This window comes from Canis lupus, chromosome 15 (assembly GCF_048164855.1).
Source record: "Canis lupus baileyi chromosome 15, mCanLup2.hap1, whole genome shotgun sequence".
NCBI lineage: Eukaryota > Metazoa > Chordata > Mammalia > Carnivora > Canidae > Canis > Canis lupus.
The window spans coordinates 45,953,249-46,430,179 of record NC_132852.1 but is presented as its reverse complement, the minus strand read 5'-3'; the positions used below and the strand labels follow the sequence as shown (position 1 = coordinate 46,430,179).

General features: G+C 48.2%; 5 protein-coding genes, 7 long non-coding RNA genes and 3 pseudogenes across 31 annotated transcripts; 8 read left to right on the top strand and 7 right to left on the bottom strand.

Moving 5' to 3' along the window:
• Positions 1-16,869: 16,869 nt before the first annotated feature.
• Positions 16,870-27,091, bottom strand: LOC140605028 (uncharacterized). 2 transcript variants are annotated; one of them, XR_012007818.1, is made up of 3 exons: positions 26,939-27,091; positions 21,680-21,779; positions 16,870-17,242 (listed from the first exon to the last, which is right to left on the bottom strand). It is a non-coding gene; the product is annotated as an uncharacterized lncRNA (long non-coding RNA). The 2 variants fall into 2 exon arrangements; XR_012007819.1 differs by having other exon boundaries at positions 16,870-17,238.
• A 2,127-nt stretch (positions 27,092-29,218) lies between these two features.
• LOC140604426 (uncharacterized) lies at positions 29,219-31,404 on the top strand. Its single transcript, XR_012007319.1, has 3 exons — positions 29,219-29,547; positions 30,765-30,912; positions 31,021-31,404. It is a non-coding gene; the product is annotated as an uncharacterized lncRNA (long non-coding RNA).
• A 2,370-nt stretch (positions 31,405-33,774) lies between these two features.
• Positions 33,775-63,010, top strand: NUB1 (negative regulator of ubiquitin like proteins 1). Of its 2 annotated transcripts, XM_072776931.1 has the most exons (16): positions 33,880-33,927; positions 36,751-36,868; positions 38,782-38,949; positions 41,260-41,318; positions 41,876-41,981; positions 42,291-42,361; positions 45,528-45,710; positions 45,893-45,984; positions 48,341-48,447; positions 53,572-53,758; positions 54,470-54,577; positions 55,550-55,702; positions 58,980-59,126; positions 60,901-60,996; positions 61,670-61,847; positions 62,020-63,010. In XM_072776931.1, the coding sequence occupies exons 5-16, from the start codon at positions 41,887-41,889 to the stop codon at positions 62,211-62,213; spliced, it is 1,611 nt and encodes a 536-aa protein (XP_072633032.1). In that variant the 5' UTR covers positions 33,880-33,927; positions 36,751-36,868; positions 38,782-38,949; positions 41,260-41,318; positions 41,876-41,886; the 3' UTR covers positions 62,214-63,010. The 2 variants fall into 2 exon arrangements, with proteins under 2 accessions (XP_072633031.1, XP_072633032.1); XM_072776930.1 differs by lacking the exon at positions 41,876-41,981 and having other exon boundaries at positions 33,775-33,927.
• On the top strand, positions 55,467-55,626 carry LOC140605551 (U4 spliceosomal RNA; annotated as a pseudogene).
• A 3,072-nt stretch (positions 63,011-66,082) lies between the features above and the next one.
• Positions 66,083-86,296, bottom strand: WDR86 (WD repeat domain 86). Of its 2 annotated transcripts, XM_072776934.1 has the most exons (7): positions 85,389-85,513; positions 85,017-85,280; positions 76,327-76,468; positions 73,421-73,835; positions 69,123-69,258; positions 66,367-66,470; positions 66,085-66,271 (listed from the first exon to the last, which is right to left on the bottom strand). In XM_072776934.1, exons 2-7 carry the CDS (start codon positions 85,177-85,179, stop codon positions 66,101-66,103), a joined length of 1,131 nt encoding a protein of 376 aa, XP_072633035.1. In that variant the 5' UTR covers positions 85,180-85,280; positions 85,389-85,513; the 3' UTR covers positions 66,085-66,100. The 2 variants fall into 2 exon arrangements, with proteins under 2 accessions (XP_072633033.1, XP_072633035.1); XM_072776932.1 differs by lacking the exons at positions 85,017-85,280; positions 85,389-85,513 and adding an exon at positions 86,194-86,296 and having other exon boundaries at positions 66,083-66,271.
• An 11,798-nt stretch (positions 86,297-98,094) lies between these two features.
• Positions 98,095-108,995, bottom strand: CRYGN (crystallin gamma N). Of its 5 annotated transcripts, none has more exons than XM_072776928.1 (4): positions 108,390-108,995; positions 102,635-102,882; positions 100,969-101,124; positions 98,095-98,323 (listed from the first exon to the last, which is right to left on the bottom strand). In XM_072776928.1, exons 2-4 carry the CDS (start codon positions 102,796-102,798, stop codon positions 98,188-98,190), a joined length of 456 nt encoding a protein of 151 aa, XP_072633029.1. In that variant the 5' UTR covers positions 102,799-102,882; positions 108,390-108,995; the 3' UTR covers positions 98,095-98,187. The 5 variants fall into 5 exon arrangements, with proteins under 5 accessions (XP_072633029.1, XP_072633026.1, XP_072633027.1 ...); XM_072776925.1 differs by lacking the exon at positions 108,390-108,995 and adding an exon at positions 104,310-104,487; XM_072776926.1 differs by lacking the exon at positions 108,390-108,995 and adding an exon at positions 104,310-104,486 and having other exon boundaries at positions 100,969-101,114; positions 102,634-102,882.
• Positions 108,996-121,330: 12,335 nt separating this feature from the next.
• RHEB (Ras homolog, mTORC1 binding) lies at positions 121,331-165,019 on the bottom strand. Of its 2 annotated transcripts, none has more exons than XM_072776924.1 (8): positions 164,833-165,019; positions 141,865-141,936; positions 136,132-136,199; positions 129,229-129,311; positions 128,471-128,527; positions 128,310-128,357; positions 127,478-127,559; positions 121,331-121,868 (listed from the first exon to the last, which is right to left on the bottom strand). In XM_072776924.1, the coding sequence occupies exons 1-8, from the start codon at positions 164,882-164,884 to the stop codon at positions 121,857-121,859; spliced, it is 474 nt and encodes a 157-aa protein (XP_072633025.1). In that variant the 5' UTR covers positions 164,885-165,019; the 3' UTR covers positions 121,331-121,856. The 2 variants fall into 2 exon arrangements, with proteins under 2 accessions (XP_072633025.1, XP_072633024.1); XM_072776923.1 differs by having other exon boundaries at positions 121,331-121,849; positions 164,833-165,017.
• A 28,014-nt stretch (positions 165,020-193,033) lies between these two features.
• LOC140604511 (microtubule-associated protein RP/EB family member 1-like) lies at positions 193,034-199,444 on the bottom strand (annotated as a pseudogene).
• A 270-nt stretch (positions 199,445-199,714) lies between these two features.
• LOC140605020 (uncharacterized) lies at positions 199,715-206,211 on the top strand. The gene is made up of 3 exons (XR_012007816.1): positions 199,715-199,921; positions 204,409-204,563; positions 205,607-206,211. It is a non-coding gene; the product is annotated as an uncharacterized lncRNA (long non-coding RNA).
• PRKAG2 (protein kinase AMP-activated non-catalytic subunit gamma 2) lies at positions 202,928-467,997 on the bottom strand. 11 transcript variants are annotated; one of them, XM_072776910.1, is made up of 16 exons: positions 467,321-467,994; positions 391,332-391,403; positions 385,153-385,432; positions 299,090-299,307; positions 261,069-261,138; positions 242,983-243,089; positions 230,526-230,607; positions 229,397-229,455; positions 220,538-220,583; positions 218,981-219,035; positions 217,932-218,058; positions 214,809-214,974; positions 214,430-214,467; positions 212,780-212,926; positions 209,085-209,178; positions 202,928-204,053 (listed from the first exon to the last, which is right to left on the bottom strand). In XM_072776910.1, exons 1-16 carry the CDS (start codon positions 467,432-467,434, stop codon positions 204,022-204,024), a joined length of 1,707 nt encoding a protein of 568 aa, XP_072633011.1. In that variant the 5' UTR covers positions 467,435-467,994; the 3' UTR covers positions 202,928-204,021. The 11 variants fall into 11 exon arrangements, with proteins under 11 accessions (XP_072633011.1, XP_072633012.1, XP_072633014.1 ...); XM_072776911.1 differs by having other exon boundaries at positions 242,983-243,086; XM_072776913.1 differs by lacking the exon at positions 467,321-467,994 and adding an exon at positions 420,635-420,752.
• LOC140605022 (uncharacterized) lies at positions 261,658-270,148 on the top strand. Its single transcript, XR_012007817.1, has 2 exons — positions 261,658-261,785; positions 267,143-270,148. It is a non-coding gene; the product is annotated as an uncharacterized lncRNA (long non-coding RNA).
• Positions 352,196-357,260, top strand: LOC140605019 (uncharacterized). The gene is made up of 3 exons (XR_012007815.1): positions 352,196-352,325; positions 355,569-355,887; positions 356,393-357,260. It is a non-coding gene; the product is annotated as an uncharacterized lncRNA (long non-coding RNA).
• LOC140605367 (transmembrane protein 126A pseudogene) lies at positions 406,774-410,908 on the bottom strand (annotated as a pseudogene).
• On the top strand, positions 446,903-449,035 carry LOC140604425 (uncharacterized). Its single transcript, XR_012007318.1, has 2 exons — positions 446,903-447,281; positions 448,766-449,035. It is a non-coding gene; the product is annotated as an uncharacterized lncRNA (long non-coding RNA).
• Positions 467,145-474,393, top strand: LOC140605018 (uncharacterized). 2 transcript variants are annotated; one of them, XR_012007813.1, is made up of 5 exons: positions 467,145-467,833; positions 468,891-469,017; positions 469,178-470,909; positions 472,262-472,342; positions 474,026-474,393. It is a non-coding gene; the product is annotated as an uncharacterized lncRNA (long non-coding RNA). The 2 variants fall into 2 exon arrangements; XR_012007814.1 differs by lacking the exon at positions 469,178-470,909 and having other exon boundaries at positions 467,165-467,833.
• The last annotated feature ends 2,538 nt before the right edge of the window (positions 474,394-476,931 follow it).

The window sequence follows — 476,931 nt, the reverse complement described above, 5'->3', positions numbered from 1 at the left end:
TGTAGGCTATTTTGAGGACTTTGTGCCTTATTCTGAATGAGATGGGAAGGAGGAGGATTTGAGAAAGGACAGACATGATAGACCAGTATGTCTGCCATGCTGAGCAAACACTGTAAGGGGTAAGCCCAAAGCAAGGAGGCCAGCTAGGAGGCTACTGCAGGTGATAGGCCATGGCAGGTTCGAACACAAAGTAGCAGTAAAGATGGTGAGGAATGGTTGCATTCTGGGTATATCCTGAAAGCAGAGCCAAGGGCATTTGTTTTCAGAATGATCATGGCGGGAAAGAAAGAAAGAAAGAAAGGAGTCATGAAGGGTTCAAGGATTGGGCCTGAGCCTGGCTGGAAAGATGGAGCTGCCATTTACTCACACTGGAAAGGCTGGGAGGAGCATGTTTGAAGAAAAGATCAGGAGCTCCATTTTGGACGTGATAAATTAGACATTCAAGAAGAGATGTCAAGGTGGCATTTGGATGTAGGATTCTGGAGTGTAGGCTGGAAATATACATTTAGGAGTCAACATTTAGATAGCATTAATGCTGTGAGACTGGATGAGTGCCCTGAGAGAAGGAGGAGGTCCAAATCCTGAGCCTTGGAGCATTTCAGTGTTAAGGTCTCAAATATAAAGTAAAGCCAGGAAAGGATGCTGAGATGTATCCATCACAAGTTAGGAGGAAGACAGGAAGAATGTGGTATCCTGGAAGCCAAGTCAAGAAAGCATTCTAGGGAAAAAGGAATGAGTTGTGTCAGATGTTGCCGAAGGCCACTAAAGCTGAAGGCTGGGGATTGGCCATTGACAACAGCAGTGAAGAAGCCATCAGTGAATTAGACAACAGCTTTGGCGGGTCCGTGGGACAAAGCCTGGAGAGCAAATGGGAGAAAAGAAATTACAGGCACAAGTACAGACAACCCTTTAGAGAATGTTTGCTACGAAGGGGAGTAGAGAAGTGGGGCAGTAGTTGGAGGAAAAAATGAGGTTGAAAAGTTTTCCTTAAACTGGGGCAGTTGGCAGCATGTTTGTAGCTGGTGAGAAAGAGCCAGTAGAGGGGGAAAAAAATCAACAAAGCTGGGAGAGAGAGAATGACTTCTGGAACAATCTCCTAGAGTAGGTAAAGGGGGAAAGCATGGGCTACTCATCTGCAGTAGCAGCTTTCAATGTTGGATGTACATTAAAAATCATCTGGGAAGCATTTCAAGACCCCACACCTAGGCCACACCCAGTTTGGGTGGAGTCTCTACAATGAGCTGACAGAACAGGAGGGAAGAACATGCAAACACAGAACAGAGGCAGGTAGGCGGGACAGGCAGTAGTGGGAGCTTATGGGAGCTCCCTGCTGACTGCTGCTATTTCCTCAGTGAAATGGGGTGCATGCTCATCAACTAATCTTGAGGCTGGGGGAGGAGATCTTGGGGGTAAGGCAAGGAAAAGATACAGATGGTGACTCAGGCATGGGAAGATTCCTGTTACTGGTAATAATGAGGTCTAGGGTAAGACCATGAAAATGAGCGACTGGGGTGGGGTGGAGGACAGAGTCATTAGAGGAGGGGAGCTCAAGAAACTGAGGCCAGGGGACTAGAAGTATCCTGTATGTAGATATTCAAGTTATCAGGAATTAAGGCTGGAGTGGTGGTGGGGAGAGTGGCAGCAAGCTAGCAGGATTCTCTCTTGACCTCAGTCAATGTAGGTGGGGAACTGGAGTGGGAACATGCCTACCATGACCCTCACCTTGCATGTTATGCTTCAGCAAAACTGAACTACCTGAAGGTCTCAGATATTGTGCTGAAGTCCTATTTCCTGTAACCTAGGTCTTTTTCTTTCTTAGTTTAATTCTTTGTTTGGATGGTACATCCTCATTATTTTATTATGTATGTATATACTTATTTATTTTAATATTGTATTCGTTTATTTATTTATTTGAAAGAGAGAGACAGAACATGAGTGGGGCAGAGGGGCAGAGGGAGAGGGAGAAGCAGAAGCAGGCTCCCCACTGAGCAGGGAGCCCAACACAGGGCTCTATCCCAGGACCCCGGGATCATAACCTGAGCTGAAGGCTGATGTTAACCAACTGAGCCACCCAGGTGCCCCTATTTTTTATTTTTTTAAAGATTTTATTTATTTGTTTTGTCTGTTCATTTGAGAGGGGAGGGAGGAACAGAGGGAGAGGGACAAGCAGACTCCCCGCTGAGCACAGAGCCCAACATGGGACCTGATCCCACGACCCTGAGATCATGACCCAAGCCATTGTATGCCCAACCGACTGAACCACCCAGACACCCCTATGTATATATGTATTTCTTTATTTGGCTAGGACTATTGCAGTGGCCTCCCACTTGGTCACTGACAAATCCCATGTCCTCTCCACATTTCCTCCAGAATAGATTTTGAATCCTCAAATCTGACCTGGTCACTTGCTTGCTTAAAACTTTGCAGTGAGTCACTGCCTCTAACTATGTAGATCGCTTTCTGTGCCAGGTACTGTTCTAAATGTTTCGCAGTCATCCAAGACATGTGTCCTGTCATTATCCTTATTCTATAGGTGATGAAACAGAGGCACAATAAGGCTAGTTTGCTCAGTGCCACATGAAGCTGACATTACCCCAGTGTGCAGTGCTTCTCATAATTGACCACCCTCCCTGCACAACTTCATTTCTTAGCATTTCCTCTCACTGTGAACTTTATGCCTCAGTGAAAGTGAATTACTGAAAGGTCCCAGGATCAGTGAGGCCACCAGTAGGAAGTATATAGCACAGAAAGTAGGTTTAACTGAAGAAAGTTAATGAAGGGCCTCTTTATGAGACATGGGCAGGGCTAAGGGAAATTAATGATAAGACACCCAGACACTGGCACCAGAGGGAGACCAAGTGGACGAAGAGGGGATGGTGCTATCAGAACCATGTGGAAGAGGGTCAACCCCGCAGGAGCAGTGAGGGCAAGCAACCAGTCAGAATAGAGATAAATCCCCTCACCTACCTTTCCTCCAAACATACCATCTCCTGCACGTGCCTCCATTGGTCACATCAAACTGGAAGCCGGAAGATGAGAGAGCCCGAATGATGAGGTTTGTAGTGGTCAGCCTTCTGGGCACAAAGCAGGCAAGACAGGGATGGAAAATGAATCAGAGAGAGCTTCTGTCCTTTAATTAGAGGAAGAAATCCTGCAGCCCCCATGCAGAGGAGACATCAAGTTCTGTCAGCCACGGATCACAGTGGGTAATGCCAGTTCAGTCGTGGTGCCATCAGGAACCCAAGGAATAACGTCAGCGGCCAATACTGCTCTTCGCAGAAAACGAAAAGGAATGGAAAAGTTTCACCTGTTGCTGAGGTGAGACCTGTGTAGTACTCTCGGCATCCTCTTTCCCTGCCTGCTCCAAAGTCCTTACCTCTTGGCGGCTCATCTGCTATTTGCATCCTATTGATCAGGGTGGCACGAATCTTCACTCCCACAAGAGCCAAGTTTTTAGCTGTTCTAGCTTTCCTAAGTCACCACTGTTTCCCATTGGCTGCTGTTTTTGGACAGGGAGACTCTGTGGCCCTCCAGCAAACCCTCTGGCTCAGATGCAGTCCTCCTTGCCCCTGTTTTGTTATATCTGACCAGCACAGAGAACACAGTTCAATGCCTGCTGGGTCAGCAGCATGAGAAGCCCCCAAAGTGGCCAGTCATAAACTCCAAGTTTCCAGTTTAATGGGTTCAAGATTGTGTTCTCAAGGGAATGTTCCTTCATGTGCACCAGGACCTTCAAACCTACGGAGCCCAACGTTATGGGGGAAGCAAATGTTCTCTAAGAGGGTCATTTGGTGAAATAGTGAGAGAGGCAACTTCTACCTCCACTCGAGTCCTTGTGCACATCCACAAACCTAAGTGATCATGTCACACCTTCTCTTCCTCAAATCTCGAACATTTCTTCCCCAGGCTCCACTTGAGACCAATTTGAGTCTCTAGGGAGACCCTCTCTGTCAAAGAACAGAACCTTCGTACTCTGGCTTTGGGGGAAACAGCACCATATAGATGTGGCATTTCCGGGAAGTGCCCTAACTGAGCCCTCAGGGGGCCATTCCCCAGTCCATTCAAACAGTTGCCACTGAGTAACTCAGTAACCATGCACAGGCCCGTGAATTCCATGGGCATGAACTCAGTGCCACATGCCTTTTGCTATATAATGAGTTCCTTGGTTGGAGATGATGTTGTGTGGGTTACCATGACAATGAATAGGGTTTTCTGAAAACCTTCAAGCGCTGGTGCTGGCAGAAGCATTGCAAGTGGAGAAAGCAAGTCTGTATCTGGAACAGGACTCCATTCCTAAGAGAGCAGACTGCTGGCTCTCTCCATGAGGGAGCAATGCAAGTTATGGGTCTGTTCCCCACACTCCCCGCCAGTGGAAGATGCAATATTGGGGATTCCATGTTGGCTTTTGCTAGTAGTTTGCAGTACGGGAACTCAATGGAGATGATATCTCTATTAGCCCTAATGAAGAGTACTTACTGAGGAGGCAGTGGGGTGGTGGGGGAAGTAGGTTGACCGACATTTACAGGACAGACTGATCATTTCATCAGCTTGATTATCAAACTGGGTGCTTGGGTGCTCTACAGTCGGTGCCCCAGATGGGAACGTCTGTGATACCTTGGTATCTTTACTTGATGTTCATCCTGGGGCTTTCATCCATGTACCTCTCTCCCAGACTTCCTGGTCACAAGCCTTCCGGTCTCGACCATTCAAGGTTCCTGATCAGCCAGTGAATCTATTACCCATAACTCATTAGTCAGTGTAGACCTCCAAAGCACACAACCAGATTGGCCAAAATGTATCTACTGGGAGGGTTTCTGTGCACCACTGTCTTTCAGGATCATTCCTGAGTCAGACTCATTGCAGTGGTTATGCACCTCCTATGGTAAACATAAAAGATACATAAATATATGTTCACATAAGAATACATATATGAGGGGCACCTGGATGGCTCAGTTGGTTGAACGTCTGCCTTCAGCTTGGGATCCTGGGATCGAGCCCTACATCAGGTTCCCTGTTCAGCAGGAAGCCTGCTTCTCCCTCTCCCTCTCCCTCTGCCACTCTCCCTGCTTGTGCTCTCTTACTCTCGCTCTCTCTCTCTCAAATAAATATAATCTTAAAAAAGATACGTTTATGTAATTATTGGTTCTGTTTTTCTGGAGGACCCGGACCCTTACTCATACACTCCTCAAAGTTTCCTTGTGTCCCTGGGTAATACATCCCTCTCTATTCCTTCCCCCATCCCCAGGTAACCACTATCGTTATAGATCACTTTAGATCAGTTTTCATTTTCTAGAATTTTATATACATCAAATCATGTGTTATGTACTCCCTTTTGGTCTGGCTTCTTTCACTCAGCATAGTTATTTTGAGAATCACTGGTGTAGTATGTATCAATAGCTTGTTCCTTTGTATCACTGAGTAGGATTCCAGGACATACAGCTGTTGATGAACATTTGAGTTGTTTCCACTTTGGGGCTAATTTTTAAAACACTGCTGGGATGCCTGGGTGGCTCAATGGTTGAGCATCTGCCTTTGCCTCAGGTCATGATCTCAGGGTCCTGGGATTGAGTCCTGTGTTGGGCTCCCCAAAGGGAGCCTACTTCTCCTTCGGCCTATGTCTCTGCCTCTTTCTGTCTCTCATGAATAAATAAATAAAATTTAAAAAAACACAGCTATGAACATTTTTGTATGTTAGTCTTTTTGTGGACATATGTTTTTATTTCTCTTGGGTAAATACCTAAATGAGGAATGGCTGGGTCCCACTTTCACCATGGTGTATTCCACAGCAGTTATGTGGCCAGCGGTGTGTCATTTCTAGTGGCTCCACATCTCTGCCAACTCTTGATACTGACAGTATTTTTGTTGTGGCCATTTCAGTGGGTGAGTAGCATTACCTCATTTCAATTGGCATTCATTTTTCTTAGTGATGATGAACACCTTTGCATGTCCTTACTTGCCATCTGTAGATCCTCTTTGGTCAGGTGTTGGTTTAGATCTTTTGCTCATTTTTTTTTGGAACACGTGCCTGGTAATTTTTATTGAATTCTGGTCATTGTATTTGAAAAAGAGGCTGTGTGTGGATTTTGCGTGTCAGTTTTCTGCTGGCAGCCAGGTAGAACAGGCAAAGCACCCTGATCCAGTCAGGGATGAGCTTCTGGCTTTGAACAGGCTGGTCTGTGTCTGGTCTGCTGCAGGATCTGCTCTGACTCCGCAGAGGCCTCCCCGTCCTCCTCACTAAGCCCGGGTCATTCTCCACGCTCTCTGCCTGTTCTGTCTCCCCCCAGTTCTGTCTCCCCCATATGCTGATTGCCGAAATGACTGCTGTTAAGCCTCCAGACACATCCTTTCAGTTTAATTTCTCACCATCATGTTCTGGAAGCCCAAGGAGACTTGTCAGTATGGCCACGAGCCGGGCCCCCTCTCAGCTCCAAGGACATCACAACCTTTCCACCTGAGCCTGGACTCTGTAAAATTTTAGGAGACTTCTGTTGAATCCGTGGAAGCCCTCACTTCTAACCTCAGAAGGCACCTGTGGAGGGGGCTGGAGCCCACTGGAGTCTCATTGGCCCACACAGGCAGGGTGAGGTGTGAAATGCAAGTCCTGCCTCTATTGGGACGTTCCTTGCTCTTCAACAGGAAGAATCCCACCAGCAAGGCACCAGGGGAAGCTGAGAAGGGATGAGGTGGAGTGTGCTAGTGGGGGGATCGTGATGAGGGACTTTCTCACCTTCCCTGCCCTTCCGGTCTAAAGCAGTTCCCTCAATACGTGGATGTGGATCCTGGCCTGTCTGGGCTCAGGATTCAAGTTCCACCTGCCGCCAGGCATCAGCAGGCATTGCTGGAGTGCGGGGGTGGGGGTGGGGGGACGGCGCGACCCCTAGTGGTCCCCGCGGGAAGAGGACCCGGGCTCAGCGGCCTGAGCTGTAGGACCAGGATAAGTTTGAGGAAAAGAACTGAACGTGAAACATCTTTAAACGGCCTTCGAATGCACCTTATGCTTTTGTCTTTTCTTTAAAAACCTTTACCTTTCTTGTAACAACAAAAAAAATAAGCATATACACAAATAGACTGGCTGGTCTAATGAACCCCCCACCCCCACCCCCTCCCCGGCCTGCAGCCATCACTCAGCTTCAACTGCTGGTGTTGTTTCATGGATGCTCCTCCCCACTCCCCCTTCCTTGTATTTTCTTGAAAGTAAACTCTATGCACTAGACAGGGCTCGAACTCACCAGCCAAGATCCAGAGTGGAGATCCAGAGTCACACACTCTACGGACTGAGCCAGATACATGGCCCACTCCTTGTATTCACTTAAAGATCCCTGACTTCATATTATTTCATTTGTAAATATTTCAGTGTGTATCTCTAAAAGATAAAGGTTTGTTTTTATAAAATTGTTAAAATTAAATATGTAAAGGTTTTATGAAAAACATTAAACATCTATTTTATAAAATTTTAAAAGTTTTTAAAATTAAAATTGTAAAAATGCAAAATATGTTTAATATTTTAAAGTAATATAAAAATATAAAACATGAAGTATAGACTTGTATAAAATATTTTAATAAAATTTTAAAACATTTTAATATAAATATATTTAAATATGCCTAATACATAATATACAGAAATACATATTTATTATCCAAATATAAATAACATAAATGTTAAAAATATAAGTCTTTAAAAATATTTATTTACTTATTTATTTATTCATTTATTTATTTATTCATGAGAGACAGCGAGGCAGAGACACGGGCAGAGGGAGAAGCAGGCTCCTCGGGCAGCCCGAGTGGCCCAACGGTTTAGCGCCACCTTCAGCCCAGGGCGTGATCCTGGAGACCTGGGATGGAGACCCACATCAGGCTCCCTGCACGGAGCCTGCTTCTCCCTCTGCCAGTTTCTCTCTCTCTCCAATAAAAAAAAGAAGAAGAAGAAGAAGAAGAAGAAGAAGAAGAAGAAGAAGAAGAAGAAGCAGCAGCAGCAGCAGCAGCAGCAAGCTCCTTGAGGGGAGCCCAGTGTGGTCCTCCATCCCAGGACTCCAGGATCACGCCCTGAGCCAAAGGCAGACACTCAACTGCGAGCCACCCAAGCATCCCAAAATATAAGTTTTTAAAATATAAAACCTTAATGCCATCATCACACCTAAAAATTTAACAGTGCTTTCCTCATTTTATCAAATACCTGGTGTTTAAATATCTAATTGTCTTACAAATTTCATTTTAAAAATATCTTGTTTGGGCACCTGCGTGGCTCAGTGGGTTAAGCATCTGTCTTTGACTCAGGTCATGATACCGGGGTGCTGGGATGAAGTCTCGGGTGGGGCTCCCTGCTCAGCAGAAAGTGAGCTTCTCCCTCTGCCCTGCCCTGCCCCCCACACTTGTGTGTACTCTCTCTCTCAAATAAATAAATAAAATCTAAAAAAAGATCTTGCTTGTTTGAATCAGGATTCAAATAAAGGTCACGTGTTGAAATTGGTTGATATGTCTGTTAAGTCTCTTCTACCCCATAGGTTTCTTGACCCTGTGTGTGTGCGCACGTGCTCATGAAGGAACTGGGTCATTGCCCTGTCAGGTGTCTCCCAGCCTGGATCTTGCTGGTTGCACTACTGTGAGGCAGTGCTGTGTTCTATCAGCAGGCACTCACTGTCTGGTATCACTTTTGCTGATATTAACAGCAATTGATGATCAGCAATAGATTCATTAATTCGGTATTTGATCCTACACTGCTTCCCCTTTCTGGTTCTGGTTTTGGAGATACAAGAGGAGGATGGGACAGGGTTCTCAGTGTCCTCATGCATCTCTCTCCCAAAACTCCACCGTGGTTTCCCCAGACCTGTCCCCATGGGTCAGTTAGGATGTTTCCTGACCCTGGACTCCTTTCTTTTTTTTAAGATTTTATTTATTTGAGAGGAAGAGTGAGCAAGACCATGAGTGGGGGGTGGGAACAGAGGGAGAGGGAGAAGCAGACTTCCCGCTGAGTAGGGAGCCCAATGCAGGGCTCTATCCCAGGACCCCGGGATCATGACCTGAGTCAAAGGCATACCCTTAACTGACTGAGCCACCCTGGTACCCCCTGACCCTGGCACTCCTGATCGGTAATGATAAACACCTGTAATGTGAAGGAATAAGTGAATGTATGTAATAACAGCCTCCATCGCTCTGCAAATCATTCTCATAGTTATCCTGGGCTCCCAGCAGGATCACTGACTCGGGCTGGGACAGGCCAGGCAAGGAAATGTCTTATGGCAGGGAAGTTTTCTCAGCATCCATCAATTCGTGTTACTGGTTCACCAACCAGTACACATTCAGATCCGTAGTCCAGAGCTGAGGATGGAGCACAGTGTTCTGATTGTGGCCCCTGTATAGAAACTTCCAGACCACAAGGGAATAAGGATGTGTTAAGAGCATGGGTTTTTCAGTCTGGCTGACCGGGATTTAGATATCAACTTTACCACCTAATTAGCTGTGTGACATTGAGCCAGTTACTTATCTCCCCATAGTGGGCTGATGATGGCTCTCAAGATACCGGGTCCTAATGAGTGTAAACTCTAAATGTTACCTCATTTGAAAAAGGGTCTTTGCTGATGTGATTAAATTCAAATCTTGACAATGGAGGGACTAGTCTGGATTTTCTGGGTGGTCCTAAACAAAAGCACAAATGTCCTATGTGAGAGAGGCAGAGGGAGACCTGACATGCACACAGGGGACAGGGTGCTACGGAGGCGGAATTGAGAAGGATTTGAAGATGCCGGTCTTAAAGATTGGAGTGATGTGGCCACCAGCCAAGGAGTGCCGGCAGCCACCACAAGCTGGAAGAGGCACGGACCAGTTTCTCCACTAGAGCCTCCGGAGGAAGTGGCCCTGCCACCTTGATGTCAGACTCTGAAGAGAAAACATTTCTGTTGTTCTAAGCTACTAAGTTTGTGGTGATGCATTACAACAGCCACAAGAAAAGGAATCCACCTCCCAATGCCTTGGTTTCCTCATCTACACTTCGTAGTGGGCCCCCTTGGGTGGGGGAAGAGACAGTCCTGCGAGTGGGCTAGGAGGCCACCCCGCTAAGGGAAGCCGGGCCCTCTGCTCAGTGTCAGGTGGCTGTGCTGCAAAGAGCCTCCTCAAGCCTCCAGGGTGCTGTTTCCCACCACCTGAGATGGAGGAAGGGAGCAGTTGTGAGACGGAGGGAAGAAAGGAGCAGAGGGCAGGGAAAGGAGTGTATGCGGGGCAGAGGGTCAAGGAACCAGCAGGGACCACCCTTTCCCCTGAGATGGGGCCTGGGGGGTTAGGAGAGACCCCATGGGTTCCCCTGGCTGGCCTGAACAGGTCAGGTGGGCCCACCTTGGAGCCACTCGCCGGACCATCTGACTTGGGAAAGCCCTGCTCCTCCTGAAGGCCGGAATATCCCACACAGCTGGCTCACAACTCACATGGCCCTTGTGATGAGTGTGTCTTCTTGTGATGGTGTCTTCTCGAACTCAGCTGGGTGAGGGCAGGCATCAGCTCAGTTTTGCTCACTGAAGCATCCCCAGCACCTAACACACAGTAGGTGGTCAACACACATTTGTCCACAGGGATGGATGAGTGAGCCAAAAGATGCCCAGAATGAGTGGCCAGTCTGGGGTATCAGATAGGGTCCCAGAAGGGTACCTGGGAGAGGCCAGGCATTGAGTTCAGCATTTAGGATTGTCCCTTGAAGCTTCAGAGCTACTCCTGGTGCTGCTGTCTCCATCCTGCAACCAGATAGGTGAAGCAGCCTGCTGAAGGTCAGCCTGCTCAAGGTCAGCCGGCTTGTCGGGCAAAGCTGGGCATCAACCTGCATCTACAACGCCCGGCCCTGCCTTTGAGCTCCATGCAAAGTTCTGGGCGACATCAGGGACAAACACAACACTTGACAACTGCCTCTGTGTGTTCACTGTCACCCCACCTGTTTCCTTGGAGTGATTGGCCATAAAATGGGGAGATGTAAAAGGACACAGGGAAGGCGCAGAGTGGCTGAGGGTCCAGGGGAGGATCGGCTCCAGGCGGGTGTCTGGGGTGGGGCTGGTCAGTTCTTCAGCCACCCAGGACCAGCTCAGTAGAGAAACCTGCTTAATCTTTAAGCTTTAAGAATAACACTGGATTTACAGGATAAGACAGAACAGCCCCAGAAGGAACCACCTCCCCTCACTGTCCAGCTGAGATGAAAATGTCCTGAACGGCAGAAGAGAGTGGACCCTGGGTGGGGAGGTGTGGGCAGGGCCAGGGCTCCCCAGCCGGCTCCTCGCACCGCCCAGCGCCCCGGCTCTGCGGCTCTGCACGGGCCAGTGTGGGCACGGTGGGGGCTTCCTCTCCCGCCAGGAAACCACCCGGCACGTATCCGCTGTCGATCCTGAAGATTCCTGCCCTCTCCCCATTTCTTGCATTCCTGATCCAGGGCTCCCGTGTGGTCAACGTTTGTGGTCATGACACTGCGACTGTGATTTGTATGCGGCCTTATTTTACGGAGTTACCAACCGAGCTATTTACAGGTGAGATGACAGGTTGAGATCTGCAAACAGGGAGGTGGGACACGTGTGGAGGGGTCAGGGAAACGGAATTAGCTTTTTGTAACACTGCTCGGCCTGCTTCTGTGTGTATTTGCAATTTTCCATCGCAGACCATCTCCCCGGAGGTGCCGAGGTGGGGGCGCACCTGGAGACCCGCCGCTCCCGCGGGGCTCCACCCGGGCGTCCGGGGGGCGGCGCGGAGGCTGCGTGCTGGCGCGGGCTCTGGCGCCACCTGGCCGCCGTCGTGGGACCGACAGCCTCGGGTGCTCCCCGAACCCGGGGCTCCCGCCCCGCAAACCTGGCGCTCCGGACCCCGAGGCCGAGCCCACGACGCGGGACGCTCGGGCCCACCCGCTGCCGCCCGGACCCCCGGGCGGCCCTTCGACACCCCGGCCCAGCCTTGCCCTCCCGGACCCACCTCTCCTCTGCCTCGCACTGCCCGGCGGAGCCCGGGGGCTGCAGCAGCAATCCTGGGGTGAGGATGGCGCGGCTGACCGGGGATGTGGGGCTCCGTGCTCCACGCTTGCCAGGGGGCCGCTGGGGGTGGCGAGGAGGCCCGGCGCCCGCACTCCGCACGAGCAGTCAACTGGGCAGGGCCTCACTTGCTCTCATTTTACCAGAACGACGCAGTTTAAAGGCACAGGGTGACAAGAGCATTTCCCACCTCCCCACTTGCTGTTCCCCACAGCGCGAGCTCTCCGCTTTTAGCGCATTCCGTTATTATGCACCCCACGTCGCTAGAGAACAGACCTAGAGTTTTAGCTTTTCCACTTCGGACGTTTCCAACTGAGGGCAGATGATAACAATGTGCCTTTCCTTTTTTTTTTTATTTATGAGAGAGAGAGAGAGAGAGAGAGAGAGAGAGAGAGAGAGAGAGAGAAGCAGGCCCCATGCACCCGGAGCCCGACGTGGGACTCGATCCCCAGTCTCCAGGATCGCGCCCTGGGCCAAAGGCAGGGGCCAAACCGCTGCGCCACCCAGGGATCCCTTTCCTTCACTTCTCATCCCTCATCTCTACACTTCCGATCTCCTTCAGCCTTCACGCCTTACGCTTTCTGTCCCCACCTCCTCCCAGCTGTGGCTTATTTGGGGTTAGGTCAATTTTCTGAGTTTATGTCAACAGATTAGTTACCTACTATTACTCACAGATGAGCCGTGATTATTTTTTCCTTCTGCCGTCGCTTTTCACTTACTCTGGAGTTCATGACCATCTTGCATTTTCTTTTGCTTAGTTCTTTATATATTTGTTACTATCTTATTACCAATTTCTTCCCAGTTAACAAGTTGCATTGATTCAAATATGTTAGATACTCTATTAATTTGGGTGTCTGCAGAACTCTTTCCCAGGGCCTTCTGGGTTGCTCCCATGTAAAGGGGCTGGCTGATACCCGCTGGTGCCCGGGGAGGCATCCTGGAGATGTCCTCCACCTGCCTCTGGGGTGCCAGCCCGTTTCCTGGATCCCTTTTCATCTTGTTTCTTGCTTTGTTCTACCACGTTGAGGAAGTATATCCTCCAGCATCTTCCTGAGAAAGGATGCTTGAGAGGTGACTGCTTGACACCTTGCATATCTAAGCATGTCTGTTTTGCTCTAATGCTTAGTGGCTTAGCTGGAGTCGCTTTCCCTTGGAGTTTTGAAGGTATTGCTATCATTTAGTAGTTATTGATGAGAAGTCTGAGGCCATTCTGATCCACAGTCCATCCTATTAAATGTATTTCCCCCCCTTTTTGGAAGCTTTTAGAGTCTTCCCTTTACCCTTAGTATCCTGAAAACTCATGATGATGTGCTTTTGAGTGGGTCTCATTTTACATTGTAGAAGGATTTGGAGTATCCTTTCGATATGTATTTCATGACTTCCAGTTCTGGGAATTTAGGAGAGAAGATAAAATCAGAAAATAAATCCAAGATGGCCAAATTGAAGTTTTGGAAGCAAAGAACAAAGAATATAATTGGAAGGAAGTTAATTTGTAAAAATACACAAAAATTTCCCAGAATTGAGTATCATAAGTCTACAGATTGAAAAGCCCTAGGGAGTACTCAACCCAATAAATGACAAGAGACCCAGTGCAAGGCACGGCCTGGTGACATCTCCTGGTCTGTATGTTTGAAGCTGCATTTAAATGTTGCAGAGAAATTATTTGGACCTCAAAATACAATCCAGGCAATGAGTGCCATGACTGAAATGAAGAAGGGTTGATGCTGATTTGCTGTATACAGTTGAATCCAGGAAGGCTTCATGGAGGAGGTGAAACTTGAGTTGGTTTGTAGGGGATGGGTGGGCAAGAGGAGGACTAGATGTTCCATAGGAGGGAAGCAGTGAGCTTGTAGTGAACCCCCGGAGTGGGGGGTGCGTGTGTGTGAGTGGGAGCATACCCTGGCTCAGGAGGCTGGGCTGGCTGCTGTATCAAGATAAGGTGAGGTGGGACCCAGTGGAGGCCAGTCCTGATCTGAGTGTGGTGGAGCCCTGCTCCTTATCTGAAACTTCACCCAGAGAAAACAATGCCCTTGCTGTGTTCAGCCTGAGCCCAATCACACCAAAGAGGCCCCAGGCAGCTAAGGGCTGATAAGCAGGTAAAGGTACTTCTGGGGACCGAAGGGCAGTGGGTCCTGCCTCTTATGAATCACCTTGTAAGGGTTCCCCCATGACCCTCCTGCCCTCCTCACGGAGTTGAAATCTTGACACTGGGAGGGATCTGAGAGCCCCCTTGCCACTGAGCAGAGGCCAGACAGGGGTCAGGATCTGCCCAAGGTCATGCTGCTCTTCAAAGATAGAACTGGGTTTAGAACCCAGATTTCTGGAAACCCTGCCCAGGGCTCTTTCCCGCCTGCCTGTGCTCACATCAGGCGAGGCCGCCTTTCATCTGAAGGTTGCCTACATTCAGCTGCTGAGCCCTGGGGACATCATGGGGTGTCCAGCTGTGGGTGGTGGAGGAGGGGCCAGCACAGAGGGCTTGCTGTTTGATTTAGGATCTGCATGTAAACTCACACTGAGAAAGTAAGTGCCAAGGGCAATTATGTCCATTCCGCATGCGTTTCAATATCCTACTGCTCTGCATGTTCATTACCCATATTCCCCAGGTCAGGGTCCTCAGGACTCCTCCTTGCCAGAGAGCCCCAGAGCAGCATTTGGCAGGCAGCCAGATCCCAGAAGGAACTGGAGCCAAATAAAATATGAATTTGGTTGAGAAATGACTCAGGCACTCAGTTTTGCATAAAGGTTACTGGTGAGCAAGACGCGGCAGTGCTTACCCTCTGAGGCGGTGGTCAGCTCCTTGAAGGAGGGGCCACATCCCTTTTGAGGCTGGCATGGTGCCTTTCACACAGAACTTGCCTGATACACTTGTGTAGAGTTGCCACCTGTTATGGGTTGAATTGTGTACCCCCAAAGACCCTGAAGTCCTCATCCCCAGGCCCTGTGGATGTGACCTTATTTGAAAAAAGGGGTTTTGTGGATGATTAAGTTAGGATGAGGTCAATAGAGTGGGCCCCCAATCCAATGACAGATGACCTCACAGGAAGGGGAAAGACAGGGAGAAGACCACGTGAAGATAGGCTTTCTGCTTAGTATGAGCTCAGGAACCACTGAACGCTGGGAGACAACCCTGAGACACACCCTTCCCTGGCAGCTTTAGGGGAAGCAAGCCCTGCTGGCACCTGGAGCTCAGACTTCTGGCCTCCAGAAATGGGAGACAATGTATCTCTGTTGTTTAGGCTGCAAGTTCATGGCTCACATTATGGTGGCCCCGGGAAACTGGAGCAATGCCCAAAGCATCAGCTGGTTCTGCCTCCTGCCCGCCAGGCTGGTGTGTCTGTCTGCCCGCCTGCCACGGCCCTGTCCCAGCCCAGCCCAGCCATCAGAGGGTAGCGTCAGCAAGACTGGGGTCTTGGGCCCCATGCACATGAGACTGAAACCCTCGGCCAGCCTCACACACCTGTGGACCCCCAGTACCAGAGCATCAGGAGAGGGACAGAGGGACTGGCTCAGCTGAGGCCCGAGACAAGCCGCTGGCTGGTGGAGCAGCAGCTGGTGGGAGAGGGCCTCTGGCCCAGGGCCTGGAGGGCTTGGGTGTCCATCCAGCTCTGTCATGTAGCAGTGCCGGCAAGAGCTGCCACCACCGAGGCTCCCACCTGTGAAATGCATGCCTCATGCTTCCCAGCCACGGGTCCCAAGGGCGTGCCCACGTGCAAGGGTAGTTTTCTTTATCATGAGAATTGGGGAGCTCCTGGCATTTTGGGGTGTGGAGTGCTAGGCACCTTGTAATCATGGTGCTTGCTCCCTGTCCTTCCTGGCTTGCCATTTGCTCTCTGACTTCTTTCTCTCTCTTTCTTTCTTTCTTTCTTTCTTTCTTTCTTTCTTTCTTTCTTTCTTTCTTTCTTTCTTCTCTTTTCTTTTTTTTGAGAAAGGACGAGTCATTCTTGTGCCCCCAAAGTTCCTGCTAATTTAGTGTCATTTGCATCTGCAGCCTTTTAGGTTATTTAACTTGTAAATTTCCCTCAATAATTCCAGCTCTATTACTTTCAGAGTCCTGATTGCAGCACTTAAATTTTTTAGTATTCCATGCACCTCCTTCCAAGATGTGTGGGTGCAGCCGCCATCAGAGCAGCCAGAAAGCCCTCCAACTCCCATCTGGAGGCTGCGACTTGACAGATCCACGGTGAGTGCTGTGCCCAGGCTCTGAGAGAAGGGAGGGGGGCAAAAATGGGTTCTCACCGGGCTCTGCACACCACGGGCCTTTTCCAAGGATTGTCCACAAATGTGCAACCCCTCGTGCACTGGTAAAGCCCTGCCAGGGGAGGCACCTGCTGTCCCTCCTCTTGGTCCTCCATGGGGGATTTCACATGGGTCCCATCTCAACTCCACGCGCTGCAGGGTGGATTTCCACCCCCTAGGGTCCCCATCCCACCCCTGGGTTCATCCTCCATCCTTTCTGGTCTTGCTCTGTGATTCAGGGGCTGGCCCTGAAGGCTGGACTCCCAGCAGGAGCTCAGAGGGAGACTCATCTGGGTGCCTGAGGACCATTGTTCTTTCAGAGAGGCCCCCCCTCCACCTCCAGCTCACTGGGCTCCACTAACAAGATCTTCCTCTTCGGGTGCCTGGCTGGCTCTGTCCCTAGAGCATGAGAGTCTCAATTTCAAGGTTGCAAGTTCAAGTCCCATGTTGGGCATGGAGCCTAGATAGATAGATAGATAGATAGATAGATAGATAGATAGATAGATTTTCCTCCTTCAGGCTGGGGAGGGTCCCAGTTCTGTTGTGGCTACTCTTGGGGCAGTGTGTTGCCTGTACCCTGCCCACACCTCTGCAAGTTCCCTTCCACTCTGGTTGTTGCCAAATAAACCCCATCAAGCCTTAGTGATGGAAAATGATCACTTTAGTACATTCCTGGGTTCTGGGGGGTTAGGAACTCAGACAAGGCAAAGAGAGGCGAGTAGTCTCCACTTCTCAGCCAGGAAGACTGGAAGGCTGGGGGACTTGGCAGCCAGGGCTGGAATCATCTGGAGGCTTCCTCGCTCACATAAGGTCTAACAGCTGAGACTGGCCGTCAGCCAGAACTCCTACACATGGCCTCTTCATCTGGTCGCTCCACACAAGCTGGCTTGGGCTAGCGTCCCAGGAGAGCACAGCAGAAGTCCATGGCATTTGTATGATCTTGCCTTGGAAATCACATAGTGTTACCTCCACCAGCTCCTGTTGTCGCAGGCAGGCCGAACCGCTCCTGCAGCTGCCTGGGGAAAGTGCATGTGGCTGTACTTGGGGCTGAATGTCAGGTCAGCCACTGGCTTCCCACTGGGGCCTGGGAGGGTGTGGCTAACGGGAGGAAGATTTTCTCTGTTCATGCCCTGCGGCTGCCAGGGACACTGCAATGGTAAGCTTCTGGCATTTTCTGCTTCTCAAGTAAGATAGATTTTTGCCTGATAAAAGGATTTCCCTAGATCTATGAATAGAAACATTAAGATAGATGAAGAATTTTAGATGCTGGGGGATTACTGAGCCATGGGAGGTTTGGTCCTGCAACCCAGAGAGAACAGTAAGTTTTGACTTGTCTGTAGCAAATGATGTTGGGATGTGCTCTCTCTACGCTCCTTCAGCAGAGTACACCATTAAATGCAGTGTACATTTCTTCCCTTTTTTGATGGGAATGCTATATTTGATGAAAATGGAATATGGCCTTTTAACTTTAATTTCAAAAATGGTTCTGGAACATTTTAATAAAACGAGTGAGTAATTATAGACCCTAGATTTTGTATGTATACAAAGGTTACCTTCTTTTTTTTTTTTTTTTCAAAGGTTACCTTCTTTTGCCATCTTTAAAGGCAACTTAAAATTAGTAGAACCTGAAATAAAAGCTATAAAAATGACACAGAATCAATATAAATGATTCCGACATTGAGAAGCAAATTGTAACAAAAAATTTTCAGATCTCATAAAAAGCACTAATTAACTCAGGGGAACGAATAAAGTTTGCATAGAAGCTATAAAAGGTTTGGGGATTGTTTGATAATCCAGTTAATGAATCATATGAACACACTGGAAAGGATGTAACTTCTTTGCTAATTTGACAAGAAATGCTGACATTGACAAAGAAAGATAAAACTCCCACAGCACCGCGTCAAGGAGGCTGTCCGTGACACCCTGATTAATACATGTCATTAATTCAGAGGGGTTTAAGATTAGTCCCGGAGCAAAAAATAACTTGAAATGCACTGCAACCTTCAAATTCATATGTGAAACTTGATAGAGATATCCTCAAATGTGGGTATCTTTAACATTTATAATAATGATTACCAGCAATGCATTGTGAAATTGTTTTGCTCAGGGTCCAATCAGGAGACAGAAACCACCTAGCAATTTGAACAAGGAAAGTTTAACATAAAGAATTAATTTTAACAGGGGATTGGAAGGGTGCCTGGGTGGCTCAAGCAGTTAAGCAGCTGCCTTCCACTTAGGTCATGATCCCGGGGTCCCAGGATAGAGCCCGACCTCAGACTTCCCGCTTAGCAACGGGGTCTGCTTCTCCCTCTGCTTCTCCCCCCTCTCCTGCACTCTCTCTCTCTCTCTCCCAAATAAATAAATAAAATCTTTTAAAAAGGACTCCTGGGATCCCTGGGTGGCGCAGCGGTTTGGCGCCTGCCTTTGGCCCGGGGCGCGATCCTGGAGACCCAGGATCGAATCCCACATCTGGCTCCCAGTGCATGGAGCCTGCTTCTCTCTCTGCCTGTGTCTCTGCCCCTCTCTCTCTCTGTCTGTGTGACTATCATAAATAAATAAATAAATAAATAAATAAATAAATAAATAAATAAATAAATAAAAGGACTCCTGGGTGGTTCAGTTGATTAAGCAGTTAAGTATCTGCCTTCGCCTCAGGTCATGATCCCAGTGGCTTGGGATCAAGTCTGCATGGGGATCCCTGCTCAGTGAGGGAGCCTGCCCCTCCTCCTTCTTGTGTGCTCTCTCTTGCAAAAATAAATAAATATGAATGTTAAAAAATGTTTTAAAAAGTCCCAGGGGTTTGGGGTACTAAGGAATTGGCTAAAAAGAAGTAAAAAGGATTAACACAGGCTCAGGAGACCCAGCCAGCAGCCATCACCCTGGGTGAGACAGAGCACCCATGAGGAGGTCCCTCTGCAGGGCTGAGATCCAGAACTTACTGGAGAGTGTGTGGCTCACCGCACTGCAGAGGAGTCACTGAGGTGCCAGGTCAGCCGCACTTGCTGGAAATCTGCCCCTTGGGGTGCCAGGGGCCATCCCTAGGGAGGTGCTCTGCCTGGAACCCGCCCCAAAGCCACAGGACAAAACCAGAGGGTGCTGTTCATGCACCCCAGGCCCCTGAAGCTGCTGCCAGGGGGTGTCACGGGAAGCTCCCGGTTGCTGGGAAGAGTGGAGCTGGGTGCTGCAGGTGCCACACACACTGCAGGAGCGGCCTGGCTTGCGGGACCAGGTGTGGAAGGATGCTTTCGTGCTACCCGAACCTGCCAAGAGCCACACACCCCTGGGGCACCAGGGAGGCTCAACAGCTGGGCGTGTGCCTTTGGCGCAGGGCGTGATCCTGGAGTCCCAGAATCGAGTCCCACATGGGGCTCCCTGCATGGAGCCTGCTCCTCCCTCTGCCTGTGTCTCTGGCTTTCTCTCTGCGTCTCTCATGAATAAATGAATAAATAAAATCTTAAAAAAAAAAAAAAAAAGAGCCACATGCCCCGACCGGGAAGAGAGCCCGGCTCCTCAGCGGCCCTCCAGCGCCCTCTCCTGACCAACTAGAAAGCAGCAGCGAGAGGATGTTAGTAGCGATGTGCAGGCACCTGATACCTGGAACAGAATGAAGGAGACTTTTCTAGATTGATAAATCACTAAATTTGAATCCACCGTGCTAAAGGAAAGACTGGCTTCTCAATTTCTCTGATCAGATTTTGTCAATTGAAGAGTTAGCCAAACCACTTATGGCCCAAAACTATAAGAATAAAAATATTTTTTTAATATTTAAACAAATCCCCCAAACTGGACCTGCCCCTGTGAGATCTTCCCTTCAAACTTTTTTTTTAAGATTTTATTTATTTATTCATGACACACACACACACACACACACACACACACACACACAGAGGCAGAGACAGAGGGAGAAGCAGGCTCCATGCAGGAAGCCCAAAGTGGGACTCCATCCCGGGTCTCCAGGATCACGCCGTGGGCTGAAGGTGGCGCTAAACCACTGGGCCACTGGGGCTGCCCCCTTCAAACTTTTTAAAAAGATTATCTATTTATTTGAGAGACAGTACGAGCAGGGGGAGGGGCAGAGAGAGAAGCAGACTTCCCACTAAGCAGGGAACCTGATGCAGGGCTCAATCCCAGGACTCTGGGATCATGACCTGAGCCGAAAGCAGATGTTTCACCGACTGAGCCACCCAGGCGCCCCTCCCTTCAAACTTCTTATAAATGTTGCTTATCAAGACCCATATCAGGTCTTAGGCTTCCATGTGAAATTTCTTTGACTACTTTTGGCTAAGCAGATACTTGGCTAAGCCTTCATAAACTGGCTGTGGCCCTAAAGGGAGAATAGCCTACACGCAGCACTTCTGAAACCAGATGTGTGGGTTTTCCACACCAAGCAATTCTCCAATCCTCTGTGATGCCAGCTGGGGGTTCTACAATTCAATCCAACTCTGACACTACCTACCTGGCCAGAGCATCACCTCCCACAGGTGAAGGGCAAGAGGGCACCCACCACACTGCAGATTCCAATCTCAAGTCAACATTGTCACCTGTGCTTCTGGCTTTCAATCAGAGGTTCCTACTACCCCTTCCTCAGGTTGGATAGTTTGGTAGAAAGAGAGAACTCAGGAAAAGTTTACTTATTAGGCTACTACTTATTAGGCTTATTATTAGTTTATGAAAAAGAGGTACAAGCTCAATTGAAGGGATGACTGGGGGCCAGTGTGGGGGGCACAGAGGGAGAAGCAGGCTCCATGCACTGGGAGCCCAATGTGGGATTCGATCTCAGGTCTCCAGGATCGCGCCCTGGGCCAAAGGCAGGCGCCAAACCTCTGTGCCACCCAGGGATCCCTGTCTTTTTTTTTTTTTTAATGGAGGCCTCATGTCATAGGCTCAGTGGATGAAATTATTGATTTCTCAATATTTTCAATAATCAAAATATTGATTTCTCAATATGAATGATTAGCTCGATTTCCAACCTTCTCTCCTCCCTCTTGGAAAGTAGGCATGGGGTGCTGAAAAACCGACCCTCTAATTGGGAGGTTGGTTCCCCTGGCAACCAGCCTCCATCCTGCGGTTTATCCTGGAGCCTCCAGCCTCAGCCATTTCCTTCACACTCTTTTTTTTTTTTTTTAAGATTTTATTTATTTATTCATGAGAGACACACAGAGAGAGACAGAGACAGAGGCAGAGGGAGAAGCAATCCCGGGACCGCGGGATCACGCCCTGAGCCAAAGGCAGACACTCAACCACTGAGTCACCCAGGCGCCCCTCCTTCATACTTAAGAAGATACTTGTCACTTCAGAGATTCCAAGGTTTTGGAAGTCGCATACCAGGAAGTGGGACAGAGACCAAATATATATTGCTTATTGTGTCAAAGGCAATTTTTTATCTGAGTGTTCATTGGGCATTTAGCCCACGCCACTGTCTATTTTTATTTAACTAAAATTTCTAGCCTTACACAAATGTGTCTTCTTTTCCTGGAATGTGCAGAGAATCCTCCATCTCCTTCACAGCAACAGCCACTTCCCACTTTGGACTCTCGTTCGGATGGTGAACTTCTAGAGGGAGGAGATCATGTTATTTATATATTCGAACTTGCACACATAGCAGCATTCAATAAGCATTCATTGCATCAATTAAGAGAGATCCCCTGTTTCCTCAAGTAGATTATAAGCTCCTTGAGGGCAGAGCTAAGGTGAAAGTTGAGGGAAGTCAGAGAGGTCATCCAATCTCAACCCTGGGTGGGTACAGGGGGGAAATGAGGCCTGTAAAGGGGCATATCCTCAGGACCCTGAGGGGCAAGGTCACATGGGTGTCACCTTCAAGCTCATAGCTCTTTCTACCCTTCCTGTGTGCATGTGGGTATTGCGGTAGGAGGGCAGAGATGGAGTGAGGAGTGGAGCTGCCTGACCCACCCCCTGGGCCCTGGTGGCTGAGACAGGCGTCTGTCCTTCTCTCCATTCTTGGCACAGGTAAATGGGAGCAGAACACCAAGAACATCTGTTCTTTAAAAATAAGAGTGGGGGCACCTGGCTGGCTTAGTCGATGGAGCATGTGACTCTTCATCTCAGGTTTGGGAGTTCAAGCCTCATGGTGGGTACAGAGATTACTTAAAAATTAAAAAAAAAATGAAAATGAAAAATAAAAATGAGAGTGTTTGGGGACAGGGAATCAAAGTCTTCCAAAATTCCTGATAATCAGAGCAGCAGGCTGGGGCCTAAGTCCTAACGATAGTCTAAAAGGGGGAATTGATGCGTCAAGAAGTATAAACTTAAAAAAATTTCATATTCTTCATTTTCCCTCAAATTGTTGTACCCATTTACAGACTCGTCAACAAAGTATGAAGATGTGTATTTCTCAGATCCCACCACCCTTGTCAACCTTGGATATTCTCAAACCTATGCCAGCATAATAGCAAGCAAATGATTTTTTGTGGTGGTTAATTTGCATTTCTTTAATGATGGGAGGGGTTGAATATATTTTTAAATGTTTGTGGGTCATTTTATTTTGAGCGGTAATACCCTATGGTTGTTATTGCTGATGTTTAATAACAAAAATTCAATGGAGTAAAACTTAAAGATCTAGTTCGCTGTATTAACCAATTTATGAACCAGGCAGTGTCCTGTCTAGCAAGTAGGTGACAGTGCCAAAGGGCTACAGAAGAGGATAGGTCTTAAAAGGTAGAGAGGGTGTAGAAAAAAGGAAATTATCAGCAAAGAACCCATTGTTTTAGGCAAAGACAAGGGTAATGGAGGGGGTGTTATCCCAGTGCTGACCAGGAAATTCCCATGTTGACTGGTTAAAGGTTTCTGGGGGGTTGAAACTACAGTCAGGTTAGTTATTAAGTCTTGGTTTTACAGACCTGGGGCCTTAATGTGAGTGACACCATTTTGGGCTCATGGTTTTCTTTTTAACACTGGATTCCTTTTTTATTTAAGAACTTTTTTTTTCCCTAAGATTTATTTATTTTAGAGAGTGGGGGGAGGGGCAGGGGGAGGGGTAGAGGGGGAGGGAGAAGGGTCTTAAAGGCACAGAGCCCAGTGCAGGGCTGGATCCCACCACCCTGAGATCACAACCTGAGCGGAAATCAAGAGTCAGCCGCCTGGCAGACTGAGCCACCCAGGTGCCCCTCTTTAAACGTTTTAAAAGAGAGAGGTAGGGGCACCTGAGTGGCTCAGTCAGTTAAGCATCTTCCTTTGCCTTTGGTCACAGTCTCGGAGTGCTAGAATGGAGCCCTGCATCGGGCTTCCTACCCAGTGGAGATCCTACTCCTTCCTCTCTCTCTGCCCCTCCTACCCACTCATGTGTGCTCTCTCTCAAATAAATAAATAAATAAATAAGACGTAGAGGGCAGATTCTACTAGTGGATGGCAGCCTACCAGTAGATCATGGAGTATCATGCTTGCACATAGTATGTACTCAATAAACACATGTCGGATTAATGAATGATCATCAAGGGTCCTGCTTGGTAAGGTGTACAGGGGACCATTCTGTCCTGCTCTTTCTCTCCTGACTGATTCTGGGCTGGGGGAGTGAAACCTCTCTCTGCTTTTGTGGGGAGGGGACCCAAGGTGGAGATAAGACACAATGGCACAATATGAACAGGTGTCCTAGTCCTATCTGGCTCAAGTTTTGTAGAGATGGTTCCAGAGAATACACCAGGAAGGGTGTGGCTTATAGAACCTGGCACTCAGATCTTCTTGAGCTTCAAGCCAATACAAATTCTGAATCTCACCAGGAGAGGGAGCCCTAAACTCAGGATGATTCTGAAGTTTGGTTAAGTGCTGTCTTCGAAAATTAACCCTCACAAATTTCCTTTTCCACATAAAATTCTTCCTTACAAGTTTAAATGGCTGTAAGAGATGTAATTCCTCATCTAGTGTAATTATACATATTTTTAAAAACAAAACTATTATGTGACTCTTAGCTATATATTCAGTGATATCTAAATACCATAGCAATTTGATACCCACCATTTAAAAATACATAAAGTTCTCTTTTAATTATTCCTTTTTATCGATAAACTTACCTTTCCATTCTCTTCCCTCATGTAATTTTATCTTAGTAGAATATACGTAATTCTTGGAAGTCTTTAATGGATTGTCCCTATCATACTTCTCAGCAACAAGAATATAAATGAAAATTTAAGGAAATTTTATATCTTAAGATCATGAGTCTCGAAATACTGAAGAGTTTCTTCTGGTTAGAGTTATTGCCATTTTAATAAATGTAAAGCTCATTAAATCAACAGAAATATGTTCAAATTTTGATAAGTATTGTTAAACATAGAAAGTTAATTTTCTTTGGAAATATCTCTTAATGAGGTGAATGAGGGTGTTTTTATTTTTATTTTCTAGTCTGCTGAAGTAAGACATATTGCTGACCAAATACACCCCTGTGTCTACTGCTTCAAGTTGATTTTGGGCTCTGCCATTAAGAACACCTTTTTAAATTTTATTCATTCATGAAAGAGAGAGGCAGGCCCCATACCCGGAGCCCAATGTGGGACTCGATCTCGGGTCTCCAGGATCACAGCCAAACCGTTGAGCCACCTCAGGATCCCCATTAAGAACACCTTTGAGGGCAGCCCCGGTGGTGCAGTGGTTTAGCGCCGCCTGCAGCCCAGGGCGTGATCCTGGAGACCCGGGATCGAATCCCATGTCGGGCTCCCGGTGCATGGAGCCTGCTTCTCCCTCTGCCTGTGTCTCTGCCTCTCTCTCTCTCTCTGCATCACTATGAATAAATAATAAAAAATCTTTTAAAAAAAAAAAAAGAACACCTTTGAGAGAGTGGTCAATGTTGAGATGCCTTAAAGCCTGGATGAGAGAGCCTCTGAGGGATGTCTCCTGAGGGCATGACTTTGGTTACATTGTCTACACGTGAAAGCACACTGCAACAAAATTTCCAGGTAGGTAAAACTGACCTATTCCTTCATTCTGTATCTAGGTAATCATCAGTCACTGTAAATTACTTTCCATTATAAGCATTTATTTGCATCCATTTCTTTCTCTCCATTAACTACCCCCTTTTTTGAGAGAGAGAGAGAGAGAGAGAGAGAGAATGAGCAAGTGGGGTGTGGCTGTAAGAATTTTCAAACAGACTACCCGCTGAGTGGGGGGCCCCACGCAGGGCTGGACCTCATGACTCTGAGATCATGACCTGAGCCAAAAAATCAAGAATTGGCCACTTAACCACCTGAGCCACCCAGGCGCCCCTCCATTAGCTACCTTTAGCCAGGCCTGTATCTCTTTCTACCTGAACCATGGCAGTGACGTCCAGACCCCTCCTAGTCCTTCCTGCATGTGGTTATCAGATTAGTCTTATGCCTCTTCTGCGCTGCCATTCTTTTGCAAACAAAACAAAATCAACTTTCTGATCTCCTAGAATATGAAGTCTAGACGTTTGTGGCTGTCGTTCAGTGTTCCCTGGGATGTCCATCTCTGTCCTCTTGAACACCACTGGGCCTATTATCTCCCAGGATCCTCTCTCAGTTTGGTGGGCCTCTCCCACCTTGCTCTCCTCCCAGGTTGCAGTCTCTTTGAACCAATGGGAAGTCCCTTTTTGTCAGGTCCTCTCCAGGAGAGGTGGTCTCTTCTGGTCTGCCACTCTCTTCATATGATGGGAAGGGCACATGTGGTTGCTAGCAGAGGTAATATATATTTCTGCAGTCATATAATGTACCAGAAGTAGATTCATCTTGAAATTTATGGGTCAGGGGATAGAAATTTCCAAAAAAAATGTTCCTAGGGAATTATTATATATAAATAATGTTTCCTAAGCATCTACTGTGCTAGGCACGGGTGGAAGAAATAGAAATTTAAGATATAGCCTATCTTCCCTCAAAGAGGTGATAGTTTCATGGGGGGACAGAAATTCCACACATTAAAATAGCAAATAAGATTGTATAGAATCAAGGGGAGCGTGGGTGGCTCAGCTGGTGGGGTATCTAACTCTTGGTTTTGGCTCAGGTCATGATTTCAGGGTCATAGGCTCCAACCCTACATGGGGCTCTGTGCTCAGTGGGGAGTCTGAGCTTCTCTCTCTCTCTCTCTCTCTCTCCAAAATAACTAAATGAAATCTTAAAAAAAAAAAAAAAAGTCTTATAGAGGGCATCCCTGGTTGGCTCAGCAGTTTAGCGCCTGCCTTTGGCTCAGGGCTTGATCCTGGGGTCCTGGGATCGAGTCCCACGTCAGGCTCCCTGAATGGAGCCTGCTTCTCCCTCTGCCTGTGTCTCTGCCTCTCTGTGTCTCTCATTAATAAATAAATACTTTTTAAAAAAATTGTGCAAATTCATCCATATGTGTTCTGCAAACAATAAAAACAAACAAGGTCCGATGGAGCAATAAAAACAACAGTAAGCATTAGTTGTTAAGAATGCAAGCTCTCAAAAAAAAAAAAAAATGCAAGCTCTCCTTTTCCTTCATCTTCATCTCTCCTCCTCCCCCCTTCCTTCGTTTCCCTTGAAAAAGGCAAATTGAAAAAAAAAAATTGTCACATCACATCTGTTGAAAGGTAAAGAGGTAAAGTTATCAGTAGTGAAGGGAGTCAAGGATTTGTACCTTCGACAGATTCATCTACGGGAATATCACGACAAAACAGAACTAGCCACCACCTCAAAACACACTTTCGAGGAAACTTCACACCTGAGATGACCTTCACCATTACAAATAATGAAGCATTAGAAACAACCTTGTGACTAGTCCTCCCCAATCAGTACCTATTTCTCCTCCTCTCCTCAGAGTGGAATCCTTGCCCCAGGCCGCAGGGGTACACCCGGGTATACCGGTCCTTCCTTGCCTTTGTATGATCATGTGACCACATGCTGGCCAATGGAGACGTTAGGTGTGCAGCACGTGACTTCTGACTGGGCGCCCCGCCCCCTTCCCCTTTACCATTGGCTGGGCTTGGAATCCACGTGGTTGTACTAAGGAGCCACCACAGGCAGGCGGTCCGCACAGGAGGGCAGCACCCTGCAGATGGCAGGGTGATGAGATGGGGAGACTGTTTCCCTTCACCACCGAACCCCCCAGGGCTGTTAGATAAGCAATATTTCAGTTTCCCTTTATTATTTGGAGTCTACTCCAGCAGGCAAGCCTGTATTCTAACACAAATGCAAACGACCAACAATAGGAGATGATGGGCTGGTCTATTGTATTTCTACTCGGTGAGATATTAGGTAGTTCTTGAAGTTATATTTATGAAGGTGTGAAATAAAAATTCTTCAGATATATTAATTTTTTAAAATATGATTAAAAATTGCATATATGGGACATATATATATGTAAGTTTTAAAAGCTCTTATTAAGAAAAATATACTGGAAAATTTTACATGGAAATGTTAATAATGGTTATAGCTCAGGTAATGAAACATCAGGAGATTTAGATTTATTCTCTCATTTTATTATTTAATATATTTTTAAAAAATATTGTATTTATTTATTCATGAGAGACACAGAGAGGCAGACACAGGCAGAGGGAGAAGCAGGCTCCATGCAGGGAGCCTGATGCAGGACTTGATCCCAGGACCCCAGGATCACCTGAGCCAAGGGCAGATGCTCAACCACTGAGCCACTCAGGTGCCCCTATTTAATATTTTTTTTAATAAAAAAATAAGGGGTGCTTGGGTGGCTCAGTCAGTTAAGAGTCTGCCTTCAGCTCAGGTTATGATCCCAGGGTGTTGGGATCCAGCCCTGGATTGGGCTCCCTGCCCAGCAGGGACGGTGCTTCTCCCTCTGCCCCTCTCCGTCTTCCCCTCCCCGACACTCCTGTGCAGGCACTCACTCACTCTCTCTCTAATTAATAAATAAAATGTTAAAAAAAAAATAAGAATTTTGTTAAACATATTCCTAAAGTATTCAGCAAGTCTTCTCTGGGGATTGGTTGACTCTGTGCAGGTAATATAGGCATCAGCCAATGGAGTAGGGAGCCCTCTCCTTGCCTGTCTCCTCCCAACAGGCTCCATTGCAAGACTATCCCTGATCACAGCAATCTCATACTTTATTAAGCTCTGTGGCTGCTATTTAATCCCTCCTTTGGGTTAACACCAAGTATCTGGCACATTAGGATGAATCACTTAGGCTGGAGCAGCGTGATAATTTTTTTTTAAGATTTTATTTATTTATTCACGAGAGACACACAGAGAGGGGCAGAGACACAGACGGAGGGAGAAGCAGGCTCCATGCAGGGAGCCTAATGTGGGACTCGATCCCAGGACCCCAGTATCACGCCCTGAGCCAAAGGCAGATGTTCAACCACTGAGCCACCCAGGTACCCTCAGAGTGACAATTTAGTACTTGTGAGGAAGTGGGCACTGGAGATGTAGAGGTTGGAAGGTGAAGAAAGGGAAAGGAGGGAACAAGAAGTAGATATTATCAAACTGAAGCTTTGCCTAAATGTCTTTTGGTGGAGCCACCTACTGCTGATGATCTATTCAACGTCTGCTTCCCTCTTCTTCCTTCCTGGTAGATTAGGAATTTTTTAAGGGGGTAAGCAGTGATTCTCCAAAATGACACACAAGTAGTAGTGGCTATTTTTTTTCTAGTCTATTGACTCTTTTTTTTAAAAAAAGATTTTATTTATTTATTTATTTATTTGAGAGAGAGAGAGAGAGAGAGAGAGAGCACGAGCAGGGGGTAGAGGGAGAAGCAGACTTCTCACTGAGCAGGGCTTGATCCCAGGACCCTGAGATCATGACTGAGCGAAGGCAGATGCTTAACTGACTGAGTCACTCAGGCGCCCGTAGTCTATTGACTTTCTTTGTTTTTTTAAGATTTTATTTATTTATTCATGAGAGACACAGAGAGAGAGAGAGAGGGAGAGAGGCAGAGACACAGGCAGAGGGAGAAGCAGGCTCCCTGCCAGGAGCCCAATGCAGGACTTGATCCTATGACCTCGGAATCACATGAGCCAAAAGTAGATGCTCAACCACTGAGCCACCCAGGTGCCCCATCTATTGACTTTCTAATAACATTTTTTTCTAGTCAAGTCAGAAGTTTAAGGGGTGGGGCTTTGGGATCAGCTCTTGTTTTCCTAATGGAAATGGATAGATTTAGTTGACACATGCTTTGCATTCTTTGCCCTTCCCCTCTTTTCATCTGGACCATGGACACAAGGTCTAGAGGCTCAGCAGCCAACTTTTTCCAGGGCATAAAAAGTGGTAACATTTCAGAATAAAAGTAAAACCAAGACTCACATTCAGTGAGTTTTATATTTATTCATATAAAAATGAACATGTGTCAAAGATTTTATTGCACCCATAAGGGAACAAAGCAAATGTTACAACCTGCTCAAAAGTGGAGCCAAGGAGCACCTGGGTGGCTCAATCAGGTAAGCAACCAACTCTTGATTTTGGCTCAGGTCATGATCTCAGGGTCATGGGATTAAGCCTTCCCCCTCCCCCTGTTGGCTCTGTGCTCAGTGGGGAGTCTGCTTCAGGATTCTCGCTCTCCCTCTGTCCTTTCTCCTCAAATAAATGAATCTTTCTTAAAAAAAAGAATCACCTGTTGAATTTGAATTCCCCAAAGTTTTAGGCAATTGGTTGTGTGTGTGTGTGTGTGTGTGTGTGTTTGTAAAAGAGAGATGGGGGAGATTTCTGATTTTCCCTTTCTTTTTTTTTTAAAGATTTATTTATTTTAGGGATCCCTGGGTGGCTCAGCGGTTTGGCACCTGCCTTTGGCCCAGGGCACGATCCTGGAGTCCCGGGATTGAGTCCCATATGGAGCTCCCGGCATGGAGCCTGCTTCTCCCTCCTCCTGTGTCTCTGCCTCTCTCTCTGCCTCTCTCTCTCTCTCTCTCTCTATCTATATATAAAATAAGTAAATAAATATTCAAAAAAAAAAGATTTATTTATTTTAGTGAGAGAGCACACAAGCAGAGGGAGGGGCAGAGGGAAAGAGAGACTCTCAAGCCGACTCCCCACCGAGTATGGAGCCTGATGTGGGGCTTGATCTCCCCACTCTGAGATCATGACCTGAGCAGAAGATTTTACCTTTTTTAAAAAAAAAATTATTTATTTATTCATGAGACACACAGAGGGAGAGAGAGAGGCAGAGGCACAAGCAGAGGGAGAAGCAGGCTCCATGCAGGGAGCCCAACGCAGGACTCGATCCCCAGTCTCCAGGATCGCTCCCCGGGCCGAAGGCAGGCACCAAACCACTGAACCACCCAGGCTGCCCAAGATTTTACCTTTTTAACTGTCATGCAAGCTATGTGATTTTTAATCATTTTCCAGAATCAAGTAAAGAAAAAAAAAAGTAGTTTAGTATTCCATGGAAGTTTCTCAAACCACAAGCCTACAGCAATGACTACTACTTTCTTGCCACTATGTTCATTTTAGTTTCCATTCACCCTTGGACTTAAAATCACAAAACTAATACTGTATATCAAATTATTTTTAACACTGAAAATGGGTTAAATGACAAAACATAGATTATTCTGAATTTAGTTCAATAGTACTAATACCATGGTTTGATTTCCTTTATCATCTCTGCCGTCACTTCTTTTCTTTCTTTCTTTTTTTTTTTTGTCATTTCTTTTCTTTTGAGAGTTGGAACATCATCCACCCACCTCTTGGGAGACAGATGAACAGAGGTACCTGGGTTAAACACCTGGGAGCAGAACATGCTGGGGATTCGAAACCAGGACACAGAACTTGAGGACTGCATGCTTTCAGAGGGATTCTACTTGGGTCAGGTGAGCAGCCAAGCCCTTCCTGGTGGTATCTGAAATCCAGCCTTCCAACCCACATTTCCTGGAAATCAGAGTAACTCTTACATCGGATTTTTTCAAAATTTTTTTCAGCTTCCATCATCCTCCAGTGGGGTTGAAATTATGTATTCCCAACCAGGGTGGGAACAAATCTCCCTCACCACCTGCTTGGTTTCTCTGTCCTTCCATGTTCTTCTCATCCAGCTAGGATCCTAAATAAAATGGCCATGCCTCCAAATAAGGTTATCACTGATTGAAAATCTACCAGACTGAAAATGTGAGTCATCATTGAAATTCCCTGAAAATTCCAGTTTATAACCACTTCCCCCAAATTCGCATTTATAAATAGAAAAATCAAGAAGGAGCTGTTTTTCTTTTTAAATCAACTTCCTCATCTCTAAAAAATAAGTTTACTGCACAACTTCACCAACACATGTATATTGTTCTGATCAAAGCAATTCTAAATAAAGCCAAACAACATGCTGAAACTTCCTGTTACTTTTCTAGCAAGAGTTGATAACATTCAGCATTAAATTTCACTGTCATCTAAAGGATGTTTAAGGATTTTTCTGGTTCAACTCCAGCAGAAATTACTTGATTCCTTGTTACTATGAAATCCATGGCGACAAAAACAAAAAGACAAATAAGGAAGAATTCTTCATCTTATGAAATTACAGTTGAAGCCACTAAATGTCAGCATTAGGAAGAACAGAAAGGAGGCAGGTTACTACAATACAGCAAGAATGGTAAAAGTTGATTTATTAGTTCAAGATAATATGTATTTTGATTCTGACAGTTACTGCCATATTGCCCTTGTCGGAGTTGTGCCAATTTCACCTTCCTGGAGTAACTAAAGAGGGTGTCTATTTCCACACAGCCCTGCCTTCACCAGCTGTCACATTTTTTCCATCTGATGAAAGGCATAAGGTGGTATCTTGTTGTAGTTTGGTTTTTTGTTTTGTTTTGTTTTTAGAGAGGGAGAGAGAGAGGCAGAGGGATTGGGTGAAAGATTCTTAAGCAGGCTCCATGCCCAGCACAGAACCTGATAGAGGGCTCAATCTCACAACCCTGAGATCAACACCAGAGCCAAAATCGAGTTGGATGCTTCACTGACTGAGCCACCCAGGCACCCCATGTGTAGTTTTAATTTATATTAATCTCATTTTGAGTAGGGGTTAAGTAATATGTCATATGTTTATGAACTATTTGTATTTCCTCCTTGGGGAACTGTATTCACAGAGATCTTTGCCCAGTTTTCTATTTTGTTCCTTTTCCTATTGAATTGTAAGAGCTCTTTATACACCAAGGAGATTTGTCTTTGATGTGACGTACCAATATTTCCCCCCATTCTGCATTTGTCTTTTGACCAAGCAGCTGATTTGGCTCAATGTAAAGAACTTTAATTTCAAAGATTTTCTAAGTATTTGTGTGCCCCAAGAAGGTCTCTTGAGATAGAAGACTTTACTTGGACAGACACAGAAATCTGCCAGCTTAGCATGCACTGATGGACCCACAGGCAATGCTTCCAAGTCAAGAGATGAGAAAAAGGGGACTGAAATTGCTCTGCACAGTGTGTGCAGTGGCCTCTCTGTAATGGGCAGAGATATACACTGGCATATACAGAACCTTTGGGAACATGTTTCTCCTCCTTAAAATGGATTTAATGGCACATTCCAACTAAGGCTTCCCACCAGGGAATGGAAGGGCACCAGGAGGAGGGGTCCTGCCTCACGTCTCCTGACAGGGGATGTCTGAGGATGTGCAGAGCCCCTTTCAGATTGTCCGCACCAGGGCCCCCTGGTGTTTGTTATTCTAGATCCAAAACATCCATTTTTGAAAATATACTGCTGGGGCTAATGGCATCCCGAGGGTTGTCCTGGTGTAGTGAGAGGGATAGACAGATCCCAGCACAAGAGGTTAGCCACCATGCCCTGGTGCACAGTCTTATTATCCGTGTTGACAGAGAGCTAAGTAGCTTGCCCAGGTACCCCCCTGGCATTTGTTGGAGCTGGCTGCCTGCGAGCATGACCTAAGTAAGCTCTCAAGCCCCATCCCATCACAATGCTAAAGCAGGCCCTACAACAGTTTTGGGAGTCAGAAAGGATGGGCCAGCAGCCTCAAACGAGCAAACTTTCAGAGATCTCAGGTAGACTTCTTCCATTTTGAGGTCCATCTACCAAAGGGTCATCTATCCATTTCTCAAAGCTCTGCCAGAACCTGTGCTCAGCCACCTGGGTTCTGCTGACGTTCCCAGAGCATCTCACAAGTGGCCTTTAATTTTTATGCACTCTTGTCTTATTTTCTCACCTAGACACACTCGGACAAAGCCCAGACAGCTTTATCCGTTTTTACCACGGTGGGGGACAGGGAGCTTTGGGAGTAGGCGGACGGATATCCATAGACCTTGGGGTCGGTCGTGTGATGGAGACCCAGTTATCAGGGCCAGTGTCGCGGGACAGGAGCCAGGAAGTCCGGGTGAAGCGACCTAATTTCACCGTGAGTGGAGGGAGGCCCAATGGAGAGCGGGAGGAAAACCCGAGCTTCTGGAGGGAACAACTCTCCCTCCGGGGTAAAGGGTTCTTCCTGCAAGGTCCGCTGGCCTGCAAAGCTTTTGGAGAAATGAAGCCAGGTACAATTTCCTCCCAAGTCGAGCATACTGGGCCGGGCCTGCGGTCCCGCCGGGACACCGGACACTGCCCCGGGCTCCTCGGCGGGGGCTAGAGGCCTCCCCCAGGCCCCGCCCCTCCCCTCCCCCTGCACCACCCCTCCCACCCCGCCTTGGCCCCGCCCACCCCACCAGCCGCCCCGCCCCCGCATTAGCCCCGCCCCGCCCCGCCCGCCCTCTGACCCCGCCCACAACCCCCCTGTCTGGCCGCGCGAGGGTGGCGCGGCGGCCGCAGCGGCGGGGGCGGGGCCAGCCTCACCCGGAATGAAAACAAACGGCAGCGGCTGCCGCATCCGGGCACTCGGCGGGTAGCGGCGGGCGCGGCGGTGGCGCAGGTGAGGAGGCGGCGGCTCGGCGGCCGGTCCCCGACCCGGGTCTCAGCCTCAGCGGCGCCGTGTGACGCCCCGGTTCCCGGCAGGACCCCGAGGCGTCCCCGGCCCAGGGTGGGCGCGGCCACAGCGGGGGGCGGCGGGCGGCGGGCGGAGGCGCGGAGGCCGGCGGGGGCTCGGGGACGCGCCGGCGGTTCGCGCGGCCCTAGGTCTGCGCTGGGCTGGGCCCGGGGGTGGGGGGTTTGGATGGAATTGTCCTGGGGGAGACGCAGGAAGATACGTAGACGCTAAAGTAAATCTCGTTAGATGAAAAGCTTGGATCCTAACACCGCTCCTCCCCACATGTCATTTGAGATTTATTTGCAGTCGGAGCTAGATTTTTTCCTGCTAATTGACAAACTGGTTGATTCTGCAGTGCTCTGCTTCTGCATTTGGCATCTCCCCTTACTCTTAGTTTTTGATTGAAGAATCTTTTATTACTCCTCCTAGGTGGAAATGGAATGCATTTTGAATATACGTACGTACATGTGTATTTGAAAAGCTCTGGGTACCATAGATCGATTCTTTGCAGAAGTGGAAGTGAAAATGTTAAAGGAGTGGTTTCTAATGTTTCACTTTCAGTTTGGAGCAGTGATACTAATGAACTTCTGGGCATCCTTCCCCTTCCCCCTCGTTTTATTGAGAAAGAATTGACAGACATCCCTGCTTTTGTGGCTGTAATGTGAGACGTTGTATGGCACGCATGCTGAAACTTTCTGCCTCTAAAATTCAAAACTGGGGATCCCTGGGTGGCGCAGCGGTTTGGCGCCTGCCTTTAGCCCAGGGCGCGATCCTGGAGACCCGGGATCGAATCCCACGTCAGGCTCCCGGTGCATGGAGCCTGCTTCTCCCTCTGCCTGTGTCTCTGCCTCTCTCTGCCTCTCTCTCTCTCTCTCTGATTATCATAAATGAATAAAAAAAAAAAAAAAAAAAAAAAAAAAAAAAAATAAAATTCAAAACTGGTTTATTAAATTTTTTTTGTTTTGACTTGGTTTCAAGTATGTATCCTCTTTTATTCTGTGGCCTGTAACTGAAGTTTTTGTTAATTACAAAACATCAGGTTAATCCTTTTTAAACGTTAAGTCTCATGCACATAGACCTCCATCTGTTGATTCCCTCCGTGGGCAGAGTGTGAGACACACGTTGCGTTGGTGACTCCCTTTGGGCCTTTAATCAGGCGGTACAAAGAGCTGGCCTCCCTCCATAAGCTGCCCATGAAATGATCACCCCTCCCTGCTGGTATTTTATCCAGAATTCATGAGGACTTTTGAGTAGGGAACTACGTATAGTGGTTGGGTGATTGGTTTGTGCCTGAAAAGCTAAGTACTTCTGTTTTTCTGTGTGAGCAGCTGTTCTGTGAGTGCTTGAAGATCTAGGGTTCTCACGTGGGTCACCTAGATGCACAAGCACCTCTTCATTGGTGTGTTTGTTCCTTACTCCCTTTCCTCCTCCCGTACTAATTACCCTCTTTCTCCCCTCAGACTGATATAAAATAGGTGTGAACTTTCTTTTAAAATATTTATTTATGGAATACACTGAAGTTAACAAACTTGATTTAAAAATTAGGTGACTTGAGTTTTGGTGGTGTGGAATACTACATGCCCTATATAGAAAAAGAAAAAGTTAGTTATCAAGGTTATATTAGCCTTGTATATATTTTTTTACTCAATAGAACTTGTCTTCATCATTCAGAAACTAGTAACTCACTTTTCTTACTGCTTCTCTGATTTGGCTGTTTGACCTCTCTAGCAGCCTTACCCACCCCTTCAAATTGCTATGCTGGTGAGAGATGAGTAGACAACTCCATTGCTGCCAGAAGCTTCTTTGGGAGAGACTAGTTACCTACACAGGAGAGACCAGCAACAAAGGATTGCGGGACAAAATGCAAAGTCCAGTGTTGTAGGCAGACATCCCCATGCTAGCTATGGCTGTGAACTTTTGTGACTTGGGCCAAGTCCTTTTACAAACCTGGGGCCTGGGTGTTTTCAGCTGTAAAATGATCATCTAACCAGTGTTAGATTTGAATAGTGTACATAGATCTGCTGTTGTGTGCTTATTGGAAAGTATACAAATTTTTTTCTGGCAAAACTTTTTAACTAAAAAAATTCAGTTATAGAGAATGTTGGTATTTCAGAGTTCACATTAGCTTTTATGTTTATCATACTAATGTGCTTGGTCTTTGTGTTAAACTCACCAAAATACAAATAGAAGATAATTTATATATTTATGTTGAGTTGTTTATGAAAGCAGCTTCAAGGATTCATCTTTCTTTCATTTGATCTTTTTTCTTACATCAGAGAGTAATAGTTTAGGAAATAGAAAAGTATAATAAACCTTGCTACATATTAGCAACTTTGAAATGTATATTTTATGTAACATATAATATGTAATTGTATATAGTATCTTTTAACATACCTATAGACAATGTATATTTTAGAGAAGTTTATAGCTAGTTAAAACCTAATATAGGGATGCCTGGGTGGCTCAGCAGTTGAGGGTTTGCCTTTGGCTTCGGGCGTGATCCCAGATTTCCGAGGGATTGAATCCTGCATTGGGCTCCTTTCGTGGAGCCTGCTTCTCCTCCCTCTGCCTCTCTTTCTGTGTCTTTCATGAATGAATAAATAAAATCTTAAAAAAAAAAAAAACTAATCTAAAAGTAATTTAAACAAGAGAGGAAGGAGTGGAGGGGAGCTCTTCTTACCACATTGAACACATCAACGTGTTTGGTAAATTATGAAATGCCTTGAAATGTAGTGTGGGATATTGTTCATGTACTGTTTTGTTTTCAAGAATGGCGCAAAAGAAATATCTTCAAGCAAAACTGACCCAGTTCTTAAGGGAAGACAGAATTCAACTTTGGAAACCTCCATATACAGATGAAAATAAAGAAGTCGGTTTGGCATTGAAGGTATTTTCCTTTAAGACATAAATAAATAGCAGTGTTATAAGTCTCCTTGGTAAATAAGATTCTGAAGTCCCAGAAATTTCCAGGTTTAACCATGTAAACTGTTTGCAAAACCAAAAGTATTAGTGATAAGCAGGTACCCGCCTTTTACTGGGAATTGACAAGCTTATTTTTGTTTAATAAGATTGTATTCATAGGAGAATGTTCTCTAATTTCCTGGGCACATACTATTTTTAATACCCTCACAGTGTTAGATAAAATTAGTAATTTGGAACTAATTTCGACCTGCTGGTGCAGCAGTATTGATGCCACTAGGGCGTGTATTACGTGTTCATGGGGAGCAGCTGGGTTGCTGCTCAGTTTTCCTTGCTAACAGGGTTTGCTATAAAACAATTGCTCCCTTCCCTCAGCTTTTTTTTTTTATACAGTGGCTATCTGTTCATTTGTTCAGAATACATTTTTCTAATAATTACTTCTCAATTTTTAATGGCAACATCAGAAATGGCATTATTTTACGTGAGGTTTCTAGAACTTGAAGTTTGCCTGCTTTCTCAAACAGGAGAACATTGATCATTTTTGACAGAAATATTTTATATTGGATGTTGGAATCTCTGCTTGCTCAGTACAAATATCCTGAGATAACTGATGTAGATTTTTCAGGGACTACGGGTTGTCACAGGGGCATCATATTGTCCACTTAGGAGGGAAGAGTTTTTCTTCCTATCTTTCCCCATTCCTGATAGGCCTCACTTTTTAGTTTTTACAACCCATCTTGTGACCTTTTTTCTGAATTTGCTTGTTATTATCCCTTGGCTCAGGAGTTAGATATGGCATAATAGGAAAGCTATTTGGTCTTTGTCCTTGATGCCTGATACAGAGCTCCTAAAACCCTTGGGATATCCCCAGTGGTAAGGGTAATAGGAGCATCTTTTGTTCCAGTGAGGCAACTCTTGGTAATACCTTCAGGATTGTGGCTGGTGACCAAAAAGACCAAACTTCAATCAGAAGATTAGACTTTTGGGGTGCCTGGGTGGCTCAGTCAGTTAAGCATCTGCCTTTGGCTCAGGTCATGATCTCAGGGTCCAAGATCAAGCCCCAGATGGAGCTCTCTGTTCAATGGAGTCTGCTTCTCCCTCTGCCCCTCCCCCAGCTCATGCTTGCATTCTCTCTCTCTCTCTCTCAAATAAATAGAATCTTAAAAAAAAAAAAAAAAAAGATTAGATTTTCAGCACACTTTCCAACCTCAGGGAAGGGAGAGGGATAGAGATTGAGTTAATCACCAGAGGCCAATGATGTAATCCATCATGCCTACAATAATGGAACTCCCATAAAAGCCCTTAAATGATGGGTTTCCAGGAGCTTCCAGATTGGCAAATATACCCGTGTGCTGAGAGGGTGGCATAACCCCTACTCCTCAGGGATAGAAGCTCCTGCACTCAGGGCCCTTCCAGAGTCCACCTCTGTACCTCTTCACCTATATATTCATTTGTATCCTTCATAACAAACTGCGATTGTAAGTATAGTATTCTTTTGAATTCTGCTGAGTCATTCTAGCAAATTATTTTACAACCAGTCCCAATGATTCAGAATTTTCTGTTAAATTATTTAGAAATGTGTAATGTATTACAGGACATAAGTCATGGCCATCCTTTCTTTTACCCCTACAATAATCTCAGTTACTTTCACTTCTTCTATTGGGTCTGTTCTCCTACCTCTTATTTGTTTTTATTTTTCCCTGGATCCTTTCTAGCCTCTGTATCTCTCAAGATGCCAAGCCTATCTGGATTTCCCTCTGATAGGCTGACCACCACTCAGCAGTTTTTTGCCTTAGAGTCCTTGATGCGCTGGTCTGTGCTGTGCCCCCGTTTTTTCTGAGTTTGTACCACATTGATCTCTTCTCTGATTTTGCTTCACAGGACCTTGCTAAGAAGTACTCTGACAGGCTAGAATGTTGTGAAAATGAAGTAGAAAAGATAATAGAAGAAATACGTTGCAAAGCAATCAAACGTGGCACAGGAAATGAAAATTATAAAACAACAGGAATTGCTACAATTGAGGTATTTTTACCTCCACGGCTAAGAAAAGTGAGTAATTTTCCCAAACAAGTACATGTAGCGATGCTTTGTTAACTTAGTGATAAGTTACAATTTTTTTTAAGCTGCAATCCAAAGTTAAACTTCTTTTAAGTTACTTCATGTGCTGAGCATTTATCAACTTCAAAGTTAATTTTATGGATTCTTAAACTGGAACATTTACAAGGTAGGGTTGTCCCTCCTAGGCCTCCCAGACATCACAAAGCCATGCATCACATGCTTACTTTTTCTAGAGTTTGAGCATTTAGAACTAATGGAGAATTAAAGGAGTACTTCAGGTTTTCCCAAACTGCATGCAGTAGGACACATCAGTAAAGACGTTTCCCTTTTCTCTGTGCTGGTGGAGGCTAGAGGACCATCAGCTCGGTGCTCAAGTGGCACCACCTCATGTCAGAGCCACATCCTCAGCATAGTTCAAGTCCAGAAGTGGTACCGGGGCAGGATACTCAAAAGTTGCTGGCCTCTGAGGACTGCTCAGTGTTAATTGTTTTCAGAAGACATGAAACTATATATGTGTGTCAGAGCTACCACAGAACCCAGCAGCTTACTCCAAGACACATGAAAACTGTGTCTGTGCAGAAACTTGCATGTGAATGTTTATAGCAGCTCTGCTCACAAAAGAGCTCTGTCTGTCTAGCCCAAAGGTGGAAACAGCCCAAATATTTGTCCATCAGTGGGTGAACAGATATAGGAGTGTAAGAGAGCCATGTAGTGGAATATTATTTAGCCATGAAGGGGAATGAAGTGCTGACACATCTTCAACATGGCTGAACCTCAGAAACATTATGAAAGAAGGCAGACACAGGGACGCCTGGGTGGCTCTGTGGTTGAGCATCTACCTTCAGCTCAGGTTATGATCCCAGTCTGGGGATCAAGTTCCACATTGGGCTCCCTACAGGAGCCTACTTCTCCCTCTGCCTATGTCTCTGACTCTGTGTCTCTCATGAATAAATAAAATCTTAAAAAAAAAAAAAAAAAGAAGAAGAAGAAGCCAGACATAAAGGCCACATATTGTATAATTCCTTTTATATGAAATATCTAGAATGAGTAAATCCATAGAGACAGGGACTAGATTAGTGATTGCCTGGGGTCTGGAGGATACAGGCAGAGAATGGGGGTGCAAAATACAGTGTTTTTTGAAGGAGATGATGAAAATGTTCTGAAGTTTGATCATGGTAATAGTTGTATGACTATGTAAGTGTACTGGAAACTACTGACTTTAAACCGATGAGCTTTAGGAAATGTAAATTTTATCTCATTAAAGCTTTAAAAAATTTGTAGGAAAAAGAGCTTTATGAGAAAAAGAAAATTATATATATATATGTTTATCTCAGGATGCCCATTCTTGAATTCAAAGGGCAGTATACCCATACAGGCCTCCTCTTTGTTAGTATCCAGCACCTGGGAAACCAGACCACCACTCAGAAAGCTGATTGGCAAGTATGAATCTGCGCAGATTTGCATGGTCTCATGGGCTTCCCTAGTGATTCCAGTTTTTCCTCATAAGCTCAGCCAGTAGAGAATGAAGAGGTGCCCAGATCATGTCCTGCCACTCCCTGCTCAGTGGGCACAGTGAAAGGGAAAATGTCGTGTTCCCTGGGGTTGACTGTAGTGCTGGGTGGGCTGGGTCCTTGTGCCATAGAGGCCAGTTCCCTTGAACAAAGACGCATCACAAACCCCTCTGAACATCCTACCTCCCACCAGACGCTGAAGCCCTGCCTGTGGTGCACACTTCCACTCCCTTGAGGCTTCTAGGTCACAGGGTCAGCACATGTCACATTATGTTCAGTTGCGTTTCTGCCAGGCATGCATCATTTTAGTCCTTGACATTGGTCTCAACCTTCCTGATTTGATAGACAGTAGCACCAAAAAGTGTCACACTGAAGTATATATTTTTTAAATTTTTTATTTATATTCAGTTTAGTTTGCATATAGTGTTTTAGTAGTTTCAGGGGTAGAATTTAGTGACTCATCAGTTGCATGTAACACCCATGCTCATCCCATTACGTGCCCTCCTTCATGCTTGTCACCCATTACCCCATCCGCCCCCCTACCCCACATCCTCTCCAGCAACCCTGTTTGTTTCCTATGGTTAAGAGTCTCTTGTGGTTTGTCTCCCTCTCTGTTTCTACCTTATTTTATTTTTCCCTCCCTTCCCCTATGTTCATCTGTTTTGTTTATTAATTTCCACATATGAATCAGATGATATGGTATTTGTCTTTCTCTGATGACTTATTTCGCTTAGCATAATGGTCTCTAGTTCCATCCATAGTTTCTCTTATTTGCCTTTTTTTTCAACAGGATAGGAAAAACCTGTTGGAGACCCGATTGCACATCACTGGCAGAGAACTGAGGTCGAAGTAAGTATCTGTCTGCACCATGCCTCAGATGCTCTCAGCCCTCCTGCATTGGCTCATATGATCCTTTGTGACAGTCCTGTAAGAGGGGAGAATTGAGGCTTTGAGGCTGCACAGTATGGTCAGGCTCACACTGGCTGTTAAGGGCAGAGCAAGAACTCAGGACTGGCACCTCTTGCTTCATTTCCTGGTAGAACTTGAGATCAGTGGGAGCTCTGTGCCTAACACCTAACGGGTACTTGATAACATGTTCAAATCAATGAATGAATCATATAAATAGGCTGATATTCACCAGATCATTGGCTTTGAATTTTATTTCTTAGTGCATTAATAAGTTGCTATGACATTCAACAAAGTGTTTTAGCCAATTTCAGGCTGTTGGCCCATCTGTAAAAAGGAAAAATACCTGTCACATACTAGTGACATTCTAGCTTTTGAGACCTGGTTGGTTATGTCATTTGCTTTTATATTTTTAAATGGTAAGTGTTTTGAGTCCCTCCAGGGCTAGCCAGTCCTTATTTCTGAAGCTGATTTTTTTCATTTTCTTTGGTCTACATCAGGGCTGTTAGGGATGGATTCAGGAAGCATCATTCATTCAACACACATGAGGAGAAGATTGTTTGGAACAACCCTCTATTATGGGCTCCTCCAAGGAGACCGCAGAAGGTATAGAGAATGGATTTTCTCCTGACATGCATCGAGGGCCCTCCTCTTCAGAAGATATTCCCCATGAGTGGTCCCCACTTTATGAGGAAACAAATAGTAAAGCAGATAGTTTTAAAAAGGACATTGTCTCTTATACAGTTTCAAATAACCATCTAAGTAAGCTGGCTTTATCAGGAAGTGATATTTGTGAGATAGTAAATCAAAGTACTGGGCATTTCTCAGTGAAATGTATAAAATAATTGTCATGATTAAACTCCACTTGATAATAACAAATTGATCACCTGCAGCCTATACTGGTTTATTTTACAGAATAGCTGAAACCTTTGGATTTCAAGAAAATTATATCAAAATTGTCATAAACAAGAAACAACTTCAACTAGGTATGTCATACCGAAGTGCAGATTTAATATCGAGTTAATGGAATGACTCTGCATCTTTTTTCTCACTGTTTTTCTAATCACAAATTTCTAGGGGCTTTACTGCATGGATAATCTAAAACAGATTATTGTAGAATTTATTAAAATAAAAACCTAAAACAGAAAACTCTTCTAATCAGTATTTACTGTGTGTTCTGTGCTATGGGAAGAAAAGACACTCCTTACAGGTCTGAGGAAATGTTACAGAATGGAAGTGTAGGTGTGCTCAGAGTGAAGTGGGGGTTCCTGTACGTTCTCCCCAAGGCAGAAGCGCTAAAGCTGAGTGAGGGCAGTGGATCATATTCCAATTGAGAGAGACTCATATTGGAGCCCCTGATGTGAATTTGAGCAATTGAAAAGGTCCAGTATGGCCAAGTGTAGAAAGTGAGGGGAGGCTAGTGCGTTTTAAGGCTGGAGGGCCAGGCAGAGGCCACAGTGAAAAGGTTATTGTAGTGATTCTTAACCAGGGACAATTTTGCCACGCAGGGGACATTTGGCAATGTCTGGAGACATTTTTGGTTGTCATGACTTGGTTGTGGGTGGGGATGGAGGCTTGTGATCCTGTCACTTAGTCAAGACCAGGGATGCTGCTGAACATCACACAGGCACAGAACAGCCCCAGGACAAAGACTCACTTGGCCCACAATGTCAGTAGTGCTGCTGGGCTCTGTGAACTCGTACCATATTAGTGTTTCTCCTTAGAGAAGCTGGAAGCCATGGGTGCTGGGGGATGACATGATATATTTGGGTTTTAAAGATCCCTTTGGGTGCAGTAGGAGAACGGACTTGAAGGATGCATGAACAGATTCGGGAGACCGTTTAGCTGTCATAGCAGCTCAGGCAGTCACTGTGATTGGTTTCCAGTAGGTTCTTAGGGCTTAGAGAGGTTCACAGCCTAGCTTGGTGGAACGCAGCCTGCACACGGCCCTATCCTGCCTTCTCCATGAGCCATTTCCCATCGTCTGTTTCACATGTCATAGATAGCTTTTCACTGTCCTCTCTCTCTGTGACAGTTGTTTGTGCTATTCTTCACTGGGCAGAAATCCTGGATTTTGTTGTTATCAGATCTATTTATTTCCACCTTATCATTTGTATTTTAATAAGTTCTTTCCCCAAGCCCAGGGCCACACAGATAGGCTTCTACAGCTTCTTGTATTAGCCTCATCTGCATGAGCTCTATAATCTTTCCAGAGTCCCCCTTTATATATTTAAAGGCTAAGGATCCAGCTTTGTTCTTCTAATATCCCCCACTAAACCTGCCCTTTCCACACTGATACTTGGTGCTCCCATTATTAGAGCTCTGTTTCTGCACTTCCCATTCTTTCCATTTACCAGTTGGTTGATTCCTGCATCGGAACCATAGAGAGTTTTTCTATTGGGATATAATGGACGTATAACATTATATAGTTTCAGGTGTACAAGATAATGATTCAGTGTTTGTGTATGTTGTGGAATGAGCACAATAATGTCAACTCACATAGTTAAAATTTATTCTTGTGATGAGAACTCTTAAGATCTACACTCTTAGCAACATTGAAATATATGATACAGTAATTAACTCTAGTCACCATGCTGTATGTTAAATATTTTATTTATTCATGAGAAACCGAGAGGCAGAGACATAGGCAGAAGGAGAAGCAGGGAAATCCAATACGGGACTCAATCCCAGGACCACAGGATCATGATGTGAGCCAAAGGCAGATGCTCAACCACTAAGCTACCCAGGTGTCCCTAGAGTTTTTTTTTTTTTTTTTTTTATTACTGTGGTTTGTTGTAGTTTTAAAATCTAGTAAGATGAGTCCCTTTTTTGGCTCTTCTTTATCAGTGTGACTTGGCTATTGGTGTATCTTTAATTTTCTACATAAATGTTAGAATGTCAGGTTTCTAAAAAAAAAAAAATCTAATGGAGTTTTCCAGAAAAGCATTCAAATTTATATATATAGTTCATAAAATTTCATTATTTAAAAAAAATTTATATGTATCTGTGTCTATTCTGCATCTTGGTGGCTGTTTGTTCCTTTAACTTAATTTTTGTTAGGTTTATGTATTTGATTATTTTTCATAGAACTAGCTTTTGAGTTTGTTAATATGCTTTCATTCTGTTTCATTGATATCTGACGCTTTTAAAAAAAAATGTTTTATTTATTTATTCATGAGAGAGAGAGAGGCAGAGACACAGGCAGAGGGAGTGGCAGGCTCCATGCAGGGAGCCTGACGTGGGAACTCTGATTCCGGGTCTCCAGGATCACACCCTGGGCTGAAGGTGGCGCTAAACCGCTGAGCTACCCGGGCTGCCCTGACACTTTTTTTTTTTTTTTCCTGACACTATTTTTATTAACATTTTATGTGTAAGGAAACTGGGTCCTAGGAGGTAAGCACTTTACTCAGGGCCACAGAGTTGAAAAGGGATAGAACCCAAGAGTTTTGCTTTTAACTGCCCCGCTGTGTTATGCCCCGCTGCACTGTGGCTTCTCATCTGTTGCTATGAACTGGGTTTATTATTTCTCCAGTGAGAGGGTAGGAAAATTCACTGGGTGATATTAGATTTTTAAAAGATTATTTATTTATTTATTTATTTGTTTATTTATTATTTATTTATTTATTGAGAGGCAGAGACCCAGGAGGAGGGAGAAGCAGGCTCCATGCCAGGAGCCTGATGTGGGACTCAATCTCGGGACTCCAGGATCACGCCCCGGGCCAAAGGCAGGCCCTAAACCGCTGAGCCACCCAGGGATCCCCATATTTTATTTATTTGAGAGTGAGAAGGCATGAGGGAATACAAGCAGGGGAACAGAGTACAGTCAGGGGTAGGGGCAGAGGGAAAAGCAGACTCCCTACCGAGCAGTGACCCCAACGCAGGGCTCTATCCCAGGTCCCTGAGATCATGGCCTGAGCCAAAGGCAGACACTTCACCAAGTAAGCCACCCAGGTGCTCCCACTGGCTGATTTTACCCCCTGCTTAACAGTAACAGAATCACACAGCCAGATGTCAGTGTGTTCTTACCAAGTATGTGGCCAGGGGGCTCATGAGTACTAACGCAGGTGTAGGAGTTCCATTTAACAGAGAGAATGACTGTGATCCGGTTCATTTAATGGCTCTCTTTGTGGCAAGGATTTTTGATTTTTACAGGGAAAACCCTTGAAGAACAAGGAGTAACACACAATGTCAAAGCTATGGTGCTCGAACTAAAACAATCTGAAGAGGATGTGAGGAAAAACTTCCAGGTTGAAGAAGAAGAGCAAAATGAAGCTGAACTAAAAGAGAGAAGAATTCAGAGGACCAAGAGAGGCCTGGAGATACTGGCGGAGAGAGGTACACGGAGCTCTGGGCTGTTTCCCTCGGGTTTAAAGGTGGTGGCACAGCACCTGGGGCGGAGGTTGGGGCACAGGGGGCACAGTTCTCATGGACTTTCCTCCCCACCGGCTGATGTTCCTGATGTCCCATTACTGCCTTTTAGTGTTGAATTCATGGAGTTCCTTTTGGTTCTGTTGCAGCTGAGATGGTGGTGGATCCAGAAACCACACCGTATTTAGACATAGCTAACCAGACGGGCAGATCTATCAGAATTCCTCCTTCGGAAAGAAAAGTACGTACTAGAGGAACATATGGCTTGTGCTTTGATTTGCTGTCAGAACAGAAGTGGTTTTCAGTGGTTTTCCTGGACGGTTAGAAAGGATTAGAAACAGTTTTCCATTAGAGCTTATAAACAGAGGATGTAAGCATGCGAGGAGCACCTGCGTACAGCAGACTCGCCCTGTGATTTTCAGTGCAGTAGAACAAAATGGCTTGATGGCCTGATGGCCATGTGCTGCCTTTCACTTAATTGTCTCTTTGTGGTAGTGGTGGTTTTGGTGGGGGTCGTTTTTGTTTTTGTTTTTGTTTTTGTTTTACCAGATGGCCATGTCCTCTTAAGGGCTGGATCAGACTAGGGAGCTGGAGAGGAGAAGAGAGGGGGCATGTATTTTGAGAAAAGCCCGACAGGTGCTTCTTCCCATCACTCCCTGCCTTCCCATTTCCCTGTTTGCTCATTTGGAATAGGCAGGAGGTGGTGTGATTTTTTTTTTAAATTTATTTATTTATCTATGATAGACACAGAGAGAGAGGTGGTGTGATCTTTGAACACACTCCAGGAGGTCTTTACAGCAGGATTCTATAGCTGGGACCCTGAGATGAGTGTCTGACCTAGAGTCCAGTAGCTTCTAATAATAAGAGCTGTGATGACTGTGGGTCAGGTCAGCTTTAATTTTTCTGTCTTTAAAGGACAAGGTTGAGTAGGCTTTACTATATCACTTATTTAAAATGAGGGATTAAAGTTGAATTTTTATAAGAAAACTTGGTAGCTCTCAGTGGATTGATGCTTGATTACTAATGTTAGTAATCATTTGCCCACAGCTCTCTTATGTTAAATGATGGTAGCTAGGGCCACCTGGCTCGCTCAGCCGGTGGAGCATGCAACTCTTGATCTCAGGGTTGTAAGTTTGAGCCCCATGTTGGGTGTTGAGGTTACTTTTTTAAAATCTTTGAAAAAAATGATATACAGATTGTTCTAGAAAACCTACAAACTGAATTATATAAAAACTCAAATCTAAAAAAAAACCTCAAATCTAAATATTAATGAACTTAAATTTTTGGACTTTTTTTTTTTTTTAAAGTAAGCTTTGTGCCCAAAATGGGGCTTGAACTCACAGCCTTGAGACGAAGAGTAGCATTCTCGGGACACCTGGGTGGTTCAGTGGTTGACCGTCTGCCTTTGGCTCAGGGCGTGATCCCAGAGTCCTGGAATCGAGTCCCACATTGGGCTTCTTGTAGGGAGCCTGCTTCTCCCTCTGCCTGTGTCTCTCATGCATAAATAAATAAAATCTTAAAAAAGAAAAAAAGAAAAAAATAATAGTATTCTCTAGTGACTGAGCCAGCCAGGCGCCTATGGATTACCTTTTAAAAATTGTTTTAGGAATACTGGAGTTGGCAAATACTTCAGAAAAAAACTTGATTTAAACTAGAAAGTGAAGGGCGCTTGGGTGGCCCAGTTAAGTGTCCGCCTTCAGCTCATGTTATGATCCAGGGTCCCGGGATCGAGCCCAACATTGGGCTCCCTGCTCAGTGGGGAGCCTGCTTCTCCCTCTCCCTCTGCCACTCCCTCTGCTTTTGCTCTCTCTGTCAAATAAAATCTTAAAAAAAAAAAAAAAAAAAAAAAGGCTAGAAAGTAAAATAATTTTTTTTTTTTTTAGGAAAGACAGAGAAAGCATGAACACAAGGGTCAGAGAGAGAGAATTCCAAGCAGGCTCCAGCATGGAGCTGGCTGTGGGACTTGATCTCACCATCCTGAGATCATGACCTGGGCTGAAACCAAGAGTCAGACGAATAACCGATTGAGCCACCCAGGTGCCCATGAATGCTTTTTATCAAAAGGATAACAGGCATTACTGGCTACTTTTTATTTGTTCAGTCTTACTGAATACTAGTAATAGAGCTAAATCAGCAGATACTAAAATAAACTGATGGAAACAAATGGACACATGCTGGTTATGACCCTATCGGCCACATTACACTGAGTGCTTGATTTCATCATTAAAATGAAATGAAGCTTTGATTGTATTTCTCTTAATTTTAGTTTTTATATTTAGTTGTGATCTTGTTTTTTTTTTCATTTTATTTGATTTCTTTAGATTTTTTTTTTTTTAAGATTTTATTTATTTATTCATGAGAGACACAGAGAGAGGCAGAAACACAGAACACAGGCAGAGGGAGAAGCAGGCTCCATGCAGGGAGCCCGACCTGGGACTCGATCCCAGGTCTCCAGGATCATGCCCTGGGCTGAAGGTGGCGCTAAACCACTGGGCCACCGGGGCTGCCCATGTTTTCTTTAGATTTAAATATACTTTTAATATAATTTGTTTATTATAGTTTAAAGTGATGTTTTTTTAAATCTGTATTTTTTCTAGGCCCTTATGTTAGCTATGGGATATCATGAGAAAGGCAGAGCTTTCCTGAAAAGAAAAGAATATGGAATAGCCTTGCCATGTCTGTTGGATGCTGACAAATATTTCTGGTAGGCACTTTTGTACTTGGTGTTACCAGTTTTAAGGAAATTAGCCCAGATGACACACAGCACTATCTCTGCCCTAGATACTTCAGACTTCAGGTTTTCACCCAAGACAGTGGTTAATGTGAAAAGAATAGTTACAGTGTAGACCAGTTTGTAAATTATTTCATTCCTTCAGATTTCTAATGTCTCTTCCCTGTAAAGAATTTTATAAACATATGCACTTATTTTATTTTTGTCACCCTCATGTAGGAGCTATGTCTGTTTCCTGTGATGTGTTGTCAGCCTGCACCATCCATTGTGCAGTCCCTGGCAGCTTTTCCCCCTTTTTTGGTGTGGTTGTTGATGATCATTCCCCAAATCCATTGTTTCCTTAGGGACTGCTAAATAGTGATACCTTATTATTCCTTCTGCGTTTATTGCTGGGATTCTTGTGAAAAGGAATATTATTCTTCGTCAGTTATTTGGTTATGGTGAGGTACAGTTTGTACAGAAAGAATAAAATGCTTGGTTCTTTCCTATTTTCTTGTTTTCAGAATAAAGGAAGTACTTCCCTAGAATTTTCCAAAAAGGATATCACCAGTGAGGTTTTCTTTCTTCTTCCTTCTTGTTTTGTTTTGTTTTTAAGTATCAATATGAACTCATGGATTTTAACACCTTAAATGTGTTTCAAACCTCAGTGCTTAAATTGATCATCTTTGGCCAATAAGTGGGTCCTGTCCTGCATCCTTTCAACCTGATCCTGGAGGTCTCTAGTATCCAGAGGTGTTCCAGACTCATCCTGATGTTTTCTGCCCCCGATCAGGCATTGGTGGCTTCCCAAAGGCTCCTGATTCCTCTTGATGGGAAACTAATCCTGGCAGAGAAACATTTGAAAAATAGACTTAATATCTAAAAATGGTCCAAAGTTAACAACTTTAGGGTTTTCTTTTTCATTTTGACGAATTCCCAGGATATACTGCACACTTCACAAGGATAAATACAAATGTTTATGGTTTGCCAGCCATATTAGCAGCAGGCACCCTTGAGTTTTAAGTGAGAAAAATCTAGATTTAAACTAACTTAAGCAAAAAGGGGGATTTATTTCTTAAATATTTGGGAGGACGGGGCAGATCTGAAAATAACTAGAACAAAGACCCAGTGCCTTTCAGGTTTTCTAACTCTGCTACTTTGTCTCAGCTTCTGTGCTCCTTTCTTTCTCCTTGGCTGTTCCTGGTGCTGGCTGCAGTTTAGGTCCTTCAGACTCAGATACATTGTTCATTTCCTTCCATAGGTTTTTTTATTACAGAAAATTTCAAATATGTATAAAAGTAAAGGTTAGTACAGTGAATTCCTGTGTTTCTAATCCAGCCTCAGCAGTCACCAAGACATAGTTGATTTTAATTTGTCCCTATGAACCTTTCTCAATCTTTTTATCCCAGACAAATCCTTGAAATAATTTTCAGGTCTCCAGGAACCCCCGAATAAAAATAACTATCTTCAGTTCACAGTACGTAGTAGACATAATAACCTAATGATCATTGTCAGTGCCTCAGTAGAGAATTTTTTTTTCCTGAAGCTCTCTTTATTCAGGCTGACTTATCAGCATAGTTTTAGTGTAAGTGCTTCCTCTTAGTAAAGGAGATCAACTCTAGTGCAGGTCAGGGATGTGGGTGGAAGACACTTCAGTTGTTCTGTCCCCTTCCTACCTCCAGGTAGGCTGGAAGTTCCATCAGAACTTTCTGTGATACGTCTTGGGGTATGGTAGACAGTATGATCCAGAGTAGTTTCTTTCCCTGCTTAAAACTCACAGTGGGATTTCTGCTTCCAGCCAAGATGGAGTAACAAGGACTGGATGTCCCCTATTACCTGAAGCAACTGGAAATTTGGGCAGAGTGTATGAAAACTGCAGTTTTTGGTAGGGAAACAATCTGGGGGAGCCCTGTAATCCTTTCAGCTCACTACCTAGAGAGTCTGTAGGCTGCAGCGCAGGGACGAGAAACCCAGGTGGAGCCTCCTGGTCTCCCTGGAGTTGAAGAAATGGAGCTAGGAATCCAGGGAGGCCAAAGTGTGAGAGGAGAGAGCTGCCTGCAGGAATGTGTCACAAAGCTTCAAAAGGTGTCCTTGGAGTATTCCCTTGAGTAATGATCAGCACGTGCCTATTAGGAAACCACCCAGGGCAAGGGAACCCCCACCCCCACCCCCACCCCTGCCCGCCCAGAGGAGCAGAGAACAATCTTCAGAGTTCAGAAGGCCAAGAATAATTTGTGCTCCCACCAGCCACAGTGGGAAACTATGAGACATCACAGAATTCAGAAGGGTGTTGCCTCAGCAGTAGGGCAAACTCACTTCCAAGGGCTGCTGTGGTCCCACCTAGCAAAGCTTCAAAGCAAGCCTTAAAAGGATCATACTGTTTTCAAATAACTGCATCTCAGACAAAGCTCAGTAATATTTATAGAGATACAGAAATATCCAGTCATCAATTAAAAACGGACAGTTGTGCAAAGAGGCAGGGAATTACAGCTGTAATAAAGAGAATAGTCAATGGAAACAGACTCAGAAGTGACATAGAAGATAGAATTCATTGGCTAGGACATTGAAACAGTTACTGTAGCCACATTCCATATATTCGGGAAGGTTGAGGAAGGATAGAGCATGTTAAATAGACATGGAACATCCACCAGAGAGCCACACTGGAATTGCAGAGATGAAAAATACAGTGTCTGAGGTGAAGAGCATGGGGTGGGATACAGTGCAGATTGGATACCACAGAAGGAAAGATGGGTACATGTGAAGATGGGGCAATAGAAATGATCCAACAGGAATCCTTTGAAAAGACTGAAAATTTTTTAAAAATTGGACACAATACCCACAATTTAGTTGTAAAGCAGTTTCAGATGACCTGATACATCAATAATTGTAGTCCCTGCAAAAGGAGGCAGCCAGCCCCCCACCCCCCACAAAAGAATCTTAAGAAGTAATGGCCAAAATTTTTCGCAGTTTCTTGAAAACTATAAACCCCCAGATAACTGTAATGAGTCTCAAGTATAAGAAGTAAGAAAAACACCACAGTGAGGCCACTATAATCTGGTTCCTTCAAGCCAGTGATTGAAAAGACTTCTTAGTCGACCTTTCTGGGGGAAAAAAAAATTGGGGATATGTATGTAAGCTTAGCTTACCTTTTGGAATTGACATCTTTATTTTAATAAAAATTTAAAACTCATAAGGCAAAGAGAATAAATTTCTGTTAAATAACTGTTTTTAGCCCAAGTGGGACTGAATTTTTCTAAAGGTAGGTTCAGTAGGCTTTGTTTAAATAAACATTGCTCATTTATTATAATTCATGTTTTTAACCTGAAAACTCACCATTGAGTATGAAAGCTACTAGAACCATAAGCCAAAGCAGTATTAATAAAAATATAAGATACAATTTTATACAAGGTCTTAAAAGTTTTCTTTCTGAGTGACATGATCAGGTTCAAATACGGGCCTTAATAGTTGCAGAATCATTAACTGTGTCGATTTTGTGGTATCTTTTATAGGTCTCTAAATGAATAGCAAGTATTATTTCTGAAACTAAAAGAATCACCTGTACTTTGTTAGTCTGAGACCTGGGGTTGTTTTTATGTTTTACAGTACTCCCTTCTGGAACGAACTTGCACACATGATTTTATTTTTATCTGAAATGAGGTGTTTTCTGTCCTTGCTCTTGCTTCTCATTAAACAACAATGAGCCTACACCCATGTAAGGCAGTGAAAACTGGGACAAAATGTCCCATTTTCTTACGAACGGCAGGATCATCATCTGTCACAGAAACAGAAATCTAGAATGTAGGGTCACCTCGAATGAAAGATCAGAGCACAGCCCACAGAGGTTTTCCTCTTCCCTTTCAAAGGCACGTTCTCAGGCCGAGCAGGCAGTTCAGGCAGGGGCCTGTGTGTGTGTGCATGTGTATGAAGTACAGGGTGTACCTCACAGAACTTTCATGAAGAGTAGAAACCGTGGGTGAAAAGTAGAACAGATAACTGTAGGAAGCTGCTCCAGCAGATTTCTCTTGCACCCAGTATACCATCTTGTGCAGACCCCAGAGCGCTGACGCTCCGCTCAGGAGGCTCCCACATCACACTATAAAGGACACCATCTCATTCCTTTGGTTTTTCTGTTTCTTCAAAGCAGATATTGATAGGCAAGGTGGGAAGCTTGAGGGCATGTAGATTTTGCAGTTTTATACAAGAGCAGTCTTATTTTTAATAGAATACCCACGAAAACAAACAGGCGAGACCTTTCAAGTTTCTTCCAGAGGTTTCCCATTTTGGTGACAAGAAAGTTCAGACATGAGGTCTAGATGTATGTTATGAATTTCTAAAAGTCACATTTTAAAATCAGAATAAATAAGCTCAATGTCCATCTTTATCAACATTTCCCTCTTCTCTGGACCTGAGTACAGCTACAGAGTAGCATTTCGCCTGCACCTGAGACCCCAGATCAGCTAAGCATTTCAAGCCTGGCATTTTCTGGATTGTTTTTCCTCCCAGCTTGACTGTGATTGGACATGAATGCCTTGTTTTCATCAGTTGAGGCATTCATAGTTAAGTAGTGATTTTTTTTGGAGGTGGGGGGGCTCTTTAAAGCATTATTCACAACTTTGGCTGTACATTAGACTCACCCAGGGAGATTTTTGATATACAACCTCCAAGGCCTACTTCCAGAGATTTCTGTTAGGATTTGATGTAGATGGAGCTTCAGCATCAGTAAGAAACAAAAGAAAAAAATCCTCAGGTTTGCAGTCAGCGTTGGAAACCTTTGCTTTAAACCACGGTCTCCTCATGTTTGCTGAAGGGTTCTGACACCGTGACCTCAATTTCCACTTCTTGCTGAACCTCTTTCCCAGGTAGCAAGAGTATGTGTGTGTTTATGCCTGGGGCAGTGGGGTGGTGGTTGTATCACACTTCGTGGTGAGCCCTAACTGCTTTTTTCCCCGTCAGGAGGATTCAGATTATAAATATAGCTCCCTTTGTAAGCAGTGGGGTCTGTGCTGTATAGCAGCCAGTCTTTGGAAATATAGCAGAACCTGGAAAAGACTTCCAGTAATTCACAAAAAGGTTTTTAATGTGACTTTTCTGTGATGTCATTTCCTTCCGCTCCCCTAGTGAGTGTTGCAGGGAACTGCTGGATACAGTAGATAACTATGCAGTGCTCCAGCTGGATATAGTGTGGTGTTACTTCTGCTTGGAACAACTGGAATGCCTTGATGATGCAGAAAAAAAATTAAACTTGGCTCAGAAATGCTTTAAAAATTGCTACGGAGAAAACCACCAGAGGCTGGTCAACATAAAAGTATGTTACTGTAATTTGTTTTATGTATTATTGAGCCCATTTCTATGATCTGAGTTTATTCCTGCTACAAAATTTAGACTGCTGCCAAAAGGTGATTTGGCAGTAGTATCCACAGGGTTCTTTTGAAGCTCTCCTTTAATGGGAATTTGAAATGTGTTACAAGTTGGGCTATTACTTTGGCCTGTGCAGTGTTTAGCTGGAGGGACAGTCTTCCAGTCCTAGAACCCCGTCGATGATCACCTCGACCAAGAGAGCTGGTGACCGTGTTCAGTAGCGTCTCATGGAAGATTTGAATGCAGAAAAAATAGACATTTTGAATGGTAACAGTTGACACGAGTGAGTCACAGCTCAAGAGCTGTGATTTGAATAACGATTTTTGTAAGGTGATTTCCACAAGTCATCAGAATTCTGCTTGGAAATTTCAGGGGAGTATAAAATATCCCTGGTTTGGGTTTTTGTGTACTTCCTTACTGACCAGAAGAACTACAGTCTTGGGTGTCTGGACACAGGTGTTCTGACCAATTCTTCCTTGTGGGACATAAGGTGTCATTGTCCTCTGAGATCTTTACTTTTGCCCTCAGCAATAACTAAAGATAGAAACATTTTAGTCACACTGTTTTGCCCCTGTAGAGATGAAGGGAATTATAAGTGTGAATATTCTAGATCTGAAATTAGAAATAATTTTATACTTTTTTCCCCCAATAACTTTAGGGGAACTGTGGGAAAGAGAAGGTATTGTTTTTAAGACTTTACTTGCTTCAAGGTATCCGAAACTATCACAGTGGAAATGGTGAAGAGGCTCGTGAGTATCTCAACAAGGTAAGAAAATGAATACTCCAGGGAGTATTTTCACCTACTTTTTTTTTCATCCCAAGATGTCAAGTATTTCATAAACTCAGTAGTGTGGTGAGGAACTTGCCTCTGTCCTCTGTGCCCTCTGCGTCACACAGGCCATAGCCGTACTCGTATTTGCTAGGGTGCATGTGAGCTGCTGTGATAAGGAAACCTCAGAAAGACAGTGACTTTAATTGGCTGTAGTCTCCATGTCTCATCTAGCAGCATGGAGATGAGCAGGCGGGTCAGTGGAGCAGCTTGGCCAGCCTCTGTGTGGCAGCCATGGTGGCTCCTGTCAGTCCTCTTCCAGCCAGCAGAGGGGGAGAGAGGGAGAGAGAGATGGAGGGAGGGAGGGAGGGAGGGAAGGAGGGAGGGAGGGAGTGCTTGTGTGTGTGTGTGTGTGTGTGTGTGTGTGTGTGTGTGAGAGAGAGAGAGAGAGAGAGAGTTTGTGTGTGTGTGAGAGAGAGTCCAGGGCTGCCTCTGGAAGGACCAGAAGTTGGGGCTGTCACTCCTACTACAGGCCACTGGCCTGGACTTAACCACCTAGCTACACCTGGTTGCAGGAGAGGGTGAGAAATGCCATGTGCACAGCTCAAATTCAGGGTATTTGGTGACAGAAACGGAGGAGATAGCGGATACCAGCCCTGCCCATAATACTCGGCCTGTTTCCTTCTGTTCAGTATGATACATCACATGTCTATTCTGTTCAAGCTGGTTGATAATAAGCAGGGTTGAGAGTTTTTATCTAAAATCTGACACACCCTAATTCACACTGGGTACAAGCTTCCTTTTTTCAGGCCTTAGCTTTGTGTTAAGTTTTAATGTTGCGAAGATTACATGCATGACTCTTGTATCTTTTTCTTGTCTGTAGGCAAGCTTTGCGCAGTGGCAGTATCGTAGCCAATGAGGTTTATCCGAGGAGCGATTATTGCTAATTGAAAACTTTCTTGTCTGTAGGCACGTCAACTCTTTAAAGAGCTCTACATTGATCCGTCAAAAGTTCACAATTTGTTGCAGTTGGGATTTACTGCCCAGGAGGCCCGGCTTGGCCTGAGGGCATGTGACGGGAACGTGGACCACGCGGCTGCCCATATTACCAACCGCAGAGAGGTACCTTAACTTGGTCTCGGTGACACTGGGTCTCAGCCTTTGCATAGGTGTGAAACTTGAGGCAATAGTAAGCCTATTTCCAAAATGCTATAGCTCCTGGGTATGAAAGAAAAGCAAACGATTGTTCCATAGTAGTTATAATCACAAGAAGCTCTTTATGCTTCAGACTGGGAAGAAACAGGAGAAACTTGCCTATTTTAATTGCATTAATTTCAGGCAGTGCAGTTGCCTTAGTTTTATTTCCTGCTGTGGTGGCAGTAGCTCCGAAGTCCATTATCCAAGTAGCCTGTCTGTGCATGTCTCCTCTCTCTGTTTTTTAACCGTGGTAGATTTCTGGAAAGCATTTTAAAAGGGGCTTTGTTTTCCCATGGGCCACTGTTAGGGCCACTGGGGCAGATAATTCCCAGTTTTATGAATGGGTTGTGGGTCAGATCAGTGGTAAAACCTGAACGAAGACCAGGTTTCTCACGCACTCTCCATGTCCTACCTGAGAATAGTGTTCTCGTGAGTTTTTATAAGTAGTAAAAATAAATGTTCTTAAAGAACAGTGGAGTCCCATCCCTTGTGTGTGTGTGTGTGTTAAGAGTTGAATCACAAAAAAAAAAAAAAAAAAAAAGTTGAATCACAGCCCTTGGAGAAAACGAAGGACAAAACAGCAGCGTATGTGGGTGGTGGGTGCTGTTCACTCTTCACCCAGTGGGTGTGGGTCCAGGCTGCTTTGGCTTAAATACTGGGGAGGTAGTTATGGACCTGCTTCGCTGTGAAGCACCCTGAAGCAGGACAAGTCTCTGGTTAGTTGGTTCAGTGGGGTCACCCTGAGGTGGAGAACCTGGCTTCTGTCTCTGTTGGCTGTTGTCACCTGGGTCTTCCTGTCGCGCCGGAGGCCGGGGCTGCCAATCAGAGACCTCAGAGCAGCACTGCGCTGCTCACTGGCGAGGGTGAGGGTTACAGAAGACCCTAGAACCCTCCACAGCCCTTCCCCAGGGTCCACTCTGCAGCTCCAGGAGGGTGGACAAAAGGGCGGCCTGGCATGGCTACCAAGTTCTGCTGCCCTCGCAGCCCCCAAGGCTTTTGGTGTGGGCGTTTCCATCTCCATCTCCGCCAGCCGAGGGGGCACAGATTCCTAGAAGTGTTGTTGTACAGTGTGGCTCTCAGCAGAGGCTAGTTTCCCGTGAGGCAGGAGCAGCCGGAAGCCTACCAGCCTGCTTCCCCATGACAAGCTCACCAGCCCCGTCCTACAGCCCGTTCACCCCGGCACCCCCAGCACCCGAGCCTCCCCCGCTCCACCCTCCCAGCGGCCTGACTACTGCCTCCACCACACGGCTCAGTGCGGTACCCCCAGCCTCTGCCCCGTCCGTTTTATTGTTCCAGTTTCTAGTGTAAAGGGAAACATCAGGAAAACTACTTTTCTCCTGTGTGTCCACATGATTAACAGGAAGGCGAACTAGACCCTTGTACTTGAAGGAGCCGCACTTTAAGGATCCGACCTCCTGGCAGATCGGGGTGAGATGAAGCCGGATCCTGCATCTGCTGGCCGGCAGCACCCTTCTCTGTGTTTGAATGTTGTGCAGGTGTCTTGGAATATAAATGGAAGAGCTAAAATTGGAGGCAGGGGGTGGGGCAGGTAGGGGCAGCTGATGCAGCAGGGAGGTGAGAATACAGGTCAAAACGCCGGTGCTACAGAATCCCTTCGCTGGCCCATGTGGTTGAGGAGCAGGGGGGACAGGGCAGCATGGGGACATGGAGGACGGGTGTTGGGACCCTGGGTGCCAGAGGAGGCACTGGCACCTGGCCAGTGGGGCTCTGAGGCTCTAGATGGCCAAGCCTGCTGCCTGGGTGGAGGTCAGAGGCATCAGCAGGAGGACGTGGGTGTTGGGGTGAAGGGAGTGGCCCTGCCACGTCCCCATCAGCAGGGGCAGGCTGCTCATCAGTAGGTTGTCCAGTTTGAAACAGGAAATTAGAGTCAAAGGATGCCTTCGTCCCTGGGTATGTTTTGGCCAGTCACTGGTCTGTAGTCCTGCGGGCTCTGTGGGAATTCTTGGCAGCACTGTGATGACTCCTTTCTTCCCAAGAGATGAGGCTCTGTCCCTCTTGTGTGCAAGATCGGTGGCACTTGTTGCTTGGGCTGAGCCACGGAGGAGGGATAGACGAAGAAGAAAAAGCCGTTCTCTTCACTGTTTTCCTGGTGTTGGCCGAGGGCTCACCATCTCCAGAATTGTGCAAAAGCCCTCAGCCCAGCTCTGCAGTCAGCCGTGACCTTAACCAGCAGGCCACTTAACTTTCTTTAGAGTTTTTCTGTCTTCTCATTGGCAAAATTATGAGGTTGGATTAAATTAGTGGTTTTCAAGTTGTTTTAGTTTTGTTTTTTTGGTCAGCAGAATCTGTAGTTTTTTTTTTTATTTTTTTTATTTTAGAGAGTGCAAGGGGAGGGGCAGAGGGAGAGAAGCAGGCTCCCCACTGAGGGCAGAGCCCAACATGGGCTCCGTCCATATCCCCACCCTGAGATCATGACCTGAGCCGAAATCAAGAGCTGGACACTTAATTGAGCCACCCAGGTGCCCCTAGAATGACATTTGTTTCCAAAACAAATTCTGAACTCTCCTGATTGGGGCTGAGATGGGAGAGAAGAGGCTAGAACTTTTTGTAGCCCTTCTCAGGCTTTGGCAGCAACAGAAGGCACTTCTGAGACTCAGAGTCAAGAGTCATGGGATTAGATGGCCTTTATCTCCTGGCATTGAGTGTTCTGGAGGTTTTAAATGGGTTGATAGGCCCTAGGAGCACCTGGAGTGGGGTGGATACATCTGCATCTTTGGTATCATCCGGCACACTGCCCCCACCCCCCATTCAGACTCCACATTTTAACAAGATCCCAGGACTTAACCAGGGGCCAGAAAGCCCCCCTTCCCACCCCCCAGCCATGGATAAAGCTCCTCTACCCCCTTCCTGGAAGAGGAGCCATCCATGTCTCAGCCTGAGCAGCAATGAGCTCCCTGGGACTGGGCAGGTGGTAACTGAGGCACTCTCCTCTGCCCCAGACAGAGCTCTCCAGCTCTCACTGCCCGCCCCCCCCCCCCGCCCCCCGGAGCAGTGCCATGCCCTCTTCGTGCCCTCTGCGCTAGCCTGCAGCCCTCGTGCTGTAGATGTGGGACATGCTGAGAGGTTCATCCCCCTTGTTTTCCACTCTGCGTGGCAACCCCAGGAATCCTACAGAGCATAGATTGAGAAGGTTTCCTGCAGAACCTCAATCCCCAACTCTGACTTTACTGTTTTCCTAAAGGAATTGGCCCAAATAAGGAAAGAGGAAAAAGAGAAGAAAAGACGCCGGCTGGAGAACATAAACTCCTTGAAAGGAATGGGCTACTCTACTCATGCAGCCAAGCAGGCCCTGCATCAGGCCAGTGGGAACCTGGACGAAGCCCTGAAGGTAGCGCCTCCCCTGCAGCCCACCCTGAGCGCCCCTGCTTGTGGGTCATGGGCTCCCCTCCATGTCCTTCCGTGGTGCGTGGGGTCCCCCTGCCAGGGCCTTCTCCCAGTCCTGGTTTGGATCCAAAGGTCAGTTCTCTCGTTCTCGGTCCCAATAGCAGAGCCCACAGGGCAGAGCTTTGTGGAAGGTTTCTAATGGCAACACCAGGAGTTTAGCAGAGATGTGGAGGAAGAAAAGAGTTACTAAAGCCTTAGGATAGTTTTCTTTTAGCTAAAAAAAAAAATTTTAATATTGTTTTATTGATTCAGTCAGTACACGTTGGCCTCAGGGAGCCCACAGAGTGTTGGGGAGACAGAACACAGTGGAGGGAAGGCCACTGTGTGGGAGCACAGCATGCGGGGAGCAGGGGTTCCGCTGAGTTGTGGAGGGTCACACAGGCTGGCCAGGCAGAGGGGGGTGCCTCTTTGGGCAGGCACAGGACCCACATGAGAGTGGAGGCCCAAGGGAGAGGGAGCTGCGGGCCAGGTGGGCAGGTGTCCCCTCACTTGCCCTGCTGAGGAGTTCACACTGGGCCCTGCAGGCAGCTAGGAGCATTCCCTGCCTTTGCTGTTTAATTCTCAAGACCTCCTGTCCATTCCTCAGAAGTTTCCATGAGTAAATGTATGTGTGCGTGTGTGTATACATTTATAAATGAACTTGAGTATCTAGTTTGACTTATGTTGGAAAAATATAAAGGCAGGACATTCTAAATACATGGAAGGACCGATGGCCCCCCCCAGGAGATTTTTTTTTTTAATTTTTTAAATTAATTATTTATGATAGAGAGAGAGAGAGAGAGAGAGAGAGAGAGAGGCAGAGACGCAGGCAGAGGGAGAAGCAGGCTCCATGCCCCGGGAGCCCGATGTGGGACTCGATCCTGGACTCGACCCAGGTCTCCAGGATGGCACCCTGGGTCAAAGGCAGGCGCCACACCGCTGTGCCACCCAGGGATTCCCCCCCCCCCCAGGAGATTTAACTACACAAGTAGCAAGTGAGATGTGCCACCAGTATGGAAGTAATTAAGGGACACTCCTCAAAAGGGTTTTTAAAGGTTAAGAGTAAGTATTGTGTGATATGGAAATCAAGGGTCAAAAGAACTCTGTCCTCTCCTTGACATTTTAAATTGAAATGTAGCCCATGACACTCCAAAGAGAAATGACCCCGGGGCCGCCCTGCACCTCCAAGAAGCCTATGTGCTTATGGCCCTGCCTGACCTGTGGCCCCAGAGGCTGAGCTCTGGTACCTTCCACTTCCCAGGGATCTTTTTTTTTTTCTTTTTTTTTTAAAGATTTAATTTATTTATTCATGAGAGACAGAGAGAGAGAGCGTGGAGAGACACAGGCAGAGGGAGAAGCAGGCTGCATGCAGGGAGCCCAATACAGGACGTGATCCTGTGTCTCCAGAATCACGCCCTGGGCTGAAGGTGGCGCTAAACCGCTAAGGCCCCACTCCCCACCCCCAGGGGATCTTTTGTGTGGCTAATCTTGCTCCTCCAGACCTCAAGTCCCATGGTACCTTTGGTAGGAAGCTGTCTAAACACCAGCATCCCCAGCCATACCTGGGCTGGGGGGATGGTCCCTTTCCCCTGCTTCCTTCACACCCTTTGCCCGGCCCCCCCACAGCATCCTACACTGTTAGTCGGGTGTCCCGTGACCAGTGTGCCTTGCAGCGAGGGGGTGCTTCATCTAAATGCACAGGTGTGAGTGCTGAGTAAAGGGTATTCCTGTGTTTCCAGATTCTTCTCAGCAATCCTCAGATGTGGTGGTTAAATGATTCAGATCCTGAAACGAACAACCAGCAAGAAAGTCCTTCCCAGGAAAACATTGACCAAGTAAGTAAGAATGGATTTGCGCCCCTCGCCCCCATGGCCTTGCACGGGGTGTGCTAATGTGATGAGGTGGGCAGGACAGGGCTCTAGGCAGGACTCGGGCCCACCCTAGGAGGCCAGCCGAGCATGCGGCAGTTGTGGTGGGTAGAAGTGAAGCAGGAGGTATTTCCTTCCAGAGTTGGAAATTGGAAGGCAACTGGAGGTTCTTTAGACTTTTTCTCTCTTGTATGCATAGAGAACTTTCCACATCAGCTACCTCTGCTTTCAAGCACGTCTCTGCCTGTGACCCATAAGGACATCACCGTGGCGACTCTGTCCACATTTCCCTCCCCCGTTAGCACACTGAGGGCCTTGTGACTGATTTCCTACAGGTCCTAGTGACCGTTGTAGCACGTCCCTGTGGGCCCACAAGCTTGTTGCCATTCTGAGAGGCCTGGGGGTTGGAACATTTGGCTCAGTCTTCCTCAATCCTTTCTGGGTGGCCCCATGTACCCGCTGGTGCTAAAGAGCAGTGTGACACAAGGCTTGGTGCTGTGTGCACACCAGGGGCCTTGGACACATATTCCCTGTGAGGCTGTCCCTGCCAGGGCAGGGGGCGGACGGGAGTGCTGGGCATGGGTCAGCTCTGTGTCGCCGAGGCCTGTGGGTAGCCACCACTTCCCCGTGCTCTCCCTAGCTGGTGTACATGGGCTTCGACGCTGTGGTGGCTGATGCTGCCTTGAGAGTGTTCAGGGGAAACGTGCAGCTGGCAGCTCAGACCCTCGCCCACAACGGAGGAACTCTTCCTCCTGACCTGCAGCTCTTGGTGGAAGACTCTTCATCAACGCCATCCACGTCCCCTTCCGACTCCGCAGGTAGGTCTGAGGCCTCTGAGTACCAAGGTGGGAGTGGGCCAGGGCAGGTGTGCCCTTCTGGACACAGCGCTGCTCTGTGCTTAGGCTGTGTGGCCAGGGAGGGCCTTGTGGATGTTCATGTGGGTCCGTTCCGTCTCCCCACCTCCGCTATAACCACGTTCCTCCGTTGTAGGTACCTCTAGTGCCTCAACAGATGAAGATATGGAAACCGAAGCTGTCAATGAAATACTGGAAGATATTCCAGAACATGAAGAAGATTATCTTGACTCAACACTGGAAGATGAAGAAATTATTATTGCAGAGTACTTATCTTATGTAGAAAATATAAAGTCAGCAACAAAGAAAAACAATAATGAGCAGAAATAAGTACTGAGTTTCTGCTTATAAATTCTATCATGAAAAGTCGAATGCAGGTCTTCTTTTTTTCCTTCTTTTGATCTGATTTTGCTGCACGGGTGCTTCCTACTTGGGTGCAGGAGGGATGAGTAGAGATCTGGGGCTGCTGTGAGGGCAGAGGGGGCTGGGGCAGAGGTGGGTGGGGTGCTGGTCCCTAACACTGACCTCAGGAAAGGAGCTGCCTCTGGCTTGATCTTCTTCCTGGCTGCCTTCAGAGGCTGCAGCCCTAACACGGTCTTCCCTGCTTGGCTTTTTACCCAGAAATGGGAAGGACATTCCTTCTGGGGAATAGGGTGGCCCCTGGGGAAGGTCTCCAGGAATTGCTGGTGGGGATGGGAAGCATCCAGATTCATCTGCTCTTCATTTTGCCTGGCTGTCCTGCTCTTCTGAGCTCATTGCTGACCTCTTCCTGCCTCCCATGATGCAGCTCTGCCTTCCTGCTTCAGCCTCACTGGCCCATCCCTGAATTTTAAATCTTCAGCCATTCCAAGCGCTTTGGGAGACTAAAGATGAGGCATTGACTATAGTAGCCATACCAAATCGTGGCAGACTTGAAAGTCCGTCTTCTATGCTCTTAGTTTAGTAAAATGTGCACTTGAAATTCAAGGTTGAAGTTGAGAATTTATAGATGTTCAAAATTCTTTATGAAAATAAAATCTTTTATTAAATGGGAAGGTTTTAAATGCTAACCAAAAGCAACTAATTTTTCATTAGCATTTTCGGATGCTGTGCTATCACATTAAACTCACTGCTGGCTGAGATACTTATCAGAGATTGAGATCTATGTTCTCTGGATTTGTGGGGGGTTTTGGGTATACATGGGTCCCAGAAGACTATTTCTAAAGGTGCATAGTCTCTTAATGGCCCAAATAACCACCCTCCCTGTGCCATGCATTCCTTCGTAGATGTGTATTAAATGAAAACCTGGTCCAGCCCCAGGACACCACTGGCAGCCGCAGTGTGCTGAATCAAGTGCCAGGTGTGTTCCTGACACTCTTCCCTTCCAGAAGTCGCTGGAAGCTTCTGCGACTCAGGGCAGATGTGTCACACTGCTGCCGTCAAGGGGTGGCTGAAATGCTTTGACTTTTTCACTCATCATTTTCATAAAGCTTGAATAACAGTCCAGTTTGAATTAGTGGGAATCTTTTCTGTCATCTTTTAAAATGGATGGTACAGATGGAAATAAAAGGTGGAAAATATATTCAAAAACTGTCAGCCTAACTTTGCAATAAGTTGCTCAAACTCCTAAACTGTTCTAAGTGTTGAAAATATCTGGTCTAGAGTTTCATTTAGATTCAAGATGTTTGCTTGCATGGAGTTCTGTGAAATCACATCGACGTCTGTAGCTGATGGGGAGGAAGGAGGCTGCCAGGAGGGGACAGGGGTTTGTGCTGTTGGTGTTGAAGTGGCCGACCACCAAGGTGATTGGGAGTGGGGGGTCTCTTGGTCTTGCCTGGACTGTGTCCTACTTGGGTTTGGGGCATAAATTGCAGCTTGTGGCTAACTAGTTACTGTCCTGGCCTTGGGCTGGGCCTGGCTTCTAGCTTCCCAAAAGCTTTCTTAATGATCATAGAAAGGCTAGGAAAGCAGGGACACACTAGCAGCGCTCTGACATTGCTTCATCTGCTCTCAAAGAGATGCAGAGAGGCCAGTTCTCACCTTAGGGACCATGCGCCTCGTGAGGAGGGCTGCCCATCCCAAGTTGGGAGACAAGTTCTGGTCCTGGCTTTGCCTCCAACTGGTGTGTACAAACTAGACAGGCAGTGACCAAGTACCACTCCCAGCTCTGGAGGACAAGAGAGGCAGCAGAGGACGTTTGTAATGAAAATGTCTCCAAGTCAACAGGAGTGTGCTGAGGCCAGAAGAGTCAGGGGAGGTGGACCTTGGAAGGGGCTCTCCTTGGAGAGTCAGAGAAAGAACATTCTAGACCTGAGACCAATGAAGAGGCAATAGTTGGCATAGGACAGGCCGAGTGTGCCATATTCATGAGGTCACAGCCGCTCTAGGCCCACCAGACCGTGGGTTGGGGCAGAGAATGAGGTGGGAAGGATGCCAAGTCCAACTATAGAGCTCTCGGAAAGGCAGGCAGGGGGTCTGGATCCAAGATGCCGAACACCCAGGCCATCAGACAACTCCAGGAGTGGGATGCAGGTGTCTGCACTCTTCACCTGTGATGCTGGTCCTTGTGAAATTCCATCTGCTCTTGGCTTTGGTGACACTTCATGCCCTGTCCATGTTAACTGCCCATATGGCAGTAAATACTTCTGTCCTTCCTCCCCTATCCAGCTGCATTTGTCAAAAGCAAAGAATACCTGGTCATCTGGTCTTTACATCCTCAACAGCTAACACGGGCTTGTGCAGCATAGAAATGAAAATTACCCAAATATATTCTCCATAAATGTAACAGTTCCATTTCCTACTCTCTCCAGGAGAGGCAGGCAGGAGAACAAACTTGCAGCAGCTCCTGTTTTATGATCCGCACCCGGGGTTGCTTCCCTGGATGGATGGTTGCCCGTGTGTTTTATTCTGTTGTGGTTGGATAAGATGGGGGATCTGGGGTGACAAACGAGCAAAAGCTGCAGGGCAGGAACGTGACATCGGCTGTGAACAGCAATAGCGTCTGGTACTCCAGCTGCCTGCCTGTCAGCAACGTGGAAATCCTAGCAGGCTGCTCAGGGTGGGCCCTCTGCCTGCTCTCCCTGAAATGCACCTCAGCTCCCAGGACGCCCCTTCGGCAGGCGGCATGACCCCGGAGGGCCACCAGGTAGTGAGTGCCCTCCCCCCCCCCCCCCCCAGCCAGCAGCACTCGGCCTGTGCGTTTTGAGTCCCACCCAAAGAATGCAAAGCGATGCTGCTGCATGTGGTTGTCACCGGCAAGCCTGTTTTCCTGGGGAGACGGACACCCGGGTTCCCGGGGCTTGGGGGCGTGGCCTGGAGGACAGTCACAGAGGTACCCGACCCTTCCTACTGCCCCAGGTGTCAATCCCGTACCTATCAGTGGGCCTGAGGGAGAGGGAGCCACCAGTCAGGGCTGGACCTGGCTGCCCCGGGGAGCACAGGCCCTACAGCGCGTCTTGCTGGTGAAACAGCTCTTGGATTAGCGCAGTGGACAGCCTGCTCCTCCGCCTCGGGGATCCCGCGAGACGCTGAGCTCAGCCGCAGGCGCGGCCAGCAGCTTCTCGGGCACCGCCAGCAGCCAGGGCTGCCAGAGCGCCCCCTTCAGGTGATGAGGGCAGCTGGGGGCGGCTCTCCTCGGGGCCTGGCCCCTGGGGCTCCTGCGGGATGTCCCGCGCCTCCACCCCGCCCCCGGGCCGGCTCCTGCACACCCGGACCCCAGGGCAGCGCCCTCCTCCACTCATGCAGACCCGGGGGCTCCCAGCAGCCACCCGGACAGGCCGCAGGGCCGGTTCCTTGCTCCCGGGCCTCTCCCCACGCGAGTGCCGCGGTGGGGGTGACAGGGCCGCAGCCCCCTGCACCCCGGGGAGGGGCAGGCCCCCCGGGGGTGAGGCCCGGGTCGTGGGAACCCCTCCTCCCTCGGGAGGAAGCTGAGCGTGGGCAGAACAAAAGACATAGTCCAGAGCGCTTTGAAGGACGTGTATTTCAGTTCTTCCCCGGTGTCCTCAGGACAATTTGCCAAACTAGTGACAATCGCGGCTCGAGGGTTTTTGAGGAAATCCACCCCCCGCCCCGGTTCCCCTCAGGGCAGGCTTGGCTCCTGGGGACCCCAGGCTCGGGGGTGAGGGGCCGCTGACCCCGGGTCGGGAGGGTCCCGCGGCGCCAGGTGCAGACCCGAGTGCGGGGGAGCTCGCTCGGCGGGGGGGGGCCGAGGGCGAGCGCGGGCGGCGGCGTCCCGGGGCTCAGGCCGGCTGCAGGGGCGCGGCGGCGCAGCCCACCTTGTTGCTGAAGAGGCGGGAGCGGCTCCGCGCGGGGGCGGCGGGGCGCGGCGGCGGGGCGCACGGGAGGCCGCGCACGTCCCAGAGGCGCAGCGCGCCGTCGTGCGAGGCCGTGTAGAGCACCTGCTCGTGCACCTGCGGGGCGGGGCCGGGCGGCGCGTGGGCGGCGCTGCGGGGGCGCCGGGGCCGCCCTCCCGGGGCACCGAGCTCGGGGTGCTGGGGGCGCCTACCTGGATGCAGTTGATGACGAAGGCGTGGCCGCGGAACACCCTCTGCAGCGCTCCAGACTGGGCGTCGAAGGCGCGCGCGCGGGCGTCCCCGCTGCCCGTGAACACTGCGGACACAGGGCGCCGCTGGGCCTCCAGCCCGAGAGCCCCCGCCTTCCCCAGGAAGCCGGGGGTGGGGGGGTGGGGGGATGGGGGGCCCCCAGGCCCGGAGGCGACCTGGAGGCGGGGAGGTCCTAAGGCCCAGCTAGGGACTAGCTGGAGCCTCTTGCAAGGAAGGAGGCGGCACCTGCATTCTCTTACCGCGAGCCCGGAACTGAGGGGGGTCCACACCCTCCCCGTGCTCTGCAAACAGCTCTGCAGGACTGCCTGGCTTCCCTGCTCTAAATCCCCTGCCTTGGGGGGAAGGTCACGCACCCCCCATCATCTGAGCAGCCCACTGGGGCAAGGACCACCCAGAAAGTCGTTCCTCTCCCTCCTCAGTAATGAACTTGGCCCTCCAAACAGAGCCTAGACACTGTGTTGGCTAGCTCACAGGGGAGGGCCCTGGAATTCGGCTGTCCTCGCGCCTTTTCCTACTTGAGAACTCAGTCCAAGAGTTCTGACTCCAGGGAGCACCCGAATCACCTGGAGGGCTGGTGAAGGCAGATTGCTGGGCCCACCTGAGCTTGTCTCAGGAGGCCTGGGGTGGGGCCTGTGAACCTGCATGCCTAACCAGTTCCAGGTGATGAGGATGCTGCTGGTCAGGAACCACAATGAGAACACTGACCAGAACTCCCTTGTTTCCATATTGTCTTAGCCCGGGTTCTCCCAGAAGCTGACCCTGACACTGGGATTTGGATGCAAACACTTCCTTTGGCAGGGCATTCCATTAAGTGGGGAGAGAAACAGAAAGAAGGATGCCCATTCAGGTGTATTAGTGAGCAGGTGGCTGCAGGCGGCCCCTGGGAGAGGGTGCAGACCAGGTCTCAGAGCTGTGCCCCTGGGGTGCATGTCATTGGTTGAGGGCCTCTCTTGTGGGTGTCAGCTCCTAGCCATCCTCTGACCTGCTCCTCACAGGAAAACACTCTAGGGCAGAGGACCTTAGGTTCAGCAGAAAGAAGTGCCCCACGTGTGGTACCCACAGCATCTGCTATGCCCACTCAGCAGCCCAAGCAAGCCATGGGGGATTCTTAGGCTTGGGGATCTATCCCTTCCTTACCCCCACTAACTGTTTCACCTGCCTATTTCAGCCTTGCTGCTAAGAGGGGAAGTTTCATTCCTGGGTCTCTTCTGTTCCTTTCCTGCTTCCCCTGCCCCCCACCCAGCGTGGCTGCTGGGTGTCCTGTGGGTGGGAAGAGGGTCGGGAATTAAGTCTGAGCCACCTACAGCCTGTTGGCAAAGACCCTGAACCAATTTCCTTTAATACCAGGTAAGGTCCATCCCAGCTGCTGCCAAGGGGAGGCGCTCTGGGTGGCTTTAATCTTTTTAATTTAGAGGCCCTGACTTGGGAGCAGAGCTGTGATCACACTTACAGGCTTGGACACAGGAAGAAGGAAAAAATAATTTTCCCGTGTCAGACACCTAAATCTCAAGGGTATCTCGGGCTCTATTTTCAGAGATCCACATTCTATCTTCATCTAACACCTGTGCTGTGAAGTCAACTTCAAGTTTCTGCTGTGACTCCCCCTACCCATCTGCTCCCTCAGTGTGTGTGTGTGTGTGTGTGTGTGTGTGTGTGAAAACGGGGAAGAGGGGGGGTCTGATGACAGAACATAATGCTGGGGATTGTTCTGGGAAAGAGATTTCAGGAACCTGGGAGCCTTGCTCCCATGTAGGTGTGAAGGTAGCGGGGGTGCTTTCTGGATCACTGGGTGTGTCTGGGGTGTGAACATGTGCCAAGTCTGCAGGACAGAGCCAGCAAAGCTCAGATGTGTCAGTTTGACACCTGTGGGACCGACAGCTCATTGCCTACCCAATAAGCCATTCCGTCCTTCTTTCTTCCCAAGTAACCCCATTAATTCTGGCAGCAATAGCTCCAGATAAGAGATTTTATTATTCGGTCCCTCTTGCAGAGAGTGGTCAAAGAGATATATGCCAGGTCTGTGGGTAGGGCTTCCAAGAAAGATCTTTAAAGGGACCCACTCAGCTAAGAGATGCATCCTTTTGCCCTTCTGTCATCTTATATCTGCCTAAAACTTGACATGATGGCTGGAGCTCCAGCAGCTATCTTAAACTATGAGGCCCCCTAACAGATATAAGATATGTGCTAAGAGTGATAAAGCAAAATGATCAAAGGAAACTGGGTGCGTGATAACTTTGTGGAGCTATCCATTCCCACCTACACTGCCAGCCTCTGAAATTCTACGTGAGAAAAATAAACCACTATTTCATTTAAAGCACAGTTAATCTGGGCTTTCTCTTATTTATAGTCAAACCTAATGCCAGGTGAAGCCAAACCTACCTGGCCCTCAAGTCTGGCTGGAGTAAGTGGTGTCATAGTCTCATTTCGAGAATTAGAGACCTTCACCTTAGGGTTTCTGAACATTCAGGCTGCTGCTTGTTCTTGGGTGAAGCTGGAGAGGAATCCCCCCACCCTTATTTGGGCCTTCCTTCCAGGTGCCCGGGGGAGGCAAGGCTGCTGACCACCCAGAATGGCCGCTGAGGCTCAGGAGGGAGCAGCTGAGTAAGTAGAGCAGAGAGGCCCTGAGTGCGGGGGATTTGGGGGTGTGGTCAAGGCATGGAGGGCACAAGTTGGGGCAACGGGGACAGGAGTCACTTACAAGTGCCTGCGTGGTATTTGAGGGCGCTCACGCTGTGTCTGTGGGCCGCAAACGTGCGCACGCGCTCGCCCGTGTCTGCCAGCCAGCACTTGACCGTCCTGTCGGCGCTGCCCGAGTACACGTGCCGGTTGACGAGCTGGGGGAGGAGGAAGGAGGGTGGGAGCCAGACCCCTCCGAACTGGGGCAGCAGCAGGGGACGCGGAGCCCCCTTGGGGAGGGGCATGTGTGGGTCTCACTGGAAAGTGTGGATGAGCAGGAAATGACCCTGCCTGTGGGGACCCACCCACTGCCACTCCAGCACCCAGGGATCTTGTCACTTTGCCCTTGGCTGAGTCACTGACTCTGCTCCTCCACTGCTTCCCTGGTAGAGGAGCATTCTGCCAGTGCCTTCTCGTGGGGGGTACAGAGAAGGCCTGTAGGGCGCTCAACACGCTAAGGGCAAGGACCACAGAATGTTCGCCGGGGCCGTTACTGTTGTCAGGTGTCTCTTTAGCAGTCCCTACTGAAGAAAAGTCTGTGCCTGGAAAGGTTAACGTGAATCCACCTGTAGCTATGGCCAAGCCGCACCTGGTGTTCTCTCCTATTGACCCAGCTGACGAAAGGGCTCCCAGGGCAAGGCTTTCACTCTGAACGTTTTCCCACAGAAGAGAAGATAAGGAAAAAGAAAGGTCTAGAAGTAACCTGAGTGGCTGCAGTGTGTCTGAGGTAGATCTTTGCTAGGATCAGAGCTGGACACCCAGTGGCTGTCGTTGGGTCCTGAAGCTCCTGCTCCCAGGGCTGCCCTGGTGGGGAGGGAGGAGCCCTGGAGACAGGCTCCCCCACTTCCCACCTGCCCCAGCTGACCAGAGTGGCATTCACACACCCCCGCTCGGTGTCTGTCGCAGGAGGTAAAGAAGGGGCCTGAGAGAGAATGGATGGGGTTTGCGAGGCCCCTCACACGAGCAACCCTTGCCAAGATAGACAGTGTCCCAGCCCAAGGGAAGTGCAGAGACCATTAAAATAATTCTGCAGATTCCTCTAGACAAAACCACATGCAGCCAAGAGTGCCCCCACCCAGCAGCTCTGGTTAGCAGTGATGCAGAGGAGAACCAAAAGTTGGGTGAGGAGGGCGGCTGTAAGCCCCAGAGAGAGCCGTCCATGCCAGACCTTGGAGGCTCAGGAAAGAGGAGGCCCTTCTCCTGGGGCAGCGGGCAGCAGGCCTGGAGCAAGTACAGGCTGGCCACCGGCATCCCTCATGTGTCCGATGCCCTCTTAGCTTGAGCACACACCTGCCCAGCTACAGCCACACTCTGGGCTCCTTGCCACTCCAGTCCCCACAGCTGATCCAGTTTCCCCAGATAATTTCCCAGTTTAAATCCCAGAGGACAGGACTCTGACTGGTCCAGATTGTATTTCCACCCCAGCCACAGCACAGGTCAGACTTGGCTTTGGGCCATTCACTATGGCAGAGGTGATGGGATCTCGAGGAACACGTCCGGCCTCCTGGAGGCAGAGGTTGCGGGTGGTTCCCCACAGACAGAAGAGGCGTAGAGACATGGCCAGCGGTCTCCCAGGCCCGGCCCTGAGGTCCTGAAGGCTTACAGCTGGCTCCAGCCAACACAGCCTGACTTCTGGCCCCTCTTATTGGTGGCCCCTGCCCTAGAACAGAGCAGGTGTGGACGTGTACCTGCATGCCCAAGGGGCTCCGGCAGGGTCCAGGCCATCACTCGGTCTTCTTGCTATCTGCATCACACTCCCAGAGCTTGGTTCCTGGGCCATCAACGAGGGTAGGGGCAGGAAAGCCAGAGGATCTCCCCAAGCCCACTTGGCCCTGCCAGCCTGAGGCCAGAGCCAGTATGTTGCCCTGGCCCTGCTTCTCACTGTCCCCCAAAGCCCTGGGGACATGCCATCCTCCTCGGGCTTCTCACAAGTCCTCTCTGCCCAAAGAAGCACCCCCATGCTAATCCCACCACTCCTTTGTGGGCAAGCCACCCCGGGATCTCTCCTCCTGCTGCCCCTAGCACGTGTCTGCCCCAGGCCCCAGTGTGTTCTGACCATCCCCATTGACTGTCACTCCAGACACAGCCCCAGGCCTCCAGGAGCCACAAGACTTACGGACCTCAAATAAAGGGAGCTGGCGTGTGTAGCCTGCGGGATGGAAGCCCCTGTGGGACCCTGGGCTACGCAGCCTCTGCAACCCTGCACCCCTCAGCACACGCAACAGAAGCGCTGAGCTTCCATGGCTGCTGTGGCAGAGGGATGATGCCTCCTGCTCCCCATGCAGCGTGTCCCAACAATGTGGTGCCTGTCACACTGTGTTTAAAAGTGACCAAGCAAAAAAAAAAAGTGACCAAGCCGCACAGCTTCAAAGTACAAATCATGAGCCCAGAGGCCAAGGAAATGCTCCAAGCGTGTTGTCCTTGGCTGCCTAAGACCTCACTGTTCGCTTTGGCTGCTTTCCTGAGAGGACATCCACGGGGAACAGCTGGGCAGCTTGGGGAGGCCAGAGGAGGCCCGAGGCACAAGAGGAAGCAGACAGACCCTGACAGGGGCATGTCACAAAGGACAGGCCCTGCAGTTCTGAGGGATGGGGCTCGAGGGCCATCTCCCTGTATGTGACCCCTCCAAGTAGATGGCAGGATGAGGCAGACAGGCCTGGGGCTCTGCTGTGGAGGCCCCTGGGGCGCAGGCCTCTCCCCGCTCCACTCACAGCAGCAGATGCACTTGGGCAGGGAAGGAGAGAAGCTGCAGGGTCAGGCTGCAGAGCACAGCTGGGCCCTGGACATCCCACCTCTGGAGTAAAACAGCCAGAAGAGAGGTTCCCCCACTCCAGCAAAGTACGGGCCCCGTCACACCTTTATAAGCTGCCGGCTACATGTTCAGTCCTGGGTTCCTATCTGTGTCTGCCCCTTACCAGCTGTGAGACCTTGGACAAGTTGCTTACCCTCTCTGATCCTATCTTCTCATGTGTAAAATGAGAAAATATAAGCAGGGGCAGCACATCCGCTAGATGCCCAACAACAAGAGCACAAGCTCACAGGCTCCGAGAGCAAGCCATGCCCCCGGCTCTGGGCCATGTCCACTGCTAGCTCATCAAGCCCTCACAACCACCAGGGATGGGCACGATGTCACGCTCATGATCCCTGATCCAAAATCTTGGGGCCAGACGTATTCCAGGAGTTTTTGGATTTTAGCAACATGCTCATGTTTCTACAGCAAAGGAATGCGTATTCCCAGGAAGTGGGGTAAAGTGAACTCCAACTAGCCTCCTATCTGTCCAGGCCAGGCTTTGCTGCCAAGCAAGTTTTGGTGCCAAATCTAAAAAATACACTTTATGTTTTGGAGCTTTTGGATTTAGGAATTATGGACCAGGGTTTCTAAATAAATATAATCCTCAAAAAAAAATATAATCCTTACCTAACACGTTTAGAAACCAAGATTCCTATGTTGACAACAGCTTTAACCCTTGTATCTGTGAATGGGACTGTACATGGAGACAGGGTCTTTAAGGAGGTAGTTAAGTTACAGTGAGGTCATTAGGGTGGAACCTAATCCAATATGACTATGGTCCTTATAAGAAGAAGACATTTGAGGGGCACCTGGGTGGTTCAGTGGTTGAGCGTCTGCCTTCAGCTCAGGGCATGATCCCAAGGTCCTGGGATCGAGTCCTGCATTGGGATGATTCCCACAGGGAGCCTGTTTCTCTCTCTGCCTATGTCTCTGCCTCTCTCTGTGTGTCTCTCATGGATAAATAAAATGTTTAAAAAAAAAAAAGGAGAAGAAAACATTTGAGAGGCGCCTGGATAGCAGAGTCGGTGAAACGTCTCCCTTCTGCTCAGATCAGGATCCTGGGGTCCTGGGATTGAGTCCCATACCAGGCTCCCTGCTGAGCAGAGTCTTCTCCCTCTGCCCAACACTCGTGCTCTCTCTTGCTGTCTCTTTCTCTCTCTCAAATAAATAAAATCTTAGAAGAAAGAAGAAAGGAAGAAGAAGGAGGGAGTAGGGAGGAGGGAGGAAGAAGGAAGGAAGGAGAAGAAAAGAAGGAGAAGGAGAAGAAGAAAAGAGAAAGAGGAAGAGGAAGAAGAGGAAGAGGACATTTGGATGCAGAGGGAAGACCATGTGAGGACCCTGGGAGAAGACGTCCAGCTACAAGCCACCACCTTGGTCTTAGACTTCCAGCCTCCAGCATGGTGAGACAATCCATCTCCATCGTGTAGGCCATCCCGTCTGTGGTACTTGTTACACAGCTCTAGCTAACTAGCACACCGGGTGGCCCAGTGGCCTTGCCGGCAGACAGGCAGGGGCTGGGCGGAGCTCACCTCCAGACAGATGACGGAGCCCTGGTGCTCCCTGAACACCCGCAGCTGCTCCCCACTCAGGATGTCCCAGGCACGGATGGTGGCGTCGGTGCTGCCAGTGAAGGCCGTGTGACTGGGCGTGTCCAGCACGAGGCAGAGCACGGCACCCGTGTGGCCCCGCAGCGTCTGGTGGCAGCAGCCACTGGCCACCTGCCATACCTTGGCCGTGCCATCCGTGCTGCCCGTCACCAGAAGCCCCCCAACCTCCTCGGCACAGGGAGCCCCAGGCAGGTCCCAGGGAGCAGAGTAGGCAAGGGTCAGCACGCAGTTGCGGTGGCCCCTGAACTCCTGGGACACCTGGCCCTTGTCCACACTCCAGGCTCGAGCTGTGCGGTCATAGGAGCTGCTGAAGAGCTGGTTGTTGGCGACCAGGATCCTGGTGGGAGGAGGGATAGGCAGGGGTCAGACCACGCAGGGATGCCCAGCAGGCCATCTCAGGGTCCCTCTGCCCAGGGGCCTGTGTGTTCAGTGAGCCCAGAGAACTTCATGTGGGAGGAGCAGACTTCGGTTCACACCCTGCCCCCCAGGACCCCAGAAGGCCTCGGGAGCAGCAAACATTTATGATTCTCAGATTCAGTTTAAGGAATGCTAAGAACCTCTCCTCAGAAATACACGTTTGTCTTCAGCCTAGAACTTTGCATAAGGTCAAAGGCTCGGCTCACACACCCTTGTTAAGAAGCCCTGAGCACCCCCAGAGCTCCCTGCCGAAAGGAGCCCGCAAAGGGGAGCGGCAGAGGGAGGCAGCTGGATCAGGCGTGTGTCACAAGTGTGGGGACTGAGCAGTCAGCACCCCGCACCTCAGCGTCGGAGGCATCGTGTGTTCCCTCTGCCTTGGAGCCTGGCACAGATGGGGGGAGACGCGGCCTCCCGCCCACACTGCCCACGCCGCCCCCCTGGCCGGTGCTCACTTCCCACAGGTAATTAAGGAGGCCCACCCCCCGGCACATGCAGTTCCTGACTCACTTCTTCCTCAACACCCAGGATGGATGGTTTTCATGATGTGTGTATGTCTAAGAGAAAGTGACACTATGACACCACGTGGCACCGCAGGTGATGTACTGGGGGCCTGAATCCCGCCCGCTCTGGCCTGGCATGAGAAGGCATGGTCGGTGCCTCCCATCCAGAACTTACCCACTTGGCTGGACTCTGAAAACACAGGAGGAAGTGAATCCCCCCTTACCTCGGGGATGTGGCACATTCGTGGGCACAGTTACTTAGTGATGCAGTAAAGTTACTAAGTAATACAGAGCATCTCCCCGGAACTATCTGTTTAGGGCAGCAGCCCTTCAAGAGTGGTGGGTGTGAATGTGTGTGTGTATGTTCGTGTCTGAGTGCACATGGACCTGTGCTTATGTGTGTGAACGTGTGTGTTTATGGTGTGGGTGTGCCCAGGAGAGTATAACCCCAGCAGAGCACCATTCCCAGCATTAACGTCCAGCTTTGAGGGGCGCCTGGGTGGCTCAGTGGGTTAAGCATCTGCCTTCGGCTCAGGCCATGATGTTAGGGTCCTGGGATCAAGCCCCACATCGGGCTCCCTGCTCAGCAGGAGCCTGCTTCCCCGTCTCCCTCTGCCTGCCACTCCCCCTGCTTGTGCTTTTTCTCTACCAAATAAATAAAAAATAAATTTAAAAAAAAAAGGGTCCAGCTTTGCTTTTGAGGAGCAGCTGATGGATACAAGGTACAAGCTGAGGGCAGGCCGGTCACCTGAGATGTGGCCTCTCCCACCTGCCCCAGCCTTGTAACAGGAGACTCCCATGCACCTACACTCTTCGACCTCAAGGAAGGATGTCGGGATACGACCGGCAGGACATGTGTCCTCCCTGACCCCCTCGTCCTGCTCTGGCTCAGGAAGCAGGGGCCTCGCTCAGCAGCTGGGAGGTGACCTTGCCCACTCATGGCCATCCTGAGCCAGCACAACAATTCATCTCAGGGACACCTCTCTGCCGAGAGACGTGACCCAGCTCCGGCCCTGCCGGTACGCGGCTCTTCCGGCAGGCAGCTGGACTGCCAGCCAGTCAGTGGTGGGTCTGGCACCTCCACTGCCACCCACCGAGCACTGAACCACCCCGCCAGCCGCTTCCCACTCGACCCAGGCCTGCGCAGAGCTCATGCTGGCAGTGTCCCTCGTGGCTGCGAACAGTTTCCCTTCCCCACCCACCCGGCCCCGACCCCTCCAAACGCCCGCCTGCACCTGGCCTTCTTCTGACTGCCTCGGCGCACCCTCAGGCACCCCCCAAACCCCGTCAGTGAGGCCTGGACGGCCCGCGGGCAGGTGCCCAGACCCCTGCTTATCCCGGACACTCCCTCGGGAGTTTAAGACGGCCACGACAAGTTACATAAATAGTGTCAAATTGATCTGATCAGCAGAGGAATGTTCATGGCTCAGCTTAGACCCAAATTCAATAAAGAAAGGAAAAATTCAAACCTCCTCGAGAAGGAGGAGGTGGGGATTTCAACAACAACACGGGAAGGAGAGATTTAAAAATACTCTTGATTCCATCTTCAGCACAATTCCCATTTTGCTCCAAAACAAGCCCCTGGTCTACCATCAGGTACCAATTAAACCACTTCCTCTGGAATGCAGGAGCTGTGGCCTCCAGCACCTCTCCCTGTGCCCAGCAGTGGGCAGTGCACACCCGGGGACCCCGGGGGGCCGTCCAGGCACAAGCCTCCCTTCCCCCACTGAGGCCTCCCAAACCCCCACATGCAGCCCTGGGCAGTCAGCCCCCTGTCGTGCCTGGAGACGCTGGCATCCTGGGCCTTCCAGGGCTACATGCTATGCTCCCCCAGGGAAGCTAAGTTCCCCCAGGGCAGGGGCCACATGGCCTACATCTCTGTCCCCTGCCCCCTACCCCAGCCACCCTGACCTGTTCACAATGGATGTGTGTCCTCGGAACACCTGTAGGCACTGCCCGGTCCGCACATCCCACTTCCTGATGGTGCAGTCAGCGCTGCACGTGAAGGCAGCTTCGTCCTCCAGCTGGCAGAAGGTCACGTAGCTCTCATGCCCTGTGGACAAGGGGAGGCGTGAGTGTGCCAGGGCACAGCAGGGAAGAAAGCCGGGGCGGGAAGTGTTTGAGACGAGTCCAGGCCCACTAGCCCTTTGAGGGGACAATTTCAATCTGGGAGTCTCAGGAGCTATGGGAGGAAATGCTGGATGGTGGCTATTCTTACATTTGGGGAGGGACACTCGTCTTAAAGGAATCAGGTCCTAGTTCTTGGAAACTAGAAATGTTACTTCACTAGGGAAAAAAGATATATTTGCAGATGTAATTAAGGATTTTGAGATGGGGAGAGTGTCCTGGGTGATGGCCAGGAATGGCAGCACAAGAGTCTCTGAAGGAAGGGGCAGAGGGAGATGTGAGGATATAGAGAAAAGATGCTGTGGAGACAGGGCAATGACCTGAGATGAATGATGTGCCCACCACCAAGGAGCGCTAGCCACTGCCAGAACCTGAGGAGGCAGCTGGTTCTCCCCCACAGGTTTCAGAGGGAGTACAGGCCCGCCAACACTTTGATTTGGGCCCACTGACACTGACTTTGGATTTCTGGCCTCCAGAACTGTGCCAGAATAAACTTCTGCTTTAAGGCATCCAGTGAGATTGCTGGTCACAGTGGCCACAGGAAACTAATATAGAAACAGGGATGATTAAGACACTTTCCCGGGACACCTGGGTGCCTGAGTGGTTGAGCATCTGCTTTGGGCTCAGGGCGTGACCCTGTGGTCCTGGGATTGAGTCCCGCATCGGACTCCCTGTGGGGAGTCTGCTTCTCCCTCTGCCTGTGTCTCTGCCTCTCTCTCTGTGTCTCTCATGCATAAATAAATAAAATCTTAAAACAACAACAACAACAACAACTTTCCCTGCCTTCAGAGAGCATGAGCCTGGAAGGAGAGAGTCAGCCAACATGACACATCGGGGGTCAGCAGAGGAGAAGCCCTGATGCTATAGAGCAGGAAGGGTGGGGAGGAGAGAAGAGCATTCTGGGAAAGAAAATAGCACCCACCGAAACAGGAGGGGGCCCTTGGGGCAGAATTTGGGTGCTTGGGAGAAATGGTGGGTAAGGCACAGAGCTGAGGGTGGATGTCCAGGACAGGGGGAGGCCACACACTCCATCAGCCCAGAGTCTCAGACATGTGCACCTGCTCATCCACCACCTTGTTGGTGCAAAGGTCAATGTTTTGACTATCGGCTTGGCTGTGGGATCAAGGGTTATGAAGCAGCCCCAGAAGCACTCAGGTCCCCAGTCATAGTAGGGCCTGTCCTTCATGTAAAGATGGCTCCACCTCAGGGGCACCTGCCTGGCTCAGTCAGTGCAGCATGTGACTCTTGATCTTGGGGTCGTGAGTTGGAGCCCCACCTTGGGTATACAGTTTACTTAAAAAACAACAACAAAATCCTTTAACATCCCTCGTGATAAAATCTAAATCTATTTAGAATCTAAAATCAGAATTTATGGGCAGCCCCGGTGGTTTAGTGCCGCCTGCAGCCCAGGGCGTGATCCTGGAGACCCTGGATCGAGTCCCATGTCAGGCTCTCTGTATGATGCCTGCTTCTCCCTCTGCCTGTGTCTCTGCCTCCCTCTTTCTCTCTGTCTCTGTGAATAAATAAAATCTTAAAAAAAATAAAATCAGAATTTATGGGTTAAACATATACCCCTATATGCAAAGATTATCTATGCTTATATCTATTTCTATACCTATATATACTCATATATATATATATATTTTAATTTATTTATCCATGAGAGACGCAGAGGGAGAAGCAGAGACATAGGCAGAGGGAGAAGCAGGCTCCATGCAGGGAGCCCGATGTGGGATTCGATCCCAGGACCCCGAGGTCATGACCTGAGCCAAAGGCAGATAGATGCTCATCCACTGAGCCACCCAGATGCCCCTATACTCATATATTTTTAAAAAATGTTTACACCTTGGATATCAACTTTTTTTTTTTCTCTCTCTCTCTCCAAAGATTTTATTTATCTATTTGAGAGAGAAAGCATGAGCAAGGAGAGGGGCAGAGGGAGGACCAGACTCCCTCCTGAGCAGGGCACAATGCAGGGCTCAATCCCGGGACTCTGGGATCACGATCTGAGCCGAAAGCAGATGCTTCACTGACTGAGCCACCCAGGCAACCCCGGGTAACAACTCTTGATAGCAAACTGAAGCTGAGTATATTTGAAGAGAATCCAGGGGTCGGAAAATCAATTGAATCAAAGGAATGTTACACCTAAGATCCATTTCATGGATGAGGAAATTGATAAATTTAAATATTTACATGTGTGGGAAATAATTATGTTAAAGACTGCGACTGATTTTCTAAATTCCGTCTAGATGTCTGGTATCAGACAGACAAGGATTTAAAATCTTCTGGGCAGTTTCAAGCTGATGTACTCTGTTCGGTCCCAGCGATTTAGCTCAGTTACTCTTGGAAGAACCCAACTCCCTGGGTTCTAAGAAACAGATTTAAAAAAAAAAAAAAAAGAAGAAGAAGTAAGGAAGGAAGGCATGTTTTCAGTCTTCTTGGATAGCATGTACCAGGCCTCTAAGAAAACAACGTTTGTGTGAAGGAAGTAAACAGTTGAAGACGAAGCAGATTACGTTTCCTTAAAATGCACGTCAGTCTAAAAGTCGAGGGCAAAATGTGTCTGGCAAAACACAGCCCAGCTTTTTGCCAACCTCAAAATGTTTATAAAATATTTGAAGATTGTCAACAAACTTTCCCTGAAACCAGAGCTGCTGCAGGGAGGGCTCAGCGCCGTCTAAGGAGCCACCTGGCTTCCCGGGCTGGCTGGAAGGCAGCCCGGCGCCCCGAGGGCCGCTGGGTGTGGGCGAGCCGGCCCTGCACACGCACCCCGCAGTCCTCCTCGGACCCCGTGCGGTCCGACGCCAACCACGCCAGGAGAGGCTTCCGCAGGGCCATCAGCCCCATTCTGGCCGGTTTCGACAGCATCTGACAGCAGGAAGGCAGAGTGCCAAGTGTTTATAGGCCAAGACAAGCACTGGAAAACGGTGGCGAGTAAGCCATGGCACCCCTACTCAGTGAAGCCACGGCCACTAAACCAGGATGTGGAAGATCATGAGTTGGGTGACCAATTATATGACCCATGGAAGCAGGAAAAAAAAAAAAAGAGATATACAGTAAAAATATAAATACCTATGGGGGGCCCTGGAGGGCGCAGCTGGTTAAGGGGCTGGCTTGGTATCTGCTCAGGTCGTGATCTTGGGATCACTGGGCTCTGATTAGCGCACAGTCTGCTTGAGATTCTCTCTCCTGTCCCTCTGCCCCTCCCCCCTCTCAAACAAATAAATCAATCTTTAAAAAATATATAAATACCTATAAACAAAGACTTTAAGAAAAGAGTCAATAATGAAAAGAATTTTTTCAACGTTAAAAATAAAAAGCTCGGGATCCCTGGGTGGCTCAATGGCTTAGTGCCTGCCTTTGACCCAGCGTGTGATCCTGGAGTCCTGGGGTCAAGTCCCTCATCAGGCTCCCTGCATGGAGCCTACTTCTCCCTCTGCCTGTGTCTCTGCCTCTCTCTCTCTCTCTGTGTCTCTCATGAATAAATAAATAAAGTCTTTTAAAAAATTATTAAAAAAAAAAAGCTCATCTCTGGAGCTGGGCCAGGCTGACCCTCTGCCCTCCTGGGGGCCTGGCCGTGGGCCGCTGAGGCTCCCTGCAGCAGTCAAGGCCCTCCCAGGGACAAGCCCCTTCCTCGGCATGCCAGGCTCCTACTCCACATCTGAAAACCCACACAGAAGGAGTCCCAGCTCAGAGCCCTGCCAGCAGAGGCTGCAGAGCGTGTCCCCGACTGCAACCCACAGACCATTTGACAAGGTCCACTGCCCCCAGCCTACAGGGTCACCCGGGGAGGGATGAGGAAGGCAGGAGGGAGAAGGGGGGGGGCATTGCGTCTCCAGCCACTGGCGTGAGCTGCTGCAATTGTGTAGAATAAGCAAAAAAGCCAAACTAAAAATAAACATTTTTGAAGGGATAAAGAATGCAGATAAGATACAGTTATTATGTTCAAAAGGACAGGCTGAGGCTCAGGGTTCTCTGCCAAGGTAGTCGGCTCTCCCTGCCTCCCCAGCCACACACTCTCGGACTCGCTGGGGGTTCCGAGTCGAAGGGCCCCGTGCACACGCAGGAGGGGCTGCCCGGGGTCTGCAGTGGCAGAGGTGGGCCGGTGTGGGCACCCAGCTAAGCTGGAACATTCATGCCTCCTACTTGGCCTGGAAAGAGCGGCCTCCCTTGCCTCTGCTGGCCCTGGCAGGTCTTCTGTCTGCCCCTCGGGGTCTCTCTCCTCTTCTGCAGCCTGCTCCCTGCAGCTCCTGGATCCCCCCTCACTGCCTGCAGGGTTCAGACAGCTGGGAGCCCAGCAGGAGACTTTAGGTCAGGATCTGCTGGCCCAGTTCCCCGGAGGAAGGCCTCTCCACACCCTCTCAGGGGCTGCAGGCCCCCACCCTGGCTTCTTCAGCTCCAGGAGTGTGGACAGCCCTGCAGGGACCAGCCCCATAGTACAGCGCTTCCCCTGTACTATGCCCACATTTTGCAAGCGTCTCTTTACTAAACTCTCCTTGAGCTGTTATTTGGGGGTGTCGTTCTGTTTCCTGCTAGGGCCTGCCTGATGGAGCCGCCCCTCCGTGTGTCCTGTCGGCAAGCCAGAGCAGTGACAGCCACGAGTCCAGAGTGCAGAAGGTGTGGTCAAAATAGACGGTGTCTGACGAAGCCACCGAAGTCTCGGCCTCGGGCCACCTGCCTCGAGCCCCCGGCCTGGGCAGGCTCATGCTCTGTCATGGTGCCACCGCAGGGCCTGGCCTTCCAGCCCAGCTCCTCTCGGCCCACACCCTCAACCCGCCTGCTCTCCTGCCTCCATCTGTGACTCCTCACTCCACACCCACAGGGAGTTCACCACCCTCGGACGGTGCTGTCCGAAGAGCCAGAAGGATGAATTACCCTCCAGGGCTTCCTTCACATCTATGCTTAAGACAAACTGCTTTTCGATGGAATTTCTCCTGGGTTGGGACAAAGTTAACAATGAAGTGTTTATGTCTGAGAGCCTTCCCTGTGCCCCCACATGCTCCTTCAGGAACATGCAGGAGATGATTCAGCAAGCCCACCTCTGGGTATCTATCTACACGAAGGATCTGCAAGCAGGGCCTGGAAGAGATGTTTGCACACCCCAGCTCAGAGTCGCATTTCTCACCACAGTCAAGTGGAAGCAACCCCAGTGTCCAGTGGCAGATGAGTGGGCATAAAAAATGCACACAACCAAACAGTGCTCAGCCTTCCAAAGGAAAGAAATCCTGACACAAGCTACAACCTGGGATGAACGTGGAGGACATCGTGCTAAGTGAAATGAGCCAGTGACAAAAAGACAAACACTGCATGATTCCACTTGTACCAGGTCCCTGGCGCAGTCAGGTTCACAGAGACAGGAAGCAGGATGGTAGGCGCCAGGGGCTGGTGGAGGGAGAAATGGGGTTCAGTTTGTTTTACAGGATGGAAAATTCTAGAGATGGATAGTGGTAATGGTGGTACATCATAAATGTTTAATATCTTGAAACTGTACACTTAGTATATGTGCTGCCGAAGCGAGCACGAAACTGTACACTTAAAAAACAATGGTTAAGAGGGCAAATTTGATGCTACATGTTTTCTATTAAGAGTTAAAAATTGTCCCCAGTCCCTTCCAGCCCCACCTAGCCCAAGAGGTGAACCCTGACTACCTGGGCTCACAGAGTTCCTGCTCATCTGAAGTTCAAGTGCACATGGTCCCTCAGTTTAGCCATCACTCTCTCCATCCAACCTGCAAATTCTCTGGGGCAGTATCTTTGCATCTAACACAGGCACCCAGGACAGTCAAGCCAGTAGCCAAGAGGGGCAAGGGCTCTGGAGCAGGAGGGAGGGGGCAGCTCCCCCCAGTGCCGCTCTGCCTGTGTGAATGGCTCTACCTGTGTAAACTTGGGAGGACTGGCTAGCCCTTTGGAGCCTCCAAAGGGGATAACCACGGCTGTGAGAAGCAAAAGGGGGAAGAGCTTTGGAGCCGGCCCGGTGCAGTGCCAAGGAGATGCTCTTACTCAGTCCAGGCTGGTGGATTGTGGGCCTGGAGGACTATGGTGGCCACTAATATGTGCCAGGAGCTATTTATTGACTGGCTTGCTCCTGCTCCCTCACAACCTCATCAGGCTAGATGACTATTTTATTGTCCCCCAATTCACAGATAGAGAAACTAAGGCATGAGAAGTTAAATAATGATGAGATTGGAGCCCAAGCAGCCCAGCTCCAGAGCCCAGGCTCTTGATGGCCCCTCCTGCTACCCAGAGGCAAAGTTACGGGTCATCCGGAAGGGCAGGCATCATCAGGCTTCCAGTAAATATGAGTGTGCAGTTTGTTCACACAGAATTAAAAACAAACAGCACCCCCGTCATGCTAGAAGATGCTGTTGGAAGACGAGGATGCTTGTGGAATAGCCACAGTGGGTTGGAACCTTTGGGCTGGGCCCCTTACTACACGGGGACAGACCAGGACAGGGACTGCCATTTTGGGGCATGCTGCCTATCTCATTGACCCAGTGAAGTGCCCCCAAATGAATAGGCACCCAACAGATAAAAGGAAAAGAGGGGAAGGGGATAATTATATTCAATTCAATTCTTCCTTTTACAGAATAATTAGCAGTTAAGCCTACTTTCTCCTTTGGAGCTCACCAACTGCATCTGAAAGCCAATTCCAAGTACTGAAAAAGCAGAGCTGCTGCAGGAGGGAAGCTCGGGGCTATTAGAAGCCTACGGTCCAGAGACACCTGAGTGGCTCAGCAGTTGAGCACCTGCCCCTGGCTCAGGGCGTGATCCGCAGTCTCAGGATTAACTCCCACATCAAGCTCCTTGCATGGAGCCTGCTTCTCCCTCTGCCTGTGTCTCTGCCTCTCTGTGTGTGTGTGTCTCTCATGAATAAATTTTAAAAATTTTTATTTTTTTAAAAGATTTTATTTATTTATTCATGAGAGGGGGAGGGGGAGAGAGAGAGAGAGGCAGAGACACAGGCAGAGGGAGAAGCAAGCTCCAGGCAGGGAGCCTGATGTGGGACTCGATCCTGGGTCTCCAGGATCATGCCCTGGGCCGAAGGCAGCGCCAAACCACTGAACCACCCAGGCTGCCCTACAGCTGAATTTTAAATTCTGGATGGATCTTAGATCTTCCGGTCTCAGTTCAGGGCCTGCCAATCTGTGTGACTTTGGGGGTGGCAGGAGGAACGTGTGTTAGTTTGTAACCGACTCTGCTTTATCCACCCTCACCCCCAAATAACAGGCAAGCCAAAATTCATCTCTTCTGGGCTTTGAAATATCTACCATAGCTGCTTTTAAAACCAATAGGGCCGGGATTCCTGGGTGGTGCAGTGGTTTAGCGCCTGCCTTTGGCCCAGGGCGCGATCCTGGAGACCTGGGATCGAATCCCATGTCGGGCTCCCGGTGCATGGAGCCTGCTTCTCCCTCTGCCTGTGTCTCTGCCTCTCTTTCATGAATAAATACATTAAAAATCTTTTAAAAATTAATAAAATAAAGCCAATAGTATCAGCCCACAGTGAAGCTGATTTGTACAACAGTGAAGCTAATTTGTACTCTCTGTGCCTACAGGAACTTGGAAGGCCCTGGGGAGGCCACCCAGGACTTGCTGATTATGGTGGAAAAAGAACAGGCAATGATAAATAACCACAGCGAAGAGAGTGTTGGGATTCAAGGGGCTGTATCTGCTGTTCAGGCGACAACAGGGGCAGAGCTGGAGAGGGGCCTCACAGTCCTGCAGCGTAGACATGTGATAGGGATGCAGGGTAAGAAGTACATCTGCCTCCAGCAACTAGGTACGTAAATATAGACCGATATGTGTGCATTTGTGCAACCTTTATAAAACAATATGTGCGCCTGTATGTGTGCCTCCTGCCATTGCATCATGTTTCCAACTGCGTTAAATTGGTTTAACAACCCCCTTTTGAGAAACTTTGATCCATCCTTCTCCAGCACCCCTTCCAGTAGAAGAAAGGAGGCTGCAGAGACAGCAGAGTGGTCAGATGGGGAAGGGGGCGTTCAGATTTCAACTTTCCCCTCCCCACCGTCTGTGTGATCCCAGGCCACTTCCTGCCTCAGTTTCCCTGTCTGCACGAGTGGGAGAACAGCAGTGTGAAGACTGCCCAAGGCAGTCTTAAGTGCTCAGTCCCGCGGGCACTTAACAAGCCCTGGCGGTCACCACAGTGGCTCCTAGAGGAAATGTGCGGCCACAGGCCAGCGGGGAGTGAGAGACGGGGGAGGGCGCAGAGGTGCGATCCCGGTGGTCTGCTAAGGCCTTGGGGATGGAGAGGATTTTCCGCCCTAGGCTGACGGCTGAGGATAGACCCCGCGGCGGGTGCGCCCCGGCCCGGCGGCCCCGGTCCCAGGGGGCTCGGCGGGTCGTCGGCGGGGCCGGGGCGAGCACCCCCCGACGGGGGCCCCGGCACAGCGGGGGCTGGGCCCTGGGCTCTGGGCTCCGGGCTCTGGGCGGCGGGGACGGAGCGGGAGGGTGTACCTTGCAGGAGGGCGCAGCACTGGCCGTCCGCGGTGCTCCAGAGCCGGGCCGTGCCGTCCTCGCTGCCCGTCAGCAGGCGCTGCCCGTCCGGGCTCAGGCTGAGCCAGTTGATGCCGCCGCGGTGGTCGGCGCAGACCCGCAGGGCCGACCCTCCGCCCCCCATGCGGCCGGCCGGGCGGGAGACCACGAGATGCGCCCCGCTAGGGAGGGGCGCCCCGGCATCCGCGCCGCGGCTCCCGGCGGCTGCGTCCCGCGGCCATGGCCCTGGGGGGGGGCACGGGGCGCGGCGGCGGTGAGGCGGGGGCCCCGCTCCCTCCCGCAGCCGGAGTCCCGGCCCCAGCGCGCCCGCCGCCGCCCTTCCCCGCGCCCCACCTGAGCGGGCCCCCCTCGGAGTCCGGACGGCCGGGCGGGGGCGTCTCCGCGCGCTGGAAGGCTCGGGCCTCCGCGGGGTCCGGCGGCGGGAGCGGGGGACCCGGGAAGGCGAGCGCCCCGCGCGCCCTCCCCGGCCGGCGCCGTGCGCTCGGGGCGGCGAGGGTGGAACAATACAGTCCGGCCAGGCTCCTCCTCAGAGACCACCCCCCAACCTGTCCCCTCCCACTTCTCCGGCCGGCGCCCCAGCCCCCACCCAGCTGCCCCCTTCCCCCCGCCCCGCACCCCGGCCCGCCCGACCCACCTCCGCCGCGGCCCCAGCGCCCGCCCCGGGGACGCCGGGGACCGGGCCACGTGCGACTCCCCCGGCTGCCCCGTGCGGGGACCGCAGGCCGGGACGAGGAGGAGGAGGACGTGGAGGTGGCCGCGGGGGCCCGTGGGGTGAGACGCGCACGCCCGGGAGCTCCCTCGGGCCAGCGGCTGCGCGCCACGACCGGGCGAGCCGGGCCCCCCAGGCTCCCCAGCCCCAAGGACCCGCCGGACAGGCGCCCTTGGAGAGCGCCCCGCGTCCGCTCTCGCGGGGAACCACACGCACACCCCGAATTCTAAAGAAGCTCCGCGAGGGCGGGTGGCGGGCGGGCCAGGGGAGAGCGGCGCGGTGGGACTTCCCGGAAAGGTCAGGTTCACCCCAGGGAGCGGCCGCGGGGTCCCGCCTTCTCGTGCTGGGGGCGTGGGGCCCGCACCCACTGACCCCACAGCTTTCGGCAGCCACTCCCACCCCATCCCACCCCATCCCACCCCATCCCACCCCAGCGCCTGTGACGGCCCACTGAGGTCTCCGCAGGAATCCCACACCGCGGGGTGCGAGCCCTCCCGGAATGCCTGCTGGTTCCCATTAGAGCGGTTCCGGTGCCCGCTTCGCGGGGGGCGGGGAGGGGTGACACCCCCCAACTCGGATCCTCCAGGTCCTAGAGGTAGCAGGGTTTCCCGAGGGGCGGGAGTGAGGGAGGGAAGGAGCTTTGGAAAGCTAAGCTCTCGTGGCGACCAGACCTTCTCCCAACGGCCCACCACTACGTCCAGGCCCACGACGTCCAGACTCCGAAAGAAAGCCCCCTAATGGGGTCCCCAAGGTCACTGGACAATTTATTCTCCAAGCATCTTAACCAGAGAAACCCACCCTTTCCCCAACCTTGTGAGTCGGCTTGCACTTCAGCTCCAGGGGCCGGCACCAGGGAAGGGGTTCCGGGTTGGGGGGGGCCGTGTTACAGTGGGATTTGGAGCTGTACAGGTGGGCGGGAAGGAGGCCGGAAGCCGGCCTGATCTGGCAGGAGAGAGTGAGGCAGCAATCGGTGAAGTATTCTAGAGTCTTCAGGAATTGGGTGCTCAAAGGGAGGAAGGGAGGACTCTGGGAGTCTCCACTATGCTGAGACTCTGGAGTGGGTGGCTGGTGACATGTGTTCAGAGATGCTCCTCCAGGCTGACCCTGAGTTCATTTTAGGACTTGTGAACTTCAAGGCACCATGGCAACATCCAGGTATAAAGACAGTTGGCCATACAGGTGCTCTGAAGAAAACCCAAAGGAGACAGAAGACTCTCTGGCCGTTGCTCGAGGGGTACCCAGTTGCTCCTTCTCTCAGGGTCCTGGTCTGATCCCTTTCACTCTCGCTGCCCCCAGTACAGGGTCCCTCCATACCTAATACGGGGATGCCATACAACTTGTGAAGTAGGATTGCTGAGCTACCATTTGCCATTGAGAAAAAGAAAAGGAAAGGCAAGGAAGCATGTTTTTCCCCCTTCGTTCCAGATTTCAGCCTTTCCAAGGCAGACGGAGGACTGTTTGGGACAGAGAAACCTCCCCAAGCCTCCTGACCTTTCACTGCACAGGCAACAACCATGTCTGGTTTACGGTTTCAGGCCAACTCTGCTAAGCCTCTCGCAAATAACTCCCTGAAACTAACCCAGCCACTCACGCTTCTCACCCGCATCTTGCCTGCGCCCTACGGTGAGGAGGTAAAACCAGGTCTCTGTATTCGCCGCCACCAGCGTCAGAAGGGAAAGCAACGATTTACAAGGCTGGCAGAAATCTTTCCTGCATATTTTATCCTCCCCAAGCACGAAACAAAAAATCCTACTCTATCAGAATTTTTCTATTATTCCACTATAATCAAGTGACAGTGATAAGGCAGGCACGATTACACATTGTGTAATAACTTCTAAATTCCATAACAACTTCTCAAGATAAATATTATCTTTTTGATTTTGCTGAGGAGGACAATGAGGCCTAGAGAGGGTAAAGAGACCAAGTCTTGCAGTGAGTGGGAGGTTCAGGGACTGCTAGGCACCCCGTCTGCATGGTGTGGCTACCAAATGCAAGCAAATCAGTGGCTTGAAAGGAGCAGGCCCATCCCTCTGTGCTGGAGACACAGAAGGCCTGTAATTCCTTTCCCTCCAATCCCACTGCATTTTCCTGGAGAGAAATCTCCAGGCAAGAGTAGCCTTTCCCTGAACATCTTGATGAGGATCTGTGGGTGCCCCGTTAAGTACATTTCTCTGTGGACGGAGACAAGCAAGCCCACAGCCAGTCTCTTGGTGCCTGATACACTTCTGCTCCCTGCAGAGATCTCAGACGTGCTGCTTGTGGGCATCTCTCCTCTTGCTGGTGGCTTTCTCATCTGCCCCAGCAAGGCATCCTGGTTAGAGTGTGTGTGCATGCGTGCCTGTTCGTGTGTATGCGTGTGTGTGTGTGTGTGTGTGTGTGTGTGTGTGACTAGGAGGGACAACGAGGGAGTCTGGTTTAGCAGCATCTGCTTTCACTCATTCCAGAAGATTTCTAGCTGCCCACAAAATGATGCATTTGCTTGTTCTCTGTGTGGATTCTGAAGCCAAGTTTAATTCGTACTGGAGCTGTTAATCCTACTATGGGTATTTTACATGAATTTCGTGTGTTTCCGAATGGAAGCCAGGACCAGCTGAGCCACGAACTCTACACCTGCCTTTGTTTTGCTGGGAGCAGATGGGGGAGCAAACTGGTGTCAGCCAGGATTCTTTGATTGTGGTGAGAAAAACTGAGGTTAGTGAATCTGGGCAAGAGAAAGGGATTTATCAGAAGAATATCAAGTGAAGGAAGAGATGAACATCCAAATTGAAGGAAAGAACTAGGGAAATGCTGGGATCTTTGGTTTAATTTCGTTGGGACCAGCAGGACCCTGTGACCTCCGCCCCATCAGCATTGGCTATACTAGTGGGGTTCCTCAAGTTACTGCAGTCTCCCCTGTGGCTGCCCAGCGCTCACACACAAACACCCTCCTTCCATGGTCACGGTCCCCAAATGCCCTGTTTTACAGGGACTGCCCTGTGTGGACCTGACGTATGCTGTCCCATTCCCAACAGGTGACAATTCACAGAGCGTGGCTTACAACACGCAGAATTGATGTGATAGGGTAGCTGGTCTCTGAGTCCAAGAGCTCTGAGTATGTTCACGTCTCAGCTACGTACTGTTTTAATATCCTACAACCTACAGACTAAATAAATGAAATCAGACACCAAAACCCTATATTACCTACAAAGAGAGGAACATTTTAAAGATATATGTGACACAGCAAACAAGAAATGCAGGGCAGAGGCTGCCATTTTCATTTCTAGAACTGACATGTGTCATCTGTCCCTATGACATGTTGCTGGTCCCCTAGCTTCTGGGGTCCATGTCTGCCAAGTGAGATTATAGAGACCCAAACCTTTATTCCTGAGAGGCCTAAGTCCTTGGTGGCCCTGCCTGTATAGAGTTATCTTTGTGTTCTGTTAATCTTTATTGCTGAGTATGATGATGATGATCAGAATGATAACAGTAATATTTATTGAGCACTTAGAATATGCTAGAATGTGTTACAAGTGCTTTACATGTCTTATTTCATTATCCTGAGAATAACTTTTTTTTTCTTTTTTTAGTAATCTCTGTGCCCAATGTGGGGCTTGAACTCACAACTCTGAAGTCAAATAAATAAATAAAATCTTTAAAAAAAAAGTTTAAGGGGGCACCTGGGTGGTTCAGTCGGTTGAGGTCATGAGGTCACCTTCAGCTCAGGTCAGGATCCCAGGGTCCTGGGTTGGAGCCCCATGTTGGGTCCCCTGCTCACTGGGAAGCCTGCTTCTCCCTCTGCTGCTCCCCCTGCTTGTGCTCTTTCTCTCTCAAGTAAATAAATAAAAACTCTTTAAAAAAATAAAATTAGGGCACCTGGGTGGCTCAGTGGTTGAGCATCTATCTGCCTTTGGCTCAGGTCATGATCCTGGGATCCTGGGATCGAGTCCCTCATGGGGCTCCCTGCTCAGTGGGGAGCCTGCTTCTCCTTCTGCCTGTGTCTCTGCCTCTCTCTGTGTGTCTCTCATGGATAAATAAATAAAATCTTTTTTAAAAAATTAAAATTTAAAAAAAGTTTAAGTATTTATTTACCTTTCCCCTGCATCTTTACCTCAGGAAATGACCCAAGGTCCAACTTTTAAAAACTAGAAAGAGGGATCCCTGGGTGGCACAGTAGTTTGGCGCCTGCCTTTGGCCCAGGGCACGATCCTGGAGACCCGGGATCAAATCCCACGTCGGGCTCCCGGAGCATGGAGCCTGCTTCTCCCTCTGCCTGTGTCTCTGCCTCTCTCCCTCTCTGTGTGTGACTATCATAAGTAAAAAAATAAATAAATAAATAAATAAAATAAATATGGGATCCCTGGGTGGTGCAGTGGTTTGGCGCCTGCCTTTGGCCCAGGGCGCGATCCTGGAGACCCGGGATCAAATCCCACGTCGGGCTCCCAGTGCATGGAGCCTGCTTCTCCCTCTGCCTATGTCTCTGCCTCTCTCTCTCTCTCTCTCTCTCTCTCTGTGACTATCATAAATAAATAAATAAATAAATAAATAAATAAATAAATAAAATAAAATAAAATAAAATAAAATAAAAAAAAATAAAAACTAGGAAGAAGGGGCACCTGGGTAGCTCAGTCTGTTAAGCATCTACCTTTGGGTCAAGTCATGATCGAGGGTTCTGGGATCAAGCCCCACATTGGGCTCCTGGCTCATTGGGGAGTCTGCTTCACCCTCTCTCTCTGCTGCTCCCTCTGCTTGTGCTCTCTTACTCTCTGTCAAATAAATAAATAATATCTTTTTAAAAAGTCACAAGCTCTACTGATCGAGCCACCCAGGCGCCCCACAAGTACTTAATAGTTCACCAGATAGCGAAGCGCAGAACTAGGTCCATATTAGGAACTGTTTGCTTGTTTGTTTGTCATCAGTTAGGAATGCTTTCAGATCTAAGTAATAGAAAACTTAAGACATGGACGCCTGGGTGGCTCAGTTGGTCAAGGATCTGACTCTTGGTTTCGGCTCAAGTCATCATCTTAGGATTGTGGGATAGAGCCCTGTGTCAGGGTCCCTGCTCAGCTCAGAGTCTGCTGGAGATTCTCGGTCTCTCTCTCTCCCTTTGCTCCTCCCCACTACACATGCTCTCTCTAAATAAATAAATACTTAAAAAAATAAATCTTAAAAAAAACACTAAGACTGGCAAAATAAATAGGGATTAATTTCTCTGACATAACAAGAACGGTGGCTATTGACCTTGGGTTAGCAGCTTAATGAGGTTGGAGCCAGATTCTCTATGCTTTGCTTTCATGGTTACAAGAAGGCTGCCTGAGCTCCTGGCATTGCGTCTCCATTCCAGGCAGGAAGCCAAGGGAAAGAGACTTTATCAAGACAGCAACAGCTTCTTAGAAGTCTTTTTAACAATCTTTGGCTTTCATCTCATTGTCCAGAACTTTTTCTCAAGGCTGTGTCCCAAAGCTGTGTCCATGGAAGACAGGTAGGGAAAAGAATAGCTGGCTTTCCCAGATGTGTTGGTGAAAACAGGCAAGGGGAGCGGACTGTGATGGGATTAGCCAGTCTACAATGTCACATCTGCTTAGGTCTTTGTTGATGAGTGTTTTTCAAAGCAGAGAAATAGGACCCATTGGGGGTTATGACAATAATTTGGTGGCTCTCTGACCAGCATTGCAGTTGGATATCAATATTTAATATTTTCTTTGATATCCAACTGCATACTGCTCTGGGACTCAGCCGTTTCAGTTGTATATCATGACCCACATACAGGTTTAGTCAGAAATGGGAAAGCCGGGCAGCCTGGGTGGCTCAGCGGTTTAGTGCCACCTTCAGCCCAGGGCGTGATCCTGGAGACCCAGGATCGAGTCCCATGTTGGGCTCCCCGCATGGAGCCTGCTTCTCCCTTTGCCTGTGTCTCTGCCTCTCTCTCTCTCTCTCTCTCTGTCTCTCATGAATAAATAAATAAAAATCTTAAAAAAAAAAAAAAAAGAAATGGGAAAGCTACTGCTGTGGAGCCACCGGCGGGGGTCAGGTACAGGTTCTGGGGTCAGGCGATTGGGGGCACGTTGCGTCTTTTGTAACAGTGTGCAACTTCAGCAAGTTATAATAATCGTTTAAACCTATTTTTTCAACTATAAAAGAGAGAACATACCCAGCTCATTACATGTAAATGTGGTTTAGCACAGTGGTTTGGGCACAATAGTTGCTCAATAAATATCAGTTGCATTGCTGTTATTAGTATATCGTGATAACTAAGGACGGCCAGGTCCTGCTTCAACAGCTCAGCTAGATGCAGTGAGAATCAGCTAAATGTCTCTGTGCAAATGAGTGATGCGAAAATATTCGCCCCACAGGAAGTTTACTTTGGCACAGTGCCATCAGCCGAGCCCTGTGGGGTATTATTAGCAGAAGTCCTCAGGAACTTGTTATTGTCTTTGCAAGAGGGATATGTCGAGGATGCTGCTCATGGCTTGCAGCCTGGGGCCTGGGGACCCATGAAGAAATCTCTTTGGCCTGAATCCCAGGAGTGGCCGGGCTCCTCCCGGGAAACTGGTTTCTTTTTATCTTTTGGAGTCTGCATCATGGCACTGATGCTGTTTCCCTGCTTGCTTCGGGCCCAGGCAGGAGGCCTGCTCTAGCAGAGAAGTGGGACTTTGTGCCCCATGGAAGATCACGGACACTAACCTTGTCCTGGCCTCACCTTTGTTTCTTCTACCTTTTTCAAAATTCCAGAGATGTCTTCACATTTTTTTCTGTCTTATTTTTTGAGTAATATAGACACCCTTGGCTTTGGTGTGAAGCCCCCACAATGTGTAAGGGCCCCCTTTGTGTGTGTGTGGGGGGGGGCTGCTGATGTCTCTGGAGGCTCCCCTCACTGTGACCAATCCCAGAAAGGATTTCTGGCCAGCAGCCCCGTTTCCTGGGGGGAGCCTGTTCCTGCTGCCCTCTCTCCCCACGTGGTTCAGGAATCCCGGGGCCCAAGGTAGAGGTGGTCACCCTGCCCTGCTCTCCATGCCTGGCACCCAAGGCAGCCGCCCAAAGTCTCTAGGGGGAAGGGACCCAGGAGACAACTTTCTCAGCCCCAAGTGGTGGGTTCCCTGCCCTGGATGTTGGGGGCCCAGCAAGATGCGTGGAGAGAGGGTGTGGTTTGGTCTTCCTGCCCACTGCCCTAACTTTGATCCCAAGTGAGAGCAGTCCGACACAAAGGCCAAACCCACTCAGGTTGAACAGGGGGACCCTCCTTCAGGGTCAGTGGCTCCTGGTCGGACCTCCACCCAGAGCGTGCAGTCCTGGGGGATACTGGGCACACGGGGGCTAGGAGCAGAGTGCTCACCTCCGACTGCTCGGCCTGCACCCCGACCCACCCTGAGCAAGAGGCTGGACTCAGTTTACCCCCGGTCCCTTCTCATGCGGAGCCCAAGCCAAGAAGCAGCGTCAGCTGGACTTTTCCCAGATGTTTGCAATCACTGATTCCAAAGAGGGCCTTAGCCGCAGGCAGTAGGGAAGCCAAGAGCCTGTTTACAAAAATGCTCATTTTACATGTCAGGGGGCACAGCCTGGGGTGCAGGTCACCCTCTCCTGTGTTGTCAGGCTGGCCCCAGAACCCTGTATAGCTGAGCAGGCCCTGGGGCTCGGGAAGTTGGGGTTCATCCCAGTGTCACCCTGGCGCCCTGAGCCACCCTCGGGAAGGAGCATTCGGTCCCTTGTGCACTTGCCATTCCCTCAGCGTTTGCTGGGGAACCTAAAAGGAGAGATGACAAGGGGACAGATTCTTTGGGTCAGGGGCAGTGCGGGCAGATGGCACCCACAGGGTCCCCTCAGATCTGGGGAGCGCCTTTCATATCCAATGACCTCCTGACAGCCCTTAGCACCCCAGCAAACAAGGAGCTAGACTTGTGTTTTTATCGTGGGAAAACAAACAGACCCTAAAGTTTCCCGTTGGAATCGCTTCTCAGCGGAGGGTTCCGAGGCCCGGAGGACATTTCCACGGCTGTGCAGCCAGCACCCCCACCATCATCCCCAGAACGTCTCTGTTTTTCCCAAACCCAAACTCTGGAGCTAAGTTTTGAAAAGCCTCTCATCCTGCAGGTTTTAATTGGAAACCCAGCTGATAAGGCACCTGGGTGGCTCAGTGGCTGAGCGTCTGCCTTTGGCTCAGGGTGTGATCCCAGGGTCCTGGGATCAAGACCTGCATCGGGCTCCCTGCAGGGAGCCTGCTTCTCCCTCTGCCTGTGTCTCTGCCTCTCTCTGTGTCTCGCACGAATAAATACATAAAATCTTTAAAAAAATAGAGAAACCTCAGATGGTTTCTTGAGGGGAACAAAGATACTTATGTAGGGGCCCAAGGGGAGTCCTGCCGGTGGAGCAAAGGCAGAGAGACACAGGAGGCCTTCCGCAGAGAACAGGGCAAGCCTGCAGGGTCGCAGGCCTCCAGCTGGGTCACCTGCGGTGGGGGGCTGTCGGCGGGATGTCCCTCCAGACACCCCGGGGCCAGCGTCCCCAGCCCCTCCGCAGGCAGGCCGGAACATCTGCGTCTTCAAAGGGAAAGGTTTTTCCTGTGGTCTGACTGGGCCTGTGGGGCAGCAGATCCCTGGGGGGCAGGGGCGGAGGCTGCGGCCTGGAGGGATGGCTCTGAGAGAGTCCCGGCTTCCCAGACCCAAACCGCAGGAGTGGGGACACAAGTATGTGAAGCATGTGTGACTCTCAGAAGGCACCGGCCCTGGGCCTACCAACCCCCTGGACCAACTTCAGACAAATTACAAGCCTGCCCACAAGCACGTCGGTGGGAATCTTGTTTTTCTTCGTTCACACAGAAAGCAGATTTGCTGACAGATTAGGGAGCAGGGGGCTGGGGTGAGGGGAGGTCACCCAGGGGCGCAGGCCTTTTGGTGAAGCATTAAATCACCAGTTAATGAGGTGCCACTTTGCTTTTCCTCAGCACTGGGGGAAGGGGAAAAGTTCAGGAGGAACCTAAAGTATGCTTGGAAGGGCTGTAAGGCCTGCCCCCTGCCCTGGGCCCCACCCCCACCGCAGGCTGCCGGACCCCAGGGAGGGCTTCCTCAATAACCAACCCCCAGGAGGGGGTGCTGCTGCTAACCCCATCGGCCAGCAGGGGAAATCGAGGCACAGGCCAGGGACCTGTCTGAGGTCACATCTTAGGGAGTCAAGGCGGAATCCCGTCAGGACCAGGCCCAGAGCTGGCTCTTAAGGCTCCCATTTACTTTTCCCTGCAACCCAACATACTGGGGGACATTGAGCGCCTCACCTACACCCAAGGACCCACATTTGTGAGGCACCTTCTCATGGGCCACTTGCTTGGCTTCTGCCACCGTATATAGTTGAAACAACAGACAGGTTTGCACCCATTTCACAGAGCAGGACACTGAGGCCTGAAGCTGTCTGATCTGTGACATGGGCTAAAATGTATACCGCCCCCCCCCCCAATTCATATATTGTCCCCCTTGGAACCTCAGAAGGTGACTGTATTTGGAGACAGGATCTTAGAAGGTGCAATTAAGTCAAAATGAGGTCGTTCACCTAGACCCTAGTCCAAAGTGACTAGTGTCCCTGTAAGTGGAGATTAGGATGCAGACCCACACAGACCTCTTGATCTTGGATTTTTAGCCTCCAGAACGGTGAAGAGGTCAATTTCTGTTGTCCAAGGCCCCAGTGGTGGTGTTTGATACGGCAGCCCAAACTGCCTAGGACGCTTGCCCCCAGTTCACACTGGGGGTACAGAAGGCCGGTCCTGCTTCTCTCCACAGGCTCCAGGGTAAGGACCCCCCACTCCCCTTCCTCTCTGGTCACAGGGGTTGCAGGGATGATGCTCTGAGCGTGTGATGGCTCCTGGGTGGGGTGACACTTACTTTATTGTAAAATCTACCTCAATTGCAAATGTGAGCGAGTATAGTGGGCTGGTTGGGAGCCAAGGTCAGCCAGGGTTTGAATCCTGACCATGTGTGAACTTGGGCAAGTTGCCTGAACTGTCTCCTCGTTTGCAGGGGTGATGATCGGAGTATCACAATCTTGAGGTTACTGTACATAGTCGGTAAGGTTACTGAGGGCATCAGCACAGGGCATTTGGTCAGTGCTCCATAAATGCTCAATGGCTGTCATCACCGTCAGGAGGTACAGGGCTGTGGGACCCTGGAAGCCTAGGGCCAGCTGGAACTGTTGGCCCTCCTGTCCCAGACCTGGATGGAGGATCAGGGGGCCAGCAGAGCAGGGACAGGGTCCTAGCCATGGGCAGGGCCAAACCAGCAGAGGTCAGGCTGGCTGAGTCCACACCAGAAAGTTCCACCTCCCCAAACAAACTGGCCGAGAAGTGAAAAACAAGAGCCTGATTTCATACAAATGCTCTTCCCAACTCAGACATGGGGTTGGTGTATATGAATGTTGATTCGTTCTGGGCTTAGAGATGTGAACTGGTTTGCTGTTGGTCTGTGGTGGTTTCTTCAAAGTCATGACTGAGCCTTCACGTGGAGGAAGGGTCCGGATGGAAAGGGTCTGCCCCTGGCAGCCCTCAATCCCACAGGGGTTTCCAGGGCCTCCTCTCTGGGCTGCAGGAGGTGGACTGGGGTGTTTGGGGTGCGAGGCACACATACAGATGGCAGGATGGCAGCCCCCTCTCTGTCCTGGGCAGGTGGATGGTCGCCCAGGGGTGTAACTCCTAGGCTAAGAGGGGTCCCCCAGCAGACTCGCGGGGCCCCAATGCCTTTGCTACCCAGATTGTGGGAAGCATTCCCCAGGGTGAACTGTGGGAGAATGTGGTGAGAACGTAATGACTCACCCTTCCTACTTCTGTCTCAGTGGGGGATGTGGGGTGCAGGGGTGGGACCTAGAAGTGGGGCAACTGTGCCCTCACAGTTCACCAGGACAGCCTCCCACACTCTTCCTCACTCAGAACCCTCAGCAGTTTTGGTTTTCTTTCAGGGACCCTGCTTCCCGCCCTAAACCCTGGCTTCCATGCCTACCACCACCCAGCCTGTCCACAGCTCAATTCCAGGGTTCTAGTCCTTTCCATAGAAAAGGAATGGCCAGCCTGAAGGGGTCCTTCCCAGTTGGGACCCCTGTCACCTACTTGGAAAAGAACAAGCAAGGTATATGGTGAGGAGGGGATGGGAGCCTGTGTGGCCAGTCAAGAGGCAAACTGTGGGGTGCCAAGGAACCTCAGGATCACAGAGTGTGGGGGTCTGGAACGCGGGACCATGAGCTTGAGCCAATGGTTAGAACTCTTGGGAGCAAGACATGCGGCCGCAGCCCCTGACCCCTCTTCCAGCCAGGGGCCTTGGCCTGAGTGCTGTGGGGAAGACATCTTTGGGGTCCCTGTCTCCACGGATGTGTCCAAGTGTCCAGTGCCCTTGTGTGCTTGGGAGCCCAGCCCCCAGGAGAGGACCTGTGTAGCAGGAACATCTCCACCTCCACCTGAACAGCCAGGGTCAGTCCAGGCTGCTCTGTGGTTCAGGACTCTGGTGGTGTTGGTGGTGGTGGCGGGGGAGCTTCAGGCAGGGGGATGCAGTTAGCTGGGCCACTTCTGGTGTCCAGCAGCTCCAGGAGGGGGAGCAGAGGCCAGGGAAGGGCTCCTCTCCATCGAGCCCACCCCCAACAGGGTGGACCCAGCATCCTGGAGGGGTCCCAGGCCACAGAGGAGTTCCACAGATTCTCCCAGGGGGACGAAAGGAGCCAGACCCCTGGGTCTGCCCGGCCCCGTGAGCAGGCTGGGGGCCCAAGTGATGCTCCACACTCCCTTCACCCTGAAGCTCCTTCCAAGTCTCCTCCTCCATTCCCTCTCAGGCCACGTGTTTGTGCATCTTCCAAGCCCCCAGGCCAGGATATAAGGGGCAATGTGTCCCTAAGGTCCAGCCCATCCTTCCAGAGGGGCCTTCGCTGTAAACCCCAAGGCCACGATCAGCCGGGGAGGCAGATTCATGAACCCTGGGTCAGGCTCTTGGCTGCGGAGCAGACCACATGGCCTGGCAGCCCCGAGCTGCTGAGTCAGGGAGAGGCACAGCCAGGAGGGAGCTAGGCCCCAGCGGCAGACCCCCTGGGGCTTGCCCCCACCCCCATCACTTCTCTTCCATCCTCTCTGACTGATCCAGGGCTCGGGGCCAGGGAGAGGAAGTGCCTGGACCCTTGCCTGGCTCCTCCAGAAGCTTGCTCCCATTCAGGGCATGAGCTTTTCATGTGTCAAAGGAAAGGGTTCCATTCTGTGACCCTGAGATCCCTTCCAGCTCTCGTGTTCCCCACTGGCTGCCTCACAGCACCCTCTGTCACCCTCCTGGCCAGGGCCTGGGGAGCCCCACTGGTGTCCCCCGTCAGGGAGGCGCAGGGAAATCACTCAGGCCAGCTCAGCTCTCCACTTTCATGATGTTTTATTCCCTAGGTATGAGCCCTAGGAGGGGCTGGAGTGACTGGCCCTCTTCCCCTGCATGCCCTGGTCCTGACCAGCTAGAAGAAGTTGACCACCCTGCGGAGTGACTGGATGCGGGCGCTGTGGGCCTCCCAGTCCGAGAAGCTGCGGAAGTCACCCCGCTCCACCAGGTACATGCGGCCGCGGTAGTTGGGCTCCTCGTACAGCACCCACCTGAGGTCAGAGGGAGGCCAGGTGACCATGGACTCCTTCCCTCCCTCCGTCCCTGGCAGGGAGAGAAGGCCTCCCACCTGGCCTGCCACACTTCCTAGCCCAGGTGGGATCTGGAGCCTGAGCTGAGGGGCAGAAGTTGCAGGGGGCACCCTGGATGAGCCCCCTTGTCATACCTGCCTGTTCTCACACTGGCCTCTCCCCTCACTCTGATGCTCCCCTTCGTCTCACCAGGGATAGAAAACAGCTTTTCCACCGTAGGAAGCAAAGGGGGACTACACACCCAGATCTGGTTGCTGGGATCCCTTCAGGCCCAGGCTGTGGGGTGCTCTGAGTCTGACTTTGCAGTGGCCGTAACCATTCTGGCTCTCCCGCCCCAAAGCACTCTGCTGTTGTTGGAACTTTCTTCCCCTGAGACACAGAATTTATGAGCCCATCCAGCCCGAGGTCACAGGGCGCACTGAGCTGCCTGCTTAGGGCAGCTTCCCCAGCTCTCCTTCACCTGTGTCGGTGGGCCTCCATCCCCATCCTGATGCCACATCTGGTGCCGGGTACAGTCTGCACAAGTGTCAGGGGTCAGGAATGAGGAGGGAGGCCCAGCATGTGAGCTGCAGGGGAGCTCAGGGCCGACCTGGTTTATTGGGCCTTCCCCCAGCCCCAGCCTCCCCGCGCCCCGGCCCCACTGTGCCCAAACTGCTGCCCTCCCCTGCCTCGCCTGTCCCCAACACCCATGGGAGGCTCAGGCCTGAGGCCACGGGGAGCATATGCAGGAGTCCTCAAAAGGAAGAAGAGAGGACTGGCTGGGCCTCCTCAGTAAACCTCCCTCCAAGTCTTCCCTCCCTCTGTGACCCTGTGACTTTGGGGACCTGCCACAAAGAGGAAGAATTGTGCCCTTGGCAGGAAGTAGGGAGAGTGATATGGCACAAAAGCCTCCAGGGCGATCCCATCAGACCCCAGGAAAGGCCTCGAAGGAGGTCACATCCAGACCAGGTGCTCCAGGCCATTGCCATCTGGGCAGCTTCTCCTTGACAAGGGCTTTTTTATTTATTTTTTCTTTTTAACGTTAAAGTCACAGGAGACAAAGGGTGAGCACTCTGGAGGGAGAGTGGGGCCCTGGGTCCAAGTATGGGGTTGGCCACACGCAGTCTCTGAATCTCCTTCTCTTCCTGGGGAAATCAAGAACTACAGGAGATCCCCTGCCCTGTGGTCCAAACTCTTGGCTCCTACCTTCCCATCTTTCTTCTCAAGATGCCCCGGGAGCCCCCCAGGGTGGGTAGATGGGGTGGCAGCTCAGGTCTCAGGACACCTTCCATGCAAAGGTGTGACTGCTGCCTCTTGAGACACAATTTGGCCTGCAGCTTTCCAGGCAAACTATTGTTCTGGAATTCAACCCTCCAAATCGGTCCCCGCATGCCATCAACTTAGGGCAGAGGGGGGTCCGGAGAGGCAGAGAAAGGCAGCAGGACACAATGAGTCCTGGATGGAACCTGAGTGACAGAGATAGCAGGGAGGGAACAGAGTTCCCCTGGGGTTCTGGGTCAGAGGCCCCGGGATGCAGCAGCCATCAGGCTGCCCTGGGGACAGGTAGAAGGTTCAGGTCTTCCCTGGCTCAGTCACTATCTTCATTCAGCCTCTCCCAGGACCACTCTCTCTTGAACCTCTTGGGGTGTTTCCTCATCCCAAACCTCAGACACAAAGGCAGCAACTGGACCCCTTAGCTGCCATGACACGAGCCATGTTCCTGGAAACTGAGTGGGGCTCTTCTGCCGATGGGATGGGGCTGAGGTCTTGGGAGGCTCTGCTCTTGACAACGGACACCGATGTGAAGCCAACACCTGGCTGCAGTCCCAGCTGTGCCACTCACAAGCGGGGCAAGGTAACTGAACCTCAGCGTGCTCCTCTGTAAGAGGGGGTAACACTACCCACTGGCTAGATGAATGGGACACCATGAAGACATGGCCAACCGGAGCATGCCCAGGGGTCATCAAGCTTCTAACAGCCGCTGGGCATGATGGGAGTAGAGGCAGCCCCTGGCTGATGTCAGGAACCGAGTATGCAGGGGCCAACAGAAGCCAGGTTAGCACGGAGTTCTAATGACTCTCTTGCAGCAGGGCAGACAAGCCGCTGTGTGCCTGGGCAAAACCCCCCTGGCCACAATCTGTCCACCTGAAGTGAGCTACCATGATGTCCATCTCCTGGAAGGACTGCGTGCTGGGGGTTTGCCCACTTGGCAGGAGAGGTCCAATCAGGGATCCACCTTGCTGAGTAAGTAGGGGATGTGCAGGGGGGCAGGGCTACCCTTCTCAGAGCAGGCTTCTCCTGGCTCAAGCAGACCACAGAGATCAGACCCATGAGATCAGGTGAATCGCAGAGAACCAGTCGTTTGCAAAGTGCCCTCCTACCTCTGTGCCTACTGTGGAGGGCATCTCCCTCCGGGGAGCCTCCAGGGCCCCACAGCTCCTCACTCACGCCTTCTCGAGCCATGAAGAAGCCACCCCCTTGCTTGGCTGGGGTATAGGAGGCAGCTGAGGCAGAGGATGGGCCTCCAAGGCAGGGGACAGGCTGTACCCCTGCTGGGGTCTGACCCACCCTGTAGCCTCCCCATACCTGGCTGGGCTGTGGTCAGCGGCCTTGCGGCCTCTACTTACGCTCCATCCCCGTACACCTTGATGGCATTGACGCAGTTCTTGGACCAGCCCTGACTTGGCAGGCAGGGGCAGTCATCCTGAAACTCCAGGCACTGGCCAGTAAAGTTGCAGCCCTCGAAGATTTCCAGGCGGTAGTTCTCTCCATGCTGCATGCCCCGTGGGAGTGGAGAAAGGAAGGAAGGAAGGCAAAGAGCACGGGTGGCCCAGGTGGCCAGAAGCTCAGAGTTGCCCAGGGCTCTGGGAACCAAGGAGTTCCAGTGCTGGGGGGGCCAGTGAGTGCCCACCACCCCAACACAAGCGTCAACACAGCACTCTGCTTGTTCTGGCACATGTGATCTGGTTGGATGAAAGGGGTCTCTCACTTTAAAAAGCTTCAGAGCCCCTGGACCAGTCCCTCATCCCCACCCTGGGGCCACAGGCCGTGGGCAAGCCTTTAAATGATAATATTTTACAAACTGTAATAGGACCTTTTATTAAAACATGAAGCCAAAAATCTAAAACAAATAACAGGGATCTCATTTGCTGAAATCCCTGCTGGCTCACTGGGATGACAACGTGTAGCTCCCTATAAGATTCCCTGCATTTCCAAAAGACAGAGGAGGGCCAGCTCCCAACTGGCTCTGGTGCCGACAGGGGCTGGGTCTGCATCCCAGCTGGCCCTAAGGATAGCTTTTATAAGAACAGCATTCGATAAATACCTAGGATATTTTTCATTTAAATAGTATTACGCAATATCCAGAGCCAGCCATGTCAATTCCTTTTTCCAAATGTCTATGGCCCGGTGGAAATACTAAGAAAGCATTCTTACAATTTGAGATGCCAAAGCCCAGCTGGTTTTGTAACTCATGTAGAAAAGAGAAAGGGCCCATATACACGAGGCTCCTTCCCTGGGGCTCCTCAGATGTTCACAAGTACCGCCTGGCCCCCACATCCAGGGAAATGTTCTTCTACGGACATGGGGCTGAGTCTCTGATGAGACACTGGTTCAGGAGTCAGCCATTTCCCACATGACCACCTGGACCTCCCAGCAACTCAGCACTTGTAATGGGAAAATTCTAAGGAATGGGAATGCTCGGGCCTCAACCTGCATATGGGTAGTGACGCCCCTCATATGCTCTCCGTGCACACATCCGGCCACACTGTGAGATGACAACCACTTGTGTGGTTCCAAGAGACCTGCCCCCAAACTCTGAGGATGGGCTGGTGACCTAGGCTTCCTCCTTCAGTCATTCTACGGTCAGAGCATCAAGGTCTCTTGAAAAGCACAACAAGATGACCTGCCCGGGTGGATACACCAGGCCCATATCAGCTAAATTCTCCCCTGTCTGGTTGCAAATCCAAACTTCAAATATTTCCAACAGCCTTTTAAGTGGAAAATTCAGCAAGATGTTGGGATCGGAAATGGAAGGCGATTCCCTGATACCTGCCTATCAGTATGTAGGTATGAAAACTTCCAGGAGCTCTGCGGCTCAGCCCCATGCCATCCCACACACGAGGCTGTGGTGGGTGGGTCTGCATGGGGGCATCTCTCCATCTCAAACATCACACAGGCTTGTCAGATCTTCAAGTTGGGAGGGCCATGTTCCCAGATGATCTGTCCCACGACTGAGCAGCACGGACCCTTGGTCCCTCTGGCAGGAAGCCCCCAGCCCGAGCCCCACTCACCATTCCTATGGGCCGGCAGGAGGCCATGTGGTCGTTGTGGCCATTCCAGCGGAGGAAGTCAGGGTAGTCTCCATGCTCCAGGATAAACTGCTGGCCCCGGAAGTCAGGGTGATCAAAACAGACCCAGGCGCCGCTCTCCACGCGGATGGAGTTCACCCGATTCATGAAGCCTCTGTCCTGGAAGTTGTCACAGTCCCCATAGACCTCCAGCTTCCGCCCGGTGAAGTGCTTGCCCTCATAGAGGATGATCTAGAAAGGCCAGGTCAGAGGGCTTGAGGTCAGGGGTTTCTCTCTCTTCAGTCTGGGGAGCAGACCCCCGGCATCCAACACCTGGATTGAGCCCCAATTCCCAGGCCTGCTGTGCAAAGTAGGTGCACAACACTGTTAACGGGGGGAAAGAACACTTGGATGTTGGGTCGAGGTCAGACCAGGGCCTGGGCCTCCCCTCCCCAGGGGCTCACAGTTGAGCAAATTTCCGAAGATATCTGGGAATAAGAATTCCCCCCTTTGTCCCTGGGCCCATTTGAAAACCAGCTGTTTTCAAATTCCCATTGCATTTTTTTTAGACTCACTTTGTGTTGTTAAAACATAACATCCAAGGAAATGTTTTCGGAGACAGCATGTCACTCACAACCCCACCATTGTAACCAAACACTGAACTTTCAAAAAGTCAGGTTCCTGGGACTGGGCCCTGCAGCAGGAGAGACTGGATGTGTAAGGGAGCACAGTCAGGGCCTGGTGCGGGGATTAATGGCTAAAAAGGGTTTTTTTTTTTTTTCAACGTAACACATCCCTTTGTTTCCTGGGCCACTCCTTTGGGTGACAGCATGTGTCAGAGCTGGAGTGTTACCAACTCAGCGGTCAGTTCAGACACAGCATCCTATGGCAAAGTAGCACAGACAGCTTCTCCTTGTCCCTAAACTAAACAACATGAACTCTATGGGCCCTGACGTTCATTTTCTGCCACAGAGCCTGAAATTCCAGCCACACAATAACTCTTTGGGTTTCAAGAACCGTGCTCCCAGATGGGCCCTGGCAAAGTACAAATTGTGTGGCCTGGGGGCTGGTAAGTGATGTCATCTCCTGCCCTGTCCCGGATGATTACCCTTCCTGCCCCCTAGGCAGAAGCTTTGAGAGCCAGGGGGTCACTCCCCAGCTCTCCCTGTCCCTCTGGGGCGCCCCCGGCCACGGTGGGGGCGCGGGGAGCACGATTGGCTCTTGGGGTTGTTTGTTACTGAAGCATAACCAAGCCCGTGCGGACTGAGCAATGTTCTCACCCGCTAAACTTGACCCTAGGCCCTGGAGACCTAAGGCTGCATCAGACCCGCGAGGGGAGGGGGCAGAGACTGTGGATCCGATTTGCCGCCTTTGTGGACAAGGCAGGTCTGGGCGACGGCAGGGAGCACTGGTCACCCCCCGGGCTCCAAGATCCCTCAAACCTCCGCAGAGCCCGGGCTGGAGGCTGGGGGGAGATGGGAGACGGACGCCCAGCCCCCTCCCACAGCAGAGAGGCCGCCGGCCTGGGGGGCAGTTATGCCAGTTTGGCCCAGGCTTGTCAGACGCGAAGGGCGCCTCGATCACAGTTCGGCCGGGCGGCGGGGTGCGCGGAGCGGCGGGGGGGGGGGGGGGGGCGGCGTCTGCTCCGGTCCCGCGGGGCCGGGAGGGGCCCCACTCACCTTCCCCGAGCGCTGCGCCATGGTGCGCCCTGCCCGCCGCGGCCCGCCCCTATATAGCGGCCGGCAGCCCTGCTGGCTCAGCGCCGCCCCGGACAAAAGATTTGCTGGCCGGGGCGTTAGTGCTGTCGACTGCGCTAAGCCCGCGAGGGGCCGTCCCGCCCCGTCCGAGGACCGAACCCCCCCACCCCCGCCCGCCGGCGCCGCCGCGAGCCCCGCGGTGCGCCCCGCCCCTGCCCGGGGTCGGTCGGCTGCCTGCGGGGTCACGGCGGCCCCGCGAGCCCCAGCCAGGCCGCCCCCCGCCCGCCGTCCCTGCTGAGTCAGGGGCACACACACACGCACACGTGCACACACGTGCGCACACACCCGTCCGTTGCGTCTCTAGCGCCCCGCTTCTGCAAAGTGCTGCCCCCCTCCTCCTCGGGCACCAAGCATTCCCTGACCTCCCGTCCCCTCCCTTTCTCATCCGGTTCCCCGCGCTCAAGTTTTACTGAGGTTTTTCTTTGGTCCAAGGATGGAACCCAGCTGGGGGGGGGGGGGGGAGGCAGTGTGCCCCCCAGCCCACCTTCCACTCCAGGCACCCAATCACAGGTGCCAGGTTGTCCTCACCTTCCTCTTCTCTCCTAGGTTCTTGCTCCCCGGATGCTGCCCCCACCCCCAGTCAGTGCTCATCCTTTTTTTTTTTTTTTTTTTTTAAGATTTTATTTATTTATTCATGAGAAATAGAGAGAGGCAGAGACACAGGCAGAGGGAGAAGCAGGCTCCATGCAGGGAGCCTGATGCGGGACTTGATCCCAGGACTCCAGGACCATGCCCTGGGTTGAAGGCAGGCACTAAACCGCTGAGCCATCCAGGGATCCCCTCAGTGCTCATCCTTGATCCCCTTCTGTATTACCTGCTCTGTCTCAAGGCCCACGCTAGTGGTCCACAGTGCTCTGCACCCAGACCACCCTGGACGACAAGGTGGGTTTACAAAAGCAGGCAGCCCCCTTCCAGGGTGAGACTTTCTCAGGGCATAGAAGGTCTTGGCACTTGACAAAGGCTCAAAGATGGTGAAGTGAACAGAGTCAACACAGTTCACGAGATGCAGCCCCCAGATTACTGGGGGGGTGGGACATGAGATGTGTGTACATAAAACAATGACTCTGGTTAGCTGGGGCTAGGGGCCAGCTCTGAGATCAAAGCAGAGAGAGCTCTTCTGCATAGGGGTGACCCTGGGGTGCTTCACGGAGGGCAGAAGCAGCAGGTCCTCCCAATTTACAGATGAGACACTTCAGACTCAGAAGAGGAGGTCATGCAATTCTTGGGGCACAGGGGTGACCTTGCCCCTGTTCTGAGAGGCTCTCCAAGGATAGGCCTCTCAGCCGGCTGTTGCCCCTGTGGGCATCCACACTGGCCATACCACCTATTCTAGCGTTTGCTTCCCAACACGAGCTCTGTTGGGGAAATATAACTAAAAACATAATCTCCCACCCCAGAAAGCCTGCCCATTAAGGTAGAAATGGAAGAAAACCATTGGATTATTGAATAAGCATTAAACCTGAATGTGATGTGCATCACAGGCCATCTGCTAAAGAGATTGCAAAGACAGGGAATTCTCAGCCTTTTATATATAGTCAGGCAGATGCAACTCACTACATGTGTTCTCGAGAGAAATTGCTGATTTTCTTGTATCTTTGTGCTTCGAGATTGGTTTTGCAATTCAAAGTGAGGTGACAGCTGGAGCTAAGCCCTCTCCTCCCAGGAGACCATGGGGTGGCATCTTCTTTGATGATTACTTTGCAAAGAGGTGACTCCCAGCTCCTGGGGGAAAGACTCCTGAGTTTTCAGACTGGCAAGCAGCTATTTAGCTATTAAAAGATGTGCATACATATGACAAGAACGAAGAAAGAAATTCTAGAAGAAAAAGGAGGGATGGGAAGTCTCTTCCCCTACAACTGGGAAAATGAAGTCTCTTTTTTTTTCTAGAGCAATTTTAAGTTGATAGCAAGATTGAGCTCAAAGTACAGAAAGTTCCCACATACCCCCTGCCTGCCACTGCCCGCTGCAGCCTCCCTACCATCAGCATCCCCCACCAGGGTGGTTTATTTGTTACAACTGTGAATAAACACTGACACATCATTATCACCTTAAGTCCATAGTTTAATTGGTATTTGCCCTTACAGCACCAGGGCCAGAGACAATGCACCCAGACAACATACCCAGGTGATGCGGGTAGCTTCAAAGCACAGGCACCAATTTCAGGTGTTTTCTGCAGAGCATATGTGAAAAATGACAAGCCAAGAGCCTCATGAAAAGAACTGGTAAAAACAAACAGGTGGATCAGACTTCTCCACCCTTAACCTGCATTCCCCTACGCCAGTGCCAGGTCTCAGCTCTCACCCGGGATTTTCATTATAAGAAGGTCAGGTCTGCCATGGTTCATATGACATATTTGTGCCTGAGAAGAATCTCTGCCCCAAATAGCTCTCTCCACATGCAAACTGGCAAAATCTCAGCACTGGAGAGTCTGGTCTTTGAGTGAGTCATCTTCAATAGTGCACTGTTAAAAGGCACCTTGAAATAGGTGAGATCTTAAGCCACATATAACTGTTAGCTGGTGACAAAAGGCTAGGAGAAGGGCTCAGAATAGAATGACAGTGGAAGGAGCAGGACTGAGGATGCCGTCTTGATTTTAAGAAAATCTCAACAATGTGCAACTTAAAAGCTGCGAGTAGCTGCTCAATGTGGGAAAGCTACAGAGCATGTGCTGATCCAATGTCCACTTGCCTGCTTCCATCCTCCTGCCTTGGATTTTTGTCGATTCTCTTCCCTTTTTGGGTAAGTTAGAGCATGGAAAAGTCTAGAGAGTAACAGAAGGAATAATAATAACACACCGATTATCCAGCTTTGTCAAATCTTAACATTTTGCCCCCCCTTTTTTGTCAGGTCGGCTTTTTTTCTTTAAAGAAAGAAGTGGGATCCCTGGGTGGCGCAGCAGTTTGGCGCCTGCCTTTGGCCCAGGGCGCGATCCTGAAGACCCAGGATCGAATCCCACGTCGGGCTCCTGGTGCATGGAGCCTGCTTCTCCCTCTGCCTGTGTCTCTGCCTCTCTCTCTCTCTCTCTCTGTGTGTGTGACTATCATAAATAAATAAAAATTTATAAAAAAAAAAAGAAAGAAAGAAGTTATCAGGGGTCCCTGGGTGGCTTAGTCACCTAAGCATCAGAGTTTTGGTTTTGGTTCAGGTCATGATCTCAGGGTCATGGGGTAGAACCGGGCTCCAAGCTCAGCGAGGAGTCTGCTAAAGTTTTTCTCTCCCTCTCCCTCTACCCCTCCCCCACTCTCTCTCTGAAATTTAAAAAAAAATTTTTTAAGGAAAGAAGTCATCAAAAGCCTTCCTTCTTCAGAAGTATCCACTATCCTGATTTTTATTATTTATTTGACCGTTTTCATACCTTTACTATTTGTATACCTGGAAATAATATACATTTTACAGTGTGCTAACATTGTATAGGGATCTCTCCTTCTGCAATTTGTTATCTTTTTTTTTGTGACCCCAGTTTCTGAAATAATTAATGAATAACTCTTGGTAAATTCCTCAGAAAAGTAAGTAAAGGGCACCTGGGTGGCTCAGTTGGTGAAGCATTGACCTTAGGCTCAGGTCATGTTCCTGGGATCCTGGGATTGAGCCCTCTGTCGGTTGGTCGGTCAGGTTGGGTTGGGTCAGGCTCCCTGCTCATCAGGGAGTCAACTTTTCCCTCTGCCCTTCCCCTATGCTCATCATGCTCTCTCTCTCAAATAAATAAAATCTTAAGAAAAAACTAAAATCTTCCATCTATTTATCTGGTACATTGCATACTAGGAAAATTCAGTGTATATTAAAAAGCAAAGAATATAATGTGTTAGAGTGAAATTGCCTATTCCTTAGTGCTCTCTGCAAGATATCAAGTATCCCTGGGCCCTGCTCATTAAAGGCCTGTCCTCTTCTATCATTCTGACAAATGGAAACACCCTCAAATGTCCAAATGGCCCCAGGGACCAATCCCACCACATCTGCGGGCCATACCTCTGCATGAAATAGCTGGGTGAAGCATGAGCTTACCTCAACTCCAGTGGACACAGTCAAGGCCGCATGAATATATAAGTGAATGACGCCAAGCACACCAATGGTGGAGTGTTAGCCATCAGGATGTTTGCCTGGGGCTGGGTTAGCAGGTGCCCAGAAAGTGCACTGGGCAGCCTGGGGACAGCCTCAGCCCTCTGGACACTGTGGTCTCTGGTGGACAGGGAGGGAGGGAGGGAGCTCCTTTGGCGGGAATCTGTACAGGGCCCTGCAGGTCCCACCCAGTCTGTGGACCAGCAGGGCTCTGAACCTCCTGGGGGAAGGGGTGGAAGCTTCCCCTGGTTTGCCCAGTGCCAAGCCCCACCGTCTGGGGGTCCCAGGTCTGCTTCTAGGAGACAGGACACATCTGCCTCCCAGGAGAGGGGCCTAGTATGCGATTGGGGTGGGGAAGGAAAGGGTGGGAGTGCCAAAGCTGGGCGTTTGGGTTCTAGGAGACATCTCCTGGGCCCAACTTCCCCCACCCCCCAGGACTGCACGATGGGTGAGAGGCGCGGACGCCTGACCCCTAGTGGTGGTTACAATAACGACACCGCCAAACGCCGGGGCGGGGCTAGGAATCTGGACGTTCAACAGCAGGGACAGTCATCGCCCAGCGTTTCCGCAGCCCGGGACCGCTAGCACAGGTCTGATGCCACCGAATTCCCCAGGCGATCGGGTGTTATGATCACCCCCGCTGTGTAGATAGGCCACGTGAGGCTCGGGTAAGTAAGTGGCCTGAGGCCACAGAGCCAGACCGCGGTGGTGCTCCGCTTCGGATGCCAAGCCGGGGGCCTCGTCCCCAAAGAGATTACAGTTCGCACCGTCTCCTGGCAGTTGGCCGTTTTACAGTCTGTCCAGCCTGTCTGTTCCTGCCCGCCTTTCAGTCCTGGCTCCTTCAGCATCTCCTCATCCAATGACTCAAAGGCTGCAAATATGCCCACTTCCAGAAATCCATCCAAGCGATAGGAAATCAGGAATTAAGAAAACACATTTAAGTGACATGAATGGAAGGCTGATCGCTCCAACATATACTAAAGGACATTCCAGAAAAGCGCCATCGAGATCAACAGAGAAGGCGCCTGGGTGGCTCAGTGGGTGAAGCTGCTGCCTTCCACCCAGGTCATGATCTCAGGGTCCTGGGATCAAGTCCCACATCTGGCATCCTGCTCAGCGGGAGTCGGCTTCTCCCTCTCCATTTGCCCCTCCCCGTGCTCGTTCTCTCACTCTCAAATAAAATCTTTAAATTAGTTTCAGCTCAGGTCAAGATAGGAGTCATGTGATCTGCTCTGGGCTCAGCTCATCGTGGAGTGGGCTTGCCATTCTCTCTCTCTCTGCCCCTCCCCCCACTCTCTCTCAAACAAACAAATAAGGGACACCTCGGTGGCTCAGCGGTTGAGCAGTTGCCTTCAGCTCAGGTCTTGATCCCCGGGTCCTGGAATCGAGTCCCACACTGGGTTCCCTGCAGGGAGCCTGCTTCTCCCTCTGCCTATGTCTCTGTCTCTCTCTCTGTCTCTCATGAGTAAATAAAATCTTTAAAAACAAATCTGTAGGAAGAAAAAAGAGCAGCAGAGAAGCCCTATTTGAGGAGGTGGTGGCTCTGAACTCACAAGCGTTGAAGGCGATCCTGAACTCTGAGAGAGCACTCTGAATACTGAATCCTGAACAAGATAAATAAAAATAACTAGCACATCTAGACGCATTGTGGGGGAGCTCCAGGACATCACAGCTAAAGGGCAGATCTTTAAAGTCACCTGAGAGAAGAGCTGCGTTATCCTCTCCTGTCCCCCAGAGCAGGACTCTCAGGTGTCCTGAGGTTGCTCAAGCCCCAGCCTGCAGTGACACAGGAAGGTTTGTTCCCGGAGCCATGCTGCCCTTGGATTGGCTCCTGGCCCTGAGCCTCGGTCCCCTAATCTGGGAATCCTGCCCCAACAGAACACAGCAAGTGAGAGTGAGCAGTGGGGGGCCATGGCAGCAATTGTTTCTTTTCTCTTTCTTTTGATAATAAATTTTCATTGTTTATTTTTTAAAAGATTTTATTTATTTATTAGACACACACACACACAGAGACAGGGAGAAGCAGGCTCCATGCAGGGAGCCCGATGGGGGACTTGATCCCGGGTCTCCAGGATCAGGCCCTGGGCTGAAGGTGGCACTAAACCGCTGAGCCACCCGGGCTGCCCAATTTTCATTGTTTATTAATGACCACTCATGACAAACATACATCCTGCTACAATTGTGTAGTTACTCCATGTTACAGATGAGCAAGTTCAGTCCTGGACCAAACCAAGGCAAATATATTTTTAGGGCCCCTGTCTGTATGTAATCTGAGTCACTTGAAATGAGTAGCATGGCACCAATCTTGGGCAACCCAGACACTGATCAGTGGTGGTGGTCTGAAATAGCAGGAGACATGGCACAAACCACAAACACAGCTATGGGCTGGGGAGGGTACTAGGTGGGGGGCAGGGGCCTGCGTCCTGGCTTCGGGCCTGTGCTCCTTTCACATGGTCTTAGTCTTGATGGCGGTTGAGAACTGGGGAGGGCCAGCCCGGTCAGCTGGGGGCTGAGGCAGAACAGGAGGGAGGAGGGCAGGTTACGTGGGCACAGCCGGCTAATACCCGCGGGGTCCTGATTTCCATAGCAGCATCACTAGTAGGATGAGAAGTTTGTGGAGTTCACATCGGGAAAGGGGTTTGCCTTTGGATCAAAACTCTGCAGCAGGAGTTCCACCCTAGTGTGGGTAAAAGATGACCACTGGCCCTAGCTCTTCCTATTCAAATCCAGGGGGGTCTAGCAGAGGGCAGAGGGTAAATTTGGGCAGGATATCTCTCTCTTTTTAAAAATTTTATTATTTATTCATGACAGAGAGAGAGAGAGAGGCAGAGACACAGGCAGAGGGAGAAGCAGACTCCATGCAGGGAGCCTCATGTGGGACTCGATCCCAGGACCCCGGGATCACGACCTGAACCAAATGCAGATGCTCAACCACTGAGCCACCCAGGTGCCCCTGGGCTGGACACCTCTCTGAAACCCCACATGAGCCCACCAGCCGGGTGAGTGGGGTGACCAGGGGCACACTCAGCCATCTCTGTCCCCTCCCTCCTTCCTTGAGATGGTTGACATGGAGAATCCAGGGCAGAGCGGCACCCAAGGGTGTTCCCGCCCTTTCCGAGGCAGCCCTGCTTTCAGATCTCCCTCCACCCCGAAGCCAGAAAAACCCAGAAGGCACCGCGAGTGGCCGTGGGGCACTATCCTGCACTGTGGCGGGCGGCCCAGGCACAGGGCGGACCTTGGACCCCATCCCCTGGCGGGTGCGTGGAGGGTCAGGAGATGGGGAAGAATCAGCGCCGAGACTTATGCCTCTCTCAGACTCTAGGGGGCAACAGCGAGAGCCCTGCCGGCGACTCCCGGCTCCCTCCCGCCGCAGCTCTCAACCACCCCCAAGGGCAGCAGCCACCAGGTGGGGGCGGGGCACCTGACGCACGGACATAGCACTTAAAATCCATCTATAACTTGTTCAGTCTTATTGGTGAGTGGCTGCACTCGCTACCTCTTAAAGGAAAATTGTGGGGTAAAACCGCCTTCACATAAAAAAAATTTTTTGGCTAAAAATTGGGAAATTTACTTTACTTTTCTTAGATTTTATATATTTCTTTGAGATAGAGAGAGAGTGGGATCCCTGGGTAGCTCAGCGGTTTAGCACCTGCTTTCGGCCCAGGGCATAATCCTGGAGTCCCAGGATGGGGTCCCACATTGGGTTCCCTGCATGGAGCCTGCTTCTCCCTCTGCCTGTGTCTCTGCCTCTCTCTCTCTCTCAATCTCTCTCTCTCTCCTCTCTCTCTCTCTCTGTGTGTGTGTGTCTCATGAAAAAATAAATAAAATCTTTAAAAAAAAGAGAGAAAGGAGAAAAAAGAGAGTGAGAGCACAGGCCAGGGGGCAGAGGGAGAAGGAGAAGCAGGCTCCCCACTGAGCAGGAGCTCAATCCCAGGACCCAGGGATCATGACCTGAGCCAAGGGAGATGCTTAACCCACTGAGATGCTTAACCCACTGAATTTCTGGGGAAATTTACATTCTTTAATCCAACTCGAGAAACATGAGTAATTGGGAACAACCAATTCAGTTCAAATGCTTCTTCATTTTGCAGATGGGAAAACAAAGGTGGATCCAGAAATGTGGATGATTCCCCCTGGAAGCAGAGCAAGGGTGAGAATGTGGGTTCTCGGGCATCAGGGAACAATCCTGATTTACTCCAGAGGCTCCCTCCTGAGGGGTGGTATAACCCAGCCAGCGTGGCCTCCAGCCCAAGGTCATCAGCAGCACCTTGCACTTGTCAGAAATGCAAATTCTAGAGCTCTACCCCAGACTGACAGAATCCGAATCCCCACTAAGACACACACCCCCCCCCCCCCCCGCCCCCCAGACCCTTATGGCCTGGTTGCACGGCCATTCACACGTTCATGCGTTCATGTGCATGTGAATCACCTGGGCAGCACAGTCTACTCTTAGAAAATGGGTCTCAGGGGTTTGCTAGATGATTCCTGTCAGGTGCGATCCACTGATGTTTGTGTCCCCCTACAAGCACATGTTGAAAGCTGACCTACAAGGTGACGGTACTGGGAGGTGCCTGGCTCATGAGGGTGGAGCTGTGATGAATGGGACCAGAGTGCCCTTAGGAGAGAGCTCCCTGGCTCTTCCACCAGGTCACAGCAAGAAGACGGCCATCTACGAAGTGGGAAGCGCCTCTCACCAGACACCAAATCTGCATGCTCCTTGGTCTGCAACGTCCAGCCTTCGGATGGTGAGAAATAATATGTTGCTCCAATCCTGCTGGTCATCGTGGCCCACACGGACTAGGCGGCAGGTTCCAACTCCGACCTTCAGTTTCCTCTTTTGCAAACTCTTTTTTTAATTTTTTAATTTATCTACGATAGTCTCACACACACACACACACACACACACACACACACACACACACACACAGAGGCAGAGAGAGGCAGAGGGAGAAGCAGGCTTCATGCACCGGGAGCCCGACGTGGGATTCGATCCCGGGTCTCCAGGATCGCTCCCTGGGCCAAAGGCAGGCACCAAACCGCTGCGCCACCCAGGGATCCCCTCTTTTGCAAACTCTTTGCAAACAACAGACAGTTAGCCTCTCACAGTCCCAGAGGCCAGAAGGCCAAAATCCAGATGTGGACAGCCTCGGTTCCTCCTTGGAGGCTCCGGTGTGCCTCGGCTTGTGGCCGCTCCTGTCCCTTCTCTGCCTCTACCACCATGTGGCCTTTCTGCGTGGCCTGGTTCTCTGCATCCAAATTTCCTCTTATAGGGACACCAACCACTGGATTAGGAGCCACCTTACTCCAGTACGACCTCCCTTAACTTGATGACGTCAAGTTGGGACGTTATTTTAAAGAAAAGAATGGGGACGACTGTATTTCCGTTCCCAGGTACCCAGGATTGAGACTTGCATATGGCTTTTTGGAGGACACAGTTCCACCTAGAGCAGCCCGAGTCCCCGGGAGACTGGGCGTTTGGTCACCTACCCCTACACTCTGAGATCCTGCCAGCAGGGGTCTCCTGTCTGTGCAACCCCTCCTACTCCTAGGTATCATGGCCTAAGTCAGTGGTTCTCAAAATGTGGTCCTTGAACCACCAGCAGCCACCCCGGATACTCGTTAGAAGTGGGGGTGTCCCGGGCTCCAGTTGGGTCCTCACAATCAGAAACTCTGGGGTGAGGCCCCCCGGTGTTTTAGTCAGCCCCTCACGTGCCTCTGAGGCAGGCCTGAGTTTGAGAACCACAGGCCGGAGGGGGAGCCGCCTCCCCAAGTCTTCGCAGGGGAGCCGGTGGCGGACTTCAGACTGCTCTGAACATTTTGCAACTTCACGTCATGCTCCGGTTACAGGCACAGAAAAGGTTGTGCCTCAGAAGGATTTCTGTTATGGGATCATAAAAATCCACACGTCAGAGCTGCGGAATGTAACCTTTCCAGCTGTTCCAGCTGTCAGCGCCAGGCCGGCCCTCATCGGTGGCGGCCTTTTAGGGTAAAGTTCAGACATGACAACTTCACAGCCATGCCACATACGAAAGCCAGAGATTGCGGGGTTGGTTTACTTGGATTCTCTGCTAATCTGGGCTGATGGGGGCTGGGAGAGGGAATAAAATGATCAAGCCAAACACTAGGAGGCCAGTAAATCGCGCAGGACGCTCTCCCTGGGGGAGCAGGCAGCCGGGCCGGTCGTTTTGTTTTCGTGCTGTATCTGGTGGCACAACTCTGCCCGGGCCATTCTCGGGCAGCAGGAAGAACTGGGTGAAAGGTCCTGATTGCTGAGGCCCTGATGTTTCCAGAATCCTCTGCTATTTCCTGAGAAACCTCATGCCTTAGAGATGTATGCCAAGGCCTCTTCCTGGGCCGTAAGAGTGTGGAAGCTGGAGGGGCCTTTGGAGCCTGTCTAGGGCATGTGATCTGCTCCTTGGAGGCTCCACGGAGGTGTCCACTCAGAATCTCAGGGAGCAAGGTGTCTCCGCGGACTGGGGCACTGTCCCCGGCACCACGACAGGGTCTGACAGAGACTGAGCTCTGTGGGTCCAGACAGTAACCTTCAGTGGCACACCTCCATTTCCTTTATGCACATGGATGTGGATGGATGTGTTCTTTTTCTTTAAAAAAAAAAAGATAAAAAAAAAGATTTTATTTATTTATTCATGAGAGACACACACAGAGAGAGAGAGGAAGAAGCACAGGCAGAGGGAGAAGCAGGCTCCATACAGGGAGCCCGACGCGGAACTCGATCCCGGGTCTCTAGGATCACACCCTGGGCCGAAGGTGGCGCTAAACCGCTGAGCCACTCAGGCTGCCCCCCAAAAAAGATTTTTTAAATTTATTTATTTGACAGAGAGAGAGAGAGAGCTTGAGCACAAGCAGGAGGAGCTGCAGGCAGGGGGAGAGGGAGAAGCAGGCTCCCGCTGAGCAGGGGGCCTGACATGGGGCTCGATCCCAGGACCCCAGGATCATGACCTGAGCCGAAGGTAGATGCTTCACTGACTGAGCCACCGATGGATTTATTCTTGGCACCTGGGATCAGCTGGAATGGAATCGTTTTTTTGAACTTGGTTCGGCTTACCTGTCAAGCTAACTGGTGATTCTCCATCTTGCCTTCCTAGGTGTGCGACCCTGCAGGAATTCCCGGTGCTGCTGGTGACACGTGGTGGAAACTTCCAGAGCTTTGGACACGGCGGGATGCTGGCAGCAGGTAAAGGCCCGGAGCTGGCACGGAGGGCAGCTCACGATCCTCAGGATGGTGACTCTGCATCTGTCAGGGCTTTGGGGACAGCCAGGGTTTTCATAGTTGTGGCATGACAACTGTCCCTGGCAAAGGGAAACATTATGGATAAAGGAATCAAGACCAGAGTGTAAGGGAGTTGCCCAAAGACACACAGTAGCTGCTAAGTTGGGACCAGAATGCTCGGTTCTGAGTCTTAGTGTGCTGCTCCATTTACCTGGGGTTCCCGGTGGGTATTGGGGTGCAAACTGATGGGCTAATTGTTGGGGCCATCTCAGGGCCTCAGGGCCTCCCTCTGGATACAGGGATGCTAAGTCCACTCTCCACTTGTCAGCTGTTACCTAGAGCAGACCTCCCACCCCCACCCCCCCACCCCCCAGCAAATCAAAGGGACAGAAAAGATAATAAGGTCAGTAACATGGAAGTTCTGCTTAATGTAAACTTTTCTGCTAAATGTAACACTGCCTGTGGGGGGCGGGGAGCAGATAGGGAATGGTTCTGGAATCTCCTGAGGAATGCTTTGGAAGGCCTCCTGGTTTCCCGCTGGTACAGCCTTCAGGCAGCCCCTATTACTATGCACAACAGTGTCGGTCCACTGGAGTCACCAGGGCAGCCGGAGGCCCGGGGCAGGCACGCAGGCCTGGGGCGCTGCCCGCAGTACCCGTGGGGCTCGGGCTGGGGAGCACCGCACACTTCCCAGCAGCCCGGGGTGCTTTCCCGGAGTCCAGGCCTCTCCGAGAATTGTTAAAGCTTGCTTCCATCTACACCATAACCTAAGAGGCAGCGGCACATTCTGGGTCATCTCAATGACTTCCCGATGGCCAGGTTCTGCTGCCTTCTGAGTCCGAGGCTGTTTGCACTGACCGTGGCTGAGGCACCATCCTTCTTTGTGATGAGCCCATGACGGGTGGGCTCGGGAAGCGAGTAAAGGCTGTCCCGTGCCCTGTGTGGACGGTGGGCATCTCAACCACACCGCAGCAGACGGCTGTCTGGAAGGGGGCCCCACAGAAGGGCTCATCTACTCATCCGTTCCACTGGCGAGGATCCTTGTGGGGCCGTCACTGGGAACCCTGCTCCAAGGACCTCTCAGAACCCAGTGAGAGCACTGGTAAAAACTGTCCCCCCAAAAATAGACTTCTCCAGAACTCTGGAAATGAACTAAAGGCTTGTAACAACCCGGTAGTGTTCATTTAAGAAAAGCGACTGATTCTCGGCACAAGTGAGCCTTGTGACATTGTCACTTGCCCCCTTGCCAGGCCTCCCCCCCCCCCCCCCCCCGCAAACTCCATGGTGCCTTGAAAACCAGCGGCTGCAATTGAGAGAAACCAGCACTGGAGCAGCCCCCGCAGGGTCAAGATGGGGTTGGAGCTCTTTCAAAGCCCTACTTTCAGAAAACTAATCTGTCATATCCAGCAGTTTTCTGGAAGACCCCACCTGCAAGGCTTGTCTTTGACCTGACGGCTTTTTCTCAGGTGTCTGTCAAAAACAATCGGCAGCCATTTATTTGACATTGGAGTGAACAGCAGGCTAACAAAAAAGCCTTAAAAAAAAAGAAAGAAGAAAAAGAAAGAAAGAAAGAAAGAAAGAAAGAAGAAAGAAAGAAAGAAAGAAAGAAAGAAAGAAAGAAAGAAAGAAAGAAAGAAAGAAAGAAAAGAGAAAATGTTGGAAAGGGAGGTGTCCAAGAGGGCTCTGAAAAGGCAGCAGCATGCTCCTGGGAGCCCAGAGGAGCACACACACTGGCCTGTGCCTGCTCATGAAAACCCTCAACCTGAAAAGGGCGGAAGGAGAAAGACTCTCCACCTAGAACTCTACACTCAGCAAGGCCTTCCTGGAAAGATGATCCACAGAACCCCCAGAGGATTCATGGCTGGCAGGCCTGCTCACAAGAAACACTGCAGGGAGTCTCAGGCTGGAACAAAGGTCACTGGATAACCACAGAGCATAAGGAAATGTTGCTACACGGGTGAGTACACAAGACAGGACAGATAAATATATTTTTTGGTAGTTTTTTCTATTTTATTATTATCATTTTTTAAGATTTTATTTATTCATGAGAGACACAGAGGGAGGCAGAGACACAGGCAGAGGGAGAAGCAGGCTCTACGCAGGGAGCCCGACGTGGGACTCGATCCCAGGATCCAGGGATCACGCCCTGAGCCGAAGGCAGACGCTCAGCCACTGAGCCAGCCAGGCGCCCCTCTCCTATTTGATTTAAAATATGCCTTCATAAAGGAATAACAAATCCGTTCATTTTATACAACAGAGAGATAGAACGAGCAGGGGAAGGGCAGAGGGAGAAGACGTAGACTCCCCACTAAGCAGGGAGCCCAATGCAGGGCTGGATCCCAGGACTCTGAGATCATGACCTGTGCTGAAGGCAGATGCTTCACTGACTGAGCCACCCAGGAACCCCAGGACCCAAGTTTCTATACACTATGGGAATTGGCATTAATCTAAACTAGATTGTTAGGAATTAAGATGTTAATTCTAATTCCTGAGGCAATCAGTAAGAAAATAATATATATATATATAACAGAAACGACAAAGTTACCTGGTGCCCTGGGAAATCTCTTTCAGCAGGCCCTATGCTTGGGCAGGGCTGGGGCTTCAAGGCGCTGGGACAGATCTAGGGGCAGATCCACCACTGCCTCCGTGCAGGCAGATTTAGTCTGCGAACATGTAGTGTGCACAAAGACCCGCAGTGATGGATCATGACATGTGCTGTACTGTGTGATAAAGACTCACGTGCAGGCCTGGGGGGTGGGAAGTCTGGGGAAGGGCATTCTGGGCCGAGGAAGACAAACACAGAGGTCTTGAGGGAGAATTTTCTGTCCGGGAATCACCAAGGGCAGAGTGACCAGAGCACAGCCTTGTTGAGTTAAGCACCAGCTCGACAGTGCTAGGCTTCAAGTGTTGGAAGTTTGGATTTTGGCACGATTATTAAAGCCCACAGAGGTCAGGGAGGGAGCTGTGAGCTCTGAAGCCTTCAGGAACGTGGTAGTAAAAGCTGTGACTGGAGAAACCAAGGAAGTGGGTGCAGGCAGCATAAGGGCCCACTGAGGTGGGGCAGAGAAGGAAACAGCAAAGGAGATTCATGCCCATGGTGCGCTGGAGAGGACCCAGGAGTTCACAGAAGCAGGGAGAGGGCTTGCGGAGAAGTCGCAATGCTGTGTGCAATGCTGCTGAAAAGTCAATAAAGAAACCAGAAGCACTCACCAGGTGTGGTGACAGGAAGATGATGAATAGTTTGGGCAAGAGCGCTGTGCCGTCAGTGGGAGACATGGGGGTTTAGAGAGGGTAAGTGGCTGGACGATCTACTTTGAGCAAAATTCCATCACTTTAATTTGAATTTGTAACATCATTTTGTCATTTGTATTTATTGTGAACTGCAGAATACTCTCAAAAAAATTTTATTTAGAGAGAGAGAGCATGTTCAAGAGCAAGTGGACGGGGGCAAAGCTGGAGGGAGAGAATCTCAAGCCAACTCCCTGCTGAGTGTGGATTCCAACTCAGGGCTTGATCTCCTGATCCTGAGATCATGACCTGAGCCAAAACCAAGAGTTGGACACTTAACTCACTGAGCCACCCAAGAGCCCCTACAAAATAGTTTTGAATACGTACCTAGTTTTATATGTGCACGTACTGTACTTCAATGAATCTAAGACCACAGTATGTACCACTAAGAAAAACATCCTTTTACAACATGATGCTTTTTCAGGGATCATTAACACTCACTCTTGATTTCAGAAATGTTAAAACATTAAAAAAAAAAAAAAAAAAAAGGGCCTTTGGGCGCCTGGGTGGCTCAGCCAGTTGAGGGTCTACCTTCAGCTCAGGTCATGATCCCAGGTTTCTGGGATTGGGCCCATCAGGCTCCCTGCTCAGCGGGGGGTCTGCTTCACCCTCTCTCTCTGCCACTCCCCAACACTTGTGTGTCTCTGTCAAATAAATAAATAAACAAAATCTTTAAAAAAAAAAAAGGCCCAGAAGTGAGTGATTGTACATAGTATTAAAGTAACAAAAAATGTAGTCAAATCTAGAAGTTGCCAGAATTTCTTCACAAGCTCAGGTATCACATTAGCAGGGGTGTGGCCACTGATATTAACCAGATGCTAACACCTTTGAGATGGTTTCCTCATCTATAGATAGTACAGCACCTCCTTCACAGGGGATGAGAACCAAACGAGAACATCAACACACAGTAGGTACTACCACCACCTCCTACCCTCACCTCAAGGGAAGGAGCTCCGGATCACTGGTCTCGAGCTGCCATACCACACTGTGAACTCCCAGCATGCCCCGTCCGTCCAGTAAGTCAATCAACTGTCCGTGGACGGGATCAATGTGCTGGGGAGTAGGCCCTGGCCTGGCCCTGCCTCAACTCCAAGGCTCAAGGTTGGACGCAAGCTCTACAAGGGTGCAGATTTCCCTGCTGTGTTCACGACACAGAACAGTCCCACTGTCACTTAAAGAAATACATAAAATCTTTAAAAGGTGGGGGCACCTGGGTGGTTCAGTGGGTTAAGTGTCTGCCTTCAAGCTCAGGTCATGATCTCAGGATCCTGGGATCGTCGGGCTCCCTGCTCTGCTCTGTGCTCTCTTTCTCAAATAAGTAAAATCTTAAAAAAAAAAAACAATCCAGTCTCACTATATGTTAACTGACACTTAAATAAAAACTTGGGGAAAAAAGAAAAACAGGAAACAACTGAGTGCCGAGGTGCACCACGGAAGGGAGCCAGACAGGGCCCAGTCCTCAAAGGCTCGCTTGGTGAGTGCTGAACTCGCTTCCCACACAAACATGCTGCTCAGAGTTCCCACTTACACAGAAAGTCCTTTTCAGATGACAAAGGCTGACTGGATGAAGTGGATCCAGAGTTAACACAGTCCCGCACACTGAGTGTCCGCATAGAACACAAGGCCTAAGAATAAACCTTGTTAATAAGTAACAATACTGTGTCGCCAAAACACTTTTGAGTACTTGAAAGAATGTATTTGATTAATAAAGTCGATGATAACGTTTGCTTCTCTGTTGGAACTGGCTCTGCATCGTAGCTGGGAGGACACCTTTCAACCTCAAGTGGGGCTTAAGAGAGGACATGGAGGCCACTGTGCAAATAAACCCCCCTTCCTCCTTCTGGCTGGTCCTGGGGGGGCAGGAGGGTGCGGTCAGAGTCTGAGGGAAGATCTTGGAGCCCCCCCACCCCCCAGCTTACTGGCAACATTCCTCACCCCCGAAGTGAGTCGGTGTTGTGGGATCTGAATCAGATCCTGTCTGCGGTAGACGTGAAGCGAGACACAGGAGAAAATAGGAAGTGACTCTTAACCTCTCCTTGTCCCCATGTAGCCTATGGGTCAGCAGGAGGGTAAGGCGACAGCTCTGCTCAGTGCCGTCAAGCACGGCACGAAGCCCTCCGCCCAGGGTGGAGGGGAGAACAGTCACCACTGGGACTATAACGCTCCTCCCAGGTCCTCCCAGGCCCCCCAGCTGGGGCCCATCGAGAAGCACCCTGGTCCGGTGTTCTTCCCAACCTTCCACGGCCCTGCCGTCCAGGGGCCCCCCAGGTGCCCGAATCCGCCTCCAGAATGAGCCCTCCCCCAGGCAAAGGGATTCCCTCAGGAGGACAAGGTTCTCTTCTTTGAAAGGCATGCTAAGCACAAGGGGTTAAGGTTTGCAGCTATTTTATTTACAAGTATACATTTAACACAATGAAATAAACACTGATATATCGAAGCCTAGTTAATAGTAGTGTAACAATTATGTATGTATCATTTTGATGATTACATGATTTTAAACAACTACACTGAAAAATTAATGCCGATAAAATTCTTGGTCATAATATTATTAAGAAATACAATATATAAATTGAAAATATGATTGCTTAAAATTTGAAAATGGAAGTGAACTCATTTGGACAGAGTCAGAGTTTAACATAATCTGAAGGGGGGTGGGGCAGGAAAAAGCTCTGACCCAAATGAAATCTTTCAGGTTAACAGAAGGAAAAAGAAGCTGAGTTTATCTTAAAGGATAACGGGCAGTCTGCTTCTTCAGGCTGGACCGACTCCCGTGTCCTCAGGTTCTGCAGGAGGATTACATCACCGAGCAGGAAGACTTTCCTTGTGAAGCGGCCCCATCGATTTTTTCTGCCTCCAAAATTATCCTTCTAAAAACATCAACAGCCGTCTGAAAATCAAAGAGAAAACTAGACACATGGGTTGTACAGCGGAACCCCGGGGGATACTTTTCCTGCTGGCAGGGCTGGGGAAGGCCCGCTGCCCACCGTCCCCCTACAGGTGGAGGTGCAGGGGTGAGGCTCCAGAATGGCAGGAGCCCTGGACTCCCTCCTGGCCCCACCTCACACCCCAACCCGACTCGAGAACTAATAACCTCACATCACACATTTCCGACCTGTTTTCACCACCGGGCACAGTGGCAGCCCAGGGAGTCCTCCCCTGCCCCGCCACGGTGCCCCTGGAGTTTCAGAGCCCAGTCCAAGCACCCCTCACTCCCATGGTGACACAACTTTCCCTGAAGCCCCTTCCCGAGGCGGGGGCTGTGGGGGGCGGTCTGCTTCCCCCCTGCACACCCTGGAACCATGGGATCTGTAGCAGGTCAGGGCTCTTTCTGCTCCTCACTAGCCCCTCCACACCTCTGCCTCCCACTCCCTTAAAACTCTCCTGCAGTCGTGCAATGAGAGAAGCCACCTTTAAGCCACACATGAGGCCCAAGTCGTGTCCCCTCTTCCTCCTGGATCAGTGTCACAGTCTCCAGCATCACACTTAGCCCCGACCTCCTCTTCAATGACCGGTCTTTCTCAACCACAGGCCCTCAGCCTGTGGGCAAGCCCACGAGCCCCTCACGGAGTCAGGTAGTATTTGGGGCAGGGAATCCTCTCTTAGGCTGAACACCCTGATTGAGAGTCAAAAAAATGTCCCTGCTCCCAAAAGCTTTGAGGGGCAGCACCTGGATCTTGTCAGTTCCCACAGCCACTTCTCCATCACCCAATGTCAAGGATCCACCATAATCCATCTTCCTCCTCTCCCTTCTCATTCCCCCCACCCACCACTTTGATACCCCAAACTCCACAATTCTCAGCTCCACAGCGAACAGCTTCCTTGGTCTGAGGACACTTCTCCTCACTGTCCTCCCTGACAGGCCTGACCCCAAGGCCCACGACCGCTGTCACTATACTTTAGCTCCCTTCTCTATTGGCCATCTGCCTGCTTGGCACCTGCAGCCACAGAGCCAGTGTGGCTCAGCTCACTTGACCTCTGAGCCCTTGGCTCCAGAGGGGACCCTCGGCACCACCCACCTGCACTTCCCTGGTCTAGTCACTCCCCAGATGGAGGTTTCATGCCTTGCCTTTCTCCCAGAATTTCTAAAGCCTCTGCCCCATTCTCACATTCAGCTGGTAACTGTTTTCCAGTTCGCTGGGGAAACACACAGCATTCATAAAAGGACTCTACATACACCATCCTCCACGCTAACCCCCTTCAGTCTGGGCTCACTGGCTCTGGCTCCTTCTCTAATGCCATGGACAAGGCACCCCTAATTTAACTACATCCAGCCCCAGGTCCCACCCCTCTTGTCTAATCAAAGCCACTGGCTTCAGCAAGTTTTCCCCCTTTCCCATGATTATACAAGTAAGTTGTTTAGTTCACTGTACAAAAATGCACAGAAAAATGTTTGGAAAAACACATACCAAACTCTTGCCAAGAAAATACAGTGTGCCTGGAATCTGGCTTTCTAGATAAATCTCAGAATTCTCCTTAATTAATCCATGTGATATGACTCTGTCCGAGTATATTCTCTTTCATCACACTGTGAAAATACAGCTGCAGGCCTCCACAAGAAAGAAGCCACCAGAACTGCAAATACATCCCATAGTTCAATAATTGAGTGTAGGATTCTCACGGACTTGATCATTTTTTACTACTGAGCACTCTGTTAACAAAATCCCTTGAACTCTGCTTAGGTAAGTAATACAAATGATAAGTTATACTTGAAAAATCATCAATAAAAATTTGAGTTCACACAGACTGGTGAACACATGACTCAGATCACATGACTACTGGTGTGAGGTGTGTATGTGTGTCTTTACTACAAAAATTCTTTCCCTACTCTACGAACGGTAGCAAGCATTCTGGCACCTCTAAGGTAAGGGATTTGAATTACTTAGTTTCTCCCCTTTGGGTTGGGGGAGACTCACCAGGCTTAGGGTTTCCTGATTCCCTTCAGTACATTCCAAGGCCATGTGGGCAGGAGTAGAAGACATGCGGCAGAGTGAGGACGATCTAGACACACCTCTGAGATAACTGAGCAGGCTGTCAGTGTCCCAAGGACTGCGTGTCGCTGCTCTATTTATCTGATTTGGGTACAAGGATCTTCTCGTTGTAAAGGATTCACTTCCTGTCTAAAGAAGTACCTACTGATCTGAGAGCCAAACAGATGAGTAGATCACCTCATCTATGAGATTCTCTGGCTTGAGATGTGGGAGGTGGCCATACAGGACCCTTGCCTTCTTTGACATGTTTGGCTAATATCAGATCAATATGCTAAATATATCAAAACCAAAAAGAATCACAGTAGCTGGAATCCTTGAACTCTGAGCCCTCAGCATGATTCATGTTTTATTTGGGTTTTCAGAAAAAACCATGCCACCTTCTAGAGGAAGCACCAAGATGAAAGACTAAACCTACCCAGAACCACATCACAAACCAGAAGCTACAGTGGAGTACGGCATAAGCCAGGCAGTGGAGGCCTGTATCTTGAAACGACACGGTAGTGTAATCACACACCTTTGGCAAACCATCATAGGTCATTGCCAAAAAGATACATTAACCTGAGAAGGTGGCCTTCCTAGGCAATGCCTCCTAATCCCACCGGAGGAGGGCCTACAAGCTGTCAGTGCATTTGGGGCTGCTGACAGGAAGATGCGGAGCTGCCAAACACAGAACAGTGGCGCGCGCTCTGTGCAAGGGTCACACGAACAGTGACACAACTCTGCTGCCGCTGACTATTTAAGGACTGCATCCGATAAAATTACTGCATCAGGACCCCCAGAGTTTCACCAGTGAGATAGTGAAGTCAGCAAAATAATCAAGATGGCTGGGGCCATTTAACTATACTCCTCCACCTCGAAAAATATTTTTAGGGATCCCTGGGTGGCTCAGCAGTTTAGAGCCTGCCTTTGGCCCAGGGTGTGATCCTGGAGTCCTGGGATCGAGTCCCACATCAGGCTCCCTGCACGGAGCCTGCTTCTCCCTCTGCCTGTAAAGACAGCCTCTCTTTCTCTGTTTCTCTCATGAATAAATAAATAAAATCTTAAAAAAAAAAAAAGAAAAAAAAAAGGAAAAAAAATATTTTTAAAAATGAAGTGTAACTGCCATGTAACATTGTATTAGCTTCAGTGTACAATGTAACAATTGGTATTTGTGTATACTGAGAAATGAGCACCAAGGTAAGTCCAGTTCATATCCACTGCCACAAGGTTACAATTCTTTTTTTCTCCTGGTGAGAACTTCCATGATCTACTCTCTCAACAACTTTCAAATACAAACAAAACCTACACGGTATTGTGTATTACATCCCAGGACTTGCTGATCTTCTAAGTGGAAGTTGTATCTTCTGACCACCTTCAGATCTTTATTATGCAAAATTCCAAGCACATACAAAAATGGAAGGAACTGTACAATAATCATGTAGTGCCACTATCTACAGTCAACAAATGTGAACCTCTCTGCTGTATCTGCTTGCCTTCTCCCGGTCCATTCACCCATCTACCCCCATTTGAAAGTAAGTCACAGATATTATGAAACTTGACCCCTAAATACTTTGGTCTGCATTTCCTAAGAATACAGATATTTTCCTCATGATTCCAATATTATCACTTCCTCAAAGGAAATTAACATTTTACTAATATATGCAGAACATAATAAAATCTCTCCAATAGACCAAAAATGTCTTTTATACTAGGGTTTTCAGAACCAGATTCCAATCAAAGTTAACACACAGACTGTAATCCAGTCTGTACCCTTCCCCAGAATGCTTTATTATGCTTCAGTCATGCACGAGGCCTTCCCTTCCCACCCACTGGAAAACATGGTGTAGAGAACAGCGCACCAAATAGAGGTTAGATATAAACTTCAGTCCTAGTTCTTATGCCACATAAACCGAGTGATCTTATATAAAACTCCTTTACTTCTCTCTTTGGATCTCAAACGCACTTTCAAAATGAGACAGTGCAACTGAATGATCTTAAGGACAGATTAGACACCCAATAAATGTTTGATTTAATTCCATTAGGAAATGAAGATATTTCTTACTCTCTCAACTCTTGGTATCTGAATTCTTACTACCTGAACTCAGAAGCTGAGCAGAGTCACACGAATCTCTTGTGACCTGGCGCACGGGAACCAATCACACAGATTTAATATTCCTCATTATTATTATTATGTTTAAAAGATTTTATTTTATTTTATTTACTCATGAGAGATACAGAGTGAGAGAGAGAGAGAGAGGCAGAGGGAGAAGCAGGCTCCATGCAGGGAGCCCAAAGTGGGACTCAATCCCGGGTCTCCAGGATCAGGCCCTGGGCTGTAGGTGGTGCTAAACCGCTGTGCCACCGGGGCTGCCCAATATTCCTCATTATTATCTGAACCCAGGGACAAAGGGATGTGACTGCCAAGGGGTACCTTGGTTGACTGAGAACCTGGCAGACAGGCATGCCCATAGCATCTGCCATGCAGGACATTATGGAGAACAGAGGTAAATGACATATCTTGGATTTTGGGATGAATTGAGGGGGATGAGAGGATGAGAGAAAAGGACCTTGAGAGCCAGGGGAAAAGTGGCTGAGGTGGGGAGAGTGGGCCTCAATCCTTACCCAGAAGGTACCAGTCACCCTGACTGAACAGTTTCCTCACACACTTGAATACCAGCTACTCTGATTTGAGGATCAAACAAGAGAATATGTGGAAAATACTTTAAAGACTGTAAAGCACTGCACGGATATAAGTGGTGAGTCAGAGAGAGGATAGCTGAGGCTGGAGGTGGCCTGAGGGGAGGGCACACTCGGCCAGTGCCCCCAGTGGGGAAGGCGGCGGGATGAGCACCAGTGTCGCCCGACCTCCATGTTGCTAAGGGCTTTGAGCCTGTTCTCTAGACAACAGGCAACCCACCGACAGTCCTAGCAGAGGGTAATGCCATCTGATGCGCAGCTTTAACGAGTTTAGTGGCAGTGCAGAAACAGGAGAGAGAAGACAGAGGCAGGAGGGGAGGCTGGCCATGTGAGGCCTCCACAGATAAAGCCAACAGCCTTCCCGGGCGGTGCTCTTGCAGGAACATCTGCAGGGCTGACGTGGGCACAGATGCCTGCAACATGGTTCTTAATAGTTTCAATGGTACAAACAATATATATATGGCATCCGTTTCATCCTACAGAGAAAAGGGGCTTTGGTGCCGGCACAGAACTATTGCCAAAGTGATGGAAGATCATTCTCCTTTCTTTTCTATGCCTGGACTTATTTCTGTGCCAGCCTTTAATACAAACAAAAATAATAATATACGTTCACAAAGCAGCATTTCCTTTACTCCCAACTTCTGTTTATCCTACAAATATTCCAGATCCCATTGTAAGCAGGATCTTGATGGCAACTCAAAGGCCAACTCTGAGATGGTGGAAGGAAGGACATAGGTGAGGTGGGACAGAAGGACACAGATGAGGTGGAGCAGGTGGGGCACGGCTGCCTAAGGGTACACAGGCCCAGAGCTGACGGAGGCAGCACAAGAGGAGTTCTACACAATACGTACCTGATTTTCTTTAGCAGAAGATTCCAAAAAAGCGGCGTTCCAAGACTCTGCTAACGCTTTCCCTTCTTCATAACTGATCACCCTAGAGGAAAAAGAAAATTCTAATTAAAGGACTGTACTCTCTTTTTAGGAAAACATCTGTAAATATTAGTGAACCAGGCTCCACTTTTATCATTTTTTTTCCTTGCAAAGCAGAGAAATGCTCTCTGCTCAATATTATCATCCAGCGTGGACCACAGAGGGGCACTTTAACAAGGGCTGGGTTGGGGAACGGGACAGATGTGTCCTTATGGCGTTACCCATGCTGCGGCAGGCCCTCAGCTCGGAGAACACAACTGTGCTTCCAGCACACTGTGACACAGACTGTTTCATAGTGTGGGGTGGGGGTTGTCAGCACCTGAGGACCAGACAGTTGTGAAGGGGCCCTCGGCCCAATGTTGCTGTGCATCCTCCTCTCCAGCCAGGACTCCACAGCAGCAAGGGCTTTGCTCCCGCTCAAGTATCTAATCCTCACCACGGGACTCAGAAACTGTTTGTTGAATATATGAGTGCCTCTGTGATCTCTTTAGGCCACTTTACACAAAGTGTCAGAAGATAATTTCCTACCACATTTGCTCCCTCTTTTCTAGAGGAAACACTTGTCAGGGTGGGTGAGGTTTTATATTGCAGTTTTGCTTCTGCTTGGGTACAACAATCACCACCACATTTCTGAACATAGACATGTTACATCTAAGAATAGTCTCACCATGAGAATAATTACAAAAGATACTGCAGTGCCTAGACCATTTCAGACTTGATTTTATAAATCAGTAATTATTCAGAAGTTACATACCTTTCCATATGTAGGTCTTTCTTATTCCCAACCAACATAATAGGTATTCTAGTAATGTAAGACAAAAAAGCCAAAGGTAACTAGTCAGTGCCAGATCTCATTGTTCAGAAGACACAAGTATAATGAGCATATCTAACAAAAGAGAAACTATTACTACTTACTGCACTTTCCCCACCATGTCCAACAATTTGCCATGAATAACTTTAATCACTTCAAAACTGTAAAAGAGAAGCATGAAATCAGACATCCATCTTAGTGTTGGTGTTTTTAAATGTTTGTTACATAATGTTTCTCGTGGGAAAACTACATAATGTCACTGGCTTACCATTTTAATATAAAATAAACTGAAAAAAAAACTGAACACAAAGAATTCCTTAATTTTTTCCTACAAATCATTTTTCACATGTGTATGTATCTGACACTGAGTAAACCTTACCAAGACTATTCAAAATGAAATAGGTGCAATATTAAATGGGAAAGTCTAACACTTGGCTGACAAACCATATAAACACAAATTTTAATCTCTGAATAGACATTTGTAGAATGTTCTTTACCTAGAGGGCCCTAGCAGTCAGCCCGTGTTCCATATTAATATGATGAAAAACACACAAAAAGCAAATCAATTTATGTAATTCCCATTTCCATTAGCAGAAAAGCTCAGATCATGTCAAATCACTATTTATCTAGGCAGTTGGAGGTAAGAAATAGAGTTTTTACTCAATCAGTGTAAGAGAGCATCTACTGGGATATCTTTTTTCCCTTAACAACCTGTTTGCTCCATAAGACAACATAATGAAAAACATTTAGCTTGGTAAGTCAGATTGTTACTATAACCAATTCCATCACAGTCCTTTAAAAAGAATGAGTGTCTTTCATGTGGAGCAAATAAACTCAAGCAAGCAGGAGGAGGGAGTCCTACCTTTTGATTGATGTAACAGAATACACAAGAATATAACCATTAATATCTATGGAGTATGTCTGAGGAAAGATGGAGTATTCATCCTGTGGGAGAAAAAATAATTCTATGTGAGTAAAATTCTTCATGTAGCATAACAAGCAATCTGTACCCCAAAGTTCTTCACACATGACCTGGTCAAAGAGATCAAAGTAAACAAAAAGTGGATTACATTTTCTTCCAGAAACACAGCCTATACACTTAAGACTTAAGTGTATAGGCTGGTTTGGAGCTGATAATTGTTTTCAGCCAACATGTGAAAATGACTGGCTATTCTAAGACCTTTGGGGAGAAGGCTGATAATTTCTGCAATTCCTGGTGAAAGAGGATGGAAGGAATGACAAGACAACAGGTCCTGTGATCTTATAGGAGGAGAAGAGCTATAGCAGTTCTTTTAAGGTTCTAAGTCTAGAACCTTAGATCTCATGGAAAATTCACCAGTGCTTCTGTTTTTTTCCATAAATCTGTATTCTCCTATCTGAAATTGTTATATCCTTACCAAACCCATTCTCTGCAAGTGAGTCACAATGGCCCAAGGGCCAGTCTATTGGTCACTAGTGGGTTACCCCCAGCACTTGAGAGCGCAAGAAGAGAGGACAGAATCAAAAAGGTAAAGTCAGTGTACCCAGACTTCTGGGGATCAAATCAGTTATTTATTGAGCAATGTTAGGTATTAAAAACAAAGGTACACATTACATAACACATCAGTACCCAGTTTCATAAAGCAGCTTTAGGAAACTCAAAACTCGGCTTCAGATACAGAATTATTGAAGTATACAAAAGGAATACTATCAGTGCGGTTCCTTATAACATGCCACAGCCTGGTATGAAACATTTTATTCTCCCTTGAAATATAATTGTTGGACTCCTGGGTGGCTCAGTGGTTTAGGGTCTGCCTTCAGCTCAGGGCGTGATCCTGGGGGCGGGGGGGGGGATCTCCTTGGGGAGCTTGTTTCTCCCTCTGCCTATGTCTCTGCTTCTCTCTGTGTCTCATAAATAAATAAAATCTTAAAAAAATAAAAATAAAAAAGAAATATAATTGTCAACATACCATGTAGCCCAAGCACTATTCTAAACAATCAGGTCACATCATCATTATATTAAGTAACTGTCTCTATTAACTTTGCAATTCCACAGTATGGTTACAACTAATGCTTATGAGTGCCCTGAATTACTGCCCCAAATTATTACTATCTACCATAGCAAAGTGTCTTTAAAAAATAAAAATCAAAGAGAAATTAAGTATTACTATCAGCTCTTTGATATCAATAATAATCATTCATCAGAAGGTAGCATTTCTACATCTTAGAGCTCACTACTACACATGAAAAATAAAACCTTTGTTTTCATTATCAGTTTCCTTATTAGTTTCATTAAGTTGAGTTCTTTTGAGAACACATTTTTGTTAATGGAATGAGAGGTCTTTCTACCCAGATTAAGAACAAAATTCCAAATGATTTTAGTCACACCAGCTGAGCTACAGTAGATCTCGAGTTCAAATCACCTTTTCCATGAAGAGAAAACATGGAAGTAAAGAAATGAGTCATCATATTTCAAAGGCATGATGCAAACCACTGCTAGTTAGAAAGTATCATGCGGGGAAAGCTTCCCCAGCTCTAAGAGCAACCAAAAAGGAAAAAATTCCTAGGAATAAACTCAAGAAAAGTGTACGATCCATCTGAGGAAAATCTTAAAATACTCCCAAGAGATCAAATGGAGTGAATAGAACAGTGAGTCATGGTCCTCAGCAAGACCGTGCAGCTCATCAAAGTCTCCCCTGATCCATCCTAAATTAACATATAAATGTAAAGAATCCTGATAAAAAGTATATTTTCTGAGAAAGAGCAATTGTAGACGCAGCTGGGTGAAACCATAAAGCTACTTATTTAAATTAAAAGAAGTATCTAGGGGATCCCTGGGTGGCGCAGCGGTTTGGCGCCTGCCTTTGGCCCAGGGCGCGATCCTGGAGACCCGGGATCGAGTCCCACATCAGGCTCCCGGTGCATGGAGCCTGCTTCTCCCTCTGCCTATGTCTCTGCCTCTCTCTCCTCTCTGTGACTATCATAAATAAAAATTAAAAAAAAAAAAATTTTAAAAGAAGTATCTACTAGTTCATGAGTGAAGTGGACTGAAAAACCTACCAAGACCCACAGAGCCGGGAATTAGGTAAATGCTAGTATTGGCGTTTCAGCTCAGTAAGGGTAAAAGTAACCCTCCAACAAAGCTGGCCAGGGAGCAAAAGCAGAAGCATATAGGGGGTGAATGAATGGCTAAGCTGGATCTCTAGTTCCCACTTGAGCAAAAATGTATTCCAGAAGAATTAAAAATTTAAAGATTAAAAACGGAAACCATATGCAGAGCAGATGGGAGTATTTTTTAAGAATAGTATCAGGTGAAAAGAGATTAATCAATTCAATGATGTGAAAATGAGAATGTTCTTCATGCTAAAAACCTTTCAAACAAAACCACAGACTGAATACAAACCCAAACCTTGCAGCTCACATCACATAAAATGCAGATTTTCTTCACATCAATAAGGGGGTTTCTCAAACCAAGAAGCTAAGACCATCCATCCGAGAAAGAAAGGGCAAAGCACATAGACAGGATAATTCTCAGGAAAGGAAATACAAATGTCCTCCAACAGGAAAATACACTCAAACTCCTTCATGCGGAGAAAAATACTTATCACAATTCTTCCGGGATACTCTTTTCACCTAGTAGATTGGCAAGTAAGAAGAGATTTAATAAAATGTGATGCTGATGAGCTTGCAGAGCATCGGGCACTTGCTCCCTCCCAATGAGAATGTAAACCATGGGCCTAAGATGCAGCAATCCTGCCGCCAGAATGTGTTCTTGCGCACGCGCACACTCACGGTCTATATTGACACGAGACCCTGGTCACAATGCTGCTGGCAGCAGCAAGACTGCAAACCACCTGCATGCTATATCCCAACAACAATATATTATGCAGCCGTGGGGAGGAGACAGCAGCCATATGCATGGCTATGGAATCACCTCCAAGATGGAGATCTGGAGATAGGTTTCTTCTTGTTGTAAAAAAGAAAAAAAACAAAAAAACAAAAAAAAACACCCTACACCTATATGTTCATGTTGAGAACATCTGGGAAGCACATGCTAGAAACCAGTGATGGGGCTGCTCTCAGAGGGGTGAAGTAATGCAGCCAGAGTGGCATAGACCAAAGTTTTTATCTTTTTGTGCTGTTTTATGTCTGTCCCATGTACATATATTACTGTTTTGAAACAACAGAACTTGAGTAATACTTTTTTTTTATTTTAAGGATTTGACGTTATAAAGATGACTGCCACTGAATCACCTTGTCACTGAGTCCACTTAAATTACGCCCAAACAAAATCTCCCATGCAAACTAAAAATCATCAATTTGTATTTCACCATGTTCATCATCATCCCTTGATGGGCAATGAAACCAACTATGATATAAACTATAAGTAAATAGTACCTGCCATTACACTGTTGCTAGTTTTACTCCTAAAATGTGGACACCAGTGAACAAATGTGCTCCGGATGGCAGTGCCAAATCTGTCCTTCCTTCATCATCTCCCCCTACTGCTGATGGGACCCAGCCCACTGGGTCTTTCTTTCTTCCTTTTATTTTTTTTTAAAAGACTTTATTTATTTATTCATGAAAGACACACAGAGAGAGGCAGAGACACAGGCAGAGGGAGAAGCAGACTCCATGCAGGGAGCCCGACATGGGACTCGATCCCGGGTCTCCAGGATCATGCCCTGGGCCGAAGACGGTGCTAAACCACTGAGCCACCAGGGCTGCCCGGAACCCAATTTTCAAAACAGCTCTTGGAGCAGCTGTAAATGTGCCATCTCACCCAGGTGCTACCAAGCGAGGTGTATGTGAGACTACAGAACCACGGCAAAAGGAAACGTGCATGTCCTCAAATCACGAATATGAACATAACCATGGTTTCCCAACTGAATGCAGCCTCAAAAAACTACTAGCTGCAATGGGAACAAATTATTCAAGGGAGCTGAATTCAGAGATATTCTGTGCAAAAAAAACTCTAAATATTCTTTTTTTTTTTTTTAAAGATTTTATTTATTTATTCATGATAGTCACAGAGAGAGAGAGGCAGAGACACAGGCAGAGGGAGAAGCGGGCTCCATGCAGGGAGCCCGATGTGGGATTTGATCCCAGGTCTCCAGGATCGCGCCCTGGGCCAAAGGCAGGCGCCAAACCGCTGCGCCACCCAGGGATCCCTCTAAATATTCTTATTTGGCAGTAACAGAATCCAAAGGAGCAAGATGAGCAGAGCTAGTGATGGACCTTGCTCTTGCCTGCCCTCACATCATACAATCACTCCTCAAGTTCTCTGATCTTTCTGGAGTCATTCTTTGTACATTTGGGCTTTGGAGCAAAACAGAACCCTAAAGCAATGTATCTTCTATTTTTTTTTAAGACTTTATTTATTTATTCATGACAGACAGAGAGAGAGGCAGAGACATAGGCAGAGGGAGAAGCAGACTCCCCTCCCCATCCAGCCTAATGTGGACCTCAATCCCAGGACCCTGTGATCATGCCCTGGGCCAAAGGCAGACGCTCAACCACTGAACCATCCAGGTGCCCCTGTATCTTCTATTTTGATAAGGAGTACACATAAAGAAATTTCCTCTCAGACAAATGTTTCAAGAACAGTTCTACTCCAAGTATAAGAGACACTGGCACTACTCTCATTCAGGGTCTTGTCAAAAGCAACTGAGCCGCCATGCTAGGCACTGCTCTGGTCTTAGGAGTATTAAAGATCTGCAAATAAGGACCAAATCTTCTTTTTTTTTCAAATCCTCTTGAAGCTCACACATCTCCTCAAAATCATGGAATAACCCTGTGAAGGCAGGCACTACTTCACCACCAGTTCACAGATGAAGAATCTGAGGCACAGAAAGGTTCAGAACTTTCTCAAGGTCACCAGGTTTAAAACAACAACAACAAAAAAACCCCACACCAGGATTCAAGCCCTGGCAGCTTGACTGCAGAGCCCACGTTCCAAATGACTATGAAATACTGGTTCTCCTTCTGGCCTACTACAAAATGTATTTCTACAGTCATATTATATGAAAGTGGTTTGCCAGTTTATATCCTCATCCCCACTTTTCAGAAGCTTAATGAAAATTCAAAAGGAAGATATAAAAAGCAAACCAAAATCTTGGTAATGTCAGAGACCCACTATGGACCATGTGGCCATATTTCTTCACCCAGGACATTATCACTTAACACCTTCTGTCCCAGCGTAATTATTACTAGAGCTCCCTTCACTCTTAAAAGTATCTTATTTTAGGCAATAAATTACAGTCACCTTAACCAAAAAAGATACAAACTCTGAGAATCCAATACAGTGTCTTACCCCAGACACTCTTCTATAGTAACTTCTAAGCTGTGTTCTCTACATCCTTACTCCCCTATGGAGACTTCTATTGCTCCCCTTGTTCCTTTAAGCTCCAAAAGGAACAGCTCCTTCTGTCACCAGATGACAGGCATCCTGCAGAGTAAAAGCCTAGGATGGCTCTACTCTAAGACAGCCACCATGAGGTCTGATGATGAAAGCCTATTATACCCACCACCAGGGGGGCATGTGTAGGGTGAATGAGGGAGTTATGTGGTGTATCTGTGATATACACATCTTTTTTTTTCTTTGAAGCTTCCAGAATTAAAACTCCAAGGTTTCTTCAGTGTTCAGATCACTCAATACAGCTATTTTCTTGCTTCACTAAGGGGCTACACTTTGCTTCTACATTCACTTCAAGACATAAAGCAGAGGGAGGGGCAGCCCGGTGGCTCAGTGGTTTAGTGCCGCCTTCAGCCCAGGGCGTGATCCTGGGAACCTGGGATGGAGTCCCACGTCAGGCTCCCTGCATGGAGCCTGCTTCTCCCTCTGCCTATCTCTCTTTCTCTCTCTGTGTCTCTCATGAATAGATAAATACAATCTTAAAAAAAAAAAAAAAAAAAAAAAACAGAGGGAGTTCATCCCAAACCCATAAGACAGGCCACACTATTCTAGTTCTATTTCAATCCCCTTAGGTTCCAGAAGAAAAGCCTCCATTTTACATGGCAGACCAGATTACACTATACTCACCCTCCTGCTAGCCTGATCCTTTGTCAATTGTAAGATTCAAGGCAGGACTTCCCAGCCTCTTTACACTCCCCACATTCCAGCAACTGTTTAACAGATTCAGCCCAACAGGATGGTTCTTAGTAAAAGCTGGACTGGGTGCCATGGGAATGGGGAAGTTCAGCCATCAGGGTTAAGGTGTTTCTTTGTACTCAAGTTTTCTGAAAGACCACTGCTTCCAGTCAATTCCCCTGGTCACCCATTCCTCAAATACCCACTACACTAACACTAACCTGTGTGTGTGTGTGTGTGTGTGTGTGTGTGTGTTATTTAATCTTTGGCAATTACCTACTGTCTATAAATCAAATCAACACTCCTTAATCTAGTAATCAAGTGGCCCATCTGTAAACCAGCTCATTTCTTTCCTATACCTTTGTCATGCCTTTCCCCTGGAAAAGACTTTCTTTTGTCTTGATGTAGAATAGATATTAGAAAGGGAGAAATAGCACTAATATAATTCTGATGTAGAATACAAGTTTAGAAAACAGAAGGATGCTATCCTACGATAAATATGAGTATATTTCACACAATTCTGAAGTAGAAGAAGTTAATGATTTGGCAAAATCGCCATAAATGTCTTAGTAGACAGCCTGTTACTATACAGTCACACAAAAACCACAAGGGTTTTCCTTGGCATGGCTGTTGTGCTGGAGTATTGATGGCAGAGCCAGGCCTGCCAGGAGATTGCGAGACATGACAGAGACTTACTTGCCCAGCTGTGTCGACAAGTTGAAGATGATATTCTTGTCCATTGACTGTGATCAATTTTGTGAAAGCTACAGGGAAAAAGGGAATTAAATATTAGTTTAAAAAGTGGACTTTAGATCATTTAAAGCTTGAAGACTGAAGACCACTTAGCATAGTTCCTAATAATTTCATACAACGATCCCATTAAACAAAATGGAACAGATCACCCTGAGTTTACAGATTCTTCCTCACTTCCATTATTTAACTAAGAAATATTGGCTGACTGATAAAAATCAAGGTTCAGTACGCCTTGACCCTTTTTCAAAGGAACTGAAATTAGGCAAAAACTCATCTCCTATAAAAGTCATTGGAGTGTTGTATCTGTGGTGACGCCTTCCTCTAAATATATGACATCAAGTTTCAACTCTAGAATGAACCCAAAGCACAAGCCTTCTCATTAATTTATAGGAAATCTGGTGTCAAGAGCACAAAGAGCTAATATTAACTAAAAAGTGTTAAGAACTTTCAGTACATAAAAAAATTTAACAATTTTATTGATGGATAAAACAGCAACGGAACAGGTGTTCTGTGTGAAACCATCATTCCCACTTAGCTTAAAGATCCAAGCAATTATGTGACAATTTCTTTTCCCTACTTGGGCGGGGGGAGGGAACCAGACTCAAATAACTTCGGGAAAAGTCAATTCAGAATTCTAAGGAGACAGACTTCAAACAAATGTACACAAAAAGAGGAAAGAACTATTAATAGTAACAGAATATTAAAGTGTAACCATCTGGAACCCTGACAGCAAAACGGAACCGATGTCTTTTGCATTTCTTGTCCCAGCCGCTTGTCTCAGACATGTGAGTCCTCCAATCTCCTGGCTGGCCACTCGATTGGTCTAAAACAAAGAGAGGGAGAATCTCTCTCTCACACGTTTGGCAGAGGACCTACTGGTGCCCACGGTCTCCCATGGCCAGAAGGAAAAGCAGAAACAGATACAGGAATATTATGAGAGAAAACTTCAAGTGACGAGGGGGATGGAGAGGAGATCTTAATCTGAGTGCTGAGTTCCATTGGGAGAGCAAGAGAAGCTCGTGCTAGCATGTACCCTCCTACTGCAAGCAGGGGTGAGGAAGGGTGGGCACAACTACAGACCAGACCACCGAAGGGCTGCCACACTTTTTCTCATTCTTGTGCCCTTGACGGTGACAACCACTTTAAAGGATAATTAAATCAGATGAAAATTGAATCCAAGTATTTCAAGATAGTGGGTACCCAATGTAATCTGTTTGAATTCTAAGAAAAAGTTCTATTGTATTTTTTTTACACACTGCAACCTCTCTCAACTTGGGATGCACCTAGCATTGATTGTGCTTTTGATCACTGTCAGCCAGGGGGCAGTCATGGTATTCCTGTGTGAAATCCTGACACTGACACCTTCTCAGGTAAGATCAAAATGTGCCTTTTAGACTTCGTGAGAATTATGTAAGAAACAGGTAACCTTCAATTAGAACGAAGTAATTGTGGTTATGAAATATAAAGAAATACTATGAAAACATCACTGAAAGACAACATCATTCATTCATGCAAGAGCTACTTCTTAAGTACCTATCATCACCAGGAGCACTGTTGTGGGTGCTCTTCAAACACTGCAGCTGACCTCAGTAAGCTTGCAGCCCCGGGGAAGGAAGGCAGATACAGACACCATCAGGCATCTTTTCTGGGAGAAGAGCATCCAGGTGGAGGTCAAACAGTGAGTGGCAAATCCCAGGGCAGAAAAGCAAGGCAGTTAGTGCAGCAGAGGCTGAGAGAGTGGTGGGAAGTAATCAGGTTGGAGAGGAGGCAGACCTTGTAGGAGATAGTAAGGACTTCAGACTTTTATTCTAAATGTGATGGGTTTTGAGTAGGGGAAAAAACCTGATCTGATTTATATTTGAAAGAGATCTCTGTGGCTATGCTGTGAATAATAGAAATGGACAAGAGCGGACAAAGACACTGGTGGGAGCCCATAATGTACTGCCTATATAGGCTCGGGATCTGAACAAGACCTTAGAGGTCTGCATCAGCGGGGCAGAGAGGAGGGGGGAGCCACAGTGGAATTCTGGGTGTAGTTCAGAGGTAGAGCCAAGATGATCTCTGACTGGACCAACTGGAAGCAGGGTGTGAGAAAATGGAGAGGCAGGATGACTCCAAGGTCTTTGGCCTGAGCAAGGAAGGAGATGCATGAATTGCCATTTACCAATTCAGGAAAGTCTGGAGGAGGAGCACTGGGGATGGGGGAAGATGGGAATGAAGAAGACCACACCCAAGAGGACAAGCAAGGGCAACTAAATAAAACAGCCCAGAGCCTGGGTGGAGGGTGGTGCAGCGGGTGTGTGCTTGCGTGCGTGTGTGTACTGTGATACCAGCAGGTTCCTGGAGAGAGGGGGAAGATCACTGGTAAGCAAGCACGGGGAAAGCCTAAACCTGACTTTGGAGCCCAGGGGCACCCTACATTGCCAGGTCCAGAAGATGAAGGTTCAGCCAAGGAGACCGGAGAAATACTGGCCATGAGCTCAGAGTAAAAAGGGAGGATGTGTAATTGTACATAAGATAGAAGAAAGAGAAAATCATTAATCAATGTTTTAGTATATTCTTGCACATAAAAAGGATGTAAATCCTCCTACGCACAGCATAAAATGAAATCGAGGCCCTTCCATCTGTCACAGAAAACTGCCTCCTCTTGTTATTACTATAGAAAAAAAGTGTAATAAGAGATCTGTCAGTTCTATAAACTAGGAACCAATTCTTCTGCATGTTCTGTGTCGAACCTCCCGTAGCAGCGGAGAGCTGGCTTTCTCCTCGTCTCACTTTTCCCTGAACCCTCTCTCCCGCCCCCTCCCTTTTTTAATCACTAGAGAAATTAATCCAATTTCCCACTGAAAATCCTGAAATTGCTCTAAGCAGACTAATAGCTACTTACTGGTAAAGCTTACTAAAATAAGCAAGGTAATAGATTTCTAAAATTTGGAATTCATAAAATACGATGTGTGTTCCTCAAGCGTATTGAGGACTCCTAATTCATATCCTACTGAGAAGCCCACCCACCATGCAATGCTTGATAATGCTGCAAAACTCCTAATTAGAATTTTCCAATTTTCTGAGGTTTATTAGAGCAACGACAGTACCACCTTGAGAAGGCACAAGTTGTAAATTGCTATTCCTTAATTTATAAACTACTGCTACTAGTTAAATTTCACCATAGCCAATTTTGTTTGTATTGAGTTGTTAGATTAACAATACGGTAAGGAAAAAAACCAAAACCACAAACAAAAAAACAATACAAGAGATAACAAAGCACATTTGTGTAGGCAGTATTTTTGGTATAAAAATTTCCCCAAACTAGAAAATATATGGTTTTATTGATGTTATTCTCCTGTATCCCATTTTAAAAGAAGATGACACAGTCCCAGAATCTTTGCCTTTGTGGTGATGCTTCACAGAGATGTGTCCCTACTGAACGTTTACTATGAACCACCTGTACTATGTTATAAAGTTGAGTTAAAAGTTAAAAATTATAATTACCAGATTATTTCCAGATTTACAGAGTGTAGTGCTTTTTAAAATCTTAAGACCATCCATTCATTTGTTAGCAACAGGCGAATGATAACCATTCCATTTCCTGTTATCGCTGAACAGTGTTTTTGACCAAACAGTGGACGATGGAGTGGAGAAAGGGTTTCTGCCTGGCTTAGCTGGTCAGAAGCATGGTAAACAGAAAATGATGTCTGCATACAGCTCATGAACTTTTAAGCAATTCATATACTCTGATACTCACTTGCGCTCCTGCCTAAAGACTTTAATAAATATTTTTAATCCACTTTTGAGAGGAAAAAAATAAGTATTATTGAACACTAAGTATTAGAAAGGAAATAGAAAAAAAATTAAAGATGATGTTGACAGCCTTCAAACTAGGGGTACCTCATTCAATTTCTGAGATAATATCAAGGTAAGAAAGCTGGATGTTCACTGGATCTGTTACTTACACATAAAGAAAATCTATTTACATACAACACCAAGGCTTTCCTTCCACCTCAATTTTAAGTGGCACAAGGACACACAATTATAGGAGCATAGCTTACCAAGAAAACGAAATTCTACTATTCTATGAGTAAAATGCCCAAATGAGTCGTATCTCAACGACACACAATTCTAAATAGTTCCATACAGCAAATATTAAAGGCCATGACCACAATTTTGTGTTTTATTCCAATGGATAACCAAACTTGTTCACCAAGTTCACTAAAAGCATACATACTATTCTTTCAGTGACAGCTAAACAGATCAATACAAGATGTGTATGTAGTCAGGACTCCTCCTTCCCGGATACCAGCAGAGGTTACTTTTAAAGCCAGGTCTTCCCAGAGTTGGGTAAGCAACGAACAGGCTTTTTGCATGCCACCAGCACACTGGGACATGAAGGAGAGTTGCATGTTTTAAGTCAGAGGTGGACAAACTCTTCCTGTAAAGGGACAAACAGTCCCTGTTGCAAGGATTCAAGTCCGCTACTGGAGAACAAAAGCAGCCACAGAAACGACATGAATGAATGAATGCACATGTCTGGGTTCTAATAAAACTTACTGGACACTGACATGTGAACTTCAAGAAACTTTCACATGTCACAAATATTTTTCTTTTGACTTTATTAAAAAAAACCATAAACACCATTCTTTGCTTGTGCGCTGTACAAAAAAGTGGGTCTTTCTGGCCTATGGTCCATAGTTTGTCAACTCCATGTTGTAAACCTCTTTTGAAGTCTCTCTTGCAAGCTCTGGGCAAGTGAGGTCTACAAATCTTGTTGAACTTTATGAACCTGTTAAGTCAGCTTCAGGTTTAATATGCCCATCAGGTTTTGAAGAATCCCATGTTTAAATGTGTATGTTCCTGGTGACAAATCCTGGGTTAAGTCCCAGGTGTCAAGAATCTGAGAAGACTGGTTCTAGGATCTACTTAGGGTTTTAAGATCGTTTGAAACAAGATCAGCTTCCAACAAACCAGCTTCCCTGGGCAAAGGCTTCAGGTGTTCTTCTGTGATCCTAGAATCAAGACTCTCATGGTCCTAAAATCCTTCAGGAAGATTCTGAAACCATAGATTGAAACTGGACAAGGTAAAGGTTGTGGCTGGTTCTGTTCTTTGGTGCTTTTTTCTGCACATGACCTGAAATGCCAACAGACTTGAGACATCTTTGTTTTCATATTGCAACTGCTCTCTCCATCCCAGAACACTTCTCCACAGCATTCTTTCAAGTCTTCAGGACTGGAAAGGTTGGGGGTGGAGTGGGGGAAGGACTAGCAATTCCGTAAGAGTAAGGTACAAAGGATCTGGAGTGTTTTCGTCCTTTCTTTTCAGCTTGGAATCCTTAAAAAGGGCTACTGTTGAGAAAAGGGGGAAAAAATAAGACTGTGCTCTCTACTCTTGTTTTCCTGAAGCAGAGTCTGGAATAGGAGGTTCACTGTAGGACTGGATTTCTAACTGGATCCCACATCTGGAAACTGAGTAACAATTTCCAGATGGCAGGATCTGGACACTGAATAAAAATCCAATTAGTGTGAAGTGGATCAAACTTTTGGAAGATTTTTGGACCCCAGTTGGAGATCTACAGGTTTACCCCAATAACCCCTGCAATCAAAGCCTCCAGGAACACACAATGGCTGTTTGTGTGAAGAATGCAGGCTTCTCACAGTTTATAAACCCTTGAAAACAATACTTACTGTTTTCTATGGTTGGGTCGTAGGAGTCAACAAATTGGCCTTCAACAAACTGAATCGTCAATGAGGATTTCCCTATAAAAGAGAGCAAAGGCTCAGTATGTATTGGCATATTAAGGTAACAAAAAATTTAATTCCACTATTTTACAAAAAGAAACCCCACTCTAACAAGATGGAGAGATAGAAAATAATAGGATCAGAACTTTTTAAAAAGATATTAATTAATTAATTAATTAATTAATTTATTTATTTATTTACTTATTTATTTGAGATAGAGAGTGAGTGAGAAAGAGGGCACGAGCAGGGGGAGGAGAAGACTCCCTGCTGAGCAGGGAGCTCAATCCCAGGACCCCTGGGATCACGATCTGTGCTGAAGGTAGACGCCCAAATGACTGAGGCACCCAGGTGCCCCAGAACACATTCCTTTAACTTTTGGACAATTTCAAAAGGAAATAAATTTCATGAATTTGCTTTATATGAGAGGAATTTAGGCAATTAAGCTATTATAAATTAAACACTTTTGTGACATTAACAAATATTACTGACCAATAAGCATATCACATATTCTGTCAAAGGCAAACTCTGTAATAAGGTTTAAGCTAAGCTAATATCCTCTGGTGTCCCTGAAATGTGGATATTAATTTTAATATGGATATTAGTAAGACAAAGTTTATTTCTTTGGACTCTTTTCATATGTGGCTGTTAGAAACATTACCAGGTATGGCTTTTAAAGAAGGAATTCCGAGAATATGTATCAGAAGTCTTTATTTAAAAAACTCAAAAGTAGAAATCCTGTCTCAACCATTCAGTGTCAAAGGCCTAGTGATGTCTGGCACACAGAAGACAATCAGGAAACGTTCTGGATTTCACATTCTGAGCCTGTGTGCTAAGAAATCAAGAGCTAGAGCCCTAAGTTCTCACATGTCTATCTGTTACCTAAAATTTCTACCAAAGGACTTTAGAATGTGGCACTCTGTACAGACAGTCCCAGAACAGCCCAGGGAATGATGAAAGTGGTCCTTCACAAACTTCACCCTAAATGCTTTCTTCTTTTGTACATTCTCAGAGCACATTTTTCTTTAAGCAGACTCCCCACTGAGTGTGGAGCCTGATGTGGGGCCCTGAGATCATGACCTGAGCTGAAACTATGAGTTGGATGCTGACTGTACCACCAAGTTGGATGCACCTCAAGATTTTATTCTTTAAGTGATCTCTGCACCCAACGTGGGGCTTGAATCTACTACCATGATGAGATGAAGATTCACATACTTTTCTGACTGAGCCAGCCAGGTGCCCCCTCACAGCACTATTCATTTTAACCACATGCTCCACAGGCTTGCTGCGTCTCACTGAACTTCCATCTCTAAAGATCTTCAGGGAGACAGGTTTGTACCAGGAACCTTCTGCTCCTGGGGTTTATAGGCTGTGCTTGCCTTCCTCCAACCCATGCAGAGGGTAGCTGAAAGGTGGTCACGTTTTCACAACAAAAGCAGACCCCATACTCTTAGAATTTAATGAATTAATAAAGTGGTTTAAGAGTGGGAGCTGTGGAGACACACCTAGAAAACCCCAAGTTGGCAGGCCTATTTTAATCCTCATGAGCAGTTAAACATATAGTTCACTGTTTTTGGAATTATTAAAACCTGAAATCATTCTCTACAAAGCAGCCTACAAGAGCTTTTGATAATTAAATGTTACCTCCCTGCTTCAAGTCCTCACTGCAATCAGAATAAACTCCCAACTCCTCACCAAGGTCCACAACACCAGGTCCTCCCTCTGCCTATTGCCCTAACCTCTCTGCTGCCACCGCTTTCCTCCCCAAGACCTCCCAGGCTTCACTCACATCCCTTCTGTCCCTTTGTGCTAGCCATGTCTACAGACCTCTGCACACATGACTCATTTCTGTCCTTATTTTGGCGGGGGATCAAATGTCCCTTCTTCAGAGAAGCCTCCACTAAGACCACCCTACCTAGGGTGGCACTCACTCCCTAATGGTCACTCTCACAGTCATCCTGTTTTGGTTCTTTTTAGTGCTCGACATTATTGACATTATCTTCAACCCATTAGCCTAGTGAGACCAGTAATGGTGGCTGAGGCACTGCAGACACTCTTGTTTCTGAACAAATGGATGAAATGAAAACTTACATGCCCTACAGGCACTCTCATTGCAGATATTACACAAGATCTCGATTTTATATACGTGGAAAGGAAACACAGTTCAATAGGAACAAAGAAATAGTTTGCCATATTTATTTTGGTAGCCAACCTCACGCCTGCCTGTGCTATACAGGATGCAGGGGTAATCCAGAAGCCCACACATTTCAAAGGGATTCTGTTCCTAAGAAACCACGTTACCTAAGCTAGCTCAGAAGGGCAGTTAGCTTAAAATACAGCAAAACTATTTTATGTAATGAAATAGCAAAGAAAAAACTTCTATTAAATTATTAGCAAAACTGAAACATTTAAAGGAGTAAGAAAATTCTCATTTACGCTGACTGCTATCGCTTGAAGCAAAAGAAGTTGAATTAGAAAGAAAAAAGAGAGAAGAAACTTCTTTTGGGCTTCAGAAGAGAACTTCTAGGCCCTCTGGTGGGCTTTTGATATACTTCTGTAGGCCATTGGGGTCTTCTGCCTTATAAGTGCAAAGAAGGAAGGAAGAAGGCAGAAGGTAATTTTTTCTAAAGATTAATGGGCAATAGTTGCAAGGGATTAAAAGGATTTTTACACCTTTTCCAAAGTAGAACTGGACTAAAAATAGTGAAAGAAAGGGGTTAAGTGTGGTATACATAAGTCCCTCAACCTCCCCCCAAAAGAGGAGGGCAGGGCACACAGGACAGGACAGCTGCCCGCAGCGGTGCCAGGTGGGTCTAAGGGAGTGAAAGGATGGGGACAAGACGTCAGGAATCATCACAGGAAACGTAGGAAAGTTATATTCGATAAGAGCATGACATTATGTACAACAGTGGAGTTTCAGATAAACAAGTGGACTATGTTTTTAAAAAATAGTAATTACTGGTACAGATCGAAGAGTTCGTTGTTTGCATCATGGAGGGCAGAAATTATTTGACAGGTTAAATTAACATTTGACTTTTTGAAAACACAATCATTCTGGCAAAGCGGACAGTGTATCCAACCCAAACCACAATGCAGCTTGACAGCAAACTCTCATCTTCACGAGTAACTGGGACACCTGAATTTAAAACCCTAGTCTTTAGGGAGCAAACTGGCTTTCTCAATCTAGCTTGGTCCCAGGAGAAGGAGACTATCCATTAGCAAAGGCAGGACTGCAGAGAAGCTGAGTCTCCCCTGGGTCCCTCCTCCCTGGTTCTCTCCCCCAAGGGGAGATCATTAATTATTTAAATTAAGAAAGGACAGGAAGACTACATTCACTGACATGACACAGCGGGAGGTTTTTTTTTTCCTGTTTCCATTAAAAACTAGAATTATTAAACAACTAGTGTTGAAATTTTCATATTCATCCTAGCAAACAAATCCCACTGCTCATGATGTTTTCAGCACTGGTTCCAGCAATTTCTGGCTTTCAGGGACATCATCGTGGTCCTCTGAAGCAGCAGCTTGGCTCTTAGCTAGAGCTTTTGTGCAGCTACAAGAGGCACTGGTGAAGTACAAATGATGTTCTTTACTTGATCATTTTCCTCTCGTTATAACGTCCCACATTTAGTTTGCCCTTTGCATGATCGAATTCAGATTCGGAAACACTAGTTATTTCCTGAAGGTGCTTCAGCAACAACCGTGCTCTTTCTCAATAGGCTCATAAATTTGTACAACTCGAGGAGGACCTCAAATTCCAGATCAACTCTCTGGAGAAAGGTTGAATGAAAACAATACAGGAGTGACTTGAAATGAACTGAAAGGCAGACGGCATACCCAGATGTGTGTTATCAACACAAAGAGAGGCATGGATCACTCCTTTTATGGCAGTAACATGGTACTAAGAAGGTGAAAACTACATCCCAATGTCCCACAGTTAACTTCCAAATACTCTTCAGCTAGGCTGAAAACCATCCTAACTTTAAAAATCCTACAGATCATTTTTAATTTTTAATAAGTTTTTAATAAGTTTAATAAGTAATAAGTTTTTAATAAGTTTCTTCTAAACTTTTACCAGGTATAAACACAGCATTATGTATTTCTTGCCAAGGGTAACATGGCCCAGTAAGCTCCTTCACCCAGTATTTTCACTACAGAAGATATACCTGCAAGGTTGTTGATTAATCTCTCATACTTGTGATTACTGCAAAACAGGCAATTTTAGAGCTTTCAGATTAATTTTGAAGTAGTTTTCATGATTATTCTAAGAAAGCCCTGGACTTTTATATATTACCTCCACCCACCCCCATTCCCCCCCCCCCCCCCCCGACCCCAACCAGCATTCTTGGAACAGCTGACACAGTACTTGTTCATTGGGACCATAATGGGAAGGAGTAGTTTTCAATCTATCAACTCGTTTGTCAAGTCATTTGGCACAAGGGTCCATTGGGAACAATGTAATGTATCTGGGACACAATCCGTTCTGACGTCTGCCTTCCTTTTCACCTCAAATCCTCAACATCACCTTATGGGACCCTCATGTCCACATATATAAGCTAACAGTCTAGCTTCAAAGCTTCACTGGTATTGCCACTGATGATCATCTCCCTGCCACCTTATGCGCATACCTGAAAACACTGGCTGGTGACCCCTCCCAGATGACTCTGCCTCCAACACCTGCAACCTCCCACGTACCAATCATAAGCAGGACGGTATGCTCTCCCAGTGCCCCCTCCTTTTTAAAAAGATTTATTTGAGAGAGAGATAGAGCACAAGGGGTGGGGAGGAGCAGGAAGAGAGGGAGGAGCAGGAGGAGAGGGAGAAGCAATCTCCCCTCTGAGCAGGGAGCCCAACATGGGGCTCAATCCCAGGACCCTGGGATCATGACCTGAGCTGAAGGCACTCAACCGACTGAGCTACCCAGATGCACCTCTCCCAGGGCTCTTACTTTCTGACTTCTATCCAGGACATCTCTGGAAGCAGTACCTTCACACCAGGGGCTGTAACCCACTAGGTCGTGAAATTACTGAGCTATGACCAGCACTGTTTTGAAAGAAAGAACACAGTAGTGGATTGCAAATAATAAAGTTAGGAAACTTTTCTTTCAGTTACACAAACATTTATGACTGGGTCACAATGCAAAAAGGGTTTCTCAGTCACAAAGGTCAGAAAAATACTACTCTAAATGACCAAATCCTGAATCTCCAATCTCCACCATGTTTCACTTCCTTGCCTATCACTTTAAGTGCCAAGATAAATCATTGCCCTCTACTCTCTTGTCTACCTTCAATTTCCTTTCTCTGGGATCCTTGAAAAACCCTCTGATCTTAATCAAATCATTTGCCTTTGGAGTGCCTGTTGAGCTCAGCTGCAGAAAAATTCTGCAACCACGTTGGTGAACAACTATTTTCCATCTACTGTCTTTTGGCCTCCCCCTGCCCCCCACCATCCTGTCCTATGGCCTCAGGAATCCTCTCTGGAGCCCTCTTTCCTCCTGCAGTAGTGAAAATATGTTCCCAGCAGCAACCCAGGGTAACCTACTACAAATGCACATTCTTGAGCCCCAAGCAATCCTACTGGGAATATTAACCAGCTCCACCCCATTTTGCCACACACTAATGCTTAAGAAGAACAGTCCTCAGGAAACAAATTCAAATTTAACTCATCACCCTAAGTCACCCTTCTCTTCCAGCCTCTAGGATATCCCCAAATCTTCTAGCTCCTTCCAACAGCTCAGATCCTAAATATTTAAAGAATATTTAAGATGAGCCAGAGCTAGGGGACATAGCTATGTGTATGAGGTGGTGCCTAACCTCAGAGGTCACCTGCCGTGACCACATCTTCTTCCTACACATGCTATTCTGGCCCCTTGTGTCCTGGATCCCATTCCCTCCCAGTCTCCTCCAAATCCTCCTCCTGAAATAGCTGTGAACACATTCTTAGTTTCTCTACTCCTTTACTCCATTCCTTATGGTTGGGTTAATGGTGCCTCTGAAATATTTCAATACGTACAGGCCAAGGAGAGAGGCCTGGAACAGACCCTCCTGAGTTCACCTTCAGAGGAAGCAGGACCCTGTGCACACCTGGATTTCAGAATTCTGACCCCACAGCTGTGAGATGGTAAAGGTCTGTCTTTCTAACCCCCCACCTGCCATTTGTGGTCCTTTGTTACAGCCGCCCCAGGAAATTCCTTTCGTTTTTAAACAACTTTATTAAGACAGAATTCATATACTATATAATTTAACCACTTAAAGAGCTCAATGAAGTCTTTAGTATATTGACAGAGCTGTGCCATCACCATTGCAACCAATTTTAGAACATTTTTATCACTCCAAAAAGAAACCCCAACCCTTTTGTCCATCACTTCCACTTCCCTGTGTGCTCCCTAGTCCCACTGAGCTACCTTCTGTGTCTGTTATTCAAAATAACTCAAAAGGAACCCAACAAAAGAGCCAAGAGATTTAGAACAGACACTTTACAAAAGATCTGTGAATTACCAACAGGTTAAGGAAAGGATGCTCAATATCATTAGTCACTGGGACAACTCAAATAACACCATGACCTACCCACATTAGCCATGGCTGAAGTTAAAAAGTTCGAGGATACCGAGCACTGAAGTGTAAAATGGTACGAACGTTATCAGAAACAGTTTGGTAGTTTCCAACAAAATTACATACTTAACATCTATGTGGCCTGTGCAGTGCCATGCCTAGGTATCTACTCAAGAAAAATGATCTCATGTCCACAGAGACATAACAAATGCTTCTCACAGTTTTATTCTTAGCAGTTAAGTACTGGAACAATGATAGGTGATAGGAGAACCAGATCATGCCACATCCATACGATGGAATACTACTCAGCAATAAAAAAAAAAAAAAAAAAACCCAAAACAAACTATTTACACATGTGACAACCGGACGACTCTCAAAAACATTATGCTTTTTGAAAGAAGCCAGGCAAAAAAGAGTATTTACTGTATGATTCTATTTATATGAAATTTTAGAACAAGAAAGCTAACCCAGGGCAGCCTGGGTGGCTCAGCGGTTTAGTGCTGCCTTCAGCCCAGGGTGTGATCCTGGAGACCTGGGATCTAGTCCCACATCAGGCTCCCTGCATGAACCCTGCTTCTTCCTCTGCTTGTGTCTCTGCCTCTGTCTGTCTCTCTGTGTCTATCATGAATAAATAAATAAAATCTTAAAAAAAAAAAAGAAAGAAAGAAAGCTAATCTATGGCGATGGGAAGCAGCCCGATGCTTGCCTGGGAGTGGGGATGGGGTATGAGGGAATATTTTGGGCTGGCAGAAATGTTTTATATTTTGGACTAATGGTTGCACAGTGAATAAATCTAACCAAAACTCATATAACTTTCTACTAAAATGCCTCATACACTACTATATGTAAATTATACAGCAATAAAAGTTGATTTTTTAAAAAAGTATAAAAGAGAGGAAGACATACTACTTTTCACTAAGTGGAACAGGATGGTGATTAGCTATGTTACTGCAGGCAGTTTTCCTGAGTCTGTTTTCCTTGACTGTAAACTAGAGATAATTACAGTACCTACCTTATAGATGACTGTGAGGTTTAAATGAAAGTATGTGTGGAAGACTGGTATGTAGTAAGTCCTCATTAAATGTCCCTATTAGTAGTAGTATTATCAACTGCTCTTAAGACTAAAATAATCAGCTTGGGATAAAAGTGCATTCAATAATTACATCTAATAAATTAATCTCTAATCTAAGAAAATGACATCTACTAATCACTATTCCAGCTAATGCCTCAAAACAACAGGACAGGGGCCCCTAGCTAGCTCAGTTGATGGAGCATGTGACTCTTGAGCCCAACGTTGGGTGTGGAGATTACTTAAAAAAAAAAATAAAAAAAAAAAATAACATGATAAAGAAATCAGTAAGTATAAAAATACACCCCTTTAAAGCAGTAAATTACCAACTGCTTGGGTATCCACTGTTGCACAATAGACCACCCCAAAACTTAGTGGCTAATACCAATAGCCATGTAATCTGTTCTCGAATTCCACAAGCAAGGCTGGGTTCAGCTGGGCCCTCTGCTTGCCTGGTAACCGGTCACTGCCTGGTAGCTGGGGGCTAGCCTCCACTGGGACCATGGGGTCTTCCACCTTCCACATGTCCTCCTCTCCTGGCACGCCCTTGTGTGTTACATGTAGCTCCAGAGAACACAAAAGCAGAAGCCACTGACTTCTTAAGGAGTAAAGCCTGGTACCAGCATGTCATCATCTCTGCAGCATTCTGCCAATTTGAGAGTGTCCCAGGGACAGGGCATGGGTACCAAGAAGGGGTTTCTCTGGTTATCACCAATAGAAGGGACAGCAATGAAGCCACCTGGTTTGCAAACAGCAAGTCTGCAGAATCACCTGGGGCTGTAAATGGACCGCAACCTGAACATATAATCCTCGTTATTACAAGTGCTAGAATAACAATGAACCGTGTGAAGGTTCAACAGTGTGCTTCTTACGTGATACGCAATGCCAGTTATATGCTTACTAACTACTGCACCCACTTCAGGGTCACCACGGTAGCCTTTTAAAAAAATACACTTACCTCACCATTCTAACCTTATTTTATTATTCTTAAAGATTTCATTTATTTATTTGAGAGAGAGAGACTACATGCAAGAGTGCAGGAGTAGGAGGGAGGGGCAGACGGGGGGGGGGGCGGGGGAGAGAAAAGGATAAGCAGATTCCCCACTGAGTGGGAAGCCCAACGAGGGGATCAATCCCAGGACCCAGGGATCACGACCTGAGCCAAAGGCGTCAGATGCCTGACCCATTAAGCCACCCAGGCATCCCCACCATTTTAATTTTAAAGGGGGTAAGGAGTTCTTGTGTGTTCTGTTCGCCATGATTCTAAGATGCATACCCCATTCCCTCAACATCTCCATCAGAGCTAGATGAAGGCATGTGATGCAGACAATCCACAATTTAATTGTTCACTAGAACCTACAAGCCAGACACTCTTAAGAGTCTGTAAAACATTTCCATATGAATTACTTCATTTGTTCCTGTGAGTTAACCAGGGCTGATATCATCTCATTCTTTCTCACACCCCCTTCCCAATTTTTAAAAATAGATGCTAGGTGAGAAAAAAATGAAGGTACAATTATTATTACAACAAAGACAAGATAGAATGACCAAGCAAGATTGGTTCATAAAATTATTACTCATTCAAATACTTCCTGGGTGCCTACTATTGCCAAGCATGATGCTACCAGATGTATGCCACTGAGAATATAAGAGGTAAGTTTATATTAAAACATAAAGATCTGAGCTACAGAAATGAAGAATTTTATTAACTGTCAGGGTTATTAAACTAAAAGAAAAACAAAATTCTGCCAAAAAAGCCTATGGAACTATCTCCCTTCAGAGTTTTAAAACAGGAGATCCGTTTCCATGGGATGATCAGAGACACAGATGAGCTGGAAGGCAGGGGGCAGACCTGATAACTGCAGGAAATTCAATGTTTGGCAACAATGAAGAATGAATTTTGCTATATATGTGGTCAAAACTGGGGAGAAGGCAGGGGTTCAGGGTGGAAAAGAGAGAAAACAACAGATAAATTCTCAAATTATAACACAACCTTTAACGTATTAAAGAACATGAAGTTCAAGACTCATCAAAACTTAGTAATAACAAAAAATTAAGGAAATGAAATGAGACCTACCATGAATAATTATTAAAAATTATTTCTTCAAAAGGTCAAGAATCTACAACAATCCATTTATGATCACTAATTTCTTCCTTGCTCTTCCTGTGCTCTTCCTCCCAGCAGCTGGACATGTACAGTGAACGCCCGAAACATGGTTGGCCCTGACATATGTCCTACACAGTGTAAAACTTACACAAGATTTTGAAAGCTTGGCATAAAAGAAATAATAATATCAAAAATATTCAATATATATTGAAATAATATTTTGGACATATGGGGCTAAATTAAACATTTACTTCAATTATTTCAACTTTCTTTTTATTTGCTTAATGTGGTTAGTGGAAAAATTTTAAATTCCCTATGTAGCTTACATTCTATTCCTGTTGGATAATGCTGCTCTACACTATGGTTTAAGGGTATAGGAACATCCTACTTGTATAAACTTAGCTGCCTACCAAAAAGACTTCCACAGAAGTCTGAGAAATGGAAGGTATGTCCATCTTGGGTACAGTCCAGTTTTTTAGGATAATAGTCATCCAGAAACATGGTCAGATTTTTATTTTATAGAAACACATTCACACATTTTGGTAGCAGTTATATAGAATGAAAAAGTCTAGGGGCACCTGAGTGCCTCAGTCAGTTAAGAGCCCACCTCTTGATCTCAGCTCAGGTCTTGTTCTCAAGTATATGAGTTCAAGCCCCTCATTGGGCTCCACAGTGGGCGTGGAGCCTACTTAAAAAGGGGGGGGGGGCAGCCCACATGGCTCAGTGGTTTAGCGCCACCTTCAGCCCAGGGCCTGATCCTGGAGACCTGGGATCGAGTCCCACATCAGGCTTCCTGCATGGAGCCTGCTTCTCCCTCTGCCTGTGCCTCTGCCTTTCTCTGTCTCTGTCTCTCTCATGAATAAATAAATAAAATCTTAAAAAAAAAAAAAAAGTCTTGAGATGAAGCCCAGCTCCCTATCCCCCCAAAGCAAGGAACACCCTTGTAGATGTACACGAATCCTTACCACCCCTGCCTGGTGGAGAGAGCACGAATGTGTGGGGTCAGGTTCATCTTATAACCTCCTGTTTCCAAGGCAGTAGGGAAACAGCCCCACAGCATGAAGGTGTGTTGGGTGACCTGAGGACCCAGGAGCAGCATACCTTCAGAGTCCCAAATGCAGGCACAGCCACCTATCTCTAGGACCATGGGAACCATGCGGGTTCTGAGGTTCCCTAACAGGGCCTCAGCAGCCAGAAAGCAAGGTGAGTATTGCAAATCTGGCAGGTACATAAATGAATCTGGCCCATCCTCTGGTCCTGGTCTCCCTTTCTCCCTTTAGCCAATGGCACCATTACCCAATGAAGGGCCTCGTGCAAACCGCCCAAAAGTTATTCTTAACCTCTCCCACACCACAGTCTTGGCAATTCCCCCCTCATCACTTCCCAACTGTGTCATGTCATCCTGCCTGGACCTGACCACTCCCTGGCACATGTGGCTGGGCTCGGCACTTCCACTCCCTGACTGCCCCATCCACCTCAGAGAGCCATGGGAGGGATCTCCTGGAGGGGACAGAACAGGAGGATCAGCAAACTACAAACCAGGGGCCCGATGCAGCCAGTCTGTTTTTGTACAGCCTATGAACTACACATGGTTTTTCCATTTTCAACTGGTTGAAAAAAAATCAGTAATACTGAAGTAATACTTCACAATGTGAAAAATTAGATGAAATTCAAATGTGTCTGTAAATAAGGTTTTACTAGCACACGGCTACATTCATTTATGTACTGTCTCCAGCTGCTTGTGTGCTACAAAAGGCAGGAGAACAGCTGACTCTTGAACGTGGGTTTGAACTGTGCAAGTCCACTTACATGCAGATTTTTTTTTTCTGATAAATACACCACACTATTATAAATGTATTTGTGCTTCCTTATGATTTTCTCAGTAACATTTGCTTTTCACTGGCTCATTTTACTGTAACAAGAGTATACGGTATGTATATTTACAGAAAACGTTTGTCAATCCTGGTGTAGAAGATCACCTTACCTATTGCTTAAAACTCATCAGTGACCTTCTTCTGTTTCTAGGGAAAAGTCTGAAACTTTGACCAAGGCCTATGAGGCTGTTCTTGATAGACAGCACACAGATAAATCCCATGTGACCTCTTTGCTTACTCCCATCTTACTCTTCTCTGCCTCGGTCACCATTCCCAGATACAGCCACTGCACCAAGCTCCCACCTATCTTTTGGGGAGCTTTGCCCATGTCACTCCTTTTGACTAAAACTCTGCCCTTCTTCCTCTGCCCCACTCAACCCCCACCCTCTGCCTGGTTAACTCCAGCTTTTTATTTTTTTTTTAGATTTTATTTATTCATTTGACAGAGAGAGAGAGATAGAGATAGAGATAGACAGATATCACAAATAGGAGGAGAGGGAGGGGGAGAAGCAGACTCCCAGCTGAGCAGAGAACATGCTGTGGGGCTGGATCCCAGGATCATGACCTGAGCTGAAGGCAGACACCTAACAGACTGAGCCACCCAGGCAGCCCTGGCTAACTGCAGCTTAATTTTTTTTAATTAATTAATTAATTTTTTAACATTTTATTTATTTATTCATGAGAGACACAAAGGCAGAGAGAGAGGCAGAGGGAGAAGTAGGCTCCTCAAAGAGAACCATTGAGGCACCTAGGTGTCCCTAACTCCAGCTTTAATGACAGTTCTTTAGGGAAGAACTTTACTCTCTTTACTCTCTATGCCCACCCACAGTTACAGAAGCTCTCCCCTCCATTACTTCTCTCAAAGCATTTATCCCAACTGTTTTAAATAATAATCCATATAGTGGCCCAATTAAGAGTACTGGCTCCGGAAAATTCAGATCCTGGTTCAGCTACTTACTAAATGTTTGATCTTGGGCAAATCACTTAAATTTTGTGGCTCAGTTTCCTCACCTATTAAACAGGCATCATCACCATCACCACCATCATCATCACTACATCACAGAGTTTAAGGTTAAGGGCACCCCATAGCACTAATGCTTTAAAAACCACCACCATTATTATTAGTAGCAGTACTGTCTCCTGCGGCTCCATCACTAGATGAAGCTCCCTGAGGGCAAGGATCAGGAATGCCTCTGCCTCTGTGACCATGTACACGGTATCTGGCATATAGTAAGAACTGACTGGAACAATATGACACTTAATCCACACAGTGTCCTCTTCAACCAGGCATTTTAAGCAACTCAATCTTTAGGGGGACTGAAGTCCTCTGGAGAGCTAACGGAAGCCAACTCTTTCCCCAGAAAACATGCCCATGATTTCAGGGAAAGCTCATGAACTCCAAGAACCACTACTCTAAGTTGGCAATGCTCCTTAACATGTGACACCCAGCACTGCAGAGACTGCTCTACTTGTGGCTCAGAATGAGCGTTGGTTAACATTTTAGCCCAGAAAATCAACCCAGGTCCTCAATCTGTAACACTCAGGAAACCATTTCTGAAATAGAAGCATAAGACTTCACATTTCTTTCTTTTTTTAAAAAAGATATATTTGGGGAGGGGGGAGGAATGTGTGTGCAAGCATGCACGTGGGGAAAGAGAATCCTGAGGTGGACTCTATGCTGAGCAAAGCCAGATGTGGGTCTCGATCCCAGGACCCTGAGATCATGACCTGAGCTGAAACCAAGAATTGGGCGCTCAGACTGAGCCATTCAGGTATCCCAAGACTTGACATTTCTGATCATCCTTCCCTCCAGTAGACATCTCAGTAATGTTCTGGTCCATGCATTCCAGCCCCTGGCACACTCAAGGCCATACTAGCCTGGGGCGAGATTCACCCTATGATATACAGTTCTTGCCAGGCAGGCAGACCAGAGATTCCAGTGTTTTCCCACTTACCCTCCTGCCACAGAGCCTCACACCTTACCTTATGTGTCCAGTTTGCCAAGGTCATCTTGAGTCCTCCTCCCATTGATGTTAACCACTGTGGTTGAATTTTGCCACTTATGTTTTTGACCCAGCCACCTACACAAGTTATGAACAAGAATAAAAAGAACCTATACTTTAAAATACCTTTGAAAACAAGCAGGTATGCCTGGGTGGCTCAGTTGGTTAAGCATCTGCCTTTGGCTCAGGTCATGATCTTAGGGTCCTGGGATTGAGCCCCTGCATTGGGCTCCCTGCTTAGTAGGGAGCCTGCTTCTCCCTCTCCTCCTGCTCCTGCTCTATTTCTAATAAATAACATCTTTAAAAAAAAAAAAAAAGATTTGAAAACGAGCAAACTATTGGCTTGATGCATTAAAATCTAATACAAGCCTTAGAAAAGCATTTTCGTTTCATAAAATTACATTAACTGTGAGAGCCAGTATTTTCATCTCCATGTGCACAAATTATTTACCGGGACACCGTAGAGCTAACATTCAACTTTTGATCTTGCAAGAAACAGGATCACATATCTTGTTAAACTACCACTTTCTGTTTCAAAAGTCCCTAAGGAGTCTTTCTGCAGCCAAGTAAGTCCAACAGAAAAGGAAATAGAGGAGGGGGAACCAGGAAGTAAGGGGGACTCCAACCAACCAAGGACATAAGGGAGTTAACTTTATTAGGGTCCTCAAACGGCCCTGCTTTCACCTGCCCACAGAGTGCCAGATTTCTGCTTCTAGTTCTTCTGTTCTAAATCTCAATTCAGACTTCAAATTCCAAAATAATAGTGAAAGGGAATATAAGGGAAGGGAGAAGAAATGTGTGGGAAATATCAGAAAGGGAGACAGAACGTAAAGACTGCTAACTCTGGGAAACGAAATAGGGGTGGTAGAAGGGGAGAAGGGCGGGGGGTGGGAGTGAATGGGTGACGGGCACTGGGGGTTATTCTGTATGTTAGTAAATTGAACACCAATAAAAAATAAATTAAAAAAAAAAGACTTCAAATTCCAATGTCCTATATGGAACTCTATTTTACCAGATGCCCAATATACATTTATGAATATTAAAATACTAAAATAGTATTCCATGACCTCTGTGTTTGAGATGTTAAATTGCATTTCCAATTCAAGCCAGCAGTTCATGATAGAGGTCCCCACCAGTTTGCACTGTGACTATGAGGTTAAGAGACAGACTGTGAAGACTCTATTACTTAAGGCTTACTTCGGTACTTTATGATAAAGTTCTATAACTAAGAATAAAGGTTCTCTCAAGGGTGACCGCTAAAGATTTCAGATTGGTTTAACTTGCACAATATCATGTCCAAATTCAGTTCTAACTAATCAAATCCACTCAGGGCAGTTTTAAAGCTGTTCATGTCTTATTCTAGATCTTTTTTTTTTAAGATTTTATTTATTTATTCATGATAGTCACACAGAGAGAGAGAGAGAGAGAGAGAGGCAGAGACACAGGCAGAGGGAGAAGCAGGCTCCATGCAGGGAGCCTGATGCAGGATTCGATCCCAGGTCTCCAGGATCGCGCCCTGGGCCAAAGGCAAGCGCCAAACTGCTGTGCCACCCAGGGATCCCTTATTCTAGATCTTCAAGAAAAGTGGTATGGATTTCTGACTTCATGATCACAAGCAGAGATGCTGTTTCTCATTTTGTGATCAACACGGCTGTCGGGACTTAAGTACCCCAATGCTCCCGATCCTGATGCTTGTGTTGGAAAACCGTGTTATTAGCAAATAGGTCCTGATACACTGCCATCCTTGGCAATTCTTACTAATCTCTGGGAGCCTTGCCATTACCAGGTCAAAAGACAACATGCGCCCCACACTGTGCCACAATCAGAGGCCAAAGCAACTGGCTTTACCCTTAGTGCTTACTACTCTGGAAGGCATGTCTTGAAGCTCCTGCAAGGTGCTGCTTCATCTGGCCCCTGACCACCTCCAACTTCATTTCCAACCCCCACCAAGTTCTCTGCTAGTCACCCTGCCTCCTCACCATACCTCTCCTACCAGGGGACAGAGCCTCTTCTGGAAGGCTCCTCTAAGACTGTTTGAACCACGTCCCTTGAGCAGCATCCAGGATGCAGCCACTCTTGATTCAATTCTGCACAAGGGCAAGTAGAGTCTCTCCAGGTTCCACATACCATTGTTCAAGGATTCTCAGGGTGTAGACAGAGAAACTCTGGGGGAGGTCCCTTGAGACCTTTTCAGAGGGCTCATGAGGTCAAAACTATTTCCATCACAATACCAAGATATTATCTGCCTTTTCCAAGCCCTGTCCCTATTTGCACTAATGGTGCAAAAGCAATGTAGCACTCCTGGCCTGGTACCCTAAGCACACATCAAGACAGTGGTTACAAACTGTAGTGGAAAGCACTGTAGTCTTCAGGACCACACACCCACAGTAAAAAAAAAAATCTATTTTCACTGAACAGTGTCCTTGAGGAAGCAGTTAACAATGATTAATTTTATCTTGACTCTTAAGTATGTCTTCTTAATATTGTGTGACAAAATGGGATGTGTACACAAACTGCTGCAGCATGCTGAAGTGTGATGGTTGTCTTGAAGAAAAGCACATAAGCAACTGTTTGTGAAGTGATCTGAAAATAGTCCTCTCTATCAGAGAACATCATTTTTACCTACAAGAATGATGGACAAACTATCATTATTTTAAACAGAGAGTACTTGGCAGGCATCTTCTTGAAGTGAAAGAAATGAGACTGTCACTTCAAGTAAAAATAGTAGCACTGTGCCAACGATCAAATTCAAACTCTCAGGAGGAAATTAGAATTTTGGGGAATTTGCATCACATATATATTTTTTTAATTTTTATTTATTTATGATAGTCACAGAGAGAGAGAGAGAGAGAGAGAGAGAGAGAGGCAGAGACACAGGCAGAGGGAGAAGCAGGCTCCATGCACCGGGAGCCCGTAGTGGGACTCGATAGTCATTCAGCGCCAAACTGCTGCGCCACCCAGGGATCCCGCATCACTCATATTTACTTTTTTTTTTCTAAGGACACTAATGGTGATGTAAAAAAAAAATACGATTGAGAAGTTTTTATGTTGGAAAGCCTGGGTGGTTCAGTTCGGTAAGCATCAGACTCTTGGTTTTGGCTCAGGCCATCTTGGGGTTGTGGGATAGAGCTCTGGATCTACAGGGAGACTGCTTGAGATTCTCTTTCCTGGTACCTCTCTCCTGGCTTGCTCGTGTGCACTCTCTCTCAAATAAATCTTAAAAAAAAAAAAAAAAAAAAAAGTTTTGGGACACCTAGGTGGTTCTGTGGTTGACCATCTGCCTTCGGCTCAGGTCGGTGATCCTGAGGTCCTGGGATCCAGTCCCATGTTGGGCTCCCTATGAGGAGCCTGCTTCTCCCCCTCTGCCTATCTCTGCCTCTCTCTGTGTGTCTCTCATGAGTAAATAAAATCTTAAAAAAAAAAAAGCCTGTATGTCAAAATGTATCAAAATGTGGAAGGATCTGAATAGCAAATCATTCTTTTAGAAATAACCAAGACACAACATTACAAAAATCAGTCATAGGTAGAAGATCTACTCAAAGTGCAAAATAAAGCAATGGAATTCAATGTAGCAGAGTAGAAAAAATTCTTCCATATGATTTCAGGTTGCATACTACAACTAACCACCTATGGAGTTGAAACTACCACCAACACCTATGGAGTTCCGGTGATTATCAAAGAATATAAGAAATTATCTGAGGGACACCTGGTGGCTCAATGGTTGAATGTCTGCCTTTGGCTCAGGGCATGATCCCAGAGTCCAGGGATTGAGTCCCACATCAGGCTTCCTGCATGGAGCCTGCTTCTCTCTCTGCTTCACTCTCTCTTTGTCTCTCATGAATAAATAAAATCTTTTAAAAAAATTATCTGAAAAAGCTATTAAAAGATTCCTGGGCTGCCTGGGTAGCTCAGACGGTTAAGCGTCTAACTTCCCGTGGGTAGTGATCTCAGGATCCTGGGATCAAGCCCCATGTCAGGCTCTGTGCTCAGCAGGAAGTCTGCTTTTCCCTCTCCCTCTGCTTCTCCTCCTGCTCATGCACCCTTTCTCTAATAAATTAATATAATCTTAAAAAAATACTCCTTCCTTTTCCAACTAGTTATCTGTGCAAGGCTGGATTTCCTTCATATACTGCATTAAAATAACATATTGCAATGCAATGAATTTAGAAGCAGTATGAGAATTCAGCTGGTTTTAAAATCAGATATGTAAAGGTAATTGCAAAACTATAAAGCATCCTATCAAAATCCTAGCATTTTCCCCCTCAGAAATTAACAAGCTAGACCTAAAATTCATATGGAAATGCAAGGGACTCATAATAGCCAAAACCACCTTGAAAGACTGAAGTATGAAGACTGACACTTCCTTATTTTGAAGCTTACTACAAAATTACAGCAATCAAGACTCTAGTGTGATATTGGTGTAAGGACAGGCATATAGGTGAAAGGAATAGAATCCAGAAATAAACTCATATTTATGGCCATTTGGTTTTTCACAAGGATGTCAAGATAATTCAGTAAGAATAGTCTTTAATAAAATGTGCTAAGACAACTTGACATCCACATGCAAAAGACTAAAGTTGTACCCCTATCCCCTACCATATACAAGAATGAACTCTGATATCAAATGTGTAAAAGTTAAAATTATAAAACACTTAGAAGAAAACATAGTAGTAAATCTACATGGCCTCGGATCAAGCAATGGTTTTTTACACATGACACCAAAAGCACAAGTCACCGAAGAAAAAATAAACTGGACTTTATCAAAATTGAAATATTTTGCTTCAAAGGACATCATCAAGTACATGAAAAGACAACCCCACAGGATGGAAGAAATTAGGTGCAAATCTCATGTGATACCACTTCACACCTATAAGCACCGCTAAAATCAAAAAGACAATTATAAGTGTTGATGAAAATGTAAAGAAACTGAAACCAATGTTCAATTGTTGGTGGGAATGTAAAATGGCACAGCAGCTGTGGAACAGTTTTAGCAGTTCCTCAAAATGTTGCATATAAGGGCGCCTGGGTGGCTCAGTTGGTTAAGTGTTTTGTCTGACTTCTGCTCAGGTCAAGATCTCAGGGCCCCACCACTCAGCAGGGAGTCGGCTTGTCCCTTTCGCTCTTCCTCTGCCCCTCCCCCTGCTTGTGCTCAGTCTCTCAAATGAATAAAATCTTAAAAAAAATAAATGGTACACAGAGTCACCATATGATGCAGTAATTCCACTCCTAAGAATATACCCAAGAGAAATGAAAAGTTATTTCTACGCAAAAATTTGTATAGGAATTGTCATAATAGCATTACTCATAATAGCCAAAACGCAGAAACAACCACATGTCCATCAATTGACAAATGTATAAATAAAATGTGGTATATTCAAATAACGGTATGTTATTTGGCCATGAAAGGGAATTACTAGTATATGCTACGACATGGATGAACCTTGAAAATATTCACATTAAATGAAAGATGCCCATCACAAAAGACCACGTACATATGATTTCATTTCTATGAAATGTCCAGAATAGGCAATTCATAGTAATAGAAAGCAGGTTAGTAGATGCCAGGAGAAGGGGTGAGTGGGAGAGTATGTCAATAGGTAGACGGTTTATCTAGGGGTGACGAAGGTTATGATGAATAGACATAACCCACCTGGACATCAAAATAACATCCGTCACTGAAGTATCATAATCACAAATGGTTTTTTTTTTTTTTTTTTTAAAGATTTTATTTATTTATGAGAGATAGAGACACAAGCAGGCTCCATGCAGGGAGCCCGACGTGGGACTCAATCCCTGGTCTCCAGGATCGTGCCCTGGGCTGCAGGCGGCACTAAACCACTGTGCCACCGGGGCTGCCCTCAAAATCACAAATGTAAGCTCTGACTATCCTCTTGTATAAAACAAATGGCCACCACCACCCAAAAAAAAGTTAATTTCAAGCTTCAACAGAAGGTGGCCACTACAGGACTTCCCTACCCAAAGGTACACTGAGTGCCTGAACACACAACTTCACATGCTAATAGATTTTCATAAATGGCAAAGAATGTTTTACCTTTAACATTTTCAATGATGTGTCAGGAAAGGATAGAGTAATTTAAAAAAACACTAAATCAGAATATAATTGGATTGTATTTTATTGGGAACAAATCTAATGACATTTTCCCCTATGAAGTATCCAACTAAAAGGTGCATCTTCTTTACTACCTAAAACATTTTGACAAGGTAATAATTTGAGTTACTTTTGAACTTTTACCAAACCACACAGTTGTTTCATTTTCTCTTTTATAATTTTACATTCCTCTCCCTTTTGTTAACTTCAGAGACTTTTATAGGACAAAAAAATCTTTTGATTATGGTCTGAGGGTAAACCAGATTATCAAAACTCTCTGCAGAAGATTCTGGCAAAGGATGTACCAGATTTTATTTAAAGATCGCTACCTGACACTACATTTTTTTTAACTTGATTAAGTGAGTTACCTCCTATCATGGGACTACTTGTTTGTATTAGAAACAATGGACGTAGGGGAGTGTGATCATTTGCCACTATGAAAACAATTAATACAAAGCATTTCCAGAAAGCCAGACTGCGTTATAGGTGACGTGTCCTTAAAAGCTTAACACTGTAAATAACCGGAAAAGTACTTCAGGAAAAAGGGTTGTACAAATTACCTGAGAATTTTATACTCCTCGGTGGTAGTTTTATCAATGTTTTAAAAATACACAACATTTGAAAGCCAAGTAAAACCATCATAGCACTTAGTAGCTTTATCTGAAGGAAAACTATTAAAGTTTGTGACATGACAAAGGCACAATGACAAGTATCTTACTAGCCAAACCACCATAAGATATTTAATCAAGAGAACATTCTAAGAAAGGTGTGGTTTCTAGCAGAGCCTTTTCCTACCGCTTAAAAAAAAAAAAAATATATATATATATATATATATATTTCTTTTTAAAGTAATCTCTACACCCAACATGGGGCTAGAACTCACAATCCTGAGATCAAGAGTTGCACACTCTTCACCTTTAGTCAATATGACAGAATAGCCCAGCATCACAAAACAACACAACCTAGAAACACACATACTCAAACTTTTCTAGGATAAGCACCACATGCAAGCAAACGTGTCCATAAATTCTTATAAGTCTGAATACTGGATAATGCTCTAAAGAGTGGCTAGGACATAGCATCTGGGAAATACTTCCTTTTTTGATGCTGGCAAAACAAAAGACCCACAAACCACAAAGTATCTTGGTTCCTTACAAAGGACAAAGGTAAACAACTTTAAAATCAAAGGCAAAGGTTGGGAGTAATTTAACCTCTCCAAAATACCTTTCACTTTAATCATCACGACACCTGAAGCAGGCTACATACAGTACTATGACATACCGAAGCCACAAAAAACAGGGACCAGAACTTAATGTGTATCCCACTGGAGGCCAGGTGAGCACAGTATTTCAAAAAGCAGTTTAAAATAAATGTTTGTAAAGAGAAGGCTAAGGGGTGGCCTGTCCCACCTGGGTCTTCAGGAGGATGAGGATTAGATGGAAGACAGAACAGATCTCAATGGGACATAAGGAAAACCCCAATAAAACACTAGACTTGCTTATTATGGAAGACTAGAATCACCATCTGGAGAATTTCAAGGAGTATCTTTAGGACATTCTCTCAAGTTGAAAACAGGTAGCCCAGGTAGAGGTCATCTTAAACTTAATCATTGGGAGAACGCTATCCTCAACTAGTGTGGACACCATGTATCTATGTATGTGATCGGAACTCACTCAAGAGTCAGTATATGTCCTGGATCCACTCTTCAAAATGCCAAGGAAATAAAGAGAAAAGAGAAGCAAGAGCTGGGTGATTCAGGCCGCCAGTCAAGGTTCGATTCCACAGGGGCACTGGGAGAGTGGACTGCTGGTGATTTCTTAAAGCCTGGATGTGATGCATGGTTACTCCAGGGCTGCAACTGCCCAGGCCCTCACCCATTCTTCCCCCATATATATACCGAGGATTTGGGACTGCCTCACACGAGTTGTCCCTCTGACTGGGCACCCCCTACCTCTACACGGGCATCTCCCCACCTTTGATTCCCCCCCATTCTTAGGATCCCTCCACACCCCGCAGCACTTTGACGGGAGAGATGATAAAGGGATGAGTAAGCATGCCGTAGCTGATCTTGGTCAAAGAGCACAGACCCTGGCACCGGCGGTGGAAAATGGGGGTGAGGAAGCAGAGCAGAAAGCGGAGTGGGCAGTTCATCCAGTGGGCAGTTCATCCAGCAGGCAGTGACAAGCTTTCCTACGGCAGTTACTGCTGCCTCCTCCTGCAACCGCCGTGGACTCCAAACCTTCGCCTTCCCCCCCCTCCCCCGGCCCCCCACGACCAAGCGCCCCTTTTTCTTAGACAGTTACTTAAAAACAACACGAACACATCAACGTAATTTCTCCGGGCTTCCGGTTGTCAAAGACAATAAAGCCTCGCCCTGAAGCACGGCTAAGTTCAACGATTCTGTGTCCTCACTCGTCTTCTGCACCCGGGCCAGCCCCGGCCCCACCGCCGACCACCCCGTCCGGCAAGAAGGCGACCGCCAGGAACAGCTGCAGATACACGTCGGCCTTCAAGGGGGGGAACACCCCGGCAAACTTCTGAACCACTTCAGCAGCCCGCTTACAAGTGCCTGACCTTATTTTTTCCTGAAGAAAAATAGGACACCGAGAGAAAGCAATCTCGTTTTCTCGGCCTTCCTACTTGGGTCGCTGGCCGCATCGAGGGGCTCCTGGGGGTTTCCTCGCTAGCAAACTTGCCCTCCGCAGCCAAACGTCCCCTGGGTCCCCGGCTTTCTTTAAAACGCTCCACTTCGCCACGGACAGGAAAGCACCAAGGTGCCGTTTCCTTTGTTAAAATTCCCCGGACTTTATTCAACTGGGGGAGGAAAGGCCGCCGGCAAGATCGCGCCAGCCCTCCGCGAGGAGGTGGAGGGGGGACAGGTGCGATGGCTCCCGGCCGCCGCTGTGGCCGGGAGCGGAGCCCTCCGCCGCCCCGCACCGGCCCGCGCCTCTCCGCCCGCCCGCGGCCTCCCCGGCACGTCCTCCCGAGCCCGGGCCGCCCCCCGTCGCCGCCGCCGCCGCCGCCGCCCCGCGGGCCCAGCCTCGCCGCCTCCGCTCAAAATGGAGGTGGCGGCGGCGGGCGGCTGGTTACGAAACGCGCGGCCGCCACATGGCCACGCCGACCCCAAACTTGGCCGGGCCGCCGCGTCCCGGCGCCCAGGCGAGGCTGGGTCGTGGCGGCGGAGGCCGCGCGGCGCCCGCCACTCACCCACAGACCGGTAGCCCAGGATCGCGATCTTCCGGGACTTGGACTGCGGCATCTTGGCGGCCTCCTCAGCCCCAGGCCAACCACATCAACCGCGGCGGCGGCGGCGGCGGCGGCGGCTCCTGTGCTGCGATCGGCGGCGGCCGCGCCGGGGCAGAGCGGCATCCAGGGGCGGGGCGGGCGGGCGCGGGCAGGCGCGGCTGCCTGGGCTCCTCGCTCGCGCGCCCGACCGCCCGGAACCGCCGCGCGGCCCCGCCCCCAAACACGGCCACGTGACCGCCGCCGCCGGCCCCGCCGCCGCTCGCGTCAGCGCCGCCCCCCCCGCCCCCCCGGCGTGGCGGCCGCCCCCGCCCCCGGAACGCACGAGGGTGCGTCGGACGACGTTTTACTTTAAGGGGAAATAGAGGGGACGCCAAGATGCCCCCGGAAAAGTCACGACTGAAACTCGCTGCGTCATGACCCTCCCACCCTCTTCCGCCGCCGTTTAATTACGCCAGTTCTCCCCGGGCGCTGATTGGGCAGCTCCCGCCCGCCCGCGCGATGACGCGACGGAAACTCCGTCTCCGATTGGGGGCGGCTGGGAGGCGGAGCCGAGGGCGGGGCTGCTCACCCGGAGCTAAAAATAAATTCCGGCTGCGACCTCGCGGTTGAGCGCGAGCAAAGTTTGAAGTATTCCAACGTCTCAGGGGTTGGGGGCGGGCGGGAGGGAGGGGCGGGGAGACGCTAACTCCCCAGTGATTGGTTAGGGCAGGGCGGGGGCGGGGCAGGTTGTGGGGAGCGCAGTGATTGGCGGGAGGTTGAGCGGTTGGCGGACTCGCGCCTACAGAGCCCTTAAAAGGCGCGAGGCACGTAGCTATTGCGGGCTGGGCGGTGAGCTGGCTGCTCCGTTTTTGGTGGCATTTTAAAAGTTATTATTTATATTTTAATCCCTTCACTCTGTTTAGAGTTAGAAAATCTGGGATTGAGGTTGTAGGTGGTTGCTAGGCATCATCCCTGAATGAAGGACCCTGGGAAGGATGGAATAATGCGTTCAATTCCAAATGTCATACATTTCGCTAAAAATGCGCCTCCCCAGTACTGGGGTCATCCCTGCCACAGGTGAACCTGGCACAGCCCACAGAGAATAAATAGCACGAGTCAACACCTCTTTACCTGTCAACACCTGCGCAGCTGATTCAGTAGCAAACACCAGCCGTCACAAGCTGAGAACGCTCCAGCAGCATCCTAGCGGGCGTCGGTGCGTGTAGGGGGTACACTCAAGTCTGCTGGGCTCGCCCTTCTGTTTGGGCTCCCCTCTCCCGGAAGGGGACGCTGCTGTGTTTCCCACAGTAAGTACCCCAGAATCCCCTTTCCCCCCCGTGGCGCTGGTGAAGAGCACGAATGCTGGAGGAGAGGAAGGGATGCTTGCGCTGGAGGCCTCGGTCACGGAAAATGAAGGCCGGAGCCAGGTCTGAGAAATGAGGATGCGCTTGGGACCTCTGCAGCCAGGCAGACAAACTTCCATCATACTTCATCTTCTTGCCCCTGGTGGTTGCTAAAGAAGCAGAGACTTCCGCTGCTCCCGTGAAAGGCCTCTCCTGTCCTCCGGCTGTTTGACAGTGTTGGGGCAACCACCTGCTGGTTACAGCCCTTTGCCTTTCCCGGGGAGCTCAGAGGAGTGGCAGGATTGGATTCCCGGGGATGAAGATTTCGAGGTGTGACTGTCCCCTAAATATGCCTTGTTGAGGTGGAACACTGGCCCAGGGCAGAATCCTTCCAGCATCCTGCTGAGGCGCTCCTAAGAGGCAGAGTGTGTGTTCACATCCTAGGGGCTCTACAGATTGAAGCCGAGACAACCAGCTGGAATGGAGAAATATCTGTGGAATTCTGTGTTTTATCTTAATGGTTTTTGCACTCTACTCTGTATTTAGTTGAAATATTGAAAAACTTCAGGTCTTAAAATGAGAGTCTCTCGGAAAACATATCGTTTTTATCCTGTGAACTTGGGTGCTGCTTACCACAGTATTTTGAACTGAAGCTCCTAGACTCCCTGGATGGTTGTGAAATCAGATTCGTGGGTGTTACCTTCTATCTTCTTAAATAGAAGAACAGAATAGAAAATGGATTGCGGGATCCCTGGGTGGCGCAGCGGTTTGGCGCCTGCCTTTGGCCCAGGGCGCGATCCTGGAGACCCGGAATCGAATCCCACGTCGGGCTCCCGGTGCATGGAGCCTGCTTCTCCCTCTGCCTATGTCTCTGCCTCTCTCTCTCTCTGTGACTATCATAAAATAAATAAAAAATTAAAAAAAAAAAAAGAAAATGGATTGCTCCTATTGGTATTATATTGTATTGTTCTGTTGTGAGTGTACATATATTTGTAGATGTGTTACGTATGTATGTTTTGCATACCAAGTTCCATTGCAAAATGTATTTCTTATTGTTTTTTTTTTTTTTTTTTTTTTTTTTTTTTAAATTTTTTTATTTATTTATGATAGGCACACAGTGAGAGAGACAGGCAGAGCACAGGCAGAGGAAGAAGCAGGCTCCATGCACCGGGAGCCTGACGTGGGATTCGATCCCGGGTCTCCAGGATCGCGCCCTGGGCCAAAGGCAGGCGCTAAACCGCTGCGCCACCCAGGGATCCCTATGTATTTCTTATTGTGCGTTGCCTCACAGAGTTTGTTGTCCTAGCCTGGGAATAGTAGGAGTCCACACTGAGAAGCTCTGTTGTAAAGGACAGAGTCCTTAAAGAAATGTTCCCATTGTCTTAAAGCCATTAAAGTCAGATCCAGGAATTTTGAAGATTCCATTATTCCAGAATGGGGAGAATTTGTTTGGCTTAAGAAATGACTTAGGCGGGATGCCTGGGTGGCTCAGTGGTTGAGCGTCTGCCTTTGGCCCAGGGCGTGATCCTGGAGTCCCAGGATCGAGTCCCACATCAGGCTCCCTGCATGCAGCCTGCTTCTCCCTCTGCCTGTGTCTCTGCCTCTCTCTGTCTCTCATGAAAAATAAAATATTTTAAAAAAGAAAGAAATAAATGACTTAGACTCCCTAAAATTATTTGAGACTGACAGTGTGAATTCACACAGAAGTCACTGACCACAGCCAGATCTTACTGGAACATGATGGGGAGAAATGTGTTTGCTTCTGAATTCAAAGTGATTCTACTGATTGAGATCACTTGTTAACTGTTGAAGGCGCTGGAACTTCTGCCACCAGTCAGTATCTCCTTTGCAAGGTTCTGCTTATTCAGGAATGCTCTGTCTTGTGGTCTCTGCATGCTGCCTTCCCTCTGTGTGTCCTTCCACTATATCCCATTTCCCTGGGATCTCAGAATTCTGTCTCTTCCACTTAAATTCCGGAGAGAGGACAGGATGTGTTCAGCTAATTATCACCATCCCTTGAGTGAGGAGGTCATGCTAAACCTGGCCTAAACCTCAGGGGTTGCTGGGTAGGGCAATTAATGGCAGTTGTTTGAGTGTGAACTGTTCATTATTGTGGGAAATTTATTAATGTTCTGTGAGCGTTTCCAAGTTCAATGACATCTTATTTCTAGCCTCCACATTAAAAAAAATTCTCTGAGGTAATATACGAAACTTATTTTTATCTACCATTAGGTTAGACAAAGAGCAAAACCGCTGTGCTTGTTTTTGCTAAAAGGACGTTTGTGAAATTATTTTACCTTGTTACACATGAAAGAGTGACTCTAAGTGCAAGTGAACGTGAAGGCATTTTGTTGTTGTTGTTTTGCTTTTAAATATTTGACCAAGGAAGACTAGAAAAGAACTAATCTTAATTATGGCATAAGCCAAATCAGACTGATCTGTTATGTCTCATATAGGGTATTGTTCAAATCAAACAGGGCAGATTTGGAGAAACTTGCCAAGGTCATTGCATTGTGTGGTCCTGTGGATGTGAGCGTGGTTTTCTCAGAATCTTGAGAGGCCGGTCCTCAGTATCCTAGCAGGAGGCCGTCCTAGGGAAAGCAAGTCCCCTGCCTGCACTGGGATGAAAAAGATCCTCTTCTCTCTGCTGCCCGGGGATCGGTGATCTGTTGGTCTGGCTCAGACCCTGAGGTGAGGAGTTGCATGGAGTGCCCCCTGAGGAGGAAGTGGAGTAAGCCTCTTAGGTCCTTGGAGGTAGGCCACATGTAAGGGAGGATGTTGGCTCAGTAAGGAACTCTAAGGACAGGTTTGGGACTACGCAGTAGTTGTAAATTGTTCTCGACTGTTAAAGATTGAACATGTCCTTCAAAAAGGTGTGCTCAAATCCTAGCACTCTCAGAATGTGATCTTATTTGGAAATAGGGCTGTTGGAGGTGTAATTAGTTTAAGATGAGGTCCTCTTGGAGTGGAGTAGATGCTACTCCAATATGACTGGTGTCCTCCCAAGAAGAGACCGTCACACAGACACAGGGCACATGGCTACATGAGGAAAGAGACTGGTGTGATGCTGCCACAAGCCAAGGAATACCCTAGGCTCCCAGAATCTGGAAGAGCCAAGGAAGGATCCTCCCTGGAGACTTCAGAGAGTCCAGCCCTGCTGACACCTTGGTTTTGGACGTCTGGCCTTCAGAACTGTGAGAGAATAAATTTCTGTTATTTTAAGCTGCCCAGTTTGTGGCACTTGGTCACGGTGGCCTTAGAAAACATATTTTTAAAAATCTACCCCCCCCCCAAAAAAAGAAAAGGAAAATAAATCCATCAATTATCCTCAAATCATCAATAAAGTTTCATTAAAAGTTTGGATCTAGTTTCTGCTGGGCCATGAATGAAATTGGCCTATCTCCCTAACCTCTGAAGCCAGTGCACCTAGTAGGAGCTTTTGCCAGCCAAGGGCTGCCACGCTCAGCAGAGCACATTTCCTGAGGATCTCTGGTACAGGCCAGACAAATGGCTGGAGCAGAGCACCTATTCCTAGGAGCCTGTGTGACAGCACCTGGTGGATGCTTGAGGCAAGCCAGGAGGCTAATTCTGTGCAATAAAACAGGTGATGGCTTGTGCCAGTAAAGCTTGGATTACATAAGCTCTACAACTGTATTTTAGATGTGGAATTTACTCACGGTGTTCACAAGCCACCCAAAGTTATAATTATTGTGTGAGGAACGTGTTCACTGTTGGTTCTTCCTCCCATAGGAAGACATCCCAGTGTGGGATTTTATCTAGCATGTTGAGATCCAAGGAGTTTCTTTCATTGGTGTGGAGGAAAAAACCCAGAATTTCTATTTTTTTAAAACATTTCTATTTTAAGAATGATAATTGAGCTTTGCTGATATGTAATACATGGATTGACCAGGCCACCCTCATGGCCTGTATGACAGACGGTGGCATGTTGTGACAGGTATGTGAGGTAACCTGGTGGGACATCCACAACAGGGAGTGGTTGGCAGTGTTTCCCTTGCTGGGGTGTCCCAAATATTGTAAAGTATTGCTTTTTAGGCATCTGGTTTCGAGGAATTATGGAATATATTACCTAAATTCTGCTAGACTAAATCTCACAGAATGGTCACAGATCTGAAGAGATTTCCTTCAAAGAAACCATGAATTAGCGATGAGAATAAAAATGTAACATAAGTGTATACTCTGAAAAATGGCAGAGCTGACACCCTCATGTGAGCTCTCTGCCAGCTACACTAAAGGTGAAACTGGTAACCGAATCGTATCTTTCAAGAAAATGACCAAAAACTTTTTTTTTATTATTATTTATTTATGATAGTCACACACACAGAGAGAGAGAGAGAGAGAGAGAGAGGCAGAGACACAGGCAGAGGGAGAAGCAGGCTCCATGCACCGGGAGCCCGACGTGGGATTCGATCCCGGGTCTCCAGGATCGTGCCCTGGGCCAAAGGCAGGCGCCAAACCCCTGCGCCACCCAGGGATCCCCCAAAACTTTTTTTTTAATAAAAAAATCAAAATTGGGATCCCTGGGTGGCGCAGCGGTTTGGCGCCTGCCTTTGGCCCAGGGCGCGATCCTGGAGACCCAGGATCGAATCCCACATCGGGCTCCCGGTGCATGGAGCCTGCTTCTCCCTCTGCCTGTGTCTCTGCCTCTCTCTCTCTCTCTGTAACTATCATAAATAAATAAAAATTTAAAAAAAAAAATCAAAATTGATTCCAAATAAGATCACATTCTGAGAGGAGCATATAAAATATAGATTCACATCCACATTATTAATGATGACTAAGTATAATTACACCTTGTTAGCTAATGATATAATGAGTATCCCTTAACAAACAGCAAGGTATTTAAAAACTAAGCATCCAAAACACTGTGAAGACTTTATATAAAGTTTTTCTGCAATTTTTTTTCTTAGTTTCAAGCATACATATAAAACTAGAGAGGGATCCCTGGGTGGCGCAGCGGTTTGGCGCCTGCCTTTGGCCCAGGGCGCGATCCTGGAGATCCGGGATCGAATCCCACGTCGGGCTCCCGGTGCGTGGAGCCTGCTTCTCCCTCTGCCTGTGTCTCTGCCTCTCTCTCTCACTGTGTGCCTATCATAAATAAATAAAAATTAAAAAAAAAACTAGAGAGATTGGTATAATGCACTCTAGCCTATTACCTATTCAGTATTTACTGAATCATGGACAATCCTGTTTCATCTATATGCTTCTTGCTTCTCCCACCCACCCGTGGATCATTTTGAAGGAAATCCTCAACATCATACTATTCATTCATAAATATGTCACTATTTTCCCTGAAAGATAATTCTCTTTAGAAAATAAAACATGCCATTTTTACACCTAAAACAAAATCAGTTAAGGACTTGTTAATATCACCAGATATCCAGACTATTTGGTGTTATTTATTTATTTATTTATTTATTTATTTATGATAGTCACAGAGAGAGAGAGAGGCAGAGACACAGGCAGAGGGAGAAGCAGGCTCCATGCACCGGGAGCCTGATGTGGGACTCGATCCCGGGTCTCCAGGATCGCGCCCTGGGCCAAAGGCAGGCGCCAAACCGCTGCGCCACCCAGGGATCCCTATTTGGTGTCTTTTAATGATTCATAATTTTAATAATTCAAATTCAAATCCAAAAAAAGTCCATATAATGCAATTTGTTGCAAAAAACAAAAACAAAAACAAAAAAACCCAACTTTATTTGGGGCACCTAGGTGGCTCAGTGGGTTAAGTGTCTGGCTTTGGCTCAAATCAAGATCCCAGGATCCTGGGATGGAGTCTTGTATCAGGCTCCCTGCTCAGCAGAGAGCCTGCTTCTCCCTCTCCCTCTGCCTGCAGCTCCCCCTGCTTGTATGCTCTCTCTCCTTCTCTGTCAAACAAAATCTTTAAAAAAAATTATTTTTTCAGAACAGTTATAGATGTGCAGGAAAATTGCAATGATAGTATAGAGAGTTCTCCTATGCCGTGTGCTGAGTACCTTCATTATTAACCTCTTACATCAGGGTGGTATATTAGTTAAAATTAATCAATATTGCTACTTTATTAGTAACTAAAGTCCATACTTTATTCAGATTTCTTTAGTTTTCCCCTAATGTCCTTTTTCTGTTGCAGGATCCCACCTAACATTTACTCATCATGTCTCCTTAGGCTCCTTTTGGATGTAATAGTTCCTCAGACTTTTCTTGTTTTTGATGACCTGTACTGTTTTGAGGAGTGCTGGTCAAGTGTTTTGTAGATTATATCTACTGGGATTTGTCTGATATTTTTGTTAGGTTTAGACTGGGAATTTGGGTTTGGGAGGAAGACCACAGAGGTCAAGTGCCATTTTCATCACATGACATCAAGTGTGCATACTATCAACATGGCTTATCTCTGTTGATGTTGACCTTGATCACCTGGCCAAGGTATTGTTTGTCAGATTTTTATACTTTTTTTTCTTCCCTTTGCACTACTTGCTTTAAAAGGAAATTACTGTGTGCAGCGCTCACAAACGAGGGAGTTATGCTTTGTCCCAGTTTCGTTCTACCTGAAGAATTTCCTTTATTATTTCCTGGAGTTTCCAGGCAACACACTCAGCATCTATTTATCTGAAACTTGTTTTATTTCTTTAACTTTTTATTTGAAATAATGATAGATTAACTGGTAGTTTTAAAGATAGTACAGGACAATCCAGTGTACCAAGATTCCAAAGGTAACATCTTACATAAATATACTACAATATTGAAAACAAGAAATGGATACAATCCACAGAACTCATTCGGATTTTACCAGTTTTACAAGTACTTGTGTGTGTGTGTAGTTCTATTCAATTTTATTATATGTGTAGATTTGTGTAAACAGAACCACAGTCAAAATACAGAGCTGAAAACAAAAACAAAAACAAAACAAAAAACAAAATACAGAGTTGTCCCATCACCATAGAGATCTTCCTTATACTGTCCTTTTATTTCTTTTCATTTTGAAGCACTTTTTTTTTTTTTTTTTTTTTGCTGAATTTAGAATTTTAGGTCAACAGTATGTGTATATGTGTGTGTGTTTTAGTACTTTAAAGTTCCATTTTCTTCTAGTTTCCATTTTTTTCTAATGAGAAACCAGTGATTATCCTGTTATTTCCTTTATGTAACACCTGCTTTTAAGACTGTTAAATTTTAAAGAATTTTCTCTTTATTTTTGGTGTTCAGAGTTTATGATATGTTTGTGTGTCACTTTCTTTGCTTTTGTGCTGTGGAAAGTTTACTGAACCTCTTAGAATTGTGAGTTACTATTTTTGATCTGATTAGGAAAACTTCCCAGTCAATATTTCTTCAAGTATTTTTTCTGTTCCATACTCTGTTCTTTTATTCTGAGACTCCAGTTTCACATATATTAGACACTTTGATATCTTTCTGCCAGTCGTTGAGCCTCTGTTTTTCTGTACTTTTCCCCTTCCGAATTTAGTGATTTTTTTTTAATTGGGTAACATTTTTCATTTCTAGGATTTCCCTTTGGTTCTCTTTTATAGTTTCCCTTTTCTCCTGAAATTCTTCTCTCTCTACCCAACAATACCCTTGTTTTCTCTAGATTGTTTAATGTACTTACTGTTATCTTAAAATCTTAGCTAATTGTAGCATCTGGAGCATTCATAGGTCTGCTTTTATTGAGTGACTTTTCTCTTGATTAGAGGTCATTCTGTTTTCACATCTAGTAACTTTTGTAATGGACATTACAGATGATGTATTATAAAAATTCTGGATTCCGAAAAGTGTTGAGTCTTAATATTTGCATATGGCAAAATGTATGGAGCAAAGTTTTTTTTTTTTTTTTTTTTTTTTGCACATGAATAGCCAATTATTTAGCACCATTTGTTGAAAAGACTTCCCTTTCTCCATTGAATTGCCTTTGTTTGTATCTTTGTCAAAATTCAGTTGCCCATATGTGTGAGGCTAGTTCTGGACACTCTTTTGTTCCATTGATATATTTTCCTGTCTTCACATCAACACTACACTGTCTTGATTACTGTAGCTTTATAATACATCTTGAAATCTGGTCATTTTATCCCTCTAGCCTTGTTCTCCTTTTCAAAGTTGTGTTTTTTTTTTCTAAAGATTTTTATTTCTTTATTTGACACAGAGAGAGAGCACAAGCAGGGGGAGCAGCAGGCAGAGGGAGAGGGAGAAGCAGAAACCCTGCTGAACAGGGAGCCTGACATGGGGTTCGATCCCAGCACCCTGGGATCATGACCTGAGTGGAACGCAGATACTTAACCAACTGAGCCACCCAATCTCCCTCAAAGTTATTGTGTTAATCTGGTCCTTTGCATTTTCATATGAATGTTAGAATCTACTTGTCACTTTCCACAAAAATCCTGCTGAGATTTTGATTGGCACTGTTTTGAATCTATAAATCATCTTGGGGAAGAATTACATTTTAGCAATATTGAGTCTTCTAACCCATGAGCAAGTGTGAAATAATAGAAAAAAAATGCATGCCCCTGGTTCCTGACACAGAACTTCTATAACCCTTGTAACTTACTAAGTGATAAGAACATTAGTAGCATCTCTTGTTCTAATATTTGTCTTGGACTCCATCCATGGCGCAGGCCTCCTAAAACCCTTCTAAATTTCTTTTTTTTTTTAATTAAAAAATTTTTTAAAAAAGATTTTATTTATTCACACAGAGAGAGGCAGAGACATAGGCGGAGGGAGAAGCAGGCTCCTCAGGGGGAGCCCAACGTGGGATTCGATTCTGGGACTCTGGGATCATGCCCTGAGCCAAAGGCAGATGCTCCCCTGCTGAGCCATCCAGGCGTCCCACCCTTGTAAATTTCTAAATGTTAAGAGCACCTTTTGTTCTAATGAGGTGACTCTGAGTGGGCTCCTGGACGCAGAATGGTTGCTAGAAAGACCAATCCAAAAAAAAAAAAAAAAGAAAGAAAGACCAATCCATGATTAGAAGTTTGGTATTTTCAGCCCTCCCCACCCACCCCTCTTCTCCAGAAGGGGAAAGGCACTGGAAATGGAGTTAATAATTGATCATGCCAACGTGGGGAAGCCTTCATAAAATCCTGGTAGTACTGGGTCAGAGAGCTTCTGGATTGGTGAATGTGTGGAGGTGCTAGGAGAGTGGTACCGCTCCCTCATACCTTGCCCTGTGCACCTTTTCTATTGGGTTAGGGTTATATCCTTTAAGTATCCTTTAATAAACTGGTAAATCTAAGTGTTTGCCTGAGTTCTGTGAGCTGCTCAAGCAAATTAATTGAACGCAAAGAGATGGTTGTGGGAATATCTGATTTATAGCTGGTGAGTCAGAAGCACAGGTCACAACATGGATTTGCAATTGGTATCTAAAGTGAGGGTAGGGGCAGTCCTGTGGGACTGAGGCCTTAGCCTGAGGCTCTCTCCAGGTAGATAGTGTCAGAATTGAGTTGACTTCTTAAGACACTCCATTAAGAATTGCTTGTTGGTTTGGAGGGAGAAATTTCATGCATTTTGGTGACCAGAAGTGTCAGAAGTGAAGTGTTCTGTGTGAACAGGAAAGGAGACTCACGCGGGAGAAACACAGTGGAGAAAAACTGAGTTTTCCCCTACTCAGAAAGGGAAAATCTAAGTTTTTCCATTATAGCAAGGGACATCACTCTGCTTATTCAGGTCTTTGTTAATTTCTCAGCAATATTTAGTACTTTTTCAATGTACAGGCTATAAATATGTTTTATAAAATTTACTCTGAGGGGCAGCACGGGTGGCTCAGCAGTTTAGCGCCGCCTTTGGCTCAGGGCGTGATCCCAGAGTCCCGGGATCGAGTCCCACATTGGGCTCCCTGCATGGCGCCTGCTTCTCCCTCTGCCTGTGTTAGGCAGAGGGAGAAGCCTCTGCCTCTCTCTGTCTCTGCCTCTCTCTCTCTCTCTCTCTCTCTCCCCCTCCCTCCCTCTCTCATGAAAAAAATAAATAATAATAAAATCTTAAAAAAAAAGAAAAAAAATTTACTCTGAGTATTTCATGTTTTGATACTATTATAAATGAGGTTAAAGCATTTTCAATTTTTGATTGCTTGTTGCTAGTATACAATGATTTTTGATTATTGATCTCTTATCCTAAAACTTTGCTAAACTTACTAGTTTCAGTAGATTTTTCATAGAGTCCATAGGCTTTTCTTCATAGGTAATCATGTAGTTTTTATTTGTAACATTTCACTTTGGGTGTTTTCAATATAATTTTCTTGCCTCGTTACACTATGATGTTGAAGAGAAGTGGTGAGAGCAGACGTCCTTGTCTTCTCCTTTTTTTTTTTTTTTAAGATTTTATTTATTCATGATAGTCACAGAGAGAGAGAGAGAGAGGCAGAGACACAGGCAGAGGGAGAAGCAGGCTCCATGCACCGGGAGCCTGATGTGGGACTCGATCCCGGGTCTCCAGGATCGCGCCCTGGGCCAAAGGCAGGCGCCAAACCGCTGCGCCACCCAGGGATCCCCTGTCTTCTCCTTGATTTAGGGTGTAAGCAGCCCAAATTTCACCATTAAGATGGTATTTATTTGACAAGGTACAATTGGATCAGACGCTCAGATTTCAACAAGAGATATTTGTGTCTTAAATCATTACAAAAAGAAACATTGACTGGTACATCATTTCTGGAGAAATGGTTATCACCAAGGGAAGGACTTCCAATTTCGAATGAGTACCCTGGGTTTGAATTCTGCTCTGCCTCCTGAAGTCTACACAGCCTTAGATAAGCTATCCTACCTTCGTGTGCCTCCTGGACCTGCTGTGATCTAACTCTGGGGGAAGGCTCGGCTTGTCATCTTGTCCCTTCTCCTCACCTTCTCTCTCTTCTGGGGTTGGATTAAATAAATGCTTCATTCTGTCCTCCATGTGACATACAGCATACGATAGGACACTGAATACGAAGTTTCCTCTTAGTCTTATTTTCAAATTATGCTGTGATATTGACTTTTCCCTGAATTCTTTCATAATAGTAGTTCATTTCTTGTTTCTTGTTCTTACTATATGGTTTTGGTTAAAGATCTCATTTCCAAGGAGAGGCCAGCTTTCCTTTTATTTTTCTTTTTTAAAAGATTTTATTTATTTGTTCATGAGACACACACACACACACACACACACACACACACACACACACAGAGGCAGAGACACAGACAGAGGGAGAAGCAAGCCCCATGTGGGACTCCATCCTGGGTCTCCAGGATCAGGCCCTGGGGTGAAGGTGGCGCTACCGCTGAGCCACCTGGGCTGCCCTTTCCTTTGATTTTGATGGAGGAGAGATTAACCAGATAAATCTTTTGAAATTAAAGCAACTCAACCAAAACACAAACATGAAAGGAGTATCAAATGCTTTCCTAAACTAAAAGGGTTCCCTGTCTCAGAACCAATAAAGTTGGGAGGGCTCTTACTGCTCGACCTTGAAGGAAGTAGCCCAGCAGAAAAGAAAATCAACTGCTTTAGTTAAGAGGAGAGAGGAACAGCCAGCTGGAGAGGAACCAATGAAAACCCTCGTAGGCAGTTCTTTGCTGGGGGAAGAAAGAGGTTTGATCGCAGTGTGCAGCACACGGATCTTTCCTGAACTGGGCAAAGTCAGGCTTGGTTCATAGGTCTCCTTTGTTAGTCGGATGTCAGCATGACCAAGGTCAGGGTCAAACAGGAAACGCAAAATGGCTTAGATGTTTAATAAAAAAAATGGTGATGTGCCCGGATAAACTGCAAGAAAGAAGCCAGCTTGGACTTACTGTGCATAAGAAAATTTGGCTGTTAATTCCTTTCCACAAGGATTAAAATTTTTAAGATTAATGCAAGCATGAAATTAGTCAACTGTTAATGGTTCAAGAAAATTTGTCATTCAGTATGTCATATACTAAATGGTAAAAATATTTAAACTGCATAGTTTGGGGAATAAACTGTGTGTCCTCATTGAACAGTGGGTTACCTTCTGGAAGTTAGCTTACCAATACATAAATTCTAAACTGAAATATCCTGTTCTGATTTGGAGTATAACTTTATCTCCATGTTTTGTGAGATGTAGAAGCTTATCATAACTTGCCAGCTACTATTAAATGTCGCTACACTAGTACCTTTGTCTGTATGGATAGTTTTATTTTCAACTCAACTGAGCAGATCAGGGCAGGTGTTCCCTGGTTCATTATACAACTATTCTCTGGGGAGATCTTGGATGGCTATTCATGCTCATAGGACTCTTCTGGGGGTTTCTTCCTACATGGGTTGGCATGTTGTTCTGTGCAACGGGACTTTGTAATTCTGGCCCACCTGACCCAAGGGGAGCCAATTTATAAGTTGATCTATGGCCTGCTCAAAATTTTGCCCTAAAGGGTCATCTGTATTGCATGGTGATTGGCTCAGGCAGTCTGATCCCCTTGGAGTTTGAATGTAAACCATGAAAAGTTGGTCGTTAAAAGCAGTAGAAGTGGAAAGACACACAGGGAGACAGGAACCATGAGTAGCGAAGACACAAAGCAGAGAAGGGCGTGATAAGATAGAAACAGTGGGTGCTGCTGCTGTCTGTGGGGTGACAGCTGAATCGGAGTAGGAGAGTTAGCACTGTGCCATAGGCTCCAAGATGCCAGCTGTGCAGGGCTGAGGTTTCTATCTGCCTCACCTTTCAACATAATGTCACCAGGGCACCAACCTATAGCTTCTTCACAGGACCCAGGATGCCAAACAAGGGCGTAGCTTATGTAACTGACCTGTTGTCAGTACAGGTGCATCTCAGGGATGTTGTGGGTTGGGTTCCAGACCACTGCAGTAAAGCTAACACTGCAATAAAGCGGGTCAAAGGAGTGTTTTGGTTTCCCAGTGCATGTACAATGCCCCAGTCTATGAGGTTTGCATCAGCATTATGTTCAAAATGACAATGTACACGCCTTCATTAAAAGATGCTTTATTGCTAAAACATGCTGACTGCCATCTGAGCTTTGAGTAGTCTTTTTTTTTTGCTGGTGGAAGGTCTTGGTGCTTTTGGGTGCTAACCTATCAGGGTGGTGGGCGCTGGAGGCCAGAGGAAGGGAGAGATGGGGGAATGGCCAGTCAGTGGAACAGTGAGAACACACACAATGTTTGTTAAGTTCGCCATCATATGGGGGTGTGATGTGTGGCACCCCCATACGATTACAGTAGTAATCAAAGTGATCAAAGATCACTGATCACCATAGCAAATGTAATAATAATGAAATATTTGAAGTTTTGTGAGAATTATCGAAAGGTGACACAGAGACACAGAGTAGGCAAAGGCTGTTGAAAAATGGTGCCTATAGAATTGCTTGATGCAGGGTTGCCACAAACCTTTAATTTGTGAAAAAATGCAATATGGGGAAGCACCACCAAAGGAAATAGTTTTATTGCCTATAATGGTTCTTGGCATCATTGAATGAGCTTGGTACAGTGTTGGCCATGAGTGTCAGTATTTAGCCCGAATTACATCCATGGGGAGAGATGCGAGGACCAGTGAGTACTACAGGCAAGAAAAATATTAGGGGGTGGGATAACTAAAATCTGTAAAACTGGAGGGTATATCTTAGAATTTATGATAGTTAATATTCAAATTTTGGATTGTGTAAGCAGATGTCCATTAAACAAGAATTGTTGACTATGACAATAGTCAACATTTCATAATTTTAGTTTTGCAGGTTTTTTTATTCATGAGCCTCTTTCTCCACTTAAGTAATTTCACTGCAGGTAGGGTAAAGAGCAGAGGCAGTCAAGCTTACTCACCATTAGAATGTACACTGATACAGCCACTGCAGAAAATAATATGGAATTTCCTCAAAAACTTAAATATAGAAATGTCATATGGTCAAATCATTCGATTATTGGGTATTTACCCGAGGAAAAGTAAAACACTAACTCAGAAAGATAAATGTATCCCTCTGTTTATTGCAACATTACATACAATAGCAAAGGATGAGATCATGCCATTTGAAATGACATGGATGGACTTAAAGGGTGTAATACAAAGTGAACTGAGTCAGACTGGGAAAGACACATGCTGTATGACTCCACTCATAAATTGAGCCTAAAAACAAAAAACAAACTAAAACAGAATCAGAATGATATTTGCAGAGAACAAATTAATGGGGGGTGGAGAAAGGGGGATAGGAGGTTCGGCAAAATGGATTCAGGGGAGAGGGAGACACAGCCTCCAGTTATGGGACGAATAAATCATCAAAATAAAAGGCACAGCATAAGGAATATGCTGTGATATTGTAATAGTGATGTAACCAGACAGATGGTAACCACACTCCCGGTGAACATAGCATGATGATGTCAAATCACTAAGTAGTACAACAGAAGTGAAGGTAACGTTGTGTGTCAACTATCCTCAAAAAAAAAAAAAAATTACAAAACAGATTTTGTGGAACACCTAGGTGGCTCAGCGGTTTAGTGCCTGCCTCCGGCCCAGGGTGTGGCGTGGTCCTAGGGTCCCGGGATTGAATCCCACGTCGGGCTCCCTGCATGGAGCCTGCTTCTCCCTCTGCCTGTGTCTCTGCCTCTCTCTCTCTGTGTGTCTCTCATAAATGGATAGAATCTAAAACTAAAAACAAACAAACAAAAAAACAGATTTTGTGGTTTACAAAAACAGATTTATATCTTGCATTTCTGGAGGCTGGAAGTCTGAGATTAGGGTACCAGCATGGTTGCATGAGGACCCTCTTCTGGGTTGCAGATTTCTTATTGTTTATTAACGTGGTAGAAGAAATAGTAATAAAACTCTTGGGGGTGCCTGGGTGGCTCAGTTGGTTAAGCATCTGGGCATAATGTCAGCTCAGGTCATGATCTCAGGGTTGTGAGGTCAAGCCTCATGTTGGGTTCTGCGTTGGACATGGAGCCTGCTTAGTATTCTCTCTCTTCTTCTGCCCCACCACACATGTGCATGCACTCTCTCTAAAAATTAAAAAAAAAAAAGAAAATAAATGAAACTCTTGAAAATCCATTATCCAGAGGTGATTACTATCAGCGCTTAGGCATAATGCGTTTCTAGAATTTCTTCTAATCACATGTCCATATACTTATAGGCTAAAAAAATGAAATACTGTCCATACCATTTATGTATCTTTGGCAAATATGCACCCATCTCCAGCATAACTCTATGTAGTATTCCATGGCATGACTGAATGTATCATGATCTATGATAATAACTTATGGAGCTTTTACTTGGTTCCAACCGCTTTATATGCATTAATCTCAACTAATCCTTATACCAGCTCTATGAGGATAGGCATGATTTAGTATCTTCAGTTAACAAACAGAAAACAGGTTTAGGACTGTCAGCCTGATAGATTGCATCAAGTGCAGGCTGAGATGCCAGGAGTCTGACGTTAGCACCTGTATTGCTAACCACTGTGATTTTGTGCTTTCTATCTTTGGGCACTTTGGTGGCTTCCAGAAAGGCACATGCCAATCACTATTTTGGTATAAATATAATTTATTAAATCTGATGAACATTTAACTGTCAGAGAGCAAGTTTCTAAACTAAAAGCAATAAAATTTTATGCCTTTCCCACTCATTATTAAGAAACTCAAATTACAACTTATGCTATTTCCATTCTTTTTTTTTTTTAAGATTTTATTTATTTATTCATGAGAGACCCACAGAGAGAGAGAAAGAGAGGCAGAGATACAGACCGAGGGAGAAGCAGGCTCCATGTAGGGAGCCCGACGTGGGACTTGATCCCGAGTCTCCAGGATCACGCCCCGGGCTGAAGGCGACGCCAAACTGCTGAACCACCTGGGCTGCCCTGCTAATTCTATTCTTGGTGCAATTGCTGTGTTCATGCTCTTCACTCTCCTCCTGTAGTCAAACCTTCCCAGATTTGGGACACCACGTGGTTCTAAGGCTGCTCTGCTTCATAGAGCCTCTGGCTAAGTTGTACTACTGCTGGCAGTGTCTCCTTCTCTCCAGGCTTTAGCCTTAAGGTGAAGTGCTACCTAAGAGATGGGGACACAGTGCCTTTCCTCTCCAAACCCTGTTCTAGGACCTCTATGCCACCCAACCCCCCACACTTCCCCCATGGCCAGAAGTCATTAAGTTGAGGACCATCAGTATGGGTTCTGTATAAGACCCACTCTGCTCCTCTTTCCCTAGTAGGAAAGCTGTCACTCCCACTTACAGAAGAGCTCAGCACCTCCTCTTGCAAAGGTTATTTCTAGCAACTGCTAGCTAGATGTAACTTGAACCCAATACAATACTTCTTCTGGAAGCAGAGTGAGTTCATAAACTGGTAAAGCAGACCTCCCACATTGTTAGATTGTGATGCTAAATGAGATCGGCAGATAGTTTCCAATTTAATTCAGATTATCTCTGAGAAATGGCCAATTTAATCCAGATTTCCTCAGATGATGCTCTACTGGCACTCTCATTTAGGCTTCTAAATGTGTTATGTCAGCTAATAGAAATCTAGGAAATGTACTTAGAAAGGGACAAATTGATTCTAGTCCCAGGGGGGATCAGTACACACTTAAAAAATGCAGGTGTTCAAACAAGAGCACAGGTTACCCTGGGAGGGTACAAAAGCATTCCAAGAGACACACAAGAACAGATCATTTAAAGAGGGTCAAATTCCAGATTTTCTTTCTTTTTTTTTAATAAATTTTTATTTATTTATGATAGTCACAGAGAGAGAGAGAGAGAGAGAGAGAGGCAGAGACACAGGCAGAGGGAGAAGCAGGCTCCATGCACCAGGAGCCCGACGTGGGATTCGATCCCGGGTCTCCAGGATCGTGCCCTGGGCCAAAGGCAGGCGCCAAACCGCTGTGCCACCCAGGGGTCCCAAATTCCAGATTTTCAACTTAAATGTATACTGTTTCCTAGATGGGTCTGCCTGGGAATATGCCTGAGTTCATTGTAGATCTTTTCCCACTTTACAAAGTAGGGTAGATCCTTCACCAGTTCTAAATCTGACCAGGTGGACAAAATATCGGAGCACCAGGTAAAGGGAGAAACTCCTTTAGTGATTAATGGAAACATCATGGACCCTTAGAACTTAGTATATTCTTTTTTTAATACGTGTTCATGTTAAGATTGAAGCTTGGTGTTGAAGTGAGTATTTTGGCTTGAGTTGAGATGTTCAAAAATAATATGGGATGGGGTGATAAGAACAATTTTTCATTTATTTCTCTCTTCCAATCCCCAGACTGTTGTTAATATATATCCATTCTGAGGGAGAGGTTTATGAGAGCAAAGCAACAAGAGCGCCCATAAGAAATAATATCCCCAAAACCAGCTTTGAAAAAAAAATTTCAGAACATAATTCTTTTCGATTTCTCTCAATATTCATTTCTCAGCTGTTTCATTAACTAGAAAGACAAGAACTTGAAATAGAGCAGTATGAGAGTTAAGCTGATTCTATGAAATATAGCTGAAAACATTTTCTAAACCACTCCAAAGTTCAACATATATTGGATAAAAATGAAGGATAAAGCTTTTATATTTCTTTCACAGTTGGTATGCATTGTTCAAAAATGTTAAATCAAATCATTATGAGATATGTATATGTACTTTAATTAATCATTTTAATTTCATCTTTTAAAATGTTTAAAATTTGGGACCCCTGGGTGGCTCAGCGGTTTGGTGCCTGCCTTTGGCCCAGGGCGTGATCCTGGAGTCCCGGGATCGAGTCCCATGTCGGGCTCCTGGCATGGAGCCTGCTTCTCCCTCCTCCTGTGTCTCTGCCTCTCTATGTCTATCACAAATAAATAAATTAAAAATTAAAAAAATAAATGTTTAAAATTTCCTACTTCCAAAGAGCAAAGAATAGAATTACAAGCTAGCTGCTGGACCAATTAGTGCTAGTGTTATGTAGTCATACTTTTCTCTTTCACCAAATACATGAGACAATTTAAAGTTTTTTTATTATTTTATTTTATTTTTAAAAAGATTTTATTTATTTATTCATGATAGACACAGAGAGAGAGGCAGAGACACAGGCCTAGGGAGAAGCAGGCTCCCTGCAATGAGCCCTATGTGGGGGAATTGATCCTGCATCCTGGAATCAACGCCCTGAGCCAAAGGCAGATGCTCAAGTGCTGAGCCACCCAAGTGTCCCTAACAAAGCTTTTTTAAATGTATTGATTCTTTTAATTAAAAAAGTTAATTCCAGTATAGTTAATATACACTGTTAAATTAGTTTCAGATGTACAATATAGTGATTCAACAATTCTATGTATTAGTGCTCATCAAGATAAGTTTTTTTTTTCTTAAGAGAGCACACACACGTAGGGGGTGGCAGAGGCAGAGGGGAAGGGAGAGAGAGAATCTTAAAGCATGGAGTCCAGCATGGAGTCTGACACGGAGTTCAATCTCACAGCTCTGAGATCATGACCTGAGTCAAAATCAAGAATCTGAAGCTCAGCCAACTAAGCCACTCAGGTACCCCAGAATAAGTGTCCTCCCAATCCCCTTCACCTATTTCACTTATCCTCCCTCCTCTCTCCCTTCTGGTAAACATCCGCTTATTCTCTATAGTTAAGTTTTTTTGGTTAGTCTCTCTCTCTCTCTCTTTTTTTTTTCATTTTGTCTCTTTTTGTTCATTTGTTTTGTTTCTTACATTCCACATGTGAGTGAAATCATATGGCATTTATATTTTTTTGACTTATTTCAGTTAGTGTTATACTCTCTAGCTCCACTCACATTGTTGTAAGTGGCAATATTTCACTCTTTTTTATAGCTGAATATTCCATTGTAGATACCACATCTTTCTTATCTTTTCATCCATCAGTGGACACTTGGGCTGTTTCCATAATTTTGCTATTGTAAGTAATGCTGCAATAAACATAGGGGTATGTATATCCTTTTGATTTAGTGTTTTTGTATTCTTTGGGTAAATACCCAGTAGTGAGATTACTGGATCATATGATAGTTATATTTTTAACTTTTTGAGAAAACTCCATACTGTTTTCCACAGTGGCTGCACCAGTTTGTGTTCCCACCAACAGTGCATGAGTGTTCCTCTTTCTTCACATCCTTGCTGACACTTATTTCTTGTATTTTGTATTTTAGTCATTCTGACAGGTGTGAGGTGATAGCTCATTGAAGTTTTGATTTGCATTTCCCTGATGATTGATGTTAAGCATCTATTCATGTGTCTCTTGGTCATCTGTATGTCTTCTTTGGAGAAATGTCTGATCATGTCTTCTGCCCATTTTTAATGGTATTATTATTATTATTATTATTATTATTATTATTGGTGTTAAGTTGTATAAGTTCTTTAAATATTTCAGATACGGGCAGCCCCTGTGGCCCAGCAGTTTAGTGCCACCTTCAGCCTGGGGAGTGATCCTGGAGACCGGGGATAGAGTCCCACATTGGGCTGCCTGCATGGAGCCTGCTTCTCCCTCCTCCTGTGTCTCTGCCTCTCTCTCTCTCACTGTGTCTCTCATTAATAAATAAATAAAATCTTAAAAAAATAGTAAATATTTCAGATACTAACCCTTTATTAGATACATCATTTGCATATATCTTCTCCGATTCAGTTGGTTGTCTTTTAGTTTTGTTGCTTGTTTTCTATGCTGTGAAGAAGCTTTTTTTTTTTTTTAAGATTTTATTTATTTATTCATGAGAGAATGAGAGAGAGAGAGAGAGAGAGAGAGAGAGAGGCAGACAGAGAAGCAGGCTCCATGCAGGGAGCCTGATGTGGGACTCGATCCCGGGACTCCAGGATCATGCCCTGGGCCAAAGGCAGGTGCTAAACTGCTGAGCCACCCAGGGATCCCAGTGCAGAAACTTTTTATTTTGATATAGTTCCAATAGTTTGTTTTTGTTTCTCTTGCTTTAGAGACACATCTAGAAAGATGTTGCTATGGCCAATATCAGAGAAAGTACTGCCTGTGCCACCTTCTAGGATTTTTATGGTTTCAGATCTCACATTTAGGTCCTTAGTCCATTTTGAGTTTATTTTTGTGTATAGTGTATGAAAGTGGTCTCATTTCATTCTCTTGCATATAAATGTCCAATACTCCCAAGACTGTTTGTTGAAGAGACATTTTCCTGTTGCAAATTCTTTCCCCTTCTATCGAAGATTAATTAAAAATATAATTGTGAGTTTATTTCTGGGTTTTCTATTCTATTGATCTATGTCTTTTTTTGTGCCAGAACCATACTGCTTTCATCACTACAGCTTTGTAATATAACTTGAAATCTAGAATTTTGATACCTACAGCTTTGGTTTTCCTTTTTAAGATTGCTTTGGCTATTTGGAATCTTTTGTGGCTCCAGAGAAATTTTAGGGTTGTTCTAGTTCTGTGAAAACAACGCTGTTGGTATTTTGATAAGGATTGCATTAAATTGGTAGATTGCTTTGAGTAGAATGAACTTTTTTTTTTAAGATTTTATTTATTCATGAGAGACACAGAGAGAGAGAGGCAGAGACACAGGCAGAGGGAGAAGCAGGCTCCATGCAGGGAGCCCGACGTGGGACTCGATCCTGGAACTCCAAGATCGTGCCCTGGGCCAAAGGCAGATGCTCAACTGCTGAGCCATCCAGGTATCCCTAGAATGGACTTTTTTTTTTAGAATGGACATTTTAACAATATTTGTTCTTCCAATTCATGAGCATGGAATGTCTATTTGTTTGTGTTGTCTTTAGTTTCTTTCATCAGTGTTTTATAGTTTTCAGAGTACAGGCCTTTCACCTCCTTGGTTAAGTTTATTCCTAGGTATTTTATTTTTTGGGGGGTGCAATTATAAGTGGGATTATTTTCTTCATTTCTCTTTCTTCATTTTTTGCTTCATTATTAACATATAGAAATTCAACAGATTTCTGTATGCTGTGTTCTTACTGAAGCATTAATCAATTCTAGTAGTTTTTTTTTGTGGAGTCTTTAAAGTTTTCTATAGAATATCATGCCATCTGCAAATCATGAAATTTTTACTTCTTCCTTACCAATTTGGGTGTCTTTTATTCTTTTTTTCTTGACTGATAGCTGTGGACAATAAGACTTTAGGTCTATATTGAATAAAAGTGGTGAGAGTGAACATCGTTGTCTTGTTCCTGACCTTAGAGGAAAAACTCTCAGCTTTTCACCATTGAGTATGATGTGGGCTGTGTGTTTTTCAGATGTGGCCTTTGCTATATGGAGGTATATTCCCTCTAAACCTACTTTGTTTTTATCATGAATGGATGTTATACTTTGTCAAGCTCTTTTCCTGTATCTCTTGAAACTATTGTATGGTTTTTATCTTTTCTCTTATTGATATAATGTATCACTTTGATTAATTTGCAAATATTGAACCACCCTTGCATCCTGGGAATAAATACCACTTGATTGTACTGAATGATTTTTTAAAATGTATTGTTGGATTCAATTTGGTATTATTTTGTTGAAGATTTTTGCATGTATGTTCACCAGAGATATTGGCCTATAGTTCTCTTTTTTTATAGTCTTTCTCTGATTTTGGTATCAGGGTAATGCTGGCCTACAGAAGGAATTTGGAAGTTTTCTTCATCTTTATTTTTGGAATAGTTTGAGAAGAATAGGTATTAGCTCTTTTTTAAATGTTTGGTAGTATTCACCTGTGAAGCTGCTTGGTTCCGGATACTTGTTTTTGGGGAATTTTTTGATTACTAATTCAAGTTCATTGCTGGTAATTGGTCTGTTCAAATTTTCTGTGTCTTCTTGATTCAGTTTTTGGAGGTCACATGTTTCTAGGAATTTATCCATTTGTTCTAGGTTGTCCAATTTGTTAGCATATAATTTTTCATAATATTCTCTTACAATCTTTTGTGTTTCTGAGGTGTTGGTTGTTATTTCTCCTCTTTCATTTCTGATTTTGAGTTCTTTCTCTTTCTCTCTTTTTTAAGAGTCTGGCTAAAGGTTTATCAGTATTGTTTTGGTTTTTTTTTTAGTATTGTTGATTTTTTTCAGAAATCAGTTCCTGGGCCGCCCGGGTGGCTCAGTGGTTTAGCGCCACCTTCAGCCCAGGGCATGATCCTGGAGACTCGGAATCGAGTCCCACGTCAGGCTCCCTGCATGAACCACTGCTCCCTCTGTGTCTCTGCCTCTCCCGTTCTCTCTGTCTCTCATGAATAAATAAATAAAATCTTTAAAAAAAAAAGAACAAAGAAATCAGTTCCTGGTTTCTTAATCATTCTGTTGTTTTTTTTTTTTTTTAGTTTCTATTTTATTTCTGATCTAATTTTTGTTTCCTTCCTTCTATTGGTTTTGGGTTTTATTTGTACTTTTTCTAGCTCCTTTGGGTATAAGCTTAGGTTGTTTATTTGAAATTTTTCTTCTTGAGGTAGGCCTGTTGCTGTAAACTTTCCTCTTAAAACAGCTTTTGCTGTATCCCAAAGATTTTGGATTTTTATGTTTTATGTCTATTTTTTTAAAGATTTTCATTCATTCATTTGACAGAGAGAGACAGAGAGAATGAACTAGCATAAGCAGGGGGAGCTGCAACAGCAGGAGAGGGAGAAGCAGAAGCCTGACATGGGGCTCTATCCCAGGACCGTGGGATCATGACTTGAGCTGAAGTCAGACACTTAACTGACTAAGCCACACAGACACCCCTATTTTCATGTCTTCATGTATTTTTTAATTTCCTATTTGATTTCTTGGTTGACCCATTCATTGTTTGGTAACATATTAATTAACCTTCATGTATTTGTGCTCTTTCCAGTTTTTTTCTTGTGGTTAATTTCTAGTTTCATAGCACTGTGGTCAGAGAGGATGCATGATATGACTTCAGTCTTTGAATTTGTTGGGATTTGTTCTGTGGCCTAATATTGGTCTGTTCCAGAGAATGTTGCATGTGCACTTGGAAAGAATGTCTGTTCTGCTGTTTTAGGATGGAATGTTCTGAATATGTCTGTTAAATCCATCTGGTCCAATGTGTCACTCAAAGCAACTGTTTCCTTGTTGATTTTCCATTTTGATGATTTGTCCATTGATGTAAGTGAGGAGTTAAAGTGTCATACTATTATTGTATTACTATTGATTACTTTCTTATGTTTGTTAGTAACTGCTTTATATATTTGGTGCTCCCATGTTGAGTGCATAAATATTTACAGTTGTTCTTTTTGTTGATTATCCTCCTTATGATTCTATAGTGTCCTTGTCTCTTCTTATGGTCTTTGTTTTAAAATTTATTTTGATCAATATAAGTATTGCTACCCTGGCTTTCTTTTCACATCTCTTTGTATGATAAATGCTTTTCTGTCCCCTCACTTTTTTTTTTAAGATTTCATTTATATATTCATGAGAGACACACACAGAGAGATAGAGAGAGAGAGAGAGAGAGGCAGAGACACAGGCAGAGGGAGAAGCAGGCTCCATGCAGGGAGCCCGACATGGGACTCAATCCTGGGACTCCAGGATCACACCCTGGGCCAGAGGCAGGCACTAAACCGCTGAGCCACCCAGGGATCCCCTTGTTTGTTTGTTTGTTTGTTTGTTTGTTTTATCCATTTTGTCACCTTATGCCTTTTGTTATTTATTTATTTATTTATTTATTTATTTATTTATTTATTTATTTATGATAGTCACAGAGAGAGAGAGGCAGAGACACAGGCAGAGGGAGAAGCAGGCTCCATGCACCGGGAGCCTGATGTGGGATTCGATCCCGGGTCTCCAGGATCGCGCCCTGGGCCAAAGGCAGGCGCCAAACCGCTGCGCCACCCAGGGATCCCTCCTTATGCCTTTTGGTTGGAGTTTTAGTTCATGTTCATTCAAAGTAATTACTGATAGATAATTATTTATTGCCAGTTTGTTACTTATGGTGGTGGTGGTGGTGGTTGTTTTTGGTCTAATAGTTGTTTTAATAGTTTTTCCCTTCCTTTCTTTCCTTGCATTTCCCCCTTATGATTGGTTGGCATACTTGAATGATATACTTGGATTTCTTTCTTTTTATTTTTTTGCATGCTTTTGATTTTGTTTGTATATGACATCTGCATATAGTAGCCTATATTAAGTTGATAGTTGCTTAAGCATGAACCCCATATATTAGGTATATGGTGGCATAGTTTATATCCTTTTATTTAGTGAGTCCCTTGACTGATTTTTATAGATATACATAATTTTACTGCTTTTGTGCTTCCTATTTTCTTTACTCATACTTATGGTCTTTCTTTTCCACTCAGAGAGTCCCCTTTAACATTTCTTATAGTGCTCGTTCAGTAGCCTTAATTTCTTTAACTTTTGTTTGTTGGGGAAATTCCTTATCTCTCCTATTCCTTCTTTATCCTTCTTACATCCTTGCTGGAATAGAGTATTCTTGGCTGCAGATTTTTTCTTTCATTACGTTGAATATAGCATGCCGCTTTCTTCTGGCCTGAAAACTTTCTGCTGAGAAATCAGCTGACAGCCTTATGGGATTTTCCTTGCATGTAACTGCTTTCTTTTCTCTTGATGATTTAAAAAAAAAAAAAGACTTTAAAAATTTATTTATTCATGAGAGAGAGAGAGAGAGAGCGAGGGGCAGAGACACAGACAGAAGGAGAAGCAGGCTCCATGTAGGAAGCCTGGTGCGGGACTTGATCCTGGGACTCCAGGATCATGCTCTGGGCTGAAGGCAGGTGCTAAACCGCTGAGCCACCCAGGGATTCCCCTGCCTTGATTTGCTTTTAAACATTTCTCTTTATCACTACTTTTTGCCACTTTAATTTCTATGTGTCTTGGTGTGGACCACCTTGGGTTGATTTTGCTGGGGGATCTCTTTGACCCTTGGATCTAGAATACTGCTTCCTTCCTTAGACTTGAGAAATTTTCAGCTATTATTTCCTCAAGTAATTTTGTTGTTCCCTTTCCTCTCTCTTTTCCTTCTGGGATTTCCATAATGTGAATGCTATTATGCTTGATGGTGTTGCTGAGTTCCCTAAGTCTATTCTCATTTTGCTTAACTTTTTTTTCTCTCACCTGATCAGCTTGATTACATTCCATTACTCTGTCCTCCAGGTCACTGATTTGTTCTTCTGCTTCCTCTCATCTACTATTTATTCCCATCTAGTTCATTTTAAATTTATTTCTTGTGTTCTTCATTTCTCATTTGTTCTTTTTGTTGAGCGTCACACTGAGGTGGAACATATTCTTTCTTTGGGACATATTCCTCTGTCTCTTCATTTTATCTAACTCTGTGTCTGTTTCTATGTGTTAGGAAAGTCAGCTATGTCTCTTGTTTTTATTTTTTTTCAAGATTTTACTTATTTATTCAGGAGAGAGACACACACACACAGAGAGAGGCAAAGACACAGGCAGAGGGAGAAGCAGGCTCCACACAGGGAGCCTGACATAGGACTCGATCCCAAGTCTCCAGGATCACATCTTGGGCCAAAGGCAGTGCTAAACTGCTGAGCCACCCAGGCTGCTCTGTCTCTTGCTTTTGAAAGTAATGGCCTTCTGGACAAGTCCTGTTGTGCCCTACAGTGCAGTGTTGCACATTCACCAGGACCTGGTGCTTTAGGAGTGTCTCCTATGTGTGTTGCATGCACCCTGCTGTGTGTCTGAGCTGTGTTTAGTCATTTGCAGTGGCTCACCTTGCCTGTTATGGGCAGTGTTTGGTTCCTGTGGTGTTATTGGGCTGCTCTGGGGCCACCTGAGGTTTGAGTTAAGTCAGACCAGGTGTTTGCAAGATGCAATACCACCAAAATGCCCCATGCTTTCCCTGTGTTGGTCCCTGAGAAGTTTTCCTTTGTGGGTATGGCCCCCACAGTTTGACTGGTGTGTGTGGTTATCTTTCCCTCTCCCCGGGACAGGAGTCCCTTTGGAGTAGTGCTGGTCTCTGTTGGAGCTGCTTACACACTGCCAGGCTTGTGCTACTGCTTTGGAGGGACCTTGGCCAAGAGCATATTGGAGGGAGTGGATCTGCAATATGTGTGGGGGTGAGATGCACAGTGTTTTCAAGGTTTGTGTGTAGGTCTTCTGCAAGAGGGTACCTGTCACTAGTGGAACTGAGGCCAGCCTGGTTGAAGGGGGTGACTCAGCAAAGCAAGCTGGGATGGGAAAGGTGTGGTGTTAGCAAGATTTGCCAGTCACTGGTCTTCTGGGGGAGGGACCCATAGTGCCAGGGCTCATAGGGTCTGGCCTCCTAAGGCCAGGACTGAGGTAGTTCTGCCATAGCATGGCCTGGGGCAGGTCTGCCATAGCATGGCCTGGGGAGGTAGACCAGGACTGTGCTATTAGCAAGTAAGGTAGCAAGAGTTGGTGCTGTGCTTGTTCCTGCAGGTAGCTATGTGTTTATGTTAGGGGCATAGGGGATGGAAATGGTGCCCAGCCAGCTCCTCTGTTCCTGGAGGAGTTCCCCCAGTGATCTCTGAGAGGAGGGAAACTCTCCCTCTGGTATGCCCCAGGTGTTTTTCAAACTGCCTCTCTGCTGTATCTCCTGGGTTGTTTGTTGTGCTCTGTCTTTAAGGGAGGGGACTCCATTTCCTTTTGCCCTCCTGGCTCAGAGCAGAGCCTGCTGATTTTTAAAATTCCAGGTTTTAAGTCCTTCTGGTTGTAAGAACTCATGAAATTATACAGAAAAATTGAAAGTAAAATTGGGAAAAGGATAAACCAAATACCAGCCAATAGAAACCCTGTGAAGCTTCATTGACATAAAACAAAATAGTTTTAATTTTTTAATTTGTTTTCCTATCATGGTTATATTTTATATTTTGAAACATGGAAGCATATTTCATTTATTTATTGTTTTAAAGGTTTTTCTTTTTTTTAAGATTTTATTTATTTATTCGTGAGAGACACAGAGAGAGAGAGAGAATGAGGTAGAGACACAGGCAGAGGGAGAAGCAGGCTCCATGCAGGGAGCCTGAAGTGGGACTCGATTGGGGGTCTCCAGGATCCTGCCCTGGGCTGAAGGTGGCGCTAAACCGCTGAGCCACCTGGGCTGCCCAGAAGCATATTTTAAATACCCTTAAGGCATTCGTTTATTAAAACATTCTCTGCCAAGATTTCACATTAGCTTAAAATTCAAATCAGTCTTTACATTTCTCTACTGAGGACTCCACCTCAGTGTATGACATAAAAGCACCTTCTCCAGCAGTGTTACCAGCGTCCACATGGTGAGCCCCATGGTCAGCCTCTCTGTTCCCCAGGTGACCCAGCTAGATGTTAATACTACTCTGCTCCAGGGAAAAAGCTTCTAACTCAAACTCATTGGAAAAGGGGTGGAACTCCTGCAAAGTGCACTTTTAGAAGAGGTACTGTTTGCTCATGAAAAGAAACCCGTGAGTCCTCTAAGAATAATAAAAGGGGGTATTTTACAGTTAAGCACATGATTTGGAGTGAAGAATTCAGATGTTGCTCTGCTGGTCCAGGCTGTTAATACTTTTCTTGTTCCTCCTGGGGCCCCCTTCATCAGGTATCACAAAGCCTTTATCTGTGGCATAGAGAATGTCCATGATCCTCTGCAATACAGGATTGTTTTCCCCTTCATTCTCCTGGCAAATCAATTCAATGTTTCTTAGCTTTCCAAAGTAGACCTCTCTCTCTTTCTCCAAGTCTTCAACGGCAAAGTTTCAATACATTGACCTGCTTCATCAATTCAGCTGCTTTGTCATCCTCGTTGCCCACACCAGGATTCTTTTGCACCATACCCAGGCTAGTCTTAGGGGTTGCAGTGGGCCTCTGTGGAGCTGCACTGCAGGAGCCAAGAGGTTTCTTTGGTTTGTTCAGAGCTGGAGCAACAAGGGAGGGAGCCACTGCGGTTTCTTTTTATTTTTATTTTATTTTTTAAATATTTTATTTATTTATTCATGAGAGGCAGAGAGAGAGAGAGAGAGAGAGAGAGAGAGAGAGGCAGAGACACAGGCAGAGGGAGAAGCAGGCTCCATGCTGGGAGCCCGACACGGGACTTGATCCCAGGTCTCCAGGATCAGGCCCTGGGCTGAAGGTGGCACTAAACTGCTGAGCCACCCGGGCTGCCCACTGCAGTTTCTTGACTTTGTCTGGCAGCTACAGTGTCATAGTCTTTTCCATTATAGCTTGCATCAAAAAAACTTCTTGAACCATTGAACAAATTCAAAATTGTCCTGAAACTTTCCCTTTACTAATTTGTCCACAGGAATTATTTTGTCAACACCCATTCTCTTAAATCCTGGTTGTAGTATTGTGAAGTTCTGGATGTGTTCATGCTCTAGTTTAGCCTGGAATTTTCACTTTCTTCAAGGCAATGGAGCCAGGGAAAAGCAAATTCATAAACGACAATAGGCAGCCCCTGAGCACAACTGTTCGATTTTTGTCAGATTTAGCTGCAGAGACTCATTGATGCAGGCCAGCATGTCATGTTGACTTAGGTTATCACTGGTGATGGACTTCGGCTCTCAGCAGGACCGTGTCCACTGCCTGTGCCCGGCTTCGGTCCCATCTTCATCTCGTTCAAATCGCCCGACCCAAAATAGTTTTATTTTTTAAATTTTTAATTTTTTTCCGGAGGATCCCTGGGTAGCTCAGTGGTTTAGCGTCTGCGTTTAGCCCAGGGCATGATCCTCTCTGTGTGTCTGTCATGAATAAATATATAAAATCTTAAAAAAAATTTTTTTTTAAATTTTTTTCCAAAATAGGTTTTTAAGTGGATTCTCTGTGGACAGAGAATCTCTAAATGATGATGAAAGGTTTTGTGCACCGGGAACATATTACAGTTCTAAACTTTTACATGACCAGTAACATTTGTTTATGCAAAAATATGTTGGGCAAAACTTGACAGAATTGCAAAGAGAAATTGACATCATATAAGATACCTTAATACCTTTTAGTAGTGGATTGGTGAAATCATTTTTATTTTTATTTTATTTATTTATTTTTATTTACTTTTTAAAAGATTTTATTTATTTATTCATGAAAGAAACACAGAGAGAGAAAGAGAGAGACACAGGCAGAGGGAGAAGCAGGCTCCATGCAGGGAGCCCGACATGGGACTCTCTGGGATCACACCCTGGGCCGAAGGCAGGCACTAAACCGCTGAGTCACCCGGCTGCCCTTATTTTTATTTTTAAATATTTTATTTATTTATTCATGAGAGACATAGAGAGAGAGGCAGAGGGAGAAGCAGGCTTCCTGCAGGGAGCCCAATGGGGGACTTGATCCCCGGACCCCAGGATCACTACCTGAGCCAAAGGCAGATGCTCAACCACTGAGCCACCCAGGTGACCCAGGTGAAATCATCTTTAACAATTAGTAAGGATGGATGGTCTCAACAAATGAAAAGGGATACACATTCTTTCAGATGGGGATAAGCCATTTATGGATATTGAGCATGTAGAGGGTCATAAAGCAAGCATCAACACATTTCCAAGAACTCCTATTGACCACATTCTCTGACCACAATGCAATCAAGTTAGAAATCAATAACAGAACATAGAGAACCCTATGCATTTGGAAGGTAGGAGATATACTTCTGCATAATTCATGGGTCAACAAGAAATCATCAATTTAGAAACTGTTTAAGCTGACAGCAAAAATGCTACAAATGGAAGTATATGGGATGCCATAAAAGGGAAAAAGTTAACCTTAAATGCTTACATTAGAACAACAACAACAAAAAGGCTGAACATTGCTGAGCTTAATGACCCATTTAAGAAGTTAGGAGAAGAAAGTAATAAACTGAAGGAAAGCAGAAAGAAGGAAAAATAAAGAGCTGAAGTGAAAGGTACAGAAAACAAATATTAACAAAGTAAAATGCTGGTTTTTGAAAGAATGAAATCGACAAGCATGTGGCCGGGCAGCAGGTCTAGAAGTCATTAGTGCTGATGGACGCAGGAGGACAGCAAGGCTCGTGAGTGATACCTTTAAGAAAATGGGAACAGGGGATCCCTGGGTGGCTCAGCGGTTTGGCGCTTGCCTTTGGCTCAGGGCGCGATCCTGGAGTCCCGGGATGGAGTCCCACGTCGGGCTCCTGGCGTGGAGCCTGCTTCTCCCTCCTCCTGTGTCTCTGCCTCTCTCTCTCTCTCTATGTCTATCATAAATAAACAAATCTTAAAAAAAAAAAAAGAAAATGGGAACAGATGGGTTACCTCATGATTTTGAACTCAGGGTGAGGAGACTAGCGTTTCTTGCAAAGAATTTGAAGATAAATTAATGGTAGATGATGGAAGACTAAACACATGAAGAAGTGACAGCTGGGGGCCCGCCAGGGCCCTATAGGGAGGGGTGGCAAGGCCCTGGGGGGTTGTCAGGGGAGGGATCAGTCAGGACCATGCCGGATGGAGAGGTGCCCAGGGTGGGGGCTGGCCGGGGGGAGGGGCGCTTTCCTGGAGGACAAGGGTGGGGGTTGGTAGTGTCTGGCATGGACAGTGGAGTCAGGATGAGGAGGCCGGGCAGCCGGAGGAATGGATGGTGAGGGGCTCCTGCGGGGGGTTGGTGCCTCACAGAGACCTGAGCGAGAGGTTAGGGGGAGCAGGGCTGCCCCCCAGGTCAGTATTCCTTGACTCAGTGACTGTCCCCTGAAAACCGAGTCTACAGGAGGGTTCAAAGATGCGGAGGATGGAGGACACTTCGATGGGGAGGCCGCCCTGTCACTTCCCTGCGCTGCAGGCTGTGCTCCCCACTGGCTCACACTATCAGCTTCACCAACCGAGGTGGGGACCACTCTTCCTCCAGGCAATTTGCAAATAATAGAAGAAAGTACACGCTGTTCTCTTTTAAAAACTGTTTACCCTTCTTAAAAAAGCTTATTTCAAAAAATAGCATTTGGGTCAACTAATTTATAGTATGATAAATAGAACCATCAGGTGCACAAGTATAATGAACAAATCTTAATTATTCATCACTAAGTGTGTTAAGATGTTTGCAGTCTATTATATGGTTACTTTTGAAGACAACTTTCCTTTCAATGTGCTAATAATAGTAGCGCGCCCTATTTCTAGCAAATGGTTTCAGGGTACCAGAAGATGAACCTCTGTCGCCATTTGAGAAACCTCATGTCTGCTTTTTATTTTCTGTTGTATCTTTCCTTTTGTATATTTCATTTTTCATTTATTTATTTATTTATTTATTTGAGAGAGCACACACAAGCCGGGGGAGGGGCAGAGAGAGAAGCAGACTGTCTGCTGAGCGGGGAGTCTGATGTGGAACTCGATTCCAGGACCTTGAGATCATGACCTGAGCCGAAAGTCATGATGCTTAACCAACTGAGCCACCCAGGCGCCCTTCCTTTCGTGAACTTTGATTTTGTGTCTACGTTAAGATAAAGTTATTTTTAAAAAGAAAGCAAATGGCTTACTTCTGTAAAAAATGTTTTGTAAAGTTTTTAAAACCTCTTTTTATTATGGAACATTTCAAGCACCTCCTCGGTACCTAGCTTTGTCACACCAACCAGTCTGCTCTTGTAGTCACAGGGCCTTCTCCTGGTGTGTCCTCTCCTTAAAGGGACACAGTTGTTGGAGAAGGGCCCTCCCTACTCCAGTGTGACCTCACTGAGCTTGATCACATCTGCAGCGACCCTGTTTCCAGTTAAGGCCACGTTCTCAGGCACTGGGGGTGAAGACTTCAGCAAATCTTTTTTGGGAACACAACTCAACCCACAGTAGCTGTTTAGAACTGGGGTTAAGAGCACGGGCTTTGGAAGGAGGCCTGTTATCAAGTCCCAAAGTCCTCAAATTCCAAGTGGTACCAGCTTGGCCAGGTTACCACTTTTTTTTTTTCCCTAAAATATTTTATCTATTCATGAGAGAAACACAGAGATAGGCAGAGACATAGGCAGAGGGAGAAGCAGACTCCCCGGAGGGATGATCCCAGGAACCTGGGATCACAACCTGAGCCAAAGGCAGATGCTCAACCACTGAGCCACCCAGGCGTTCCCCAGGTTTCCACTTCTGTGCCGACACCGACTACCTCAGATGCTGTGTGAGGATCCGAGACCACGTGTGCCGGCCCCGGAGAGTGCCTGGCAGGAAAAGCACTCAATAGTTTATAGCTTCTCCTCCCCCCTTCTTTTCCTGTGCATTGTTGTTATTTGTAGCGCTAGTAATTATTAATAGAATGTGGGCAAGATAGGCCTCATCCAGAAAGTGAGATCTCAGTGAGATTTGAAGGTGGTGAGGGAGGTGGCTGAGCTGAAATCTGGGGTGGGGGCCGGGGGGCCGTTCCGGGAAGAGGAAATAGCTGGAACTTAAGATTCTGTGATGTTGCTCTACTTTTTTCTGCTTGCACACTAGAGTGTAAGCTCCTGAGGGGAGAGGTCTGTCATGTTGACAGACGTGGCCCAGACCCCGTGGATAGTGCCCAGCAGGCCCATGGTAGGTTCTTGGTGCACAGCAAAGTAGTTGTTAAATAAATTAATATTGAATTCTAATTGATCCACATGAGACAAGTCTTCTCTTTGATGGGGTCCTGAGAAGTAACAGGGATTTTGCCATTCCAGGCTGGTTTCCTGGCAATCTCCCGACCAGGGATCACCCACCTGCCCCCTCCTTCCTCTTGCCACTTCTTTTTTTTTTTTTTTTTTTAATAAATATTTATTTATTTATTTATGATAGCCATAGAGAGAGAGAGAGGCAGAGACACAGGAGGAGGGAAAAGCAGGCTCCACGCCGGGAGCCCGATGCGGTACTCGATCCTGGGACTCCAGGACCACGCCCTAGGCCAAAGGCAGGCACTAAACCGCTGAGCCACCCAGGGATTCCCCCTCCTGCCACTTCTGATTGGGAGTTATCCCAAAGGCTGTTCCTCAAATGGCACTTTTTTTTTTTTTTTTGGAAGTTTCTGGAAATTGTTTCAGCTGTTATAAAGGAGACAAGACACAAAACAGACAGTACATGGGAATTCTCAAAATATCATGGAATGGCTGCTTCTGGATTTTAAGAAGTTCAGGGATGAGCTCATCTGATCCTCTGCGCCTTGGAGGGGCTGTCTTGGTGCATGTCTCTCTGCTCTTATCCACTCCCAGCTCCCTGGAGCCGGTGTTGCTTTTTCTCCATTCTCCTCCCCAGGGGAGGGAGCTTGTCCCTCGTGCTGTTCATGCTCTGCCTGGCAGCCCCTGGCACCTCAACCACCTGGGGCAGCCCCGCCGCACCCCCCCCCGCCCCCCCCCCCCCCCGCCCCGAGACCTTGCGACCATGGGTGTGCACGGCCCCTCGTTAGAACAGGAGCAGGGCGCTCGCCCTCCGGAGCCTGCCTTCAGCATTGTCTTGTCTTCTGGAATCCCTGTGTCAGAACTCAAATATGAAGGCTTAAGGTGGAGACGGCCGCCCCCGAATTTCTGGAGGACACTCCATGTTCTGTGGCGTCTCTTCACCTTTAGCAGGTCCCCTGGCCACTTAGGGGAACAGGTTCGGGTGATTGGACACGTCACCAGCCTCACGATCTTCGATCATCGTTGATGTCCTGGCCTTGTCCAACCACTCATCATCAAACATTGGACAGACGTTCACGACGCACCCCTCAGGCCCAGAGATGAGCCCGAGTAAGAGTGTGCGGATGAGTAGGAGCCAGTTGAGGGACACAGTGAGGACAACGCCGGCCACTAACACTTGGGGCCCTCCGGCGCTCAGGGAGAAGCCTTACAGGTAACAGGACGCGCGCACGCACGCATTTGTCCATCTCTTTAACAGTGCCCAGGGAAGGGCCAGGCCAGGAAGGGGATTTTCCAGCAGTTTCCTGGTGTGCACGGCGGTGCTGAGAATCGCATCTGACCCTGGGCGCCACCGTCCGCTGTCCAGGAAGGAGCAGGGTGGAACGGGCCGTCGGGAGGCCGTCGTCCGTGGGCCGTGGAGAGTCCTGGGAGTCCTGGGGGCCTCCGTGGTGCCGCGGCGTGTGACTCGGGCCTGGAGAGAGCAGCTGAACATCTGCAGGTGGGAAGGGAGGTGGGGACCAGTCAGGCCGGTGGGCACGCGGGCAAGGCCTGGCCGGGGGCGTGCGGGTGGAGAAGGCGGCGGGGGCCTGGTCCCCACTGAGGGGCCCCTGCTGGTTTCGGAGCAGGGAGATGAGAGGAAGAGAGGTTCCGGTTCCTGAGGGCGGCCCTCTCCCCATCCCCCCCGGCCAGGCCTTGCGGAGGCCTTGCGGCCGGAAGGGAGGTGACACCACAGCCCGGGTGGCCTCGTTGGCCAGGGAGCATATTCAGGGGGCTGCCACACTGGAGAGGGCCTCGGGTGCGCCTGTGCCACGGGCAGGGGGAGCTCTCCATCCTCAGATCCATGCCGACCTGGAGGTCGTCAGGCCGCCTGGTGGCAGTTGGAGGTCCCACTGAGTCTTTAGAGCTGAGCCTGTGGCCACAAGCAGCCCAAGGCTTGGCTTTGGGCCATTTCTTCAGTCTCCTGAGCCTCAAATACACAGTTTGGAGGAGGTATGAAGGAAGGGAGGAACCTGGGCCTTCGGGCACAGGCGTGTGCGCTGGGCTAGGAGGGAGAGCTTCTGTGCCTGGACGAGGTCAGAGCACTTGTCCCTGGGGTGGGAGGAAGGGTGGCTGGCATACGGGAGGTGGCTCTCGGCCTGTGGCAAATGGGCACCAGTGACCTGTGGCGGGGTTTCCTGCGTGCTGGGACTGTCGTGGTGGGGACTCTCCCATTGGCCTGGAGCACTGGGAGGGGCCAGGAGCTCCTGTGATGCGTGGGACCAATCCTGCATCTCTAGCTACTGGAAGCAGGTGCCCCTTTAGGCTCTGGTCTCAAAAGAGAGCAGGTGATTGTGATGTGGGATTTCGGGAGAGGGAAGCCCATTCTTGGTCAGAGCAGTGTTTCTGTGAGCCTTCCGGTTCGCATCTTCGAGTCCCTTGGAGGTGGAGGTCCGCAGCGTTGCCAGCACGCAAGTGTCTAGAAGGAAGTAGGTACCTGGCTTTTCTCCGACCTCCCTGTAGGAAGGATCTTCAGGATCTTTGAGAGCCAAGTGATAATCGTACCATGTCCTCGCTCTGGTCGGCATCTAAGGTACATTCTGTGCAGTGTGTTAAGTCCAAGAAGTAAGATCGGGCTATATCCACAATGTGAGGGGATTTTAGGGGTTTCCTATGAATGTGTCTTAAGTATGCTCCTTACATAGACTTACAACTATGCCAGTTTTATCAGGAATTTTATGTGAAAAACATGTGGAACCTGTTCTAGATTTCCTTATGAAAATGACAGTGAAACTTACTTTTCAAGTATTTCCCCATGGGTTGCAATTTTCTCCCGAGAGTGCTATTATGCAAAGCAAAATTCTCTTTTTGGTCAAAGAGCTTTGGAAATAAATTCTGTGGAACCTACCTGTGGATTATTTTGTCTCCCTTCCCAGAAAGGCTGCCTGCTGAATGTTTTTTCCCCAAACACAGATGGATCCAGTAAGGAAGTAGCAAATGTAACCAAAATACCCAGAAGATTCTAATTGTTTAGGGCAAAGTGTCTAACCTCACTACTTACATATTGAGCTGGATACTGTATGTCATGGGGCGGGGGAGGGCATCCTCTGTAGCCTCCACCCACCAGAGGCCAGTGCACACCCATCTCCTCACCTCTAGTGGTGACAACCAAAAAGGTCTCCACTTTGCCAGATGTCCCCTAGGGTCCCAAATCTCTCCTGGTGAACCAGTGATTTAAGAGGAGTGTGTCTGCACATGCAGGCGTCGGAAACACTGCTCTGACTTGCAGTATGGGCTTCCCTCTCTGGAAGGATTTCTGTAGGAGAATCAAAAAAGGTTATCGGGTCAACAAGCCTGTTAAATTTTCTTAGAGATTTGGGACGTAAAACAACGGATGCCCTCCATGTGTGGAACGATCTGCTCTTGCTTTTGTCACTCGTTGGTTCAGGAGCCTTGGGGCGCGGTGAGCTCCCCCACAGTGTGAAGGCCCCAGTGGGGCGGGCAGAGCTGGTGCCACAGGGAGCCCCTTGGGCCAGGGTCGCCTGCTTGTGAGCCCTGGGAGAGAAGGGAGCTGCATGCTCAGCCAGTGAGGTGCTTTCTCCCAAGCTGAAGCTTTTCCTGTAGAATCCTTTCTGCATCTGGCTGAAGTGCCAGTTTTCACCGAGAGGACACTCACTAGAACCCAGTTTTTTATCGCTGGCTGGAAAAGCCTCCCAGAGAGCAGCCCTTTGTCTGAGAAGTGGCCATTCCACTCAAGCTGATGCACCGAAGGCTTGCAGGTGTGTGGGGAGGAGAAAGGGTTAACACATTGCTTTGTAAATGGCCCCAAGTTGTTTTCTGAACACATACATACAGAATACACCTGCTCATGGTGTAGTCCCCACGCGTGTGTGCTACACAGACCCGGGCTGGATGGCAAACAGATGTTTTGAGTTGCAACACTGTGTTTGGTAGCTTTGTGCCTTTTTTCCTTTTCTCTCAACTATTACCTAAGTCACAACCATAGTTGTTTCTCTGGGAAAACAGACTCATATGCTCTCTATTTGTCCTAGTAGGAAATAAAAGAAGTTGATGGCTGGGCACAAGAAAATGTGCACATCAATTTTTAATTAAATACGTTCTATTTAATAATGGAGAGTGATAAAGTTTATGAATCAAGTCATTAAGGGTTCTTTTCTGATGATGGAAACAGGAAAATGAGAATTCATATTCTTCATTTGGGGAGAAACATCTAAGTGGGAAACAGCATATAGGTTTTTAATTAATGTGTGTTGAAATACATGGTGTTTTATTTTATTTTTTTTAAAATTTTTATTTATTTATGATAGTCACACAGAGAGAGAAAGAGAGAGAGAGAGAGGCAGAGACACAGGCAGAGGGAGAAGCAGGCTCCATACACCGGGAGCCCGACGTGGGATTCGATCCCGGGTCTCCAGGATCGCGCCTTGGGCCAAAGGCAGGCGCCAAACCGCTGCGCCACCCAGGGATCCCCGAAATACATGGTGTTTTAAAGAACTTTAACAAAATGGTCGATAGTAAGATTTATTTTAATTTTTCAATCTGCCAAAAAAAAAAACCCCAAACAAAAAAAAAAATCAAACTATACTCATATATATACAGTGTCGACATTTTCAGAGCACTTACATTAGGAAACGTTGTGTTTCTTTTCAATCATATGACAATACTGTATATGCCACAATAAAATTTACAAAAACAATCGCATCAGCAATCATACAAACATTATGATTTTACATTTCAATACACAAGAAAAAAATAGACATCTTCCCGGCACTTTTGTTTCCTCACACCCGCTGCCTGGTTTCAGTCTCACAGAACAGCTCTCCACACGTGCTTTTCAGAAACTTCACCCTTTAAAACCTAACAGTGGCTATTTGAGAAGTCCTGTCCTTTCCAGATCCAAACTTAAATGAGAAATTTGCCATTTAAAAATAACAACCAATGGTTTATTGATGGGTGTGGTGAAGCTTACCCACCACAATGTGTAAAAAACTGCATGAAAGTAGAAATAAATAAAGCTGTTGTAAAGCAGTTTTGTTTATATTATAGTTCAGAACACTTAAACATAAAACTGTCGTTAAAGTTTTATAAAGTAATTATTTATATCCAAATCACAACTGTTCGACAAATCTAATGGAAACAAACTGATTTGGTAAAGGTCCAAAGACGCTCACGCCCCAGCACCGTGTGGCTCCAGCTGCCACGGGCCGCAATGGTGACATATCGCGTGTTCTGACATAAGGCACTAGGTCTGAATAGGCCATGCACTCGCCTTATGTCATATTACCTGTTACAGACCAGTGAATTCTTTGAAATGAAAAGTAATAAGAATTTCAGGACACAGTGCACTTTAATAACATACAGCATTTGAAATCGTTCAGACAAACGTCTGAAAACAGTCTTTAACGCAAGCCTGAATCTTCAAACACATAAACTCTGTTTCTTATGCTCAGTTTCAATATCACTGGAAAAAATACCCATCACTAAACCCTGATATACATTCTTAGCCATTTTACTGTCTCTGTCACGGTCCGTGTTCATGAGGCAAAGCGTGACCCCGAATCTGTTCAAGTTCTCCTCCAAGGGCTGCTCCACTCACAGTGGTCATTCTGTTTCTGCCTCCTTCTGTTTGGCACCTGTTGGTAGATGGAGAAATGAAAGTGTCAAAGCAACGTAAAAATATGTTGCAGCTGGGCCTGTCCTACACCCAGCAGGAGTGGTGCTCCGCCTCCTCCTTGGTGGTCTTCCCTGGGTTCTGCAGTGCCTTAGGAGAGAGAATGTTCTAGATGTTGGAGGTGGGGATGGGAAACGAGCAGGTGGCTCCAAGCTCCTCACCCCCACCTGCAGTCACAGCAGCTCAACTTCTGAAGCATTTGTTCTGTGCCTGTCACATTCTGGGAATTCTCACAGTGTTTCAAGCTGTTTCATTATTATACCTGTTTTTCATTATTATACCTGTTATCAGTGACTTTTTTTTTTTTGAATCTTGAGAGAGAGAAAGAGGCAAGGGGAAGAGAGGAGAGGGGCAGAGGGAAGCTTTCAAGTAGAATCCTTGCTGAGCATGGAACCTGACGCCGGACCTGATCCCACCATCCATGAGATCAAGACCTGAGCTTGACCAACTGAACCACCCAGGCTGCCTCTCAGTGAGTGATCTTTGATGTTACTATTGTGGTTGTTTGTTGTCACCACGTACCACACACATATAAGAGAGCAGCTTAATAAATGTGTGTGTTCTGAGTGCTCCACTGACTAGCTGCTATCCATCTCTCTCCCTTTCCCTGGGCCTCCCTCAGTTAACAACCCTATAGTGGCCCCTAAATGTTCAAGTGAAAAGAACAGTCAGTTGCACATCTTTTAGTTTATATCAAAAGCTAGAAGTGATTAAGTTTGGTGTGAGCCATGTGGAAAGCCAGGCCTCTTTTACCAAACAGTGAGCCAAGTTGTATGAAAGGAAACATTTTTTTTTTTTTTTTTGGAAAGGAAACATTCTTGAAGGAAATTAGAAGTGCTACTGCAGGGGCATCTGCTGGCTCAGTAGGAAGAGCGACCTTTGGTCCTGGGGTCATTAGTTTGAACCCCACACTGGGTGTAGAAGATTACTTAAATCAACTTTAAAAAAAAGTGCTACTCCAGTGAACTCATGAATAATAGGAAAGAGCAACAGCCTTACTGCTGGTGTGGAGAAAGTGGCAGTGGTTCCGACAGGAGATCACAGCAGGAGATCACACACGTCTCCTTAGGCCAAAGCCTAATCCAGAGCAAGGCCCTGACTCCCTTCAGTTCTAGGACGGCTGAGAGGGGAGGAAGCTGCAGAAGGAAAGTCTGAGGCTGGGAGGCTGGTTAGGGAGGTGTAAGGAAAGCAGCCACCTCCACGACACGGAAGTGCAATGTGAAGCAGCAGGTTTTCCAGAAGACCTAGCTAAGATAACCAATGAGGGTGCTGCACTGAACACATTTTCAGTGTAGATGAAACAGGTTCTACTGGAAGAAGCTGCCAGCTAGGACTTTCACAGCTGGAGAGGAGAGGTCAGTGCCGGCTCCGAGGCTTCCAAGGCCAGGCTGACCCTCCCGTGAGGGGCTAGTGCAGCTGGTGACGAGGCTGAAGCTGGTGCTCGGTGACCATTCTGAAAATCTCAGGGTCCTTAAGGATGATGCTAAGTCTACTGTGCCTGTGTTCTCGAAATAGAGCAACGAAGAAACAGCGAGAGAACCGGACGAGGAGTGGAGCCGAGGGACTGAATGGCTGTGAGCTCAGCACCAAACGTGAACGGACGAGCAGGTGCTTCTCAGGGACGAGCCAAGAAAGTGGTTTCCCGAGTTGGCCTCTTCCTGGTGGACACACCGTGAAGACGGTTGAAACGACAACCAAGGATTGGGAGCAGGACAGCAGCTTAGCTGGTGCAGCCCCCGGGCCCGAGGACGCACTGTTCTGAAGGCGGCTCTCCGGGGGGTGCAGTACCACCGAGCAGCACCGCCGGCTGCAGGGAAACCGTCCGTGCCGGGAGAGCCATCGATGCGGCAAACTGCACGGTTGGCTTGTTTTAAGGAATAAAACGAGACACAGCCGCCCGGCCTCCAGCGCCCACCACCCTGATGGGTCAGCCCCCGGCGGCGCCAAGACCCTCCACCAGCAGAAAGATCAGGACTCGCTGAAAGCTCAGATGGCGGTCAGCGGGTTTCAGCAATAAAGTGTCTTTCGATGAAGGCGTGTAGGTTCTAGTTTTAAAATTCCTTGGGCCCACTTTATTGCAATATTCGCTTTCATGCAAATGGAACCAAACCCACAGTATCTCTGAGGTGCACCTGTACATACTCATAAAAATGTTTTAAAAAGCATTAAACATATTTATGGATATTTGCACATTCACAACTACTCATATCTGGCTGGCGTATTTCCAAACGGGTTGGTAGGAATGCTACCACTTTTCTCACAGCAGCTTCTATTTTATCTTCAGGCACAAGAAAATTTTTGAAAGAGATTAGTGGTCTATAAAAATAAGGAGCTAAAAAAGCAGTAGCTCCTGCCATCAGACTATGTACTCATTAGTGACGTGTGTGCATATACTTAGGTTCGTTTGGACAGCCTAAGTTCTTCCAGCAGCTACTTCTAAAGAAACTCTTATTACAGCAACTCAGTATCCTTAACGGAAGACCGTGGCCATCAGCTGTGGAAAAGAATAACCTCTGGTGGTATCTTTTATTCGTGTAAAGATGGACACTTTCTAAAAGTGCTTCTTACCAATTAGTCTGTAAACACCCACCCAGCAGTGCAGCTCCCCAAGGGTGCGGTGCCTTGTCGTGCACAAACGGATCCATGCCTGGTTTTGGTTTCAACTCAGAGCACCTCAGGAGGGATGCAGGGCCTGTGGCAGCCTGCTTTCTCCATAGCTGCATGGGCAGGGGCTACACGAGGTGAGTAGCTTGCCCACACTCAGGTAGCTCTGAGGGCATGAGGGAGTCAGGTGAACCGGGCTGGACTCCTCGCCTGATGCTTACCCAGCACCGTCTCTCATGTGTGTGAACGTCTGAAGGAGCTGATCTGAGTTCCGGGAGAGTTCTGCTCCAAATGTTCACTCATAACGCAGTTATTAGGAACACAGAGCATATTCCCAAATAGTGTTCTACACACTATGTTGTAGAGAATTCTAATTCAACTATCTTTAGAACATTATTTCTATGGTAACGCACATTTCAAATTCCGGCTGTGGAACAGGGTTCCTCCCCACAGAGGAGTATTAGGGACTTGGAATTTTTAAAATATCAAATGTGGATGGAAATGTAAATGCATCCAGCCCAACATTCTCATTTTTTTTTAAATTAAAAAAACTTTTAAAAATTTAATTATCTGAGAGAGGAAGGGAGGTCATGAGCAGAGGAAAAGGGCAGAGGGAGAAGCAGACTCCTGCAAAGCAGGGAGCCCAATGCAGGACTCGATCCCACAACCCTGCAATCATGACTTGAGCCAAAGGCAGATGCCCATGGACTAAGCCAGCCACCACAGTGCCCTAATGAAAAAACTTAAAAAAAATTATTTTAAAGTAATCTCTATACCAGTGTGGGGCTTGAACTCACAAAGTTGAGATCAAGAGTCAGATGCTCCACTGATTGAGCCAGCCAAGGGTCCCAGCCAACATTCTCATTCTTATGGTCTGGGGCAGTAGGCATAAAGAGGATAAAGACCTTGACTTGTTTACTCTCGAGTTTGCAAAAAAGGAATCTTGGCCCCAAGACAAAGGAGGGCCGACATTCACCCTGATGCTGCTGGGCCAACATGTGCCTCGGCCGTGGCCTGCTGCCCAGGAAAGGGGTGTTTTCCTGAAGGTGCCAGGTTATGTGTGCCTGCAAGGAGTCTGCTCTTGAGGAGGCCTTTCCCCCTGTGCAGGAAGGAGCTGTGTAAGTTGTGAGCGTCATCACACTCCCTGGACTGGTCTTGCTCCTCTGCTCGCTATCATGTGTGTGAGGTCGAACAGAGCAATGGAGGTTCACGGTCAATGCTGTGGGGCACCCACAGAACAACTGTAAGGCTATCTGCTGCTTCTGTGAGGTGTTTGGGTTATTTCCAGTTTTAGGTTATTACAGATAAGGCTGTCAACAGCCTCACATTCATTTAGTCATTTTATCCCTATTTCATGATTATGAAGATTATTTTGAGTTTCGGTTTCCCTACCACCTGAGATTGAAAAGGACTGTACACGGCCCCATCTCCAGAGTTTCCAATTCCATGGACAACCTCCAGGTGCTGCTGGGCTACTGGACTTACGTCCTTGGTGCTCTCATGTGGCAGCTGTGATGTTTCTTGCTGGTGGCAGGGATTCAAGATGAGCATAGACTGAAACCTAGTCTTGGCCAGTTTGATTTCCAAACTCAAGAAGAATTCTCTGGTACATGCACACTTTAGTGTTTGATGTATACTCCGGACTCTTAGAAGTGACTTGGTCTGCGGTCTTGGCACATCTTGGCCCAGGTCAGTGTGGCCCAAGGCTGGACTGCTTGTACTTAATGGGGGTGGAAAGGGGAGCAGCAGGGAGGAGAAAGAGAGGGCTGGTGGTTTTAGGACCTTTCAGCCCACCTGTCACTGTTAAACACGGCACACAGGAGATGCCAGCCCCTCGTTCCTGGAGCCCCCTCCTCCCCTGTCCACTGTGGCCTGAGTGCGTGCTCCAGGGTTGGTTTGGCAGATGATGAGAGTAGCCACCAATGCTGTTTTGTAGTTAATGTAATTTCCAATACAGTATTAATGGAAAAAAGTTTGGGTTTAGGTCTTTTGTTGTATATACTCAAAACACTAGTTTTTTTTTTTTTTTTTTTTAAAGGGTAGATGATGGTTTCAATAGTTAGCATCTGATGAATTTCCCTCCTAGGTTTTCCAGGTAGTAATCCTAAAAATCAAAACTAGAGATGTCTTAGCTTTTTCATGGAAAAGGTGACTCTGGCACAGAATCCGGAGGCTCCCAAGGGTACATTCTATAAACTTGTCTCTCTCACCCAACTAGAGCAGTGGAGCTACGAAGGACAACCATACGGCAAATGAACACAGTTTACAGAGGAATGCACATGAAGCCAAGATCTTATGTGGGCAGTGGGGAGCAGCTGCTAGTGGTCGCCTGCCCGTCCCCCTGCCCATCGGGCACCCTAAGGGGAGGGCCGGCAGTCGGCACACCTACCTGCAGGCGTGAGTATCAGGGCTTGCAGAATGTCTGACAGGGAGATAATACCCACAATGCTGTCTGCTTCATTCACTACCACCAGCCGATGGACCTGCAAACAAGAGAACAGGTCATATGTCAAAGTTTACAGAAGGTTCTAAGATGGATATTAGCAAAAATGTCTTTCACATACCATATCAGGGGATTACCATCCTGCAAATAAGAGACATTACCAGTGTACAGAACCGTGAAAAGTCTTAGGCTCTAAAGTCAAGATGCAATGCTGATTTTAACTACTTGTAGGAAAAATTAGCCAGCTGTGTCCTCCTGTTTTCAACTTTCAGAATATGAATATATGAATGATACAACTCAAAACACGAAGTACTAAGTAGCCATGATATTCTTAAACATAAGCTTTAAAATTTTTAAAGTATTTCAGTTTCTAATAACTATCAGATATGGATTTACATGGGAAAGATATCCAGAAGAGGTCATGGCTCTTCCTTTTTTTATAGTCTTTTCTCCATGAGGTTCTTATTTTAAAATGTTCCTATAGGTCAGACGATAAAGGAACTATAACAAAGTGAAACAGACTGTATTCACATCTCATTTTTTTTAAAAAAAGTGTTTTCGTGTGATTCTTTTTCCTTTTTTTATACATCTTTTTTTAAAAGATTTTATTTATTTACTCATGAGAAACACAGAGAGAAGGAGGGGGAGGGGGAGAGGGAGGGGGAGAGGGAGGGGGAGGAAGGAGGAGGGAGGGAGGGATGGATGGATGGGGAGAGAGGCAGGCAGAGAGAAGAGCAGGCTCCATACAGGGAGCGAGGTGGGACTCGATCCCTGGTCTCCAGGATCACGCCCTGGGCTGAAGGTGGTGCTAAACTGCTAAGCCACCAGGGTTGCCCCACATCTTACTTTCTACTGAGGTCTTTTATAAACGAATGGCCAACATTGTGAGGTATTTCTCTAATAAAAGCATCCTTAGCACACAGAAGGAGGGAGCAGGCGTGGAGCTTCTTTTCTGAGCTTTAGCAAGTAGGCAGCCCCGCCCCGCCCCCCAACACACACCATGGGGGGCACAGGAAGGAGATGGAAACGGAAGGAAATTCTGTTTTTAGATTTATCTCTGATACTGTGTTGGGGATGCTGTTTCATGTCCTAGCTTGCTTTGAGTTAAAAAAAAAATTACTTTGTTATCTTGCTCATGACAACATCATTTATAAAAGATTCCCTAGGGGCGCCTGGCTGGCTCAGAAGAGCATGCGATTCTTCATCTTGGTCCTGAGTTTGGGCCCCATGTTGAAAGTAGAGATTACTTAAATAAACTAAGTTTCTGGGGATCCCTGGGTGGCTCAGCGGTTTAGCGCCTGCCTTTGGCCTAGGGCGCGATCCTGGAGTCCCAGGATCGAGTCCCACGTCAGGCTCCCAGCATGGAGCCTGCTTCTCCCTCCTCCTGTGTCTCTGCCTCTCTCTCTCTCTCTCTCTCTCTCTGTCTATGATAAATAAATAAATAAATCTTTAAAAAAAAAAACTTTAAGTTTCTCTCAAAAATTTAGGGTCTTCAATATTCCTGTGATACAACACAATTATTTAACTATTATTTTAATTTATATTATATAGTTTATAAATCATAAATTAAAATAACGGCTTATATCTAGGTCAGAGAATGCTTTATAGTCTATATGTGACACACTTTGTTGCTGTTAACATTCAATAATGCTAATTAAATAACTCTTTTGAAGGTCAAGGGGCGGCCAACTCACCTGGAGAATTAATTCTACCAGGCAGAAATGATGACCAGAAATATTTTCTTGGCATTTGTTGCTGAGTCTAAACTAGCAAATATTCTTGGGTATCAAAAAGCTGGTGTGATATGTCATATAAATAAACCAAATCATCATTGATACTGAAAACCCTTTCCCCAACAACTGTATTTAAGCTAAAACTGGCCTTGGTCCACCAGCAAGGAGTCATCAGGTGGAAGAATTTATTTTAATGGGGAAAGAAGTCAAGAGGCATAATGAGAAAAGTGTTGAATTACAGCTTTATTTTTCTCAATGACCCATTTCCTTAGAAGTTTCTGTTGCTTGCCAGATGAACTGAAAGGACAAGCCAATTACTTCTTTTACCTGAGAATAATACATGCTCAAACAAGACAGCTGAGACCTGAGGAGCACTGCATTCTCCATGTTTTCCCCCTGAGCCAGAACTCTGCCACCTAGAAACGGCTACTGTTATTACTGTGCTGTGGGTTCTTATAGACTCTTTTACTTATATAGATGCATGTAAATGAATAGAATTTTTTTTTAATTTTTATTTATTTATGATAGTCACACACAGAGAGAGAGAGGCAGAGACACAGGCAGAGGGAGAAGCAGGCTCCATGCACCAGGAGCCCGATGTGGGATTTGATCCCGGGTCTCCAGGATCGCGCCCTGGGCCAAAGGCAGGCGCTAAACCGCTGCGCCACCCAGGGATCCCAATAGAATTATATTATATGTAGTAATTGGCTTTTTCTCTTAATACATTGATGTTTTTTCTGTATCAACCAAAAACTCTTCTACATTGTTATGTAGGGATTCCATTATACGGATGTCTATTGTCCTTATGAATAATTAGGATCATTACCTATGATCTTCCAAAGGCACATAATTCTAAGGACCTTACTAAAAAGTTAAGATGTATTCCTAAGTCAATTAAAACTCTTTGGAAAACTAGAATGCTGGATATTAAATTCAAGTAGAAAAAGGAAAGAGTTCATATGGAGGTGCTAGTGAAATAGGTTTCAAAAGCCACGACAGTGGTAAGGGGGGGTAGGGGGCTCCCCTCAGGTGAGTACAGGGTAAGGTGGAAGTCTTCAACACTCAATGACAACAACATGGCTGTGTTTCTGTTTGATGGCTCCCACAATGGAGACTGTGTTCTGATGCCACCCCCTACATATGTCATGTTAAGATCGCCCGTTGTGAGCCTAAGAAATTATTAGGGACTTTTCTTCTTGGACTGCATTCTCATGTTTATAAATAAAAAGTACCAGAGCAGACGTGCCATTATGAATAGATCCTGCCTACTAGGGGATTGTTCCAGAAAGAACATGATTGCATCCTCCAAGTCCTAGAGCGTGATAAACAGGAAAACATTCCTATCCCTGTCTAATAGGAAAGGAAAGAAATGATTTGGGGGGATGGTTATCCTGAGTTAGTTGTGTTACCCAAAGTACATCCCCAAATCCTACATGCAGTAAGGTACGAGGGCACCTTAGTGCTGAGGGTCAGGAGGTGGTTATTAGACCACCTACTATTATTTAAATCAGGAGACAGGGAAAATTAACTTAAAAAGATCATAAGACATTTTATCATTCACTTTGTTAAAACTATATAATCACACATTTTTAATTTTAAATTCATAAATACCCTAATGAAACTCAAAGCTCTTGGGACATTTGTTTTCCTACTTATGTATTTTTAAATCATGAAAGTCTCTTACTTATTAGTTCAATTCAATGACCATTTCCAGGCCTACAGTTCAAGTGACATGCTAGTTCTGGAGAGGGAAGGCACAATATCCGACTGACTCACCACTGCTTCACCTGCTTTCCTGCGATTCCCAGTCCCAGTCCCACAGCATCACTGCCAGTGAGTACCTGGTGTGGAGGCTGGGGCAGGGATGCGGGGGAGGGAGGAAGGGAGGAGTGTGGCCAGCTGCCTCACCTCAGCCCGCACTATTCTGTCCACGATGGTCTCCAGGATTTCCAGCTTACTGCACTTCACAACACCCTCGAAATACTGTGAACGGTGCTGGAGGGCCTGGGTCACTGTGATATCTAGGTTATTGTAGGTTTTTTCAGCAGCAAGGTTCTGTAATAAAGTAACAATGAATTATGTCCTTTTATTTCCATTTACATTAATAACCAAAATCAGTTAAGTTTAAAGGGACCTGATCTTTAAAAACATTAATGTTCATCTTATGTCAGTTTAGATACAGGTTAGAACATGCCGCTGGTGTTATTTCATCATTAATAACTACAGCTTATGACAGATGAGGTATACCTTTGTTGTGGAGCAACCTTGATACATAGTGTCTATGTATCAAGGTTGATACACTACCCCACCCAAGGCTCTATAGCCTGAGCGAATCAAGTCTTTGGAGAGGTGGACTAACATTTGCAAAGGATAAGAAGCGCCCTACGGTGCCGGCAACGAGGGGCTTTCCCTGTGAGCCCAGGGAGCAGGGTTTCCTCAGGATCAGACATCATGGAGGAAGGGCAGGCCAGACGGGCCCCAGATGCACATGGCTTTAACCTCAGAGGGTCCTACTCAACCAGATTCCACTTAGTCTATTTTTTGATGTCTGTTATTGTTAAGCAGAATAAATGAAACAAAAGGGTTTGAGACAGCTGGCTGAAAAGAAATATTTACCGCTGGGATCCAACATTAGGTCAAAAAATGATGAGCACAGTTGGGCCTATCAGAGTTTCAGTTCCCTTTCTTAGAAATACCATAAAACTCTAAGGAAGTGCATTTATTTTTTTTAAAAGATTTTACTTGACAGAACACAAACAGGGGAAACTGCCAGGCAGAGAGAGAAGCAGACTCCTTGCTGAGCAGGGAGCTTGATACAGGCCTCGATCCAGGACCCTGGGATCATGACCTGAGCCGAAGGCAAACGTTCCACCGACTGAGTCACCTAGGTGCCCCTAAGGAAGTGCATTTAAAATGAATGAGGAAAAGCAAGCATCCAGTGGAAAGATGTAGCACTACCTCTAGTAGATTTACATCAGGGATTAAAATGTAGGACTTTTGGGGCACCTGGGTGACTCAGGTGGTTAAGGATCTACCTTCAGCTCAGGTTATGATCCCAGGGTCCTGGGATTGAGCTCCCTGCGCAGTGGGGAGTCTGCTTCTCCCTCTCCCTCTGCCACTCTCTGCTCATTCATGTGCTCTAATAAATCAAATCTTTAAAAAAAAAAAAATATATATATAAAAAAAACAGGACTTTAAGTTTCAATACTTTTGCTTTCTTCTTTAGAATAGTGCTTCCCAATCAGCAAACAATGGGATCTATCTAGCAAGGGATTCCCGAAATCATGTGTGCACCAAGCACTTGCCTGTTGGCAGAATTAACATTTCATACACAGAAATAGGGCAATTTAAGATACTTACACATGCTGCAGTGATGGATAAACTACACATGAACTGAAAAGATGACTATATAATGCTAATATATTATTTACTGCTAAGCCTAGTGAACGCTAAGTACAATGAGTATGGGCAGTCTATGGAATCTGATCCGCACATCCAGAAAAGCTATGTTTTAAATACATTCTAGATGACAGGTGTGACAAAATTAAAAATACTTACAATTACATCAAATTTGGAATAAATATCTACAACTTTTCCTAAAAATGAAAACATATGTTAGAAAAATATCTTGGAAACAAAAAATAACATTTAAAATCCATCTCAACCAGACACTAGCAATTAACAACCTTGCTAAATAACAAATTTGTCTAAATAAACATGAAATCACATCCTAATGGAAAATGTGAAGATAAGCCAGTTTAGAGTTCTCATTAACCTGAATGTTCCTTGGTGCTGACTTGATCCGCCATATCCAAATTATCATCCCCAACCCCTGCCCACCACCCGCCCGATCTGATCAGTTGACCACTTAACAATAGGTCTGCCCCCAGAAGACAAAGCATGGTCTCTGTTGCCCTCGTGTGACCAAACCCCCTACCTGACTCATCCACCACAGGCAAGGCCGACACTCGTCTTTCTACAAAGACGTTCAAGGCTTTAATGATGGGAGTGTCTGGGTGGATAAAGGCGATGTTGTGGTAGGTCCCAATTCCAAGGGCATCCAGGTTCTGCTTCATGAAGGCAGGCTTTGGCATATCAGACATCTAAACAGGAAGATAAATACAAGTGCTCTAGAGCCCAGACAGACCTTTATAATGTTCACACGTCCACACTTGGACGAAAAACTATGTATAACACATTATAAGTTAGTGTTCTCTACCAATCTACCCAGATGGCTGAATTAACATGGAAATGTTACATATAAAAATCGTAGTTCTTGTTCAAATCGGCTGATAGGTCTAAACTTATATTTAACTACTTAGTAAAATAGTGTAGAGCACGCACATTGTGATGTTCCCTTCTCTTTCACTCACTGAAAATGTGGAAAGAAGAGGGAAGAAGAGGTCTCTTTGGAAATTAAGACCCATAGCCACCAAGAATCCTTTACTCTTATGTCCTGCCGTCAGCACTAAATACATTTGTGAAGAACCCCTACAGTTCCAAACCCAGAGCGTTTGGTGGGAGCAGTCTGTGCTGCGGCTAAGTTAGTCCTCACCCCGTCCCACCCTACTCCTGCATTCTCCTCTGGAGGACTTCAGCTTGTGATTACTAGGAGCAAGGAACAAGCCAGCTGAACAGAATTGAAAGAACCTTTGAAAGTTCACTTTTCTTTTCATGGGCTGTTTTAGAGGAGGAGGGAGAAGTCAGAAGAGAGAAGTCTAGGGTCACGTTTGACTAAAACAAAATAAGGTCTACGGTTTCAAAAATCCACCTTGTATAAAGGGTATGGTTGGTTCCGTCCTCCTGGTGTACCTTATAATTATCAGGAAAAGATGAACAATTAGAAGAAACAAAATGTTCAAGTCAAAGAGTTCATCAATATTCAAATCATGAGAATCCTAGAAATTTAGAGAAAAAAAGAAAGACCTATTAGGTCATCTAGCCCATCGTGATGCAGGATAACCCCTGTTCCATTCCACGCTTAGGCTAACTGTCAAATGTCTCCAAGGCTAAGGCCACTTTTTCTCAGAAAATGATCTCAATTCAGAAAAAAAAAAAAAAATCAGGGTCTGAAATTTATATAAAATTCTGTATTTTCATCTGAAAACCTCTAATGGAATATTCTAAGAGCAGGATTTAATTACCATATTGGCCCAAATATAAGGCAGTATTGCAGAGGCATCCTCCTCTACTCTCCCCAAGGCCTGCCTCCTGCGGGGACTTCTGGTCTGCGGCATTGTGGCCATGAATACGGGCTGGACTGGACCTCGTGGCATCTGGGAGACCTGGGGTGGGTTTAACCCCTGGGGCCTGAGCTACATCACAGCCCGCTGGCAAGGGCCTCCCTGCTGGCAAGGCTGCAGTGGGGAGGGAGGCCGCCGCTCAGAAACTGCTCTGCCACTTGCCAGTGGTGACCCAAAAAGTCACTTCACCACCTATTAAATGGGATTAATAAAAATACCTACCTGGGGAGGCAGAGGTGTGGATTAGCTGTGTCTGGTGAAGCGCTCAGGAGAGTAGCTGACACGTCATCAATGCTTGTATATAGCTCTCATGATTAACGTTATCTTAACGTGATTCCTCTGAGGAGTAGAGGGGCTGACAGCCTGACACATGTAGGCCTTGCCCTGGGTCCCACTCAGCCTTGATGCTGAGGCGGCTCCGCAAGCAGAGGTGATGTCTGAGCCACAATCTTCATACGCCCCTAATTGTCCCACCATCTCTATACTACGTGTTTTGGTAAATTTCCTACCTTCTTTCTTGGCATTTATTTAACCATGAAGAGAGTTAGTTTTACATGTAAACTACTAAAATGTAGAAGTGGCTTGATGGACGAGGGATTTCTCCTTATTACTGAACCCTCTGTGCTTCTGCCTGGCAAAATTGAGGCAGGGCTCCAGGAGAAGGAGCACTGACTCCTTTGTATCACACTAGAAATGCTCTTTTACTTCCTTAATGGAAGGATATGGGGAAGCTAATGTGATGTAGATTTTTAATATCTATTAAGTTCTTTGACTTCACGGGGCGCCTGGGTGGCTCAGTAGATTAAGCATCTGACCCTGTGATTTCCACTCAGGTCATGATCTCAGGGTTGTGAGATCAAGCCCCCTGGTGGCCCTCTGCACTCAGCGTGGAGTCTGCTTAAAAGTCTCTCTCTGTCCTCTTTTCTCTCTAAAATAAATAAAATCTCCCATCCAAGTACTAACCAGGCCCAACCCTGCTTAGCTTCCAAGATCAGATGAGATTGGGCGTATTCAGGGTGGTATGGCCGTAGACAAAATAAATAAAATCTTAAAAAAAAAAAAAATGACTTCATGTCATCTCTTCTGAACCATGAATGATGCCTCCTACTGGTCCTAGCTAACCAACTACTTCTAGCCTCAAATTCACTGCATATAATCTAAATGAAAAAAAATTAAAGCCCTCTTGTAAATACTCTGGTCCTTCTGAGCCTCTTAAATATTGACCAAAGCGGTCAATATTATGATTAAGAAGACATCTCATTCCAAATGCAGTTGAGAAAAACCTATAGATAATAAAGCCTGAATTTGGACCAACATGGTACTCTCTTGCCAAAATTGTATTTGCTTTGTGTTTTTCTGTCACTGCAATTTACAGTAAGATAATCCCAGGGACAGTATTTTTCAAATGTTTCCAAAACCATGAAACCAATAAAGCATCATAAGGCAATTTGCTATAAATATTGGCTCAATTTATCTCACATAGCAGTTTCTTAATTAGAATGACTTGTATATTGCTTTACTGCCCTCATATTTTAGGCGATAAAATATTCTAACTTAAATAGAGAATTCCAAATGTTTTTATTATTTTGATACTTGCCCCGAAAAGCAATTGCTTTTTAATTGGAATCAACTTGGAGGATGTACAATTTAAATAGTAGTAAGTTGAGAAACTGCAGCTGAGAAATGGAGACCTCCTAACAATCCCAATTCCAAAATTAACAACGTCTCCTACTGAGGGTGACAGGAGCCAATTTACTTGAAGTAAATTAGTTAAAGTAGATGCAGCTACGTCTTTAGAAACACTAAAATCTACTTACAAAAAGCTGGAGGAACTTGAGGATTCTTTTGTGGGTAAGTATATAAAGTGCATTCCCACTGATAGGGTCAATAACTGGCAATCTGTGGATTTTATTTTTGATCAACGAGTATACAGCATCGAAGAGGCTGTGGGAAAAGCCATCAAAGTTGTTAGGAGGCTTTAAAGAAAGATGTAAAATTCTGGACCACCCCTGCTTTAGAAGCATTTTCAGTGTTTTCACATCAGAGCAACAAAAGGTTGACTGGACTTAAAGCAGTGTTCTGGAAAAGTTTTAAATTGGGTATCTCAGTAAATGTTTTGATTTTCCAGTCTGAGTTAATTCCAGATATGAGCACAAGCTACAGATCTCTAAGAGTGTGGTTTCCAACAGTACTGAACACTGCTGTCTAAGACACGGCAGGGCTGAACCCCTAGGGCCACTAAGGGAGGCCCAGGTGACAGGGAGCTTGGCCTAGGCCCCAAAGGAGCGGATGGGCTGCTCTGGCCTCTCCTGGGGCTGCCAACCAGCAGGCTGGTGGGTTTATCTGTTTTGTTTTGTTTTTTTAGGACTTGGAAATAAACTAATAAAATTCAGTATTCTACTTTTGCTTGCTAGTGCTTAGAGTTTGGAGAATATTTTCATACACTGTGGAAATGTATCAGAGCCTGGAAGGCCTGGGTCACCTGTCACATGCTGGGGCACACGTTCTCCCGACTACCTCTGGACCAACGTCTAGCTGAGGCAGACAGTCAACCCCTGGGGGAGCTGCTGTAATGTGCGTTCCTGGGCATGACCCTCCAGAGGCCATGTGGCAGGGGAAACCCAGCAATGGGCAGTATTATTAACAAGTTCCCCTGATGGTCTGTGTGGCAGTATGACCACTTTCCCAGCCTGTTATCGATCCCTGGGACAAACAATGGCTGATTGCTATTGTCTCTAAATTTACTGAATTTAATATTTGGAATTACGGAGGCTGTCCCCTATGTAGATTTAAAAAAAAATCTATTGATCACAGAAACAAGAATCTGAAAGAATGTTTTCAAAGGAGAAAAACTTTACAAGTTTACCTTGCGTCTGGAGATATATTCACTAAAGGCTTAAATGTTTCTTGTAAATAAAGCTCTGTTTTTATAGAAAGAAAATATGCAATTAGTAACACATTTGCTGTCTGTAATTATTACACACATAAGGAATATTAAAATATTCTTCATTTTACAGAAAACTGTTAGAAGAATTAAAAACCAAAATCAAATCTAATTTACTGAATGCTACTGTATAAATCATACTTAGGATTATTTTAAACAACTTGTTAACTGTTTTCAGGATGCTGCCATCATGTAAAAGTTAAGTATTTCAAAACAGTATTACAATAGATGTAAAAATGACAAAGACAAGCAATTGGGTGTAAAAAGCAGTGCCAGGGGATCCCTGGGTGGCTCAGCAGTTTAGCGCCTGCCTTCGGACCAGGGCATGATCCTGGAGACCCGGGATCCAGTCCCACATCGGGCTCCCTGCATGGAGCCTGCTTCTCCCTCTGCCTGTGTCTCTGCCTCTCTGTGTCTCTCATGAATAAATAAATAAAATCTTAAAAAAAAAAAAAAAAAAAAGCAGTGCCAGCAGAGGTCACTAGAAGGCTACCAAAGGACTATCACCCTCCAGAGACTAAGCACTCACGAAAGCCTTTAAAACTAATTTTCATAGGTTAGAACACTCCTAAAACTTTTGTTCTAAGTTTTATTTTACCAAACTAATGCTCAAATCTGTATCCTGAGGACCTCAGTAGTCTTTACAAATTATCTTGCTAAAGATCCACTGTAATTAATTTGCCTTGTTGAGGTTTCTATACAGAAAGCACTCGAGAATATCTTGATATTAGCATTATTACTACCGAATACCATATAATATCAAACTATAAATATACTTCAATCTTGGTCTAACATTACTGATACAGTAGAGTTTGATAAGAAGTATCTCTCTTGGTATTAAGTTGTATATTCATAACAGGCCATGCTAAGATATGGATCTCGTATTGTTGGACTTTGGTTTGACTTGATAAAGCCTTTATAAATCATATCTGTCACTCAATGGAACTTACAGGTTAAAGGGAATTAAAAGAGCCCCTTGCCCCTTAAGAGAGTTCTAATGGATGTTCAGATTTTGCAGGTGGCTAGTCATAAAGGTTGCTTATCATTGTAGGCGGATTTTCAATTTTTAATGAACATTTTTCTGTCTACAAGTCCTTCCGTTTCTATCCAGGCTTTTCTCTGAGCCGTCTACATAAGCCCTCCTCAAGGTCCGTATAGAGACGTGTGTGCAGGCCGGAAGTCCTCATTCAGAAGTGAGCGGTGGCTTGGCGGGGGCCCAAGGCAGGTTGACCCTATCCTTACATCCCAGTCTCATATATGGACTTGCTGCAGGTTCTCCAGAAATGTCCATTAAACAGAATGGATCGTTATTTACAATACTATGGTACACTATTGAGATTAAAATAGAAACGAATGTGTTAACTATATAGCTTATTAAGCAGAGAGAGAAGGATCTGTGATGTTAAAACATATTTTACATGCTAAGCAGAACATTTTTTCCCTGATATTAAAAGATTTTTAACACCTGATTGTGCTTACCCCTCCATGTTTCAATCTTATGTTCTTCTAATTCATAAATCTGTACCTGCAAATAAGAAAAATTCTTATTTACAAATGTTAACATATATAACAAAATAATTACTTCATAACTACTGCAGAGTTCCATAATTCAGCTGGTGGAAACAAAGATAATTCAGAAATACTGGAAATATAAAATGCTTTACATTTCGTTGAAGATAAATTATTTCTAAATTTAAAACATAATTAAGGGTGCCTGGCTGCCTCAGTCAATGGAGTGTACGACTCTTGATCTTAGGGTTGCAAGTTCGAGCTTCATGCTGAGTGTAGAGATTACGTAAAAAATAAAAAATCAGCGCACCTGGGTGGCTCAGTCAGTTAAAGCGTCTGCCTTCAGCTCAGGTCATGATCTCAGGGTCCTGGGATTGAGCCCTGCATCGGGCTTCCTGCTCAGAGGGGAACCTCCTCTCTATCCTGCTCCCTCTGCTTGTGCACTCTTTTTCTCTGTCACATAAATAAGACCTTAAAATTTTTTAAAAAATCTTTAAATTAAAAAAAAACCTAATACAAAAACTTCTGATACGCTATTTTTTATTTTATTTTATTTTTAAAAAGATGTTATTTATTCATGAGAGACAGAGAGAGAGAGAGAGAGAGAGGGAGAGAGGCAGGCAAAGACACAGGCAGAGGGAGAAGCAGGCTCCATGCAAGGACCCCGACGTGGGACTCGATCCCAGGTCTCCAGGATTAGGCCCTGGACTAAAGGCGGCACTAAACCGCTGAGCCACCCGGGCTGCCCGAGTTTATTTATTTTTTTTAATGATTGTATTGATTTATTCATGAGAGACACACAGAGAGAGGCACAGACACAGGCAGAGGGAGAAGCAGGCTCCATGCGGGTAGCCTGATGCGGGACTTGATCTCAGGACCCTGGGATCACGCTCTGAGCTGAAGGAAGATGCTCAACCACTGAGTCACCCAGGTACCCCTACACTTGAGTTTAGTTTTTATTTATTTATTTATTTATTTATTTATTTATTTATTTATTTATTTATTTCACACTTAAGTTTTAAAACACATATGGAGACATAGATTCATTCCTTCTTTTTTAAGGATACAGAAAATTTTCAGCATCTCTAGTTTAAAAAGGACAAATGGTTAAATCATGCTAAAATTAAGTTGTTAGATCAATTTATGCCTGACTGTATCAACCCATTTCCCCAAGACAGAAAGGGCATAAAATACCTAGAGGGTTAATTGGCACAGTATAAGAAAAAGTCACTTTGGGGCTGTTCAGCTTTGTTTCAAATCAACACTAGCCTTATTACTTCTTAGTTGCTATTTTTGGCCAAATTATTTAAGCTCTCCCTCTGTTTCCCTTCCTAAACAACTGGCTAAATAGGCCCTCTGAAGCCAGCTTCTGTGAGCATCTCACAAGAGAGCAGGAAACAGAGTACTCATCAGAAGAGCGGTCCCCACCACACTGTGGTTCTCCACCTCGCCCCTCTGGAGCTTTCCTCTCCCAGCTCAGCCTTTCAAAAAATTACGCCCATATCAGCATTGTGTTGGGCCTAACAGGGATGCCTGTGATCAGAAAGCCTGGCCTCCTCTTAAAGCTTAAAATCCAGATGGCAGTAACATTAAGACAGTCCTATATAAAAAGGCCAGTGACAACTAAAGAAGAGTATGTACAGCTGACCCTTGAACAACATGTGGTTCAGGGTGCTGACCCTCGGGCAGTCAAAAATCCCCATGTAATGGGTAACTCCCCAAGAGTTAACTACTCTGAGCCTACTGTTGACTGGAAGCTTTCCTGATAACATAAATGGTCGATTAACATATATTGTGTATGCTGTGTGTGTTATATACTATATTCTCACGATAAAGGTAAGCTAGAGAAAGGATTAAGAAAGCCATAAGGAAGAGAAAATACATTTACAGTCCTGTATATTTTTATTTCTTTTCTTAAAAAAAGTTTTATTTGAGAGAGAGAGAGAGAGAGAGAGAAAACGCACAAGCAGGGGGAGGGTGAGAGGGAGATGGAGAAGCAGACTCCTCCCCGAGCAGAGAGCCAGATGTGGGGCTCAATCCCAGGACCCTGAGATCATGACCTGAGCCAAAGGCAGACAACCGACTAAGCCCCCCAGGCACCCCAACAGTATTTATTGACAAACATCCTGCCACACTGTTCAACAGGCAACTGTGTGAAGCCATCCTCTAGAAGGCTCTGTGCACAGGGACGCACAGAGATGAACACAGGGCAGGCACGGAAAACAAAGAGGCAGCACATTTCAGCCAGCCCCTGCGTGATGGATGGGCTTTACATAAAGCAGAAAAACTCGACTAAAAGGCACGGAATGCAAAGACTTGCTCCTGTTCGAGCCACAGTGAAGACACAGAGGGCTAGAGAGCAGGACGGATGGGGACATAGCCGCATGCTGCCCCAACCATGCAATGGCCGATGGCCAGCCTGGATGGGTTCAAGCAGCAGAATGGTGACAGTGAAGCTCAAAGAAGGTGGCTTTCACAGCACCAGAGCCAGATGGAAACCCGGGTCCTAGGTGGTCAGTGAGGTCTATAATGCTGAGCGGTAGGGGCACAGGGGCCATAGGAAGGAAGGACAAAAGGTTCAGAGATGAATTAACAGATTAAACAGATGAATTAAACAGCTGCCAGACCACACTGGCTTTGATGATAGGTGACGGAAGGATAATATGAACAGTGGAGAAGAAAGCCTCACCGAGGATAAGGGAAGATGGTGTTTGTTTTATTTCAAGTTCTGGGTAGTTCACATACTATGTAGCACTGGTTTCAGGAGTAGAATTCAGTGATTCATCACTTATATACAACACCCAGTGCTCATCCCAACAGGGGCCCTCCTTCATGCCCTCCCTCATCCAGCCCTCTCCCCAACCTCCCCTCTGGTAACCCTCAGTTTGTTCTCTAGAGTTAAGAGTCTCATGGTTTCTCTTGAGCGTGCGCTCTCACTCTTCTTTTTTTCTACCTTATGTTCATCTATTTGCTACCTTATGTTCATCTATTTCTTAAATTCTATATGTAAGTGAAATCATATGGTATTTGAGTTATTTCACTTAGCATAATACTCTCTAGCTCTTTCCATGTCATTGCAAATGGCAAGGTTTTGTTCTTCAAGCATGTGGTTTTTGACACGGTTTACAGGTAGCACCTCTAGGTCTGGACCTCACTTAGGAAGTTCTGAGATGATGGCAGTACTCAGCTGAGCAGAGGCTTCCCGGCTCTTTGCCTGCACAGCCCCACAGGCCTTGAGCTGCAGGCACCAGGGTGGTGCCATTCCACTAACATGAGCGTCTGTGTTTGGCCCTGGGATGATGGGAAGGGGGTGTCTGTATGACACAAAGATGAGTAAGACCCAGTCCCCACCTCAAAGAACTCAAAATCTAGCAATCTATACACTAACAATGAAGCAGAAGAAAGAGAAATCAATGAATCAATCCCATTTACAATTGCACCAAAAACCATAAACCATTTAGGAGTAAACCTAAACAAAGAGGTAAAGGATCTGTGTACTCTGAAAACTACAGAACACTTGTGAAAGAAATTGAAGAAGACACACACACACACAAATGGAAAAATGTTCCATGCTCATGGAATGAAGAACAAATATTGTTAAAATGTCTATATTACCCAAAGCAATCTACATGTTCAATGCAGTCCCTATCAAAATACCATCAACACTTTTTACAGAGCTGGAACGAACAATCCTAAAATTTGTACGGAACCACAAAAGACCCTGAATAGCCAAAGGAATGTGGGGGGGGGGGGGGGGGGGAAACAACCAAAACCTAAAGCTGGAGGCATCACAATTCCAGGCTTCAAGCTCTATTACAAAGCTGTAATCATCAAGACAGTATGGTACTGGCACAAAAACAGACACAGAGATCAATGGAACAGAATAGAGAACCAGAAATGGACCCTTAACTCTACGGTCAACTCATCTTTGACAAAGCAGGAAAGAATATCCAATGGAAAAAAAAGATAATCTCCTCAACAAGTGGTGTCAGGAAAATTGGGACAGCCACATGCAGAAGAATCAAATTGGACCACTTTCTTACATCATACACAAAAATAAATCAAAAGGGATGAAAGACCTATATGTGAGACAGGAATCCATCAAAATCCTAGAGAACACAGGCAACTTCTTACCAGACACATCTCCAGAGGCAAGGGAAACAAAAGCAAGAATGAATGACTGGGATTTCATCAAGATAAAAAGCTTCTGCACAGCAAAGGAAACAGTCAACAAAACCAAAAGGCAACCTACAGAATGGGAGGAGATATTTGCAAATGTCTTATCAGATACAGGGCTAGTTTCCAAAATCAATAAAGAACTTAACACCCAAAAAACAAAACCTCCAGTCAAGAAATGGGCAGAAGACATTTTTTCCAAAGACGACATACAAATGGCCAACAGACACTTGAAAAAAATGCTCCACATCACTTGATATTAGGGAAACACAAATCAAAACCACAATGAGGGCAGCCCGGGTGGCTCAGCGGTCCAGCGCCCCCTTCAGCTCAGGGCATGATCCTGGCGACCCAGGATCAAGTCCCACATCCGGCTCCCTGCATGGAGCCTGCTTCTCCCTCTGCCTGTGCCTCTGCTTCTCTCTCTTTCATGAATGAATAAATTTAAAAAATCTTTTTTTTTTTTTAAAAAGAAGAAAAACATAGCTTCTTAAAAAAAAAAACAACAAAAAACCAAAACTACAATGAGACACCACCTCACACCTGTCAGAATGGCTAAAATTAACAAGTCAGGAAATGACAGATGTTGGCGAGGATGCAGAGAAAGGGGAGCACTTGTGCACTGTTGGTGGTGATGCAGACTGGTGCAGCCACTCTGGAAAACAGTATGGAGGTTCCTCAAAAAGTTAAAAATAGAACTGCCCTACAATCTAGCAATTGTACTTCTAGGTATTTACCCCAAAGAATATAAACATAGTGACTTAAAGAGGCACGTGTACCCCAATGTTTAGAGCAGCGATGTCCAAAATAGCCAAAATATGGAAAGAGCCCAGATGTCTGTCGACAGATGAATAGATAAAGAAGATGTGGTATAGATACACAATGGAATATTAGCCATCAAAAATAATGAAATCTTGCCATTTGCAACGATGTGGATAGAACTAGAGAGTATAACACTAAGTGAAATAAGTCAAAGACAAGTATTATATGATTTTACTTATATGTAGAATTTAAGAAACAAAACAGATGAATATAGGGGAATAGAGGGAAAAATTAAGATAAAGACAAAGTGAGGCAAACCATAACATATTCTTAACTCTAGGGAACAAACTGAGGGTCGCTGGAGGGGGGAGCAGGAGAGTGGGCATGAAGGAGGGCATGTGAGGTAATGAGCATTGGGTGTTATACGCAACTGATGTATCACTAAATTCCACCCCGAAACTAATAGTACAGTGTATGTTAACTAAATTGAATTTAAATAAAGAATTTTTAAAAGTTCATTTCCGTTTTGTGGAAAATCAGCCATAGAAAACTTTACAAAGGCCCTACAAAATCTTTCAAGTGTAAGTTCCCAATCTCACTGAAAATTCAATAGGAATAAGGTTGAAAATAAGCCTGGAGATCACCCAAAGGAGAATTAGCAAGTGCAGAATCAATAACACTAAAGCCTGAAGATGAACGTGCTATCAGAGACTGGTGGGATGGTGTCAAGTAGCCTGATGCACACGTGACTCAAGTCCCAGAAAAGAAAGAATGAGATAGAAAAAATTTTTGAAGAAAGAGTAGTCAGAAACTTCCCAAGTTAGGTGAAAGACCAACTCAGAACATCATGGAAATGCAGCATCCCTGAAGCAGGACACATAGAAGGGAAACCAGATGTGACCTCTGGTGATCAAACCCAGAGTGAAAGAGACAGCTCTTGAACCAGAAAGAAATGGTGTATGATCCAGAGGAGGGAAGGATAAAAATTTCTATTCGCTTCTCATCCAAAGCACTGGGAGGCCAAAAGACAGTATTACATCTTCAAAGTGTTAAAAACAACTGTTAAGTCAGTTTTCATAAAATGGCAAAAGTGTTCTGCAGGCATAAAGATGAAATCATGACACTGTTGGATGAACAAGAGCTGTGACGGTTCATCCCTGTGTGACTGTGTGACATGGACAGGGGTTCCTGGGACCTTGAGCGCCAGTGGCGGCGCACCAGACAGTGGGGAGAGAGGTACCAGGAGCCTTGGCATAAAAAGCTATGGATGCCTTTTAACTCGTTTTGTTTAAAATGAAAATAAGGGCAGATGAAATAGAACTATATTTTATGTAAAAAGTTCAGTATTCACTCCAAATAGATTGTGTTAAGTTAAAGTCGACATGGAAATTCCACATTCCAACCAGAAAAGTTCAGTGCAGAGAGGTATGGGTAGTATCAATGGAGCTCAATTGGCTATGATGGAAGGGACAGGACTACAGTAACCTCCAGCTGCAAACAACTAGAAAATGGGAAAAAATATGTGCAACTATCTTCAGACCCTGGACAACAGGCAGGGCAGGACTGCCACTCCTAGGGAGAAGGCAAGCAAACAAACCAACCCCCCAATCACCACATCTCTCCCCAGGCTGGGCAGCTGACCCAGCCAGGGCACAACACTCCTGCTGAGTTAGGAAGACAGAAACCAAAGTCTGGGTGAGATGGAGCCAAGTGGAATTTGTGGGCAGAAAACCAGACAGGAGGAGCTATCTAGAAAAGAGAGAGAAGGCGGTGCGGAGATCTCCTTGAATTTTTGACTGAATACTAAGCTGGGTGTGTCCGGTGAAGGACACGAGGCCAGGCTAATACTCACACTGAAAGATGTTGCATCTTGACCAGACAGAATGGAAAGTCCTTGCTAAACCACCAGAAAATTCCATGGAGATCCCAGGAACAAGTGTTGGTGAGAATGTAGAGAAAAGGGGACCCTCATGCATGGTTGTGGGAATGTAAATTGGTGCAGCCACTGTGGGAAACAACAGACTTTCCTCAAAAAATTAAAAATATAGCTATCGTATTAGCCAGCAATTTCACTCTGGGTATTTTTGAAAAACAAAACAAAATTGCAAATACTAATTTGAAAAGATATATGTACCCCCATGCTCGCTGCAGCATGATTTACAATAGCCAAGATATGGAAGCAACCCAAGTGTCCATTGATTAGATGAACAAAGATGTCACACAAACACTGGAATATTAGTCATAAAACAAGAATGAAATCTTGCCATTTAAATGCAACAATGTGGACAGACATAGAGAGTATTATGCTAAGTGAAATAAGTCAAACAGAGAAAGACAATTATGTAATTTCACTTACATGTAGAATCTAAAGAACAAGTGAATAACAGAAATATAGATGCAAAGAACAACTGGTGGTCGCCAGAGGGGTGAAGGACAAGAGAAACAGGTGAAGAGGACTAAGAGGTATAGACTTCCAGTTATAACGTAAATAAATCATGGGAATATAGCCAATAAAATTGTAATAACTTTGTATGGTGACAGATGGTAACCAGACCTATCGTGCTAATCAGCTTGTGACATATAAAAATATTGACTCACTTTTGTACACCTGAAACTAATATAATATTGTATGTCAACTATAACTTAACGAAAAAAAGAAAAACTTGGGGCTGTATCTTTAGCCAACTACTTTTATAGAAATTTTGATTTAATTAACTACTGCTGAGATTTTTATTTTATTTTTTTAAGATTTGTTTTAGAGAGAGACCATGTGTGCAGAGGGAAAGAGTCTCAAGCAGACTCCCTACTGAGCTTGATCCCATGACCCTGAGATCAGGACCTGAGCCAGAACCAAGAGTCAAATGCTCAATGGACTGAGCCACCCAGGTGCCCCTTGCTGAGATTTTTAGTAGGGGTTTAGTTGCGTTTTATCAAAGTATATCCAGTTAATAATCATACTTGTGTTGATTTTGCTAGTTCAAAAGCAGACATATGACTATCATAAGAAAACCAATACTCCCCTGCATTTGGTAGTATTTAAGAAATCAGATATCTCGTATGAAATAAATATGGGATACTTACAAGATCTTTGGTAAAATTTAATTCTAAGAGTTCTGTTTTATTTTCTTATTTTATGGAGAAATTTAATAATTGGGCAGTATTAACCATTACACGTAAAAAAGAATATTAAAAGGTAAATGTCTTTTACCTTTCAGATACCCAAAATATACAATTCTGTCCTTGCCCATCCTTGCCAAAAAGGCAGAAACATAACACCCTCCCACCCCTAAACAAAAGCAATCAACTCCCCAAACCAACCAAAACCAAAACTCAAACAAGCTGTAAAATCACAAAAATCACAGCATTAGATAAAAGGCCATATGTGGTTCTCAAACTAAGCTCTTATGAAATAGCTGGACCAGAGAGTTCTCCCACTAAAGTCAGCCAGCAGCAATCTTTGTAACTGGCAGAAAAATATCAAAACTGAATTTCTCCAATTTTAAGTTTTACTTCTTTAACCATACATAGAGTCCATATAGTTCTTGTTTAAAAAAAAAAATCTAGGGGGGGGGGTCAGTGCATGAAGCTGCATGCAAATCGACAGGCCTGGGGTCATAAACTTGGTGGTATTTTCATCTCGAGAGAGGCCGTCAACAGCCACTGGGCCAGGGTGGTGTGAGGGGTTGCCTTCACCCATGGGCCCATGCAGTCACAATACTGCAACAAGCCCAGGCTGCTGCTAAAGATCATAAATTTAGTGACTGATTTACACTGAAGTGCCCTGCACATTATATATATTTGTAAAAATCAACTACCAGCACCACCACCCCTCTGCACATATACATAAATATATACAGCTCCAATGACTGTCATAGAGTTTCTGGCACTTACCATGGGTGATTTATAGTATCTATGTAGTATATTTATGAAATCTGTAATTGTTAGCATTCCTGGAACAAAGAATTATATGTTAAATATAAAACTGAAAAATTTCATATGATAAGCAAACCTGGAATAGTTTCCAGAAAACCTTCTAAAATATACTTTAAAAGTATATTACTTATATATTATTTAGGACTATTAGCCTGTTAATTATCTACAACAAACTAAGATAAATTTCGCTGAAATTAAACCTGACACTAAGTACAAAGGAATCAACCATAGTATCTGGTAATTCAATGTTAGAAAGCTTACTAATATAAAACATCACAAAAGACTTGCAGCTACGTGTAAATAATTTAAAATGCTTTAAAATAAGGTAAGGGAATTCCAAAAGCTTTAGACACATGACACTTCTGGGGGCACTGGATTGTTTCCTGAAAAGCACTCTACAAACCTTGGTTCTTTATTTACTTAGCGCCTATTTATTAAGTGCCTACTACGTGCCAGACGCCAGGACTACATAGATGAAGATAAGAAACTTGTCCTTGAGGAAACTGTCACCTAGAGTGGGAGGCAGACATAAACTGGTGATTTCAAAATAATGTGATGCACCCTGGGAGAGACAACATCACTGTCTGCTATGATCTGTGAGATGAGAAATGATGGAATTGAGGATATTTCTGATAGGAGAGCAATGATTTACCACAGGCATCCATCACATGTACATCACTTCATTTGCACCATCAGTAAGGTGTCTGCCAAAGAAGCGGGGATTGTCTTCAGGCACGGACACGTGAGCAAAAGAGGCCCAAAGTCAGGTGTCTGGGCACAGGGTCCCCTGCACACCCTGTTCCCTACGCTTGTGGGAACTGGCAAAGGCACGTAAGCTCCTTCAGGGAGCCAAAAGGGTACTGAATCAAAAGAAGCTGGAGAAATATGAAAAAGAAACTCAGTAGGAATATGTAAGTGTTTTGAATTTCCTGGTGACTCCCACCTTACCCAGGACGTAAAAGCCATAAAGTTCTTCAGCTTGGCAATATGTTTTCGAGGCTGGATTCCAAACCAGCACCAATTAGGATACCTTAGGCTTTCTTTCAGGTTCCCATTTCAGATTCCTCCCCAGGCCCACGATGCTTACCTACAAAACTTTGTTTCTTACTCTCCCACAGCGGCGCTGCTCGAACACCATTGGCTACTAAGGCAAAGAAGGCCTTTTTCACCTAAAGACAAACAGAAACAAAAACATAAAGTCCATTATGTCAGGGGGAAAATACCTTCAACTAAAATACCCAACCAGATCTTACCAATTATCTTCAATGTTTGAGCTTTTTAGTTTAAGAGGCTAAAGTAAACTGAATTTACTAACACTGGTAAAAATGCTTTTGTATTACATATATATATATATATGATTTTATATATTTCTTTGAGTGAGAGATCACGAACGGGGCGGGGTAGGGGCGGAGGGAGAAGCAGGCTCCCGTCTGGGCAGGGAGCCCAACGTGGGGCTGGACCCCAGGATCCTGGGATCATGACATGACCTGAGCCGAAGGCAGATACTTAACCAACTGAGACACCCAGGTGCCCGCTTTTGTATTATACATAAAGGCATATAAGGACTGGAAATTTTTTGAAACTGAAACAACACAATTAACTTCAAAGATTTTTATCTCTAGATTTTGTAGACATAGACTGGATATAATTAAAACCATATAAAAGAATTACACTTCAGTTTAATTTCTCCTATGTGTGGTTATTAGTTCATGTGAAAACGCTTAAGTTACACCAAGATGAGCTGAAATGATAATCTGTCTCTCCTATGTTCAATAACAAAACAAACAAGTGTCCTTTCTCACGCCTGGAGGCTGAGAAGAGGTTGAGAGATGTAACATACGTGCACTTTTGTATCATGTGGAGACAAACATGCAGCGTGTGCCTGTCGTGGGTCGGGCTCTGTTCAGGCTATGTGCAGGTGTGGGGTCTCTGTGAGCCACCGCGACAAACCCCCGCTCTGGGCGCCAGGTGTATGTGGTGTGTGGGGTGTGGTTGTTAAAAACCAGCAGCTCAGTGCTCAAGATAACTCTTTAAATACCCAGAGCAAACAGACACAGGAAGAATGTTGACCTTTATTAATACTGAAGAAATGAAGACTAAAGCAAGGTCAAAGTATCATTTAGAGCTACTAAATAGGCCGATATTGTTCAGTTACAGCATCTAATGCAGGTAAAGCCACTGGTGGCATTGGACATCATTAGGATATTTTCTGAGCCACAGCTTGTATCAAGAATCACAAATCATGTAGTCATCCTAAATTTTAGGAGTAGGAATCAAAGATGTTCAATGTGGCATTATCTCTAAGATTGAAATTGGAAATTGGAAAAATATATGCCCCCAACAAAAAATATATTAAATACTGGATTACCAATGGGAAAAAAGTATCCAATTGTAAAACCATATTAAAGTAAAAGAAAGAGGGTTTATGGCAGTAAGAAACACAGACTATAAAACTATACATTATAATTACATAAAATGTCTTTAAATGAAAAAGGTCAAAGAGAAGAAAAATTAAACTATATTAAGGAGCTGGGACAGTGACAGTGTTTCTTTGACAAAATTTCAGTGTGGTATAGTTTTCTTTTTAACAAGAAAGAAAAGGGTTCTTCTCTCTCCCCCTGTATTCCAAACCCCTGCTAACTTAAGAACAAAGAAATGAGAGAATTACAGGAACCCAGAGCTTCTTATGTTGCTTATGTAACTATGTGGCACCCAGGGATGGTGGGCCCATTTGGAAGGTCTGCTATTTCGACCTGAATGACACTTCGGGAAGCCTTGATTGTAATCCTAGAAGATATCATAAAAAGAATATGGGGGAGAAGTCACAGATAAACAGATTTTATTTTAATTAACTTATGATTTTATTTATTCATGAGAGAGGCAGAGACACAGATCCTCCATGGCACCCTAAGTGACCACAGCTGCCAAAAACCCATCCCAGAAGGTTGCAAGTCTGCCCAAGATGAAGTAACTAGAGAAGCTGGATAACACATACAGATCGCTGTTTGAGAGCCCAGTGTGCACCACAGGAGCAAGATTCGAGAAGCTACAATTCCCCAGAGAAGAGCGGCCTGTGACTCAAGCTCCACAGTCATTTTGGGATTTTTTTTGAATCATCTTCAAACGAGAATGTTAAGGCAAGGAGAATGTTAAGAATTTAACGTGAAGGCCAATCTCATTTAACGTGAAAAGCTCCATCACCTCTGCAAGAGAAGGTAAAACCGACGAACAGGAAGGAAAACACTTGAAAGTAAAAAACCTCCCGCTTCTTTTCAATGGGTGAGGGCCAGACCAACTAGACGCTTCCGTGGGCTCAGGGCCTTGACCCTCTCTGAGCCTCCGCGATTTAAGTTACAAAACAGGACTAACAGATAATGTTTTCCTCACAAGTGACGACGCAGACCAACTGGGCTTGAACGTGAGGATATTCAGCACAGTGCCAACACCAAGAACGAAAAGAACAAATGCTCTACTTTTGCACCCTAGAGCGATCCGACCAGAAGCCGATGGAGAAAGACTCACGGTTTTCATTTCACCCCCGGACACTGTTGACCGGTCCATACGTGGTGGAGGGAGTCCCGGTGCTGTGCTCCAAAGACCCAAGACAACACTTCGAGGTGGGCGACACCCACCCAGGGTGCCCTGCGCAGAGCCGGCTGCCCTCAGCATCACCAAGCCTTCCGACACCTGGCTTTCTCACACCACATGCGTGGAGCTGAAGTGCAATTTAAGACTCTCCTCAGAAAATTCTTCACAATTACAGAAGGCACAGGGTGTTACCAATTAACAGGATAAAAAGAAGGCTGGCACAATCGGGTTCCAATGTGCAGGACAGAGCTCTCCCCGTGGGGGCCGAGTACCTGTGAATACTTCAACTGGTATGCAATTTGCTCAAAGTGTTATCAGTTTTAAAATTTACTTTTTCATAGAATTTCCAAACAACTAAATGTGATAATTAGGAAAGTAAAAGATGGCAAATACAATTTTGATGTAGAAATGATTTTTTACAACAGTAAGCTCTAAGAGATTCTAACGCCTAACACCAAGTAGAACATTTGTGTTCCGAGAAAATGGGAATCGGGTTCCTCTCTGAGGCTTCACTGCTCTCTATATGGTTTTACCCCGATTTTCAGTAATTAAGTGGGGCTTTTAAAATTAATGCTGACGGACAGCTAAAGCTCTATAAAACTGTCCCAATTTGGCTTCTTATTGGATTTTTATACCAGAGCTTGTCCAGTGGATTTCACACTACCCGAGGCATCTCTCTTGTCCCTGGGAGCTGCGTGAGGGTGTCCAGCTTCCAAGGTGAGGGGTCCAAGACCTCCACTCTGACATGGTAAACTGGTTGATTTTTTTTTTTTTTTTTTGTGCTTCGATGTCATGAAATTCCTTCTCCTTCAAGTGAACTTACCTTCAATTCTACCTGTTAAAACTCAGCTGACCTTTACCTTCTAACTCCATAAGCAAACCTCCCCGTGTCACTGCGGTCAGAGTGGACCCTGCCTTCCCTCCTCTCACCACATCTCATTCGGCCTGTTACCTCGGCAGTTTCCCTTGTGTCTCCTTCGGCTTAAAAATGGCATAGTAAAAACATTTCTGACAACTCTTCCCCTTGAAAAGTCAGCCCCAAGCTACAGGGCATGGAAGCTGGAACTGGGATGAACGGGGGAGGGCGGCGGGAGAGAAAGCAGATGCAGGGAGGTTAATGAGTGACAAAGCCTCATAGGGGTGGGGTGGTGGCAGGGGGTCCAGACCACTCCCTGGACCCTGAAGTCCCAGGGCCAGTAAAAAACAAGAGACTTGTTTCAGATCAGGAAAGAGCCACAGCCACCGGCTACCACCACCAAAGGACCATTTTCTGGAGAAACTGCTCTGTAACTGCAGTGTGACGGATACAGATGCCTGGGCGCCACCGATGAGAAAGATCAGTGAGGCCCACCAAGAAGCCCCCTGGTGCGTCCACATGCGGTCTTGGTGCGCACCCGTGATTACCAACAGGAAGCCAAGACTCAGCAGACCCCTGACAGGACCCTAAACGCGGAGGCTGCACAAGCTCTGGCTATAGTTCTATAACCCGTAGGGATAAGAAAACAAAACAAAACTTCCCCAAAGCAGAGCCAAAAGGCAGAGAGGGCAGCCCAGTGGCTCAGCGGTTTAGCGCCGCCTTCAGCCCAGGGCCTGATCCTGGAGACCTGGGATAGAGTCACACGTGCCTGTGTCTCTGCCTTTCTCTCCCCCACCCACCCTGTCTCATGAATAAATAAAATCTTTAAAAACAAACAAACAAGCTCCTACCAAAAAAAAAAAAAAAAGCAAAAAGAGAGACAGGATACAAATATTAAAGGGTCAATTCAGGGAGCCCAAGACCCACTCCTGGAAGTCCCAGAGAGAGGAAACAGTATGAGGATGATTACTGGAGATGGGACTCAAGGAACAGACCCAACAGGCATGGGCACTGGGTTCCAAAGGCATATGGTGTGACCAGCAGGAGGAGTACAAAGGGCACAATGAGGCACATTAGTATGAGATTCTGGATTACCAGGTTTAAGAGAAAATCTCCAAATTTTATAAATTTTATAAGAGGGAAAACTCTTATAAAGCTGGAGAATAGGGCAGCCCAGGTGGCTCAGTGGTTTAGCGCTGCCTTCAGCCCAGGGTGTGATCCTGGACCCCACGTCGGGTCCCTACATGGAGCTTGCTTCTCCCTCTGCCTGTGTCTCTGCCTCTCTCTGTCTTTCATGAATAAATAAAATCTTAAAAAAAAAAGCTGGAGAATAATTTTTAAAAATCACAACTGATTTCTCTTTAATACCTGCATCTAGAAGCAATGGAATGATGCCTTCAAAATTCTAAATAAAAATTATTATTTTTTAAAAGATTTTATTTATTCATGAGAGACACAGAGAGAGAGGAGAGAGAGAGAGAGAGGCAGGCAGGGACACAGGCAGAGGGAGAAGCAGGCTCCAAGCAGGGAGCCCGACGTGGGACTCAATCTGGGGTCTCCAGGATCAGGCCCTGGGCTGAAGGCAGTGCTAAACTGCTGAACCACCTGGGCTGCCCTAAAAATTATTTCGTTATGGAATTCTATACACAGCACTCTACACAGTGAGTATGAGACATTGAGACACTTAAAATTGCACACAATTACCTGCCATGCATCTGTCCCTGGGACATATGAGGGCTTCATTCATATGCTGGAGCCCTCACTCCCAATAGTGATGGCATCTGGAGGTGGGGCCTTCTGGAAGCGATTCAGTTTAGGTGAGGTCATGACGGTGGGGACCCCACGATGGGATTAGTGGCAGAGCTCTGGGCTGTGAGGACAGTGAGAAGACAGCCATCTGCAAGCCAGGAAGGGAGTCCTCCCTGGGGACCCCAACCGACCACTGCTCCATGCAGGGCTCACAGCCTCCCCACTTGTGTGAAGTAAATCCCTGCTGCTTACACCCCCCAGGCTGTGCTGGTGTGTCACGGTAGCCCAAGGGAAAGTCTACAGGAAAATCTGTTCCCCCGCAAAAGAGGGAACAAATCAAGGAAGCAGAAAGTATGTGTTCAAAAGACAGGGGCTGCAATGAAGAAGTGGGATGTAGTATCCCCGGCCTCGGGAGACAGCGATGAGCAGGCTGGGGAGCAGAAAGACCACGGACCCAAAGGAGTGGCTCCAAATGGACCCGAAAACGTGTCCGACAGGTCTGACCTCCCAGAAAATTCCATCAAGAAGTTTGGAAGGCGTGGAAAGGCATAGATGGTCAAAATAAAAAAAGAGTTCTAAACTCCAGGAGTAATACTGAATTGCGCACAAAGGGAAACATAAACATAACTAGTCTCCGCTAGGCTTGGCAGTGACTAAAACTGACAACTGTCAAAATAACGACAGCAGGCCAGGAAAGACTTCACGGCCACCAGAGCCTGGCAACACCAGAGAGGAGGGCACAAAGGAGGCGACACAAGGAGCAGGAATAGCTGGTTGCCAACCCGGAAGGAAAACGTGCCTGGGGTCCACACCCCGAGGTCATATGGCAGTCCAGTCTTCCAGTCCAGATTCCATAGCCGAACTGGCTGTTTCTGGGCCATGTGGCAGGAGTGTGAGGAATGGTGACAGAGGCTGCCGTGCTTTACTGTAAGCTTTCTTGTACTACCCTGACCCTTGAAGTCACCCACATCTCCTTTGAAAACCCACGCACGGGTCCCCAGCGTGCTGCACACTGCCTGTGGGGTCAGCAGGTGCCCTCCCAGGTCAGCGTGGGCTTGCTGAGAGCAGGGTTGCAGCCTGTTCGTCCTCACAGTGCTTTGCCCGCCGCCCCACCCCCGCTTTATTCTTTTCTGGAACACTGATATGCTGTCACGTCCTTCGTTCTGCATCCCAGCTACTTATTCATTGGTCCTGAGAATAATTTAGCTTGTTGAGGAATCTTTCTGGATTTTATCCTCAGTCATCCCACCTGTGAATGAGGTGATGCCATCAGCAGTCAGTATTGAAGTCACTGTCCCAAATGCTGATGAGCAGAGTTAATCCTATGTTGCTTGCCTTGGGTTCCCCAGAAAGCAGAGCCTGGCTCCCACGTCCTTTATCTGGGAATGTTGGGAACGTGACCCCAGGAGCAGGTGTGGGGGACAGGCGGGAAACAGGCCAGCAGGTGAGCCAGCAGGCTGGTGGGTGGCTGACAGGCCACAGGTATGATGAGACGACTCGATTCCCCTGGGGATCTTCTGCAGACAGTCCACCCTGTGGATGCAAGGTGGAGGTGTGTACCTGCTGGCTTCTATCCTCCGTTGGCTAAGGAGGCTGGAGGGGTGCTGGCCAGCAGGGCTGAGGCACCGCCCCCCACAGGACCCGTGTGAGGCGAGGGGTAGCCAGAGTCACAAAAGGATTTTAAAATGGTGCACAAGAGGCATCCAAGGCAATTGGAAACCCTGCTCCAGGCAGGGAGATCTAATCAACATTCTTCTGAGGTCCATGATGAGCCATTAATTCACTCCCTGAGCTGACAGCCGGCAGTTCTGCATCTCATCCATCAGGACACCATGCTGGGCTCTGTCAGCTGTCTAGCTGACACCCAGATGTGCCTGTCCTGCTTTTCCCTCACCTATGGAACTGTCCAAAAAGGAAATCGGGCTTGACCTCTGTGACCTTTCTTGTCGATTCAGGACAGGTTCCTGGAGATGACTGGAGGTGACTAGAGATGACTACTTCTGTTACTTCTACTAATAATTCATTCACACGTCTTACCTGGGACTGGCACCACATTCCCCACCCACAGGCTCCCCACCCCAATCTTTTCTTTCATCTCTAGCCTGGGGCACAGAACACTTTTCACAATTCCTCTGATATCACTAACAGCTTGGCAATCTGCTTTCTATGTCCTTTTATTACACCAGAATGTGATTCATCTGGGTCAGAAAGCAAACTGGTTTAGTGCAGACAGGCACCCTCCTGTAATCTCTACACCCATCTCAGGCTTCAATTTCCTCTAATCACCATTTACTGTACTTTTTCCATTTTCAAGATCACTTTCCTTGATAGGGAAAAAAAGCACAAAAAGAGCCAAAGAGTTTTACTTTCCCTCTATCAGCGGCACCTGCAGCATGAAGCCTGAGCAACAGGCCTGGTCTCCTCATTCTTTCTTGCTTTTATTTATTTTTATTTAGTTACTTTTTGAAGAGGTGGGGAGGGGCCCAGGGAGAGGGAGAATCTTGGCAGGCTTCACGCACCACAGAGCCCAGAGTGGGACTTGACCTCATGACTCTGAGATCATGACCTGAGACAAAATCAAGAGTAGGTCGCTTAACTGACAGAGTCACCCAGGCACCCCACCCCTCTTCTTGCTTTTAAAATAAGCAACCTTCATTTACTCTTTCATTTTTTTAAAAAAAAATTACATTGATTGAAATAGTCTGAGCAACAAACTAGTGATGGGTCATAACTGAATGGAATACATACATTCACAAATGTATACTGACATAAATGATTGAATAAATAAACTGGAGAGAAGGCACAATGTCTTTGCAGAGGCAACTAACTTAGGTAGCCACTGTGCCCTCAAGGAGGTGGAGCACAGCCCCGCACCCAGTGACTTCCTTCTATGAGAGCAGCACGGAAGTGGAGAAACCTGACGAAGACACCTCAGCCAGGTGACCCACGTTAAGGTCAACAGTGATGAGACGCTCGAATAGTACACACCCTTGATGTGACAGGATGAAATGGCACCTTATCTCTGTGGTCTTCCTTCTAAAACCCATAATCCCAGTCTGATGGTGAGAAAAACATCAGGTAAATCCCAACAGCGGGGTATCCTACAGAGTACCTGTTCAATGCTCCTCAGAACCGTTAAGGCCACAGAAATAAGGAAAGTTTGAAAAACTGCCACAGGCAAGAAGAGCCTAAGGAGACGTGATGACCGAATGTCACAGAATAACCTAGGTGGGATCCTCGGGTAGAAAAATCAGGTAAAAAGTCAGGAAATCTCAATGAACTATAGGCTTTAGGTGATAATTATGTGTCAATATTGGTTTGGGAATTGTGACCAGTGTTTGCCACACTGATGACAGATGGCGGGAATGGGGGAACCCGGGCGTGGGGTGCCTGGGAGATCCACACTCACTTCACAACTTTTCTAGAAATCTACAACTACTCTAGAATAAACATTCTAGTAAAAATAGTTCGTAGAGTATTGCTAAAAAAGTCATCTTGCCATTGTGAGGGAAGGCCTGCGTAATTCTTAATGCTACCCCCTCAATCTTGGGAAGTTTTGTTTATTTTTGAGCCTCTCCTCACTCCTGAAGTGTCACTGTTTAGAATTTGAAAGCACCAAAATCCTAGCTTTCTCTCAACTATCAGGCTTTTCTGGAAGGGCTGGGACACGCCCTCCCTCTCTACTCCCTTAGGAGGCTGCTGTCTCTCGGCTCGACCTTTCCTGTCTGGCCTGTGACCGAATCTCTGGACCAACCGTGCATTACTGTAAGCTCGATCGCATGGTGACCAACTGCGGTGACTGTCCCAGATGTGGCATCTTGGGGGCCATGCCACTACTATCTGGATACATACTTTCTCTCCATGGCAACTTACGAAGATCCACAGAAGCAGTCTGTTTGGACCTGGCACAGGACACTCACCATGTCCTGGAGGCTACGCTGCCTTCCTGCTCTCGGCTTTCGAGCATCTGCAGAGATGCTCATTTTGACATTCCACATGCCACATGGGCGCGCTACGTTGAGGACACTGTGCTGACTGGATCTAATGGGCATGAAGTAGTGATACTTCAGATGATGCCTCAGTGAGATATAAGAAAATCAGAGGGGGAGTTTCCAGGGTCAGGGAGGCTGGGAGCATTAGCAACAGCGCATTCAAGTTGTTGCTCTGCACACACCCTGCCAGCCAGCCATCACTAGGTAGGTCTTTCGGAAGCAACATGTACCACAAAGTGGCTACTCTGACACATTCACTGAATGGTCCATATAAGCAGAGTGACCAGAGCGAGGGAAGGCTCCTTGTCCACATGGGCCTATCACCTCAAAGTCAACACCAACACCAGGGATCCTCTATGAAGGCCCATGGCACATGTCCAGGGTTAAGAACAACAGCAGCAAAAACCCACACCTTCTTTTGCAGATACCTTCCTTCTGAGAAACAACTGCTGGCTGGCTATAGGGCCCTGGTAGAGCTGGAACCAACTGCAAAATGCTGAGTGACTCTGCAGCCTGAGTGCTCACTGTGCCCGGGTGTCACCTGCCTGTCGGGCAAACTGCCGGGTGTGCGTGGCAGCCAGGGCTCAGCTAGTGGAAAAGGTGGCTCAGGGACTGGGCTTGCACAGGGGCCTGTGAGCCCCCTCTTGTTCCTCCCATGCCTATAGGGGTGCTCCTTCAGATGGCTGCTGCTGGGGAAAGAACTGGCTGGCTTCACAGATGCTGCTCAGGGCAGGCTGGCCCCAGGTGGGGACATAGCTGTGGTACCCACTGAAAACAGGCAGCTACAGGACCCCAGGTGGGCAGAACTGCAGGTGGTACAATTGGTTTCCGCTGTCAGGACAGGGGGACAGCCAGAACACAGATGGAGGCTGGTGCCTGGTTAATCTGAGTAGGAAATGGGAATTTTGGGCAGCCCGGGTGGCTCAGCGGTTTAACGCTGCCTTCAGCCCAGGGCGTGATCCTGAAGACCCGGGATCGAGTCCCACATCGGGCCCCCTGCATTGGGCTCCCTGCATGCCTGCTTCTCCCTCTGCCCGTGTCTCTGTCTCTGTCTCTGCGTCTCTTATGAATAAATAAAATCTTAAAAAAAAAAAAAAAAAGAAAGGGGAATTTTGCCGAACCCAAACACAGGAGGCTGAGCCCGCCTCTCAAAGACAGAAGCTGGAGGCTGAAGCTACGTCCAAGGCTGTTCTTTCCCCTCATCTTTCATTCGCCTCTTCTCCTACGTCTTTCATTCGCCTCTTCTCCTACGTCTCTTCTAGTCCTCTTGGTTTCTGTGTGTCTAGAAGTCAGGGCTCTGACACTTTGTACCCTCAGGATAACATGGTCACAATACTTGTATGATTCTGCAACTTGCTTTTTTATTTAAAAACATACTCTTGACAAATATTTCTTCTGTTCTTCTTAGTGGCTGCAAGAAGTCGTATTCCATGACATGCCTATAACTGGGATTTATTTCACCAATCTCGAGATACGTAGGCTGTTTCTGGTTCTCTGGAGCCCCATGCTGTGTTCTCTGCTTGCTTTCTTCACTCTCGAGATGCATCAATGACTACTGCAGTCTATGTCTAGAAAATACACCTTTCAAATGCATGTTTAACTTTGCTCTACCCACAATAACCCTTGCCCCCTATTTCCCTGGTAACAAAGTTTAGTTCCTTCAAAGCCAACAATCTCACAGGATTCAGGACTTCCAGGGGATGATGCAAGCACAGCTTAATTAAGGCAGTGATATTACTGGATCAGCGACCTCCGACAACCCACAAAACATCACATTTTTCATGTATCATGCACTTCGGGTAAATTTTAAATTCGGAAGGAAGTCAATTCCATGGCAAGGGAAAAGCTGAGTAGGAGTGAAAGCAGACATGGGTCTTGCCAGCCATCACTTTTCTATTGGTGGGAAACCTAGCGTCAGGAGATCTGGTTCTTAAGAAAGTGATAACCCTTTGGGGGAATGGGAGTGAAGGTGAGATGGGTTGATCTAGTAGTTCTTTACTTTGGGAATTGAGAATTTCTAGCTATTTTACTGCTGAAATCTATGGTTACAGTTGTGAAGACCGTATTTCTTGAAGTTACTATCTGTCAAGTTCCCTATGTATTACTGTAGTGGATGCTTTCTTGTTGTGTCAAAGAATCAGAGAATCTGAGGGGTTTAGAAGAAACCTTGAAGGTTACCTGGTCTGAAGTAAATTTAGCTAAGTCATAGGGTGTAAGGTCAATTTACAGAAATCAGCTGTATTTCTGTATGATGACAAAAAAACAAAACAAAAAACCCCACCACAGCTGGAAAATAGAATTAAACAAGAACAAAGCTGTTTTCACGTTCCCGAGAGTCCTGTGTAGCACACACCAAGTGCAGGCAAAGTGGCTTGGGGAGCCCAGATGTCCTGAGTGGCCACAGGAGCAGCTGCAGGAGGGACAGCAGACCAGGCTGGGGGACAGGTGAGGACAGGCCCCGGAGCATGGGGCAGAGCCAGCTGAGTCTGGGCATGTATCTCCCAGGATGAACTGAGAGGCTGGGGTGAGCTCAGAACGGCACCTGCCCCCACCCCAGTTCTGCCAAGAAGCCAGCTGAGGCCATAGTCTGTGGGCCTTCACCTGAGTTCTACCCTGGCAGGGCCTTTCTGAGTCCTCCCTGGCCCTGCAGGGGGTCTCCCAGGGGCACACCCTAAAAAAGCACCCACTGTCCAAGAACTCCTGGCTCAGCGGCTGCTTTTGGGAGCAAAAGTGAAGCTACTCCTTTGTACAGATTTATGTACAGAGACACTAGATACCTGTGTGTATATACATGTTTATTACATCGGATGTAACGTGACTGTTATGGTGAATATATCATTCAGGACTTTCTATATATGATTGGTAGAGAATGAGCTGCAATAAGCACAAGTTTAATGCCAAAGTGATCAGGTTCAAATTTTTCTGCTAAAAGAGATCAATACAGTTCTTTCTCAGGTCATCATCTACCTTAGTCATTTTTTTCTTTTTAAACAATACGATCTCAAATTAATTTATTATATATTCTACTAAATAACTAAAAGATCAGGATATACTGAGGGAGACATACAGCTCAGGCTCTAACGTCCAAGACAGATCCCATTACTCACCAGCTCTGTGGGTTAAGTTACTAAATTCTAGAATTTGTGGGCTTAACTTTGTGATTTAAGTCCTTTGACTCCAGAACGAGTTTCCTTCTCTGGAGAAAGAGGAGAGTGACAGCACATTCCTCCCACGGGTGGAGACAAAATGCAGACAAAAGCTCAGTGTGACACCTGACATATGCAAAGTGCTCAGCAAGCATCTGCTGGTGTCACCCGTGTACAGCATGCCAGCAGGTCGTGAAAACCGTGCACACTTACTTGTAAAGTAGTATCAAAGACCACAAGCTTTGAACTCGTGGGAACGATGTCATAACACTTGTGTGACCTCATGAAGCGCATGTAAACACCACTCTCTGAGTCTTCTGCTAAAAAGGAAAGAGAAAAAGGCATATATCAGCAACAACCAAGGACTTGCTATCAGCTGGAGAGGGCGTACGAGAAGCCGGCAGACTTAGTGGATGCTGGGACGGGCTTCGCGAGAGCGAGAAGGCAAGAGTGCTCACGCGGACTGATTCTATTCCACATGGCTCTGGAGGCCCTCGCCCGGACAGTAAGGAGACACACAGGTGTACAGATGGAAAAGGAGGTGGCAAAACTGTCTTTACTGGCAGACCATATGATTTTCTTACATAGAAAAGACCAAAGAATTGACAAAAAAGCTCCCAGATCTAAAAGAAATGAGGTGAGCCAGGTCACAGAATGCAGCATTACTAAAAACAAACACATAATTTATAAATAAAATATGTAATTTACATAAATGCTCAATGGAAAAATGGATCCACACAAGGAGACAAAGCACTGAAAACGGTAACCATGTGAATACACGGGTTATTTAAATCTCTGTAAATGTTAGTGGGCAGTTGGCAATGATCTAGGGTGGTCCAGCATACTGATAAGTGAACTGTGTGGCACCACCATCCATCTGATGGTATAGAAATCTATGCTTAATCTAGGCTTCGTCCTCGTCACATCATCTCCTTGGCCCTCACAGGTTTATCATGAGGTGCTGCAGGGTTTAACACAAATCTCTCTTTAATCCACCCACTTCTCTACCTCCAGGGCCACTGGCCTGGGTCCAATGATTGCCCCAACTTCCTAACTGGTCTTTCTGCTTCCAAGCTGTCCACACTGCATCCAGAATGCTTTTGCCAGATGCAAATCTGATCATGTAATGCCTCTGCTGGAAACAGTTGAACGGCTTTCGAAAAAGGCTCCTGGTGTGGCTTGGGGAGCCACACCCAGCCTGAAGGTGTGGCCACTCCAATGCCCTAACCTCACCTATCCAGTGCCCGCACCCCAGTGGCCTCCAGCTCCAAAGTCTTCACTTGGTCCCCTGCTGAATGCTATGTTCTCTTCTTCCAAGGGGCCTTCAACTACTGTCTCCTCCATCTTCAACACTTGGTCCATCTCTTCATGGTCCCATGAAATCCTCCCGTGGTAGACTGTAGCTCAAGGACGAGACTGAGAAGCTGTGGAACCAGAATCTAAGCCTGGTTGCCTCTTAATTCCAGAGCTACATTCTCGCCCACCACCCCCGCCTGCAGTGGCCTAACTCCTAAGTGGCTTCAAGGTGGAGCACAGAGTATACTACCTCCAAGGGACTTCGACAGCTTCCCTTCGCCCACACTGATCTGTACACTTTGGGAAGATGGAGATTACCTGGGAAATATCTGGGGAAAAAAATTACTTTGTTGTATTTAGTAATCACCAAAGTAAGTATTAAATAGCATGACACTCACCAACTTTCCCAACTATGGCAAGGGGCTCGTTATTCTTTGTAGGTCCTGCTACAGTCAACTCTCTGTATGTGCCACCTGGCTTGCCAATTTCATGACAAACTATGTCTTTATTTTCAATCCTGGCCATTCTTCCAGGTTCTGGAATTCATAATCCTACTGTTCCAATCACCTCCTCGCCCGTTCCCTCCTCAAGTATCTCCCCTCCTGCTCGTGGAATAGTCAGGGTTGGTCTGGCATCCATGAACTTCATCTCTCCGCCTCCTGTTCCCACATCTAGGCAAACAGCTCCCTGCGAAGTTCCTACTGTATTTAATCTCGCTTTCTTGTATTTGTTCGTTCTGTTGTAACTTAAACATCCTTGCTTTCTTGTCCAATTTCAACCCAACCTCAAATGCCATATTATCCACAAAAAAAGTGAATATGAGTGCTCACTTTGGGCCAAGCATTTCATACCTTATACCTCCTTTAATTTACATAACAACGTGGAGGAGAATGCCTTAACTTCTTCACTTTATATGAGCAAACTGAGGTGAGGAGAAGCCGAGGAGCTGGCCTAAAGTCATATGCTCAGGAACTAAGGTGGGATTTAAATCTATATCCAGAACCCCAACACTTTCAAGAGACTGGGCAGCTTCATTTATGCACGCATATGCGTCTGCCAGAGGCCTGTGGAGTGCTAGCTCTATCAGGCACTGTCCCTGGGGGTGACACGGAAACGTGAACAAAACAGGCACGGTCTCTGCCCTCCAAGCACACACACTGGCAGAGAATGAGGGCACCTGGATATATGCCACGTGGCAGAAGCCCTGGACACGGGCAGACACAGGCAGACATGAGGTGGACACCCTGGACACGGGCAGACAACCAGCCCTGGGTCAGAAAGGCAAGGACATCTCATGACTTCCTCCTCTGAAGACTACTGACTCCACCCGTATTTCTCATCAGCTGTCATTTTATAGCTCATTCACGGCCATTTGTGTAGCTTTACTTCTTCTCCTTCTGGGCTGATCACTTCTCTGAAGGACCAAGATTTCACGCTCTGCTACATTAATTAACTCAGTAACTCTTTATTGCATCTGGTTTCACTGTGGGTTCTCCCAAAGCTGGTCAGTTTGGATTTGTATGATGCTTCTCTCATGATCTCAGTCATGGGGTCATGTGTTTTGGGAGGGAGGCCACAAGGTAAAGTGCCATCTCAACCCACCATATCGAGAGAATGTGCTGTCAGCATGACTTACCACCTGGGTCACCTGGCTCAGGCAGTGTCTGTCAGGTTTCTCTGCTGTGGAGAGACTTTCTCCTCCTTCCATGTGGCAGTTTTTGCAAAAACGTCACCATGTGTAGTCCATACTTAAAGGGTCAGGAATTATGCTCACCCTCGTTGAGGGCAGAGCACCTACATAAATAATTTGAAATTCTTCTGCCTAGAATTATCTAAATGTATCAGTGTGGATTTATAATATTTATTTTAGACTTTGAGTTACAACCCAATACTATGTGAAGATGGGTCAGGAAGCCCAAGGGTGTCCCCTTGCAGTGGCTGACAGATCTGTGCATGGCTGGGGAGCACACTCCAAGTTCTGACAGCCTTCTGCCCTGGCTGTGACTTCCTGTAGGTACCCCCAGGACTTCCTTGCTCAGACACACGGCCTCCATCTCATCCAGGAGTCTGTGGAGAGCTGGGCCCTCTGGGGTCCCCTCTGGGAGAGTTTCCTCAATCAGCGATGCTGGGGTGAGGGGACCTCTCTCGGTCCTTGCCTGAACACACATCAGTCTTGAGTAATGTCTATCACCACCATCTTACATTAGCATGGTACTTCTGCTACAGCTCACGAACCAGGAAAACAGTAACAAGTTATTAACACAAGTCCATTTGTCATTCAGAATTCCTTAGTTTTTATCCAGGACGGCACATAACATTCAGCCTGGCTCCTCGGGCGCCTCTTGGCTGAGGCGGTTTCCTAGACGTTCCAATTGTCTTGATGGTCTTGAGGAATCCCAGGAGGCACTCGGGAAGGAGCCGGTTGATTGGAAAGTCTGACATGCTCCTCACAACTGGACTGGGGGTGTGGGGTTTGAGGAGGACCTACAACATTTTTTTTTAATGTAAGAAACTTGACCAAAGAAAGCAAAATGTTAAATCTGTAAAACAAATGATAATAAAATTTATTTTGGCCTGTGATAAGGAGAGAGATGATTACTGTAGTAAGAAGACAACGTCAATCACAAAAGTATTAGTATTTTAAGTTAGGAAAATAAAGTGAAATATTATCAACTGTCATGGCTTCCCTATACTGAGTATCGGCTTTCTGATTGTATGTGGCACCATCTGTATTATTTTCCCTATGATGAAATCTCAAATTACAACTGCAGAATGATATGCAATGAAATAGAAAATAATAACGTGGAGTTAAGCTAAAAACAAAAAAAAGAAAAAAAAAAAAAACAAACCAAACCCCAAAACCATTCAACAATAACAGGTTGTTTGGAATGTGTTATTAAAATTCCTGAGAACACAAGAAGTTCAGACTCCCCTTATTCAAAGGGTAACTGGGGTTAAGATATTATCAGTGTTCCATTCTTGCTCCTGTTTTATGTCGCTGGACAGAAGCATAATTAGAGAGCATTACACAGGCAGTGAAATCTCACCACCCCTCCAACAACATGCGAACCCACTGCTGGTTGAGGCAACTGCTAACAAGCACTATTGGGAAGTAGAAAGTATATGTCCGAAGTGTCTCATTTGTGAACGTCAGCAAAAAGAATCAGAAAAATGCAGCATCTAAGTTTTAATGCGAACAATCCTATACCCTAGGTGAGGATGCGTGGAAGCCAGCATTTCCCTCAGAGAGGATCTGACCACACCCCACCTGCCCTCCTGGCCTCCTCTCCTACCCGTCCCCCGAGTCGTCCACTCTGAGATTGCATGGAGACTTCCTTTTCAGAGGAGTTTTTGAAGTTTGGAAAGTTCAACTTTGGGAATGTGCTCCCTGGGTTTCCGCCTCTGCTCTGCTCCTGCTGTTCCCTCTTCTAAGAGAGCACTTTCCAGTCCCCCACCAGCTTCTGGAACCCCACCTGCCTTTTCTTAGCAGAAGAGTGGCTCCCCAAAATACATGCCCAGCTGGAAGGTCAGAAGGAGACTTTATTTGGAATAAGGGTCTTTACAGATGTAATCACAGTAAGGACCTTGGGATGAGATCAGGCTGGATTAGGCCGGGTCCTAAATCCAAAGACCTCTGATCTTATGACACAGAGAAGACGAGACCCAGAGAGAGGAGGAGGCCACGGGATGACATGACGAGGCAGAGGCTGAGTGACGCCGCCGCCACGGGCCCGGGGATGAGGCTCCAGAAGCTAAGAGAGAGAGGCAGAGCACACAGATGCCCCTCAGAGGAGGGGACTGCCACCGTCACCTGGAATCCAGTTCTGCTGTTCGAAGCTGCCACGTCTGTGGGACGTGGCGATGGTGGCCTCGGAAAACTGATGCAGCCTCCGAACTGAGTTCAAAGGCCCGGACAGTTTCCTGAGGAGTCTTAAAGTCAGAAGTAACTGCTCATTTTGGCATTGTCACTCGTGCTTCGGGAGTAATTCGGGTCTGGAGTCATCGTGTGCCTTGCACCAAAGTTACAGTCTGCTTTCCTTTTAGATGGCAGCCTCCTGAGGCACTGGCCAGGCTCCCAACCCCCAAACTCCTCGAAGGTGCTGGCACGAGCTCACACCTGCTGAGTAGCAGGCAGGTCAACGAAAGGCTTGTAAGGAAAATGCAGAGGGCCGAGTAGGAGTCCGGGATTCCTGTACTGTGTGTGTCTGTCCTTCCAGAGAAAAACCATAACACGGGATCCCTGGGTGGCGCAGTGGTTTAGCGCCTGCCTTTGGCACAGGGCGCGATCCTGGAGACCCTGGATAAAATCCCACATCGGGCTCCCGGTGCATGGAGCCTGCTTCTCCCTCTGCCTGTGTCTCTGCCTCTCTCTCTGTGTGACTATCATAAATAAAAAAAAAAAAAAAAAAGAAAAACCATAACAGAGGCCCATGTTTAAAATACTGGTGAGTCTAGATTCAGTGATCAGTAAAGAAAGTTTATAGACCCTTGTAAGACTGAAGAATTGAAAATGGACATTTTTTTTGGTCATAGAAAGAATACATCTATGTAATGGCCCCATGTAATTTTTTTTTAAAGCACAACATCATTAATCTAAAGCTTTGAAAGTGTTTGCCAGCATATTTTATATTGAAACTATTTCCGAATTCTCTTGGACAAAAAAATATAACGGAGTTGAATACAACTGCAGAAGACATTAAAATGTTCACACTATTGTATATATTAAAACCTGAAAATACAGCAAAACAACTTGATGAATTCACATTTCAGAGATAATCTCTAAAGTCATAAATCATTTTTTATATAATCTATTTACACAGAATTTTAATTTAGAAGAATTTGTAAAAGAATGAATTCTAAGACGGTGTGAATCTTTGGTATTTCTAGCCTTCACTGTATGAAAACCAAGGACACACTGTCACTGATAATTAGTCTAAAAAATGGCAGGATGAGGTGGCAGGTGGAAGGTGCTGAAAGGCTGGCTGGGAGTGGCTCGCAGATGGCTCACTGGTGGGGACGGGAGAGAAAGGAGCAGGGGCTGGTTCCAGTGACCTCCTGATTCCCGAAGCATGTGTCACACCTGTAGCACCTGCTAGGGTTCATCCTGCCTGCGCTGGGCCAGTGTCCCTGCAAACTGCTTGACTGATTCCAAGTCGGGGGACGTAATTCAAGCCCGTACGGGAGACTGACTGCTTCTGTTGCTCTGCTGTCATAACTCAGCTGTGGGCATCCTCCCTGGCAAACGAAAACCGCCAGCCAGTTCAGACTTTATTATTGTGGGAACTGGGGGCTTCTAGGACCGAGGGAAGGGTGGGACCCTCAAAGGGACCAGTGGCCTCTCCTCGGGGGCCGGCTTCTCATGCCACTTACTATCTAGCCACCACTGAGAAGAGGCTCTGCTCGGCAATGGCCAGCAACATACACCCGGCTCCACCCCACATGTTGCCTCCTTCATTTACCATGACTGAACACTGCTCTTAAGTCATCACAGGCCAGAGCAACAGACCCAACTCACGTCTCAAAGAGCGGAGTGTGCATTTTTTAAAATGAGATTGATTTTAGAGAGAAAGCGAGAGCACACAAGCAGGAGGGACAGAGGAGAGGGAGAGAATCTTAAGCAGACTCCACACTGAGGTAGGGCTTGATCTTATGACCCCAAGATCACCACTTGAGCCAAAAACAAGAGTTGGATGTTTAACAGACTGTACCACGCAGGCGCCCCGGGATGAAGACATTTTAAAACAAAATCCACACATCACCTCAAACTTCACTTACAACCCCAGAAACCAAAATTTTGTCCCACTCCTTATTTCCAATCCTCATAATTTTAACTTAATACACAGACATTTCATTGAACGATCCATGAACGTCAATTTAGTTTTTTAAAGATATTTTTATTCTTTACATTTTGAAACACATTTTCTATATACTTATGGTGTCTTATTATTTTTTTTACAAAACCACTTAAAACAGTTGAGCAAGAAATAACCAAAAACGGGAACATAGAACTTTACACAGGAAAGCCCAAACTCACAGTTTTCCTAAAGTGCTTAGAAACACGAATGTTAACAAAGTCAATGCTTAAATATAATTTTACAGGTATAAGGTTTACCCACTTATTGGTGTTTTCCAAGAACTAGGATCTTGTTTTTGTTAAGAGGCAGCCAGATAAATGAAGTGCGTTAGATTTTTTTCTCTCTATGCTTTTTACATTTGGTTTTGCGTGTTCTGGCACAGAATCCCCACCCACCAAAAGGGAAGCGCATTGGCTTTCCCAGGAAGGGCGATCAAAGACTCAGTAGCAAAGAAGTGTGGGTAGGTAAAGGCACACAGTCTTCTCAGCTCAAAACTGGCTGCAATAAATGCCTAAGGGCCGTCACAAAGCTGTGACCTTGCAATTACATGTGATTCCCATTCATTTTAAAACAGCTTCGCGTCGAATTCTGGGACCACACGATTGAAGCGTCCACCCTAGCCAATGTTCCCTTAGGATACAGGCCATTGAAGCAGGGTGAGGCTCAAGCCCCTGGGCCCCTGGTCCGCAGGGTGGGGCCTCCCTGGCAGGGACAGTGCCAGCAACCCCCTCACAGCTGCCCAGGGGCTTCTGCAAGTAGGTTTCCAGCAACTTAAAGACGTTTTTTTCTTCCTTTGGCTTAAAGATTTTGTTATAGAAATATACGTTGACCTTGATCGACTGCTATTTCGATATCTACAGAGATGACCAGGGCCCTCGTTCCTTTAACCTGCAGATGTTAATTCCTTGATGATTTCTTTTTTTTTTTAATTTTTTTAAATTTTTATTTATTTATGATAGTCACACAGAAAGAGAGAGAAGCAGAGACATAGGCAGAGGGAGAAGCAGGCTCCATGCACCGGGAGCCCGACGTGGGATTCGATCCCAGGTCTCCAGGATCACGCCCCGGGCCAAAGGCAGGCGTTAAACCGCTGCGCCACCCAGGGATCCCTCCTTGATGATTTCTTTTTTTTTTTTTTTTTTAATTTTTATTTATTTATGATAGTCACAGAGAGAGAGAGAGAGGCAGAGACACAGGCAGAGGGAGAAGCAGGCTCCATGCACCGGGAGCCCGATGTGGGATCCGATCCCGGGTCTCCAGGATCGCGCCCCGGGCCAAAGGCAGGCGCCAAACCGCTGCGCCACCCAGGGATCCCCCTCCTTGATGATTTCTTAATAAACTGCAGTCTTCTTGCATTCCCAGAACAGCATGTAGGTTGGTCACTGTGCAACCTGGGGCTCCTTCTGCTGATGTTGATGCAGGGGCTCTGCCCATATTTTCAACTTAATCATTTGTTTTCTAATTTGTGTGCCATCCTCTGGTTTGGATGTCAGGATCAAGCTAGCATTCCAGAATGAGCTGCGAACCCATCATCTTTTTCTAAAATTGTGTAAACAACCTACACACAAACTGTTCCTTGAAGGCTTTACAGAACACACCCATCGACAGGCTGAACACCGGGCCTCTTTTGCAGGGCAGAAGGAAGCCGAGGACTTTTCATTACCTGTTTTTTTTTTTTTTTTTTTTTAAACAGCTTGGTTATTATTCCATGCCCTTCACCTATTTAAAGTGTACGATTCAACTAATTTTAAATTTCTTTTATGGTTGAGTTTTAAATTTATTGATACAGTTTGGTATACTCAAGTTTCTTTTAATGCTATTTCCTAAATCTTTGCATTTTTTAATTTTTTATTTGTTTTATATTATTTCATTTTATTTTTTAAAAGATTTTATTTATTTATTCATGAGAGACACAGAGAGAGAGGCAGAGACACAGGCAAAGGGAGAAGCAGGCTCCATGCAGGGAGCCCGACGCAGGACTCGATCCTGGGTCTCCAGGATAAGGCCCTGGGCGGAAGGCGGTGCTTAACCGCTGAGCCACTCAAGCTGCCCAATCTTTGCATTTTTAATTAAGGACCCCTCTGATTTCAGAAGCTTTGCATTTTCACTCATCACTTGACCCACTTTTCTGGGTCTTTTCCAAGAACCACACTTTGAGTTTTGCTGAGCGGGACGACTTTTTGCATGCCATTTCATTGACGGCTGTCATTTCAGTAGGATTTTAGAAGGGAAAAGAGATAAATGAATATATTTAGCAAATCATCTTGAGTCACAAGTGTGGCGGCCCAGTTCAGTCAATCTCATCAGGTGAGCTGCAGCCTCACCAGAGCCCCCGCAGCATGCTGCAGTCTGAGATTCGGACACAATGCTGTTCTAACCCACAGTGACCCATTACCAGTTGGCCAGTGCTAAGATATTTGTCCATGAAAACATAAACATCTCTGGGGTTTAGCAATACAGTGGATCCCCCCAGCTACCTCTAACATGGCACATCATCTGCAGAGTGAGGTACTCACAGAAGATCCCTCTATAGGTTCACTGGCTTCTGGGGCTTTCCTGTGGTGCGGCGGGCCACTCTCCTCCCATGGGGACTCCAGGTACAGAGCATAGAAGGAAGAACAGGGCAGAGCTAGACCAAGCCTAGATTATAACTGCTACCACTTTCTGGGTGACCTCAGGCAAACTACTTAATGCCCTCAGCTCGCATTTCTTCATTCATAAAATGGGGTAACACCATCTTTCTTGCAGGGTGAGTGAGGGATGGACATAAACAAACGCCAACCTGATCACACACAGTGCTCATTCGGGGAGACGTCTGAGGTCACGGGTCCTAAAACTGTGGCCGAAGGAACCACTGGCTCCAGGTGACATGCTAATGGTGACTTTAATCTTTAAATTCCTGCTCAGCTGCCTCTTCGGTCCTTCTTGGGCCTTCATCACAGGGCTGTACCTGCAGAGACTGTCCCGCTCAGCAGGTGCGGTAGTGAATGCTACACTTGCGTTACTTAATCCTCATATAATCCTATTAGCTAGGTGCTGCTAGTATGTCCCAGTTATAGATGGAGAAACTGCAGCTTGAAATAACCTGCCTGAAGTCCCGCAGCTTTTGGGTGGAAGGAACGGGTCTTCAAGCTGGCTCTGACCCAAGCTCTTGGCAACTATGACACTGATTATATATGCAACTCAAGGGGGGGGGGTACACCATACATGTGCTCCAAAACTAGAGAAGTCTGTGCGAAAAGTGAGCGCCAAACACAGGGTGTAAAGAAGCATGAGACAATGTGGATATGTGTGTGCCAGACGAGGCCGTAATGGAATGATGAAACAGTTCATAGAAAAATATAGCATGTGACCTATAAACTAAGGACAGTGGCAGCTTACTGCTGGTTACAAATGACCAACATACGACCATGAACCAGGTAGTTACATAAACTCAGATTCACAGGAAATAGCTCACAGTGGGGGGCAGAAGCGGCACATGAAACAGATTAAAAAGTGACAAAATTTTAACCAAAAGGTCCCCAAATTAGTTTCCTCCAGCAAATGGACTCCCCCGTCCTTTGATTATCAGATATAAGCGAGGCTGCTTTTTCCCTGACATCACTGCCAGTGCAATCGCAGCCACAAAAGAAAGATCTAGAAGATGTTTTCCTCGGTTACCAGATTACGTAAGCGAGCCACCCCATTTCCACCCACTTCTGCCGTCCAGCAGTCGTTCAGCTGCTGTGCGCTCTGCCTCCATGTCCAGGGGGAGGGTCTCTGCACCCCTGGGAGGGCCCCCACAAGTCATCATCCTCCCCACACGCCCCCACCTGCAACTGCTCTGTGATTGATACACATTCACCCAGCAAATGGATTTCGTCTTTCACAGAAATGCCTTGTTTCTTTATAAGAAATAACTCTAACTACTTGAAGTACGCTAAGCTTAGGTGCCAGAGTAAAAGTTAAAAACCTTCAAAATATATATACGTGTGTGTACATACACATACACACAGGCGTGTATACATATGTTTGCACACGGAGCAAATATTTACTGAAAATGAAGCCTCATTCATCATAGCATCTTTGAAACCATGGCAAACCTAAGTTCTCAGTGCCCATCCTCACTGAGCGGACAAGTCAGTGACAAACACAAGTAAGTGCATTACTCCCTAACAGCCCCATCAAGAGAGAACATAGGAAGTCCTGCCTGGGGCTTTGGGAAAGGCTTCCCCAGGGAAGTGACACTTGGGCTGAGATCTGAAGGGAACTAGCAGGTGGCCAGGAGGAGAGGAAGCACAGCCCAGGGAGACGCCCAGCAGTGCCGAGGAACTAGGCAGAGGAACTAGGCAGGGTGGCTGAGGACAGGCGGGGGGAGACACAAGCAGGGGCGCAGAGGAGGGCGCCAGGAGAGGGCAGACAGCAGGTCCGGAAATTTGCGACCCCAGCCTAAAGGCCAGGGAGAGTCACTGAAGGCTTTCAAGCACGGGAGCGACAGATCAGTATGTGCGTCATGTAATCCCTCCAACAGCAGTGGGTAAGCCTGTGTGGAAGCGGCACTCGGACCACTGGCCTCAGGCAATGGGACCAGTGACAGTGGCAACGGTGAGAGGGCGAGCGAGCCAGAACATCATGCTTGTTAACACAAGCACAGTTGGGCAGATGTGCTGCCACTCACTGAATCCGGCTGGCGAGAAAAGAGGCGGTGGTGCTAGAGGCTGAAGCACATGGGCCGTCAGCCGGTCAGGCAGGTGACCAGGTCCTCGGGGAGACGCTGGGGTGTGCATCTGGCCATTGCCGGTCACGACACATTGTGCTAAGTGCACGGCATTAAAACACACACATTGTGCTAAGTGCACGGCATTAAAACACTGGGCAGCAGGCCCTGGGGTCACTAAGGCGATGGCAGCCAGTGAGGCAGTGACATGTGGGGGCGAGGAGGCCCCAGGCAGGGCCACGAGCAACTTCAATGTCCAGGGCTCAAGAAAGAAGAGTAAGAGCCATCAGGGAGATAAAATGGACTGCGTAGATATGGGACCATGAGGGTGCAGAGTGGGGCGCGGGGGCAGAGGCCGGCTCTGCGGACTGTCACCTCTTCAAAGTAAGAAGAGCCGTGACAGGTGTCCCCCCAGAGTCTGCACGATGCAGCCACTGACAACCCCCTCAGTGGAAACGGGCTGGTAACTGTATAGGAGGTGGGTGAACGGAAAGGATTTCTAAATACAAGATAATTTCGTGCTGGTTATGCACACAGGCTCAGGGCACAGGATGTGTTTGAAACTGGGTTCTCCACCTTCCCAGATACGTCCTCGAGGTAATTTACTGCACCTCTTACTGTCTTCATTTCTTCCTCTATAAAACAGGGATGATAAAAATATTTACCTCTCAAGGCTGATGTGAAGATTCAATAAATGTGGACACTTGCAACAGTGCTTGATATGCTTCACACACATCTCGGTTAGGAGAACCACAAAAAAGGGATATTAAAAAATCTTCCACTTCTTTCTAAGTAAAGTCCCAAAATTTGTATCAGGTTTTCCCACTTTAAAACCCACAGGTAACATTTAAAGTTGCAGAGATGCTGCATAGTATCTTCAGGGACTGCTGCCCACACAGAGCTGCAGGATGGGTCGAGGGTCTGTACTGTGGTCCCCAGAGTGGTGGGGTCAGAGCAGAGCACCACCCAGGAACAGGTAAAGTCTGTCTTGAGAGGGAAGGTCAAGGAGATCCATCCATCACGGAGAGGGCCAGAATAATGACTTTCCAGTTACTTGTGAAGCCTGGAGGCAGGCCCCTCTTTCGAATGTCCCTGGGTCTTCTGGACTCTCCTCTGTATTTCAAGTAGTGGATCTTTCCATTTCAGGTAATAAAACCTCCCCAGCCTACGAGATGACTACTTTGTCTCATCAAATCTAAGATATACCATTAAACGTCAAGCTATAGCCTGACTTCAGAGACATTAAAACAAATACCCCAAATCTATTAAATACGACAAGTCTATTTATTTATTTTTTTTATTTTTTTAAATTTTTATTTATTATTTATGATAGTCACAGAGAGAGAGAGAGGCAGAGACACAGGCAGAGGGAGAAGCAGGCTCCATGCACCGGGAGCCCGACGTGGGATTTGATCCCGGGTCTCCAGGATCGCGCCCTGGGCCAAAGGCAGGCGCCAAACCGCTGCGCCACCCAGGGATCCCTGGCAAGTCTTTAAATATGGGGCTAGCTGGAGAACAAAAATGTTAATTGTAAATGTTTCATAAAATTGTGACTACTTCTATTATTAAGAGAGAATCTCCTGCTGAAGATGAATATGTAAGCTCAGTAGGAAAGGGCAGAGTTCAAATGATCATCAGAGCCTTCCAATAATCTACAATAATCTTATCATTACGGGGGAGTGGCCAAGGGGTGAGTGCAAGGCGGTCACCCAAGCATCTCTACCACCAGAGGTCAGCACTCCTCACAGGAGCGCCAGCAGCCAACCCAGTGGACTCAGCTGAGCCTCACTGAGAGGGTGGCCCTAAGGCCAGGTGATGAGGGGGTGTCTGACAGGTCACCACAAAACACAGACGTATAATTCTTCCTGATGTTGGAGCAGTGTTTCTCAAACTTTTTTTCACTAGCCAATCCACCTCTGAAACTTCTCATACATTCTCCCCCTAACTGTCCCACCCCCATGAAACTTTAAAGCCACAGACACACTGTGTATCCATTCATGGACTGTGGCCCATTGAGAGCCACAAACCTGTTATAAAGCTGTTATATCAAAAAACTTCTGTCCCCTGACAAGAACCAGTCTTTGTTCACTTTGCTCCCCCAGTTAAGAATGAGTGAGTTTGGGTGGGCACGCATTTTTGGTTCTGTTAATTTACAGAGTGGCTGCTGGTTGCTTTAGGCGACCATTTTTTTAATTAGAAGGAAAAGTTCAAGTTCACTAAGTGTCAGGCCTTGTTTTAGATAGAAAACTCACAAAAGAAAAAAAAAAAAAAAGATAGAAAACTCACAGCAAGCAAAACCCCAAGAGACTGTGGATTACCTAAGGATGCAGCGCCTTCATTACCAAAGTAGGCCTAAAGTTCTGAGATTCTTGACTGGAAAAATAATACTTTCCCTCCTAAAAAAAAAAAAAAAAAAAAAAAAAAAAAGGAGTCCCTTAATTCTTATATATTTTTGATCAGTGTAGACCCGGTTGACTAGCCTTGCTAGAAAAATGAGTTGGAGGTGAGTTCTGGAAAAATTACGCCTTGGACAATGCTGTGAAGGTGAAGAAGGGCATTGAGGACAGCAAGGATGGTCTGGGACCAGGGAGGAGTCAGGCAGCGAGGGAAGAGGGGAAAAGCCAGCTGCAGAGCCAGCTAAGTGGGGTGAGGCATCCACAACAAGTCACTAAAAACCCGAAATAAGTGAAGAGTCCGTGACAGCTGACGGGATAAGAGGGAAGCCGGGAGATAACACAGATAGCTCCAAGGGGCTGTAAAATTCTTGAAGTGGTGCCAGAATTACAGATTCACTAATTGTGAGTGAAAGGCTGGAACTCATCTACTTCATGGTGGTGTTCAGGTCCCTACGCGGTACTTGCGCTTGGTCCTGCCATTAAATAAGTTCATGACTGCTCATCCTGATAAAAACAAACACAAATCTAATGGACACATGAATAAAAAATTTGAAAAGCAAACACATATGGTGGCTGCTATGGGTAAGGCACTGTTCTCATCACTGTGCATCCACGGAATCACGGAGGCCTCGCAACATTCCCCCAAGTGTGGAGATGCCGTCCTCACAATTCCCAACACTGCTGAGCACTTGCCATGTGCCAACCATCTCAGGCACGACGAACGGTAAGATGAATCGTGATAAAGGCATAGAGTGGGTATTGGGGATGGCCTCAAAAAGTGGGCAGGATCTGGTAGGGCTGGGCTGCATCACTGGTAGGATAGAGCCAGAGGAAAAGGAGGTCTTGCCCGTGCTATGACCAGGCACGCAAGGCATACAGAGCAGGGGTCTGGCAAACTACCCCTGGGAGTCAAATTTGGCCTGTTTTTTATTTTATTTTATTTTATTTATTTATTTTTTTTTGGGCGTGTTTTTTAAATAAAGTTTCAGTGGAGCATCGCCTGTTGGGTTGAGTGTGGCCTTCAGTGGCTTTCTGCCTCGCTGCTACTTGGGCAAGCTGAGTAGTCGTGACACAGACAGAGACCATGTGGCCCTTTACACAAGAAGTTTGCTCTGTTCCAGGGCCTTGTTATTCATGGAGGGGTCTATGAAGCAGCAGCACCTGGTAGCCTGGCAGAAATGCAGACCCTCAGGTCCCACCTCAAACCCACAGAATTAGTATCTGCCTCTTAAAAAAAAGATCTCTGTTGACTTCTGGCACACAGAGCTCTCTGATCACTGGCGTGTACGGCTGGGAGGAGGTGGTGAGGCTGCCGAGAAGAGAAGCACGCACTCATCCTACATATACATGGGAGACGGTGCTAAAGATCTTCCCCTAAAGGAGTGGTTCCTCTGTCAGAGTGGAAGGGTAAGAAGCATTGGCAGCAGAAAGTGGGCAGGCTGTTGGTGTCAGAATCCAGGCAGATGACCCTGACCAGGGACGGTGGATCGTGGTACAGCTTTTTCTCCCTTTCCAGAAGCAAATGATGTTTTAAGGGATGATTCCAACTTTACCAGTGCCTCCAGACTGTTTCTTTTTTTTTTTTTCAGACTGTTTCTAACAAATATAGTATCCATTATAATTGATTAGGAAATAGAAAAATACTTGGTAACCAAAATATTAGTCATCCTTTATGTCTGCATATACCAAACGTATCTCTGTCTAAGCAATGTGTCCAGAGCGCAAGGTGCACATTACAACATTAACTGGATAAGAAGGAAATTTAAAGATTTAATGAGGATCTATTCAACAGCTATCTATTATGTAGGCTGCTAACACATCAGTTCACAGGATATTTAAAGGTGTAATGCCTTAAACTGTTAGGACTCCCCCCTAACTCCCAAATAAATTTTAAGATTCAGGATATTCAGTTTTTCCATACCATGGATGAATAAGCAATATAAAGTTCAAAAGAAACAAAGCAGCATTTTAGACAACCACACCAACACTATTTCTTCCAGCTCTGCTAACGGCTTCCAAGCAAGTGCTTAACATTCTGCCTCCTTAAGAATCTAGAAAAGTTTGACATGGTTATTTGTGGGATTCCGCATACTTTAAAGTAACGACAGCAATATAGATAAAAATAGATGAGAGAAAACAGGAAATCCCCTTTCTTAGATGCTTAGGTTTAAAACTTCATGTTCATTACGTTGACAGACACAATGCAAAAGAAACAAGGCTTGCGGATCTGCTTTGAGAAACGCCACATAATTAAACCAATAAATCTCAAGTAATAAAAACCCTTCAACAAATCCATGTTGAGAACAATCTCCATTAAGGTCCCTCAATAAAAGCCTTAAAAAGTCAATGAATTCAGTAAAACAGGTTAAGAGCACTTAAAAAAGAATAGTAACTAAGATTTCCACAGTACTTACTAAGGGTTTATACACTGTACTAAACACCACTCTACACAAATTATCTCATTTAATCTTCAAAACACCTTGGTATTAGCTTCGTCTTGTAAACAGGGAGAGTGAGGCAAAGAGGAGTTCAAGAACTTGTCCAAGTCACAGGGCTACATAAGGAATGCAGCTAAGATGCGAAGCTGGGACTGCGTGCTTAACCATAATTGTGGGTGCCTCTCTCACGAGTCCACCCTCCACCTTCCTCCTGCCCCCACGTGAGTCTGCAAAAAGTTAAAATGCAACAGATTCTCATCGTTTCTGATCTCAGAGAAGAAGATCCCCAGATATTCAAAGTCTCAGTGGAAAGGGAGGAACACCATACTGTTCTGTGGAGAGTGGTCAAAACATGACCTGCGACACGGAACTGATGAGTAATGGGGTGGATTCGATTTAAGATACTGGATTATTTTTCAGTAGAATAAAATGCACATTAAGTCCCAGTAAGATTCTGAAATGTAACCAGTAACTGGTGGCTAATAATAAATACAGATGCAGACTTTTAATGATAATTACTTCACATGCATTATCTTCTAGCTAACATGTTTGTGAAGTGCTGCAGGAAATGTAAAACAAAATAAATGCAGGTACTGGCCTAATACCGTCTGGTTAACATTCTCATATCGGCTGTGTATGCATATTTAAGTGATTGCCTGACTGTAAGTGAACGCAAGGATTAAAGTAAAGTTGGCACAGGGCACAGCATCCACATGGCAAATTCTTTGTTCCAGGAGCTTCATTCTATCAATACTCTGGAAAAAGAGAAGTCACCAAGTAAATAACGCAAGTGCGCCAGGCAGTGTGGAGTTCTTTTAAAATAAATTCCTCAAATTGTCAAGCCTCTTGTAGGAAGTTGTTTTTCAGCTTTGAGCTCATCCTAGTTCATCTTAAATATGGATTTTGCCCAAAAACAAGCTTATCCCCTTCCAATTTTAAGTTTCAAAATAAGATCCAGGTGATCGCTCATCGTATTCCGTTTTAAAATATTAATTTTGCCAGAGAACAAGCTCGCCCCCCCTCCCATGCTAACAGCTTCCAAACAGGATCCAGACAAGTAAGAAGAACACAGGGCAAGAGAAAGGAAAACCGAACGGGAGACGAGGCGACACAAACGATGGAGTGACAGGGTCACCTGAACTCCAAACCGAGGCTCTAAGCCGCTTCTGGTTTTGCTATTTAACTTTCTCTATTAACCAGCAGACACACCCTGCCGGTGGTATTTCGGACACCCCGATAAGGGACCCATCTGCGTTATTTAAAGGTGGGGCCGTCAACACAATTTGGGGTTACCTCTCCGGGAGCGGCGGCATCACACCATCAGGCTGCATGACACCTTGCTCTCCCTCGACTCGGGCTGCTGAGGACAAAAGGGCCGCCCCTCGGTGCGGGCGGCCGGCTGCCGGGGCTCCCCTCCCGCCCCTCCCGCCCCTCCCGCCCCGAGCGGCCCCGCGGGCCCCGCGCACGCGTCCCCCGAGCCGGCCCGGCGCCCGCATCCCCGGCCGCGCTCGGCAGCGGGGGCCGCTCAGCCTCCGGGCGTGAACCCCGCGGCCCCCGCGCCCCCCGCGCCCCGGCCCTGGGCGGCGACACGGGGCGCGCTCCGGCGGGGGGCACTCACCTTCTTCTTCCAACTCGAATTTCTCCAGCATGCCGGCTTCCGCGGGTCCCGGGGCCGCCGCCAGCGCCGCCTGAGGAGGAGGAGGACAGGGATCAGCATGCGCTCGGCGGCGCTCGTCCCGGCCGCGCGGGCGGGGGCGCGGGGTGCGGGCGGGGCCGCGGGCGGGGGCGCGCGGGGCGCGGGCGCGCGGGGGCGCGGGCGGCGGGGGCGGCGGGGGCGGCGGGGGCGGGCGGGGCCGCGCGGGGCCGCCGCGGGGAGGGGCCTGGGGCGGAGGGGCCGGGGCGGCGCGGCCCCGCCCGCCGGCAGGGAACAGAGCGGAACCGGGAGGGCGGTGCGGCCCCGGCCCGTCCCCGCCGCCCCGCCCCCGCCCCCGCCCCCGCCCGGGGGGCCGCAGGTGGTGCGGGCGCGCGGCCTAACCTGCCGCCCCTCCCCGAGTGGACCGGTCCGCCCCCCCCCCCCCGGCCCCCGGCGGCTTTGGTACGGACCGGCGAGGAGGAAGCGTGGGAAGAGGACCCCGAGGAGCCCGCGGCCGGCTCGCGCCACGGCGGCCGGGGCGCCCCCCTCCGGCCGCGGCCCTGCTTCCCGCCCCGGTCGCCGGGCGGCCATTAGCAGAGGCCGGTTTCCCGTCCTCGCCGGGCCCTCCCACGCCGCGGCGCCCGTCCGCTCACCTTCCCCGCCGCCGCGGCCGGCGCGTCCCCGCGGGGCTAACCTGCGCAGGTGTGGTCAGGCCAGCCCGGGGGAGGGGCGAGAGGGGAGCGCGGCGGGTGGGCGGGGCGACGCGCGGGGGCGGGGGGCGGGGGGCTGCGGGCTGCGGGACCCCCGCGGGCCGGGTCCCCGCGCTCCGGGGCGGGGGTGGGGAGGGGTGGTGGCGGAGGTGATCGCTTGTCTTTTTTAGCTTTTACGTTAAGCCGGCCCTCCTCGTCCCCTATTTAAAAAAGAAGACAACGTTCCGTGGGTTACACGTAGTGCAGATGCACTTTGTTGCTCTCAGCGTTACCCTGCCACGGAAGTCTTCATTGGCTTCCTTTCTTCACAGCTCAGTCTCTCCTTTGGGTGAAACACTGCCAAAAGCTCGCACAAATCTAAATCTGGCCCTGGCCACTCCTGTCACCCTGGATCTTGGGTATCTGAGACTCTCCTATCGGCAGCTCAGGTTGGCAGGCAGCGAGGCTGCCAGAGGTGCCTGGGATGGCGGGCAAGAGAGGGGACAGGCGCCCGGCTCCCTGAGGCTCTCCTGGGCCACGGCCAATTTCTGCCCCATTTACGGGATGCCCTTTGCTCACTGCAGACTGCAAGGGCCCTGACAGAGATTAGTTCTCAAACGCTGATTAGGGCTGTAAAGCCCCCACCCCACCCCACCCCCCTCCGGACCCACCCCTTGAAAGGAAGCTAGTTTTATCACTCTTGCAGGCCTGGCCTGGAAGAGGAAGTACTAAAATCTCCTTTGCATTTCCTTTTTGCTCAGTCATCTCAGTTGGGCCAATCCCTAAGTCTTAAGCTTCTCCTTAAAAAGGGAGAGGGGCAGGGAGAGGACAAAACTAATTTTGTAAGACCTTTGATGGTAAAACAAAACAAAACCCTACAGCTATGTCTTGCTTAACAGCAAGAGCCTGAATGCTTTCCCTGTAGGTTCAGGAACAAGGCAACGATGCCTGTTTTCACACTATTCTTATTCAACATAGTACTGGAAGTTCCAGTCACTACAGGAAGGTAAGAAAGAGAAAAAGGCATACAAATTGCAAAGGATGAAATAAAATCATCCCTATGTGCAGATGACATGGTTGTCTTCATAGAAAGTTCCAAGGAATCTACTGAAAGACAAAACAAAAGCAAAGCAAAACAAAACAAAACGAAACAAACAAACAAAAAAAAACAACCCAAACCAAAACAACCAGAAGTAGAACTAGTGAGTTCAGCAAGGTCACAGGCTACAAGATCAACACACAAAAATTAACTGCACTTATACTAACATGTGAAAAGTGATATTAAAAACAATACATATTTTATAATCACTACAAAGAAAATTAAACATGTGAGTACACACTTAAGAAAACATGTACAAGATCTGTATGCTGAAAATTACAATGTGTGGATAAAATGAAAGAAGACCTAAATGAATGGAGAGACACCCCATATTCATGTTTTGGAAGATCCAACATAGTAAAGATGTCAGTTCTCCCCCAGGCTGATCTCTCTACCTGTAATGCGATTCCTACCAAAATCCTAACAAGATTCTGTGTAGACAAGATGAGTTTATTCTAAAATCTATACAGAAAGGCACAGGCTGTAAAAGAGCTAAAACAATCTTGAAAATGAAGAATGAAGTGGGAGTAATCAAGTCTTTGTGGTACTGGCAGGGGGATAGACACAATAATCAATAGAAACAAATAGAATCTAGAAATAGACCCACAGAAATATGTCAAAATGGTGTTTGAGGAAGGTGCAAAAACAGTGGTGCTGGATCCCAATCAGGAATTTGGGATCTACGAGGCAAAGAGTAAGACTTGGTATCAAAAGCATGATCCATAAAAGGTAAAATTAATAAATTGGACCTCATTAAAATTAAAAATGTTCTCTCTGTGGCAGATCCTGTTAAGAGGATAAAAAGACAAGTGACAGAGTGGGAGAAAATACTTCTAAAACCATACAGCCAACAAATGGCTAGTATCTGGTATGCCTAAAGAGCTTTCAAAACTCAATAATAGAAAAATAAAAGTTAGAATTCAGAATATGGACAAAAGATATGAAGAGACATTTCACTGAAAAAGATAGACGAATGGCAATAAGCACATGAAAAGATGTTCAACAATATTAGCCATTAGGGAAGTACAAAATAAAACCACAGTAAGTTGTGACCACATACCTATTAGAATGGCCAAAATAAAAACAGTGACAACACCAAATGCTGGTGAGGATGACAAGACACAGGGTTTCTTCTGCATTGCTGTGGGGATGGAAAGTCACACCACTGCTCTGGAAAGCAACTAGGTAGTGTCTTAGGAAACTAAACATGCAGTTGCCATGTGACGCATCATTTGCCATCTTGGGCATTAATCTCAGGGAAATGAAAACTTGTGTTCATGGAAAACCTGTATACCATGTTCATAGAAGTTTCATTTGCAATAGCCCAAACTGGAAATACCAGATGTCATTCAGTGGGCAAATGGTTAAACAGACTATGTTACATCCCAACCACAGAGTAGTAGTACTCAGCAACAAAAAGGAATGGACTTGGTATATACAACCACTTGCATGAATGTCTAGGGAATTAGGTTGAAAGAAAAACCAATTCTCAAAAGGTACACATACTGTGTTATTCCATTTATATAGTTAGAGAAGTGGAGAACAGATTTGTGGGAACAGGTTGGGGTGGGGATTGGGGACAGTAGAAGCTGTGGCTGTAAAAGGGGGCATGAGGGATCCTTGTGGTGATGAACCATTCTGCATCTTGATCAAATAAATCGGTGTCAACATCCTGCTTGTGATATACTGTATTTGTCCTCCCACAAGTCAAACCAAGCTCATTTAATTGTGTGGAGATAACAAATGGGGTTATTTTTTTAAAAAGATTATTTATTTATTTGAAAGAGAAAGCACAAGTGGGCAGAGGGGCAGAGGGAGAGGGAGAAGCAGACTTGCCACCGAGCAGGGAGCTGAACACGGGGCTCGATCCCAGGACCTCAGGATCATGACCTGAGCCAAAAGCAGATGCTTAACCGACTGAGCCACTCAGGCACCCCCAAATTGGGTTAATTTTTTAGAAAAAAATCTATATTGAGGACTCCTGAGTGGCCTAGTCAATTGAACATTCCAACTCATTTAAGCTCAGGTCCTGATCTTAGGGTCCAGAGATGGGGCTCCGAGTCAGGCTCCACACTCAGTGTAGGGTCTGCTTGAGATTCCCTGCCCTTCCCTCTTGGGCTCTCTTTCAAATAAATAAATAAATAAATAAATAAATAAATCTTTAAAAAATCTTTATTGAGATAGGATTTACATATCATAACATATGTCTTCAGTATGTTCACAGAGTTGTGTAACCATCTGTGTTTGCAATATTTCATCATCCCAAAGAGAACCCCTGCACCCACTAGCCACCACTACCTATCACTCCCTTGACCCCTATTCCCAGCCCTAGGCAACCACTAAATCCATTTTCTGTCTCTGTAGATTTGCCTATTCTGGACATTTCATAAAAATGGGATAATATGTGGTCTTTTATCTCTAGCTCCTTTCACTCAGCATACTGTTGTCAAGGTTCATCCACGTCGTAACATGGATCAGCACTTCCTTTCTTTTTATTGCTGAATAATATTCCATTGTATGCAAACACCACATTTTGCTTATCCACTCGTCAGCTGATGGACAGCTAGGTGTTCTTCCCCTTTTGACTACTGTGAATATTGCTGCTATAAACATTCAAGTACAAGGATCTGTGCAGACATATGTTTCCATTTCTCTTGGGTATAGACCCAGGAATGGAATCTCTGGGTCATATGGTAACTCTATATTTAACATTTTGAGAAACTGCCAAACTGTTCTCCACAGTGGCTGTACCTTTTTACATGTTCACTAGCAATGTGTGTGAGGGTTTCAATTTCTCCTGCACTCTAGTTCTGCAAGATGTTGCCATTGGGGGAAACTAGGTAGAGAGAACGCACATCTCTTACAACTAACTGTATGTGAATCTGTAGTGAGCTCAAAATAAAAAGCTTAATGAAAAAAAAAAAAAAAAGCACGGGGGTACATAGTGGAAGGGTCAATCATCCTCATTTTTGAAAAGTCTGTTTTAATTTCTTGCAGTAATTCTAAATTTTTTTTTTTTAAATTTATTTATTTATTATAGTCACACAGAGAGAGAGAGAGAGAAGCAGAGACACAGGCAGAGGGAGAAGCAGGCTCCATGCACCGGGAGCCCGACGTGGGATTCGATCCTGGGTCTCCAGGATCACGCCCCGGGCCAAAGGCAGGCGCCAAACCGCTGCGCCACCCAGGGATCCCTCTTGCAGTAATTCTAGTGCAATTGTAAAAACAAATCCCTAATTGTAGCATTTATTGGGAACACCATCAATTTCACCTGTAATCTGGAGGAGTTGGTTTTTTTGGGGGAGGGAGGCAGAAATGGGCTATAAATGGGAGGATGTGTTTCTGGAGGCTGTGAGTGTGCAAACGTGGCCCTCCGACTAAAAAGTCCTGTACCTGTTACTGCTGAGTTTGGGAGAGCATGGAAATTAAAACAAACTAATGTGAGTTTCTCAGGCTTCACTCCACTTGGTATCATATGTTAGTTCCTGTGTTATAGGTTAGTGAGGCAGAGCTTCTTTCCATGGCTTGCTTTCATTTAGGAAGACATCTCGCAGGTTAAACTCCTGTCTGTATTACACCAGGTGAGTTTCAGGCATTTGAGGGTTTACAGAACTTTTCAGGCCGGTACATACGTGTTGACAGGGTCAAATGAATGATGGATTAGTGCAAATAATTTAAAGTTGGTGGCTGTCAGCTGCTCTTTCATGGTGATATTTTAGGTGATATTTTCTTAAAATCTCAACTGACTTCTATGCCAGACTCAGTGTGAGCTATTTCAGGGAGGTGGCAAAGCCAGGAGAGGGAAGGGTCCAGGCAACGCTCTGCATGCAGAGAAGGGGCTTGCATGTGTGAGGCCACCTCATCTCTTTCGAGAGCTAAACTAGCAGATCACAGTAGAGAGGAGCTGGGTTTTCCTAGCTGGGCCTTGTGCACAGCACAGCATTTCTATCTGTACTCCCATCGGCTTCTGCAGCCAGTCTGAGTGGTGGCTGCACTCCAGTGTGATGAGACAGAGCAGGAGGCTGGAGTTGAACTTTATGGACAGAATGCCTGAAAACCAGGGAGCCATTACCAGTGTGACTTGCTGGTTGGTGAAAAATGCTAAATTATTAAGATGTGCCTTACCTAACTGCCTAGGTGTGGCAAAATACAGTATTTTGAATAACTCTTGGACAGGAAAACTTATTCATGAAATGACTGCCAAAAAAGCTTTCTTTTATGCACTGAGGTCAGATATGAGTTCACTTTACTTTTTATTTTATCTTAAATAGCTACTGCAAGAAATAAATCAACCTTAAATACTGGATAAGTAGCTCCTGAATAATTTAGCATGTGGAAACCTGCAGCTCTGACGTCTCCCCCCCACCCCCGCTGTCTTCTTTGAACAAAGATCCTCTGTGTGGAAGAGGAGTGGGATGGGGCACCCGCCAGTGCCAGGACAGGAGCGGCCTGTTCTGCTGCTCGGTTGGCTCTGAGACCAGCTTTGACCCCTCCTCTGTGCAGACCACTTCTAAGCCTCAATCACAAGCTCACAGCAAGCCTGAGCTCTGGACTGCTTCCCTGCTCTTCTACGGACAACTCAAATAGCCCTGAGTCCTCTCCACCTGACTTCCTGTCCTTGGAAGCTGCCCCACTGGTCTCCATCTCCATCGTAATGCTCAGTTGGGCTTCCACTGTCTCTTCTCATCTCACGCTGGAGCCAGAGTGACCTTTTAAAAACACAGCCTTGATCTTGCTACTCCCCCATTTAGAACCATTCAGTGGCTCTAGGGAACTTTAGGAATGCTGTGTGAGCTCCTCAGCTCAGAGCAGGAGTCTGATCCTTCCATTTCTTCATCTTGCCAATTTTCTCTGCATTCCCCCTCGCTTAGGCCTTGATGCAAGGTCCCTAAGGAAGGCTTTGACCGTTCTGGCTTCTCTCCCTACCTCTGACAGTTGTCTAGTTTTCCTCATTCCTTTAAGAATGAGTCTTAAAGAGGAAGGGCTCAGCCTTTACCAGAAGGCCTTTCCTGATTCCTGACCTCTTCTACAGCTCACCTCGAGAACTGTATTTTTTTTTTTTTAATAAAGCAACACAAAAAATGCTCTTAACCTTCTTTTAACCACATATTTCTTTCTACGAGGCACTTAACTCAGGGTTGGGATTTACTTTGCTGTTTCCCCAAATCCCATAAACTCTGAAGACTGACCTGTCATCTTTGTATCGCCTGTGCCTGGCACATAGTAGGTGTTCCAAAAAAATTTGAGTTAATTGTTCAGTCTTAGCAAATCAATTAAAAACATGGCAGGCAAATGATTGATTTTGGTAGCGTAAATGGGTTTAGAGATGACTTCATTCCATTTACTCATGTTTCTTCTGGACCTCATTCTTATTTACCAATGATTATAGCCGCTTTCCCTTGAGCAATGGAACTGACATTTAGAAGAAAAAACAAAGTGCCTGTGCTAGAAGTGGTGGCAGCAAACATTTTTATTTTAATAGACTCCCTCTGAGGAAGAGACTTGTCCACAGCACTCCACGACCCGGTTTGGAAATCGGTGAGGAGCTTTGCCAGCTCTTGTCCCCACCCTATAGATTTAATTTCTCTTAAGTGAAAACAATTGATTTTTTTTAAGTGGTGTAGAAATTTGATAAAAACGCAAAAACTTAAGATATTTGACAGTATAACTATTAATTCTTCTGATCAATTTCAATCAGTATATTGTGTGTGGGGGGTTGTGTTCATTTTGATGCTTTTCCAAATAACAACTTCAGATGCTATAAAATAACACTTACTTATGATTTTCTTTAAAGAGCATCCAATTCCACAATATTTTTTCAGAGTGGTAACCAATTTCTGTAGCTAAGGTTTGCTGAACACCTGTTTCAAATGATTAAGAGATGAAGAAAATGAACTACACCAAAAAGGTCCCTTTTGCCTGGATTCATTCTTTTTTTCTTAAGATTTTATTTATTTATTCAAGAGAGACACACAGAGAGAGAGGCAGAGACATAGGCAAAAGGAGAGGTAGGCTCCCTATAGGAAGCCCAATGTGGGACTCAATCCCAGGACCCTGGGATCACGAGCCAAAGGCAGATTCTCAACCACTGAGCCTCCCAGGTGCCCCGCCTGTATTCTTTCGGTTAAACTATCTTCTAACTTCCAAAAAGTAGACAATGTTAAGATTTTGAAGACAGACACTGAGCAAATATTTAGTATCTGCTGCATGCCAGGCACCATGGTAGGTGGGTCACTAAAATATCTGGTATATTTATAAATTTAAATGAACCATAAGAAGAAGGAACCCTACACATACATAAGGTTAGTTTGTTACTCGTCAGGTTCCACTTCTGTGGAACTTAGCAGTCAGGGTCTGAAATCTGTATTTCTCTTGCTTTTAGACCAGTAAACCCAAATTTGTTTTTATTTTTTGCCAACCAAAATATTTTATTAGTGTTGTGCTTGACAAGACTTACTGGGAGCTAAATATATCTATTCCCCTGATAATTCTTGTGGTCCCATAATACTTTGCAAATAAAAAAAAGTACGTATGGCTCAATAAGTTCAATTAACCTTTCAATTCTTTTTTTTTTTTAAGATTTTATTTATTTATGAGAGACACAGAGAGAGAGGCAGAGACATAGGCAGAGGGAGAAGTGGGCTCCTTGCAGGGAGCCTGATGCAAGACTAAGCTGAAGACAGATGCTCAACCACTGAGCCACCCAGGTGTCCCTAACATTTCAATTCTTAATGCATCAAGCCAATGACTTTGTGCTGTGTTTCTATTATAAAGCAACACAATGGGGGGATCCCTGGGTGGCGCAGCGGTTTGGCGCCTGCCTTTGGCCCAGGGCGCGATCCTGGAGACCCGGGATCGAATCCCACATCGGGCTCCCGGTGCATGGAGCCTGCCTCTCCCTCGGCCTGTGTCTCTGCCTCTCTCTCTCTCTCTCTCTCTCTCTGTGACTATCATAAATAAATAAAAATTGAAAAAAAATTATAAAGCAACACAAAATGGGGTGTGTGGCTAGCTCATTCGGCAGAGCATGCAACTCTTGATCTCGGGGGTTGTGAGTCTGAGTCCCATGTGGGTGTGGAGAATCCTTAAAAATAAAATCTTAAAAAAAAAAAAAAATAAAGCAACACAAAAAATGCTCTAAAGTCACAGGACGTCTTTGTCACCATTCTCTACTCTTTCCCTTACAATTGGCCTACTCCTTAGCACTCTCCAGAACAGACCACTGATAATAGTTTTGCAGTGTTTTTAATCCCTTCATTTATAGAGACGGGCCAGAATTTGGTGAAAAGTTACAGAAATGGGGATGCCTGGGTGACTCAGCAGTTGAGCGTCTGCCTTCAGCTCAGGTCCTGATCCTGGGGCCCTGGGATCGAGTCCCACATCGGGCTCCCCATGGGGAGCCTGCTTCTCCCTCTGCCTGTGTCTCTGCCTCTCTCTCTCTGTGTCTCTCATGAATAAATAAATAAAATCTTAAAAAAAAAAGTTACAAAATGATTAACAGACTACTTCCATTTTTTTCTGCTTTGTTCTATATAAAGCGCTCACAAGCATGTACAATAATCAAGCTGGAATTAAAGGGGCCTGTTAATGCTTCTGTTACCTCTTCTGCACTTGGCTCCAGGGAATTTGGTGATCTTTATTCACTGTTTACTATGTTACATAGCTAATCAGAGGGATTAATGTGAACGGGGGACACAGAGCCAGACAACTAGATGCAGAGGCTGGATCTGTATACCTCAAATTATAAATCTTTTAACTGATATAATTTACCTACAATAAACTGGATACATTTCAAGTGTACAGAGTGAAAAGTCAACGTAAAACTACCAATATAATCAAGATACAAAACATTTTTTATCACCCCAAACGTTGTCTTGGGCCCCTTTGTGGTTTATCCCTCCTTCCTTCTGCTATCTCAGGCCATCGGTGGTCTAGGTTTTGCTGCCATAGACATTTTCCAGAATTTTATATACATGGAAGCATTCGGTAAACACTTGTTTGCACCTGGATTATTTCACTTAGCATAATGATTTTGAGATCCATTCACCTGATTGAGTATAACAGTACTTTGCTCAATTTGCTGCTGAGCAGTGTCCCAGTGCACAGATTTGCCACATTTTGCATTCACCTGTTTTTTTTTTTTTTAAGATTTTATTTATTTATTCATGAGAGACAGAGAGAGAGAGAGAGGCAGAGACACAGGCAGAGGGAGAATCAAGCTCCATACAGGGAGCCCGACTTGGGACTCGATCCCAGGTCTCCAGGATCATGCCCTGGGCTGAAGGTGCGCTAAACCGCTGAGCCACCTGGGCTGCCCTGCATTCACCTGTTGATGGAGTTTGTGATGTTGCCATTTTTTGACCGTGGTGAATAAAGCTGCTATAAACAAACATGGTCAAATCTTTGCATGGACACAACTTCATTCCTCTTGGATAAACAGCAAAGGGTAGAATGACTGGGTCATATGGAAGGTACACATTTAACATGAGAAATAGCCAGTTTTGCATGTTGGTTGTATCATTTTACCTTTAACCATATGAGAACTCTGGTTGTTTCATATTGTCATTAATACTTGGTATGATCGATCTTTCTTTCTTTCTTTCTTTCTTTCTTCCTTCCTTCCTTCCTTCCTTCCTTTCCTTCCTTTCCTTTTTTTTTTTTTTCTAGTGGGTGGGTGATGGTTTCTCCTGTGGTTTTAATTTACATTTCTGCGAGGCCTAATGATATCTTTTTTTTTTTAAAGATTTTATTTATTTATTCACAAGAGACACAGAGAGAGAGGCAGAGACACAGGCAGAGGGAGAAGCAGGCTCCATGCAGGGAGCCCGATGCGGGACTCGATCCTAGGACTCCAGGATCACGCCCTGAGCCAAAGGCAGATGCTCAACCGCTGAGCCACCCAGGCGTCCCGTAATGGTATCTTTTTATGTGTTTATTGGCCATTCATGTATCTTCTTTAGTGAAGTGACCGTACAAATCTTTTGCACACTTTTTGACTGGATTTCTTTTATCCATATTGAGTTATATGAATGTGGCAGGAGACTCTAAGATACAGCCTGATGAGCCCCACCTCCTGGGACTCGTGTTCTCGTGTAATTCCCTCTACTTGAGTGTAAGCCGGACCTAATGACTTGCTTCTCACCAACAGAACAAGCAAAGGTGAGAGGATGTCACTTCCAGGATTAGGCTACATAATAAGATTGTGACTTCTGTCTTACTGCCAGACTCTCCCTTGCTGGGTTTGACGAAGCAGACTACCATGCTGGAAAGGCCCATGTGGCAGGTAACTGGGGTCTTCTGTCCAACAGTCTGTAAGGAACTGAATCCTGCCATCAACCACATGAGCAGGATCCTTCCCCAGTGGAGCCTTCAGATCTGACCTTTTGTCAGATACATGTATTAAGAACATTTTATCCCATTCTGAACAAAATTTTAAAATTCTGATAAGATCCAATGTATCCTTTTATGATTCCTGCATTTTGTATCCTAAGAAATCTTTGTCCCCCACAGCCCTGCCAAGGCTGCGAAGATTTTCTTCAATGTTTCCTTCTAGAATTCTTATATTTTGACTTTTATGGTTGGTCTCTGATCTATTTTGGTTTAATTTTTTATTATGATATATGGTAAGGGTTTAGGTGCATTTTTCCCCCCATGCTGATACCTAGTTGTTCCAAATTTCTTGTTAAAAAGACTTTATTTTCCCCAACAAAAATAAAAGATTGATTCAGCATCTTTATCTAAAATTAATGTACAGGGCACCTGGGTGGCTTAGTGGTTGAGCGTCTGCTTTCAGCTCAGGTCATGATCTCAAAGTCCTGGGATTGAGTCCTGCATTGGGCTCCCCACAGGGACCCTCCTTTTCCCTCTGCCTATGTCTCTGCCTCTCTCTCTGTGTCTCTCATGAATAAGTAAATAAAATCTTTTAAAAAACCAAAATCAACATACCATACATCAGGTGTCTATCTCTGGCCTCTCCATTCTGTTCAATGATCTGTATCTATACTTCGGTCATGACTACCCTTTCTTGATTACTGTAGGTCTGCAGTAAGTCTTGAAATCAGGTAGTAAGCATTCTGCAGCTTTGTTCTTCATTTAAAACATTGCTTTGGCTCCTCTCAGCCCCCTGTATTTCCACATAAGCTTCAGAATAATGAGAAGCCTACTGGAGTTTTGGTTGGGACTGCGTTTGATCTGTTGGTCAATTTGGGAAGAACTCACATCTTAACAATGTCAGGCCTTCCCATTCAGGACCATGGTGTATCCTTCTGTTCTTTTGTGTCTTTGAATTCTCTCAGCCATCTTCTGTGGGTTTCACCATAGAGGCCCTACATATCTTTTACTAAATTTATTCCTTAGTATCTTATGGGGTTTTTTTTGGATGCTTTTGTAAATTAAATTATTTTTCAAATTTAATTTCCTAATTATTTGCCACTAGCATATAAAGATATCTTTGATTTTTGTATATTAGCTTTGTACCCTGTGACCTCGATAAGTTTACTTGTAAGTTCTAGTGGCTATTTTGTTGATTACTTAGGATTTTCTACCTAAGTAGTCATGTCATCTCATGCCCCTTACCTTTAGTTGTTTATGTTGTAGTTCCCTGATACTGTATAATTCCACATGTTCTTACATTTCACGTATTAAATGTACCCTCTGATTTTTATCTAAATGTGTCATTTTATTTATTCTTTGATTCAGAAAAGATAGTATTTCTCATACTCTCCATGTTATATATGTAATTATAAATTATGTATGAATTTTATGTAATTATGGATTACATAAGAATATATGTGTGTATTGGACATGTTATATATATGCACATATATCCCCCCCTTTAGACTCTGTTGCATAGCCTTTATTACAATGTGTACTCCTCAGAGTGTGGCACATTGTTCTACATTGTATTGGATATTACTGGCTGCCTACAAAGCATCCATTCTCCTGCCACCTTGGTTCCTAGAATAAGCTCCAAATTTTGTCATAGAATACACCCTTTTCTTAAATGAGTCATGATGGTGACAATATTTCTTACTGTCCCAGAGTAAAGGGAAGGACTATTGGTTGAAGAGAGTTGGTGCCCTGCTATGCAGGCACACACGACCCCACCCCACCCCGTTCTTGTACCGGGAGCACGTGGCCCTGACTGTTACTGAGGACCAGCCTTCAGCTGAAGCCACTGCTGAGAAAGAGCTTGGCTCCTTGGTGATGTCATTGAACAGACCTGTCTATCATTCTGCCTGGGGCCTGTCCTACTTTTGTACCTGTAACATGAGGCGACAGATGTCCTTCAAGCCACATTGAGTCAGAGTTTCCTGTTACTTTACAGCCAAAAACATCCCACATGGTATTTGGGAATTATATCAGACCTAGGCCCTGTCCTCAGGAAGTGATATGCTGACTGGGTGGTTTTAGCCTAATTGTGAAAACTGTATTTCTGTCAAAATTTACAAAGCAGGGATGTCTTGGCTAAGTCAGTTAAATGTCTGACTCTTGATTTTGCCTCAGGTCATGATCTTGGTGTTGTGAGATCGAGCCTCACATTGGGCTCCAAGCTCATCAGGGAGCCTGCTTGAGATTCTCTCTCTCCCTCTGCTCCTCCCCCAGCTTGTGTGTGTGCATTCTCTCTCTTAAAAAAAAAAATCTTAAAAAATTACAAAGAAGTTTAAGGAAAACAAAACAAAACAACAAAAACAAAACAAAACCAACAACCAACTCTAGCAACAGCATAGCATATACAAATGTTAAGGAACATGAGAGGTAAGGCTTCCTTTAGGAGTTGTATTGAGGCAGATTGAGGGAGGGAGAGCTCTTCAGGTGGTAGTCATGGCAGAGGAAAAGCTCTACAGGTGAAGATACTTTTAGGACACAGCAGGCAAATGGCCTTCATCTGAGAGCAGAGTGAGAGAAATTAAGGACTGATCAGTAGAGACCCCTGGGAGCCAAGGGGATGGAATTACATGTCATGTGGTAGGATGCAAGGGGTGAAAGTAATTTCCTCGGACTGGGAAATATCAAGAGATCTTACTGCCAGCGTAGAGAGGAAAGAGAGGGATGGATATGGGAGAGTCTGGAACCAGCAAGACTGTTTATGACATTTTCCCAATGATCATAAGAATCGAGCAAGCTACTCTGATAAGTATCAGAGAGATAAACAATGGGTTGGGCTTGACATTTCAATGGGTCAGGAAATAAATACGAGAGACTAGGATATGGGGAAAAACTGACAGGATGAGCCTATTTGAGGTAAGGAGAATGGAAAAATGCTGGGGAAACCTGCCAAATTTCAGATGTTGATTGTCTATCCAAGAAGTACCTTTGGTAGGTAACTACAGTTGTGGTGAGTGTGCAAGTGAAGAGGAGTGGGCGGTATGTGTCGTGTTGAGGGGGAATGACAGGGCCCGGATTCATCAGCTCTGCTTCCCAAACTTGTCAGGCGCCATTTTGTCATATCTCCCTCCATGCAACCTGTACAATTATTCAGAATTGACTTGAAATAAATTAGTCTTTAGGCAATAATTCTAGGAAATCATAGGTATGGGTGTTTTATATATTTTTTCCTGATATACACAAATATATAGCTACTAAAATGTTCATCCTTAAACCCAGTAAAATCATCTTGCATGCCATAGCGGTATTCATCCTACACTTTGCAAAAACTGCCCTAAGAGAATAAGAGAAGTCACCACCAAGAGCCAGAACTCCAGGGTTGGTATCCACATAGACAAAGGAAGGGACTTTGAATGAGGAGACAGGGTCCTCCTGAGGAAGCAAGAAGAGAAGTCAAGAGGCTGAACGAGACAAGACACTTGCATTTGATAAGAAGCGGCTGCTCATCTCTGCAGCACGAGCACACCTATTCCAAGTGGAATATGAGAAACCATCCTGTAAGAAGCCAAGTCTGAACCAGTGGTTTAAAAACTGCATAGTGTGACCCATTCATGGGTAATGGAAGTAGTTTAATGGGTCAGGAGTAGCATGGTTTAAAATGAAATGTCATAGAAATATGAAGTTGCATTGAGGGTGATCATCATTTTCAAGAAAGCTGTCCTAATTATATATACATGCACATGAGTCACGGTCAAGATTTTTTCCTTATTTTTTTCTTTTGGTCATAAAGTGGATGATAAAGGAAGATGGTGTATAACTCCTGATGCCCTGTGGGCTGAAAGATTTAGTCATATGTGTGGGACATGAGTCACAAGAAGGGTTGTTTGTCACTAAACACGATCAAGTTCCCCTTCACCACAGAGACAGGAGCCAGTATTTATAAGGACTATGTTGGGCCTGAAGGAGAAATGGTTTCAACTCATTTTTTTTAAAAGATTTATTTATTTATGATAGACATAGAGAGAGAGAGGCAGAGGCACAGGCAGAGGGAGAAGCAGGCTCCATGCTGGGAGCCCAATGCGGGACTCGATCCCGGGACTCCAGGATCGCGCCCTGGGCCAAAGGCAGGCACCAAACCGCTGAGTCACCCAGGGATCCCCTCAACTCATTTTTTTTTTTTTTCCCTCAACTCATTTTTAAGGCACAAGTCATAAAGTGAAAAATTAGTCTGGACCAAACTCTTTCGACACGTCAGCAGGCACTCTTTATTTTTTTATATATTTATTTTTTTTAGCAGGCACTCTTTATTTTTTATTTTTTATTTTTTTTTTTTTTTTATTTTTTTTTTGCAGGCACTCTTTAAAGGTATATTCAGGTGTGTACTCTACGAATCTGGGAGGAAACATGCATGTGCACACACACACACAAAATGGGAGCGGCAAAGAATAAAGATGATTTAGTGTTTCTACTTTTTCTCAAACATGAAAAAATAATTTAAAAAGATTTTATTTATTCATGAGAGACAGAGAAAGAGAGGCAGAGACACAGGCAGAGGGAGAAGCAGGCTCCCTGTGGGAAGCCCGATGTGGGACTCAATCCCAGGACTCCAGGATCAAGCCCTGAGCCAAAGGTTCAACCAGTGAGCCATCCAGGCGTCCCTCAAAAATGAACAATTATTTTTATTTTATTTTATTTTATTTTTTTATTATTTTATTTTATTTTATTTTATTTTATTTTTTTATTTTGAACAATTTTAAAGAAAACCGGTAATGGCTTATTATTTTCCTGCTGAAAAGGGTGACTAAGAACCCTTTCCAAAAAAAAAAAAAAGAACCCTTTCCCTCCAGGGAATGGCTTGCGTGTTAAGATTAGGACCAAAGAGGGGGACAAGGATATGGTCATAAATCCCAGGACACATCTCAGTCCTCGTTTCTGTCAATAGTACTCTGAGAGATGTACGGATTGTGGCAATGCCTTGCAGTAGTAGCGAACACCTCCAGGTTATACTGGTGGTTCTCAAAGCGCGGCCAGAGGACTCTGGGAGGGGGGCAGCCTGCAACCTTTCCAGGGAGTTTATAAGGTCAAAATGTCTCATGATAACACTTAGGCAATATCTGCTTTTCCCCCACCATTGTCTGTGCCCCATTGATGTCTGCACTCTGGAAAACTCTAGAACATCATCTCACACTGCACTGGTGGCAAATGACACTAACCTTCCATGGTGGGGGAAATAAGCCAACTTCACTTAAGAGCATCCTTGAAGGCATGGTAAAATGTATGCATTTTAGGGGCGCCCGGGTGGCTCAGTCCATTAAGTGTCCCCCTCTTGATTTCAGCCCAGGTCATGATCTTAGGGTGGTGAAATCGAGCCCTGTGTCCAGCCACACGCTGGGCATGGATGGAGCCTGTTTCAGATTCTCTCTCTCCCTATCCCTCTGCCCCTCCTCACTATCCCCCTCTCTTCCAAAAAATTTATTCATTTTATTAAATATCAATCCTTCAATATGTGTCCTTTTAACATTCTGAAAAAACAAGAAGGACACATAAAATACTCCTATTGCAAGCTGCAATATGATAGTCTTCTTGAGGAAAAGCCTGAGCGTGGTTGAGCTGCCTTTTTAATGAGACATCGCAAAACTGACAAACTGTGGTTTCAGGCTCGGGTATCTGGCAGACATTTTCCCCAAAATGAACAAAGGGAGCCTGTCACTTCAAGGCAAACAACTGACCACATTCGTTGCCAATGATGCAATTTTAGTTTTCAAGCAAAAGTTAGAATTTTGGAAAGGCTGCTTCTGCCATAATGAGCCCGACAGCTTCCCAGTACTTTGAGACTTCTCCGAAGGAGATTGGTGGTGGTATTAGTACAGGTGATTTTGCTTTCTGGATACTGGGTAATGAAGTATGTCGACATTTGGAAGACCTGCGTTAGTTAGCGACCCAGTATTTTCCAAATGACCAATGCATGATATTACAAAATCAGGCATGTGTTAGAGGACCACTCACAGTGCAGGAGAGATGGATAGATTTTAATGTAATAGGATACATTCTGTTAAGTAGGCCATGAATATTCATTAATATGGCTTCAGATTCCACATTACAACTATCCTTTTAGAAACTACTACTCGTCAAGACGGCTAGCCACAATTTTCTGAAAATTGTGTGAGGCTGAAATTTCTTCACGTACTTTATCCAAAACAACAGATACATGGCAATAGAATGAATGCAGAAGCAGACAGGAGAGTCCCACTATCCTTTCACCCAGGCCTTAAAAAGATTGGCAATAATAGAAAGCAACACCACTCTACCAGTTGTTGTTTTTTTAAATAATTTAGCAGTTTATTTTCTTTCTTTTTTTTTAAGATTTATTTATTTATTTATTTACTTACTTACTTATTTATTTATGATAGACACAGAGAGAGAGAGGCAGAGACACAGGAGGAAGGAGAAGCAGGCTCCATGCTGGGAGCCGACATGGGACTTGATCCCCGGACTCCAGGATCGCTCCCTGGGCCAAAGGCAGGTGCTAAATCGCTGAGCCACCCAGGGATCCCTATACCAGTTTTTTTTTTAATAAAAATATGTCTATAGTAATGTCATGAGCTTATTATTGATCTTTCAGAGAAATTAATAGTTTCAAAATTTCTTGGTTTTAATTTTCAATATGGTAAATGTCAATAGATGAGACCCACGCAACTAATAGCCCTCTGGGTCCTCACTAATACTGAGTGGAAAGGGTCCTGAGACCAATCCGTTCAAGAACAGCTGACTGCATGGCAGCCAGACCTAACTCTCAGATGCAACTCCTACACTCATAAAAATGAAAGGAAATGCCTGTTTCATCCTCTTCTCTGGAGTTAATGGCCTTGGATTGTGTTAGGTAGGCATTTCTTTTTATTTTTTTTATTGACACAGTCACTTTGATTGTTGAAAGAGAAACTCTTTATCGTCACAGCAGTGCCCAGGACAGCTACCATCCAAATCCACATTGCCTTTTATGAACCAACAAGTCCCATCCTTTTTTATCCCACTCACGTCACGCATCATTTTTTTTTTTTCAAACTACTATGAAGTTTGCTTGTTGGGGAAAAAAAAAAGACATTTGCTTTTTGCCGAAATACTTTTCAAAGGACGTATGTTTAAGGGCGAGGCATTTGCAGCTACTTTGGTGTTGACTCTGCTAACTCGTGGTGCCCAACAACAAGCTTACATATCATCAAATTGACTTCCTGTGCAGAAGGTCAAGGCGACCACTCAGCAGCAGCCCCCCACCACTCCCATTCCCAACTGTCCACACAGTTACCTGCCTTCTGTGTTATGTCAACATTCAAGGTTTAACATTGTCATGACTCTGCAAATACTGTGCACACCAGGGCCAAGCTGTATCCTGTGCTGTAATCGACCTTCCTCTCTGTGCGATTCAGTGTCTCCTGGGAGTTAGGTTTCCTACGTGTCTATAACGAAATGATCCCCAAACTCTGCCAAAGCCGAACTTTTCTCGAGGGGTGGTCAGGCTCCTAAGGTGATCTGCAGGTGGTCCTTGGAGACGTTAATTAAGAGACCTCAGACTGACGGGTTTACCTCCCAGAAGTCAGAAGTCAAGAGGTAAAATTGAGTCGAAAATGCTCAATTTTCTCTTCTAGTGCATGGATATGTGTGTATGGATATAAATGTGTATCTTTTTTTTAAATTTTTTTTTTATTTATTTATGATAGTCACACAGAGAGAGAGAGAGAGGCAGAGACATAGGCAGAGGGAGAAGCAGGCTCCATGCACCGGGAGCCCGACATGGGATTCAATCCCGGGTCTCCAGGATCGCGCCCTGGGCCAAAGGCAGGTGCTAAACCGCTGCGCCACCCAGGGATCCCTGTATCGTTTTTGTTTTTTTTTTTTAGATTTTGTTATCTATTCATGAGAGACAGAGGCAGAGACACAGGCAGAGGGAGAAGCAGGCTCTCTCTGCAGGGATCCCAATGCGGGAGTCCATCCCAGGACCCTGGGATCATGACCTGAGCCGAAGGCAGACGCTCAACCACTGAGCCATGCAAGCATCCCGATATATATGTGTATCTGGTTTGCATACTTTTACTTTCCCAGAACTCTTGGTCTTGGAATATTCCTTTTCAATTTTTAGAGCCTCCTGTTCTTATTTCATGGCTGCAGTATCCTCTGCTCCCTTTTTTGCTATCTCAGATTTTCTTTTTTTCTGTTTGTATTTGTCTCTGTCTCTCGTAATAGAGGGATTCCTCAAATGCCTGGTTTTCTTTGGCTACATATTTAATAGGAAGGCCCTAAGAAGCTAGGTTAGGAGGTCTGTATGTGCAGGTGGGAGTCAGAGACGGGGGAACTTCACCATGGTGAGATGTAAGTGGCAAGCTGAAAGTCAGAGGGTCTGCAGATCTTTTCTCTAAAGAGAAATTCTCCCTCTCTGCGTGGCTGGTTGGTCATGAGAAAAGCCTGGCTGCCAAGGAGGCTGCCATTTGGGGAGCTGAGCAGGGATGCAGGGGGAGTTCATTAGTCCGAGTAGAGGCTGTTACTTAATCTCTATTTTCGGAACCCATCTTCCACGAGCAAGTACTCTTCTTGAGAGGCCAAGTATCTGGGATTTCTCTATGTTAACTTTCAAACAAATTGGCACCCTTGTCTTCAGAGATAACCAGTGCCTTCGAAGCAGAGTCCCCATGCTCCCATTCCATTTGAAAGTGAGTTTTTCAAGAAGAGCAATAATTAAAAATAGAAGCAGTCATCAAAAGAAGCTTTTAAATATAGCAATGAAGTCTTTATGGAAGCAAAAGAAAGCCAATAAAGGAATGTTGACGGGATCACAAAAGCAGCTCAGTGTGGCTATAAATATCGCTCCAAAGCTTCTTGAGGTTACATGCTTGTTTATCGAAGGCCTTAGCCGGCACCTTTTTATTGCCTAGGCTTTAAAACCTGTGGCTTAGTCCCAGTATTCTATTCAGTTTAGAATTCTCCTAAAAAGAATGCAACTTGAAAATTTGCCTTGTTTTCCTATAGTGGCCCTAAATAATGTTTGAGGGTTGTTTTTTTTTTTTAACAACCAATTACAAGATTTATTTTTAAAAAGCTTCATGATCCCCAGCAACATAGGACCTTCCCTCACCTCCCCCTCCTGGAACCAACACCAGCAACTTGTCACAGTGTCCCCGTGCCTGCTGGCTGGAAGGCTCTTGGGAAATGAGGCAACACAGGCCTGGAAGCAGCCAGGAGAACAGTATTGCACCCACAGTACCGAAGCTGAGGAAACTCAAAGGCATGAAGCATTTTAGATTTTCAAAGCAGAATAGTTAGCCAGCATCAAAGGAAAAGGAGTCCACCTGAGACATCTGTAGCATGAAGGGGCAGGTTGCTGGGACTTGCCTTATTTCTCCCAAATTCTGTCCTCCATCTGATGTCTGAGAGAGTGCTGGAGGCAGGAAATACAGACTGACAGGGGAGGAGGAGGAGGAGAAGCATCCGAGGAGCCCCAGATATGATACTGCTGTTGGGAATTCACTCATGAAAATGAAATATCCCCACATTTCACCTGGGGAGAGTTGCCCGATTTATCAGTATTACTCCGAAAACATGGGAAACTTTCCTGTTTCTCCGTCTGTGTTGTTTCAATGGGCATTCTTCAGAAAAGAACAGCAACAGTCTTATACTGGTAAAGGGGCCAAAGTAAGAGAAGTGAGAGCGCCCGTCTCCAGGCAGTCTTGCACCACCGTTTGGGAGGCACCAGGCCCACAAGCAGGCCACCAGGCATTGCTCTCCCCAGTTTCTCCTTTAAAAGGACTCATTTGGCCCTAGCCAATCTCTCCTATGAGTCATGAGCCGTCTACAGTGACCACTCCCCATGGCTGCACCCAAACATGCACTGCCTTGAACAGAGTATGTGCAAAGTAGCTCGATGGAGGAGAAACCCACAGCCATCACAGCAAGGCAGCTCCTCTTGGACTAGAAGTTACTCCCTGACTGGCAGGTCAGTACAGGCAGAGAGGGTGGGCTCTGGAGCAAAGCATCGAGGCCTAATCCTGGCTCTCTCCCTCGAACACGGTACGGATCTCTAGCACATTTGCCAGGCCCAGAGCCAAATGAAAACAAGGGGCCCCTTGCTCAAAAATGAAGAATTTCACGATAACAGCAGATAGAGCTCTAAAGCAGGAGGTGGTCCTTGTAAGCACAGGGCGACTGCACAGGCCACACGCCCATGGAACTGGCTGCGAGAGATATGTGAGTTAGCTGCACACCAGCATTTAGCCAGAGCTCAAGAAATTATCACACCCCCACAGAGCCTCGACTTCAAGTCACACCATCTCGAACATACTATCCAAATGTGGTGAAAATCCAGCCACCTAGTTCTCTGTGATTATGGTAACAGACAAACCCAATTTTATAAATCTGATTAAGAGCAATCTGGCCAAGGGTGATACCCCTTTTTAAACCCTGGGATTTTTATCAGTGAATCAACTATGCTGACTAAAAATCCAGTCTCATCTGAAAGCCTGGGTAGCACCATATTGTGCTTCATTTTTGTGGATCAGTTAAAAAAAAAAAAAAGATAAGCACATCCTTATTTATCATGGCCACGGAGAAATCCACGTGTTGTCTGATGAGTCAAGAGAAACTGGAAATAACTAAAAGTTTAAAACAGATGACAATACCAGATATGCCTCACGACTGTGCGGAAAAAACCACAGCTTAGTTCATATGCAAGTAGCTAAGTCCAGCAATACACTTGGCCAAGCATAGATCTTTGGAAGCTAGGATCCATGACTAAGGATCAAGAAAAGGGATGCCATGTCTTGGAGAGAATGTGTGAATCAAGCCAGCATCTGCTTTCTCTTTCATTGTGGTTTCCAGCCTTAGGAAGGGGAGGTGACTTGGGGCACGTGGCTGGCTCAGTGGGTAAAGCGTGTGGCTCTTGATCTCAAGGTCATGATTTCAAGCCCCATTTGGGCATGGAGGCCACTTAAAAAAATAAATAAATAAAATAAATAAATAAATAAAAAGAAAAAAGACTTAAAAAAAATAAAAGGAAGGGGAGGTGACCTGGTTATATCGGGTGAGTGCCTTGATGCAAGTAACATCACGGAATCCAGAAGCCAAGTATGGGCAAAAATCTCCAAAGGGTATTATTCCTCAGGTGTTACTTCTTTCAGTTAAGATTTCTAAGACTAATGTCAGAGTTAAAACAGGTGCCCAAAGCATAGCAAAAATGAAGAAAGCAAATTGTGCGGTTGGGAATAAGGTGTATTTGACCTCAAAGCTCATGTCTTCCCACCTGTGGTGGTGCCAGCTGAGTCCTGGCTCTGCCACACGCTGGCTGGGTGTCCAGCCCTTCCCTCTCCGAGGCTCAGGCAAAGGTGTGCTGGGTGCCCGGTTCAGTTCTCAGCTCAGGCTGGGTCTGCTCTTTATTTATTTATTTTAAGATTTTATTTATTTATTCATGAGAGACAGAGAGAGGCAGAGACACAGGCAGAGGGAGAAGCAGGCTCCCTGCAGGGAGCCGGATGCAGAACTCCATCCCAGGACCCTGGGATCACAACCTGAGCCAAAGGCAGACGCTCAACCATGGAGCCACCCAGGTGCCCCTGGGTCTGCTCTTGATGTGGGGAGTGCTGTGTAGTAATGGGTAAAGAACACAGATCTCAAAGGTAGGTCTCCATGTGTACTGTGTCTCTACTTGTCATTAGTAGCAAAGTCTCAAGCAGATTACTTAATTTTTCTACATCTGATTCTTAACCTGCACCATGGAGATAATACTACCTCCTTTGCGGAGCTGGGAGAGACCTGCCTGGAATAGCGTGTGCCTAGCTGCTAATAGGCATCAACAAGTGGGTTTTGACTGCGTCCCTAATTTCATAATCTGTAAACCAGGCAGGAGAGAGGAACCATATCATGTTGTGAGCCCAGGAAGTTAAAGAACTTGCATTTGCTGTAAGAAACCCACATGCGAGAGGCACCTGGGATCCAGTCCTGCATCGGGCTCCCCACAGGGAGTCTGCTTCTCCCTCTGCCTGTGTCTCTGCCTCTCTCTCTGTGTCTCTCATGAATAAATAAATAAAATCCTAAAAAAAAGAAAAAGAAACCAATGTGCTGAATGTCTATTATTTTAAAGAAGGAATCATAAGCTATATTATATTCAAAGAATGGTGGATAAATTTGTTCCACAGATCCCAGAGCACCTTTTATTGTCCTATGCACTCTCCAAATCCACCAAAGATCATTTTAAGATTGAAACTGACTTTCATATATTATTTGCCACCAAATGAGCCTTATCTAATTGAATACTGGGCAGAGAACACATGCAGAAACACTATGAAGTAGGATTATTCCAAACACACGAATGAGGAACATGTTCTAAGATGATCTTAACTAACCTGCAACTAGTATCACGAAGCATCTAGAACAGTGTGTTATAATCATTCCATGAAGGTTATTTCTAGTGTAGATGACTACGGAGTTGGTTTAGAGTATCTCAACTGCTGTCCCTTTGTGGTAAGGACCAAACTGGAAATAAGGCACAGGATCTCCTAATTCCTGGTGAATGGTCTTCTGAGTCAATTCAGAATTTAATTCAGACTGCAGAAGAGAATTGAGGTATTATCGATGGTTGCAGAATTTCTGGTGCCATATTGATCTGCAAGAAGATCCAGCTCTAAGTGTTGGGGGGATCTGGTGACGCAACAATCAACCACAATCCAAACTCACCTGTTGCGTTTGCTGTTGGAATGGAAATAAAATCTGACCTTATTCTATGCACTTCACTATTCAAAGAAATACATTTGCAAATATAACTTGATCTCACATTCAGTCTTGGTGGCTTACTTAAAAAGCAGTCTCTTTATATTTTTGTTTTGAATAGACCTTCTTTTATTACTTGTGTTTGTTTTAACTAGGCAACGTATTCCATGCTCTACTTCAGTTTCTGCCTCCACCTATTTCTCAGAAAAACAACAACAACAATTTGACTTTGTTGAGGGGAGTATGAACACCCCCTCCCATTTAAGTCAGGTCAATGAGCTAAATGCTGGCGACGCTCTAAGTCCTTGGAGCTACTGCCTCTAAAAGCTCTTTATATTTGCTTTTACCATCTTATAAAAAGGCAGTGGATGAGTTTTTATGTTGACTTTATGGCCTTTCTTCTCACACCACACAGATATCTTAACGTTAGGGGCCCCTGCCAGTCACTGTAGACGCATGCAAACCTAATGCATAAGTTCAATGCTGCCTACAGTTTATGCCCAGTGGGAAATAGATTTTTAATTGACCAAATGTAAGATTGAATAAGTGGGCAGGCAGAACGATAACACAGCCCCATCTATGGATACATGTCCCAAGAGCAGAAAGGATCATAGACTCTTTCTTGAGCCACTAACACCAGGTCTCTATTTTGAAGAGAAATTCTTTCATTATTTCAGCATGCAGTGCTATATACAACCTCTTGGGAGGCACAGTAGGAAAAATGAAATAAAATGAAAAATCCTGGATGAAAAAGTATGTTTTTTGATGTGTTCAAACATTGCTAATGGGAAATTATTTCTGCAATTCATTCTTACATTCTGGAAAAGAATAAACTTTTGATATTACATCCCAATTCTAGCATCTTCAAATATGGGTGGTGAGCACATAAATTTGTGTTTGGGGATCCCCTCCCCTCCCAAACCAATTCTCAAATGCTAGACCTGATAAAGTGAAAGTCCAGAAATAAGTCCAGGAACAAGGACAGATCTTAAAAATGGGAAAACATGTTCCTTTCATTCATCTGCTCACCCAACTCTTCCAAAGGGCAGCTGAGTCCTCATCTGGCAGGCAAATAGCTCCAGAACCTCTGTGGCCTCCAGTTCCCGAAATGTTGTATACTCGGTTTCTTAAAATAATCTGACCGCTAGTGAGTAAGTCTCATGAAATTGTACTATCTTTTATCCAGATATCATGACAATCTCTGTCCAATGGCTTCTGGTATGTCAAACATGCTCTCTTCCAGGCTTTCTGTAATGTCTCGTTTACTGGATTAGACCCAAGGGTCAGCTTCATAATTTGAATAGTGTAAAGTAATATTTGATATTGTGTGACCACCAAATTTTGTGAAGAGGACACCTTTAAAAATGACATCCTCCTGATGACCCAACTATGTACATTGAAGACGGGGTCTGGTTATAACATGAGTGGAAAGCTCGGTTGCTGCGCAGTCTTGCCACTGCCTTATGTTTGTCACATGTCCACGGCCATGGTTGCAAACAAGGGTACGACAAAGTCCAAACAACATACAACATGGAACAATTTAAATGTCTTGGCATGGCAGGACTGCCCAAAGTTTTTATTCTCTTTGTGCTTTTCGTTTTTATAATCAGAGGAGTGTTACGATTTTAAACATTTCTAATTTTGAAAATGACAAAAAATTTACATTCTTAACCATTTTTAAGCACATGGGTCGGTCGTGTTAAGTACACACATATGATTGTGCTGCCACCAATCCCCAGGACTCCCTCATCCCAGAGGAACGCTATTTTTAAAAGAGATAATCAAATACTTCTCCAGATGGACCTCATTTTTCAAATTAAACGCAAAGATGGCCAATGGAACGGTCTAATCAGACTAAACCAAGATAATCGAATAGCCTTACCAATTTGCGAATGAACATAACGATAAGCAATGGGCTTTTAATCTGCTTTTGATACAGTGTGGGAAGAGGTCGTTGGCCGAGATGTAGGGATCATACTGAATTTTCTCTGTGTAGCTCCTTAGAGAGTTGTTACTGAAATGCCTCATGATGAGCAGATTTCCTTCTTACTCAGGACTCAACGCGATGGTGCTCTGGGGTTCTGTGCTAAGCCTCGGAAATAGCGGGGAAGATGGTGTTCAACACACAGCCTCCAGGAGCAAGTCAAGCACCGCTAGGGAATTCAGGTAGTCACTCATTAACAGGTTATGCACTGGCGCTTCAGAGAGAGGCCGGAGGAGGCTTGTTCTAAACTTTTCCACCATTTCAGCAGCTAATTTCTATGGAGTCATTCAGCAACACTATTAATACTGGTATTAAGGTCTGTGTCACTGCTGTACCAACGACACTTCACCTGGCCAAAGTTAATGCTTTTCCAAGTGCTGTCAGTTAGAGGACAATCCTGGTTCTGAGCTGAAGGAATTCCCATCTAAATGCAAATCAACACCAGCCCGTCTAGAATTTCTAGCATGTATGAGCAGATACATTTTTCCATCATCAAACGTTCGGCCCCCAAAATGCATTTTCATACAACTGTATTGGCAAGAAGTGTCCCTCATTAGAATGAAATCATGCTTGCTTTCTTCACTGCACCAGTAGCTCCGTAGGTAAGGGTGTTCAGTCTTGATTTCTTTGATTTAATGCATGATACATAAATGGGACAAAAAGAATCATTTTTCAAACCTCTGCTTTTCCCCTCCAGAATTACATATCAGGCTCCTGGGGGCCTCTATTTGATGTCCCAAAAGAATCAAAGAAAGTGTGGCCCAAAGGGAGCTTAACTTTCATTCTGAGATCTACTTCCCTTCCTAATTCAAGGACACTGCCGTCCATCCTTTCATGCCAGAAACAGAAGAATCACCTCGAGCCCTCCTCCTACACACCGCATACCTGGGTCTCACCCAGGCTGGCCGATTTTATCTGCTACATGCCTTCATAATTAACCCCTACCTTTTAGTCTACACTCCTCTGGCCTTAATTCAGCCCTTTGTTGTGTCTCCTGAACAACTGTTGTCTTTTCTTTATTGGTCTGCTTGCTTAGTCTTCTAGAGGCTTCCTCTAGTCTCTTGCCTGCCACTGGAGTAATCCTTCTATTAAAATGCGGGGCTGTGGGGTGCCTGGGTGGCTCAGTTGATTTTGGCTCAGGTCATGATTTCAAGGTCATGATCTCAAGGTCATGAGATGTAGTCCTGTGTCAGACTCTGCAATCAGTGTGGAGTCTGCTTGAGAGATTCTCTCTTTCCCTCCCCCTCTACTCCTCCCCAGCTCATGCTCTCTCTCTCTCAAATAAATAAATGAAATCTTTGGGGGGGAAAAAAAAAACTCACAGCCAACCAACTCATTACTCTAACCCGCTGCCAAGGCAGGCAACAAAGACTTTTTGCATTTGCATCCTTTCCTCCCTCAAGGAGATGAAGGGTCGATGAATAAGGGTCCTTCCATCTTAAATTTATATTACCCTAAATCTCCTCAATTCAGTCCAGTAGCAGACTGTAGGACATTATAACGCTCTGAGGATAAGGAGAAGGCAGGTCCCTCAGTCCTAACTTTTTAGGATTACCTCCCAGATTGCCAACTTGATGGCCGGTCTGATTGCTGGGACTCTGGCGGGCAGGCCCTATGACTAACTTCCCTTCTGCTCTCCCACGGAACTGGCTCTACTGCTGGCCTTTAGTGGGGCAGGGCTCTACTGCTGGCCTCTTGCCTTTCTGGGGACGAGTCTCACCTTGGCACTTTGCATGGGATGGCCTATTAATTAAGGAGATGCAGTAACGGAAGGCTCTGGCACAGATCAGTCAGGAGCTGGCAAGTTTTGTTTTTTTTTTTTCCTGAAAAAAGACTAGATAATAAATATTTTGTATTTTGCGGCCATCTGGTCTCTGTTGCAACTACTCACCTCTGCTGTTGTAGCATGAAAGCAGCTACAGACGATGCATAGATGAATGGGCGTGGCTATTGTATTAATAAAACTTTAAGTACAGAAAGAGATGATGGGCCAGGTTTGGCCCCAAGGCCAGCTCTTGAATTAGGCATATGTGAGCTAAGATGCTAAGTCCGTGTGTGATTGGTGGGCTGAGAAGCCTGGACTTCTCTAGAGGCCGTATGAAATCATACCATGAACATGGGCTTTGGAGATCAGCTTCCTTGGTTTAAGATTTGACTTCTGTGTTGGCTAGCAATGCAGCTTTGGGAAGCTTACTCAGATGCTCTCCATTGATCCTCTTGTATCTTTGGAGGATAGAGGGGTGGGTAGAGAAGGTGGGAGGCTTGGGAACCTGTACATCCCCTTCCATTAGCACATTCACATGCTCAGGCCATGCCCATCTTTGAGAGAAATGCCCTCTGCCTACCCAGCTCCCTCATGGCTCCTCTTTACTCCAAATTTCATGACAAAGCTGCCTCCATCGACCCTTTGTCACCATGCACTTGCCTAGAGGTCCCTGGAAGGCTAGCTTCTGCCCTGAGCTTAGAGAGAGCCGTGATCAAGATGGTTTCTTCAACAAGAGATATAGTCAGTCAAGGCCTGTTGCATAGTTAGGTGACATCCTTGACAATAGCAGCCCAGGGAAGGAAAAAGCTAATTGCAACATTTTCCACCTCCAAGAAGAGGTGCTATCTGTAGATCACCCTGAAAACTTCCAGGGAGCATCCCAATGCCATGTGACGCCAATATTTGAACCATTGCCTTATCCAGAGTTGCTTCTTTTGGGTGGAAAAGTTCAAGATGAGTCCTAAAGTAGCTGCAGTCATGATGGTTGATTTCACCAACAGAGGGGTTGGCTCTATCAACCAAGACATCAAAATAACTCACTGTGGGAAATTTACATTTGTATCCCTGTCATCATGATGCCGAGTGCATATCTCCCATCTGTTAGGCTGTGGCTCCTGGGTGAGGAGGTGGAGGCACTCCTCAGCTGCTCTAGCCTCGGGTTCCGGCTCCATGGGACCTGCTCTTGCTGAGACTCTTGAGGCAGAAATGATCTCCACTGTCCTCAAACACTCAGTACCTAATATGCTGCCAGGCACATGACAGGATCTTATGAAACAACAGTTGAACGAGTCATTTCCCTCATGGGCCCCTGGGGAGGTGACAGAGGTAGGCCATTTGACGAATTAAAGAAAAATTGAGGATAAAAAGATGCAACATCCTTTCCTGGAGCTCACTACCCTGGGGAACAGAATAAATAAGAATCCGAAAGACCCAGGCCAGTGCTCAGAAAAACAGGCTAAGCTCTCAGCCAAGTACATCTCTCTTATTTGGGCTCTGCCTTCCTCTGCTCATCAAGTCATGATTCTACCAGGGCAGGGACACAGGAAGGATGCCAATTATAATACCTTCTTTTGACAGCTAGGAGAGTAGATATTCTCCACTTGCCTCTTCAACACACTGGCAACACTTGTGTAAGCAACAACTCTCACGATAGCCAATCCTGTTATGAATCGGTTCTCTCTGGTGCTCCTACTCCTTGACCCAATGTGAAATTTTCCCAAACTATTTTTAAAATATCTAATCTGTTGTGAGTAACAGACTATGGAACTGTTAGTTTGCCATTTCTGAGCAGATAATTTTAACACCAAGACCTTATTAGCTTGTAAATTGATATTTAAAATGGTAGACAGGAATATAAAAACAAAACAGTGCCTATTAAAATCTTATCTATTCCTTAATGTCAAGTGATTTGACATATTTTTAGATTTTGGGGGGCACCTGGGTGGCTCAGCGGTTGAGCATCTGCCTTTGGCTCAGGGTGTGATCCTGGGGTCCTGGGATTGAGTCCCACATCAGACTCCCTGCAGGGAGCCTGCTTCTCCCTCTGCCTGTGTCTCTGCCTCTCTCTGTATCTCTCATGAATAAAGAAATAAAATCTTAAAAAAAAGTATTTTTTAAAAAAAGTATTTTTAGGTTTTTAAAGTGCTTTCTTATCTTAAAAAATAAAAAAGGTAATTATTCCAAATAACGATCTTGAAAGACTGGTTGGTGATTTCCTTCCAAATATTCATAACTGGGAATACCGGGGATCTCAGAGATTGATTCAGTGGTAAGTTGGTCAGTGTTTAAAAGAACCCCAACCTTGTGAGTTTATTATCTATTGAATTCAATTAATTATATATTATCTCCCCCACATACATGATAAAACAAGTATAAGTTATCTTTTGATATGTAACCAATCACCCAAAACTCAGTGGCTTAAGAGAATAATAGTAACTATCTGTGATAGACTGAATTGTGTCCCCCACCTCTAGATTTATAGACTGAAGCCCTTGGACCCCAGTGTGACAGAACTGTGAGCCAAATAAGCAGCTGCCATCATAAGTTTTGGGGAGGTTTGTTATGTGGCAACAGAAGAATGGGTACAGCACCCAAGTCCAGATCCTGGACTTCTAGCCTCCAGAACTGTGAGAAATGAATTTCTTTCTTCCTTTTTTTCTTCCATGCAGGGAGCCTGACGTGGGACTCGATCCCAGGACTCCAGGATCACGCCCTGGGCCAAAGGCAGGAGCTTAACCACTAAGCCCCCCAGGCTTACCTCTTCCTTTTTCTTTTTTGAGGACTTTTAATTTATTTATAAGAGAGAAAGAAAGAATGCGAGCAAATGTCAGCAGGGAGAGCAGCAGAGGGAGAGGGAGAAGCAGACTCCCCACTGAGCAGGGAGCCCCACATGGCTGAAAGCAGATCCTTAACCAACTGAACCACCCAGGCGCCTTGAGAAATGAATTTCTGTTAAGCACCCTAGTTTGTGGCATTTTGTTATAGTAGCTAGAATAAGACATTATTTAGCAGAATAAGACATTATTTCTTATGGTTTCTGTGAGTCAGCGATTCACAAGCAGTTCAGATGGGTAGTCCTGGATCTCTGGTATCAGCTGGGGCTGCAGTCTCACCTGAAGACTTGAGTGGGGCTGGAGGTTTCATGTCTGTGGTGGCTCATGCCCGCTACTTGGGAGTTGGTGGTGGATGTTGGCTGGGGCCTTAGTTCCTCTCCCCTTGGGCCTAATAAGACCTTTTTTCATTCATCCCCAACCAACCATGCTGAACCCTTTTCTTCATATTAAATACATGTTAAATATATCATATTTAGTTTAGTTTATATGTTAAATTTAGTTAATATATTACATATTAAATATATAAGAAGAAATATTTAGTTACATGTTAAATATATCATAGTTTAGTTACATGTTAAATACACCATAAGAAGAAATGTGATACTCTTTACTTTCACCTGTCAGAATTTGGGGATTGTAAATCGAAAAAATAAAATAGAGAATAAGTCCATGTTTAAAGGCTGTGATGTACTACTCAGATCCCCTTTTAGAAGTGAAGGGTTTGCCCCTCAGCTACTGGGAATCTGGCAAGCAATGGCCCTCAACTTCTGGCCAGCATTGCCCTTGGCTGAGGAGAGTTACCTTGCCCATGGTTAACCCTGTTCCAGGAGAGCTGCCATCTAATGTTGATGGCAAGGATAGAAAGGTTGCCATCTAAGGTTGATGCAAGGATAGAAAGGCCTGGCTCCTCTGCCCCAACTTGGGACAAGTCTGGGGAACCACCCCAGCTTTCATGCTCCCTGAGGGTCTGTTGAGGACCTTGTGGAGACAGCACGGCATCACGGCTTCTCCCACAGACCCTCTTCCCTCCTTCTTTCCTCCCTCAGGCATCAATCCCCAGAGTGCTTCCTCATGAACATCCTGCACATTAATTTCTGTCTAGAATCTGCTTCTCAGGAAACACAAGCTGTAGCAGCCACTTTTTCAAGGAATTACTCTCAGAAGAGTTAACCATCTAAATTAGACTCCTTATATAGAGATAAATGAACCTCTAGACTCCAGTATGCTGTGTTCAGCTGCAGACGCAGCTGTTGAAATCAAGTGATAAGACGTGAGGTAGATCTCAAAATTGGCCCACACCCTTCACCTCTTCCTGTCTCCATGCTCTCTGCAATGTGACTTTGTCACTTCTGCTTCATTCTGTTGGCCAAAGCAAGCAAAAAAACCCAGCCTAGCTTCAAGGGGAGGGGAAACAGATTCTATCTTGGGTAGGAGTTAGTGTACCAGTTCTAAGCCAAGGCCTCTATAAGACTTGCATATACTCCCATGCCTCTTGGAATCATGCCACTGTCATAAGAACAAGTCTGGGATAGCCTGCCAGGGGAGGACAGACCACATGGAATGGAGGTGAGACATTCCAGCTGAGGCTGCTCTGGGCCAAGTAACCTGGTAAGTGACCACAGATGTGTGAGTACGCACAGCCAAGACCAGAAGAATGCCCAACCCAAATTGATGACCCACAGCATCGTGAGCTGAATAAACAGCTGCTGTCTTAAGTTTTGGGGAGTTTGTTATGTGGCAATAGAAGAACAGGCATGGTACCCAATCCTGTTGGATACAGGAATCAACCAGGAAGAGAAGAAGAGACCCTGAGCCACGACAGATGCCTTGGGTTCCATCACTGGCTCAGGGGCTGCTGCGAATGGCTCAAACCTGCAATCTTCTTACAGGATCATCCTTGGGGGATGGATGCCATCCCAGCATTTCCTTCCACCTGGGCATCCCATAGCTAACAGCTGCTTGGTGTGAGGGTCAAAAGCCCAGCCTCCTTGCCTCCAGACAGGGAAAATTCTGGTGCAGTTTGCACTCCAGAGCTCCCCTGTCGTCGGCTGAGGCTACATCTCATCCCAAACCACAAAGTCACCTTTCTTCTTCTCTCCTCTTGTACCTACAGGTTTATTCTGAACACTCTGTAATAAAGCAACAAACTTGCACCCCAAACCCCATCTCAGACTGTTTCTGGGGACTCTGACCCAAGACATAGGTCAAGAGTGAAATCCCTAGAAGAGAAAGGGGAGGATCACAGGAATGGCTGTTATGGAAAGGGAACCAGAAAAGTACCAATCACTTGAATACCTTCACATCAAGTTTTTCAATGCATGGAACATGATTCTTCCACTGTCCGAGACAAAAATCTCCTGCCACCCAAGGAATTGCACCCATTTCCTTGATGAGCAGAACGTAAGGCTCACTTTTTCTCTTCGGTCTTTTACTGATTACTTCTTTTTAATCCTGTCCCGATTAGAGTTTCAACTTAGGGCAGTCCGGGTGGCTCAGTGGTTTAGCGCCGCCTTCAGCAGTTCGTGACCCTTGGAGACCTGGGTTGGAGTCCCGCATCGGGCTCCCTGTAGGGAGCCTGTTTCTCCCTCTGCCTGTGTCTCTGCCTCTCTGTGTGTCTCTCATGAATAAATAAATAAAATCTTAAAAAAAAAAGTTTCAACTTATTCCCATTTATAGGAATTCCCATCACTTCCATTCCAACAGGGGCTGCCCCATCTCCTCCCCTCCACGTCAGGATTCTCGAGTTGTCTACACTAGAGATCTCTGCTTCTTTACCTCTTCACCATTCAGCCCACATTCCGTGGCTTCTGTACTTGACCACTGTATTCCTGCCAATGTCACCAGTGCCGACCTCAGGCCTTACATTCCAGGCCATTCTGTTGTATTTGACATCACTGGTAACTCCCTCCAAAGGCGTGAAATACAATGAAGCACATTCCTTTTGCCTCTGTGGTACTGTGTTTGCCTGTGTTGCCTACCTAATCTCAAGGCAATCCAGAATCCTTTTCTTTTGTTTGTGCCTTAAATGTCCATGTTTTTCTGGCTCACTTCTCACCTACCAGATATTTTTCTGGATTATTTCATCTACGATCATGGCATAAATTACCATTTATTCTGATGATGTTCAGTCTTAATTTCTAGCTCCAGATGCACATACCCAATTGCCCTTTGGATACCTCCTCTTGAAATGTTCCATGGGCACCTTATTATACCACCACCACCCGAACACACATATGCACACACACATGCCCCATGTGTGCTCACACACATGCACACATACATAGCCTGCTCCTCTTCCTCCCTTGTTCCCTATCCAAGCGAGTGCAACTACCATTCATCTAGTTTCCTGAGGCAAGACTTCTGAAATCACCCTTGATTCTTCTCTTTCCCCCTCAACCATTCAATCAGAGCATTCCAATTCCTTTAATTCAACCTCTTGAATAGGTCTTTACTTCTTAACACTGGTCCACTTTGTTCTACCGTTAGCTGCCACCAGGCTGAGATAATTTCATGCTGTGTCATGTCTGAATTCCTGTCCTACTCGAATCCAATCTAGTTTCCACATGTACCCAGACAGAGCATCCTATAATGCAAAGCTGATTATTGCTCTCAGCTGAAGAAAAGTCCACTTCCTTCCTCTGGGATTGGTTCTTCCACTCACTCAGACTGGACTGGGTGTTTTCTCCCATGATAACAACACAGGTTCTAGCAAACTCTGTTGTAATTATTTACCCGCCTGCATCTCCCAGATAGATGAATCTCCCTTCTTTGTTCAACCAGTTATTAGCTATTTCTTGAAGCCCTCCAATATATAATGTGCTGTTAATCAAGTCGTGAAAAGGACAAACATGTCCTTTCCTCACACATTTGTCACCTGCTCACCCTTTCCTTTTTTTTTCTGCTCACCCTTTCCAAACACAGTTTCTAGCACATAGCAGTTGCTTAGTAAGTATTTGCTGAGTAAATAAATGATAAAATGAATACTTTCTACCACAGACTAATTACCCTACCCTCATTCCAATTTTAGAATAAAATTCACATTTTATAAAAGTGATCTTCAGAGTCAATGTTTATAGAAAGTCTCTTTTTGTTCCAGAGGGCAGAAACAAATTATATCTGAATATTTTCAGGCTGACAGAAGTCTTTAAGCAATCACATCTCTCCAATGAAGATTATGCTGGGAGCAAATTCATGAAATCAGCCAAGCTCTTAAGGAACTGAATACCTAACTTAAAGAGGATCAACATAGCCTGATGACAAAGACGCACATTTTGTATGAATTTGAAATGAACACCAGCCCTGTTGCTAAGCAGGACCCAGCCCAGTCATGGCTGCAGGGCCCCATGACAAGGGCCCCTGGATGCCTCTGGTGATAACCTTACCCAGGGGACAGGCCTGTCTAATGTCAGCGAGCCAGTGTCTTCTGATTGTGAACGTATCATTTCAGAACATAAGTGGGGAGCCCCTGGTGATCACCCTGATTTTCTGAAGCTCACACTATATAAACACTGTAGTCTTGCCTGAATCACCTTTTAAAAAAATTAGAGTGAAATATACGTAACATAAACTTTACCATTTTAACCATTTTGAAGTGTATGATTCAATGGTATCCAGTACATTCACCCTGTTGTGCAAGCATCACCCATCATCTTCAGAACTTTTTCATCTTTTCAAACTGAAACTCTTCCTCACCGAATGACAATGCCCCATTCCTCCCCATCCAGCCCCTGGCGCCCACCATTCTATTTTCTGTGGCTGTGAATCTGACTACTCTGGGGGCCTTGGACATGTGGAATCACACAGCATTTGTGCTTGTACAACTGGCTTATCACTCAGAATAATGTCCCCAAGGATCATCCATGCTGTAGCAGGTGTCAGGACTTCCTTCCTTTTTAAGGCTGGGAAAGATCCCATTGTATGGAATACCCACACCTTGATTCTCCACTCAGGACATCTGGATGGTTGCTGAAATGCTGGCCGTAGGTGTGGAATTGCAGGCCCTGACGAGGACATGTGGCGTGTCCATCGCTGAGTGTGGGATACTGCTGAGGACACTTCCATGCTGGCCCCAGAACCACCTTAGACATCCTGGAAGGACTCAGGCTTGTTGGCCTCAGCCATGGGCTTCTTAGTGGTGTGAAGCTTACACAGCTCAGAACACCATTTCCCAGTCAATGGCACATGAAAAAATTGACATTGGACTGAGAGTGCTCTCTGGATTCTCTTTTATTTAAATTCTGTAAGGCAAGCACAAAACTTCTACAATCACAGACAACCCTTATGGCTGTCACCATCACTTCCAGTGACCTAAACCGCAAATAGCTGCTCTCTCTTCAAATCGGTGTCTCTTCCTGAATGGGGTTATTCTATCCAGTATCACTAATCAATGAGAAAAAGCCAATATTTTGAGACGTTTGTGTCTCCTTTACCCTCAGAAGCCTCTCTGCTGGCCCTCCCCGCTGCTCATGGTCCCCACGGGCTCCTTCTACCCCCGATCTCCTAGGCCACAGGCCTCTGGTAGGTTTGGCACAAGGCTGGAGGGAGGGAGAGGCAGAGATGCCAGGATTTCTAGCCCTCAGCCTCAGAGGGGGCATCTCTGGCCAGTGGCTGCTTCTCCTCTGTGGCTCCTACTCCTGCCAGACAGTTCTACAGGGTTCTACTCCCATTGGGTGGGCTCCAGTCACACCACTGCCTCTCATTGCTCCTTTAGCCCTAGAGGTGTAGTGGCTTCCTGCTTTTGACAATCTGGGTTGCCTCACCATTCCCTTTTTGGATTCTTTTTGTTCCATTATCTCTATAACCAAGTCTCCCCTTGTTGGATGCACAGGAGAGCCTTTCTAGATCTTTTCTCATTCCCATTCAAGAACACGGATGACCCTCCTCCGAGGCCCAGAGCTCTCCAGGGTCAAGCTGCTCCTCATCTGGACTCTTCCTCTGCTTCCTTGCCCTCCTGTTTCCAGCCCACTTCCTAGTCTGACGCTGGGTTCCTGACCCTGAGAGGTGCCCACGGCCCTCCTTCTCCATGCTGCATGTCACCTCATTCCCACCCAAGTCATGGCTGGTTTTCTTCTCTGGAAGGCTCTCCCTTCACCTCTTCCTTCATTCAAACCCTACCACTTATGCAAGGCTCAGCTCCCCCGGCACTGCAGCAGCGGGGCAATCACGGCCCTCACCAGACCAGTGTTTCCCTTCCCTACTCCTCTAGTGTGGACCACCTGCTCACTCTCCACTCCCCACCCAGCCTTCTTTCTGCTTTTACTTAATTGTTTCATCTGAATGTTATTCTGTTCCCAGTAAGACTGGAATCCCCAGAAGGTAGAAACAAGAGCTTGCATCTGACCTCTTGGCATCTAAAACAACACTCTGCAAAACATACATCTCACAAAGTAATCACCAAGGGAGCACAGAGGATGGTGATGGCATGTTCTCTGCATGACAAACACATCTTTCCCTCCAAAGATAATGACTCTTATGGCTGGATACTGTCTTCCAAAAAGCTACGGTGAAATCTCAGCCTCTGATGGTTGTGAACGTGACCCTGTTTGGAAGCGAGGTCTTTGTGGGTGTGATCAAGTGAAGACAAAGTCCTATTGGAGTAGGGTGGGTCCTAATCTGATATGAGTGGTATCATTATGAGAAGAGGAAAATCTGGCCACACGCCCAGAGACACAGGGTCCACAGCCACGTGAGGACAGAGACTGGTGTGATGCTACCACAAGCCAAGGTATACCCAGGGCTCCCAGAAGCTGGAAGAGCCAAGGAAGGGTCCTCCTCCCCAGAGACTCTGCAGGGAGCACGGTCCTGCCCAAACCAGGACTTCAGATCTCCAGCCTCTGGAGCTATGAGGCAACAGCTTCTGGTTCTTGTAAGCACCCCACCCCCTGTTCCCTTCATGCCACTTTGGTTCAGCGGCCCCAGGGAATGACTACAGCAACTGAATCCAATAGTTCCATCCATATAGATGGACTTCAGGGACATGGTTCTTCTATCCCTGCTCGCACGTTCCTCAGAGGAGCCAGGCACGGATGGAGAGCATGTCCACGCTCCGGGCCCACCGTGCTGATGCTGAGCGCACAGGCCCTGCGGCTCAGCCAGCTTCCTTCATAAGTGCCCGTGGACCCTCCCCCTATGCAGGGGCAGGGATGCCTGGCTACCAGCACCACTCTGCTCTGAAGCCTCACCTCCTTGGGCGCACTTCCTAACACAAATGGTGTCAAAACGTGAAATCTTAAAAGTCTAAAATAAAGCTTCATTTTAAAAACTCTTTTTGCTTTACCTCTTTTTCCTCTAGTATCCCAATCAAGATAAATTCAAATAAAGCTTTTAACGACTGACTTTTTAAAGAGGCTGAGGCAACCAACACTTCCTGGCCAGGTTCCAACATTCCCAGTCTCTTTAGTTTCCCTTTGCCTCCTGCACCCTCCACATCTCTTTCTCAGCCTGTGATTCATGATAAAATGTACCAAATGTGTCAGGGGTGCACAACCTTGGCTTTGGCCTCAGACTCTGCCCTCCCTCCTGACGCCTGGAGGCCCGGCCCGCAGGAGAAGGCCAGACTTACGGTTCTGGGGGAAGCATAGTGTGTGGGCGATGCCGATGGAGGCCTGGCTGCGCTCTGGAAGGAGGACGGGCAATACCTCTGGCCTGTGTCCGGAGGGGAAGAGGAGGCATAGATGCGATTTTCCAGTCGCTCAGGCTCATGCTTGTAGGATTCGAGAGGAAAGGTGTGTTGCTTGGCCACCTGGGTGGGTGTCGATGGAGAGGATGAGAGACCCGAAGCTGAGGAGGAAATCAGAAAGTGCTGTTAGAAGTCTGGCTGAGGTAGAGGAGGGCAAAGAGTGCTCCTTCCATTCTTAGTACCGAACATCTCAAATGGCAAGAATCTGAATTATTAAATTTTAAATGTTGGGGACAAGTCTATCTATCTATCATCTATCTATCTATCTATCTATCTATCTATCTATCTATCTATCTATCTATCTATCTATCTATCTATATCTATCCATTGCATCCCCCAAATAGCTACATTGAAGTCTTAACCCCTGGCACCCATGAAGATTTGGAAATAGGGTCTTTGCAGACATCATCATGTTAAATGAGGTCACATTGGAGTAGGCTTGGCTCTTAACCCAACGGGACTAGTGTCCTTAGAGGAGGAGAGGACATAGAGACAGACATGCACCCAGAGCAGAAGCCAGGTCACAGAAGCCAGAGACTGAAGTGATGCATCTACAGGTCAAGGAGTGCCAGGTGCAGCTGGTGACCATCAAAAGCTAGTGGTAAGGAAGGATGCTTTCCTGGGTCTCAGACAGAGGACAGCTTACCTGACACCCTGGTTTCAGACCTCCAGCCTCTTAACTATGAGGGAATAAACTTCCACTGTTTTATGCGACCCAGTGTGAGGTACTTTGTTATGGCAGCTCTAGCAAACTCATATAGTCAAGTTGATGGATATTGATTTGTTTTCCAAGAGAAGCAGAAACCGGATTTGGGTCTGGTGTCTCACATTTATAGCTAATTAAGTAAAATTTTTATTTTCAATTTGCTATTTAAATTTTTAAACCATGTAAGTCAAAGCAAAATTGTCAGTACCAAGGGCTACCTACTTGCTACTTGCTACTTCTGACCTAGAAAAAGACACGTCAGCCTACAGAGCTGTAAGCCTGGATCTCCTCTGCTTGTTACTCTGTCCCAGACCCCTTTCCTCACAGTCCTCAGTCCCTGTACACATGTGTGTCCCCTTCTCTGCTTCCATCTTCACTCCCTAGGAAGGGAATGCTCTCCAGGAGACTCCTCTGGGGAGTCAATTCAACCAACCCCTTTCTCCTGACTCTATGGCCCTGAGAGTCCTCCCCTGGACTTGTGAGCACATTTCATCCACACAACATATTACCAGGTAACAACACGATATTTAACACTGAAACCAAATGTGAAAGTACGTTAAGTCTCCTGTCCCCAACAAAATCCACCATCTGTCTTTGTGGCAGGGGTACTGGTTGGCCTCTTGGGTCCCCACAGCAGCCCTTGCTGCCCTGGTGAGAGGGGCAGGTGCCTGGAAGATATTCGCCACCCAATAGGCAAGGGGAGAGAAGGGAGCATGGGAGGGTGTAAGGCTCAAGCTCTGTTGGCATCTTTTCTCCTTCCCCGAGTCCAGAGAGAGAGATTGGGGGGGGGTACATATTCCCTGGCGGTAATTTTGGAAGGAACCAATCAAGGAAGGAGGGTCATCTTCTAGGAAACCCCTTGTCCCATGAAGCCATCCCAAGAGGGAAACCCTGCTCCAGGCCCCGGGCTGACCTCTGGGAGGCAGGTCTAGGTGAAAGCAGGAGACAGAAGGCTCTAGCACCCGTGGTTTTCTAGGTCTCAAAACTTAAGATACCAAAGACCTCCAACAGGAAAGTCCCTGACTCTTTTAGAAACAGAAGTTTTCCCCTAAAGGTCCTGAGAAGCAAAGCCTGTTTTGAGGTGGGGCTTGGGGAAGGGGGAGAAAGGAGAGGGAGGATCAAGAGCAGGAGCTCTGGTGCTTTCCAGCTGTTTGGGGAAAGGTGGGGAGGGGAAGGGTGGTCCAGCAGGCAAGGTGACAGAGGAGCCGCCTGGCCCAAGTCTGGGTCCTTCAGTGTCATGGCTTCAGTGCTCCCCAGTGATGCCCACAGAGAGGTGAGGAATGAGGATGCCTGCCAAGGATCTGTGGGGGTGTGCCTGGGCCCTTCAGAGGACTCTGCTGGGGAGCAGAAGAGGGAAGCTCTTGTGCTACTCTGTTGTGGAGCCTGGCACCCCGTGGAGGTCAGGCCCCCAGGGGTGGTGACACGTCCTTCCGTGGTTCTTCCAGCAGGAGTCCTCAGCTGGCCCACTAGCCTGGTTCCTCACCGAGTGGCCCAGGACAGGCTAGTTCTCACATCACAGTTAAACAGGGAGTTTTATGTTCTGTGCTCCCAATGCTCACCCCAACCACTGGTGTGGAGGCCGAGAAAAATTAAGGCCATTGCACCTCAAGTTTAGCTTTAGCACAAGTATAGCCATCTTAGGATACTGGGAATAAGAGCTGAACTTTACAGGAAAACCTGAAGATTGTCCTAGGCAGGGAATCTCATATCGGAAAGACAATAAAGCTCAGAACTGCCCTCAGCAGAGAATCCCATATCAGATCTTAAGAAACTCCCCCACCCTTTCCCCCATATTGGAATGAAAAAAAAAATCCCTCCACCCCTTCTGAAAATCCCCTAGACCAGCCCATAAAAAACCCAGCTGTAACCCACTTCGGGGTCCAAGTCCCTGCTCTGCTGTATGGAGTATACTTGGACCCAATCTCGAGCTTGTATTTATGTATATATATATGTATAAATATAAATATATATATATTTATATTTATATATATATATCTCATGTGTTTGCATCGGTGTTGGCTCCTTGGTGGTTTCTCGGATTCGCAATCTTGGGCACGACACTGGATGCAGAGGCCACCTGGGTGCTGTCCAAGGGTGGGTGCTGGAGACCCAGTATGTGGGTGAAACAGTGGGATCGGTGGGCAGGGGGCACATCTGGACTCAAAGCTTGTACCACTGAGAAGCTTCTAACAGCCCCTTGGGAAAAGCCCATGGGGGTCTTGTTCTCCATGTGAAGGAGGAGCCTCCAGTGATGTCTAGTACCACATGGTGCTGAGGCATCCATGTCTGTCCAAACACAGGGCACAACCCAAACCACCCCCTCCATCTCACCTGTGACTACCCCCAGACTCAGCTCAGACTCTGGCCCAAATAATACCCACAGAGTTTTCAGAATCTGGGACAGGGGATGTACCTCTGTGGGGGCATTCTGGCCACACGGATCGAAACTACAAATGCATACGTTCCTTGACCCAACAATCTGCTTCTGGGATATCCTTCCATAGACAGCGATGTGTAGTTGCTAAAGGGCCAGTGCGTGGGTCATTCATCACAGTGGTGATCCTAACAAACACTGACACTCATGGACAGGACGGAGCTAGCGTGACGGTGATGGCGTGGCCACACAGACAGCCCTGGCTCCCTGACGGGCACAAAAAGCTTCCTCTTCCTTCTCATCTCTGAGACCCAGAGGGAAGTGAAAAGGCAGCCCCCAGAGCCATGTGTACGGGATGATAGCATTCATAGTCTCAGAAACGGGCTTAAGAATGTGCATATGTAGCCCAGAGCATCTCAGGAAGGAGGTGGAGGAATCACCTGGAGACAGGAACCTCCAGGGACAACTGTCATTGTATGCCCTTTCCTGTTCCGCAGCTTTTATATCACGGGGATGCTGATCAATTCAGAAAATTACCTTCTTCAGCCGCTGTTCTGCTTTTGAGCCAGGAGGCCAGCTAACACCATCTGTGAGGGCCTCCCGCCTCTTGGCCTGACCCCGGCCACCCTACCCCAGCTCTGAGGAGCCCTGTCTCTCCACCTGGATGGAGGCACTTGGAGGGCAGGGCCTGGTCTGTCTGTCTGTCTCTCTCCCCCCACGACAGGCTGCCGCATTCACAACATTCCAGGATTTGCCGTTCTGTGAGGGACATTCACAGCTGCTGGAGCTCCTTGCAAGCTCTTTGGATATAGAATGTTCATTCCTAAGTGAATAATTGAAGAGAACAGGACCAAGCCCCCCGAAAGAACTCTTGAAGCACACGCTCTGCTTCTCCTGTGGCTCATCCTCTGTGGCCCATTCCCATGCGAGTCCTGGGATGGTCCTGACTGAGGGGAGAAGGATGATGCAGGACACACACAGCCCTGGACACGACCTTGCTGGACTGTCTGGGGCGAGGAGAAGATGAGCAGGCTTCCCGTGTGCTGGGGGGAACAACTGGCTTCTAGGGGAACAGCATGATTCCCCACATGTCCAGGAAAGCTGCTTTCAGTGAACTCTTTCCAAGCTCCAAAGATGCTTCCATCTTCCCACCTGGCCCTCCTGCCTCCTCTCTGCCCCCTTCCCAGAGTGGAGGGGGGTCTTGCTGGGGAAAACAGGATGATGCTCTGGACTCAACTGAGGGGGGTGGGGCATGATGTGAGGATTGGCAATACGTGTAGTTTAAGGTAAAGGGAAAGAACCTTCCAAGGACCAAAAATATGTCCCTCTTTTCACCAATACCTGAACCATCTTTAAGGGGGGTAGAGCCTTGCAATAGCACCATCTTTTTTGCATATTGCCTCACTGTTTACAAAGTGCTCCTACACACTCTTGCCCCATTTGTCCCCTGAAGCCACGCCCTGGGGGGCAGCTTTATCTTCCCACATTATAGAGAGTAAAACCAGTGACCAGAGAAGCTGCTTGTCTCTTTAGTGAGTAAACAATGGCAGAGGGCACCCCTGTAACCAGCATCCTGACTCCAAATCCTAAACCCCTTTGCCAGGATCAAACAGGGGTATTGTCAAGAGAGAGAGAGAGCACAAAGACTTAAAACAACATTTTGGGGGTATGAATGACTCTCCCAGAAGGTGGGGTTTCCCAGGCCAGCAGGCAGGAGAACTTGGAAAGCACAGGATGCAGAAAGGAAGTTGAGGGTGGGCAGAGGGAATGGGGTACAGGAGAGGGTGGGCTTGGGGCTCTGTGGGCTTCCTCTCATGGGGTGGGCTTCCTTGCCAGTCAGCAAGAGGGGAGACGTGCTCAGCAGAGAGACTTTTTTTTGCATTGATGCTGCTTTACCAGGGAAAGGGGGGATTTTTTTTTTAAGATTTTATTTATTTATTCATGAGAGGCACAGAGAGAGAGGCAGAGACACAGGCAGAAGAAGAAGCAGGCTTCCTGTGGGGAGCCCGATGCGGGACTCGATCCCAGGACCTGAGATCACTCCCTGAGCTGAAGGTAGACGTTCCACCACTGAGCCACCCAGGCACCCCGAGAAGGGGGGATATCTTATGAAAGAAAGCAAGGTGGGTAAGAGTGACAGCCCTAAGTTTTTTCCTCCTTTGAATATCAGTGTCACAATTCATCAATAAAGAGGAGAATGGGGCAGTGCTGCTGTAGTCCCCATTACTTTGAACCAGACCAATTTATTTCCTCATCACAGGGCAAAGTGCCAGACTGCAATCTTTCAGGAAGACCATGGTCTGCTCAGCCAGCTGCCGGGAGCTGAGCGTGTGCAGGCGTGGAGGAGGGGGCATGCTCTGATGAATCCCATGAATCCCACCCCTCAGTCTGTTTGGGGAAAGTGAGACAAAGACAGCACCCTACCCCAAAGTAGCCATACCACGCAGCGAGGCTGGGGAGGTAAGCGTGTGTACCATGGCCGCAGGAGGAGCTCAGAGAAGGGGTGAGAAAGCTCTGTAGGGACACCAGGGAAGGGCTGGGACTGCACTTTGGAAAAGAAAACAAATCTGCCCCCAACTAAGGTGACTTTCCGAAAGGCCCAGACACAACTGGGCTGTGGCAATAGTACCCAGAGCAGACAGGTTTCCCCCATTCTGTTCTTCTGAGAAGGCTTTCCCTCCTTCTTCTGCTTCTTAAGGACTTTGTTTAGGACTGCTGTTAGCCTCGGAGAGTGAACAATGCCTTTGATTCTCCTGGGGCAGCAGCCAGGACAAGTGAATAGGCACAGTGAGCGAACAAAAACGGCTTCTGGCAGCCACACAAGACACCAGGCAAGTGGCTCCAGACACCAGGGAGCCATGAGCTGGTGACTTCACAAGGCCAGGCCGGACTGGCATAAGCTGCGTCTGGAGGGACTGGGGAGGGGAGAGAAGAGGGGTGCCCCTGGAAGGCAGCAAGCAGAGGTCTGCAGAAGGTCTGCAATGTGGTATGGCAGGTGGACACCTGGAATTCAGAAGTTTCAAGTTCTAGGCCTAGTTTCACTGCTAACTAGCTACAGCCCTTGAGCGACTCAAACCCTTGCACTGGTAAAATAAACAAACAAACAAACAAACCAGGTAGACCAGATGGCTGTGTGGAGTGCACATGGCCTGTGCTTCCCCTGCCCCCCGCCCTTGGGCAGCACATGCATATGGTCTGAAATAACAAGAAAGAGGAGAAAATTCAAGTTTTTTCTGATCTTAAATGTCCTTGCTGTCCTAAGGGAAGAGCAAATATTCAATTTAAACTGTATGGGAGGTTTGCTCAAGGGTCACAGGTTGGGGGCCATGGTGGCACAGGCGGGGAGAGGCAGGAGTCCCTGGTGCTAAAAAGCCACGCCACAAAGGGCCAGAAAGCCCCGTAAATACCAGCAGAATGACTCATGTGTGCCCGTGCTAGGCCTGGTGTGGCAGGAGAAAAAGCCCGTCTGCCACTTGCTTTGCTTGGGATGGCTTTTCTCCACCTTTTGCCTCTTGGCTTTTCAACTTTTTGCCTCTTGGCTTTCCCTCTGGTCTAGTTATCTTTGGCTCCTCCCTGCACTGCCCCCTCAGTGATCCCCTTTATTTTATGTCCTGAACCACCTGAGGTAGGACCTGCCCGAGGTGGGACCTACCCAAGGTGGGACCTACTAGAGGTGGCACCTGCCCGAGGTGGGACCTGCATGAGGTGGGAACTCAGGAAGGACAGGGAATCTTCCTATCTCTTCTCCCTGGGTGTCCCCCTCGAGGAGCCTCGGGGAGCTTGGGAGACACCAATGGCAGTGGTAGCTCTGTGCCCAAAGAAACAAGAAGCTTCATTATCAGGAAATGTGGGTTAAAACCCGAGACCTTGTGAATCCTAGGCCTTGAGGTCTGAACCCTGATGGTAGGTTTCTAGGTTATAAGGAACTAATCACGTCTTGTGGCAGCTGGACTTATTGGGGCATCAACTCTACTTGTGGGATAAAACCATACTTCTCTGGCCTCAGTGGGCTGGGGGCGGCAATGGGTGCAAACATAAGCAGCCATTCTTATTGCTCATGATGAGGGTTTGGCCGACCATCCCTGGTACGTGTGTGGTCCAGGTTTGCCCCAGCCCAGTCACCTGCTTGGAGGCTCTGTGTAGAATATTCCTGAAGGGTCCCCATATCTTTTCCACTGAACTTTGGCCAACTTTCTGCCTCCATTTCCCCATGGGAAAGTTTTGCTCAAAACCTTGGTCTTGGCAGTCCCTGATCTCCACCCTCACCGAGTTAGCCCTACACTGGGCAGAAAGTGTCTGGATCACAAGTTGAGAGGTTGACTGCCCAAGGTCCTCAAACCAAGCTGGGCATTAGGATCAGATGGGAGCTCAAAGAATACATGTTCCCAGATCTTAAATATTCTGATCGAGTGGGTCTGAGGTGGAGCCTGGAAATCTGGGTTTTCTAAAGCACCCCTCCCCAGGTGGTTCAGTGGCCAGACAGGTTTTGAACCATTAATTGAATGCAGACTTTTCATTCTATAGGTAGGAAGCTTCTAAAGTAAACCTAGTTCCCATTCTTGTGACCATGTAGAACCAGAGCCTCAGCCCTCTCTCTTAGCTTTCTTCTTTGAGACGGTGAATTCTCTTCTTTCTGAGACCCAAGCCCGCTGCCTGGTCTCTAAGGAAAATCACTCTCTCTCTGCAGTCAACCACAGTCTCATGCAGATGACCCTGAATTATGCCTCATCCCTGGTCACCACGTTCACACAGGCTCCAGCCAGCTCTCTCCAGGGCCCTTCCTCTCAGCTGGCTGCTTCAAGCCCTTGCTCCAAATGCTCCAGAATCACTCATTTTCTGAAAGACTCTTTCCTGAGGTCCTCCCCATCCCACCCACCCCAGCAAAGCCCCTCTTTTATGGGGAAAGTTTCTAGACCCCTTGTCTCAGGATTGGTCTGGATATCTTCATAAGCCAATGGCTCTGGCTTTGGCTGTACTTGGGCTTACTCTCAATCCATATGTCAATTTGAAGTAAGGTTTTAGGCTGCAAGTTTTGCTATTTTACTCTTAAGAATCTGTTTTATAGTCTTTAATAGTTGAAACTATTCAAAGTATGTTGGAGACTGTCTAGAGTCATTTGGGAATCAAAGCATTATGATAATTCAGTAGGTGAAAAATTCTTTCTATTAAAAAAACCCCACAAGATTCTTTTAGATTTCCTAAGGTTCTTATTCTCCTAGAAGGAATCCAGGAAAAACTGTTGTTTTACAGGGCTTTGTACACCCAATAGCATTCTGGACCTAGTTTTCTTAGGTAGCAGGCTCAAGCAAATCAATATTTGCATAGGTAAACTAGAAAAGAAAACAAAAGAAAGACAGAGATAGAGAAGGAAATGGGAATTTGGCAGGGGCTAACTTTAGATCAGTCCCTATAGGGTAGTCCCAGCCTCTGGTGCCTACCCTGGCCTTTAGAAGAGCTGTGCTCTCTTCATGTTCATCTCAAGGTCTGAATTCTGCTTCATGGACCCAGAATGTAACCCTAGATATTTCACAAAAGCATATTACCTTTTTTTAAAAAAAAGATTTTATTTATTTATTCATGAGAGACACAGAGAGAAAGGCAGAGACACAGGCAGAGGGAGAAGCAGGCTCCCTGCGGGGAGCGCAGTGTGGGACTTGATCCCAGGATCCTGGGATCACGACCTGAGCCAAAGACAGACACTCAACCACTGAGCCACCCAGGTGTCCCAGCATATGTGCCTTTTGATGTTGAAGCTAAAAAGCAATCTTCGAGGAAAGGAGGAGAAAAAAAAAAGCCCCCAGTTGTTTTGTAAGGGGGAGAGACTCTAGAACAATCCAAAGCCCTTAGTTGCTTTATAAGAAGAGATTCTAGAATAATTCTTTCAAAACAGACTCTGAGGGGCAGCCCTGGTGGCGCAGCGGTTTAGCGCTGTCTTTAGCCCAGGGCCTGATCCTGGAGACCTGGGATCGAGTCCCATGTCGGGCTCCCTGCATGGAGCCTGCTTCTCCCTCTGCCTCTGTCTCTGCCTCTCTTTCTCTCTCTCTCTCTCCCCCACCCCCGTCTCTCATGAATAAATAAATAAAATCTTAAAAAAAAACCAAAAAACAAAACAGACTCTGAGAAGCAACTTGCTACAGATTGTCAATGAAGGGGAAATAGCTATGCTGGTCCCTTCTGATGACAATCTTGGTGGAATCACAGAATCAACAGGTGTTTGATACCGCAGAGACTAATTCAGCTGAATGTGACAGGATCAGGGCAGCCCCCACCAAAAGAATCATAGCCAGGGGGAATTGGCGAGTGGCCATAACAGACACACATCCCATGACATTTTACGGTGGAGGAAGTGCAGGCCTTGAGAATGAAGTGTCAAGTCCAGGGGTGACAGCTAGGTCAGAAACCGGGCCTTGCACAGCTGGGTCTGTGCACGACACCTCCATCAGGTGCTATGAAAGGTTTCAGACACTGGCTTCACAACCATGGTGGCTCGGGGAGGAGACCATGTAGGTAAGAGGAAGGAGCATGTGTTCACACAGGAGACCAGCAGGTGTTTGGAGTCAGAGGCAGGAGGGTGGGACGCAAAGGGCACTCTTGCGCAGTCCACACTGCTGCACTCAGGCTCCTCCTCCCATGTCCACCAGCCATCACCACCCCCCCCCCCCGCCGTGGGCTGTTCAGCGGGGAGCAGGTAGTGGGAAGCCCTGCCCAGGAAGTACTAGGTTTGTGAGAGGAGGAAATGAGGCGACTCTAGGTTCCTTCCTGGGTCAGTATGGTGACCGCCATCTCCAGAACACAAGGGAAGGACACTAATTCAGTAAGAGACCCATGGCCTTTCTACTCTCTCAGGTGCCTAGGGGGCAGGGCAAAGGCTATCTGGCATTGGCCACAGGTGGGGCTGGAAGATATCTGGGTGGGAGCCCCCCACCCAGTGCCCTGCCCTGCTCAGCGATGCTCCCCGGTCAGGACGAGCTTTCTATGCAGGTTCAGATAAGCCTTTCTAACCTCCATTTGTCCAAGATGCCTGCTTATAACAGCTTCCTTTGGCAAACCGTCCTGGCAAAGCCAGCCTGTCTAGTACATGCAGGTATGATGTAAGACGTCAGAGGGGACACTTAGAATGAACTCTGCCGATATGGGGCCACAGGGAGGGCGTCGAGACCCCCAGGCTTCAAAAACATGCCTCTTGGAGAGAGATCTCTACCAAGAGAGCTTGTGTCTGGAATACTCCTGTTCTGACTGGGGCCTCCTCTCTGAGCCGGGAACATGGACGCGCTGTGGCTCCGTGGCTCCCTGGATGGACCCTGTCTCCAGCTCCTCTTGAAATCCCTAGTCACCCACCCCATCTGTTTATTATTCTAGCTATTGAGGAAACCTCCTCAGAGACTGAGAAGAGATTCTCAAATGCGTTTGGATCCCAGGACTCTGGAATAATCTGATGAAATTGGTAAATGAAACACAGATACACAACCCAGTCTCTCTTTCTGAAATAACCTCATGGCAGTTCTAACTCCCCAAAGGCCAGGTTTGAAGAATTTGAAATCCAAGGGGTCTCAACATATCTTCATAGTTCCATTTCCTAAAGGGAAGCTGTACTCCCACCGTTTCAGCTTCTATAAGGAGTTGTGTCTGCTCCGAGGGACACTCCTGGAGGCTAAAGATGGAGTGGAGAATCAGTGCTGATAACCAAACCGAGAGAAGCCAGAGCGTGCACCTCCCTAGGACCCCAGCATTCCAAAGTTCCCAAGCAGACTTTTAAAATCAGAAATCGGGGAAAAATCAGACAGGGTGACAAAACATGAGAGACTCCTACTCTGGGAAACGAACAAGGGGTAGTGGAAGGGGAGGGATGGGGTGACTGGGTGATGGGCACTGAGGGGGGCCCTTGACGGGATGAACACTGGGTGTTATGCTCTATGTTGGCAAATCGAACTCCAATAAAATACACACACACACACACACACACACACACACACACACACACAAAAATAAATGAATAAAATCAGAAACTGTACCTTGAGTTTTCCCTATGTTTTCTGCAATTTGGGCTATGTGATCTAGTCTGTACCCCTGATGAGAGCTCCTCTCTCCCACAGGCTGCGGCCCCCCGGCTGCTAGCAACATGTGACCCTTCCAGCTGTGCCTGATGCCCACCTGCGAGTTTTCTGGGCTGTTCTACCTGGAGGGTGCCCCCAGATCCCTTCCCCTGCCTCTGTGCTCGGGGCTCAATACCAGTGACAAGGCGATGGGGGTGATCTAGGAGGTGCTCTGAGCGACCGTCCCCTCCCTGAGATAGATCTTGGGTGATTTCCAGATGTGCAAGACACACTGTTCTACCAGGCACGATGGCATGTGGGCCCTAGGAGCACAGTTTCTAAATCTCCACCTCAGAAGCCAGGTGCAGGAAGGCAGGGGGAGCACGTAGAGGCAGGGAGCCGGGGAGATGGTCCCCGCTGGGTCTCCGGGCAGGCCAGGTGGTGGCTGGTGGCCAGCTGGGGGCATTCCCTCCCCGGGGTGCTGGCTGCAGCCGGCTGCCTCGGGACTCCGACCAGGACTCTCCTGCGGGTCTGTTGACTCAACACATCACCTGACACCACACGCCGGGCGCTCTGGGTGTGAGGTGCCAGTGAGACGGGCTTGCTGTGAGTGAGGCCAGGGAGGCCTCGGGCCGGGACGCTATCCAGGCTGCCTCTGCCACCAGCGCTGGCTTCTATGGTGCTGGTCTGGGCGCTCAGCTCTCCTCATTTGCCTCATGAAGCGCAGGACTATGAGCCCCCTGGTTCTGAGCTCCCAGGGAATAATGGGTCAATTCCCCGTGAAGGAGGAGGAGGGGAGGAAGGAAAGTTGCAGAGAGAAGGGAATCAAACATCTCATGCTGAAAACACACGTCCTGACTGTGTCCTTAGAACCTTATGCCCAGGATTTGCCTCTGTCCCCAACAAAAACAACAACAATACAACAATGCAGCAGCAGTTCTGGGAGTCTAGGGTCAAAGCTGATGGCTTCAGACCTGAATTCTTCCTCATGCTAGTAGAGAGGTCAAGAGTCATCCGGAGGGACCTGGGAATGGCTCTGGGGAGCCCCAAGTGCCTCACCATCCAGTATCTGATTGACATTAACCACCACTATCCAAGTTTGCTTTATGGGAAGAAGAAGCCAGCCTCCTATTTATACGATGTTTGGGTTTGGAAGGTCCTTCGACCCCTTCCAAATACCTTACCTACTCCATCAATCTCTCTGGGGATGAAGCCTCCCCTCTCTCCATGTTGTTTTTACCGGAAGCACTTCATGCCCTGTTCATCATGGCCAAGCTACTGAAGGCTGGCCCGGATAACAACTACCCTCCACAGGACGCCGAGAAGGTACAGTCCTGGGGAAGGTGAGTGAGGTGAGGAAGGGCTGGGGCAGGAGCTCCAGATTCATTGTACCCAGTTAGTCTGCCTTGCCTCCACCTAATTTTCTCTCTGGGCTCCCCTCCCTGGGTTTCTAGAATTGGGGTAGGAGAAATGATATCAGAATGCTGTGCTTAGGGGAGCAGGGTTTTCCTCATTTCCTTCTGATTCACTCGACAGCTTTAGTATCTATTGTTGCCTAAGTTCATCTTATGGAAAGCTAGTTTCTAGAGATCACTAGTTTGTTGATTGGTTGTTTTTTTTTTTTTTTTTTTTTTTTTCAGGGAGAGAGTGTGCATGAGTGGGGAAGAGGCAGAGGGAGAGGGAGAGAGAGAATGTCAAGCAGGCTCCTTGCTTGGTGTAGAGCCCGATGTGGGGCTTGATCTCACAACCCTGAAATCATGATCTGAGCCAAAACCAAGAATTGAATGCTCAACCAACTAGAGCCACCCAGGCACCCTGAGATCACTGGTTTCTAGAGTTAACTTATTCCTCTTTATGTACCTCACAGGACCTACACAGCACACCTTAGTTCACCTGGACACCCAATAAGCACAGTCCATAAAAGAATACAGATGAGCTGGATTTCATTAAAATTTAGAACTTAAGCTCTTCAAAAGATACTGTTAGGAAAATGAAAAAAGATAAGTGACAGGGAGAAAATATTTGCAAAATATGCATATTAAAGGGATTTGTATCCAGAATATATAAAGAACTCTTGGGACTCAATAATAAGAGAACAAATGGTTCAATGAAGAAGAATGAACAAAAGATTAAAACAGATACTTCAGCCAAGAAGACACACAGATGACAAATAAGCAAGCTGAAAGATGCCCAGGGTCATTCATTAATCATTAGTCATGAGATACGTGCATTATGACAGCAATGAGATACCACCACACACCCAGGAGACTAGCTAAAATTCTCTCTAAAACAGACAATACAAAGTGCTGGCAAGGATACGGAACAGCAGGAACTCTCATTCATTGCTGGTGGGACTTCAGAATGGTGCAGCAGGTTTGGCAAAGAGTTGGACAGTTTCTTACGAAGCTAATACACATTTATGTTACAGCCCCACCATGCCACTAGAGGAGGAAGTAAAAACTCATGTTCATACAAAACTGGAATGCAAATGTTTTATAGTGGATTTATTCATAGTGGCCCCAAGCTGGAAACAACACAAGAAGTCCTTCAACTGGTGAATTAATAGACAAGCTGGTGCCTCCAAACAATGAAACATTCCTCAGTAATAAAAAGGAAAGAACCATTGAGATATGCAGCATCATGGATGAATCTCAAATGCATTTTGCTAAATAAAAGAAGACCTTACACTAGATTTTACCATTTAAATAGAAATTATAGGGGAAAAAGCAAAATTATAGGGAACAGAAAAATTATAGGTTATAAAAATTATAAAGGGGCACAAGTGAATTTTTTGGGTTCCCTATCTTGATGTGGTGGTGACTATACAATTATATATGTTTGTGAAAACTCATAGAGTTGTACACTAAAAAAGGTGAATTTTACTGTAGGTAAACTATATGTCAGTAAACCTGACTGTAAAAAAAAAAAAAAAGATCTAATATGAGTTTGAGGGAGGCTGTCTATGCAGCCTGGGCTAGTGGGGGGCCATGTATCATTTCCCCTGGTCCCTGAAGGAGAGATACATAGGATAGGGCTATGATGTAGAACCGGGTGGGGCCGTGATACAGACCTGGGTAGGGCTGGGATGCAGACCCAGGCAGGGATGAATGCAGACCCAGGCTGGGATGCAGATATGGGACACGAGTGGGGCTGTGATGCACACACAGGTAGGGCCATGATGCAGACTGGGAGTGTGGGCAGTGATGCAGACCTGGGTAAGGGTGGGATGCACACACAGGTGGGATCATGATGCAGACCGAGGTGGGACAGTGATGCAGACATAGGCAGGGTAGTGATGCAACACAGGTAGGGCTGTGATGCAGACACAGGTAGGACCATGACACATACACACAGGTAGGGCTGTGATGCAGACCTGGGTAGGGCTGGGGTGCAGACACAGGTAGCACCATGACACACACACAGATAGGGGTGGGATGCAGACTTCTAAACATTATAGTTGACATGGGGCCTTGGCATGTGACCCAAGACCTGCTCAATTAAAAACAGCAGCTAGAATCCCTCCTTCCTCTGGCCGGAAGATTGTTTTGGGAGACTGTAGGGGGCACCACTGCTAAGCAGGGGAAAAGTGAGCTCTGGGCTCCAGGAGCCCCTGAGCTTGCCAGCCTGTGCTCTTCCAGCCCCTGGGAAGTAGAGCAGATGAAGAGCATTCAAAGGTCAGGTGGGAGGAAGGGAAGAAAGTCCCTGAGAGTGCACAGGGAGAAGCGGGCCGAGGCTGGCCCTGGCAGACAGGTCACCCAGCCCTATATCAACGGACACAGCTGAGTGTCGCCCAGAGCAGCACAACAGTGATAATGCCAGCCTCCCTTCCCAGGCTCATCCCTCTCCCTGGGAGTCTTTGTCGGGCTCCCCAGGGCCTGAGGAGGGTTCTGTACAATTGCATCACTGTGGGGGGGGGGGTCCCTGTTTTAAAACATTGTGGTAAGATGAGGGCTTTGCTTTGTTTTTTAAAAACCTATATGCTATGTATATGAATAGTCATGAATATCTCAGAAACATGTTAGTAAAACTTTTCGAATAAGCTAATTTGTTGATCAGAACACCCTTAAATTTTTTTTAATCGTAAAATGCAAGGAAGATAAAATTTACCATCTTAACTACTTTTAAGTGAACAATTAAGTGGCATTGAGTACACTCACATTACTGTGCAACCATCAGCACCATCCATCTCCAGAACTTTTCGTCTTCCCAAACTGAAACTCTGTCCCCATGAAACACTCATCCCCATCCTCTTCTCCCACCTCTGGACCCTTCCTTCTATTCTCTCTGTCTACAAGATCTGACCACTCCAGGGCCCTCATGCATGTAGAATCACACAGGATTTGTTCTTTTGTGTCTGGCTGATTTTATTCTGTATAATGTCCGCAGGGTTCATCCACATGGTAGCACGCATCAGAATTTATTCCTTTTTAAGGCCTGGATGCTATTCTACCACATGGCTAGACCACATAGTGCTGCTTGTTTTCTTTTTTAAATTTATTTTTTTTAAGATTTTATTTATTTATTCATGAGAGATACACAGAGAAAGGCAGAGACGTAGACAGAGGGAGAAGCAGGCTCCCTGCGGGGAGCCTGATGCAAGACGCTATCTCAGGACCCCAGGATCACAACCTGAGCCAAAGGCAGATGCTCAACCACTGAGCCACCCAGGCATCCCTCTTTCTTTTCTTTCTTTCTTTCTTTCTTTCTTTCTTTCTTTCTTTCTTTCTTTCTTTCTTTCTTTCTTTCTTTCTTCTTTTTTTTCTTTCTTCTTTCTTTCTTTCTTTTTTTTTTTTAAAGATTTATTTATTTATATTGAGAGAGAGAGAAAGAACAGGGGGAGGGGCCGAGGGTGAGAGTGACTCTCAAGTAGACCCTATGCTGAGCAGGGAGCCTGATGTGGGGCTCGATATCCTGACCCTGAGATCATGACTTGAGCCGAAACCAAGGGCTGGACGCTTAACTGACTGAGCCACCTGGGGGCCCCTTACGCACTGCTTTCCTTTAAAACTCCCTCTCAGCTATTATTGTTTCTCTCAAGAGATGACAGACCCTCCTGGTGTGCAGCTGTGGGGCACGAAAGGCCCTGGACAAGGAGTGGGGGGGTCAATGCCCAGGCCGCTCCTGAAGATTCCCTGGGCTTGCCCCCGTGGTCCCTCTAGGTTGGAATGTCTGTCCAGCTGTGCTGGTGCCTGCTTCTTGCCCTCTGGACCCCGAGCGCCTGTGTGGGATGCTGGGCCGCGGTCACAGGACCCTGCCCGGGTCACCGGGCCTGCAGTGGGAGGGAGTCCAGGGAGATGGCAGGCGCTCCTCGCCCTCCTGCAGCCAAGTTTCCGATGCGCGATTGGAGAAGCCCTGCCAAGGGTAATGTGACATTTACATGACACCTGGGGAGGCAGTGACATAACTAGAGGAGGGAGGGGAGGGGGTGTGTCCCCTGGGCAGAGAGCCCACAGCTGGGCCCAGCCCGATGACTGGGTGTTGTGTAAACTGAAGCACCAGTCACCTGATCTTCCCTGTCACGGCTCAGCCTGCTCCCCTGATGTGACGGCCATCCCACAGCACTGGTCACCTGGGCCCTGGGTTCTCTTCGGCCTCTGCCCAAGGAAGCCATTTGAGAAGATGCCTATCCTCTCCCTGGGAGGATGACGCAAATGCCATAGTGTGAGTTATTTGGAGGGCCGCCCCCCCCCCCGCCCCCAGACGACACTTCCCTCACAGCAGGTGTTTGCCACAGGTCATTCTGTGGTTTCCCTGAGTTCCCTGGGGGCTCCTGAGGGCCAGGGTGGAGCTGGGTGCTGTGCCAGGGGCTTCCAATGCCCCGGTAGGAAACACGGTCACTGTCCTCTCTCAACTTATCTTGCAGGCACTTCAGCAGCAAACTCTGGCTCGACCGCTAACCAGCCCTGCTTACTTGGAACCTGAGCCTCAGTTTAGCTAACAGGGAAATGGACAAATCAAAATGAACTCTTGAGAGGCACCTACCTGGGTGGCTCAGATGGTTAAGCCTCTGACTCCCCCCCCCCTTTTTTTTTAAAGATTTTATTTATTTGACAGAGAGAGAGAGTGCGCGCACAAGCAGGGGGAGCAGCAGGCAGAGGGGGAGGGAGAAGCAGGCTCTCCACTGAGTAGGAAGCCCAACACGGGACCCTGAGATCATGACCTGAGCTGAAGACAGGTCGGCTTAACTGACTGAGCCACCCAGGCACCCCTACATGTCCAACTCTTGATTTTGGTTCAGATCATGGTCTCAGGGTCGTGGGATTGAGCCCTCCCTATCAGGGATTAAGATTCTCTCCCTCCCTCTTCCCTTCCCCACACACTGTCTCTCTTAAGAAGAAAGAAAAAAGAAAAAAGAAAAGAAAAGAAAAGAAAAGAAAAACTTTTTTTTTTAAATAAAGATTTTACTTATTTATTCATGAGAGACACAGAGAGAGGCAAAGATGTAGGCAGAGGGAGAAGCAGGCTCCCTACAGGGAGCCCGATGTGGGACTCCATCCCAGGACTCCAGAATCACGACCTGAGCCCAAGGCAGATGCTCAACTGCTGAGCCACCCAGGTGCCCAAAAGATGAACTCTTGAATGGGATACCTCAAGTGGTTAGCAAATCAACTTAGCTCCCAAAGTGTGCTCAAAACTGGTCCTTTTCACAGTGGTCTAAGAAGTCGTCAGGCTGGGTGCCAGCTTCCCCCCTTAGCCCACTGTGAAGGGCACCCCTGGTCCTGAAGATTCCCTGGGCTCGCCCCCGTGGTCCCTCTAGGTTGGAATGTCTGTCCAGCTGTGCTGGTGCCTGTTTCTTGCCCGCTGGGCCCCGAGCACGTGTGTGAGATGGACGCGGGTTTGTCTCAATCCTTTGGTTGAGCTCTGGGCTCCAGGAGCCCCTGAGCTTGCTGTGGTGCAGGCCAAGTGGGCCTCATTCTAGGCCCACTTGGGGGCTTTGGTCCCAGGTAGAAACCGTGGACCCAGCATCCTCCAGACTCAGCAGAGCAAGAACAGTCTGGGCTCATCTGACAGGAGGGAGAGCCCCTGTGCACAGACTACCCTAGCTCCTCCAGGGTCTGAGGGCACGGGCTTGACGCCAGAACAAGGGCCCAGTGTGGCTACAGTTTCCCAGTGGGTTGGCCTCATGTCAGGGTCTTCTGCCCAGCCCCTGCCAGGGCTGTGGGAATACCATAGGTCTTTCCTTTCCCCTCCCCTCCCTTCCTTTTCTTTTTCTTCCTTCCTTCCTTCCTTTTCTTCTTCTTTCTTTCTTCTTTCTTTCTTTCTTTCTTTCTTTCTTTCTTTCTTTCTTTCTTCTTCTTCTTTCTTTCTTTCTTTTTCTTTTCTTTTTTTTCTCTTTCTCTTTCTCTTTCCTTTCTTTCTTCTTTCTTTTTTCTTTTTTTCTCTTTTCTTTCTTCTTTCTTTCTTTCTTTCTTTCTTTCTTTCTTTCTTTCTTTCCTTCTTTCTTCTTTTCTTTTCTTTTCTTTTTTCTTTTCTTTAGATTTTATCCATTTATTTGACAGAGAGAGAGGGAGAGCACAAGCAGGGGGAGCAGCAGGCTATTGCCCGACGGGCCCACCAGCATGCCTTATGGGAGTGCAGTGTATGGACTGGGCCCACGAAGCTTCTCTCTAAGGGAAAAGCAACCTGGTGGAGAAGGAGGAGCCTGACTGGCACCAGGGCCCGTGGGCGCAGGGGAGCAGTGGGTGCAGGAGGGAGGAGGCCTGCTGATGTGGGGGCCAAGGGAGAAGGGAACCCTAGGGGCCCCAGGTTTCTGGCTTGGGCAGTTGGGTGACTAATGATGCCTGTCATTATGTGTTCCTCAAAGGACAGGTGACCTGACCTCACTGTGGGCAGGGGCTGAGGCAGCTGCGTGAGGACCAGACCCAAGGCAAGTGCTGGGAAGAGAGAGCTGATGGATCAGAACATCAGAGCCAGGGAAATGGCACAGCTCTCCACCTGCTCACCTCCTTGACACCAAGGTTCAAGGGCACCAAAGAATTGAGACAAACCCAGACCAACCTCCTGTCCCTGAGCCCTTGTCTCTGAGGCCACTTTTGAGGGGATCCACATTCTGAGCGGGGGAGTGAGTGCGATGGACATTGGCATCAACCCCTTGCACACTTGGGAAGAAGACAGTGCCTCCAGATCCCTGGAGCTTGGCCTTCTGGCCACCCTGAGGCAGGCAGGGATTCAGTGAGGATCCCCATGAACACCCACCTCTGCAGGAGCTCCAGGCACACTCTAGTGTACGCATTGCCAAGCCTGAACGGTCGCTGGCAGAATTTCAGCGAGTGAAGGAGATAACCTGCAAGTCAGCAGCCCTTCCAGAAAATCTGGGCGGTGTCCCTAAACGCCCCAAGGATGCAAGAGGCCAGCCCTTCTCTGACCTCCACCCACCTCCCCTGCACACCAACTGTCTCCTGCTCATAGCCAGGAAAGCTAACCTGCGTTGCAGCAGACTCTGAAGGAACCACACGAAGGCAAGGCTGCTGTCAGTATTTCTGGGTGTGGTGGGGTCCTGCCTGGTGCCAGCTGAGCATCCCCTTCAAAGGCTACCCTTCCCCTGACCCAGGGTGAGGCTGCTGCTGGCTGGGTCCAAGAGACCTTGGGGAGATGTCACCCAGCTGACCCGAGGCTATGGGGTGCCAGCAGGTTTTCTGTCTTGGCCCCCTGCTGAGAAAGAGGAGCCGGGGAGACAGCCCCCTGCCCCCTGATTCCCTGGGGCTGGGATGGGGAAGCACTTCTCCTCCACCTTTAGATAAAGGAGGCCACTATAAGGAGGACCCCCCCTTCCTGCTGCAGATGCTTATTTTTGATAAAGAAATGGCAAAGGGGCCTCTTGGAGTATTCTTGCTTTGAAGAAATCAGTTCGTCAGGGAGGTGATGGGTGTTTCCTGGGCACCAATAGTAGAGTGAAGTGTTTGGAGGTGTGCAAAGAAGGCATCAGGCACAGATCTTGTGCTCGGGGTGATGGAACCGTGCCCAGAGACAGGAAGAAATGTAGGAGTCCATTAAATCGCAACGTAAAGAGGCATATGATTAAGTATGCACCACTCCTTCCGGGAAAAGGAAAAGGTGCTCATAAGCATGTGAAAGTATCGTAAGATAGGGAGCATGGTACACAGCAGGGCTGAGTGATGTGGGCATGGCATGGGGTTGGGGGGGGGGGGAGGGACTGTCCTTGGAAGGGGCTGGTCTTTGAGAAAGATTCAGATCACATAAGTTGTGGGAGAAAGGGTTAGGGAAGCAAGAGGGTAAGAGGGTGGCGGAGGGGAAGCAGGCTGGTGCCAGACTGTCACAAATTAGTCCACCCAAGCTGCAAGAACAGGAGACTTCCACGCTGGCCAATGTTTTGCTGCATCCAAGATTAATGAGCTATTCCCAGTGAAATCCTGCACTGCGGCTCTGAGCAGCATGGATTCTGTCTTCATATTTAGAAGGAAATAGGCTATTTCATAAGTCATCGTGAAATGTTTTCTTCCTCCATAAAGGGATTTGAGGTGAGTTTTGGCAGCCCTCTCTCTCGCACCAAAATATTTTAAGTTGAATGACTAGGGAAGCCGTCTATCATACACCTGCCTCTGGGTGTGCAAGAGAAGATGCCCAGCCCTTGTGGAGCTTAGGCTTCTGGACCCCGGCTACTGGGAGTGTAGTCTGAGGACCAGCACCCTGGCATCACTGGGAGCTTGTCAGACATGCAGACTCCAAGGCCCCCCGCCCTGACCCACAGAACCCAAATCTGCCTTTAACGAGCTCCTCTGGTGACTTGTGCAGCCTGGCTCAGGGCCAGCGGTTCAGGCTTATCCAAGGGTCATCATCACTTGCTGGGCTGGTGGGACTGCAGTCCTCTGGGCCACACACCCAGAGCCTGGGGTTTGGTAGTCAGGTGGACCCCAGGACTCTGCATTTCTAATAAGGTTCCTGGTGGTGAGCTGGCTGGGCACCCATACTGTGAAAGCCAAGTGCTCTAAGCGTCCTCATCCCCAGGTTGGGGATGGTGGGGACTTCCTTGGCCCCACCCCCAGGAGAGGGCTGACAACGGCGTCCCCTACGTGGCCACGGGGAAATTCCCTGCTCTCCACATCCATTCCCTCCATTCAGGAAGAGTCTGGCTTTGCACCCAGTCCCAGATGATCCTTAGCTCTTGTCCTGTCCGTGTAGACAGCAAACGTCTCTGCAGAACCCATGTCGCCCCCTTGGGATATCTGAGCAGGGATCTTACGGGATCCCCCGGTGCTCCATGCAGACAAGGCCACAAAGAATTGGAAGTGGCCTTGCTGTGTTGGTGAGGTCATAAAATGCACAAAGGGCCCATCAGAAGGCCAGTCCTCTTCTCCCCATCTCTCAGGGGCTGCCCGTGGCCCCTCTCAGCCCTCAGGGGCTGCTGCCTGGAGAAGCCTCCCTGGAGCAAGCAGGTGACACTGCCTTGGAGCAGTCACAGACCTAAGGGTGGCTCGCAGCAGAAATGCCGAATTACCCTAATTCTCTCCCCACGGGCTGCAGCTGTGCTGACCAGGAGGCAGAAAGCCCTAGTCGCACGTGGCTGTAAATACTGAAAATTAAATAACATAGAACTTTCAGTTCCTTATTGCTTTTAAGGGTTGAATCATGTTCCCCAAAAGGATATGTTGAAGCCCCAATCCCCCCTGAAAACCTGCGAGTGTGACCTAATTTGGAAATAGGGTCTCCACAAATGCAATCAAGTTGAAATTAGGTCATTAAGGTGGCCCAAGTGCAAAACGATTGGTGTCCTTACAAGAAGGGGGGAATCTGGACACATGTGTGAGAAGGCCATGGAGGACGGAGGTAGGGGTGAGGGCAAGCAGCTGTGAGCCAACAATTGCCAACAACCCCCTGAGACAGCAGATAGGCTTGGGACAGATTCTCCCTCGGAGCCTTTAGCAGCAGCCAACCTCTGATACCCTGAGTTCAAGACCTCTGGCCTCCAGAACTTCAAGAGGGAATTTCTGTTGTTTAAAGACCTCCAGTCTGTGGTGCTTTGTTACAGCAGCCCTAGCAACTAACCAACGCAGGTGCACCGTCCGTATTCCTGCCACTCCATGGCCACCTGTGCCAATGGCTACCACCGATCAGGACATGCTTTCATCTTTGCAGAAAGTTCTGTTGGACAGTGTTGTTCTACAGGACACCTTCATGAGAAAGAAACAAAGACGGACCATTGGATTTTCAGAAAAAGTCAACTTTGGTTGGGTTGGCCCAATCCGGTCTTCCTACTGTCTATATCCTGAGTCCCAGCACTTTAACAGGGAGGGGGCCTGTCACAGTCCAGGGGAAACCAGAGGCACTTACTGGCCCCCCTCCTTGACATCAGAGAGTAGATCTTGACATTTAGGCCTGCTCTTCATCCATGCTGACAGCAGGTGGTGAGGGTGTGGGGGCCACACTGGCCCCAAGAACCAGGGCCACAGGACAAGCCCATTCCAGCAGCCTGGCCAGGTATGCTCCCATCTGCCTAGCCACCTTATCTTTTCCGTGGCTTTGTCTTTTCTCTTCGTCTGCTAATGAGCCTGGCAGGGGCATGCCACATCCACTCTGGGCACAGACAAACCCAACCTGGAAGTGTAACACTCACCTGATAATAATTTATTCCTTAGGGTGGAGCAATCTTAGGCCCAAGAATCCCAAGGTAAAATACTCTCAGGAGAGGGCACCATGTCAAATTACTGGACAATATGACTGTCACGTGAATTGATGTGAAGGCCTGGGTGGCATGGCTCCCAGGACAGCGAGGTTGATGGGGGTGTTGGCTGACAGGAGGGAGGGGAGGCCCAGAGCTGGGGGATGGGCCCGAGTCCAGGACTGCAGGAAAGCCCACAAAGTTGATGCAGAACTGCTAATATCCCTCCACCTGTTCCTCTGTGTCCTCTCCACTCACCTCTCCCTGGACCCATTTCCTCTCTTCGGCCAATCTCTCCAGCCCAGCACACACCAACTTGGCCAGAGGACGGGGAAGCCTGGCCAGACACCTGCCTGCCCCCGTCCCCCTTCCAGGCTCTCACATCTGCCCCCGAAAACAGCTCACGTTTCTTTCATGCTATCACAGGTCATTGCCTTGCTCATTAGTCAGTGCTGGAGGCAAAGGAGAAAGACTCAAAGATCGGCCCTTCTCCATCAGAACCAACACTGCTCCCCAAAGAGATGGCAGCTGCTGTACGCAAGGAAATCTGTTTGCAGAACTCCCCTAGCTGTTTTCCCACCGTGTTTCCGACTTAGTTCCCTGATGGGCAAATACGTCTGTGTCTCTGGGTGCCAGAGGGTTCTGCGGAGTGTGGGAGCTGTGCTCCTAGCTCAGCCGAGGTCTGGGGGGGGTGTGCCTGGGTCTGTGTGATTGATGAGGGGAACTCAGCTGGCCTCCTCCAGCACCTTCTGGTGGCTTATGTTTGTAAAAATATTCTATCGGAGGATAGTGCAGAAAAGTGCACACAACAGGAGTGCACAACTTGATGATCTGCACAAAGCGAGCACAGCTGTGGGATCAGCTGATGCAGGGAGGACGGTCCTATGCCCAGCCCACCCCTGCCAGGAGCCTGCCAGGAGGCCTTACCCACCTCCCAGGACAGCCACGAGTATGATTCTAATGTCTGGCTTTGCCTTTTCTTGTAGGTTGTGCAAATGGAACTGGTTTGTACTCTGTCACACCAGGCTTCTCCTGCTCACGCTGTTTGCGAGAGGGTCATTATATTTGCTGCATGTAGCGCAAGACTGTTTATGCACGTTACTGCAGAACATTCCATGCTGTGAGCTTACTGCAGCGCGTTTATCCTCTCTGCTGCTGCTGGGCATCTGGGTGGTTTCCATGTCAGGGCTCCGAAGAGTGCTGCCACCCAAACCTATACACGCTGACCACGAGACGCATATGCTGTCTTTGGGGGTGCTGCTTGCTTTTATTTGATGTATTTGTTTGGCACAAGACTGCCACGGGAGAGGAGGGGGAGGGGCCCAGTGCTGGAGCATTCATGGAACATAATCTATGATGTCTTGGGCCTATGTACCTCATCTGATGGAACCCACGCACCCTCCGTGAGCTAGATACTGAGGCCTCTGTATCTGGAATGCCAAGGCTTGGAGGCAGAGTGCATTCCACAGCAGGAGTAAGGCTGGGGGACTAGAGTTTAGACGCTTCTGGCCAAGCCCCAGACCAGTGATTTAGTGAACACAGCAGGTCCCAGAATGCTAGCGTTCAACAACCCGACCCTGGCAGCCTTGGCCACAGGAAACACAGAACCCTAAGCCCAGCAAGGTCTCACGGGGTATCGGATGCTACCTACTGTCAAGACGCACGCCACTGGATTTACTAGCCAAACGCCGGCCATGTTTCTGACATATAGCAGCTTGATGAGAATTTCCCAATGTTCTGATAAAATGCAAATGCAATCAGGCTGCACTTGCCTCGAACAGAGGCGCTGGCATCTGGAGTACATGACAAATAATATGCTCTGCTATCAGCTGCTTTGGAAACCCCTCTGGAATCTGAGTTGGCTGAGGATGTCAGGTTTCCTTTTCATTCCTGCCGATAAGAGAAAAGTCCACTTCCTTTTGAGCAATACCAAGAAAACAAAGGATTATTGCCTGTGTTCTCTTTTCTCCATCTGGTTGTAAAACACACACCCACACACGCTCGAACTGGAGGTTAATCCTGCTGGGAAAGTTGGTTGGAGACCACACTAAACTCCACATAGGAGGAACCCCAGCAGGCTGAGCACAGGGCCAGCACCTGGCTGCCAACAGCCGTCCATCACACAGAGCTGGCCTTGGGACCATCGGGGACAGTTCCTGCTACAGATGAACTGCCTGTGACAGACACTCCTTAGGGAGACAGACAGAGGAGGGGCTGTGTCTGTAGCGTCTGGGTATTTAATAAGATGCTATGAGTGCACAAGATTGTTCAGCGGCTTTTTGTACTGTGCTTTCATCGGGTGAGGCAGGATCTCTCTGCCCAGGAGGGAGCCGAGGGAAGGTGTCGGTGACAGCTACACTCAGCCAATCTGGAAGCCAGACCTGGAAGCCACGTGTCCCTATCAGGCCAGCTCCCAATATGCTTTCTTATGTAAGGGGACATGGGATGTGGCCATGTCTGAGACAGAAGGAGTGTGAGACCTAACTCTGGGAAATGAACAAAGGGTAGTGGAAGAGGAGGTGGGTGGGGGGTTGGGGTGACTGGGTGATGGGCACTGAGGGGGGCACTCGGTGGGATGAGCACTGGGTGTTATGCTATATGTTGGCAAATTGAACTCCAATAAAAAAAATAAAAAAATAAAAAAAAGAAGGGGTGTGAGAGCATGTGGTCAGTGTTCACAAGGCCCTGGACAGAAAATAATTCTATTTGTCCAAAAGATTAGTGCCCTAAGCTCCTGGCTTCAAGCATCTAAGATTCTAGTGAATTTCCATTTCTCTGCCCACCTGCCCAGGCTCTGGGGTCCCCAGCCTAAGTGAAAGCAAGAGGCAAGAGTCTGCCTTTTTCCCGCTGGCCTCTTGTCCTTGGGAGACTCAGGGACAGGACAGGCCTCCAAGTGGCCCTACTTGGCCAGCAGCACCTTACCTACTGCCTTTTCACCTGACACACCACACAGCCACTTTATGACCTCGTCCCTGAGACCAGTGTGGTTGAGGGTAGGACTTCCAGCCTGGAGCCCGAGTCTCCTGAGTCCTGCTCCTTGGGGTACAGGATCACAGCCTGCCTGGTGCACTGTAAGGCAGGGCAGAAACAGATGGCTCCCTTCCTTGCAGAGAAAGCTTACAAACCAGCTGTTTGTATAGCTTCAATGTGACCTAGAGCAGCGGCTCCTCACCCTGGGGAAAACCAGCCTGAAGGGGTTTGGATTGGGTAAGGGGAGCCATTTCTCAAACACCTCATTTCTCCAAGCCAAGTCAGGCGCTGCTCAGTGCTGATCCTCTGTGTTGGCCGACCCTGGGGACATAACGGACAGAGCACAACTACAAACCCCCGAAAATTACCTGTGCCATCAGCAGGGGTTGCCCGGGATAGGCCGTGACCCTTCAGTCTGTCCAGCAGTCACGCCTTGGGCCACCCCTGTCCTGTAACCACAGCCAGAACAGCAGCCTTATGATGCCACAGGGCACCTGACGCGGCAGGGTCCTTGGAGCCTGCACAGCCCATTGGCTTTGCTGCAGAATGCCACCTGGGCCTCTGGAGCTGGAGTCTCAGCCAAAGTATGTGAGCAGCAGAAAGCCAGAGGGGCCCAGAGGCACTGCAGGGAGCCTGCCTGTGGGACGCCCCGCCATTCACAGGGACAGTGCCGAGTCAGAAAAGAAGGCTAATTATAGTTAGCACGGCATTTTGCCACCTGGGAAAGTCAGGGGTGCATGGGGTATATTCTAGAAAGATGCCATTAGATTGGAACACTTGAAGGGCATGTTTCAGTTCTTTCAACAAGTCGTTGATGAGAGAGCGTATTTCCCAGCTCTCTTATAAAGTGGTTATTTGTACCAGGCCTTGTTTTGGGGGATTTACAAATTAAAGCTAATTTAACCTCACAACACCCCTTGAGGGAGGCATTGTGGCCCATTACAGATGAGGAAACTGAGGCACAGGGAGATCATGTGACTGGCTAGGCCCACACAGCTGGTGGGTGTCAGAGCTGCAGTCAACCCATGCCGTCTGGCTCCTGCATGCAGGCTCCTAGTCACTGGCACCTCCTGTCTCCTGGCCCAGCAGCAGCAACCAACAATTCAAGTCTCGGGTGTAGATGGGAGTGACTAGCTGGAGGAGGGGTTCTGGAAAGTCCGTGCATGGCCCTGGACCGGACGTCAGGCCCCAGCTTGCCCTATCTCTGAGCAGTCAGACTCCCTATTCTCCCCTGGCCATGACACGAGGGTCCTGAAGGGGTGGGAGCACCTCCCCACAGGGGACAGTGATGTGCCAGGGGACCAGTGAGTCCTGGGAAAACACCAAGCTCTCTGATCAGGGGATCGTGGAAGGTCAGAGGGTGCGCAGCAGCCACAATCTGCTCTGGTAAGACACATCCTTGACATGCAGACTACGGTTTCCTAAAGTCATTAGCTGCCATCTCCCTGACCTGCTTCCCAGGAATGCTTTCAGGGGAAGGATGCAAACTTCGGCCGTCTGCAGGCCAGAGTGCTAACTGTGGCAGGTACAGCAGATCAAGAGGCAAACGCTCAGCGCAGGCCGCCTCCAGAATATGTTCTGGCAATTGCTTCTACTCCTCACACCTGACCCTGAGGCCACTGTGCGGTTCCCTAGCCCTCCCAGCCTGGGTGGAGTCAGCCGGCCTGGCTAGGGGGCGGAAGGAACAGGGCGCTCAGACCCACACCCCAAGGGCCAGCCTGTAGCAGCTGAAGGTACACAGGGGGGACGTCCTTGCTCATAGCTCCAGAAACTCCAGTCTTACTGAGCTCTGTATTCTCTCTGTTTCAGGGGGAGAGACTCAGGGAGGGACTACAAGTTGTTTATTCATCCCAGGTCAGGGATGAGCTTATGCACCTGGGTAATACCTGGGTCATGTTGCTAGCCGCTATCCCCATGTCTCAAACTTCTCAAACTCTGTCTTGGGCCTAGATAGCACCTCACCAGGGGCCCAGCACCCCCACCACAGTCTCCTTTCATAGAGCTGACCTGCGGGGAGCAGGTGAGGTCTCCGCGTCCCAGTGGTGGCAAACTCAGGACACAGAAAGGGGCCAATGCCCGACTGAGAGCCAAGTCAAATGGGCCAGTCAGTGAGCTAGACCTGGGTTGACAGAGGGCTCTGAACGGGGCCAGTTGACCCTACAGATCCACACTGCAAAACTCCCTAAGGGCAGAGTTGGTCCAAAGGCACAAGGCACCCCGAGAGGGAACAGGGTTGATATTTAGCTGGTAAACTCTCATCCAACCCCAAAGGGGTGGGGTATAGGTGTGCAGGGACAACCTACAGACCATCGACCTCGGCAAGGCACCCCAGACATGCTGTCGTATGTGATGCTGGCCACCACCTGTCACAGGGCTGGACCTGGACCCTGGACTGTCTGCCTCCAAAGCCAAGTTGATTTTGTCCTGAAACTCTCCACATACTCAGCTCCTGTTCAATATCCTGAAGGAAAAGTGTGATGGACGTTATTACTATTTTTCTCTTCTTTATTAGCTGGGCTCCAAGAGCCTAAATTAACGAGCTCAGAATCCTAGGAACTGTTGGTGTCAGGGCTTGCCCTCAGCCAAAACTGTTCAATGAGGCATTCTGTTGCTTCTCCTTTCTCCTCTATCAGCAACCTTCCTACCAGCGAGGAAAGGAGGAAACACAAAATGGAGAATACAAATACCTACTGAAGAGCATAAATGTTTTTAATTCTTTACCCCTTTTGGCAAGGTTGTGCATTTGCAATAACAGTTTTTAAGGTCCTGAGTTAGCAAGGTGAAGGACCTGGGCCAGGGGTGCTAGGTGCTTGGTGCTCCCGGTCTCATAGTTAGCAGCCTGCAGGCCCCAGCTCAGAGCACCTCTGGTAAGACGCCCAGTTACTGAGAAAACCCTGTCCACATAGAACGTATTTTCCCCCTTTTACACCAATGTTATCCAGTAAATGCTAGCAACAGCCACAAGAATGGTGAAATGTCCAGGCACCATGGCAAATTCTATATGGAAATTGAACTGGCCAAGAACAGGACAGCGACGGCTCATAACTACATCCATGGGAAGCCCCTGGTTGTGCAGATAATCCTAGTGTAAGCCAACCACATTCTGTGGCCGCCGGGACAGCCAGTGTGGTCTTGGGCCACCCTGAGTCAATCCAGCGCCCAGGAGCTGCCAACAGCACATCACTGCTCATTGGGTGCCCAGCAGGTGACCTATGCCCAATCCTGGGGGACTTGATGACCCCTGCACATTTCAGAGGGTCTTTCAGGAGGAGAAATATTTACACTGGAGCCCCAAAGAGCAGCTGAGAAAGCTGAGTCAAGGCCAGGGAATGGAAATTATATGATGTTCTAACCTCAATTCCCTAGTGAGAGCAGCATCCGAGGACTTCAGGCCTCTCCACTGACCTCAGATATGCAAGTGGAGATACGACAAGAGGCATCTCAAACTAGACGTCTAAATCACCTGCTACCCCCTGATCCCCACCTGGGCTTTCCCTCCCAGCCGCACCCCACTGCCAAGCACCACCTCAGTCCCCTCCCATCTCAGATCCCTGTCCCACACTACACATAGGAGCCTCCTTTGCTCCCGGGACTCACTCACCCCTGGGCAGGCCATCTTCTTCTTTTTTACAGATTTTATTTATTTGGGGGCAGGGAGCAGAGGGAGAGGAAGAAGCAGACTCCAAGCTGATCATGGAGCCCAATGCAGGGCTTGATCACCAGACCCTGAGATCACGACCTGAGCTGAAACCGAGAATTGGGTGCTTAACCAACAGAGCCACCCAGGCACCCTGATCCACATTCTTCATACAGAAGCTGCATGAGTCTTCAGAACAGGAGCCAGTTCCTGGAGCCCCTGTGCTCTAAGCTGTGTGACAGCCCCATCACACTCAGAAGAAACCTGGAGGTCATTGATCAGGCCAGCACCCCTGTGGGCCTCCCCTCCTACCGCCTCCACCCCCAGCAGGCCCCCAACCTCGGCCTTGACTGATAGCCATGTTTCCCCCTTGGGCTTCTGCCCCTGTTGCCCTCTGGTCCCCAGGTGCCTGGCCTTGACCCTGACCCAGGCTCGTGCTCAGGGGGAGGCATCATTCACCAAAACCTCCAAGAGGGCATAGCGCTCACTCACACACACTCCATCCACCCACTTCAATTCCTTTACACCACTAACCACCACCTGACTTAATATACAAACAGACATAATAATGTGTAATTCTGTGGCATCCTCCCACCGGCAATGAGCTCCTGGAGCCAGGGGCTTGGCTTTCTGTACCTCTGAGCCAGTGGCGCCTGTGCAGTGCTGCCCAGAGTACCAGGGGCAGGAATGGTGACAGGTGGGGGGCCCCCAGGGACAACCAAGAGAAGTAGAAACATGAGGAACTAGCCAGCACTTAGTGTATGCACTTCAGAAAATATTTGCATTCCTATTCAGTGGGTTAATACATTTAAACACTTTGTCTATTCATTTCCTCTGCAAAACCTTTGGGGTGGGCATTACCATTTCCATCTGATGACACTGAAGCCCAGGAAGGGGAAGTAGCTGCTGATGTCTAATAAATGTCTGTTGAGTGAATAAGTGAACAAGTCACCCATCACTAGAAATGTGCAAACAAAAGCCGAGGACTGCTGGTTAGGGTGACATGCGGTTACAGCAGAAATGAGATTTCCAAGTGAACTACTGGCCTGTCTGTGGACACAAGACCTCGAGTTCTCGTCTACATTCTGGAAAACTTTTCCTCGCCTGGGCCCCACAGCCACCCAGTGAACATGGGCTGCAGGCTGAGTGTTGGGGGAGTGTCACTGGTTGGGTTTGGTGCCATCAACCAGGAGCCCCACCTTCCCCAAGGGGGCCCAGAGCTGGCAGCACTCTTGGGACTCCCTGGGTGGCAGGGACACCTCTCAGGTGACGAGCAGCCAGGAGGATCCAGTGTCAGGGTGTGACTGGACACCTGGGAGCCGGCCTTCCTCCCATAGCCTGCCTGTCACGTGGTGTAACAGGACCAGGTGGCTCGTGACCCCCACCCTCACATGTCCCCTGGTGTCCCCTTCTGCTCTGTGGCTCTGTCATAAATGCACAGAAGGGGCCTGTGTACCAGAGCCTGGACCTCTGCGTGGCTGGCTCCGGGCCTCAGAGGAGGCAGCCACATGGGGTCTCTCTCCTCGCTCCTTGGAACTGACCTTCCTCTCAGGCCCCACAAAGCTGCAGATGGCAGCCACAGAGACAGCCCTACAAGGTCCTTCGTTCTGGTCCCCTGGGTGAGAGAGAGAGAGAGAGAGAGTCCCTATCCCCACAGATCAGACAAGACAAACTGCCCTCCTCGGCTCGAGCAGCTGGCCGCCCACCTGGCAGCACCCTAGGGCTGGAGTATGAGCTGCCCGCTGGGCCAACCAGGGGCCACAACATCCTGGGGCTGCCAGCTGGAGGGTGAAATTAGGTTCCGTTACCACCAAAGGGGGTCATTGCTGGTCAGACACTGGCTGGCCACGTGCCAAGGGAAGATATGACAAATCTCTCTTACCCTGATCATCACCTTCCACGGAAGCTTACGTGCAGTCCCAAGCAGAGAAGTGTCCCAGTCATGCAAATCCATGCCACTTGCATTTACATTTTCCATACCACTCATTTGGCTGTGGGATACTCTCAGCAGCTTGCCAGCGCCCAAAGTCAATCTTACTTACGGGGTGCCCTGTGTGTTTGGTCACAAGTGGCCCTGCCACAGGGGAGCCGAGTGCAAGCGGGCGTGGGTGTCCTCTCTGCTCGCTCTACAAACACTCCTCACCCCGGTGCACTGATCTGTCTTGGAGGTGAGGCCGTTTCCAATTTCTCCTTTCTGTGGCCGGATAATTAAATCAAGGCAGGATAACAGAACGTGTTGATCACCGAGAACGGGAGACTCAAAGGCAAAAATCCCAGAAGGGCAGCGGGTCAGTGGAGAGAGAATTCGGAGCCTGACATCTTCGAAATCAGATACGCTGGTGTGCAAATCTGAATGCCCTAAACTGTCTTCTGGGAGTGCAGGGAATTTGGGGCTTTGTTATCTTTTGCTCTGACTCCCCACCCTCCACAGTGGCCCCCAGGACAGACTCTCTCCTTTAATTCTAGAGCAGTGCGACACGCCCCTGATCACAATCCAGGCTGTTTCTTCAAGGACTCCTCGGCGCCTTTGCTTTACTTTTTAGCATGGAAAAGTTTAAACACATATAAAAGAACAGAATCAGGAAGTCCCATCTTCCCCTCACCCGGCTTCATGGACTATGAACTCGCGAGGACAGTTGTATAAGTGTCCTCTCTCTGACGCCTGCCAGGGAACCACTTAGAAGGTTCGTTAAAAAATCCCTGGGCCCCATCCCAGACCAAGTACCTGTCAGTTTAGGGGTGAAGTCCAAGACTCGTGCTTTCTCCTTACATACCCCCAAAGGAGTCTCACAGACCAAGAGTGTAGGGGTTCATTCCAGAGGAAGGTTGGGGGCCGGGAGCTCCCCAGGCTCAGGTCCCTGCCCTGCCACTTACTGACTGGCTCACTTCAACAGTGTCTTACACTTTCTCAGTCTCATCTCCATCTGAATGTAGATATTATACAGTTGTTCTGAGGAATAAACACAGCAGCATGGGAAAAGTGCCTGGCACACAGCAAATGCCCATTAAACACCTGTTAGTGTTGCCCTGCTTTGCCATGGTTGGTTTCTAAGCCCAGGGGAAAATGTACACCTGGAGATTTTTTTTTTTCTTTAAAGAGAGGGAGAAGGAGAGAGTATAAGCAGGGGTGTGTGTTGGGGGGAGGGGTGCAGAGAGAGAGAGAGAGAGAGGGAGAACCCTAAGCAGGCTCTATAGCCAGTGGGGCTTGATCTCATGACCCTGAGATCATGACTGGAGCCAAAATCAAGAGTTGGATGTTTCATTGGCTGAGCCATCCGGGTGCCCCAGGATGGAGACTGTGCAGGGGCTTTGTCCAAATCTATGAGGTCTGCAACCTCCTTGCACCAAGGCAGAGCCAGCCTATGTGTTTCTGTTTAGGGTCACAGACCTGAAGAAAGCAATAGGCAAACCAGGGAGTTCATATCCTGCTATTGGCCCCCAGGGGTCAGATACGTCATCGAACTTGAAGCTCCCTTTTCTTTATAAAGAAAGCTCAAGGAGACTAGAGAAGGATACATGTTGAAGAGCTTACCATTAGATATCAAGCATGTTACCAAGGGAATAGTAATAATGCCACGTCTTCCTAGGCCCCTGTGACTCTGGGCTTTCATGAAAGGGGTAGGGGGCTGGGCAGACTAAGCCCACCTTGTCCAGCCAGGACTGGATCCAATCACAAACCTTACTGCAGCATTTGCCATGCATGGAGCTCAACCCACCCCACACACAGTAGGCGCGTAACAGATGGGGGACACACTTCCCACCACGTTGACATGGAAACCAAGGCTTACACAAAATTGTGCTTAACATGGTTGCATAGAAATTTATTTTGCAAATAACAGGGATTAATACAATTCTCAGTTCCTGGTGTGAATTCCTCTAAGGGAAAGAGTTTCTACAACCCAGAGCACTTCAGAAAACTTGTAGACCTAAGCAGGCAGCTGGATCAAAGATTTAAACCTCTCTGGGGCAGCTGAGAGCACATGGGGGCCGGGGGAAGGGACAGCATCAAACCTTTAGCCTCCATAACCTTTTAGGGGAAGGAGTGCTGGCAGCAACGAGAGCAGCAGCAACTTGCTCTGTAAGAATTTGGGGAAACAAAAGAAGGAAAAAGGTTGCCCTTATAAAGTTAAGTTTTGAAAAACACATAAAGAGGACGTAATTAGCCATTGATGAGAGTTACCCAAGAGACTGATTCCATGGCTCAAGAATTTGGGAACACCCATAACTCCACTCAAGGTGACCCGGTCACCTGCAGGGAGGCAGAAATAATATTTTACTCTAATGTAGTAAGCAGAAACTTTTTGGAGAAATTCCAAGCCAAGAGAATGGTGGAAGTATGGTCACCCAAGGGCACAAAACAGGAAGCTCCAAACGCCTTTCCACACACGGGCCAAGGGAAGGGTGGCCAGGCTCCAGACTGTCCGAGATCACACTAGAAGTCACTCAGCAGCTGTTGGGCTGGCTCCCCACATTGCTAGGCAGGTAGGGTACTGGTGTATGCACCCTGGCACGTGTGCCCATCATGCGCGCCACAGAGATGAGAAAGCTTTAGACCTGGATGGTTTTATGAGCTGAGAAATAGACGTCTTCTTGGTGAGCTGAAGAGAATGGGTTTTGGAGCCTACAAAGGTGATGACCCATCCTGAGACCTGGCGACCCACCAAGAAATGTCACCGTGTGGGAGAGGTCTCTTGGTAGCTTTGTCTCACCCTTGATGGGGACCTCCCTCAAATTTACTGTACAATGTCGGAAGGGTGTTTGCCCACCCAGCATCTTTTACATCTTCCTTATGCTTGGTTTCTAGAGACAGGGAGAGGGGCTCTGTAGTGGGGAGATTCACTTTCCCAGGCCCCCCAGTGGTCATAGCATGCCTCCAGGAGACCTAGACTGGCCCATGGACATCCTGAGCCAAACTTCACAGAAGCAGGTACAAAGCAGAATCTCCTGTTTTCTGGAAATGGAGGCTGGATAAGTCTGCTCAGGCTGCTATAACAGAATAGTACATGCCGACACGCCGAGTGCCCTCAACAACAGAAATTTCTTTTCCCAGGTCTTGAGGCTGGCAAGTCCAATATCAAGGTGCCAGCACGGTCAAGTTCTGGTGGAGGTCTCTCTTCCTGGCTCGTAGATGGCTGCCTTCTCACTATGTCCTCCCATGGTAGAGAGTCTCCCTCTTCCCCATTTTAGAAGGCCACCAATCCTATCCGATTAGGTCCCCACCCTTATGACCTCATTTTACCTTAATCATCTCCTATATGCCCTGAATGTAGTCAATGGAGGGATGGGGCTTTAATATATGAGCAGAGATGGGGAGCACTGCGTGACAAGAGTCGTCCTGGCATGCCCGGGGCCTGGCACCCCCAGTGCGGCCTGGGAGTCTGCTGCCCCTGCTCTGGGAGTGACTTTGGGCGCTTCTTGAGAATACTCAGCTTGGTACTTGGCATCCCACGGATTTTGTAAGCTATTCAATATCCTTTGATAATTTTTTTTTCTTTTTTTGGTCCACTTAAACTAGCTGCAACTAATTTCTGGGTCTGTGGCTAAGCTCTCTGATGCTAGGCCGAATAGGACCCCTTTCCATGGAGTCCAGAACTAACTTTTCTGAATTTCCAAAGGGGATTCTCTGGCTCTTGCTCACCAAATATGATGAAGGCCAGCCCCCTCTTCCTCTCTCATAGCATTGTTCTGTTAGAATCTCCTGTGAAGGGTGCTTTGAGGCTCTAAGTAACAAAGTCTAATTCGAACTGGCCTGAACAATATCTGCCTTGGGCCAGAAAGTCCAGGGTGGGGCCGTGTGTCTTCTCTCTGTCCATCAGGGTTTCAGCTACTTTTCTTCATGGTCACAGGCAACTGCCAGCAGCTGGGGTAGTGTCTATGTTCATGTTGTGGAAGGACAGAAAAAAGATAGAACACTCTTCTTCATACCTCAGAATGGCAGTCCCCAACCCAAGTCAGCAGCTCTCAGCTGGGACCAGGATGAGTTGCCAGGTCTGTCCCAACTCCCAGTTTGTCAGGGAAACTGGCCATCCTGGGGCAAGTGCTCACAGGCCTGGAGGTGCCAGACTGAGCTCCAAGTGGCCCTTAAGTGGACTCGAGCAGAACAAGTCCAGCCAGCAGGGAGGGTGCGGAGCCTAAGACACAGATTGACCAGGGTGACCCCTCCAGAAGTATATCCCAGCGGTTCCCAGCTGTGTCATAGGAAAGGGGGCGGGCTGCCCAGGGGGGCTGGTGGAGTGCAGGATACGGGGCAGGCCTCCAGTTTCCGGTGGGGATGAAACAAAGCACAGGCCCAAGAATGACAGTAAGGAGGACAAGACAGCAACCCATTGGCAAAACCTGGGTCCAAAGTCAAGCCTTGATATGCTGCAAGACGCAGGCGCCAAGGTGGGATTCCACACAGCAGAGCTGTATTGGCTTCCGGGGAAGGGTGAGAAGGGGGAGCAGGGCAGGCAGGGGGAGCCTCAGACCGGATGTGGGATGACACCCGGGCATGAGGGGGCAGGGAGGATCGGATCGGGAGCAAGAGCCTAGGATGCAGCACGGCTGTGAGAAAGTTCTGGCCAGGCACGTGGGGAGCTGCCCCTGCAGGAAGAGGCCGACTAGCCCCTGTGCACTTGGCATCATGGCTTCTCCTCTGGACACAAGGACATCCCACCCTCAGCTTCCTTCTCCCTCAAGCATTAAAACCTACCCCTGGGAAAGAACCTTCTCTCAGTCCTTGCACCTCCTGCTTCCCTAGTGGCTCATCTCTCCCTGGAAAGGGGGCTTTGCTGTGATAAAGGAACGCAAATGGTTAACAGGCAGGGAGAACACAGAATTCCCTCCATCCTGAAAGAGTGAGGTTCTGGTGGGACCCACGGAGACAGCAGCCCGGCCTCCACGGGCTTCTCAGCCAGCACCATGGCCATCCCACTGTCAGCCAACAGCTCAACACCAGTCCCGGCTCGGGGGCCGTCACTTTCTTATTATGGATGTGCTGCTAGCACACCCAAACTGATAAGACACAGGCCCCAGGTGGTGACGGAAAGACATTCCTCCCTTCCCCAAAGCCTCCGAATCCTCTGACCAGGTCCCCACTTCTGAGCCTGCCTCCCCAGCCCCACATCCTGCCCTCCCCCTCCTCCCTCGGGTCTCTGCCTGCAGACACAGGGAAGCCAAGAACTGTGGGTAGGAAAGGCTTCCACCCTCCACTGAGGGGGAGCCGCAGAAGCTCTGTGCTGGAGTCACTGGCTCCTTCTCTCCCCCAAGCACCTGCTGAGACATGCAGGGGCTCTTGGGGTTGACGTCAATTCTGAGTCAGGGTCGGGTCACCTCTGAAGCATTGGATCATTTCCTTTGGCCAATGCACAGCCACCCTGGTGAAGCTTATGATCCCCCCAGGCAGGCCAGAAAGAAGAGGGGCAGCACATATTTTGGGTTGTGTACTGGGGTCCTTCCTCCAGGGACCCTGGACTTCCCTTCATTCAAGGGGTTCTGGGTCTACACTGGCTCGGGTCTGGGAACCGACTGTTTCTATTATTCCAGTTAGATTTTCGTTCACTTGACCTAGAACATGCCCACATATACAGATAAGAATGTAGCAGGCTTCCCTGTATCTCACTCCTGGGACTAGCACCATGAAGCAGCCGACACCCTACTCTGTGTAAGGCAGGCTCTTCCCATTGCTGCTTTGCTCTGCTGTCCCTAACGGTAACCAAGTCCATCTTGCCTTTGGTGATTAAGTGGTGCCACTTGGCCCCTGGTACCTGGGATCCAACTGTCCCCCTTACATTTAGGATTTCTAAGGCAGTGGCACCACTTCCCACTATAATTTCTGACCCTTGGAGAGGAGTGACCATATTGCTTTGCCAAGATGCTGGGGCTCCCCTTACAAATTATCTGTCACCATCTTGATGAGGAGTACGTCCTCTGGATTCTACTTGGGGTGGGACTGGAGGGTGGTGAGCAGGTCTTACTCTCACAGTCCAATGTCCCGAAGCCTTTAGATCCCCTTCCTCTGGAGTGTCCCATGGCAGGCCTGGCATTTCAACTCCATTTAGTGTTGGCCACCTTTGGGTCCATGTTTCAGCCAGCCATACCAAACAACCTGCAGAGCCCTTCCCCCTCCCCCAAAGCCTCTGAATCCTCTGACCAGCTCCCTGCCCCCAGAGATCTTCTGCAACCTCTTGGCAAGCCCAGGAGTGAGCATCTCCACTGAGTGAGCCACTCAGCCTTGCTCCTGTAGGCAATGCACTCATGGAAAGAGGTGACTCTCCCATGGGCTGTTCTTCTCAGAGTCTCCCAGGTCCGGAAAACCTGCAAGAACCCTTAGAAGGCTGGTCCTCACTCACCTGCAATGAATGCCAGGCCTGTCTCTATGTCCCAACTGCCCTGCTCCCCAAACCACACCCCCCACCCCAGGCTTCCTGGGTCTTTCTCAACCATTTTTCCTAAGGACCTCATGCTCCCAGGCCACCTCCTTAGGCCAACGCCAGTGTCCTAACCCCCTGCACATCTCCTAACCCAGAGTCACTAACCTCTTCCATCCCCAGTGCCTTGCTCTGTGTGACTGGCTAATTGGTGTTCAGCAGCTAAATGCCAATTTGGACGGGCTTGAAGAGACACAGAGGCCTCTGGGAAGGATAATGGAACAGCAGATGATGCCAGGATCCACATGCAGGCCACCTGAGCTGAAACTTGCACCTTTGCAAAGTCAGATGTTGGGGACCTGGGGCCAGTCACTGTATCCCTCAGATCACACTGCAGGTGGCTGCCCCTCGGGTTCCCATGGGGGCCCCATAACCCAGTGATAACTCAAGCTGGTCTCCAGTGGGTGTCGGGAGGCTCTCCCGCCTATGGGTGCACAGGCAGCAGCGGGGCTCATTTCACTGTACACGAAGTCAGCGCCACAAGTCTGGTACCAGGCTGCCAGTGACGAGGCCCACTGCTGCCTTGCAGGGCTTGCAGTCTTGGCGGGGAGAGATGACCACATCTGCTGACTGGTATCCACATACAACGGAATACTGTGCCATCCAACAAAGGAAGGAAATCCTGACACACACAACACGGATGAACCCTGGGGATGCCGTGCTAAGCGACATAAGCTACTCACAAAGGGACAAATGCTGCATGACTCTACTTACATGAGTTACTACAACAGTCAAATTTACAGAGACAGAGGATGGGGGGGGGGGGGGAGGTGCCAGAGGTCAGGGGCCAGAGAATGGATGTTTATGTTTCAGAAGGGCAGGAAGAAAGTTCTGGGGATGATGGTGGTGGCAGTTGCACAGCAACGCCAATGTTATCAATGCCACAGACCTGTAGCTTAAAAATAGATAAATGGTAAATTTCATGGTTACATGTTTGTTTTTTTACCCCAATATAAAAAAAATGCAAGAACAAAACAAAAATAAAGAGGGGCGTTATCACTTGTTGCTACCATGTGTGGCTCATGGGCAGTCAGTTCCAGTGACTCAGAGAGGGGAGTCCCTGGGAAGGTCCAAATCCAAGCAGCCCAGGTGCCCCCACCTGCCTCTGAGCTGGACCCAGAGGGCTACTTCTAGTACCTTTGGCCCAACCACTCCCATTTCAAACTTACTTCTCACTGTCACCCATATCCATGCTCTATTTCACCTGAATCTCAGAGCCAGGGCCTTGAGAAGGTCTCCATAAATCTTTCATCCAATGTTTAAAAACGTGCCCTTGTTGTAGTGACTGGCGTTGCTGAGCACCCACTGTGTGAGGGCAGGGTGCTCACCTTCGGAGGGTTGCCAGCCACACCCTAGCGGGCTCAGCTCAGCCCTGTCCAGGTGGGTGTCCCCTTCCTGCAGCAGCCCCCTCCAGAACACTGTCCTTCCACAAAGATACTGGGGCCCCATAGATGCTTGTGATTACGGGGAACTCTTTCAGGCTTTTGAACATTTGACATTTTATTTTAGTTTTTGTTTTTGTTTTTTTTTTTAGAAGACTTTATTTTTTTAAAAAGATTTTTTATTTATTCATGAGAAACACAGAGAGAGAGGCAGAGGGAGACACAGAGATCAGGCCCCATGGGGAGCCTGCTGCAGGACTCGATCTCAGGACCCTGGGATCACACCTTGAGCCAAAGGCAGATGCTCAACCACTGAGCCATCCAGGCATCCCTAGTTTTTAGATTTTTAAGACAGAACAAAATGCATTTTAAAAATGCACATATTTCATGCGGGGAATGGTAGTGAATATTTCTCTCCTGTGAAGCTGAGTTCTGTTTTCCTACAGGATGAGAACGAGGTAATCCCACCCCTTGAACCACTGGAAGGCTCTTCCTACCCCTTGCTAAGCTCACTCCTGCCCCTGCCAACGTTACCAACTCTTTCAACTCCTTTTCATAGAGGACAGGATTTTCAGGTCTTGTATCACCCTGATAATTAAGTCCCTGACCTTGAAAAATGTTTACAATCCCACAGAAGAATTAAAATTTAAGATTAATAATAGAATAAGGCCCACCCGGAACGACTGTTAATAATTCAGTATTAAATCCTGTGATTTGTATAAAGTAGAAGACAGATGAGGTCTAAGCAGGGGAGGCTTCTGTGCCCCTGTGGCCCCGGGAACGCTGGCAGGGGACTGGCCATCCCATCCCAGGCCTTTCTGCTTTTAGGCTGGGGGTGGGGGGGCGGGTAAAAAGGTCCGAACAGCTACACCAGACACACCTCGAAATCTGTCTGGGGACTCGCAGCTGAGCAGGCTGGGCCCTCCCCCACCTTGATTTCCTTTGGTTTTTCTATCCCAGGGATGAGGTGATCTATTTTTAGTATAGAGGCTGCTGTAAGTGAGAAGTTGCTATAGCGACAGCTGGTGGTTACAAACCAGGTCCTGCTACAGTTCCCAGTCATAAATAAATCCCAAACGCCGAGCCCCGGGAAGCACACAGCTTTAGAGATGGGAGGCTCCTCCCGGATCCACCAGGGACCCCGCCTGCAGTGCTTCAGTGTGCAGTGAAGAGGCTGAGCCCGAGTGCTTGCTGGCGGGGGAGCCAGGCAGGACGTGGGGTGCCGGGCACTGCCTTTCACTGCTTCCCTGGGGGACTGATGCTGTGCCCCAATTCACCAGGTGAGGGAAAGCACCTGTGTCTGCGTAGAGCTAGATGATGGGCGGAAGGAGTCGATGGTGAGCGCAGGGCACCAGGTGAGGAGGTGTGGAGATGTGCAGACATGGGGATGCCTGCGGGGCTCAGTGGTTGAGCGTCTGCCTTCAGCTCAGGGCGTGATCCCGGGTCCGGGAATCGAGTCCCACATGGGGCTCCCTGCGTGGAACCTGCTTCTCCCTCTGTCTGTGTCCCTGCCTCTCTCTCTCTCTGTCTCTAATGAATAAATAAATAAAATCTTAAAAAAAAAAAAAGTGCAGACATGGCCTCTGCTTAGAGACTAGCCTGGGAGAGGGGTGCTGCACATACAGCTGAGGTATCAACCGGGACTCCCCGTATGTGCGCTATGACCAGCAGTCCTTGCACGTGTCCAACAGAGGTGTGCAAACGTACAAGAACACTCACAGTGGGACTGGGTCAGAGCCCCAAACCGGAACCCGCCCATGTCCCTCCAGACAGGTGGGTGGAGGAGTTACCGTCTGTGCAGAGGACCGGGTGTTCCTCCTCTGGCGACTGAAGAGGGTGAACAGTAGCTTATGGCAGCAGCCGGGCCACATCTCACAACAAGCAAGGGAAAGCAGCCAGATGGTGAAAACCAAATCGTGTCTGGACCCATGATAGAACATTCCACACCAGACCATGCTGATCTCGGAGGGGAAGTGCCCCAGAGGGAGTGTGGGAGAGGCTTCTGGGGTGCTCTCGTGAGGCTCTGTCCTCGATCTGTGCATTGAGTTACACAAACCTGTTCAAACTGCAAATTTGCGACCTATAGGCAAATCCTATAGGATTCGTACATGTTTCCCTAGGCTTCCACTTTAGTAAAGTCTACATTGACAAGGTTTCAAAAGTCAGTGTTGCATTGTTGATCAAGTATCAATGACGCAGTACCGGAGGTCGGTTTGTGTGTGGGTGCTGAGACCTTCTAAGAGCAGTGGACTCAAGCCCTGTCTGGTTACTAGTCCAGGGACAGAAGTGCCAGGCCTGGACCTAAGGACAGGGTGATTCCAGGTGATCTACCACCAGCCACAGGAGCTCTGCTGTGGGACTACGCAGGAGAAGGGAGGCTGGTGTAGCTGGGAAGGGGGACTCTGGACAGGCTTTGGTAGGCAATGGCAATCACCCCCAGGCTGGGCGCACCTTGAGGGCTCCTGGCCCACAGGTGCCAACCTGAGACACAGCTCGTCTTCCTGGGGTCCCCTCCAAGACCATTACTCAGGTCCTGGCCACAGCTGCTCTGAGGTCATCTGGAGACTATGGCCACCTCTGTTTCTCCTCTGATCAGTTTTGGCTGCACTGTGACCAGGCTGAGTCACCCAGGAGCATCCCCATGGCTCACAGACTGCCTGGGGCAGCAGCCAGAGTGTGGGTGAAGAATGTGGCAGAGAAAGGGAGGCTTTGAGTGTTACTGCAGCCAAGGGGGTACAGGTGGCCTGCCTCGCACATATTCAATAGAGGGAAGCTCTATGAAAAGGGTGCCCAGAATCGCGGGGCCAACGCTGCCTGCAGAGGCCTGAGACACTCATCTCCCTTGACAGACTGCCGTGTGTGCCTGACATGTCTCTTGGCCTCAGTTCTCCCATCTGTGAAATGGGAACACCCCTCCACCATCCCCTCTACCTGCCTTAACAGAGTTCTTGGATATAAAACATTGTAGAGCCAAATCATGTGAGACCATCCCTAATAGCTCACAGTGATGTCCCTACCACCCAGGTCAGCACTCAAGGTCCTGGCTATGTCCCAGCACCAGCTCCTTCTCACACTGGCCTCCCTCTACTGTACCACATGACTCCCTCCTGCACCTGGCTGGCTGCTGCATGGTCTCCTACTTGTGCCTCAAGGCTGGCGACCAGGGCCCTGTACACATCAGTGCAGGGAGACATCTGCCCAGAGACACCCACCTCAGAGCAACAGGGCAGCCCGAACACAGGTGGCAGGAGGTGTGAGGTAGGGGCTGCCCCAGGGGCTGGAAACACCTGCAGGCCCCTCTCCTGGGGGGGCGGGGCAGGGGAGGCCAAGGGAAGCTGCTGCGGAGGCCCTGGCTCTTCCCTCTGGACCCTCTTCTAATACCCTCCTTGGCTGACACCCCTTCTGGAAGCCCCAGCCTGGCATTCTAGGTTCTGTCAAACCTGGCACCATTTTCTTTCTAGAATTTTCTTTGACTGCCCACCCCCCCCCCCCCCCCGCCGTCTCCATCACTTCAGCCTCACCACCCAGGTCCAGTGCAAAGAGAGCCCAACTCTGCCCAAGCCCCAGAGCGTTGAGCACCAGCGCCCATCCCGGGGCCTCCCCTGTAGGCAGGTGTCCTTAGGCCCAGCCAGACCACAGGCAGCCGTGAGCCACATCTCATATGCTCACCTCATTTTTATTTTTATTTTTTTTATTTATGATAGAGAGAGAGAGAGAGAGAGAGAGAGAGAGAGAGAGAGAGAGGCAGAGACACAGGCAGAGGGAGAAGCAGGCTCCATGCACCGGGAGCCCGACGTGGGATTCGATCCCGGGTCTCCAGGATCGCGCCCTGGGCCAAAGGCAGGTGCCAAACCGCCGCGCCACCCAGGGATCTCTCACCTCATTTTTAGCACCCGGCTAAACACACATAATAGTACATACATTTATCTGACAGATTACCTTGGGGTTTCTGGCTTATCTAATGATGTACAACCAGATACACATCAGAAAAGAAATGTGTCAAAACCTGGTTCGTACAGAGTCCAGACTGCACGGCCTACTTTCAGGCTCAACATGAGGCCCAAAGGGCTGGTCTGAAAGCTGCCAGCGTGCCTCCCATCATACCCATCTCTCTCCATGGTGGAATCTTTTCAAACTAAGTCCTATTTTTTTAAAAAAAGATTTTATTTATTCATGAGAGACACAGAGAGAGAGGCAGAGACACAGGCGGAGAGAGAAGCAGGCTCCCTGCAAGGAGCCCGATGTGGGACTCGATCCTGGATCTTGGGATCACGCCCTGAGCCGAAAACAGATGCTCAACCACTGAGCCACTCAGATGTCCCACTAAGCCATATTTTAAATCCACAGAAAGGGATACAGTAATTTCAAGAAAATGACTTATTTATATAAAGCATCAACGGGTCTCATTTTTTTCAGTGTAAGTTTAGAATATCAGCATTTTCTTAGAATGAGTCTTCTTGCATATACTGAACACACAGCTCTAGGGAATATGGAGCTTAACCAAGGTCAGTAGCATGCCTCAGAGACAGGGCCCTCCTCCCAGCATGGGCCACCCCCTCCCACTGTGCCTCAGTGTCCTCCTCTGGAGGAGCAACACCTATGTGTAGGGAGAAGCTCACAGATCACTTGCATGGTCCTCCAGTAACTACTCAGTGTCCAGCACAGATCAAGTTCCACATTAGGTTCTACCTGTGAGGATTTTGTTCTCCTATTTTACGGAAAAATCTGAAATCATAGTGGCTTCAGCAATGGAGAGGTTTAGTCTCCTTTCACACAAAGGAGGTGTGTGGCAGGTAAGCCGTCCAGAGCTCTATGGTAACCCCAACTCCTGTCTCTATATTCCACGGTCCCGAGTCCTTATCTTTGTCCTCAGCAGTCACCTTAGGGTCCAAGATGGCTGCCAGAGCTCCAGTCATCACACCTGCATTCAAGGCAGGTGGAAGGAAAGGGGAGCAATGGGGAACCACTGTTCCCCTCTTTTACGAGTCTTTCCCATAAGCCTAAACAACATGCCACTTTGCAGCTCCCTTAAGAACACTGTCACGGGTCCTTGCAAGCTTTGTGCAGGCCACAGACTGAGAACCAGGTCCCGTTCTTGAGGAGGGGGCGGGTCACAAATGTGGGCAACAATCGGATTTTGTCAGGGGCAGAGAACAGTCTCCACCCCTGAGGAGTTTGGTGAGTCCTGGCATCGTCTTTTCTATCAGCCTGGAATGAGGGCATACTCCCTGGGGGCCACGGTTCTCTGGGCACTCGGCACCCTTGAGCCACCTGAACAATGCAGAGCTCCACAGTGGAAACCTCCAGCAGAGCTCCACTGTTTCTTGTTTGGGAGAAAACCTGCTTTTTCTAGGTGGCCCCGGGGACCCACCTCCTGTGAGGCTTCGTGGATCTCAGCGGGAACATCCGGAGCAGGTTGGGGCCCAGCATGCATGCGGGGGCGCTGTGCTGGGTGGGTGCCACCCGGGATGACCTTCCAAGTGCTGAGACACCTGTGTCACTCCCCTGAGCTCTGGGCTGCCATGCTAAGGGCCTCTGACACAGCAGGCCTGGACCCCTCGTGGCTCCCCTCCCACTCCTCCCCTGTCACTAGACACCCAGCTGGTGACCTCAGCCTAGAGCCACCCTCCCCTCCCTGGCCCCAGCCCCCACTGGACCCTTCTGACAAGATCTCAGTTTACCCTTTAACGTTTATCATCCTTCATCCTACGCTTTTGGGACCTATTGTTACGTGTTTGCTCAAAGTCTGTGTGCTTCCCCACTGTGTCGCCTGCAGCCACATCCCACAGGCTATGGCTGGAGCTCAACAGAGTAAACAACGGAGATGGAGCGGGACATGCAGACACCAGAAGAGGCAGTGATGCCCATGCAGGGGGCCAAGGTGGGGCAGAGAACCAAGGTGAGGGCGCAGGCCGAGTGGAGGAGCTGTGCCCAGTGGGAGTCAGGGCGGTGAGGCTCAGGGAGGCCTCAGGATGGAGGCAAGCTGGACTCAGACCATCTATTCCACATCTCCTGAGGAAGGTTCTGGCCAGGCCACACCTTCCCATCACGTTCTTACAGAAATAAGGGCACAGACTCCACACCAGGCGGCCACAAAGCATCCCTGCCATCTGCCCGCCTGCCTGCCAGGCACGTGGTTGGTTCATGGCGGCACCTGCACCCTCACCCCCAGATGCTCACATGGCACTTTCTGCGGCCTACAGAAACCCCACTGAGGACACACAGCCCTTCACCTTGGCCCACAGGCACCAGACATGTGCCCCATACTCGAAAGACCGTGTCCTTGAAAGGAAAGGCAGAAACCCGCCCCCCAGAGGGAAGTAGCCTAAGGGGAAGCCGGGTATGCAAGGCCCAGGAGCCAGGGTGTCTGGACCCTGGGTGCTGGAGGCTCAGCTCTCAAGGAAGCCAGACTGTCCCCCTGCAGAGTTGAAAACACTTGGAAGTAAAAGGTAAAGAGGAGTCAGAAATATGGGAAAGCGATCAGATACGAACTATATTTTCTGATTTTCTGTGTTCTTGTTCTGAAATCTGAGTCCTCACCCATGGGAGAGAGGCTGCCCCTCCCAGGGCCACCAATTCTTACACAGAGCATGCCTTCCATAGGCAAACAGACCAATCCAGAGCCCCTACTCAGTACCTCTCCTCGGGTTCTTACACTCAGAAGGCATGATTTGCACCCCCTCCCAACCCCCGGCCTAACCACCCAGGGCCAGGGACCAACAACCAGAGACAGCCTGACACCCCCACAGCCTACTGGAAATATTCAAATTAGCCAATTCTGAAGCCGCTAACCCTGCCTGGCCTTGCCTTTCCTGTGGAAACCCCAATGAAGGCTCCCGTAAACCCTCCGTTTGAGAATACATCTCCCCATCATCTACAGGAGGCCTTTCTCTTTTTCCTTCTTTGCTCCATACTGGCAGACATTAAAAGGTTTCCCAACGTATATACACAGTAAACTGCCAACAGAAAAGCTTCAAGGGACATACGTGTTCATTCCAACTAACCAAAATTTCCCAGAAACTTTTGATGGAAGTGCATCTGCCCTGAAGGGGCTTCCCAAGGCCTTCCCAGGGACTGAGTATAGAGACAGCAGGTGCCAGGCCTGCCATCTGAAGCTCAGGGGGTCCTGTTCTCTGCTGGGTCCAGCCTTGTCTCCCAGCAAAGCTGTGTTTCTGAGGAGGAAGGGGCTGTAGGTGATCTGGTTTATAGATACAAAAGTGATAGAGAGATGGAACGCAGTCTTGGCTGGGTCCTAGTAGTTTCACCACTTGTTTCCTGTTCTTGATGAAATCCTTGGCATTAGCTGATTCGTGTTCCATCTTTTAACCTAACATGGGGCTCGGCCAAGCATTTCAGTGATCTGAGTGACCCAAACTGGCTTCTGAACCTGCCTTGAGCCTTCTACTCCCTCCTTCCCAGCAGTGCTCTTGCTCTGGAGCCCCAAGACCAGGTACCTGTGGACCCACTTTCACAGCCAGGGATTTCTCCAGGCCCACCGTCACTGCATGGCTCTGGGGCCACTATTCACACTGGACTCTTCAGGCCAGGCATAGTTGTGACCTGGGGCCTAGCTGGGAGGGCACACGCGCCCTCCTGGGGGCTTACACTCTGGACCACTACCCCTGTCATGGGATACCTGTGAAGGCCAGCCAGGGAAGGGCCAAGGCCTGGGCCCAGGGACATGTGGGACAAGAAGCCACGTAGGCCCTCAAGGAACATCCAAGGGCTGGTGCTTGAGAGCATTTGGACCTTGTATGTTTTTTCTTCTCAATCATTAAAGACAAACTATTACTTGAAGACAGACTTCATCCCGCTCTTTAAATGTACCAACTTCTTGATTTCATCTAGAAGCAAGAAGCCCACACAATGCTTTCGGCTGCCCAGGCTCCTGGGCCCTAAGACCCACCACAGGCCAGGTCCCTCTGGGAGGTTCTGGATAATGGAGCATCAGGGTTTGTCTGACCCCAGCCAGTTATTCCAGCCCTAAGCCGAGTCACCGAGCCATAGGACGCTTCTCTACCACTGTCCAGACTCACTGTGTTTAAATCCCCCCTTTTCCTGAGTGTTCTTTCTCCCTTACTTCTTTATGTACTCCGCCGGCCCTGCAATCTCATCTCACTGCCTATCAGATACCTGTGGTGCCAGCATCATTTGTGCAGCGTCAGACCAGGGCTCCCCAGAGGACAGCAGCTCCGGGATCCATACTGCTTACACGCTACCTAACCTCTTGGAGCCCATGAGCACCCATTTCCTTGTCTCTGTTGTCACTCAGCCTGCTGCCAGGATGCTCCCCTCTGTCCTGCTGGGACTGAGAAAGGAAGGGGCATGGAGAGTGACAGTTCCAGCCACCACTGTCTCCCCCAGTCCTCCTCCGAGACCCTGGGGTCACCACACAGATGGGGAGCCAAAGGACAGAGCAGGGGAGCACACAGCCCGAGGGAACGCACACCCCGAGCCTCTGTGCCTCCCGCCAGCCTGAGGGGTGGTGACCACCTGCCCTGCTGAGTGATCCAGGGAGCCTGCAGAGAGGATGAATCCGGAAGTGCTTAACTGAGATTTTCTCAGGAAGCCCTCAGCCGGGCCATGCCTTCCACCTGTTGTCAACCAGGGGCCCGTGTCCAGGGACCGCCAAGCAGCACATGGTAACGGCTGCCCAGGGGAGTCAGGGAGAGGAATGAAGAGCTCCTCCAGCAGGGGCGCAGGGTGGGATGGAAGGGGGCCAGCGAGCCAGGCCTCTCTCTCCTGATTTCTAGCTGAGATGGGCATTCCTACACTGTGTGCTGCTCCAGAAACACCATGAAATGCCCTCCTGTAATCCTAAAGGCCTCCATCCCTGACTGCTACGGACTCTGAAGGACCCCCCACACACACACCCTGAACACCCCATCTTTGCAGATGAGATGCTGTATCTACAGGAGTCCTCTGAGCGAGCACAAATTTGGCAAAGAGAATAAGAGCCAGGGCTGAGCGGTTCCAGGTGGGCACCAGGCCCACAAAGAGGCAGGGTGGGGGCTGCAGTCCCAGGGTGGCCGTAGGGAAAGCCCAGCCCTCAGGGCCCATCAGGGCTCTCCTTGGCCTCCAGGGGCTCCCTCTCAAGCAGATACGACCTCAAGTCCTCTGCACATCAACACGACAGTGAATAACCTGGCCGCCCGAGCTCACCCTCCCACCTGGTCTCCCACTGAGCACTTGGGTCTGCCTCCTTTTGTCCATACACTGGCCTCTTGCTGCTCCTGGAACACAGCAAGGTGTCCCTCCTCAGCATTCAGGCTTCCACCTGGCTGGAATGACCTGCACACAGGGGTCGGCATGGCCTGCCTCCTCGTGTCTCTCAAGCCTGGGCCGAGGAGACCTCCTGTAGAGGTCCAGTAGACCTTCCTCTACTGCACTCACCACCGCCTGGCATCGCAAATGAAGGCTCACTTGTCTGTTGAACAAGCCACAAAGGACAAGTACCATGTGATTCCACTTGTGTGAGGTTCCTAGAGCACTCAATTCATAGAGACAGGAAGTTGAAAGGCAGGTGCCAGGGGCTGGGAAGGATGGGATGGGAGGGGCTGTTTGATGGGTGCAGAGTTTTAGGTGGGTGTGATGGAAAGTTCTGGAGATGGATGGGGATGGTAATTGCACAACAATGTAAATGTACTTACTGCCACTGAACTGTGCACTCAGACGTGGGTAAGGTGGGAAATCTTACCTTACCACAATTTAAGAAACCATCTCAGGGGTCTGCCTCACTAGGGGTGGTGGGTGTCTTGCTCACTGTTGCACCCCAGACACTGGTGAGACTGTCAGAGCACCCAGCATAGCTGAACCTGAGGATGGGAATGTGACACTGTTCTCCCTACTTCTCTATATGCTTGAAAACGTCCATGACAGAGAGGTAAAGATGTGTGTTTGAACGAAAGACTGAATGAACACTGGTGTCTTTCGAGGTGACCGCAGTTGCACGAAGGCCACGGAGGGATGGGCAGGGAGCAGAGGGGGACAGGCTGCGGGAGGCAGGACAGACCACAGACACCACTTTCCAGCCAGGCCCGCTGCTCGAGGCCAAGGGCCAGGGACACTCCCCCAAGTACCATGCCCGCTGCAGCTCCGTTTGCAGAGAGCTGGGCCTGGCAGTGTGGGGGCATGAGTGCACCTGGGCATGAGGAACTCTGGAACTTTTTCCAGAAGTGGTTGTACATGGATCCTGAAGAAGACTAATGGGAAGGGGAGGCTCTCTGTAAAGCAAAGACGCATCAGATGTTCTGGTCTTCAGGGTCACTGAGGTACCCCTGCAGCACAGGGACAGAGCGCCAGCTTCTGGATGCACTCCTTGGCTTCCTATCTCCAGAGGGGTCCCCAGAAGGGATCCCTTAAGACTCCAAGTACACACATCTTTTAATTACTCCCCTCTAGTTGCAGAGGGTAAAGTTGCTGCAGCCAATTCTAGTCTATCTCGTCTAGCATAATCCTTCCTAGTCTTCCTTTTACAATTTTTATTATTATTGCCACAGGCTCTTTGTCGACATAATCTGGATGTCTGTGGGCCAGAGAGGCTGGAAAGTCAAAATCATCGCTTCCTCATCATACAGAGCATGAAAACCTGAGGTGCCTGACTCACTTTGCAGGGGAGCTGGGAAGGCACTAAACTCTGAGGCCAAAACGGATGAGCTTTTCATGAATCTGAACTTTCAGGGTGTTTTATCACAAGTCTTGAAGGTTCCAAATACCAAGGAGAGTCAAGCACCTGCAAAGCAAAATGCCATCCAGGCAAATACAAATGGACTTTGTGATTGCTGACCAGCCATGGCCTGATTCGGTTGCTCTGGCCAATCAGGAGGCTGTGGAGACAGATGTGTGCGAGTGTGTGCACGGGTGTACGTGCACACACAGGTGCAGCAATGATGTGTCTCAGCCTGAGGAACTGCAGGAAAACCAGCCAGTGAGACAGAGTGTGCCTTGTTCCAGGAGGAACAGCTCTACCCTCAGCTGTAGCTGAGGACATGGTGAATGGCTCCCAGGACAGCAGGCATGGTCCCGGAGGGCGAGGACCCAAGCTGACCACCTGAGTGTTCTTGATTTGAGGGAAACGGAGCTCAAGCACAGGACATTGTCATCACCCTCATGGAAGCTTTCTTGGGGGGCACAAGAGACTTCCTCTAAAACTCTGTGCTTCAGGAATAACCGTCGGAAAGAGTGGATCAGGACGGCTGAAAGGGAATTCAGAAAACAAGAATCCCAAAGCAATATACCTGCTTATCAACCAGGAGCAGTGCCTCCCATAACCAGCAGTTCTGTAGTGAGAATGTGTGATAGGGTCAGAATGACAGATGGGGCGCGCCCTTGGGGACACGTTGCTGTCCCTGAGGAGCCAGGAGATCACAGAACAGGTGACCGGACTTTACAGGAGGGATGGTTAAGCCGAGTCCTGAGGGGTGGCTGAGGGTTAGTGAGGCACGGAGGGCAGGGGATGTCCAGTGGACACTGTGCTGTTTTTTCATTCAGCATCTCCCTGCCTGGCACTGTCAGAGGGGCCGACACCTGCCATCAGGCTTTGCTCTTGGCTCCTTGCACATGGAGACTAACAAAATCAGGACACGCCACAGACCTGGATGCCTGAGCTTTGGCCACCTCCAGCACCTCAGCCTGCTTCCCAAGCCCCTGAGGGAGGTTCTGGAGGGAGCCCTGATTTTCCTGACCCCAGTCAGAGCTGGCATTTGCATGTGAGCACTGACAAAACTTAATCGACATTCAAATATTATTTTTTATCTCCGAAGCATAAGAGATATGATGACAGCCAAATTTTAAGTGCAAGAGGAGAAATCACAGTCTGGCAAATAATAGGCTTTTAATAATGGGTCTGCCCATCCCCATTAGCAAAATGAGACTTTTAGTTAAATATTGGGTTTGGATTTAATTCCAAGGTAAATGAGTGTTTATTACTTTATTATTTAAAAAGAGTCTTCTTTTCAAACCACACCTATGACTCAAGTCCAAGACATCTGCCATTCCTTTCCGGGGCAGGGGCATGCGTCATGCTCCTACCTAACCTCACTATAGCATCCTATCACACACTACTCCTGATCTTTCACAAGGTTGAAAACTCCCTGGTTCCAGGGATGCTGTGTCCTTTGGTCACACTCCCCAGGGTCACCAGCCTCCCACTGGGGCCGCCAGAGGCTTTCTGGAAGTAGCTGGTTAAATTGGATTAGCAAGCGAAGTCAGCAAGTTTTATATCCATCTGTTTGAGATGTTTTGCCAAAGTCATTTCTCTACTACGACGCACGAGGACTGTTTTTTGTTTTTGACACCATGTCACATTCCACTCAAGAGACACAATTTAAGGCACTGCTCAGCCTCCCCCATCTTCACAACCTCTGGGATGTACGTGTGGCCCTGTTGCTCAGGAACATCCCACGGCAGACAGGCAGTAGCCACCAGGAACTTAAAACGAAGAAGCCTGCCATCTAATTTTGAGTAGGCAGGTCTTACTTAGCCAGGCTTCTGGGAGCTAAGACTGCTTTGGCATCTACCTGCCGCACCAGCCAGCCAGCCAGAGGGAAAACCTACCCCAAATCCACAGGTCACTGGAAGTGCTGAATTGCAGACGCTCCCCCACCTGTCCTGGTCACAGTGGTTCCCCTCCCTGTGTGTGGAGAAGCTGAGGCAGGTCCCAGAAGCCAGGGAGACCACAAAGCAAACTTCTCCCCCAGGGGACACAAATCAGGCTGGTGCTTTTCCCTCCCACATTAACCCTTGATCGGTCTGATTACTCAGCCACAGTGCCTAGGGTCTGTCCCCTTGACCCATAACATTAGTCTTCTCTAGCCACACACATTTTACCTTTAACAGCCAAAATAGTCCCAGCCCATTCTTTCTTTTTCCCAAGCTGCCGGTTTTGCCTAAATGAACGACAATCCAATTGCTCCCTAACCCCATCGGGCCAGGTGTGGTAAAACAGAGGGGACAGTCTCAGAATAGCGTCGGGCAGTTCACTGCAAGCATTACCATCAACAAGGAGACCCTTGTCACCCGAGTCCTCTAACTACCGCCTGGCAGTTAGTTCCGCACACAGCTCCTGCTTAGGAGGCTGTGCACACACACACACAAACTGTGGGGCATCCCCCCTCTGGCCCAGGGCCAGCAGAGAACCGGGCAAAGGGCAGGGTCCTACCAAAAAGGCCATGGGGCTCCGACTGGCGCCTCTCAGTGCTCCGGTTTGGATCCTTGTGCTTCTTGTTCCCCCTGAGACTGCCGAAGCGCTTCATGAGTAGCTGTGGCCCCACGAGCAGTGGCATGTGACCATGCCAGGACCCGCAGAGCCCCGCGTCAGCACCAGGTGGCAGGGAGCCAGGGCAGGGGCAGCATCAGCCGGCAGGTGTGGGGCAACGGGGCACCGGCAGCCTCAGCAAACAGGAGCCCTTGAATCCAGGGGCCCTGGCCAGGGGCCCTCACGCCCACACAGGTGGGTCCCTCTCAGGGCCGGCAGCCCGGGGACTTGCAGGGCAAGCCCAGCGCAGTCCTTCCTCCGAGGGAGAGCTCAGCTGCCCCCCTGCACGCCTCCAGAGTAGCCCGCTGGCCTTAAGTAGGCAAGACACCGCTTCGGCACAACCTGCCGCGGGTTTGTTTATGTGGCTAAGGTCAGCAGAGTGCTCAGGCGCTCCAGGGCTTTTTCCTCCTTAAAATCAGAAAAGGAGGCAAGACTAAATAGGCAAGCGGCGCCCCGGCCCGCAGGTCATGTGCAGATCTGCAGATGTCTCTTTAAAAAGACTGTAAAAGGAAACCGCCCTGGACAGACAATTCTTGGCACCAATTGGCCGGAGCACATTCCCATTATGACATGACATCACACAACTATTTTGATTCATGTGTTCCAGGGTTCCACGGGGTCAGGAGGCTCCAGCTGCTTCTTGGTAGAGGAGCCACGGGTCCCCAGGCTGGAAATCACGGAACCTATTATTTCAGCTCGTGCTCCTTCGCGATGAGAGATGCGAGATCACCTGTGAGGTGGGGCTACAGGGACCCCTGGAATTCCCCGGAAGGTTTCTTCAGCAAATGCACACTTTGAGCCCTGGGCTTGTTAAGAATTGTAGAATGACAGAGCTTGCATTTATTTATTTATTTAGTAGACACCACACTCCCAGGGAGCCCCACATGGAGCTGGAACTCACTACCCTGAGCCCAAGACCTGAGCTGAGATCAGGAGTCAGATATTTAACCTGATTGAGCCACTCAGGACCCCTAGAATGACAGCGCTTTTAGACAGAGATTTTAGAAAGGATCTAATCCAGCCTTCTTCCATTACAGATGGGGAAGTTGAGGCTCAGGAAGGGGCTGGGACTTAACCAAGGTTCTGTAGCTAACGGCAGAACCAGGGCTAGAATTCTAATCTTCACTTCTAAGCCAAACCCTGATCTAATAAAACACAACAAAAAACCCATACGTGTTTTGCAACTAATAAACCAAACTTTAAAAATACAATACAGAAAAATAATTTTTATTTTTATTATTTTTAAGATTTAATTATTTATTCATGAGAGACACAGGCAGAGGGAGAAGCAGGCTCCCTGCAGGGAGCCCGATGTGGGACTCAATCCCAGGACCCCGGGATCACAACCTGAGCCAATTTTTAAATTAAAAAAAAATTTTTTTTCTGATATCTTCACTAGATTAAAGGGAAGTTACAGGATGTGCTATTGACTAGCTTTCTGATCTCAAAAAGTTACTTCTCATTTCTGGGCCTCAATTTCTACTTCTGTGTATCAAGATAAGATTTGATCACATTAGGATTTCATCTAGTCCAGAAGTCTGAACTTCTAATGTCTGTTCGGTGTGCCTTTTCTTTCCTGCTGGGACTGATGGACAGAAACAGTGATCAAATATTTGTAGCAAGCATGCATGAATGAACAAACAAAATAGTTTTGCCCTCAAGGAATTTGCAAATAACAAGGATAAACTGTAAAGCAATAGTAACTGCATAAAAAAGGCAGAATGTGATCAATCCCAAGTGGCCAGTATAGACCATGAGTGCCATCAACACACATGGATGGAGGGGCAATTGTGTGCCCCCCACTCTTGGAAGGGAGAGCTTGAGTTGGCCTTGAGGGTTGGAGGGTCCTGAGGAAAGGAAAGAGGCCAGGTCAGCACAGCCCCTAGAACAAGCTGCAAGACCCACCTCTAGTTGGGTCCCCCAGTGTACAAGTGGATCATCTCTTGTTAAAAATGGTAGCCCAGCCCAGGTGGCTTGGCAGTTTAATGCCTGCCTTCGGCCCAGGACGTGATCCTAGAGACCTGGGATCGAGTCCCACATTGGGCTCCCTGCATGGAGCCTGCTTCTCCCCCTCTGCCTGTGTCTCTTCTCTGCCTCTCTCTCTCTCTGTCTCTCAAGAATAAATAAATAAAATCTTAAAAAAAAATAGTAGCCCATACTTACTGAGATTAAACTCTGAAAAAAACAGCATAGGTAGACTTTTCCCACCACTGAGATTTTTCTTTCTTTTCTTCTCTTTTCTTCTTTTCTTTCTTTTTCTTTTTTTTAAAATGTATTATCAATTCAGCTCCTAACAGAAGGTGAAATGTTCTCCTGATTTAAAAATAAAACAGGGGATCCCTGGGTGGTGCAGTGGTTTAGCGCCTGCCTTTGGCCCGGGGCGGGATCCTGGAGACCCGGGATCGAGTCCCACGTCAGGCTCCCAGTGCATGGAGTCTGCTTCTCCCTCTGCCTGTGTCTCTGCCTCTCTCTCTCTCTGTGACTATCATAAATAAATTTAAAAAATTAAAAAAAAAATTTTTTTTAAATAAAAAAAATAATAATAATAAAAATAAAAATAAAACAAGGGCAGCCCGGGTGGCTCAGCGGTTTAGCACCGCCTTCAGCCCAGGGCCTGATCCTGGAGACCCGGCATCGAGTCCCACATCAGGCTCCTTGCATGGAGCCTGCTTCTCCCTCTGCCCGTGTCTCTGCCTCTCTCTGTCTCTTGTGAATAGATAAATAAAATCTTTAAAAAAATAAGTAAAAATAAAAACAGGGACGCCTAGGTGGCTCGGTGGTTGAGTGTTTGCCTTTGGCTCAGGGTGGGATCCCAGGGCCCTCCCTAGAGGGATCCTGCTTCTCCCTCTGCCTATGTCTGCCTCTCTTTGTGTCTCTCATGAATAAATAAAATGTTTAAAAAAATAAAACAAAATAAACCAGGAGCACCTGATGACTCAGTTGGTAGAACATGTGACTCTTGATCTCAGGGTCATGAGTTTGAGCCCCACATTGGGCATAGAGACTTCTTAAAAAGAAAAAATAAATAAATAAAAATCCACCTAAAAAAATAAAAGCAAAGCAGAACTTCTTTAGGAAAAGGCTACTGAACACGTGTTCCAGTAACAAAGAGTCATACTTGATTAGAAGGAAGATGAAAAGTTTTTGTCTAAGCCAATATAATATTCTTGTACTATATGATAAAGAATGGAGTGAGAGAGAACATTTCAAAGCTTAGTGACTAAATAGGAGTGTAAATTCGTATGGAAAATAAACAATGACTTTGGCGCGCCTGATGGTTCTGTGCTTTGTTTCCTGGTCACTCACTCATCAAATAGTTATTAAACCTCCACCAAATGTACAGGACAGTTACTGATGGAGGAGATTAGTGCTACAAATAATTCAAAGACTTTCTTGTCCTCTAAGAACTATATTTTAATTACTAAAATAATAATCCTGTTTGTTGAGTGCCTACCATAAGCCAGTTGGAGTGCTGGTCACCTCACAGTTATCTAACTGCAATCTTCCCAACACCCTGTGAGGCAGGCATTAATACCATTTTATTTAAAGATGAACAACAGGGGTGCCTGGGTGGCTCAATGGGTTAAGCATCTGCCTTCAGCTCAGGTCATGATCTCAGGGTCCTGGGATCAAGCCCCACATCAGTCTCCCTCCTCAGCGGGGAGCCTGCTTCTCGCTCTCCCTCTGCCTCCTCCCCTGCTCATGCTCTCTCTCTCTCACTCTCAAATAAATAAAATATTAAAAAAAAAAAAAAAAAAAGTGAGCCAGAGAGGTAGCTTGACCAGGATCACACAGCTAACAGTTGGGAGAACACAGACTTGAATCCTTGTTATATGATTCCAAGGAAAATTCACCACCAGCATAGCAAGAGACTGGGCATTGCCCTAGGCTGAATGTTACGGGACGCAGAAGACCCCTGGGGACTGACTGGGGTGCTTTGGAAAGCTGCTCTATTCTCACTGGCACTTTTTGATCTTCAGGCTGGTGGGCTTAGAGGAGAAAGAAAGATGGACCATGTTTGAAAGTCCAGCCTGAGATACGGACCAGCCCTGCAGGTGGAGAGTCTATGACACCTGACTTGACAGAGAAGCTTGCTGTGCTCTGGAAAGACAAGGCCAACCTGCTCACCAACCCCATAGATGCATGCAGGTTGCGGGGCAGAGGAGCAGGAAGCCTGCTGTTTCCTCAGTGCTGCGTGGCCAGGACTCACTGCTGTGCTCAGCTCAGGGCCCTACACTGTCTGAATTCACTCAACAGGAGCATCTGGTGCTTTGTAGAGGAGCATAAAGCGGAGAGAAGGTAAGTGTATCACCCAGATCATCCAAGGCCACTATTTTGTTACTGAGATGGTAACGGAATATTCTGGAAAGAAATAGTGGACTTGGTCTAATTCAGCAAAAAGTTTTTGGCTCATACAGTTCCCTGTCCTGCAGGACAGATCCTGGAAAGCTTGAGATGGAAGGTTAAGGGCAGCTTTCAGCTTGACAGACACAATCCCCAAAGAGACCCCCCACCTACACCAACATGGACTTTTGACCTCACTCGAAATGTTCTTCCCAGGGTCGGTTTTACCCAAGAGCAGAGGAAAAGGCTGCTGGCGACACCCGAGTTCAGAAACATACAGGCAGTGGTGTTCTGGAAAATGCTAAGCGGGCAGATCTTTGGGAGGCGGGGAGGACAGGTTTGTGGTCGGCCACACTCCGTGGTGTAGACGCTCAACAATGACCTATTTCAAGGCACCAGCGGGGCTCAGACAGTCTTGCAAGATTCCTGATAATTTAACAATCAGCTCGCTCACCCCTAGGGTCCTCCTGTTTGACTCACACGTGCCTACAACATCTTCAACTGGAGAGGATGCTTCTTATGCCACAGAGAGATGAATGCTGATGTGCTGGCAGAGGGGACCTGGTCACACTGAGGTTCAGTCACCAAGGACCCTGCCTCCAACACATTGACTGAGGGGCCAGGAGAGATGATCATTCACTCCCTTCTTCACCGTTTCCACCAGCTGATGGTCTCGAACAAACGGGAGCGACACCGCTTTACATAGCTCTGATTCAGCCAGCAGGAATATGTTCTGATGGAATGCTTTCCATACTTGGAACTTTTTTTTTTTAAGGGAAGGGCTGGAAGAAAAGGAACTAGTGGCTACCAAGATGGAACAACCTTTTTTTTTTTTTTTTTTTTAAAATTATGTATTAGAGAATGAGAAAGAACATGAGAGCACAAGCGGAGAGTAAGATAGAGGGCCAGAGGCAGAGGGAGAAGTAGGCTTGATCCCAGGACCCTGAGATCATGACCTGAGCTTAAGGCAGACAACTTAACCAACTGAACCACCTAGGGGTCCCTGGAACTTCTTTTAAAATGTATTTTTAAAGGTTCTGGGTCTTTCTAGATCATACTTTACAAGTCACTCGTTGGGGCTGGAATAGGACCAGGTGACTGGGGCAAGAGATGGCTTCTGTCCTAGCACTTGCCCCAGGCTGAGGGAACACGGCCTCCCTGATCAGCACTCGGAGGTTCTACAAGGTTGGGGGGGGTGGAATTATGGGTAATTCAAGTTGCATTGTTTGTTTTTTGTTGTTGGAACTGTAGTTTTTCAACTATGAACCTACACCTGACAACCAGAAAAATAAAACAGCCCTGAAGAGTAGTACTTCCTGCAGACATGGCATACTGTGTGCTGGCTTCATTATTTTGTGTGTTTGTGTTTTCTTTTCTTGCGACTCCCTGGTAGTGGGAGCCTCACCTGCTAGGAGAACCAGAATCAGCACTAGGTGGGTGAGTTCTTAGAGGTGGCTCATGAGTCAGGAGGCAGGCCAGGGAAGACAAGCAGGCTGTTGTCTGGGCTCCTCAGTCAGCATGGGGGCAGCATAGCCTGACCCGGGGTGATCTTGACAGAAGGCCCTGGAACCAAGGGAAGCGGTTGTGATGGATCCCCTGCCCTTGGCCAACCAAAGGTCTGCACTCCCCCGAAGGCAGCATCCTTAGGGTGAGCAAGGTAGAGGGCAGGGCCACAGGGTGACAATGGGGGACAGGTGCCCTTACCTTCATGTGTGCATTTTACCAGAGGGGACTCTGTGCATAGGTGAATGGTGGTGCAAACCATTCAGCAGCAAGAGTGTGGAGGGGACTGTCTAACGAGTGGCACTGCTGGAGATAGGAGAGATGGAGAAGGGACATCAAAGGGAGGGCAGACAGGCCAGCAGGACGGGCCAGGGGCCAGAAAACTCCCTGTGCAGCCTGCTGCCCCTCCACACTACGAGCATTAGCAAGTGCATGAACTTCTGATGTGTGACACCTCCTGGCGACCCTGGTGATCACCAAGATGCAGGTGATCTAGGAGGCCTTGTTCCCATAGCCTGGGCGTGACTGCAAAGATATAAGACCTCCATGGCCCCAATAACTTGGTCCCGTTTCCAGGCTTCTGGTTGTGGCCCCAACCAGGACGTGTCCCCTCTCTGCAGTAGACAGCATGGGTGATGCCAAGCTCCCCTTGTCATCCATCCCTGTACACACAACTGTGCGCAGCAGCAGAGGGCCCTGACTGGTGAGGGGGTCCCCATGGGGTCACGCAGGTCATTGGGACAATCCCATCCATCTCCTTCAGGAGCTCAGGTTGGGCAGTCCAGGGAATATTCACAGGAGCAATCCACTCTGATGCCCACTCTTCCTGGGGATTTCTAGTTATATTAAAAAAAATTTTTAAGGCCCAAAACTTTATCATTGAAGTGACTTGGGTACTGTGTTATGTGCAGCTGTGAACTGACCAAAATAGTCACAAGCAGCCAGGATGAGAGAGAACCACCTAGGCTCTGCAGACCATGCTCACTAAAGGCTCTTGGTGCCCTCAGGATGGGTTCTCATGGCCCAGACGCACCCCTCAAACATGCCCTCACACCCGGGGTCAAGGACACCTTCCACTTGAACAGAGTATAAAGACTTTTCCCAAAGTGCCACGTGGGGAGGTAGGAGGCCAACCCTTGCTGTTCAATTGAAGAAATAAGAGAGGCTCAGAGAAGTAAAATGATTTGCCCAGGATCCCACGGAAGGCCAGGGTTAGGGCTGGCATCAGACACAGGGTCCAGTTCCCCCGTCCTGGGCCTGTGGGATCTGGGGTCGCCTCTTCTCTGTGGGAATGCGCGAAGAGTAAATAAAGACACTTCAACTGAAAATTCACTCAGAGACCTTTGAGGACCATGTGATAGTACCTGAAAAGCACCCAGATCCCTGAAAGTCTATGAGCCAAACAGAATCCCATTATGTAAGAGGGCAGTGGGCCCCTCTGAGCGGGGGCAGCCACACGCGTTAGCACATAGTTGCTCATGCTCTCCTGCTGGTTGCAAAATACTGTGTCATATTTCATGGAAAGTTCTAAAGGTCACCATGGCACTTGACTGTGAGTGAGACTGCCGTGTCACCTCATGGGGCTTCCGTGTCCCTTCCCTGAGCTGTTTATGCAGCTGAGGCTCTGAAGAGTGACACACCCCCACCCTGCCTCAGGCACCTGTGCCCACACTTGCGAGTCACTCCAGCACGCGCACAGCTCACTCACAGCTGCCCCACGAGCTGGAGTTTTGAGACTCCAGTTTGAGTGACAAGAGGGTGATTTTTTTGGCAAAGACAAACCAAACCACCTCGGCGTAAATAGTTCAACACACACCAATGACATCTAAGCCCCATGACAATAGGGGTATCATCTTTAAAAATACAGAAGTGCTCAGGAAAAGTGAGAAACGATGGCAATAACTATTTTTAGCATGCTCAAGTGTAGCACCTAGAAGTATGAATCCCTAGATGGTCTTAAAATCTTCCAGGGGGTTGGGCAGCCCGGGTGGCTCAGTGGTTTAGCGCTGCCTTCAGCCCAGGGCGTGATCCTGGAGACCCGGGATCGGGTCCCACATCAGGCTCCCTGCATGGAGCCTGCTTCTCCCTCTGCCTGTGTCTCTGCCTCTCTCTCTGTGTCTCTCATGAATAAATAAATAAAATCTTTAAAAAATAAAATAAATAAAATAAAATCTCCCAGGGGCATCATGTATCCTATGGGGCCCCCCAGTGTGTGTGTGTGGGGGGTCATCATGGCCCTTGTAGTCCCTGGGGGTCTCTCTGCCAGGCCAAGAGCTCTGCGGGTGGCAGAGACCAGAGCTGTTCCCAACTCCAGCATTCAGAGGGTCCAGGGTGAACCTTGGGCTCTGGAGCTGTAGAGCGGTGCCTTTCACAAACTAGATTCCAAAGATTCTAGAGGCCGAGCATCTGGATCTTCCATTTAGTTCTCTCCCTGAGTTATGTCCTGGAAGGGCCTGAGTGATAAAGGAATGTGCAGAATCCTTGGCAGGGGTCAAGACCTCATCAACTCCCCCAGAGTGTGGCCACCTAAGTCTTCACCTCCCAGGCAGCCAAGCACGGTTTCTGTTTCCAGAATCCGGGGCTCCTCGTGGAGGCCGTAGCTGCTTTTCTCCTTCCAACATCTAGAAGCCACTGGTTTAAAATGAGACCTGAGCTGAAGTTTGCCTTTAATCTGTTTCTTCTGAACAGCGACATATACCATGAAACAGGACGATAAACAGGAAGGTTTTAAATTCTCAGGTCCAACATAGCACCTGAAAGCCACATTGGCTTCACTTATCAGGATGCGATTTTGAGCCATTTAGTTTATTCTTCCATTTTCCTCTCATAAAAGAGATCATAGCACCACCTGAGCCCATTCCCTGGAAGTTCTGAGGGGATCAAATGAGATAAAATTGTAAACGTATCTTGAAAGCCACAGAGCATTGTACAGACAGAGAGCATTGTCTCAACCTTCAAGCAGCCCGGAAAGAGCCTTGCTGGCTCAGACTCCGAGGGCCTCAAAGACATCCATGGGGAAAACCACAGCAAAGCCTCAGTTACTGAAAGGCACCTCCTTGGGCCAGACCCAGGGCTGGCTGCCTGGACTCAGCGTCGGGGTAGGGAGCTGCTAGGAGCAGCCCGTGTGCTGGTCCTGCTCCCAATCTCCACCCAGGACTCACGAGTAATTGGACAAAACCCCACTCATCAGCCCAAACACTCAAAGCCCAAGCATTTTATTTCTTCAGTGAGGAACCAAGGGACTTTGCTACTAATGATTTACTCTTTTTAACCACACGCACAAAGAATATTGGTTCTTAGCACCATGTTGCAATGGGGGCTGCTATTCAGGCAAGAACACGGCTGCAGAGCATGCAGCTGGCACAAGTAAGGAGACAGGGAGGATCAGAGGGCAGAAGCCTTCACAGTACATAACGGGGTCCCTGCATCTCAGTGCTGGCTGCCTGGGTTTGCCGGGGCACATCACGGGGCAACCCGGTCAGGGCCCTAAATCATCTGTAAAGAGTGATGTTATGTTTCATATCTTTTGAATGAGGAAATGGCAAAGTGTATAGTGCATCTAACACTTAAAAAGATGCCTGTTGGGTGCTTAATGGTTTAAGTTTCAAATATCCAGCACGTAGGCTGGATAACGTCCCTAGGCTGGTTCACTTCTTGATATTGCCAAGATATCAAAATAGTATTCAGACTGCCTGCTGACACAGATTGACCTTACCCCAAACTGGTCGGATGTGACCGTCGTCACCGTCTCACCTCGACTTCCTTTCCATTACTCTAAAGGAGGTGATACTGCCCCTAAGGAAGTGAAAATGGCTCTTGGAAAGGTGCACGTACTCTTTTCACATATAAAGTGCAGGTAGACACATAGTATATACGTAGTATATGCTACATCTCTTCTACTAAAATTGCAAGGGGGAGATTAGTAACCAATGTTTAAGAAGGGTACTTGGGGTGGAGGGTGATAAAAAGAAAAGGCTGATTAATTTTAAAAAGGAAGGCAGACAGGGACTTTGCTGAGTATTCGTCATCCATCGTAATTAGACAACATACAAGCTGTGACAGTGATAAGCCACAAAATAGTTGAATGTGTACATAATTTTGAAAGATTCCTTTCAGGTTTGGGTACAGCAGGCAGGGGACTAACTGCCTTTCAGTATCCATCACTGAACTGTTTGGTCTTTTTTTCAATCATGTGACTGAGCTGCTTTACTGAAACGAAAATGTAAAGAGAATAAAACATGAACAAAAAAAAAATTTCATAATTGGGGATCAGTATCTACAGCAAGGAAAATCAGCAAGGTGCATTCTCAGTACATTGCTTCCACAAAAAGCTAAAAAAAAAAAAAAAAGAAAAGAAAAATGTTGGGCAACCCTTCTGTAAGCAGCAGCATGAAGAAAGAGCACCTCCTGGCATGCATGCCATCTGGCTGTTATCTCTTATCTCTGGCCCAGAGGTGGAAGATTAGCCAGGAACATTACCCCCATCTTTCCCCAATGAGGAGAATGTGCAAAGGGGAGGTGGGTGGTGGGGGGGTTGGGGTAACTGAGTGACAGGCACTGAGGAGGGCACTTGATGGGATGAGAACTGGGTGTTATACTATATGTTGGCAAATCGAACTCTGATAGAAACAAATGAAAAAAAATGTTTGAGAATGTAGCTTCCTCCCCTTCAGGCGATGACGTGGGGCTGGTGGAGGAAGGGTTCCTGCTGGATCAGAGGGTGAGGAGGACGGTGGGGGTTCTCCTCCTGAAACCTAGGAGCCACAAGAGCCAGGGCAGCGTGCCCCTCACATGTCCCCACCCAGGGGAAAGGCTGGAAAGAAACTGGACCCACTGCAGTCAAGGGACTCCTTGACGTTTGGAGGGTAAGACTCAGAAACAATGCTCCAGAGAATCGGTTGTCTTCCTCTTCCCTCCCTGGAGGCTTTAGGGGAGCAATCAGACCCCGAGCCAGCCTGTCACGATGTGGTGACAATGAGGCAGGCCTCTCCTCCATCAGCCTGTCCCGGAGTCTCCATACTCAATGGGCTGTGGTCACCGGCAACCCCACCCCTTCGTTTCAACAAGTCGAAGCGCCCAGACGGGCCAAGTACTAAGGAGCAATACATTCAAGTATTTTTGGTCATCAACATCTTGCTGTCATTGAAAATGTAAGTTTTTTTTTTAAACATTTTATTTATTGGGGGTAGCCCCAGTGGCGCAGCGGTTTGGTGCCGCCTGCAGCCTGGGATGTGATCCTGGAGACCCGGGATCGAGTCCCATATCGGGCTCCCTGCATGGAGCCTGCTTCTCCCTCTGCCTGTGTCTCTGCCTCTCTCTATGTCTATGAATAAATAAATAAAATCTTAAAAAAAATAAAACATTTTATTTATTTATTGGAGACACAGAGAGAGGCAGAGACACAGGCAGAGACAGTAGCAGGCTCCCTGTGGGGAGCTTGATATAGGACTTGATCTCAGGACTCTGGGATCGTGACCTGAACCAAAGGCAGACACTCAACTACTGAGCCACCCAAGTGTCTCGAAAGTACAAGTTTTTGTACAGCAAAGGACACGATAGAGAGGAAGAAAAAACAGCCCACAGAAAAGGAGAAGAAATCCACAAAGCACACATTTGCTAAGTGTCTGGCAACTGAATGTAGAAGGAACATCTATAATTCAGCAACAAAAAGACAATCCAATGGAAAAATGAATAGACATTTGCCCAGAGAAGATATACAAGGGGCCCTAAGTGCATGGGAAAACGCCCAATGTCCCAAGGAAAGGCCGGGTCAAAACCACACTCAGATAGCACCTTGCATCCACCAGGAGGGCAACAGCAACAAGTGGGAAGTTGCAGGTGTTGGGGAGGTGGAGTGACGGGAAGCCTCAGGTGTTGTTGGGGGGGATGCACGATGCCACAGCTGCTATGGAAGACAGCGTGGACATTCCCCATCAAGTTCAACACAGAGTTGCCACAGGACCCAGAAAGTCCACGCCTAGCTATCCACCCCAAAGAGCTGAAAACAAGTGTTCAGAGATGTGAATATCGAGGTTCACAGCAGCATTATTCACAGTAGCCAAAAGGTGGACACAACCCAAACGTCCATCAACAGATGGACGGATAAACAACATGTGGCCTGTCTGTACAATGGGCTAGTATTCTTGCATAAAAAAGAACGGAACCCTGGCACCTGCTACGACTACAACGTGGATACATCTTCAAAACGGCACGCTGAGTAAAAGCAGCCAGACATGAAAGGTTATATTTTGTATGATTCTATTATATGAAGTGTCCAGAAGAGGTAAATCAAAAGAGGCAGGAAATAGATCTGTGTTGCCAGGAATGAGGAGGAAGGGGAACTGGGAGTAGTGGGTGTAAGGTTTCCATTTGGGGCGATGAAAAAGTTCTGAAAGTAGATGGTGGTGAAGGATGCACAGCCATGTGAACATACTTAATGCCTCTGAACTATACACTTTAAAATGGTTAAGATGGGGCGCCTGGATGGCTCAGTCGGTTGAGCATCTGACTCTTGGTTTGGGCTCAGGTCACAATCTCAGGGTCATGAGATCGAGCCCCACATCAGGCTCTGCACTCAGTGGGGAATCTGCTTAGGATTCTCTGTCTCCCTCTGCCCATCCCCTACAAAATAAAATTAAATAAACTAGTTAAGATGGTAAATGATAGGTTGTATTTTACCACACACAAAAAAAGAGTTAAATTAGGGACGCCTGGGTGGCTCAGCAGTTGAGTAGTCTGCCTTTACCTCTGGGCGTGATTCTGGATTCCTGGGATCAAGTCCCACATCAGGCTCCTTGCATGAAGCCTGCTTCTCCTCCCTCTGCCTGTGTCTCTGCCTCTCTTCCAGTGTCTCTCATGAATGAATAAATAAAATCTTTAAAGAAAGAGCTAAATTAGACCATGCAGATGATAGAGGAAAATATACATGAATTCCCCTACCATCCGGATTTAGGGAAAGGCTTTCTATTGACGCTTAAGTGTTTTTACCTACAGTCCAAGAGCCATTTCCATGTTTCTTGAGAGTCATCTATTCATGTCTGTTGCCATATTGGCTCAAAGATATCATCTCTATGTTTTTTTAAGGCCACATAGCAGTCTACCCTGTGGACATACGTTCTTTGTTGTATCCAGCTACTCTCCTAGATGCAAGCCTATTTCAGTGTGTCTGCTGAGAGGACCTAGAAGCAGTGTTGCCCCAGCAGCTGTGAGTACATTTAGCACCTAGATCCTATTTCTAAATTATATTGGCCACTAAAAGTAGCAAGGGCTCTTTGGAGATTCCAGGTCAGGGCAGGGAAAGGACAAGATGAGGCCGGAAGACTTTGTTTTACCAGAAAGTAAGGCAGTGCTCCTAACATGACAGTCACAGGAAACAGGGACCAGCCCAAGGGGCTCCTGCCAGCAAGAACAAGATAATGATCATGACAAACCAAACCACTGAATAAAAGGACATACCTACATACATACATATGTAGGAAAGGAAATTTCCTTCCTTAGTAGAATCCCAATTAATCAATATATTTATAGCAATAACTCAGGCAAAACTAATCAATTGATGCTAAAACTCACAAATGAAAGTTTGATGAGAAAGATTTTTATGTAATTCCAAAGCAGCTCCCCATGAAATATTTATTGCTTATGAAGGGAAAAACAGCAATTTTGTTAGGACCTCACCATGGTAGCTACTTCCCTTAACCAGGGGATGGGTCTGCATCACTAGTAGTGGGTCAGAGCGACATCATGTGCTTCCCCTTGCGACACGAGGACAGGACATCAGGCCTGTGGCACTGCTGCCCAACCAGCAAACCCAAATCTAACTGTAAGGATGCATCAGACAAACCCTGAATGAAGCAGAGTCTGCCCAGTAACTGGCCTGTGGTCTTGGAAAATGTTGGGATCATGAGAGACAAGACTGAGGTAGCTCCAGATTGACAGTCTTGGGAGAAAGGAGAATCACATGCAGTGCCCGACTAGGGGGCTTCCTCTTTCAAAACATGATGCTATGGAGATAACTCGTGAACAGTGAATGAAGCCTGTAGTTCAGTGAATACGATCAGATTAATGTCAATTTCCTGATTTTTAAAAAAAACGATTTTATTTATTTATTTATTTATGAGAGACACAGAGAGAGAAGCAGAGACACAGGCAGAGGAGAAGCAGGTTTCCTTCAGGGAGCCCGATGCGGGACTCGATCCCAGGACCCTGGGATCATGCCCTGAGCCAAAGGCAGATGCTCAACCGCTGAGCCAGCCAGGTGCCCCTATTTCTTGATTTTGATAATTAAACTCTACTTTGGAGTATGTGCCTGTTTTTATAAAATATACACTGAAGCATTTAGGGGTACAGGGACATTATGCCCTGCAACTCATTTTTGACGGTTCAGATTTTAGATAAACACACATAAATATTTATGTATTGGGGATGGGGGAGATATAAGCCATTGTGTGAAAATGTTCACAGTGGGGAATCAGGCTGGAGGGTATATGAGAATTCTCCGTACTATTTTTGCAATTTTTTCTGTGTGTGTGAAATTGCCAAATAAAATGTTATTTTTAAAAAGGAATTAAGAAATAAAGCAGCAGGGCAAGAATGCAAGGTTCATTAGCATCTCCTTTCACTTTGCCCCACAATCACCCAGGCAGGCTTTTAAAGCGCTGGAGAGCTCTACCAGTTCTCTGGGGGAACGGAGATTCTACTGGAAAATTTCCCTTGGCTTCTCCCAAACAGCAACACGGCCCCTTAGAATAACAACCCAGCGGCTGGGCGGCTGGCGCCCAGGATACCTTTCAGGGACACCTGCGTGGTAGCCAGCAGAGGGCGCTCTCCCAGGGGACCCAAGCTGGGTGCCAGGCCACATAGCTCTGCGATGTGTTGGCTGAACTTTTCAGGAAACTTGGATGCCACACATACTTTTCCTTTCTTTGCGGGTAGGCGAGATGAGTCACGTTTTTCTGAAGTCGGCTCAGGCCCCAGGATTCAGTCTCACCAGCTGCCCTGATCCAGAAGGCTCCAGCAGCAGCGGGTGAGCCCAGGGCCCTGGCCCGGCTTTGGCTGAGCCAGGGCAGCTCAGGGGAGGTCAGAGGACGGGGCACAGCACTCTGGAGCATGGGCAACTCAGGGAAAGTCTTACTTACCGGGGGGGGGGACCCCAGCTCTGGCTCAGAGCCCCCCGGCCCCACTGCCTTCTCCCATCTCACGGCCCCTAATCAGGGCCTACTGATTCTTCAGGCCTGGCTGGTCCATTCATTTGTTCATTGCTCCCCCCCCCCCCCCCCCCGCCTTCATTCACTCAAACGGCCTCTCTGATAGCAGGGACCCAGGACAGAGAGCTGAAGCGCAGGCCGACCCCTGCGCCTGCCTGGAAGAAGAGGTGCTGCAGGAGGTAGTAGAAATGGAGCCTGGCGTGTAGGAAGTGTATTTCAGGATCAACGCCCACGACAAGGAAAGGAAGGAGGCAAGGTTGGGCCACAGACCTAAGTGAGGGGCAATGCAGACCCGGCAAGGCCCCTGCAGAGAGTTCCAGAGCAGAGATGATACCCTAGAGTTGTCCTGAGTGGGGCGAGGGGGCCAGTCCTTCACACTCATGTGCAGGCCATCTCAGGAGGGGGCATGACCCTGTGTCAGGGGGTTCCCTGTCGTGGGCACAGCCAGCAGCTTGGGGTCTGAATCCCTCATTCCTGAAGGGAATGGTGTGCATCCCTGGATGGGGAATGTCAGGGGCCAGGCAGGCAGGCAGCCAAGGGCCAGGGTGTGTGGGATGTGGTGAGACTTCAGATTTCCACTTGAGTGTGGTGGGGGAGGAATGAGGGTAGGGGAGTTGAAAAGGATGATAAGATTTATGATTTAAAACAGGGGAACACAATCCCGCTGGCCATCTGCTTTTATAAATAAAGATTTATCGGAATGCAGTTCACATTATGTCTACGGCTGCGTATCTTCAAGAGACACCAGGCGGCCCACAAAGCCTAAAATATTTACCATCAGGCCTTGTCCAGGAAACATGTGCTGGACCTGATTTGAAAAGACTCTCTCCTTCCACAGCCTCCCTGGCAGCCAGATGGCCCCTCACAGGGTCCGAGGCCCCTCAAGACCCTGCCCAGTACTCACCCCCCATTTGCACCACTCCATTTAATGGCTGAGTTTACATTCTATCACCCACATATGCCAAGAGGCTGCTCCAGGGCTGTCAGGACCCTGGCGGGAGTGGGTTCCCAGAGCAGTGGAGTGACAGTCCTTGGTATCTCCACCTGTGTCAGGAACAGCCTTTCCAGCCTCCACCCAACCACAACCCTGCCTAACCCTGTGGAGGGGCCCCAGCCGTGTCCTGCTCAGCCTCTGGGCACGTCCTTGTGTCCATCACGGGAAGGAAGAGGGCCACATCAATGATGAGTTCAAAAGACGAGCTAATGTGTACGAGGAGAAAATGAGTGAAAGAAAATAAAGTCAGGGCCCAGAGGCCAGAAGCAGGGATTCCATCCACTCTGGCAGCTGGAATTGGGAGCATGTGGTTAAAGTGAGCAACATCTGGCTGGGGTTAGGGTGCAAAGAAGCCCGTGTCTGCCCATCCTAGGGCTGGGAAGGGAGAGTTTTAGGGTCCCTTAAGGCGCATCATGGGGCAAGTTTCCCTGCTCGCCATGTGCCTTCAGCATCTTGGAAAGGTTGCAGATTGCTGGCTGAGCCCCCACCCCACCCCAGGCCTCTCACTGCTGCAGCATGGGCACCTGCCACACAGGTCCTGGGACCTGCTCTGAGAGCGAGGTTCAAAACCAGGCCTGCAAATGATGCCCTGAGACCATCGGCAAACACGAGAATCTGCTTACGTGGAGGCGGGGGCTGGACCACATACTCAGGACACCCTAGAGCTGACTCCTTTCAACGGAGGTGCCACAGCTTCTGTGGCTTCTTGTTACTGCACCTGGACGTATCAGCCAGTTGCACCCAGGTGCAGAGCACAGCACCCAGGCACTCACCTGCACTGCTGGCGGGTCCCCCGCTCCATCTGCTGGGCACACAAGGCGCTGCCCCTGCAGCTGTGTGGCCCAGGCTCCCCTGTGAGCTGGCTTCCAGCTGGGGTGAGAGAGAGAGGCCTTGGGAAGCATCTCTGGCCGTGGCTGCATCCCCTCTGGTTCCCAATGTGACAGCCAGGCAGACTGACCTCAGCTCCGGGGCCCAGTTCCACCAGCCATGTCTGCACGCCCTTGCCTCATGCTGCCCTCCTCCCTCCACCTCCTCTACCCAGGAAGGCACAGGCTTTTTTTACTGATCTCTGGTTTGCCTCCCTGACTCTAGCCTGGCTTCTCAACAACACCCTTGCGTTTATAACCATAGAGCCCCGAGGTCCTGGCTGTTGGGAATGCACAGGTAGTTTGCTGGCACCGGTAGGACCCCGACTGGCACTTCACATGAACAGATTCCTTAAGAGGACAGGAGAAGAAAGCAGCCTCCAGTTCCAGACCCAAGGGCTGAGGGACACGTGCCACTCCGTGGGCCCCTCGCGTAGGCGCGACAGGCTGGTGGCACTCATGGGCTGATGGGCTGCCTGGGGCTGGCCGGGCGAGCTGAGGCAGGGAGGTTCCCGGCACCAGGGAGCCCTTGGCGTGTGAATCAGAGACTCAAGGTTCTAAATTAAAGTTCATTCCTCTGTACCCAGCACAGAACCTCTGTCATTGCACGGGAAAACAAACTTTTATTTGAAAAATAAACTCGAGTTGCTGGGAGAGAAAGGAGGAGCTCTCCATAATCCAAGACAGACATGGTGTGAAAGGACCAGAAGTTTTCCAAGTTAAACAAACTTCTCTGGAAAGCCTGTGCAAATTTCAAAAGGCTGTCCTGGCATCCATTGATACAGACCCATGGACAAGGAGCTGGCCTGACAGCCCTCAGATGCAACCAACCTGCTCCAGGACGACAGTCATCCGTGGCGGGGTTTTGGGGTTTCAGTTGAAGTATGAACAGAGAATTGATTGATTTTGGGTGTTCAAAGTACCCACGACCTTGGGCACAGTGGTGAGCCGATCTTAGAACCTGGAACTTGGAACGTCCAGCATTGCACATCCCTGGCAAATCCCCAGAGCTTCCTTCCACCCAAATGATTGTGCTCTAGAAGCTCCCAGCCAGCCTTGCTTCGCAGGCATTCAACACCCATCCTGCGGGTCATGACCATCTATGGTGGTATCTTCCAAAGTGCAGCCCCGGCCCCGCCCCACCACCAAACCAGCTGTGTGGGCCAGAGAAGGCATGCTTCTAGAACAGGCAAGCATCGAAGTGAAACTAGAATGCAGGGGCCAGGGTCAATACTGTTCTGGGGCAATACCGTTCCTTGAGAAATGGTTTTCAGTCTCATGTACGCACATGCTGGATGACAGCCTGAGATGTCTCCCTTCCTGGGGGTCGCAGCCCAAGACGTTCTGAACCCACTGTGAAGCTTCTGGTCTCATCTTCATGCCCCAGGCTGAAAGTTCCCTCGATGCAGATTCCCTGGGTGCCAAGGTCTGTCCTCCACCTTCTCCTCTTTGCCCGTCCTACAGATCCAATGGTCACAACCTCGAGTAGCCGTCAATATAATCACAGTAGGTGGCTGTCCAGGTCAATGATTTTCAATAACGCTTCCGCCAGTAGTAGTCACTCGGTGTGAACTGCTGCCCATACAGGACAAGGTGCCATTTCTTGCTCAGTAGGGGGTGGGGGGACCGCTGGCAAAATGCCACCCTATCTTAGCCGCCAAGAGCCACCACTGCCCAATCGTGGGGTTCTGGGAAGACAACAGCTTCCTAAAAAGCATGGTTTTGGTGCTAGAAATTCCCTCTCAGTTATACGCTGCAGGTGGCAACTGACCCCGAAATATGTGACCTTTAGTTTCTATACTGAACATCTTAGTTTGAACACCTTTGTCAGACCTTTCCCAAAGACAATTTCAGTCCAAGGCTGGAGGGAAAGGTTAAAGGCACTGTAGCTCTCAGAGCCCGGAGCCCACACAAGAGGAAGAAGACAGAGAAGGGAGCCCCGGGGCCCCCAAAATGACTTTGCCCCGTTACTGTGTGATAAGGACCAGCCCTTTCCCTGCAGGTGACGGCAGCTTTCCATCCCTCCTCCAGACACACCTGCTCATCCAGGTGCATCCGCAGGCCAGGTCCCCAGGCTCTCCTCGGGGAGGGCAACAGTCGGAGGCCTCAAGGCCGTGTGAAGGCTCTAAGTGGCCCTGGGGAGGACCTTGCAGAGCACGGGGAAGCAAGACGTGAGCACGTGAAACATTAAACACACGATTTTCCCCAAAGACAGGAGGTAACAGCAGCACAGTGCAGGGGAACACAGACGGCGCAGATGCTGAAAATAACAGTTATATTTCAGGGCCCTGGCAGACTGCTCACAGCAAGCATAGCCCGGTAAGGCCTTCTGCAGGTGGCGGCCTCAGAGGAGGCGGGAAGCCACCTAAACTGATGTCCGGGTCCATTCCGGTGGCCCCCAGCTGCTCCCCAAGCTCCCCGCTCAGCGGCCGACTCCCGCCTCCAGAGCGCAGGACATTCCCCTGTAACACACACTGACAGCTTCCCAGTTCACTCAGCCAAGTCCCGGGATCCTGCCCTGGCCCACAAGGCCCCCTCACCTCCCTGACCTCGCCGCCCTCTCCCTCCCGACTCAATTCTAGCCATGCCAACCAGCAGTCACACCTGCTCAGGACATTTGCACTGCTCCTGCCTCTGCTATGCACAGCTGCCCCACACGCCCCCCTTGGCTGCCCAGCTCCCTGGTTCCGTCCCACTTCCCACCCCGCTCAGAGCTTCCACATCCCTCAGTCCGGCACAGAGCAGCACCCTCCAACCCTCACCCCTTTACCCGTTTTGTTTTTTTTTTCGGTACCAGCTGACATTTCTGCACGCACAATACATGGGTTTCATCCACTCTCCTCCCTGGAATGTACTCCCCATGAGAGCAGAACTCCCTTGTCCCTTGCTGTATCCTCTGTGTCTGGAAGGTTCCCATTACATACGAGGGAACACAAGCAGTCAGTGGCAGAAGGCCCCCCTTAAAAGCCCTGGCGGGGCCGGTCAGGTGTGAGTTCAATCTGTCTGCTCGGTGACATCAGCTTTCTCCTCTTCGGGGCACGTTTGAGGGTGAACAATCGGAGCTGGAAAACCCAGGCAGGAAGGGAGGGCGGAGGGTCGGCCTCTGGTCTCTGGGCACAGGCCAACCTGCAGGGACACACGGCTCAGGACGTGGGGCTCTATCGCCCCTTAGTGGCCACTGGGCCACACAGCCAGAAACCCCTCCAGCGGCGCTTGGAGGTACTGTTCATGGCACCCAGACCTGCTCTCTCACCCCCACGTTTTCCTATGGAAAATCAGGTTCAAACAAGCGTCCAGGATATATAGGCAAAAGGAGGGCATATGCTAACCCCCTCTTGCACGTGGGAGAGATTTAACAGGGGCGGCCTTCTTTCGGCTGCGGTCCCAGGTGGACCAGCTGGCCTGAGACTTTGGCTACGGTGACGTGGCCACCCCTTCAGAGCCCCTCCGGGCACCCAACACTACGTGGGAACTTTACAGAAGTAAATTTTTCTTTTTAAAGGAAACCGCGGAAGGGGGTGGCACATAGAAAACGTGAGTTTCCAGAAGGCAGATCTCAAAACCATCAGGCCTCGCCAGATGTCTGCCTGATAAGCTCACTCGTTCATTGACTTCGTGGAGGGTGAGTCTGGGAAGAAAAATAATAATAAAGCTGGGAACTGGGCAGCCCGGGTGGCGCAGCGGTTTAGCGCTGCCTTCAGCCCAGGGCGAGATCCTGGAGACCCGGGATTGAGTCCCACGTCGGGCTCCCTGCATGGAGCCTGCTCCTCCCTCTGCCTGTGTCTGTGCCTCTTTCTCTCTCTGTTTCTCATGAATAAATAAGTAAAAATCTTTAAAAATCTTTAAAAAATAAAGCTGGGAACTGGCATATAGAGCGAGGCTTCCGCCAACCTGCATAGCGCATTCCCTCCTGTTAAGATGTCTACACAGCCCTTCCCTGGCTCAGTGATGGACTCTTAATGGGACTGCTCCTTCCCCCATCCCCCTACCCGAAACAGCACCCACCCCCATCGGCCCTTGTCCCCTGCTCTGTTTTTCTTTGGGGGGGGCGGGGGATTAAAGGCTGTCTGTGCTCCAATTCTCCTCCCCTCAGCCCTCCATCTGGAATATTCTGGATTAGCTCCCCCAGCTTTACTTGGCTGCCATCGGGATGAATCTCACCTCTGTCACCAAAGAGATGTGTATCAGCCAGGACCCTTTAACGACGTATCACAGAAAAATATAACTTAAAAGAGACTAAGCTACAAGGATGTCTATTACCTAGAACACTGAGCTCAGTGATGCAGACTGCACGGAGGATTACATTCCCACCTTCCTGTTCCATCATCTTGCACGTTGGCCATGGTCCCAAGCTGGTGGCCATGGCTCTAGAAACCACATCCTCACACCACAGTCAAAGTAAGGACAGGGTATCAGTCCCCATGTGTCTCTTCTGTTGTGGGAGGTGCCTTTCCTATGATCCCCCACAGAGTTCTCCTTACATTTTGTTGGCAAGACAGAAGTCCCTGGGGTCCCCCTCAAGGCCAGCAACCCCGAAGCCAGGCACTTCCCCAAATGGGAAAGGATAATTCCAACTGAATTAAACCAATCATAAGTCCTGCCCTGGGCTGGGCTCTGAATAAAACCAGGCTCTGTTGTGAAGAATGGGGGGAGCAGCTGTCAGATGGGTTCTCAGAGTCCGCCAACACCCGCTAAGGAGGAAACCATAGTTGGAACTTTGGAGAAGGAAGCGGGCAAGGGACGGGTGGCAGAAAAAATAAGAGAAAGGGGCTGCACAGAGCAGCCAAGGGCAGCATGGCCACCTGTCCATGTCTCCACAGCCAGAGATGATCTCAGCAACAGGCAGGAAAACATTTCTAAGAATGTGCCTAATGGATGAAGGGGGCTTAACTATCTGACGGTATTTACACAGATGTGTGCACATGCTCTAAGAGACATATGTGCATGTAAGGCCCAAACAGGCAGAGGAAAGACTGACCGTACATGAGAGCTCCTCAGGGCCCCACAGAGAAGCTGCCACTGAGAGGCAGAGTTGATTCAGTGAGATCAGAGGGGCTGGCTGGCTCATCTTAGCAGCAAAATCCTGGAGTCCTCAGGAAAGGGACGGGTGCTTAGCACCTGCTGCATTCTGGGCAGACCAGCTTATGTGCACCGGCGCCACCACTGAGCTTTGTGACCCTGAATGAGGCACGTGTGGCAGGGATAAGCAGCTGCCTTGCAGGGGTGCCATGAGGCAGATGCAGGCTCTGCGTGCAGACCTGAACTTGAGTCTGTGCTAAGAGTGCACTGCTAAATGCTGTGGCAGCAGCAGGAAAGGCCCGGCACCCATGCTAGTGAGGAAATGTGCAAAATGCAAAATGCAAAAAAAACAAAAACAAAAACAAAAAAACTGTGCAAATGTGCAAAAATGTGTCTTCATGGTGCAAAGAGGACATCCACACACCAGCAGTGCAAATCCCCGAGCAGCCCAGACGGTCCAGATGCCTGAAGCAGGGTGATGGTAGCTCCAGGGGGACAAATGGCCTGGTCAGGGCCATGAGGGCAAACAGGTGTCCCCACAGCAAAAGCCCAGCAGTCTACTGGAGAATAGGAGCCAACACCAGAGATGGACTCATGTCCTTGCCCCCATCACAACCCGCCCGTGTATTTTGGGAGTCCCCTCATTGGCTCCTTGCCTCTCAGCTTGTAAATGTACTCATCTCTCCTATCTTGGAGTAAACAGGCCAATCCAAAACTTTAACCCTAACCCATCCCATTTGCTACCAGTCCATCTCTATTTGCCAGGACAGGCTCAGCTTGGCCACAGCAAGAAATGAGCTCCGGGTTCTCAGGGGGTTGACACAGAAAGGGTTTCTTTGGCTCAGGTTGCCATTCCTAGGCAGGGAGGCTGCTGGCCCCGGCTGCCCTTGCCACCGAGCAGCCAGATCTGGGCTGAATGCCTCCTGCACCCTCAGCCTCCCGCACCCTCGGCCTCCTGCGCCCTTGGCCTCTTGAATCCTCAGCCTCCTGCATCCTTGGCATATGGTTTTCTTCGCCTCCAGCCTTGTAGATGCACATGGGAAAGAAGCAACATCCTGTCCTGTCACCCCCTTTGGTAGAAACCCCTTCCTGTAGTCCCAACCCTGCTGCGGGGAGGGGTGGGGTGAAGAAGAGGAGCTCGCATATGGGGGTGCACCAGGCTTCTGCCACCCCCTGCCCCCCTTCCCATCCAACCCACACGCCTTTAAAGAAGGCATCTCCTACTCAACCCCTTGGCCAATTAACACGCTCTCCTTCCTTGCCCAGCTACTGAAACTGTGCTTTTGAAAATCACCCGTGATTTTGAGGTGAGGCCACGAGGAACTGGTCTCAAGACCAGCCTTCTTCTTCCCCAGAGTGGGGGCGTCTGAGTCACGTGGCAATTTCCCTCCCTGGAAATGTCCTTGTGACGTAAAGATCCTGAGCCGCACCTGACACGAACACCTATTTCCTCCCTATGAGAGGCCTTGCTGTCCCATGGAGGGTCCCAGTAACTAAGTACCTTACGGTCTGCAGGCCAGAAGGCTGAATCAAAAAAGCTGTGGGGGATGCTCCTTGCCTCCTCAGCTTCCGGTGCTGCTGGTAGCAAGCCCCTGGCATCCCTCGGCTGGTAGACGCATCTCTCCAATCTCTGCTTTTGTCACATGGCTTCACACCTTGTGCCCATCTTCACATCCCCATCTTCTTATAAAACACTCATCATGTTGCATTTGGCACCCAGCCTACTCTAGTAGGACTTTATCTTAACTAGTTGTATCTGTCATGGCTTCATTTCTATAAAGGTCACACACTCAGAGATATGGGAGCTCAGGGGCACCTGGGTGGCTCAGCAGTTGAGCATCTTCCTTTGGCTCAGGTTGTGATCCCAGGGTCCTGGGATTGAGTTCCGCATCAAGCTCCCTGCATGGAACCTACTTCTCCCTCTGCCTATGTCTCTGTCTCTCTCTCTGTGTCTCTCATAAATAAATAATTAAAATCTTTTTTTCTGTTAAATAGAGAGATATGGGGGTTTGGACCTAAACATATCTCTTTGGCAGGGACACAGGTAAACCCACCAAAGTTATTATAAAGATTAAATGAACTCGTATAGTTTTCTAATCTACCTAATAGTGTCTGAAATAGATTATTTATCCTACCGGATTCTCCAACTGGTCCTTGCCTGGTAACTTGACTTTATTTCCTACATGACCCCTTGGTGCGTAGGAATTACAGGCCCTGCTAACCTGATGCTGCCCCTGGCCTTTGCAACTAGATCTAATGCTTATTAGCATAGATGGACAATTCACTCGAGGGTGGTTTCGGGTGTCTGCTGTCTGCTGTGTGCAGAGCCTGCAGGCTACTAATGTACCTCCAGGAACTACAATAAAACAACACTTCCAGACTCAATTTCAGCTTCTTCCTTCATGCCGCCACATGAATAGCAGCACAATAGTCCACAAAACAGAGTACTCAACCCCTTCCCCCAGCGTCTAGAAAGATCACAAGATGCCATTATTGATTCTCACGCAAACTCAGAATGACATTGAGAAAGCAGCTGGCTATAGGTCTCAAGTATGTTCAAGCATCCCTCATGGCAAACAATAGCATTGATCAGAAACCATCTCCTTTTACTGGAGGCTTGGGGATCGTGCAGAAATTCTGGAGTAAACCATAATAGGTGGGAAATGGGGAGGGTGGTATATGGTGGGAGGAGGCCATAACAAAATTCACTTTCCAGGAAGCTGCCTCCTCCTCCCAGGTGTCAGAAATGGTCTCTCAGGACTTTCACCCCTCGCTTGGTTTGCATTTGACTTTCTTCCAAACTAGGTCTCCTCTGATGGAGGACAGCAGGTCAAGTCAGAGTGGTTGTAGCCCACCTGCCTGTTAACTAACACCTGGCAGCAGGTGTCCCGGGAGAAGGGGCCTGGGTCCCCACTCTGTATCTGCACAGAGACTCTGCTGGCCACAGACTAGTCTCTGAGCCAAAGCCATTCAGAGGAGAAAGAAAAAGCTGATGATTCTCTAAGACCCCAATGCTAACAGGACAGTTGGTAGAATGTGTTAGGAGAGCCAATGTCTGGCCAGCAATGCTCCAGCCCGGTTGAAAAGATTAAAATGCTTCTGTGTCAGTGAATAGTTAGGCCTCAGACACCTCTCTGGCTCTCCTGGGACCTCCAACAACTGCCCCATCCAGCACATACCCCAAAGGTAACCCCCAGGACAAAGGTATCTTCAGTACGAAGGCCAGAACCTCATTCTGTCCCCAGTAATCTGGGACTGGTAGGGATGTTGAATATCATGGCAGGTTAGAGAGCCACTGAGGGGTGAGGGAAAGGGACAGAAACCATATTAACATCAATGCCTCCATGCTGGTTGTGACTTAACGCATTTAACCAGCCAGGTGTCAACACGGAGCTTCTTCAAGATGGGCAGGGTCCTCTAGCTTCTTACTGGCCCTAACTTTGCTTAGAGTCCCTAAGTGGGGTTCAAAGGGAAAGAAAAAAAAAGAAGGATCCACGTTGAAAATAACCTCTATTAGAGGGTTTTCTGCTCTGCCATCACTAGGAATGAAAGCAGAGAAAACTTTATCCCCAAACCTCACATTGTGGATGGTGACATCACATCAGAAGGACAGTCCCTAGGTGGGACAGGACAAAGAGAAGCGAGTTAAGAGCCACGTGAACCTGGCAGCCCCGGTACAGCGGTTTGGCGCTGCCTGCAGCCTGGAGTGTGATCCTGGAGACCCGGGATCGAGTCCCACATCGGGCTCCCTGCATGGAGCCTGCTTCTCCCTCTGCCTGTGTCTCTGCCTCTCTCTGTGTGTCTATGAATAAATAAATAAAATCTTAAAAAAAAAAAAAAGAGCCACGTGAACCAAAGAGTCAAGGATTCACTGTGGAGAAACCAGTTGGTGTCCTGCTGCAAGTGTAAGTCTGTGCTCCCTACCCCAAGTCATTTACATTTAATAAGAAAAGCAGTGTCGAGGTTGTGCTTTAGCATTTCTATTATCATATCTTTAACCTAACTTTTTTTTAAATGATTTTATTTATTTATTCATAAGAGACACAGAGAGAAAGAGAGGGACACAGACACAGGCAAAGGGAGAAGCAGGCTCCATGTAGGGAGCCTAATGCAGGACTCAATCCCGAGTCTCCAGGATCACACCCTGGGCTGCAGGCGGCGCTAAACCACTGAGCCACCCGGGCTGCCCTCTTTATCCTAACTTTTGAGCCAAAAGATTATTTGCCCAAAGAGATCCCTTCATCATGAGAAAAGACATCCATCCTCAAAAGACAAAGGTTGCCCATCTCTAAAAACATCCTTAAGAACAGATTACAATTCTGAAGGCAGTTTTCAAGACTTCCCCAAATGTGAGGATCAGTGTTCCTTGTTGTTGAAGGAAAGAGAAATTGTCCAGGGTGTGCACACAGGCTCTCCTGTTTCAGGATGACTGGCTTCTTCCCTGTCCCATTTTCCCAGCGAGTCCAGGGGAGGGCAATCAGGCCTCATTCTCCCCCATCACCCATAACCATAACAAATCGGGTCAATATGGGTGTGGAAGTGAACTGCCTAACCGCCCTGTCACATTTCCAGGACCCTTCCCCAGTAGAAGTACCCAGGACCTGATTTATCCGGAGGCTGATGGTTGTTTAGAGCTGAGCCACTAGGCTGAGCCACTAGGGCTCCAGATCCTCAACTTCACAATCAAAAAATCTTTCTTTGGGATGAAGCCAAAACAAGGTCTTTGTTTCTGATGGAAATGTCAATGCTCCCCAGAGAAATATCTCCCTTTGAACAAAATGCACACTTTTTTCCTCTCAGAAGGTTTGGAAAGGAGCCTGGGAGATAAAATCTTGGGAGTCCAAAGAAAAGAAGGGAACTCTTCTTGAGAAGTCAGGGGAGGGGAGCCTGGGTCGCTCAGTCGATTATGCATCTGACTGTTGATCTCAGCTCAGGTCTTGATCTCAGGGTCGTGAGTTCAAGCCCCACATTGGGCTTCAAAAAAGAAATGTCAGATGAGGTGAGAGATCTGGGTTAAGTCATAATGACTAACATCAAAGTGTTCACGGGGTGAGAGAATCCACTTAGTTCTATAGTTCTCAGTCAAGTGGAGCATGGTATAGATCCCACACAACCGAATCTTGCCCAGTTTCAAAAGCATCATCAAGAAAATGAAAGTTTATGTCCTCATAATTCAGAGCCTGCCTTGCTCCATAAAGGATTCAACGCTTTACAAGGGGATATAGAATATACCTGGAAACTGTAAGTTAGAAATAGGGCGGTGGGATTGGCTCGAGGATCCTGTGGGGCACAGGAACTAAACAAGGGAAGTCTTGTGTCTGCAGACATGACCAGGTAGAAGCCATCCACCTGGGCATGGGGCTGGGAGCTAGAAGGCCACCCCCTGTACCCGGGGCCAGCCCGGTGGCCACACTCCAGCTGCAGTCTGGAGAATGGACCTCAGGACTCCCCAGCGATTCCTATGCTGAAATGAATTCCATGAGAAAGTGTGCCCTTTTACCAGTGGAGGACAGGAATCCTGGAGAAAGACCACAGGCCCAGTGAGCTCGGGAGAAGCTTTCCCACTGTGGCTACAGCTGCTAAGAGGTGGAAAAGAATGAGCTCCATGGAAGGACCAAGTAGGATGGTGCTGGTCCCTGCAGGTGCAGGTCTTAGAGGAGCCTGAGATGAGGAACATAAAACGTGATCAACAGGGCTTGTTAGAAGGTCACCTGGGCGAAGCCACAGGCTGGGGATGGCAGCAAAGAAAGCAGCTGCAAGCTGGCGGGATGGCGGCGGCTTCTTCCCCCACTGAGGCAGGGATCGGGTCCAACATCGACCTTCTCAGGAGGCAGAGAGTGAGGCCTGATGGATAGACGGATATCCATGACAATTTGTCCCAGCTGGAGGGCCTCGTCAGGAATTCGGTTTTAATGGCAGGTCCTCTTTTGTGTGAAGGCCAGACAGAAACCTCTCCATGCTGACTGTGCAAAATTATTTTATGATCATTTTTAAAAACTTTGATCTTATTATTTGAGTTCATGAATATAGGGACTGAGCTTTCCTTATTTCCAAAGGCAAGATCCAGTTCTGAAAAAATCTTCTCGAAGATAAAGATTCACCATTTCGGAAGCTTCTACTGTCACGTGGCCACTTTATCTTTTTTATAAATTTTTTTTTATTGGTGCTCAATTTGCCAACATATAGTATAACACCCAGTGCTCATCCCGTCAAGTGCCCCCCTCCGTGCCCGTCACCCAGTCACCCCCATCCCCCGCCCACCTCCCCTTCCACCACCCCTAGTTCGTTTCCCAGAGTTAAGAGTCTCTATGTTCTGTCTCCCTTTCTGATATTTCCCACTCATTTTTTCTCCTTTCCTCTTTATTCCCTTTCACTATTTTTTATATTCCCCAAATGAATGAGACCATATAATGTTTGTCTTTCTCTGATTGACTTATTTCACTCAGCATAATACCCTCCAGTTCCATCCACGTCGAAGCAAATGGTGGGTATTTGTCATTTCTAATGGCTGAGTAATATTCCATTGTATACAGAGACCACATCTTCTTTATCCATTCATCTTTCGATGGACACCGAGGCTCCTTCCACAGTGTGGCTCTTGTGGACACTGCTGCTATAAACATTGGGGTGCAGGTGTCCCGGCGTTTCATTGCATCTGAATCTTTGGGGTAAATCCCCAACAGTGCAATTGCTGGGTTGTAGGGCAGGTCTATTTTTAACTCTTTGAGGAACCTCCACACAGTTTTCCAGAGTGGCTGCACCAGTTCACATTCCCACCAACAGTGCAAGAGGCTTCCCCTTTCTCCACATCCTCTCCACCATTTGTTGTTTCCTGCCTTGTTCGTTTTCCCCATTCTCACTGGTGTGAGGTGGTATCTCATTGTGGTTTTGATTTGTATTTCCCTGATGGCAAGTGATGCAGAGCATTTTCTCATGTGCATGTTGGCCATGTCTATGTCTTCCTCTGTGAGATTTCTGTTCATGTCTTTTGCCCATTTCATGATTGGATTGTTTCTTTGCTGTTGAGTTTAATAAGTTCTTTACAGATCTTGGAAACTAGCCCTTTATCTGATACGTCATTTGCAAATATCTTCTCCCATTCTGTAGGTTGTCTTTGAGTTTTGTTGACTGTATCCTTTACTGTGCAAAAGCTTCTTATCTTGATGAAGTCCCAATAGTTCATTTTTGCTTTTGTTTCTCTTGCCTTCATGGATGAATCTTGCAAGAAGTTACTGTGGCCAAGTTCAAAAAGGGTGTTGCCTGTGTTCTCCTCTAGGATTTTGATGGAATCTTATCTCACATTAAGATCTTTCATCCATTTTGAGTTTATCTTTGTGTATGGTGCAAGAGAGTGGTCTAGTTTCATTCTTCTGCATGTGGATGTCCAATTTTCCCAGCACCATTTATTGAAGAGACTGTCTTTTATCCAGTGGATAGTCTTTCCTCCTTTGTCGAATATTAGTTGACCATAAAGTTGAAGGTCCCACCTGGCCACTTCAGACTTTCTGAGGTACTAGACAAGGTCCAAACATTTCAGACTTTGTGGGCTATAAGGTCTCCACTGCAACTGCCAAATCCTGCTGTTGCCAACATGAGAGCAGCCAGTCCAAAGAAGCAAATCGGTGTGACTGTTTCAATGAATCTTTATTTAGAAAACCAGGTGGCAGGCTACATTTTGTTCCCAGGTTGTCGTTTGCCAGCAACCGTATTAGAGGAAGAGGCAGAAAAGTAGATTATTGTTTTGGGTGGGGTTAAGACCCTGGCTATGAAGAGAAACAGGTTTGCTACTATATAGCAGGGCTAGAAGCAATATGATTAAAAACCCAGAATCCCCAAGATGTGTCTCGAATCAATATACCACTGGACCAGTAGATGTGAGGGAGTGGGAAACGGGAGCCATTTCAGACCAGCAGGTCCTCCACAAGGTGAGATCCTTCTAGAACAAAGATCTGGTTCTCTTCCCTGGGAACACCAGCCAGCCTAGGAAATTGCTGGTCCCAAGACCAAATGTGGCATGTGGAACTATAGCCCCCATCTCTATCCCTTTCTTGTTCTCAGGCCTGAATTATCTCCTTTTCTTTCTTTATTTCCCCCTTGAAGATGAGTGTGGTCATAATTTCTGTCTTCTTTCTTTGCCCCTGATAATTGATAACAGTGTTTATCAAGCTTGAGTATAGGTCAGTGCCACCTGGGGAGCTGCTGAACTTTTGGACGCTCTGTCCACTATATGGGCCCTAAGTCATATAATAGAAAGACAGGTTGCAGACAGAATGTGAGGAAAAATGGGCATGGCTTTGAGATGCAGGACTTGGAAAGCATCCTTAGTTGTGATGGCTGGACATGACGCAGGGTTGCCTCCTGCTGAGGAAGCAGTGTGCACACTTATGAGTGTACATAGGGTGACTGGATGGAATTCCATGAGGTGTCTTCGTAAAAAGGGAGGCTGCGCATGCCCACGCATGCCAGGCACTGGGAGAGTAAAATGTTAGAGCTGCCTATTAGGTTGCCAGCTGGGCTCTTCTCTGGGAAACCTCCTGACCATATTCTGGGGAGTGGGGGGCTCATTGGTCATTCTGCTTTTGCTCCAGGATCTGCCTTCTCCCCCCACAACCGATTGGTTCAGAGACCCTAACTGGGCTAATCAGATAGCCTATAATGACAAGTGGAGAGCATGGCAAGTGGAGAGATGCAGAGACTAGGAATTCTCTGGATCTCATGGAAAGATCCATGAATTCTTGCTGCCAAGGCCCACAGAGCCAGCCCGGTTCCCTCCCTTCCTGAGTCCTGAGCAGTCAGCTCTTCCCCGAATTCTATAAATACCCCCCAAATCCTTCCAATAAGTTGTCTTCCTTATTTTAAAAAAAGTGGTATGAAAGTCAAGGATGGGGACCAAAACTGGATTCAGAAACGAGGCTGAAGATGCACCCTCTACGCCCCTTGTACAAAGGCAGCTCTGAGACTTCCAGTGGGCAACAGAGCTGTTACACGATCAGTGTCCATTACAAACAAAACAACCCAAGTGCTCATAAGCTCAGCTATTCTTGGTACCAAGACTGGACAGGAAATGTCTCCCAGGGGCCTCATGGAATGAACAATCCCTTTGTGATTCTCTTCCAATGGACACAGAGGGTTTCGTAGGCTGTTCCTCAGAAAGACCCTCCATGCACACTGATGAATGACATTTCTTTCAGGCTTGATCTTATGAAATCAGTACTGGGGAGAAAGACAGAGTCTGGGTACCTAGATCCAGGAAGTGATTCGTATGAGGAAAAGCAAGAGACTGCATACCCCCCTGAGCAAGTCTCCTGCGAGCACACTTGAAGACCAAGTGGCAAGGTGTCCAGAGGATCCTCCCAGTGAAGCAGGGCACCCTCCCCTTCATTGACAGGGCTGGCAGGGTTGGCTTCCATGTGAAGAAAGCCAAGGGCCAGGGCTCAGTGGTTCAAGGGCAGTAGCACTGTCAGTTGTCCCGGGACCAGGCCGACTCTGGTCTGAACATCCCCTCCCAGAGAAGAACATCCCCTCCCCATCCCTTCTGTGGAGAAGCCAAGCACCCACCCCCATCTAATCAATGCTTGTCTTCATGCGCAGCCACAGCCAATCAGAGCCTTCCTGAGCTCTGTCTACAGCTGCCTAGCCAGATGGTAGAGAGGAGCCTTGACAAGCTATGCCTATTCCATAGCATCTTAGAAGACAGACCTTTGAAACAGTACTTTCTGGCCAAGAACACTGAAGAACCTTTTAAAATGCCAAACAGAAAAAGGCAGCATGGGCTCAGGCTTCCCAGGGGGCTGAAACACTGGTCCATCTTCAGTACCCAACACCCCACTCTCCTAGATCCCGTATCTTTACTGCTCTTTTCTACCTTCAGAAACGACCCTGGTCTTCACAGGCTGGCCATTCTACACCCACAAATCCTCTCCATCCCCAGCCCACGGTGTGAACTGTACATCTTGGCTTTTCCTATATAACCTGTGTCCTGGCCTGGATAGTGTCCCCCAAAGTCATGCCTTTCCAGGAGCCTCAGAATGTGACCTTTTTGAAAAGAGGGACATTGCAGATGTGATTCATTACGATGAGATGAGCTCATTCTAGAGTAGGACGTGCTGTTAATCCCAGATTTATCTCTTATAAGAAGAGGAGCACAGATACATGAAGGAAAGATGGCATGTGATGACACAGGGAGAGACAGGGATTGGAGTGATGCTTCTATAAGCCAAGGGGTACTGAGGATTGCTGGCGACACCAGAAGCCAAGAGGAAGATATGGAACGGGGATTCTTCCCTGGACCCTGCAGAAGGAGCACTATCTTGATCTTAGACTTCTGGCCTCCAGAAACGTAAGGGTGTAAATTTCTGTTATTCAAACCACGCTGTTGCTATGGCAGCCCCAGAAGGCTAACACAACGTAGTTCTGTTATAACCAACACAGGCATGAGCCACCACTGAAGAAACAAGACACCCTGATGTAGATCTGTCTGACATTCCCTCCTCTTAGGGGATATTTGAGAATTTTGGGATCTCTCTCAAGAGAGCTGGGGATGCTCTCTAGAGCATTAGGACATCAGCACCAGGACACACACCATCCTCCTAGGCTTTGTATACATGGTTCCCAACTGTATGTCACTCAGTCATGTCTGCTAGAGGGCCACTCTGTCATATGACATTTGTGCATTTACGCTTAGGTCCGGTCACTGGTGGAGATGACTTTAGAGGTACTGTCAACAATACCCCACCCCACCCCCCCAGTCTCCATAAGTCATGGATGCTGGATTTATACTCGGGCCCAGACCATGCAGATCAGGTGATGCTCTAACCTGCAGGTCCTGAGTGTAAATGCAATCTGGAAAGAAAGGAAGACTACCTGGAACCTCTGATGCCCACGGGCAAGTTTGTTTTCCAAGTCACTGCAGTACCAAGTAGGAGTTTTCTACGTCACCAGACAGAAACAGAAGGCATGGGGAGATGCCCTAAGACACGTGGAAGGAGAAAATAAACTCCATCTACTCTATGGCTTGCCTATTATACTTCCAGATATGATCAACCATGCTCAACTGAGAATTTTATATGATTTATCCTTAGATCACAGTTAGTCATGAGCCTAAAGAACTCTCAAACACACACTTCCTTTTCCTTGTTTCTCTAGTAAACCAACCCCAGCTGCCCAGCGCCCAAAACAGAAAGTCAGGATCTGTCAGAAACAGGTACATTCAAACCCCGCAAAACCAAGTCACAGGCAGTGAGGGCCACGTTTGGCAGAGCGAACCAAGGTCTGGGCCCTCTGGCCCCGGGTATGTGCCAAAGCTTAGCTTGCTGCTGCTACTGATTCCGGGGTAGGCTATGGGCCAAGGTCTCATGTGGCTGTTCTCACAAGCCACACTGCGAGTATTGGGAGGTTTGCAGTTACCCCCACACCGATGGCTTAGTGTAGGACGCAAGATATAGGTGGAAACTGACAATATTCTGGAAAGAGAACTGTCCTTGGAGGACACACAGGCCATATTTACTCAACATCAAGTCACCGACAGCAACCTGGCTGGCCTGGGCACCCTGCAAATGGCACTGTGGCAAACTGGCTCTAGGGAGGTCCCCTAGCACCCCAGCACCCACCTGAAACCATAGCATCAATGTCTTACTTTTTCTGGAGCGAGAGAAGAACCTGATGCCCCCCGGTGAGGTAGACGGGTTGGAGTTGGGGGAAGATTCTTTGGAGGAGGAGCGAAAGATCCCACTGAAGCTCATGCGGCGTGGGGAGCGGGGTGGAGACTCCTGGTAGGAGAATGGGAACACAGTTTTGGGAGAGCCAGGGCTGGTCTTGGGCCTCACAGGAGCAGACACGGGGCTGGAGGGCCGGTGCTGGGGGCCTCTGGAGAAGAACCCTTTGGAGGGGCTGCCCGAGCTGCAGGGGCTGTCCACCTGAGGAGAGACAGACAAACGGATGGGTCACTCTGAGCACACAGCACACAGACCTCGGCCCTGAACTGGATCTTTCCCTTCCGTAGCTGTCGCTCCCAATGTCCTCTATCACCAGGCTGCTCCTCCCAGGCACCCTGCACCAGAAACAGCCCTGAGCTCTTGTACAAACATAGGTGGCCACCCCGTGGTCTGGAGGAAAGCACCTGACCCAAGGGTGGCCCATCTACAGGCTTGTCGGCCCCACCCAGAGGTCTACTGACATAATCCGGCTCTCTAGAATAGGTTCCTGGAGAGAAGGGCAGGACAGGAAAGGCAGCAAAATGGCTCAAGACAATGCACCTTCCCCTTTATCCTATCTGTGGGTCTGTCCTCTGGCCTTTATGTCCTAAAACCTCACATTTGTCTTTCTCGAGGTCTGACTACACTGGCGTGATGTTCTCTTGGCCCTCATTGAAGGAAGAAACTGGTATCTCTACGATCTGAAACATGGTGGGCTTGGGGCTCCATCTGGAGGACAGCCTGGTGCTGGGAAGAATGAATTTTTCACCTCCAAGCTGCTGTGGAATTGGGACGCCTGGGTTTGCTGACAGAGCTCAGGAAGAAAGTGAACAAGGCCAAAAACCTCTGAGGCACACTTCATTGATGACTTGACCCTGACGGTTTGAGAAATGTCTGGACTCTGTCCATAACTTCAAGCCAAGGCACACAGCTCACAGACTTTGAGGAGTATCAAATGCACCCTGCTGGTGGGCTCAGGGGCTGGCACCTGCAGCCTGAGTGCATGGGTGTGACCCCAGCTCACCCTTCACTGGGCCATCCTGAGTTACTTAGTCTCGTTGTGTCTCATTTTCCTTATCTGTAAGACCAGGCATCGTGCCCACCCCTGATGCTTGGGAACCACACTCTGCACATTCAGCTGCTGCTGGGTCTGTGGCAAACTTGACACAAGGGAGCCAGAAGGACCTCAGGGCCTACCTGGTCCCACAGTAGGGAAGTATTGTGGCTTGTCCACAGGGCTCATGGGGCAGGGAGGAGGCTGGGCAGGAAACCATCAGCACACTGAGACCCTGGGTGCCACACGGCAGGTGGCCACAGGTGCACTAAGCTAGGTGAGTATACTCGCCCAGAGGCAGCATCTGTGCTGCTCTGGCCTCTGTCCACACGGGGCGCCTCCTGGGACCCAGGGCCCCTGAGAGCTCTCCCACCACCAGAGGGCATCCCAAACTGGGCTTGCGGCTCCTTACAGGAGGCTGTGCCCTTGTGGAGACCCCCTCTGCTGAAGGGTGGCCATAGCGGGGTGCACAGACTGGCTCCCTGCTGGGCCCTCCAGTGAGTGAGTTTTCAAGCCAGGCACAGTGCACTGCAATAGCTACATAACGCAAGCAAGTTTCCCTATAGACAGGATAAGCTTTTCTTTACCCATTTAATAGGAAAAGCATTTAATCCTCTGATCCCCGTCTTCAGAGGTTTTGGTCTTGCCACTATCCACCCCCTACCTATAGGACTCAGGCTTTCTGGGATTTTTCTGAACCCCAAGGAGAAGCTCTCCAGGCGGTAGACATGCCTGTGGACATGGGGGGTGCGAGTGAGGGGAGGATCCTATAACAGGGTGGTACAAGCAAGGAGTCTGGACACAGAGACAGGAGTTTGAATCCTAGCTAGTTTCCAGCAGTGTAGACAAGTGACTTAAGCTTCAGTGTCCTTGTGCATCCAGTGGGGATCGTAGGCCAGCTCACGGGGTATGTAGCTGCTGGGGTCCATAGCAGGGAAACATCTGGCACAATCCCTGGCACACAGGAAGTACCCTGTGCATATCTGATCCACACTCCTTGTCACGAATTTGGCATGAGTAGTTGCTTGATATTTGTGGCACATCAGAGAGGCAGGGCCGAGTTTCGGAGGGACACAGCACGTGGTATAAGAACTTCACTCTTCTTTGAGGCTTTTAGCAAGGGAACGGCACAGTCAGACCTGCTCAGGGCAGACCATCTGGCAGCCTCTCACCATCACTTGCTGTGCACCACTAGCCTGAAGCCAGGAGGAGGTGCCAGCTGGGGGCAGGGTGAAGGTCACTGAACCAGTAGGTGGTGGCAGGGGACCTCAGGGCCCATGGCCTGAACCCTTCTACTGTTATCCCTCCAGAGAAAAGTAGCACAAATAGCCAGGAGGGGGAGCAGCCTGTTGGACGTGAGATGGAGTCAAGGTCAAGTCTGAGGACAGAGGCGGAGAGTCATGTTTAGGAACTACTGGCAAGGCTAACCCTGCAGGTGACCCCCACGTTGGCCATGCTGTGCAGGGTGCTGGGAGCTCTGTGGAGAGAAGGCAGAAGTGCTGAGCAAGTGCTGGCGTTTGAGTCTGGGGCAGGGTAGGGACCCTGATGCAGGTACGGCACCACATGGCTGCCAGGAGCATGAAGCAGATGAAGAAAGGGCAAAACACTGCGTCCCACAGGGGCCCGGAGTCAGAAAAGGAGACCCTGAGAGCTGATGGGCCTTGGACAGGCTGATGAGTGGAGGCTGATGGGCAAAGGCTGATGGGCAGAGGGCACCCAGAGCCCAAGAAGGAGACAGAACAGGAAGCACAGACAGAAAGCCATTTTCTCGGGCCGCCACAGATAGGTGCAACCAAATGCCACCACCACAGAGGCCCTTGAGTGCTCTTTTGAACTTCATTTGCTGGGATTCCATTCTGGTCTGAGGATTCCAGGCCAACTGAGTTAGGCACTGAGGAAGGAACCCACACAAAGCAGACCTTTCCCCCAAAAGGCCAAACAATGGTGGACACACCAGACCCAGCCTTCTGCCGTAGGGGACCATGAGCGCCTGAGCCTCCCGGGCAGTGGGGAGACAAGATGGCCAAGCACACCCACCACCTGCTCCCTGCCCACTGGGTGGGGGTGACGCAGACCCGGGTGCCAAGAGAAGCTGCTCAGCCTGTGAGCAATTGTGCAATAAAACAAATCTCTGATAAATGTTATTGGATCATGCCCTGCGTTTGGATGCACAAAAGGGCCCAGTGGCCCCCAAGTGTATGCTGGCTGTGCAGGAGCTAATGGGGGGCAGGCAGTTGGGTCATCTGCTGGGAGAGCAGCTGAGGCAAAGGCCAGGCTGCCTGGTGCTCAGAAGCCCTGAGGCCACACTGGCTGACCCACAGTGACTGCCATGGTGTCGAACGATTGGGAGATCCCAGCAGGGACCTTCCCCCACATGCGGGCCTGGGAACTGCACACCACAACTATGCAGCATCAAGGGGACCAGACGCTCCTCACAGAGAAACAGTATGTGACAAAGAACGGCCATCCCAGGGTGCAGGGGGGCTCAGATGGGGGTAAAGTGAGGGGGCCTGGGAGATGGTACGAACTGGTATTATAGAACACCAGGCGGGTGGCCTGGAGCAGCGAGGACCACACGGGAAGGGGATCCTCACCAGTCAGGTGCAGCCATCCATCTAATGACACCTGGGATCCCTAGACGCAGAGGCGGCTGCCAAGCATCCAACTGTTCCCACGCTTCTCCGCCCATGCCCCCCCTTGGGCCACCCACATCACATCGGCAGAAAGCACTGGCTGTCAGGAGCCTAACCCACACCCCCCTTCACGGGGGTGTTTACGTTTTGATCTGGATTCCGGAGATCAAGGGGTGGAACCTGGCAGGGGAAGAGGCAGTGTGGAAATTCTTCATGGGAGGAGCCTAGCTCTGCCTCTCAAAAGACCAGCCTCGTGTAGAGATAATTCAAAGTTGCTGGAGTCTAATGGAAAGGAAGGTGGCCAAGGTTCAAGGGCATGGAGGAGGGAATACCTGCCCCCTGGGGATGGGGTGGGGGTGGGAGTGGGGAGGCAAAGGGAAGCCACGGGGCAACAGGCTCAGCGGGAATGTCAGGCAACCCTGCCCTGACCCAATGCATCCTGTACGGCTCAGTCCCATCCCCTTGCATCGGCACAGCTCCCTCCTGTCCCCTTGCACCCTGCACGGCTCCCTCCAGGACCAGGCTCCAGGCTGTGTCAGGGGCTAGGATGGGGAGAAACACCTTCCCAGCCAAGACTGGTCCCTCAGTCTCCCGTGCCATCAGCCAGAACCTCTGGAAGCACTCGCAGCCACCTTGGGGGTTCACACCCCCCTCTCCAGCGAGAACACAGGCAGGGGAGGCCTGCCTCCCAGACGTCACCATCACCAATGGCCCACAGTGTTCACGGCCCAAAGCGTTCCGAGGACGCACGGGGGGGAGGGGGGGTGCAGGGAAGCCTGTGGTCCCCTTCCACTCAGAAGTCATGCATTTGTGACAGGGACCTTGCTCTGAGACCCTCTGGGAGCCCCCAAAGTGGGGGCTTGTGGGGCTGGACGAGTTCAGGTCCTCACCATGGGTCTTTAACCATGTTCACCACCTTAGGTTTTTGGTTGAAGGAATGGCTTCTCGGAGTCAGACCGTCAGAAGCAGAGCAGACGGCCTGTGAGGACAAGGAGGAGGAGGGGGAGCCCACCCCGCAGGCGCAGACCCTGCCCACTGGTCTGTGGAGCTCTGTGGCTCCTTCCTGAGGGTGTCCTCTGGGCGTCCCTTCAGGCGAGGCCTCAAAGACGGCTTATGAGGGCGCCCGTTCCTTCAGGACAGGGAGTGGAGGCCAGTGGAACCCCCAGGCCCAAACCAGTGTGTGGCCTTCGCTGTATGCAGTTCAGAGTGCTTTCCCCACGCTGGAGGCCTGCCCCAGCCCCTGCTGCAGGAGCCAGAGCCAGGGGATCACGTGGTTCTGCATCCTCTGTTCGGGGCACCCGGGGGCTCGCCACCCCCCATCCATGCCACCTCCCACCGGGGCTCAGGACCTGCCTGCAGGTCTCCTCTCTCTGCACCCCCTCCCCCTGACTGCAGGCTTCCCTGACCTCCCCTTTCTCGCCATGCCCACCAGTCCTCACGGGATCCACGCCCCTGGCTGCCTGACCCTGACACGGCCACCAGCCTTGCTGAGCCACAGGCCAACCAGTGGTGGGGGGAGGTGGTGAGCTAAGGAGAGGCAAGGAAAAGTGGCTGGTGACCAGAAGGGAGGAAGGATTGGACGGGGCGGGGGGCGGGCAGAAGGAGCTCCTGTCCAGGATGGGACAAGCCGAAAGCCACAGACAGTCTCCAAACCTCCCATTTACTCATCCTTTTAGCCTCTTCTCTTGGCTTATTGTTGATCTTCCTCATCACCTCTGCCTCCTCTGGGGAGCCTGGGTGGCCATGGCTGAACCCAGATGGAGGAGAGAAGGGAGCAAAGCCCAAGAGGCTCTCAAATTAGACACCCGCAGGTACAAGGGGCATGGCCATGTGAGGGGTGCACCAGTCGGTAAGCAGGTGGGAGTGCAAGTGGGAGCACAAGTGGGAGCACAGAAGGATGAGGGGAGAACACAAGCAGATGAGCAGGTGGGAGTATAGGCGGATGGGCAGGTGGGAGCACAGGTGGATGGGCAGGTGGGAGCAGGAGAGGATAAGGTGGGAGCACAGGAGGATGAGGTGGGAGCACAGGAAGAGGAGGTGGGAGCACAGGCGGATGGGCAGATAGGAGCACAAGAGGATGAGGTGGGAGCACAGGAGGATGAGGTGAGAGCACAGGAGGATGAGGTGGGAGCACAGGAGGATGAGGGGAGAACACAGGTGGATGAGGGGAGCGCACAGGTGGATGAGCAGGTGGGAGCACAGGAGGATGAGGTGGGAACACAGGAGGATGAGGGGAGAACACAGGATGAGGGGGGAGCATAGGTGGATGGGCAGGAGGGAGCACAGGAGGATGAGGGGAGAACACAGGTGGATGAGCAGGTGGGAGCAGAAGAGGATGAGGTGGGTAGACATTTGTCCTGGGTTCTCACCGAGGGAACCTTGCTCAGTGGCACCTCAGGTGAGCTGTGAGAAGCTGTGAGAAAGGCAGCCCTACCTTACGGGAAGAATGCTTTTCTGAGCTCTCCAGGTCTCCATCCAGGAGTGGCATGGCAAAGGAACTCAGGTCCTAGGATGAAAAGAGAGCACATGGTCAACGGAACAGCCCTCAGGTATCCATCCAGCCTCATCCAGGGACAGCACTGGCTCCATGCACATACCACACCCCCATCTTGAGTCCCCCATAAACCGTGGCCACCAGGGAGAGGTGTGGATGCAAGGGGAATAAAAGAAGGGGTGACAACATGCTGGCTTCCTCAAAGACCCTGACCACGCTCACAATCCCTTTCAGAACTTGAGGCGACTACCCCTCATCACCCTGGAAGGAGCAAGGAGAAGAAGTGGGACTGGAGGCAGGAGGGAAGGCGCCCCAGCAGGAAAGCAGGAGTGGAGGGCAAGCCTTCACAGCACCCTGGGAGAGCTGGTGGGCAGGACTTCATCTAGTGGCACAGAATATGGGTCCCTGGAGGAAGCAGTCCAGGTAGCATATCTTCCTGGTGAGGGGATGATGGGGGCCTCATGGGGAGGAGCGCCTGGCTGGTGGCTGGTATGGAATGGTCAGTGTTGCTGTGTGACACAGGGGCCTCAGCTCTGCTCCTCCTTCCCCCTAGTCTCACCTGGTGACCCCCTCCACACCCCAGAGAGGAGCCCCACCAGGGTAGACTGGGAAGTCTACCAGGGGAACTTGCCTGAGTCCTCAACCTTTCTTCTTTTCCTTTTTTATTGTGGTAAAATACCCATAACATAAAACTTAACCATTTTAGCCATTTTAAGTACAGTTTAGTGGTGTCAGGTACACTTACACCGTGCCACCATCACCATCTGCCTCCAGAACTTTTTCACCTTACAAAACAGAAACTCTGTCCCATGAGACAACCCCCCACCCCTTCCCCCAGAGCCTGACACCCATCATCCTGCCTTCTATCTCTACAGATATGACAAGGTCAGGACTTTGTCTGAGTGGAACCACAGGGTGTTTGCCTTTTTTGTGATTGGAATATTTTTACTTAAGCATTAATGTCAATGTTCCTCCACATTGTGGCCTATGTCAGACTTTCTTTCCTTTTAAAAGTGAATAATACTCCATTGTATGGATGTACCACAATTTGCTTACCCATTCAACCATCAGGCGACACCTGGGTTGCTTCTACCTTTCAGCTGTTGTGAATAATGCTGCCGTCTGTGAACACAAGTGTTGTGTCTCCCTGCAACTGCCCAAATGCACAGACTGAAGCTGTAACTCCCAGAACCTCAGAATGTGACTGTATTTGGAGATAGGGTCTTGAAAGTGGTAATTAAGTTAAAATAAGGTCATATGGGTGGGCCTTGATCCCAGTATGGCTATTGGCCTTGTAAGAAGAGATTAGGACACAGACACAAATGAAAGGCCATGTGGAGACACAGACAGAAGATGGCCATCGACGAGGCAGGGAGAGTCTCAGAAGACAACAACCCTGCCGACCCCTTGATTTTGGACTTCCAGCCTCCAGAACTGTGAGAAAAAAGAAAGCCACCCAGTCCTGGCATACTCTGTAATGGCAGCCCGAACGGCGTATTCTATTGAATACAATAGATATATAAATACCTCATTGAGATCCTACTTGCAGTTCTTTTGGGTAAACACCCAGAAGTGGGGTTGCTGGATCACACAGTAATTCAATTTTAATATTTCTGAGGAACCGTCAGCCTGCTCTCCATAGCAGGGGCCCCACTTTGCATCCCCACCAACAGTGAACGAGCATTCTGATTTCTCCACATCCTCACCAACCCTTGCTGCTGTCTGGATTTAGTTTTGTTTTTATATTAACCATCTTAACAGGTGTCGGGTGATATCTCATTGTGGTTTGGATCTGAGTTTCCCTAATGCTTGGTCATGTTGAGCATCTGTTCAGGTGCTTTTGGCAACTGTTGTATCTTCTTCGGAAAATTGTTCAAGAAGTCCTTTGACGATTTTTCAACCGCGCTGTTTGCTGTCGATATTGTAGGTGTTCTTTCTATATTCTGGACACTAACCTTCTATCAGATGTATGATTTGCAAATATTTTCTCCCATTCTGTAGGTTGCCTTTCATTCTATTGACGGTGTCCTTTGATGCACAGAAGCTATTAATTTTGAGGTAATCTATTTCTACTTTGTTGCAGGTGCTTTTGGTGTCATAATCAAGGCTTCATTGCCAAATCCAATGTCATGAAGCTCTTCCCTCATGCTGTCTTCTAAGACTTTCTAGTTTCTGCTCTTATATGTAGGTCTGTGACCTGTTCTGAGTTTTTCTCTGTGGTATAAAATTAGGGCCCAACTTCATTCTTCTACATGCTGATCTTCAATGTTCCCAACACCATGCACTGAAAAGATTGTCTTTTCCCATTGAATGGTCTTGGCACTCTTGTCACAAAATCATCTCGCCACATTATGTGAGAGTTTATTTGGGGGCTCTCTATTCCATTTCATTGGTCTATATGTCTGTCTTCATGCAAGCACCATTGTTTTAATTACTATATCTTTGTAATAAGTTTTGAAATCAGGGACCATGAAACATCTTACTTCGTTCTTTTTTCCCCAAAAAATTTGTTTTGGCTACTCAGGATTCCTGGTATTTGCATACAATCCATTTAGAACAGATTTTTCTATTCAAAAAAAAAAAAAAAAAGGATGCCATTTTGAGATTTTTGTCAAGGATTGTGCTGAATCTGTAGATGACTTTGGATAGTATTGATATCTTGACAATATTGAATCTACTAATCCACACACATGAGATATCTCTCCTCTTATTTGTGTCTTCTGTAATTTCAATCAACAATGTTTTATAGCTCCCTGTGTACCCAGGCTTTCCTGTAACCCATTCTGTCACCCACCCTCAACCCCTCTGCTGCTAGGATCCAAATCCCTCTTCCCTCGGCTCTCTCAAGCTGCCTAATTGTTCTCCCAAGACTTTCAGACTCGTCACTTTCAGGCCATCTCCAAACCTCTGCTTGAAGAGTAATCCCTAAAAGTGTGGGTCTTATTCTATTACATCGGCCCCTCCCCTAATGCCTTGAGGACCTGGCAATGGCTTCCATACCTGGCCAACTGGAACACGCTGGTGAGATTTCAGACTTGGCCTCCTCTCATGTTTATGTCAGTGGTCTCTGACCCGGTTGCACCTGGGGAGCTTAGGCCCCAGCACAGAAGGGAGTTGATAAGTCCACTGTGAGGTATGGGCATCTCCATCATTCTGCTGATGGCCCAGGTGGAGAGCCACCGGCTACCTACAGGTGACTGTTGGGAGGAGCCATAGCCAGGAGCTTTCTACCAGGCCCCATGGAGACCTCTGCAGCCTTATTTCTGATGTGCTTAGCACCCCGGGTGGACTGCTGTGGTTCTCGTGAACACGGTTGTGTCTTTGGACACAGGACACCATCTCCCGTCCTCACACACCTCAGTTCAAGGCCTGCTCTTTGGCAACCGTCCACCCCTCCCTGGAGAACAGACCCTGCTTTCCTTTAGCCCCCTCCAGGACACAGCCTGGCCCAAGGCCATGCATGAATGGCCAGTGCTGGCTGCCATCCTTCAGATGCTCCAAGCTCTTTGCCTTCCCGGGCTCTGCTGCATTTCCCCCAACCAGCAATCCTAGTTCACAGGTGAACTTCTCTGTGCCTGGCAAAGCCCAATTCACACACTATCTCTGGCAGGGACCCACCCTCAGGCAGAATTCATTATTCTCTTATCTTTAGACGAAGCTTTATCACACAACTGAAGATGGACTTTTATTACACAACTGTAGACGGACTTATCGTGCCCTATTATGATCCTTTATCAGTCTGTTTCTCTAACTAGACTTTGAATTCATCAGGGGCGAGGGAGACCTATTTCTCTTACTGTTGTCTGCCTGCATTTGCCTGGCATGCAGCAGGCACGCAAAGCCTTCGAATCGGCACCCCTTCCCCTGGCCAGCCAGTGCGGGGGGCCGTACAGGCTGTGCCAATGGGGCCCACATGGCTGCAGTTCACCAGGAAGTGAGGAGGAACCAGGTGTGGGTGCTTATCTCCCATTTTAATGAGTACATTCTTCTCTGGTTTCAAATAATCATTACCCTCGAACATTGGTGCAGTACAACAGTTTCCACACGTGACAGCCTTTTCACAAATACTCATTTGTTCCTCACAGAACCATCATGCTCTAGCAACCAAGGCCCCCAGCGGTGAAATGACTCAGGTTAGACAGCCTTGAAAGAGGAAAGATGGGGATGCTGGTCCAGCTCCTATCGCAGGAGGCCTGGAGCCCGGGGTGACCATGAAGAGGGGCTGCAGCCAGTCCCCTGCAGCTCCTTCTGACCAGTGCGAGCTCATGAAAGCACCAAGCCATCCAACTATGGCTGTGGGCCTGCCTCCCAGCACTGCATGCCTGCTCGGTCGAGCATCCCTACAGGGAAGTCCCCTGGCATGAGCGGCGGGCTTTGCTGGAAGGCTCCTCCACCCCACATTCCATGATTCTAATCTTGGCTCTCATCTCTCAGAGCTCACCAAGAAAGAGTGCACACCTTGAAGGCCAGGTATGGGGAAATTTCTAATGGCAGCTATGGCCACAAGGCTATTAGCTGGTGGAATAATTGAGACCTGGCCTCCTAGCTCATTCCAGAAGGCCAAGGCTCCTGGAGCCTGGCCTGTTCATGTGATTTCTAAATATTAAACTCCCAGCAGAGCTCCGTGCTTTCCTCACTGATTCATCTTCTCCCTGCCACCCCTGAAACCTCCTTTTCTGGTCTGCCAGCCAGGCCAGTCCTGGCGCTGGGTGGGCATTTCGCTGGCCAATGTTGAGGCGCTAAGAGACATTTAAGACTTGGTTGCTGCCAAGAGACTCTGGGATTGTCATCAGCTGCACATACTCTTATTTTAGACCTTGACCATGTGCTCTGGAGATGTATATCAGAATCTTTGGGGAAAGTTAATTTTCAGGATACGGGCCGCTAAAGTCACCTGTCAGGAAAGCATAAGGATAAGAGAGAAAAGCCCTAAGAAAATTCCTGAGATGTGAGTGGACCTTACAAGTAGCCCATTTAACATCCCTTCCATCCCTAACCCTCTTCAGAAATTCAGGCAAAAGCCAACATCCTACCACAAAAAAGATATCAGCAACAGAGCTGTCATTAATCTGCCATTAATGTGCCTTATTAAATCTTCCCCTGGTCCTTGAAGCAGCCCATACCAGTAGGGTGGGCAAGCAGAACCATGCCAATCTAGAGCCAAAGCTGCTGAGAGTCAGAGAGGTTAAACCACTTGCCCAAGCTGGACAACCAGACAGCAGCAAGCAGGCCCTATAGGCCAGGACCACCTACTCCCAGCTCAGAGCTCTTTCTGTTAAGTCCCACCACCTCCTTGGGATGGCTCAGCTCCATTAACCAAAACCACACTTGGTATCAGAGGCTGTGAAGATGTAGAGCTCTTCCTTGCAAAATGGGTATCGTGGGTACAGTACACCCTCAGGGGGAAGACAAGGATGCGTGAGGATTTGTGCAGTTCAGTGATTCATTCCCCGAAACAGCTTACAATGCTTTCTCTTTGAGGCCTACTCCAAATGAAAAGTAATTCTGATAGCAGAACCACCCCCACCAAATGCCACCACTCCCCACTGTGGCAGGTCTACAGTCTGTGTGGTTTGGGGTCTTATTTGCAGCTCTCCCACTCCTCTGGCAATTATCCCAAACTGATCTGTGAACTCCTGAAGGACGGGGGCTGTCTTACTCATGGTTTAGCTTTGAGAGAAGGTGTGAGGTAAGTGGGTATTGATCAGATGCGGTCTGGCCCTTCAGTATTCCTGATCTGATGCTTCATCTTACAAAACTCTTTTGTTGATGCAGCTGGGACGCCCCGGGGCAGAAGCCTGACAAAAGCACAAATACAGGACAAACAGAAAGGCTGCCAATGTCAGGGGCCCGTAGCCTGCACCTGAGGGCCGACTAAGGGTTTTAGATATCAGGGTCATGATAGAACATTCCAGTGCAGTTACCAGCAGGCTGATTCCTACTGCGGAAGGAACACATCTGGGATGGTTTTCATTCTCCGCTCCTGCGGAGCAGACCTGAGTACACAGAGCAGCAGTGACACTGGGAGCCACCCCGGGCTTGGGGACAGCTGATGGTGGGCGCCGTCAGGGGAACAGCTGGGTCCTGCATCCCTCCGTACTCGAGAACACCACCTGAGCACGAGTAAGGAGCCAGGAGGCTGACTTCCAGCCTCAACTCTGTTGTTCACTGTCGGGAATGGGCAGTTGCAGGGAGAGGGGGCGGCAGGGGCGGTCTCGGGTATGTTGAGTTCACTTTTTCATCTGTCAAGTGAGAGGGTTTAACTAGAAGATTCCAGAAGAGGCCTCTGAGCTCCCAGTCTTGGTGTTTATCGCTGAACTAATCATCATCCTGGGATCCTGGGAGTGCTTTATTTTATTTTTTTAAGAATTTATTTATCCATGAGAGACACACAGAGAGAGGCAGAGACACAGGCAGAGGGAGAAGCAGGCTCCCCGAGGGGAGCACAATGCAGGGTTCAATCCCAGGACCCCAGGATCACACCCTGAGCCGAAGGCAGATGCTCAACCACTGAGCCACCCAGGTGTTCCCCTGGGAGCACTTTGGAGCAGGACTGCTAGCTTGAAAATAAACTGCAGCTTCTCACCATCTATGATTAGTCATAAAAATAATTTTTTTCTACTCTCAGACTGCCAAATCATCTCCACTGCTTTCAAAGCTCAGTGTTTGGGGGCAGAGTCTCCCCGATGTGGGCTGCTCCGGTGGAGGGGTGGGGGCATGTCCTGTGCTCCGTTATAGGTACCTCAACCATGAGTTGGTTAAGACCCAGCTGCACTTCTTTCTATCCTGACGAACCTCTTCACCTGCTTCCTAAGAGCTGACCTCTGGTTACTCAGTGGGTTTCTAAGTCCTCCCAATTTCAAGCACCTGGGTAATGGGCACAAATGCCAGGTGCGTCCTCACGATGCTCAGTACGCTTCCTGGAAAGCTATGACTAAGCGTCCTCAAAATCAGCAGGAGACAGTCGCTTGGGTCCCACACAGGACACCCCTGCCCCGCTGGTCTCCCCGGCTGTCCCTGTCCCCATCACTCCATGGGACAGCCTCGTCAGGAGCCTGAGGTCCCGTGGCTTGAGGTCCATCCCTCGCAGTGAGGCCTTGGCAAGAAGCTCAGGCGGAAGGCACAAGTGAGGTGTCTCCAGATGGACCGGGTTTGCGCAATCCCTCAAAACCGCCCAACAGGCAGTTCTTGGTACCAAGGTGGGGGTGGTGGCCAGAACCATGGTCAATCGGAGCCTTTGAAAAACATTTGCATTATATAACTGCTCTCAGAAAAATAAGGAACAAACCCTGAATTGCTGGAACTCGGCAAAAGGGGCGGGACGGGGGCCAAATTAGGGAAAGCCTAAACTTAACTCTCAGAGAAGGTCCAGAGTTCTTTATTTTCCACAGAGGACTCGTGGTTTCTGACTGCAGTCTGAGAGACTTCCTGATGTAGAAAAGTAAACCACTATTTCTCACTCCTGCTGCCACCCTGCCAGCCCCGTGCCCCCCACCTGAGGGTCCTGACTGAGGCACACAGCCGGCTTGAGCTACCCCACTGACCACCCTGGGCCTCTGTGCCAAGGAAAGTACTTCAGCTGTGGCTCTGGGCTGGCCCTTCTCCAAAGGAAGGAGCCCTGGGCCCTGGACAAGGTCGAAGTACGGCGGCCTGGCCCTGCCCCAGCGCTAAGGACGTACCTCTTCCCACTCCCCCCCACCCCCGCAGTGGCTTCCCTAGCTCGACATCAGCAGCACACAGCAAAGCCTTCTCTCACAGCACCCTCACACTGAGGTGGCCAAGAAGCCTCCGCTCGCCCTCAGCTGTCGTGTGCAGAGGATTGTTTTCACCTCCAGGAGCTGTGGGTGTTCAATCTGTAAAGTGAGGCTGGATGGCAGGTACCGTGCAGTGTGGGGTTTGTGAGGGCCATTGGCCAAGGACATATCCGGTTTCAGCAGTCACGACTGGAGGACACGGGACATCACCAGAACACGGTCCCAAGTCCCGGGTCAACTGTCACAACCTGGGAAGCCCAGGTGGTCTGTTATGCCCCACTCAACCTAGGCATGAAATCAATTTGCAAAGGTTCTGTAAAGATACCAGCTGCAGAGATACCGGGGTGGCTCAGCCGCTGAACGTCTGCCTTTGGCTCAGGTCATGATCCCAGGGTCCTGGGATTGAGTCCTGCATCGGGCTCCCTGCAGGGAGCCTTTGTCTCCCTTTGCCTGTGTCTCTGCCTCTCTCTCTGTGTTTCTCATGAATAAATAAATAAAGTCTTAAATTAAAAAAAAATAAGACAAGGTACCAGGGTGGCTCAGTTGGTTAAGCATCTGTTGAGGTTCTGGGATCAAGCCCTGCGTTGGGTTCCCTGCTCAATGGGGAGCCTGCCTCCTCCTCTCTTACTCTTACTCTCTTATTCTTTCAAACAAACAAACAAACAAACAAATAAATAAAATCTTAAAAAAAAAAAGACACTAGCTGCTCCTCCTTATAATTAGAAAGCCACCTTGACCCCATCCTCACGCTGAAAGACAGGGTGATTGATAACTTGTGTGAGCAGTTCTAAGGAGGGATAACCAAGGGCCAGCTGCTCTTGCTCTCTTCTTGTCAAAAGGTAGCTGGCCTCGCCCTGCTTTAAGGTAGGCAGCCTTTGCTTGACTATTATGAAGGTCCCCACGGACTCCTGGCCTTACAGCTGAGGACTCTGAGCAGAGGGGACGGTGGCTCCAATGCAGCCTCCAGGGACCTGTGTTCTGGAAGGCCTGAAGACCCCCAATCTGCATGCCCAGGGCCCCCTCCCCATCCCCTGCTTGCTCAGGTCCCAGAGCAACCCCTTAAAGGTACACACATTGCAGGCCAGGTTGAATCTGGCCTCTGCAAACTTCTGCTGAGGATTAGAAACTAGAATCAACCCTGTTTGCTGTCTTCTCCCAACCCAGGAGGGAGGAGGCAGGCAAGGGCTGGGAAGGACCCAGAGATGGTGAGGGGCAAGGCTCAGGTCTGGGGCAACCACCTCCCCTGGGCTACCAACAGGTGTGACCTGGATAGCAGGTTGCTTCCTCAGTCCAGAACAATCCACATCTCCACAGGTGGTATCTCTGGCCCAAGCCAGGGGATGAGAGGGGGGAGATATCACAGAAAGGGGAGCTGTGGGCTCTGCCAACCAAGTGCCATCACAGAATCCGTGACGGCTTGTCTTACACATCACTTTGGCCAGGCCATAGCTCCAGTGACTCAGCCAAGCACCAATCCAGATGCTGCTGTGAAGGTCCCTGGAGATAAGCATCTATGGTCACTGACTTTACATAAAAGAGATGATTCTCCCTAAAGTGAGTGGGTTTCACCCAATCAAATGAAGGCCTTGGAGGAAAAAGAGGTTTTCAAAAGAAGAAGGGATCCTGCCCCAAGACCTCAGCATCAGGTCCTGCCTACACCTCTACCTGCCAACCTACCCCAGGGATTTAGGGCTTAGCAGCCCCACACACACAGGAGCTAAGTCCTCAAAACAAACCCCTTCATGTGTGGATATATAGAATATTATATATGTTTCTATATTAGTTATGTATTATGTACACTTATTGTATTAATTTGTAATAATCTATATTAAGGATACACAACATAGATACATATATTAAGGACATATAATAAACATATTATTATGAAACATTAGTTAATAACATGTAATGTTAATGTTAATATGTGTATACAGAGGATATGTATTGGACACATCTCTCTCTTCCTTCTTGTTTCCCTGGAGAGTCATTGAGGGGGGGCCAGCCCTGGATAAGGGTCCAGGCAGCAGGGGCAGCTATGGAGAGACTCTTGGCCACCCCCAGGAAGGAAACTGGGGCCCAGGGAGGGGGTCTCTGTACACACAGCTGAGCCTTCACTTTGCCAAGGGATACCAGAAATCCCCAAAGGAAGTCCAGGATCCTGGACGAGAGGATGAAGACAGATAGGAAAGGCTGTCCATCCCAGCAGAGTTGAGTGAAAAACAGGAAGCAACCCCGATAGGCCCATTCTGACTGTCCAGGAAGAACCTGTGCCACACACACGAAGAGCAGCAGATTTAGGAAAGCTCCACAGTCATCCCCTCAGGCATCACCTGTGACATGAACACAGTCACTCTTAGGCCACTGGCCGGCTGAGTGTCATGAAGATGCCCACCAGGCATCTGCTCACGCTGTTATTTTGTCTACAGGCCCCTCTCCCTCAGATACCAGCAGTCGGTTGACAGCGAGGACCTCGTCTGGGTCACTTGAGCGACTCATTCCTCCACAGTGCCAGGCACACAGCAGGACTCAAATGAGAATTTGTCTTTCCCTGAAACAAAACCAATCCTGGCAAAGGTGCTAATACGCTGGCTCGTTTGTACTGAGGTACTGGGGAACTATGACGGCTCAGAGTATGGTCAACACCAAGGTCTTATGATAAGGCAATGACCTCCCAGGGCATATCTTGGATTGCTCGGGCCTCCTAGGGGTGAGTACAGATTGAAACTGTGAGCCATCTGGGAGAGGATGGATAGCCCTTCATTTCTAGGGCTGTTTTCAGCTCTGACATTTTACTCTTTTGCTAAGACAAATCTTGAGATGAGGTTTGAAAAGACCAAATCTGGGTTTCTGAAGAGGGTTTAATTATGCACAAGTAAATGCCACACCGCTGACCAACACTGTGGCATTGAACCCTCTGTGGGTGCCCTGCACTGCCTGGCCAGCTGGGTGACTCTAGTCACAGGGGCGCCCACCCTTTTGTGCTCCCTTCACGAGGAAAAACAACAATGAGGGAAAGTGGAGGTGCTACTGGGTCCCTGTCCCACAGACCCAAAGGGCCCTGTGTCAGACTCGAGACCTACCCCCTCCTGGCCTAGCACCCTGCAGGCAGTGCTGGCCCTACAGGGAAAACCAGATGGTTTGGGTCTGTGCTGGAAGGCAAACTGCAGGAGGGACACCGCAAATTAGAGCCAAACTGGCCACGCAGGGAACATTTTTATAAGGTCACAGCGCTGCGGGCTGGTCCTGAGACACACCCTCCTGTCTACAGGAGGGTCTTGTGCAAGCGTCAGGCTCAGAGACCTCATTTCTGTTCCCAACCACCTCCCCAGCAAGGCTCTGGGGCTTGGCCCAGCGGCTGAGCCGATATCCACAAAGGTTGCCAGCTCAGAAATTCCAGAATATCAAACATCCATATTTATAACACCATGTATCAAAAGCTCCTTCCTACTTTCTGCAGATGCCCAAGGATGCCTCCTCCACGCCTACTGGCTGTGCCACCCACCTGCTCTGGGCCAGCATGGTACAAGGTGTTCAGAGCAAGCAGCAAACACCAAGGACGTAAAAGGAATTCAAAGGCCTCCCTGCACTAAAGCATAATGAAGAAAGGTGCTTTTATTTGTTTATCCCTGGGTAAACTGGCTGCTCCAGAAGCACCTGGCCACAGTTTTCAAACGAAGAGTCCAAACCCACCAGCAGATCATAACATCGACTTAGTGGATTATACACAACCATCAAAATATGAATGAATAAACCTAAACAAAATAAGGATGCCTTGCATTGTTTCATAAAAGTTTTGATCACATAAACGGGCATAGAATAAAATGTGCGTCTTACTGCACCATGGACAAGGGGGCCTGCACAGTTGTGCCCTGGATAATCTTTGAAGCAGTGCAGTTAAATTTCAGAGGGGCTGACCCCCTGTCCCTCCTGATGTCAGGAGAGTGGGGAACGATGAACACCATCTGTTTCCCTCTGTCCTGGCTGGAGCCTTCTGACCTCTTCTAGTATTTTGCGCTCAGATATATGCATGGAGTAAACAGACGGAGAGAGAACCACATATCTTTACTGTCGCGGGAGGTGGGTGATTTCTTCCCTGCTTCCCTTTCCTCCAACCCCACCTGTGTGCCTGCCCTGGCCCTGTGATCGGCAGGCACTGCTGCTCTGACCCAGCATGGGCAGCTCGGCTTCTGGCAACCCCAGCGGTCCTGACCACCAGTGGACCCAGAAGAGCAATTATGCCCTTGGGGTCTCAGTGGGTGGTTACCCCAGGTATCTGTCAGCACCTGTACCTACCTGGCCCAGACCTGCTGCAGAGCCCCTGCTCTACTGACACCTAAACCCAGGGAAATGATGCAGTCATAGCATATTACAGTTGGAAAAGTTCAGAAATCTTCAAGTCGATGGATCCCCTTCTAGCCCAGGTGGGGTGTCCAGAGAGATCTGATGGAGCTGCTCAAAGCCACATGGCACAATCATGAACCACATCCTAGTATTGCGACTTCCAGCCACATTCTCATTCTGTCACACTGCTCTTTTTAGCTGATTTTGACTTTCTAGCTTATGTTTCTATTACATAAGAGGACAGCAAGACCATCTTAGAGTCGCTGTGCAGCATAAGCCCCCAGCGTGGGCCTGTAGTAAATGTCAGTCATCACCAGCCTAGGAGGCCATCCTCCAGGGGAAGTGTGTTGGCATTTTCACATCTTTCTTCCAGCGACCAACCCGCTGGTTCCAAAATGCCCTTCTCTGTCATTCTTGGGCTCTGTGTGAATTTGTTACTTCCTGGAATCCTCCATATCCGTGTCACGGCCATCGGGCTGGGCAGCTGCTCCAAGGACTTACCGGAACCACAGAAACCTCCATGTCCTGCTGATTGAAGGCTGGTGGGTGCTCTGCACAAAGGGGCTCCGGGCGCTGCCCACCTGAGCCTGGCGCAGGGGGTGAGTGGAGCTCGGGGGGCCAGGGGACGGCATCTCAACACTTCCCTCTCCATCCAGGGCAGGGCCTGCCGAGGCCACATCAGGCTCACACCGCGCTGCTCCACACAGGAAAGGACCAGAATTCTCAGGCAGAACGAGATGCAGAGCTCATGACATCAGAGGGTCCCAGGGACCCCATCCTGGGCCCGAGTTGTCCCCAGGGTAATAACACCCAAAATGACCACATGATACCCAAATGACATCCAAATGACCAAATGACACCCAAAATGACCACATGACTAGCTCTTTTTACAATTTACGTTCTGGTCCTGTTTACTTAGTTCCTGTTGTTAAAAAAGCAGCTGAACTGGGTCTATGCCCCCTTCCATGATAGACCTGGGTACAAACTTCTGCCCCGACCCAATGTGTCAATTGGAACCTCACCTCCCGTGTCTCGTCCTCAGTCCCCCATTTGAGATAGAGGGTGTTCAGGCTCAAACCCTAAAGATCCCCTAAGCACCCTCCAAACCCCCCAATTCTGTTCTGGGCCATCCCTATTCCTAGCCCTGTGACAAGAGCACGCCTTTCCACACACCTGGGTTGTATGTCCCCACCTGGCATGGGGTCTGGCCCCAGACACCAGTAAGTCAGAGCCACCATGGGGTGGCGGAAGGGGAAACAGGCATTTTTAGGGCCCGTTGCTCTGACACTATAACAGTATATAGTGGAGTAAACAGACTGTCGTGGGAGGTGGGTCAACTATGTGCTTTGGTTAATGACAATAATAATGTATTAATAAAAGCTCATCAATTGTAACAAACATACCTCATAGTGCAAGCTGTTAATAAGGGATACTGGCGAGGAGAGGAAGGCGGTGTGTGAGAACTCTCTGTACTTTCCATACAATTGTTCTATAAATCTAGAACTGCTCAAAAAAGCTCTACTAATGAAAAAAAAAAAAAAAAAAGCATAGCAACAAGTGGCTAGGGCTGGCTTTAGTACCACAGGCCAACCAATCACCCATCACTCCAGGGTCGGCATCCATCCTCTGTTGTTAGCATCAGGAGACAGAAGGAAGCCTGCGATCTAGCCGAAGGGGCCTGCCCGCAGCTCCTCTGAGAGACCCACACATCACTCCACCTGGGGACAGGAGCTGGAGCGTGCTCACTTCACCCCACATCCACGGCCCTCAGGGCTTCCAGAACTCAGGGGAGCAGGTGCATGCCCAGAGTCGGGGCCCTGAGTGGAGGGGATCTCATCTAAAGCTCCTGGCAGAAAAGATACATGAGGAGATATAGTGACCAGCAGAAAAGATACATGAGGATACAGTGACCAGTGGGGTTAGGGAGCAAGAGCACTAATAAGTTCTGAGAGCCCAGGTCCCCTCTGTCAGGCCAAGCTGGCCAGCATCGGACCCAGTGGTGAGGCTCAGGCCTTCGTGCTCCAGATGGAAACAGGTGCCAGCCGGAGTCACCAGGCAGCCGCACAATGTGTGGAGTGGGTGGACAAATCCCAGCACCAGCCTGGAGACTGAGTGGACACAGAGAAACACATGGCCCCTGGTGAGGGACTCAAAGCCACAAAGCATGGTACTAACGAAGCCAAACGAGGAATTTGCTAAGTTTCTTGTTTGTTTTTTTTTTGCTGCCAACAAACCCATTCCATTCTGGAGGGGCTCATTATATAAGTACAGGAGGGAAGAAAAATGCTGGACAGGAGGCCAAAGTCACCAGAGCACAGAAACTTCTAGATCAGCTGCTACCACCACAGGGAGTCAGGTACAAAACACAGGGGTTGTTTGAGGCTCTGCATTTTCAAGGAAGGAAAAAAGCCTGCTTCTCACATCCTAAGAACTAGGTTAAAAGTCATCATATCCTACCTAGGAGGACCCGGTCACTGACATGTCCCCGTGCGTAGCACGTGTCCCCAGACCACCCTGTCTCCCCGTGCCCAGGATGGGGCTAGGAAGAAACATGTTCCTGAGCATGTCCTCCGCCTTTCTCATCCACTCCCTGCTGGAGTGCTTTGGGACCTTTATCTCTTGCTGAAAAAGCACAGAGGATGCTAGACTGGGTCCTGTGGGGATATTCCTAAAGCCAGAGAATCCCTTGGGATTGTTTGTCCCTTAGCAAGGCCAGCCCCTTGTTTTCACTTGTGGTCACCACCAGTGTGTCTGGGCAGCGTCTGGACCACATATTCTCTGCCCTTTACATATATGAGGCCCCGGGGGACACCTCCCTCTGTGTGCAAAGCACTGAGCTTCCCACTCCGGATCTTCGCACCCAGAACCAAGTGGACTCTGACCTTCCAGGACCACTGTGGGGATGATCTGCAGGAGCAGCACATCCTTGGGGAGGTCCACAGAGAAGAAGGGGAAATCCCATAGGCAGAGAGGGAAACCAGAGCTTCCAGGGACGTTCCCTGCTGCCCTTCCTCCTGCGCACACGGCCCCACTTTTGTGGTTTCATGGACAGAACTGAAGAGCACACAGGCCAGCTTTCCCTGGCCTAGAGAATGAAATCACACCAAAGAGGAGCCTTCCTGGCTGAAACCTTTAGGGTCGCCACATCCCTAGCCTGGTGCACTGAGTACACCCAGGACATGTGCAACCGGCCTACACACTGTCGCCAGAACTTTGAATGTTATTGCATGCAAAGGATTTTTTTTATGCATTACCATTTTATTTTTGGCTCTACATTTGTTCAACAGTCACGGAATTTCTAGGCCAGGTTCAGGTAACAGAAGAGCCTTTATAATTAGTTTATATTGTCTAGATCCGAGCAAAATGGGAAACAACATCTTTCAGAAGACAGGCTTAGAAATGCTAATCTAGTCAGTTGTTTCCGTTCTTTGGTTAGCAGGCCTGACTCATACCTGGCTGCTAGGCCACCGTGCCCAGCAACAGCCAGGAAGACAGGGCATAGCCCACCGAAAACAAGACCAACCAACCGACCCTGTGTTACGGTACAGATTTCACAACTCAAATCGCCTAGACTCAAAGGTAAACCTACAAAAATTCTGTAAGATGTGTGTGCAGTCAAAACTGGGATCATTATAAGACCGCACCTATAAGAGCCTGTGTCACACTGAAGATGGGTTGAAAAAGACTATTTGCCATTAGGCCACAGAGGGAAGAGTTAATTCCATAGATACAGATCCATGTTCAAGTAGATTCCTTTCTGCTTCTGGGACTTGGTTAATTTTTCCTGGTGATGACACTGAAAATTAAGTTTCCCTCAACAGTATCATCTGGTTCGTGATTTTCCACCTGGAGCTTTATGCTCTTGTCACAACACTTGTGCCTCCACCAGTCTCCTCCAGCCACTCTGGGGCTCACGCCAACTTTTGCTCAACTAACTAGAGCACAGCCATCTTTGGCGGACATGTGGCTCAGGTCCCACACACAAATGATTTTAAAGGTAGCTTTTAAGAAGCAAGAATTCCTTGAGAGTGACAGTCTATAATTCAGCATACTTTGATTGAATACAATTTTTTTTCAAGGTTGTTGTTTCATTTTAAAAAGATGAGTCCTTGGAGCTATCATCATCACACATCATACAGATAACCAGCTTACCCCCACCCCCACCCCCACACCCGGAGTTGTAAAATCGCTTGATTTTCTCTTTCCTTTCCTTTTCTTTCTTTTTTTCTTTGCATATTTTTTTTTTTTTGGAGTTCGATTTGCCAACATATAGTATAACACCCAGTCCTCATCCCATCAAGTGCCCCCCTCAGTGCCCATCACCCAGTCACCCCATCCCCCTGCCCACCTCCCCTTCCACCACCCCTTGTTCATTTCCCACAGTCAGGAGTCTCTCATGTTCTGTCTTCCTTTCTGATATTTCCTATTCATTTTCTCTCCTTTCCCCTTTAATCCCTTTCACTATTTTTTATATTCCCCGTATGAATGAAACCATATAATGTTTGTCCTTCTCTGATTGACTTACTTCACTCAGCATAATAATCTCCAGTTCCATCCACATTGAAGCAAATGGTGGGTATTTGTCATTTCTAATGGCTGAGTAATATTCCATTGTATACATAGACCACATCTTCTTTATCCATCATCTTTTGATGGACACCAAGGCTCCTTCCACATTTTGGCTATTGTGGACATTACTGCTATAAATATTGGAGTGCAGGGGTCTCAACTTTTCACTGCATCTGTATCTTTAGGGTAAATCTCCAGCAATGCAATTGCTGGGTTGTAGGGTAGCTCTATTTTTAACTCCTTGAGGAACCTTTACACATTCAATATAATCCCTATCAAAATACCATGGACTTTCTTCAGAGAGTTGGAACAAATAGTCTTAAGATTTGTGTGGAATCAAAAAATAAAAATAAAAAAATAAAAAAAAGATTTGTGTGGAATCAGAAAAGACCCGAATAGCCAGGGGAATATTGAAAAAGAAAACCAGAGCTGGGGGTATCACAATGCCGGATTTCAAGTTGTGCTACAAAGCTGTGATCATCAAGACAGTGTGGTACTGGCACAAAAACCGACATATAGATCAGTGGAACAGAATAGAGAGCCCAGAAATGCGCCCTCAACCGTATGGTCAACTAATATTCGACAAAGCAGGAAAGACTATCCACTGGAAAAAGGACAGTCTCTTCAATAAATGATGCTGGGAAAATTGGACATCCACATGCAGAAGAATGAAACCAGGCCATTCTCTTGCACCATACACAAAGATAAACTCAAAATGGATGAAAGATCTAAATGTGAGACAAGAATCCATCAAAATCCTAGAGGAGAACACAGGCAACAGCCTTTTTGAACTTGGCCACAGCAACTTCTTACAAGATACATCTATGAAGGCAAGGGAAACAAAAGCAAAAATAAATTATTGGGACTTAATCAAGATATAAAGCTTCTGTACAGCAAAAGAAGCAGTCAACAAAACTAAAAGACAGCCTAGGGAATGGGAAAAGATATTTGCAAATGACCTATCAGATAAAGGGCTAGGATCCAAGATCTATAAAGAACTTCTTAAACTCAACAGCAAAGAAACAAACAATCCAGTCATGAAATGGGCAAAAGACATGAACAGAAATCTCACAGAGGAAGACATAGACATGGCCAACAAGCACATGAGAAAATGCTCCGCATCACTTGCCATCAGGGAAACACAAATCAAAACCACAAGATACCACCTCACACCAATGAGAATGGTGAAAATTAACAAGACAGGAAACAAATGTTGGCAAGGATGTAGAGAAAGGGGAACCCTCTTGCACTGTTGGTTGGCGTGAACTGGTACAGCCACTGTGGAAAACTGTGTAGAGATTCAATACAATTTTAAGTCAGCAGTTCCCACAGTGGAGCTCGAAGACCCCTTGTCAGGGCCAGCAAGCGTCCTCCCCTCCCGCGCAACGGTCTAAGGCCTGCGAGCTGACAGGACACCCCCGTTTGGACTGACCTCCCTCTTTCTCTTACCCACTGCTAAGAGGACCTACTCATCCAAGAACTGGCTCAAACCCCACAGATTGTGATGCCCTTCCTAATGAGCCCAGTTGGACACCATCTCAAACACCACACATTTCAAGAGTTTCAGCTATCCCTTAAGAATTTTAAGAGTTTTGAGTAAAAGAATTTAAAATACTCAAGCGTTGTCCATGATTTATTTGTAAATGCTATCTCTATAGAGATTGTGAGTACTCTGAGGGCAATGGCTCTGCTCTCCAGCTAATTTTTGCATGCGGGCGGATAAGAGCTAAATTCATGGGATTTGCAAGTGAAAACAAAACGATGCATAATAGGAAAGTTGGGGGCAGACCAGGTGGCTCAGTGGTTTAGTGCTGCCTTCAGCCCAGGGTGTGAAACTGGAGACCCAGGATGGAGTCCCACATCAGGCTCCCTGATGGAGCCTGCTTTTCCCTCTGCCTGTGTCTGTTTCTGTGTGTGTGTGTGTGTGTGTGTGTGTGTGTCTTTCATGAATAAATAAAATCTTTTAAACATTTTTGAAAAAAAAAGAAAGGAAAGTTGGGGTCCCACCCTGGGCCCCATCCATGTTGTGCCCCCAAAGAAACCACTATTAGTTGCACATCCTACTAGGGCTTCCTTATGCGCTTGCACACTCCAAGCCCCTTCCGTCTCTCTCATACTTAGGTATCCCTGCTATGCACATACTCTGTCCCACAGCTTGCTTACCCAGGACATCACTCACTATCAGCAGAGATATTTCTGGTATCTGGGGCATGCTTCTTTGGATGGAATGTTCTAGCTGCACCAGCCCCTGTGGCAGTCCGAGTCTCCAATCTTTGGCCATTAGGACAAGGCTGTCACGAGAACGTTGTGCGTTCTTCCTACTTCTAGGATGTGTTATCCCCAGAAGTCTGACAGCTGCTCAAAAGGCCACGGATTGGTGATTTCTGGACAATACTGCCACATGTTCCTCTTAGTACAGGGCCATTCTGCCCTCGCTATGGCAAAGGAGAGGGTCTGTCTCCCTCAGAGCTTCACCAACAGATTATGCTGCTAAACTTCAGATTTTTGTCAGATGGGTGAGAAATGGCCTCTGTGTCACCTACCTTTCACTTGCTTAATTGTATCTTTGCTGTGCCATCAAGCACAGAGGAAGCACCTGAGCTGCTAAGATGTGGGACAGTCTCTATCCAGCTGCAGGTAGGACACGCAGGTCCTGACATCAATGCAGTCCAAACGGGCTCTATTGTTGTTATTAACAAAAACAGAATACAATCCACCCATGTGCCCCAGGAAACGTGTTTCATGGTGTGTATACCCAACCAGCCACAGCTCATGGTCAAAGTTAGCAGACTGCTGGGGGCAGGGTGGGGGGATGCTGCAGGCAGAGTCAGTGTGTTCTGCACGGTAGTCCATCCTTCCCTCCCTTGGGTTTGGGCTGCCGTGATCGACAGAAAAGCAGCAGAAGGGTCACATGATTGGAGGCCTTGTGGCTTCCCCCTGGATCTCCTGGGGGGAAACCAGCTGTTAAAAATCCAACTACCCAGAGACCACCCTGCCACGGGGCAGCTCAAGCTAGCTGCCGACCAGCCCAGGCACCTGTCACAGGGCGAACAAACATGGAGAGCGCTCCGGCCTCAGCCTCCATCTGGCCTAGAATGTAAGCACAACGCCAGGCGGGCCCTGCTGGGCTAAGCCAGGCAACCCCTGGACCTGTGACGATCCGCAACCATATTTCCAAGTTTTGAGTGGCTTGGGATACAGCAACAGATGACCAGAAAACTATGCAATCCTGTGAAAGTTAACTTCCCAGTGCCTCAGTTTTGCTCATTCATAAAATGGGAATCATGGGAGTTCCTATCAAATGATGAGCTGGCATATATAAATATGCACACACATAACACTTATGAGTTAACATAGAGATTATAGGAAAATGCTACCTATTACCTTAAGATACTTTCCTGGTTTTACAGGCAAGTAAAACCATTATTAGGGACAGGATACTATTATTACTGAGAAAGGTAAGGGGTCGGGGGTGATGTGGGTTGGGGGCCTCTGGTCTAGGGTGGGATGCTCCTGCCATGTTTTCAGTCTTTCAAGGGGTGGAAAAGAAACGCACACACTCTGGTGGCCATGCAGCAATGAGGATGGCTAGGCCCTCCTTCCACCTGCTTTCATTTCATTGGCTCTGTAATACTGATGGTCTATGGCCGATCAGGGAGCTGGACTCTGACTGAACACAGAAACTACGTGTTAGCAAGTGCTTATTAGACAGTCTTGCAAGACATGGGATGAATGGGAGAAACCACAGGAGCCTTGGAAGGATTTTTGAAATACATTGGAGCCACTATGTATTTATTCATTTAAACATGTGCCAGGTTGCCTGTGTGTCTGGAACCATGTGGAATGCAGGGCATTCAGAGAGAAGACCCACGCCCCTCCTCAGTCTCAGGATAGGGCTTGGGGGAGAAGACGGACTGCAGAGGAGTCCCATGGGACCTATAGGGAGATAGAAATAACCCCTGTCCTGAGTGAAATGGTGGTCGCATGACTGTACACATTTAGCCCAATCTGTCTAGCTGCACACTTAAAATTGGTGAATTTTATTGTATGTAAACCATAGGTCAATAAACCCCACCACGAAGTGACCCACCAGCCACCACCCATCCCCATACTGTAGGAGAAAAAAAAAGAAAAATGCACCATCTACAGAACACAGGGAAGGTGTCTACATTATTAATCCTGGAATACTGAATGTGCGTTTTCATGCAATGTGAGTAGACTTTTCAGGAAGCAGCTGTGCAGTGTGGGTGATGGTTATACTTTATTCTCAGCAAAATTCTCTGGTTTCAATTGCCCTCCTGGTGACAAAGCACCTTGTTACATTTATCAGATAGGGAACAGTTGTCCTTTCTTCCCCTTCCTGGGATCTGAAAGTCTGACATTTCACCTCCCAAAACCCAGTCCAGACACACAGGTGCTACAGATATAGGAGGAGAGATGTGTCAGATGCCAAAAACCCAATTTCTCCCAAGGGTAAAAACCCCAGTAGTGTGAGGTGTCACAATCCTACATGTGTGCTTAAATTTCCTATCCTGTGGTACGACTAGGTGGCTCAGCAATTGAGCCTCTGCCTTCGGCTCAGGGCATGATTCTGGAATCCAGGATCGAGTCCCCCATGAGGCTCCCTAAGGGGAGCCTGCTTCTCCCCCTGCCTGTGTCTCTGCATCTCCCTCTGCCTGTGTCTCTGCCTCTCTCTCTCTCTCTCTTTCTGTCTCTCGTGAATAAATCTTAAAAAAAAAATTTCCTATCCTGAGGCCTTTATCTGGATCAAGGCAATATTTAAATGATAACCATGAGAGACAACCCACAAAATGAACCCCTTCTCTGAACTGGTAGATTCCTGGATTAGCTAGTCTCAGAAAAAAAGCCCTGATGGCCTAGGAAAAAAAAGAAATTTTGGTTGAGTAGAGATGGTCAGACAGAAAAAGTGCTTGGATAAGGCCAATTTGGGGAGCACTGGGGTGAGGACCCTAGATATAAAGGAAGGCCCCAGAGGTGGGGAAGGGGATGCCCAGAGGCCCTCATGGGCTGAGGCCACAATTCCCCACCACCCCTGTATTAACTCCAGCCAAGTAGGAAGTGCAAGAACATGGTGAATATTTAAACGTGATGAAGAAGGTTGATTACAGCTAGCTTATCGCAACCGGACGTCCTTACTCACTGGCATCAAGATTTTGTTAGAGTGGCATTACTGGGGCCTTAAATGTACTAGAGACTGAGTGATGGGTCTTGTTTCATTGTTAAGTGCATTTTATAGTACTCTAATTTTTTTTTTTTTTTTACAGTTAGCATTCTAAATAAGATTTAGCTGGTAGCTCTCAGAACTCTGGGTTAACCAGAGTCCCCAGGCATTTGGGATTATTGAATAATATTCTTTGGATTTTTTTTTTCAATTGCACAATGATCTCCTTCTCTATCTCCATGAATGAAATTAGAGAAAGCTGATTTGGGGGGAAATTGTTATTCTCAGTGTTCAGTTGGACCCTAGGCAGAATTTTCTTTTTTAAAAAAGATTTTATTTATTTGAGAGAGAGAGAGCATGAGCAGGGAGGGGGCAGAGGGACAAGCAGACTTCCTGCTGAGCGCAAAGCCCGATGTGGGACTCAATCCCAGGCCTGGAGATCATGACCTGAGCTGAAATCGAGTCAGATGCTTAACCAACTGAGCCACCCAGGTGCCCCTAGAATATTCTTTTTACATAAAGGAGCAGGACAGGAAATGCTGACTCCAATTCAATCCATTCTAAGTACAAAGCCAGTCCTCAGAGCATGGAAGATGCTGCTGAGGAGCCCATTCAGTACACTGGGGTGGAATCCCAGAATGCACACACACTTTAAGAAGCCCCCAGGGCCACTTGGGGCTCCCATCCACCAGCAGAAATCTTTTCTCCCCACTTAGGAGACAGCAGGGGCGAGTATGTGTGTATATGTGTGTGGTGGGGTTGAGGGGGGCGGAGATGGTTCTCATCTACCAGGTAGAGATCTGAGAATGAAGAGAAGTGAAAAAGGAAAAACAAATTTTTATGTGCCGGCATGGCCCAGTGCCCTTTCTCTATGCAGTCAGGAGAAGGAGCAAGTCCTTCTGGGGAGAGCTGCCAGGTGGCTGCTAACCAAGGCCCGGAGGGACATCCTGACACTTCCAAGGGCAGAAGAGAGGTGTCCCCAGGTCCTGACTGGGGCACTCAGAGCCCCTTACCCACACCCCAGGCCAAATGGAGCACATCCCTCCTCTCCTCCTCCAAGACCTGCCCTTCTTTCCAAGTGTCCCCCGGGGTTTGTGTTGGAAGACCAACTGGTGAGTGCATTTCAAGGCTCTGTGATGTGAGCAGATAAGTGTGGGGTGACTCAGAGTGAGTGGGTGGTGACAGATGCTGGCAATGCCTGCAGTGAGCTCTGAGCCAGGCCCGGCCCGTTCTGGGTCAGTGCCTGGCTTGGGTCTGGGCCTAACATGAAGGGCGAATCCCACCAGGGGACAGAGGGCTCTGGGAGACTGAGTGGAAAATCTGTTCAAAAGGATGAATCTCTACCCAGTCCAGCCCCCCAACCCAGCCCCAACTCCCCAACTTGGTACAGCACCAGCAGCGGTGTCATCAAAAAGCCCTCAGCACTCATGTCAGAAGCCAGAAGCCATGTGTTTGAGGGGCCCGTGTGGGTGCTGTGCCAGGCCCTCCCCACAGCGTCTCGGTGCTGGAAGTTGCCCTGTCATCTTTGTCTGCTGGGCCTAAACAGCAGATCATTCCTGCTCTCTAAAATGCAGACACCCCTCCAAGGACACATCCAGATTCCCTATCAGCTCCATCTTGACTCTGAAATAGGAAAGCTCATCTGTCTTCGGAGCCTGTCAAAAACTCTTTATGGTGAGGAGATCCTGTCATCCAGAAAATTCACCTTTGTAGAAATACCTATTCTCTGTCAAAGCTGGGTAGGGCAGGTTTAGGTGTCAGGGATGGCGCTTTAAGGATCATCACAGTTATAGTTAACTTGACACTTTGGATAAGCAGAAATCACCTTTCTGATCTTTTTTTTTTTTTTTTAAAGATTTTATTTATTTATTTTGAGAGAGTGTGTGTGCAAGCAGGGGGAGGGGCAGAGAGAAGGAGGGAGAGAGAGAGACTCTCAAGCATAGAACACGCTGAGCATAGAGCCAGACTTGGGGCCCGATCTCATGACCCTGAGATCATGACCTGAGCCGAAATTAAGAGTCAGACACTCAATCACCTGAGCCACCCAGGTGCCCCCACCCTTCTGACCCTTACTGGTGAAAAGATTTTTAAAAATGTCTTCACACAGGGATCCCTGGGTGGCTCAGCACTTTAGCGCCTGCCTTCGGCCCAGGGCATGATCCTGAAGTCCCAGGATCAAGTCCCACATCAGGCTCCCTGCATAGAGCCTGCTTCTCCCTCTGCCTATGTCTCTGCCCTGCCCCCCCCTCAATCTGTGTCTCTCATGAATAAATAAATAAAATATTTTTTTAAAAATGTCTTCACACATCTCAGAGCTTTGATAAGAAGCATGAGGTGGGGGGATCCCTGGGTGGTGCAGCGGTTTAACGCCTGCCTTTGGCTCAGGGCGCGATCCTGGAGACCCGGGATCGAATCCCACGTCGGGCTCCCGGTGCATGGAGCCTGCTTCTCCCTCTGCCTATGTCTCTGCCTCTCTCTCTCTCTCTCTCTCTCTCTCTCTGTGTGTGTGACTATCGTAAATAAATTTAAAAAATTAAAAAAAAAAAAAAAAGCATGAGGTGGGCAGGGTTTAAGCATCAGATGGCCATGGTTCATGTGGAGCGCCAGGGCCTCTACATCAATGGTTCCCAGAGCTGAGGGCAGGGGCAGAGGCACACTCTCCAGAAAGGTGTCTTTGTGTACCTTGTGTTCCATCACCTTTTCTTCCTTCTGGAGAGTCCCACACCCCATATGGTTGACAGGAGACTCTGTTGCTCCTGGTTGGGGGAGTGGGTTGTGCACTGTCCCTACACTACGTGAGGGTAACTGTCCGCCTGTCTCCTCACGACCTCCTCCTGAACACAAGCCATCCCAGCACAGCCTCTGCCTGGGCCATCTCCACTACCCCGAATGCCCACAAGTGTCAGCTCCAAGTTCACTTCCAGCCATGAAAATGTGACTATGAATGTGACTCAGCCAATGGAGATCAGAAAGCAAGGAGAATGTCTGTGTTTAAGGTCAAATACAGGAGCTGTTGGGGTTAGGAGAAAAGGAAAAGCTCCACAGAGCTTCCTGAGGCTTGATGCTTCGTCTTACCTCTCCTCAGCTCCTGATTCTCTGGTTCTCTCTGCAAGAAGCAGCGAAACCCTGTCCTAGGGGCTCTTGAGCCATAGAAAGGTAGAACCAAAAAGAAAAGGTAGACCAGCATCGGAGAGAATGTGGAACCCCGATTCCACAGCCCTCCATTCCACCCTCCTCGGGCTGCCTGGAAGCCCCCCGCATTGTGTGGTCAGCCCCCCAACACGGCAGTAGGGCAGCTGCAGGCGGCAGGGCTGGCTCTGCTCTGACTCGCCAAGTGTCTGTTCTCTTATTTACTGGAATCTGCACAGTAAGTCTAACTCACGGGTGACTAACGAGATGAAGCCATTATTACCAGGCAGATGGCAGACTCCCTTAAAAGCAGACACGAAGCAATAAAATGCTACCACATACCTCATTCGCAAAGTAAAAATCAAAACAAGAACCCACGTCTGACTTTGTTTTCTTCTACTTTCTCTCCCTACCCCTCCATGTGCTCTATCTTAGGGTGAAAGATGCTAAGGGAAATCAAGGAAGGGTTTTAGGATCCGAGGAAGATGATGCAAACATGCCACTGTGACCTTCAGGAAAGGGTGGTGGCAGGGGAGCCACGCCAAGATGGCAGATGACCATGTCCGCGTGGGGCAGGTGGGGCGGGAGGGACGGAGAGGGCCTGACCAGCTGCTCAGTCAGGTGGGGAACTGGCCTCACTGGGACAGCATGGGAACTACAGGGGCCCAACCGAACCCCCAGCCCCCCGGCCTTGACTCCCTGGTGAATAATCAAAGTGATGAGATCCAGAGAGTTCTATCAGAAAGCCAGATCACCTCAAGGTCCTGCTTTGAGAGGAATTCTGCTGGGCTTGGCGCCCACACTCCACAACCAACCACTCACCACCAGGAGGCTGCTGCTGATTGAGCACCTATTACAGGTGGGGAGCTGGCCCTTGTCAACTGGTCTCACCCCAATCCTGTGAGGTCTTGTGGTTATCTCCAGTTTCAGAAGAAAAATTAGGCTCGGAAAGGTGAGATAACTTGCCCATGGTCCCCAGCTGGTAGAGCGCAGGACACAGACCTGAAGTTAAGTCTGACCCCCAGACCCAGTGCCAAGGGGGCTCTGGGTTTGAGGAGGCAACTTCGCCGAGTTCTCGAGTATCAGGTGCTTATGACTACTCCCTTTTCAAAACCCCAAATTTTAGTCATTGAGGTTAGAGCTCCGTACTCTGTCCTTAACCTCTTTTAGGGCTCTACGGCCTTAAGTCACACTCATGGAAAAGAAGTTTGTCCAGGCAGAGGGAAGGTATGCCCAAGAACACAGAACATCCATGGATTCATGCTGGCCATCCCTGGTATTAGAAAGGCAAGGCCTCAGCATCTCAGGGCTGGGGAAGCCTAGAGCCTTCACTGAAACACTGGCTAAGTCCCGCTTGGTCACCACAACCTGATGGTGGCTAATAAACACATTTTCTCTGTTGGATGTTTGCCATGTGCTCCTACAGTGCAGTGTGGGGTGCAGGGGAGGAGGCAGCAGAGGTGGTGGTGGGGGGACAGGGGAGGAAGCCAGGGGGCAGGGGAGGAGAGGGGGGGAAGGAGGTGGGGGAGTAAGGGAGGAGGCCAGTTAAGGAGTCAGGGGAGGAGACAGGGGGCAAAGGGGAGGAGGCCGGTGGAGGGGGGGATTCAGGGGAGGTTTGGGGGGGAGGGGAGGAGGCTGGAGGGGAGGACTGGAGAGGAGGCTGGGGGGTGGTCTGAGGGAGGGAGACAGGGAGCAGGGGAGGAGTCAGGGGGAGTCAGAGGAGGAGGTGTGGGGGCAGCAACTTTGGAGTCAGAGGGCCTCAATCCGAACCCTAGTTCGCCATATGCCAGTTCCATAATCTTAGCAAATAGATGAAGTTCACAGAGCCTCAGTTTCCTCCTGTGTAAAATGAGGGAAGTGTCCAGGATTGTCATGAGAACTGAGATCATTAGTGTCCATGAAAATGCCATCTGTGGCACCTGGTGCCTAATATATAGTCAATAAACACTTACCAAAGCATGAAGAGCTAATAGCAGGTGATTTGGAGACATTCCTTTAAAAAACGAAAGCCCTAACTGACCATAGGAAATGATCAATCGAATGATCAATCGAATGAATCATTACAAGAACTAACTGAACACAACCTAATACAAAATAATGCATAAAACAAAAAAGTATAAGCATGAACCCACCATCTTAGCCCACAGGCCACGTATAAGGGAGTGCTAAGGGGGTTTGCTAGAAGGTACGGGTCAAGACTTGTCAGTGTGGGTGTCCCGGGGGAGGTCAGATTGCAACACTTTTCAAGGAAGAAAAATATATGGTTTGAAAGAGAACAGTAAGGAGGTGGGAAAAATCCAAGAAAGATCCTAATTTGTTAACCACTGGGCTGAAATCGGGTGCAAAATCAGAACGTGCATTTTCAGGGATCCTCAGCTGTCCAGAACTAATGACCAGGAGGTCAAGACCCAGCATCGTGCTCATCTTGGATGGCCACTGCCTGGCACGTAGCACTCAAGAGTTTGTTTCAGTAAACAGTTGACTTAATACTGGCCTGGGGACCAGAGCTTCGGAGTCCATGACAAGGGGTGACATCCACATAGCTGTCCTCTCTACTCACCTCCCTCTTCCCCACACATGCCTCAGTGAAGACCAGGCTGGGCCTCAGGGGCAAGGAGTGTCTCTTCTGTAGGTGAGGCAAGCAGGCCAGATGCTTTCAGTGACCTCTGCTGAATGAATGCTACATTCAGTGTCCTCTTGCATAGAAAGGAGTTTCCACCTGTCTCATAGACCTCATGTCGGGCCAAAACAATGAACAAAAAAACAACCCAAAAACCAACAAAAACCCCCACCTTAAATTTTTCCAGCCAAGTTCCTGTGCAAACTGCAGAAGCAAGGGAGAGGTGTGAAGCTGTGCCACTCTCCTGTGGGGTCAGGAAGTGAGCCAGCCTGGCCAGAGAGGCTGACCGAGAGCCCACGAGGCACTGTTGCTGCAATCTGTTCATTGCTTCCCTCAGGAAGCTTCCTGGGTTGACTGCTCACTTCCCTCCTGTCTACCCCTGCACTTCTCTTCCCTAGCCACACCTGACAGCACCTGAGAGGCCCTCCATTTATGTTTTGGGGTCTCCCCTGCACTCAGGGAGGTAAGCCTGCACCCTGCTGCCCCCGGACCCACCAGTGTTTTCAACGCTTGGCACCTGCCATGATGCCATACTCAATCCTCTACTGTTCCCCAAGTCTTGAAACTGTCTAATAATTCTGTTCTCTCTCCCGCCCCCAAAGGTGTTAAGTCCAGAAGCACAGAATCAAGCCGCATTCTTCTATTTACCTGCCCCTGCCCCCGCCGGGTCCCCCAGCCCAACCCCTGGCCTCAATTAGTAGGACCCAAGTACCAATCTCAGACTCTGAGCTGAAGTTCGGTCACACACGACTAATGCAGCCCCTGGCTTAGGGAGGGGGCTTTGGGGGAACCAGAAAAACTCAGCAGCCTGCTCCAAGCCGCAAGCCTGGGTGTCAGCGGAGGCTGAGGGGCGACAGTCCTTTCCAGCAGCAGCTCTGCAGACCTGGGTTCTCAGCCCCCACCTGCCTCCTCCAGACCAGAGAGCAGACAAGCCTCGGCTCAGTCCTCGGTGAGCACATCTTCCATCTTCCCCCTTCCCTTCCTTGCCTGCTCCCTCCCAGTTTCTGTTTCTTCAATATTTTCTCCAGAAGGTAAAAGCAACAAGTATGCCTCCTAGAGCTCGCCCTCGCCGGGCAGGACACCAGTGGACTGGGCTGTGTGGTCAAGAGCCCTGCAAGGGACAACATGGGGGGGTGTCCTAGGGCTCCCACACCATCCCCAACCCTTTCTGTTTGGGGACAGATTGAATAATAAGTGATGACTCGGGAAGTGGGGGAAGAAAGGCAGAGGATGCCAACTCTGCTGAGATTTCAGCGGGGAACTTGTCTCCGAGGTGGGAAGGTGGGGCGCAGAGCAGAGCCACACTCAGGAGCGGGCAGCTCCAGCTCCCGGGCAGGGCGGCCCGGCGGGGGAGGAGGGGCCAACACGGAGAGGGAACACGCCCCCACACACATACCACCTCCACCACTATCCTCTTTCAATCCCCAGGAAAAGTTAGGTAAGGAGAAAACACAGAGCCCGGAGGTAGGGAAGGAACGCTGAGTTCCCCCTGGGGGTGTTCAATTGAATACGAGGCCCCCGCAGAACAAAGCGACGATTCAGCATCAGTCTGGCAAAGAGAGGAGACAAAGCATGGGGGGGGGGGGGGGCGCACACAGAAACGCACAATCACCACGCACTCGGGGACGCGGCTCAGGGGTCAGCTTACTCAGCCCCAAGGGGTCCCGGGGGTGTCCTCGCGGTGGCGGGTGCCGACTGCAGGTGCCGGGCCCACAGGCTGCGGGTGCCGCAGGCGCAGCGCTCCCGGCTCCGACAGATCCTGCCGCCCGCTCCAGAGGCCCATGAGAGTCGGCTCGCCCAGCCCCCTCAGCACCGGCGGGTTCGAGGGTTCGGCCGCTCCCCGAGCCGCCACCGCCGCACGTCTGCAACAGATGGGCACCGGGGCTGGGCGTGTTCCCAGTCCCCAGAGCAGCGCACCAAGCGGACGGCAGACAGCATGAGCTGGCCCGAGACAGCGCCGGCGACAGTCTTGTTGGCGAGAGGTGCTGTGCTGCTCAACACGCAGGCAGAGCGCGGGCAGATCCCCTCAGTGACGGGACTGCAGCCAGCTGTCATTACCACCTGTGCCCGGGGCTGCTGGGGAGGCAAGTCCCACTACACAGGCGAGGGGGGGAGGAAGGGGGAGGCTGGGCCAGGGCTCTTAAAAAGACAGGCGGCAAGGCTAAGGAAGGCAGGAGAGGCTGATGATGCAGCAGCCGGTGGCATCATCGGCCGGAGGTCCTGAGGCCGCCAGGGCCCCTGCGCCGTCCCCATCTACACGGGCCAAGGCCGGCTAGCTTCAGAGGACACAGTGGCTGCGGCCACCCGGACTCCCCAGGGAGCCCTGCCCTGGGAACGGGAATGCATCCTGCTCTCTGGCCACGGCCCTGCCAAACGGCCCTTCGGCCCTGCCCACACAACCTGCCCACACCTGGAAGGCACCATGGGCCCTGCCTGTATCCAGTGCGTCTTGTTTTCTGTAATTCTGAGGCTCTGACGTCTGTGGCCTCTGCGCAGCCCCAGGTGGGACCACCCTCCTGGGGTTAGCCCCTCCCTAGAGAGAGTGAATGGCTCACCTGGGAGCAAGCCTTTCAGATGCAAAACAGCCCCTGCAAGCACGCCCGACCGACCTCCTCCCCCTGCATTAATCACCCGGGGCAGCACCAGACAGCCAGGGGCACCGCTGCACCCAGAGCCTGCTGAAATGATGCCAACCAGCCAATCCCAAACCCACTTGCCCTGCCTCACCAGATCCTTCCAGCACAAACCACAATTGCCTACATTTGCCTACATTTTCCTCGCACACCTTGTGCCTCCTGACCCAGCCTGGGGCTTCTCTGCGTGGTCCCACCTGGTGTGCTGAGCCTCCTATTTCTAGGGGTCTGTGAGGATGGTAAACGCCTTCCTTCCAATCTTGGTGTCTCTATGTCTTCCCATACCTGATTGAAACAGAGCCTGGGTTACCTTCACACACTTCCCTGGGGAGTGTGCAAGCTGGCTGGGAAGAAAACAGATTAGGAGAAAATGAGCAGGAGAGGCACTTGGCTGGCTCACTCGGAGGAGTGGTTAAAAGCATGTGACTCTAGATCTCCACATTGTGAGTTCAAGCCCTACGCTGTGTGTTGGGGGATTACTTAAAAATATATTTTAAAATCTTCTTCATAAAGGGAGAAAATGTGTGTCCTCACTTCAGAAGCCTGCGATGCTCATTATTAAATAAAACTTACTAATGACTTAAGCTTGTTAGCAGTGGAGAAACTGCTTCAAAAGACAGTACTCAGGCAGAGGAGGAGTCTTCCTGGAAGAATCTGTTCTTTGATTCTATGACAGGATTTAGCTGGCAGATCTGTGGTTCAGGAAAGGGTGACAAATGTGAAGGGCAGAGTGGGACAGCCGTGGAGGAGGTATGCAGGATGCTTTGTGGGGAGAAAGGAACGCCGCATGGCGTCCAAGGTCATGAACAAAATGGCAACTGAGAGTTTGGAACTTCGGGAAACTCCTAATAGAGTTGGAAGTCTGTGGTTTTCTTAAGGTTTCTTTCTGCCCAGAGGGTACAGAACGGTCACTGTTCACCCAAAGAACACACCCATTCTGAGGCCCGAGGGATCAGAGGCATGGGTATGGGGCCAGGATCTCTCTGGCTACCAGTTATGCTGAACCTGAACCCTGTTTTCTTGCCTGCAGACTGAGCAACATGTTACCTAAAGGACCTCTGGGCCCTCTCAGACCTACACACAGACATTTTGTGACAACAGCTCAGATACAAACCATTTCTCTGAACCTCAGGTCTTCTTCTTCTGAGAAAATATTCTTAGGGAAAACACTCACTCTGCACATCTCCCAGGGCTGCTGTTGGGATAATGGACGAGCAAGCTTTTGGACAAAAACAAGTAGCAACTTGGGACATACAAGATAATTCTGGAAGCAGAGGGCTGTGCTAGTGTAAACTCACGGCTTAGCAAGAAGCTGGTGCCGTTTAGGGATGAGTGGAACGCCACCACCCTGCAGCCAGCCCCCTGGCTGTGGTACCAAGGGTCGGCCAGAGACCCAGCCAATCACAATATTTTCTCCTGCTGGTTCTGGGACTAGCCTCGCTGGGTTAGCTAGGCTTGTTTTATTTTGTGCTTTATTCCAAAGTATACAAACAAACCCGAGGGAAAAAAAGCTAATTAGTTTTGCTTGGAATGCTGGAGATGCCAGAGAAATGGGCTTTGCCATCCAAAGCGTTCAAAGGCCTGCTGCACTTGGAGACAAGCGCCTGCAAATGACTTATAGTCTGTGAATGACTTTCTGCAATTCTGACTGCCAGTGATTCCATGTGTCAGGTACCTGGCATTATCTGTTAGAGACTGAGGAGCATAAACAACCCCACTCCAGCCTGCAAGCTACCAACCACGAATACAGTTATTGCTTTCACCTGCATCTATTCCCACTCCCCAAACCTCCACTGCACCCTACGTCCCTGCTTCCTCTTCAGGCTTGCAGCTTTTCCACCTACTCCCCGTGGAGGGTGGAGGTCTGCTCTCCTGAAGGAGAGGCCCAGTGGACTGAAGACATTTGTACAGCCTAAGGCTGCTGTTGGTTCCATCTTTGGTCTTGAGAATATTCCTGCCTGTGGGACATCCCCTCTGACTCACCTGCCCTTCACTTATCAATCTTCCTAAACACTGCTTTCCGAGTATTGCCCTTGTACCCTCACCAGACCAAAAATGACCAAGCAAAAACAAAATAAAACAAAAACCAGAACAATGGCTCCATGCTACCTGCAGAACAAAGCCACATTCTGCAGTGAGCCACGGCTGCCCAATCTTCCAACTACTCCAGCTTGCACAAAGCTGTTGCCCAGGGTCCTCATGGGCCCCTCAGCACCCCATGCCTGCACACTACTGACTCTGCCTGGTTTTGCATGCCTGGTTTTGTATCCCACAGTCCTCATGGGTCCCCCACCACTCTCAATAGGCTTTCCCAACATCTGTAAGTTATTACCCAGCCTCTCTCTCCTGGAATTGATTTCTTGAGTATATTTTTAGTGCTGGGTATTTACAAATGTCTCAACTTGCACAACAGGGAAATGGGTAAAATAATACTTTTTTTTTTTTTTAATCAACAAGGAAACTGGAGCTCAGAGAGGCTGAGTTGCCAAAGTGACAGACACATCAGTTCCACCACCAGGATTTAATCACAAGTCCATCCCCTCTAGAGCCTGGCTGTGTTCCACACATTTAACAGGTTCACACCCACTCCCTTTTATTTACTTATTTATTTTTGCTTATCTGTATCTTCTGGTCTCTCTGTAGCACAGGCTATTGTTTGTTACTCGTGTAATTAAAAATAAGAGGGTATGCTCACTCTTGAAGTTGGAAGGTTCCCTTTTAGGGGGTCCGTCCTAAAAGGCAAGTGAAGGTTTAGGCACAGAGGTGGGCTGTGCAACAGTGGGGAAGGCTCTGATGCCACCCAACGTGCAGGAACGGGATTATCTCGTGTGCTCTGATGGAGTCATGCACTGGGGGGTAAGGAAATCACAGCAAATCACAGCAGTGACTTCAAAGACTACAAATAACATGGGAAATGTGGCAAGGAAAAACTCCACACTATTCTCTGCCTTACCTCAGCTGTGCAAGTGCCACCGAAGACTAAAAACACACTCACACAGGGAAAGGAGGGTGCCCCTGCCTGCCTGCCATGGGTATCAGACCTGGGTTCGATTTCTGAGCATCCTAGGAATCCGGCACAGACCCTTTGCCAAATCCCATGCCATCTTCATTCGTGAGCCTAAACACCAAATGCTGCATGCCCACCTCATCTCCTGATGAGAGCCACAGCTCTAACAGCAAAGGGACCCACAACCCCACATCCGTACTGGCCACGGTGCCAGGCCTGGGTATCACGCTAATCACAGAATCCTGCAGACCGACAGCAGCTGCTCAGCAAAGCCTTATCGCTCTCCTTTTGTTGGTGGCCAGCACTGCTGGCCCTGCACTCCCGGCAGCGATCCTGCGGCTGCCAGATCTATGCCTAGGGAAGCCAGAGACACTGAAACCAAGGGTTCCCTGGGCCCAGTGCCCGATTCCTGGCTGTACTGGCTGTGCTTGTATTTTGGCCCAGAAGGGGGGGCACAGCCTGGTGTTAGCATGGTGCTGGCTCAGCCGTCCACTGGAAACAGTGTCTGAGATGTCCTGGGTCGCGCAGGGGTGCCAACAGCTATGGTGTTTCCCTCTGGAATCCCATTCCTACAAACAGCCTGAGGCCAGCCTTCCTGACTCTATGAGCCCTCTGCAATACGTTGGGGCAGTCTGATAGCTTCTGAAGTATCCCAGCTGGGAATCAAGATGACAAAGACTACTCAGCATGTCCAACATCCTTATTAAAGTCTATACTGGAAGACTTGCGAATCAGCTCAAGAAATGTTTGAGCTCTTTTCCCTCGGAGGAGTGCGTGGTGTTCAAGGTAAGTAAGTGCTGGCTCAGGCTGGCTCGGTAAGGGATGGCACAGGCTGTAGCACCTCTGCATAAACCCGCCAGAGATCCCCACCCCCCTACCTCCCACCTCCCCACCCCCAACCCCTCCCCCCCACTGCCCAAGGCAGCAGCAAGACTTCCCTTGAGCTACAGGAATAGGTTGTACCTGTGGCCTAACATCATCTGTGGCGGTCTGGCAAACTCTGGCATAAGAGTCCTTTCCAGGTGGTATGCCACCTGCTGCGGGGGGGCGGGATACCCAGCCTCATTCACCTCCAGTGCTGGAGGCCGCCACACTTTACAAAGTACCCGGACGTCTGCCAGCTGAGCTTCCGGGGTCCCTCCCGGGAGGATCCCTCTAGCCACACAGAACCAGCAGCTCTGGAACTATGCACATTTGCACACAACCCTCAAGCTCCCCTGCCCTGGTTCCAACAGAGGGGAGCTAAAACCAAACCCAACCCTGCCAAGGGTAACTAACTCTCCATCTTTCACAACCAAGTTCTGGACTCTCGAAGGTCTTCAGAGACTCAGACTACCTGATGGGGCTGCAGGTGTGGACACTCATCTCAGGCCTCCATCTCCCCGCAGCCTCCAGCGCAGGGCAGGTCCTGAGCCTCCCACCTGCAGAAGTGTTGTGTGTGTGTGTGCAGACTATGCATGTGTGCATGTGTGTGTAGGAGCCCACTGCCTCCCCTGTTGTAGAGCTGCAGCTCTCAGCTCCGCTGACTAGTACACCAGCTCTAAATCCCAGGCAGCCCACCAGGAAGTGACCTGCGCCAGGCCAGGAGCTGGGTGCGGAGGGGGCCAGGATCCCGACTCCCGCTAACTGATAGGGAAGGGCTGAGCCCTGCCTGCCAGAAAGCTCGCTGGGCTTGTTCACGTGGCCCCATGGTGACCTCTCCAGACTCGGTCTGAACAAGTCTTAGGTGTGGAAGGTACAGGGAACAGATGGTAGAAGGGGAAGGACTTGCCATCTGTGCTGGCAGCCAAAACGGTGATGCACACTGAGGGCGTAGGGGTGGATTGGGGGTAAATAGGACACAGGCACACACGCACACACTCACATACGCATGCACACACGGGTATCTGCCTGCCGAAGCCCACGTGGACCTCTTCTCTGCCAGGCTCCTCTCTGAGCCCACCCCAGCCCCAGGGGCTGCAAAGCCTCTCCTGTATCCCCTGCCCTAGCTCCTCCAGCGCCCATCATGTTAACTCCCAGGCCCACCCTATAGCTCTGAGGAGCACACACTGTCTTCACCACTGCACGGTCTCGGTCTCATCCAGGCCCATTGACTGGCCAAGGAGAATGCTCCTCAGATCCCAGGAGTGGGTGTCTACCGTCTGGGACTCGAGTGTCCTTGCCTTGCAAAGAAATCGCATGGCCCTTGGAAAGGCCCTCCTTTCCCTCTTTCATTTTCTTGCAGTCAAGAACAGGATGGGTTTGGGCCCCAATACAGGCCCCTCAGTCTGTCAGAGCCCCTGCAGCCCCCCACCCCCCCACCGGGTCTTGCTCTACCTCTTGGTGGTCCATCTCCTAACAAGGAACACTCCTGGGGCACCCAACTACAGAACACGAGAGAAACAGAGGGGCCTCCAACCTCGGGAACTTGAGTCCTGGCTGGGAGGAGAATCACGGACACGAGGAACCACCAGGCTGAGGGCTGATGTCGTGCCTCACGTGGTACAGACAGCAGCCTCCACAGAAGTTTCCAGGAGAGGCTGCACTGGAAGAAGTCGTAAAAAAGACTTCTGTGAAAAAGAGCTTCATGAAAAGAGTAAGGCTGAGGGTTTGAGAGGTAAGCAACAACAGGCTAAGAAAAACAGGCGTGGGACAGTCCCTGGATTTGTGAGGCTCCCTGGGACGTGCTCCCTCTTCGGTCCCTGGACATTCTGCCAATGGAAGGCTCACAACAACCAGGTCTCCCCTTCAAGCCCAGAGCCAGGTTCGGTGCACCCACAGCTGAATGCTGGCTGAGGGGCTGAGCTTGGCTGTATCAGGCAGGTGCTCCAGTTCTGAACGTCTGTGACCTAAAAGTGCCTCAAAGGCACCACTGAACAGAAGGCTCTGGGCCCAGGTGGCGAAAGCCAGGCTGCTGCCTAACATGCACCAGTCTTCCCAATTTAATTGAAACCAACACAAATCACACTGGGGCATAAAGCAATTTTTTCCTCCAGATTGCCCTTTCTAACCATGGCCCCAAGCATGTCCTCTCTGAGGCTGGACTCATCTTCCTGAGCACTCTGACGGGGAAGAGTCTTCACTCATCCTTTTAAACTGACACTACTGTTCTGCGGGTTTCAATTCCAGTCCTGCCGTCTGCTAGCACTGTGACCTTGGACAAGCACCGAACCTCTCTGTACCTCCATTTCCTCTTCTGTAAAATGAGATTAATAACAACCACACGTACCCCACCGGGTTGCCGTATGTGATGTATATATGGAAAGACACACGCACATGTGCATGCATATACACACCTGTATTCTAAATACAGACAGACACAGCCTGGTATGTAGCGTGGGCTGTGTGGGTGCTGGTCTGAGTTTTAAGGGAGTAAACAGGACCTGGGAACTGATGGAAACCAACAGCCTGGGAGGCAGTACAGCCCATTGTAACGACATGCGATGCAGGTGTGAAAGGAGCATCTCACACCTGGCATCTCACACAACGATGAGATAGAGCCTCAAAGACTGCACCTCAGGACAAAGTAGGAAGGGGCAAAAGGTAATCAAAAGAAAGCTCTGGAAACACACACTTGCAACCACCTCTGGGACAGGTCTGGGGTTGGAGCAGAACTGGGGACATCCCACGGAAGTCTCTAGCAACAGAAGCGGCAGAAGGGCCAGGAGAGGGCTTGGATACTGCCGCCGCCGCCGCCTTGAATAGACCCACTGACCAGGGTTCAGCCTTACCTGGTACAAGCCCTACTGGAGCCAAACAGGAACCAGCGACAGGCCCTGCCCTGGAGAAGCTTTTGAGTCCCACTGCGGGAACAAGACTGGAGCTCTAGAACATGCTCCTGTGATGAGCTCGACAGATAGGTGTCCAGTGTGCTCAGGGAGGACGCATCACTTTGGGTTGAAGGCTCTGAGCTGAGGACCAGGGGGTGGGCCGGTGGGATGGGACCAGCTGCCCCAGTTAGTGCTGGGGTGCCCTAGGACAGGGAGAGCCACCACACCGCAGAGTCAGCTTCCTTTTTTCTCACAAATGGCTGTTGGGTGCGGGAAGAACAGTGAACCCACAACAGAAAAATTTCAGCCCTGATTTAAAAAAAAACAAAACAAACCTTCTGCATCTATCAGCCGTGGGGAAGCTGAGCCTCTGCCAAGCACAGGGCCCCACTGTGGACCTCTAAGTGTCCTTAGGACACCTCAGGGGAAACTGGTTTTCAGCTCCTGCCACCCCCTTCCCCTCCCTCGCCCAGAGCAAGAGGAATGCACCTCAGCTGCAGAACCTGCTCCCTGACCTCGTGTCACTTACAAGCAGGAGCCCAAGGCCTGAGCCGGGCACGCAGGTGGGGGTGCAGGTAGCCACCTACGTGGCCAGGTGTGGCCCCAGCACAGCACCTGCCTGCAGACATCCCCATGAAAGATGGAAGAACAGGAAGGCCCCCATCTCCAGGTTCGTTGCTAAAGGGATTCCATCTCAATGAACTCTTCTGAAAATCAAACGAACACAAAACCTTAAGCTAGAACTTTTCAAAGATATTAACAGGCATTATACCTCTCTCTCAGAATGCATTATACCCTTCCTTACTCTCCTGGGTCGAATCGTGTCCTCTCCACCAAAAGTGAGGTCAGAGCCCTAACGCCCAGCACCTCTGAACGTGACCTTATTTGCAAAGAGGGTCTTTACAGAGCCAATCAAGTTACACTGAAGGCACCAGGGTGGCCCTGCTCCAACATGACTGATGTCCTTACAAATGCAGAAATGTGTGGGGGTGCCTGGGTAGCCCAGCCAGTTAAGCGTCTGCCTTCTGCTCAGGTCATGATCTCAGGGTCCTGGGATCGAGTCCCTGCATCAGGCTCCCTGCTCCTTGGAGAGCCTGCTTCTCTCCCTCTACCACTCTCCCTGCTCGTGCACTCTCGCTCTATATCAAATAAATAAAAACTTAAAAAACAAAAATAGGCAGAAATTTGGACACAGACATATAATATAGACAGGGAGGAGCCACGGGGAAGACTGATGACTAGGACCTGAGGAGACAAGCCTGGGACAGATCCCCCCAAGGGCTGTCAGAGGGAGCACAGCCCTGCCTGCCCACACCTGCATTTCAGACTTTTCACGCCAGACCTGGGACATGATCAATCTCTGTGGCTCCAAGCCCCCCTGGTTTGTGGTGCTCTGTTAAATGCACCCCTGGAAACCAAGACGCTTGCTTTTTTTCCCCTTCGTTTCTCAACAGCTTTATTAAGACAGAATTCACAAGCAGTAAGTTCATCCATTTCGAGTGCCTGATAAAATGGCTTTTGGTATATTCACAGGGCTGTGCAGCCATCACCACAACCAATTTTAGGACATTTTCGTCACCCCAGAAAGAAGCCCCATGCCTGTTACTTCCATTTCCCTGTCTACTCCCCAGCCCTCAGCAACCACTGAGCTACTTTCTGTGTGTGTTTCCAATGTTTCCTACAAATGGAATCATTCATCACGTGGTCTTTTTGAATGGCTTCTTACTTTCTTAACGGAATAAGCCCAGGTATTTGAACATGAGTCTGTCCGTACCTTACGGGGGAAACCTGCTGGCTGGGGGATCAGAGTTTGAATCTGCTCCCTACTCTCTTGCTCCGTGACCATAAGTAGGTTTCTTCCCCTGTGGGGCCCAGAGTCCCCACCCCAATCCCCGTCTGTGGGGGCTGCAGCTTCATGGGGGGTAAAGGGGTACAGTGACAATGCTCATATGGGCCTGCCAGCCCTGGTCTTATTCATTGTTAGCCCCCTTCTCTTGCCTTGAAGCCTCATTGCCACTTTATTGAAGGAAGTTGTCATTTACTGCAGAGATGGCCCTGGGGGTACTGCGCAGGTAGGGCTTGGTGGGCCCTCCCATGGAATTTCCCAAATCTCTAAGCCTTCCTAGTAGCCAATAAAAAAAATAAAAAAATAAAAAAAATAATTATGTCGGGTAGCCCAGTGCCAGGTTCTGCACACAAATTACTGTTCTGATTTGACTCTTCCAGCCCCTTCCTCACTATCAGCTTCTAAAGACATTCTCGTTTTCAGACTTCTCATCCCCTGCCTGGTCTCGGAAGGAGCCACGGTGCGTAGTCAGGGAACCTGACCACCGTCCACAGGTCTGTGGCCAGCTCATCACCTGCATGCTAGTTGGTGTGTGGTGGGCTGGTCACCAGCTCTGTGATGGGGAACCTTCACCGTCTCCCCACAGCCCCGCCGGCCCTGCTGACAAGGCAGAGAAGACCAACTCCCAGGTCGGTGGTGGGGGGGGGGGGGGAGCTCCTAGCACCATCACTGGGTTTAGTGACTAAGACAGGAGCCGTGGTGACAGGTGGGAGAGACGGGGCAGGTCGGCTGCAGGAAAGCTCTGTAACAATGACCTGCCTTGGTTTGTGAGCACTCACCATGTACGGGCACAGCAGTGGGCACAGGGCCCTCTGCCACATACAGTCTGACCAGAGAGCAGAACCAGAGGAGATGGGAGTCTGGGGCCGTCAGACTCTCAGTGGCCTCATCTGCCCCAGAAGCTTCACAACTCAGAAACTGTCAGAGACTGGGGAGGGAGGAGGCAACAAATGACACCTAAGTCTGCTGTTGCTCAAGCTTCCTCAGCCTGATCCTGGGGTCCTCCACCAGGGCAGGGCCCAGAAGCAGGCCCAGAGCCACTCCAGTGAGTGGGAGCTGGAAGGGAGGTCAAGTCAGCTCCTGGTGAAATCCTTTGTCTGATGTTCGGAACCTGGAGGGACCATCAGAAGCCCCAGGGGCACCGTTTCATCAAAACACAGATGTCCAGAGTTGTCTGCAGAGCTACTGTCTCAGAACTTCCGTGGCTGAGAACAGGACTTCAGGGCACCAAAATGCACCCTATTTAAGAACCTATGGGGGCACCTGGTTGGCTCTGTGGTTGAGCATCTGCCTTTGGCTCAGGTTGTGATCCCAGGGTTCTGGGATCGAGTTCCACATCAGGCTCCCCTCAGGGAGCCTGCTTCTCCTTCTGCCTATGTCTCTGCTTCTCTCTGTGTCTCATGAATAAATAAAATCTTTTAAAAATCCTTAAAAGAAAAAAAAAATAACCAGCACCTCGTGGTAGAGGCAAGTAAATATGCATGATGGTTCATGGCATCATTTGTCCTCAAAATCAAAGGTGCCTTTGAGAAGGGAGCTACGAAGCCAGGAATGGGTGCTTTCCCTTTAAGAAGGAATCAGGTTTTGAATCAAGTAGACCAAGAAGCAATCACTTGGACTTTGGATGCTCAAGGACAGTGCAGTCAGTTGCCCTCAGTCCAGAATGTTTCTAATATTCCCTGACTTAGAAGGCTTCTCAGCTGGAAGCTTCGTAATGGGCTCAGGTCAAAGGCCCCAGCGAGGGCTATACTTGCTCAGTGTCCTTCTGCCTGTCTCCTGCTATCCCCTCCCTCCCTACAGGCATCCCTCTTGCACACCCCAGCCCTAATGTCAGACCTGGTCATGGGCCACCTCCCAAGGGAAGGTTTGGAAGCTGTCCTGTGTTCCAAAACCGTCTCTTAACCCTCTGCAGCAAGGACTGGGTTCCGGGAACAAACAGGCCACAGCTGCCCATGATGGACACGTAGACTGGGAGAGGAATAAGTCTCGGTCATGTCTCCCCACTGAGATTTAGGGTCATGTGTTACCCCAGCATCGCTCACTGATGCTCACGTCACTGCCTCCTCTCTTGCTCCCTACATAGCTCAGTGTGACCTGCTACGGTTGCAAATGTTGTTTCTTTGGCTTATTCTGGCTTATTCCCCCCGTTACACTATTTGAATCAAGTCTGGATTGAAGGGGCCTCTCTGAGAGGCAGCTCTGAACCCAAATACAACACGATTTAACAAATCCACTTTATGTTACTCCCAAATTTTTAAATTTTTTTTTTCATTTATTTATGATAGTCACAGAGAGAGAGAGAGAGAGGCAGAGACACAGGCAGAGGGAGAAGCAGGCTCCATGCACCGGGAGCCCGACGTAGGATTCGATCCCGGGTCTCCAGGATCGCGCCCCGGGCCAAAGGCAGGCGCTAAACCGCTGCGCCACCCAGGGATCCCCCCAAATTTTTAATACTTTGTATGTTTTGTGTCCTTTATGATATCTTGAGATAATGTGATGACAATCTTTCTGTAAATACTCATAACCCTTAATGTAGAGCCAGACACCAAACACTGCTTTCTCTTGACTGGGTTAATCCAACAAACACGTACTAGACCCTCATGGTGTACCAGGCACGCAGGTGACAAGGGCACACAGATGATAGGCAAAGTCTCGGTCCCATAAGCAAGTCCTGATTTGGGGTTAAGAATACATTCAAGACAGGTGTTCTTGCCTACAAGCCCAAAGCCTGTGTTCTCAGCCGTGTCTCTCTCTCGGGGGCTCTCCTCAGGCCCACCCTTTAACCAGGGATTAGGACAAACGGGTGAGGTCAGGGTATACCCAGAATACAGACCCTGGAGCTTCAAATCCATGCCACTGCCTGCCAGGCCAAACTTCCTGCCCCCACCCCAGGACTCCTTCACTTCCCCTTCCTGCCCACAATTGCCTCCAAACAAAAATTAGTAACTAAGCAACTGCTATATCCTCCGCCAGTAGTTACAGTGACCGGAACGTCTTGGTTTGCCCAGGACCCATCAGATTTTAAAACAGAAAGTCCCACATTCTAAGAAATCCTTATAGTCCCTGGTGAACCCGGGCAGCCGGTCTGCCCAAGGGACAGAGGCTGCCTCCCTATGCCCCACCTCAGACCTCCCCACCCCGGAGGCCACGTGTACCTCTGTGCATCTGTCCACACCACTGGCCGGACCTCCCACACCCCTGCCCGCTTCCTCTCTGCCTCTCCTGACTTCAAGCCCTTTGGTGAAGGAGGAAACACCCTCCCACTTTTCCCTTCCTCTCTGTTTCATTTATTTAGTAAAAATTAGCCCTAATCATTGAATAAGAAGAGAGCCAGGGATCTGTGTTCCTCAGGAAAAAGTAATTACTATAAGTGAAAACAAAAGTTTTAAAGTGAAATTAAACCTAAATAAGAGGGTCCCCACGTCCCCGGGTATATGGAGGATGTCTAGAAGGATTCAGAATTCCTGTCACATTCTCCATTTAGCTCTTTTTCCTCCTCTGAACAAACCCACTTTTCATAAAATGTAGCTTTAGAGATAAACAAAACACACCACTGCAATTCCATTCTGCCTCTTGCTTTTTTAATGACTACATCCACTCCCCCCATTCACCAAGCAGTGTGTTCCCAGCCCTGTAGAGCCAATTTACAGCAGCCACTGTAGCCACAAAAGGCCATGTATATAGGGGTATCTGGGTGGCTCAGTGGTTAAACACCTGCCTTTGCCTCAGGGTGTGATCCCAGGGTCCTGGGATCGAGTCCCGCATCGGGCTCCCCGCCGGGAGCCTGCTTCTCCCTCTGCCTCTGTGTGTCTCTCATGAATAAATAAATAAAATCTTAAGAAAAGAAAAAGAAAGGCCATGTTTAAGCCAAAGGCCACTCAACTGCCCATGAGCCAACAGAAATGAGGATCAGAGACAGCTTAGGATGGGGAGCCAGAACCAGAAAAACAGAGAAAGTGGGGAGTGAGGTGGGGAACACAGCAAAGTCAAGTCAGACGTTTGGCTCTAAACTGCCCGCGTCCCACTGGCTCTCAACCTCAGACACAAATCATCTGGGGAATTTAAAACAACAACAACACAAAGCCCGGTACCTGGTCACAGTTTCTAATTAAATTCTCCTGGGGAACAGCTGGGCACTTGGGCGTTTTAAATGCCCCTCAGGTGAGCCTGACATGCAGCCACGTTTGAGAAGCACGGCAGTAAAACCAAGAAAAATAAAACATGACGGGTTATAGTTGCCCATTTTACGCAAGAAGTGAATAGACCAGTTCCTGGGGAGAAGCATGGCTTTTCCTAACACACATTCCCGTAGACATTTCTTGAGCTGGTTTTGGGTAAAACCTGAATTACCATAGCGTTTTCTGGCATGGCTTCCAACACCAGACCCTGGACACCCCTGAGGTGTCCCCAGGGGTCACGGGGCACTCATCCTGGTGCTGCTTCTCCCCGATGCTACTTGGAGCCTGTGCCACGTGCCAGCCCCGTAGCAGATGCAATGAACCCTTCCTGACACCACCGTAGCTCCCCTGCTCATCCAGCCCAGAAAAATGCTGAAGCAGTGACCCAGGGCAACACGAGCCTGGGTTTCAAGTTCCACTTAGAACGGAGGGTGAATCTATGGGCACCACCACCTATTCACTCAACAAGTAGTAACAGGCCCCTGCTGCCCAGGAGGAGCTCCAGCCCTGATCCTTGGAATGAATGCAATTCCTTATCCATGGGTCTCCATGCTTTTGTGAGGAACACCTGCATCTCCTTCCCATGGAGCCTTGAGACAGATCCCCAGGGTCAGAGTGGCTGTCTAGGGGTCCAGAGAAGAGGACAGTATCAGGATGGACAGCAAATCCCAGCCGAACGGCGGGGGGAGGGGGGCTGTCCTTGAGAGCAGGGCTGATATCCAACTCATGTGGCCTAGTACAGGTCCTGATGGACAACAGTACATGCTCGACAAATATTTGTGGAAAGAGAGAATGAATAGTGCCTGAAAAAAACACAAATGATAGTGATAGAAAGAGGACAGTGATAGAAAGTCTGGTAAAGCAAAGGCAAGAGGGAAAAAGGGATTTTCTGCAGATTTAGGAAACATACAAACTGATGGGAAGCATATAAGCTTGTCTCATCTCTTCCTCATCTCTTTTAGGGCCTTCAGGCTCACAAGATGTCGGCATGCCACTGACCATACATGTGCTCACTGGGGGTGCCCTGTACACTCCCAACACGTTGTGCGCTCTCTTGGACACGACAGCAAAAGCCACAGGCAACAGAAACAGATAAATTTGGCTTCTGAAGAGTGAAAGGACAACCTTCAGGATGGAAGAAAACATTTTCAAATCATGTATCTGATAAGGGATTTGCATCTAGAATATATAAAGAATTCTCCATCTCAATAGTGAAAAGACAACCCAGATATGTGCAGACATCTCTCCAAAGGACAATGTACAAATGGCCAAAAAGCCCAGGAAAAGATGCTAGACAACGCAGGGAAACGCAGCTCAAAACCACAAGGCAGCGCACATTGCTCCCACTGGGACAGCCACAATGAAGATACACACAGGAACACATGCTGGTGAGGACGTGCCCAAGTTGGGAGCCATGTGGACCACTGTCCAGCAGCTCCTCAAAAGTTAAACACAGAGTGACTCCACTGGCCAGTGGTAATTCTGTTCCTGGGTATAAACCCAAGAGACATGAAAACACATATCTACACAGACACTTGTACGAATGTCTACACTATTCATAGATCATTAGCACCTTCAAGGAAACTATTAACACTAGCACTATTACAAATAGTAATAGTGTAGACACTCGTACAATACATTACAAATAATGTAGGCTACATTATTCCTAATAGGTGAAGGTAGAAGCTACCCAGGTGTCCTCTAACCGATGAACAGACAGACGAAGTAAGGTGTGTTCACACCATGGAATATTGTGAAGCCGTAAAAAGGAATGAATTACTGATGGATCTACCACATGGGTAAACTTTGTATACATTATGGTTAAGTGAATGAAGCCAGGAGCCATATATCATACGGGTTCTATTTATAGGAATGTCTAGAACAGGGAAATCTGTAGCAGAGAGCCATGTCGTGGTTGCTTGGTCGGGGAGGGGGACAGGGAGGGCGTGAAAATATCCTCGGGTTGACTGCGGTGATGGTGGCACAGATCTGCGAATATCCTAAGAACCACTGAATCGTACCCTTTACACGGGGAGATTGTGGATCTGTCAATTATATTCAATAAAGCTGATTTAAAAAAAATAGAAAGTGTGTGAAAACCAGCAAAACAACAGCATAGCCACAACACTGAGACCCATTTGTCACCCATCGGACCGGTGAAAACAATGAAGTAGGACTATGCATTGTGTCAGTCCTAGTCATGCAGAAAGCAAGGAAGAAACAGGAAACCAAAACAAGCCTGAATGAGGAAGGGGTCTGGATGGTGTCTGGGAAGATGGGCTGTGATTATGGGAAAGGCACTGAGAAGATCTGTCTTTCCCTAAGGTCAGGGACTGGGTCTTCTCCTTACGTTACCATGTGGATTCTTTCAGGAGAGGTTTCCAGCAGAGAGAGCTGCATGTGCAAAGACCTGGAGGCAAGAGGAGGCAAGAGGAGGCAAGAGGAGGCAGGAGGAGGCAGGAGGAGGCAGGAGGAGGCAGGAGGAGGCAGGAGGAGGCAGGTCTGCCCACAGCAGAGCCGTGGCCCATGTGGCTGAGGTCACCAGTGGGGTCAGAAAGGTGGTGAAGCCGTATTCATCTGACTTCAGGTCACTGGAAAGATGAGGACTTGCACTCTGAACATGACAGGGGCCACTGAAGGTTCTATCAGGGAAGACAGTTGGGGGCGAAGATGGAAATGGCCTTCACTTCAGATTGGAACTGACCTAGGGGTGACGGGGAGGGAGAGGAGAAGTGGGCAGGAAGCCGTAATCATGGAAGAAAAAGGGGAGAAAACCAACGAGGTTCTGGGACAGGTGCCCCCACAAGGTGACATCCCTACATCTTCTGCTCCCCGTCGCCGTCCCAAAGCTTAGCGTGGGTCATGAGAGAAGCAGAAAATGGTTAATAATCATACAGAAATAGTCCATACAGAATTAAGGCATATAGAAATAGTTAAAAATAAATATTTTTTTAAAGATTAGAAGCTGTCCAGAGGGAAAAAAAAAAAAAAAAAAAGAAGCTGTCTAGAGAAAGGAGGCAATCACAGGGTCAAGAGGGGAAGAGAAAACTTTAGAAGGTTTTAGGCTCAGTGCCACTCTGCCCACCTTGCTGGCAATGAGCTTTTAAGTGTAAATACCTTTATCACTTCCCTTGAAGGTGCTAATGATCTATGAAGCACTATTTCTAGCTACCTTGCCTTGGAGGAAGGACCACCCTCCTTCTGCAGGAGCCTCAGGCCCCATTCCCTACAACCAAATAGACATGGTTTGTGGGTTGTTCAAGGCAGCTGCTCCTGGCAAAGCAGGACCTAGGACAGGCCTTGATGAGAGCACGGCGGGTGTAAACGTCAGGAAGGGTGTCTCCGTGAAGGCTGGGGGCTCCAGGGAGAAGCACGGGCCAAGGCAGGAGGGCACAAGGAACAGGAAATCCTACAACCTGAAGTCTACCTTTCTGCCCCTTCCAGGCGGCTCCTCCATTTCTAGAATCAACAATAGTGACTCACTAGACCTGAACCCAGTGGAGGAAGTCTGGAGGCCAACTCCTAACTGTATAGTGCGCTGGGCTGGTTTCGTGGGCTGCAGTGGACCCAATGTCCCCTGGACCTGGGCAACACCACAGCTTGGCCAGGCTCGGGCCAGCTGGCCTGTCTGTCCCCTGTCTGTCCCTTTGGCGCACTCAGCCTGAGCCGCCTCAGGCTGTCACCTTGGTCTCAGGCAAGCACGTTTCCTGGACATGTCCCACTTGACTTAATTGGAGGCAAGGTCAACATGAAAAAGAGCAGGTTCTTCCAGGGCCAAGTCTGTAGACTTGCAGCCGCCAGATACATTAATCAGGCCATTTCCTAATCGTCTGGGAGTGGAACATGGTGTGCTCACATGTCCCCCACCCCGACCACCCAGGGCTCACCAGACCAAAATCTGCATAGGAAAACAGTTTTTTCCAGAATCAAAATAGCAGTAATTTTCTCAGTCAGAGCCAATTACAGAGACTAACCAGAAGACAGACAGACAGACAGAAGGAAAGAAGGGAAGGAAAGAAGGAAGGGAGGAAAAAAGGAAGGATGGATGGATCAAAGGAAGAAAGAAAGAAAAAGGAAAGAAGAAAGAAAAGAGAAAAGAAAAGAAAAGAAAAGAAAAGAAAAGAAAAGAAAAGAAAAGAAAAGAAAAAAGATCAAGAAAGGAGACACCAAATGATGGTTGAGGGACCAGCAGTGCAGCACAGCAGAGCCATCGGACTGGGATTCACACGCAGGTTTGCCGCTAAGGAGTGGCCTGCAGCTCTCTGCACAAATTCCCTGCCGCAGCAGCTCTTTGGGCCTCAGCTTCTCGCACCTGGAAAATTATGGTCCATGAATCTGTTACTTCTGCTCTTCCTCACTCAGCAAAGTTGTATTCGGCGTCGATGATGTAAAAGAACAGCAGCGTTTATAATTCCAAATGCTTTGGGCATACCTTCTCATGTCTGATGCTGTCATGCTGCTTTACGGTTTACCACATGCTTCACCTGCACCATTTATTCTTCAACGAGGGAACAAGGGTGGAAGAAACGCTGCCTTGTGCTTTGGTGACCACTCAGGGAGGCAGGCGATGGGAGACCTGGTCCTGACCCAATTGGCGTCCCCCCTCCCCCAGCCCCCGACCTCCAAGGTGTCGTGCCCCAAGCTGCCCGTCACACCTGCAATGTCACTGGGCACAGAGAGTGGCTCGCACTCCAGGAACATCCCTGCGCAGAGCCTGTGACACTGTGCAGTCCAGGAAGCCAGGGCAGCGCAGGCTGAGCACACTCTCAGGAGCCCTGGGAAGCTGCCCGAGCCCAAGGGATCCTGGAAAACAGGGCAGGGTGAGTGGCTCAAGGGGGACTGGGCTTCCCCCCAGTGAGGCATGTGGTGGCCAGGCACCTACCTTCTCTGAGCTTCGGGTCCTCACCTGTCACATATGAATATTAAGTTAGTTAGAGAACGTAAAGTGCCTAATAAGTGCAAGTGAACATATGGCTTAGAGATTTGGGGTCAGAGCTATGAGTGTGGCTCCCAGCCCAGGAGGAGTGCTGTGGGGCCAGGCCTGTGGCACAGCGCAGCCATGGGGTTGGAGGGAGAGAAGGGGAGGGCAGCGTCCATCTGCCGTTAATGCATCCTAAAGCTCACTTAACAAGCACTCTACGTACAAATCTCCTTCTGATGTGACTCCTCGATCTTAGAATTCAGGCGTAGGTGCATCTTCTGGACAGAGAACAGGTAACCTATTGGATGCCCTTCGCGTCCAATTCTGGACAGCACTGTTGACCTGGCTCCATCTACATGGACAAGTCTGGTTGCATCCATGCAGGTTTAGGAGCCAACATACCAGCCATACCAATATACCAGTACATACAAGGAGATGCTTCCACATTCGTGCAAACACACAGGTGTGGACACCAACATGCATGTGTGTAAATTTATGTGTGCAATGCTCTGCTGCACCTACAGCTTTTTTTTTAAGATTTTATTTTTTTAATTTGAGAGAGAGACAGAAAGAGGGAGCACATGAGCAGCAGGGAGAGGCAGAAGGAGAAGGAGAAGGAGAAGGAGAAGGAGAAGGAGAAGCAGGTTCCCCACCGAGCAGGGAGCCAGACTCTTGGACATGGGACTCAATCCCTGGACCCTGAGATCATGACCTGAGCCTTAGGCAGATGCTTCACCAAATGAACCACGCAGGTGTCCAATCTACAGCTTTTGATGCAGGTCCGTGCACACACACATGGTACACATGGACAATGGATGGGCCACCTGTCTAGAACCTAGAATAAACCATAAAGTTGGCATCTGAGGGATGCCTGGGTGGCTCAGTGGTTGAGCATCTGCCTTTGACTCAGGGCATGATCTCGGGGTCCTGGGATGGAGTCCTACATCGGGCTCTCCACAGGGAGCCTGCTTCTCCCTCTGCCTACGTCTCTGCCTCTCTCTCTCTGTGTCTCTCATGAATAAATAAATAAAATCTTTAAAAAAAAGAAAAGCTGGCATCTGAAAACAAATGGAACCCAAAAGCAGAGCCATATGTCATTTTGTTAAGTTCTGAAGCTTGCATACATCAGACACCACGTCCCAGCCCATGGGCTGCCCTGCGGAAGGACTGCGACATGGAAAAGTCGCCCAGGTCAGGCTGAACTATGACACGGCTGTGTCTGTTGCTAGGTTTTCCGCATGTGTTGCCCTGTTGTTGTTCTCCCAAAAGTTTAATAAATTATGTCACCAAAAATAAAGAAATTTCTGGAGCAAAGTTGAAGCAATATCTCACTGGTGTGCTTCCAGAGAGAATGAATGGATTTGTCCTTCTCCTTCCAGGATCTGAGATCACACGACCCGTCTATCCACATTGGGGTGAGGCCTCCCAAGGAAGCTTAGACTGGAGTGGGAGACCACTTATTGCCACACAAATTAACAAGATAAATTCATAGAAATCAGCAGACTCAAGGTCAGGAAGATTTGGGCCCCATTCAAACATCAGACCAAAGCCAATGCTCTTTTTGATTAAGAGCAGATGGGAATCCACCCTCTTCATATCTGTCAGCTGAGGAGCTATGACCTAAGGCACTGCCGCCCTCAGCGTTGGGCCAGGGAGCCCAAGGGGAAGACATGAGACTCAGGCCTCAGGAGGCTCACAGGCGCCATCAAGAGCAGACCATGACGGGGGCAGCAGTAGGCACAAGGAATCTCCAATCTGGGGCCTTGACTCCACATCTGGCCACAGACAGACTGGCTTCTCAGCCTTCAGATCCCAAGGCCTCATCCTGAACCTCAACTCTTGGTCGGGGTTCGGAGGGTGGAGGTAGGCCAGGGAGGAAGCAAGCACAGAAACCAAGCCTTTTCCAAGGTCTTGGCAAGCACCAGCCCTACACCCTGTAGGATGGAGAGGCAAAGGGGTGTGGCGGGGCCATGGGAAAGCCAAGGTGGCTCCCCTCAGAGGCTGGCACTCAGGGCCACTGTCTGCTGGTGACCTCTGCGCCTCAGCTTACTCATCTGTAAAATGGGGAGATGCTACTAGGCTGTCCCTCACCTCTGACACCAGTCTAGCCCTTAGCTCCTGCGTTTCTGTGAGGTCGGTGGGCTTCCCAGAGGAGGCAGAGGAGGGCCAGCTATTTAACAGAGGGTCAGGCTTGGACGAGGCAAGAGGCCCTTCCAACTAGGGGAGGGCACCTAATCGGGCGGAGTTTTTTCCAACACCTCTCGTAGATTAGACAATTATTTTAAGTGCGCCATCCCCAGGAGTCTTTAAAACATGAAACACAGCAGACTAGAGCCTCCCACAGCGGCGGCCATGGCGTAAGCACTACAGAAGTGTTAAGCCCTCCTTCTTATCATCTCTACTGTAGACCTCGGTGCAAACACCATAACCTCACCGCGGAGCAGCATACTCGCAGCAGCACACGTAACGTGTGCATGTGGGGTTAATTGTGTCCATTCCACATGGGAATGCAAGCCCCCTGACTTAGGGATTTCCAACAGTTTTGTTAACTGATATGCCCAGCATCTCAGACCGTGCCTGGCACCAGCCAGATGTCCGAGAAATATTTGTTTGGACAACTGGATCCATATCATTTCACAAAAAGGCAAGTTCAGTGACCAAGAGGTAAGGGAAAAATAAAAGGAACAGGGGTTATGGGGACATTTTTAGGTTTCTGCCTGTCTCCCCACCCTCCTTACCCAAAATGGTGTGACGGGACAAGGGATCCAGCTGGGGGGTCAGAGGCCTTCCAGCTCCCCGGTGGTAGGACTCCCCAACTCACCCGCTCCGCAGAACCACCAGCAACCCCTGGAATCTGCTGCTCAGGGCCCCTCTGCCTTCGTTCTGGGGCTAGGTTCTCCCACGAGCCGGGGGCCTGGCCAGCAGAGCAAAGATGGGAGGTCACCCCAGCAGAGGGCTATGAGGGGTCTCCGGAAAGGTCAGCCAGCTGCGAGCAGGGAGCAGTGAAGCCACAGTGGTGACAGTTCCCTCACAGATAACCTACTCTGATGCTTCCGTGTTTGTTATCACCGTTTATGGTGAGCCATCACTAGCTTTCCATTTCTGCTGGTCCTAGGATGTTTCTTTCTCTGTCTTTTTTTTAGGATTTTATTTATTTATTCATGAGAGACACACAGAGACAGAGACACAGGCAGAGGGAGAAGCAGGCTCCCTGTGGGAAGCCCAACGTGGGACTTGATCCCAGGACCCTGGGATCATGACCTGAGCCAAAGGCAGACGCTCAACCACTGAGCCACTCAGGTGCCCCCTAGGATGTTTAAGAATATTTAAGAGGGGCGCCTGGATGGCTCAGCTGGATAAGGGTGTGACTCTTGGTTTTGGCTCAGGCCATGATCTCAGGGTCATGAAACTGGACCCTGCGTCCAGCTCCCCACTCAGTGGGAAGTCTGCTCCAGAGTCTCTCCCTCCCTCCCTCCCTTTCTGTCTCTTCCTGCTCGTCCCCCTCTCTCTTTCAAATAAACAAATCTTTAAAAAAAGATTTAAGTTAAAAAATTATACTTCGATAGGATACAAATCAAATTGTGCAAGTTTAATGAATGCAGTTTGGGACTAACCTGTCCCATGATCCTGCCTCTGTTTCCCTGAGGGGTCATTAATTAGGACATCAGAGGGAGATGGCATTTCTGCCGAGGTGTGAATATACGTGTGCGTGGATCTGCATGTGTGCATGTATGTATGTGTGTACATGTGTATGTGTGTAGCTGCATGCATGTGTGTATGTGTGTGCAACTGTGTGAGTATATGTACATACGTGCACTTCTGTGTGCAGCTGTGTGTGTGTATATATGTATCTGCATGTGTGGAGCTGTGAGCATTCTTCCAATTTCTTTGCAAAAATGAATCCTACTTTTATAATCACCACAGGTTTCAAGAAATAGTATGTACTAACACATTTTCCCTATTTGCACATTTCCAAAGTTTGGTCCGCGGGTGTTTCCATGACCGTTCTGTGAAACATGGTCATAGATGAGGAGGTCCACCAGAGCCCACCATTGGGAATAGGACCCAGCTGTTTTGCAAGGGAATTTGTGCTTTAATGACACAAATGTGAGTCCCTACCTGCTTATTAAATTTTTGTCTTGCAAAATCACCAAGACTCTGATAGTAAAAGCGGGCATGGGTGTAAAATGTGGGGGAGAGGTCACAATGCACAAAGCCTGTGCCTGCAGGGGGCTGCCTCTGAGGGAAGAACGGGTGGGATGGTTACGGAATTTCCCTGTGAAACCGCCGGGACCTTGCAGGAAGACTGTGTCCCTTGGCTGGGGCCTCTGGCTACCTGGTATCACGCTGGGCACACCAGCAGTTGCGCTGTGCAGCCAGGCTGGGCCTGGCAGAAATATGCCTCCTTGGTAAAGCAACCAAGGGGAGCCCGTGACCTGTGGGTAATTCCCCCCTCAGCCAAGGGTCATGTGTGGTTAACTGGTAGGGGCAGGGGGCTGCCAGGGCACAGAGGTGAGTTAGGTGAGCTGGTCTTGGTGACTTTCTCTCCATTGTCAGCTCTGGTCCTTTTTTCAAGCCACATCGTCATGGGACAGTGGGCCCCTGGCTGGCCTCTGTTCAGGAACTACTCTTTCTTAGGCCCTTAAAGCCTGAGACCCTGGTGGAACACTCTACCCAGGCTACACCCCCTCGACTGGTACCTTCCCATCTCCATCTCTGTCCAGGGGCTTTATCATCCTCTGAAGACTCAGATCCTCCAAAGGGACAATGAGCTAATCTGGTAAACTGAATGGGCTGGCCTTGCCCTCTCTCCACTCCCAGCAGATCCCCCCTCTTGCCCTGCATGGGAAGTCTTGCAAGTGGCTTTCCTTCTAGACACAAGGCTTCCTTCCTCTGGGGTTCCAGGTCAAGAGAAAAGGTGGTATGCACCCTCCCTCCCCCTCCATGTCACACCAGCAGGAACCCCTGCAGGCAGGTGACACTCATCCAGGCCATCAACCAGCACCACAGATCTGGACTGCTCTTCTAGGCCAGCCGTTAACCATTTACCAGCTGCCCACTGGCCCTTTGACTGTATTGCAATGGTGCACCCTACCTGTCCCCCGCCCGCCCCGGTCCCGGGCTGTGAAGCCCAACTGCAAAGGCCAAGGCTTCAGAACACGACTTTTGTGCTCCGACCAGGTGAAACCTCGGACAGACACCTTTCATTTTTTGATCATCACAAGATGAGAAAACAAAACTAAAGATAACAAATAACTTTTAAGCTCAAATTCAGTTTGCACACATCATCTCGTGTCTCCTTCACATCCCATCCCAGGTGAAGAAGGGGCGGGGGCTGGCATAGCCGCCCAGAGCTGGCCTAGGCAGGCCCCGGGCCCAGTTTCCTGCTCCCACGGAGCTCTTCCCAATAGCTTCTGCTCCTGAAGAAAAACTAATTACTGTTTAGGAAGTTGTTTGTGATCCCTGGTGGAAACAGGGGAGTTTAGCTGTGCTGAGGGCATGAAGCAAGCACGGGCACACTCTGCCGCCTTGGCATGCTCTCAGGCCTTGAGAGGCAAGCTGCCTAGGGAAAGGATTTCCTGATGAAGCGTCTTTGGAGAAAGTTCTGGCGGTCAGAGCACTCTCCCACCCTCGAGGCTCAGGCAGTGCTGGCAATACTCCAGTTTCCTTGAACTCATCTGCTAGCATCCCAGTGATCTCAGGAGACCAGAAGATGGGTGGGGCAGCCCGGGGTCAAGGCACTGCCTGCCTCAGTTTCTCTGGGTCTCTGTCTAGAGGGTCAGGAGAGCCAAAGACAGGGGATGAAGAGACACAAACCCTGCTGTATTCTCATCCTTGGGCGGCCCCTACACAGCACCACACGCGGCAGGGGGGCCTCAAACCACAGACACATATTCTCTCCCAGTCCTGGAGGCTGAAAGGCCCGAGTCAGGTGTCGGCAGAGCGCCCTCTGACACCTGCAGGGGACAACCCTCCCTTGGCTCTTCCAGCCTCGGGTGGTGGCAGTCTCTGCCTCGTCCTCTCTGTAGTTGTGCTTCCTCTGCTCAAAAGGACACGGTCCTACTGGATGAGGGGCCCGCTTTGGCATCACAACCAATTCCATCGGCGGTGACCCTATTTCCAAATAAAGCCACAATCTCAGGTACCTCGATATATCTTTTGGGGGGACATGATCAGCACACAGCGCCTGCTACTGCTGGGCATGACCAATCTGGGGAATCCCTCCATGCTCACACCCCAGTGCTCTATGGGTTTCCAGACGACTGTGCAGCTATCCCAAGAGGCATCTTGGGATGCCTGCAGGGTGCCCAGCCCCAGGACCCTGGGCCCTGGCCAGTGCACAGGCCCTGGGTAAGAGCGCCAGTGAGGCCAAGACTCCTGGCACCACAGGCCAAGGGGACCCCGACACAGGCAGCTCAGTGACTCAGAATGAGGCAGGAGGGGAGCACAGAAATAAGCCACTGTTGTCCATACCGGGCACTTTGAACAATTACCCTGGGACAGTGCAGGTGAATCAGACATGTCCGAGACAAACCAGGGACAGTCCCCTGACTCAGGGAGTTTCTTGACAGTTTCATTGGAAGACACCCTGCCGGAAGGTTTCTCCTGGAAGAAAATTCAACTTGAAGAAAATTCAACTTGCCTGTTTATTTAAATTGCAAAGTAGCTGACCAGAGAGAGCACAACGATTATTACTTCAACTGAGAAAGGGAAGAAATGAATCTCAGATGTAAAGGGACTGGTCCTGTGCTCTGCCTTGCAATCACCTGACATGGTGGATATTCCCTCTGTCTTACAGGTGGGAAGCTGAGGGCCAGAGTAGCAATTGTCCTCTCGGGATGAACCAGCCCAACGTCACAGCCAGTGGAGCCTGGACTTGAACTCATGTGCTTGGGTTCCCAAACCCTTTAGTTTTCCCCAGCTCTTTCCACTCACTCCACCCACACTGTCCTGTGTCCAGGAAATAAAGCCCATCCCAGCCTGCACCGGCTGCCCACCTCCCCAGATTATCTGCCAGTGAAGCACAGGAGGGCACTGGATGCCAAGGAGAAGAGGGAAGCACTCTGACCCCTTCTCATGGAGCCTGACAATAATCTGATGGGACCTGAGTCTGACAACAGCAAATCAGAAGTCCTCCATGAGCCAGTTTCTTGGCCTCCAGAGGCCATGACCTACACCTGCTTCCACGCCAAGGAAGAGGTGGGGCTGCAGCCCGGGGACCCCAGCGCCTCCAGCCCTGATGGCCAGGACTTGTGCTAAAGGCCTTCTCTTCTCTCCGCCCCAACGCCTTACTCTGAGAAACAAATGACTGACACTCTTCCTCCTGAGACAACCGTCATCCAGCAGATTTTTAATGGCCTAGGAGGGAAATATCACAAAACAAACACATACTGAGCAAAGGGAGGGGGAAACCACTCAGTAAAGGCCAGAGTTCAGCTTGGTTATGACAATCAATTGTGAAAAGCCAAACCCACAACTTTCCGGAGCGGGAGTGCGTCTTCCTGCTGACATAATGCGCTTGGGCACTTGGCTAAAAACAAGTTTTCCCCGTTTGAGGCTGGCACATTTGGGGCCTCTGCAAACAGGTCGCTTCTGCTTTTGCCAAAGCTAGCTTCCCCTTTTCTGGAAACTGCTCCCCCCACACACACACACACTCTGAGTCCGCAAGGCAGCCTCCCGCTCCCTGGCTGGGCTCTGGGATGTGCATCACAAACAGTTCAGTTGTGGGCGAGTTGTTTTTCTCTGATGTAGATGTTTCTTTCCAAAGCCTGCTACAAGTGGAAATTTCCGTATTCCCCTGTTCAGCAGAAATTACAGGCTTCAGTTTCATCATCACTATCAAACCATTAACCATTAACCCTTGACACCCCGGGGGAGCCCTGGAGGAAACAGCCTGGGGCACATTCCTGGGGCTGGCGGCTGCGGAGGCTGGGAGGCCCCTTGTGCCAGGAGGACCAGAGGTACGAGCTTCTGGAGGCGGGGCGAGGGGGGCGGGGGGCGGAGAAGCACTAGAAGCCTTACTTTTCATTGATCCTCCTCCACACCTCACGTCCAAATGTCTTACTCTGCATTATTACCTTCTGTGAACTGAGTGCATCTTCAATCCTATCACGTCTGAAGCTCACTCACTGCTCAGATTCCTTGGCTTCTGCAGGGGTGTAGACATGAAGGGGCCCTGGAGCTGTGCCCTGTGTCCCCTGGGCCCTCCGCTGGAGCACAGGGGCAGCAGACACAGCACAGAGAAGCCTTCCAGCGAGCCCCACGTGGGGCCAGACCAACATGGGAAGCCAGGCCCTGTCCCCCTCCTGCACCTCTCCCCTCCTCTGCATCTGGGATACCTGCCTCAAAGCAAACTGCCAATAGTGATAATGAGCGGATGGACACCTCAGAACCCAGACACCTGCACAAAGCCTGCAGACTAGAATAAGTGCCTAAAAAGACAGCAGTGAGACTGGCCCCTGGGGACAGGAGCGGCTGCAGCCCTAGGAGTATAACCTCCTGGGAGTAAGAGCCCACTGTGTTCACACCGCCAAGCCCCGTGACACACCCCACCACTTGTGAGATGCATTAGGGCCACAGAGGCCAGCTTGTGAGACACAGGGATCTGCCCCAGGATTGTAGATTCCACCCCCGAGTTCCGGGGCTCCCACAGTAACACCAGCAGCTTAGGCACCCCAACCCCACAGAAACATGGGGGCAAGCAGGGAGAGAAGCAGCTCAGAGTTTGACTCCTCTCCCCAGAGTGCCAGGCCCCAGGTGTTCCTCTTCACCTCTTGTGGTCCTGATTGAGCATACCAGCATCCACCAGCATCCGCCAGCATCCACCAGCAGGAGGCAGACACCCACCCTGGGCCGGCACCCCAGGCAGGCAGGGGATATCTGGACCATTTGTTCTAGGTCTGGCCTACATAGAATTCCCCCCTGAGGAGGGGGCAGCTGCCTCCAACCGCTTCCTGAGCATTCTGGGTGTCTCCGGAATCCAGCCTAGGGCAGGGTTTCATGAATCCCTCTCAGAGCTTGCCTCCGAGCCATGACATGACAACTTTTTAAAAATAGGTGACGACTGTGACAAGGCCAACACGTGTGGCTCCCCAATCGCAGGCCTGCATCTGGGGGGAGGGGGGACACACGGGCCACAGCCCAGCCTCAAGGCAGGAGGCCAGAAAAAGGAAGATAAACACTGGGTTTCAGCAAAGGGAGGGGGAGGGGTGGAAAACCAAAATGCCAGGGTTGGCAATAAAATAATTTGCAGTTTTGAGTCTTAGCTGTTTAAAACTGATTCTCGGATACTTTTTTGTATGTCAATTTAAACAATTTTATATGGTGGATGAACCAGATATTAGGTAAACTCTAAGATTATCATTCTTGAGGTTAAAAACTTGGTCATATATGGGATAATTTATTTGGGTTAGCCTAATATGATCAACTGCTTTTTACCGCCAAGGAAATGGGGCACGAAGATGACAGGGATGGATGTGCCTCAAACCAAGACTTCCCCCTCTGAATCCAGGCTCTTCCTGAGAACCGTCGCATTGCTTCCGGCCCCTAAACCACGACAGAATCCAGGCCCCCTCATGTCACAGGCACCTGCCTGAGGACACTCAGATCTTCCACCACAAAACCAAAGCCAAAATCCTTACCCCAGCTCCCTTCTCATTCTACGACATCATCGTGCTGTGCCCAACTCAGATCATAAAGTCCTCCTGTCCCTCTGGCTACTGTTGTTTATTCTTCTAAAGATAAAATTAAAATGAACCTCCAAGCAGCTTGATTCAACTTGCAAATTCCAGTAAACCAAACCCGGTATACCAGTGTCTCCTGGTCTGTAACCATATGTCTGGATCTATGCGTGTCTCTCTCAATCTCTTTCTCAATGCACAACATACACATGCACACAGGCACACATGCGTGTGACCCTCTAGTGCCCAGGAGTACATGCTCCCGTGTTGTAGGTTGTCAGGCTGAGGGTGGCATGGTCCTTGACTTCCCCCCGGGCCGTGTAAGGCTTGGGACCGGGAAGCCCCTGCCCAAAGTGAGCCCATCCTGAGTGCCTGTGTATGTCCCCTCGCACATCCTGGGCACGTGGAGGCAGACTGGGGCCCCCTGAGCAGAAGAACTGTGTGACATAACCATGCAGCCCCCACCCTTGCAGGGGGAATTGGGCCTGTTGAGCCTGAAGGTTCACAGGGTCGTAAAGACCTTCCAGAATGAAGTTTGCAGGGGTTAGGCGGCCCCCATTGGAGTTTGTACAACTGAGCCTGGACTCAGCTGGGTGGCAGGGGACAAGAGCATTTTCACCTACACTCAGACACAGGGGCTGTCAAGAATCAGAGTCCCCTGTTCTCCTGTCCCATATCCTTTGATTCTCGAACCACTGACCTGAGGGAGAGATGAGCCCATGGGAGCCCATGGAGCTGAGTGATGTGCAGGGGCACGCTGCAAGAAACGACAGAGTTCCTGAGGGGGACAGACTCCCTGCCTAGCTTGAGATGGCTGTGGAACCCTGCTCCTCCTGGGCTGAGCCTGGGCACAGGCTGCACCTACACCGCTCCCATGCCCCACCCCCTCAACCACCTCTACCCCACACACCCTGCCCCACCCTGTGGTCCATGCATCCAAGCGCCCACACCCCGACGTCCACACACCCCACCCTCCACACCCTACTGCACACACCCCACTGTCTACATCCCAGGGTCCACACTATATCATCCAAAGAGATAGCAGGAAGATCAGTGCGTGTGGGATGTGCCATCAGAGAATTGGGGCAGGTGGGAGGAGGGAAGAAACAGGAGGGCAGAAATAAAAAGGACGAGGAATAGGCCAGCTCCACACCCCCACCTGGCATACGGCCCCATGGAGATTTGTTTGTTTGCTTGCTTAATTAGAATTTATCAAAAAAAGAAAAAGAAAAGAAAAAGAATTTATCAAGTGCCAATGATATTTATTTATAGCCTATCTTCATTACCCAAGCAGGCTGCAATGCAGCAGGATAAAGCACAATATAAGAGGAGCAAGAGCAGCCACTGAAGAAGCAAGCAGGGCAGATGTGGAGAGACGCTGCACCAGGAGCTGTGGGGCCCGACCGCACATCTGCTCCTGGGGCTCCTTCAGCATCACAGCCAACGAATGAAGAAGATGCTTTAATAATTATAATCATTCAAGTTTGCTGCATGCCGGGCATTCAGGTGAGGTCATTTTATTCTCAAAACAGCGCTCAGGTGGGCATTCTTGTTGCTGGTTTACAAATGAAGCTGCTTAGACTCAGCAGTACCTAGGGGCTCGTCTAGGTACAGACACAGTAGGTGGGAAACCGAGGTGCCCAAATCTCGTCGAAATCTTTACAAGACCCGTAATCTAACAAAGGGTCCTTGGGAAATACACAGGTGACAGGCAACATCCATCCTGTGATGTTTGCAGCTCCCAGGCAGGCATTTCGAGAACCTTACACACACACCCCGCCCCCACTAGGACTTTAGGGGGAATGGGAAGAAATCTTACAGGGAAAGATTCTGGAGGCAACCACACTTGCTTCAACGTTGGCTTTGCCTCTCACCAGCTGTGTCTTGTGGGCAAATCACTCAGTCTCCCCACGACTCAGTTTCCCCAACTGTAGAAATGGATGCAGGGGGCAGCCCTGGTGGTCCAGTGGTTTAGTGCCACCTTCATCCCAGGGTATGATCCTGGAGACCCAGGATCAAGTCCCACGTCAGGCTCCCTGCATGGAGCCTGCTTCTCCCTCTGCCTGTGTCTCTGCCTCTCTCTCTCTCTCTCTCTCTCTCTCTCTCTGTCATGAATAAATAAATAAAATCTTTAAAAAAAATAAAGAAATGTGTGCAGGAACACAAACTGGACTGAGCTAATGAAGAGCTAAGGGACAGAATACATGGTAGAGGCCATCGAGGTGCTGAGCCCCTTACTGAGTGTCCCATCAACACGTGTCTCTCAATTTCACTTGAAGGTGACCTGACAGTCAGAGGAACAGGTAGACAAACCCCACGGCACCAGGGGCCGCGTCCCCACAGGAACCTGGCTCGCCAGTGCCTCTCTGCAGGTGTGGCGACCAAAGGAAGAGAATTGGGTCAGAAGGCAGGTTTTTCAAGCCTAGTGAAACCTAGCTCTAAAGAAACAAAACAAAGGATGAGAAGAGATTCAGGGCAGGGAGACAGATGAAAATGAAAAAAAAAAAACTTAAAGAGAAACACAAGGGGGGGAGAGAAAATCAAGCAAAGTTGGGGATAAAGAGAAACCACCCAACTGCAGCCTGAGCTCTGAGTGTCCACCTACATCCATCGGCTTTGATATCAAGGACACCCTTTCCTGGACCCAAAGACACCAGCCAGTGCAAATTCTGGAAAGTAATATGAGGGAAAATCCCATGACCCATCAATTGTCAAATAGCCAAGGAGCAGTCACTGCTGTAAAGGGTGTTTGCTGAGGACGAAGAGAGGCAGAGGTGGAGGCCATGGAGGTGAGTCAGGGCCCGTCCTGGGTGGCCTTCACAACGCTTCTTCTCTTGCCAGCTGGCTCCCTGCTGCAGACCACCGAGGCATGCAGGCTTGGAGCTGGGGGTCCGCCTGCCTCCGAGAAACTGCCCCAGGGGTTCCATCCTTCACACTCGTTCGTCCACAGTCACTCTCATCCCTTCCACATGTGTCCTCAGGGTGAACTTTGCCACCCAGACCCTGGGGCTGTAGGGTGCAGTGGTGGTTCAGCACAGGGTTCAGGGACGAGGCAGCTTGGCCTCTATGCACCTATCTTCCCACCTGTATAATGGGCACAATAATGACACTGACTCACTTGGCTTAAGTAAGCTAATGCACACACATGCTCGGGCATGCCGGCTCATGAGTATTAGCTATTTCTGTTAGCCACTGTTTCTCTTCCTTTCTCTCGAGGCTGACCTTGAGAATCATTTGAGCCAAATGCCACCTAGATGGCACAGTGCAAGGCAGACGTGACTGTTCCTCCCACCTTTGATACAACTCTGACCTTTGTTTCCTGTTTCCCCCAGAAGGGAAAGGGGTAGAAGAGACACGGTAGCAGGTCTGGCTCCTTCAGCTGTCCCAGGAAAAGTCCAGCATCCGGATGCGCCTCCCCAGGAGTGGAGGGCTTACTCCCGGCTGTTGGCAAAGCTGCAGGATGGTGGTGCTTGGCTGCCCGCCCCTTGTGAGGAGTGTCCAGGCTGGGAGGCCACTGTGCCCAGGCCCAGACGCAGCCCTGATCTTATAACTCTGCACAACTCTGAAGTGGCCACGGAGGCCTTCATGAGACTACAGCGCCCCTCAGCTCCCTGCTCCCCTCATGCTCCCAGAAACATCCACATACTCAATCCCGGGTCTGAGTCTGCTAATCCAAGAACCCAAGCATGATGCACAGGTGCTTTCAGGGACCGGAAAGACCAAGAGAAGGTAAATTCCACCGATGGTCTAGGGTCCAGATGCAGAGGAGAAGGGACCTTCTTCCAGCCACCAGGGCCTCCATCTCTCGAGGGGAGTCTTCAAAAGCTCTCAGATCATAGCCACCTGGAGAGCCAGAGTCCTCTGAGCAGGGGCTGGACTCAGGCCAGTGCCTCTCCCATCTGTCACAGTACAGACTCAGAAAAAGCAGCCCCTGAGGCTTCTGCAGGGTCTGTGGGCAGTGTCACTGCACTGCCCAGGACCACCGACCTGGGGGACGGTGACCACTGGGCCATTCCTGAGCAGCACCTGCTGGGAAGGCAGAGGCCACAGCGTGACCAAGGGGGCAATCTTCTCCACCTTCTCCTCCTCTCAACAGAAGCCCAGCCTTCTGTTGGACAAGGGGGTGATCCAGACAGCCCCCCTCAGACATGTGTGATACTCTAAAGAAAGAAGCCAAGGGTGGCAGAGCCCGTTGTGATCTCCAGGAGGCAGGTTGGGCCCAGCCCTTCCCGGGATTTCATCCACCGGGCTAAGGGAAGCTTGATTAGGAAGGGCTGCTGGGAAGGGCTTTCCAGGGGTGACTTGCCACCCAGCTGCGGGGCTGCCACCTTCCTGTCCCTGCCCACTTGAGGCCTTGTGCCCAGAAGCCGGTCTGCAGTTGGTGCCAGCACCCAGAGCTGCCCTCTGATTTGTAAGAGCCGAGTGGCTTATGATGCTGCACGCTTCTCTCTCGCACTTGCTCAGCCACCCCCCAGCTGGGTGCCTTACAGAGACAGTTCCCATTAAGTCAGCAGGATCACTCTGGGCCCCTCCCGCCTGGCCCTGTCGGCCTTCTCAGAACCATGGGAGGAGGGCACCCGCCTGGCCGCCCCAACTGGCCCTGCTGGACCGGCCTGTTCCAGGTGAGGACCGCTTGCCAGCACACTAGGGACTCATGCACATCTCTGTCCAGGATCAGTGCTGAAATGAGTGATGAATCACTGAGCCCTGGACCCACTTAGACAGGAGTCATCAGTGGCAGCGGAGGGAAATCTCTGGTTATGGGATTTGCCCAAGTCAGCAAAGCTGGTGGATGAATGTGGGATTGGGGTCGTAGCCTCCCTTCCACCATGTGGTCCTTCCACCATGGCCCCTGGCCCTGCCTCATGGGACTGAAGGATGGGAAGGATAGTAGGCCACTGGATACCTGTAGTTCAGCAGGTATCACAAAATTGGGGCCTCTAGACCTGGGTGGGGGAGGGGGGACCTTCCATTCCCTTTGAGGCTCTACCTCCCCATCAAATCCTTCACCCCTCCCTTAAGGAAAAACTAGTGGTCAGCAGCCAGAGGAGGCTGCAAAAGGCCCCCCTTCGTTCTCTGTGCCCAAGATAACTGAGAATTTGCTAAAACACACTGACCCTCCCATTCTGCTCCCTGCCTACACTTCACTTGGCTCCTCTCATCCCTGCCCTGGCTCTGTGGCCATCTCTCCTTCATTCACTCTCGGAATGTGTTCTAGTCCATTCCTGGCAGCGGGGAGGGGAGAAGAAACAGCCCCCGGGGCTCACAGTGGCTCAGGGCCTTGGCCCTTTGGACTATCTCCCTGCCAATAAGGAAATCTGCCAAACAAACATGCACATGTATTTAGCCAAAGCATTACAAGGGGTAAAAACAAATTCCCATTTGAATGTATCATTAAGAATCACCTCCAATGAAAAGAAGATTATCTTACCTGGAGTGGGATGGTGGCGGCTACATCCTTAGGGGGACCTTACCCACGGGAGAGGAAACCAACATTCCTAGGTCACCACCTCCCTGCTTCTCCCCTTGTATCTCATTTCAGTGCCCCCCCCCCCCCCCCCCCGCCCAAGCCCTGTAAGGGAGGTGGGGACGATGATCTACCTTTGACGGGTGAGGAGTTGGAGGCTCGGGAAATATCGGGAAACTGCCCCAGAGACGATGGCACTAACACTGCAAGGTTGACCCCTCCTGCATGTCACCCTCCAATAGGGCAGAGGAAAACCATCACGCCCCCCCCTGCTCCCACCACAGATTGTGTTCTAGAGCCTTTCGCACGAATGACGGCTAGGTCCCTGTCTGTCCTCCGAGTGGGAGGATGCTCTCCCCTCCTCCAGTGTGAAGGCAGGGAGGCAGAGGCACCTGGCCTTGTACCAACAGTCCTGTCCCTCCCTGTTTATGCTCCACATCTTCTGTCAGTCTAAATGACAGCCTGGTTTCTAATCAAAGGATTATCATGCCACCTAAAATACCTCCTGGCATATTTATGATCCTCTTACTAGTCAATTAGCCTGAGCAAAAGCCCAAATAACTTTCTTAGGTAGGAGGAAAAAAAAAAGGGGAAAAAAAAACAACTCCTAAAAATTGCTCAAAGGGGGAAAAAAAACAACTCCTAAAAATTGCTCTTTAACTGAGCCGACAAAACATGGTTTCCCTGAAAATTATTTTTTCATAAGATTTGCATAGCCATGCCTGGGTGGCTCAGTGACTGAGCGTCTGCCTTCAGCTCAAGTCATGATCCCAGGGTCCTAGAATCAAGTCCCATATCGGGCTCCCCCCATGGAGCCTGCTTTTCCCTCCGCTTGTTTCTCTGCCTCGCTCTCTGTGTCTCTCATGAATAAGATCTTAAAAAAAAAAAAAAAAAAAAGACTTGAAGAGAACGGACTCATCCAGATTTTCAAAATTAGTTCACAGAGTTGACTAAGCATTTGGATTCTCAAAGAATATCTATTATTTTCTTTTCTCCCCCACTTAGCTGGGCTTTTGCATTTCCTCACGATCACCGTCATCTTAGAATCAGCCGTGTGGGAGGTGGTTTCCCAGGGCAAGGAGATGAAAGGTGCAGATGCATGCCATCCTCAAGGAGCAGGTGGTCTCATTAAGGAGACAAGAGTCTGGCCACCCTGCCCCAGTCTGAAGGAGGCCAAGGCACGGGGCGAGGAGGGGGGGGTGTTAGTCTGCATTTCCCTCTGCCTCCCCCCTGCTCATGCTCTTTCTCTCTTGCTCTCTCTCAAATAAATAAATAAAAATATTTTTAAAAAATGAATTCAAAGCAACTCTGAAGGGCCATCCCAGTTCCAGAATGTTCGAGCAGGTCAGTGGAGGCCTTTGTTATGACGGCTTCACAGTCCAGCTCCTCCCTCTGCCTCAGCCGGTTTTCTTTCCTTCCCCTACCACTGAAGGACCAAAGCTAGAGGCACAGAATCACCAGCTAAGAATAATTTTTAGGTGACGGTAACAAAGATCATTTGAGGGGAGCTCACCATGAAGCAAGGAATATAAGCAAATATGTCCATTTGACCTTAAGTTGTTGTATTATGCTTATTATTATTTTATTATGGTAGTAAATTCTATGTCTACATGCCAAGCCTACCCTTTGTATTGAATCTTTCCTGAAAACTGATGTTGCCCCATCCAGAGAAGGCGGGAGATGGATAGAGAATGGACTGGCTCCAGAGCCCGGAGCCAGGGCCTCGCTCTGAAACGACTAAATGCTCACTCACGGCCGCCCACAGCCCTTGGTTTTGAGCCATTGAAAACAGAGCTGCTTTGAATTCATTTTTTAAAAAGATTTTTATTTATTTATTTGAGAGAGAGCGAGCGAGAAAGAGCACAAACAGGGGGGAGGCAGAGGGAGATGCAGACTCCCACCCCACCCCCCACCCCCGTGCCCTGAGCAGGGAGCCTGATGCAGGGCTCAATCCCAGGACCCCGGAATCATGACCTGAGCCAAAGGCAGACGCTTCACTGACTGAGCCACCCAGCAACCCCTATGTTTTGATTCAACCCAAGGTGTAGGTATCTCTGGCAGAGAATAGACAGGACCTTGGCTCTCCAGAAGCCTTCCTTCACCTGTGGGGGTGAATGCTGCCTGCCCCAATGTTCCCCACGGAGAAAACCCGAGTTGTCATCCCTGCTTTGCCCCTGGCCAATCATGTGACCTTTGGCAAGTCCCTTTGCCCCTCCAGGCCACCTCCTCACTCTGAGGGGTCCCCGGTGAGCTCTCACCTCCTCTGGCACCTGGCAGAGAAGTCACCTGGCTGAATTACTCTCTTAGACCCGTTTGGTACTGTTGCCCAGCATTTCCCTCCATCAGCGAGCTGAGAATATTCTATTATCTGTGCCCCACACTCACTTCAGAATCTCAGAATACACTTAACAAGCGAAAAAAGAGAAAAGTGACAAGACAAGGAACTTCTTTGTTCTTCTGGCACGGGCTTCTCCCCGGGAGCACACAGCACCCCTGATGCTGGCCTGGCTCTGGTGAGGAAGTAGAAGGTTGGGTGGCCCAGCTTTGGAAGGACCCAGGCTATATGGCTCCTGCCTCACTCATGGCCCCACAGGAAGCCCCGTGGAGATCCAGCCTGCAATCCTCTCCTATATTCTCAGAATATAAGACGTATGCAAGGGCACTTGAGTGGCTCAATTGAGCCACCGACTCTTGGATTCAGCTCAGATCATGATCTCAGGGTCATGAGATCAAGCCCCACGTAGGGCTTCATGCTCCACAAGGAGTCTGTTTGTCCCTCTCCCTCTGTCCTCCCCTGGCTTAGGCACTCTCTCTTTCTCTCATTCTTTCTAAAACAGATAAAATCTTTTTAAAAAAGAATTATGCATATATATATATGTTACATATATATTTCTATATACTATATTAAATTAAGTATTGGGCAGCCCGGGTGGCTCAGCGGTTTAGCGCTGCCTTCAGTCCAGGGATCCTGGAGACCCAGGATCGAGTCCCACATTGAGCTCCCTGCATGGAGCCTGCTTCTCCCTCTGCCTGTGTCTCTGCGTCTCTCATGAATAAATAAATAAAATCTTTAAAAAAATAAAATAAGTATTAATCATATAACATTAAATAATGGTACTAATTATGTAACATATAAACCTATTATTTTATATGTTTAATATGATATTAATATATTAAATATTACACATTACAATTTAGTATCATGTTAATAGGTTACATTTATACATAACCATATTTTAATAAGTATTTATGTAACAATACAATCAACCTACTGGTTATGTATAATACTAATTACTATATATATTGTATGTATTTGAGAAATACTAAATGTGTGTTATTTTAAGTCACTATGTTTTGGAGTGTTTTGATATTTGATAACAAAGATGAACGGACATAGTGACAGATGTTCGAGGCTCCTCTATAGACTCAGCCCCATCACAGGAGGGTTCTCCGAGCCTTGCACGGTGCCTGGCACACAACAGGCCTTCAATAAGCGTCTGCTAACTTAGTAAGAAAAGCTCTGCAACTATTTGGCAAAAGACCCAACACGAGATTTCCCAATTCTTGATTTAGTGCTTATTCTAAGATTTTGTTAATTAAAAAAAAAATTGAGAAAGGACTAAATAATAAGAGCTATGAAATTAGAGAAGGCAGACTATTTATTTTTGAGATGAGAAGGATAGAGAATTGCTTTTAATGACCTTCATCTAAAAAATTAGGAGCCACATAAAGAGTACAGAGACCTAGTCAACCCCAAGGGCAAACTGCTGGAAGACAGCTGGCCAGACCAGGGGTTTCGTTTCTGGAAGACCACAATCATGTGGGTGGTGTCTTGCTCCCCCAGCAGTCCTCGCCTCCTGCCCCCACACTGCCTGGACTGGTCACGGGGCATCAAAAGCCAGGGGCTGGGGTGGAGCCAAGAAGAGACATCAAAACCCGATTAAAACACATCCCGAGAGTTTTCTAAGCAAGCTGGACTAAAACAGTTGTGAGCCACAGACAGCCGGCACTCCTTTGTCTATTGTGAGGCTAGAAACACTGATTATAAGAGTGACGATATTTCTACAGGCTTATTTTTGAGATAGAGAGATGGCTTATATAGAAGTACACACCTGCCACATAGCCAGTGCTCCATCAGTATTAACTAAATCTGATGCAACCTTGTCCTCCCAGATGGTATCTGATAATCAATGATATTGATCAGTCATAGCTACTATGAATGAAACCACCCCCTGAGTGATGTCTGGATTTGGAGGAGAAACCTCTGGGGTGTTTGTTTACAGCAAATGCTATAGATAAGAATGGGGCCAGGTGATAATGGCTCAAGCCCATAACCCAAAAGCCATGTGCACGGCCCACACTGCAAGGCAGGGTGGAATCAGGCATTTCCACCTTAGCCCAACAGACAGAGAGCGGCCAGTGTTCTGGAAGCTGAGCAGACTGAGCTGGGCTGGCGGCTCCCATTCTCTACCCTCCCCCTTGCTCTCCATTCTAGGTGCAAGAGAAGGTGCTCCCGACAAGCAGGGTCGGGAGCTGCCACCCAGCCTTTTCTCAGGCCCTTGACCAGGCCCACCCACCTGCTAGGATTTCCAGCAGAGGAGCCATCAGAGAGGGGGGGGGATCCTGGGAAAGACCCAGATCTTGGGGCAATGCAGTCAATGAGTGGTGGACGGTAGAAAGCCCAGGTTTGTGGGCCCTGGGCTACTCTCTCTGGGCAGTGCTGGGGTGTCCTGGCCCCTCGAAGCACCTGCTCACATGACCCCACCACAACACAAGTGGTAGTTGGTTGACTATTGTCCCAGTGTGCTTCGAAGGCAGGGGCCCTGCTGTATTAGGTCTCTGGGGCCACCCTAACACAGAGCCACAAGCAAGGTGGCTTAAAACAACACAACTGGGGCAGCCCCGGTGGCGCAGCGGTTTAACGCCGCCTGCAGCCCAGGGCATGATCCTGGAGTCCCGGGATCGAGTCCTATGTCAGGCTCTCTGCATGGAGCCTGCTTCTCCCTCTGCCTGTGTCTCTGCCTCTCTCTCTCTCTCTCTCTGCATCTCTATGAATAAATAAATAAAATCTTTAAAAAAAATTAAAAAAAAAAAAAAAACACACAACTGTATTCTCTCATAGTTCCGGAGGGCAGAAGTCTGAAATCAAGGTGTCTGCAGGGCTTTGCTCCCTCCAAATCCTCTAAGGAGAGGGAGGATCCACTCTTGCCTCTTCCTGCTCCCAGGGGCCCCAGGTGTGCCTTGGCTTGTGGCTGCACCACACCAGGCTCTGTCCCTGTCCTCACATGTACTTCCCTCAGGGTCTGTACCCACATTCCTCTCTCCTTACAAGGGCACCCACCAGTCATACTGGATTCGGAGCCCAGGCTAATGGCTTTGTCTAAACTAGGCTCATTACTTCTGCAGAGACCCTATTCCCAAATAAAGTCACATTCACAGGCACCAGTGGTTTGGACTTCTATGTATCTTTTTTGGGGACATAATTCAACCTATACCCCTGTTCATCTTTGTACCCTCAGGGCCACCACATCACCTGGAAAACAGACAGGAATGAGTTGACTGGTTTCCCAGGGCCTGCTTTAACCCTGCCTGTAAATATGATTCCCAGCAATTCCCCAGTCCTCCTTTTCTTTCGAAACAGAGAAGCAGGTGTCCCACTTTCTAAAATTCTTCCTGGCCTGGTTGTGTCCTTCCTCCTGTGTGCACCCCGCCCCCCTGCCCAGCACAGATGGAGGTCTTGAGCTGTCCCCGCTGTGCTCCCCCTCCGGAGGAGAGTGGGGAGGGTGACGGAATTGCAGGGCTTCCCACGGCATCACGGAAAAAAGGCTGGACCCCTGGGGTTACCAAGAGCAAACTGGTCTTTCTTGTACATTCACCAACAACTTTGCTGCAGATCAGAATATATCAAAACACAGAGGCCCTTGGCAGAAGCCCCGAAGCCTGGATGCTACCTGATTGGTCTGTGACAAGCCCTGAGCTGGCAGAGAAGGGTTTCCTGTCAACAGGAAGGAAAAGAATAGAGATCAAATTATTTTCAAAGTAGGTAGTGGAAGAGAGAGAGAGTGAGATTGGGATTAACCATTCTACTGCAGGCCACAGAGCCGCCCCCTGGAGGGCAATCAGGACCCCAAAGACCCAACTGCATCCTCTGCCTCTCACATACACCATGCAGTGTGGTGTCTAAGGATTCCCAATGGTTAAGCCTCAGGGACACACAGCTTGACTCTCCTGCGGCTCCCCTGCCCATCTCAGAGCAAGATCAGGGTCAGCTAACCAAGCAGATTAAGGACGCTGCCTCAGCTCTTGCCTGCTCAGCATCTCATCGGCCTCTGTTTGCCCTACATTTTAAAACACTTGACAAATTTTTGACACTTGGTTTGATGTCGTGGCATTTCAAGATGGGTTGGCCCATCCTCTTGAAAGAAGCAGGAGACACAATGTCACATGTGTGATCATATTCATGGTTCAGGGTCAGAAGGAGGATGGCTGGAGGAGAACAGAGAAAAGAGTGCTGGATCCTAACCCAGCTCTAAGGAGTGCCCGCTGCCCTGTTCAGCAGCCCCAGTCGCCCCCATAAAAGTAAAATGGTGCCCAGAAACAGCAAATCTTTGGCAGTGAGCTGAACAAATAAAAACTGGAAAACCAGAAAAGTAAAATGGTCAAGAAACAGCATCATTTAAAAGCACATGTCTTTGCCTGAATATTTTTAGAGGATATTAAGTCATGTCAGAAGTTACGGTATGATGTCTGAGTGGACGAGAAGGCACTGGCAGGTACAAAGTGCTCCCATGTTCCTCCAGTCCATCGACTGGTTAGCACACCCAGAAGTGCAATCCCCGGTTGCAGATTAGCAGAATACAGCTTTGCTGGGGTGAATTGGAGGAGGGCAGCTAAACAAAACATAACAAAACAACCAGGCCAGGGAGAGATACTTATCAAGCAACGAGAATCCTAATGTGATATGTGAAATGATGCACTATTGAGCATACAAACTATATTGTGGCTGCTTCTGTCTTTGCTACCGGATTACTGGGGGTGTCCTTTTGGTGAAATAATGATCCATGATGTTAGCAGTGGTCAGTAGGCCACTAGGCAGTATTCAGAGCCTGGTTGGCACAAGGGTCTTGAACCCCCTCCACCGTTGGGCCCTCAGAGTGAGAACCGGGCAGCAGAGACGAGGCTAGAATAAAGAACACATTCCATGTCCACCATGTCACCTCACCATGGGATGGGGAATGTGCTTGTTCTCAGTTGGGCCATCTGGGGGCCAACGAGAGGACAAGAGAAGGGTACAGCCCAACCCTAGGGTACACCTTAAAGCACAGAACAGTGATTCAGCAAATCCCTGAGTTTTGTGCATGCTCTGCGTAGATCACTGGAACTGGTCATGGAGGTCCATGCACACTCTGTAGGGTAGAGCCTTCCAGCAAGGGGACTTCTCTATCCATTCTCTTCCTGCCTATTCCCTCCAGAGGCTCAGTGCAGGGCTGCGCTTTACCGGCACCCAGCCCACATGCTCTGCCCACATTTTGGGAAGCCTACTCACTGGTCTGCCATATTTACATCCTGCGAGCTGTGGAGGCACGCCCAGTACTCATTTACAAACCCTGGAACCACAGGACCATTCCGGGGGTTCCAGCACCAAGGAGCTTGACTTGAAGCTTAAAGGTCCTGATATGATACCCTGGGCCCTAGGAGAGCCTACACTCAGGGCCCCCAAGATGCACCAGAGGGCTGAATCAAGAAACATTCCAGTGTGGCCTAACAGGCCACACGGGGTGGCCTTGGCTGGGGGCTGATGTGGGCTCCCATCTTTACTTGGAAGCCAGCAGTATCCTATGTTTGTTCAAGAGTCAGTAGCCAAGGACATCTCTTGTTAATGACAACTGGAAAAGTGAACATGGTAGATCATGATAGATAGGTAGGCAGATACACAAGGAGAAGGATGGACAGACAGATGGATGAATGAATACCAAAGCAGACAGACAGACAGACATAAAGGATAACTCATGGGGGCAGAAGAGACAGATCAGTATTAACACTGGGGAAGTTGGAAACCAATTGTTTTTAAACCACTTTAAGCATAAGAGTCACCTGGAAAACTTAGGTCCCACTCCTCAGAGAGCCTGATTCAGTAGATCTGGGCTAATAGGATTTGACATCTCAAACACACACTGGGTACTTGTACTGAAGCTGTTGCAGGAACCACCCTTTGAAAAAGCCTGCTTGCAACCGTAACCCAACAAATGTTCTCCAAGGGGTACAAACTGACCAAGGTCAAGGCCAAGATCAAAACTGCATAGCACCCCTTCTTTTCGCTGAGGCCTGGTCCAGGTTGTTTTGGTAATGTGACCAAAGGTAGTGAGCACTCTTGGCACTCAATCCTCCAGCCCCACAGGACAGGACAGCTCCCCTTCCCACCTGCAGCCAGCCCATGTGCCCTCCTTTCCAGAGTCCCTTGGCGGAGGGCATCTGGTTGGATGGAGGCCCATCTCCAATGTGGAGGGCACCAGGCCTCAAGCAGTGCAAGGCTTCCCCCAGGGACCTCACAGGCAAAGTCATCACTAGTACTAGGCCTGTCCAAGCCAAGTGGTGTCTTTACAGCCTTCTGTGACCAGCCAGCTTCTCTTGGCTCTATTTTTAGTTTGTCTACAGTGACTGTGAAGGATTTCTGGAGCACCACTCCCAAGAAGCCCAGGGACATGCTCCTTCTGTCAGCGGAAAATGTTGGGCACCTGCCTCAGTGTCCTCACAGGCTCCTGCAGGGTCCTTCTCTAAGGAGAGAACCAGGGCAAGGTGCCAACCCACCATGACTCTAAACATGGTGCCCATCCCGTTCCTTTAAAGGCCCAGTGCAACCCCAGAGGAGTCCACTTCCTCTCCTGCTTCCCATCTTCCCTTTTCCCTGACAAGACCGGAGAGCATTTTCCCAGAAAGGTGATCCCAGCTACCCAAGAAAGAGGCTAACACCGAGCCTTGCTTCATCCTCCATTAGGGCCCAATGGCCATTCTCCCTTCAATCAAATTCAACTCATCAGTTACTGCAGTTAGTGATTCCAGGTCCCCATTACCTGCTACAACCCATAGGCCCAAGGGCCTCCCCTACAATGGACTCCTCCTTGCTGCTGTCTCAGGGCACAGCAGGTGCTATTGGCAGCAAGGAGGGTAAAGATGGTTGAGACACTCAGAGGCTGGGATGGAAGTCTGCAATAATGCAACACCCCAATACCCAAGGTCATAGTACTGTTTATGGGACACACTAGAGACCACACATGCCAGTGAACTGGATGCCACCCACAGGACTGCCGGAGCCACTCCTCGGAAGCCCAGACATGGTGTTCTTGGGACGTGAGGGGTCACTGGTGCTGTGACTGAGGAAGTGGACAATTCTCCCTCATTTGCTGGGCTCAGCTCAAACTCACCATGGCTGGGACTGAACTCCCCACCTTTCCCTCATTTCCTTATACCAAATACCCTGAAGCCATAAGGTTAACTCAATCTGTGGCTTCCTGCCCATCCATCAGGCATGCCAGCTCACCCATTCTTCCTTCCAATGTCTCATGCCTCCCGCTCACTTGTCTGCTTCCATCAGTACAGTACCATGCTTAGCCCCTCAAACCCTAACCTCTGGATATCTGCAGGGCATTTGAGTTGGTCCCCTTGCCATCAGCCCTCTTTCCATGGAGCCACTTTGTGCGCTGCTCCCAGGCTAAGTCTCTTTCATCACCTTTAACTGTTTCTTAGTTTGGATTGTCCCCAAGACAGCGAGACGGTGAGTCAGATTCAGCACCTTATCCTAGGGAGTTGGGGCAAGCAAGGCAGGAAAGCCAGATGAACAGTAAGGGTACGTTAAGGAATGGACCACCAGTGTGGATGACTGTACCTGGACACTGTTGGGACCCTCCGGGGCTTCCTCTGGAACACATGGCCCCTGAGGAATGGGAAGGCTGGGGTGCCCTCCCACCCACATCCCTCAGCCAAGGACTGAGCCAAGTCCCAATCCTGCACTGGGATTGAGGAAACTGCACTGGGGCTGAGGAAACTGCCTCCATCCAAGAGGAGTCCTTGGAGAAACAGAGGGACAAGCTGTGGCAGGGAGCGGAGCTGTCCAGCAGGGCTCCATGCGCTCTGGGTGAGCCGCGGGTGAGCGGGGGCAGGCCCCCCACCCCATCCACGGCAGCTCCTCAGCGCCTTCAGGAGGAGGTCCTCACTCCCTCCGGCTGCCTTCTGGGTAGAGCTGCGAGATAAGACGCAGGACGCCCAGTTCAATTGGGATTTCAGGTAACAGTGGATGATTTTATAGTATAAGTTTATCCCAAATGATGCATGAGACACCCATATACTAAAAACTGAAATCCTAATTTAACTGGTCATTAAGTATTTTTATTTGCTAAACTTGGTAACCTTACTTCAGAGTCCTCCTTGACCGGGCCTCCATCTATTTCTGCATACCCTGATTCTTGAACCGTTTCTTGTAGGGGAAGGGGCCCTTGGGCTCTTTGCTGTACCTGAAAGCAGTCATCCAACCCCCAACTCATGGAGGTGTTCAGTTTGGCTCCCTGATGGGAGTAACCCAGGCTTCTCACATGTGTCTGTGCTCTGTCCACCACCTTTGGGTCTGATGTCTCTCCCAACATGCCAGTCTGCTGTCATCTCACCCACTTTCCCCTCTAAAAGCACTGGTCATCTGATGCCCTTGGGTCATGTACTAGCATTTGTCTGAATGCCAGTCTCTCACCTAGCTAGAGTCTAACTAGAGTCCAGAGTCTAACTCTAGAGGCTCTCACCTAGCCCAACACAGTCAGCAACAGGCAATTACTAGATGGTCACTGAGAAGACCCCCTGGTCCCACCAGCAAACACAAGCCCTATAAGGAGGGAGGCAGAGCCACTCCCTTGCACCCCTAGATCTCACCACCAATCAAGAGTACTAGACACGTGTTGTGGGATAATTGAGTGAACACCACTTTGGGTAAAGGATGGGTCATGCCAGAAGTTTGTTTTAAGCAGCCAAAATCACATCCAACAGCAAGAGGGGTGGTCAGTGTATTCCAACTACACTATGGCCTTTCTACTCTCACAGCATGGCCTCTTACTCCTTTTCTGGGTTCTGGATTTTATCTCACACTAACCACTAACACCACTGCTGCAGGGGCCCCACACACACACCCCACGCGGCATCTGGAACCAGCCTCGCCACTCCACCTCAGTACAATATGGCCTGCCACCAGGCGGTGTCACTTTCTTTTCTCTAGATCTCTCCTTCTAAAACCAGTTGCTCTGATGTCACCATGATAGCCATACATATATATAATACTTTAAATATGCAAGAATTTTCCCATGACTTATTTTAGTTTGACATCCCCATGAGGTAGGCAAAGCAAATTCTTATCTCTGACAAATGGGAGAAACCAAGTGAAGGGCTCGCTCAAGCAATCAGTGTTCCTGGTATATTATGCCTAATTTTTCATGTACAATATGGCTTAAAAATATCTGTTATGTTAATTATCTTAGCAACGTAAACAAAAACAACTCATTCTAAAATAGAATGCTCATTCTTGCATATTTGGGTCACCACCCTGGTAGCCACACAGCAGCTGGTTACCCGCACCCTGAGCTCCCCCGTGAAAGGGAGGGCTGGCTAACCCCTCATCTTCAGGCTGAGACCTTCTCTACCCAAACGTGTGCACACATGGAAGGCAAAGGAGCTGCGATCAATAAACACGGAAGCAAAGCACCTAATGGGTTCTGCAGTGGGAAGTGAACAGGCAGGCAGCACCACCCCAGTCCTGCCCAGTTTGCCCAGTCTGCAGCAGCTTTCAGAGAGAGGGATCCACTGTGCACTCCCACCCCGTGCCCAGGCCCGAGAACAAACAAAATCACATTCTTCATGGATTCCTCTACTCTTTGTGTATGTGTGTGCGTGTGTGCATCTGCATGTACCTGTTTGGACAAACATTCACTGGGTGGTGGTTGGGGACCAGGGGCTTGACCCAGTTGGGGGTCTCCTTAGGGCCCAAGTAAGGGCTGCGCCGCACGTCCTCCCACCTGACTTGCTCGTAGGGAGGCCGGAGAAGGCCACCACCCGCTGCTCGGGTTGCAAAACCCCAGGGTGGGCGCACGACCCCGCCCGGCGCTCCCTCGCGACGGACAAAGTAGCCGCGGACCGATCGATGCCACCAAAGTCCAGGCAGGGCTGCCGGCGTGGCCGGGGCTGAAGTTCGCTGTAGCTCTGCACGCCTGGGGGAACCCCAAGTCTCCAAAAGCCCGAAATGTGCTTCCCGGGGGCGGGGGGTGGGCAGAGCAGCTCCGGGCCCCGGGCCCCGGGCGCAGGCACACTCGGAGAGGAATCCGAGAGAAGAAAGGTCCATTTGGGGGCGCAGCTACGCACACAGCTACACACACACACACACACACACACACACACACACACACACACACCCCGCCCGCTGTCCCCGCCCACCGCCCCTCCCCTGCGTCCCCGGCAGCCGCGCGCGGCTCCACCTCTCCGAAGCGCAGTCCACACCGTCCTTTTTCAACAAAACAACACTACGCACCGCCCCCAGCACCCGCACCGGGCGGGATTCGGGGCTACGCCCAGCCCGCCCCAGCCGCGCCCCGCGCCCCGCGCCCCCGCCGCTCGCCGAGCCCCGGCCGCGCGCAGCTGGGCAGGGAGACGCAGCCCGGGCTCGGCGGCCCAGCGCGACCCTGCGCCGCCACCCACCCCCGAGCGCCCGAAGTGACAGGAGGGGCACGCTTGGCGCGCGCGGGGCGTCCCGCCTTAACCGCTTCGGCGCCGGGGCGGACGACGGCGGCGCGAGGGCGGGAGCGGGGACCGCGCTGCCTGCACTCACCGGAATGTGCACTCGCAGCGAACGCCGCTTCTGGCTCGGGTTTTTCTTCCCGCCGCTCCCGCCGGGGCTGGAAACATCTTTTTTCTTCTTGGTGTCCATGGCCGCGCTTCCCATAACTTTAGCCAGAAGTTAATTCCGGGTGCCTCGTCTTGCAGTCGCGTCCTCTCCTTCCTCGCCGGCCCCCGCGGCCGGCCTCGAGCCGCGCGCTCTTCGCGACCGTCCTTCCACCCCGAGGACACGGCGCGGGGACTTCCGCGGGGAGGGAAGGTGGCGCAGGTACCTCCGGCCGCCGCCGCCGGCAGGGATGGCGGGCGGCGAGAGCGCGGAGTTCACGTGTCCCCTTCCTCCTCACGGGCTCAGCGATGCAAAACCAAAGCCAAAGGCGGTCCTGGCTCCGCTGTCCCTCCGGGTTACGCGTGGCAGAGGTCTCCCGCTGGGTGACAAAGTTTTCTTCCTTTTGCAAGGCGAAGCAACATTTTCCCCCCTCTCAGCTCCGCCCACGGACGCCCAGAGGTAATCTGAAAGGCAGGTGCAGGTGAAGACCGCAACCGGGAAGACAGCCCTCCCGTGCCCGCGCCGAGGCGGACAAGCTGGCCAGAGCCGACAGTTTGTGTGCAAATAGAATCCTCGGCCGCAGAATGCGCCAGCCGGGAGCCTGGGACTCGGCCCGTCCCCCTTCTGGGCGCGAGGGGGGAGGGGGGGGAGGGAGGAGGAGGCGTCCCCGCGAACGCCCCGGCAACTGGGCTCCGGCTCGGCTGCGCGCACGAGGGCTGGCGGCGGCTGGGCTCGCGGGCCCGGCAGGCGGAGGGCGCGCCCGCTGCGGCGCGGGGACGGGGGACGGGGGACGGGAGCCGGCGGCCAGGGGCGGCGCGGCCCGGACGCAGGCTCGGCGAGCGCGGAGCGCCCGGAGGCCGCGTGCCCCGAACAGGAAGTGCACGGCGCGCGCCGCCCGCCCGCTCCCCCCGCCGCCCCGGCCGCCCCCGGGTCTCCGGCCCCGCGGGCGGCGGCTCCCCTCCCCTTCCCTCCCCCGCGGCCGCGGCGGCGCGGGACCGGCGGGCGCGCGGGTCTGATGCATTCCGTGTCCCAGCGCCCCTGAAACACGCCCGCGCCCCGCCCCGCCATCCCCGCAGCGGCGGAAGCCCCGGCTGGCGGGGGATGCGCACTGACCCGCACTTGTTTCCGGGACCCCCGCGGCCCCCGGGTCGGTCTCCGCCTGGCGTGCGGACTCCAGTGCGCCCCGGGGCGCGGTCGGCGTAGCTGGGGAGAGCAGCTTTTCACGGTCCCCCTGCCCCCCACCGGCACCCGGCTTCTCCCGGGTTCGCCGAGAGCTGCGCAGTGATGGGCGGTTGGAGCCGGCGTGGAGTTCCCGGGCCGCGGCGCGGAGAGGGCCGGCAGCCCCGGGCGAGGCCGCCACGTGCCGCCGCGTGGCCGCTCGGGCGCGGCGCGTTGCCGAGGGGCTTGGGTGCTGGCGTCCCCCTGCGAGCGCCCCAGGGTGCTGCGACCTCGGCCCCCCCCGGGCGGCTGGCAGCAGGGGGAATGCGCAGTGGAGACGTCTCCTTTCCCGCCCTAGGTTCTGAGGACATAGTGACCCCAAAAGTCCCTGGAGCGCCCCGAATGCTGACGTCGGTCCCGCCTCTCCTCCTAAGCAGTAAATCAGGAAGGCCACGGGAGAAGAGCGGGCCTTAACTGCTGCCCAGGTGCGGAGACTTGAGCCCCCTCCTCAGAGGGGGAGGGGTTCGCCCGCCCGCCCTCGGGGTGGGGGCGGGGGAGGGGGGAGACGACACTCCTCTGGTGGCGCCTCCCACCCAGCCAGCCCGCAGCCAGTGGTTCCAGCCGTCTTTCCTGTGCTCTTTCCAGTCCTCCTTCCATCATCTGGTGTGAAATCCCCTGCGGTCTAGGTGGTTCCTTTTTCTCCCCTGCTCTTCAGGCCAGAATGAAGCCAGACTGGAAAATCTTGGAGGACTCCTTGCTTGACATAAATTTGAAATGCCCCGGGGCGGGGGGTGTGGGTTCAAAAATCAAGTGGCCAACCTGGCCCTGCAAGGTGTGGAATTTCACACTTTGACCTTTTTCTGACTGGCTGGTGGGGGAGGGGGGGACATGAGACTGCCCATTTAGGGCCCTTTATTTCCCTAAATGCTGGAAATACTGGTTAGCAGAAAAGGAGGGGGGGGGGGTTCCTTACCTATGCAACCAAGGGAACCCACCCTTACCCGCTCAGAATTCCTCCCCAAGTGTCACTTAAACTTCATCTCTTTAGCTTCCCATTTTTAATCCCTATCACAGTAATAATAATTTTCCAGGGTGTGGAAATCACTCCGTTCGACTAGAACTGATTTGGGAAGGAAAGATGGAGAAGGTGGGAAGGAGGGAGTTGACAGGAAGGGAAGTCTGGAAGAGCCACTAGGGAGGGATTCAGAACCAGGAGGTCACTGTCATTGTGTCATTGCTGGGGCTAAATGCCTTGCCTGGGGCCTGTCCTGGGTGATGGGCAGTGGTTAGCAGTTCTTATAATAGGTACTTTGTTGGTTGCTTGGTGTAAATACATCCAATCATTCATTAATAAAATTAATTTGTTCTCTGTTTATTTTGTTGGAGTACAGACTTCAGTGCCCAGGGATCCGAAATTAAAGTGTTTTACCATCTTGCCTGCATTTTAAGTGCCTTTGTTGTTGTTTTTCCATATGGGACTATTTCTGAGATCTGGGTGTTTCTTATAGACAGTGCCAAAAAGAAGCATACTAGTCTCTTTTTTTTCCTTTTGAAAAGATATTAAATTGATCATATATCTTCCAATCAGTGGAGTCTTAGAATTGAGTTTTTTGTAATTGTTTTGCTTTGGGGGTGCCTTCTGAAACCCATGTTCCCCTCCACCTTGCCGCACACATGGTTATTTTAGCCAGTAGCTAAAAGTGGCATGCCAAGAAACAGTGTCCATGTACTGACCCTTGCTACTGATTGTTTCTGAACGCACTAACCTATGACTTCTTTCTCAAAGACAACGCAATACGATCTGTTCAAAGCACAATATCAAAATTTAAAATAAAGATAAGCATTACTGAGTTTGCCTTCCGCCTGGCTCTCATATTGCCAAGGTCAACACCATTACTGATCCTGTCTTTTTGAAAAATTCAGACTTTTTTTAGTATAAGACAAAGTGTTTATACACATAGAAGTTTATATAGATTATATATATAATAAGTTCTTGTATATAAGGTTTATATATAATTTATATAAACTGTGCATAAGTATAAAGTTTATTGATAAATTTATATATGTTTGTAATGCACTATATATATGTAGTGAAGCCAGTGCACAGGATCTGAGTAAAGCAGAGGCTCTAAGGTCACGAAATATCTATGTGATCCTTTACATTTTCCAGTGCCTGGCAGTTAGGCTAAGAATTGTAATTAATTCTGGCTGATGAAATGTGAATAGATTAAGTGTGTGTTATTTCTGGGCCAGGCAGTGAAGAGTTGGGATGTCTCCCTCACTTTTCCTCTGTTGCCGTGATCTTAGAGACCTTGTGTTCCAGACGGTGTCCAGGAAGAAAGGGTTGGACAACTGGCTTTGCACTTGATTGAGATGGGTAAAGTCACTGAGATTTTGATAGTTACTTGTGATCACAGCATAGCCTTGCCTATAAAAAATATTTGCATTGAAATATTACTTATCGTAATGACTGGGTTTTGGCACCCCCTTAAATTTCTACCCAGGGCAGGGCTGCATCCGCCTCCCTCTGATGTGGCCCTGTCCTTCAAATTGATGGAAGGATGAGAGGTAGAGGCTGGCCAGAACTGTGGGGTGCTGTGGGAACCACCTTGAAGTCTCCATTTGTCCTGAGTGCTGCCACTGAACCAGTCACTTCCTCCCCCCTTCTGCGAGACAATCTTCTGAAGATTTCTGAGGCCTCTTTAACAAGGGGCTTGTATTTTGTCTTGATTATATATATTGTACATATTTGTTCATTTTATTCCTCCAGTAATCCCTTTTTTATTTAACTTTTCAGAAGTCTCATTGCACAATTAATTGAAAATTAAAAACAAGCAAACAAAAGATCTCTAGTCCTTCACCACCAATGATTTAGGACAGTGCTTCTAAGGGAAAGGGGGCTTCTTGAAGATGTTTCCATTGGGGCATCATTTGTCCAGACTGGTACTAACGAGAGGTACCCATATACAGCACCTACTGTGTGCCAACACTGGGGCGTTTTATAGGCTTTAGTATCTATCTCTACATGAGGAGATGTTATTAACCCCATTTCACATCACACCTGTGTTTGTGTCATTGTAGTTCCACAATTCTTTCTATTAAAATTCCCCAGAACAGTCAGAGACATTTTACAGAGGAGGGAAACTGAGACCAGCCGTCAGATACCACTTAACTTCTGTCCATTGATTTTAATTTGCAGGGCCCTCCGGAAAGAAACTAAAAAGTATGGCCCCTTCCGCTTTTAAAAGCTTTGCACAAGGCTAGCAATACTATTTAGGAAACTCCTTCAGGGTGACCTTGGACAGACATCAACATCTTAGCTGCGTGGGTCTGTATATTTAGGAAACCAGTCACTCCATTTTGGGCAGAAAGCACCTCTTAGAAAAATGAAACAGGGTCTGGGCTGAGGACACTGTGAATGCTTTGCTAACTCATTAGAAACCAAGAGGAGAGGGTGTTGTCATCCCATCATGAAAACCAGGGCTAAGGGTCACATTCAAATTTTTATTTTCCTTTAAACATGGGCACTGATTATGTAACCTTGTGAAAGCTTTTGCTCCCTGGTACAAATGAGGCTACTGTTATCAGTCTAAGGGTAGTGGTGGAGGTGCACGCAGGAGCAGTGGGGAGGGTTGCTTTGGGGCAGCATCTCTCTCAACAGCCCTTTCCTGGGTTCCTTTTGATTTTTCAGGGGACCCGCACAAGCCATCCCCTTTATCTGTGTTTCAGATTGCACTTCATCTGTAATGCCGGTTAACCATAGGTCATCCTGCCCATGCAATCCAACAAGTACTTTGGATTAAGATAAAGGTAAGCTCTGTGGCAATATTCTCCCAAAGGACAGACTTGCTGTTCACTCTTTTTCTCTAGAGAATAGGCTGGTGTCTTGACCGGCTTTGCCTAAACACACACTCAGCAGTTCTGAAGAATGACAGATTCAGCAAGCAGGGTATGTGTGACCCACAGAACTGTGTAGTAGAGAGGCGTCTGTTTGCTAAATAAAAGAATAGGTAATCCCAGCAATTATGTCCCCTTCCTCTACTAAGGGTAGCAGTCACGTAAACAGCATTAGTTGGGAATCAAGTCTTTGGTTCTGCCAATAGCTGCTTTCATAACTGCGTTACAGAGTTCCCATGTGACTTTTGTCCTGGAAATGTCCAGCATTTCCTCCCAGCCAGGGAGTGGGTTTGGGCTCCCTAGGCTGCAGAATTCCACTAAAGCTCTGTATATGTTGGTTCTCGACTTCCTCCTGAGCGTTGAACATGCTAGACGTGAACAGATTAACCCAGGGAAATTTGGAATTCCACTGTTAATCTGAATATGGCATGAACCTCTGCCATGACTGACCTCTGATCTCACTCAACGTATCTGTTTAGGGCATGATAAAATAATGCAAATTAATTATAATAATTTCCTAAGCAAGCAAAATTTCTTTGGCGATTACACTAGCCCCAAAATGCATATACTGCATGTACAAATATGAACATTAACTTGCACGAGGGAGTGCTTATCGGCACCACTGTTAACCATTTATTCATGTAACTTGCAGCTGACATCTAGAGCTGCTGGCCTCTAGAATGCTAGCTATGGTTTTTTAACAAGGCTCCAGAAAAAATACATTTACGGTGCCTGGGGATGGGCAGTGTTTGGAGAGCGGATCCAAATCCAGTGTGTGTCCTGGATTTTCTTTTCTTTTTTTTTTTTTTAAAGATTTTATTTATTTATTCATGATAGTCACACACACACACACAGAGGCAGAGACATAGGCAGAGGGAGAAGCAGGCTCCATGCAGGGAGCCCGATGTGGGATTCGATCCCGGGTCTCCAGGATCGCGCCCTGGGCCAAAGGCAGGCATCAAACCGCTGCGCCACCCAGGGATCCCTGTCCTGGATTTTCAAGTGTGTTATAGACTTTGACCTCTTGACATCCACCCATCACTGCAGATGCAGTTTCCTTCCTTCTTGGGGAAAGCTGTGTCCCTCCTGGAGGGTCCAGGCATACCTGGAGTTAAACCCATGTACAAACTTGCCAGTGTCTATCCCTGTCCTTGAACCTTAGCACTTTATATCACAATCGATAAATGCCTATTTGGTACACAGACAGAGCCTACAAGATGCTCGTTTCCAGGGCTCTAACTGTGCAGGGAGGCTGTCAAGAATATAGTGATCTTTGACAACCCTCCTTATGCAGAGTGGGTCAGAAATGTATTTTGTAAAATGTTCCTAAATATAGCTCCAAAGAGTTGCATGAGGTCCTGGGAGAGAATGGAGAGAGAGAGAAACTCTGTGCCCCCATGAGCTTGCAAAAGGTCATTTCAAATCATCGCAACACCCCCAGTGCATCATTGTGCAAAAGGATTTACCTTGCTTTTCTTTTTTTTTTTCTTTCCCCACTCATTGTAGCATTTTATCCTCTAGGCAAAAAAATAAAGCATAATTACAAAGTTCATTGTTCTTTGACCAGCCTGAAAGAACATTTTCCTTTCATTGTAGCTTATTCACACATGATGGAAGAGGTTCCTGGAATCTCCTGGAGATGGACGCAGAGTTTCTCGGAGCAACCAGGAGGACCTTGTGTGAAGCACGAGGTGGCATGTGGGGCTCGCTGCAAATATGAAGCCCTTGAAGAGACTCCATGCTGGTCAGCATCGAGGCCAGCTACCTGGTCTTGTGGCTAGGATGCAAGCACAGCTGCTTCGGCCAGAGCTTTAAGAAGAGTCTATATCTCAGTAGGATCGCTGGTTCCAAGTCCTTTTGTGATCTTTGCAGCCTTAAGAAACTGACAATTTGTTCTCCAAGAATGGAGATAGCTAGAGAATTGTGTCATTTTAACCACTCCCTCCTAAAAGACTGGTTTTTCAGCCTGTCTAGAGATTTGCTCTTTTGCCAGGGGGCAGGGGGAGTCATTTGCCTCTGCCCTTAGATCTGTTCTGTGTCCCGCCCTGCTCTGTGTTGCCCAGAAAAGCAGTCCCAGGATCTTTAGCCAACTGATCCCACTTGGTGTCTGGCCAGGTTTGGCCAGAGGGAGGCAGTGGTAGAGCCCAGAGTATGGGAGCAGGAGGGAGGCTGGGGGTTCTTCTTGACATTGGATTGGAAATCTGGGCACATGAGGGAGGTGGACAGCTCTGGGGGAGGATTCTAGGACAGGTCAGGAGGGCAGTGTGGCGGGGGGCGTGGCTGGAGGACAGGTGGGGATTTGTGTGAGTGAGATGGGATGGTATTGGGGAACGTCAGCCAGAAGAATGGCATGATCCAGCTTCCGTTTTGAAGGTTGGCCTGGTGGCTCTGTGAAGTAGAGTAAGAGGAAGGAACTGGCAGCCCAGTCAGGAGCTGTCACTGTCATCCCAGCGAGACATCATGGCTTGGACAGGAGGGGAGAGGCAGGGTGGTGAGAAGTATACATACTTCTGGATGTATGTCAGAATTTGCTGAGAGATTGGGAATAGGGTCTGAGAGAAAGGAACGGGTAATGTATGGTCTAAGGTCTTGGCCTGAGAGACTAGAATGATCCTGATTCCTAGGAGGAGAGCCTCAGGGCTATGGGCAGTCTGCTCTGGGCTGTAGTAAGGCAGAGGTGCCTGTAGGGACCTAAGGGAAGATCCTCCAGCAACAGGGAGACGTCTGGCTGGTGACATCGGCCCAGCTGGCATTTCAGGCCAGAAGCGGGAAGAGATTTGGAGGCATGAGCATAGACAGCAAAGAGGTCAGGACAGCACCCCGCAACCCCCCTCTACCAGTTCCAAGTTGGGGAGATGAGCAACCTTGAATTATGAAGAGAACCAAGAGAAAGTGGATCTGGCAGCCAGGAGACAGAAGCTCATCGAGGAAGGTGCAGAGTGAGAGGCAGGACTCAGAGGTGACCATGGGATTTGGCCTCAGCTGCCTTGATGAGCCAAGGACTAGTGGGAGCAGTGGTGTCATGCAGAGGGCTCACAGGAGGCAGGGCCATGCAGGCGGCTCATGCTGGATGGGTAGCTCCCAGAGCTCTGCAGAACAGGGAGCAGAGATGGGCGATGAGAGAGGAATGTGGGTCAGGAGATGTTGGTTTTCAAGGAGCAGGATGTTCTAGCATGTTTGAGTGCTGATGCCGTGACCCTGTCCCGGTCAGGGAGGGAATCCATGATGCAGAAAAGGAAAACCAAGAGAGCAAAATGCTGAGGTGGGCAAGAAGGGTGAGGTATACCAGACCTAGGGGAGGACAGTCCATCGGGCGAGAGGAGGCTCATCACCTGATTGGAGGGAGGGGTGCACGGAGACATGGACAGGGAGCTGGGGGTTCTAGTCTCCTCAGAATGGGAATCAGTGGCACCCCTGATAGAGGGGATGGAATGGGGGCTACAGGAGAGACAGATGGGAAAGCAGAGCTGTAAGGGGCCACGGGGGTACATTTCCCACACAAGTGGAGGGATGCCCTGTGCATCTGCTAACTCAGCAATAGGTCTCAGAGAGTGTGTGTAGCAGTTTGCAGGGAGCTGCCTTCTTCCTGGAAGAAGTGATAAATGGGCATGATATTCCATTGTAGAAATACTCCATAACTTATTTGATCATGATTTGCTATTTATTGCATTTGTTTATATAAGCAGTCCCCTCCTGGTGAAAATTTAGGTTGTTTCCAGCCCTGGAATGCTGGGTACACATGCTCCAATGCAGAATTGTTGGAGAAAAGCTCATGTGCACTGTCCACCTGGACAGGCAGCCAGTCTGTCCATCTTAGGTGGATGGCACACAGGCCCATCTCATTGGGCTTGCCAACAGAGTTGCTTTTCTAGCTTTTTGATATTTGCTGATTTGTTAGGTGAAAATAGTGTCATGAAACTAAACTTTCATGGTTTAATTTTCCTGTTCTGAATGGAAAATAGCTTTTGTGCATTTGCACTTCCTGTTCAGTTATCTTCCTGTGAGTTAGTTGCCGGTGCTTTCTCCTGTGGGTGCTAGGTCTGTCTCCCACCTGCTTACAGGTGCTCTTTATACCTTGACAGAATTAGCCCCTGTCAGTGCCATGCACTGCAAGCATTTCTTCCCGGTCTAATTGTCTTTTGAGTTTTTTTATCTTGCCCTTTTTTTTAGCATACAGGATTTTCCCCTTTTTATATGGTTTGTTTTATTGATTTATGTTTATGGCTACTAAGATTTTCTGTCACATACAGAGAAGTGCGGTGGGAGGGGCACAGGCTCGGGGCTCACACTTGCCTCTGTCACTCCTCCGGTGGTATATCTGCAAGGATGTTGCACAACCACTTGGTAAATGTGAGATGAGAATGCCTGGGAGCATGTAAGCACCTGCACGTGGAAGATGCTCCTTTCTCTTCCTCAACATCAGTCCCAAAAGCAGAGCACACAGCAGTGGCATGTTTGCTGCCTGCTTTCCAGAATCCTTCTGGAACATCACAGTGCCCGTG

Excerpts from the sequence above, each read along its gene's own strand:
- NUB1 (XM_072776930.1), top strand. The coding sequence starts at position 36,752 with ATGGCGCAAAAGAAATATCTTCAAGCAAAACTGACCCAGTTCTTAAGG. Across the intron at positions 45,711-45,892 it reads GGAGATACTGGCGGAGAGAG|CTGAGATGGTGGTGGATCCA; the intron begins GTACACGGAGCT and ends GTTCTGTTGCAG. Across the intron at positions 55,703-58,979 it reads ATATTACCAACCGCAGAGAG|GAATTGGCCCAAATAAGGAA; the intron begins GTACCTTAACTT and ends GTTTTCCTAAAG.
- PRKAG2 (XM_072776910.1), bottom strand. The coding sequence starts at position 467,434 with ATGGGAAGCGCGGCCATGGACACCAAGAAGAAAAAAGATGTTTCCAGC. Across the intron at positions 385,433-391,331 it reads AAAAGCATTCTTCCCGTAAG|GTGGACAGCCCCTGCAGCTC; the intron begins GTAGGGCTGCCT and ends GTCTCTCCTCAG. Across the intron at positions 209,179-212,779 it reads ACAGAATAGTGCGGGCTGAG|GTCCATCGGCTGGTGGTAGT; the intron begins GTGAGGCAGCTG and ends TCTTGTTTGCAG.
- WDR86 (XM_072776934.1), bottom strand. The coding sequence starts at position 85,179 with ATGGGGGGCGGAGGGTCGGCCCTGCGGGTCTGCGCCGACCACCGCGGC. Across the intron at positions 69,259-73,420 it reads GCTCCGTCATCTGTCTGGAG|CTCGTCAACCGGCACGTGTA; the intron begins GTGAGCTCCGCC and ends CTCCTCCCCCAG. Across the intron at positions 66,471-69,122 it reads CAAATACCACGCAGGCACTT|TGTTCACGGGCAGCGGGGAC; the intron begins GTAAGTGACTCC and ends CTGTGTCCGCAG.
- CRYGN (XM_072776925.1), bottom strand. The coding sequence starts at position 104,330 with ATGGCGCAGCGCTCGGGGAAG. Across the intron at positions 101,125-102,634 it reads TCCTGCCGGCCCATAGGAAT|GGGCATGCAGCATGGAGAGA; the intron begins GGTGAGTGGGGC and ends TCCACTCCCACG. Across the intron at positions 98,324-100,968 it reads AAGGTGTACGGGGATGGAGC|GTGGGTGCTGTACGAGGAGC; the intron begins GTAAGTAGAGGC and ends CTCTGACCTCAG.
- RHEB (XM_072776923.1), bottom strand. The coding sequence starts at position 164,884 with ATGCCGCAGTCCAAGTCCCGGAAGATCGCGATCCTGGGCTACCGGTCT. Across the intron at positions 128,528-129,228 it reads TCTGTTACATCAATCAAAAG|TTTTGAAGTGATTAAAGTTA; the intron begins GTAGGACTCCCT and ends TCTCTTTTACAG. Across the intron at positions 121,850-127,477 it reads CTTCTGCTAAAGAAAATCAG|ACGGCTGTTGATGTTTTTAG; the intron begins GTACGTATTGTG and ends TTTGATTTTCAG.